This window comes from Corvus cornix, chromosome Z (assembly GCF_000738735.6).
Source record: "Corvus cornix cornix isolate S_Up_H32 chromosome Z, ASM73873v5, whole genome shotgun sequence".
Classification (NCBI taxonomy): Eukaryota; Metazoa; Chordata; class Aves; order Passeriformes; family Corvidae; genus Corvus; species Corvus cornix.
In genome coordinates this window covers 44,690,293-45,267,008 of record NC_046357.1, presented here as the reverse complement: position 1 = coordinate 45,267,008, position 576,716 = coordinate 44,690,293, and the positions used below count along the sequence as shown (strand labels likewise).

The window sequence follows — 576,716 nt, the reverse complement described above, 5'->3', positions numbered from 1 at the left end:
TAAGGTAGGAATACAGTTATCATCATTACTTTGATTCCTACAGCTTAATAAATGTTGACCTTCAGACAAAGAACTTTTTTTCTCTGGTGAATAATATATTTCACTTACAATTTTCTCGTGGTTCTAAGTGACAGGTATCTTCATTTCCTGGCCTGTGCTTTCTTGTAATAAGCAACTTCTAATTATTGAAATCCTACCTGGCCATTTTGATATTATCTGGAGACATTCCACAAATCCATGACTGCTAGGAAAGCATCTATCGTTCTTTACAAAAACTGATTACCCAAAAGTTTCAATTACCCCTCAGAGCCTCAGCTGCACATGGCTAACAGACATCCACTCACAAGGAAAGTGAAAATATCCAGTCATGCAGGCATGAATGGCTGATAAATGTCTAGCCAACAGCACACTTACCTAGTCAGTTCTTCTTTCTTCTAAATGCTCTAATATTTGCAAAGCAGCTTAATAAAGCATCTCAAGTATGGAAGGGGAAAAACGCCTAATAATGAAGCCAAAATTTTAATTATTCCCATATATATATTTTTTTTTAAAGCAGTAATATATTTTGTTGGGAATGAGAAATCTAGAGTTTGCTCTGGAACAAGGACAGACATTTTTTAGGTAGCAAAATTGTCCTTTTGCATTCTCCATCTTCCAAAGTCATAAATACCAATAAACTATGTATTCTTAACACTGCTTCTGAATTCTTTCTGTCAGAAATTGCTGACATTCTGACATTTTCTTTCAGAAACTGCTTCTGACAAAACAGAGAGAAGAAGAAACTGCATAGCCATTCCAATCGCAACAGTACTAGTGCTTCTGACATCAATTAAAAAATAATAATACTAAAGCATGTGTATCTTAGCAGGGTGCCACCAGTAGCAGAGACAAGGAAGTATTTATGAACATAAATATCTCATGAACACCAGGTCTATTTAGTGTTCATATCCTTTCATTATGCAAAGTGGAAAAGCAAAACTAAAAGTAGACAAATGTAACATTTCTTAGACTTGCCATTCATGCAGGGGCAAAACTACATGTTGTGCATAATTAATTAATTTTTAAATTGTTGTGGGCAGTGTTCCAAATACAGCATGAACATTGCACAAGTAAATCTTGACTCTGTGTTAAGTTCCTGCAGTGCCAGTTAGGAAGTATGAAGTTTCTGCATGAAATCCTTGGTTTCATAATCAGGATCCTCATACCAGGACACCTTGAGCACCCAGTGTCTTATTACCATATGTGTGAAAAAGAATTAAATGCATCTTCAGCCTAAAGTATTCAGATTTGCAGAGAGTGCATGAAAATAAAAGAAACCTAACAGCTTGTATGAGCTCCTCCAAAAGATGGATCCTTAAACTGCACAAAACTGGTGGAAGAAAGGCACACAAATTCATTTTTGTGTTGCTATTTCTGTTGCCAGCTGGCACAAAGAGGCGGAAGTTTCACAAACAAGAATTTTGCCAGAAAATTTAGCCAAGTACAACTCACTGAATCTTTTCCAGACTCAGAGTGCTGAGATAAGTTGAAAGGATCATGGTGTTCTTTATAGCCATACTAGATTAACTAATTTGCCATACTCCCAGCTGATGTGCCAGGTCTGATGTTAACTCAAACACCTGTGAAGTGGAAGTTCCCATATAGCTTGTGTGTTGGCTTGGGATTCAAACCGTTCCTTATTCCAAAATCAGAGAAATCACATAAAGTGAACAAGACTCAGATTGCATGAAGACCCTCTATATTTTAAGCATGATCTTATGAAGCAGACAGATTTTAGCTAATCCCCTCTTAAAAGCCTCTTGTGATGTTAATTCTATAATGTTGTAACGTAACCACATCTAGAATGGATACTCAGCCTTAAACTCCTTCAGAGCAAACCAACTAGCTTCGTTCTGCCTGGTTCTTAACTGGTAGTCAGAATAGTTGATTGCTGTTATCTTTAGTAGCGAACTGCTTGTACTTGAAACATTCTCTTCCATGTTATTTTTACCTTCTCTAGTTTAAACTGCTTATCCCTCACTGTCTTTCATAAAATTATCACTTTTGGTTCTTAGCTGTTCTTCTGATCATTCTCTAATCTCTATCTCCTTTTTGTGAGTGGTGTCAAAAAGCCACACAACTACAGCTGAAGTTTCTCAATCACGAAGCCCAAGAATTCTCATTCAGATTTTAAATACTACATTTGTTAGTACTACCCACATAATCTCTTTTTTTCCCCAACTGCATGATATCAGTTTGTCATTGTGTACTGTCTACTGTAAAAGCCTGATCCTTTCCTCCACGGTAATTTGATATTACCAGTCTGTATATACTCACATGCACCATGACAAGCAATCGCAAAAATACCACCGTAAATTATCCATAGATTGATTGTCACTGTTTTTGCAGCCAGTCACATGGGAGTTTGTTTTTCCCTTTTTCCTCATTGCTACAATACAATTTCCAAGTTGAAAGAAATAAAAAATTACCAGCTTATCTGTAGCAATGAATAAACACAGCTAGGATATACCTCAATACACCAAGGCAATGGAAGGTCAGCAAGGCAAAGTCATAGTTGATTTTATATACTACTGGCAATAGTTCTTCTTGGAACAGAAATTCCAAGTTGGAATTCCCTGCCAATATATGCTTTTATGGGTCTTTTAAATAGTTATTAAAGGTAATTAGATGTTCAGAGAATGGTATCTAATGGTAGGTAGTTCTTAACTACAGATTCGCCAATTCTTGGGAAGAGTGAAGTCGTCTGCCATTTTAGCTAGCAATTCTGATCTGCACTTATAAATATTGTTCACAAATTCCATACATTTATTGTAATTGCATACCTCAGGGGTTGGCGTTGGGATCAGTGTTATTTAACATCTTTGTCAGCCACGTGGACAACAGAATCAGCCATACCCTCAGCAATATTTCCAACAGCGCCAAGCTGTGTGGTGCTGTCAACACACTGCAGGGATGGGGTGGAATCCAGAGGGACCTTTACAAACTTGAAAGGTAGATCTGTGCAAACCTCATGAAGTTCAACAAGGTCAAGTGCAAGGTCCTGCACCAGGACTGGGACAATCCCAAATGCAAATACAGGCTGGGCGGGGAATGGATCAAGAGCAGTCCAGGGTAGAAGAACTTTGCAGTGTTGGTGGACAAGAAACTCAACATGAGCCAGCAATGTGCACAAGTAGCCCAGAAATCCAACCATATCCTGTGCTGTATCAAAAGCAATGTGGCCAGCAGGGCGAGGGAGGGATTCTGCTCTTCCACTTGGCCCATGTGAGGCCCCACTTGGAGTGCTGCATCCACCTCTGTGGCCTCCAACATAAGGATGTGGACTTCTTGGAATGAGTCCAGAGGTGGGCCATGAAGATGATCAGAGGGCTGGAATATCCTTCCTATGAAAGCAGCCTGAGGGATTGGGGTTGTTCAATCTGGAGAAGAGAAGGCTCCAGCAAGATTTTAGAGCAACTTCCAGTACTTGAAGGAGGCTATAGTAGAGCTAAAGAGGCAATTTTTGCTAGGACAAGCAACAGCAAGTGGAATCAGCCTTTGCTTTGTCCTTTTGCAGAGAAAGGACAAGAGGAATGGCTCTAAACTGAAAGAGGGTGGGTTAAGGTTAGATCTTAGGAAGGAATTCTTAACTGTGATGACAGTGAGGCACTGGAGCAGGTTGTCAGAGGAATTGTGGCTGCCTTGTTCTTGGAAGTATTCAAGACCAGGTTGAATGGGGCCCTGAACAACCTGATTTAGTGAAAAGTGTCCTTGTCCATGGCAGGAGGGTTGGAACTAGATGATCTTAAAAGTCCCTTCCAACTCAAACCACTCTTTGATTCTCTGATTCTATATTGAGAACCTCAAATAGTGCAGGACCTCCAACCCACACACAGCACACTGTGCAGACCCTACGTCTAAAAGAGATTCCCATAATTTGGATCATTCAAACTATTATAGGATTTTCTTCTATAGAATTATATTCACCATCCTATATTCACCCCTCCTATTGACAAGCAGGAAGGATGCTCACACGTGAACTTCTTGCTGCACTGTTAGATACAAACTGGGGCACACAAGTGATGCAATCACTAGTACCCAGTGACAACTGTCTGCAGGCTTTTCCATTTCAGTGAGCTGGTTCCATTCATCCTGAAGCCAGGGAATTTGTGCAAAGCAGCACAGCCCTGAAGGCCCAGCTGTGTATGCGGCACAGTGCACCTATGGATAATTCTTATAGGGATCACTCCCTCCTCAATATGCAATGATCTTCTCGCCAGGCTCTGGCTAGTATATGGGCCAGTATTATACTATGTAATGATGGCAAAAATACTATTTTATTTCCTGTTGGTCTCAAAAGGTGTTGCAACCTTGACCTTATAAGCCTGTTAAATTGTCTGCATTTCTTCTCAGTAATATCTAAGAGAATTCCAACTCCTTTCCTAAACATTCTGCTACACTCTGCAGAGAGAAAAATTACTTGGAATTTTATCATGCCGATCATAAACATTATTATACCATGAAAAAGGAACAAGAAATGCTATTTGAACAATCTGCAATTAGATCTGAATTTAAACTATTGATAATTAATTTCCCTAACAACAATTGAAAGATGATGCAAGTTATTTGCAATGGGAATTTGAAGGTAAACCATGCTGCCTGCCTTTCCCAGCACCCACTTCCAGCCCAGCTCTGCAGAGCCTGAAGCATTACTGATGAATCTGCACATGTGCTTTGGGTTGGGCAGGGAAGCAGTTTCAAAGCAAATGCCCTGTCTCCAGGTGCCAAGCCAGGCCACAGAGCAGTCTGGGTGTATACAGAGTAGCTTCCTCTTGGAGGAAGCAAACCCAGAATTTCCACTCACTGGGCACACCCAAAGTGCTCAGACCCCTTTCTAGGTTCTTGAAGGTATCCAACATTTTATTCCTTCCTAAGATGTGCCAGTCACTGTACGCATCATTTTCCCTAGGAAATCACTTAGATAGAGGCCTCCTCTATTTAAGAAAGTGAAGAGATCTGTAGAATGTGCTTGACACAGACCTGTCTGGCCAGATTGCATCTTTGACACAAACACAGATTGATTAAAAATGTCCACAAATAAACACACAGTGTGTGTTCTAGCTGATAAAACCCTTGTGGGAAGACAGTTACATCAGATGCAGACTTCAGCTTTGGTGTCATAGGAGCATCCTCCAAATTAAAATCCTGCTGATTTTAAGCAGGCTGATTCCACTTGCTGTTGACATATTCTTATGCAAGGCACACAATGGGGAAGGTGAAGGACAAGTAGTTGCCTTATACTTCTGTGCTACAACAGCTCCCTAGCAACCAGTGTTACAAAATCTGCAGAGTAAGGGAATTTAATACTCAATCAGCCCAATGGAGGGAAAAGACTGTCAACTGACATAGCTGTAAATTAATTAATACAGTTCTTGCAAGATGGGCAACTAACTTATTTCAAGCCACATCTTAAAAATTTTACAGTGTAAGTAACTTTAAAATCTGCTGCAAAAGCTAAACTTAACTAGTATATTATCACACCTTTTCTTCCCTGCCTGATGTTGAGGACTTTATCTCATGATTAGTGTCAAGGTATGTTCAAAGAAAACCAGTTAGGTTCCTGTGTTACATCATCAACCATGGTACCTCACTTTTGTAGTGTGTGTAATGCCCTGAAGGTTTTCTGTCATTTGATTACGGGATCAACAAAAGCTGTAAGGGAGACCTGCAAGCAAGGTGTCCTTAGTTTTTCCTTTCTTTTGAAGCTGTTATTTAAAAGTATTCCAGCCTTATTCAGGCTTTCCGTCTCAAGAATACTATGCCAAGCTCCAGCTGTGGGCCATAAAAGTTAAAGGGCTTGCAATTATTGTACTTATGAGGCAAATGAAACATTTAATGTGCGATATAATTTAATGCTCATTCTTCATTTAACACTTCCATGTTACAGCTTTTGGTATGAGCTTTCTCATTTTGTTATGTCTCGTTCAGTACACAAAAAAATAAATTGCTTTATTCACTGCCTTGTCTTAAATTTTTCATTAAGTTTCTGCTTTTCTTTTTTACAGCTAGACACCTGAGTCAACCCATCCTACCAAAACACCCTTAAAATCTCTGAGTCAGAATTATTATTTCAACTGGTTTCACAAATAACCCTGTTAAAATTACAAAGTAAGCTATGAACTAAAGTGCAATGCCCCTAAGTGCCAGGTTGTTCAAAACCAGCTACATTTTCCAAAATCAGTTTGTCTTCTAATGAATGTAGATTTAAAAATCAAGACAAACTCTTATAATTCTTGACTTCAAACAAGTCAGAGAACAATCAAATAGGAACTATCAAATCAAAAACTTGAATTCAAAATTCCTTTAAATTCAGCAGGAGTTTCGTGAGAGTAGTGGTTGCAGTACAGGGACTTCATTGCACGTTAGTGCTCAGTATACACTTCATGCCTGAAATAAAACAAAGCCTTTTATTAGCAATGTCAAGGTCCAGAACCTCTGATAGGTTCCATGTCTCATATGCAGAAAGGAACAACCAACTCAGCAATACAGGTGCATAGATAGAAAACAAAACACAACTGTACACAGTGTTCAGCATTGCCGAATTAGTGGCTACTACATAAAAACATATTTAATATTTACACCCTAAAAGGTTTACTTTTCTAAATAATTCAGTATTCCAAAGTGTAAATAGTTAATCAGACAAAAGTGTGCATTTGTCACAGAATGTGATGAATTTCTAAACAGATAAGTGCCAAGAAGGTTCCCCAATGCCTCATTCTCTTGTCCCAGATGCTGGTGTACACAGGGAGAAGTACAAATTCCCAAACTGCAGCAGTAACAAGTGAGTTTCATTTGCAGAAACACAGCTTACAAAAGAGAGGCTCGTCATGTTATGGTGGAGTAGTCAAAGTGATGCCATGAAAATTTTTGCCTTTTCTTTTATACCCCTGTTATACCCCTGTTATACCTTTTTTACAACTTCTGTATTCCTAGTGCTTTTTGCCTACATTCTTAGACTTGTTTGTTAAGCTAAGAGACTAAACATTTTAGAGGCTTCGTAGCCAGGGATCAGTGTGCCCCAGACCCCAAGGTCCTCTCCAGAACACATTCTGTAAACCGAGATAGAACCATCCAGGGGAAGGTTCCTTGGGGAGGGGGGGCTCACTTGAGCCTCTCATTGGGGAATCTTTGATAGATATGCTAATTAGAAAAGCCTATAATGTTATACCCAATGTTGGGGGGACACGGAAACACACAGGAGGAGAGAGACACAGAGACACAGGGAAAGACTCGACCAGGAAAAGGCATCAAAAGAATGTTCACAAAATCTTTTTCAGACTCAAATACTTTAACTGTGAGGTAACCAGCGCTCCATATAGGATAAAGACACTGAGCCTCATCCTCATCTCAGAGAACTTTTAAACATTTTAATGCTCCTAAATCAGTGGAGCTATTCCCTATTTACATTAGATGATTAGAGACTAGATTAGAGATTAGATCCAATCACACTGTAATACAAAAATGTGTTCATGCTGTATTTTTTCAACTTGGTACACATGCATTATCGATCAGACAAGCCTAAATTGTTCAGCAACTGATTGATACATGCAGGTAACCCTGCTTTGTACTCACAGACCAGCCTGTGCCACAATGCCAGTTTCAGGGACATATATGAAGCACATCATTCTCAGATCACCTCCACTTTGCCTTCTGCTCTTCTCAGCTGTCCCTGCTGTCTCCAGGCTACACTTTAGAAGTTTTTTAAACTTTCAAACCCATTACACATGCTCTTACAGATTAATTTACAGAAGTGTTAAATAATCTGTATTTTCACTTTGTCTGGTTGAACCCTTCTGTCCTCCAAAAACTCTGACAAGTTGGAAAGAGACCATAAAATAGTTGCATGACTATATTTTACTTTTGCACTAAATCTCTCCGTGATTCAGTACTTCTGTGAAAGAACCAGTGTCATGCTGCAAAGAGATTCCTGTCCATAATGAAAATTAGATGTAAAATTACAAAATGAGGGTCTAGTTAGAAAATGAGAAGATTAGGAAGTTAAATGATTAGATGATTAGAAATTCTCTTCCTGCTTTTTCAGGGAGTTTTACAGGGTACTTCCAAGTACACTAGACATTTATTAGCTAGCTGATCCCTTCTTCTAGACTTTAAATTTTCTAAAGTTGTCTTTCTTTAAGGTTTGAATTAAAGAACCAAGTAATCCAGCCTACAACTGAAGGCACTCTTTAGTTGCTGTTCATATACAGTAAGTGTTACATAATGTTAAGCACTTTAAAAAATATATTGGGTGTCTCAGTTGCTGAAGTCTCAACTGTCTCTGTTCCTCGGTTTTATAAAATGGGGATGACAATATCCCCTCAACTTTCAGGAATTTTGAGATTTACTGGTGTTCAGGACTCACCCAAATACTCTAAAGATCTGTATTAACATTCTTCAAACCAGCATTTGAATATCATGCAATAATTACCTATATACCCTGAAAAAAAATATAGAAATAACTGAATAGCTGCTCATGAGACATGCACCACCCATTCTGTTCACCTGCCAAAGAGCTGAGGTAAGAAAGAAAAACAGATCAGGAGGTTAGACTAAGGTTAAATACTACTTCTTAGTTCAAGACCAGGGGAAAAAAAGAAAAAAAATTATAAAATCTGTAAAGATAACTTTGATCCAGCTAAATTTTGAGGAGCATATTTTGCAATATCAAAAAATGTTCTTTTAATGCAGTAAGAAACAAAAATTTAGAACCTGACAAAAAACAACTAATAAGACTATGCAGTTGAGTCAGTAGGATCATGTCTCTCAATGCCAACACACTCCTCTAGGTTCATATAAGAGCTTGTATTTTTGATAATAATAACTTTTAAAAACAAAGTTAGACTGCTTCATCTAAGTTCATGTTTATCATATCCAGCCTTCATATCAGTTCTTAAATGCCTCTCCAGTTCACATTTTTTATTCAACAAATCTAACAAATTCAGGTTGTACTCACCTTGAGGAAAGACAGGGCCAAATGCCAACACTATTGCATGATAAGGAAAGATAAAAAGTACATGTCATTTTCTGTCAGCATGTTTTTCTCTGGGCTTTTGATCTTTCCTTGTGATCAATACTGATAACACCCTGGATTCTATTATGTAATTATAACTGTCTTGTCCTCATTAATTAAGCCTGTGCAAGACTGAACCCCTTTTTATCTGCCTGTGCTGATGTCAACTGGGGTAGAGTTAATTTTCTTCACAGTAGCTGGGAAGGGGCTATGTTTTGGATTTGTGCTGAACACAGGGTTGATAACACAGAGTTGTATTTGTTATTGCTGAGCAGGGCTTACACAGAGCCAAGGCCTTTTCTGCTGTTTGTACTTCCACACTGGTGAGGAAGTTGGGGCTGCATGGGAGGCTGGGAGGAGACACAGCTGGGACAGGTGACCCCAACTGACCAAAGGGACATTACAGACCATGTGACATAAAGCTGTGGGGAAGAAAGAGAAAGGAGGGAATATTTGGAGTGATGGCGTTTGTCTTCCCAAGCAAGCGTTACGCATGATGGGGCCCTGCTCTCCTGGAGATGGCTGAACACCTGCCTGCCATGGGAAGCAGTGAAATAATTCCTTGTTTTGCTTTGCTTGTGTGCATGGATTTTGTTTTCTCTATTAAACTGTCTATATCTCAACCTGTGAGTTTTCCATCTTTGTCCTTCCAATTCTCTCCCCGATCCTGCTGGTGAGGGAGTGCGGGAGAGGTTCCCTGGGGCTTGCTTGCTGTCTGGGGTTAAACCTCAGTGCCTCAGCTGTGCACTTAACCTGTTGGTTCAACAGAGGTACGTGACACAGAAATTTCTTTTCCTTTGAACAGGCAACATTTGCTTTCAAATTGTTAGACTAAAGTGAAGATCACATGAGCTAAAAATTAGAAATAAAGATAAGAAATCTCAAAAAAAGTCCAAATTTTGAGAGTTGAAGAAACAACTACTCTCACCATCAATGTTCTTGCTTGTGTGGAAAACATTTATTCTCTGTGTCAGCAAAAAAAAGAAAAAAATAAGAGAGTAGTTGTCATTAGAATTTAAGGTAGAATATTTGACATTACCTGAAGATGCTTCACAGGTCAACTCTTTGGCTACCATGTTACAAACACACCTTCTGTAGTGCATATTTCAAATACAAATAGTTCCTTACTAAGCCCATTTGAGCTTCAAATATACCAATGTATTAACAAATGTCTTGTAACGATGTGACTTGATCCAAGCTTCTTCAGCCCTTGAAATATATGACAACAAAATATAATACAATAAATTTCAGGTAGGTATTTCCAGTCTTAAGCAAATTATTTTCCCTCCCTCCAGGTAGTCACTGTAACTTCAGCCTCCAGCAGGCCCTTTGTGAGAATGGATGACACCCCTCTGAAGAAGGCAACACGTTGACACAAATGTGAGAAGAAACCATAAAATGCCTTCAAATAAACAAGAGGTGTAGATGATGTAATGTTTAGGTATCACTTACTTTTCTATGCCTTAGCATCCTAACTTTCTGAACAAATTTAGAGCAAACTTTTCTTGTTAATCCAGTCCCACATTTAAGAAAGCTCTGGGACCAGAAGCAATTTAGAAGGAAGAGAAGACAATATCCAGTAACATAAACCTGTCTGCAAAAATGGAGTTTTAACACAGATTTGACTGAGTTGAGGCTTGTAGGTACTGCTCCACATGGGGCCTGGTCCAGTGATGTGTGGTCCCCACCACAGCACTCAGTGCCTCATGTCGTAGAGAAGCACATTACCGAAAAACACACACCACCACTTATCTGCTCCCTGCCCAAACAGTGCAAAGGAAGGTCTTTTCTAGCCCTTGTGCTCCTCTGCAGTTGAAAGATACATCTCGTTTCTAAACAAATCTTCCTGTCTAGCAGTTTGGTGACTTAATTTAGGGCATCAATAAAACCAGCATCAATAGAAAGAGGGATTTACCTCAGGACTGCAGAACTTACATTCTCCTCATATGGTGTCCAGCTTCCAAAGTGTTTTCTTACATGTTTGTAACCATTGCTATCTTTACTACACTATGTTTTACTAGCTGTGCATGGAAAAGTTAAAAAAGATTCCCACATACTATCCTGAAACATGTAATTTCATTATAAACCTAATAAAAAGCTGTCAGCATCATCCTTTTATCATCAGGTGACAGATGTAACGCTGTTCTTTCCACAGTCCTCTATGGAATTCATGGGTTTAAGAGCATGAGTTACAAAAAACATCAAGACTTCACAAATTCTTCGATCTGCTGCTTTCCCTGCCAGCCTCATACACAGATCAGAGGATCTCTGATCAAAAAGGATGATTAGGAGCATCTCTGATTAAGAAGCCTCCAAACTGCAATGAGCCCTTCACACACGCTTTCAGCTGCCTCTTACCTCAATACATCTTATCTGAATGTTGAATCTCATTCCTAACTCAATTTCCAATTTTGGGATTGTTAAAACTTGTTGAAAAAACCTGTTATCATAGCTTTGGAGATTTCCAAACCTCTACTGACTCAGACCCTGAGGAATGTGGTCCAGTTTTGAGATGAGTTTCACTTTAAGAAGTAGGCTGGACTACATAACCTTCCAAGATCTTTCTTACCCTAAATTAATCCTGTGATTTTACATGCCTATCTTTAGCATCTTCTCATCTTTCCTTTGTTACAGATGCCAAGTGTTCCATTTAATTCATAATCACCAGCTTGGACAGGAGCATTCACTTCTTTCATTCCAAACATAAATTGGAAATAGTTGCTGAGTCTAAATGCCCCTAAAAAAGCCAGTCAACAAAATAAACAAATAAATAAACAACCCAAACTTTTGTAATTTTACTACCTGCCTCTAACAACTATCTATATCTAACCTGGTCTTTTGCTGGAATAATTTTAAGGAAATAAAACAACTCTATCACTTTTAGGAACACTGCAGATGTTTCTGGCTACTTGAGATGTCACTCATGCTGAAATCAAATGTAATGAAAACGGTTCTTCATGTATATTACAAATATAAGTGTAAGGAGTAAGTTGTTCTCAGATGAAGAGGACGATACATAAGAGCTATCCATGCACATTTCATTCTTTAGCACATGCAGTAATGTCTTTGATATAGGCAGCTCTTTTTTCTTTCTGTTTATTCTTACTAATTCGACAGAGTTTAACTAATGCTTTTAAATGTCCCATCAATAAGAGCCAATAAACAACCTTTCTAGTCAACCATAAAGTATTTTCTTAAAAAGCAGTATCACTGTCTTTAAAACTTTCATCATTATACAGTTCTCCTTATATTTCTTATGTAGACACATCTGAAAAACCTTTTTGATTATTACACTATGACGCCATAACTGCTGGTTCTCCCCACTGACCTTTAGGGTTCGTTCAAAAACCACTTTAGTCATGCAGGGACTGAATTCCTTACTGTTATGGTGGGGGTCCTTAGATCACACAAACCACCTCTGTGTGTCACAGAGGTGTGGTTATTATTGCTGATAGTTTTAAAGCCTTGGTTGTGTTGAGTGGTGGTCATTAGGGAGTATAGAAAGGAAGTCGGTAGGGTGAGCTTTGATGTGTAGATGATGATAATGGCTATTCAGCCTAAGCTGAAGACGAGATGATGAGAAGGCTAGGATTTTTCAAATTTGTGTTTATTTTAGTTCTATTTGTCCCCTTAGGGCTGCTGAGGTGACAGCTATAGCAGTTGATAGTGTTGAGTTCAGTGAGTGAGATGTTAGGAAGAGAATGGTGATTGGGGAAAATTTCACTAACCAGTGGTTAGGGATGAGCCTTGAAACATTTCTGGAAATCATGAGTAGAATGGTACTAGTCCTAGTTTTGTTGTGATTGCTATTGTCACAAGGAAGCATGATGTGGGAAGGGTTAGTTGGATAATGTCTCATTGTCCAGTAGATCATGCATTAGTCATGGTCGAGAAGAGGACTAGTGCCCTATTAATGTGGCTTACTGGACACCAAGCAACACCATCCACCCTAATAAGCCTACTCGTATTAGTATTGTCAGCCTGCAAAGTATACACAGGCCTAGCAACACTAACTGCCTCTACATGAATCCATGGTTCTGACTGCTTACATAACCTAAACCTCATACAATGTTAAAAATCAATGATTGCTTTCCTCCCCACGGTCTTCCTATCCCCCTGCCCAAAAGTCCTGTGAACTAAGGCCACTTCACATAAGCTCCTAATCACCACCCTCAGCCTACAATGACTACTCCTAGCATAACATCCCTCCTCAAAAAATAGCCCCAAAGAACTGGCATTGACCAAATCTTATCCGCCCTATGAGTACTGTCCTGCTGACTACTATCTCACATAATCATAGCAAGCTAAAGCCACCTGCAATACAAACAACCAACATAGAAAGCAATATTCATCACAACCTTTATAATTAGAGTTCAACCATTCATTATCTTAGCCTTCTTGGCCACAAAACTACTACTACTTACTCTTGGACCAGCAGAGCCAGACCAAACCGTATTCCAATGGGATTGAAAAGAATAAGGAAAGACAAAAGGAAACAGGACCTGTTTATCCATTCTGCAGTTTTCCTGTGAAAACTCCACCTTCCCACATTGACTACATTCTCATTCTCTGGATAAAATCTACCCAATCCCTGCATGCTCAGCCTGAAGGCCCATAATGGGGAATGCAGAGAGCTTGGGCCGGAGCTGACATCTTCCCACCATGAACAGGAAGGAGGAGACTAGGTCAGGAAACCCAGGGACAGACCCTGAATTAAACACTAGCATCTTCTGCTGCCATCAATGGGACAGAAATAGGAGCTGTGGTGTCTTGGGTCAGCAGGTATTCACCAGAATATTCCTTGACATGCAAAGTACAAAACCAGCAGCAGTCATCAACTGCTAAGGCAGCACAGGTTGCTCTTCGTCTTCTCTTTCAGCACAGATCAAGCAGACACCAGGACCATGCCTGGCCCAGGTAACCAACAGCCATAGGCAGCTGCCTTTCTTAATTTTTAGCTAAAGCCAGTTCTGTACAATGGCCAAATTTAGAAACTTTCTCTGAACTTTCAAAATAAAATAAAAGCAAGTATGTTAGAAGCGTGAAAAAACCCGATACGGGACCTTAAGTTCAGATATAAAAACCAAATTAGATGACAAGTTAGGAATAAACTGCTTCAAGTGACCTTCAAATATCATACTGCTGGGTTTTGTTCTACTCAGTAGATACTCTTTTACTACAGACTATGTGAGACTGTTTAGCACATTAATGGGACTTCATTTTATAATGGGACTGCTGCTTTATAAAAAAGGAAGCAAATTAGTTTTAATAGGCTAAACAATTAACCTTGGAGAACATTTCATGCCTCTAAGCCTCGACAAATTATTGTCTGCTTTTGGTTTTGATGAAAATATATATACAGTGTCATTTTTCTGACATAAATCTTGCTTCCAAATCAAAGATTGACTCTTGCTGTTGAACTTTACTGTATCTGAAAGCAGAAATTAAATATATATAGATAGAGGAAATTATAGGCATATGAAGCCTTCTAGATATAAGAAGTTTAGTTTGAATGAAGTTCTAGTCCTGAAGGAGAGAAAGTTGTTAGAGCTGACACCTGTTGGCACTTCCTAATTTTTAAGGTGCTATTCCATTCACAGCTGAATTCTGGCCTCTGTTTTGAAAACTTTCTTTAGAGAAATCTGAATTTCTTGCTCTGTGTGGAAGTGAACTGTAAACAGATATTTTAGTTTTGATCTGAATTTCCTAATTGGATCTGTGTGGTGATATTTGAATAGGATTGCAAACAATTTCAAATTTCCCCAAATTTTAATTTTATTAATATAATCACAACAAATTTACATTCTACCTCTGTAACTGTGGCCTGTGGAGCAAAAGACAGGATGTTGTACAGATTTTACTCTTTATCAGAAGCATAATTCCATATGCACTAAAATGTTTTATTCCTAAATTTACCTTCCAGCTTTCAGAAGTTACAATTTCCAGACCTTTTTGTCATCTTCTGACCTGTTAAAAATTGCTGTCTGCCATCCTGAAATCATCAATCTTGCAGACACCATGACTGTTTCATGACAGCAGATTTTAATACACATTACATTATTCTCACAGTAATAAATTTTGTAAAAATAATTAATTCTTTTAATTTAGGCTGTCTTCCATTATACATAGATGCCCAGTTTAGGTGAGCTATTTAGGACAAAAATTCAAACCTACCTCATAACACCTATGGTACGAACTCAGAATGCAAGACTGCTTAAAATAAATAATCCAGAAGCAATTTACACACGGGGCCATAGCTATGAAAGCTTGACAACAAGCTCGGGAACAAGTTCTCTCTCCTACAATTGCTTACTCTGTCTTTACTAAGTTTTTTTCTCAATGAGCCTCTTATTCCATCACAGCAGGAACAAATGCAGGCCTCCTGGTGCTGACTTAACATGTCGTTGTCATTTTCTCTTTGGGAAGAAATCTATTATCTAAAAGAAAAATATATGCAAGATTTTAAAATAAAAGACGTAGCTGCTTCTTGTCTTTCTTCTCAGTAGATTCTCCGATGAATCTTCAATCTATGCTTGCTTTTGAACTCTGTCAACAGAAATCTTTTGTAGTTAAACACATGCCTTCATTTTTTATCTTAAGTGAAGTTCCAAATCAACTATAATCAAGGTTGAAGTTTCAGGCCTGAAAATTCCTTATGTATCCCTAAACTTCAGACAAATCCAGACCTTGGTTTTGCTTTGAACTGTTAAGTCAACTTGTGGGCCCAATCACAATATCTAGTTATTTGTAGATATGCAAACATACATAAATACAGAGTTAACTCATTGTCATCCTAGGCCAGAATGAAAAGATTAATATCTTCAATCTTTCTCCTCACAGGGACCAGTTTGAAAATCAGATTTTCAGGAACTTACATGCAAAAACATAACGAAGTTTGAACTGATTCCTAGAGAGAGCCCCTCTCTCCTTATTGACTTGAGTAAGAGCCTGAGGAAACCAACCTCTTCTGGATTTCCAGAGTTCAGAGCAGAACCTTCAGCATGGGAAGGAATACAGAGCTAGCAAATTCCTCTGGAACTAGGAAAGAGAACCCTTTACACAGGGGGAAGCCAGCACTAGTGCACAAAAGCCCATCTGCCTCTTTGAATCTGTACCTGCTGTTCCTGATGTCCTCCAAGGATCAATAGACCAATTTACATCTATGGGCTTGATAAGGATGTAGATAGGCTGAGAATACTAAGGTTGGGTTTGTCTTTGAGCAGAGGAAGTTTATAAACCAGGTTAAAGTGTTTCACAGACTGTTTCCTTGTATGCAGGTCTGTTCCACTTTGGCCAAATCTAGAAATACATCCTCTGAGAGAAGGCAGGTTACAACCCTCCCTCCCCCACCAGGTTCGGGAAAAAATAAATTTTCCTCGAAGGAAAGTGGAAGAAATAAAAAATATTTACTTAAAAAATACACGGGAAAAGGATAATAATGCTAAATAGTAAAACCTCTTGCTCTGCTGAGAGAAACCTGGGAAAATTCAGAGTCCTTCCATAGTCTCTCTCTCCCCCTCCCTGGAGCTAGGACAAGGTGGTGGGCCCACCTCCAGGGCCAAGGCCTCGGTGGAAAGTCCTCCCGATGTGCTTTGATGTTGAAACAGTCCAGCAGAGAGAAAAGGAAAAAAATGAAGTCCCAGGAAAACAAAAGTTCAAGTCTCCAGAGGAAAAGGAGCTGAGGAAAAAAACTGCCAAAAGCCGACTGGAAAGAAAAGCAAGCCGGGTGCTTCCCTTCCCTCTCCCTCTCCTGCCGCTGTTGAAAGAAAAGTCTATCTCTGTGTGACCTTGAACAAGCTGCAAACTGCTTTGAAAAGTTTTGCTCAGTTTTTTCCTTCCCCCTCTCAAGCTCAGTTTAAAGGCATAGAAAGGCACAAAAATTAATTTCTGGGCATAGGGCAGCGATATGGGACACATATCATAAAGTCGCCGCAAGACAAGGTCAAAGAAGAAAAATCTGTTGCAGCCCTGTCAAAATGATGTTTTCTCAAGAGCAGTACATTCGAGCTTTGAATATTTTCCAGTTCACTCCCCAGGTAATAAGTCAGGATGGTGGCTGTCACAGCTTCAGCCCCTCCAATTTCACCCCACATCACCGACAACATGAATCTCTTTGCCAAGGGAGCCATCTGCATGTGTCCTCTCCATTCATTGAGACCCTGAAATTTTCCTGGGGGAAGCACAACCTGACAGCTGTTTTTATTCTAGCAGAGCTGTAAGCCTTCAGCCCCTTTTGCAGAAGCCACATTGCAGCAATGACCTCTCATAAGCTTGCCATACACCGTGGATGTGTGGGATGAATAAGGATTGTGATTTTTCATTGGCATGCCATGTTTGCAGTGCTGAGGAACCCAAAAAGGCAGTTTCCCCACCCACTACTGCTCTCACACCACTTATTTCTTCTGACCTGAAATTCCAACTTCCTATTCACTGCAGCTTGTTCTGCACAATTACAATACCTACCCACCAGCCTCTTCCAGATCTTGTGCTCTGGAGCCATAAGGCCACTTTCAATATAATAAAGAGTAGAGAAAATTCATCTAGGACTGTGTCCAGCATGCTGGATCTACAATGAGAGGGCCAATATGTCACTGAGAATTATCACATCCAATTAGCAGTAAATAACCAAAAAGAAATATCAGAAGGAGAAAGCTGCTATGACAAAAAATCAGTTTCTCAGTGAACTGACAATGAAACGTAATTAAGAATATAATTATAATAATAATAATAATAATAAAATAATTTGGGCAGAAATTAGGGTACCCTATCTAGGAAACTTTTGCAGTCCCATTTCATGGCAACAAAGCAGATGTTTGTAGAGGTCCTGACTGATGTCACCTTTCCAGTACATAAAAATTCAAAACCACTGACGTAGGTGGTATCCTTGACAGAAAGGGCAAGATATGTGACAATGTGCAAAATACCATGTTCAACAGCAGCATCTCTCAGACACTGTTTTAACAAAAAAATCTGTGGCTAAGCTTCTATATTTTTCATATTTCCCCACTAGACTCCACAAATTCAATTATCTCCTTTTCTTATGGGATCATGTTTTCTGGGGAAAGAGGGTCCTGTGAAATGTTTAATAAAAAGCCTTGTTCCTGTAAGAAATTTTCATTTTGCTCTTGAAGACCTGATGTAGAGCTATTTCACAGCAGAATATAAAGCAAGTGCATGAAAAACAAAGGTCATTTAGTGTTAAAGATCAAAGCCCAGAATCTTACACAGATTTTTAAAATTCCTTTGCCAGACTGTATCTTGAAAATACATCTTTCAAATCAGAAAGAATGGGGATAGTTAGAGAATTACTGAATAAACAACCTCCACTTTGAAGAAATGGAAGAAAGCGCCATTATATCAAGCGAACGAATCTAGATGAGGGGTGGGGGGCAAGAGGCTATAGGAATGTTTTCTGAAGACAGTGAGGTTAAGAATGATGCATGATCTATCAATCAAATGTCAGCTGCTGGCTGTAACAGAGCACATAAAAGCACATGCACATGCTCCAACCACAGCCACTCAGGCCAGCTGGGAGTAGATAAGAGAAGAATAAAATACTGATTCCTCAGTGTTTAGTTCCATTTTGAGGAAAGTATTGACATGCTACTTGAGTATTACCTTGCTAAAACATCAGTAATTAGTCTTTACAACAGCTTCATATTATTATTCTAATTTAAAGGAAAATGAAATAGACATAGATGAGTTTAAATTATCTATGAAAATGAGATAAGGCCAGTGACAAAACCAGCATTAGACTTCCTACTAGTTCTAGCTTCAGTATATTTGACGTATCAGACAAAAACCTGTTAAATCATTTGCCTCTTTCATTAGTTCGCTTAGGTATGATTTAAATACCATACCTTGAAACCGAACTTTAGAGTTCATAACGTCTATACAGTCTTTGAAAAAAACTCAACCATAAGCAATCATTTCCAAAAAATCACAGTCACACTGAAATTTGAAACAGTAAGAACAGTTTGCCCTTGAAGGGCAGTAAAGTCATTAGCAGCACTACAGCTTGCTTTTTTTTCTGTATAAAAATTAGGTGGCACAGGAGTAATTATAAGATTAAATTTTCATACCAAGGTTTTGTCACCACCAAAGCACTTTAAATTAAATGTGTTACCATAAGTTTCCACAAAGGAGTTCCTGCCCTGTGATCAGGGGCATCCAAGTTTTATCCAAGCAATATGTAACAGTAACGCTACAGCTTGGAGGGCTAAAAGTAAACTGAGAATGAGCACTTCACCCGGTGAGAATTTCACTCCATCAGAATTTCTGCATCTTCAAATCCTGTAGGGCACATAAATGGCACACACTTGTCCCCTTCCCAAGGCACAATTAGAATTTAGGGAGTTCCAAATTTGTCTATCATCATTTTCTACACAAACAAGGGACGACTACCTTAACTGAACAAATTACAATTTGTAAAGTTGTCAGGCTAAGGAATATTTGCAGATGTGAAGAGCAGAGCAGTCAGCTCATGCAGCTGGGTTACAGCACAGGAGTGTGCCCAGAGCAAGTTCCATGGCACCCCAGTACACCTTCAGACTTTCTCCATCCTACCTTCTCTACACAATCCAAGAAGGTAAGGGTGGATGTGGGGAGGACATGGCTTTTCAAGGGGATTGAGCTGTTGGAGTGACACTTCCATGGAGAACAGCTACAATAATGGCAGGAGAGAGCAAGGAGTGGATAGAAGTAGGGCCTGGTGCTGAAAGGACCCCTCCAGTTTCTGGCAGATGACAAGGAAAAGGCACACGGGAGAAGAACGGCAACCGCGTGCGCCTCAGTAGTTACCAGCACATCCTTGTTCCTCCTGGCCACAAAAGGGTTCAAAGAGCGTCTCCTCTGGAGCCACAGTGGCATCTGTTGGGATGCACTCTGCCACGCTCCTAATGCACACATAAGTCATATCTGCCATGGCTATTCAGAGCCTGATGCTAAGAGCCTTTGATTGTTTGTGCCACATTTGTCAATTGCTATATATGTGGTTTCTCTCCCTCCAAAGAAAGATTGGCCTCTTCATCTTCCTTGTTCAAGTAATATGAAGTAGTAGGTTTCAGTTTTTCCTGTGTAATTTTAATTGCAAGTAACTATCACCCATGGATGTGTTGAGGCTTAAGCCTCCATACTAATTTCTGTATCAACACACTGGTTTTTTATTCAGTTGGGTATGTAACACAGACTAGAACAGCAAGTGGTTTTAATCATAAGCAAGCCAGAGTTAATGAGAAGGGATTTTTCTCCACAAATTTGATCTGCTGAAGGTATATTTACCTGGTACATTCCATGAAACACAGCCATTCCACACTTGCAGCTATTCTGCTCAGACCATCCAAAAGCTACATGACTACAGTTGGTGTAGCAATGAGCCCAACTTGAGATCCCTCCTGAGAGGCAGGATATGTTTATTTAGGCTCAAGAAACTCTATGATTTTTGATTACCTCATCTTGCTGGCTGAGCAGTTTGGTGTCTGCACAGGATGAAGTGCATGGGAACTTTCTACAAGAGGCATCTTTATCAACTAAGGGAACTAGTGAACTGAAGAACAGGTCACTAAAAAGTAACAGGGAGGGGTTTGTTTTCATGTGCAAAGATTGGTACTTCCTGCAAAAATAGACTGAAAGATCCCAAAATCACTATAATTGCAATGTCTTGCTGCTGTAGTAGATTTTACCTCATTCTCAGAAAATCTTTAAGAATTTAGCAAAACTCTACAAAGGAATCAGAGAACTCTTTAAACAACTACATGCTCCTGAAGCACGTGCCCCCTGCTTCCCTTTGGAACTTAAGACTTATCATAGTTCAGTCCGAGAGCTATGCAGATATATAAGATAAGGTAAAGTAAATAGAGGAGGAGAGTTCATTTCCACTGTAATAATGAAGACCTTGCTGTGATTTTTGTTACCTTTTTGCAAAGTCCTGGGATTTTTTTCAAACTGTATTTCTTAAGGTTTGGGGGAGTAACATCAGGAGATATTCTTTCAAGTTTCTATCTTGAATCCCATGTACTGCCCTGGGGCACGAGGCTATTCAGAACGCTGGGGATTCTGGGCTACATTTACTAGAGCAACATTGGTTCAGCCTGGCATCACTTTATTGCTATGTACAGTACCATCTAAGCATCCACCAGGTCAGTTCTTTGGTAGAGGTGGTGGGGGAAAGAAAACTTTTCATTGCTGCATTGAGACCAATTCTTAAAAATCACAGAGCTTGAAGATTCACTTGAGCTCAAACCTGTCTCTTTACAATTTACAGTGGAAAATTGGAATAAATACAGTCTGCAGAGCTTTGAGTAGAAGGCCTTGTTTTCTGTTTGACAGAAACTGAATGTAACTCAAAGGTAATGGCTGAATGACATAGCCTACCTTTTTAGCTCTTGATACAATTGAAATTACTTTCATTTCTAGACACAACTTCGTCTGTGAAAATCAATCATTTTCACTTATTTTTATTTCCACATTTTCTAATAAGAATTTAAAATATTCAGTAGCATTTATGTAGAGTGTTAGTCTTTGCTTTCACAGAATCACAGGATACGCTGAGTTGAAAGTGACACAGAGGGATCATCAGAGTCCAACTCCTGGCCCTGCACAGCGCCAGCCCCATCGTGTGCCCAAGTGCATTGTTCAAATGCCTCTTGAACTCTGTCAGGTTTGGTGCTGTGACCATTTCCCTGGGGAGCCTGTTCCAGTGCCCAATCAACCTCTGGTTTAAGAAACTTTTTCTAATATCCAACCTAAACCTCCTCTGACACAACTCCAGGCCGTTACCTTGGGTCCTGTCTTTGGTCACCATTGAGAAGAGATCAGTGCCTGCCCCTCCTCTTCCCCTCACAAGGAAGTTGTAACTGCAGTGAGGTCTCCCCTCAGTCTCCTCCTCTCCAGGCTGAACAGACCAAGTGACCTCAGCCACTCCTCACACAGCTTCTCCTCAAGGCCCTTCACCATCCTCGTGCCCTCCTTTGGACACTCTCTAACAGCTCAGTGGCTTTTCTGTGTTGTGGCACCCAGACCTGCCCCCAGCACTCGAGGTGAGGCCGCCCCAGTGCAGAGCAGAGCGGGACAATCCCCTCCCTTGCCTGGTTGGTGATGCTGTGCCTGATGCCCCCAGGACACGGGTGGCTCTCCTGGCTGCCAGGGCACTGCTCGCTCATGTTCACCTTGTCATTGACCAGGACACCCAGGTCCCTTTCCTGCACTCATTTCTGCTTTCCAGCCTCTCCTTCCCCAGTATGTCTGTACATGCAGGGCTGCCCTGTCCCAGATGCAGAATCTGGCACTTTTCCTTGCTGGATTTCATACAGTTGGTGCCTGCCCAGTCCTCTCATTTGTCAAGGTCTCTCTGCAGGGCCTTCCTGCCCTCAAGGGAGTCAACAGCTCCTCCCAGTTTTGTCTCATCTATGAACTTGCTTAGTATCCCTTCCAGTCCTATGTCCAAGCCATTTATGAAGATGCTGAAGAGCTCAGGGCTGAGGATGGAGCCCTGTGGAACTCCCCTAGTGACAGGTCACCAGTCTGGTGTCACCCCATTCACTGTAATCCTTTGTGCCCAGCCTGTGAGCCAGTTGCTCACCCATCACATATGTGTTTATCCAGCTGTGTGCTAAACAGTTTGTCCATAATGATGCTCAGAGGGACAGTATTGAGAGTTTTACTGAAAACCAGAAAGATTACATCAGCTGGATTCCCTTGATCAGCTAGGTGGGCTACATTGTCATAAAAAGGAATCAGATTTGACAAGCAGGACTTTCATCTCATGAAGCCATGCTGGCTGTGACCAGTGACTGTGTTCACCAGCTTCCTGTTAGCTCGACCTCTCTGGATTCCCAAGACCACTCAAAAATTATCAAGACAGATTTTTTGATGACAATAGCTAGCTCTCTGGAAATTCTTGGATAAATCCCATGAGGCCCCATATCATTTGTAGGTGAAGCTGAAGAAGCTTAAGGAGAAGCTGAAGAAGCATCATGGTAATTTCCTGTGAAAATGTATCTGGGTCACGTTTCCATAATTTGGATGCCCTGGATCCAGCCTCAACAATTTCAAACCCAAATTTCCAGCTTTGCCGCAGAATACCTGGAAGCCCATAGCTTTCACAGTTGCTGTTTCCCAGCAGGAATGCCAGGAGCCAAATGGGGTCAGGAATTCCACTCTTGGAGCCTCCAAATTTCACCTATATAGAAAGCCAGGAAAGTTTGGCTTGGCTGGCTGTCCCAAAGCCACATGCCTCCCTCTTCAGCTCCAGAGTAAAACTACAATATGGATTTTTACAGGGCTGGGAAAAGAAGAAACATCTGTCACGTATTTAGACATATTCTTTCAGAAACTCCTTTTAGATTTTGGAGAAAATTGCTCAACAGAACATATTTCAAAAGAGGCTTTTTTTTGCATGAAATAATTTGCACTTTCTGATCAGGTGAATTATAAAGGAATAAAAGGTGTGGGAACATAGAAAGTGGAAAAAAAGTGATCGTGAATTGAGTTTTCAGCATATGCTCTACTATTCTATTTCAAATATTAGTAAAAATGAAGCAAACTTGAAGCACAACACAGAGTAAAGGGCAGAAGCAGAAGCAATTTTAGAAGTAATTGGTTTTCAAATTAAACTTACACAATCAGGATAAAGGTTCTGTCAAATACAGCCATGCACTAAACTGAAACTCACATTCTGTATAAATTTTCATCTTGAAGGCCTGTTAATGGAAAGAAATGGTAGAAATCAAAACTTGAAGTGCTAGAAGAAAGAAAGAAAGAAAGAAAGAGAGAGAGAGAGAAAGAAAGAGAGAAAGAGAGAAAGAGAGAAAGAAAAAGAGAGAAAGAAAGAAAGAAAGAAAGAAAGAAAGAAAGAGAAAGAAAGAAAGAAAGAAAGAGAGAGAGAGAGAAAGAAAGAGAGAAAGAGAGAAAGAGAGAAAGAAAAGAGAGAAAGAAAGAAAGAAAGAAAGAAAGAAAGAAAGAAAGAAAGAAAGAAAGAAAGAAAGAAAGAGAAAGAAAAAAGAAAGAAAGAAAGAGAGAGAGAAAGAAAGAAAGAAAGAAAGAAAGAAAGAAAGAAAGAAAGAAAGAAAGAAAGAAAGAAAAGAAAGAAAGAAAGAAAGAAAGAAAGAAAAAGAAAAAAGAAAGAAAGGAAGAGAGAGAGAGAAAGAAAGAGAGAAAGAGAGAAAGAGAGAAAGAAAATGAGAGAAAGAAAGAAAGAAAGAAAGAAAGAAAGAAAAGAAAAAAGAAAGAAAGAGAGAGAGAAAGAAAGAAAGAAAGAAAAGAAAGAAAGAAAGAAAGAAAGAAAGAAAGAAAGAAAGAAAGAAAAGAAAAAGAAAGAAAGAAAGAAAGAAAAGAAAAAAGAAAGAAAGAAAGAGAGAGAGAAAGAAAGAAAGAAAGAAAGAAAAAGAAAAAAGAAAGAAAGAAAGAGAGAGAGAGAAAGAAAGAAAGAAAGAAAGAAAGAAAGAAAGAAAGAAGAAAGAAAGAAAGAAAGAAAGAAAGAAAGAAAGAAAAGAAGAGAGAAAGAAAGAAAGAAAGAAAGAAAGAAGAAAGAAAAGAAGAAAGAAAGAAGAAAGAAAGAAAGAAAGAGAGAGAAAGAAAGAAAGAAAGAAAGAAAGAAAGAAAGAAAGAAAGAAAGAAAGAAAGAAGAGAAAGAAAGAAAGAAAGAAAGAAAGAAAGAAAGAAAGAAAGAAAGAAAGAAAGAAAGAAAGAAAGAAAGAAAGAAAGAAAGAAAAGAAAAGAAAGAAAGGAAGAAAGAAAGAAAAAGAAAGAAAGAAAGAAAGGAAGAAAGAAAGGAAGAAAGAAAGAAAGAAAGAAAGAAAGAAAGAAAGAAAGAAAGAAAGAAAGAAAGAAAGAAAGAAAGAAAGAAAGAGAGAGAAAGAAGTGTGCGTGGGGGGTGGCGGGACAGGGAGAGGTGACAAGGGTTAGGTGGAAGCAGATCACCCATCCGAGGGTCCCAACAAAGTCTTGTTGCTTCCCTCCATCTGCTCTGCTGGTGCTGAGGGTCCCCCGCTGCCGTGGCCATCCGACCACACGCCGCCACATGCCACCACACCACACGCCAGAGAGTACAGAATCCCATGGATTAATATACACTTTGGGCCAGGTGGGAACTCCCACGTGTCTCCCCTCGCAGGGGCCAGCTTGACACTGTCCCTTGCAGCACTGAGGGTCTGTCTGGTGCTCTGGTGCAGGGTCTGGGGACCCCTTTGAGGGGGGCCCCTTTGACGGGCCATGTCACCCCCTCCTGCTGTGGATAAGCTTTAAGCTTTGCCCCCCTCCCACCCCTGGTGAGGACCCCTCAGCTGGGCTCTGCACAGCGGAGGATGGGCAGTCACGGCGCCTCTGACCAGAGGCTTTTCACACACCCAAAGCCTCTCCTCCTTCCACCCTTTGGTGCAAGGGTCTCTGCAAGCCTGGCAGCTGATAGCCCTGGGGCTGTGGTCTCCACCTTGGAGATGTTAAGCCTGTGCTTTGTGAATGTCCCCAGCCCTGAGCTGTTACTTTCTCTTACCTTCATCAGCGAGCAGTGTAAGGCCTGAGTCAGGGCCCCATTCAGGGTGCAGTAGTCTTCTTTGCAGCTTTTGCAATACAGTTTTAAAAGTCCTTCAAGAAAATGTTTAAGTCATAAATTACAATCAGTCTCTGACAGCTGTCATGTTCTGCAGAGTTAGTTACTTGAGTTTTAGACTGTAGCCTGGAAATAACTACTGGAACCTTCTTAGAGACACATCTCATTTCTCAGACCAAAATGATAGAAAAATATGTCCAAAAAAAAGGCTGGATCTTGAAGGTCGTATTTACTTTTGAACTCTTTATTTGCTTTAAACCTAAATCCTCTCCAAGCTTCCCCCAGTGCTGGAGTGAAAGCTCCTCTGGACTCAGGCCCAGAGGGAAGCCAAAGCACAGGGGTTGAATTAAAACCTTTGGACAAGCTGAGATACATGAAGCCACACCAAAGTGAAGTAGAAATACAGATTTTTTAACTTTTAGTAGAAATATATGCTAAGTGCCTTAAACATTAAAAAGATGCAGCAGAGACCTTAAACACAGTTCTTGCTGCAGCAGTGATACTTTTTCCACAGAATTCTTTACCTTAGACAAAATATAGATAGAACTATACTGTTCACATTTTTTAGATAGAGTGTTCACATAAACAATAAGAACTGATAGAAACTGTATATGCAAATCTGTGTGAGACCTGTGTAACACTTGTGTAAGGCTTATGATTGTTAGACCAGGATAGGTTAAGAAAAGGAAAACTAGAATCGTGTGTTATTCTTATTGGTCAATTAGCAAATATAATCCACACTTCTCTAAGAAAAATATAGAGCATATAGAGCATATAAAATTAGAAGAAGCTGTTTTCTGCCTGCTGTTTGCTGTTGCTGCTTGGCTTTATCATGTAACCCCCTTCGAACTCCGCCTTCAAGAAAGCTGTGAGACTATGAAATAAAGAACTTAGCAGAACAGCAGCCTCCTCTGCTCTCTTACCCTAGTCCGAGAAGGAAGGGTACCCCGTCAAAAGCTCAACACCTCAGGGAAAGGATTTTTCATAATTAAGAAATCTGGGAGTTTGACCAAACACAGGGCAGCTGGAAAGACAAGAGGAAAAGTAGTAATAACATTAAATTTCACTAAATGAGTATTTCTCAATAAAGGAAGGAGAAAAGCACATGAAGGGAAATAATTCAGGACAGAATGAACATTTCTACACACAATGAGAGTTTTTCTAACGTTTTGATATTTTCATGCATCCGGAAAAGATACAATCATCAGGAGGACACAATAGAAAGAAATGAAAAAATTTTGTTTGTTGGCTCACCTCTCTTTCTAGAAAGACTTCCTGCACAGCCATCCCAAGGGAGTTGCCACAAGTCTTCATATAACATTTGTGTTTGTGAGTGGCTGCAGAAACAAGGATGGTCTAGAAGAATCTAAAAAACTCTAAGGGAGTTGACAGGCAGAATAGTCACTGACAAGCAGAGCATACTTTGCTGAGAAGGTGAGAGAGAAAAAAGGACTGAGGGATACACACTCTGTGTGTAAGCAAGTATCCCCACAGCACTGAGCAAAGTGGGAGTTGGTGGTGGGAGATTTCACTTTCTGCAGATGCTGAGGTCAGTAGCTTATGGCTGGGACATTCTCTGTGTGGAAGCAAGACATAAAAAATTTTGAAAAATTGTACAGGACCCTGAAAAAAGTGAGAAATGGGAGAGAGAGGTTTAAGAGTTAAATTTATGCCAGTTTGTGACTGCCAGACTTCTCTTCTGCATGAACTGACTGAGGCTACAACAAGTCAAGGTCTGGGACTGGAACCAGATCATGTTTGCTCAGTGGTGTACTGAGGGAGGACTCTTATGCTTGTCCTGACGTGGCCATCCACCCTTCACAGTGCTATCCAACCAATCTTTGGAATGCAAACCAGAAGATTACTGCCAGTGCATAGCTTTGGTAAGTGAATGGTTAAGCTGTGATTATATTTTGTCCCTCAATGCTGCAAGGTAACACTCCAATATAACTATACCCCTCAAAAAGACATTTCATGGCAGATATTAACAGACTTTTAACGTTGCCAAAGGCCAAGCCAGTGAAAGTATCTCAATCATAATACCATAAATACCCATTCAGAGGAAGACCTCATCCCTGGTCCGACTATGTCAAAGATAGCATGCATTTCACTGTCTGCAACTGTGTGTAAGTAGATCAGGAAAAGTATAGTAACTACAGAAGAGGTGGCTTAGAAAATACAGACCAAACACAACCAAGCAAATGACTGCTAAACAAAAACCCCAAGCAAATAAAAAAATCAACCACTTGGAAGTAGCAAAGAAACAAAACTGACAAAAATCATACAAGTTGACCATGGACGTTTTGCACTCCAACTTCTCTTTACCTTACTATAATTGCTGATCTCTATACATACTGCCTGCTGCTTTCATTTTACTATTCTTCATATGCTGCTGTCACATACTGACAAACTGAGGCTGTCAGGCCATGGCTCACAGAACATTTCTCCCAGTGCATTCATTCTGCAATTGCTTTGGGAAATGACAGTGCTCTTGTTCACAGACAGCCAGCTGTGACCTGTTCTGCCCTGGAGCTTTCCTCCAGTCTTCTCAAGGATATACTCCCACCAGACACAAAGACTTTTATAATGAGGAATATGCCCATAAGCCTAAAAGGGTCTTGTTCAGTTCTTTTATGAATTTGAAGGCATTTCTAAGCTACACCACATTTGCTCTGGACCTGTAGATACAGTGCTTGATTTGGGCAAGTCTTATTCAGACTTCATTAGGATGATGTGAAAAAAAGAGCTCAAAACTGCCTTTGAAGCTTAAAGAATATCTCTCCCTCTCTCTGTGTCTCTCTCTTCCTCTCTGCCAATTTTCTTTTCCTTCTTTTCTTGCTTAGGATACAATTAGCAGAGCTGTAAAGAGTCATTATGTTGTTGCCAGGAAAAGATCCTTGTGCTAACATCTGTGTTCAGAAAGTGAACATTAGAGGACCGTCAGCCCTCATGCTGATTCCTGATGCCTGGCACCTTGCGTGATTTACTTCACTGTCAAGCCAATACAAAACTCGCCAGCAGCAATATTTTAGTCAACTTTGCATTCCATTTGCACTCATGTGGGTCACAACGTATTTGACACTGAAGGGGAAGCTTGTCTATTTCATGGGAAGTTTGTAATGTACCAAATTGTTTTCTGAAATCTTCGTGTAAACCATTATGACCCTGTCTGAAATTCTATGTAGTAGCAAAACTTGAAATTGCATTAAGAAAATGACAGTAGCAAAGGGCATATTTGTAAATTTTAAATAAGAAAGCATTATAATTCAAAAATGTTTAGATTTTTGTGATGTTTTGACCTTGCTATGTTTCAGAAAAAAGTAAAATGTGGCATTTTCATTGTTTACTTATCAGCCTTTAAAAATTATATTTATAGTAGTTTTGTGCAAGATCCCTATATCTCTGTATGTTAGAGGTACATGCTCCAGGCAATGTGTATATTGCATCTTTTCTAGTCCAAGTACATGAGAAGACTACACAGTCAGTGATTTTGCAGACTATTATTACTGCAATTTATTTTTTCTATACCACTGCAAGCAATGTCACACAACCTATAACATGGAAAGGCAGAGGAAAATTACTGTCCCTGCACTAAAGATCTAACACAGTAAAGAGAGGGTTTCTTGTGTAAATTAGTGTTCTACTAAGTACTTCAGTCAGGATAGTCCAATACAGTCTTTCCACATTCCTACCATAAACTCATTAAACATGTTCTCCCTAAAAAAACACCCCATATACTGTGTTGTCTTTCATCATGTTCAAAAATTACTTATTTACCCCTCTGACAATGGACAGTCAAGAACTACAAATGGATTCTAAACTTGCCAAGAGTATATTCCTAAGCTTCCAGGAAAATTTCCTGTCTGGATATCAGAACATTCATAAACAAGAACTCTTAAGTGTCTTCCCCAGAGCATGAAATTTGAGATTGTGGTGTATTTTATTGTGTGACATTCAACATTATCACAGTATCACAGAGGCATCATAATGGACAACTTCAAAAGTGATGAGGTTCTTAAAGATGAAGGAAATTCCCATGTAAGTGTTCCAAAGCTACCGAAGCTGTATATCAGCATACTGATTTTGTTGAAAGAGAGATGCCAAAGCAGCTTTCAAAGGACCACTCAGTATCTGTCTACTACTTTAAACACTAGAATTTTTACAAAGTCTGGCCCTAGAATACATACTACTTTCCATTTAAATCTGAATAAGCCTACTTAGAGAAAATAGGCAAAAGTCTCCCACAAGGCACTATTTTTAGGTAGGATTCATAACATAGTCACTATTTTCCTCAAACAATGTGTCAGAGGTGACAACCTGGTGGATTGCATGAACTGGCTTTATTCTCATTTATGACAGTATAAATCAGAAATATCTCCACTGACCTCATTGGAATTCCAAGAGTGAAGGACTGGTGAACTGCCTTCTTGGCATCTGCTTACAATAGCCTTTATTAGACCCTCTGTGCATGTAAAAATGACCAAATTGTTCACAAGGATAGGAGCAGAACAGGTATAATTGAGCAAGTATTGGAGAAGTATTTCAGGTCACACACACACAAAGTCATTCTCATTTTTCAAATAATTGTTGAAGAGTGAGTGAGAGAAACTGCAAAAAAACCTGGTTTTCTTAAGCTGAAATATCAAACTATTGAAGGAATAAAAACGCTAACTAAAAGACAAAGAGATGTAATAAATTATGAAAAGACTGATGTAAAATTACTGGCATAAATTTAAAGAATACTAAATACTCAAAGCAGAATTGAAGAGATCTAGCTGACACCAAATTATTGTTAGTTTAGCAATATGCAGGGACTAGCTGCTGTGACTAAACAATTTGCTATCAAAAGTCAAAATCGGGGGGATAGAAATAGCAGTCTAGTTGTCTGAGGTGACCCGGGGTGGCCAGAACAGATTTCCTTTTGCATATTTAGGGTTACACATCTTCATCAATGATATGCAGACATCTAGGTGAAGTGGAACCTCTGGAAGTTTGCACCAAGGTGAGTGGTGCAGCTGACACTCCTGAGGGACAGGATGTCATCCAGAAGAATGTGGACAAGCTTCAAGAGTGAGCCCATGAAATCTTCCTGAGGTACAGCAAGGCCACAAGCAAGATGCGGCACCAGGGTTAGAGCAATCCCCAATATCAGCGAAGGCTGAGGGGTGAGTGGATTGAGAGCGGCCCAGACAAGAAGGACTTGGGGGTCCTTGTGGATGAAAAACTGGATATGTCTTGGCAACGTACACTCACAACTCAGAAAGTCAACCAGGCTGCATCAAAAGCATTGTGGGCAGCAGGTGGAGGGAGATGATGTTATCTCTTTACTCTGCTCCAGTGAGACACCCCCCCAGAGTGTTACACTCAGCTCTGGGGCCCTCAGGACAGGAAAGACATGGACCTGTTGGAGCAAGTCCAAAGGAGGGCCTGAAAGATGATCAGGGGGCTGGAGCACATCTTCTATGAGGAAAGACTGGAGAAGACAAGACTCCAGGAAGACCTTATTGCCATAATTCAGTACTTACAGGGGGCTTTTAAGAAAGGTGGGAACAGACTTTTTAGTGGGACCTGATGACACAGGACAAGATAGATTGAGTCTAGATAGGTGAAACACTGGAACAGCTTGCTCAGAGACACTGTGGATGCCCCATCCCTGGAAATGCTCAAGGTCAGGTTGAATGCGCCTTTGAGCAACCTGATCTAGTTGAAGATGTCTCTGCTCATTGCACCAAGGTTGGACTAGATGAGTTTCAAAGGTCCCTTCTAACCCAAACTATTCTATGATTCAATTTCAAGAGGAAAGTAATGAAGATGATGATGATGATGATGATGATGATTACTTCTTCTGACACTATTAATGATTGTAAAATTCATTAATAAATATTCAAAATTATTAATAAAATAATGTTGCTCTGAAAATGGCAGTCAAAAAATTCAGTGGTTCCATGGCTACTTTCGCCCTACATTATATTCTTCTGTCCTGCTTCATTTTCAATTAAACCCATATTTTCTATTGTCCTCTATCACAAAAATGAATAAAGGAGGGACAATTCTTTTGTTGTAATAAAGAATGTTTCAGAAAAGTATTTACTCTCAGAACTCTGCAAACATACTTTCCAGTGTAATTGTAACATCCATGAAAACAATTTTTTCCTTTTTTTTACAGGAATTATTTGTAGAGCTTTCAGTGAATGCAACTCTCCTATTAATTCTGTTGGTAATACATGGGAAGAAATATTACACTTACGTCTCTCTGTATTTCCATTGCTAACAAGAATAAAGTAGCAACAAAACCCACTTTCTAAAATCACAAAAGAAAAAAGAATATTGAATAGCTTCAGGAAAGCAATTTTTTGAGCAGAAATGCCAGACTTACACGAACTTTTCAAAGCAAACCAAGCCATCCTTTCCAATGTTGGAGAGGTCTACTTTTTAAACAACATTTCAGAATTGTGATCTTCAGATTTTCCTCAAGATTCAGGTTTCTGTGCTTCTTCTGCAAGAGGTAAAATCTGCATGTTGGAAACTACATCCTCCACACATAAGTCTAACACCTGTTGAACTTGAAAAGAGCATATTAGCCCTCATAAAATTCTAGTTCCAATGAAGAGTATATTTGGAAATTATGAAAAGAAAAATTATCACCTTTGAAACTATACTTTGAAACTATAACCTCTTTTAAACATTACTTTTAAAAGTACATTTGACCCTGCCATCAAGAATTTAATTAGGATATTTCACAGGTAATGACTTTTTATTTTCCAGTTCAACCATCCATAAAATGGAATCCTCTGTGTGATTACTGAAGCATTTGTAATTGGACTTTTCTTTATGACTACGCAGAAGACACAGAGAGTAAGAAATACATTTTCAAATTTTTGTATCCTCCAGCCTTGGATGGAAAACATTGTCATGAGGTAAGCACGGAATTGCCCCTCTTTTTCAGAAAGTGACTGTTCAGACCATGAAATCTGTGACTAGTGAACAGAGAAACATTACTTGTACTAAAGAACCTTTTTTTGTGTTGTTGGATGGCTCACAACTCTCTATAATGGGCATGTCTACCACACTGGGCAAAGTAGGGTAGATAGTGCTGTGAGGCAGTGTGCCTTGTCTTTAATGAGAAAGAAAGTTGAGAAGCCCCAACAGAAAAAGCAACTGCCTGAACACAAGTTTATTCCAAAACCTATCAGAAACCCTCGTATAAGACAGCCTTTCTGGTAGGTAAGAATGAGTGGTTTAAGCTGTTATTATTTCTTGGGTAACTGATACCTACTCTGGTCTGATGGGGAATATGGTTTGAAACAGTATTACCTCTCAGAATATCCGTTATCTTCAGGAAGTTCTTACTGATTCCCTTCATTTAAGAGTCATACCACTGTTTAGTAAAGGTTCCCATATTGACAAATATAGCCTTTATCAACAGGCACTGAAAAAGCAGCAAAGAGGAAGAACAAGTTATGCACCAAAGTTTGCCAGTGCATCCATTCAGCAGCAGTAGATACCTGTAAAAAACAGAAATATCCAAATCCACAAGTCCACACCCAGAACATAATGTACAGTGGGCTGTCTGACCCTTATATCTGCCTCTGACACTGATCCTGACCTGGACTTACGCATCCCCATCCCACCTCCTTTTCAGTGAGATCCCTCCTCCATCTGCCCTGTTACTATGCTTGACTTCCTGTTCATCTTCCTGTATGGAGCAGTGGGCCCTCACTGCCCTCTTTCAGAAATAAGGTGGGTGAATCTGAGCAGATAATAAGCCATAAAATTACAAAAATTAAAAAAGGACACACACAGAGGCCAATAGGGAGGCAATCTGATATCTTGTTTTGCGCTCAGAAACATCCTCAAAAGACAGATACGGGAACCTTCATCACTTAATGCATGAAAGGAAGTTGATAGAGGCGTTTTTTCTGGTCTTAATAAGACTGCTTATGTTGTCCCTCACAACATCCTTCTGGACAAGCTGTCCAGCTGTGGAATGAGAAGGGTCATGGTGCACTGGGTGTTGAACTGTCTGAAGGACAGAGCTCAAAGGATTGCAGTGAATGGGGCTACAGGTGGCTGGAGACTGGTCACCAGAGCTGTTCCTCAGGGCTCAAGTCTAGGGCCAATGCTGTTCAATGTATTTATCAATGACCTGGGTGCAGGAGTTGACTGCATCGTTAGAGAGCTTGCTGATCATTCCAAACTGGGAGGTGCCTTGACTGTCTCATGGGGCAAGAGGCCTTCCAAAAGGGCATGAAATCTAGCAACAAACACTGGACCTTGTCCCTGGCATTGATCAGCACCTGGCACAAATACAAATTGGGAGAGGAGTGGCTGGGGAGCAGCCCTGCAGAAAAGGACCTGGGGGTGCTGGTTGGCAGCAGGCTCAGTGTGAGTCACCAGCGTGCCAGGGCAAACCCCATCCAGAGGTGTATCAAACACAGCACAGCAAACCAATTAACTTTTCCTTCTCTTTATTGCTGATACACTTATCCATGGTACCTAGGTAATTTGCATTATTGTTTTGTATTTTGTTTTTTCTTAAGTTTACACTCTACTTCTACCCTCACACTTACTTATCTGACCCACTTTTCACTTCCCATACATTTTCCTTCTGGTCCTGAAGTCAAAGAAATTTTATCTTTAAAACATCCTTTATCTTTCTTCTGCAATGGGGTGCTTCTCACTTGTTCATTTTTGAATGAAAGTAGCTATGACCACTATGATTCAACGTTGTGTCTGTGTGTGAGTCGTACTCAAAGTGTAGCCACCAGACAGTAATACTCAGAAAATCTAAGAACCCTCCATCCTTCAACTGGACCGCTGTATGGTTCATGTTGGAGCAAGGCACCAATGTGCTTGGGCAGATGTGCTGGAAAAAGTGCATCACAGAGTAACAGATGCTTAGGGAGGTCTGTACCACAGAAGATGCAGTATTATGCTTGGTCCAGTCCAGTAGTGGATGGGTACCAATCAGAAGTCTTGTGCATTGTTTTGTCCTCTATAGGGGACTCAAGACTTCCTTTCCATCTGACACATGGTCTCAGGTAACCACAAATGCTCACTACCTTTTCCTGTTTTGAAGTGCAAAGCTTTTAGACAGAGAGGGTCAAAGAGTTGAAAGAATTCAATACTTCATAACTATTCTTTATTTGGAAAAGTTTTTTTCCTTCCACATGAAAGACAGAAAAATTTGACCCACATCATACACAATAATGACTGTCATTGTATTTCTTAAAAAAAAAGGTTAAAGTACTGAGGAAAACTGTCTTATTGGTATTATATTTCTCCACTAGAAAGGAAAGGAAGTAGAGTCCTAAACTCTCTGGGACAAACTTTCCTTAAATTAGCCCTGCATGGCAAGAAAAGCCATTAACCCTACAGTACAAAAATGACTGCATCATTCATCATAGATCAAGGCTTGTAGTTTTCAAGGTTTTCACACTAAAAATACAACAATTTAATTAGGATTATAAACCGTGCAATGCTTTACTGCCATCTATTTAATACAAAAATGTCCAGATTTTTGTATGATAAATACCCATTCATTGTCTAATATGCAAAGGCATCCATTGCTGCTCATCTGTCTCTGTACAAACTGTGATAGAATTTATAATATATACCATTATTATTGGGATGATTAAGTACAAGGAGTTGAATCCTGATCTCTGTGCAGGGGTATAAATGCAGAGCAACACCATTAGCTCATATGTCATTGCCCTACAATTTAATGGGAAGGCATCATCATATTTTCAGTTATAGACATGCTAGTAACAGAGATAAAGAATGTTGCATATTGTTGGGGTTTCAGTTTAGTCTTAGTTTTTTTCCTGTTAAAGGAATTTTCTCCCATATGCATGTTGCTAGGGGACAAATAGCTGTACTTAAGAAAGACAAAAAGGGGAGTGGGGCGGGCCTGGCTACTCCTTTGTCTACACCTGGGTGTGGGGTCAGTTCGCTCTGAGCGTCCGGAGAGAGAAGCTGCAGAGAAAGGAGCTGCTGCTTCTTTCTTTTTGGCCGTTCTTTCTTCCTGCTGGAAACAACGCCGGGACCCCAAAAGCCGCTTTCCCTGCCCTGCTGGAGACCGGGCTGTGGCTGCCCTGCTCCGCTGCTGCTTCGAGCTTTCGCTACGCTGTAGCCCTGCTCGCCCTGCCTGCCTGGGCCTCCGTGGGTTTTTTCCCATCTGGATACATCTCATCTGCCACCTGGGATTTGCGTTCGTCCCTGCTGTTCCAGCCTGCCGCTCCAGCCTGCTGTTCCTGAGAGCCCGGGATCAACTGCCCAGGGGTTTGTGAAGCCTTTGTTCCATCCCTTCCCGGGATCCCAGGGCACCAGTGCCGCGTGTTCCCGAGCTCGCTCCGGAGCGCCCCCTGCAGCCGCGGGGGAACCATCGCACCTGCCCTGCTCACCGGGAGCCGCCAGCGCCCCTGCCGGCTGCGAGCGGAACTGCACCCGAGGGGAAAGGGCCTGACAGCCGAGAAGGCTGGCACTGGGTTTGTGATTGCTGTTACTGCCATAGTTGTTGTTGTTTTGTTTGACTGGTTATATACATATATATATAGAGTAAAGAACTGTTATTCCTATTTCCCACATCTTTGCCTAAAGGCCCTTGATTTCAAAATATAATAACTTGGAGGGAAAAGGGGTTATATCTGCCACTTCAAGGGGGGCCTCTGCCTTCCTTAGCAGACACCTGTCTTTCAAAACCGAGACAGATCTTGGCGCCCAATGTGGGGCCTGAGGGCATTAAGAGATAGAGGTGAAAAAGGAATAACAGTTCCTGGATAACTTTATTTTGTGTGCTGGATATTGGAACCTTGTTAGGCAGCACTATGTGGTCTAGTTTACCCTGGTTTGGGTGGCATGTGGCCGTGGCTATATTCTTCCCCTTTGCAGCTCCTTACTTGAATATGGGTCCTCTGACTAAGGCTACCATTGCTGTTATCCAGCTTGCGTTATGGGTCGAGAAGGTGAGGAATTCATGGGTTTTTAACTTCCTCCGGAATGTGGGCACATGGATAAACAGCTATCACACACTGAGCACATGTTTTTGGGGTTATGTTAACAATGGTACCTTCTGTGAGGAAATGACACCAGGGGAAGTTTTCTCCCAACCCCTCAACCAGTTCTTTGGGCCCACCCCATCAATTTTCGAAGGGTTTAAATTCCCTCTGAATACTAACCATCTGCTGCTGATAGGCCTACTCTATTTAGCATTCAAGGATAAGTTGAGATTGGCTTGGATATCTACCCGGACACCAGCCCCAGAGACTAGAGATCCTGCCCCAGAACCTGACATGGCCCCAGAGAGTAGAGTTCCTACCCCAGAGCCTGATCCTGCCCCAGAGCCTGACACGGCCCCAGACACTAGAGATCCTACCCCAGAACCTGACACGGCCCCAGACACTAGAGATCCTACCCCAGAGCCAGAGCCTGCCACAGCCCCAGACACTAGAGATCCCGCCCCACAGACTGATACTGCCCAACAGTCCACCTCAGAAATGGACTACCCAAACTGGGTGGGGGTACTGGCAAAAGGGATGCAGGAGATGTGCCAAGAGATGGGTCAGGTGCGCCAGGGGATATGCCAGGAGATGGGCCAGGTGCGCCAGGAGATATGCCAATTGCTAAGGGAATACACCTCCTCAGCTAGTGAAAAACCCTCTCCCTGCCCCAAAGAGGGTGAGTCCGATGGTGCAGCAGTGGAACCCACGGATGTTACAACCGTCCAGGCTTCAGCTGAACCACAAGGACAACCACAGCCAGCAGCAGTCGCCCCTGTGCAAAGGAGGAAGTATAAGACCAAATCAGTACGACCAGTTAATGATGATGGGCAACCAGGGCCCTCACAACCAGCAGGAGAGCCAGAGCCAGAAATCATTACTGAGTCCCTGTCGCACGACAGTCTCCGTGCTATGCGAAACGACATTGTGCGAAGGGGGCGTGAGCCTTATACCACCTGGCTGCTTCGGGTTTGGGACCTTATGGGCACAAGTGTGCAACTGGATAGTGGTGAGGCAAGGTATCTGGGATCGTTGACCCAGGACCCAGGTGTGGACCAGATATTTGTGAGGGAGCCAGGGCCTCTCTCTCTCTGGGAGCGGCTCTTAATGAGTGTGAGAGAAAGGTTCATTCACAAAGAAAGAATGCAGGAGTATCATCATAGAATGCAGTGGAAGACACTCGAGCAAGGGATCCAACAGCTAAGAGAGGTGGCAATATTAGAGGTACTCTTTGGGAAGGATGGACAGCATGATAATGACCCCGATAAGGTCAGGTGCACAGGACAGATGATGTGGAACCTGGCAAGGCTAGGGCCATCGCAATACACCACCTTCATTGCAACGATTGATGCTGACAATACCCGAGAAACAGTGGGCTCTGTTGCCAACAAGCTCAGGCATTATGACAGCATGATCAATGGCCCGCTGAAAGCTCATGTCTCTGCTGTGGTCCAGGACCTCAAAGAGGAGATGAAGGAGATGAGGGAGGAGATGAGGGAGGAGATGAGGAGGGTCAGTGTGGCACCAGTGCGAGTCACAGGCCCCCAAGTCAGAGCCCGTCGTCCCCCTGCTAGAGAGAGAGGGTACACCCCACGAGCTGAGCTGTGGTTTTTCCTGTGTGAGCATGGGGAAGACATGAGAAGGTGGGATGGGAAACCCACCTCTGCCCTGGCAGCGCGGGTGCGTGAACTCAAGGAGGGAGGCACTAACCGAGGGGGTTCCGCTAAGGTGAAGGTAGCCTCAGCCTCCCGTGACCGAGCTGCCAGGCATTACAGAAGGGAGGATGATATGTCGGATCCCCTTGAAGGTACCTCGGGCATGTACGCCCAGGGAAAGAATGATAACCAGGGCTAGAGGGGCCCTGCCTCTAGCCAGGAAGAGGCACGGGAGAACCGAGTTTTCTGGACGGTGTGGATCCGATGGCCTGGCACATCAGAGCCACAAAAATATGATGCATTGGTTGATACTGGGGCACAATGTACTTTAATGCCATCGGGACATGTGGGGGCAGAACCTGTATCCATCGCTGGGGTGACCGGGGGATCACAGCAGTTGACCCTTTTGGAAGCTGAGGTGAGCCTGACTGGGAAGGAGTGGCAAAAGCATCCGATTGTGACCGGCCCAGAGGCCCCGTGTATTCTGGGCATAGACTTCCTCCGGAATGGCTACTACAAAGACCCAAAAGGACTCAGGTGGGCATTTGGGATTGCTGCTGTGGAGGCAGAGGGCATTAGGCAATTGAACACCCTGCCTGGACTATCTGAGAATCCTTCTGCAGTTGGGCTCCTGAAAGTGGAAGAGCAACGAGTGCCAATTGCCACCTCGACAGTGCACCGCCGGCAGTATCGGACAAATCGAGATGCTGTGATCCCCATCCACAAGATGATCCGCGAGCTGGAGAGTCAAGGGGTGGTCAGCAAGACCCACTCACCCTTCAACAGCCCCATCTGGCCTGTGCGCAAGTCTGACGGGGAATGGAGATTGACTGTGGACTATCGTGCCCTGAATGAAGTGACTCCACCATTGAGCGCTGCCGTGCCGGACATGTTGGAGCTCCAGTACGAGCTGGAGTCCAAAGCAGCGAAGTGGTACGCCACTATTGACATTGCCAATGCATTCTTCTCCATTCCTCTGGCAGCAGAGTGCAGGCCTCAGTTTGCCTTCACCTGGAGGGGCGTGCAGTACACCTGGAACCGACTGCCCCAGGGGTGGAAGCACAGTCCCACCATCTGTCATGGACTGATCCAGACTGCACTAGAAAAGAGTGAGGCTCCAGAACATCTGCAGTACATTGATGACATCATTGTGTGGGGGAACACCGCAACCGAAGTGTTTGAGAAAGGAGAGAGAATAATTCAAATTCTCCTGCAAGCTGGTTTTGCCATCAAGAAGAGCAAGGTCAAGGGACCTGCCCGAGAGATCCAGTTCCTGGGAGTAAAGTGGCAAGATGGACGACGTCAGATTCCCACTGAGGTCATCAATAAGATCACAGCAATGTCTCCGCCGACCAACAAGAAGGAAACACAAGCTTTCCTAGGCGCTATAGGTTTCTGGAGGATGCACATTCCCGAGTACAGCCAGATCGTGAGTCCTCTCTACCTGGTTACCCGCAAGAAGAATGATTTCCACTGGGGCCCTGAACAGCAGCAAGCCTTCACTCAGATCAAACAGGAAATTGCTCACGCCGTAGCCCTTGGCCCAGTCAGGACAGGACCAGAGGTGAAGAACGTGCTCTACTCTGCAGCCGGGAACAATGGTCTGTCCTGGAGCCTCTGGCAGAAGGTGCCTGGTGAGACTCGGGGCCGACCACTGGGATTCTGGAGCCGAAGCTACAGAGGGTCTGAAGCCAACTACACTCCCACAGAGAAGGAAATCCTGGCAGCTTATGAAGGAGTCCAGGCTGCCTCAGAAGTAATCGGCACAGAGGCACAACTCCTCCTGGCACCCCGACTACCGGTGCTGGGGTGGATGTTCAAAGGAAAGGTTCCCTCCACGCATCACGCCACCGACGCTACTTGGAGCAAATGGATTGCCCTCATCACGCAGCGCGCCCGAATTGGAAACCCAAGTCGCCCTGGGATCTTGGAAATAATTACAAACTGGCCGGAAGGTGAGACTTTTGGGTTATCTTCTGAAGAAGAAGAGGAGCAGGTGACACGTGCCGAAGAAGCCCCACCATATAACGAGCTACCAGAGAGTGAAAGACAATACGCCCTCTTCACTGATGGTTCCTGCCGAATTGTAGGCGCTAGCCGGAAATGGAAAGCCGCTGTATGGAGCCCCACACGACAAGTTGCACAGGCTACTGAAGGAGAAGGTGGATCGAGCCAATTTGCTGAGCTCAAAGCTGTCCAATTAGCCCTGGACATAGCTGAAAGAGAGAAGTGGCCAAAGCTCTACCTCTACACTGATTCATGGATGGTAGCCAATGCTCTGTGGGGTTGGCTGGAAAGGTGGAATAAGGCAAACTGGCAGCGCAGAGGAAAACCAATCTGGGCTGCTGAAGAGTGGAAAGACATTGCCACTCGGGTAGAGAAGCTATCCGTGAAGGTCCGTCATGTAGATGCTCACATCCCCAAGAGCCGGGCTAATGAAGAACATCGTAACAACAAACAGGTAGATCAAGCTGCGAAAATAGAGGTGTCCCAGATAGACTTGGATTGGCAACATAAAGGAGAACTGTTCCTAGCTCGATGGGCCCATGATGCCTCAGGTCATCAGGGCAGAGATGCCACCTATAAGTGGGCACGAGACCGAGGGGTGGATCTAACCATGGACAGTATCTCCCAGGTTATCCATGATTGTGAGACATGCGCTGCGATCAAGCAGGCCAAGCGGGTGAAGCCTCTGTGGTATGGCGGGCGATGGTCCAAATACAAGTATGGGGAGGCCTGGCAGATTGATTACATCACACTGCCTCAAACCCGCCAAGGCAAGCGCTATGTGCTCACAATGGTAGAAGCCACCACTGGATGGCTGGAGACCTACCCTGTGCCTCACGCTACTGCCCGGAACACCATCCTGGGCCTGGAAAAGCAAGTCCTTTGGAGGCATGGCACCCCTGAGAGAATCGAGTCTGACAATGGGACTCATTTCAAGAACAGCCTTATAAACACCTGGGCTAGAGAACATGGCATAGAGTGGGTGTACCACATCCCTTACCATGCACCAGCAGCTGGGAAGGTTGAGCGGTGTAATGGACTGCTTAAAACCACCTTGAAGGCACTGGGTGGGGGGACTTTCAAAAACTGGGAGATGCATTTAGCAAGAGCCACCTGGTTAGTTAACACTCGAGGTTCCACCAGCCGAGCAGGCCCTGCCCAATCTGAACCCCTACAAACAACAGACGGGGATAAGGTTCCAGTGGTGCACATGAGAGGTATGCTTGGAAAAACTGTTTGGGTAAAGTCTGCCTTGAGCAAAGACAAACCCATCCGTGGGGTTGTTTTTGCTCAGGGACCAGGTTGCACCTGGTGGGTGATGCAAAAGGATGGAGAGACCCGATGCTTACCTCAAGGGGACCTTGTTTTAGGGTGAACTACCCATGGCTCTGTACTTGTATCAGTATCAGCATGTATATTTGTATATAATTTGGGTAATGCATAGATTTATATGGTTAAAAAAAGTTAAGTTTCATGTAACATGTTAGTATGGGAAAAAATTCGGGGTGGATAATGTTGGGGTTTCAGTTTAGTCTTAGTTTTTTTCCTGTTAAAGGAATTTTCTCCCATATGCATGTTGCTAGGGGACAAATAGCTGTACTTAAGAAAGACAAAAAGGGGAGTGGGGCGGGCCTGGCTACTCTTTTGTCTACACCTGGGTGTGGGGTCAGTTCGCTCGGAGCGTCCGGAGAGAGAAGCTGCAGAGAAAGGAGCTGCTGCTTCTTTCTTTTTGGCCGTTTTTTCTTCCTGCTGGAAACAACGCCGGGACCCCAAAAGCCGCTTTCCCTGCCCTGCTGGAGACCGGGCTGTGGCTGCCCTGCCCTGCTGCTGCTTCGAGCTTTCGCTACGCTGTAGCCCTGCTCGCCCTGCCTGCCTGGGCCTCCGTGGGGTTTCTCCCATCTGGATACATCTCGCCTGCCACCCGGGATTTGCGTCCGTCCCTGCCGTTCCAGCCTGCTGTTCCTGAGAGCCCGGGATCAACTGCCCAGGGGTTTGTGAAGCCTTTGTTCCATCCCTTCCCGGGATCCCAGGGCACCAGAGCCGCGGGTTTCCCGAGCTCGCTCCGGAGCGCCCCCTGCAGCCGCGGGGGAACCATCGCACCTGCCCTGCTCACCGGGAGCCGCCAGCGCCCCTGCCGGCTGCGAGCGGAACTGCACCCGAGGGGAAATAGCCTGACAGCCGAGAAGGCTGGCACTGGGTTTGTGATTGCTGTTACTGCCATAGTTGTTGTTGTTTTGTTTGACTGGTTATATACATATATATATATAGTAAAGAACTGTTATTCCTATTTCCCACATCTTTGCCTAAAGGCCCTTGATTTCAAAATATAATAACTTGGAGGGAAAAGGGGTTATATCTGCCACTTCAAGGGGGGCCTCTGCCTTCCTTAGCAGACACCTGTCTTTCAAAACCGAGACACATATGCCTGTAACCTAATGATTTACAGACACCCTTACCACAGGTCCTCCTTCTCTCCAAATGGCAGATACGTTAAATATCGAATCATGCATTCACAGAATTTTTTAGGCTGGAAAGGACTTTCAAAGCTTATACAGTCCCACTTCCCTGCAATTAACAGAGTCAGTTTTCACTAGACTTGATTGTTCAAACACCCAGTCCAACCTGACTTTGAACACTTCCATGGGTGGGATATCCACAGCTCCTCTGGACAACCTGTTTCAGTGCCTCACCACCCACACTGCAACTGTTCAGGTGCAGCCACCAGTCAATTCCTTCTCCACCAATTCCTTATTCTGCAATTTAGAGGTAACACTGTTGTGGGGGAGCATATCCAAGGCCTTACAAAAATTCAGGTAGGTGACATAGATGACTTATACCTGATCCAATAATGCAGTTGATCAGCATTTGTTTCCTACAGCAGCATGAGAGCACAGGTTGCTGAAATTTTTTGGCCATAATTATGTAAATTATGTAATTTACATAAAGACCAAGCACTTCCAGGACATCACTGCACAGCACATCCTATCCCAAAGACAGGTTAATGCGGGCACTTCCAAAACTTTCCCGTTTGTCCTTATGAAACCATTACCAAAATGAAAACAAAAGGATTCCGTGAAAACGTATTTTAGAAAATCCACAGACTTACTAAATTAAGTCCTGCTTTTTGGTAGGTAAGTCTGCAATAAAATTTTATTAAATTCTGTGGAACTCATTGTTTATCAGAGAGAAATCTGTGGACATAATAACCATTCTAAACATTTATGCTGGTTCTTTAACAGGTTCAAGAGAGTTTGGTTGGCATTTTGGTAACAATTAGAAGGCTCGGTAACAATTTTTTGCTTGTTTTTTTGTTAACAATTAGAATGTTCTGTTTGCTTTTAAGGAAAATCACCTACGTACAGAGTGAGTTGGGAAATCTCAGAATGACTGAAAATCTAGGCAAAATACAGTCTGGGTGAAGTAAGAAGTTCATTTTCAGGAAGCAATCCATTTTCATCATTATGGTCATGTAGTTAAAAAGAAGAGCAGAACTTCTGTACTGTAATTACTGGAATTTTACCAAATATTAATGAAAAAGACATTCCAAAAATAGCTTCCAAAAGATGCATTTTAAGCTAAAATTATGCAGGCAGTGTTCTCATTTTTAAGTCTATGTTCTTCCATCTCTAGAATTGGAGACAACTTGCATTCTTATGCTGTATCGCTCATCTGCAAAAGTCAGGCTTCAGATGCACACCACATAACATTCTAATCTTTAATACGTGTGTTCTATAGGTCTACTGTGTGCAGAGATAAAAGCATCATTCATAGTGTCCCAAAGAACTTTACAGAAGCATAATTTGTTATTCCTGTAAGCAAGAAGTGCAAAGAAATCTGTAACCTTTGGGCTTTTGAGAAAAGTGGAGTAGTATAGTATGGATGAGTAGTTGGATATAATCTGTTCTATACAAATATTACTAATATTGAATCACATAATCTGTTTCACACACAGCTGAATTAAAGGAAAATTATTTTATGCTGAACACCTTTTACTTATTTACTTATGACAAAAAATGTACTCACGCTACAGATGAACAGAAATATGTAAGGTTTTTGTGATGCACCCTTGCAAAAGGTAAGAAACAGGCAACACATCAGTGTTTCTTTCAGAAATGAAGCTTTACCGTCTTTATTATTTCTTGAGGAACGTTGTGTTGAAGGCTAAGATGCTACTCTGCCTCAGTTGCAATGCAGGTTAATCACTCGTGGTGCAGACCTCAGACTGCTCATCTATACTCAGCCAATGCCTGATAGAGAAAATAGTGTCACCAGTGAGGACATTTCTTGTTGCAATTAGCAAGTCTTCACAAATAGATGTCTGAGGAAGGACTAACATTGCTGAAAATAACACCCAGAAAAAGGAAAAATGGGGCATATTATTGCTGGCACAATAATTACTTTGAATAACAAAGGAAAGCTGCTTCTTGTGACTGCTGTGGCAAGGGGAAGAGCATTATAATTGACTTGACAATGAGCAAAGACTTTGGACTGATGCCTTTACTGTCTTCCCTTGACAAAAAGCAGGTGCTCTGGCTTTGACCTTGTTTTTAAGCAGGCTAGGCTCGGCACCCAGGAATAATGCAAGCCAATATTTTTGCAGAGGAATTGAGGGGGTACAAATATAAAAATAAATGAATTATTACAGAGCATTTAATATCCTAATTACAAATAACAATATAGCACCAGGTCTTATTCCCTAGTAGAACTGAGTCCTCCTGAAGCAACAGAAGGACATGTATAGGCTTTGCTGCCATTCTGAAAGGGAAACAAAATTCCTTCCTCAGGTCCAGCTGGATTTCATGATTATCAAACCAAGTTTCTGGAATAGGACACTGCCTACAGATTTCACCACTTTGTAAATAGATGTAAATATGAACCATTCCTTCTGGATGTTATTTCTCAGTCATATGAAATGTAATTCCTTCTTGTCCTCTGACAGGTGAAAATTGGGTTCTCCAGATCAGTTGTGCCAAGGTATCCAGCTGTCAGGTTGGCAGACCCAGCCTGAACATTTCTACCAGGACATTATCATCTATTCTGTATCTCCTGCTTTGCTAATGAATCTTTCTGCTCTTATTAAGACTCTTGACTGCTTTGATATCTTTAGTTCCCTTTAGCAAGAGAAGTGTATTCAGGCTAGACAGACAGGTTTTCACTTCAAAAACATGTTTTAGACAGGCATTTTCTGCGTCAGGGAAGAGAATCTGGAGTGTCTTCACACCTTTTAAACATAAAAACACACTGAAGTTTCAAGCACTCATTAATGCAGAAAATACAGTCTCCTTTTATCAGCATTTTCAATTGCACAATTTTATACCAAATGAACTAATTTGACACCTTTCTCCCCAGGTATGGAGAGACATTTGAAGAAATAGCTCATTAACCTATTTTTATAAAGTCTGCCAAGCTGGAAAGAAGCAAGAAATATTTTCATGAAGTATTTTTATTTTGATAGGATTCCAATATTTGCCAGGTTTCCATTTTGTTGCTTTATTAGAACTCCTGAATTCTCAAATGGCTTCAGAGCTTTTAAAATGACCAATAACAAATACTTTTAAATCATTAATGATTCTGAACTAGACTCATACACGAAAGCATCATTTTTACAGAATTAGACTTAAATTGTATGGTGGTAATTTCATACAGAATTGAAATCATTATTCTTCTGCAAATTAAAAAAAAAAACATTTTTGGTCTCAAAAGTCAACAACCTACTTATAAGAGGTTGGTGGGAGGTTAGTAATAGGAGTTTTTTATTTAAAGGCCCAAATAATGCAAGCAATACAGAAATTTATGCTGTACTACACTACCAGAACGATAATGTTTTTCTGCACCTGAGGCTTAGACAACCTTTAGCAAATTCCCAGCCTTTGACAAGACTAGAAACTATGTTATCAGATTAAAAGTGCAGATTTGAGTCAAACTATCAGTCTTGAATAGGAACTGAATGAAGCAGATCACATAATCCAAACTGGTATTTACCATGGGTCAGGAACGCCTATGGCTTTCAGGTAGAAAAGGAAAGTGTATGGACTTTGGGAGCAAGGTCAGGCTACAAAGGATGATTACGGAAGTGCTGTTTGACACTGTAGGGAGAAAATTCATATCGCCAAAACTTAATTACAGTCATTCTCGTTTTAGTTTGTGGTAATATTATGTAGAAGGTTATCTGAGAGCTATCGTAAAACACTTGAAAGACAATGCAGCATCAGTCAAAGCCAAAATGAGTTCCTGAAGGGATAGTCATGCCTTCCTAAGGTTACTGTCTAGTGGACTAAGGGAAGGCAGTGGATGTGGGGATCTTTTATGTTTAGCAGAGCTTTTTATACAGTCTCTGACATTATCCATCTGGACAAAATGTCCAGCATACAGGTGGACACATATATAATATGATGGGTGAAAAATGGGATGAAGGATTGTGCTCAAAGGGTTGGAGTAAAGGGGGTAACATTTGCCTGTGGCCAGTCACTGGTGGTGTTTTCAGGGCTCAGAGTAGCACTTTTATTTTTTTTTTATGTCAGATACCTGGACACAGAAGTGGAATGCACTCTAAGTGCACACTAAGTTTGCAGGCAGTACTAAACTAGGAGGAGAAATTGGTTGCCTTGAGGGTTGAGACACGTTACAAAGAGAGATATTAAAAGGTTAGAGTGCTGTAGGATCCCCAGCCACATAAAATTTACAAGAAAATGTCACACTTTGTACCTGGGAAAGTGTAATTCAAAATGCATGTATAGACTGGGGAACCAGATTCTGAAGTGCAGTCGTGTAGGAAGGGATGTGGGAGTTTTGGGTGATGGTTATTCCAATGAGAGTCAACAATATGCTCTAGCAGCCAAAAGGGCCAACAATATCCTGGCGTACATCAAGTGCAGTACAGTTAACTGGCCAAAAGAAGGGATTGTCCCAATATACTCGCCACTGTTGCAGCCTCACCTTGAGTACTGTGTGCAGTTTTGGGCTCCCCAAAATAAAAAAATATTAGAATGTGTCCTAAGCAGGGCAACAAATACAGCGAAAGGACTAGAGAACACCTGAGGATGTCAGGTTTGTTCAGCTAAGTGAAAAGTAGACTGAGGAATTACCTCATTGTCCGCATCTTTGTCATGAAGGAAAGCAGAGAGTGAGATGCTGAATTCTTCTGCCTTGTGTGTGGTAAAAAGACTTGAGGGAATGGCTTTAAGCATCAGGGAAAGTTCAGATTGGATATTAGGAATATCGTCTTTACTAAGAAGGTGGCAAGCACTAGAAATTGCAAGGCTCCAAGCTTCTTGGTGTTCATGAACTGGTCAGACATCACTCTTATATACACGCCTGTGATCTGTCCAGAGAAGGTGACCACAGGATTTTTTATGTCGCCGCTCAACAGTAGCCAATCATTTTATTTGGACAGTGTGTATTTCTGATGTCCTTTCACACCTAAACATTTCTTCTGCTGTAGAGTCCAGCCCTATACTTCATCTGAAGCTTAACAACACTACATGTTTCAAGTCTCCAAGTTATAATGCATCTGTGAAGGTTCTCCGTCCTGGAGAATCTGAAAAGGACACAGCACAGTCAAGGGGTTTTAATTTTTTCCTTATGTCTTCATATTGATTGTGTAGATATAGAAAGCGTGTCCTGGGCATTTGGATGGATGGAAGCCAGTGAGAGGTTCTTGACCTTCCTAATATGTAATAAGTTCTGCCATATAATGGCTGTTTGTTGATAAATGCCTAGTAAATAATTTCTTCTGTACCTTACATTCATCACCTGTAGTGTAAGGCTCCATGTCCTACAGATCTCAGCTGTGCTGGGAGATTATTGCTACCTGCAAACTTCTCTGATATTCTTGAATATAAGATGCAATGGAAGTGTGACATAGAGGAGGGAAGTCCTCTGGATAAAAGTTTTACTTCACTTTATAACATTACAGTGATGATTAATTTATTTGCCTTGAAGAAAAACAATTTAATAATTTCCATAGGAGAATGCATTGATGTGTGTGAACGCTCAAAAGAAAGGAATTCCCTTTCAACTACATATGTCTGCTTATTACTTAGCAATCCTTTAATGTTGGTAGCGCTACTACTTTGAAGAACAAGTGCCTACAGAAAGATGGCATAATTTGAAAAGAAGTGCCAAGGGACTCAGTGATTTCTGGAGACAAGTGAACTCAAAGAGAAGAAGAGAGGAGCGAGGGAAGGATTTGATTTAGGATGCACTCATCAAATGTGGCAGTTCCTCATTTCAATTATGTTAGTAGGACAAATGTGCTTCAGCTTGCCAGGTGTATTTAAAACTAGCAAAACGCATTGCTCGTTCTCAAAACGTGCATCCTTTCCTTCCAAGCTGCAGGAGGCTAGGGTTCCAAAAGCAGCAGTTGTACAAAGAGCAGCACACAACAGCAACAGGGAAGTGAGGAGCATCTGGATAAGACATAGTTGTAAAGTAGCTTCCAGTCTATTATTCTTATGCAGTGAGCAGAGAAACTGCTGTATTAGTGGTAGAAAACTGTTTGGCCAGGTACCATAGTTTAACCCCAGCCAGCAACTAAGAATCACACAGCCATTTGATCTCTCCCCTCTGCCCCAGGGGGAAGGAGAACCAAAGGAAAAAAAGTAAACCTCATGGGATGATATAAGAACCATTTAATTATTGAAGCAAAATAAAATTTAATAATAGTCCTAACAATATTAATGACTAAAATAGCAATAATTATAATAATATTAATGATAATAATAAAAACAATAATAAATTTAATGAAAACGAGAGAGTAAAACTCAAGAGAAACAAGTGATGCACAATGCAATTATTCACCACCCTCAGACTGATGCCCAGTCCAGACAGCAACTGGCACCCTTCCACATAACTCTCCCCCATTTAATACTGGACATGATGTTCTATGGTATGGAATATCCTTCTAGCCAGTTCAGGTTAGCTGTCCTGGCCATGGTCTCTTCCAGCTTCTTGGGCACCTGCTCACTGGCAGAGCATGGGACACTGGAAAGTCCTTGACTCAGAGTAAACGCTGCTCAGTAACAGCCAAAAGCATCATTGTGTTATCAACATTACTCTCATACTGAATCCAAAACACAGCACTGTACCAGTTACTAAGATGAAAATGAAGTCCATCACAGCCAAAACCAGGATAGCATCCACCCCTGATTCCATACAATTTATTTCACACTAGGTCCCACACTTCCTGATAACACATTACCTTTCCTGTCTCTTGGTAATTATAAACATAGATATATAATATGCTTAGTCTATGGACCATCCCTGTAAAAATCCAGTTAGTTAATTTAGACCATGACCTTGGGCTCAGTCTGTCCAGAGCTGTGTGTATCAGTATATAGAAGACGGTAGGGCTGTATTTCCACCCTGGGGCAGGTGATTTCAACTGTACTACACACCCCTCTAAGTGAAGCCAAACTGTGGTCTTCACTGTGCTGCAAAAGGGATTGAGAGAGATGCATCATCAATATCAATTGTAGCACCATTGGGCTACCTTTAACTGCAGTTCATATAGAAGTTCCAGCATGTCCGGTATGGCAGTAGTCAGTGATGGCATGAATCGCGGAATCACGGAATCACAGATTCACAGAATCACAGAATGGGTAGTGATGGAATACACCACAGTAGGTCATCTGGTCCCAATGCCCTGCCCTAGAGCATGTGGCACAGGATTGCATCCAGATGGTTCTTGAATATCTCCAGTGAGGGAGATTCCACGACCTCTTTGGGCAACCTGTTCCAGTGTGGGTCACCCACACTGTAAAGTTCTTCCCCATATTCAAGTGGAATTTCCTGTACATCAGTTTCTGCCTGTTTTCTCTTGTCCTTTTGCTTGGTACCACGAAGAAGAGGCTAACTCCATCCTCTTGACACCCTTCCTTCAGATACTCATAGACATTGATGGGGTCCCCTCTCAGTCATCTCCTCTCAACATTGAACAGACCCAGCTCTCTCAGTCTTTCCTCATAAGAAAAATGCTCCAGTCCCTTAATCACCTTCATAGTTCTCTGCTGGACATGCTCCGGGAGCTCCATGTCTCTCTTTTACTGAGGAGCTCAGAACTGGACACAGCACTCCAGATGTGGCCTTACTAAGGCCAAGATGAGGGGCAAGATCACTTCCCTTGACCTGCTCGTGATGCTCTTTCCTAATGCACCCCAGGCTATTACCGGCCTTGGCCACCAGGGCACACTGCTGGCTCATGGAGAGTTTGTTGTCCACCAGCACCCCCAGCTCCTCCACTGAGCTGCTTTCCAGCAGGTCACCCCCAGCCTGTGCTGGTGCCTGGGCTTGCTCCTCCCCAGGTGCAGGACCCTGCATTTGCCTTTGCTGAATTTCAGAAGGTTCCTCTCTGCCCGTCTCTCCAGCCTGTCAAGGTCCTTCTGAAGGGCTGCACAGTACCCTGGGGTATTGGCCAGTCATCCCAGCTTTACAGTGTCAGTGACACTGCTGAGGAGCCCTCTGCCCCTTCATCCAAGTCATTGATGGGTAAGTTGAACAAGACTGAGCCCACTGTTGAACCTTGGGAGACACCACCGTGGACAGGCCTCCAGCTAGAGCCTGTGCCACTGATTATGACCTCTGAGGTCTCCTGTTCAGCCAGTTCTCAATCCATCCATCCAGTCCACTCTTCCTGAGTTTGCCTGTGAGGACATTGTTAGAGACAGTGTGAAAGCCTTGAAGTCAAGGTAGACACTGCTCTCCCCTCATCCATCCAGGTAGTTATTTTATTGTGGAAGGCAATCAGGTTGGTCAAGCATGATCTGCCTTTTGTGAATCCATACCGACTACTCCTGATCACCTTCTTGTCCTCCCTGTGGATAGAGGTGGCCTCCAGAATGAGGTTCTCCATCACCTCTCCAGGGACTGAGGTGAGGCTGACTGGCTGGTAGCTCCCTGAATCCTCCTTGCCATGTTTGAAGACTGGGGTGACATTTGTTTTTTTCAGTCCTCAGGCACCAATCCTTATCTCCATGACCTTTTGAAGATGATCATAAGGAGCATACTTATGATGTCCATCAGCTGTCTCAGCACTCCTGTGTCCATCCTGTCAGGGCCCATGGACTTTCACATGTCAAGTTTGCTCAGGTGTTCTCCAACCCAACCCTTCTTGATCAAGGAATACTCTTTCAGCATTCCTTTACCCTGGTCTCCCAGCTCAGAGATCCCTACAGGCTGGTCTTGCCAGTAAAGACCAAAACAAAGGTGTCATTCATCAACTCTTCCTTCTCTGCATCCTGTTACCATGGTCCCCTGGGTACACATTATCATTAGTTTTCCTTTTGTTATTGATATATTTGAAAAAGCCTTTCTTACTGTTCTTGACATCCTTGGTCAGATTTAATTCTATAAGGGCCTTGAACTTCCTTGTCTCATTTCTACTTAGTCTTAAAACCTCTCAACATTAATTCTAAGTGGCTTGACCCTGCTTCCATCTCCTGTGTGTTTTGTGCTTATACTTGAGTAATGGCAGGAGTTCTTTATTCATCCATGCAGCTGTCTCACCCCTTTGCCCAATTTCTTGCTCATCATGATGTATCATTCTTGAGCCTGAGGAAGCCATCCTTGAATAACCAACTGTCTTGGACCTTCCTTCCCTCCAAAGCCGCAATAATCTTCTTTTAGTCTCCATTCTCTGTTAAACTTTCACACTTGCCCTGTGGGACTGCTAAGGGGTAAACATGTCCTGCTGATCACTCCTTGGCTCTCCAGTCAGCAAACCACCTTATGGGCAGGAATTACAGAGTCTCAGTTGGAGCGATCCTCTAACTTGTGCACCTTTGCGGTAGCAATTGGCACCAGCTGTTTTTCAGCCTTCAGCAATCCCACAACAGAAGGGTCCTCCAAGAGACTAGGCAAGGTACACAGCTCCCTAACTTCCTTCATCTTCAAGGCAGCTATACCAAAGGCCAACTCTTATCCTTTTGTGTCCTTGAAATACCCTCTCCTGAGGTAGTTTAAACCAAAGATGCCTCTCAGCCAATCAAAATAAGGCGCTTGTTCCACTCAGTCCCAGTCAGGCTGACTTCAGCCTCCAATAAAGTAGCTGTTGGGATTCCCCTGTCATTCCAGAAATACAAATGGATTCTGCCCCTGGATAGCTTAATGGCATTAGGGTACATTGTGCACTGGTGTCTACTAGACTCCTGTGGGGCTGATGGGTCAGGCCATCAGATCCACGCAGTCCAGTAAACCCAGTGTCTTTCTCCTCCACCTAGTGGGGCTCAGGCCCCTCTAGTCCTGGTCATGGGATTTCTCACTTACTTCTTTTAAAAACAGATTATAATTCCTTTCATTATGATCTGGAGGAAGTCAAATCCTTCCACTCTGCCTGGGGAACTATTAACTGGAGCCTGGACCGCAAGTTTTCTGGAAGAACCCTCATTTGTGATTGTTTTCCCCTGAAGTTCAGGTACACATGCCTCTAGGGTTGTGGTAGATTTTCCATCCCACTTACTCATGTCCTCTCCAAATACACAGAGTACCCCATGATGTGTATTTTCTATAACCTCTCTCTTGATCAAAAGAAGGCTTCCTGTTGATAGCTGAGATACTGGTCCACACATGGCTCATGTGCACTGGACTTGGTCTGGATCTGTGGGTAATTTCAGGTTTTTTGTGTGCAAACGGGTAATCTCTAGCACGACTAATTCCCTGAGGTATGGGATACCTCTTTCCCTTGTGATTCTCTTGCCAGGGCATCTTCCGCGTGGGGATACCTTTACTTCACGTTTGACCGGAGTCACCTTCAGAGAGTCTGGGGACTTGTGTCCCTTTTCCAATTACTTTGTTGATGCCCCTTTCCCTAGAAGGTAATCCAGCTGCTTGACTTCCCCAGCCTTTTATTCCAGGCTACTGGCCCCACAGTGCCAGCATCTGAGCAGCTAGGTAACAATGTGCTCATACTGGACAGTAGCTGAAACCTTTTTAGGCATTACACAGCTCACTTGGGGACAGGGATCAAGTGGTCACTTCTTGTTCTGCCTCTTCCTTCTACCCTCATGATGCCCCTGCTTTGTCCTCCTGTACTAAGCATCCTGCCTTTTGTATCCATTTCTTCATACATATAGGGGCAAAGGATAAAGGCATAGGTTGATTCTCCGGTTCAGCTGCATCACCCATCACTGGGGTATGAGTAGCTGCAGTACCTGTTGCTGGGTTTGAGTAGACAGTGCTTGTGACGAGGGTTTGAGTAGAAGTGGTGCCTGTTGCTGGAATTTGAGTAGCAGCAATGCTTGTCCCAGGGTTTGGAGTAGACACAAAATGTTGCTTACCCTACACACGATCTGAGGCATATTTATGGTTCCTAGCAATAGTGCCATGCTGGTTTGAACACTCCAAGGCTATCCAAAATTTTTAAAATTCTCAAATGCTATAGCATTTGACTTGGAGAAGAAGGAGAAAATGTGTGAAGATGCCTTCTCCATAGGCTCGTTCTTGGAGAAAATGTGCAATTATTAACAGTTTCCAAAAGATGGCTCCTGCAGTACAGACATGACAGCAACACTGAGTACCATTCCAGGTTAATTTCAAGACCACTGATTCTGTAATATCATAAGCCAGTATTACAGAGTACAACAACATGCTAACTTCAGCCCAGCCCTCGGAGGTTATAAACAGCATGACAGGGAACATGTACTGCAAGTAAGCTGTTACATAAAACAACCCTGGGAACAAATGCAACAACTCTGAGAGGAAAAAAGGTCACTATTGTGACCAGCTATTAAACTAATACAATGACTGCTTATAATAATTTTTTTCTAATGTGCTCTGGTCAGATCTGCCATTATCTCAACCCTTTGTGCGCCACACTGGGCACAAAAAAGGACTGTGTTGGTTTAACCCCACCCAGCAACTAAGTGCCATGCTGCCACTCACTCACTCACTCCCTGTGCCTCCCCTCTGGTGGGTTAGGGAGAATTGGTAAAAGGTAAAATCTGTGGGTTGAAATAAGAACAGTTCAATAATTGAAAAAATGTAAAATACAGTTAATACTGCTACTAATACTAATACTAATACTAATACTAATACTAATAGCAATGAAAAGGAAAAAGGGAGAGAAGAATAAAATCCTAGAGAAAAAAGCAATGCACAATACAAATCTTCACCACTCGCTGACTGATGCCCAGCCTCTCCCTAAGCAGCAATCTCTTCCTTACAGCCAACTTCCTCTGGTTTATAATACTGAACATGGCATTCTGTGTTTGGGCAATTCAGGTCAGCTGTCCTTGCTGTTCTCCCTCCCAGTTTCTCATGCACCTGCTCACTGGCAGAGCATGGACAAACTGAGCAGTCCTTGATTTAGGGTAAGTACTACTTAGCAACAGCCAAATCAGCATCTTACCAACATTATTCTCACACTGAATCCAAACCACAGCACTGTACCAACTACTAGGAAAAAAAGCAAGGCTGTATGCTATGGTCTACTGATAACAGAATTTTTTTACACGAATCAGAACAGAAAGTAACTGAGATGAGTTAAAGGTGGCTTTCACTATCTCCAGTGCATTTACTAGCAATAAAACGATGGGTGAAATTCTGCATCAATTAATGCCAAGTACCATGTATGGGAAAAGAGGAAGCTCTTAATGATATAGATATGCTATTACAGGCTTTAATTTAGTCATTATCTGCCAGGAAGAAGCTTAGAGCATTTGGGGCAGTTCTATGTAAACATAACATCAATACTTAACAGCAGTCAGAAAGGCAAATAGAACATTAAGAAGTGTTAGGGGAGAAATCAAGTACAGAGCAGGAAATACCACGCTGCTACTGTATAAATATTTTGTGCAGCTTCATCTAATTAAAGAATATAATATAATATAATATAATCAATATTGTAATACAATAATACAATATAATCTCAAAAAATATCAGAAAAATGTATCTTCTTTTCAGAGAGATATTGCAGAACTTGAAGAGATAAAGCAAATGGTGGTGTAGCTGATCAGTGTTGCAGAAAGGCTCCTGGAGGAAGAAAAGGTAAATAGATGAGGATTCCTTGAGCCTTGAAAACAAACAGCTGCTGGGAAAAAATTGTACATGAATGTCAACAAAAAAGATTAACAGGTAATTAGCTGATTTGATGAGGATACAGTTTGGGAAGACACCTTTTGAAATTTAAAAGTAATAGAAAACCAAGCCCTTGTTCCCCAGAACACAAAGTGTAGGCTACTAAGGCCATTGACTGTCATGACTGTAAAAGCAGGGAAATACCAAAGCAAAAAAAAAGAAAAAAGCACAATGTTTTTTCCACACATTGAAATCTGATCATGTGCCAATATGAACTATTTATATGAAAGCTGATCATTGCCCAAAGATCAATGTTAACTCAAACCCTGAAGTACAGCACTGCTTGAAAGTAAAGAAAAATAATTTGTACTTTTGGTATCCATCTCATAACTTAGTTTAGGTTCCAAAGAGCAACACTTGTTTGTGCAGGACTCTGGGAAAAGGTTCTTTTAACAAGACAAGACTTCTCTTACCAGCTAAATTCACAATAATGTCTGTCCCCAGGCCCCAAATTGTTTTCCCTTCACCTAGTCAGTTGTTCTTCTGTAATTTGTCTTGCAACAAGCTGTTCAGACAACACAGGGGATGCACCACACTCATTCAGGCTTCTGTTCCCCATTGCAAATGGATTTGCATTGCCTCCAGAACAAGGACATCATCAATCAAGTTGATTTTTGCTCTGAGTATCTGGAATAGGTGGTTTTCTTTCTTCCATTTAGCTGTCCTTTAATTTTTGTTAGTATTGCAGTTGACATGAGAGGAAAAAGAAACAGAACTATGATCATAATCAAGTGAGAAAGAGCCGTGGCAACCAGACTGACTGGTGCTTTGTGCTTGGGGAAAACATTTACTATTTTACAATGCTCCCCCAACATTAGTGTGGTGATGCAGCAGTTGCCAAGTGACATGCATCTGATTTGTACTCTGTCTGAATTTTATATCAATAATAGATGCAGTCTCTTTGAAGTCTCTGCTAAGATTAAGGAATGCATTTAAACGAGTACTGTTTATTTCATCTACTCTTATAAGAAAGATAGCAGTGGAGAAAAGATGTCTTCTTTTTATTTATCTCTACTATAGGATGGGAAGTTCCTCATCTGATGAAAGAAATAATTGTGATGTCAGCTGGCCTACTTAGAAAAAAGATATAAAACAGAATTTAAACCAGCTTAACCTTTTGCCTTCTACTCATTTGTCACATTAAAAGAAAAACTCCTTGGAGCAGGATTGGAAAATAGCTTGGAACTAGTTGCAAATAATCATGCTTGGAGTGATTTCTTTCTTTGATGAGTCAGAAGGAACTGGGTATACTGAACTACTGCTCCTGGGATGTTTGTATCAATGGAATACAAAAGCATGAGCCACAACAAATACCCTCACCGTTCTGGTGTGGAGTTACTGACAGTGCCCATTTCCTCCTAATGTAATCAGGGTGAGCCTGTGGTTTGTAGAGAATGCTGGAGTTTTCAACACAGAAGCATTGGTCTCATTTGGGGCAGTTCACTACACACACATACAGAAAGTTTTTGATGTAAGTTTTAAATTCATGAAGCACAAATGCAGCTGAGACTTTGAAATTACAGACAAGATGCCTAGAGATGCTCAGGTCTGCAGCAAGATGCTGTCAACAAAACCTTATGCTGATATAATTTTGCTGCACACATCAATTCCAGTCTCCCAGCCCACTGTTTTTCTCATCCTCATTTGGTGTTACAAATTTCATCCTTCATTAGATTTAACACTGCAAAAGCAGAAGTTTCTGCTGCTTTATGAGACACTAGGTAAAACCCCAGTAACAAAGATTCCCTCGAAGAGAAGTGAAACAGCAGTTTTAGCCTCCACTGTGCACACAAAGCAAGAGGTGCTGGAGGGCTGCAGACCATGTTCTGGGCAGGCTGAAAGTTTCAGCATATCCAAATTTGACAATTGCCTTTTCTCCAGAGAAAAAGCAAATTTTGAGACAATCTGAACCACCATATGGATTTTCAAGGTCTTAGTTTTTTGACTTTTAAACCAACATCATCTTAGCTGGAGCTGAGAGAGCACTCTACTGTAATTCTTTTAACAATAAAGAGCAGTTAGGGAGTACTGAGAGGCTTGAGCAGATTGACAATCAGCTAAGAGTAAAGGCTCATTTGTCGTTAGTCCTTTGGGTTTCACAATTTCTGTTGCTGCAGTCCGACTTGCCGCCTAAGGGCCTAAGGCCCAATAACCCTCCAGGAGCTATTGGAAATGGAAAAAATTCACTTAAATTCTTGGGAGAAAGGATGAATCTCAGGTCCCATCACTAAGGGTTGACAGAGAGGACTACAAGAACATGAAGACGATTAAGAGGTAATGATGGAGGCCAAGGAAACAACTGGAAGCTAGCCTCAGCTGGGTGAAACTGGACTGAAGATGAATGGAATTATTCTCAGCAGCAGTGTAAAAACCCTGGTGGGAAGATCTACAGTAGAGTCATGCAAAAGCAGAGACTTAAGTGAGATGCACTGGCAGGACTAACCTTTGGCAAATTTGTACCTTGAGGAAGTTCTGACACTGGCTGCTCAGAGTGGGAGGTTGCCCAGGACAATGGGACCCACTCTAAGAGAAAGACACCTTTAATTGACTTTGGATGTCTTTTTGACCACTTTTCTATGGTTTAACTGTGCTTCAGAGTGATGGGGTGGAGACAAGATTAGGGGGTGTGGTTGAGGAACATAAGGGGTAGAAGACAGCAGTAGTCAATTTGTACGAATGTTTGCCATCTGTTCTTATTAGATGTGCAGTACTTCCATCAGTGTACAAGCCCCAGATCTTAGCACAAAATACATTTGTAGGCAGTTTGCGGTTAGAGAGTCTTACTGGATAGAGATTCTTTTTAGGTGGGCCTCATTTCCTGGTATCTCAGGGTGTGAAAGACTTCCCTTGAATTTCTGGTCCAGCTTCAGCAGTAGCAGCAAAGACCCTCATCTCCATTTCAGATGCACAAAAGTTTATCCAAGTTACACTATGATGGCCAGTTTCAGGTTATGTATATATTGGCAATGTATTCTTCCAGATTCAAGAAAAATTTAGGCTTGCTGGGTCCCAAACCCAACACAGACTACCAGTGTAGGATAAAATAGCAAGACCTGAAATGTCTAAGCCGCTATCTCAGGAGCAGCAAAAGTGGTTCAGCTCTTATTACAGCACAGAAGAACTACTGAGCACTGAAAAAATAGCTGCTCTTATGCTCTTACCTTGAATATTTGTATCCCCTTATATCTCATCTCCTACTGTCTTTTGTGCGTTTTTCAACACTCAGTATTTTAAAGTCTTCTACTTTTTGCTACTATTTGGATTTTTAGCTAACATTTTTTTACCCATAGCAGTGCATATCTCAGTTCTAGGAGAAGTGAAACATAGGAGATATGAAAATTAAGGTGACATTCTGCTTTGGAGGAATAAGACCAAAAGAGTACTAAATAAATCAAAACCTAGCCACATATATTTTATTAAGCGAAAGCAGAACACTTCAAATAAAAACAGTTTGCCATAAACCAGTTACTTTTTAACTAGTACTATACTAGGCAGTAATATACTTAACTGGAAATGTAAATTGAAAACTTACAGCATGTGAAATGACAGGTGTCAAAAAAAGAGTGTCAATAGTGGAGTAGGGTATGGGCATGGAAAATAAAAGACTTCTCTTCTGTCCAGACAAATATGCTCTATGAGCACAGTCAGCACAACTGTTCTGTTGTGTTTCATTTAACCTCTCCATAAAAGAGGAAATTGCAGGCACAGCTTATTGCATGGTCAAGCTAATCTACTTAATATTTGTAAAGCTGAGCAGGCAGAAGGCAATATCAAACTGTGGGTTATACATTATGTCAACTAATTCAGTACTGCTCCAATAAATCTGTCTTACTAAATGAATTTCTGTGCTTAAGCCATGTTGCTAGCAATTTGAAATTCTCCTGGAAGATGTAATATATTTGTATGGAAACCAAATCTTTGCACTGCATCATTGCCAAGAAGAAATCAAATATGCATCTATTGCAGAAAATGTGTGTTAAAAATTGGATAAATGAAAGTAATAGCTGTGTGCAAACAAGGACTTGAAACAACTAAAAATATCACTTCTTTCAGTGAAGTATTTGAAGCTACATAACCTTGAATCAAAACCTGTGCATAGCAACAGAAGTGATTTTAACAGTCAGCTGTATTTACATTCTGTGCTATTAGCTTTTTGAAACATAGGTATCTTGCTTTTACCACTCATCTGGTATAAAATCAATAGGTATAAAAGTTGGGGTTTGATCCTCTTCACCCTTTGACAGAAAGGAAAGGGAGTGCTTGAGAACAAATGCAGTCTTAGGAGCAGAAATAAGGTTTTACAGGAAGGAAAAAAAGGTGGAGGAGAAAGAAAAGAGAGAGGAAAAAAAGGAGAAAGGACCCAGTTCTCGTTTTGATGTACTGCACTTACTGGTACACTGTTTGACCCCATTGGCAAGTTGGCTCGGCAAAGAGGACAAAGATAGATGTCCTTTCTGGAATGGCCCTCTGTCACACTGTGTTGCAGCAGCTTTCAGCCACCGCACTGGTCTGTGGTCACCTGGAGGTCTGAGTATCACTCCCATTGTGTACGTGAAAAGCAACTAAGAAAAGCAATTCATTGCTCTGAATTCACTTGACTGCTGTCCTCATCCCAGGTGGAAAATTTTCAAGGGTGTGCAGTTAGGAGGATGCTCTATCAGAGCACCAACTGGCACGAGAGAGCATTGCAGTTGCAGGACAGCACATGGAAGCGTGAGAATCTGCAGAAACAAGTCCCTGGTCAGACCTCGGCTGACCCCATTTCCCTGCCCCATCATCAGAGGCTGCTTTTCAAGCTGAGCTGCTCTGCTGCTGCTCCATGAGCGAGGCAGGTGAAGAAAATCCGTGTGATACAGAGTGTGGTTGTTCCCTCCTGTCCCACAAATTCAAGCCCCGCTGTTACCATACAGGTGTTGTGCAGATTCAGCCACCTCTCCTGTGGCCAGGTGGAAACAGCCCTCACAAATCATGTATGGACTGCAGCAGGAGGCAGTGCACCAATGCCGTGCTCAAGCCCTGGGAAACTCTCCCTCTGTGGCAGTTCCAGCAGGGCACTGACCTACCAAAATCAGTTTGATGGATGAAGAGCTCCTCCGCCACCACTTACCACCACCTTTATTCCTGCTTTGATCATATTTGTCTGTCAGACTTAACTCCCTTCTAGAGGGAAGGATGCTGTGTCCATGACTAATGGCCACTTCTCACAGACACATTGACTGGCCTTACTCATCTCAGTCAGGCTGGGGACCCCCATCCCGACAGAAGGGCAGAGGCTACAGATGGATTGCAGAGTTTCCTGGGATTTCACCATTAGTACTGTGGTTTTCAGAGCTAAAACCTTGCAGCAAAAAACTCAGCAAAATATTGCCAATACCACCAGAGGAACACACACACAAAACTCAGCAAATTGCATAGAGGGCATGCAGAACACAGAATCAGGTTTTCATTTATTTCTTTATTAGTACCCAACATCAAATCTTGTATCAAGAAAATACTTGGGGCACACAATGGGTATTAGGATGCTCAGAGTACCAAGTCAGGTGAAACACGCTAATCATGATTTAGATTAGCCTTCTACTGTTAGCATAAGTTACATACTTAAACTTGAATTTTTCCTCGTACTTGGGGAAAAAAATCCCAAGTAACTGGAGAGTGAAAGTCCATGTAAATCTTTTAGATTCCATACAGATTTTCCTACTAAAAAGAAAAGGATGATTTTTTTTTTTTTCTTAAGAAGATAGTGTCAAGAACAAACCTATCATTAAAAATATGTGCAGCAGACTGGGGATCTCCCAAGTCAGCATCATGCGTCTTCCAGGCAAGAGGAAAACTCCCTGTAAGGCAGACAGGGAGTTTGAATTATTAAAGCTGAAGGAATAATCTACTCAGACTGATCAGAGCAGGGCTCTCTTGAGAGCTGGTGGGGTTTTTCCATTGGCAGGCAGACTATGTTTTGTACGTGAACTGCATTTAAAGCAGTTTATTTCCATATTGCTTTCTCAACCAGAATTTCTATTGCTGCAAGTAGTTTCCAAAAAAACCTCCACCACTTCACCACCCACACACATACACACATATGCAACACCCCCGTTGTTAGAGATGATCAAAACTCAAATAAGAAACTAATATTAGAGTCTCTAGAAAATAAAAGGTAATTTCTCCATCACTGCACTGATTCCACGGGAAGAATTTGGGGGGAATTTTTTGGTTGAAAATAGTTGCACCTACAAGTACATAATGCAGCAAAATGAAAATCAATGGGCACAGGGTTTCCCAGGCAACCTCTTATCAATTGTCTGTTTCTTTGTGATACTGTTCACTGCAATATAAAACCTTGAACAGCTTCATCTGCCGCAGACTGAAAGAAGGGGGGTGGCAGAGGGAATCACCCAAACGAGAGGCTCATGAATAAATGAATACTTATAAGATTATTTTGTTTTCTCTGAATAATTTCCAAGCTATCTGCATGCAAAGACTGGTTGTCAAGCAATGCATGAAAGTATGAAGAGAATTTATTTTCCTAAATACTAAAGTATTTTTGGTCTCCTACACAAAAAGTATCTTATATTTAAAATAATATTTCCTGGCACCCCTGTGAAATATTTCTGGCTTCTTTCATAATTCAGTTCCATCACTCACATTTATTATGACTTGCACCTCCTGAGGTTTCACACTTGCAGATAGACATAAATAATCACTTTGTTGGAATCAGCCTCAAAGAGACAAGCATCAGGAAAATCCATCTGATGTCCTGACATTCTCTTCTTGCCATGTCAGCTGCTTTGTTTATGAATTCTCCTAGAGAAGGGGAACAGGGAGTTGCTGGGGGCTGTGCTCTCACCTTGCAACTTTGCCTGGTGATATCACAAAGGGCTGGAAGTCCCAGTGAAGCTGAAAGCTTATGAAAGCTTATGTTTTGGGTAGGTATTTAATTGTCACAAAGGTACCCACCTTCATTGAGAAAACAATTTAAAAGTCTCCAATTGCTAAACACGAAAGCTTTTCAGGTTACAATAATGCTGCTAGCCATAAGCCTACCATCCTCACTGTCAAACAACTGGAATAAAAATTCTCTTGTGAATTCCTGCAGTAGCCAGACCTTCACCTTCTCTTTCTCTCCAGCACACTTCCCTGTCCCAGCCTTTGCCTTTTCCCGCCCTTTTCTGTCTATTTGCCTGCATGAAAAACTGACACTTGGGTCAATCCTGCCAAGGTGGGGAAAGAGCATGTGCCATTAACCTAATATCTACAGAGTCCCTAAGAAATCACAAGCATATTTCAGGAGACACCTTTCAACTCCCATCCTGTTGCGTTAGGCCTTGTAGTTCCACAACTAAAACAAGGCAAACCCTGTTGTCTTTTTGTCCCTTCATGTTCCTTCAAGAAGATGGTGAAAATGTGTCCCAAATCTTGGCACATACACACAGAAGGAAAGAAATTCTTGGTTTTCTCTTATTGTCTCCTCATATGGCAAAAACACTAAAGTCTGTTGTGGGCATACAGCTTTGCGGATTCCTCCCTAATGTGATTTAGATTGGACATATGATTCAGCTGGGAACCTTCAGATCACTAATAATTAGCAGGGAAGTAAGGAAAGAAATGTATGCTGATAAAATAAGAAAGTCAAAAGCTGACACAGTACTTTGAATACTAAATAGATTAGCACTGCCTGGATATGTTCAATTACACTTCCATATTTTTACCGCAGCTTATTTCCAAATTTTACTTTTAAGTCACAAGGTTAAAGCATTGGAATGTGGGCCTCAAAGGAAATGTGGCCCACATTTGGTAACTGCAATAACCGATAAACAGCAAGTGAAGCAGGACACACACCACTGATAGCTTACAGCTCATTGAGATGGAGATTTTGAGACTCCCAAAGTAAAACCCAGTAACAGTTACTAAATATTACAAAAGGAGATTGGTTTTATTTGGTACCAATACCAAACACTATGACACCATTTACTCCAACTGTTTATTTGTTGGCTATATGTAAATAGCAGAACACAGAAATAAAGAATGTTTTGAAAATAAATTGAAACAGAAGACAAAGAAAATCTGCTAGTCTCATCTACAAAAGCCAAGAGGGAGAGATTAAGCAACACTACTACTTGAACATTGCTAATCCATTAAAAGTTGTTCTGGAATATTTAACCCACTTTGCAAGACAGTAAAGTAATCCATACTCCGATCAACTTTTTTGCAAGCAGCACCTCTACACAGGAGAGCATCCTGCAAGAATTGCTTCTCTATGGCTTAGTCTGAAACAGATTGGCCAGCCTCATGGAGGTAAAGTGCTAGATGGAAGAGACAGCCTGTATGGTCAATATGGGTTTATTCACTAGAATATCACAGGCAAAACCTCTAATTGCAAAACATCACCTCCAGAGAAGCAATTCAGTGTGGAAAGAAGCCTCGGCAACATCAATGCCCTGCCAGTGTCAGAAAGCAAAAGCTCTACTCTCTTACGTGGCACAGCTATGGAAGGCAAGGCAACAGCAATTTTTCAATTTGATAGTAAAATAGACAAAATACTTGAGTGCTTCTCTCCATTCCAGACCTCCAACAAAACTTATTCTATAGTAAGTAGAGATTTTGGACATTTTAATTAAAAAAACCCTCACTGCTCCAGTTTTATTCCCATTTTACTCCACAATACTTGTTTCCATGCAGACAGGACATAGTGCTCCTGACGAAAAACCCTTCACTGTCACCTGCCTTAACTGTTACCTACTGGCCAGTGGGTAATACAGAGCTTACACTCACAGCTAAAGAAATCAAAATTAGAAGTCTTTTTCCTCAATGAAATGAGGGGAAAAATGTGAGTTGCACTCCACAATCTAAGCAATATCACTTTTCCCTTGTAAAATATTTTATTAGCTTATGTCGTGGTTACAGGAGAAACAGTACCAATATGGGTGTAGCCAAAGTATGTATTCCACACACATTATTCCTGATGAACTGTTAACAGTGGGTCGTTTGCAGCAGCCTTCCCTTGCACATCCCACATATGAGCTGGGTATAGTGTTTTGTCTTCATGTGATAACTACAGCCAGCCTAAGGGGGGTTATCTCTGCCAATGGGCCATCAAGGACACCCCAAAATATCCTATGACTCATAGGATTACACCATTCCATCATGAAATTGCCCACCCTGCGGGAGGAACTGAACATTCCTGCCTATATGTAATCTGGGGCTTGGGACACCACCACCATTGGACATCTGGAGGGGGACCAGACTTTCCACAGGACCACCACTTTTGACAAGACTGCAATCATCTCTCAACAGCACTGAAACCACTGCTTAATCAGACTGAGACCACCACCCTGACCAATAGGGGCCAGGTTGTACTCTGTGGTTTTAAGCCAGTTTTCTGTATTCATTGTATTTAATGTAATCTTTCTATTAAATTGTAACTCCAACTTAAAATCTCTTGCAAGGTGTTTGTGTGGGGTAATTTCTCCTGCTGGCTTACCTTCAAACCAGCACAGCTTATTAAAAAAAAAGACTTACAAAACACTATCTCATTACAGCTGAGTGATCTTAACTCTTCTCCATTTATTTTTGGTATAGATCCAGATTGCCATAATCCTTAAAACTCCTCTATTACCTTGATTAGCTGTGCAAAACATGGTAGAAAACAGTTTTTGATGTGCAGAACTCTTTGCCTTTCTATCACCAGTTCAGAATTCTGAAGTATCAAAGGACAGACCGCCATCTGATTGCAATTACACAAAAAGGCATGAAATTAACAGCTGTATCCATCCTAGACCCAAAGAGAGTACCCCTCCAAAATGCAAAATCTTGCCACTGTAAACTGTAGCACAAGGTTTCTGTTCCCAGTGAGCAAAGAGCCTATGCTATGCCCTTATTGTATTTGTGGGTTTTGACAAGTTAAAGGACGTGATGCTGATTTCACTATCCTGCTGCAGGCAGAGAGCTCTGCTGTAGGCATAGGTCTGCCTTACGCAACCAGGCATTCCAGAAACAGCCTTCAGACACAGGGTTCCCACAATAGCTTCGTTGGGGCTGGGATTGGCATTACCAGAATGGCTTAACTGCACAGACATCTCTAGGGGCTTTCATGAATGAAAAACTTCCAAACTAGAAAAACTAAGTAAAAGAACTCTTATGCTAATCCCACTATTCCCACACCAGGAGAAAAAGCACTTTATGACTGATTTTTGGCAGTAATTTTACCCAGTACTGCCTGAAAGGACTGAAGCAAAAGCAGTTACCTATGCACCCTGGCATTAGAATGCTGTTGATGGCTGTTTCCAGTTCCAGAAGTTAACTGAATGCCCACAATCTCCTTTCACTCAAAAGTAGGATCAGTTAAATGTTGGAAGAATGGATGCCATTCTGAATGCATCACAATCAGAGTTAACAGGCTTCAGCATTTTATTACTTTGCAATAAAACCTGTCTTGGGGTGACCTTATGATGTGTATCCCATATCGCTGCCTATGCCCAGAAATTAATTATTGGCCTTTCTATGCCTCTGAACTGAGCCTGAGAGGGGGAAGAAAAAACTGAGCAAAACTTTCTCAAAGCAGTTTGAAACTTGTTCAAGGTCACATAAAGATAGCAGGTTTTTTTTTTTCAGCTGGGGCAGGGGGGAGCGAGGAAGCACCCCAGCTGGCAGCTTTTCCAGTCAGCTTTTGGCCAGTTTTTTGGCAGTTCCTTGTTCTCTGGAGAGAGGCTGAGAGCTGAACTTTTCCTTCTCTGGAATTTCGGATTTTCTCCCTTTTCTACTGGACTGCCTGATTGCTGTAACATCAGAGCACATCGGGAGGACTTTTCACCGGGCACAGAGGGCCTGGCCCCGGCCCAAGCCCCAGCTCCGAGGAGACCAAAGGGAGGACTCGAACACTTTCTCAGGTTTTTCCTCTACAGCGAAAGATTTTACCATTTAACATTATTTTCCTTTCCCGTGTGCTTGTTAAATAAATAGTTTTATCTTCTTCACTTTCCTTCGAGGAAAATTTATTTTTTTTCCCGAACCTGGTGGGGGGAGGGGTGGTTGTGCCTTCTCTCAGAGTATATATATATTTCTAAATTTGGCCAAACCGGAACAAACCCAAAGAATATTGCTATTACAAGATCTACCATGATTGCTTACAAGAGAAGCAGAACTATTTTACTGAGGGTACAGGCAGGAGCCTCAAAGCTTAAATTGTGGCTTTTTTCCTAATATTTCACAATAAAGGAAAAAGTGTGGCATAACTAAATATATTAAAAATTTGCTTTCTGTCAAGTTAAAAAAAAAAATTAACCTAAAAGATTACCATGATTTCAGATGATGTGCATTTATTCCAGATGTGAAGTCTGCAGAGTTCCTAAGTAGAAGCATTAAAAATCTGTACAATTCAAGTGTTATTACAGAATTCAGACACTTACAGTGGAAACACAATTTTCAAATATAAATATGAATCCTGAATTTGGTTTTTCAACCAAATCCTAATATTTAATATGGAAAGCATAGCTGAACACCTATTTTTTTCAGAAAATGTAACAGATTTTCCTTACGAGTGAGGACATTTCAAAGGTTATTAGCTGTTCAAAGGACTAAATGCCAGCAGCCTGTGGATTTAAAAATGTTTCCTTGCAAGGGGAATGTACTAGAAAGTGCTGCTTCACTTTCTTATTAAATATTTCTGGTGAAATGAAAAAATGTGCTGGATAACCACAGACTCCCGCTAAATGCTCCTCTCACCTGAAATGCTAAGGACTCATCCTCTGGACCTGATAAACCCAGGTAAGCTGAGGGACAAGCTTCCTCCTCTCCTGTTGGATGCAACTTTGTACTTGGCTCTAAAATGAAACCATGAAATTAAAAATGCGTATAATAAACGCAGGCATCTTTGTAGTAGTCTCCTAATTTAATTCCACAGCATCCTGCTGGATGTCCAGCAGTTTCTTAAGATTTCAGCATTATAGAGTTGGGATGCCTCTCTTACAGCACTCTTGTCTTCAAGATATGATCAGTAATAGAATCTTGGTATTTTCCACTCCGGAAAAATCTTCCATTTGCAGCATGATTAGACACGGCATAAAACAGACAAAAGCCTTCAGATGGGGCAGTAAGAGCTGTGGAACTGCTCACAGGGTGTGTGTTTTCTGCTAGGAAAAAAGCAAGCCAGCATATTGTGATTTGATTTTTGCCTAAAAGCCACCTCCATATCAGGGGGTGCCATCAGTATCCACAGCAATGCTGAAATAGTTACAACATTTAAAAGGGATGAATGCAGAACTTATTAATCACATGAAAATTTGAAGTCACTAATGTCTATCTCATTTTTTGTGTGTTGCCAGTAAGTAAGAAAGAAGCTCCTCTAAAAGGCCTAGTCTATAGCAGATAAAGTTAATGAACCCCCACTGGACAGATACAGCTTACACAGCAAGACTGCCTATGCTGACCCAGCTTGTTACTACTGCCACAAATGAAATAAACTGTATTGACTTGTTTGTCAGAATGAGTTGCATTTGCACCAGACATTTACTCTGCTGGTATAAAAATGCTGATTATTTTATTTTTTACCCCACAAGCCTCACAGACATCACTAGAGTTGGAAAAGCTTTTTGCACGTACCTACCCAATGCTTTTCCCTCTCCCTCCTCTATTGTCTGCGTTTCAAAACTGACTGTGTTGTTTGTGAGGTTGGTGGGTAGCCATAAGTCTTTGGGCATTTGTTGTTCACTGTCCTTAAAAATGCTTTCTTAGAAAGCATTTTTTAGGGGCAGAGCCAAGGGAGGAAAAAATTATTATTTTTTTTTAATTTAATGAGACCTCAGAGAATAGTTTTGGAATGCAATTGGCGGGAATGGGATCTGGGTGGAAACTTTTGGTTTACCATTTCACACATGCACAATTCTCAAAAGACATGTAGGAACTCCCAGACAGTTTGCTGCGGACTCAGGAGACTATTTCCTTCCCCTTGTGCCAGCCCAAAATATTGTGCTCACAGATTAAAATTCTTGATAATTCACAAGAGCAAGGACGACTATCCAGAAGATTCTTATATTATTTCATAGCTTCCAGTGTGTTTCTGCTCCTTCTTAGTCTACATTAAGCAGATTGCAAAGACAAATAACTTTGCAGAAGTAGGAATGGTAGTCACTCTAAAGAAAGTATTTGCATTTGTTGGAAAATGAGAGCCATGCTACAGAAAACCATATATCAAAAGGCAGATAGGACTGAATTCACTTATTTTAGCATACAGGTGCTCCGTATTCTCACAAGTTTCGTAACGGAAGTTGCAAGCAACCACTGTCAGACAGAAAATAACTAAATGTGTGTTTTCAGCTTCTTTTTAATACAGTGGTAAAGACCAAGAATTCTGTTATACTTTGGAAATGCATATTCTACCCATCTGATCAAAATTTTGGGAGATAACAAGAAATGGGATATTTGGACAAAAATTGAAGAGGTTTTAATATCTGTTTCAAAATTATGAAAAGATGATTCTTCTGAAAGTTCAAGTACCCTGTACAATATTGCCTGTGACATACACAACAATTATCCTGTTATTCAAGGGAGGACCATCCTGGTTTTAAGGAACACTTTTGTACCTCCTTATAGATCAGAAAAACATAAAACAAAGCAAATACATTTATGAAAACAGAAATGTCTCATAACTACATGTCAACCTCAGCACTTTATTTACTCCCTTCCATACACCGACTCCAGGCATATTTTTAAACTCAAGCTTTGAAAATGCAGTATCAGGTGCCACCAACCTTCCCAAGATCTTTACAGCACTAGCGTTAACTGCCTGGTGATGGAAGATGCAATTATTCATGTACAAGGCCATTACTCAAGTTAAGGTCCATAACAAATAATTTGTCAAATTGAAATAAATGAACCAGAAAGAGGCTTTTTTCCCCTCTGAACTTACAAATTTTGCAAAACTGTAAAGAAAAAACTACAATTACTAAATAATTGCAATCTCTACATTCTCTGCCTTTTTCATCTTTTATACATGTTCTCACATTCTAAGCTTTTCTTCAGCAGAACATCACCACCTAGTGATCATGTGTGCTTACAGGAGCTTCCAGAAAGCTGATTAGAGCCTGAAAACAGAAGGCTGATGGGGAGAAAAAAGAAAATTTAAGTGGGGAACAGTCCTTTTTGTTATTTACATTGGAAACAGTTCCTAAGATGAAATAGGACCTTCTAAAGAAATGTAAGAAGATTTTTAGAGACTGATTAATTGTTTAAGAATTAAGTAACGATATAGGAAAATTTAGCCTTTTAGCCCACATTATCTCAGATCAATTTATTTCAGTAATATCAGATATAATTAGAATTAAATTTACATATAAAATACTAAGAAAGAGGAAATTCAGACATTTTCAGGAAAAGCCTCCCAGCCAGAATCTGGAAGAGGCCTGGGTTTCCAGACCTATTAAGTGGAAACAGCATCTTGATTACAATTTATATTCTGAAACTAGGCTGGTACATATCATAGAATTAAACCTCATATTTACCAGCATCTCATATAGTCCAATGGATACGTTCCTTCAGAACTTTTTTTTTACTCTGAGATATCTAAGAATAAAGATAGAGGTCTCCTTTGTAGATATGCTTATCCCAAATAAATCACTTATTATTGCAATCATTATTAAAGTGTTTATATCTGTGAGACCATACCACCGCTCCAGTTACACTCTGTTCACCTTTGGAATAATCTTTATAAGGCAGAAATACAAAATAGAGACTAACTCAGTATATATTTTCTAAATATTTTTTTAAAAAGGAAATATACCAACTTTTTGAAGATGTGTTCAGAGACTTGTAAAATTAAATGCCATTGCTATGTTGAGCTGAATGTAAGTAAAAGGCAACACACATCTAAAAGCCAGACATATTGAGCTGTTCCCAAAAATGTTTCTCAAAGGTGGACATACTTGGAGTTTTCAGCTTGCTCAAACACTGAATATAGCTACAACTTACGCTGAGGAGCCTCACAAATTTGTATCACAAGCAAGAAAAGTATTCAGACAACGAAACTACCTTGCAGTCAGTTTAAGCAGAGAAGAATCACCTTGACAAAATGGTCTCTTTTCAGGAAGTTGCCTTCAGCATATTCATAACTGCTTTGCCTCTTAAAAGGCTTGCCAAAACTTATTCTCCCAAATTCTTCTGCTTAGAATTACATTGGAAGGATCATATTTTTGCCTTTCCTGCCAGTAAAGTTCAGTTCCTGCCCCCATGAGGGGACGGCCTGAGGATTAGTGCCCCACTGCCAGCACCAGGCCGGGCCCCAGCGATGCTGGCTGGCCCTGAGCAGGTGGAGAATCCCAGAAGATAAGAGGCCAGTGTATGTGTCTACAACACCAATAGCCAGATGGCTGTGGAGTCAGCCAAGGACTCTTGGTAAAAACATGCGAGAGCTGTGCTGGGAGGAACCCAGCACTGTTGGTAATAACCGGACATGAGAAAGAACAAGTTGTGACTGGAGAAGGGGGCCGTGTGGAGGTAGGATACCACTTCTCTGGGACAGACATCCTTGTTCTAGTTCCTGGAAGTAAACAATGCAGTACAGCAAAAGAGCAGGAATGAAGCCAAGAAGTGAATGTGGACTGTAGGGCAGAGTCAAGACCACGCAAGAGTCACAAAGCCTCTGACCCATTTCCAGAAACGTCTCAAAGAAAGGAGTGTGCGTAACACCTAATTGGCATAGGAAGCAAGAAACCTGTCTTCAGGACCCCACTCAAGCCTGGGCAGTGCTCCCAGGACATGGACATCCCATCATCTGCATCAATGATGGAACCAGGACTGACATCCCCTCAGCTGGATGGACACTGGAAGTAGGAGTGCAATCCCATCATCTGGATCCATACTGGACCAGGACTGATATCCCATCCGTGGGATGGATGCTGAAACCAGGACTGACATTGCATCAGCTGGATCAAGTCTGGTATCAGGAATGATATCCCATCATCTGGATTGATGCTGGAACCAGGACTGCTAGTCTTTTTTTCTCTCCCTTTCACCCTACCCCTTTCTCCCAAACCCTCTGCCATGTGTATATAGGGTAGGCTAGGGTCTAACATAGCAATTTCCATGCCAAGTGTGTAAGTTACTAATAAAACTTGGTGAGTTTTTGCAGACCCTGTGACTTCTGTTGTTCCTTTTGATCATGAGCATTACGAGTCTTGGATGCTTCCTTCCCCTTAAGGGGGGATTCACAAGGGGTGGTTTCACCATGGATACACTAATGGAAGTTCTGTCTCACGAAGTTTTCCTCCAGTCATTTTTGGGAATCTCCTGGACTGGTCCTGCAGGAGAGGACCACAGAGATGCCAACGGAGGAGAAGGAGAACTCCAACTGTTGAGGAAACTGCAGTGAGCAGGGCACAGCCACAAGCTCTCAGAGCTTGGGGGCCACGCTGCACTGCACCTCATGCCGTGACACATACACGGTGTACCGGAGCCATATTCCTGTACGAGTCTCCCATGTGGTCTCTGCTGGGATCCAGAGGCCCAGCCAGCAGTCAGTAGTCACGCAGGACCAGGCACACAGCCTGCCTGTGGCAGCTTCCCTGGGCAACCAGGAACCAGCACTGTCATTGCCCCACATGGAAGAGAACATCAACAGCATGCCTCTACCGGGCCCTGAGAAGAATGAGAAGGATCTGAGTGTCGTCTCCCAAACAGAGCCTTCTCACATACTGAAGAACCGCAGCCTGGTAGGCTACTGTGCATCCCAGGAGACCTACATCAACTACAGGAGCTACATCACACAAAATAACCCTCAAAAGCAACAACCAGGACCTAATTATTTGGACTAGCTCCCTGACATTCCTCCCCAGTTGAATCTGGCATATGCACCCTTTTCTACACCTGATACAATCCTGAGTAGTTTTTAGCAGATATTCTCTAAGCTTTCACCATACTTCTCTAGGAAGGTCTATTTGTTTTGCCTGCCACAATAGGCCAATTCACACATTATACTTCATTTAGGCCTTGGATCATCACCAAAGGTTAGGCAGCTGATTTTTTCCTCTAATTTTAGCATTTCCAGAAACAGTGCATCAGCCAGATTCACCCCTCTGTATTTGGTACTAATCACCTGCAATCCAGCCAGAGTACAAAAGCCCAGCTGCAGCAGGATTCACAGACTACAAGTAAATAAAGGAAAGACAGACATCTACTTTAACAAACACACCAAGCAGGAACCACTGTGGAACTCAGCATCTCTCCAGCTTGGATCTGGATCTTAGCTCCATGCTGTATTTATCCTCACCTGAAATTAAGCAAGGAGGTCCTTAGATCATCCATATTCAGAGATACTATTTTGTTCTACCTCAATTACTCAGCACTTTCTCTCCACCAGTAGATGTGAACCAAATCCAGACTTTTATGGTTCCATTAAACAGTAAACAGATACATCCCAGTGGCCTGTGGGGCCAAGAATGCTCCAGGAGACTGCAGAACAACTGCAGAGCCACTTCAGGCAACATCAATACAAATGCTTTTATCTATTGTTTCATTACATAATGCTTCATACATCTTATTGGACAGCATGAAGACAAAAAAGAAAAAAAAAAGCTGAAAGATAGAGAAAGGCACCAAGTCCACAAAATCCAGTTTCTGCCAAATAAAAGTACCTTGTGCAATGGGAACACTCAGAAGCTGAACACTTTAGTACAGATTTTCTCCCTCCTTTCATTCAGTTTCAATCTAGGGAGAAAAAGACACATGCCAGCTTCTACTCTTACAAAGAAGTAAGTTTACCTCTTAGGGTCCTTGTAATCAGGATTCCTCCAAATGCTATGTTAATGAACAGCAACGACCACTTTGGTCATGTAGAGAGAAAGGGTTGCAGTCAGAGTGGACATGACTAGCACCTTAGTTTTCACGACCAAACTATATGTTCAACATATGCTCAGTATCTTGGTTTAAAGTGTACAAAGCAATGTTTGTAAAAAGTTTACCAATTTCTTCTTCCAACTTCAGTAGACAGCTGATGCAGCGAAATCATAGAGAAAAGAGTTACCACACATGATCACTGTTTCAGCGGCAAGGAAGATCCTCCTCACCATATTCCTGCTGTCAGATCCAGATAAAAAACACAAGTTACCCAAGAAAAGGAAGACATAGAGACAAATCATAGTAACCTTCATACAAGGATAGTAACAGTACAGCCATTTTCAAAATAAATGCAAAAAACTTTCTCCATATAATAAGCTGCTGTTTCTCTCCCATTCCAATCCAGGGAATGAGAAGGCTTCTGACATGCTAGTCAGAAACGCTTCCCTTTATCCCAATATCTGGCATGGCTTTTCTTAATTTCTGTTCTGCAGATGTCACTTTGCTGTTTTCCCTAGTGATACGGATCATCATTCAACTTCCCTTTTAAGAAGAGGAAATCTTCGGATAGCCAAACTGCTTCTGCCCTCAAGAGATGATAAAGGGAGAGTTGGTGTCACATTGAATACTCATCAAAGGCCCAAAGTCATTGTGTTACCAGGGAAGTGGCAAAACAAGTGATGGAGGTCAAGGATTATGAGTCTTCAGAAACAATGTGGTAAGAGGGCAAATCAAAAGTCTTCAAAGCAGATGTTCAGTTGTCATTTCCCTTCATCATGTACCAGTCATTTTCTTCACCTGCAAAGAAAGGCTTGAATACTAGAAACTGTTTTGTGAACACATCCATGCCAAAAGTCTGGCAACAGAGAAAGGCTGACCTTTTCTGAGCTTTCAGCATTGGTGGGAACATTCTACAGGTGAAAAACAAAACTTCCAGTAATTCCACAGAATATACAACCATCATGTCCTCTCTATGGCTCACATTAAACATAGTTCAAGTGTGAAATGAAACAAAACAATGAAGAAGTTATGAGTGGTCCTGGAAAAACTAAAGCAGTAGAGAACCAATCTATCTTCATTTGTACAGAAACCTCAGAAGTATTTCTTACAATAAGTATCATAAAATGGGTGTGATTTCCTGTTTATTTTTTTCAATAAATTAATCACAAATATCTTCCCCAATCTTACTTATGCTAAAAACTAATTAAAAGTTTATATATTTAGTACTTACTGAAAATTTGAGAGCAGACTAGCAGGTCAGGTACCTAAGTTGGCTGATTTTTTATTTTCCTACAGACATTTAGTACACACCCAACCAATTATTTTCTTGTTTTTCAGCCTGCTATGTTGGCATCTTCTACTAAGTAAATGTGTTATTTTTCTTTTCTTGATCTGGTGGGTCTTTTGTTCCTTTTTCATTCTCATTAGATAGTCCCCATTTTTCACTTTCAGCATCCTCAACAACCAACTCTCATTTAATGATTAAGTGGCTATTTTGTCACACTTGACGGTGTTATCCTAAGAGCTGGAATCAATGAACTTAAAAATCTTTTCCAACCTAAACAACTCCATCCATGATTCTATAAAAAACTGACAGAACGCATTCCCACTGAGAGAGAGAGTTTTCCTACAACTGATTTGAGAGACAATGGTTGCAGTGCAGCTAAAAACAAATCCATCTGCTGTCTCAGCCAGAACATGGATTTGAGCAGAATCTGCCGTGCACAGCTTTTCCTGGGGAGGCCTGTTTACAAAATGCAGGGTTCTTGTAGGTTATCTTGACTATTTTTATATAAATTGAGTGCTAAACTAGTAATGTCTCCCATGAAAAAAAAAAAAAGAGACAGAGATGGATTTTGAAGAACAGTACTTAGTTCAAAGGAGCCTTCAGTTCTGGATTCAAGATGAAAACGCATACATTTTTAATTTTTTTTTTTTTCCCATGCCTAAAGATTCCTTTTTTTAAAAATCTTTGGATACCTTTTTCATCTCCTTCTCTTTCACAGCCATTTATATCCTTGGCAGCCTTTTTACTGACTGCACCAGGTCCTGCAGTAGCCTGTTTTAGGTCTAACTTAAGTTTCTAATGATGCTATGCCAGAGTTATTGAATACCTGGGATAGTCTGAACTGTGAGAACATCCTGAGAAGACATGAGAAATTAAGTAGAAGCTCAGACACAGAAAAAGCTCTTGGTTTAACCTAAGAATGAGCACATTTTTGCTGACAGTGAGCAGACTGAATTGGTAACAGCCTTACATTACAGTAAATTAATGACTAAGGAAAAGCCCAATAAACCAAAACAACAGTAGTACAGAAGAAAGAAAAGAGCTTGAAAGACGAGGTATAGAAAGAAAAATTGAAGACTACATTGAAAGATGAAGGAAGTTGTAGTGGTAATTATTTTTTATTTTTTATAAAAGAAGTAGAAATCTTTTAACAATGGTCAAGTTAATGATAGCATTTGGCCACAGGCCTCTCAAAGACTGTTTCACCTTGTCAAAGTGTGAGTATTTTTAAGGGCAAAAAAAAAGATCGAAACTGGAAACACCACTGGACCAACCCACACTCTAAAGTTTCACGCTCCTTTCCCTTCTGTATTTAAATTAAAATTCAAAAATTAGCATTCTCCAGCTGTCTAATTTTCTGCATGAATATATCCTTCTTTCTTGTACTGTGCATACAGAAGTTCACCAAACAGTTAGGGAATCTCCCAACATATCTGGAGATATCTATTCTCTATTTATTTATTTTATTCAAACTGCAAGAATGATTAATTAACATTAAACTGTTTTTTTCATACATTTACTGGATTTAGAACACTTTAAATGTAATCTGTCTGCTGTGCTATTTTAAACCCACAAACAACTTACATGTAGTGCACCGATTCAAACTTAGTTTTGAACTTTACCACACTTTTAAATATCTGCACACTACTGTAGAAAAAATAATTCAGTCAAAAAAAGATTGGCGGATAACCTTATTGACATTTTTTACAACAAGGAAACACTGAAACAAACATAATTCCCTCTTTTTTTTCCACTGCTATCTGCACATTATGATCAACAGCTTCAGGAGTTAGTTTGTTGCGCCATCTTCCTTGTCTTGGTACTGTAGGCATGCTGCTGGTTCTAGTGGTTAGAGCTGATGTTTCAATAATGTCAGCTAGAAAAAATCAAAAGGAAGAAAATACTTAGTCTTTCGTGTACCTGCTCTTCCACAAGCTACAAATGATAGTACTGTAATGATACAGCGCATGTTGATACTATAAAACCAGAAAGCAATACATGAAACAGTAACTACCTCTATCACATTATCTGACACGCTTAATCAGTTGAGCTTTTTCCTTCCAAAGGAATATGGTCCCAAAGCTGCAGCAACTGCTCTCCAACTTGTGGTTCCAGCTCCTAGAAATGATCAGGAAATTAGAAAAGTTATTAGCACTGCTGCCCCTGTGCATATAAAAACTATTTATTACAAAATACTTACAAGAGGTTGCTGGTGAACACTTCCAGTCTTTCTGAAAGAGTTGTTACTTTTGCTATTGTAACACATATTAGGAGTATCCCTACAACAAGTACTCAACAGCAGATTAAAAACTTTCATAAGCAACCCTGGCTTACAGGTTGTTTGGGGTTTTTTGGTTCAGGCAAGATGTCAGTTACCACAAAAGAATTCCCAATTAACACACCACAAGAACAGATGCACCATATAATTCATGCCTTCCACAGGTCACTTCCTTATTAACTAAAGATCATTATTCTCCACATCTTTTAAGTTTAATTCCATTAAGTGCAGTGGAGAATGTGATAAGGCAGGTCATAGATAAAGCAGTGGCTCTTGGTGGAATCACAGATATTAATATAAATCACTTATTTTCGATATTGTTGACATTCTTTAGGTCTTAAAAGCCACTTAGAATAGAAGCACTGTCAACTTCAATATGTGCTATGTTCCTTTCCTTGTTCTTACAGTATGATACTTTCCTCATTTTTACAACTGGAGAGGTTTTGGGGAAGCAGTGAGAAGACAATACAAAAAATTTAGCTCTAGAATCTTGTACCAAGGAGATGTTTTGGGAGGAGAGTGAGGAGAATGCAGAAACTGCCACAGAGAATTCTTGGCCAATTCTTTTCTGGCTTTTTGTAGTTGAATTTAGCTTTAACAAATTGGAGAACAGTATTAAGCTTTATTCTGCCTCAAATATCAAGATTCTCTTCAGGCTTTATGGAAAACACAAACCTCTAATTATGAACAGTTATTTGGGTATGACAGACTATCTCATCTCGAAGAACACATCTGAATCAAACAGGAAACAAACCTCCACAAATTAAAAAAAAAACCAACAAAACCACATTTATTTTGGAAAAATCCAGCTTTAAATATTTTTTTTAAACAACATTACGCAAGAAACTCGTTTAACAAATCCACTACTTCAACAGTAATTCTGCATTAGCAGAAGGTACAATGAGTACCAAGGAACTATGATTCAGATTAACAGATACATGAGCACAGCTGAGTTCACGGCTGAACAAGCTAACAAACAAAACACAGTTCTACCAAGTAAAGAAAACTTTAGAAGAGAGTAACATTACCTGGCCATCTCTACTTATCTGTACTTTCTTACTGTCGTTCCACGGGTTGAGCAAATGGTGTGCAAACTGAAAAGGAATGCTTTCTTTTCGGATCCAGTCCACCTTAAACACACCTCCGAAACCAGCAGATCCCCAGTCTTGACTTTTCTCACGTCCTATTGATGAACCCATTCTAGCAAAACCCTGGAAGAAAAATCAAAATATGAAAGAACAGACATAATGAGAGCGTATCTATTTATCCCGGAATTAATAAATGAGTGGACTTCATATGAGACTTTCAAATTAGTTTCAAAGCGATTCAAACACTCACCCACACAAAGCTGGATCTTCCAAAATACTTACACCTAGAAAGTTAGAAGTATGATGTGTTTTTTCCACTTCAAATATACCTTCTAGAATTTGACTGCAAAGGATGTCTTTCAATTCATCTCTCACACTTACCACTCAAGGGTTTTTTTAAGCTCTGTACCAGAGGTTGAAAAGGTATTGTAAAAACATTTAAAGTGCAAGGTATCAAAGATGAATGTTCTATGTCCATCAGCTATTCCTTGCTACCTGTACAAAATTCTTTCAAAAATCCATTCCTTCCTTCCCTTGTTCCCTCTTTGTTAACAAACTTTCATACACAATTAGAAGTATGTAGCTGCTCTTCAAAGAAAGAAGTCAAAGCTGCCTAAAATTCCTTCTTCAATGAAGCTGAAAGAAATTTCAACAAAAGTATTCAGGAAGAAAATGAAAGAAAACACAAATCCAAGACTGCATCTAACTTATCTAAGGATGCCCCTTAAATATACACACACACCCCCCGCAAAGAAACCAGAACTAAACCCAGGACACGCACAATTTATCAACTGTTCAGGCAAATTTACTCGAGTTATGACTTAGGAGTCCAAGAGATGCAGTGCACTGCCTGAAGTTACCAGCACACACTGCTGGTAGTCATGAAGTCTTCGACAGCTCAAGCCTTAAATGAAAATCAATGCAAATTAATAAAAGGAACAGAGGAAAAATAAAGGTGGAAAGTAAAGAGACGCCTGAGACAAGGAATATTCTTAGGAATGTTAATCTCACATTTCAATGAAGGTCCAGTGCATCGTCAAAACTGGAAAGGCAAGGCAACATAATCCACCTACATCCTGACTTCAGTGTGTCTTCCCCTCCCAGCTTTCTTGTCTAAGAGCTCCAATACAACAGCCCGTTTTCAGATTCAACTGGCATGCTGAAAATTAGTTTCCAGTATGGCATCTGCATTTGCCAAATCATTGTACATATATGTACATTTCACCACAGTCCTTCAGTGGTATCACCAAGATTTCTGCATTTCAACTGATTCATTAAATTTTAAGTTCAGCTGACTTCTACGAATAGTTTATAACATACGAAGAGGTAAATTGAACTTTCTTTACTTGGAATAATTGAGTTTAGCAGTCTCTACAACACAGCTAATCTGCAACTTTGCACTAGCAGGTCAAGTCTTTAAACTGGCCACAAATTTGTCAGCAAATTCTTGATAAATACCTCACTAAATGTGAACTCAAGACAGTTTTGGAAGAATCATGGCCGGGACTTTCCAGTTTCATAACTTTGAGAAACTGTAGTTCCAGCAAAACAGTTTTTATTAAAATTTGTTTTAAAGACATATGAGTTCCCTGGCCTTAGAAAGCTGTGACTTGATTGTATCTTCTTGTTCACTTACAATATTTATTTTGGCATGCAAAAAAAAAGGCAGCAATCCCCTGATCTGTATGGATTTTTTTGTTTGCTCCATTGTTGCTGTTTTAAAGCATTTATGTAGGGTAGAAGCATTATTCTGACTCATTATGTTTGGAGGCAATTTAGCTTTACCCTTTGAGGGACAAACTGAGTTCTTTAAAAGGGACTATTTTGGAGAAGAGAAAAGTACTCTTTCTTCAGCAACCAGAGACACTGGCCAATACTCTACCTATCAGAAAGTCAGAAGCCATTAACAAAGCCCTCCGTACTATACACAGCCATTTGCTGCACTCTCCTAAACCATCAACCAGCACCAACAGTTGGTATCAGCTAAGGACTCACCTGAAAGCATCCAGACCCTTGAACAGAAAATATTAAGTAAACCAGGCTGCTCTCCCAAAAGGCTCCATTCAGTTTCCCTTCATTACTTGGCGTAGTGGACCATATTCCCTTCTGTTGAGAAATATCAATGTTTTGCAAGTTGCTACTTTTCATTATAAAGTACCGAACTGGCATATTTTGTCTTGGTGAAGGAGATCTGCAACCCTGGAAAAAATAAATTAAATTAATAAATACAACAAAATAAACTGGGCTTTAGTTCTGAAGTTTTACACACATGCAGACAGACCTTTCACTGAGCTCTTCCTCTCTTCTCCAAGATTGTACAAGAAACATGCTATCTATCAGCTGTTCCTGTCAGAATTGACCTAAAAGTGTATTTTCCATCTATTTTACATTTTTACACACTTTTCAAAATTATAATTCATTCCTGAGGGGCAGCATACAATTACAGCAGAACAGGCCTAATAGTCTAGTGATTAATTACAATTCTTTGAAGTCTGAGACACCTTCAGATGACACAAAATTAATCACCCTAGACTACAGCCTGCAGCACACTAGTTGCATTTCCATTTTCAGAAAAACAAATTTTCTCCCTGTAACACTGGCTGAATTAAAAAAATATTAATGAGATTTATGAAAATAACCTCACTAAAAATGTATGCTTTATTAAAATAATCATCAAAAAAACTGCCAAGCAGTCATAATGAGGCAGATAACACAAAAATTAAGAGAATCAATACCAATGTATGCTATAACAGAAACAGAAGATAGAACCCACAGAGTTCATGTTACTGTATACACTGTCACTATTTATACCAAGTTTCAAAAAGAAAAACAAAACAAAAACTCCCCAAAAATTGGATGTTTTTTCTACTTTGAATAGCCTTACTTCAGAAGTCTGAAAAGAATAATATTTTTACTCTATTAAACTAGTATAACAAGGATATCTATTCTTGGTTTTCAGTTCCGAAAGAAACATTATGCAGTTGTTAACAATGAAAATCTAAGTTATGTTCTTAATTTATCACTACAATACCTGATAGCTGCTGAAAGATACCAGCAAGAGATTCCATTAATTTTGAAGAACAGGGTAATATATTTATGAGAACTCTACCTTTCCAGATATTGGAGACGATGGGCTAGCACAGGGGCTAGGGAAGCTACTGCTGTCTGCAGACTTCATTGATGACTGATCTGATCTGTCATCTGAAGTTTGTTTGGAGTGCAAAATGTTTCTTCGTTTGTACTGCTTTGGCTGATGAAGCATGGGACGTGGAGACTTCATTAGAACTCTAAAAAGTAAACGTAGATACACGACAGACTGTGAGTTTTGCAAGAGGTCACAGAAAAATCTGTATCTACTTATCAGCCTACTGGATGACCACATATATTACAGTAATTCCAAAACATATTAAACACTAAATTAAAAAAGCATGCATTTATTCTGAGTGTTATGGTTACACCTCTTCTGCTACTTCCCAAGCAGCATGTCATGGACACTATTTCTGATTGCTCTCCCAAACAGCCAGCGTATATACAAAATACTTCTCAGTGAAATCACAGCACAGGGACGGTATCAAAGCTTTCAGCTGTATTTATATATCTTCTTTCTTCTTAATACTAGCAGAAATTCAAGTGATGCTTTTATAGGTAAATAAATTACAAGCTACAGTCTCCGGAAGACCTCAACATCTTACTTTTCAGCATTAGAGGAGTCAGAGAATTCAGTTTCTGCTGTACTTTTTCTGCTGTTGGTTGACTTCCATGTAGATGCCAAAGGAAGCTCTTCACAAGTCACAGGTCTTGGTCTCTGGCCAATTCCTGAAGGCTGCTGCAGACCTGCAGACTGTTCTTCAGCACTCAGAACAGCTGTAATTGCTCTTACAGTTGTTTCATCAACTTGAGACCACGGTTTAGAAGGAGCTCGCATACGACGCAGGAACAAACTGTGCCACTTCTGCCTGAGTTGCAACAGCATCCCAGCAGCCTGCAATAAATTTCAGTTCTGTTAAAGTCTAATAAAAGTTATTAGTTAGGCAAAGGGTATGCTATGTCTTTCCTATCAGGCAGCAGCTGCCATTCTGGCAAACTGAAAGGCAAGACTAAAGTCTCAGGAAAGGGAAGAAAACCTCATGTTTAAATTAAGCTGTTGTCTTTTCTTTCTGCAGGTGCAAGGTAATTCCTAAAACATTTCCTGCAGCTCTGCACAAAACTTAAAACTGTGTTGTAAATACACAGGATTTTTCACTTTTCACTTTAGAAATTTATGTTTTCTTTAAAAGCAGTTTCTTCATGTCTAATGCCCTTCCTGCCAATTCAGTCTGTATTTATGGGCTTGTAGGAACCCAGAGTGCCGAGAATATTTCTCTGCCTGTTTTTAAGGGTTCTTACCCCCCTGAACAACACTGTTTTAGCCTCCAACCTTGGAAAAAATTACCAACAGTCAAGACAAGAACTAGAAAATACAGTGGTGTGAATTAGGTGAGACTACTATGTAAGATTGTCACAGGGTGAAAAATTTAGAGGTTTTGGGCTTCGCTTTGTAGTAATTAGATAAGAGTAAGAAATATCAAAACGGAGGATTGTTGTTGCTCTCTAAACCTTCTTCTCCTTCTTCTACTACTCCATGTTCTGCAGTAAAAGTAGTTTGGAATGACTGGATAGAGAATTCTGCAGTTCCTGCCCGTGTTACTGAATAATTGGTAGCATAGTGAAAATAATGTACGTTTTTAGTAACTATTGGTTAAAATCTCTTTAAAAGGCTGTGTAAATCTTGATAGAGAGGCCTCACTCCTGCTTTTCTGTGCTCTATGCTGTACCTGGGTCACGCAAGTGGCTCTGTTCCTCTGATAAGACTTAATAAACAACTATCTGGAAGCACTGAAACTCAAGGAAAAGTCTCAGTTTATCTTTGAAACTCCTTGCAAGGACTTTCAGCAAATTCTCTCCCATCCGGAGGGACTTGATTTACGGCATGGTTCAGTGTCATGGGCTCTTTAGTCATACTTGATGGAAAAGATCTCTGGTTACTCTACCTTCTAACACAGTCAGAGCTTCTCAACAACTGGAAAACTTGTGTCTTCAAAGGTTGGGGCTTTTTTCTTCTTTTTATAAAATGTGACAGCAATTTCAGCAGTTGCAGTTTCAGGTGCTCCATTTAAGTCAAGCAACTTTAGTCACCCTCTCAGAAAAGGAAATACACAATATGCCATTTTGACTGTTCTCTCAACTCCTCCTCAAATTTTGGTTAATCCAGTTCAAGCTAAGGCCTAGTGTGCTGGGAGCACCACACAGGCAATACAGGGGTCCACAAAGAACCGAAGGGCCATTATGCAGCCACTACCACCTGCAGCTTGCTGTTCCCTGCAGCCATTTCCTTTTGTCTGGCAGTTTCTTTATAATCTGCTAACCTATGGAAATGGATCAAACTGCCAAGATGGAAATTATAAAACATCAGCTTACTCAAAGTGCTTCTGGAGTAGATCCAAACAGCAGCTGACTGCTGAGGCTTTCCTGCTTCCCAGTGTGATATGTGGGACAACCGCACCATGACAGAGGAAGAGGGATGAGCACTCTCACAGTTGGCTAGGTAACTAATTCTTTGTTCCTTTTTGCTCGCAGGTGCAAGATTTAAGAGTTATGGGTTGTTATAACCCATAGGAAGCCCTACAACTTGGATGCTGAATATGTGAATTCACACAACTGACTAGCCTGGGCAAAAGGAGATTGAGCCTGTATGTTTTTCGTATTTCTTACTGAACTCATGAAATAAAGGTTAACTCACATAGTACATTCTCCTGTAAATTTGAGAGACCTGAAGGGACCATGACAGCCATTCTTACAGTAAAATTTTGGTTATCCAACTGTTTTAAAAATCATTTTAGGATGATATGACATAAATATTCTTCTACACGAAACAAGCATGACAGTGATAGATTACTTACTTCAGAGTCCAGTTTGAGGTGGAGCCATTCATCTAGCTTCAGTAGTGATACATTAGAAGTCTTTCTGTCCTCCATCTCACTGTCACTGCTATCATTAGATACCCCACCTCCTGAATTAAAGACAAAAAGTGCATTAACATTTCTGTATTATTTACACTTTACGAAAACTTGAACATTACTGTATTACCAGCAATAAACTAATCTTCCTTCTAAATTTTCATTTAAAAAGTAAACATTTGTAAACACACTTTTCCATTTCTGCATATACACCCCAGCAAAAGTCTTTGCTTCAGTTAGGAGAACAAGTTCCCAGACCTCTTAAGGGCCCTACTATGTAAACACCTGTACTGATGTCATCTGATTCTTTCATGTACCTTCATCAATAATAAGCCACTATCAATTTTTTGCCTGAAGTTATTTATAAAACCACACATTGCTCTATGCTTTATATCCTAGCATAACAGTATATTTAAAGCCCCATAAAGAAAAAAAAAAAATTATATATACACATGGCTATTTAGGATTCCTTTTTCAAAGTGCAATTCCATCAGCATTAACACCATTTTAAAGGCAACAGTTTAGGAGCAAGACAGGAAAGCTTCAAAACAGCTTGGACTCTTACTTCAATTCAAACTAATATTTCTACAGAACTGACAATAGATAGATTATTTTTGCATCTACTCTTACAGCACTCCATTTAAATATGAAAAAAATGTAATTTCAATAAATTCTCTACTACTTCTAGATAATCATATGGCTAATTGACATTAAAAGTTATCACTAGAAAATAGTCTTTAAAATGCATGTGTCAGCTGGAAGTAACATGATTATTTGCCATATTAATTGTAACTACATTACTCAGTTTGAATCATCTGGTTCAAAGTATCAATTAAACTAGGCTGTAGAAAAAACATACATAGTACACTTCTCAGCATTAGTACTGTCTTTAAATATTTTGGTTGCAGTTTTTCTTTAAAAACTATAGTGTAATTTCTGAGACTCCAGAACTGTAGAAGTTGAATTTATAAACATACAAGGATTCACAAAACTCAAGATATTTGTTACAGAGCCTACAAATTACCCCTGAACAGCTACAGGAACTACATATAGATGTGCCGTTTTAAGAATTAGCCAAAATATGCAGAAAATATACTTAAAAAAGAAGTTTGCCAAATCACATACTAGTATAACACCAACGTAAACGTTCCAAATCCAGACTTCAGTATACCTTGACAGGATGAAGATGCCTGTAAAGCATTACTTGGTAACCTAGCTGGCCCGCAGAAGAGTGCCACAGTGATGGGCGTTACAGCAGAACAGCACCTGATGTTTGCTATCCTGTGAGCTCTCGTCATTTCGTCATAGATAAGCCAGTCTGTAGGGAGTGCCTGAACAGCTGCACTTTGGCCATTCACTGGGGGAATCTGTGCAGGAGCAAATAAGACTAGGCTATTTTATCCTCTATGTGTACTTAAAATGAACTTAAACTTAAGTCTTATTTTATGTATGTAGAAATAAATACATAAATATTTACATATACATGAATAAAAAAAGCACAAGAAAATTCAACCTCACAACTTATTCTATCACCTTGAAACAAAATATTTTGCTTTAAAAGAGGATCTAAAGAAATACCAGCTTCAGAGCAGAACTTTTTCCTCATAGCAATAAATAGAGATTGTTACATCTTCAAAATACTTTTAAAACTAGCTTTTTCTTTTTACCATTTTGTCTTGCTCCACTTAGCAGGACTAACTGAAATACTGGAAAAATAAACCAACTTCAATTTTTCATTCTATCACCTGCCAGAAAAAATATTTTGTGAGCTATAAATTCAAAGTGATTTTACCTTGTTATACTGAGATTGACCAAGAACAGAGGTAGGATGAAATTGCACTTTCTTCTCCTTTGGTTCAGTCAACACCAGGCTTTCTCTGTCTACGTGCACAAGATTGGGATACATCCCGGCCACTAAGGCAGCTTTAATTACAGCCCAGTTCTCAGAGTTAGTATTAACATCTCTAATATCAGCTCCTCCTCTGGCTCTCACAAAACCTGAAAAAAGAAAGAGGTCAAAACTATGTTATACTTGTTTGTATTTAAGATCTATTTTTTTTGCTTCTCAGAAGGAATTTGACAAAAAAAAGAAGTGAAATAAACTACAAATTAGTTGCATTTTTCACAACTGCCAACACTAACAGCACCAAGAAGAAACCGTTACACTGAAATCCTACCTGGTAAGGGGTTTCATACCAATGTAGAACAGAATTCCTTTTTACAATACTTCTTTACTTAACAGAATATTAGACATAGTGTAGTTTAAGTGTAATTGTAACTTGCTTACAGCTTAGCATGAGTGAGCCCTGCTCAAAACCTAGTGTAGGTGAATTTTAAATGAACTGTTTCTTAGCATGAATGGCTAAGCAAGGAAAGAAACAGAGAAAGACAGGATACCTTTGGATAAAGGATGAGACCTTGGAGGGTCCCAAGGCTGGCTCAAGCTGGAATATAAGAGCAGCTAAGGAGCTGCCCACATTGGACACGGAGAACGAATCCAATGAGGCAGTAGAAGACCCCAGACCATAAACTGCCACTGGATCAAGAGGAACGTGCGAGGCACAAGCAGGGCACGTGAAGACTGGGCGCACTGACAGTAAGGCTATAAAGGCCCAGGGATTTCTTTATTCAGGACACTCTCCAGGAACATCCAGCCTGAGCTGAAATTAACTGACTCGCCTCAGAACCTAGGGTCTGAAAGTTTCAACAACTGCCTGAAGAAAAAATTTACTAGAACATAAAAACTGAAGGAAACATGCCTCACACTGCAACACAGCAGGATGGTGAACAATCACAGTGCTTTCAGTTATGCCAGCTGTTCCCCAGCCATGTTTCCTCATCTTAGCATCTCCACCATGCCCAACATGAGTATGTATTGTGCTTTTCCAACTTAAGGAAGGAAAATGACACGTGAACACTATTCTTGTTACAATTTGTATACACTTAACTCTAAAATTATGCCAGAACTTTTTCCAATATGTTTACCTGAGGCTCTAAGCTGGCCAAGCAATTGTGTTCTCATTCCTGCGATGATTTGCATTGTGGCTTGGGACAAGAAGTTCTTTTCACAGAAGGCTCTCTCCCAGCCATCACTGCGTGCCTTTTGCCATGCCTGTAAAGCATAATTTTTTAACAGTTGCCTATTAATTGAAGCATCTAAAACTAAAAAATGCATAGGTTTAAAAATTACATTTAGATCAATAACATTAACCTGAGTATCAAACTTGATTTTTTTAACTACTAGATTTTTTCCGCATTCCCTAACCTAAACATAATGCTAATTATGTTATTTTAAGCTTATGATGTTATTAAAGAGATCGTTATGTCAAGATCGCTTTTTTAAGTTACCCATGTAGCAGGATGTAAAGCAGCATCTTGCTAGAACTTTCAAAATTTAACCAGCTTTGAAAAGATCAGAGAAAATGTGTTCCCTCAGAAATCTTGTGAGTCCAGTATGCAGGAAAGCCATAGTCTACCACTCTACATCCAGTTTCGTTGGTACATCATTTACTCTGATGTGTGATTTCTTGTGAACAGTCCTTGTTCTGAAAGGATACCTGAAAAGCCCTGAGAAGCACCATGTGGTCGCTGAACGTTCCCGCAGTGAAACGCTTCCTGCACAGCATGGCTGCACGCTTCTGGGAGGCCAGCGTGGGCAGCACAAAAGGGTCTTGGCAGGCAAGAGCACAGGCAATGGTCAGAACAGGATCCAGGCACTTCAGCACAACAGCATACAACACCATTTTACCCAGGTGTGGCTCTACAGGTAATTCAGTGAGGTGGTAACCAAGCTCAGTGAGATCTTCCCAAGGGTCCATGGCATCTATAGCCTGTTTGAAGAAAGAGGAAAGGGGGAGATGTAGGGACAAGGGGCAGAAGGGGAAAGGGGACAAAATTAATTTACAATGAAAGCAGAAAGGATACGCATATTGGACATTACCTAGGCTTGCTCCCAAACACTAAAGAAGCAAGTCAAATTAGTTTCAGTTCAAGACAAGATTTTACAGTAGTCCTTTCCCTTAACATGGGAAAATATATACACACACACATGCAAAATGAAAACAAACAAAAATTCAAAGCATCCTTAAGTAATTGAACAAGACTTTCAGTATAATTAAAAGTCAGTAAGATATGTTACCACACCACAAATACTGATTAAACACAGTTCCCATCTAAACCAATTCCTCTGCTGACCTTGAGCATTTGCAGAGCATTTTTCACAATTAAAGCTGGTGGAGGATCAGGAGCTTTCATAAGAAAGTCAACAACTGGACAACTACTTGGAGCCAGAAGTTTTGTGTGTAAACAAAGCTCCTAAAAGTTAAAAAGAAAAAAAAATACCATTAAGGTTTGGGAAAAAGAAAATAGATACACACTTTTTTGGAGTTACTAGTATAGTCTGATGATAACACATTTTTTAAAAGTTGCAGCTTCTAAGTGAATACCCACCTGAAGTGGCATTCGTAGAAGTTCTGGAGACTGAAATTCCAACATATTCTGAAATCGGAGCCTGCTGAAGAGACGAAAACAGACTCCAGGCTGACAGCGCCCAGCCCTTGAAAATAAAATATTGGAAGCTGTGAAAACCAGAATTTTTTTTTTCAAAAAACCCAACCAAAGAAACAACCCACCCAAACTTAGAAGGCAAATACAGAAGACAGCCTAAGAGAATGGCAACTTTGTTGTTAAGAGGAAGTCCCACAGATGAATTTGACAGTATGCAAATTTATATAATTTTATTATTAAAAAATATTTTAAATAATTATAATTTTAACCCTACACTAAAGAAACTGGAGGAAAAAAATAAGGCCTATCTAAATAAAGTGATATCATTTTTTTGCTAACTTGAGATCAATCCAAATCTCAGCCATCTTGTGCCATTAGGAATCTAAGTTGCAAACTTTGTTTCTTCCTCTTCACGTTCCCTAGATGTAAATGGTAGAATGAAGACCATACAACGTGTGAATGAAGGAACAGAGACAGCAAATGCTCACAATTCAGGCTCAAAAACCTGGAGGATAATGACAATATCATGTCTCCGAAACAGGCATTTATTGCTATTTACATAAGTAACTTCTCAGCCCTCACTCACTCTGCCTGATCATGGCCTGTTAAGTCATGAAGACTTTGGAGATGGTCAATAAGGAATCACTGCTCAGTGTCACTTCTAAAGAAGGGATGCCATGGTATCAATCAAAAACTAGCACAAGGCAATCCTTTGCCCACAGACAAGTTACTGTGGCTGTTTGTGCTACATGGCAGAAAGAGGAAAAGTTCATGGGGGCGCAGCAACCTAGATGTAATTCAAGTTCTGGGATATTCCTGAGTGTCACTTTTCTATATCTTGGGAAATTACTGCAAGGAAATACATGCTGACTCTTAATTTACTGCAGAGAAGAAGTATTAGCCATTGTTCAACATGATACTGGCCTAGTCTAGAAACATTACGCTGTGTGGCTGCTGTAGATCTGCACTTTACTCTTAACACACAGGACGGTGGAGATCTGCGAAATAAGAACCATTATGAGGCATTTATTACCTGCCTTTTCTCTGGATAGCACTGGCTTTTGAAATCCACCCCATTCTTAGCACTGTAACACAGCTCAGTGCATCAAAAGACTTCTATAAAAACAAAGAAAGGAACATAAAACCACAATTAAACATGATACATGAAATAAAAGTTATTAATGAGCTATTAACAGAAGTTCTCTAAAAAACAGAAAAAATAATTTGAACAAACACTAGCAGCTTTTGGCTCAAACATATGCTCTGAAGTACTTGCTTGCAATTGAATTTACCATACCTGTTTTGCATTATCTTTGTGCTAGTTTCCTAAGTGGAAGTCTTCTAGTCTGTAGGTAATTGAGTAAATAAAAGATATGGACTGTGTTTTGAATTATCACAAATCAGGAGAAAAAATGTTATTATATTGATTAAAGTTTTCTTCTTTGTCTCACCTGGAAAATACATCCTTATTTTCCTGCATTTGATGCAAATTACAGAAAAAATGTATTACCATGAGAACTTTACAGATTTGGTATGGATCTCCCCTATGAAATCCAACTTCATTTTCAAAGACATATAATAGGTCTTAAACTACATCATTATATTATCTCACTTTTCCTTAAAAAGTATTTGGGAATAGATATTCAACACATCAGAAACAATACTTAAAAACTTAATGGATTAGATTTGGACTTGACACAATAGTAGGACAAAGGGAACTCCCAATGCTCTCTTAAGTCTCAGGAAGACGGCGGTCTAAACAGATGCACTTGTTTTAAAAAAACTAACAGAAACTCTAAATTTAAAAAAGAAAGATCAACATTTCAATCTACAACAGTTTTTAGGTTTACTAACAGCTAATTATTTACAGTATTTGTCATACAACAAATGAATGTCAAAACTTCTCAGTGATCTTTGTTATTTGACATGCACTAACTCTCAGCCTACTATAAAAAAATATTACTCTAAAATTTACTTATTGTGTATTACAGAATAACACTAGGAAGTTTACTTGCCACAGGAGTTTTAACCAATCATACCTCTTTCACCTTGCCTGAGTCAATGACAAATACAACATCACTGACTGTTACGCTGGTTTCTGCAATATTAGTAGAAAGAATCTGCAAACAAAATAAGAAACAACCAAACTGTAGTTAAAAGCAAAGACAAAATAGATTAATATAATATCTGACGAAGTCCTCTAAAACTTACTATTTTGCGCACTCCAGGAGGTGGACTTTTAAGCACTTTCTTCTGATCCAAAGTCTGCATATTTGAATGAAGCATGAAAACCTGATATCTAATGCAAGACAAAGAGCACATGTAAGTGCACATTAGAAGAAGCAATGAAAACCTCAACCATAGGAACTAGAAGCTTTACCTGTGAGCATTGTCAGCAAATCTCCTGTCATCAAAAAGAATACGGTCCCTCAGGATAACTATCTCATCATATCCAGGAAGAAATATTAAAATTGCTCCTGAAAAAGAAGCAGGCTTGCAGAGTTAAGCAGCAAATTCACTTAAAATATACATCAGTACTGTGTAGACTAGCACTTGGAAGGTTTTACTCATTTCGTATTTCCCAAAGAAGGGCAGGATTCATCAAAGGCTGAATGTACAGTAATTTACTGGGAGTGTGTGTTTATACTTACCAGTTTCACAACTATGACAGATGTTATAAAGCAAGTGCATAATGAGGTCCAGATCCACTTTTTCATCATCAAAGCTGTGATGATAAGCTGTCAACAGTTCTCTGTCCTCTGCACTAAGGTCACCACCACTTGTTCGGACTAGCGAACTTTCATCCAGATTTCCAAATCCTGCTGAAGCACTATAATAGACAAATGCACAGACCAGCATCAAGGCTGTTCATTTCAGGTTTGCATTCACCCACCAACTAAACTTAGATCAACACCAACAAGACTACTCCTTTCAAATTTTAAAGAGTAGCAGAACGGCACCTCCAAAATACTATTACTGTTCACTGTTTTAAGTGCAATCCAAGAAAGCATGAAACTTCAATTTTTAGCATTAACTTTCACTTTCTTACTCTTCACTGAAACACAACCAGAAGCCAAGTGTCAGAACTCAAAGTATAGACACTACTTGTTTACCTGTTAAAAGAAATGTATTTCCCAAACATCTTCGTCCCATAAGCAGGTACTATACAAACAGAAACTGCATTAAGAAGTGCTATAAAAATATTGCTCTCTACAAAATGGTAACAAAACTGTAACCGTAAATTAATCAAAAAACAATTCTTGAATGACCCCAATGTCAATGTTACTTCTGTAAGGTTTCTTTAATATGGCAAATAAGGTATAGATAAAAACACAACTGATTTGTTTCTAAAATAATCATCTGAAATTAAAATGGTACATGGCAGAATCAGCATCTCTGTCGATTTATGTCAGTTACTATACTCACATCCTGCCTAGACACATAATCATGACAGCAATGCCAACATCAAAATAATAAAAGATTATGACATGAAAGAAGTCTACACCACTCTACCTATATTTATCTTAGGATCCAGATACACCAACATAATCACTATGACACTGAATACAAACACACTATTTTTTAAAAAAAGTGTTGTTTTGAAATATACCTAGTCTCAAATAAATCCTGCTATTTAGGTCAGATTTAAAGGCATAAAAAGCAAAAAACTGTTCTGATTAGAAGACAAAACGCAAATTTCCCTTCAACATTTCCCTTCAATGTTTCTGCAAAGTAGCTATAGCTTACCTGTAGGATTCCAACAGATCAACAACCTCTGTCTGTCCAAAGCGCCTAGCCCAGTCCACAGCCATCCTGAAAGAGTTACACAGCAATCTTTTTTAAATTTCTCACTTCAAAAGACACACAGCCCAAGACTCCGAATTAAGAATTCAACTTTTAATTTCCAGAATACAATGTGATGAACACAAATTAAAATGTTTCAACTGTCAAAACTTACTATTGCTTACAGTAGTCTGCTAAGTTAGCAATTAGTTTAAATGCTATAGAAATTTCTCTCTCATTTGTATATTGACAAATAAATCTATGTTTCGGTTTGTCTGTTTGTTTTTACCAGCCATTAGATGATCTGCAGTGGATACTTGCTCCCATACTGATCAGCTGCTCTACTTGACTCAAAAAGCCTCTCCCTGAAGCAATCATTAGTGCAGTTGCACTGGTTTCACTGTGCCTATAATCAACTGAGAAGTAAAAATAAATTAATAAACAAATAAACCAGCAAACCAAACAAAAACATTCTTACTTTTTCATCTAAATATGGTACGAATGTGACTTATGTGACATTTAAAATCCAGGCCAGAGAGAATTTGTTTTCTGACTTCATCCCACCACTCAGTTCATGTGAATTTAACACTACTTTAGACACGCCATAACATCTGTTAATACTTCAAAACAAGTACAAATGAACAATAACTAAACAATTCATTAACTCTGCTATTTCCATCCACTTTTTCAAAAGGCATCAGAATTCAAACGTAACAACGTCTGAAACTGGAAATAAAGTAGGCATGGAAATTCAAGTAATTTTGTTACTGCTTTTTTCTTATATAATGAGATGATAAACTTACCACTGACATTTTCAGTTAAAATGAGATGGAACACCTGAGCAAAGGCATCAATATCTTTATGCAACCAGATGTTAGAAAGACAAGAATCCATCTCTTTTATTAACCATGGTTCAAGGCAGTTCACATCTTTTTCAGTCTGAAGAGAAAACAAGTATTGAAAGACAGATGTCTTCCAAGACTTATCTTTATTTTCATATATTACACATGAAGAAACTGAACGGTTGCTTTTCCAAGTAACAATCAGAAATCCAGCATCACAGCATATATTGCAGCTAAAGCATTTATTGTATCATATGCAAATACTTTAAGAAATGGCAATTCAGCCATTTAATCTGAAGAAATGTTATGTACAAACCATTGTAATTGACAAGCACACTTCAGCTAGAGTAGTTCATGATAATTAGGAAAAAATCATCTATAAAGTATGTTAATATCCTTCGAGAAATTCTACAGGAGTAGTACCTTTAGGAAATAGTTTTTAAAGCAGATTTAAGCGTATCTCCCAACAAAAGGAAAAACTTACCAGTTGATTAAATACTATGTCACCACCATCACCCAACAGATAACACTCTTCAGTTGCCCTTGGGACAGATCTTGGTCTCTCAGGTTCCAGCTTACTACTGCTCTCTTGAGTAGAACACCACTCAGTAAGAGTGCTTTGCTGTTTTTCTTCTAGAATGCATACAGGATTTCCATGAAAAGTTTTACAGTCATCCTAATTATCCATTATTTTAAGTATTTAAAAAAAAGCTATATCAAGTCTTTAACAAAGTTAAAACTATTAGATCTCTTATTTAATCTAGAACATTGTTACCAGTCCAATATAAAGTCCATGATTAAGGGCACCCAAAGCATACCACTGAAAACATCTGCTATAAGAACAAGGTAAGAAATATCACTTGGTCGCTTAACCCATTAAGCCTCCAACTCGCTGCATTCAAATGAGTTTCCTAACTTCTACACAATTCTCAGTCCAGACCTTCCTCCAGAAGTGAAATACCAAAGAGGAGTGATATAACTCTTGCATGTAGCAACTAATTTCTGTGTACAAGCAAAAGAAACAGTAGAAGCCATCAGGGCCTGAACTGAGCTTTTCTACCCACAGCGATCAGAGCTGAGCACCATGATAAACGTGCAGTTAGGACTGCATGTTATAGCTTTGAGGTTGGCCTTTTTTATTTTTTTTTAATACTCATTGGGATCATTACTTTCAGCTGCCAGGAAAACTTCTCAAATACTGCAATCAATATACTAAAATACTTAATCAATTGAAAAGCACCCCCTATATCTGGTTCAAGTGCGTTAATGCGCCTGAGCTAAATGTTAAATGCATCCATGTCTAAAGAATGCACTGAAAGATGTTAATAACAGAAACCACTTCTGTACAAGATGTACAAAATCCTGCCTTCTCAAATGGCTGCATTTTAATTTGCACCTAAAATGTCAGCACATTGTATCTTATGTTTGTATCGTTTTCATGTGGGCAAAGCCCCCAGCTATACGTAATTCCGCTTCATAATAATTAGGGAAAATACAACATTTATCAACTCAAAGAAGAGTATAACCACTGAAAGTAAAAATATTTTTTTAAATCACAATTTATGTCAACAATGTTAAGCACAGAGTTTTAAAGATACTTGCTGTCATCTAATCATGTCTCATTTAACAATCTGACTTCAGAATTTTAAAGAGAATCATCTTATTTGCTGTTCAATCAATCAATGAGACTCATTACCAAGACATTACAATTAACAAGTTCACCAACCTTGCTGCTTCTCTTTTTTGTACTTTACCATCCCTTTGTTTGTATACCCAGTGCTTCGCAAAATGTCCTCCAGAAACATCTCTTTAACTTCAAAAGGTCTTCCTTGGACTAAAAGTAGAAACAATTCATGAAGGATTAAATACTCCCTAGATTCACTTTAAGAATATTAGCTCTTAAAAACAGTTTTTATAGACAGGAAAGTGAATTAAACATGATTAGGCCCTGATTTAATGAATTCTTATATGCCTTGGCAAGTCTTGTAAGAGTATCTTCACTTGAGTTTATTTTCTTTAAGTGATTGGGCCACAAAAAAAAAAATTAAGGAAATGTCAGCTGCATACCTTGCTTCTTATTAACCTCTTCAATTCTATTAAGTGTTAATAGCAAGAGATGTAAGATTGACAGTTATTTACTGCAATTTTATCAAATTAGAAGAAGAAAATAGCCACTTTTGTTTAGGTGTACAAAGAAGAATTCACTGTGTCAGCCATCTGAATTACATAATATAAGAGCAATTAAAACAATTTTAGTGTAAGATCCCACAAGTAGGCTGCCATGTTTGTATTCAACTTCTTTCATGAGAAGTACATGAGGAGATGGACTTCTCTCAAAGTCCTCAATTAGCACAGCCAGTTTTGGCTTTCTTTACCAACTACTTCTCATGTTCTTTCTCTCTTAAGAGCTTACCCTGATTTCTCTTTTAACATCACTGTTTTCTAGACCTTATTTATGGACATCAAATTATTTTTTTACACAGGAAGAACTAAATACCTGTTTTTGGTTCCTTAGCAGACACTTACCACAACTAAGTTCACATCACCTAGGACTTCCTCTCCTTCAGAAAGGACAAGCTACAATGCATGTATTTTTAGAAGCCGTCATGAAGGAAGTCTTCTAACACTGATCACAAACTCGGTGTACTACAGAAATCCACAACTACAAAATGTTGGTTTCTGTGGTCAGGATTTTGTCAGCCATATTGCTGAAGAATCAACCTTTTTCATGACATTAACAGACAAACTATCTTTTTTTTAATTCTTAAATTAACAAAATTGGAAAAAGCATCTTTTCAACTGTGATTATCCTGTGAAGTCCAGTATGTGATAACAGTATAACCACTGTAGTAAACTGAGGAGACAGTAGTCAGAATTTCCAAAATAAATCTATTGATCTAAAAGGATGAGATGCTGCAAAAAAAAGTAAACTGCAAAGCCAGACAAAAATTACAAAGAGGTTTTTCTTCTCCAAAAAAAATTGCCCAATATTAAAATCATGTGTAACTTTCAGATTCCTGCCCCCAACAAGCTGCAAGCCTTATTTTCCTAGGCAACAATTCAAAACTGAAAACCAGAAATGAACACTTTTATGTGTGAATAAGAAAAAATAACTTTCTTGTGAACATCCCCTAAAATTAACCCATGATTCATAGAGAAAATTCTACATGAAGCAAAAAATCATATGATTGAAACATAAATCCCAATTTGCCTAGGACTGTATTTCTGAAATTAACAGATAGAGTTATCTGAGTTTTATCCAGCAACTAATAGCAATCTCTGAAGCCAGAATTAGAATCTACTGGAATATACTAATAGGTATCACATTCTTGTAAATCCCAGGGTCTGTGGCACTATGCAGACCAGCACTTTAAGAACCTTTTCCTCCTTCTTGGATTGAACATCCCTGCACTTACAGAACATCCACTGATAAAAACACCTCTCTCTGAGGCAGATGCAAATAGTTAAGAAACAACAAACATAAGTAAACAAAGAACAGCCAGTGCTGTAACTGTCAGTGTATTTATCATGTGCCTTTATTCAGAATGGTTTGGTATAGTTAAGATCTGGGCAGGTATACTGAGATTTAAGAGTTCACTTAAATCTAGTCAAGAGTTTACTTACTATGTATTACTGGGCAACATCCAAAATACCTAATAAAGAGATCTGCATCTAGAGCAGCACTAGAAATAATTAGTTTTAAATTAGCGTGGCTTTGCAGTACATCTCTCAGTTTTATTAGCAAGAAGTCACTGAACCTATCCCTCTCATGTACTTCATCCTGTAAGAAAGGAAAGAAAACCAAAAAGAAAAACAAGAGATAAACATCACAGATTCAAGATTGTAACTTTTCACAAATATGAATTTTCTAAAAACTAAAATATGTAATTTGGTGGTCCCTTATAGAGGTATTAAAATGTTTAAGTTTAGCTTAAGAAGGATTTTTTAAAAACTATCCAAAAGTAAAAAAAATACTTCAAAAAGTTTTATAAAGACATCAGAGACATAAAGTGTCATAAAGACACTGTAATGCACAACCCACACAGACCTTAATTTCAGAGATCAAAATGAGTATCTGTAACTTCTCTAATTCTTGCACTTGAATCTCATTTTCAAGACAATGCTGCAAACTGCAAATCCTACAAATCTTATTTCAATAAAATCTCCCTTTACAACTGATGAGCATTAAAATAACCACATAATGAGAGAAAAAGATTTCTTAAATCCATTAAATCATGCACAAAGCTTATCATTAAGACATGAATGATTAAACATCTTTATCTATCTTCTGTTTAGTTTTATATTCTGAATGTATGAATCAAGAACTGAAACACGAGATTTGCAGGCTGAAGTCAAGAATGCACAAACTGTTCTTGCGCTTTTTTCCTCCTTGGTAAACAGACAGGCACCTAAAATGACCACGTTTTTTTCTGTTTTCAGCAGTGAAGAGCTTGCAGTAAACATTCTGGTTCCACTGACTTATCAAACTCCACAACAGGAAATTCACATAATCATACATGAAAACAAATAATTTGTTAGAAATTAGACTGCATTTTGTCTTGAACACATTGTGAAAACAAAAGGGACTACAAACTTGGTACTGCAAAATCAAGTACATGAAAACAAGCAATTCTGACACACTCACATTGAACCATATCTATGTAAGCCTTCCTAAGGCTTTTCTGTTGAGGAAATTCAGAAAAATTCAGACCTCTGCCCTCCACAATCACATCACAATTCCAAAATTAATTATTGGCATGAACCTAAAATAAGATGCTTTTACAAGAAAAAAAAACCAAGAAACCCCAGAAAAATATGCAAACTACAATAAAAAAAAAGAGTAACTCTTTAGAGTTAATTCAGATTCTAACTTAACAAAAACACCTTAAATGTTCATCAAATTAATACAGAAAACTAGGATCTTATCTTCCAATTTAGAAACAATACATACTGCTCCCTCACACAAAATACAAGATCCTTACCACAATAACATGTGTCACAGTAGATAGGGTGCTGTCTCCTGCCATCAGCGTGCGAAGCAGCATGTCATTAGTGCAAAAGGTTACCAGTGTCTTTGGAGAAACCCTAGTGAACAGTTCACAAAGATGCTTCAGCTTTTTTCACCATTTAAATGCTGCCAGCTCTCCACTATTTACTGAAAATTAAAGATTGAACAGCTCCTCACCAGAAGTGGAATCACAGTTCTGTCACCAAAGAGCTCATGCATACTATTTGTTTATAAACTATGCCTGTTTCCTAAGAGTTCCTAAGGATTCTTAGTGCTAATGCTCCAAAACTTCTGACAAGGGATTAATTAATAAGGTCAGATTCATTTTTTTCTAAATTAATAAGCAAGTGAAACAGAACTTTGAGAACCTCACCGTGTTGTATTAATTTACTGGAAAATTCAGTGCGGACTGCCTCGAAAAAACAGGTTTCAATTCTTCAGAACATCCTCAGATATAGTCTTTGTATTTGTCTACATGTGGAAGGCTGACCTTGGCTGAATGCCAGGCACCCACCCAGGCTGCTCTATCCCTCTCCCCCTCAGCTGGACAGGGGAGAAGTAACACAACAAAAGGCTCATGGGTCAAGGTATGGTCAGGTATGTCCCGACATATCACTTACCAGTTACCATCACCACGGGCAAAACCGACTTGACTTGTGCAATTTAGTTTAGTGTACTACAAATTAAATCCAAGCAGGATGACGAGAGACAGAATCAAATGTTACAACGCCTTCCCCCACCCTGCCCTTCTTAATTGGCTTAACTTCCAATTTTCTGTAATTCCTACCCCTCAGTGCACAGGGGGACAGGGAATGGGGGCTGTGGTCACTTCACCACATCCTGTCTCTGCTGCTCCTTCCTCCTCAGGTGGTGGATTTCTCACACTCTTCACAAATGGCTCCAGTGTAGGTCCCTCGCATGTGGTGCAGTCCTGCAGGAACAGACTGCTCCAGCACGGGACCCCCCATGGGTCCACAAGTCCCACCAGCAAAAATGCTCCAGTGAAAACTCCACTCTTCGTGGGGCGACAGGTCCTGTCAGGAGCCTGTTCCAGCACAGGCTTCCCACAGGGTCACAGCCTCCTTTGGGCAACCACCTGCTCCGGTATTGGGGTCCTCCACAGGCTGCAGGTGGATATGTGCTCCACTGTGGATGTCCATGGGCTGCAGGGGCACATCCTGCCTCACCACAATCTGCACCACAGGCTGCAGGGGAATCTCTGCTCTGGCTTCTGGAGCATCTCCTTCTTCCTCCTCTACACTGACATTGGTGTTTGCAGAACTGTCCCACTCACATATTCTCACTCCTCTCCTTGTACTGCTGCGCAGAATTTTTGTTCTTCTCAAATGTTATTCCAGAGTCATGCCCACCGTTGCCAATGGGCTCAGCCTCGGGTAGAGGCAGTTCTCTCTTACAGCCAGCTGGCAGAGGCTTTATCAGATATGTGGGAAGCTTCTTCTCACAAAAAACACCCCTCTCACTACCAAAACCTTGCCACACAAACCCAATACACTATACTTGACTGAATCACAAAGAAATCAGCTGAACCTTTTCAAATGCTTTGACTTTTCAATAATCTAAAATTTTTTAAAAGTATCTACAACCTGTGGCAGTGCTAGCTGTGCAAGCAAAAACAGGAACTGCCTCTACTTCCTCCAACGTTGCCACTTTAAGTACTAAAAACTTCTAGAAAAAATGTAGAGTACTATACAAAGGAACATACACACGTCTGTGCATTTCTTTTCAAGTTTGGAATTTTTTCTGCATTTCAAAAACACTCTTACACATTGAATTCAAGGAATGCATACCAGATGGAAGTGCTTTACTTTTTTAATCTCTACTCCCCTCTCTTTTTCAGCAGCCTTCTAGAAATCACCACTACTGTCTAATGAACACTAAAAGATCGGTTTCTGTGTTACTACAAACACTTCCATTTAACACTTTTGCCAAAACAGAAACATTGCCATCTCTCCGTTTCACACTTTCTCAAGCGAACTTTTTGATTCTTCTGCACTGCTTCCAGTAATTCTTCCATCTAACCTATATTTTTCCTTCATTCAGCATAATCCTTCCACACACGAATCATCCACCTTATCAGCAATTCATCTTTACTTGCTCTTTTAATCCATTAATAACCTTGTAACCTTTGGTATGCATATTAAAATTCTTTAACTTGGCTTTGATATTCAAGTGAATTCATTTTCATTAGAAATGTATTATCTTCACCCATATAAGCAACATAACCAGCCATATCTTTTGCCATCTTCTCAAGTGTATCCCAACTGCCACCCGTTCCTGAAAATCCCACTCTTTACACAATTCAAGGAGTTTAGAAACCACACACAATCTTCACACTTTCATCCATCCCTGCTCTGCTTTAGGAACAAATTCCTCAGGTCATCTAGAATTCCTGCTTCTACTTTAAACATAAAAGCTGAAACAGAGTAAATTCCAAAGTAGATTGTTAATGCTCAACATCATCATTCACTTTCCAATTTTGTTGTTTTCCCTTTAATGCCCTATCAACTCTCACTATATAGATTTTGTTACAGCATGCTAGCCTTCCTACCTACTTTCAAAGCTTGCAGAAATTTTGGATTTACATGTGTTAAAAGTAGAGAGGACAAGGATATCCACAGACATACTCCCTAGAAGAAATCAGGAGAAAGCACTTGCAGTTCAGTTCTACAGAACAACTCACTGTATGAAACTGCAAAATACAGGAGAAAAAACGTCCTTTTCAACTCTTAAACATTCATTATCAAAAATAACACATCCTACCTATATGCACTGGTATTTTACTGGGCTGCATCCCAAATACACTGTAGTTTAAATTTTCACATGACTAAAGACACTGACACCAGATCAACTGACTTTAAAAGAAATGTCATCAGTACCTGCTTTCTAAACGGATCTGATAACCAACCGTCTGGCCAATCTTTTCTCTTCTTTCTGCTGCCACTCTTTCAGCCACAGCAAGTGCTGCCAAACGTCTCGGCTGAGTGCAAAATATACGGCAGGGAGTTCCATTTCTGTGACAGTCATCAAGAATAAACTGGGGGATCTGTAAAGAAGTGGTTTAAATTTACTTTTTCATTTGATAAACTCGTAATTTTTATCACAGTGAAACAATTTAACTGCACCTCACTATCACACAGGTTGCAAAATGACTCACAATAGGATTATCATTGCAAATGTACCTGAAGTGGCAAAAAGGCCACAAAAATCAATTTCTGCTACAAAGTTTGATCTGTTTCAAACAAAACACAACAACAAAAACAAAACTAAAAAGTCCCGACTAACCAACTAACCAAAAAAAGTTGAAGCTTCTCTCTCCTGCTTCAAGGAAATCTATTAAAAAAACCCTTTAGCTAATCTTTGATTTTAACACAATAATACTCTAGATATTATGAGCAGAACTAGCTTTAGAAGGAAAAAGGGTATACAAAACTATAGCTACTTTCCCTTCAATATTCTATGATTATTTTAGTGAAAAACTGATATCCATCAGAAAATTGTGCAGAACCATTTATGCTTTTAATATGTATCTGCTAACTTAGCATTGCAAAAGCAAAAAAGTTAACTGGAACACAAGACTTTGAACCACATAGGAAAACAAAAGCCTTAAAACTAGAATAAAAAAATTCCTTATTACAGAAATATTACAGATTTGGCATCAGTTTGGTATAAATACTGTTATGTTTTTTATTTCATTAAAGAAACATACTTGAGTAGTTTTTCCTGATCCAGTCTCTCCTACAATCAAAACAACTTTATGGCCCTTTATTATTTTGACAATTTCTTCCTGTTTTTCAAAAACTGGTAGTGATTGCCTGAAGGAATCAAACTCTGATTCCCCTCTTTTCACAGGAACCTGGGGGATACCATCGCTAAGTCGTCCGCTTGTCTTGTTCACTTCTTTGTTTTCTGTGAAGAGAAGTCAGTAAATTACAAAGGAAGGTCATTAAAGCATTGCTTAAAACTGTACTTAGAAATGAACACTCCTGATTTTATTAGCGTCCCTGTTGATCAAGCGAGAACCTATGACATACTTAAAAGTCACTTTCATGGTAACTGATCCTGTTATGGTGCTTGAAATAAATATAGTTCAAAGGATTTTTTACTTTCATAGAAATTTTGAACACAACTGAACTATTCCAGCGTATTGCTCGAGTCTAAAAAAAGGCATGAAGAGCTTAAAGAGAAATAGAAACTAAACCCAAGAAAAAAAAGCCCGGGCACATTTTTTTGGCCTTTGTGTCTGCTTCCACATTGCCATCTCAAGAGTCTGCCTACAAAAATCCACCATAAGCATTTCCAAATTCACAAGCATGTTTTCCAACAAAAAGTCAGCTTTACTGTGATTCATATGCCTTCTTTCACATCCTCATTAGTCTTTTAAGACCTCATTTCAGTCAGTCAGACAAAACCTAATAGTCTTGTCCCTAAAACTTGTCTTAAGGTGTACTAACTGAAACACAATGTATCGAGAGTCCTGGAGCCACACAGCAGTGTGGTGTACCAGAAAGCAATGCATAGGTAGCTAAAAAACCTGAAGTCTTCTGTGGAGGCTACTTCAACATCAGTATTGTAAATGCTACTCTGTAATTCCTCAATAATTATTTTCCAGAAGAATGAGAAGCTCACTGTAAACTCAACTTTAATGCAATTATATAGGCATAATGCAATTATTTAATGCAATTAACAGATTCACATATTAAACTACAAACACTGTTTTACCAAGACAAACACAGACTAAAAGACAAAAGGAGCTAAAGCCCATTGTGGAGAAGTCAAGAAAGATAAATTTTACACTATTCATTAATTTATACCCTACATCCCTAAGAAATTGCTTTTTTGGTACTTCTATTACAGTTTCCCTCTGTTCACTAAACAATCCTATTAAACAAATGAAACAACGGAAAAAGAAAACTAGCAGAGGATGCACTTAAAGCACAAACATAATGATCAGAAATATCCATCAAAACAAGGCATCCTGCTATGTTTTCTGTTCACTACAGCCAGCTTTGTACATAGAAACACAAGTGAACTTTCACAGCCATAACTGTTAAAGCAACACCCACGTTAAAACCATTGTTTAAAAAACCCATCTTATATCGGTTTGTCTTCCAGAGAACTTTACATACTCTAGAAATCGAGACTTTTACGTAATATCCTTAGTTTACTTAATAGCTCTTAGAGACTGAATCTATTTTAGAAGATGACAAAACAAAACATGAATTCCTTATTTTATCAAGAACATGGATTTCTAAAGGCACAACAGCCACTCTCATTTTCTCTTAAGGGTGTTCTTACACAGAGCGATGGTAACACTTGTCTCTTCAATCTTACGCCCCGGAACTTGCAGGAATCCACATTTCACAATTGTATTAAAAAAAAAATCTGGCTGAAATTGGCTCAAAGAATCAAAATTAACTTGGTACAAGGGAGACATTGCAATGTGGGTGACATGACTGCCTGAGCACCTCATGACGCCAATTTTAAAAGACCCTATATTAACAATTAAGAGTCAAGAAAATTAATAGGTTTGATTGAAAAGAAGGGTGTCAGGACAGAAGAGGAGACAGAACATAGAGGGGTTTGTTTTGTAGCTGGGTTGTGGGTTGTTTTTTCAAGTCCTGTTGACTTTTCAAGTCCATATCACAAGACACACTGAACATACCAGATTCAACAGCATAGGCATTTCCTCGTTCTGTCTTGGGCAGAAGTTCTGTTCGTTCTTTATTTGTGACAGGAAAATTCCGAATTAAAGTATGAACAGCGTGTTTTGTACCAGGAGTTAAGGCACAAGTCATTACTGCACGTTTTAGTTCTGATCCATCCTTTTTTCTTACAGTTAGGTATCGATTTGTTCCTTTTCTGGGAGAAAGAAAAAAAAAAGGCATGTTAGGAATAAGCAAACTAGTTGCCTCTGTGTAATGGTCTTTGACAATAATTCTTTCAATTCAGCTTATTTTCAAATAAAATGTCGTAACTGGAATCTTTCAAATAATGTTCTAAGTAGCATAATGCAACATTCACAACAGTCATCATCAAAAGCACCCACTTTTCATAGGGGGTAGTGCAGAACATGTCACTGAAGACATTGGATGACTGTGCCCAGGTTATCACTGCATTCATCTCCCAAAATACAGCCAGCTCTACCAATCATCTTACCAATCAATACTGAGTTATGACACCAAACTGACTTCTAGACTAACTTGAAACTTTTAGAAGTTAAAAATCAACAAATCGGCAGAATAGACAAAAAAGCTCCCTGCTAGTAACACTCCAAGCCTTAACAAAACCCAGTAAAATGTATCAGATCTCAGGATGTTCATTATCAAAGATTTATTATGTAGAAATTGAGCCAAAACGCTTAACCATTAACACTGCACTACTTCTCAGACTGAACTCTGACACGAAAGTGACGAAGAATTGTTGTAAATATATTTGAAATGGAACGAACTTGTGCCTGGGCTACAACCGACATATCAACCCTTTCAAAATTACTTCTCAGGGTAAGAACAAAAGGTCACACTAAGAGCCCAGTGGCCTGTCCCTGGCAGGGATGGAAGACTGGTGCAGGAGCGCAGGTGCTGGCAGGGGCAGCCTCTGTGGGGAGAGTCACAGCCACCTCCAGTAGCCCCACGCTCTGTCCTCTTTACATCCTCATTCCAAGTATTTATATACACTGTTGAGACCCCCTTGAACCTTGTCTTCTCCAGGCTGAACAGTCCTAGCACTCTGGCCCTTTCTGCACAGAGGAGATGCTCCATCCCCTTCATCGGTTTGCTGGTCCTCCACTGAACTCTCTCCAGTCTAGGTCTCTGTCCTCCTGGTGAGGACACCAGGAGGTGTTGCATACAACTCCTGGTGTTGTATGTGCCCAGCACTGGACAGACACAACACTCCCAGTGCAGCCTAATCACTGCTGAGTAGAGGCGAAGGATGATCTACCTCTGCCTGCTGGCAACACTCGAACCCTCTCCTATGCTTCCCAACAGAAGCATTCTTTTGAACGTGCTATTCTAAGTTACACTTTAGCTGTCAATGTAGGAGATTCTATGCAAAACCTCTGAACACACATTAGTGCAATGAAACAAGAAAAAAGGACAGATCTTCATGAGGAGTCTTTTCTATGCACATGAAATTCACAAAACTGCATCACAAACTAGCACGTCGCAAGTTTTTTTACTCAGACATCAAGCAAAGCACAGAGATGCTTATTCTCATATCTACTTTTTAAAGTTTCTTCTCTAGTACCATTCCCTGCAACAGTGCAGGATAAGCTAAAAAAAAAATACAGGTCGTTTTAACACTGATAATGAAATCCTATAAATTTGCACCAAAAAGAGAAAATAATACACAAAAATGAGAGTCAAACTTACCCTTTACTTTTAGATATAAGTCCAAGAGAATGACAGAGCCGGTGAACAAACGCTCTTTCCGTTCTAGTGAAAGAAGACGGAAATTCCATTTCTGGAAAGATAATTTAAAAAATAAAAACCCCAGCATAAAAACTCAACAGGCAGTACCCCTGACGTATGACCTCGATGCTGCGAGTTTATCAGTCCCCAAACCCACCCCGCTTCCCGTGCACACCGGGACTGGCGGCAGCGCGGTTCCCTCGCACCCGTACGGGACACGGCCCCCCAGGGGCGAGATGCTCCTGCCCGAAGAGCCCGCGGGCCCCGCTGCCCGGCCCTCTCCGCGCGGGCTGCCCCACGCACCCCTGTCTTCGCCATAGCGGAACCGCTCCAGAGCGAGGTTCACCGCGATCTCCACCTCCTCGTCCACGCGGATATCCCTCAGACCTCTGCCGCCTCGGCCGCGGCCCGGCGCGGGCGGGGCGCCCGAGCCCGCCGTGCCCCCGCCGGACTGCCGCGGCGGGACGTTCCTGGGCCGCGACATGGCTCCGCGGCACACCGGGGGCTCCGCGACAGGCGGGGGACAGCAGCAGCGGCCCCCGGGGCAGCAGCGCCGCCGATGCAGCAGAGGCGCCGGGCCGGCGGGGAGCCTTGACGTCCTGCCCAGCTCCGGGCGGCAGCGGGCGGAGCTGACACCGGCGCTGCGGCTACGGGAGGCGGAGCCGCCTGACAAGCGGAAGGAAGCGCCTCGGGTGTGTTTGTCCCCGGTAGAGTGTTACGGTGTGTGTCGGGGCAGTGGCGTTGCGCAATAGTGTCATAGTCGGCCGTGAGTGAAGAAGTAGCACTGATACCTGCCAGGTCACGAATCATGCTGTTTAATTGAATGACGTTCAGTGTAGGTGGTAATATCATCGCAGTCTTCAGCCTTGTTTTGAATGTTTTACGGAGTCACCAAGATCTTCCTTGTCTTTCTCTCTTTTCCGTCTTTATTTCTCTCCTCTCTTGTTATGTCTTGGCAAAGTATGGCTATCATATTCTACCCCTTGCTTTGTACCAAAGTCTGTGGTGAGGACGGGAAGGTTGTTAGTTCTAAAAGTTGAGAGCTTGTTAGCCAACACTTTTACAGTTAAATGGTGGGCCAGTTGTTGGATTTTAGGTGACTATATAGTTAGAGGATAAAAGTCCCAGACAGGTGGACTGGTGTCTTTGTTCAAGTGAACAAATAATTTACAGCAAACATCATGTCCCCAGCAAAATGGATTGTGACATGGTCAGATAGGGAAGTTTTCTTAACAATTTGGCAATCCAAATGGGACACTAGGCCATCATCTTCACAGCCCCCCTTCTTCAAACATCCAATTGCCATGGAGTTCATGGGGAGCTATGTGAGTTCACCTGAGAACTTTGAAGCAGGGAGGATCCAAAGGATGAATGTTAGAATTCCCAGAGTGTATTCAACATAAACTATAAGGGTCTCAAATTGTTTTTAATAAAATTCTTAAATTATTTCAGACTTCCCATTGCTGCAGAATTATGTACGTAGTTGGTGAAATTATAGTGCGTTGAGTATCGGTGCACAGTCTGATCAGCAAAAGGCACATGTAAAGGGGTTTTTAGGGTCTCTCCCAGGTTGCACAGGGGACTGAGGTCACCTGTAAGGTGTGCAGGAGAGGTTGAGGCCCCTTGTAAAGCATGCAGGGGGTGGGGTCCCTCATAAGGCATGCAGGGGGTTGAAGTTTAGGGTCAGCTGTTGAACGTGGGTCAGTTGGTCCTAAACACTAGAAAAAAGCTGTTCAGAACAGATGGATCGTGATCTCTGCTGCTCTTCACCAGCTGGAGTGGGGAGATGAATTCACATGCCCAAATCCAGCATGGCAGAGACGGGTGTCACAAGGCACCCAGTGTGGTGATGTAACCCATCCCAGAGAAGCCATCAGGAGCTCCAGGGAGAATTTCTACAGTACCCAGTGAGCTGTCACCAGCCTGTGGCCATCCAGGGGAAGGGAAAGTCCACGTCAGACAGCACCCATATCCACAGCAGGTCTCCAAGGTGAATTGTCCATCTCCAGCATTGCTCTGTGAACATTGACGAATGATTTGGGGGATTAACTAAACTTGGCATAGGAAGAAAAGATTGGTAGGAGAGTTGTTAAGCATTTTGAAAGATTAAGTAGGAAATTACTTAAAAAACTGTGCTCTATCATGTGCAAGAATCAGTGTTTTAATGTCTGGTGATTCCTTCAACACACTTCAAGAGTTTATTTTGCAACTAGAAAATAGGCAGTTGGTGCACAGATGGACCATTCCTCCGGAAAGCACACGCACTGAAGGAGTTACTCACTCTGCATTGCTGCTGTATGCACATAGAGTCTCTTCAAAGAGGGGGACCCATGGAGATCTGATAGAGGTACACTCAGCTTCAAACCATATGCTGTTGTGACTATTTGAATTGATTGTTGTAGTGTAAATTTGAAATACTATGCCAAAGAGAAGGTTCTTCAGGAGTTATGCTAAAATGCTGCGTTATTTTTTGTATGTGTATGACTAGTACTTGCTTGTAATGGTGGTAATTCTGTGTATATCTAAAAACAATGGTTATAAACCCACATTTTTCTACATGTACATTTATTTTAGGTAAGAGGATGGTAAACATGTATATGTTTGAAGTCTTCAAATAATATTTGAAGACTTCCTCCAGAATAGGGAAAACTGTTGCAGTTGTTTGGTAAGATTTGCTATTCATAAACAAAGGACATTTTCAGTGGCCTGCTTTACTGCCATTGTTATAAGTGGTTTGGTCCCTGTTATCAATAATATTAATGAGCTAATTGGCTGAGTTGGTGGACTGTTTTGGGTTGGGGGTTCGGGTGTAGTTGGTTGTTAACGGAACTTCAATGTTGGAAATTGATTTGTATTTGGAGTAGCACTTATGTATCACTATTGGATGGTGCATGGGACCAGTCAGTAGGTTGGAGTATCTGGAAAGTTCTGAGGGGAACATTACATCATTGCTTACTGCACCGGAGAGGACACAGACTGGACTGTAAGACCAAACAATGAGATTGCCCGGTGGCCAAATGATTGGTCAAGAACGCACCTCTAAAAGAGCCAGTGACAGCAAGGATCAGAAGTGACTGACCAATCCAGAGCAGGCCAAAAGACCATATAAACTGTTCCAGTGCCAGGAACCAGGTCCTGCTTTGCTGCCGTGCTTGTCAGAGGAGCACCCAGCGTTGCGCGCGCGCTGCTTCATCTGCCTCGTCGTTCTGGGTTCTTGAGCTACTCTCAGTTCCTGTTCTCAGTCACTGTTAATAATGCCAATTAAAATGAGCAACATTGTCAGCCTGTTTCTGACAGCATAGTCACAGGAGCAGAAAATCTTTTTAGTATTCAAAATAATATTTTATCTATTAACTTGGGGAATACTGTTTCATTTTTGTTCCAGGAGGACAATATGCAAAGAGTACTGCCTGAGCAAGAAGCTGTCTCTGTTGCCTATTGTTTTGTATTGCCCCTGTGCTGAAAAAAGAAAGGAAAAGCTGCTGTTTAAAAAAAATAGTGAATGAGAAAATGTTTTTACCTTTAGGAGGTAGGCTAGGCCTCTTGAATCTGCAGAGACTTTGGCACTTAATGCATGGCAATTAAGATACGAAATTACTGGAATCAGATCTTGTACAAACAGTTCATGTAGATGATTTGTCATTAACAAATTGTGGTGAGAAAGAGGTTGTATACTAGACTGTGTTGCCCTAGCAGAAAGGGAACAGAGCGCATCTCTGCCCACATTTCAGCTGTGTCAAAAGGAAAGTTAAATATTTAGGCTGTATTTTGGGGAAGGGGCAATAAATGATAATGAAGAGGGGCCGTAATTAAGCTCCCATGTCTGATCACAAAAAGTTGGCATGAGGTTTTCTCAGAGCTGTGGGATTTGAGAGCCACGGATTCCTAGGTTAAGGGGCTTGATTAAGTCTTTTTACTGAGACAACTGAGAACGTAGAAACAGATAATGGCTAGTGGAGAGGTAATGCAGAAATTAGGACCTCATGAGAGATGGATTGCAACTAGATACAGTTGCAGCAGGAGCACCAGCCTGTGTTAACTCAGTGGCAGCAGCAGGAGGAACCCAGAGTTCTAACACCACAACAGATACATAGATATGACTTATAAAAGATCTTAACACCTTTAATGCAAAAACCTAATAGCACTACCTGATGATGGAGAAGAACATCACCAGTGTGAGCAAGTGATGCACATTTAGAGTAAAGCACAGACTGATTTAACTGATGTTCCCTCATATAACCCAGATCTAGCTCTATTCGCAGATGGCCCATCCCACTCCCTGCAAGGGCAGCAATAGACTGGCTGTGCTGTGGTGAGCTGCGGACAGGAAACAGAAGCAGAACCACTGCCAGCAAGGATGAGCACACAAGTAGCAGAACTAGTAGCTTTGATGCATGCAGCACATACGGAAAGAGGGAAATCTGTGAACATCTGTACAGATTCTTGGTATGCTTTTGGGATATGTCACGCAACAGGGGTGTTACGGGAAAAACATGGATTTTGACATCACCTGGCATAATGTACTGTTGTGGCTCTGATGGCTGACCAGAGGAAATGCCAAATTTGATAGATCCTGAGACAGTGTATGAGAAGGACTGCTCCACAGAAGAAGAGATATAATGGCATAAAATGAAAGGCAACTAAAATGATGATGGCATGTGGACAATTGGGGGAATACCAATTCTGACAAAGAATATTTAGTAACTGTGGCTAGATGGTTTCATGCTAAATCCCATGGAGGGACACAGGCAATAGTTATCCAAGTACAAAAAACATGGCCAGTTCCAGGAATTTATGCCACCTCAAAAAAGAATCACAAATGGCTGCCCAACTTGAAATGAGTTTTCAAGTAGCAGACTGAGCTCACAGTTAGGAGGGTGACCATGGACTGATTTCCCTTTTCAGGGACATTTCTGCAAAGAGACCCTGTGGACATGCCAGCCGTGTCTGGGTGGTAGAAGACCAGCTGTCAGGCTTTCCAACAAGAAAGACTTCTTCAGGAGGAGTAATAAAAGCCTTCATAAAGAAATCAGTACTCATTTTATAGCGAATACAATACCAAAATTTTCCAGGTAGAAACTTTCCACAACAGTTTTGAGTATTAGAAAGCAGGCCTTCTTTATTGCAGCACACTAGTCACTCAGAGGATCCTTCCTCTAATTAATTGCCCTGTCAGGTAAACAGAGTTTTTATCATACACACTGATTTACATATTTGTTAGCTATCCCTGCTTACTTGATGTATATGTTTTACTTTATTTTACATAATCACACCCCTTATTGGAAGTCCTTATATGGTTCTTCGGGGGTCTTCTTCCGTGGTCTTCAACATCTGGTATCCTTTTCAGGTGGCTGCTCCTCGATCCCTGCTTTAGAGTAAGCACAATATTGTTTATAATTCCTGCTTTGTCAGCCTTGCAGAGCTTAGCTGGCATCCTGCTTGTGTTTTGCATGATTTCTGTTTGCCTAAGTTACATCCTGTTTTTATTTCTCCAAGGCTATGCTGTTCTGTTCTACTGTCCTTATCAAATACAATCAATCAGCTTGCTAGTAACACCAAGGTCACGTGTTCAATCCCCGTATGAGCCATTTATTTAAAGAGTTGGCCTCAATGATCATTGTAGGTCCCTTCCAATCCAGAATATTCTCTGTGTGAACTTATGTCCCAGTTAAGACCTGTTAGAAGGAGTTGAATGCTTGACACAGTATGTTAACAAGTAGAGAAGGATCAACCTCTTGATCAGTAATTGACTTTTGAGAATCCGTTTTGGTTTCATATTGATAAATATTTTTGTCCTATGATGTTCTTGTTAGCCTTAATTCTGTTGAGTTTGTTACTTGTTATAATACTGTATGTAAGAGCAGTGGTTAAATGCCTTGAAACTTCTTTTTTCCCCTCTTAGTATATTAGCAGGTATGCTCAATTAAAACATGGGTGGCAGTGTTGGGATATATGATCAGTGCAGATGGCTCAGGGTGCAGCTGTAGTGCCAGCTGCAGATTGGGCTCTGAGTGGCAGGAGCCGGAGGAAAGAGATTGTGAACTAGTGCTTCTATTTGCATTTAAAGTTTCCTTAAAAGGGGTGAAGAAAAGTGATCTGAGAGAAGAGCTGTCCTGTGGGTTGGGAAAGGCCAGAAGCCACCTAATACTTCTTGCCCATTCAGATGGCCCTGAGACCCCCTGGGATCAGTTGTGCAGGGACCTCCACCAGCGTACCCAGACATTTTCCCAGAGAGAAGGCCAGCCATTTTCCAAGAGAGAAGCTTGCCTCCTCATGGATCTGGTTTTGCAGCAGCCTGAATCTGGAGTAAGGATTTCTCTCTTCAATTCTTAGAAAGTCCAAGATTTGAGTTGCGATGTTTGAGATGGAGGAGCTACAGTTATTTGTTGTGCCTTGAAGGGCTGGAATAGAGAGCACCAGAGACAAGGTCAGAGCGCAGACATTTGCAGACCCTAGGAATCCCTCCCTCAGGGCAGCCTCACCCTTTCCCACCCCACCCAATCCCAGCTCTTCCCATGGCCAGAAGGGAGCTGGAGCTAAGAGGATAAGCCCTAAGGTGCTTGCCATGAATACCTCATGTATCCCTTAAATCTCTGTCTGCTCTGCCCACACCACCCCTCGTGTGGACTGAGAGCACAGCCCTGCCCAGGATCTTCCATGCATTCACGCCTATCCCTTCTGACATCCCACTGCCCTCATTCATCCGCACAGGTGACCTGGAGCAATCCTGCTACCTGCTCAAGTGGCAGCTGCTGAGCACTAGGGACACCAAGCCTGTCGCCACCCCAGTGGCACAGCTCGCCAACACCAGTGCTGCAAGCCTGGCCACATGTCCTCCTCCCCTTAGCAGGGCTGAGCCATGTATAAAGCGCAAGGGCAAGGGTGGGAGACAGTGGCAGTGTGCCCTGAGGCATAGCCAGGGTACCACAACCACTGGGCTGAGTCCTGCTGCTGGGGCTGGGGCCAGGCTGCAGTAGGGCAGCAAGGGACCCTGAGGGTTTTGGCTCACCAATGAGCCTGATGGCTGCCTCTCGTATGGACTTCTGTGGGCTCTGAAGGTACATCACGGACTGGCGCAGGTACCCATCTGCTCTGTCTCTCTCCTCTTCCAGCTGGAGAGAGCACAAGGGGACAGAGGGAAGGGTTGGCACTGACTCTTCCCCTTGGATGGGTGGCCCCCGCATCCAGGACTAGCATCCCTGCATGGACACTCCTGATGGCCAGCTAACAGGCTGGCTGGTGACAGGGTTTGGAGGGAGCAGAAAGATGGTTACTCCACAGGGAGCCTCAGTGCTGTCCCAATGCCAAAGCACAGGTGGTTTGGGGCTCTCTTGGCAGCCTGGCTCAGGGAGGGACAGGAGCCTGGAGAAGAGCCTGCTGGGCCACACACCAGAGGGAAGTAGTGTGTGGGGAGCAGGCTGTTGGTGATGAGTGCAGCAGTAGGCAGGCGCCATAGCTGCCAGCCCCTCACACTGGGGATTGAGAGCAGAGGGCTTGTTCACATGGAGTCTGGGGCTTTAAGGCCACCCTTACCAGACACTCGCCAAACCTCCACAGCTCTTCTGTCTCCAGCAGCTTCTCAAGATTCCTCTTGTTCAGGAATATTGTTGCTTGAAGCAGGGCTTCCCAAGAGGCCTGCAGAGAGCAGACTGGGAGATGGCACAGCATCCCAGGGCATAGGACTACCCAAAGGCCAGACGGAGGCAGCAGTGCTGTGGTCTTTGAGGCATTAGAGCAGAAGACAGCTGAGCCTGCTCAAGGGGGGCACCAGTATCTCAGTGTCCTCACCTCTGCCACAAAGTGGTTCTCATCATACATGTGGTAGAAGAGTGGGAGCAGGCTCTGCCGCATGCAGTCCTTCAGGGGCCTTTTTCCTTCTTCCTCTACCAACTCCATGACCACTTGAAAGAGGCGAATGGAGAGCACCTGCACATGGCTGTCATCCTAGTGCAAAGGAAGAGAGCAAGAACTTCAGCACTGACTGCTCCAGGCCCACTTGGGTGTGGAACTGAAAATCCACATGGGAGCAGTTTCTTGGCAGCACTCAGTATCTGTGGTGGGGGGGACACAAAGGTTTACGTTGTCGAAGAGTGGCCGGAATGCCTCAACCAACTGCAGAGCGAGGGAACTGGCAATTGGCACATCTCTGTTCAGGAGGACATCATTGAGCACAGAGAGGGTCATCCACACCACCTCCCTGTCTTCATCCTTCAGCACCTCTGTGAGGCTTTCAGTGAGGTTTTCCATGTTTTCAGCCTGTGTGGAACATAATGCAATGTTGTGAAGCCATGAAAGGCTCCATTGCCAGAACCACTCAAGCAGTTCAATCCCATGCTGCTGCCTCAGAGCCCAGAAGCCAAAGGCCTGTGTGTTCCAATGGAGTCTGGTAGATGAATGGGCAGTAATGAGAGCTGGAAGCAGCTGCCCATCTTCTGAAGCCCATCCAAGTGCAAGATATGTTATTCTGCCCCACACTGCCTGCACAGCTACAGCTGGGTGACTGCTTCTCACCGTAGAGGGTCTCTTGCAGAGCACCATGAGGCATCTGAGCACCAGGAGACGCATCACCTTGCACTCCCTCCGTAGGTAGATTGGGAAAAGCTGAAGGATGCGTTCACGCCATACCTTTATGTTAAGGCAGGGCAGGACCTGAAAGACACAAAGCAGTGACAGGGATGCACAGCTGATGCAACCCCATCACTACACCGGGCTAGGTACAGAAAGCAATAAGGGCATATGCAAGATCCAAGGCAGCAGAGCCCAAAGGTAGTAGAGGCTGCAGAGCACCCCTGGGCTTCCACTGCCCTGCGAAGGTTGCTCACTTGCTCCACTCTGTGTCCCTCAGCTCTTGGCAGCCTCCAATATCTTGGCCTTGAGAAGGCATGATGGAAGAAGGGGGGCTGATGCAAGGACAGCACAAACCATAGCTATGGATAAGTGTCACCCCAGCAACAAGGGACAAGGGGCACACAGCAGAGCCCAACCTCTGCCCCTCCTTCACCAACTGGACTCCCCTGCAGCTGCATCTCCAAGAGTGCAGAGTGGTGGGACACAGCTTGGCAAGGCAGTGCTCGCCATCAGGCTCACCTCAACAAGGAAGGCCATGGCAGAGATCTCCCAGCGTGCCTCCTCTCTGCAGAGCAGCCTGAACAGGTAGCGCGCAATCCGGTAACACAAGGACTGTGAGATCCTGAACATTGTTCTGGCAGGGGAAAAAAGACATTGTTGACTCTGAGCAGGGCAGGCAAACCTCTCCTGTGACTGACTCACAGAGGCCGCTTCTTTTGCCACTACGTCATACAAGGAGAAAGGTGGAACTGAACACCAGCAGGCTCATTTCAGGAATGAAGAGGCTGAAAAAACACCCATTCTACCCACGGGACAGTCCTGTCCCCCAGGCTGTCATTAGCCCTCGATGCAACCTCCCTGTTCCCAGCAGGCTGTCCTCAGTGAGGCTGCCTGCAGATGAGCTCTTGCTCTGTGCCATCAACACAGGCATCACGGGAAGAGATGCTGGCACTTTGGGTTGTGGCTGCTCCAGTGTACCCAGCCCTTCAAGGTTTTTCCGCTCTGCTGCACCATCCCTCAGTAACAAGTCCCTCTCACGCATGATCACAGGGCTCATGTAGAGGCTGTGGAGAAATAACAGGTGGAGCAGGGAGAATGGAGCTCTCACCTGGCCAGAAGACCCATTGTATAGTGGTGGGTGTCAGTGTTGAGGAGTGTGTCCCAGCCACACTCACGTTCAACTTCAGACACCACATCCTCATAGTCAAGATGACAGAGCAGTGTTTTCATGGTCAGCAGTGCAAATCTGTGTGCAGAGCAAAGCCCAGGTCATGCCAGGAATCCTGCCCCAGCTCCAAGGGCATTGAGGAGATGGGAGGACCAGAAAGGAGCACCTTTTGGGGTGGGTGGGCAGGCAGTGCTTGTGCTGGCATCGCCTCCAGAAGGCCTTGACCTCCGCTGGCATCTTCTCTGTGCTGGAGAAAACTTGGAAGAGCAGGGCCACAAAGAGGCGGGGGATATACATAATCAATACCTCTGGGCACTGGGGCAGGTGAATGATCTCCCACAGTGCTCTGGTTGCCTGCAAAAAAACAAATCAGCCAGAGACCACGTTCAGCACTGAGACGTCTCTGTGGCAGAGCCCAGCCATGGGAGGATGAGGTCAGGCCTTCCTCTGTGCCAGGGCAGATGCAGGGGGAGCATCTGCCCTGGCTGCCTCTGAACCTGCCACTAGCCCAGGCTTCTAGCACACCGTGTGCAGCCGGGGTTGCAGTGGTGGGGGAGAAAGGATGGAGAGGTGCCAGAGAGGCAGCCCTTGAGGATGTGCTTGGGTCTAGTCCAGAAACTCACGGCCAGGGAAAAGACATCTGAGTTGTCGTTATCGGAGGTGGATGTGCTGTGCAGCGGCCAGTCCTCCAGCACACAGAGGAGCTCTGGCAGCACCTTCTCTGCAGTTCTGCTTGAGGAGACAATCACCCTCCACATGGTCACAGCAGCTCTGCATGCCCAGAACTCTGTGTCAGTGGGGTCTTGGCCACAACACCATGGCCTGGGTCCCCAGCAGGGACCCTGCAGGGTCGCCAGCTGGCCACCAGCTCTGCCTCTGCCCATTGTCCCTCTCCAGTTGCACCCAGCCAGACTGCTCCTGTGGGTAGCAGGTGGCCAAGTGATGGTGCCTTGAGGGGCAGGGAAGAGCGTGGCAGCAGGCTCTCAGGCCAACATGCCATGACTGGGAAGCAGAAGGGTCAGAGTGGCCTGAAAATCTTCGTCTTTCTGCCAGCACATGTGGGGCAGGATCTACAGGTTGATGGCGTCTAAGGCTGATAAATCCTGAGCCCTCCAGCCAAGTGCTCCTTGTACCTGTCACATGATGGGGCACACCGCAGGAGGGTCACCACCACATCATGTGTCTGTGCAAGGGTCATCTCCTGCAGGGTCTTATCCAGTCTGTGCTCAATAGACACATCCGTGATGAATGAGAGCCATTGGTACATGTCCCTCACAATGGTCGGCACCTGGAGGAGACATGGCAGAGAATTGGAGTGCCTCTAGAGCGAGCCATATCCCCAGCTTACCCTCAAGAAGTGCTTCCTTTTCTAGCATGGTTTGCTGTCCTAAAAGTCTGTTCGATGCCCAGTAGACCCAACTTGAGAATGTACACATTTGCTGGTTGGCCAAGCCCTTGCCATAGATGACTTACTTTCTTCAGTCTGGAGGGGCCACTTCCCATGATCACATCCAGCATTGCAGCACAGTCCTCTGCTTTATAGGAGTCAGCATTTGCCATGCCCTCAGGGGCCGTGGCAGTATTGTCTTCATGATCAATAGGCTTTTGGAAGTCCAGAAACATCTTAGAGCAGGGAAAAGAGGAGTGTCACATCCCATGCTCTGCAGCAGTGCTTGGCTGAGCAGCAACAGCAGGTCGAGCCCAGGCAGGGAAGTCTGCAAGTACCTGTGCACTTCTGTGGAAGCGGTAATGGGTGTGCTCCTTCTCTTCTGGGTGTTTCTCTACTGGATTTGGCAAAAAAGCAAGCACAGTCAGAGCTGAGGGGCTGCATGAGAGGCTGGAGAACACAGATGAGCCCTTCACTCCCCAAGGAGGGCCTGCTCTCAGACAAGGGCTTGTGAGGACACCAGTCCCTGTCTTTCTGGCTGCAGCTTGGGGCTGAGGGTGCCCAGTGGATGGAGCAGGGCTATTGGGGGAATCAGCCCCATTCCCATTTCCCCTTCTTCCCTGGGGATGTCCACAGTGGATGGGATGGCCCAGCTGAGCCACTTACCTGCCTGCAGCAGCTGGACTCCTTCCACTTCTTCAGGCTGCTGTGCTGGAGCAGCCCCAGAGCTTTTATCATCTTCCTCCTCCTCCTCCCCCTCCTCCCCTTCCCTCCCCTTCACTGAGGTCAATCTGGGCATGCTTGGGGTTCTCTCCACTGGGGGTTCTCTCTGTTCCGTCCTGCTGGAGCTTGGGTTTTGAGGGTTTCAGCCACAGGGGTGGGAGATATCCTGGAAAAGTGCTGAAGATATGGGTCAGCAAGACACGAGGTGGCTATGCAGGTCCTTCTTGCAACCCCACTCTGTCCCTTCCTGTCCTGTTGTGTCCTCCAGGGTTATGTGGGTGGATGCTTTGGCACCAGAGACAGGTCACAAAGCCCCCATATTGTGGTGGGTCACAAAAGGCCCTATGACACATGACATCCCACTGGCACTACCTGTATCACAGTGGGTCACACAGAGATCCATGGCATGTGCCATCCAAGTGTCAGTGCCCATATCATGGTGGGTGGTTGCCATGAACATATGTTTATTGATGGAGAGATCATGTTCATACAGAAGAAGTCAGAACTATGGGCATGTGTTGCTTTGAGGATGTCTCCAGCCATGTTCTTTACCTGGATTCTCTGTGTCATCCTTTCTAAGCCACTATGTCTTCATTCTCCAGGGTTCTCATGTTTGTCCCAATGGGTCAGACTGCAACCTCCCCACAGACCTCTCTTCTTACAGTCCAAAGAGAGAGGGAGACAAAACACACCACATCAAAGTCACCTCATTTGTATACAATAAAAGGACAGTACAAGCACAGTCCAGAAGACCTTTACCTCAGCAAAGCATCAACATTGGTGACAATGCCAAGAGAGTGGATAGTGGGTGCCTCTGCCACACTTTGCCCCAGAACCACCGTCATGATCTGATCAGTGTCTTTGGAGCGGTGGTGCCTTCAAAGTTAAAAGCAGGTGCAATGTTATTGAGTTGCAATGCCTGCTGTAGATCATCATTCTCCTATTACCGCAGGCCTGGTTCCTACGGTATATCACCGTGTCCCGCAGCTATAGGGAGGAGGAGGAGGAGAAGATCCAGCAGGCAGGAATTGTGCAGCAAGATTGATTTATTTAATTATTTTACAAACTCTTTTATAGACTTTTTTCTTCATAGTCTAATTGGACCAAGGACCAGCCACCCCTTGGGGGTGATTGGCCAAAATCCTAAAACATCCATTATCAAAATATTTTCTACTATACCATAAACAAGACTTTCCAAGGTTGCAGGTGGCTTGGTTGTTTACATTCCCTGCTACCTCTTCTGTGAGAGAGAAAAGTCTCTCACGGACTTAGAAAAATAACAAGAAGATCCTCACTAACAGCATTTTTGTACCTACAATTCCCCCTTTTTGTTTTATAAGATAACAACTCTACTATTAATCCTAAATAGAAATCTACATCAGTTATTAATTCTAAAAATGTCCTTAAGGCTTTAACTATCTGACTCCATAACAAGAAATTTAAAGTTCAGTCTCTGCTCGTGGAAGGACCATCCCAGTCTCTGCTTGTAGAAGGACCATCTGCCTGATGGTTGACATCCTGGTCATCATCAGAAGAGTCATTAGGCTGATGATCTACATTCTGGTCGCCATTTGGATGGTTGGCGTTCTGGTCATCATTTGGAGGTTGCCTGTTCTGCCTCTGGTGCCGCAGGTCAGGGCGAACGCATTTTGAAGGTAGCCACCGTACCCCAGTATCTGTGGAAACGCAAGCATACCCACGACCCCAAACGATAAGCTCATGTGGGCCTTCCCATTGGTTAGTGAGTACATTCCATACCCAGACTTTTGCCCGGGGCAGCTGTCTGTCGCCTGCAGACTGCAATGAGAGAAAATGATTCAGAATAACAGGATTATTTGAATTTTGTGGTACTGTAAGGTGATTAATTGTATACAAAGCTTTTGCTAGTCGGCTCTGTGGGGTTTCTCCATGCATTCCCCTTTTCTGTTTGTCCAAAACACGCTTCAAGGTACCATGAGTGCGTTCGACAATGGCTTGGCCAGTAGGAGAATGTGGGATACCAAAGGTATGGTCTACACCCCATAGGTGTAAAAACTGCCGCGTCTTCTCCGAGGCGTAGGCAGGACCATTATCGGTTTTCACAGAAGCTGGCACGCCCAGGACTGAGAAAGCCAATTTCCAATGGGCAATGACATCACGGCCCTTCTCTCCAGTGTGAGCAGTAGCCCACATAGCCGAGGAGAAAGTGTCAATAGACACGTGCACATATTTCAGCCGACCAAATTCTGGGATGTGAGTTACATCCGTTTGCCAAATCTGCAAGGCTTTTAGCCCTCTGGGGTTTACCCCGGCTGGCAAAGGCGCAGCGAGTCCGTGACAGTCACCACAAGCGCTGACAATGTCGCGCGCCTCGGTTGGCGTTAAATGAAACTGCTTCTGCAGGGTACGTGCACTTTGATGGAAGAAACCGTGCGATGCCTTGGCTTGTGCAATTTTGTCAGGCTGAGGCCCTACCCACGCAGGGTTGGCCAGCATGTCAGCCCTGGCATTGCCTTCTGTTAGAAACCCTGGTAAATTGGTGTGGCTTTGAATGTGCAGAATGTAATACGGATGCACTCGAGCCTGAATCGCAGACCACAAGGTTTGCAACAGTGAAAACAGAGCCGCACTGTTCACCTCCTTCAGAAGTGAACAATCTAAGCGTTGAGTTATATCTGCTACATAAGCAAAGTCAGTAACCAAATTCAAAGGTTCCTGTGAGAATCGCTGAAAAGCCATGGTAACAGCCCTTAATTCAACTAACTGAGCAGAGCCTGACTCGTGTTCCTTCAGCACCTGCCATTCCGATCCCTCCTTCCAGGTAACAATGGCTTTCCCAGTTTTCCCTGAACCATCCGTAAAGACGGTGGGTCCTTGCACCGGCACTCGGCTATTTCTCGGCCGCAAGGAAAGTACGGTCGATTTTGCCAGCTGCAGTAATTTATGGCTGGGCAGATGGTAAGTGATCTGCCCTGAAAAGTTTTGCAGCGCGCTTTGCAAAGGAGCACTATGGATGAGGCTCCACTCAAAGTATTCCTTTGAGATCGGAATGACAATTACTGCAGGATCCGCAGCCATCAGTTGCAAACACCGTTGACGGCATTTGATTATCAGAGAAGCGACCAATTCAAACACTGTGGTCACCGTCCTTTTTGGCTGGTGAGGCAAAAAGACCCATTCTAGGATATGCAAAGGATCAGGCCATTGTGCATTCCACTGGCCAATGATACCTGTAGGATGGAGGTCTGGAATAGTAATGTAAACAGTGATAGCAATGGAGGGATCCACTCGATAAACCTGACGAGCAGAAACAGCCCGTTGGACCTCCTGCAGCGCTTGCCGCGCTTCCGGAGTCAACTCCCGAGGTGAATTCAGACCAGGGTCCCCTTTTAATATATTAAAAAGAGGGGAAAGCTGCTCTGCAGTTAGACCTAAATAAGGTCGTAACCAATTGATGACACCCAACAGCTTTTGAGCATCATTCAAGGTTTTAATTGAATCCGGGAATTGCACCTCTTGGCGTTGGATAGTTTGGTCCAAAATTTTCATTCCTAAATATTTCCAAGGAGGATGCTGTTGAACTTTCTCCGGAGCTACCTCTAATCCATAGGCATGCAGAGCAGCGAGCAGCTGAGGCTGTATTCTCAGCAGCTCGTCCCGAGTGGATGCTGCCACCAGGATATCATCCATGTAGTGGTAGCAGCGTGCATCAGGAAACTGCTTGCGAACTCCGGCTAAAGCTTGGGCGACATACCACTGACAGATAATTGGGCTGTTCCTCATCCCTTGAGGGAGGACCTTCCATTGGTATCTCTTAGCAGGTTCAGCATTGTTAATGGCAGGCACAGTAAAGGCAAATTTTGGTTTGTCATCAGGATGCAAAGGAATTGTGAAAAAACAATCCTTTAAATCAATGATCAGGATGTCCCACCCCGTAGGAATCATGGTGGGAGAGGGCATGCCAGGTTGCAATGCCCCATACCTTCCATTACTGCATTAACTTTCCGGAGGTCCTGCAATAACCTCCATTTCCCTGATTTCTTCTTAATTACGAAAACAGGAGTGTTCCAAGGGCTAGTAGAAGGTTCAAGGTGCCCCTGTTGCAACTGTTCCTGAACCAGCTGATGAAGGGCGTCTAACTTCTCTTTTGGTAGGGGCCACTGCGGCTCAAAGACTGGTGTGTCAGTCAACCACCGCAAAGGCAGTGTAGGATGCTGTGCGCCCTTACACACAGTGACCCCTGCTAAAATTTGTCCCAATCCGTATACCCCAAGCTGCCAACACATCCCGCCCCCAAAGGTTAAGGGAAGTGGTAGCAACATAAGGCCTGATTGTAGCTGTGTGCCCCTCTGAGTCCTTCACCACCACAAGCCGTTCGCTTAGATAGCTCTGTGTGGATCCTCCTAATCCTGCGATGGCCGATCCCACCGGGGCTAAAGGCCATGAGGGAGGCCACGCAGAGAAGGAGATGATAGTTACATCAGCACCCGTATCAATCAAACCTCGAAGCTGAATCCGGGGCAGACGGGCATTCGGCAGGATCAGGGTACAGGTCATCTGTGGCCTTTGGTCAGAGATGTCTGCAATCCAGAAGGCCTGCGGAAGTCCTGTAGATCCACTGCCGTTATCTTCGTGAGTTTGTTGCTCTATCCTGGGGACACAAGACTTAAAAAGGCACCAATTTAGCAAGGCAGGTCTTTTCAGGAATAGTTACAGGGGGTTTTTGCGTGGAGACCATAGCGCAAATCTGACCTTTAAAGTCAGCATCAATAACTCCTGAGTGCACTAAGATTCCTTGATGGGCAACATCAGGTTTTCCCACCAGCATCGCACTGGATCCCTGGGCTAAGGGTCCATATGCATCCAAGGGAACCTTATAAATACCGCTAGAGTCTAAGACGACTGCGGCTGCGGTGTGGACGTCAAACCCGTCTGATCCCTGGGTGCCATCTCTAGGTGGCTGGGTAGGCCTGTGCCTGTACCTGTGCCACTCTCTGGGGGAGCGACTGCATCGGAGAGCAATTCCCCTCCTTGCACCCCGGCAGAAGTTTCCCGACAAAGGCTGACCATTGGCATGAGTCCGGGATCTACAGTAGCCCGTGCAATGCCCTGGCCTGCCACACCTTTTGCACTGGGGGATCGGTGTGTTCTCTTTTTGGCTAGGCTTAGGCCGCTTCCGTTTCTTCACCTGTTTTGGTTGCTTTGGTTCACGACCAGAAGATGCGCGAACATGGCTGCAGGAACGCAGCCAAGCAGACCTTCTCTGGTTCCCAGATCCCACCTTAGCGCAGGCTTCGACCATGTCTGTTACCTCAGGATTCCCCTGGTAAGGCATCTATGATTTTTCTGCACTCCTCGTTTGCGTTATCTCTCACTAACTGCCTTAACCAACAACTGTCTTAACCGTCATCTTTCAAACCTGCTTCTCGAGAGAAGCAGCAACTTCTCTACAAAAGAAAGGAATGACTCTGATTTCCCTTGAACTATTTCAGTATATCGCTTTCTGGGTGCTGACAACTCTATGGTTTTCAACAGGGCAGCCATGCCGACCTGTTGTGCTTGCTGCAGGATGCTAGAGGGCAAGTTACCCTGTAGGCTGGGATCAGAGAAGGGACCAGTCCCCATCAAAGCATCCACTCCTGCTGTCTGTCTAGGATCAGCAGCAGGGAGCTGCAAATTTGCTAATGCAGTCTTCTTGGTCAGCTTTCTCCAGGTTGTCTCAAAAACTGTAAATTGTACAGGTTGAAATAGAATTTGACCTAAGTGTCTGATATCAAATGGAGAAAGCAAATCTGTATTTATCACCCTTATTATTTGCATAACCTCAGCAGAACCCAGCCCATATTGTGCCACCTTGGATTGGAGGTCCTGGGCAACTTTCCAAGCAATTACCTCATGCTTGTCATGCTCTCCTGAAATCTGGGAGAGCCTTATACACTGGGAAAGCTCGGATCTCTTTTGGGGAACCAGTACCATCCTGAACGTCGGGCACAGCCTGCGGATGGAGTGTAACAGCTCCCCGGTTACCCCCAGAATCCTCAGATCTATTTTGGCAGTCCAAGGATTCTAATAACCTCCAGTCACCCTCCCCCAATGCTTGCACCTTAAGAGACTCTAGAAGCGATTATGATGCATTCGGGCGCACTGTTACCGTGCAGTCCGGAAAAGTCCAGGGGCGAGACCGGCGCAGCCTTTTTCTCGCCGCGCGGCTACAGCCGCCTGACGACCTGGGGCCAGAACCTCATCTGCCTCACTGCCTGACGAGGAATCATCAGGCAACTTTGGGGTGCTGGGAGGGAACAGAAATGTACGGGGAGGGGAGGCACTTTGGCTAAGTTGCCAGAGCCAGAACAGACAGGACAGACTGCAGCTGGCTGCACGGCAGTTTTTACAGCAGTCTCTTTACGGGAGGCCGTCTCAGCCAGATCCGACCGAGCCGGTACTGGAAGCTGCAGCCGACTCTGGAGCTAACGGCTGCGCCCGGCGCGCGGCTGTCTCCCGCACAGCAGCCACGTTCGGCGCGGTTGCCGCTTCCGCTGCTGTTTCGCGCTCCCCGGGCGCGCTCGGCGCCGCCGTCTCTGGCCGGCGCTCTGCGGACGCGCCCGGCGCCGCTGCCGTCCGTTCTCTGCGGGCGCTCCCGGCGCCGCCGCTCTGCCCGCCGCTCAGCAGCCGCCGCCGCTTCCGGTTTTCCCGCGGCAGCGCTGTTCCCGGTTTCGCCGCCGGCTGCGCCGTTTCTCGGCTCGGAGCTGCGTCTCCCGCTTCTGGCGGGGGGGCGCGGCGGCGGGGCGGCACGGCCGGCGCTGGCGCCGCTTGCGGCGCGGGCTCGGGCATTCGCTCTAACAGGCTGAGCAAGTCCCCATCCTTCGGGATAGGTTTCGCAGCTCTGCCAGAAAGGGCAAATGCTGCATAAAAGGGTCCATGGTTCGGTTCTGCGACTGCACAGAACAGTCCAGCGCCAGGGAGGGCAGCGGAGTACAGCCAGGCAGTTCCGGGGGGGCACGCCCGGCGCTACGCCCGCTAAGTTAGATCCAGGTGCATACGGAACCGAACTAGGACGCTCTCTGGGCGTCCAGTTGGCTAAGCCGCTGATCTGCGGCCCTGGATAAGCCGTGGCTGCCGTCCAGCCGAACGGCAAGGCAGGCTGTGCGCCCTGCCTCTGCCCTGACCCCCCCGCCTCTGGCGGCGCGGGGTCCCTGGGGGCTGCGGAGTCCTGCGACTGTGCAGGGTGAGCCGGCGCAGGCTCTGCCTGTGGAGCCGGGGGGGTTATTCCAAATCCACCATCACTTGCCCCAGAAGCCCAGTCAGCGGGGACCCCCTCGGACATTCCTCCGTCACTCATCACCGAGACAGGCGATCCAGCCCTGCTATCACAGTCAAGGGCTGTCAGCAGAAAAAATAATGAACGCCAGGTTTTGTATAATCCTAACGCTGCCGGCTCCCCAGTCGGGAGCTCGTGTCGGACAGCAGAGCCGAGTTCCTGCCATAAGGCAAAGTCCAGGGCAGTATCTCTGTCCATGGAAATCCCTTTTAAAGTAGCCCAGTCTAATAATTCCCGAACTGAGTTTTCAGGAATGGAGGTTTGCAATATGCTAAACACACCTTTCCAGACCAGTACGACAGCGTCATTCTGTGAGCCGCTGTTCGCCATTTCTCAGTTCTGTCGGACCTCCCGGTCCCGGGGGGTAAAAGGAACAGCGTACCTCTACAGGAATTCGGCTTGGCTCGCAGCAGCAGGACACGTCAGAGAGTGCAAATCACGTCGGCAGCACCAAATATTACCGCAGGCCTGGTTCCTACGGTATATCACCGTGTCCCGCAGCTATAGGGAGGAGGAGGAGGAAGATCCAGCAGGCAGGAATTGTGCAGCAAGATTGATTTATTTAATTATTTTACAAACTCTTTTATAGACTTTTTTCTTCATAGTCTAATTGGACAAAGGACCAGCCACCCCTTGGGGGTGATTGGCCAAAATCCTAAAACATCCATTATCAAAATATTTTCTACTATACCATAAACAAGACTTTCCAAGGTTGCAGGTGGCTTGGTTGTTTACATTCCCTGCTACCTCTTCTGTGAGAGAGAAAAGTCTCTCACGGACTTAGAAAAATAACAAGAAGATCCTCACTAACAGCATTTTTGTACCTACATTCTCCAAGTACCATTAGCAATGAACAATCAATCAACAGTAAGAACAATAAGCATGCAGTAATAGCCAACATCATAGGAACAATTAACAGTAGTAATGGAGAAACAGGGATGGGCATGCCATCTTAGGATTTTATGGGGACATCTAACGTGGAGAGGAGGCAGATGAGGAATGTTAATTGCATATGTCTGTTTTCAGGGCACATTGATGTCACAGGTGGGGTTTAAGGGGGTTTTACCATGGAGACTGATATCATTATGGTGCTCTTAATGCAGTAGATAATGATCCAAAATAAAATAATCACAATTGTAGTCATTATCAAAGTCTGAAAGAGTCTAGTTAGCCAGCTGACAAGGAAAACCAAGCACTTTGAGAACTGCTCCTAGCCAGTTAGTTGCCAGTGCAGCAGCAATCTCCCTAGTGTCTCTAGCCATCTTCATTTTGTCCATCTCTTCATGCAGTGCACTGAAACATTTGGGATGTGGACACAACAATCCTACTGACAAAATCATCTTTCCACATACACCTTTCTCTTTTAATGGGGTTAAATCTGATTAAACTCTGTTTTGAATAGCCATTTTGCTGTTTCCTTGCAATTGGTGGCTCAGGAAGCATGGTTTGGAGAGTCTCAGAGGGAGCATTAAATTGTGGAGTACAAGTCCTTAACCAAGACAGCCTTCCTTAGTACTCGATGGGAGGCATGAAAGATTGAGATATAACAGATCTGCCCAGAGCAGGTCGGAAACAATTTTGATCTAAGCATTTATTAAGTAGGTCACAATGTTGCTTGGTCTGTTCATGTGGCTGTGGTACCTGACCCTGTATGTAATCCCAGTGTTCTTTTTCAGTGTAGGGAGAGGGATGAGGATTGCTTTGTTGCTGCACTCTGTGACACCAGTTTATGACATGGTAACATCAAGGGCAATGGGGGTCAGTGTATTCAATGTTGCTTTCCTGCCTTGGCCTTGGGTACCAGTTCTCGGGATTCATTAATGATAGTATCCAGTCTGTGGGGAGAACAGGGCAGGATGATTTCCCCCAGCTTTTTACCCCCTTTTCCTCTTTTCAGGACTGTTACAGCAGCTTTTGAGAATTTTGAATTCCCTTAGGATGTTAAGGAAAGCATGTTCTTGTTGCTGAGTTTACCAGGTCTCCCCAGCACAGTCCACCATGTTTAGAGTTATGAAAGAGGTTTTGAGGAAGGCCTTTCAGATATCTGCCCTGAGGGTGGATAGTCATGAGTGGCATGGAATGTGGGAGAAAATGGGCTAGTATTTGAAGGATTTCTCTCCTCCAATGGTTTGGAATTTCTCCCCTGAGCAACTACCCTCTGCCCATGTCTGTCATTAAGTGGACATAGGTTTAAATGCAGAACAGAAGGGTGCCCATATAATGAAGGCTTTTGAGATCACGTTAGACATGAGCACTCAAGTCAGAAATCTTTCAGTTTATTTAGCTGACTCTGCCTGGCAACAGGGAAATAGACCTCTAACATCCAAGATCCTTTTGTGAGCCCTCCCAAAGCATAAATGCTCTGCTGCTGTGTTGCTCCTCTCCATCAGAATTCATTTCGTTTTCTCCTGAGCATAACAGTGTGTGCAATGAGCCACAGCCTCCTTCAGGAAGGTCTGCGTGTTTAGCCTCCAGACTATCACCAAAGAACACATCTTTAAGCAAAGCAGGCATTTGACACTGTCATCTGTCTTGCAGAGAAAAAATCATTCCCTTTGCCTCACTGAAGCCACTGATCTTTGGTCTTTGCTGTCAACCACTGCATGCAGCCTTCTGTCTGCTGACAGGTGACTGCCAGCTCAGGGAGGTTTTAGAGCTCTAAGTCCACAGAAAATGGTGTAGAAAGAGGGATGTGCTTGTGCCTTACAGTCCTTCTTGTGTGCTAAAACAGGTGATTGTTTCTTCAACCCCTGTCACAGCTGGGGTTGTATTCTAAATATATGTGGCTGGGTAAGGACTCCAATTTTCAGCAATGCAGCATCACTGTAAAGTGGTGAGAAAGAAAGAAGCACCAACAGTCCACATAGCCGAGGGTGTGGGGTGTCTGACTTGGGACTTTAAATACATTTCCTGCTTAGGGAAACTGAGGCACAGCATGGCAGTCTACTAATGAACCACCTCAGAAATCATGAATCTGTGTGCCTGTGAGGACTGTGAACACCTCCTTTTCCTTTGGTCTCTGCCGTTAGACATGTGATTTGTTTAACCCCATGTCCTCCAGATGTTCAGATTCAAATTACAAAGGTCCCAGATTACTTGTGGAGTCCACAGAGGCTCTCCCTCTTGCCCTGAATAAGGCACATGGGACAGTTTGCAGAGGTCTAGCATCAGCTTCCACACTGATTCTCATGAAGCAATGCTTGAGCCTTTGTTTCCCCTTTCCTGCCAGAGAAGGGATATAAAGTGCCTTACCGCAGTTCTACATCCAGTTGAAAAATCTTTTCTACACAGTCTCAAACCAGGACAACAGTTCATCTCAAGCTGCACTGGTCTGAATTTCTAGAAACCATGGGCCTGCTTCCTGATGAGAAGCAGGGTGAAGGGATAAAGGGCAGCCTTTGGCCTTCAGTTCTTTCCCTGGTACCCCCAGGTGATGACAGTCAAGGACTGCGTCTCTGTTTGAAAGACAGGTGTCTGCTAAGGAAGGCAGAAGCCTCCTTTGGAATGGCAGCTGCAACCCCCTTCCCTCTGAGTTATTATAATTTTGAAATCAAGAGGGCTTTTAGGCAAAGATGTGGGAAATAGGAATAACAGTTCTTTACTATTGTATATATAACCAGTCAAACAAACAACAATAACTATGGCAGTGACAGCAAACAATCACAAACCCAGTGCCAGCCTTCTCGGCTGTCAGGCCCTTTCCCCTCGGGTGCAGTTCTGCTCGCAGCCGGCAGGGGCGCTGGCGGCTCCCGGTGAGCAGGGCAGGTGCGATGGTTCCCCCGCGGCTGCAGGGGGCGCTCCGGAGCAAGCTCGGGGAGCACGCGACATTGGTGGCCTGTGATCCTGGGAGGGGATGGGACAAAGGCTTCCTAAACCCCTGGGCAGCCGATCCCGGTGTCCAGCTGGACCCTCGGGAACAGCAGGCTGGAACATCAGGCTGGAGTGGCAGGGACGAGCACAAATCCCAGATGGCAGATGAGATGTATCCAAACAGAGAACCCCCCCAGAGGTCTGGGCAGGCAGTGCGAGCACGGCTACAACGCAGCGAAGGCTCGAAGCAGCGGCGGGGCAGGCGGCCACAGCCCGGCTCCAAGCAGGGCAGGGAAGGCAGGCTTGGGATCCCGGCGTTTCTCCAGCAGAAAGAAAAAACGGCCGTAGAAAAACAGCTTCCTCTCTCTCTGGACCCTGAGACTGAACTGCCCACACCCCCAGGTGAAACAAAAAGAGCAGGTCCTTTGTTTTCCTTAACTATTCAGCCATTTGTTCCACTAGCAACATGTATAGGGGAAAATTCCTTTAACAGAAAAAAAAAAAAAACTAGGACTAAACTAAAACCCCAACAGACTGGTAAGGCAGATGGACATTCAGCTTTTCAAAGAAATCTCAGCTCTAGCACATTTGCTCCTCTTTGCTTTCCTTCATGAAATACCCATCACTGCACTTAACATTTAGGGGCTGTTCACTCACCTTCTCTCCAGGTACATGCTGTGCTGTGTCCTCTGCTCACCCTGCTTCTGCCCCTCCTCTTCCCACAGCCTGTTTCAGTGGCATGACAACAGGCATTTTTGGCAAGGGCGCAACCAACTGAGCAATAAAGCGTATTCAGATTCTGCACAGCTCTCACAGCAGTTTTCTTGCTGATGCCTCACCATGGATCCTTTCAGAGGCAGAGATGGTAGGCACAAGCAGTGAGGTGTGGGGAGAACAGAGCAAATGCACACAAACACTGGACAGCAGGGAGGAGAGAGGGTTGCAGCAGAGCAGGAGGAGCCATCCATCCACCTACCCACCCATCCATCCACCCACCCATCCATCCACCCACCCATCCACCCACCCATCCACCTACCCACCCATCCACCCATCCACCCACCCATCCATCCACCCACCCATCCACCTACCCACCCCATCCACCCATCCACCCACCCATCCACCACCCACCCATCCATCCATCCACCCATCCATCCACCCATCCACCTACCCACCCATCCACCCACCCATCCACCCATCCATCCACCCATCCATCCATCCATCCATCCATCCATCCATCCACCACTCATCCATCCATCCATCCCATCCACCCATCCACCCATCCACCCATCCACCCATCCATCCACCCATCCACCCATCCACCCACCCATCCATCCATCCATCCACCCATCCATCCATCCATCCACCTACCCATCCAAACATCCACCCATCCACCCATCCACCCATCCATCCACCCATCCATCCACCCATCCATCCACCCATCCATCCACCCACTCATCCATCCACCCATCCACCCATCCACCCATCCACCCATCCATCCACCCATCCACCCATCCACCCACCCATCCATCCATCCATCCACCCATCCATCCATCCATCCACCTACCCATCCAAACATCCACCCATCCACCCATCCCACCCATCCATCCACCCATCCATCCACCCATCCATCCATCCATCCATCCATCCATCCATCCATCCATCCATCCACCCACTCATCCATCCATCCACCCATCCACCCATCCACCCATCCATCCACCCATCCACCCATCCACCCACCCATCCATCCATCCATCCACCCATCCATCCATCCATCCATCCACCCACTCGTCCATCCATCCACCCATCCACCCATCCACCCATACATCCACCCATCCACCCACCCATCCATCCAAACATCCACCCATCCACCCATCTACCCACCCATCCATCCATCCATCCATCCATCCACCTACCCATCCATCCACCCATCCCTCCACTCATCCACCCATCCACCCACCCCTCCACCCACCCACCCACCCATCCCCACCCATCCATCCGTCCATCCATCCATCCATCCATCCATCCATCCATCCATCCATCTCACTGTACTTCCAGTGCTGCCAGCCCTTTCATGTCTGGACTGTATGTCGCTGCTCAGCTTCTTTGCAAGCAACAACTTGGTGACTTCAAAGAGACCATCTTGCTGCCCCCTTTCCTGAGGCAAGCCTGTACCTGAACATTGAGACTGCAACATTATATCTTCCTTATTGTTCAGCTGGAAAGCATTTCAATCAGATCCTCAGATAGGAATCAATTTTATTTGGAAATAGCATAAACGTTTGTCCTTGCTTTGTAGCTTCTGTGGTTGCACTCAGAAGGTTTCGTTGATGATGTGATTACTGTCCATACCAAACAATCAAAGCATCATAAAATCCTTGGGCAGTCACCTGTCTCACCCCTCCAACCTTTTCAAAGAGTAGCCCAGCACTTTTTACAGCACAAAACCCCAAGAAGTATGTCACATATTCAAGTCAGCTCTTAAATGTGTGGGAAACAGCCAAAGATTCCTTGATATGCCTGTAGAACAAATCATTATCAAAACAGACAAACCGAGCTACTATGGGAAATTCCTGTAAGTGAATTATAGATTATAAGCTATCTGTTACTATTTAAATGAACAGAAACAAGCAAATATACATATATTTGTACTTTCGTGCAAACAATATATGTAAACAATATGCATGTAAACAATATCTATATAAACACATGTATGTACATATCTGTCCCTATACCGCAGCTTTCATTTATGAGCTTTCTGCTGTGTTTGCAAGACAAACTGTGTGTTTGTTATGTGTGGCATAGTAGCTTGAAAATTGAATTTTTGAAGCACTTTGAAAAGGACAAAGAAAGAGAAAGTAAGAACAGAGTTCATCATGGCTCAGCAGAAGAATACACAGAGCACCAGAGGCTTCAACTGAGCTTGTTTGTGCCATGGCTCTGGTGTCCTCCCATGAGCTCTGAGAAGCTGCTGGGAGGTCAAGGTTTGAATACCTTTAGAAGGGTTGTCTCATTTGCTGTGTTCTGCAATTGTTTACATTTAAAATCTTTAGTCTTTCTGTTTAACTTTCCATCAGTTATGTTGGCATTCGGAAATGGAAAAAAACCAATAATTATAAAGCACTGTATAAAAAAGGTAGTTACTGAAAGTATGGTGTGGTTAACTGATGTGCAGTGCTCCAGACCAGAAGAAATGTGCACCCTTTCTTGACCTCCATGTTCCCCACATGGACAGGACACAGTAAGGGAATGTCTTTCTGCCAGAATATCTTGGAAGAGGTTGGGGAGGTGACATGGGCAGACCACTGAAGGCATCTCTCTGGAGGCAGCAAGGGTCAATGTCAAAGGAGCTGAGACAGTCCATCACATCAACTTCTGCTAGTCTAGGAAGACTGTCTGGCTGGAGTTATTCAGCCTCTCTCTGTAGCTGGCCAAAATCTGTTTGTCTCAAGTCATTTGGCTGAGAAAGGTGATTTTACAGGTTTTGCAGTTGTCCCGGTTTGAGACAAATTTGGAGGAACGTCTGAAATGAACGTCCTCTGATAGAAGGCAGGTTACAGCCTTTAATCAGATGGAGAAACAGCCTTGCTGTTTCTCTCCAGGGAACTACTGCAAAAAGAATGTTGAATATGTGGACTCTAATGAAGTAATGTTAATCACTGACCTAATGACTATTATTATCAGGATTACATAATAATTTTTTGTAAATTTGCTATATATATAAATTATTGTTAATCAGCATCATTCTTCATACTGTAGTTCATTGTGAAATCTCTTGCAGGATTTATACTTTGAAAAGCTGTATTTAGCATTGCTTTTAGAAGTAGTCACTCGCGTGGATATTTTACTATCGTTTCTTTTTGGTTCAGGGATGTAGTGGCTTTACAAGTAAATGTATGAATGCTTGAATACCATATATGACCACCCTGATAGTGGGACTCATTAACAGTGGTCCTGATTTCTGTTCAAATCTTGTTCAAACTTTTTTATCTGTTCATTGCTATAAAAATATCCCAGACTGTATTTCTCTCTCAGACAACAGTTGCGCTAGTGAAAAGGCTATACCTCAGTGATAATCCACAAATTAAAATAATAAATTGCAGACACTACAGGATCTGGAAGAAACCATTACAGTCTATTAGTTGCAGTTTAGAGTGCTAATGACATGCTAGCATCAGGCTGATTGGGAAGGACACTACTTGACTGCATTGCCAGCAGCACAGGTGGATGCTATGGGCTCCTGTCCCAGACAGATCAAAGCTTCTGTTGGGCAGCACAGGCTGCTGGAAGACTTCACTCCGTGCTGCAGCTGGCAGCCAAACTCCTTATGGTGCTCTACACACATTGGGCTCCAGAGAATTCAGTGCTGAATATTGAATGTCACCTCTATTGTGACAGGATGTTCCTACCACACCTCATGTGGTGGGACTGCACAGGTTCCATATCTGCCGAAACTCCAGTATTGCAGTCATAGAGGGATGTGAGCATGAAAAGCAAGTTCATGGGGGTGAAAAACCCATTGGATGATTTTTAACCCCAGAAAGAAATGCAGCAGCGTGCTCAAAAAGTCCTTCTGGAGTGCCCAAAGACAAAAGGAAGGAGCAGGAGAATCAAAGACAGTCCAAGGCTGGGGGCAGAGTCCACAGGTGGATTGATACTCCCTCCAGCTTCAGTTACATGTACAGTGGTGGTGGCTGCCCCTCCCAGCTCTCACAGTTTATTCCTGAAGGATGAATGAGATGAGTGAGAAACCTCTCCTGGAAGCACTGGTTGGGATGAAAATGAGGAATGGCAATGAGTCACTCCAGGAGGATGAGAGTGAGGGAAAAATTCTGATGGTAGTAAGGTGTGGGACTAAAATGCTTAATACATCAGGCTCTCTGCCTTATAGTGAGGACCACAGCATAGAAAAACAGAGGAGCTGTAAAAAAAGAAAGTGCCAAACTCTGACCAAATGTTTTCTGAGCATATCTGCATGACATGGAGGAGACAGGCAGCAGAGGGATTAATTTGCAAGAGAAGGGATGAGCTCTGTGTTTCCCCAGCAGGTGGCCAACCTGATGTCCTAGTACCACTCCATCAGCAACCACTGGCATTGCCCTGGGTCTTGCAGCAGGTCAGCATGCAAACAGCACAAACCTGGCTCAACAGCACTGCCTTCATTCACCTCAGCATGGAAAACAAGGAAGAAATGAGGCTTAAAGGGGAAAGCACTATGGAGGTGAGTCCAGTGTCTCTTTTGCTGTTGGCTCCTTGGGTAAGCGACTTACATGGGCTACCTGGGATTCAGTATCCATTTCCAGAATAGGAATGGCAGCAGGTCATTATTTCTCAGGGTCACTCTAAGAGGAAAATGCATCTTGTAATCTGGAAGACTCATCACTGCGGTAAAAAGATTTATTTGTGCGCAAATCTTTTCATACGGAAGCTTAGTGCAGCATCTGCAAGTTGTGAACTTACAGAGGAACATTTATGTTGAGGGATGAGGGACCTCCTTTTGCTGCTGGCTGCTGTGACAGCCTCTGGATATGTGGTGAGGCAGAGCAGCATATGGAAGAGAGGAAAGTCTGTAGCACAGCATATACAATCCGGCTATGGAAGTAATTTCCACTGGGTGTCACTGTGACCACAAGTTTAGCAAAACTGAAGCGGTAAGCATTTCTTACATTCCCAACCGAAATAACAAGGCTTATGGAGAACCATGGTCTTGGTAGCTTCTGTTTTAGAAGTCAAGCCCTCAAGGGGCTTATCCCACACTTCTTATAATCCTGCTGTTTGTCCATGAAGTTGTGGCCAACAGCAGGATGATGAAGCACTGTTCTTGAACCTGGTGTATGCTTCAGGTGCTTCTTGTTCTGCAGCCTTTTTAGAAAGTGCTGTGGGGCCCAGGGAGATCTTATACATGCTCTGTCTTATTGCTGGCTCCTGGGAGACAGACTCTATGTCTTAGTTACTGCGATTGTAATCAGGGGAAGATTCAGTGCATCTACTGTTGGCCAGTATTCTGGAGAGCTGACTTTTGCAAGGTGCCAGGATCCTGAAAGCTGCTACAATGTTGTCTGAGACTGATTAAACCTGCTTAAATTCATGAAGGAGAAACTCTATGAAGCTGTGATCCAAACTGAGAGAGGGCATTGGACAAAGGCATTGGACTAGCAGAGCCAAGGCAAGACAGCTTTCTTTCGGTGCTGGGATTGAATATGCAGCCTGGCTGCTGTACTTGTAAAAAATGCCACTTCTGCAAGCACTGCACTTGTCCTCTCTTGGTGAATCCATCTATGGCTCCTGCATTGCAACTTACCTATGGGAAGCAGGCATATACAGCTAATGATCCATTAATTTCACCCACACCAGTACCTGTCATGAGGGTCCTGCTCAGCTACTGCCAACCATTCACCTTTCTGTTCACGTTTCATCACCTTTCTTCCCATGTCTTCTCTTCGTCTTTAAAATTGCTGAACATGTCCCAGCACTTCCTTTCCATGCCAAGAGCTAGGCCTAGATCTTGGCAGGAGCCAGTTTGGTGTGTGAGGAGTGGGTTACCCTGATGTCCCCAGCCACTTTTTTCACCACTGGTGTAGCATGCTCTATTTCCACCCATCAGTGCTAGTTTTCACACCAAACACCAACAATCACCCCTAAAAATTTAATATACCATGTGTGTTCCTGTGGGATTAACAGTGTCAGGTCCTTGCTGCACAGCAGATCTCTGAGGGGTTTTGCATGCTGATGTACGTGTTTCTCTTCCCCCAGAAGTAAAGAGATTTTCCATGTCAAAACCCCACACTCCAAGCAAGCTTGGTGAAGTTTTTATGAGATAAGGTTAGAGGAGAGCTTGGTCTGATCACCCAGCTGAGATAGCAATCAATGCTTTGAGAGACAGTATGCAGAAATGTCTGCTCCTCAGTTCATTGTTCCAGCTAAGCCTCACTCCTGCTTCAGCCCTGTGTGTACCAACATACAGCACCCTGGAGCAGGGCTGCAGCCCCCCAGCATCACTGTCTGGCCTTTCCCTGGGACACGTGGCCCTGCAGCTAATGCAGCTGTGCTATCCTTCCCTGCTGCCCCTGTCACCAGGAAGCTGGAGTGGGAAGCCAAGGTGGGGGAGGAATTCAGTGGCTTAAAAGTGGCTGGGGAAGAACAGAAATAGGCCAATAAAAGGCAGGAGTCATTTCAAGGAAATTATGTTACTTGTTTTCAGGGTCAGTACTTATATAATGGACTGCACACAATGCTGTAAATCTCTACCTGAGTATAAGCATATGGAAAGTATTTTGGCATAAATTAACTTCATAAATTATGGTTTCTCTGTTTTCACTCAGTCCTCCCTTTTCTTGATGATTACTACTTCAGTTCTACCTCATTTCATGGGCTTTCTCTCTTGCCCTACAGAGGACATGACAGCAATGTATCTCAAAGGACTCAAATTCTTCTGCAAAAGGACTTTTGAGCTTCCCAAGGATCATCAAGAAGAGAAAGAAAACAAAAAGCTGTGCTCAGGCAGATGTGAATGGCAATGTTGTAAGAGAAATAGCATATGCTAATGTCTTTCCAGAGCTCAGACCTATGCTTTGCTCCTGGGCCAGGGTGAGTGAGGCAGGGAGCTGGATGTGTGCATAGTGCTCCCTAGGGAGACTTCTGCACTTGACAATGGCTGCAGCCATGGACTTGAAAGAGTCAGTAGATGCACTTTTCTCTTTTGAGATAGGGTACAGCTCTGAAGCGCTTTGCCTTCAAGCTGCCACAAGGTCTCCAGTTCCCATTTTGCTTCTGCATAATCTTTCTGTTCTCCTTGTCAGGGTGTTCATTGTGCCTACCCTTCCACAACTTTTGAGTACTCTGAAGGGTGCTGTCCTTATCTGCTTTTGTCAAGGAGTCTTTACTGTGAGCTGTTCTACACCAGGGCTTACAGTACTCCTTCAAGATCTCCCATCTAGAACTGGTCAGAAAGTAGATTTCTTGTCCCAAGAGAAAATGTCAAGATTTAAATGCTTTTATTGTAAAGGAGGCCAGAGGAGCAATTTTATTACGTATTACTTAAATGGTATTCCAAGGGAGATTTGCCCAGGTTTGATCCTCTCTCTTTACTCCCTTTTCTCCTTTTTGTCTTTTCTGTTTTTTTCTTCTTCCTTATAAGGTAAATATCACTTTGAGTAATACAGTAAAATTCTCCGTAAGGAATAACTTTGACTTTGGATACAGGAAGTATACATGCATATTTGATGTCCTTCTGGTGGTAAAAAAAATGCAAGTGGTAAAGAACGTATTCTTGTGCTGATGAAGTGCTGTCTCCCTGAAAAAAAAATTTAAAAGTTTTTAAAAATTAAAAGCTCAAACCCTTTCTAGCATGCACTTTGAGAATAGAGGCTAGCCTCAGTTTGTGTAGGAGCTGCCTTGTTGTTGAGCTGTGGCAGAATATGAAGTGAATGTTGAGTCTCCTTAGGTTGATGAAACCACTTTTTCTTCCTGACCAAGATGAAGGCTCAGCCCTTCTCCCATCAGAGGACAGAAATGGATAGAAGGAAGAGGGGAGATGAAGTGTGGGATTTTCCCACTGCAGTCCCCGAGGGGCATATTTTTGTAGCCAGGGTAAGTTACAGACGGAATCTATCTGAAGTCAGGGATAAATTTTTGAGGTTTCTCCTCTCAATAGTTTCACATTTTCTATGCAGAGAGATGGAGTTGAGATATTTTCCTTTGGAGACTTGTGGGTCTTTGAAGTGGCTTCTTAAGTTTAAAGTAGATATAAGACAGCATAAAAAAGAAGAGACTTACACTGTTTCTTTTAGTATGACAAATTCATTTTAATAACTAATTGCAGCATCAATGCTGTTTTTGACCAGTACTGCCAAGTAAGGGTTTTGTCTATTAGATTTTAATACCATGTTATTCTGCACTCTCAAGTATATTTCTGATTCTTTTGTGAAATGTTATATTTGTGATTCTTCTGTAAATGAGCCTCTGGCTTGGCATATGGATAATAACAGTGGGCAGAGAGGCTGCTTCAAGAACACTTGCTTTTCTGAATGTTACACGTGATTTAACAGCACTATACCTAGCACAACTATTGCACCTATCAGGTGGCATTATTTTCACAGCAGTCACTGAATTATCTGTAGTAACAGAAATGAGAGTCAGTTATTTTTCTCTCAGTTACCCCTGAATTTATTTTCGTTTATTAATCAGGCTCTAGAGCCTCAAATAGCTGCCCTGCAAGTAAGAAATGTGTCGTGCAAAATTACGACTTTTGGCCTCAAATTTTATGCACCCAAGGTCTAAAACCATCTTGTTTTATCCCAATACAATTTTCCATTTTCATTTTTCAGCTGAAAGGTCTGAACAGCCTATTTAAGTCCAAGAAAACATTTCTACATTATGTAGAAACCTTTGCCACTTCTGCTGTCATGGACACACACAACTCTACCAGAAAGCTTGATAGCATAAAGATTTCCTCTTAAAACTGAAAGTTTTCATTTTAAGTATCTATCTCTCATTTTTTAAGTATCTATCTCTCATTGCATTAAGCTTCAGCTATCTGCTGGATAAAAACTCAGCAGTTCCCTTGGGATATGTCTCATCTGGTCTCTTTTCCCCAGGATGCCTGGTAGTGGGATTGACCTTTAAAACTGCTTGGCAAACTGTACCTTCCATCCTTTTTCTAATGTAACTATGAGAAAGGATTGAGGAAGGGTCTGGGTTTATGTTCTTTCTTCATTTAAGTGGCAATCTGTTGAAAGCATGAGGGCAAGACCTAAGCAATGCAGATTAAAGGGTTTTAATCGTACTTTTTAACTGTTTACTTTGTATTTTTTGATGCTGCTCTCTATTTACTTCCAGTGTAAAAAGAACATATGGGGCAAAAGAAGATTGTTGAATATTGCAAATGCCACTTTCTTCAATAAGCTGTAATATCTCATTGACAAATATATCTGAGATTTCTAGGAATTTTTCCACAAAACCTTAGATAGTTCCTGCTTAGCAGGGTTTGAGAAAAAAAATATTATGGAAAAAACCCTTAAAAAACAATAACATTTTTTTAGGCTTATGGAAAAGGAAAACAGACTAATCTTAAAAAAGTTAGGAAAAAAATGTTCTACAAAACCTTGGCACCTTCAGATGACATAATGGCTTTCAATCTGTTGAAAAGAGAATTTTTCTTAATTGTCTTATACACATAACAAGCTTTCCCTCCCTTGTCTTATGTTAAACACATACTCTTGTCGGTAGCAGCATATTCTCTTGTCTCCTTTAAGAGGGAAGACGAAAGCAGTACAAATTCATGGCTATGTCACTTTTTGCTGGTGACAAATGGACCTTTAAATGTATGACAGTCAGAAGAATTTGGCAGACTGTTTGAAGACAAAAAGAGAAGGAGGTCAGGGTTAATTTAAACACAGAATTTTAGCTTCTAACCACATTTGATCTTATCTTGAAAGAAATTATTTAATGTATGATTGCATGGAAATGGAAAGTGCTGGAAAAACCTTAAAAGTCATCTGACACAGCATTGAATTTCCAGCATATTTTTGAGTGTGTGTCTTGGAAAAAAAGTGAACAGCTACAATTTCAGCCCTGCTTTCCAGAGGGAAAAAGTACTCGCACAGAGGTTTGTTGCTGATGAATGAGAATTACCTCAGAAAAAAGTTTACTGTGTACAAATGCCTTGCACGTGGTAGAGTGAGAGGAGCATTCTTCAGTAAATACAGCAAAACAAGCTTTGAATTTGCAGTGGGATATTGATGAGACAGCCAAGGCTGGTTTTGTTATACATTGACTGTGCCAGAACACCCAGTGAATTCGCATCTTGCACACATTTTCCTCCCTTTTTGGCTGCTCATGACACTTATTTTCATTTTCATATGGTTACTATTCATCCAGTATTTTTCAGAGCCTGGAAGTGTGTTAAAAGCAGATACACAGTTGTTGTGGCAAAAATTCTCTCGGTTGTATTGGACTAGCTAACTTTGTTGAAGATTGAGGGTCTGTACTCTTTGCTGGTCTAGCAGTGGTAGTCAATACCTAAATCTTCCAAAAGCCTGAGGTCTCCTATTTCCCAGTCTCACATGGAAGGTGGTCAATCACTGACAAGTTATCTTTTAACTGATCATTTTTCCTTAGAATTAAATATTGCAGAAGTACATGGGCTACCTAATATTTCAGGAGGAGAAGGAGCATATGTATGGGTGTGGAAAGGCGTGCATATGCCCTCTTTGCACCTTTTGTAATGCACAGAACAGAACACAGAGATCTGGAGTAGCTCTACAGTGGCTGAACATTGCTGCCCAAATTGGTACCCTGCCATCCCTTTCTACTGACACCCTTTCTGTTTGCAGCACTGTGGGCCTTCTTGTGTGTAGGAGGGTGCAGGAAACTTTTCCCACTTTTCTCCAGTTTAGCCTTGTTAGGCCAGTTCTGCAGGGAGGTGTCAAAGTACCGCATAACCATGACTCAGAAACTCACTGAAGGCTCTGTCAATGTTTCTGGTAATTTTGCTCATTAATACACAGAAATTAAAGCTTGTAGATTGCTTGACTTAGTTTGCTGAAAATTTAGCCTAAATCTTGTAACTGTGTAATACCATTAAAACCTTAACAGCAGCATGCACTGAATTAAGCACATATTCAGTGATGGCAAAGTTCTTAGTTAGACCTTTGTCTGCAAACATGGGTTAAACTATGCAAACTTTTGGTTCCCTCTGAATTTTCTTCTGCTTGTGACATTTCTGCACTGTATAGCCCTAAATATCTTCTAATCTTCTGTTTGAAGCTATATGCCTGCCGTATGCCGAAGTGCATCTGATGTCTTATAAGTGAGCACTTGGTACAATTTCTTGACTAAAAAGTGTCTTACAGCTAGATGGAAGAACTCTTCTGGGAAGAGGCCACTTCATTAGAATGGGCTTTGTGTTTGTCTGTGGCATAAAATAAGCTTGAGCTTAGCCCCAAAAATATACCGGTTTTAGATATGGTAGCACACTGTCAAGCTCCATGTGTGAGTATGGAGGGATCACGAAGCTCTCTGGGTCTCAAAAGTGCCCTGTGTTGCTATAATCCTGTCTTACTGAACGGGGTTTGGCACCCAAATTGTGTCAGTACACAATCACAGTCTTTACCACTATAGCTGTCAATGTTTTGAGCATTGACCCCACTGTGGAAGGCAAGAATTTTAGAGGATCTTTGGGTGTAGTTTCTGCTGAATGGGGAGTGGGAGAAATACTGGAGGTCAGATTCTAAAAACCTCAAGAGAGAAAGACATTTTTAGTTGACCTGTTTAATTGTTTTCTGGATATATTAAAAGTCATTCCCTATTCGCCAGATAGTCAACCAAAAAAAAAAATTTTTGCATCCCTCTGTCCTGTCTTATTTAAATGCCAGTGCTTGAAATAAATATACCTAACATATTTTTCCATCAGTCTTCCAGTAAAATATGACCAGGCCTGTGATTATTTATATTTTGGAAGTGGCAAATGGTGGAAAAAGTGAGAGCAATGCTCTAGGAACTTTTTAGACTGATAAATAAGAAAGAAGTTTTACTTAAAGATCTTCTTAAACTTACATTATAAGTGACACAAATTGCATTACACAAGGGGAGCCAAGAAACCTGTTTCAGGTTCTGCTTGAGTTAGTCACAGATCAAAAAATTTAGTTTTCAACTTTTTTCCCAATTTTAAATTGAGGCATTAGTGCCATTTTTGTGAAAGTTGCTTCACATTCTGACTGCCTTTCAACTACAGCATTACTTGCAAATTACTTCGTGTAATAAATGCCTGACTCAATCTGGCCTTTCCTTTTAGCCCAGGAAATGTGAAAGCTGGTAAACTGGGCAAAGCACACTCTGAGCATGATTAGCAGTCACAGGGAGGCTTTGGGTATAGAGGGATTCCTTGTGGAACAGGGGCATATGATACCCCTGGAAAGATTGGACAACCCAGGGTTGCTGAGGAAAAGCCCCTGAACTGGCTGCTGGCTGCAGGCAAGCCTGGAAAGCACCTGGCTGCAGGCAGCCCTGAAAGTCCTTGGCAAAGTTATACACTGGTCGGCTCCCCCGCTGATTAGAGGCTGTCTAGAGGACTAGAATCTTTGCAAAAAGTAGATATAAGCTTGTATAGTTGAACAATAAAGGGAGAACGATGCTCAAATTGTATCGGTGTACATGTCGTTTATCCAGCCAGCTCTTCGGACTCGGTCCCTAACACCTGGCGCCCAAACAGGGACTCGAGTGATTGTTTTCGCTTTAATGCATTTTGCTTGAATGCAGTTTGTTTTCGCTTAAATGAGGTTCGTCTAAACACGGCAAGACTCCGAATCATCGCGTAGACAGTGAGGAGCCTGGAGAGCTGGAAAGGGAGTGTCCTGGCAAAAAAGCTGAGTGGAGCCAGAGACCAGAGCTCGTGCAGCCAAGCGGGCCCCCTCAGGTAAGACACTATGGAATATGACACTGCAACTCATCTCCTAGCCAGTATTCTCTCTAAGAGAGGCGAGACTAAAAGATTGAGATCTCTATGCCCTAAAAACATGGGCCTAGGAACAAGGGTTTTTGAAATGCACTTTGCTTTTGCTTTCGACCGAACAGTGGTGGGAAATTGGAAACAAACTGTGGCAGTCCACAATTGAGGGTAGAAAGGAAGGTAAAGAAGCAAAAGCTCTGAGATTATCATGGAGACCTGTGACTAATACCCTCACAGAAATGAAAGCAGAGAGGAAGGTGGCTGTGGCAGCCATGGGAGTGCTGGGGGGTGGCAGCCCTGGAAAAGAAAGAGAGGGGAGTCTCACGGAGCGGCAGCCAGAGGCCAGGGTTGCACGATTCTTCGGGCTGACTGCGGGTCAACCGATGAAGGGAACTTCAGCACCCATACGTTTGCTGCGGGAGCTGCTGGACACGACAGGGAAGGAAGTTACCCCACAGATGCCTGAAGGAGAAATGGTAGCAAAGGCAGAAGTACAGGCTCCCAACTCTGGGGGCAGGGTGCAGGCGAGCAGAGGAGAAGCAAGCGGTCCTAGCTCCTGGCTGAAAACAGCAGCATGTCACCCCCCTCTGCTGGACAGCGGATCATCATCCGACGGCGAAGCAACCTCTGTGACTTTATTGCCCACAGAGCCAGAGCCAGCCAGGGCTGCCGGGGGTCAGCTCCAAGAGGAGGAGAAGCACCGAGAGATGATGCATGAAGTAAACGAAGAAGCTTGCTGAATTGTCTGCGTGTCAGGACACGCTGGAGTCTAAGGCTTGCGAAACCACACCATCAGCACCGTGGCGTCCCGTGGACCCACCGGTCAAGACGGCCACCAGAACTCCTCCTTTCCTGTTGGGAGAACCGGGCACAGGGCCTATGGCCCTTCCCTCCCAGCAAGAGGATGTGCAGCCATTGCCTCCATCAGCCCTGACAGTGAGGACTGACCCATTGTGAAGGAGATGGAATGGAGTTATCCGTGATGCAATTGTTGAAGGAGATTGGTAAGTCGTAGATGCCCTAGCCTGCCCTGCACTGATACAGGGGGACACCTCAAGGTGGGAGCCCCATGACTGGAAGATCTTGCAGCAAGCGAAGCAAACGGTCACCACGCATGGCTAGTGGTCCAAAGCTACATGGAGCATCCTGCAGTTTATCTTTACAGCAGATGTCCTGTGTCCTAATGATTGCATCAGCATTGCACAGTTGTTGTTGACCCATTCACAGTTCCTGCTCTGGGAGCGAACGTGGAAGCGGCTAGCACAAGAAGAAGCTAGCAAACATCAAGGTGATACGCAAGACCCACTGTATGCGATCCAAGCCGACACACTAACTGGGAGCGGGGCTTTTGGAGCGACGGTGACGCAGCTGACCGTGCCCACAATCATTCGTCAGTTGTCACAGGCTCTTGCCCACAAAGCCTTGTTGTCAGTACCCAAAAAGAAGAAGTCTCCTCCAGATGCAGCAGTCCGACTGGGGCTGTTGGAGCCATATGGTCAGTTCATTGACCGTCTGTCCGCAGCCTTGAAGGATGCAACTGAGCTCTCCGAAGAGCTCCAGGAGCAAATGTTCCGGACCCTTGCCTTCGAAAATGCTAATAGGCAAACAATTCTTGCCACGCTGCCCCAGGGATCAGGAGTAGATGAGATGCTCGTGTGTGCTAGCCATGTGGAGCAGTCGTCTCAAACAGCTGCATTTACCGCGACGCTACAGAATGTCCTGCAAAAGCAGGGACAAGTCATCACCGCAGCGCTGACAGGAGGGGCGCAAAGATAAAAGGGGGCAAAGGCCGCTGGCCCGCATCCTGGTCCCCAGACAGGTGGAGTAGCCTGTTTCTTATGCGGTGAAGAGGGGCACCTGAGGCGCACTTGCCAGAAAACAGCATGGTGCCACAACTGCAATTCCAGCACCCATGCCACCATAGCATGCGATCGTGCGGGAAACGGCCAGTGCAGCACGGTGGGGCCACGCACCAGGACACAAGTAAGTGCCCCAAAGAGCCATGAGTCAAGTGCAACCCTGGTGGTTTCCTTCAGCAGAACCAGCCAGCCACCTGAGGGAGCCTCAGAGTGGATGTGGCAACCTCAATAGAAGTCACGCTGATGAACCACCAGGTCACCCTGTTCCCGACCACAGCCAAGGGCCCCCTGTCATCAGACAGCCCTCATCTGGGTGGCCTACTCGTGGGGTGGTCATCAACCAGCCGGCAGGGAGTAGTGGTGCTCCCTGGAGTCATCGGCACCGACTACACTGGCAAAATTAAGATCATGGCCTGTGCGCTGCAACCACCCATGACTATCCCGCAGGACAGTCGCATTGCCCAAATCGTCCCCATTCCCCTAATGACCAATGGGGGTACCAACAACAACAGTGTCTGCGGAGACCACACTTTGGGGTCCTCTGGGTTCGATGTGTTTTGGACATTGAACCTGGCCCAAAGACCTCAGCAGCAAGTGATCCTGTGAAGGGGGGCAGAAGCCATCAAAATACGGCCGCTTTTCGACACAGAGGCCGACGTTACCATAATTAACCAGGTGGTATGGCCACCTGGTTGGGGACTGGAAAAACCAGCAGCCATGCTGGTAGGGGTGGGGGGAACACAAATCCCCCAAGTAAGTGCAACCCCAATCGCGCTAGCATTTGAGGACAATCAAACCATTGTGTGTCGCCCCTATGTTATGAGGCTGCCTCAGACCCTGCAAGACCTGATCGGACGTGACATCCTTGCACAGCTAGGCCTCGTGCTCACCACAGACCAGCATTTATGCTGAACGGCTGCTGCTGATCAGCCACCTATACGGGCGCTCACCTGGTTAACAGATGACCCTGTCTGGGTCGAGCAGTGGCCGGTAACAGCTTGTTGCAGAACAGCTAGCGGCAGGACACATCAAGCCTTTGGTCAGCCCATGGAACACCCCCATCTTTGTGATCCCAAAGAAGTCAGGAAAATGGTGCCTCCTTCACGATCCTCAACAGGTGAATGCGCGCATGCAAACTATGGGGGTGCTGCAACCTGGGCTACCAGCTCCTACAATGATCCCAGCAGGATGGCAAATCACTGTAATTGACTTAAAAGACTGTTTTTCCACAATCCCACTGCATCCAAAGGACACAGAACGTTCTGCCTTTACAGTGCCCACAAAGATTCGCAGTGAGCCTACTAAGCGCTACAAGTGGGTTGTCCTGCCCCAGGGAATGAAAAATTCCCCCATGCTATGTCAGCTATATGTTGACTGGGCGCTACGTCCGATTCGATGACACTACGCAGAAGCACTCATCTACCATCACATGGATGACATCCTGATAGTTACTGCTACAGAGTTCCCAGATAAAGAGATGCAGTGGGTCAGAGAACACCTGCATGAGACTGGATTAGAGATCGCCCCCCAGAAAATCCAGCAGACTGCACCATGGAAGTACCTGGGCTGGCTCATATCAGATTCACAAATTAGGCCCCAAAACATTGAGCTACACACAGAAATCTCCACACTCCATGATGCACAACGGCTGGTAGGAGATCTGCAATGGGTCCGCGGAGTCGTGGGAATCACGAATGCCAACCTTGCCCCCTTCCTGCCATGGCTGCATGGGACGAACGCTGCCGAACCTCAGGAATGTTCCCCAGACCAAGCAGCAGCTCTCACCAAGGTCGCAGATAAGCTGTGGCACGCATGGGTATCACGCAGAGAAGAAGGAGTCCCACTCACCATCCTCATCACCCTGATCAGTGCAGCAGGTTCACATGCCATCATCCATGAATGGCAAAAGAAAAAGGGGGAGGACATCCGGATTCTTAAATGGATTTTCCCACCAACTCAACCACGCTTCAGACTGCAGTCCAGGGTAGAGATGGTGGCTCTTTTAATCTGAAAGAATCGCGACCGAGTGGTGGAGTTGGACGGCAGGGAGGCAGAGAACATCAGTATACCAGTCCGGACAGGGGACTTGGAGTGGATGCTACGCCATGCGGAGGCACTGCAAGAAGCTCTGTTCAGATTCACCGGCGCGGTCCATAACAAACGCCCCAGGGAAGGCTGGCGCAGCTTCTGGGGCGCTATGAGTGGCTGGACCGTGTGCTGAATGTAGAACGGCCGGTACTAGGGCGCACAGTGCTCACGGATGTGGGGAGGAAGATGAAGCAGGCCGCCTGTGTGTGGAAAGAGAATGACCACTGGAAGACTCATGTCATAGCAGGAGAACTGGCCAACAGCCTGCAAACACTCGAACTGTGCGCCGTGATATGGGCCTTACAACAGTGGTTGAAGGAACCGGTGAATGTAGTCAGCGATTCCCTATATGTCATTGGAGTAGCCCAACGGATCCATGATGCAGAAATCCGGCGTACTAACAACGAACATCTGGGCAGACTGCTCATTACATTGCAGCACACCCTGCAACAACGGACACACCCCTACTGTATCCTGCATGTTCGGAGCCACCAGTGGAACATCGGGCTGGGAGAGGGCAATGCCAGTGCAGATGAGGCGGTGACCTGTGCCCCCATAGTGCATCTCCTGCCGGCAAGCACTTTTGCACAAGCAAGATGTAGCCATGATTTGTTCCACCAAAACGCAAAATCCCTGCAGAGACAGTTAAGGTCCCGCTGATAGAAGTGAAAGGCATAGTGCGGGCTTGTCCCTGCTGTAGCCATCACGGCCAGGGAGTGGGTGTGGGAGTTAACCCCAAGGGTTTGAAAGCCCTCAAGCTCTGGCAAATGGATGTCACTCATGTCCCTGAGTTCGGCCGACAGCACTATGTCCATGTAACAATTGACACTTTTTCACACTTCTGTGGGCTACCGCTCAGACAGGAGAGAAGGCATTGCATGTGGAGTGGCATCTGCTCTTGTGCTTCGCAGAAATGGGGGTACCCAAAAAGATCAAAACGGACAATGGGCCAGCATACCCCAGCAGTCACCTAGCAAAATTTATGCAGCAGTTGGGGATAGAACATATCATGGGGATCCCACACTCTCCCACCGGTCAGGCAGTGGTAGAGAGAGCCCATCATACACTAAAAGAATATCTGGGCCGACAGAAAGGGGAAGAGATGGAACCAAGTAAGCGGCTAAGCAAAGTCCTGTTTACATTGAACTTCCTCTCTCTGGCTGGGGATAGGGAGGAGCCTCCAGTGGCAATCCATCATCAGACAGTTTGTAGGGGAATCGAGCAGGGCCTTCCAGGAATAAGTGTTTTGTACCGTAGCCCTCAAACAGGGTTGTGGGAAGGTCCCAGCCCAGTGCTATTTAACGGCTGAGGATATATGTGTGCTTCCTCCCCAGAGGGAGTGCTGTGGGTACCCAGCAAGTGGTGCCGTGCTATGCATACAGGACCCCGAAGCGAGAAGGCGTAGTCAGCATCAGCTCCTGAGGAAAGTGACGCCACTACTACAACAGCTGGAACTCCGGGACCCCCGTCCTGAGAAGCCTTGGGAGAGGCTGCAGACACAGCTGAGTGAGAGGGCTGAGAACTTGCCAGGTCCACCACTCTCCATAGCGGGGGAAATAGCAAGACCCTGTGGCGAATGTAACAGCTGCCCTAGGTGGTTGCTAGTGACTTGGGGTGGGTGTCGGGGAACCCTCTGCGAAGGCGGAACCAAGAAGGGGAGTTGCGTAAATTTTTGCGTATAGCACCAGACACCGAGATAGAGTGGGAAATTGTTCTTGAGTGTCTTGAGACAAGGGCATTGGCGGACATCTTCGATCGGCTGTCCGCCCATTTAGATCGAGTGAAGGCAGTATGGAGTGTGGCAGTGTTAGGGTGAGAGTGTAGCACACAGGTTCGTGTCCCGCAGCAGCATGTGGTAGCTCCCAAACGCTGGGAAGCAACAAAGCAGCGCCGGGCCTGCAAACACTCTGAGAGGTTTGCTTCTCGTAAGCATCCTAGCAATGTCCCACGCAATGTTGACAGCAATCCAGAAGAGACAAAACATGTGGGTCACCCTAGCTAATTTAATGTGGCAAGACTCTATGTGTCTGAGCCTGGCCATGCCAGGGGACCCATTTCGCACCTGCTTAATTGGGGTCCCATACTTTAACCCGCAAGAATTCTGAGGGATGCTAGACAACAGCTCACTGATAGGGAACGCCACAGGCAATGGCAATTGTTCAGGGCTGATTGGACTCAAGCCTGCGCAGCAGCGTGCCTGCTGGCAAGGTGCATTCTTGAAAAGCATCAATGTCACCATGGGGACACCAGAAGAGCTAGATCTACCGGGTTCCACAAACCAAACTGGGGATGGTTACATGACATTCGAGCTGCCCACTACTGGTCAATTAAATGTTAATAGGTGCCTTTGGGCCACTGTTGACCCTCTTGCAGACTGGTTTCTGAGAAACTATGAGTCCGAAGCAACTTACTACCGAATCAACCTCACGGGTCAAGCCCCGAAACGCCTCCCCGGTGGTACGTTCTTAATATGTGGGGACTGTGCGTGGAATGGGGTTCCCACTTCCACATGGGGGACCATGCTTAGGCAAACTCATCCTGTTCCACCCAAACCTGCATCAACTCTTAAATATCACCCACCACACTGAAACCAGGGTGCCGTGTTCAGTCCATGAGCTCAAATGTGAAAGGACTGAAGAGCCCGTCTTTTGGAGTCAGAGTACAATTTGGCTAGCATCTATGTTTATACCTGGTGCTTCTGCAGCTAGGGCACACGCAACATTACACAAACTTGCTTGCTGGGTGAGGGATGAGCTAAACATAACTTGGCAGGTGCTTGACGAGCTAAGCACAGATGTTACTAGTGTTAGGCATGCAGTATTACAAAATAGGGCAGCCACTGATTTTCTACTACTAGCCCACAGCCACGGCTGTGAAGATTTCCAAGGTATGTGTTGGATGAATCTTTCTGACCACTCTGTCTCAATTCACAAGCACCTCTCTGACCTCCTGCACAACCTTCAGGAGACAGATGACCCCATTGGAGATTGGCTTAAGGGTCTGGGTATCACTGGATGCCTGTGTACCTTGGTAGTAGAAGGCTGCCAATTGCTATTTGTAGTTATATTAAGCTTAATAGTATTTGGGCGCATTTTTTCTTGCATTAAAGCAGGGCTATGAAAGATCATCGACCAGGCCTGGGTTGCCCAAAAAGAAAATGGGGGATGTGTAGAGAGATTCCTTGTAGAACAGGGGCATATGATATCCCTGGAAAGATTGGACAACCCAGAGTTGCTGAGGAAAAGCCCCTGAACAGACCCCTGGCTGCAGGCAGGACTGGTAAGCACCTGGCTGCAGGCAGCCCTGAAAGTCCTGGGCAAAGTTATACACTGGTTGGCTCCCCTGATGATTAGAGGCTGTCTAGAGGGACTGGGCGTGAATCTTTGCAAAAGTAGATATAAGCTTGTATAGTTGAACAATAAAGGAAGAACAATGCTCAAATTGTATCAGTGTACGTGTTGTTCATCCAACCAGCTCTTCGGACTCAGTCCCTAACATTTGGGGTTTTTTAATTTGAAAACATCAAGAACTGTAGTCAAATCGAAGCAGTGGATTTTTTCTCATCCATTTGATACTGCTATAAAACATACACTATGAGACTGTGTTAGGGTGTATTTCTTTTGGAGCTATCCAGTTAAGCAGCAGTCCAAGTAAGAAGCCTGCTTTGAGTAAACAGTCTTTTTAACAAGAATACATACTTACCAAATTGTAATCATGCAAGGTTTGTCTATTCATGTTAGAGTGCGTGGAGATATGCTGTTTGATACATGGGGGGCAAAAAACCCGTACTTTTTAAAATGTTAATTTGCATGAAGAAAGAGACTTCCTGATGTAGATTTCATCCACTTTGGCACAAATTTAAATATTTTTGCACTGTGTGCTGCTGAGACCCTGCGTTTTAATACCGCAGATAAAGAAAAATTTCATACTAAATGTTATATGATAGATATGAAATTCTCAGCAGTCAAAGATTTTGTCTAATGATTGCCTTAGTAATTGAATATTGTAATGTTGCATCTCCTAGGACCATACTGCAATTTTTTAGGCTTCTGAGTCCTTGATCTGATATTGTAATAGCTACACCTGTCACATTTTTTTTAAATATCAAATCTCAGAATAACATCACACTCTTTTCTATCAAGATGAATGCTTATGGAAAAATGCAATTGTTATTGACATTGTGTGTTAAAAACAGTAATTATTTCAGTTTCAATTGTTTTTGTGAAAGCATCAAAAATCTAATTTTTTTAACTATGAAGGCTCTTAAAACCTCACAAATTCTAGTGTTATTTTAACAATTAAAAAGAAATACAAATTAGGAAGAAAAAGGTTTTGAAATATTCCTGTTTAAAATTACCTTAATTTTTTAAAAAAATTAATGTAATTAAATATGGTATATTTTATAGCAAAAGATTCAGCTACCAATCAACCTGCAACTCTGTTTATCTTGGTATTTCATGAGCACAACACACAAATAATTTAAAAGAATAGAACAACCCCTTATTATCTAAACCAAAATTTTTTCTTGCAATATAATAGTAACAGATGCAATTCAGATAAGGTGTGGATTTGGGGTAATAAATTAAATAAATTCAAGAAACTCATTGTCCTTTTCGAGTATTAAATCTGGAAGAGTAGTACTCTCACCTGCCACAATTTGCTTTACCTTTCTTTGCATTTCTTCCTCCAGTCAGGTATACCCCACATGCTTCTGTAAACCCCTTCCAGTAGTATAGCCAGAATTTCCATTTACTAACTTTCTTTGGGATTAAGGAGCCCTTGTCTACTTCGAAGGGGTCTGCAAACCACATCTGTTAAGGAGTAAGCATGGCAGTGTTGCAGAGGAGGGTGCATGGGCGGTAACCTGTGTGGACAACCCTTGCTTCCCCTGCTTTTCAACCTCATTTACCAAGTTAGCTTGCCTGAAATCAGGTCGCACACATGCGATCTGCTCCATCCACAAAGGGTCTCTGGCATTTTCCTAGGTGGCTCTTATTCCACTTCCTTCTATTAGATACACCTCCAGTACAACTACTGCTAGATGTGTCAGCATTCCCTGAAACTAAGAGCAAATGCCCGCCCTGATGGGTAGAGTGGTGAGTGACATGCAGTAGCTCTGTGGTTATGGATTAGTAGAAGAGAAGTGTCTTCAACTTTCACTGCATCCATAGCAGGATGGCCACAAACAGCTCGTGCTGTGCGTCGCCTCTGTCATATGGAGCATGGCATGGGTGGGAAGTGAGGTAAAACAGTGGGACTGGGCTGGGAATGCAGCACCAAACCTTTTTCCAGTTTATGGAATATAGAATCACAGAACCATAGAATCACTTAGGTTGCAAAAGAGTTCTAAAATCATTGAGTCCAACTGTAAGCCTATACATTTTAATTTCAATGTTCTAATTATCCACCACTTTGATCTTGCTAAGACTTCGAGCATATAGTAGCTGCATCAACATGGAGAGTGCCAGAATGAGCTATTCCTGTTAATCAACACTTTGCACATGTCCACGTAGATGTAAACAATTGCACAGCTGCAAGGCCAGTGAGTGAGCTTGGGATGTAAAACAGGCTATTAACAGAGAAGCACATCTGCTGGTGGATCATGTCTTTATGAGGTACATTGCAGTTAAGGTTATCAGACAGAAAACTCAAAACCCTGCTCACAAAGCTTGTGTAACCTGTACCACCGAGAGGAAGTGAAAATGAGCAATTTTTTTGAGCTGATGTAGAGAAAAAGCTTTTTAAAAATAGTGTTTAAATTGATAGATGCTCTTTAACGTATTCAATATATTTAATAACTGTTTTGTCAGCCACATAAGTATTTGTTTTATGGTGGATTATTTACTGTGGGATAATTGTCACTTAAAGAAAAACTTTTAAAATGCAATTCCTTCCTCGACAATGTCTCACTAACTCTTTTACTAGTAACTTTGCAGACCATAGGTGCTAAAATAATGTAAAATGGGCTTGCAGCAGGATTCCCCACCAGTGTCCAGCTTAAAACTGGATTTCATATTTTCCAGAAGAAAGACATCAGTGTCCTATGCCTCATAAAGACATCTGTATTATGGGATCAATAACACTTGAACTGCCATTTCCCACAGAAACAAAAGTAAAACCTAGGCTATGCTTAACTAGATGTGATGTGAGCAATCCCACTGATAATGCTGGGGTAGCCGACAGTGCAGAGTTAATCTCACAGTTTGCATGGCAGCTGCCTTTTTGTGTCTCTGTCATGATCCCTGATTTTCCCACAGCCAGAAATAAATCTTTCCATGTAACCCCTCTGTATATCATTTCTGTCAGGAATTCTGGGCCTGTCTTACTTAACAACAATGGCCAATCAATCTGACTTTTTGTATTGGTATGAGCAGTGAGTAAACCTAACATTGTAATTTTTTTTTTCCCCAAAGTAGCATTCCAAATCTCCTTTTTTTTAAAAAAGGGATTAATAACATTGGGTAATCCAATATTACTTCGGCACACTGTTAATTTCCTTCACCCACTTATTTCAATTAAATTCAAGTCATTAGTGCAACTGCTTATTTTGTTCTAATGAGGTATGTATTGATTTATAATGGAGATTATTTTCTCCAGGATTAAATGCATTTTGGGATAAATGGTTAGAAAGCCTGACAGTACACTAATCTTTGTTTCACTTAGGCAATATATTCAGTTTTTCTTCCCCATAGCTGCTACAAATGTCTAGAAATATAGTGTTAGATGATTAATTACCATCACGATTTGACAGTTGGCTCTGCATGGGATTTTATCAAAGGTTCTTGAAAGTGAGGGTCAGGATCAGGCCTAATTGTACAGCATTTTGAGACAGCCCAAACAGCAGATTCCTCTGAAGTTGTTCTCGGTGCATTTGAAATGGCTTGATATGAGAAACTCTCTTTCAACCCAGAGGTTTAATCCATGTGCAGAGCAACGTGCTCCTTTAACTTTATGGTGTGCTGCTGGTCTGCATGCATAGATCAGGATGCTGCATTACATAAAAAGCCAGAAATATGGGAAAGCACTTCCGAGTTGGTACAAGCACTTATCTCAGAACCTGGGGGTGAAGAGAAACCAGGAGAGTCTTGGAGTGCCTGCACACACAGACACTGTCATTCTGTCTTCTTTCTCAATGAGTCCATTTTCAAGGCAGAGCCAAGAGCTGTAATTTCCATTTAGTAAGTCACAGTTGCTTTCCAGAGTAATTTTCATGTCTATAGAACAGGCTTGAAGGTTTTATGTGAAAATATGTGACATGCTTGGTATGTATTTCAAAAATACCTTCCCAACAGCCAAAGCCCCTAAAAACGTTCACAACAACATGTAGCAAAATATAAGTATGTAGCAGAAGAGTTTGAAACTAAATTCCCTTCTCAGTTACCTTGGGTCACGGGTTTATAACTGATTAGGGACAAGGAATGCAGTCTCCTGGACATTAACAGTAAGAAAAATCACAGTCTGAAAAGAGACTGAGTTGAAATCATCTTATCCTTGGTGTGTCCCAGGAAATTCGAACCTAAAGAGAGCCAAGAGAGCCACCTAAAGATCTTGGCCGGGACCTCTATCCTAATGTAATAGGTGAAGCCCTAACTCAGGGAAACTTCTGCAGGCTGAGCAGCACATTCTCATTCAGTGAAACACTTCCCAGGAGAAGCAGCCCTCCTCCCTAACTCCCACTACTCCCTGGCCCAGTACCTCCAGTGTGTCTCGCAGCCTGCAAGACACAGGTGCTTCCCATCAGACCAAATGCATCCCAACTTCAGTGGAAAAACCTAGACTTGGCTCCATCATAGTGCACAGAGGGGACCCATTACTCCAGAGCTCTGGAGAAATTCCTCCTCTCCAATCAGCAAGGTAATTAATTTTAACTAACAATCCCACTCCTACAATTACATAATACCCAAGTACATTTCAGAGGTGAAATTACTGTCTGCAATCAGCTATTATTTTTTCCATTTTGTGTGAAAAAGAAGAGGAGGCACAAACTAAATTCTTTAGCCCAGTTCATCTTTGCTCTTGTCTCTTTGTACAGGGAGCCTGCTACAAATGGCTTCTGGGATTAGCTTTAAATCTTTCTTGAGTATCCACAGAGAGAGCAAAATTTCTCCAAACCTGAGAAACAGTATATGCTCTGAAACTGAAAAGAAAGACAGGAAAAGTGTGGTGGAGGTATTAAGGCTAAGGCAATCCTATATGGCAGTGAATTTCCATCTCTGTGCAATTTTTGGAAGCAAAACTTGTTCTTCTGCTAACAAAGAACTGATTTTTCCTGGGCTCCACCTTAAGCCTCTAATAGTCACTTTCACTCTCTGGTGCACTGCACACTTCAGATGCAGCTTTATAATCTCCTGCTCCAGGTGTCCAAGCTCTTCCAAGTTTAGGTGTATTTCAACCACAGGTGTTAAGAACAGTTGTGGTTCATTACTAAGAAGGCACTTTAGAGCCAGGACTTCAGTCTGGAGGCAGCTACATATCAACAGGAAAATTGTGCTAACCTCTGCATTTGCAGAAGTATGAGTCATGAGAGATGTAGGTGACGTCAGTCCTACCAAAAGTTGGCTTTCACTTTCAGGAAAATACATATATGAAAAAAATTTAAAGGTTTTCTTCACTTGTAAAGCCACAAAAATTTGTACATCCCTTTTCAAAATTTTCTTTTCTCTCAAAATGACCATATTTAACAATTTTCCTGTGGAGAAGAGGTAAAATATTTGCAGTTTTCTGAAAGACCAGATGTATTATTTTGCTCTTAACTCTGCTCTTACTGAGAATGCTTATTCTCTGTGATAATGCATAAATAGAATTAATTTGCAGTCAGTCTTGTTTGCATTTTTGCCTGAGCAAAGCTTGACAAATGGCTCTGAAATTTAATCATGGTTTGGTTACCTTTACAGCATTTAAACAAATCAAATCAGCTTCATCTTTTCCCCGCTGCCAGGAAAGGAGAAAGCAAAACAAGCAAAGCCACTTAAGGCCTTCTTCCCCTCCAGAGTGGTGTGTGATCCCAGAATACTTAAGGCATTATAACCACAGTAAACTGCTGGGCTTTTGAGAGAAGACTGCTTTAGTGGCTTTAATAAAAAAGTATATGTATATAGTCAGCATTTTTTTAGTCATGCTTTTCTACTGATTACTATACTATACTGTACTGTGATTGTAGTATGTGATTTTACAACTATTACTGTAGAATACACCTCAGACTATGACAGATTTAATGCCTAGTAATACAGACTTATGTAATTGGCATTTAACTTCTACAGAACCTCAAGCAGGCCAAAACCATTATTTTAAGCTCTCCTTGAGCTCAATAACTGAGCCAATATTCAATCAGTGCCAGATAGTATATGTGTCTGCCTGAATAGGCCATCTCCTCTGATGCTGACACACATATTCAACAAGCCAAATTTCACTCCTAAGAAATCACTAGAAGCAGGTAGCTATTTATAAACTTTGAATTCCAGAAAGAGCTTTTGTGATCATTTAGTCCAAATTTCCATGCAGCATAAGATGTTGAACTTAAGTAATTTCTACATCATGTGTTGATTCATTTTTGAACTACATTAAATCTTTAGAAATACATAATGTAATGACTTCTCTAAAAGGGACTAACAACAGCAAAAAAGACATGTTTCTTTACAGATGTTGATATTTTAGCCAGATATTTCAGCCAGATATTTCAGTATATAAGTGCTGAATTCACAGTAGCAGTTTTAACCCTTTTCAACTTTTTTACACTCTATGTTCCTGGACAATGTAAAATCTTTCTAGATATAATTCAAGGTGAGGAAATGTATACATTTTACCTTCCCCCTCCCCCTTACTTCCCCCTGGCCCCCAGAAAAAACCAAACCAAACCAAAACAAAACAAACCAAAAAAAAAAACAAAAAGGGGAAGTTACAAACATTAAAAATAATTACTAATTTCCTGTGGATTTGCAGTCTGAAATATGTGATAATGTGGAAAGTATTTGAAGTCATAAAATGGGCCCAGCTTCATAATAGCTCAAATGGAGACAGTTTATGCAACATTCTATTTAACATAAGGATTTCTTCAACCTATACAGACATATAAAATTGTATGCAAATCAGGAGTGTGATATTTTAAATTTAAGTCAGTGCCAGTGAAAGCCATTACACTGACAGCACTGGAACTCCGTAGCCTAAATTTACCTCGAAGTCTGGGGTAGTTTGGTCTAAGACAAGGAGAAGCACATCATCAAAGGAATTCAAATCTGAGATCTGACACGTGAAAGGCTACTGCCAGAAACACAAGAAACTAAAATAATGTCAAAATAAGTGACTGGAGACCTGGTTTCTCTTCCTTCCTGCAATTTCACTCTCTTTCCTTTCTGGAAGCACATGGCAAACAGCGGCTATGTCTTTGAAGAGGGTCATATTTATGTATTTTCCCCCATTTTCTGTGCCCTTTTAGATGTAAGACCCTTCTTGAGCACATATCTAGCCTTTCCCTGCTTCCAGAAGCCTTAATAGGACATGCTGTATCACACATACTTCCTTCCTCCTCCCTTAGCTATGAAAACCAGTAGCCTCCCAAGGGACTAATCCTCATCCTCTACCAAGAGAGTCTGCATGTGTCAACCATGACAACAATCACCCACAGCATCCAGCTTTGCTCTTTTCTTCCTGAAAATGTTATTTAATAGGAGAAAATTCCCTCCATAGATTCTACCTTTTTGCCACTAAGCCTGATGACTCCAGCTCCTCTAATGGGCAGTTTTTTCATCCACCTGTGTTTAGGTCCCTAAAGTCCAAAGGCCAGGATACCATGGGGGTTTTTATACCCTTTCTGTCACAGTCTGAGGAATTTCTTTTCTCTCCATGGCACACACCCTCTGGAGTAGAAGACATGACACACCACTGGCCTAGGCAGAATGGATTTAGCAGTATCAAAGTATCTCCCCTTTGATGCTTTGTGACAATGTTATGATGTTTCCTTATCTTTGAAAGGTACAGTTTCAGCCTATAACTAATGAATGGATGTTTCCCAGACAGACTGGCTCAGAGGAGACAGATCACATCTTGCCACACACCTGTACTATGGAAGAGGCCTCACCAGAGAATCTGTGAGGCTTCCCTCCAAGCACGAAGCTGTGGGATGCACAGAGAAAGTTGAAAAAGATGGCTTTTGAAAGCTGGTGGGGTTTCAAGGGCAGGTTGGAAGCTGTTCATGCTTCATGGAAGCAGAGGATTCACCACAAGTAGAGAGTTTGCATGTGACCTGAGCTGAAAGCAACTGTTGCCTGGGAGGCTGCTGTGGTAAATAACCTTTGCTCCTGCCTTTATTTTCACTCTTCCTTAGGCCTGCATTGAATGATACCAGAGCAGAAAGACCCTCAGTCTGTTGTAGTCCAGGCTCTCCTGTACTCCTGTGTTACGACCTCTCAGGGAATTTAAAATCAGAGTAGGTAAGATGTAAGAAAGACAGAAGATTACATCAAAGAAGAGACAAGTCCAAACTAGGCACACATTATCTAAAAACTGAACAAATGTAGTGTTCCTCTTTTCTTCACTGAATTGATTCAGCTTCCAATATTAACTCTGCCCTCAATATCCATGTGGCTTCTCTTTTGCCCAGTAAAGTTAGCTGTCTCTGGGTATTTTCAGCTATATACTGGTACCCAGATATATACATGTTTGTAAGTGAGGAAGACACAGTCCAGTCCTGTGGAGGACCATGAGTCCCAGCAGACCAGCAGTGGCAGATTGTGTTGGTTTCCATGAAAGCACACACTGCTCAAAGTCCTTCTCTTTGATGCATCCTATGCATTTTGAAGGAAAAAATAACTATTATAATGACAATAATAATAACAATTTTCCTAGGTCAGGAAGAAAAATAAATATATTGATACAATAAGATACAACTGAATGCAAAACTGAGCAAACACTGATACCTAGGGAAGCAAAGCTTTCATAGGAGGCCATGATGGGAAGAGAAATATGGAAATATATTAAAAGGTCCATATTTTCCCTTTACTTCCTTCTGAGTTCTATTGAGTTTCTGTCTGGTTCTTTCTATTGCCAGAACAGAAGTGTGTCTTGACATCTTTTAGACATGTTGATCCAACCAGTCTTACAATCTCACCTACCCAACAGCCTAAATTCAGCCAGCTCTGTGAGGCTGAATCTTAACAAAGGACAGATGACCTAGTCCTCCAAGGTCATTTCCACATTTTGTAACTCCACCAAACATATGGAAAAGAGATGCACAAAGACAACAGAGATCACTGACTGGTGGTTGCACTCACCACTGTGCCAGTGTCTGCAGACAGTCTTGTCTTTGCAGTAGTACTTTTTTGCTCTATGAAGGCCAACTTAGATGTGTCTGACCAGCCGAACTGATACCTGTGAGAGAAGGAGCTTCTAATTTTTCCTTGTAATGGCATATCTTATGATTTGGTACCCAGGAGTGGTGCTTCTGGGGTGGCTAACAAAGTGATTGTGTGTTCCAACACTTGTGTTGACAGGCTACCTGGGCTGGAAAACTGTAAGGATCATCAAATCCTTTCCCTGCAGGTCATTTGTTCCTCTGATGACCATCCTCCCCCTGCTTCCCAGCCTCCCAGGGGACAGGTTGCATGGAACTAAGGATGGCTCTCAACACCTCTTCTTCAGCTTAAAACAGCAACGTGACTTGTGCTATAACTCTTCAGCCTGGTCACTACATGAGATTTTGTGAAAGGACCCTTTTTCTTTGAGGGACATTTATGGCTGTCTCAAACAGAGGCACAGGGTGTTTCACCATCATGAACGTTTAAAACAGCTTTACAGCTTTTGTATATGCTTTTAGAAGTGAATCAAAGTGAAAGGGTGCTTTCCTTTCTACTTCATCCTTGGAAAAAAATAAATACTTGTACACTGAAGGAACTCTGCAGGTTCTTTACCTCAAAACCTTCCCCTACTCCTCCTCACTTCCCCACTACCTGTCTACATCCCATCATCTCTTTGTGGAATTACTTCTACCATCACTAATTGCTAAGTTTCAAGGACAATGTTTTTTATAATTGGACACCAGCCAAAACAACAAGTGTATCCAAACCTTTCAACTGTGCACCTATTGCTAGTTTTACTGCTGCTTAACCTCGAGGAATTCAGCTTTGCTTTGAAACAGTTGATTGTTTTGAGTCATACTTACTTCTAATTCCCTTTTATCATTTAAGAGAAGGTTCTGCTGCTGGTGAACAGCATAATTATAATGGATGAATATATCTGATTTCTTAACTTACATGCACATTTTCACCATCATGACCCAAATTTTATGCTCTCCAAAGTCAAGGTGGCCTAAGTCTTTGCATTTAACACACCATAATGAATCTTAACTCAGAATTAAAACCACTTGAGGGAGTAGGTGTTAACAAGAGAAGGGTTGGGGTGCTGTGACCAGTGAAATGAGTAGGGGTCCTTTGTCTTGACATGAGTGGATGTTAGATTGGGCAATGGGTAGCAGCAAGCATAATTGCTTGAAAACCTGTATTTGTCAAAAGGATGAACAGTGTGAGGTACATGCTCAAAATGACAAGGAAGTCATGCTCTGATCTGCCAGTTCCCACCCAGAAACAGTTTCCATTTTGTGTGAGAGCTTTAAATTCCACTTCTTTTAGCATAAATGGGCAAAGGAAGACAAGGAAGATAATAATATCCCCATGAAAACACATTGAACTGTTTATCCAACTCAGAAAGCAAGGAAATTGCACACACAAATCCTTTCAAGGCTGTTTTTTCAAACTATGATGTGTTGGTGCAATATGAAATCAGAGCAATTTCCCTGACAAATGTTGATAATGATCTCTAATTATTTCTTCCCAAAGTTAGCAGGGGAGAGACAGCCCAGAGCACCGCACCTTCAGGCCAGTTCTTCCTCATGTACACCCAGTGTGTGATGAGACTTTTACTTCAATGCATCCCATGAAAACTCTCCTTGAACAATCTGATGGTGACATTAGTGTGATCAAAACTTGGGTGAAGCTCACAGAGCAATAATGCTCAGACACAGAAGTTTTCTGTCCATCAAGGACAGCATGCCCTCAACATCAAGGAATTCCCCCAGTAACACATTGCAGAAGTCCCATGTCCTTTCTCCTCTTCAAGGCCTTGGCTTCAGTGGAAAACTTTGTGATTGGGCAGCTGTTTATGCTTACAGACCCATGACTGCACAGAGAGGGATCTGCCCAGGCATGTCTGTGATTTAATTGTGCTTTCTTGGCATGATGGAAAAGTAATAGGTGTTTTCCTGACCACCTAGGAGAAACACCTACTACACCTGACACTGTCCCAGTGTTATGGTAACCATCTCCGTAGCATCTAAACGGCTTCTAAGATTAAAATCTTCCTCAGATTAAAATGTTCCTTCAGAGCTCCTAGAACAACATGTTCTTTTTCCTTGTACTTTTACTCACTGTGCACTTTATTTCAGGCACTACAGCTCAGTGGAACAGGTCAGATCACAAGAAGATAGAACATCGGTTGATTTTTCCTTTAAAAAATGGAATAAATTACTTTTCTTCGGATGAGTAAAAAAAGTATCTATCCTTGAAAAATATGAGACTTCTCCACTTCCAATATTCTTCTGAAATGCATTATAGCTGTAATATTTTAGAAACTCCAGTTGTACTCTTTTAATGACCTCAAGTAAATAAAAAGAGACGATTGTTTTATTAGTGACACCTGTTAATTCTCTGAGCCAACAGGTGTGAAAGCTGACTGATTATGCTTATTAAAATTAATATTAACTATACAAGTCTCAAAATGCTCTTCTAGATTTTGCTAGAAGTATTAAGTATATCCAAATATTCTACAATTTTTTAATGTTAAAAAAATCTAATTCAACAGAGAGAGTGTTTATTATTCTGTGGTTATTTCTGAAGTGTTGAGAAAAGAGAAATTGGAAAAACACTTTTGTCTAGATTGATACATTTTATAAATGTGTTTGTTACTACTGTCCTGATTCAAGTATGATGAAATTGGTAGTGAGGGAGAATCCTGTAGTGGCAGAACCAGGATGGGAATACAGGGTGAATGATTTTCCCTTGATGCACCTGAATACTGCTCCTAGAGGATAGCAATGAAAGGAAGAAAAACAGAAAAGTGGAAAAGTGTTGAGAGAAAATAAACTGTGCCCATTGGCTTGATATACAAAAGGAAATCTCAGTACCAGATAATGCTACAAAGTTCACCAATAGCATGAAGTTTGATCTGGGCTGTAAATACACACCTCTGGCTAACACCACTATTCCCATTTTAAAAAAACAACAACAATGACAAGAAGTAACCCAGCACAAAACCAGCATTATTAATGCATCCCTGCCAACAGAAGGCACTTTTTGTCAGCTCACCTTGTTCTGTCTGAAGACATCCCTCTTTACCCAAAAAACCACCTCATGCCATGCCCTGTATTCGTACCAAGGAGCTGATAGTACAGCTAAGCAGGCCAATCATCTGAGCACAACTCCTAAGCACAAGAAACCCTTGCACAGGGCTGCTATGAAATAACACCATGGAGAGTCATGGTTAGTGACAGTTGTGGGGCAGGGGGGAGCTGGGGAGGAGGTGATGCAAGGTACGATGGGCACAAGCAGCTTTTTATGTTTTTTTCTAAAGTAAACTGATTGTGGTTCTAATTTAATTAGCTGATACTGGGGTCACTTCAAGTTTTAATTAGCAAAATGTTCACACTAATTATAATTCATATTACCATGGAAGGCTGTTAATTGGTGTAATTAACAGTATTATTAATGTCCCTGCATGCTATGGAAAATAGTTTCCATGGCTAATGGGAGTAACGTCTCCTTGGAATAGCTAATCCATTATCTTTGACTCCCTTCCCCACTGCCCTGGCAGCATTGTCCAAGTCTGCTTTTTTGTACCACATCTTGCAGGCTGGGTTACCTGCCAGTGATGGGAGAACCAGGTGACTCTCCAGCTGGACACAGCAGGGGCATGAAGAGGGGGTCAGCAGGCAGTGACTTTGCCAGCACAATCAAAGGGCAGGCCTAGTTCCATCCTCACAGCAAGGCAGAACACTATCATGTTTTTCTACAGCTAAGACTCAGTTGTCCTATAAACTCCTGGAGATTTTTTTTCCCACAGCTGCAGCTGGCTGTTGACCCACAGTCTGCTTTCAAAATCATACGTGTAAGGCTGACTTAACTCAGGCAGTTGCACTCCCAAAGGCTTGCAATGATTTGGACGCTGCAGATTTGCTAAGACCCACAATGCCTGGAACGTGCTTCCCCCTTGCCATATTTAGTTCACTCCTTTCATAGAAGTGAAAGAATGTAGAAACATAAATAGCACTATCCCCCTAGGGAGCACTAGCACATGCAAAATGTATTTCTCAAACCAAATATTTAATTGATTATCTCTGTAGAAATTAACTAAAATACCCCAAAATACACATAAAATATCACAAAAAAATAAGATGCAAACATACAGAATGATTATTTTCTAAATACTGGTTTCAAACTCTAACAGAATTGCAGCTCTTACAGTCTTGTTCAGGCTAAGTGTGAATGCTAGAAGGTGAAGCAAGGAAATCTACAAGTCTTTACATTTTTTCTCTTTTTAATACAGTCTTGATGACTTGAACCAGCCAATGAACGGAAAGGTGGAGTTTTTAATATTCTTCTGGTTTAATCCTTAATTCTGAGTATTATTTTATTCTTGCTACCAACAAACATTTGCACACTTACTTCTTCATAAATTTTCATTTAAAAATCTGATTCAAGCTTTAAATGGAGACTGCTGCAGTTCTGTAGTTTTCTACCTGGTCAATGAGCACCTCAGAGTTTAAGACAAAATAACATAAAACATAGCCAGAAAGCATATCAGTCTTTTGATTGGTAGAGTAAGGTTTGCTCCAGAAATCTCGGAAGATGAACTGCATTAAAATCCACAGCTTGACTGCAAATCCCACAGCAGGAAGAAAGAATCAAATACCAGGCATATTGGTCATGGAAAATAAACCTTAAGATGATCATTCTGCTAAAGGGTATCTGTGCAAAAACCCCAAACACTGGAGTAACATTTAGCTTTAAGGTATCAGTGGGCAAGAAAATAACAAGCTAAATCACTTTTTCTTGGGATTACCCAGTATTAACTGGAACGCAGTTTCTCATGGACTTTCCTCTAAGAATACATTTTGTTCCTTGTATGTTTTCCCTTTCCCTTATTCCACTGCATTTGCTGTGAATAGTTCTGAGTATGTCAGCCTTTCCACTATAAAAGCTTCCCTCTCCAAAATATATTCCTGATGCCTAAGTGTATGTTCCAGCCTAAGTATTGCCAGCAGATTTTCAAGATATGGGTGGAGACCCGTGTACAGTGTGAATTAAAAAAAAAAAAAAAAGAGTAAGATTTAAAAAAAAATTGTGACTGTTTTCTCTGTTTAGTAAAAATAACTGAGAAATTTACAGAACACATTCCCTGCTAGTGTAAATCAGCAGATCTCTTCCAGTCATAACCAGGAGGAGGCCTGACCCTGCATTGCTTAAGTTTGTTGAATTGTATTATCAAAACTGCTGTTTTCCATGTAAGTTACTACAGCTCCCACAGTTAATTTGTCTTGTTCAGAAGAATGTGCCTAGGTTCCATAGGTTGTAATTCCATAAAAGCTATGTTTTAATAGGAAAAAAATCAGTCATCAGCTTTAATAATCTTTTAAATTAAAACACTTTTTTTCTATGCAAACTTAGAGAATCAACTATTTTTTGCTGAAACAGAATTGAATTCTCCTCAAAGTGACCATTTCACGTTAAAAGTTAATGTGCCTCAGAAATATTAGCTTAGATTCCTCCTCACGGTTTTCATACTCCTCTTGTATTGTGATGCTAGGTCCTAGTTAGAAAGACTGACAGAGTGTGAACAGAAACAAAAAAAAAGTAAATAAAATAAACAAAGGGCCTCTTCAAAATGAATGATTCTAAACTCATATCGTTTTCAATATAATTCCTATTAAAATTCTCATTTGTCAATCAAGACACCTTCTAGACTCCTAAGCTTTTTGGTTTGTTTTTTCATCTGATAAATAGCTTAAAAGCAAGTTTCATCATTTTATATTGGACATACTGCTGAGATAACCATGCAGTGACAATAAACACAGTCCTCTTTGTGCATACTCCAGCGAGCATCTGGGATTCATCTGGAGTCTGTAGTTTGCATCAGGAGGTAACAGTGGTCCCTCCACATGACTCTGGTTTGGTCAGCATTTTGTTTTCATTTAAGCTGTACATGTCAACATCTGTCATTTCTTTAATCACCAGAAGAAGAATTCAATTACTATTTCATAAATGAACATTGACAAATAATTTTCTCTTGGGCACAGCAAGAAAAGAGGGGAAGTAAAGGCTGATGGATCTTCTTCCCTGTAGAACAATGAGCACGGCCTTGTAGAGGTTTGCATAAACCATGTGTAAGGAGTTTGTGAACTGTGATTCAGTCAGGGATGGTAACAGCCTCGCCATATGGCAATGGTAACTAACAGAAGAGGTTAGAGCCTTAGGGCTGAAAAGCCTTCCACATATGCTTTGCAACTGTCCCGGGTTGTGATTATTACTCTCTGCTTCTGGGAGAGTGGATGGGCTATAAACTAAACAGAAGGGCCATTAATTCATCACACATGTGTGCTGCAGATTAAAGTCACAAGCCCCAGTATTCACGCAGTGGGAATCCCTACTCATGTCAATGCACAAAATCGAGAACATACCTGAATGCAGTACAGAATTCTCAGGGAGGATGCTTCCCTTCTTCAATATCTGTATATCTCTTGATACAGGAAGCTGCTTTGGGTTTAAGCTACCAAACCTAGTCTGAGACTCTCTTATTCTTAATTAATGCTGCTGCTTCTCAACCAGGAGCTTTTGAAAGACTCAATGCTAACTCATTTCTGGCTTATTCTCTGAAATCAAACAAGTAAAAATGCTTGGTAGTACACATATCATCACAGAGCACCAAGCACAGGGAAAGAAAGAAGTAGAGCTAGATTTTGTGTGAGGTTCCCCGATGACATTTTTAGCTTCACAATACCTCTATTAGCCTCAAGCAGAAGATTGTTATCTGCTTTTAAGGCATTTGGATTTGTTTGGTTTCAGAGAAACATACAGATACTGAAGAAACATTCTCCCTGAGAATTCTATACTGCATTCAGGTATGTTCTCAATTTCGTGCATCGATGTAAGCAGGAATTCCCACTGTGTGCCACAGGGCCTTTGAAGGTCAGCCTTTGGTGAGCTGCCCTTTAAATTTCTCAGGAGTCTTTTATTTATTTAATTTTTTTCTTTTGAAGGATCAGGAAGTAGGCCATATAAAAAGTGATACTGCAAGTGAAGCTCAAAGTGACTCCTGCTGCTGCTTCTGACATTACAATCCTTAGCAGAGCCTGCAGGTATCTGCAGGTCAAGAGTTTCCTCCTCTCCTATTGCTGTGCAGGGCTGGGGGCCATTATATATACCAGTGCTGATCCTCCCAGGCAGGATGGACTCAGAGCCGGTGAGGGATTTTGCTGAGTCGCCCTAGCCCATATTGGCTCTGGAAAGTGCCTGGGACCTTTGGAGATCAGGATTCTTGTTCATCATTCTGTCCCTCATGAGTCCATGCTGAAAAGTATTAAAGATGGGGGAAAAGAAAAAAAGGAAGAACAAATAGAAATAAAAGAGAAAATAAAGAATTTAAATTGAATAGTACTAAATTGAAATAAATTCAATTAAAATGGGACTCTTTTTTGTCTTTTTATTCTGAGGGAAAAGCACTTCAGAGACAGAATCACTATGCCAGTTCTGTACTGATACCACACTTAACTTTTAAGTAGTGCTGAACAGAGACACCATTCCCGGTATTTTTCGCAACCCAGTTGTATTTTTCATTTACCCAGTTGTCATTCCAGCAGTGAAAATATGCATTTTTGTTATTAGTGAAGCAAAAGCTCATAAGCATGATAAAATTGCAATTATCTGTGTAATTCCCTGCCAATTCAGAAGTTTTGGGGAGTAACTTAAATGTTTCTACTACTGCTTTGAATCAACTGTATGTTCAACCCTTGGCATATTATGTGGCTGTACAACAAGTTTTTATTATTATCAGTATCAGATGGTCCTTCTGCTAAAATAATTCTCAATGAGAAACTGTGATGCTATATGGTTTCTTTTGTATTCTGGTATGTATTACTTGCTTTGAAAAAGTGTACATGTAAATAAATGGGTTATAAAAATCTGCCTTTTTTTTTTTTTATTTTGGTTTTTTTGGGTTTTTTTGTTTTTTTTTTAATTTGGTTGGGGTTTTCCTTTGTTTTGTTATGGGGTTTTTGGGGGTGTTTTTTGAGATTTAAATATATTCTTCACTTGAAGAAAATGTGGAAATAACTTTCTTTAGCAATAAGACCTGTCCCCACTCCACCATGCTGTTGGTGCGTTGGGAGGTAGGTTAAATCACAGCTCCAAATCTTGAAGGAATTAACTTGGCCTTTGGACCACAGGGGTTTTGTGGGTAAATGGGAGGGAGTATTTGCCATTTGGCATTGCAGGAAATGTTCTTCCAGCCTGAAATTTCTAGGGGACAGGCTGGGACCCTAGGAGATACCATCTTCACCTGGCATGGCCAAACCTCCCCTGTAAGGAGCCAAGTGAGGGTAAGGGGCACAGAGACACAGTGAAATAAAAAAAAGTAATTTTTAGAAAAGGAGAATATCAAAAAAGGCATGAGGGTGTTCTGTCTTTTCTACTGTCATAATATTCTCCCCTCCAGGAAAGGATGCAATGTTTTCTCTTCATACTTTTTGCATGTGACTGTCTTTAAAATACAGTGTGGGCAAATTCTGGCTCCATCAGTAGCCATTGGCACAATGAAACCCAATGGCATATAATTTCTGTTATAATAGCATCTAATATTTACCATTGTAGTTTGGAGCTGGGTTTGTTCCAGATCTTTTAAAGAATTTACATCTTAAAGAATTGAAGGACAATAGACCTGCAGTAATTTTTAATGAGCTCAAAGATTTAAAGGGAATTAAAACTGAAAATAAGTATTTTTAAAATTACTTGCATGCATGGTACCTACAAGCTGGAAAGAAGGAATATTTATAAACAAGCATTTTCTTGACAGAACAACTGGAATTTTCTTTGCTATTAGTCCTGAAACTGGAGCAGGGTGTGTACAAGGCTTTGCCACCCCTTCTGAAGTCTCCTCTAGTGCTCAGTCAGTTTCCAGAGAGATGAGTGTGAAGTTAGAAATTCAAATTCAGACTTCACAGGAGGATCTCATGAAGGAGAGATCAGGGGCAAAGACTAAACAAACTGTGAAAGGTACATTTTCTCACATGAGGAGCACATCCATTCACTCTGCTGACTCCAAAGCAACCAAATAAACTTATGCTCAAATCCAAGGGCTGGGTCTTAACCACATAAAACCATTTTTCGGGGCTAGTCAAGACAGAGGGTTAGTAAATTACAGTTGAAGCCCACACTTAATGCTATAGATCCAAAACAATGTTTGTATGCTTTGGAAAATATGAGACAAATCCTGAATTTTTAAATTTTGATAGCAGCTCTTTATTGGACAAAAATTGTTGTGGATGTCTCAAGCTGAGCTCTCACTAAATCAATGCAAGGAAGGAGTGTTAAGATAACTGTGTTAAAATCAAATGTTTGATCTGACAACACATCTTTTCTACAGCTTGATCCAACTGACTTCATATGGGCTGGAGGAGTTTTGTCTGTGTAAAGTAGTGATGGGGAGCCAGAAGATTAGCTGACGAAATGGATTTAATCATATTTTATCACAGTTTTGTTTTGATGGTTTTTCAGGAGACAGAGAGTTATAACTCAGGAGAGCTGACTTCCACAATATTCACACACTAAATTTTACAGGAATGAAAGTTACTGTTGCCAAAATCACAACAAAATTTCCAGAATTGAAAGTTTAATAGGTTCTTTTGCTGGGAAGTTCAAACTTCAAGAAATAAAAAGAAGACCAGTCTTTCTGGATAAAAACTACAAACAGAAAAATCTTAAGAAAAATCTAAACATTGTAAATTAAAGTAAAATTGGATTTTCAAAAATATACATTAAAGTTTAAAAAAAACCCTCATTATTTTTTATTGGTGGGTTGATTTTTTTTTCCACGTTTTATCAACTTTTTTTCAAGATTTTACTTCTCAGAAGAATGTACAGGCAATTCGGCCTTGGCAGGATTAGGATCAAGGTTGTCTTTGCCCCATTTGCCTCCAACCAGGAGCAGCATATTTTACCATGGAACCCTGTCAGTGTTTAGTGTTATTAGCCATGAGAAGCATTTCTTGTGTCTGCTCTGCAGATTGCTTGATTTAAAAGAGGATGATGTAATGCAGCACAGGAACAAACAGCTACTTTCCCTGCAGTAATTTTACCCCTTCTGTGAGAGGACTACTTGCTAAGAGATAATCTGTCCTCATCACCAGCAGCACTGGTTTGTGCCTTTTAATCTATTTGCCTTGATGTCCCACTGGAAAGGTCAGTTCAGTTTCTGGGCTGGGACCAGTCAGCTCTCAAAGTGGCATCTCAGCCAACCAGGAAATGGAGCCAGTTCAACATCTGGCTTTTATTTGAGAATAGCTCTGCATCTGAATGGTGAGCTCAGAGAGTGGAGACAGCAGCAGGACTTTGATCTGCCACTGTTAATTTTGCTTGGATTACTGAGGTCACCATTAATGTCAGGAGGAATACAAAAACAGCCTTACACCAAGGGCTTCCTGACTTAAATTCCTGTACCTTTACTGGTCTTGTTGGCCACCAAACCATGGTAATGATGTATTTCTGGGGGTCATGTGAAGACCCTTGAAATAGTTCCCCTAAGAGCTGATGATATACTTAAATGGCTAAAATTAAGACTGGGAGCTACACTATCTTCTTCCATGAGGCTTTTGTAGGCAGAGAGGTGAGGAAGTTGCTGGAATACCTGTCAGTGGGTCTGGGATCTGGCTTGTTTCTCACCCTGGTGCAGGTCTTCTTGCTCCTGATGAATACAAATAAACCTCTCTTGAAACTGAGTGAATGAAAGGTGCTTTGGGGCCAGTTCTTTAGCTGGAATAAACCAGCTGCTTTCAGCACTAGGAAGCAAAGATATCTGTGCTTAATATCTGTTGATGGTGAATATGGACAGCAAGAATGGTTTTCCCATAAGCCCTTAAGCACTGATACACTGCATTTTTTCCAGCATTTATGTAATCTAATTATCTACTGCTGCTCAATCACATTGAGAGGCTATTGTCTTGTCTTAGAAAATTTAACTCTAGAGGGCTTTGTCTTCTTTGCCCAGTAGAAAGCAAACTGATAACCAAATTCTTCTTATTGTAACACTAGTTTGGCTATTTTTATTTACTTAAATTGCTCTGAAACATGCATACATAGAAAACCTGAAAGCTATCTGCTAGTCACAAAAGAAATATTTGATCAAAATATAAACATGTGTGCAACGTACTTCTTTAATCACTGACCCAAGTGCTTCTGATTTAAAAATGGATGGGAAACGTCTATCTCAGGACAAAGTGATAGTCAAGAATGGTTGAGGATGTTGGCAGTACTGACCACAGAATCACAGATTTATTTAGACAGGAGAAGACCCTTCAAATCACCCAGTCCAACAGTAAGCAGGATCTGGCCCAGACCTCTCAGTATCAGAGCACCATCTCTGGCCTTAGTGTAACATTTCCTGGACCGGGAGGAAGAGGAGGGGGCAATGGGCAGCCCTTAGAAGGTCTTTGGACCATAACAAGTCTTTGACAGTGCGATAGGGCCTGGTAGCTGAGCAGGACCATTGGCTTCCCCTGGGTGACAGCAAACAGCAGAGCAGAGAATAGATAAGCGTAAGCAGCCCCTTGGTTTTGGAAGCTATCAGCAGTCTTCATGTGCAAACATTCTTGTGTGGGCTGAAGGAGGGTGGATACTTGCTTCCCTTTTTAGGCAGTGCTCCTGGGTGCAGATAGAGCCAGAGCCATCCTTTTTATACTGGGATGCAATGCAATGCCAGCTGTTACCAAAAACAAACACTGAAAGGCTAGGAAATTAATAGGTAAAAAGTTTAAACAGAGATTTCATGAAAGCGTTTTGTTTTTACTGAGTAGTTAAGAAGCATATGTTTCATCACAGCACACATGGGACAATGGAAAGCAAGGAAAAGAATGACTCATCAGATTTTTAAGGTAAAGGAGGAAAAGGTTTTGGCCAAATTAATATATTATTATTTAGTTTATTATTTAGATTTATTTAGGAGGTTAACAAAAACATCTAACCTAGAGCTCAAGGCACTTTTGCCCAATATTAAGGAGAAAAAGAAATAAACACAGATGTCCTCCTTAAAACTAAAATAAACCCATTATCAGTGCCCTGTTACAGCATCGGCTTAAAGTTGAGCATCAACCTGAGTGCTTTTCTGGGTCCATGACAGAATTAGAGTGCTAGTTTCCTTGAACAATATTTATCTATCTATTTTAAAACTATTCTGGAGTCATAGTCTTCATATATCTTTTAAAAATATATATTTTTTCATTACCTCATCAGGCCTCAAGAGAAGGATTTCACAGTATATATTGCCTTTGGAATTGTTTTCACCTATTTCGTTGATTAATGGATTTTTTTGCCCACAAAGGGGATAATAAACATCCAGTAGCTTGTTTCAACGTGCAACAAGCACATGTTTGTGAATACACATTGTCAAGGAAAAACTTGTTCAGTCACTTGCACCTAATCAAGAAACAGAACTAAATTTAACAAAACAAAATGGAGTAGAGAGCAAAGACAGGTCGAGGCTTTCACTGGAAGGCAAACCGAAGAGGACTTTGGAACAGTTTCAGAAACTTTCCATTAAGGAACAACAGCAAGTACAGAAAGGTTGTTCACCAACATCTTTTTAAAAGCATCATTGTAAAAATGGATAACCATCATAAAAAATGGGGAAAGATTTGTGCAAAGGGAAATTTAAGCAAAAATCTCACACCAAATATTGCTGTGTGGAAACAGGCGAAACATTCAAGAATATCTCATTGTTGCAAACTTCCAGCTAATGTGATTTAGCAGCAGTGTAACTGTCTCACGGTGGCTGGGAGCTGCCGCCAGACATTCAGTACTGTATATTTTTTCTTGATGTTATTGAGAGGGAAAGGTTAGACAGAGACAGGGTTTATAAAAAGCAGACTTTGCTCCAAATATTTTGTTTAACCTTCATAAAATATCCCCAGCTTCAGTGCAGAATCAAGGGCTGGGGAAAGGAGAACATAGGATGGATATTTATCTTTCATTTAGTACATTTATTCTGCCTTAATTAGGCAACAAAAAAGATTTCATTTGGATGCAACACAGCAATAACCACTGCTTTATAAAGGCAGGCAATCCATGTGGTATAAAAGAATATTCCAGGCTTTTCAGAGTTGGGGTGATGTTGTTATATGTGACAGTTTTGTAGCTCATCATACATTAGAAAAGTTACTTGGGTTTTTATTGCCTCACAGCCCATGGTGTTTGGCCACAGCAACATGCTATCATCAGCTTTAGCACTTAGGCAAGCATTAGTGAAAAACAGTGGGTGTTTCTGACCTCACACTGAAAATTTTCTGTAAAAAAATTACTGAAATGACAGCAGCACTCCTATTTCTTTTTTCTTCTTGAGATCGTTACATATCCAGAAACAGCTGAGTTATAGTGCCCAGGTAGAAAAAGATTGCTGGTATGTTATTTTTTCATGAAAACGGTGTCATGGTAATATCTTGAGAATGAAGCAAATATTAAATTAAGTTAATGGGTTTTCCTCTGGAGGAGGAAAAATTCTCTTCTTATCCAGAAGCCAGGATCTGTGAGGCAGGGGAGAGGAGAGTGATTTGGGACAAAGGAAGGAGAGGAAAAGTGAAGACAGTTCTCTGGCACTTCATAGCAGAAAGCGGAAGGAGTTGTGCTTTGTTGCAATTCTTCACCTTTCACCCCTTCCTTTTCATGCCCCTCCTGCAGCAAGTAAAAGCTTTGCCCTGTTTATTTTCGCTGGTCTGATTTATAAGGAGATGGCATATAGATGTGTTCAAGCCAGAAGGAAGAATTTGAGGGCTTAGATACACTGAGAAACCATATATGGTAAAGGCTGAAGAATTTTTCAAGCCATTTTTAATGGCAAATTTGTTCTCACTAGTAGTGGTGGTAATAGTAGTTTCCATCAGACTCTATGTACATACTGTGTCACACAAGATATAGTATTGCATTTATATGCAAATAGTGTTGGACTGATGCTTTTTATTACTCTCAGCTTTGGGAATGAGGAAGCCCTTGGGCTATGAGGTGTTATCACAGGAAATGTCCCCCCCCCCAGACTGGGTGAACGTAGCAGGTGAGAAGGCACCAGTACGTTATGTGAGCCCACCACTGCAACACTCACATGGTAACTTAGACTAAACACTCCAGAATGGGAAAGCAGATGAAACTGACAGAAAGAGTCTTGAAATTATTTAACTTAGAGAATCATTTTCAATTTTGGGAACAAAGCTTTCTAGACTTGGCTGTAGCCTTTAAAGATAAGCTGTCTCAGAAGATTTTTTTTCCTCTCTGAGTTTTCATAGCAGTACTCATGTGCAGAGGCAGGGGGAAGGAAGGGGTAGTGATTAAAGAAAAATTGCACTCAATTTGCTCTTAGGAAGGAATTTGATTATAAAGTAATGAAATTAATGCTACCCCTGAGTGATTTGCAGACAAATTTTACGGTTTAACTTTATTCCCTATGAAAATGTTGGTGATTTTGTGCCTAAGTCTACAATAGTTGGAAACTGGGAGATACACTTGCATGGGTTGCTCTTGCAACTTCATAAGCCGAGCAATCTTCAAATTTATGAGGAGCTGCCTGCATTTTATTTCATGTTTTTTAACCTCCTTCTGTTTGGTAGTAGGAGGAGGAGAGTGCATTCCCAGGGGCATCTTCCAATGCAATAAATGGAAGCAGAAAAGGGAAAAAAATAAGATGGACTCTTCTTGTATCGCGAGTCCAGTGTTTTATGTCTTGCATGCATTTCAACAGACTTATTCCATCCTCAGCCTTCACATCACATCTCAGTTTACCTTCCCCTCCACCCACAAAGCCCAAAAGATTGAAACTGTTATTTCCCTTTATAACATTTTCCTTTAAAACATTTATTTTATTTTCCTTTATAACATTTGCCCGCTGGTTTCTCTCCCTGTGTGATGCTTCCATCTTTACTTTGGATTCTATTCATCGAGTGAATCTGGTAACCATTAAAATCAGATATCCATTGTCATAGGACCTGCATAGTGTGTGGTGAGAATTGGCATGCTTCAAGCAGCTTGCTACTGAGTGAGACAAGCAAAGACAGTATGAGGGGAAAGTGTGTTCAACTAAAAGTGCACGATTGTTAAGAATATAGCCCAGGGTCATTTGGAAAATTATAGCAAAGCCAGGAACAGAATTCATGTTTCCTTATTCTTTCCTAGAAACCCATGCTTCCTTCTCCATTTTAGCAATTTTCCACAAGCTGTCTTGTAAAACAAATGAAATGTGTAATTTAAAAATACTATAGAAACTAGCTGTTTAGAGAATGTCTCCATGTGAATTTTTTTTTCATGAAATACAATAAGAAATATTAAATTATACAGAGGTCATTTACTTGTTCTTTACAGGCCTCCTCTATAACACTGAAACCACTTCTTCTGTATGCAGTACTTAGAAAGATATGGTTATATGATTTTACATCAGAGAACACCAATTTGTGATTTACTTCCAGAACATTTGAGTATCTTTCAAAATGGAATAGCACAGTAATAGACCTTCCTTATAGCCACTCAGTGTTTTCCAGTCCTAAGAAAAAGAAAAATTACTGATTTGGTAATGAGCTATGAGGTTATTCATTTTGAAAGGCTGAGAAGTGATTATGCAGCAACTTTGACCTTTCCTGTTATTCAGAGGCTTTGAGAATGGAACAAGTGCTTACTTACTGGCAAAGCAAGGATCTGCCTCGCTACATGTTTAAAGAAAACAGTTGCAGAATAAATTTCCAGGATTTACACTAGACAGTCAATCTCCACTCAGCATCATAACGTAACTTGAGTTTCCTAAGGCTGACTGCTTTCTTGGTATACTGAGCTGACATTTACAGTTCCCACTCCAGTACAGAAGCCTGCATTTCCTGCTACATTATCTTCCTGCACCCACATAATCTGGTAAACTTTGCTTTTGTTTAAAGGTAAAGGTCTTTACCTGCTCTGAAGACATCCTGGTCAAAGAAAGAACTAAGCTCATCCCTCTCAACATGCTGCGCTAATTCAGACTGATGCCTCGGGAATTGGTTAAAATTTATTGCTAACCTAGTTAAATCAACTTGAGTTCTGGCAGGAGGGTAAATGCGTATGTGTTTTTAATTAATCCCCTGCCTAAATCAAGGGAAAGGATATTGCATTTTTCAGCAGAATTGCTCCACGCAGTGCTGACTGCATATATTTAACAATTCTTACTCATGTAACTGAGAAAAGCCACTGGAAAGCTTCCAAAGTGTGAGCAGTCTTTGCCTGGCCCTGTTTGAACTCTCCTCCACCTGGTACAGGGCGGGGGGCTTGAGCTGGCAGTGACAGCAAGAGTCCTGTACCTGCAGTCCTGATAGAAGAGGTTTGTCCAATGAAGAACTTGGAATTTGCATTCATGGAGAATGTTCCCCTCAGTGTGACCCTGGTGAATTCTATCCCTGAACATTAAACATCATGAATAATCCCATCTCTTCTTGTCAAAGACATCAAACATATGCTTAATTTTCAAGTAAGTCCTTGGTAGGAAACTTTGTATGGGTTACAGCATGTCATTGAAGTGGTTATCAGGTAAGTCCATTGCTCAGTGTTAGAAGAATATATACATTACTTTTTTCTTTTTTTAGCTCTGGGTTTGTTGTCTAGAGATCAGTAAACAGTTTGAAAAGTTCTATACTCTGCTAGCACCCCCCCTCCCCCCCTTTTATTTTGTTTTCCTGTCCTTCCTATTTTCTTTTGAAGGATTTGGTCAGATTTTGGTTTCTCCAACTTCCTGATCTGTTTAGGAATCAAATGACTCTTTAAACATGAAGCCTTTCAGGCCTTTTGATTTGGCTAACCACAAAGGTCAGGCTTTCATTTATAATTTAAATTATTCCAGATGCTAGCACAAATGAGAATTGCAAAGAGATCAGTTTTGACATGCTCTTTAATACAACATGTGGTTCCAATTTATAATCAAAAGTCACCTTTCCCAGGATAGCTTGGATTTTAGAGGTCAGAACAGGTAAGACATTTATTTCTTGATTAAGACACTGAGAAGTGCTAAAGGCTGATTTTGCAGTGTCTTATAGTGTGTAAATCTGTACATAGGAAGAGAAAGATACACACAGTCATTAAAAAAGCAATAGTCCTCTAAGGATTATTTTCACAAGTTCCTTCACTATTACAGAATAGATTTCCAGAAAAAGGACTGAAGGAAAGACAATTTTGCCAGAATTTGTGTAAAAAAAGTCTTTGAGAATAGGAAAGGTGCTCCCAAAGGAGAGCAGAGATGCTTGAAATACCATTTGCCAGGCAAAAGTCAGACAGAACTGAAGTTACTAAGCCGTCACAGTCTTTGCTTTATCATTTTACCGTTACCAAACACTAATAAATAATAGTTTCTGTACAGAAAACAGTCCTCTGACCTCAGTCACCATTACTGAGGTGAGTAAGGCACAAACCAGTGATGGATCAGACAGGCCATCTCCCTGGCATTGCCCATAACCCTTGCATGTGATGGGACTGATGCAACTGGAAAATAGTAATGGATCAACTCCTTGGACTGGCTAACTGCCCACTTATACAGACTGATGAAAGATACTGGGAGGGAAAAGCTTGTGTTCAATAGGTGCCCACAGAAGCTGTGGATGCCCCATCCCTGGAAATGTTCAAGGCCAGTCTGGGTGGGGGTTTGAGCAACCTGCACTAGTGAGAGGTGTTGCTGCCCATGGCAGGGGGGTTGAATGAGATGGTCTTTAAGGTCTGTTCCAACCCAAACCATTCTGTGATTCTGTGTGGAAAGACAGTGCAGCATGTGGCAGCAGCAGCTGGGGTTTAGACTGATCTCATGTCTGTAAAAGCAAATGTGTGGGGGTGGTGTTTGACAGCGCCGCTGCAGAGGGGAAAGCTTGCGTTAGATATCTCTCAATTTTCCAAAGCCTACATTTTATCAGTGCAGAAGACACTGCTTAAGCTGTTTTTTCACAAACACGACACTTTGTGGCAACTCTTGTTTGACTACCACTCTTGGTAGCAACTCTCTTCTCCTTCAGGGCTCACCCCTCAGCAAAAAAGCCAGATATTCCTTGCAGGAAGTGATGTTCAGGTATACAGCATAAACATACAGATTAATAGCCAGGATGATGACGTGGTTAAGTGAGAGGCAATGCACACCCTGTGATTTTTCAGTGTATTTTTCTGCCTTGTGCTGTATTGCTCCGGAGAGCTCTCGAGCAAGGAAGTCTTTACAAGAAGTGAAGGAAGAAATTACTGCAGATTACAAGAATTTTTTAAAAAACTCAAGAAAAAGGAAACTTTTATGTTGTCATCACCAGGATGATTGCAAGAAGCTACACCTAGTGAGGCAATTCTCCCTCCCCATACTTCAGCACTATTTCTGAAGTCAGGAGAACTCAGAAAAGTACCTCCTTGCTCTTTACCATGGCCAGCATATTTAGGGGCATTATTTAGAGAGTGACATACTTGAGACCATCTGTGCCACTCTGTGCCATACCAAAGGTCTAAACTGTTCCTTATCCTGCTTCTTGCAGTCATTTTAAAGTGGACACCTGAGAAACAACATGTATAGGCCAAGAACACATGACACTTCTCTTTAACACTCTGTCAGCGCCCAGGTATTTCCACTTCAGGGTGCTTCCTGCATTTGCATGTGTTTCTGTGTGTTTAGTTAACCCTAGTGGACCTTGGGCCATGTAAAACTGCACTATGGCAGTATTCTTTGGCAAGGAGTTTCACAGACTGGTTGCCTGAGTAATCATTTCACATTGTTTTCAACCTTGTTCCCACTCTTTGAATTCGAAGTCCCTTTATTGTAGAACTGGATGACAGTTCTCAATCCCTCTCAGGTGCTCACAATTTCATATGTAGATCTTACAATAACCCCTAAATTTCTTTGTTTTGCAGGTTGAGGCATCCCCATCTACTAAGCAGTTCCCAGTACAGAAACAATCCCTGATCTGTTAACATCCTTGAGTTATCCTGCCCCAGCTCCTTTATACCTGCTCTGAAATTACAGTACTGAAATCACACACAGTATTCAAAGGATGAGGAAAACACTGTTATTCAGTGGCACTATGACATCCTCTGGTTTGTTCTCTGTTCCTTGCTAGCTTTTGCCTTGCCTTTTTTTTTGACCACTATTTCACACTGAGATGAAATTTTCTTGGCAACATCAGTCATAGCCCTAAGACCTCTCTCCAAAGAAGTCTCATTGTCCATTATTTTATGTGGAAAGCTCAGATATTTTCCCTTGTGGAACACTTTATGTAAAATTTCCCTGCACTGAATTTCACGTCAGTTTCTCACTCAATCACTCAGATATTTCTGTAGCTCTTCACGCTTGGCTTTTCTACTTGTTACCCTTAATGTCATCATCCTACAGCTCATCTCCTTTCCTAGGTTTTTTATGAATACATTGGGTAGCACAAGTTCCTGTACAACTTCCAGCAGTTTGGCCTCTCATTTACTTATTCTTGCCAGAAGCTTCTCTTAGGACATGGCCGCACAGTTTCCTTGAAAATTTGATAAAGATTGTGAAACAATTGAACACGTTTGTATGAATGCATGGTGTACTTCAGCTTGCCCAGTTGTAATGAACTTTCTGAAGTTCAAATAGTTATTTTAAGTATTCTTGCCGAGCGATGAATGAAAAGAGAAATAAATTGGATTGCTATCTGACAAAAGCTTGTGTGTTCCTGTTGTGTATGAAAACTCCCCTTTTAACAAAGTGTTTATAATTTCTGAAAGATTTTAAAACATGATGAATGGTACAGTGCTATTCAAATGGAACAAGAAGTGATCCGCCTTTACTACCAAGGCTACAAGATATGAAAATCCTTGAGGGTTCATGGCATTTCCATGGACTGATCCTGTGTGCTGACATTGTTTTGGTCCTATTTTACTTTCCCTGTTTTTCTGTAAGCTTTCACACACTTTTATCACAGTTTGTGATATTTGCAATGAGGGAACAAAGCTCAGCTAACAAACCCAGACTCAGTAAATACAAGTTTGGATCATTTATACCAGAAAGGAGCCATAAAAATTACATAATCTGAGTTGAAAGTACCATAGAACTCCTTCACAAATTGCATCATCCTTCTCTGTAAATTTGTACTAGACACAAAGCAAAGGCAAAATAATTTCTAGGGCACACCAAGGCTAATACTAATAAGGGAGATTAAATTCAGTCAGCAGATCAAACCAGCATCTGGACTCAGTGGCTAATGGAATATTTCAGTATGGAGATATAATGCAACATAATGCAGTAATGTTATACATCATTAAAGCTTTTTATGCCCTGATCAGCAGCTCTGAATGCTGCTCCTGCTTGCAGACTAGGATCAGCCATGAACAAATTTGTTTTTAATGTCTTTACTAAAGAAGTGAATTTTCAGAGGATACAAAGAAAAGCTAAAATTGAAAATACTAATTTTGCCATAGCCTTACTCTAGCCATGCATGACACCACAACACAGCTATTCCTGCTTCCAAAAATAGCTCTCTTGAAAGGTGAGGCATCTCCTCTGCAATAAGAATCTATCAAGAAGGATTTTAAAACCCAAAGTTTTATTTGCTTGGTCATTTGTCCTGTTGTGAGTCATGTCTCAGAGCAGCAAAGTCCAAGGTTCTGACTGAACAACCACTATTCAGAAAAGAAGTCTGGTACGTGTTGCTGCATATAATCTTCATTGATTTACAGTGTAGGATCACTCCAAGCATGGCTTGTAGATAGCCACGGCAGATGCTGTGGAGATGCTGTTTCCTGTTCCATGCAGATTCTATGACCAAACATCACCAAGATGGACTTGCACCATAATTTTTCTTTAGGAGAAGAGCTGTCTGTTCAGTGGTACCTTCATCCATTTAAGATGTCCCCTTCCATTTGTACATGTTCATACAACACTTCAGTTCTCCACACACTTCACACATCCTTTCTTTGCCCATATTTAGGCCAGCAAGTTAGTGCCAACAGTACACTACACCATGCCCCATGTTAGGTAGTGAAGAAGTGATGACAAGAAAACTAAGAAATGTTGTTTTCCAGGATCAAATACAATCCCATGATCATTATCGTCTCCAGGGAAAAAAAGTGCAGCTTGCAGAGATTGCAAAACTTCTGGTTTTTTACATACCTACAAGCGTTTAAGAGTAGCACCTTAAGGTAATACATGAGGCTGCTGGTTCTCTATTGATCTTACATAAATTTGGAATAAAAGGTGTGAAATGAAGAAGCTGAGTTTCCCTTTGTTGAGGGGAAGACTGTTTAGACTGTTAAGTCTAAAGCAATTCAGACAATAATACTTGTTTGCTGCAAGTAAAATAAGATGACCCTAAAGAATGTCTTGCTCAGCAGCTGTCCCTTTGTGACAATCCTGGTACTTTACAGTGAGACAGAGCCATGTGGGAGACATAAAAGTAATATTTTTCTCCACACACCCGAGAAGGTGCTTTTCTTGAATACAGAAAAGAGAGTCATCAGGCTTCATGACAATTACTGCTCTCCTTCAGGATTTCATGTAGACTAGTTTTTCAAATGATTCTTAAATCTCATAATGAGGAACATTGTACTGTCATGGGATTCTCAATGTGGATACAGCAGCCTAATTTCATATAGAGCATAGGAAAGGGACACAGACAAGGCAGGGTGGGGGAGCAGGGGCACAGGGTGTATTACTTCCAGGCAGCACCCTTTAGGGTAGTAGTGTAGCTCCACACCCTCTGTAAGAGCTGCATCACACAGCCAGGCTGCAGGATGAATGCCGCCCTTCACCAAACACACCCTCACAGACTTGACAAGCACCTGTCTGTAATGGCACTGCTTACCCCTTGTTAGGTAGGCATAAAGCAACACAGAAGATTTGCTGCCTCAGAGCCTGAATTCATTTGCTTACATACTCTAGTTACATTGTGATAGGAAAACTCAGCACTTTGAAGAAGCTGCTCAAATTGAAATGCTAAGATCCCACGGCACTTTTAAAAAAGATATATGTAGGTAACCTGTGATAATGAATTAGACAAATATTATCACTAATTGGAGAAGATTAGGAGAAAGCAGAGAAAGATGACCACAGGGATGGAGTCATCCTTTCTTGCAAGAGATGGTTGTAGCCTGAGATTTGTTAGCCTGGAAAGAGATGAACTGGGAGAAGCATGGTAGAAATCTGTGAAGCATGAATGATTTGAAGAGTCACTTTTGGCTGAAGGATGCTGTGGATGCTAAAGGAGTACTGAGGTTCAAAGGGCTAGCGTACAAGGCCAGGGCAACAAAGTCCAAGGAGGATTATGTCCATCTCTGGAAATCTCGGAGCCTCATATGATTGGAAACTAGGAGGAAGCATCATACATATGATGGCTCTTTTAAAGCATACCAACCTCCTTCAGGATCTGCTATGGCCCACTAGGCAACACTCTTCAGTCTGGCACACCACAGTTGCTCTTGCATTGTGTGACTCCCTTGGGGCTATAACTTGTAAGCTTGTCTAGATGATCTGACTGTCTTTTCCTCCACCAACAAAATGTTTTTGTACAGCAAGAGCACTGTGGGGAGTAAAGGATAGGAGCAGAAAGTAACAGTTGTGCTGCTTTTAATGTTGAAGCTACAGGACACATAATATTTAATTATTTATTAGGTACTGTGCCTTGTGACTCGTTATATGCAAAGCTGCAGATAGCAGTGAGTCTTATTTTACTAAAAATAGGTCAAGGAAATAGAATTTAGCCTTTTAAATAATTGGATTCTATACAGAATAATAATTTTTGCCATCAACGTGTTTGAAGTGTAAAGAACACAAAGTGCTCTTGCAAATTGACTAATTTACAGTTAAAATTGACTGTCTTCATTTAACAACACAAGCATTTATTTCATGGGAGAAGAAAAACATATTTGTTGGAAATAAACACTGGTATACTGAGCTAGTCTACAGTGATGACAGTAGATTTTGTGTGACTAACCTGAGACACCACAGAACACCCTCACTTCGAAAATACACTTAAGTCTGCCTAAAGTTACTTGTTTCAGTTCTGTATACCCTAAAATACTGTTTTATTTGAAGGAGGAGGAGAAGGAGAAGGAGAAGGAGAAGGAGGAGGAGGAGGAGGAGGAGGAGGAGGAGGAGGAGGAGGAGGAGGAGGAGGAGGAGGAGGAGGAGGAGGAGGAGGAGGAGGAGAAGGAGAAGGAGAAGGAGAAGGAGAAGGAGAAGGAGAAGACGTAACTTTATTTCCTTTGGGAAAGATGGATGCCAGACTATTTGTAGTAAATAATGCTTCCTTCCCTCATTAAAAAACACGTGTTGCACTAACAACTATTTCAGCAAGACTGACGAACTAGCGCAATTAAGCATACAGGCACTGTCAGTCTGACCAAAAATCCCTCTTCTATGCACTCAACTTCAGAATTCCAGTATCAGTTTACTGACGATGCAGTAAAAAGATGTGAAAATCACAAAAGTATCTTGCTTCTCAGAAGATAGTAAGTGCTTGAATTCAGGAAAAACAAGTTAATAAGTGTCTCTAGTAATTCACACCTTTATCATCTTTTTTATATAATTGCATTTTTAGACATCATGGTATGTAAGCTTTCTTAAGAATTTCCTTAGTACTTACTGGTGGAAGAAAAATCAAGTCATGAGGTACTGTAGCAAAAAAAAAGTATACCAGAGGTATACCAGAGGGTATACCAGAGGTAAGTAACCCTGAAATGCATTAGCTTACCTAATTTTTGCATCAGATACTGATTAGAAAGTAGGAAAGGAGCATGAGGACTTGGGTAACGGGATCATTGCTCGCTTACTTACATTTCCTGAGATATTTAAAGGGCTTGCATATATTTAAGACTTGACTCTCCTACTAACACTTAGTCTTAGTTACCCCTGACTAAGGAGCTGTTGTGTTTAACAAGAAATTATGTAACTGAATTTTCTTTTGATGTTTTGATGAAGATGATCTAATGGAAAAGGACTGTGGATGGGAGGGCAAGACATCCTCTGCAAAGAAGAATGTTTGCAAATCTTGCTCCAAAGTGAAACAATGATGTATCCTTATGTTGTAGCAGGGGTCTATCACCCTCTGCCATCACAGGTGAGATGCCCTGATCAGCAGCTCTGATAAAGCTCAGATAAAGCTCTCAGATAAAGATGAGAGAAACCCCAGGGGCAAGAAAAAGAAAGAGTCTCGGTATTATAAACTGGAAGACAAATTTTAGGTATCAGATGGACAGAATATACTATCAAATTTCATCATCCGAAGCATATATCTTCTTATAAATGATGGGGAAGGATGCTTTTCACAAGTATGGCTGAAGAATCCCTGCACCAACACCTCCAAAGGGACAAGTAACAGGAAACCAAGTAGTTATTCTCTACCATAACTTCAGCAAGAAATAGTGATGGTGTTCCTACTCTGGAACTCCTCACTGAATGGTGGTGATTTAATTAAAAGAAGCCCGAATTAGTGAGAGCCTGAATATGAGATAACACAAAACACCAAAATGTACCCAGATAAATCAATAAACCTTTACCAGGTTACTTGCAAAATCATGTGTTTACATCTGAGAAAGAGGTGTACATACAGGGAAAGTTCTGAGGATGAAAAACCTGGTCTCAGTAGATGCAGTGATTTACAATGTTCAATAGGAATGCTAATGTTCTGTTGTTAAACAGGTCACTCATCAATACAGAGGTTTCACTGGATTGACCTAGAAGGCAGGGAGATACATAATAGCACATTACATGACATGAGCTGAAAAAAAATTAAGAAAAAAACCCTGTAGACTGCTAAAAGTACCTTCCTTGAGCTGGATTTCTACTGCTTCAATCACTCGGCTAGCCACCAAAAGAGCATTAACTCTGTTTCTAGGAACTGAACAGATGTTTGCTTTCTACTGCAGCAATTTAAATTCTTACTATCTCAAATCACCTTCAATCAGTCCTGACCATAGAACATTTTGTGATGGGGTTTTACTTTAAAAACTAGGAAAGTTTTATACTCCCATGTGTTGTTTGACACATTTCTGAAACAGCTGGATGCTGTGCCCAGGGAGCACACGAGATGACTTCTCCAAATATTAACATATCTTCATAATGCCTTCTCACTGAATTTCAAAAAGATATTTCACCTTTGCCTTGTCAAAGGCTGTAGGAAGGAAATTGTGTCATTGATTGACATAAATGCCCATGACAATCACCTGATGCAAGTATACTGTTTAGCTGTGGAATTGGTTTTTCTTGTGAAGGCTATTTTTGAATGAAAAAAAGCTTGAGATGAGATGTTGATATCAAGCAACGGGAACCCTGACATAACTGAAGGTTGGGCACTCAGTTTAGGCATATAAAAAGAGAGGATAAAACCTTGTTCCCTTATCTTTGGAATTAAATACGTATGAATGTGCTGAGACCCAAAGCAATGTATTTTTCACACCACACCTTTCACTTTAGAGGATACAGACACACTTACACAAGTTTCATATGCTTTCAACATCTGCATTCAGAACATAATTTATACAAGTTTACATGCAAATTAAATCCTTCAGTAAGCAATTTGAAGTACTAAGAAAAATGAAGGTTTTCTGATTTATTCTTTGAAGATTGAGGTAAAACTATCACTTCCCTTTCCATTTCTTCTCACATTACTTCCTCCTGTCCTATCAAACAATACTCAGGCAATGACAGAGCCGGATAGACACAACTTAGCTTATGAAAATGTTGAAGCTATCATGAGAACTGAATAAAGTACACACTTTAAAGGAATTAAGACTGGGTGGTCTTGCAACAGAAAATGTTGCAGCACTGCTCTATTGGTAACAGATACAGTTGTTCTGCAAAAGTGCTGCTCCAGCAAAAGCCCTTGTGTACTTCAGCTGTTCTTACTTCACACAATTATACTGGCGCAAATTCTGCTAACACAGTTTTGTCAGCACAGACACTAGCTCTAGAAATTTCATCATAACAGGTTTGATGAATATTAATCAAGTATATTAAATATATAAGTAGACAAGTATATTAACAAAACAGTTCTGATGCAGGTTTGTTAAGACCTGACAGTGCTTTAGGACTGATCCTCTGCTGACAATGTGTTTTATTCAGTACAGTTCACATCAAACTTACTGACAGCTTGTTTGAATGCTGCCCTTGGTAGGCTTCTGAGTCTCTTTCGTTGATCTTCATTCCCTCTCTTACTGAAGTGTTACCTGAGCTGCAGCTGGAAAGTGGGCCCAAGCCCACAGTACTTTTGTGTTAGCTGCCCTGGGCAGCACCAGAACATCTGTGCAAATTGCACCCTGGAAACTGAGTTGGATGGCTAACCAACAGTCCAGTTTGTATTGTAGAGGCTCTGTCACATTATTGACCAAATTAGATGGATTTAAGCTACCACAGACATGCTTCTCCTTGCTGCAGAGGAGTCTTTGGCTCCTGCACAGGACATCCTTAGGCTGCACTTCATTCAACATTTGTGCAGTGCCTGCCGGGCACAATGGTAGTCTTTATCTATGGCCAGGCTGCTACTGAAGTCCAAATAGTGACATCTTTTTCTTTTTACAAGGTAATGGATGGCATCAGCCATAGGTACAAGGGCAGTGGAGTTTAAAGATGATCACTTACTCTTCCCTTCCCTCCCTGATGCTATTGCTCCCCTCCTGTCCATTGCTCTCTCCCCCTCTTCTCTTATTTTTTTCTCCTTTTTCAGCTTCCTGAAACATTACAGGTTAAATTGCAGTTTGATAATGAAACACTTTCAAGCTATATCTGCAGTCCCTACTGTACTTTTAGAAATATTGTGTAATTTTTGTCTCATTGGACTCAGTCTTCACTTGAGTCACCAGTGGCTCAAGGAAGTAATGGCTCTGTTGCAGGAACAAAACAACCTCTGTATACTGCCTGTAGGAAATTCAATTGATATCTGTCTGTCTGCTTCCCTTTCTTCGTGGGGACACTTCTGAGGCACTATAATTGGCTTAACTGGGGAGATAGTGGGGGAGAAGTGTCAATTGTGGAGGGGAGGAGGGAAAAACAGGAGGAGGAAATCTCTCTATTTTTTATCTGTCTATTGAGATATCAGTGTCAGCTGAGAAGCAGTTAAAACAGATCTACTCTTATCTCTCAAGAACAAGGACACATGGAAAGATCTAGTCATGACAGGAAAAGCCAGTTACAAGGACACGTGCCTAGGGCTTTCTGTAATGTTTCCTGATGAGAGGCTTGCTGGCATATTCAGGGCTAGATCACTGCTTTGGGAGATGACAAGAGAGGACTAATTCAAACCTTCAGGTTTCTACCAGCCACATGCATAGGTTCATAGTCATAAACATTCTTCTCTTTTGGGATCTTTGCCCACGTTAAGTCAGTACAACTTCACTGATTCCCTTCATCTCAAAAGCATGCATGCCTGTTTCCTATATGGCTTCCAGCATCACAGACTGGTTTACAGTGACTGGGCAAATTTGACCTAGTATGGATTTGCCTGCTTTTCTTAAGAAAAGTGCCTCTATTTGTGAAGGAGGAAACTTCGCAGTCTAATTACATGCAGGTTGATTCAAATGGTACCAAACCATACCAAAATGAGAGAACTACTGAAGCTCTGAGAGTCTCTGTATTTCCTGGTTGTGTACAAAAGACACTGCAGCAAATTGTTTCAATTGGCACAATAAGATGAATGAATCATAAAGCAGACAAGCAGCAATTCATCCCTCCATGCAGCTTCTCCCTCTAATAGTATTGTAGTTAGTCAGCTCAGTAATTATATTTTCAAAAACATTTTGCTTGGAGTCAGGTTCCTCTGCTCCTACTGACCAAAGAGGACAGCATACACTCACAGGTCTGTTCCAGAAAATAAAATGGTTTTGTACCCCTACAGAATTTAATCCCAGGTGCAAAGTTCAGACTCCCCCTCACCAGATACACATCCATCAGTAGTCTCTGACCCAGGGTAACCTTGGAAATGAATGTTCAACTCATTTTCACAGACCAGACCAGTACAAATCCTGTTTAAAAAGGCACAGGCTTCAAGCTGTTCATCAAGAGAGCAGAATACCACCAAGCTTATTTTCAGTTTTTTGAGGATCTAAGTAGGCTTAACAAAAAGTTTCTAGTCAGACACCAAAGCTTTTTTTGGTGTCTTTTTAACATTAGAGTTTTCAGTTGGTAGATGTTTCATACAGAGACATATTGTAAAAAATTCTTTTCTCATTGTTGAGTTTCATTGCTTGACAGTGTAAATATAAAATACTGAATTCTACAAACTCTATTCTTCTTGCCTTCACAGCTACTTGTATGAAAATACCATCAGATTTTGGGTTCATCTTCTGTGTCCAAAAGTAGAAACCAGAAATTAAGAAGTTATACTTGGCTGCATAGGCATTTTTTTCAAAGCATGTAAAGGTCAGGCATCAGTATTTGAGTTTCTGGATCATTCCTGAATACACTGTCTTGACACCAGTCAAGGGCAGAATTATCTAAGATCTCTTCTGAGTCCCATGTACAACACAGAACTGTCTAGCTTACCTCCTTGGCACTCTTTATTTGTAAATATTAGGGAATTAAGAAAAGTCAAACCCCAGCATGCATGTGCTACTTTCTGATTTCACAAAATGACATCTCTTTCTAAAAGATACGGCAATCATTAGAGTTCTTTTTTTCTCATTACTACTGCAGAAAATAATTCTGAAGATAAACAAAAATATGGGGTGTGTAGATAAAATATAGAGGAGGACATAAAGAAGTTTCCAGTGTCAGGAGTTTATGGCAACCCAAAATTTATTTTACACTACAAGAGGACTGCTTCAGAAGACTGGTAAAAGCTTTGCAATGCCATTGGCTAGTGGTAGGTTCCACACTGAAAGGCAGGCAAACACACAGATGTTCATGGTCAAAAAGGAAAAACAGAAGTTAAGAATGTCCACAAAAAGTTGCATAGTTTTATTAGTAAATTGTACACTTGGCGTGGAAATTGGTAAAAGTTAGTAAGTTAGTCCCTTATCTTACAGTATATACACACAGTGGTGGATTTTGAAGAAGGCAGGCAGAAAGGCAGGATGGAAGGAAAGCAGGCAGGGAGGTGGGCAGGAAGGCAGGAGGGAAGACAGGAGGGAAGACAGGAGGGAAGGGAGGATGGCAGGAAGGCAGGCAGGAAGGCAGGCAGGCAGGCAGGAAGGCAGGAAGGCAGGAAGGCAGGCAGGAAGGCAGGAAGGCAGGCAGGCAGGCAGGAAGGAAGGCAGGAAGGCAGGAAGGCAGGAAGGCAGGCAGGAAGGAAGGAAGGCAGGCAGGCAGGCAGGAAGGAAGGAAGGCAGGAAGGAAGGAAGGCAGGAAGGCAGGAAGGAAGGAAGGAAGGAAGGCAGGAAGGAAGGAAGGCAGGAAGGAAGGAAGGCAGGAAGGAAGGCAGGAAGGCAGGAAGGAAGGCAGGAAGGCAGGCAGGCAGGAAGGCAGGAAGGAAGGAAGGCAGGAAGGAATGAAGGCAGGAAGGAAGGCAGGCAGGAAGGCAGGCAGGAAGGAAGGCAGGCAGGCAGGCAGGCAGGAAGGCAGGAAGGCAGGAAGGAAGGAAGGCAGGAAGGCAGGAAGGAAGGAAGGAAGGAAGGCAGGAAGGAAGGAAGGCAGGAAGGAAGGAAGGCAGGAAGGCAGGAAGGCAGGAAGGAAGGATGGATGGATTACAAGTACCAGTCATGGCTGCAGCACTGATCCAGTTGACAAGGTGTTTTAGGGTCCTGGAGGCATCATCTGGACTTCATGAAGGAACATTTTATAGATAACTTTCCCCACCCAAGAGCTAAGTGTCTCAGTTTCTCACTTTGAATGCAAATTGCTTGTCATGCACAGTTTGTTCTTCCATACCTTTGTGAAAATGGGTCAGAGGGTTTCAGGCATCTTTGGTGATCTTGATCCCACCCCTACTGGGTTGACCTTTAGTTGACAGTCCATGCCTGCTTCTTGACCTTATTCCTGTGTCTGTGCTGCACGGTGTTATGCTTATCTCCAGAAGCTGGAACAAGGGTGTTTGACCCAGAAAAATACTGCCCTACCTCTGCATGGTCCCCTTCTCCAGTCATATTCTGTTTTTTTCTTACAGCATATTCTTACTATCACTCCTGTGTTTAGCTCCATGCAATCCAGCTATCAGTGTTTGAGACATACACGTTAGCCCCTTATCTTCTGGGCTTCTACAGCTAGAGGCAAGCAGTCATATATATTACACATCAACTGAGTTGTACTTCAAGTCTCTGGCCTGAACCAACCTTAATAACAGGTCTTGGCCCATCTGCTATATCTAATTTGGCTAGTGAAGGATTTGTGTTCCTTTTTCTACTTTTATTCTTCTGACCCTTAGCTTAGCACTGATTTAATATCCCCAAACTTGGTTTGAGTGCACTTTTTTTCTGCATGGTATTTGCTTACACTGCTTTTCTCCACAGGTTGGTTTTTTTCCTATTTACTTGCCCTTAGCACCAATCTTTTAAAATAACTATACTTCAGTTTGGGTCTTTCTGGTCACCAGCTGCTGCTATTCAGTAGTTTATGGAGAAGGCATTTCCTAGAGATTATGTGTTTTCAATGAGAATGCTCTTGTGCTAATGGATTTCAAATGTGATTTTCTGAAATACTCATTTAATGCTCTGTCTTTATGGAAGTGCCTTCCAGTTCAATTAGCTGTCCCTTTTTAGAAAGCAATGCACAAAATGGTGGGTTAATGGTCAAAACAAAGTTGCTGAAGTTTGAATACCTACAATGTTTTGAGTTTGTAATGGTTACAGGACAAATGGAGCTTTGTAACCCTCTTCAGTTACTGTCAATTGTCATCTGCAGATGACTAACTTGCTATCAGCTCTTCATTCAACCACAGTCACTTTATCTGGCTGTTGATTTCCACATCACCTTTGGGAACTGATTTAAAGGTGTGCTTGTGTCTTGCTATCCAGTGCCCTGCCAAAACTTAGGTAGGATAAATCTATCTTCTGATGAAGATGGCTGGTATGATGTAACAAAGATACATGGATACATCTTTTGCATCCATGACAACGTGTGCATCACTGCAATATGTCTGGATTTGTCTTATGAGAGAGGTGAACTATAGACACACTCAAATTACTTCTAATCCTACTTTTCACATCCATGAACAAAGTACCAACTGCAATTGGTAAATGTGTTGGCAAGTCCTTCTCACATGGATATGTATGTCCTAGTTTCAACCAGGACAGGGTTAATTTTTTACAGTAGTTGGGAGGAGAGCATGGCCAGAGCCTAATGTTATTCAATAGCACCTCACATCATTGCTAGGGGTGGGGAAAAGAAACACTTTCTCTTTTCTGAGGAGAAGGGTGTCCTTTTCTGGTCACAAGAAAAGGAAGTGTGGGAAGAGCCAGTTGGTATTTGTCACAGGCTTTATGTGCAAATGGTTTCTTTGTCTTACACCTTTCGTTATTAATATTATTGCTGTTATGGTTTGTTTTCTTATTTCATTGCTGTTTCCAGTAAATTCTTCTTATCTCAACCTGTGATTATCACCTTTTATGCTTGCAATTCTCAATTCCCTCCCACCTGAGTGGCTGGAGGGAGGAGAAGATGGAAGGGAGTGAGAGGTAGTGTGGTGTGGAGTCTTGAGGGATAGCTAAATTGGGAAGTACCAATCCTAAATCAGACAATCTATTAGATAGTGTGTGAGGAGTCAGTGGATATCCAACAGATGTTCAATCTGTTCCTCCTCAGCTGTAGCAAGACCACCTCCATGAAGCTTCCTTCTAGGAGGAAGAAAACAAATCCCAACTCAATTACCTTGGTTTCTTAAAGTCATTTCATACTGGCATTCACAACTTTCTGTTACTTTTATAATTGTTCACAATGCATTGAACAACCACACTGACTTTGGAGAAGTGAATAAACGTTCTTTCCTCTGGATGCCCATGTAAGTTTTAGGTCAGCACCTGCATAATGTGAACAGGCAGCTGGGTAGAAACAGAGAAAGGAGTTTGAAATGATTTATTTTAAAACATCAGAAAATAACAAGGCAAGGGCTTGAACAGCAAAAAGGCTTGAGTAAGAGAATGCAAACAACAGAACCAATAGAGAAGAGATTAAAGAAACTGTCTGTGAGTGGGCATCAGCTGTTAGATTTGCAGCAGTTTGATCTGGCTTACGAGGGAAAAAGATGGCCCATCTGGTGCAGTTTACTGCTTTGTGAGTGAGCACTATGAAGTACCAGAGAATCACAAAATGGGTCAGGTTGGAAGGGATCACAGTGCATCTTCTGGTCTAACCTCCCTGCTCAAGGAGGGTCACTCTAGAGCACATGACACAGGATTGCATACAGACACTTCTCGAGTATCTCCAGTGAGGGAGGCTCCACAACCTCTGGGCAGCCTATTCCAGTGTGCAGTCACCTGCACAATAAAGAAACTTTTCCTCATGTTCAGGTGGAACTTCTTGTGCATCAATTTCTGCCTTTTGTGCTACTGTTTGGAACCACCGAGAAGAGCCTGGATCCATCCTCTTGGCACCCTCCTTCCAGATACTTATGGTCATTGATCAGACCATCTCCCAGACTTCTCAAAGCTAAATAGGCCCATCTCCCTCAGCTTTTCCTCATTAGAGAGAAGCTCTAGTCCCCTTATTCAGTCAAGGTTGTTCTTTTAAAATAACTAGAAGAGAAGTGTCTGGGGTGACCTTATTTGACCTTACTGTGGCTTTCCAGTACCTGAAAGGGACCTGCAGGAAAACTGGAGAGAAACTTTTTACAATGGTGTGTAGTGAAAAAACAAGGCTTTAAACTGGAAGAGGGTAGGTTTAGAATAGATATAAGGATGAAATTTTTTACAATGAGGGTGGTGAAACACTGGTACAGAGTGCCCAGAGAGGTGGTAGATGCTCCATCCTTGAAAGTATTCAAGATCAGGCTGGACAAGGTTGTGAGCAACCTGATCTATTTGGGGATGTCCCTGGTCATTGCAGGAGATTGGACTAAGTGACCTTTAAATGTCCCTTCCAACAAAATGTATTCTGTGATTCTGTGATTCTGTGATTCTGCGATTCTGCAGCGTAGTGGAAGGTCTCCCTGTCCATGGCATGGAGGTTGGAACTGGGTGATTTTTAACGTCTCTTCCAACCCAAACTGTTGTATGATTCTGATTATCTTTGTAGCCCCCTGCTAGACTTGCCCCAGGAGCATCCTGTCTTTCTTTTACTCAGGATCCCAGAACAAGTCACAGCATTTCCAGGTGAGGCCTCACCAGGGCTGAGTAGAGGGGCAGGACCACCTCCCTCGACCTGCTGGCAATGCTCTTCTGAACGGAGCCCAGGGTACCATTGGCCTGCAAGGCCACAAGGGCACTGCTGGCTCATGGAGAGCTTGTTGTCCACCAGCACCCGCAGCTCCTCCACTGAGCTGCTTTCCAGCAGGTCACCCCCAGCCTGTGCTGGTGCCTGGGCTTGCTCCTCCCCAGGTGCAGGACCCTGCATTTGCCTTTGCTGAATTTCAGAAGGTTCCTCCCTGCCCATCTCTCCAGCCTGTCAAGGTCCTTCTGAAGGGCTGCACGGCCCTCTGGGGCATCAGCCACTCCTCCCAGCTTTGTGTTGTCAGTGACACTGCTGAGGAGGCCTCTGCCCCTTCATCCAAGTCATTGATGGATAAGTTAAACAATAATGAGCCCTAAGAGGACACCACTGGTGACAGGCCTCCAACCAGACTCTGTGCCACTGATCACAACCCTGTTGCATGTAAGCATGCGGTGCTTTTCCTGCAGGTCAGTGAAGAAGGTTCAAGGCACCTGGGCCTCAGCTCCACCTGAACCATGGTGGCAAAACAGGAGGGATTGGAATTCTTCACACCTAATTGACCCCAAGTGAGCTGGAAGTTGACAAAGCGGGATTGATTTACTGTGGAGATTTCAGGTGCAAAGTCTGCTCATTTTGTCATTGATATTGACTACTGCCATTGATCAAATAGGTTGGTTTGTCCAGCCATGAGCTCAGAGAGACCTCCAAATAAGTATTCTGCTGTGGAAAGTATATTTTCAGAAGAGGACTTGATGTGTAGCTTTATGAAATCTTAAAGACAGATTTAATGAATGGCACTTAGCTTGTCTCACTGCAGTAAAATGAATCCAAGAAGGGGACCTGATCTTAATTTTCTTGCTGAGACTAGCCTGCAGAGCCTGAAATTCAAAGATACAATATCTGCTTTGTTACTCTATGAGCTTGCTGTAAAATATGCTGTAATCTTTGCCAGGGATATGTTGTGCATTCCCTGGAGGTTTTTCAGCACTGAGGAACACTTCAGACTACTTAACAGTTTGTTCAGGCTTTGCCTTATAAGGCCTTTTAGCTCCAGCACAAGCGCATGACAGCCCCTCCAAGTGTCAGGCTGTTGGGAACAGATCACAGCAACAGTTTCTCTGCTCAGAGAGCCACATTTGTTGTCTGCCTTGACCTACTGCCCTTCTAGCTCCTGTCCTGACAGGCAGCATAAAAATGGGGGCTTAGGGTAAAGGGTGGGAAGAACAAAAATTTATCTCTGCAGTCCTTACTGCAAAGACTGAATGACTTTGAATGCATTGATGTACTTTTGTGTTTTACACAGACATTGGTTACAGCTGTGGTGCCCTGGGAAGATTGGTGGTCTACCACTTACACACATTCTTCAGTGGTAAGGCACGGGATCTGCTGGTTTTGGGAGAAAGCTGGTTTTGCTGGTGAAGCTGAGAGCCATGAGTTAAAACTTGCTCTCAGTTCATTCCTGCTATGCAATTGCAATGGTAGCAGCAACTCTATATCAGGGCAGCAGAAACATTCCGTTTTTTCTATTCTCAGTGTGTCTGTGTCTTATTTTAGTAGCTCTGAAACATCTGCAGATTAGGCTAAAGTACTGAAATGGGGAATGCTAACCACTGAAAGCCGAGTATGCTTTGCTTTGACTTAAAATATCCTCTGGTTGAGTTATAAGCCATGGGAAACAGATACTTCTGGCAATTCAGGAGTACTCCCAGCCTCTCCTGCAGTCCCCATCAGCATTCCCATCGCAGCTTGGCCAGGCTGCATGTTGGCAGAAACCTCACTGGCCTTTGTAAGTGTTAGGAGTTGCAGGGAAAAGCAGCCCAATGAGGGCGTGACAGAGGGGGCAAAACAGCCAAGAACAGACCTTTGACCTCCTGCACCCCAGTCCCCTGTCAGAAGGCTATCCCATTTCCTGCAGGCAAAACCCCACTCCTTAAGCTCTATCCACGTCCAAGAATGCCTTCCACATTTCAAAAACCTACCAATGGTAGAAACTTCTACGAGATAGACTCAATAGTTGAGTAAATCCAGGCTGTCTGGGGCAAATCATGCAAAAGAGGATGCACAGAGATAGGGTTGTGTGACTTCAGTGGGACTACCATTTGAAGTTAATCTGTTCAAAGGCTCTGAAATAGAATTGTAACCTGCTTTGAGGGCAAAAGATACCAAGACCTACCTACCAATCAGTAGCCAGGATTTGTCACGACACAGTGCTTTATCTAGAGCCAAAAGATCACAATTTATTAAGCATTAAAACAGCAATAACCCCAGTATCCATGGACCTTAAGTTGCCCAGAGTTAGACTTTTCAGAAACAGAAAAAAGAACTATGTTGTATGTTGAGCTCCATATACTGATGGGCACATTCACATAAAAATCTGAGCTGCATTTGCTGATCTCCAAAACAAACAAACTTTTTATAGGGTTGTTTTTTTTTTAAACCCACCTTTCAAGGACTTTTCAACCAATTTTACTTACAGTCCTATCTGATGTGGGCACTGCTGACAGGTTTTCCAGTTTCCTACTTGCAGCAATGCTGCATTTGACTCTCTGGCACTGTAGCAGCTGAAATTGCAGTTCACTCGAGGCAAACAAAACACAAGTTAATACTTACTGTGGAACCTCTAACACAAAAGCAACAGACTAAAATACTAGCACTGCTTGCCCTGAATCATCATTTTAATTTGACAATGCACGCCAGATCTCCAATCTAAAGGCAACCTCCGTTCTTCCTGCCATTTTTATACTATTAACTCGTTTTTCTCTGTGCACTCTTTGTTTCTCTTCAAAATATCAAGAAAGTTCCTTTTAGCTTGCATCTTTTTTCCTCTCTGCCTCACTCCAGAAGACTGTAAGCTACCCTTTGTTTCTGCAGCAGTGGGTTTTCTATGCTATTTGGGAAAACTGTGCTCAGATCGATTGCAGGAATGATTCTTATTACAGAATTTCACAGCTGGTACACTTTCAACGTGAGATGAGACAGGCAGCCTAGAAAACTAAATCCAAACTCTGATAGCTGGATAACAACTGTAGTGAAAATGAGAAAAAAAAGGCTATTAACAAAGAAGCATTTTTTGGGGCACTGATTTGTGGGACTCCTTGCCATAATACTGCTGAGAGTCAGAACTAACTACCAATCAGTCAGCAGAGGACTAGAATCTTACATTGATAACAAATGCAATGTGGTTTAAAACCAGTGTGTTTTGAAAGGGAAATCAAATCCGGAGTTGTTCATCATGCTGTGATTGTGAACTCCCAGGTGAATCTTTATTATTTTGAAGGTATTAGTAAGAACGATTTCAAATATTTTTTTCAACCAAAAATAAAAATACATGACATAGTCTGTAAGTTTTTATGTATTATGAAATTTAACTAATCATCCTTCCTCAGCAGCCACAAAGGCAGCAGTCCCAGTACAACAGAGTTCATATTAAAAGAACAAGAAGATGAGAAGACAAGAAGACAGAAAAACACCTTCATGGAAGGATTATTTGAAACTTGTCAGTAGTGACATCTATGGGATGTCTGCTTATTGATCTACTCTACTCAATAAATTCATTTAACTTGTTTAGGTTAGAGTTTGTTTTACAAGTAGTGTTACTGACTTACAGATTTGGGGGGGGGCAGGGGATGGTGCGGGGAGGGGTGTTGGAAGAGAAATGGTGAAATTCCTAGACATATTTGAAATGTGAAAACTCAAAATACAACTTTAAATGTCCCTTCTTCCATATGGTCCCTGTTTTCTGAAAAGTGCCATCATCCTTAAATGGGACTCTCACGTCAACAAGGAGATACGTGCATTCGGTATAGCTGAATTGTGGCTTAGCAATTAATAAAATGTCAAGTAAAAGATCTATTGAAGATGTTGCTTGAAACAGACATGTCCAGGGCTCTTGTCACCTCATTGCCATCACACATCAGAATTGACATCTTCTGTGAATGTGTGTGTGTAGGTTTACGTAACTTGAAGTACACTGCAACAGCTATAAACACCATGCGACTGTCTGGCACTAGAATCAAGAAACACCTTTGTCTTTTGACAACTCTCAACTGGAAGTATTTTATCAGTCTTTAAAAAGTATATTTTTTAAAAATATACTTACCATTCTTTAAAAAGTCTATTTTTCCGCTACAGGAACAGTGAAAATGTGGAGAAAATTAATTTGTTTGACTAGATCTCACGCAGCCACTCTCTGCATAGCTTCATTGGGTGCCCAAGCTGCAAATGTTGTTTTTCCCATAAAATTAGAAGACCAAATAAATGTGCCATCTAAAGGAAAAATATAGTAAAAGGGAGATGATTTTTCTTTTCTGTGGGTGAAGAGTAGAAAATTATGTTGGGTAACATCATGACAAAGAGACTCATTTTTTTCATTAGTTGTAGTTGTTTGTCTCTTTACAATTTAATAAGGAAAGCAAGGGTTCTCCACCATCCTTATGAAAGAGTTTTAGACTAGTGATGTGAAGAGTGGTCTGTGACAGAGGCAAGTGTCAGCTGAGGGATTTTTTCACTTCACTAATTGATTCAAACCTCCTAGAGGAAATCCGCAAGGTTCTAGTTCTGCACAAGAATAATTCAAGAAAAAAGTCTTATATTGTTAAATTAACAACCTAACATGCTGCCTTCTTCTCCATTTGTGCAGGCAGCCCTGCTATGTGGTTACTATTATTTTAATGTATGATGAACAAGTACATAGAGCAAAGAGGTACAATAGGCTCTCTCAGGGTATGTGCCTGTTGTAAATCAGTTCCAGCCTCATAGAGAGCCTTTTTGTTTTCATTCCTGACACACCTAGCAGTAACTAACCTAACTACATGAGAACACTTCAGATCTTTTGGGAGAGGTCTGGATTTGTCATGAAGCTGAGGATACCCACAGCCTTGCTCCACATGTTATTCTCCAATACAGGAGACATAAAGCAGAGAAAGTTGGAGAAAGACGAAAAGCCTGTTTAAGTACTAAATTAAGATCTAACTGGAAGTTTTCAAAGTTAAAGCATTCAACATCTTCCCAAGTATCTTTATTTAAAAGGTTGGGTGACTGCTTAGTTTTGAAACAATTATGTCTTGTATTCTCTTCCAGATTTCAAACTTGGAATATGTGCAGAAGCTTAAAATGTAGACACATTGACAGGGAATTTCAAAGCAGTCTAGAAGGATTTAGAATCATTTTTCACTAAAATCAGAGGAAGACAATGTCAGTCATTAAGACTGCTTTAAATTAGCATTAAATTTCATCCTAGGAACTTCTAACTACTAGGTTTAATGAATACTGTCTCTTCTGAAAGCTACTTACCAAACAAGGCCTCTGTACATTAGAGGTGCAAAATATAAAGATGATTTACTAATTAGCTGCACACCCGAGATACCAGTTTAATGGTAATGTCGTCTTGAGTGAGGCTTGTATGTGGTATGCAATACAATGTAAAACAGTTCTGCAGCTTGTACCTTATAGCATTAAAGCATAAAATAATACCATTAGAGTGACATGAATAGGAAGTCAGTGGAACTAGCATTTTCCTCAGGAATTCTGATAAAGGTTTTTTCAGCATCTGCTGTCTGTAGTACTAGTCTTCGAAAAGCACTAGAGGGAATACTACCTTCTTGCTGTGACCCAGACCAAGGAACCAGTGGGGGATACCTTTCCCATGAAAGGGGCATGACAGTGTGCTTGTGTGCCTGTGACTGTAGCACTGGAAGTGTGACCACAGAAAAGGAACAGCCCTAATGATCCTTGGAAGAAATCATTTTCACATACGAAATGCAGGATCTTAACATAATACATACCTGTGTTCAAGGCGAAGTCTTGGCACTTTTTTGGCTGCCTCCAGCTGTTAAAAGCTTAATGAATTCCCTAGATAACAAAAGAAGTTGTATGTACTAATCTGGACATAGTGTAGACTGATCCAAAAATTCACATCAAACTTTCAGCCTGTGTCCAGAAAGTAGCCAGTTATTTTTGTCTCTTCTTTGTGACTCTCTGAAGTGGAGGCCGAAAGGCCAGGAGATTATTTCTGTGTGGAAGGTTTCCAGTTTTTGTCAGGTCAGAGGACCAGAAATGGGCTATTGTCTAAAAATACATAATTTGATTTGGTTTTTTGGTTGATTTACTTTTTGGGTTCTTTTTAGGGCTGGCACCACTGGCTAGCAGGCTCAATTGCTACATGACAGGAGTCTCTGGAGGATTTCAGAAAGATGGATTGTCATAAATAGACCTGACTCTGATCTGACTTACTCTTTCAAAGTACTGTTAAGGCCCCTTATTTGAATGGATGAATTTAACTCCTCTTCATCACAGACATGAAATCAAAATTCTAGCTCTTATGCTTCTATAATGTTCTGGAATTTAGGTGGGCTGGTTTAAATGCCCACTGCTAAATTACAGCCTTGATGCAGACAAGTTGTATGTACCTCTCTGGGCAGCCCCTCCACTGAGGGGGAAAGTAATGATGTCATAATTTTCCTAGCTATTTAACCTCAGCTGAAAGCTTGTCATTAACAAAAGCTGCCCTTGTAGACTGGAGTGGACTCCTCAAAACTTCTTTGGCCTTGCAAATCCAGTGCCAATCCCATAGCCTTTCTTTTAGGAGTTTAAGGATAGGAGACAAAACTGAGAACGGTCTAAAGGATCTGGTAACAAAACGGTGTTTAAAAAGTAGGTATTAAGTTATATTCTGGTCATATGTGGGGGAAAAAAAAGCAAAGGTCACACTGCGATCACAGCAGTAGTAAAAAAGAAATATTCAGATTCTGGCCCCGGTTACATTCTGGAGCACTCATTTATTTCCACCTTTCTACAGCTTTTGTCTTTTGGGCTTCAGACAACTTACTTATTTTCTTTACAATTTCACTTCTGAAGTAAAATCCAGTGTACTAACCCAAACCTCAGCAGTAAATATTTTTTGCATTTTTTAAGGGAATATCATCTCAGCTATGTACTATATGTGGAGCATGATCAGAAGGCACAAGAATAGAAATAAATACCACTAAAAGCAACTTTCGTGCTGCAGTCTGAGTTGTTTGAAAAGAGAGAGAGATGCCAGAACCTACAAGAACCAAGCTTTAGTTTTAAAATCCAAAGCCTAAAAATGTACACTTTTCCCTCTTTGCCTTGGCAGAATGAATAGCCAAGCCAGTTTCAAGGGGCTGGAGGGGCAAGAGCCTTCTCTCTATCAGCATTAAAGTTGTCAGGAACAATGAAACTCAATGCCACAAAATGTTTCAAATGGGGTGGATAACACAAGTCCTCGGGTACACACAATTCTCATAACAGCTACAGAGAACACACAAGTAAGGGATGGTGACCTATTTTGGTGGCATCATTTTGCTGATAGAATTGAAATTCCAAAAAAATTCCCTTTTTAGTTGAACAGAGTTGTCCTATTCACAGATATGTCTCTATCCTGCACTGTAATACTGGCAGTACTACTTGTTTTCATCATTTCTCTCTGCCTCAGGTGGAAGTTGAATGTCAAGGGAGGCACTGAGAATAGAAAGTGGAAGGTAAGGACAAGTCAGGATTTTCTTTTTGTGTGATTTCAGAGACTAAAGGAATTTGGGAAAAGTTCCCTTACATTTCTCCTCTGTAGGTCATCCAATCCCACCCTGCTCTCCAGGAGCTGGGCTAATGACAGAATCACAGAACCAACTAGATTGGAAAAGATGTTTGAGATTGTCAAGTCCCACCTCTGACCTAGCACTGCCCTGTCAACTAAAGCATGGCACTGAGTGCACGTCCAATCTTTTCTTAAACACCTCCAGGGACAGTGACTCCACCACCTCCCCGGGCAGTTCATTCCAATGCCCAACCACTCTTTCTGTATAGATTTTTTTTCTACTGTCCAGCCTAAACCTCCCCTGGCACAGTTTAAGACTGTGTCCTCTCATCCTGTCACTGGCTGCCCAGGAGAAGAGACTGACCCCCACCTGGCTGCACTTTCCTTTCAGGCAGTTGTAGAGAGTGATAAGGTCTCCCCTGACTCTCCTTTTCTCCAGGCTAAATACCCCCAGCTCCCTGAGCTGCTCCTCATAGGACTTGTGCTCCAGACCCCTCACCAGCCTTGCTGCCCTTCTCTGGACACACTCCAGCATCTCAACATCCTTCCAAACTGGGGGGCCCAGCACTGGACGCAGAACTCAAGGTGCAGCCTCACCAGTGCCAAGCACAGGGAAGAAGGACTTCCCTGGTCCTGCTGGCCACGCTACTCCTGACACAGGCCAGGATGCCATTGGCTTTCACGGCCATGTGAGCACACTGCTGGCTCATGTTCAGCCTGCTGCCAGTCAGTGCCCACGGGTCCCTTTCTGCCTGGCCACTGTCCAGCCACTCTGTCCCCAGCCTGCAGGGCTGCAGGCATTGTTGTGGCCAAAGTGCAAGACCCAGCACCTGGTCTTGTTCATCCTCATATCGTTGGATATGGCCCCTGTCTCCAGCCTGTCCAGGTCCCTCTGCAGAGCTCTCCTACCCTCCAGCAGACCAATGCTCCCACCCAGCTTGGTGTCATCTGCAAATTTGCTGATGGTGGACTCAATCCCCTCACCCAAATCATTGATAAAGATGTTAAACAGGGCTGGGCCCAGCACTGATCCCTGGGGAACACCGCTGGTGAGCAGCCACCACCTGGTGCAGCACCATTTGCCTCCACTCTCTGGGCCTGGCCCTCCAGCCAGTTCTTAACCCAGCAAAGATGCCCCTGTCCAAGCCATGGGCTGCCAGCTTTTCCAGGAGAATGCTGTGGGGGACAGTGTCGAAGGCTTTGCTGAAGCCCAGGCAGACACATCCACAGCCTTCCCTGCATCCACCAGGCAGGTCACCTGGTCATAAAAGGAGATCAGGTTGGTCAGGCAGGACTGCCCCTCCTAAATCCTTGCTGGCTGGGTCTGATCCCCCAGCTGTCCTGTAGGTGCTGTGTGATCACTCTCAAGATGATCTGCTCCATAACCCTGCCAGGCACTGGGGTCAGGCTGACAGGCCTTTGTTTTCCAGATCCTGCAGCTGGGTAAGCAAGCTGCAGTGATAGCAGCCAGCACTGAAATCCCAAGAGGAGACAGGCTGCTTCTTCCACCTGGGAATCTTCAAATAACCCAGGTACCTGGAGAGGAAAAAAGGGAGAAAAGAGAATTGCATACATAATTTCTTCTTCTTCTTCCCTACTTCAAGGAAAGTCACAGCAAATAGCATCTTCAAGGTTACTCATCTGGAGGCTTTGGCAGGGGATGCTCTGTGGCTCACTTCCTTAGTTACTGCCAAGGACATCAGTAGATGCCAAGTTACTGCAAGGTGTTGAATAAACTTCAGGCTAGCATGACGCTGTTTTAACAGGGTAGTGGGGCTGGCAGAAAAACAGGTCTCAGGAAAACAGTTGCTTAGCCCTCATTCCAGCCAAATCACCTACAAGCAACTGTTTGTGTACAACAAACATCATTTGGCCAGAAGCTTTCTGGTCCATGGAGTCTCTTGAGGGCCTCTACCACTCACAGCATCTGATAGTCTGTTGAGAGGAGGTGTCATGAAGCTGTTACGACTACAGGGAGACCCTCTAGTCAGAGGACTTCTCAGTGCAACCTTCACATGTCTGCAGAATGAGACCAAGCAAACATGGAAAAACCTCACAGACTGCATTTATTAATAAATTATGGCTTACCTATTCATAAGCCTGATGTCTTGAGCAGATTTAAAACAAAGCCCTGTGCTCTAGCTTTTTATTTCTTACACAGTGCCATCTCCTGCTGTGCATGCTTCTACTCCATGTCTTGACAGCAAGTGGCAAACAGAAAAAAAAAAAAAAGAAGAAAAAAGGGGAGAAGAAATAACTTCAGTTACTCTAAGTTTGATTAAAAAATTCTTTTCTATAAAGAAAGAATGATCTTTTGCCACTACCCTCTTGTTCAACTTCAGACAGATAACTTAGAGCTTTACCATTTGCATTTTCTAGGTGTGAAATACTGTAAGGGGTAGAAGGGAGACTTCCAAGCCTCTGCTTGTCCTGTTCCACAGAGTGGTTTTTCCCACTAGCCTATACTGCCTGGGGGCTGTGCCCATGAAAGTCCATGCAAGAGGGAAAGGGAAATGAAGAAAGTGTACTGATGGTAGCATCTGCTACCCCACATACTTGGGTGTTCAACTTCTCACTTTCACCACTGCGAGTCATGAGTGACAATATATTGGGCACCTCCCTCCACCAGCCACACTGAGCGGGTGTGAAGGGCTTGGACAACAGTCCCCATCATACAGCCATCACTTACTGGATTAATGTGTCCAGGCAGGGTGAAGACAACTGTTCTGGAGTGATGTCTCACTGGGGTGAGGGTCCCTGAGGTGCAACTCACAGCTGTGAATTCCAAGAGGCCCAAGCACAACCCCTGATGTTGTAGCCACTCCATACCCCCAGCAAGCTGCCTGAGTACAGGAGAGAGAAGGTCAGGAGGACACTTTTGTGTGGCAAGGCAGAGAGCTGCAAATAAAACCACAGATGGAGTAGTGTCTCCTGGAAGTTTCAGATGGTGCCACTGTCAGAAATTTTGAAGGGTATGTAGTGTGAGGCACAGTGTTTGAGGAAGTCCAAAAAACAAGCATGGGTGATGAGCTCAGGTATCTAAAAGTTTAGATGACCTTTTCATTCCTGAACTATTTTAATATAGCCAGACTTTGGTAAGGAAGGTAAAGAAAGATAATTAAAACCTCAGAATTTCAACTTAGATGATAATAATATGGTTCAAACATGCCATAGGCATGGATTCTTGACACTATTCAGGATGCCAGAACAGTGTTAGTGCAGCACAATGAAATATGTCAGCATGTGGTAATTTTAAGAGCCAGAAGTATCTCCTCTTAAACAATCTGAAATGTAAATGTGAAGCCTGTTTTCCCTCCTTGCTCTGTGTTTTCTTGACAGCCACTGCCAGAATCCAACCAGTAACTTGTCACCTCAAAAATATATTGATGCATTTGCAATGGCTGAGGTGCTAATCCTGACCCTCACGTGTATGCACGTGCCTGCCTTACACAGTCTTCACGACAAACTCTGGTTTCTTAGACTAAGTCAGTCCTACCAACAGCCAGGATGGGAGGCCAAAGACTCCCTAAGGACAAGATCCCTGGCATCATGCAGAAGGGTTCTTATAGTATGCAGTGCAATGGCAAGAAAACAACCCAGTTGGCTTGACCATAACCAAACACAGATGATTTAAACTAGAACCTTTCCTAATCCAGTTCAGCTGCATGGCAAGGACAAGACCCTGATTTTCACTGCATAACTAAGCTGTCTCATTTAAAGTTCGGGCTACACATAGCTCAGAGTGCTTTCAGGATCTTCTCCAGCACTGAACAGGGGCTACAGATTGTTTCCTATACTCTTTTCCAAAGAAATGAAAATAACAATCCGTTTTGCGTGGAAATGGGATGCAATTCACACATTATTAGGATTTAGCAGTTCTTGCTCTTTTAAAAATTACTGTGAAAATAATAGCTTTTGAACTGACATTTGAAGAAATAAAAGGGACATTTTTTCTTTCTTTCCATTTTTAGCTACTGAACATAGCATATTAAACCTACTCTTACCTACTCTTCTGGAATCTCCTTGCTCCTCCCTACACTCTCCATTCTCTCTTGTTTTACTATTGTCTTCAAAATTTGGAAATACCACTCTAGTCTCTTTCCCTAAAAGTAAGAAAAAAAAAAAAGCTTTAGGATTTAACAAAATTTCTTAATTTTTAAATTAAAGTCCCTTACCAACATAGCAAAACATTCTGGAAACAAAAATCCTAACCAATGTGGATGAAAAAAATGTTTAAAAATGGACTGGGTAATTGTTTTGTTTTGTTTTATTTAATACTGTCTTCACTAACTAAATGTCTATAGGGGCTGTCTGCTGCAGACTCCATCACGGTGTAGTAAATCACCTCATAGAGGTCACTTCACCTGGGTGTGGTCTGTGAACTGCCTCAGTAAAGTATTTCAGCCTCATTCCATCACAGGCTTCAAGCTATATGAGAGAAAGTTATATGTAGAGAAATACGTGGAGAAACTAGTGGCTATTACTATTGTAGGACTTCCAGCCTTTCCTCACTGCGTGTCATGAGCAAGAAACCGCTCTGCTGCAGTTGCAGATGCAACCTCTATTGTTCCTGTTCCACAAAGAGTCAACAGAGCTGATCCATGTTTCCTCAGCAAACTGAACTGGAGAGGTGCACAGCCCTGCTGCATGTTTCATTGGGACCAGGAATGCTGCAGCACTCACTAGAACATACCCTGCTTATCCCTTTCTGGCAACAAGCACTGCAGTTAATTGGAGAGAGGATAAACAAAGGGGAAGTACAGTGTCCAGCTCTGTATCTCATAACTGAGATACTCACATCCATTTTTATATATGACTGTGTGGAATGTGCTTAAATATGTGCTTAAATGTCTTCCTGAGTGGATGTCATACGGAAGGAAAGAGGGGATGGCCCAAAGCCATGCATATTGCACGCAGCTTTGGAAACATGTAATGTGACTACAGGTTGTGGAATGAATAGGCTGCCCATTACAGCTCCAATAAGCACTGGGGCATAACCCTTGTCTTTGCTGGATATAGCCTGTAGCAGAATTCTTCCCCTGGGCAAGGCTTAACAGCAAAACATGAGAAGGGTATTGAAGGGATTTAATGGCATAGCTATCAAGCCTTAGTAGCAGTTGCCCATATATGTTCTCAAGACCACATGTGGGAGTAGAGATGTCTGGATCCTGTGTGATGGGATATTTCAAAACCAGCTGTAGTAATACAAGTAGCAATGCATGGACCTTTACATGGTGAAGGAAAACAAAAAAGAGACTAAACAAGCTGAAAGGGACCAAACACGCTGAGAGGGCAGCTGCTATTCAATTACTTAAAGCTGGAAGACTGAAAAGAGTATCCCAGTTTCTAGCCACAATTGTTGCATTTCCCTTAGCTGTGAGCCCCCCAATACCCACTTACTAAGACTGCCTCACTTGGGATATGGCAATAAAACTTTGCCTTTTGGCCACAGTGACTACTGGAATTATATAATGTTTTGTGAGTTTTTATATGACAAAGGATGTCTTTCACGGAGGCAAAGCTAAGCAAGAAGTCACTTTGACATGCTGTCACATGGCATGCACCAGTAAGGAAAATGGGACCAGGAGGTGAAAACACTTGACAAAGTAGCTGCCTTGAAAAACAGCCTGCAGCAAGTAGCACGTCCTGGAAGTGGAGGTGAAGGCAGTCTGAGAGAGAAGACAGGGATGTAGAAAACTAAAATTCCAGGCTAGGTGGCCCTTCAAAGGGCAAGCACACGGGAAACAGGGTGACTTTCAGATCGCTTTCCTTCAAGATAGGGGAGTTTCTCTGTCTTAGCACCAAGAGGTTATTACATCAAAGTTATACGCTGCAAAATGCACTTCTGCTCCTCACGGCAGGGCAGCCCCACGATGTCATGGTCAGCCCCCACCCAGCTCTGCATCTGGCGCGGCGGCTGCCCTGGCTCGGAGACGCCCCTCCGCTGGGGCAGCCCCGTGCTCACCCGTGCAGCGGCACCCCATGGGACAGGGCTGGGAGAGAGTGGGGGGCTTCGCTGCTGTCTATGAGAAAAGGAAGCAAACAGACGATCATACAAGTAAAAATAAAAGTGTAAGGAGCTTGCAGGCAGAACCGAAGCCAGGCTTGAAATTGCGGGTACCCTTGTGATACCGGCTCAGGTGTCCCCTTACTTCCTCACCTGCCTCCTTCTCCTCTATTTGTAACAGTGGGTTCTTCGGAGAGTCTGTACACACAGCTTTGTCACTTTAATGTCTGATGTCAATACATGCAGTGCATGCGGGGCATGTGGACACCTTACCCCTCCCTCCCTCCCCATCCAGATGCTCTTCGTCGCTTCTCTTAAGGGCTGCCCTGCAGCAGCAGCCTTTTGCAGCATGCCATGTTACCACTGCACTCACAAGTGTTTGTGCGGTTCCCCCAGCGTCCGCGCTCTCCCTCCTCCTGGCAGCCCTGTCCTTTCCCTTATCCAAACCTGCTTCAGCTGGGGCTGCAGCCACCGCCTGCCTGCCCGCCTGCCGCAGCTCCCGCTCCCTGCGCCATGTGCCACCGTCCTTCCCTGCGCGCTGTGCTGCTCGCTAAGGACATGCTGTGGCACAGCTGTCTGCCTCCTCTGCTGCAGTCAGGCAGGTTTGTATTACCGTGCACGCTGCTGATGTCGAGCTCCTGTCGTGACCCAGCACCACATAGGAGGAGCAAATGAGCTGAGACGTCAACGCAAAAAATTATAGCCATGCGAGCTATCCCTCTGCTCAGCTGCTTGGAGAGTGCCTACATGGTTTGTGTGACAGCACCAGCACACAGAAGCAGCACTGAAATGCAGTTAGCAAGACAGCTGGGAGACAGGCAGCCAGGCAGGCACTGGTCCAGTGACTAAAATGATCGTACCGTGAGCCAGCCTGCAGTGCCTCCAAAAGTCGCTGATTGCTACACAGGAGCTCAGCTTTCCTTGCAATTACTCCAGTTTCCCCCCTGTGACTGCAGTCCGTTTTGGTTTTGTTTGCCTTTTTGTTTCTCCCTCCCACCCACCGGTCTCCCTCTCTCCTCCCGTGTCCTTCTCTCCAGGATGGCGGAAGCAGAGTTGCACAAGGAAAGGCTCCAAGCCATAGCAGTAAGTCAGTTTCCTTTTACTTGCTCTTTTGTCCATAGCCGTGGGTTGTTGGAGGGAAGGGGGGATTCCAGCATAGTGGCTGGGAAGCGCCCGGAGTGCCTGGCTTTTGCGAAGTTGTGTGTGGAATTCCCTGTTCGGGAAATGAGTGGTTAAAATCTGCTTTGCGGGATTTGGCGGAGAAAGAGGGCTCTGAGGAAGAGCGTTGAGCTGACACGTGCAGAAAGAAAAATGTGAATGCACAGTGGCATGCTTAAAAGATTGATGATAGAGAAGAAAAGGAATAAATGGGGAGGAGGGGAGATTGCAGGAGAAAATCAGTACTCTGCTGAATATATATTTTTTCACAGTTGGAGGTTTTGCTTAGCTGATGAAAAAGTCAAGCAAAATGATCTGCTGCAGGATGGCTTTTAGTGCAGAAAATAATTGTTATATTCCTAATTTTAAGACAATCGAACACAGGCACTGCATTATCAAAATTGTGTAATTGTTTGATCTACTCGTTAAACTGTCACCTCAGCTCCATAGCTTGGGCTGCTGAGCACATGATTTCAGACAATTTCCCTGCTGAGCTGCATCATGCCAGGGATAAAATCTAGGCAGGATTGAGCCCGATTTTAGTTATAACTCTTGTTTTCACATTTAGTAGAGTAATTTGGCTTGAGCCATGAGCTCAGCTGGTGCAGACCTCAGAGAAACGTGGGTGGAGACACCTGGTGAGGAAGGGGCCTGGGTGTTGAGGATCCACCGTCATCCTGGCATACAGAAACTGCCAGCTCATCCTGTAGCATGTCACAGGCACCGTGTCAAAAGGCCTGTGTTTCTGTGGGCACTGCCAGCCGGACAGCCCCATACAGCCTGCCCTTGTTCAAGTAACACCCAGCTCTTCTTCCCCATGGCTGAGACATTGATGCAGCTGTGCCAGTCCCAGACAGATGGCACAGTCCGTGCTGGGGACCACACACCTGGAGGTCTGAAGGGAAACAGAAGACAGCAGAGCCCGCATGGATTTTAAGTTTTCTTTCCCAGTTGCCCCAGTGATCAACAGATGCTACATTTTTCTGTAGCTGGTACAGGTTACAGATTTCTTTTGTAGTGTAACAGGAATGGCTGCCGCTGCTTCTGCTGCTGTTCCAAGGTATTTTTCTGAAGTCCACTATTCTGATGATAGGTCCATGGAGATTTAAAATAACCAGATTTAAAAGAAGTAGATATGGGATTTTTCTCTCTAAAATATTAACTGTAAAAGAGCAAATGGTACCATTTGATATGGAGAGGGAAGAAGCTATAACCAGTTAATTTTCAGGCAGTGGAAAGCAGATGCATATTTTTAAGCTGGTTCTCAGTTTTCTATCAACATAGGCATTGCCATATCTCAAGTGGAAACACCAGGAATGTTCCCCCAGAGGCAAACCTCACCGCTGCCTGTAATTTGGGACTCCTTTATGGCAAAACTGTACTGCAGAGCTGCTCCGTGCTTTGCTGCAGTGCATAGCTCTGAAACATTTCTGTCTCCACATTAAAAAAACAAAAGCTTTATATTATTGTTGTTTCTTTTGACTGCTATATAATAAAACACCAGACAGCACTCATTTCCTCATGATGTCCTGGAATCTGTCATCAAAGTAGATCAGGTGCTCTGGTTCTTAGTGCCCTGCATTTCACACCAGTGAGGCCATTATGGATTTAATATTATCACCTGGTGTATTGCAGCTTTTACAGCAGGTTTGTGCTGGCATAGTAGAAGGCCTTGAGAGTCTGAACCTTCAGTTTCTATACATATTTCCTTTTTGGTTTCTATTTCTGTTAATAAATAAAATGTAGTAAGCAATGTTTGCAGTTAATTGGATTGAAAGACTTTACTTCAGCATCAAAAATATTCAGCCTTATTTTAAGTGTTATGCGGGTCCATGAACCAACTTGTTTGCTTACCACTCTGCAGAGCAACAGGTTTTCCATATAATCTTGTTAGGTGACTTTTCTCCTATGCTTGGGCTGCTGCAAATGTTTGTCAGAATGCAGAGAAGTTAAGCATAAGTTTTGCTCCATCAGACTGAGTGACATTACACAAGTTAGGCTTTTCCCTCCTGCCACTGGCTGGCTCAAGTAAGGTCAGTTCTCAAGCGTTGTATGGCCTTTCCCAGAAGAAGAAAGAACTGGCATTTCAGTTCAGCTTGGTGTTTCATCTGTTTGAACACACTGCAGTATCCCTTTGAGATGAGCAGAAGCTTACTCCAGCATTCTGCAATCACGCTGGCTGAATGCTAGACTTACAGAAATAAATCCACTTACCACTGGGTTCTCTACACACTGTTCTCTGTACATTCGCTTCTATAATCACCATGGTAAATGAGTTTGCTGGGAAATGTGCAGAGTAAATTTTAAGTGTGTATCACTGAATATTTAAAGAAAACAAATCCAAAAATAGAAATATGAACTTTAACACCAGAAAGCTGACTGGTTTTGAAGTATTTGATTTTATACTTTGTTACCTTGACTTATCACAGTTTTAATATATGCCTCTCTGGAACAGAGGCAAGTGTCATGGGAAGAGGAAAAGAAGGAGTCTACTGTTAGGACATTAATCTAAACCTCAGTGAATGTGAGTTAGCCACTTGTTTTGTCTGCAGCAAGTACTTAGCCTCTCTGTGCATTCATGTTCTGTCTGTAAACTGTGAATAATTGACTTTGCCCTTGTCTTAGGGAGCTGTTAGGGGTGCATGCAAGATTGAGCTGTACTTGGATGCCATGGTTTACCAGGGCAAGAAATATCTAAATAAGTCTTTGAAAAATGGAATTTGTGATTCAAAGACCAGAGAAGCTTCAAATGTGTATGTTTTAGTGCCATTGAAATGCTTAAGCTGTGATTTTCAGATCTTTGCGACGTGCCTAAAACTCACTCACTGACTATGGCAAGACTCAGAGCACTGTGCAAATCTGGTTTGAGAAGCAGGAAGATGTGAGACAACTGCTAAAAAGTGGAACCTAGTTCTCTCTGCTTGGGGGGAAGACATAAACTTTGTGTCGTGGAGAGGTTCTATGATGACTAGGAGCATTTAGTTTTCTGATCCTTACTTGAGCAGAGGTCACATCACATCTTCCAACTTGGATGTGTGCTATGGATACTGGTAAATTTTTCTGCCATGACACACTGCTCTTAGCATCTGTCTGAGCCTGAATCACCACAGCATCCATCTGGTGTTCTACCAGCAATGGAGCTGAGTGGTGCCCACTCTTAATACTGTAGGGAGATGCCTTCAGGAAGCATACAAGAAGTTAAAAGAAGAGGTCTGAAGCAATCTTCTCTCTGAGCTTGTTCCTGTATAGAGCACTTTAGTGTTTGCGTCTGCTTGTTTCCTGAAGGTGATTGGTGGGTAAAATTCTGTGTGAAAAAGGAAGCATTTTTGTGGCTTTAAAAAATATGCTGGCTGCAAGTTGCTCAGAAGTTGGGAATGTACATAGTCCCAGACTCAGTGGCCTGGGGACAGGTGAGCTGACTTAATTTTTCCTATTTTGGATAAATAACATGTGTGACCCCAAAATTTGTTATTTGGCCCCTTATCTCTTAGTGTAGAGAGCCCCACAAGATAGTGATCTAAACATAGACAAGCATTTACAAAACCTAAGTATTTTCTGTCCCCTTTCTAGCAATCACAAAGCTGGGAAGTAGGGTGTTGAGTACCAATTGGTGCATTTGGGATATGAATGCACATATGATGCAATGAACTTGTGTTACCCATGCCTCAAGTAGATTAAATGCAATCATTGAGGGGTAGCACTGAGGAGAAATTGTCAACTAAAGCAACAACCAGCACAGGAGTTGGAGGAGGTTTCCAGGTTCAAGAGATGTCCAGCCTACAGATTCAAGTGGGGAACTACTATACTGATTCCTCAGGAAATAAAAACAACAGCCGTGATGGTCCCTTACTTACAAATGCCCAGCTCAGAGAACCAGTAGCTCAATTATAGTATCACTGACACTCAGTTAGCCTCACCAAAGATACCTCCTGTCAAGCAAGGCCATTCTTGCTTTTTCTATATTGAGCTGAATCTAACATTACTTAGATGTCCTGAGGGGGTTGACCTACTACAGCAGGACAGTGGGGGTTGAAAATAGCCCCCTCCTGTATCAGTGCGGTCTGCCTTACATGGATTAAGGACTGGCTTTCTGACAGGTCTTAAAAAGTTGCTGTTTGTGAGGGAGACTGCTGTTCCTTGAGAGCAAAGGCGCAAGAGAACTTAGAGGAAGCAGCTTTTCAAGATTTGAAGGCATTCCCTAGTTGTAATTTGATACAAATGAACATTGCTGGTGTGCAGGTAACATAAGGAGTGGTGGAGGAGCTGGATATACTACATCAAGAGAGCAAGATTGATTATTTGGTAAACTGGATCTTCCATTTAAAGAAGTACTTCACACCTGTATACAGCAGGCATTAAAAGAGGGCAGTATGGGTTTGTGCATCCAGATTTAAGGTAGTATGGGGCTGGCACCAGGGCTCTGCAGTCTGAGCAGCGCTGCCTTTCACATGGAACAAGAGCTAGCGTGGGAGGTAGTACAACAGGGGCAAGGAGGGGGATACTTGTCCTGCACAGGAGATGAGTTTCACACCAGTTAAAACTATGCCAGGTGAGATTTGGAAGTCCTCCCAAACAGGAGCTAGGTCCATTCATGTTTACATATAGCACTGCACTAATTTCTCAATAGGTGTTTGAGAATACTAATACAATTAGAATAGTAATAAAATATTTTGGAAAGACAGTACTGGTATAGTTTCAGTATCACAGTTGCTGGCAAGCTAATCATTCTGTATTTCTGCATTGGACACTCAACAACTGCAGTGAAGATAACTTGATGTCCATAGATTTCAGAAAATTTATTGACAGAAAAGCCAGCATCCCTTCTGCCTCTTCCCATCCTCCCCTTCCCTCCCAATAGCTATTACTCCACACAATGAAAACCCATGACTAGTACATCATACCCAGGGTCATTTTACTGTAACACTGCTCCACAATTTTTATGAGTCCTTCCAGAGATCATTGTCATGAAAATTAGAAACTTGTGTTGAGGATCACCTCAAAAGATGTGTCAAATTCATTTAATCAACAGTTTGCTTTTGCTGTGATAGCTTAATACACTAGTTTCCAATGCCTTCATTTAGGAAGTAATGCTTTTGTCCTCAAAGTTAAGCATGGGATCAAATCCCATGTTGTCTGAATCCAGTTGTCTTCAGACCTAAAGACTGCAGGGAAAAATAAAAATGCAGCAAGATATGGTAGAAGTAAGCCAGCTGTGACTTTTCTGCTTGGAAAATAGGTGAGTGAGAAGAATCTGCAGAAGGTGTAAGTGTTGTGGAGAGAGAGGATAAGTAAATACTACTTAGAAGCTTTGGCACAAGGATCAGTAGGTATCTAAGGAAGGTAACAGTTGTGGACAAAACAAACCCAAAAAAATGTTCTCCTTGTAATGAGTTGTTAAGCTGTAGAGCCCCATTCTCCAGGATGTGGTGGATGCTGAAGAGTGCACTTGGGCTTGAGAACAAACCAGGTATGCTCATGGAAGTGGAATCCATAAAGGACTTTCTCATTAGAAGCAATTTTTGAGTTGCAAATTATTAGAGGCTGGCAGAGAAGATTTTTATCTGTTTACCATGCTCCTGGTTCAACTTTAGGCACTGTGAAGCATGGGTTAGATGTGCTGATGAAGTGCAGCCATCCTATGTACTCAAACACATGCCTGGAGCAACCAAATCTTGAAGTTTTGACACTAGAGAAAGCCCCTTTTGCAATACCCATTTGAATTCAAACTCATTCAGTATTGCTACATAGTTTAATCCAATTTTCTCGTTCCCATTTTCCCCCTCATTGTCTTATTTGCTCTTATCATATTTATCATATCATATTTATCATAGCTTACTTATCATATTTATGGCCCTGATTAATCACAGCCATTCCTCTGCCATCTCATTCCTCAGTGGTCCCAACATCCAATTACCTGAAACAGAAAAAAAATCCTCCTGTAGCTGTAGCTCTTCTCCTTTTACATTCTGAGCTAAAAGACTTGGGGACTAGTGAGACCTTACCATAATTCCAGAGTACTCTGGTGAGGAAGACCTGGCAGAGTTGAGTCTGCATCCTGCTGCAAATATTTCCAGGGATGGGTTCAGCAGGAGCAAACTAGGGGGTTAGCACAAACTAAATCTAAATAAGATCTGTATCGTGAGCATGACACGAATCTGTGAGATCCCTGTGAACCTCAGTGCAAATCAGCCAGAGGAGAGAAATTATGTTCGCATTGCTGTAAAGGATGAAGAGAGGTTTCCCTGCACACGGATCTGCAACCCTACCCTGGACTGCAGCAATACCATGAGTCAGCTTCATGGCAGGCCTTACACAGAGAAATACATGCAAGCACAGTTCTATCTTGCCTTTACTTTTGTAGTATATAAAGCACTGGGAGTTCATGCACAGCATATGAAATGTTACAGCCTTTGCCTATTCTAAGCCAAAAGTCAAGCAAAAATGCCTAAAGTATCTGGAAACTAAAATTACCTTCTCAAGTTTTATCTGTATTTTTGCTTTAGGAATGTTTAGATGACAGCAAGAGAAGCAGAATTATGACGAAAAAATATTTGTGTCAAAGTATCAGTGAAAACTAGGTAGAAGACTAGAGAAACCAGAAACCAACTTGCTCTGAGAAATTTCTAGACAGTTTCCAGACTTACCCAAACTCAACTGTTTAAATTTAGAATTGTTTCCACAGCACATTCCTACCCCTTAACACATCACCAACATCTCTTGAGCACAGGCAAGAAAGCTGAGATACTGGATTTTGTTTTGTGCCTTTCAAATTATATTTTGAAAAAGAAGTTGAAAATAGGTGAAAAGGTTTTGTGATTTTGTTGTTGTTGTTAAGTCTCTGGTTAAATAAAATAGTTGTGAAAGATCTACATTTTTGGATACTACTGAACAGCTCTAGCCTGGAGTGTAACTTCAAGGACAGATTTCCTGTACTGTGGTATTAGTGGGGTAGCTGTTAGTCTGAAGCCAGACTGTGGGATTTACATGCCATTCTTAAAGTAATGGATAGCTGGGTAGCCAGGCTGAAGGTGGGATAGGCCTAGAAGGGGTGGCACAGAGACACTCAGCCTCTCCTTGAGCAGTCCTGCTCTTTCAGGAATCACTCCTTGTATCCAACTCCTTACATGCTTTACAAACGTTGTTTTATTCTTGCACAGAATGAAGTGTATCCTTCTTGCAAAGGACAGTCACAAGCAAGAGGGTTCATCTGCCAAGTGTATTTGGGAGAATATTGGACTATGCATCTCTAGTAAATTATTAATTACTACCTTGCCCTCTCTCAAAGGGCACATGAGCGTGTGCTGAAGGCACTGGTTGGACTGAGGATGCCTTTCAGAAGCAGGGCTTGGAACCAAAGGGATGCTACACCTGCCTCTGTCCCTAATTTCCTAGAGCAGAAAAGAATTTTCTGTTGCAAATTCTGATCACGGAAAGCCACGTGGTTGCAAGGGTTAACATCACGAAACAAGTGGGGTGGCAGTGAAATAGGTATGGCTTTTTGGCAATCGCACACCAGACCTGTGTAGTTCTTGACACACAGATGCTTTTTGTTACTTAGCTGACTTCCAGAGAGGTTAGATGCTGGAGGCGTGTAAAGCTTTCTTCCTCTTCGCCAGTAAAAACAAATGCTCTCTGTGCACAAAAAAAAGGCCAGCAACCAATGCAGTTTGGAGTGCTCTTTTTGGAAGGAGACAGACCTCCCCTCATCTATGAGTTGCTGCCCCTTCCAGACACACAGAGCTCAGGTTGTTGATTTAGGCAGTACTCAGACTGTTTTAATTTGAGCTGCCAGGATAATTTATCAGGATCCACAGACAACAATCAGCAGGGTGGGGCTCAGCCCCTCTGCAGTTCCTAATAATAGCAGTCCCTGGCAATCAGCGCTGGAGGTTTGGGACGGCAGAGATGTGTTCCGATATTTCCAAAAAATTACATACCTTGAAAGAAAGCCTTCATTTTACCAGCAGAGAACCAAATAAAAGGCACTTTCCAGCTTTTTGGGGCTATGTCATTGACAGCTTCTCTGCTTCAGCCATGTTCCTTTGCCATGCAGAGTTGCAAGCAGCACTGCAGTAGAGGGAAGTAACCTGGTCAACTAATGGCTGAAGAGACCCTTTTAAGAGGCTGACTATTGCAGACAGAAATTGGAAGCCAGGTTGCTGTGTAATTTATTAGTGGAGGAGGGAGAGCTGAGCAACCCGTGGGGCTGGCTGCAGTCGCACAGCTGCAGTCTCGTTACGGCACAGCAGCAGCAGGAGAGAGCGCAGGGCTGAGATGGCTCAGAGTGGGTGTGAGTGCCTGGCCATTAATTAACCAGCTGGGTGCCACTGTGGGATGACCGGCCTGTCCCGGAGGGAAAGGGTATACAAGCACGTACACACCCCCTCCCTGTTAACCTCTCGTGGAACACCTCTGCTCTTCGCCACGTGCCAGGTCCTTGGAAAAGATCCTGCTGACAACCATGGGTTTTTAAGGATCCCTAGTCTTCCAACTGTTTCCCATTTGGAGCATAAAGCAAGCATTTGGCATCCAAGGTGTCACTAAATTTACGATAACTGCAGCACAGGGGACTGGATTGTCTCATGTGCTGGCATTGGTACAAAACTGCTGTCTTGAATGTGTTGGCCAGTTCTGGCAGCTCTGTGCAGATAGTGTTTGAGAGTTAATCCCTTATCTCTTTTGAATCCTTAAGTACATTGACATAAAAAGTAAGGCTCAGTTGTTAGTCATGTATTTTTTCTTAATAAAAACAAGCATATGCAAGCACTTGCTGCATGTTAGTGAAATAGGCTCCAGCAGAAGTCTGATTCAGCATTAAAAGCTGCATCTTTAAGACTGCTCCTTGTGGTAGGGATACCTGCTGTATTAGGAATGTGCATAAACTCATCACAGCATCACCGAGATCTTAGCAAATTGTTCTGGTTAAGGAAGTAACTTCTAACCAGATAGGAAAAAAAAATCTATAGTTTTTAAAAAATAAAATAAAGAACAGCCTAAATGTAACACTTTTAAGAACTGTGTCCCTGAATCAGTAAAACACTGGGAAGTACTGGTTGGTTGTAGTAAATTTACAGTTGTCATTGCTGAAGTTTCAAAATGTACAAGATTTAGACTAAAATAAGATATAAAGTATAGTGTATAGACTATATAGGATGTCTGAAACTCATCTGTGAAGTAAAGACCTGTTCACACTTTTCATGCTTTAGCTTTAGATTATCAGATTGCCAACTTCCTGGGTGCCTGAGGAAAAATAATAGAATTGAAGTGGTTTATGAGTATTCTTTTCCTTATCATGTGTGGCATTGCTTATGATGCTGATCCAAGATTTTGGTGAAACTGATGACACCGACCTCCTCCTCTGTGAATTTTTCAGTAATTCACAGTATTGCAGGAGAGTTGTTCCAGAATCAATAGAGCTTACAATGTAGGCAGCTCTTTACATTTTTTTTCCCTGGGCTTTTAATATGATGTAATAATTCATAATTCTGAAGACAGGAGTTGTTCTAAAGATCTTTTCACTTCTGAATGGAGCAGACGGAAAATCCTGCTGAACTGAAGAAACCTAGTAGGAGTTGACTTTTACAACTCTGCCGCAAATCTCAGAGGATTTCAGAGGTGAATTTCCCTCTGGATTTGGCCCCTGTATCTCAAGACTACACTGTCTGCAAACTCACTGCCCATGAAAGCAGCCCTGAAACACAGATCTAAGGAAAAAAACACCGGTATTTTGGTGGTCCAAGTATCTGCAGCTACAGTTTCTGCTACATTTTGGTCTGTTACATTTTACGGCAAGCCTCCATCCTGGCTTAAACATACAGGAAAACAAAAATAGTCTTTGGTCTCTGTTAGTTTGAAAACACATGCTCATTGGTAAAATAAATCCAATTTACATTGAAGTGGATAATATTAACCACATGACTGTGGGCAAGTCATAGGTGACTGGTGGAAAGGTGGTGAAGTGGTTATATACTGTTACTATCTGTATGGATTGGAGAGTGGTTTGACCAAGCTCATCTGTATGCCACTGAAGTGATAAAGAGAGTTTAAAATGATACTGGCATATTACCTTTTTCACATGATGTCTTCAAAACAAGGATTCTTACCACCTAGTACTTAACAACTGCTGACTAACATTTCTGAAGAAAGAGTGATAGTGGATAATGCTGTGAACAGTATTCAGCAGCCTCATCTATCATGGAAAAGGCATTGTGTGTATATATATGTGTATATACATACAAATACACACATGAAATGTGTGGAATATATTCTGGAATGCTGTTTGTTAGGCATGTGGAATGGTGTTTTGGTCAGACCCATGCGGGGTGTTAGTCTCCAAGAAATCCATGGGCAGAAGGGAGAAGAGTCCAAGAGAGTCAGGAATGATCCGAAGTGGAAGAAAATTACTGCTGAGGCAAGACAGAATTGTCTGGCCTGGTGAAGAAAATACCGAGGTTTAGCTGATCTTTCTTAAGGGTAGAAAAACCTTCTGCATTCCTTTGAGAGTGGATCACCAGTATTTTTGCTTATTCTCAGATGTTTCTCAGTCAACCGATGATTACTATTCTGAATATAAAGGGTTCCTCTGCAGCCAGTCAGTTTCCTTGCAATGCCAAGCATAATCCTTCCCTGAGATTTGGCAGCATACAAGCAGTATGGATGCTTGCAGACCCAGAAGAGCAATTTAACCCAACTGCAGTGGCAGAAATCTGAAGCTGGGTTGGTTTACTTCGCATTTTGAATAGGCTAAGTGTGTGAGTAGTCAGGCGCTGGAATTCAGGTATGTTGGGTAACCTGATCATGTTTGAGAACATAAGATTACCTTTCTTCCTGTAGGAGAACCATCAGTCCCTATTCTCTTCTGCAGCAGGACCGTATTCTGCTTCCAATCAAGTTTATAGGAATTCTGCTGCTATTTTCTGAGGTGAGCAGGAACAGACCCATAGTATCCCCATAAGTATTCACACAATTTCTAACTCTATCATCACAAAAAATGCCAGGTCTGTGCCAATTCAGACGTGTAAATCAGACTTTCCAGGACGAAGTATAAGGATGAGGATGAATAGAGAAAATGAGATTCATTATTTGTCTAAACTTAAGAGTTGCATCCTTTGCCCTTTGTCAAATGCTCATATCAGCAGTACAGAGGCACAGTTAGAAAGTGCCTAAACTCACCTATTGAAAGTTCAGCTTTTTATGTAAAAAAAAATATACTGGATTTTAAATTCCTTATGTTCTTGTTCACCCACAGGAGAAAGGCAGTTTTGACAGCTTGGTTCTTATAATACCCACTGGTCTTGACTTCTTCCCTTTTAATGTTACCTAGAGTGCAGATATACCTTTGCTGGAATAAGCTTCCCATGCTTTAACTGTGCTTTGCAAGGAGCTGCTTTTTCAGTACAATCTTTTTCAACAGAAGTTTTTTCTCTTGGTAGAAATGTTACAAATGGGAGCAGGGGGCAGGGGGGTTTGGAATAAAGAAAAAAAATTATAGTAATGATAGTACTGTCTGTTTTTTCTGTTCAGGCAGAGGGGAGAGAAAAAATTTTAAAAGAGGAGATATTTTCAGCTTTAGTGAAACCATGTTTGTGGTTTCTTTGTTAATCCTGGAAGGTGTAAACTGTCGAGGCTCAGCAAACTGAAATTTCCCTAAGGCTCTAGCCTAAAATCAAAGGGGATGAGAACCCTACCCTTCAGCTTGTGTAAGCAGAATGAAAGTATCAATACTCTGATTGAATTTTGTTGTTTTCCTTTTTATCCAACCCAAACTGTCTTTGAGTTGCCTTTGCAAAACAATGCAAAACTTTGCACTGAAACTTTGGAGCCAGTCCTTAGGGCCTGTTCAGGGGCTTGAAAACAAATAGTGCATAATTTGTAGGGCAAATAAATTGTCAAAGGCTTCTAGACAGCTCAACTTCAGGCAAATTTCTTTGTGGCTACACCTTGACCTGTATGTGCAGAAAGCCTTTCAGCATGCATTAAGGTAAAGCAACAGGTTCTCAGATTGTAACATCTGTACAGGTTTATCTTTATTCCTGTGTTTTAAGACAGCTCGCATCATATTTAAGAAACTGATCAGAGAGAGCCTTCTCTGCTGATGTGCAGTTAATATTGCACTCCATTTCAAACTTTGTCCTTTTTCAGCAGAATTTTTTATCTCAATAAAGCCCCACTTAAATAATGAACAATAAGCAACTGGTTTGCTTGTGGATATATTGCTGAAGCATTACATGTTTCCAGATGCAATCCAGAATTGCAGGTATTGGGTCCTTAATAAAGGTGGCAAAGCTGGTGACAGCCTCTTACTGTGTTGTAACAGAAATTACCTCCTGAGTTGTACAGTGTTACAACTATTACATTGGGGTGTGACTTAAAAACCCCACTCCTTCTTTCCAGACCAGTTCTTCTCCCTTTAACAAACAAACTAAACAAAACAGTCTTTTGGCTATCTGAGAAATAGCAACAGTGGGTTTGGCTGGTCCCAGAGTTGAGCTTTTTTCTACTGTGAAGTGCATCACTTTCCAAAAAGTTACTGTGTAAGTGGCATTCAGCTTTCAAATTTTATTGTCTTTCAGAAGTTAATGTAGAATATCTCCTCTACAAAATATTGGAAATATTTTCCTTGGTTAAAAGACATTAAAAAAAAAATTACGATCATTTGGAACATATCTAAGTCGTACACTGAAGTACCTACATCTGTACAAAGATGCACATCTGGCTTTTAGGTCCGCTAGGTATCCAAAACATGTCCTCATTGTAACAAATCAGATTACTGGAAGGGATGTACAACAGCTATCAAAGGTAATGGAAACAAGCTGGTGTTGGGGAAGATGAAACAGGAAAGCCTTATAAATATGATTGCCTGATAAAAGACTTTGGGAATATGAAAACTACAGGCGACATCGAAATGAAAGCCACTTTTGAAATACCAAATCTTAGTTACTGAACAACTGGAAAACAATGGTATGGCCACTGAAGGTAATCCCCTCTTGATTGAACAATACCCTCTGCTTGCAGGCAGGTCCAAGGGTCAGAGCAGACCCTACTAGCTCAGCAGAAGGGGTCCAAAGAGTAGTTTTTAGAAGTTAAGATGTAACACTCTATGGTAATATAAGAACTCTTATAGGCTGTATGTAAATGCTATAGGATTTGTATCTTGTATTAGATTGGTTAGTGACAATTAGAATATTCAGTACAGAACATGATTTATTGTATTGTAACCAGGACTTCACACACTCTTACTCACACTCTCTTACACACTCTTACTACTTCTTCTTCACTCTCATTCCTCTTGCTCTCTCTCTCTCTTTACTTACCCGCTTACTCTCTTGCTCTCCTGGGCCTGCTCAGAGCTGAGTCTGGCAGCTCTAAGCAGTGCCCCTGTACCCACACCCTTTGCAATAAACCGCATGTTCCAAGATCTGACTTCAGAGATCTCTCGTCTCCGTCCGTCCCGACCGTCCGACCCCCCAGAGCTCCCGCAGTCGGCAACTTGCTCCAAGATCAGCAGCTGAGGGAAGCAGAGAGCAGTTAGGGTGAGCACAGCTGCCTCTGCACTGTACTGGGGTGTATGGCATCCATTAGCTCCCCATCTGACTCAAAAATACATGCCAAAGAGCCTTACTCAGTAAACTCAGCATGAAGTCTAAACTTTTGTTTCAGAAAGGAGGCAATACAGTTGTTTATTATTCTCTTTAGTGTCCTTATTCAGACATCTTTTTCCAACCAACCACCATCACAAACTTGAGTTGTTACTTTATTTTTTTTTTCTGTTGTTCTGACAAGGACTAGCTATTTATCCACTTTTTCCCTGATATATGAGTAAGAGCAATATTGTCAAAAGTATCCAGTAACTCTTGACACTCAGCCTGAGACTTTTCAAAGCCTGCTTTTTCAGAAGATAAGTTGTTGTGTAATCCTTAAATACCTCTTGTATTAATCTGAAAGACATTGTGAAACTTTAGTGCATCTGACTTCTGCATCTGCTGGAAATCCAAAGCAAATCTTCATTGTGACAGTTTTACAAGTGGCAAATTGAACAACAGCACACAGTTTGTGATAGGAAGAACTTGCACCTACTTACCCTTTTAATATTGATTGCATCCTTGGTCTTCATGCTTTTAAATCAATATTTATTTGTTTCAGTTTCTCCTTTAAAACACAGATAAAAGGAAGGACAGAAACAAAATCTACTCGGTAGTAAGGAATACAAGGCATGCCATTGGACGCAACAAAAAGAAACCCATGGAAAAAAACCCATCAAAACCCCATCTCTAACAGTTTTTGTTTGTCACTGAGTTACAGTTTTTTTATACCACCTGATCTTGTGGCCCTGTTCTTCCCTACAAAATGTGGACTGTGATACTGTGGCACAGAAGCAGTGTGAAAGCCATCTACATCAAGTCTAAATGGTGTTTTGAAGATGGAATTTGAGGCACAAGTGCTTCCCAGAGCTTTATTATTCTGTCTCCAGCAGTTGATGAAGCTTGATGCTATAAAGGAGGCAAAGAAAACCCCATTAAACACCTCCTGAATAGTTTCAGAGTATTTTTTTTTCTGTTTTGGCAGTGGGGAAGATGAGTCTCTATTGTCCATTACTGGCATTAGAGCAGAGCCAGCTGAGGTCTACACCCTGTTGTGCCAGCAAAACAGTGAACATGTGCCTAGTGTTGGCCTCCAAAAGAGCACAGAGTAAGGAAGATGAGAAATGAGCACAAAAAGGTGAAATTATTTACCCAAAATATTCAGGAAGCTGAACCTTCTTTTCACTCATCCAGTGGCAGGCTCCACACTGAACCCCACTGTCCATGTCCTCATTAATTGCTGTGGTCAAAGGTTCCCATCCTAGACTGAAACACACACTCCACTGATCTGCTTCTGTTTTGGATGCTGAGAGATCGTATGTGGGCACAGGGGTCTTGTCCTACCTCTCTTCTCTGCAGGATGCTCTGATCCTTCAGTGCCCAAGATCTCCACCACCTCCACAGGCCATGCCAGCAAGGCCTTCAGCAGAGCATCTTCTGTAGAGCTTTCATGCATTTTGGTTAGCTGGCATTAATAGACTGTCTTCCTACATGTGCCGAAGTGCTGCTCCTCAGCCATCGTGTATATTCTGTGACTGCAGCGTGTGTTATCAATTAACCCATCAGTTTTCTTCCTTACTGCCATCGTGCATGCGAGCAGCCATACCAATAACACACTTTCAGAGATCCTTCAGAGGTGTCTGAGGACCAGAATTTGCATTAAACATCTGCCTGGTGACTCCAGTACAGAGACACCTGGTGCCCGAAGAAACCTCATTCCAGCCTGCTGATGTGCCTTTCTTCTCTCTTGTTCATGTTCATGATCAGTATAATTATTTGCCTAGTCTAATTTAGTGGGCATAGCAGCAGGTTTTGTTAGTATCTTTGCAATAAGGGAAGGAGTTAAGAAGCTGGTAAGTCCTCACATAAAATACGTACTACAGCATTGGCCATGACCTGCACATGTGTTGGAGCAGTCCCAAGCACAAGTACAGGCTGGACAGAGGGTGGATTGAGAGCAGCCTCTGAGAGAAGGACTTGGAACTGCTGGTGGATCAGAGGCTGGACATGATCTGTCAATGGGCACTCAGACACCAGAAAGCCAAATGTGTCCTGGGCTGCATACAAAACAGCGTGGCCAGCAGGGCGAGGGAGGGGATTCTGCCCCTCTGCTCTGCCCTGGTGAGACCCATCTGGAGTGTTCTGTCCAGCCCTGGGGCCCCCAACACAAGAAAGACATGAAATTGTTGGATTGAGTCCAGAGGAGGTCATGAAGAGAATTGGGAGACTGAAGCACCTCTCCCATGAAGACAGGTTGAGAGAATTGGGAGTGTTCAGCCTGGAAAAGAGAAGGATCCAGGGAGACTTTATAGCACCTTCCAGTAACTAAAGGAGGAAGAGAGCTGGGGAGAGGGTTTTTACCAAGGCATGTAGTAATAGGACAAGAATGGCTTTAAAGTGTAGCTTTAAAATGAAAGAGGGTGAGTTTAGATTAGATATAAGGAATAAACCCACACAGGTTACCCCAAGAAGGGTGGATGCGCCATTCCTGAAGTGTTCAAGGTCAAGCTGGATGGCACTTTGAGCAATCTGGTGAAATAAAAGGTGCCTTGCACTTGGCAGAGGTGTTGGAGCTAGATCATCAGTAAGGTCCCTTCCAACCCAAACCATTTCTACGATTCTCTGAATACCATGTTTCTTTATTTCTAGGGAAGCAAAACAAGATCATCCCCTCAGTGTAGCAGGACCTAGGAAACTTGCTTTACATCTCTGCAGCAACAGTACCTATGGATATAGCTTGATTTCTCTCCCTTTCTATTTTAGTTCACAGACATATTCAAAGGTACTGCCCCATGGCAAGTATAACCCTCAGAAAGAAAAAACACATTTAGGCTGTGAGTAAAGAATGACTTTAGGAAGGAGAAGCATAGGCAGAAATATTTTCAGCTGCATAGAACTGTTCTGTCCAAGTCATTACAAATGACATGACTGTGGCTTATATTTTAAAAAATCTTAGCAGTGGAATGGATCATTTTTGCCTCTGACTTTCAAGCTGTGATCTTGGACAGGTGGTGGGAAATTTTGAGGGTTTTAAGGCTGTTAAGATTTGGAGAGGAAAACCAAAAAGGTGAAAGTGTTGGTGCTAGTTTCCTAGCAATCCTCATGGCAGGAAGAGAGCATTTTCGAGCACCAGCAGTTATCAGGACTGTCAGCCAGCCAGCTGCTCAACAAGGATGCATTCTCACGACAAGCAGTGGTAAAAGAATCATATTTTATTAGTATGTATGTCTTCTCTGAATGCCAATTGTTAGGCACAAGACAGCAGGAAAGATCATTATGGTAGACTTTGACTTGGCAAAAGTTGCATCAGAAAAGAAGATTCTTTTTCTATACCTTTTTCTGTTACAGAGAATTTCTTTTAAATGGGAGAGAGAAGTATTATTGCCACTTCCACTGAATACTCCATGTGGGCCAAGACATGCCGTTAACAGTTTGTTTAGAAAAGTATTTCTAAACTTTCTCCCTTTTCAATGAATCCATACTGATTTAGTCTTTCTCCTCTATTTGATTTATCATTACCAAGCACCAGAGATTTAACTGTTTGCAGATGTGACTGAATTTGTGTTTGTTTCATTATCAGACTGACTTCGTCAGACTTTTTTCTGCTTTTCTTCTTTACTTCTGACATTGTCATGTCTTTGAACTAAGCACGGTAGCAGTCCCATGGTGTGCACTAGAATGGCAACTGGCCGTAATGGAGACAAGCAAAGTCATCTTTTGCAAGTATTGCTTCATGCTTCAAGCCTATCAAAGCTTGCCATATTTGGATGGCAGTCAGGACCCATCTTGATGAAGCACAAAAAAAAAAAACCCACCCACTAGCAATGTACAGTGGCTAAAAGATACCTTGAGATGGAAAAATCCATTGTTTAGCACCATATCTTCTTTAAGGGTTTTCTCCTTCCGCTTAATAAGAAAACGGAAGAGTTTGTATAGCTCCTGTTTCATCCTCTGTATGGGTGTACTTGCACATTTTCAATATCCCTACTGTTTGCCATGTTTCTTTTTTTCCCCTATGGTCAACTTGGATTGAAGTTTGTCTGCAGAATGCGAACTCTTGACCAGATTTGCAGAAGAATTCAGCAATCAGCATACAATAGGAAAGAGTTTCAATTTAAAATGCCCCCTTGAAAATACAGACTCTCTTGTGCCCCCACTCCCTTCCATGTCTGTATGGGATGGGTTATATTTTCATAATATATCTCTAAATGTAGTGAACATGTCTACATAAACTCCTGGTGGGTGGATCCCATCTGTTTCCACACTATAAGAAAATGTTTTAGAAACCTAAAGGAAAAGAAAGTTATAAATGTACCCATCCTTACACCCTATCCCAGCTTCTCATTTTCTTGTCCTCTTTGATGTCTGTCTATGCAAATGCCAAGACTGAAATTCAGCTCTTTTCCCAATTTTTTCTTTAACTCAAAACTTAACTTTCTTGTTTCTCTTACCGGAGTTTGGAACTCTTTCTCTCAGTTTTCCTTTGGAAAAGGGTGAATAAGACACATTGGTCTTGTACTTACTTGCCATTGACCTTTTTTACCCTCTGTAACTCAGTCTCTTCAAACTACTCTGTTTCTGAAGAATCAACTACGAGATACAAGAACCATCCATAACAATTACCAGATAAATCTTTCTCATCTCACACTTTAGAGGAATTTATTCCAAAAGGAAATTCTTCGCAAGCTTACTATTAGAAGTACTGCTTAAAGTTATAGCAAAAAGAGAGGGGAGGGAAAGCATTGTAGGAACTACTGTTTTCTCCACCTTTAGATTGTAAACTGATGTAGAAGGACTTGTAAAAATGCTATGGACATTTGAAAAAGAAAATCATGTATATCCGAGCAAGAGTTAAGATTTAATTTGCATTCAGTCACTTCCTTGGCAACTCTATTGCTTTAAACTTATCATCCTTGTTTCCTGATGACAGTGTGTTACTGACATCAGCTCAAGCTGATGGCAAAGATATTACCAATTTAGAAAATAAAGTGTCATCTCACGGAAATTATCTGCCTTTGACACTGTGATGCACACCAATGTGCCCAGCTGGAGCTGTGGAGTCATAACATTACCACTACTTAGCAGAACAAAAAGGATCACAGTGCAGTAAAAGAGAGATGTACATTCTTACTGGTTTGCATGGAAGAATATGGTTATATGTTGGTTCCATAATGAAGTGGAGACATGGCTTGTAAAATACAGATAATAAAAAAACCCATTGCAATATTTCATATACTTGTTCAATTGTTTTCCACAGTTCAATCATACTTCCACCTCTTCCCTGTATTCATAAGGACTCCTAAATTCCTTTTTTAAATATGAAAGCTAAGATTCCAGTGTAGTCATGTAGCTGTACAGCTAAGGTTTTAAGAAAAATAGGAAATATTGTGAAACTTGTTACAAAACCACAAGAGTTGGCAAAACAGAGCTAGCCATAACATTTTGGATATTCCTCCTTTGCATAGGCCAGAGTGACGTTTAAGACTTTTACTAGCAGATCTGCAGAGGATGTGATCTGCTTTTAGCAAGCATAAGTTTAGTTAAGTATCAGAAACTTACCCTTTGAGACCTAAACTGAGAGCAGATACAAAGTTAAGATGGAAAGCATGCACCTACAATTAACTAAAGACTGCTTTCATAGTGACCACACCTTAAAAAATTACTTTTGCAGGATAAAATACAACTGAATTGCAGCAATGATAGAGATTACATATGAGTAAAGATTGCTGTATGTTTTCAGATGGAAATCTGCTAGTTTATATAAATGAATATGAAGTTTTGGCTCCTCATCTGGGGCTTCTTGGTATAACTGTAGTGCAGATGGAAGTACCTATTACTCATAAGCTTCATGGTTGCTTTAGAGTAATTCAGAATTTCCAGATAAAAAATAAAAAATTTGTTTCTCTTGCACATAAACTAAGTGGTGACAATAAGTTTGATTATAAAAATTAGCAGTGCCCTGTTAAGCTAATACATCTGTGCTTTGCTCCCTGCTCCAATTTATCATCTCATATCAGGTTAAATGCACTTTTGTCTTTCAAAGTATTTATTTAGCATAACAAAGTATGATCTTGCTCTCACTATGACTTGGAAAATAGCTGTTGTGGTGCCACATCTCGTGATACTCTTTACAGGGCTCTGCAGCAACGTAGAAATGATATGGAAGAACTGGAGAAATAATGGCTGCCTACAAAAGATCAGACAGCTTTATGTATCCACAGAGCTAACCCAGACTACAGACTGGCTGCTTTTCACATGTAATGAAGGAAGAATTTACTCTTTCCTAGTGTAACACACATGATTGTTCCCCAAAGCCACCTCAGCTCCTCTCTCATTAAAGTGTGATTTGAATATTGAGATAACTGGCACGGGAAAGGTTTTCCAAGTTTGCATCTGTGACAGTACAGCGTGACATCTGCTTATTCAGGAAGGGAGATGAAGGTACTTGGAATAAGCATAGCGTTTTCATATGTCCCGTAGAAGAATCACATCTTTCTAAAACCCGAACAAATTGTGGTCTAAATTCTTTTTGGGCTTGAAAGCCTTGTTTCATGGCATTTAAAGGGGCTCTAGGAAAGCACGGCATGCTGTCTGTAAGAAGTTTTGGGTAACTGGGCAAGTCTGTTTTCTGGTGTTGAGAGTCCTCTGAGCATTACTGTATGGCAGAATGGTGAAGTGGAAAGACTGACACAACTTCCAAGCATGCAGTGTTTTAAAGCTGTCCTGTAGAGTATGGTACCATCCACAATCTGCAGGATTTGACAGTAGCAGGGCACAGAGACAGGCAGAAATTGTGGTATTTTGATTTATCCAGGATAAACAGAAGGGAGATGCTATAGCAGAAATTCTCAGGTACGAATTTTACCTGAAGTGTCAATGGTCAGAGAGGCTAAGATTCATTTGCTGGGCAACATATCACTCAAGTCAAAGAGGGAGGTGTTATCTAATACTTCAAGTGAGTATTGCTGTCCTCAGTGTTCCCTTTCCTGCCAGACCTGGGTAGCACCAGGTCAGTGACATCAAGATGGTAGGCACACCATGTTGGAAGGCAAGCTTCACAACATTTGGGGACCACTGGGCAGTGAGACCAACTCGCCCTTGTGTATATGCATTCATATCCAGCCCCACAAAGGTCTCATGCGTCTCTGTTCCTACTGAAAATGGTGGGCACCAGCACTTAAGTTTCTGTGTGGAATGTAAAGCCTTGTTGCTTAAAAGCTAGACCATTCTTAAGAACTATCTGTCATGAATTGGGGTGACTGACTGCTTACCTGCCCTGAGAATACTCAAAGGACAGCCTAAAAATCCTCTAAGAGCACTTCCTTTGACTGACTACTAGTACAGACCCACGGTAGGCTGCTGCTTCAGTAAAAACAGCTCGTTGTGCCGAGTGCGAAAGGTTGACCACTGCAAACTGACTCTTGGCTGAGGGTTCCTGCCATCAGCAATCTCTTCCAGCCACCTGTTAACAAATAACAGTGGTTTTTGTAACCCCCATCCTAGCACTTCTGCAAGGACACGAAGAGTTTTGGCAAGATCTCTGTGCCAGGCACGGAGATCTTGGAAAGCCTGAGGAACCATCACAGGGGCAACCAGTCGTGGCACACAAGGATGCAACAGGCAGTTCAGCAAATTTGACTGTTCAGGGTTGTTTCTTCTTGTGTTGAACCAGTTAAGTCACTGTCATCCACAGCTGGCTGACTGGGTTTTCAAAGCCATCATAAGAAAATATTAGTAATGCACAAACAGCCAAGTGATCTGTCAGAAAGCAGAGAAAGGAGATGTTTCTGTAGAGAAGAATGTATAGCAGACAAAATTTTCTAATTGGCTGGGGGAAAAAAATCAGTGCTTTCTGAGAATCCATGGAAAAATGAATAAATTATTTTTTGCAGCTCCTTTTATTTTCCTGTGCAGCTGCAGGAAAGGGCTGTGTAATTTACGTGTGTTCTTGAACTAAAATGTGTGGTCTGGTGACTAGACATGGTAAGAGGGCAAGAATTCCTCTCGCTCCCCAGGATTTCAAAAATTCTGAAGTGTCCTTTCAAAAATGAAGAAGAAAAACTTCATCCAAAAAGTAAAAGTTCATCATTCTTTTTAACCTGACAAAATATTTTACCATTAAAAATAATTTCTTTATTTCTCATTAATATTTGAGTAGACGGTGTTGATTAGATATGAAACATAAACATACCTTATGTAATAGCTTAAAAATTAAAATGTTAATTTTTAATTCCTACAGTGGCCCCTACTTGAGTTATACTGTATTCATTAATAGCTCTTCGTTGTCCATCTTACAAAATGGACACAAAGGTAATTGCCCTACAGTGCAAGAGCCATATGATGAAATGGAGAATTGGATTTGTGGGCTGCACGTCACCCACAAGCCATTTTGTTTTGCAGGACTGCTGTAGCAGGTGTCCCCTAAGGGTGACACAGACTCTAAAACAGACCTTAGAAGTAACTACATATAGTTATCTCACAGCTCAATGAGATCCATCAGGTCTGCTGAAGATATCACTCATCATGACTCTGGCCAGCCATGAGCAATGATGGGTCAGAATGGCATAGAAACCCCACAATGAACAATGTTTCTTATGCTGGTGACATTGTAGGTCCAAAACTGTTTCTTTCCAATGCAATTTTGCTTTCCTGGTAGAAAGGAACCAGCAGTTGCTAAAAGAGCATGGCAGGCAGGCTAGAGAATACAACGTTCTATGAATCCCAGGCTCATAATGAATGTAAAAATTGCTTAATTTTTAATAGGATCAGACTAGAATGCTAATAGAGGAAAGCTCAATTATTTTAAGTCTGCAGTATTCATTAAGAAATAGCAGACGTGCCATTTTATGGTACCCAAGGAACTGACGTATGAAAATATATTTAGAGGATCTCATCTCATTTTGGCTGGCCACAAGCTGTGTTGTGTATGCCCCAAGCCCCTCTACCTCTGGAGCTGCTGACACGCTTGGTGTCAGACGATGATCTCCAGCTTGTTTCAAAAGGCTTCTGCAAGACACTAGGAGCAGGCACCTGTTGGCTGGCCAGCTGTTATTTTCTCTTAATCACTTTTCTTGGTTGAATGCACTACGCAAACACTCAAAAGGGACGGTAGGAGAGGGAAAGAGCAAGCCCCTTTTGTACACTGGAAAGCCATGCCTTGAACAGTGGTACATATCTGTGCTGTAAAGGAGACTCCAATATTGGTTAGTTACTGTTTGAAGATCATATTATCTGTGTTTATATTGCACTGTAGAAGAGTTTTGTTTGGGGGTTTTTTAATGGTAATTGGAAAAATTTAACACAGGTTAAGATCCATGTGGCTGAACCAAAGTGGAGAAAATTCCTACGCAAGTGGTAGGTCTAAGAGACCCACAAATAGACATTAGGATTGGATTTGGATCAGCAATTTCAAGAATACCTCAGGTACTGCTTTTATATCATGTTACACAAATGCAACTAAAGTGTGTAGAAGTAGAGACATAGTCAGGTGTGCCAGACCCAGCTGTAGCCCTGAGGAAGTGACAACAGCCACGTTCTGGACAATGTTTTGCTAGAGCCTCTACAGTTAGTGGAGTGAAAAACCCATCTCCTCCATTTAAACCCATGTGGCTGACTTTGCCTGGTAAAAGACACCTCAGAGAGACATACAACTGCACAGCAAGGTAGTCTCTGCAAAGAAGGCAGTTGCAAGCAGCTGGAAAACAGTAATTGCTGCAACAGTGAAGTCCTTTGGGAAGCAGGTAAGTGCCTGTGCTTATGTTCGCATAGGTCCTAAGTGATCATTGCTTTGGAAGGTGAGAACTGAGGTTCCAGGCAAAATATATCTGCAATGTTCTGTATTTACTGTGTAAATTTTTATAAAATCTTCTGACAAATTTCACTTTTAAAAATTAAACTCTTTGATAGATAACATTTGTTCCTATATAACAAATTGAAAAGAGGAAAGAGAGATTGCATACTTGATGATAACTATAACTATATATAGGAAAGAAGTTTGTTTTTTTCTTTTCTGTGGGGATGTTATCAGTATGTCTGCGAATAAAATGGGGTTCAAATGATTGCTAAAGGATTTGTGCATCCACCATTCCTCTTCATGGCTGCTTTTACCCAACATAAGTTGGACTCCCCCAAATAACAAAACTTAGCAAGAGAGTAGGAGGTGGACAGATTAAAGTGTTAGTTTGACTGGAAACATCTGGAGAACAGAAGATAATGTTCCACAGGCTTGTCTTTTGATTGATTGCTGGAAATTATTTGCAAAGGTAAACCAGTGCAGGAAGCTTGATAGGGAAGATGAAAAAATACCCTGTCTTTGCAGTAGCTGCACTCATTTGTTGTCATTTTTAAGATCTGGGACTTAGGCTAAATAGCAAAAAGAGCTATGCAGTTATCATTATGTATAGGGAAATGTGTTTCATGCACAGATAGCTGTTGGACAGCTTCTTTGCATGATATCCCTGGAAAAACTGTTGGTCAATCTACAGTCTATTTCAAGCCTTTCTGATGCCACATGGCTGTCCCTGATCACAGAATCACAGAATGAATAAGAATGGAAGTGACCACTGGAGGTCATCTAGCCCAATCTCTCTGCTCAAGAAGGGTCCACTAGAGCAAATTGCCCTGGATTGCATCCAGATAATACTTGAGTGTCTCCAGTGAGGGAGACTCAACAACCTCTCTGGGCAGCCTATTCCTGTGCTAGGTCTACCACACAGTAAAGGAGTTCTTCCACATGTTCAGGTGGAACTTCCTGTTTCTGCCTGTTGCCTCTCGTCCTATTGCTCGGCATCACTGAGCAGAGCCTGGCTCCATCCTCTTGACACCCTGCCTTCAGATATTTATAGACATTGGTGAGGTCCCTTCTCTGTTGTCTCTTCTCCAAGCTGAAGAGCTCTAGCTTCCTCTGCATTTCCGCATAAAAGAGATGCTCCAGTCGTCTCATCATCTTTGTAGCCTTATGCTGGACTCACTCCAGGAGCATCACATCTCCATGTAATGACACTGTCTAGGTCATCCATACATTCCCCTCATGCAGAAACCTCCAGCTCTGTGTCAGTTAATTCCTAGCCACAGATAAATTAAAGAAATCTCTTCGTACGTTTTCATTTGTGAAGCAACTAAAAACAAGGGCCTGGAGGTTTTATTATTCCAGAATCAATTAATACAGTTTAAAAGGTCTATTTTCAGGGAAGAGTTCAAGCCTGGCTGTGGTGGAAACTACAAGGTCTACCTGCAAAGTTTTGCTGTCACGTATTGTGCTGCACAAACAGCTATAGCTGTGTGTGAAAGGCACAGAGGAAAAAGCCTTCAAGCTCATCTTTAAGTATGTAACCTACTAGAACATGTGTAACTTCTTCCTGTTGGAAGGTAAACCAGTTATTTCCCTGATGAGTTTACTGGGGCATAGAGATGGATATCCTGCTTTTGGAAACGACCAGAAAGCAATCGTTTACCTTTGGAGTAAAACATGAGCTTCCCTTGGCACTACAATGTTCTAAGTTAGATTTTGGGTTTGTGCCACAGCAACAGCACATGCCTGTGACAGTGATCCTGGTGTTGCGTCTCTGTCTGGGCCCTCCCAGCAGAGATGGCAGTGGCTCAGCTGCCTTAAGGAAACCCTTGGTTGACCTTAATGTGGGGAATGAATGTTCCTTGGAATAAACAGTTTGCAGAAGGAGGCTGCTAATAGCAAAACCTCAAAGGCTCTTGCGCAACTTCAGAAGGAGGAAACTGGTGCTTTTGATTTTTCCCAGCTTTGAGTCTTCTGGGAGAAATTCAACAAAGAAGCTGTTGACATCTATACTCGGAGTGGCTCATGAATTTTCCCACTCCTGGTGAGAAAAAATTACGTTCTTGGGTTTCATAGTCACTTTTAGAAGCTTTTTATAGCTGGTAGAATTTGACTTATTTGATCCTAGTTAGAGGGAGACTACTGTATCACATCAGGAATGGTGCTAAGGGCTTAATAGCTCAAAGGAGGAGCCTCCAGCCTTCAATCTGATACAGAAGTTTAAAATCCACTGCTGCCTCCACGTTGCAGAAGCAATGACTTTTGTGTTTGAGGCATAGTTACTGTTCACTGTTACTATTTTTCATTTTTCATCTCAGACAAGAAATGCATGCACAGAGAGCTTGCTTCTGGGTTTGGTGCCACTGTAATTTATAGACCATGGCCCCATTTCATGCAGCAGCCAGACACCTATCTCAGGGAGACAAGAGGGACTGCCACAAATGCACAAGAGCTTCCTTAAGTGGGGCAGTCAAACAGCAGGGTAGTTCTTGTTAAAAGCTTTTGATCTCATAATCATCCCATCTTATCCCAGTAAATTTCAATTATAATCACAGGAAGAAGGAAATGACAAATAGAGGTATTGACATGAATGTGTGGGCCAAGAAAAGTGAGAGAGGGGTGTAATGATGAAATTGGTGTGCAGTCTTCAGGAAGCTCATGCAATAGTTCATCAGGTGGGAAGGGAAGGAAGGGATGAAAAATTGTACAGACCCAGGTTTGAAACCATGAGCTTAAGGAAATAACAGGCAGACTGGGCTCAAGTCCACTGAAGTCAAGGGGTAGCTTGTCAATAGTTCCAGCTTGCTTTGCAGCAGGCTTTAATGCTATCATCTTTGCTTTCAGTTCCCTGTCTGAAATGCTTCTGGTCTGTCCTCAAAATCAGATTTTGGGGTGTTACTCCAAGATTTTGCCTGTGAATCCCTTGAAAGCAGAGCAGCAGTCTGCCTACTGTCTTACGCATGACAGCGTGTCTCAGGATGCGCAAGGCTGCAGGGAACTAATGGATTTTTTATGACCATTTTTACGGGCATCAGAGAAAAGGGCCATTCAGTCCATCCAGTCTGTTGTACCATCCTGATAGTAACGAAAGCATTACGACATTTCCCCTGTGCCCTACCTTCTAGGGGAATACAGTGCAGCTGTAGACCAGCTGTGCTTCATTTGCACTCTGCAACAGAGTCCTTTTGTCTGCTTTAACTGCTATTTACCATCTTCTCTTTCACCATTCCTTCCTTCTCCTTTTGCCCCTACATTTGGCTCTTTATAGGCAAAGCAATTGCTAAAACACAGGTTCTCTCTTTGAAATGTAACATTTTCTGGGCTTAGCATCTATCCCTCATAATGTTAAATCTAAGACAGCTTTCCATATTTGTGATATGAAGGAAAATGAAGAACGACTCCTTTTGAGTGAGTACAAAACGATGGCACATTGCAGCCCTGGCTCCAGTTTCATTGGAAATAATGGATTTCTCACAGAGCTTTAAGCGCTTGGCAGAGGCTCTGATCTGTTGATGTACCGAAGCAAGTTTGCCACTCAGCCGTGGCTGCTTAGCAGACACCACTTTTAAAATTGTTCCTATTTGTTGTTCCTTAAAAAGAGATGTTCCAGTTGCAGCGTCTCCAGTGTGTCTCCAGTGTTGCAGAGTAAAAAACCAAATTTTAAAATCCACATTTCCCATTTCATCTCTAAATAATTGAGGACAAAGCTGAGTCAGGCAATAAGCGCCTTTCCTAAGGCAAAATACTGAAATGAAAATACAGCACCTCATTCTTAAATCCAAGTGAGATGGTTTGCTGTAAGCATCTCAGTCAACACCATTGAGGCCATGGGCAGCAGTGGGCTGCTTGTCTTTCTTTAGTCCAGCATAATTTCACCACATTCCAATGTCATCTTTGCTTCCAAAAAAAAACCCCAAAAAACTCCACAGGGTTTGATCCAAATACTGATATAGCAGGAGCAGGTAGACCATTTCTAATGCATGCATCAGAAGAAGAAAGTGACCTGCTACTTTCATTTATTCCCTGCTCCCCTAACCCAGTGACCATGGAGTTGCATGTATACAACATCTAAGCAGAATAAATCAATTTCTTAAATGACTTTTCAAGTATGGCAGTATCGCCAAAAATCTTTCGTGCAGCCCAAATTTCTGCTGGGCAGCTATGGCAAACAATGAAGTGACATATTTTGCAGTGGATTACATCACTTTTCCTGTGACCTGTGCCATTTTGGCAGACATAGACATAGCACTGCAGGTTGCCAAGGGGCTGCTGTCTTGAGTGTTTTGATTTTTAAAAGTCAATGTCTTTTCCTTGGCGAAACAAATGGTGGGCTAACAGTAGTGTTTTGGATACTAGCGCCATCCGGTGGCCCATGAAAAATGCCATAATCCTATTCAGTGTCCCCAAGGAACACTAATGTATTGCGTTTTCAGCCAAAGTAGGGCCATGATGAAAATACATGATAGAAAAAGTAAAGCACTGAGTTGTAGAGGTCCATATTTTATTATTATTTTACATACTGTGAGCACAGACCCATTTGCAAAAAAGGGATTCAGTCTTTGTCTGTGTTTAGGTCATTTCAGTGGTCTCAAAGGTGGGTACTTGGACATCAGCACAGCTATCTTTTATTGCAGACTGTTAGTCATTATTCTGAGCATTTAAAGCAGATTATCAGGGATTAACTCTGCTCATATGAAAAAGGAAAAAAATCTGATATTGCAGTGTGGTGTAGGCGGACAATAATTCTGCAATTTAGCAAAAGGACTTCTGTGACGTGCCTATTCATGAACACATACACATCCACATGACAGTAGGAAATGAGGCAACATTTATTAGATCTGTTCATATTTCTGGGGAAAAAACAAGCAAACAACAAAAAATACAGGCAAGACCTTATTCGGGTAGGAAAGGAAGGAAGGAAAAAGAAGTAGTAAACTTCAGGCTACACAGGAGCCATTGCCCTGTGTTGTGTTACTGAGATAAATACTGAAAAGGAATTTTAGTTTAAGTAAAGGAATTATAGTGTGAGACATTGGGAAAATTGACAGGTGCTGTGAAATCTGCCATTTCTTGATCAGTTCTTCATTTGCTGTTCTCACATGCTACTCTTCAAGGGCAATGTGTCTTTGTCCATGGTAATTTTTCTTCAGTTAGTAAGCTTTACTAGGGTAAGGGGTTACCTGAAGACTAGGAGGAGGTATAGACTGAGGAAAAATATTGTTCTGAGATGTGAGCCATAAAGCAGATGGTTTTAATCCAAGAGGATTTGACAGTCTTTTTTGTCTATACTGAATCTTTTGTTCTTGAAAGTGCTTTAATGTTCCCCATCTTGCGATTTGCAAAACTTGGAGGCGCTCAAACACAAAAAACTTAACATAAAATAGGCATCTATTAAGATGGGCAGAGCAGGATCAGGATTTTTTTGCTTGTGGAAATTTTTATTTGAGATTGCTGCTGAAAATTGCAGCTCACAAAATGACTTCCAGGAGGAATGTGAGCCACATGATCTATAGAATAAACAGCTCTGACCACAGCTAGTTACAGGAAAACAAACAGGCATCTTCCAGTAAAGTACACACTTGAGGCATAAACCCTGGCAACAGGATTAAAGTGTGACATGCATGGCCTGAGAGTCTAGCCTGATCTCTTGATTGTCGCACACCAACAGAATAAATTATTGGTAACAAACAGAAAACATCCATTGCAGAGACCTTTTGCCTCGTACTGGCTTGGATGTGGTCGTTCTTGTGACATTAATATGAATAGACTGATTCACTATTTGTATCCCTGCCTAGAAGATGGTATCTTTATCAAAACATATTTCCAGTTCTCAGAAGAGTGCTAAAAATAGTAGAAGTGATAAACCAACAGCAGGAAGTAGACTTTATGGATCATCATTTACTCCAGCCTATTTAATTACATTGGTTCCTAAAGAATAGTAATGTGGGGAGGGACTCAGAAGAAATTATGCTTGTTGTTTTTATGGATGTATTATATTTGTTTACATGCAATTTTATAATGCAAGCTAGCATCATGCAGCTCCAAAGGCAGACCAGAAAAGAAATCACGACTCCAGGAATCAGAATTTAGTTTGAATTACCTATTTTAGGAGATCAAATGCTGCCTTCAGAGCTCAAATTCTCTGTGGTGTTGATACATCAGGATATTTCCCTTCGGCCATGCTGCTGTGTGACGAAAAGAATTCAGCATGGTTCTCAGCAGGTCTTGTCACTTTTTGCAACTTCCCAATGTCAGAATAATTTGTGCAAAAAAGCAGAGAATCCTCAATTCCTTACTCCTTTGCCTTCAATGTGACGACAGCCTGGCAAGGTATCATCTAGAGCTAAGTGACCAGTTGTGCTATGGGGTATACTCCTGCTCCACGGAAAGGACATGGGATCCAGCTGTTGCTACCAGCTGCTGTGCCAGAAAAAAGTCCTGTAATTTATGCCTGAAAGACGGGAGCAAAGGTGTGATTAATAAAAAAGGGTTGTTTTGGATTGTCCCTTGGCTTTCTGCCATTGAAGTAGAAGTTCCCAAAGAAAAGGAGTAGATTATGGGGAGAAAACGATATATTCTGTGGGTGGCAAACAAGATGCTGTTGTGTTCCAGCTGCCTGTAACTCTTCTGCATAGTTGTTAGAGACAAATGACTACTTACTATGTGCTTTGCAGAGTTATGCTGAATAAGTACCCTTTTTTATTAAGTAAGGACTGTGACAACCATGTCTAACAAGTTCTGGAGAAAGAGATCCTCTAAGGGAGCACGTGTGGCTGTGTAGAATTGCTTGGGCAGAAAGAAATATGCAAGGAAAGGTCTTGCTTTTTTTCATGCTTACCACAGTACAGAACAGAGCAGATCTGGGGCCTAGAGGCATCTGGTGGAAAAACACTGGTTTTCTAGCCTTTGGTTGAAAGTCTTCCTTTTATGATGTGCACCTTCTATTCTGGCATTTGGATTTTTTTCCCTTCTTTCCACAAAAGTGCTTTATCCATGGTGGTTTTGAGTGCTTTTTGTTACCATAAGGGTGAGCAGGAAGAGGCTTATTTAAGTCACAGAATGACAAGCCATATATTGCATAGAGATACCTCCAGAAGGAGCTCCTTGATACTATGATGCTTTTATGACATCTGGCAAAAGCAGACTCAAAGCTCTTTTTCTCTTCAGACTCTTCCTTCAGGTGGTATTTAGTGCTAGCCTAAACTACAAATCACATTTTTGCCTGCATAGCACATTAGTCAGGGGAATATGATGATTTAGGTTTTATTTTCACTAGCAAAAGTTAAATGGAAGATAGTTTGAGTTTGGATTGCTTGGAGGGTGGCAAGAAGTTGGGTGTTCTTCTTCCCACCAAACCCAGACATAGAAAATGTGGCCATCTGCAGACAAAATGCTTTATCCTTTAGTGGAATCCAGCAGTTTGCCCCTTCAGACTTTGGAATTATGACAGAGCTTGTAATATTACTGCTTGTTACTGGCACATCCTACCCCCACTCATGCTCATGGGAGTCATAGAATCATAGAGTTGTAGAATGGCTTGGGTTGGAAGGGACCTTAAAGACTATCTCATCCCAACCACCATGCCAGGGGCACTTTTCACCAGCTCATGTTGTTTAGAGCCACATCCAGCCTGAACTTGAACACTCCCAGGGACGGGACTTCCAGAACTTCTAGGCTACCTCTCACAGTAAAGAATTTCTTCCTAATATCTAATCTAAAGCTACTCTCTTTCAGTTTGAAGCCATTCCCCCTTGTTCTGTCCACAGGTTCTTGTTGAAAGTCCCTCTCTATGTTTCTTGTAGGGTCCCTTCAGGTTCTTCAGGTCCCTAGAAGGTTGCAGTTAGGCCACCTTGCAGCCTCCTCTTTTCCAGGCTGAACAATTCCAATTCCCTCAGCCTTTTCTTATAGGAGAGATGCTCCATCCCTCTAAACATCTTGGTGGCCTCCTCTGGACTCACTCCAGCAGGTCCTTCTGTGCTGGGACCCCAGAGCTGGATGCAGTGTTCCAGGTGGGGTCTCACCAGAGCAGAGCAGAGGGGCAGAATCCCCTCTCTCCCCTGCTGCCCACGCTGCTTGGGATGCAGCCCAGGACACGTTTGGCTTTCTGGGCTGTGGGTGCTCATGGCTGGGTCATGCCCAGTCTCTCACCCACCAGCACCCCCAAGGCCTTCCTCACAGGGCTGCTCTCCATCTGTTCGTCCCCAGCCTGTGCTGGTACTGGGAGTTTCCTGATCCAGGTGCAGCAGCTTGCACCTGGTCTTGTTTAACCTCATGAGATTCCCATGGGCCCACTTCTCAAACTTGTCCAGGTTCCTCTGGATGGCATCCTGACCTTCAGGGGTCCATCTTGCAAGCTGTTGTAGGCTATCTGCTAACAAAAAGGGGACGCAGGTCTCCGTCTTCCCATGCCTGCTAGGCAACAGGCAGTTTTGTATATTTGATTTCAGGGAACTGTAGAGAGCACAGGTAGAGTGGCTTATACTGATCAGTAGCACCTCCCCTTCAGGCTACATCATTCACTTCACAGAGCAACCTGCTCAGCAGTGGATTCACTGTGAACTGTCTACAAGCTGGAGCAATTCTGTCAATTCATCCTTGCTTGACTGGAGAGGTACCTAGGAAACACCCAGCATTTCAGGGACGGGAGCTTCAGTAGTGTCACTACTAGCTGGCTTGCTGTGATCTAAGTTTAGTGGCACTGTGCATGCTATGTCAAGCAAAACTCAGCTTGCTGACCTTAGTGTTGTACCCTCTTTTCTTTGTGGTATGTATCCAGTCTTGCAGCTTGTCATCTTCAACATTTTAGTTGCTCTGAGGGGGAAAATCTGTTATTTCTAGGGGCTGTGCAGAGCAGTGATTTTGCAGGCAAGCTGACCCTTGTCAAAAGTGGATTGCAAGTGATTTCAGTGGTACAGGAGACGCTTGTCAGATCAGTGATGTAGTCTATAAAGTTTATTCTGATGTAGAGGAAGAGCATGCACTGTAAATGTGCAAAAAGTGACCTCATTCTGTTCACATTAAAGATAATGGGTGAAGCCATTTGAAAATCCCAGAGACAATATTCTCAAAGTTTTCTTTAGCAGTTATAGTGAGAGCTTGGTAGTGTGTCAAACTTGTGTCTTTCAACAGAAAAAAAAAAAAAAGCTTGAATCATTTGAATAAGTTATAAATCCTGAGTAGCTCTTTGTGGAAAATAATTTCTCCCTGCTTCTGTGAGCCACTGCCTCAAGAAACTTTTTGCCCGACTGTTAGAAAGCATCCTGAATTTGTGTGTTCATCTGTAACACTGCTGAATACAGTTAGGGCTTAATGACAAACACTATGTGCTGTTCCTTGAGCTTCCGCTGTGCTTGTAGTCATGTAACGAAGTGTGATGGGAGGCAAAGTTCTGGTAAGTTCTGTTTGTTCCTTCCTGGAGGAACATGACACTAGATCTCTGCAAGATACCTGTCAGAGGATCTGAGACACAAAAATTCACAAAATGCAAGGTTTTGATCCATCCAGCCTCAGGACTTGGGAATCCATATAGTTTGCACAGAATTACTGCACACAGTGCTTAGTTCTGGCTGTGAGACTGTTTCTGTCATAACATAACAATCCCAGGCGGGAATTAGTACCTCTTTCTAATAGATTTTGTGCAATTATGGAACAGAGAGACTGTGTCTGCCACAAAGAGCTTGAGGTCTAAATAAAGTTTCCTGTCTCTGGTGGCAGACCAGTTGGAAGCCCAATCAAGATACAGTGGGTTGTGTTGTCTCTGCCATGGACTGAGAGATTGAGAGAGACCACCAAACAAACAGCCGTGATCATCAGAAGTGGTCAAGGATGGAGATACTCCTCTTCTTAAATGATCTTGCAGAAAGTGAATATTTTAATATTCTATACACTTTCTGGAGCCCAATCCTGGTTTACTAAACTCTGAGCAAAAACTAAAATATCTTTCTAACCAGACTTTAGTGAGGTTTCTAAGTCCTCATTTGAACTATTTGGTCCACTCCTGTGTGGGCACTTGCAGCCAAAAGTGGTGCTGACTTGAGCTGTGGGAACTGGATTTTGTATAGAAGTCAACAGCTACTGCCTGTGCAGGATGACTGGTCCTCTAACATTCAGACCATGAAAAGGTTCCCATGAATTCCCTCATTCTGAAGGCCAACTGACTACATATCACACAAGTGCTAATGCACAGAGGAGAGGGATTTTTCAACCCCTCTTCTGTACCGGTAAATCTATTCCCAGCACTCTTCCTAGACTCTCCTGCCATTCCTGGAAAAATCTTGGGTATGTCTTTTCCTAATGGACCTTGGGTGTTGGCTTTACATGCTCTTCTGGAGGTCCCTTCAAAGCCTAGTGATTCAGCTGTGTGAGGCATCATACCAAGCCTGCAATTGTATCCCATTTGGGCTCTGCAGCAGTCCAGTTTTTCAGGTAGCAGCACAGCCATCAAGCTGAAAAGAGATTTGTGTGGAAGACATACATAATTGAATGGGGGGCCAGCAGTTTTCTTTAAAAAGTGAAGAAAAACTAATTTTAGCTTGGTTTGAAACAAAAATAGGAGGTTTGGTTTTCACCTTACTCTGGAAAATTCCTTCACAAGCTAGTTGGGGAGCTGTTGTCCCTCTATCTCTCTCCTTTTTCCTTTACTTCTAAGCAAAAAAAGACACTATAATCACTGTATCAATGCAATACAGTATCTCTGACCACCTTTGCCAGTAACATGTCCAGAAGTTGTATCTCTCTGCTCATAAGCTGGCAGAGTTAGTTCTGCTAAGGCAAAGGCAGCATCACCTCAGAAACCGTGGAGCAGTCTGCCCAGCAAGGGCAGAACCCATTAATTGTAGTTTATAGAACAAAGAAGCTTTTTAATTCCAAATTTATTACCATGCACAGAGTATAGATAATGGGTTTTTATTTAGTCTAGCACAAGTATGGAGCAAATACAGTGTTGAATTCTGAAAAAGTAACTTTACACTGTGGCATGAGAGGCAGGTGCTTCAATTTAAGTGGTGCTTTGCATCACTTTTGGCCAATGTACTTAAGCATCTTTTGCCTTTTGAGCATGTTTCTTAAGGTCTTTCCATTTAAAAGGTCAGAGATCTTGATTGTGGATGTCTTCCAGGTGGAAGAGAGTCTACAGGCCAAGGCAATGGTGTACACTCCTTGGAACCTGCTGCTCTGCTGTAAGCTGTCATGGCTTTTGTCATGGTTTTAAGAGTGCAGCCAGCTTAGGAATTGAGACCTTCACATTTTCTACAAGCTCCTGCAGGATATCAGAGTTTACGAACCATATGAAATATTGCAAATTGCTGTATTTTTCACCTTAATCCAGTTGCTGAGTAAAGAGAAACACACGTTTCGCACACACCTGAATGAAAAAAGATCATTCAACAGGGACTCCTATAGTGCATCATGTGCAGAGCATCATGTTGAAGACTGTAGTAGATGATTACTATTCACTGACTTCATGTTGTCTGAATCCCTGGAGGTGACTAAGCTACTCGTCTTAAAAAGATAAAGCTTTAAGGAAGAGTGCTAAGCCTTCTGAGGCAGTCTCAGAGAAGGATCTGACCTTCCTTAAGGATGTTCGTGTGTGCAATATTATGGTCCTACTATGTCAGGATGGAGTAACAGTAGAAGGAAGAAGGAATATTACTTTTGAGAAGGGATATGTCTGCAGTTGCATCCTCTCCCTCCTCCAGCTTCATAGAAGGAATTGCTGCATTTTCAAAAGATGCATTTTCAAGTTAACAGAAGAGCAAAACTGATAGAAATACACCCTGGAAGAAGAAATGGTTTCAAAATCTGATGTTATAGAATAGTAAGGCTTCCTTTGCGCAGGACACCCAGACAAAGACAGAGGAGTTGCACAGGATAAGTTAAACAGGACATGCATGACAACTTGTTGTCATTCAATAGAAGAGGCCACATTACTCCGACTGGAGGAGGCAAGCAGGAAGAGGCAGGAGTCAACCCACAATCCCAAAGCTTCTTTTGTTAGCTGCATGGTTTGGCTTTTTGGTACTCTGTTTGCTGTTTAATAAGCTGTTAAAATCGTTCAGAGTTTTATAAATCTGTCAGGTGTGTGTGTCAGCTAAGTGTGAAATTTCTCTAAATTATACAGGCTTCGCTGTTTCAGATCTCTCCAAAACCTGAGCACCTGGGCAGACAAACCTGCACAAACCACACAGCAGGCATATGGGTCACTGAGGTGACCTTGAAGCTGTGAATTCCCAGATACACTTCACAGCAGGGATACAAATCACAGAAAAATGCAGGCAGTTTTCTGAAGGGGACAAACCTTTGATGGCACAGCAAAAATTTGCCCTCTCTGCATCAGTTTGAGTTCTGGAGCCAAGCATTAAGGCAGTGAGATCCAGACTCTGTTTTTCTGTTGCTCTGCCTAGGGTGTCCCCATCAGTGCAGCAGACTGACTCTGTGCCCTCCTCTGCATCCTGCCTGTGGCCTGCAGCCTTGAGCACCCTGTCTTGAAGATCTGCAGCCAATCCATTCCTGGAGAGCAGTCAGGCACGTCACAGGTTTCGTGTGCTTACCGGTTCCTTCTTACTTGATGTGGCCAGAGGGTGATGAAAAGCTGCATTGGGGGTCTCTTTGTGTTGCCAGGATCAGGGTGGTCTTTGCCTTTGATGGTGAAGGGAGAAGGCCAGCAGATGAATTTGGTAGGCATTAAGTAGTGTAGTGTCCCAGCTGTTCCTATTCACATGGAAAGCATTGGGATGCCTGACCTAAAGGAATGTCATAGCAGTAATTCCTCCCGCATACTGCTAAGATTCAGTGTTGAGGCATGTGATCTTACACCTGTCAAATTAAATAAGCTTTCCAGAAGAAAGCTGGCTGGAGATGAAGCCAGTTCTTTCATGTGTTACAAAGGCTAGATGCCAAAGCCGAGGCTGGGTAGGATTTTTAACATACCTGGACCACAACATGCTTTTTTACCAAGCACATAGATGTATCTACTCTCCCAGTCATGATAAAGGTCTTCATTTATGGTCAATGATCCCTCTGTGTTCTTATGTTCGAGTAACGTGATTCCTGTGATTAACTGGAGAGGAGGCAGAAATGGCATGTCCAGCAGCCCCATCAGTCTCTGTGACTCAGCAGGGAGTTACCCCCTAACCGAAGAGGGGCACTCATGCTCTCCCAGACCTGTGTGGGTCTTCACAAGGTGCAAATGGATAAGATCTCCAGGGCTGGTCAAAAAGCAAGAGGAACCCAGCCCTCTACAGCCTCTTCAGAAAGAAAGGAAAACTTAGCCAGAATGGTGGTTTGTGAACTGGTGTATTGTCTCATTAGTTTGGAAGGGTACTGGCAGATAGAAGGTGGCAAGTCTCAGACTTCAGATTGCGTCACACTCTGCTTGTAGGCAAGGTTCTGTCCCTCCTTCTTTTCTCTGTAAAACCAGGTATGAATGTAGAATTACGTTCCTCCTGAATGTAGAAGTTAAGAGTCAAAGTTAGAAGTTAAGACACCGGCAACTGCCACATGTTAGCAGATCCCTGAGCATCAGACAATGTAAGTATCCTTAGCTCATAACCAACATTGCACAAAAGCTTAAAGAAAAGGGTTTGAGCCAATAGTTTCATCCCACAAATGACAAGAAGTGCTTTTCAGCAGCAGAGGAGCCCTGCACAGTACAACTGCCAAGCACAGCCTTGCAAAATGAGCAGATCGGATGGGATGCCATGCAGGTCAGTGCCAAAAGCCTTGGGATCAGCAGGCAAGCTGCCACACAGACAGGCAAAGGGAGGAATCCTCAGTACAAACATTTTGATGTGGGGCACTGAGACTCTGAAACAATTTGCTAATCCAGCCAGAATGTAAGGATTAAAACACAAAGCCCAACTCTAGGTATTAATTCCTTCATTTGGGTCTTTTCTACCAGTGCTTTGAAAATAACAAGCAAAAAGCTGGATATGGTTCAAGTACCAGAATTAGCACTGGTTGTCCCTATGGATTCTGGCCATTGCTCTGTGCTGACCAGCCAGATCAGTTTGTTCCCTTTCCACTGCAGAAAATCCAGTTTCCTCTTCCCACTTAATATGCTGTGTCCTGGAGAAGTTTTAAGTTTCTTGAGGTGAACATGTCTGTCATATGTGCAATTAAAATGTATAAAAAGGGAAAACAAATTTTGCTGAAATCCCAGTCTTGGTAATTCTAATCTCTCACCAAGTGAAAAATAATGCATAGAGATCCTAACCAGACATTTGCTTAAGGGAAAACCAGCATAAGCAATCAGAGCTTCAGCTTGGATGCCTTAAAATCTTTGTGATTTATTTTTCATTTCTAGATAAACCTTGTATGGGTGTTTCTCTGCACATTCAGCTGTGATCAGAAGTGTTTCCACCTTTACAATGAGCCTTTACAACAGCCTTATTGGCAGCATAAAGAGGTATTTAAGGAGTGTATGGGGCATAAGGGTAAACAAGAGAGTTTTATTTGAAGCTGTGGAAATGTGATTAAATTATAGCCACAGACCAAGTCCTGTCTTTCTCCTTTTCAGCAGCAGACAGTGGAAAGATAGACATTGAACTGCATGGATTTAAACCAAAGCCAGTTAGCAGCAGTATGAGAGTAGGGAAAGATAATGAACTGATTTTCTACAAATAGCCTACTCAGGCTAAAGAAAACTCCTTATTGTATACTTTTGTGAACGAAAATGTAAAGTCTGCTTAACATTCCTTATCCAAAATATATTTTTAAGAAAAATACAGAGAAAAGGTACTTGATTAAAAAGCAGCTTATTTCAGAATTTTAGTTGTCTAAAGAAAATAGAAGTTTCAGAATTTCTTCTATGTGACATTATCTAGAAAATTCACCTTATTTTTAGGAAGAAAGGCAATTTGCTAGACGAAGACAGAATTTTTCATCTAGCTCAGGTGTTAATAGAAGAAGCTATACACATCATCTTGGAGGCTAGCTGTAGTAGGCACTAGGTAATGAAGTGTAGTTGCCTGTCATTTATGACTGCTACTAAGGATTATCCAGAATAATGGATAAATCATTCTATTTCATGATTTATACTAACAGGCTCTGTACAGTTTTTTGAGCTCTTTCCAGAAATAATTGATGTTGCAGAGAAGGTTGCTCCTGGACTCAGGTGACCCTGAGCTCTTACCCGTTTCCCATTTTCAGGTTTAGTGTAAAAGCTTCAAAGTTCTGGAAGACATGCTGATGTGGAATTAATAGGGGGTGGGAATCTGACATTTTTATGGTAACTGTTTGCTTCATTGTCACATCTCACAGAAAAGGTACTCAGACCCCAATGACCCTGGTCACCTCTCAGCAGCCATTAAAGAGCCTGAGATCAAATTGTAAATGCATAGGAATGTGTGGCTTTTTTTCTGTCAGCAACTGAAGGCAAGCCGCATCTGTGGGTGTCAGCCCATGTTCACTTCAGAAATGGGAGGAAATAAGGGAAATTGACTGAAACTTTTCATACTTCAAGGACTCATTATGGTGGTGACCCAGTCAAAAATGCACATGGATTGTGTTAGACCTGAAGCTGCTTCCACTGACCCAGCAGCATTCAGTGAAAGGAAGATTTGCATGTAAGATCTGGGTTGCATGGAAATGGGTATTACTGCTCCATCCAAGTGGGGATTTCTCCATGGGCTACCAGAGGAACTGTGTTTTCTTCCCAGATATTTTCACTTCATCATCTCAATGAGACATTTTTCCATTATGTCCCCTTTCAAAATTGCTAATAAGGGAATTTTTAAAAAGGAAATTCCTTTCCATGTTCATCAGTTTTCAGTAAGGGCTGTTCTTCTTGGAGCAGTGCCATCCTTTTATTTGTTGTTTGAGATGCATGGTGATTTTAATTAAGGAGTCATTGTCTATGTGCATTGTGGTGGTTGCCTTCAGTGACCAGAGAGCTATAATTACAAGCACACAGGGCAGCTGAAATTCTTGCTGCAGCCCTTTAGAGGATTATGGGAATTGCTGTCTTCACCAAAGATTATCCTTTCTCCTCCTGGACAGTTTTGACTTGGATAGTCTCAACTATGACATTGGCAGTGGGTTTGTGGCAGTCAGGAAATGTTCATAACTCAGAAGTCCCAAGCAGCAGTTAGTCTTACAGGGCTCCATGTGAACTAACTTCTCCTCTGATATCCCAAACAGACCAGATGACTATTTCAGGTCTCCTACTCAAATACTGTGTTGAGGGCAATGTGCAAGTGGAAGCAGAGCTATTCAATTTGCTTTAACAGGTCAGCACAGGAGATACCCATCCTTTGACATAGTGCAAGAGTAGCCTCTTAGATGCAAAGTTGCAGTGGAAGCCAGTGTATTTCTGCCTGACAATATGTTATTTCTTCACCTTGAGAGTCACTACAGTGCAAGTAATTCTGCCTTACCCTTCGCAGAGGCCTGTTCAATATACTAAATAAAAGGCATTTCCATAACTTCCAGGCTTTTCTAGTTACTCCCTTACCAGGTTCTGCCTCAGTGAATTAAGTTTATTTTGTTTCCAAAACAAACATGCCAAGTCATTTCTTATGTTCTGTGGCAAGCTGTGTGGTTAATGGGAATCAACCCTTGCAACAGTAATCTCCATTTTATACCAGTTTCACAAGAGAGGAGGTAGAAGGCGTCCCTAATCGTGAATTGTTCACCTTGTCTCCAGCCTCAGCTTTGATTTCCTGCTGTGTATACAGCTGTGGAAAGAGCAGGCATGACGAAGGAAGCTAAACCCAGCCCTTACCTTTTAGGTGGGTTTCACTCGTTCCCCTCAGGCATTTATCTGCTGCACCTGTGCAACTGGGAACTCCTGTTGTTTATTCCTCAATAATCCATCTGCTTCTTGCTTGGAGTAATGGACATGGACACAGCTTTATCATTAAGTGGGTGTATGGAAGATAATGAAAATCATTGCAGCAGGAGGCTGTACTCCTGATACCCCTGCATCCTATCTAGAACTTTCCAACATACAATTTGCTTCAATTAGATATGGAGGAGGTCCGGTAAGGTGGGCTACCAAGGTCTCAGACACTTAGGACACTTGGAATAATGAATCTGTGCTTTAGGAAATGAGTCTTCTGCACAGGAGAACTGTGGGTGAAGAAGGGTGTCAGTCCCCTCATCTCCTGATGCTACGTAGAAGCAGAGAGTGCAATTCTCTAAAGTTCAGAAAACGGATTCCATTATACATGTGCAGGGAAGTTGTCCCTGGCTCATGTTTTAAGTGAAACAAAGCTTAGTGAGGTGCCCATGGGATTTCAGGGAACTGGGGCAGAGAGGGTTTTGCAGTAAAAAGCCTAAGGGAGTAAAGCCAGTAGCTTACATTTATGTCTTGTTGATGATGTAATTGTAGAGAAAAAATTGATGTCAAGACAAGCATAGCTTGATTCTGCTTGGAGCATGGTAGGAGAGGAGCTGCAGGAAGAGTCATTTCCCATAATCGGAAAAAACATGTATTTTCCCTGTGCTCAAAACAGGAGACCAGACAAGCCTCCAGCTTGCAATTACAGAGTCTGCATGGCTACCCATAACAACAGGATTTTCACCAAGCATAGTCATGCAGGACAATTGACAGTAAATAATGAAAGTGGGCATTGATGCTCCAAAAGGAGCAGGCGTCCTGCCACTGTCCTTCAAGGTGTATTTATTCTGATGTAACAGTGTCTCTGCTTCAGTTCTGCATCCTGCCTCTTCTGCTGCTGGGATTTGTGCTGCATGCTGTTCACAACAGCAGATAACATTCAGAACTGGAGTCCGCAAAGCACTGCCAATACTGGGCTGTATCATTGCAACTGGCAGGGATGGTTGCTCTCAGGAGAGTTTCCTTCTCTTCAGATGCAAGAGGAAAATAAAGAGGTGACCATACATGAATGAAGAAAGTGGGGGGGAAAGAGAGAAGAGAAAAACAAAAAAAAAGGAGAAAAGTAGCCTCCTGTCTCTCTTAATATTTTCTTTCCTGGGAACCATTGCTGCTGAACAGCAAAAGAGGAAGCAAATATACAGATTTGATTTCATTTATGAGAGACATGTACTCACCACAGTGAAAATGGTCATTTTAACCACCACCCTGATGAAGGTTTCAGTTACCCTGAGGAGTGGTTTCTTGGGATTATGAGAACTGCAGGTTGAAATTTTTTTACAGAACCCAGATGCTCCTTTTCCAACAGAGTTCTGGGTGTCTCCAAACTGGCAACAGAAAAATGAGATGTCAGTAACTCTTTTGCTTGGTTTTTTTTTCCTTACTTCCTGCCCTAAAAATATGTGAGTTTTAAATACAGGGGAATGATATCTGTCAACTGGGCAGAGTAGAGAAAATAATCACTTGCTGAAGAAATTAACGTAATTCTTTGAAGACAATTCTTTGTAACTGTTTTCCTTGCTTTGAAGCAGACTATGATTTTCCTCTACTTGTGTCATTTTTGGGTGCATTTATTTTGCATTGTCACAACAGGCAAATATTGTCACAATATGTGCATTGTCACAACCTCTGTGTCAGACTGAACACTTGCTTGGCGTGCAGGATGATTCCAATGGGAAACCTCTGAAACTACTGATGGTAGCTCTTGCAGTGATGTGCCACCCTTCTACTCAAGGTTCACATGATCCCTGTTGGATTTTCTGTTGAGTTGGGGATGTTTTCTTTCATCCCAGCATGTTATCTTGGATACTTGTTCCATAAGCCTTAGCCTGACATCAATTTTAGGCATGTATTTTCACAGTGAGGTCCATCAAATAGAGCTTAGCTTCTGTGCTGCTTCATGGTGTGCTTTCTCCACAGGTCTGACCTGGATTTAAAACAAAGAAATCAGGTGCTTCTGACAGTACAAGTAGTCCAAAGGGCCTTACCAAGTCTTTACAGCCCCAAGGATTGCTAGAGGTGCACGTTTCTCCACAGACGCTTGGGGCTTGTTGGGCTGAGTAATCTTTGTATCTCTTCCCATGCTCCGCAGGCAGATTTCTAAACGAGAACAAAAATTATTTTGTAATGAAGAAATGAAGTATTCTATGATTGCAATATCTTAGGGGAATTGTTTTGGTATAACTTGTTTTCTTCAAGATCTTATACTTGCTTTGGGTTTGAGTTTTTAGTAGTTGGTGGCAGTGGTTTGTGGTTGTTTGGGTTGTTTTGACTGGAACAGTTTGAGAAGTGTGATACTAAACTGTAGGTTATTTTGATCAACATAACTCACTATTCAGACAAAAAAGTCAGTAGTTGTTAGGATTAACAATGAGACAAAGACAAAAGCACACAGAAACTTAGTAGAAGTCCTTAAAATCATATGTAGTTCAGGGGCTGACTGAACCAGATGTATTTCAGTTTCTGTAGTAACTGTCCCCACAGTATTCCTTCTCTCTGACTGTCCTCAGGCTCCCCTGGGATGTCCATCATGTTCTGGAACCCACAGCATCCTGAGGCAATGATTTCCACAGCAGACCATTGTATTGGCTTCAAGCCTGCCCCATCCAGTTTCACTTGATGCCCCTTTTTTTCCTGGAGTGAGAGGTAGATGTCCACTGGCTATTTGCATGATTTCACAGATCTGTATTTGATCCTCCCAATGCCTCTTGTTCTTCCAAGTGCAAGGATTCTTACTGAGTATCTGATATATTTGGTTTTTAGTAATAGGAAGATGACACTGACCAACTTTAATGCTAAGAATTTCATCCTTTCCAAAATCTACCTCCTTGGAAATAAATTTATGGCTTACATATTGCACATCCACCTATGAATGCCTGAATACAGATCTCATTTTTACACAGTGTGAGTCACCTTGCTGCTTGACCTATGTTCTTTTCCACTCATGGAGGTCTGAGTAAAAAAAAAAAAAAAGTATTTTAACTTCCCTGGTTTTCCTTGTAATTTGGTGAAGGGAGAGATGCAAACCTTAAATCCTGTTTTACTTATTAATATCTCAAGTATTCAGGGTGCCCTGAGACTACCTCCCAAATGGTACTCCTCTACCATTTTGGAAGGGTAACCATCTTTGGTGACTGACTGTATTCTTACAAAAGCAGCACAGATAGATATACGTCAGAAAGATACATATGATTTCCTTTAAAAATGCCACAATCACAGTAAAACTAGTTCCAGTCTTTTCCCCCTCTCTTCAATCCAGTTTTGGGAGTAAACCTTTTTGTTTAAAGTAAACACTCTATTTTCTTGGTGCCAGGACCCTTAGAAATTTGTAATTTAGCAGGAATATTTGGAAAAAAGTTATGTGTAAGTAGATGGACAAAATAATGAGAAACATTTACTGGCCAGCTCATAGAAAAGTGACTTAACAAGTGCTCAAGTTAAGCATGTGCTTCAAATCCCATGTTTCCATAAAGTACTGAACCAGAAGACTGTTTAAGTGAAGACTGGAATGATGTCTAAAATCCTTGACATGATGGTTTTGGTGGGATTTTTGTCATCCAGTCCAGTCTTCCACCACACTTTTCCAGAACCTGCTTATGTAAACCAGGTACGTATACAGTCCCAACCTTCAGTGACTGGGATAAACCTGAGTGGAAAGTGATATTGTGACCTGAAGGTGGAATAGTCCTGATTGACACAATGTTTAGAGGAAAAAAAAAAGTACTTTTTATAACCCGTATTCCTCACCCATAGTTTGTACAAAATCAGAGGGTAAAGGCATACACTCAGGCTGTCTGAATGCCAGTGAAATGGAAACATGAGCAATACTCCAATTTAACTCCACAGAATCCACTAGTTAGTAAGTAGTTCAAGTATTTTAGTGCCTGCTGTGTTGCTGCCTACAGGGAAAATACTCTAAGTGCTTTCCCTTTCTCAAAAAGAAAAGGAGTTTTATCTATCTTTTATAAAGCTGTCTTGTTACATCCATTATACAGCATGACACAACCAGCCAAAGGATATATTGTGGTGGTTTCCATCACATGTTGTAGTGACAAGGTTTTTGTGGAAGGCAGAATACACACGTGTGTGTGTGTGTGTGTGTGTGTGTTTATGTATGTGTGTGTGTGTGTATACAGATTTATGTATAAACATATGTATATATATATAGATGCACTTATCAATCTAGATCACTTGACAGTGAAGATGTATGTGCCTTATGCTGGCCTATGGTGTGTCAAATGTGGGGTGTTAATACCTACATATGTGAAATCCAATATTTTTTCATCTGGCCAGCTTGACACAAAAGGGCAGAATTATCCTTATTCCAAGAATATTAGGCATTAACTGCAACAGCTTTTAAAACTACTTTTTTCTGGTCCATGGCTGACCAGCTGTTTGAGGAAATAGCAGAGAACAAAATCTGATTTTCAGACTCCGTGTACACTGTTAGTATCACAGAAAGAAAAAAATGGCAAGAGATGTCCCTGAATAATATTAGGGTTTTTAATCCCTGAACCATCTAATACCTTATTCATTTCAAAAATGTGAAGGGCTAATGCAGACTGAGGATAGGAGTGATGATCCACAGATCACAGTTCTAGATCAGAAGGATTTTTAAAGGTGCACACATAAATTCTGTATGCCTGTATGTGCATAAATGCAAACTGTCTTCTCTGTGCAGAGACCAGTGAGATGTCAAGATAGGCACTGTTTATGACAATTTAGTTACTAAAAATGCTGATTTTCCGACCGTAAAACAACTTCAGTGAACCTGTTGGAGCAGGAGGAGGGCCAACAGGATGATTAGAGGGATGAAGCACCTCTCCTAGCAGAAAAGGCTGAGAGAACTGGGATTGTTCAGCCCAAGAAAGAGAAGGGGTGACCTAATTGCAGCCTTCTAGGACCTGAAGGGACCCTACAAAAAACATGGAGAGGGACTTTTTACAAGAGTGTATAGAGGCAAGACAAGGAGGAATGGCTTCAAACTAAAAGAGAGTAGCTTTAGATTAGATATCAGGAAGAAATTCTTTACTGTGAAGGTGGTGAGGTACTAGAACAGGTTGCCTGAACATTTTGGATGCTCTGAGATTGCTTAAGGTCAGGCTGGATGGGGCTCTGAGCAATCTGATCTGGGGAAAGGTGACCCTGCCCCTGACAGGTTGGTTGGAAGGAGATGGTCTTTAAGGTCCCTTCCAACACAGACCATTCCATGATTCTGTGATTCTATCCTATGAGGATATTTTTGTTCAGCAGTAGTATCCTTACATACTTCAGACAACGGGGAGTGTGTGTGTAAATATAGATATACATGAATAATCAACATATAAGAGTGTGCAAAACATTAAAGAACTGCTTGACATATGCAACATTTAGCTACTTTGCCTCTTCTGGGTTCATTACTCCAGCCTTTCCATCAGCATTCTGATATCTAACCCTTGAGCAGAAGTGGTCCAGGCAGTTTTCTACCTCCATTTTTACTTTGTTTTTAGTGAGTTTGACATTAACTAATAATTTTTTTTTAAAGTTTCCTGATCTTCCTTGTTAGGGTAATGTTGTCCCTCAAAATACCCTGTTTTATGTCCAATACAAGGATGATTAATTTCTGCATGGGCAGAATCTTACCATATACTCCTTGAGGACAAGACATGAAGATTTGAAATTCCTGGAAAGCAGAAAATTCCCAGAGCATCAGTAGGGCACCTAGAAATAACTAAAAAAACTACTTTGTGGGTTTAAGGAATCCCCAAATGTCTTCAAACACAACCTTACAGCTACCAAAATATTTAAATTTAAAAAAAGTTTTTGCAGATAAGAATAAAAACCATTGTTGCAGTAAAAACAGAGGCTGATGTGCTTACTGACTGCCTTCATTTATTACTCAGTAGTTCTGTCTTCGCCACAAAATCTCAGATGAGAAAAGACCTTCAGGAGAGGGAACCTGGTCCAGGATGGGGATGGATGGGTGAGGAGAAATGCTCCCCAGAAGTTGCAGAAGACTGACAAAGGCAAACAGCTGACCTTCTTAACAGGAAGGTGTTGTGGGGGTAAAAGCAGTTCTCCTCTTGAAACACCTGAGAGAGTCTGCTGCCCGCTGAAGGGAGCAGCCTGAGCACAGGCGAGTGGCAATGAACAGACTGTGGAAAGGACTGTGCTGTCCTTGGCACCACTTGGTCAGTCCAGCTTCAGGGACCTGGTAATGGCCAGCTGCTGGTGTGCACTGGTGGCTTGAATTTTAAACACAGCCAGCTGGAGGTTACCAACCCCATTTACTTTGTAGGTAAATCCTATGCCCTCTGGCTGAAACATCTTCTCCCTATTGAGCCCAGGGAACGCCTTACCACCAACCTTGCTGAAGGGGGAAAAATAAGGTCTGCAAGCAGCTCACCTCCTCCGTGATACCACCCCCTGCTGTAGTGACACCTTGTTGTCACACAAGTGCACCACACTATCCATGGTTCTGGCCCCAGAATCTCAAATGCAAAATCACATCTTTGTCCCTTTAACTTCTCTCTCGGCTGTAATGCCTGTTTTCTCCCCTCCTCTGGGACTGTGCACTCTGTTGCTGCTCTGGCTGCTGGGAGCAAGCGAGGAGAATTTCTCCTACTGGCAAGTAACCAGCCAGTCTGGGGCTGGCCCCTTCCCAGAACACTGCTGTTTGCATACCAGCAGGCAGAGGAGCAGGTGAATGGGACTGGTGACATCTGTACAGATGTGTTTGACTGCTTACATGCTGTTACGAATCTGCTACCCTTAAAGCCTCCGTTTCTCTGACGAGATCTCTCTCTCTCTTCCCCCCTCTCTTCCTCTCTCTCTCTCTTTCTCTCAAAATTATTTTTCCAAGGAGAAAAGGAAAAGGCAGACAGAAATAGAAGGCAAGAGACAACAGCTTGAGGACCAGATACTTCAGCTGCAGCATTTCAAGGTAAGGGACTGATGCCAGAAATGATGGATTGACTAAATCTGTTCATTATTAGACATGCAGATCACACGTCTGAAAGCTGGGAAAAGCCCACTCTGACATGAAGCAGCTTTCACTGCCGGAGCTTATCTCTTGCAGTGATCATGTCCTGCCTGCTTTTCATTCTGTGCATTTCATGCACAGGACCATGTTGTTTAAATGGTTTAGGAGCATGGAGTCAGGAGGGTGTGAGTGCAGGCAGCGCAGTGGTGCTGTTATTATTAAATGGTGTTATTTATTATACATAATGATAAGACACCAGTCACTGTGGTTTGGGTGTGCACTGCATGGCTTCTACCAGCACTTTCTGCCTGCAGAGCTGCATTGGATTTCTCTGGTGCCTGTCATTAGGTTTTGTGCTCGTGTGTTGCAGAAGGAGTGGTAGTTAGCATGCATCTGTGTACATGTGTAAAGATTTCATTGTAGGACTGAGTTATTAGGCATGCATGGCATAATAAAATGGGCATGTATGTACATGCAGGGAAGGTGTTGATGTGTATGTGTGACTCTCTCTACATGGAGAAGCGCCTTGATATTTAACAGGGTGCCGAGCAATCCCAGTCCCTGTTGGTCTCCATGACAGCTGCAGATAGCATCATTTGAAAGCCATCCTTGCTATTTCTATCATTTCTCCCTCCTGTCAGTAGCATATTTGTGCATAGCAAAGATAAGAACAAAAACATACATGTGATCTTTTTGTAGCTGATGAGCATTTGTGGGTCAGATCTTGTTATATTAGTTCAGTAGGGGAGCCTGAGGAATTTCAGTGATTAAAATATCTGAGAAAGATGATTAGAACTGGACCGTTTGTCCTCACAGCAAGTGAGCTGAGCTGTGTTTTTAAAATTAAGGTATTTAGGTTTCTTGTGGAATAAGTGTACATGTATATGTGTGTTTGAACAGTGCACCTGCATTGGGAGATGATGTGCAGAGTATCTCTGCCCACACATGCACTTGTAGACCAGACTGCAAGTTATGCTACAGGCAGGTTTTCTCCTGCCTCTCCAAGACCCTGCAGTCATGTTCTGCATGTCCTCCTTTTCTGGTAAACACAATGCAGTTAAGCCCAAGTAATTGATACCACCTACACAAATGCCCCATCAGGTTTACCACCAGTCTGTGGATGTCACACGGTGGTGTTTCCAGTCAAAGATGTGATTGCATTTCTGTGGGGCAGCAGGAGTTGCCATTTTGTTCAGGCTGCCATTGACTACAGGCAGGGGAGAATTTCTTCTGATAACTGTAGGGTACTGCAGCAGAGCAGTAAGGTACTGTTCCAGTACCTTCACAGTGCTTGCTTTTTATCTTTTTGCTACCAAGCTGATGACTCCTTTTAGGATGTTAACTGTTTCCAAGCTAACTGCATTATGATTCTTCAAGAAATTCCTTAAGCAGAGCCTTTTGGATAGACAGTTCTGTCAATTTTCTGCTTCATCTGTTTTACTTTGATATAGCTGTTGCTAAAATGTATTTTATCATCATCCATAGGAAAACCCCTCAAGGTGGTGCAGTGGGATCAGCCCCTCAGCTGATGTAGAGGGTATTGACTTCAGCCCTGCTATGCTGATTGCCACTAGTGGAGGTTCAGTTTTGCCGCATGGATTTTTTCAGTGACACACACGAAAAATAGCTGTGTCCCTTGTTTTTTTTATCCCACAGGCTGGAACAAGATCAGTAATCATACAGAAAGCTAATGGGAGATCAGGGCACAGAAATTTAATGGCAGAGACTTTAAAATGGCAGCTTTCTCAGCTGAAATCACAGCCAGACTTAAGGTCTGTAACGCTGTGTGTGAGGATGAGCATCAGGACATGATAAGATCTTCCCCACCTCTCCATTCAGTGGCATCACTTGTCACCAGAGGAATATTGTGCTGCTTTTACAGGGGTGGTCATGGTGACTGCTGCTCTGGGAGCTGCCTGTACCACCAAGCAATTGTGTGCTGGGAGACAATGTCTCTGTCACCTGAATGAGGTGATAGCAGAGGTCTAACTGGGATTGCTGAGTTCATCCTTGTTGCTGCTAGAACCTTCATAAAATTAAAATAACAAAAAATTTTAAAAATTAAGATAAAGGCACTGGCTGGTAGTGTTTCTGTTTCTCTTTGGAGACAGAGAAAACTGCATTTTTTTTTCATACATTGTTCAGTGTTCTGGTTGCTTAGTGGAGTGCTGACCAACATTATATTTTGCCTGCCAGTTTGATTTGCTCATTTGCAAAACTTGTATCCCCCTCCCATTTCCCTAGTGCTCTCCCTCACCTCACCCTGTTTGTCCTGGGCCTCTCCGAGTCAGGGGCTCAAAGTCTGACATCAGTATAGTCCCTCAGTCTGATATGGCTCGCCAGTTCTGATATGGCTCGCCAGTCTGATGCACCAGACCAAAATAAGAACATATATTTTCCCTCTGAGTGCAAGTAGAACCATGATTCATTTCCTGAATTATGTGGATTTCATCTAATTCTGTGCAAGGCATAAATCTGGGTTAAAAGACCAGGCTTTCCTAGGAAGCCTCTGTATTTACTTAAAATGCTGTGTCTGTTGATGTCCATATAGAGTGCCAGGATTTCATATCAGTGTTCATTAAAATCTGCTGTGAAGAAGCCTTTGAAAATGAAATCTAGGTTAATCCTGTGTCTGCAGTATCTGGGTTGATCCCACAAGCATAACAGCTTGAATTCACACAAAGACATTCATGCCAGTATTCAATGGGTTTGCTCCATTTTTGTGCAGTGTCAGAGTAATTTTCTTTTTAACCTGCACTGTGTAAAATAGCATGTTAGGTTACCTAATAAGGGTTCTGGAAGCTACAGGGTCTCTGTTAATTTCAGAAAATTTATTCACATTGGAAAATATCTAATAGAAATAGTTTATTGCAAATGTTTATGCTGGATTACCTACAGTTTTCAAGTTGCTAATGCCAATTAGACCCCTGACAAAATGACTTTACTACCAGTTCATTCATTTATCCCTTGCCACATATCTGGCTGAAAACAAGGCAGCAGAAGGTGCTGTCCCACTGCTCTAGGCAGAGCAACCCAGCAAACACTAGACCTAGTAAAAGTTAGCACTGAATGTGAACAAAACTTTGGCAACACCTTTTACAAAGGCTTCTGAGAATGAGGTCGGTGCTGAGGACATCAGAACAAAAGTGTGGCTCAGCTGTTAATGTTCTCTGTGAGATTCAGAGTTAATCAAGTGAAACCCTTCAAATGTGAAAATCTGGAGTAGGAGAGTCTAGAGTAGAATAGGCTCTAAAAGCTGAATTTGCTTTTGCTGACAGTGAAACCATATCCTCTCTTCTGTGAATCACTGCAGAGTAAGGACATTGGTGGGCACAGACTGACTGTGTAGTACCTTGGGGCCATTGGGTCACTCCGTTGAAGGCAGGAGGTGTATTTGTCTACATTACAATCAGATGTCTTCATTGGAAAGGCCCTTGGTGTTGGAACAGGTATAAAGATGCTCTGAAGTCCCATTTTTTGAGATTGAACATGCTCTTTTGCTCTAGTAAGAGGCAATTTACAACAGTTCCCCTAACCTCACACCTATTCCAGTCCTTAAGATGAAAATAATACTTTTTCTTCCATATAATACAAGGTCAAATTGTGTTTTTTAACAATAGATGGAGTTTAAATGTCAGGCCACAACAGTTTCTTGGCTGTATGCCTACAAATGGGGCTTCCTTGTCCATAGGAACTGGAGGTGTTACCAGCTTCTAGAGTTTAAAATCAGAGAAGTGGTCAAAATTCACCTTACACCAAACACATTTTGTGCAGTATCCATCAAAATTAGTCGGTTTCTGGAGAAAGACTAAAATTTATTTTGGTGTCTCAGTTGAACTGGACAATACAACCTACAAGCAACAACTTCTTTTAAGAGCTTGTTCAGCTAGGCAGCAGTTGGGCCAGCTTGTTTTAACAGGGATGTTTACTATTTCAAATAAACTCCAGGGTAGCAGTATTTCTTCCAAAATCTGACTTCCTCTGTATTTAGTTGAATAGAATTTCTGTAATTGTTTATGGTAGCTCTGTTTGGTGGCCAATGGTAATAAAATAAACAGAACAAAACCTCCTAATTGAATGAAAAATTACTTCTCTGTTGTTACTTTAACTATTACAATTACAATAAATCCATTTTCCACAGTTATTTTAGTTCTGCAGTCATATAAATATTAGGGACCTATTTATTTTAACATCTGCTTCTTAAAGACTGCAGTTCATGAGCACAATCTGTAACATAATTACATCTTTACTCTGAAGGAAAGGAAAGCCTTTTAGGTTGTTATAGAGATTTTCTTAGGGTATAGTTTTAGCTGAAACCATCTTATCTATAAATAAATTTTAATTTTATAGTTTCAGTTATATTGCTGTCCTCAATTTAATCTGTTCTTAAAATAATTGCTGTCAGAAAATATAAATAGGTATGTCTGTCTCTCTCTCGATAGATGTACAACACTGTGGAGAAACAGAGATAACTTTTGCAAATGAAGGAATCTTGTAATCTCTTTATAGCAAATCCCTTTATGATTTTCAAGTAAATTAATACTTAAACCAAATGGCAGCTCAGCCAAGCGCACAAAAAATGTTTGGCGGTGTCATCCAGTCTCCATTCCCTACAGGGTCAGTGCAATATTTGCCAAAACCTAGCTCAGAGATAAGGGTATCATGTAGAACAGTGTCAGATACCTTGCACAAGCCGAGGAAGATGGTATCTGTTGCTCTTCCTTTATCCACGAATGATTTATGGCTCCATCACAGAAGGCCACCAAATCTGTAAGGAGTGATTTTCCCTCTGTAAAGCCATGTTGGCTGTCACCAATCATGTTTTTCATGTGGCTTAGCACAGTTTCCAGGAGGATCCTGCTCCATGATCTTGCAGGCACTGAGGTGGATGGGACTGATTGGCCTGTCATTGCACAGGTCTTCCTTTTTTTCCTTTTTAAAAGCAGGGCATATGCTCCCATCTTTCCAGTCACTGGAAACTTTACCAGTCTGCCATAACTTCTCAAATAAAGTGAGTAACGGCTTAGCCACTTGCTCTGCCAGTTCTCTCATCAGGTCCCAAGGTCTTGTGCACCTTCAGGTTCCTTAGATGGTCTTGGACCTGATGTTCTACTACAGTGGGTGGTTCTATATTCTCCCAGTCCCTGCCTTTGCCTTCTGCATTTCAGGCAGTGTGACTGGAGCACTTGCTGGTTAAGGCTGAGGCAAAAATGTACCTCAGCCGTCTCCATGTCCCAGGGAACCAGGTCTCTTTTTCCTTCTGGAGAGACTGAATGTTTTCCCTGGTCTTCTTTTTATCACCAACATATCTGTAGAAGCTTTTTTTCTTGTCTTTGATGTGTTTGGCCATATTTAAGCCCATCAAGGCTTTAGATTTCCTGACCTGATCCCTGCCTGCTTGAACAATCCCTTTGTATTCCTCACTTGGAGAATTGCTTTCATCACTTGTCCTTGCTTTCACACTCCATAGGCTTTCTTTTCATGTTTGAGCTTGTCCAGGAGATCCCTGTTCATGCACACAGGCCTCCTGGCATATTTGCCTGGCTTCCTCTTTGTTGGGATAATCACTCCTGAGCTTGGAGGAGGTGATCCTTGAATATCAACCAGCTTTCTTGGGCGCCTCTTCCCTCCAGGTCTTTATCCCATGATTTTCTACAAAGCAGATCCCTGAGGAGGCCAGAGTCTGCTCTCCTGAAGTCCAGGTAGTGAGCTTTCTGTGCACCTTCCTTGCTGCCCTAAGGATCTCAAACTCCATTTCATGGTCTTTGCAGTCGAGGCTGCCCTTGAGCTTCACATTCCCCACCAGCCCCTCCTCATTGGGAGAAAAAGGCCTGGCATAGCACCTCCTCTCCTTGGCTCTTCTATCACTTGGAGAAGGAAGTTATCATCATGGCACTCCAGGAAGCTCCTGGATTGCTTATGCCCTGCTGCTGTCCCTCCAAAAGGTTTTGGGGTTTCTGGAGTCCACCATGAGGAATAGGGTTTGTGAACATGAGTTAACTTCTAACTGTCCGTAGAGAGCATCAGCAGCAGTTTTGGGGCATGGAGAGGTTAAGAACAAATTCAGAGAGGAATTTCCATTTTGAGAGCAAAGGGGACCCCTCTTCATCCCATTCTGTGTATTAGCATCTTTGGGCTGATGCCCACCTTCTGCTGAGAAGTTTGTCTCCCACCAGGATTTAAACTGAGAATCGAGAGGCTCTCTGACACTCTGCTAACCTGTTTTATGATCCAGAAGAGAAATCCAGATTCATTAGGCCAGAAAGGGAGTGGGAGATGGAATAGGCCTGCACAGTGAAAGTATTTAGGGCACTACTCTATCTGAATTGTTTACAGAGCATGAAACCCTGGATATCCTTGTTGAGAAGTAGCATTTTGAAAGGAGGGGTTTCAAAAATCCTTATAGGCTTTTCTTTTCAAGGAATCAGAAAACAAAGTGACTATCCTCAGTTAAAATCTTTTAGTAATAAAAGAATAAAATAGAATTAAAAAATAGAATAATTTATTGAGGGCAGCTACACAAATTGACTTCCACAGAGACATGAGAGCTTTTGTCCTTTAGCTCATGTTCCTTATCTGCTTGCACGTCATTGAAACACAGCTGTCATTATTCTGGTATGATCCCTCTACAAGTTGTGCTTTTATTCAGGAAAAAGATTATGTGTGAGTTGTGCTTTGAACTGGGGCAGAGTTATCCTGGGATGATCATGTAAATAAGCATACCATACAGGCAGAACTTCCTTGAAACGCATCAAAATTAGTGTTCAGGTTTCAAGCAGTAACAAGGTCCTTCAAGCACCTAATAGCCACTCCAGCAGATTTTGTTGCAGCCAGACTGTGCCAATGTAGCTCAAGGACATTTACGGCTCTCTGCAACCTGAGCCCCTCCCAATGGCCTGAAACACATTCAAAAACTAATTCACATCACCTGAATCCAGCTTTTTAAAATAATGAGTATAAGAAATTTTAAGACTGGAAAAGAAAGGAATATCTGAAATAGAACTTTTCTTTTTACCTCTTTTGACCGATGTGTGCATGTGGGAAGGAGTGACAAACTGAAGCCAAGGTGAGACTGAATAGGGAGAGGAAATTATTCTTTTGGGAGATAAGAGTGAAAACAACCATGGCTCTGTAGTAAAAATAACTTGCAAAGCCTATTTGTTTTGGGGAGAGAGGTTTGAGAATTTTTGAAATCTCAGATTGTTAACCATTACAAAGGTTTTCTTTTTATTAATTTTTACTTCTCTCACAATACACTTTACTTGCTTTGTAAACACGGAGTGAGTACTCATAGGGAAAACCAAAGCATACCTAAATTTCTGGCACCAGGAGGTAAAACGGCGGTGCCTCTTTTCATCTGTGTATCTTTAAGAGGATATCTTGTTCAGTCTTTTCAGTCCAACTGCATGAAGGCCAGAAACATCAACTAGCTTGCAAGTTTTTTATTCTAGCTCCAAAATTCCCTGGGAATCAGAGATGTTCCCATGGATTTAAGAAGTAATTTGTGTGTGAGGGAACCCTGGAGATCTCCTTGCGCTCCTGCCAACAGGAGCAGGTTTTTCCCATGCCCATCTTCATCCCAATACATTTGGATTCTCTACCAGGACAGAATCCCATGATCCACCCCCTGGAGACTTGCTCCCAGGTTGGGCCATGTGGGACCTCATTGCTGCATCCCCTTTTGCAAGCTGTGCTCCTGACTGTGTGTGCCTGCCAGGGCAGCCCGGTCTCCTCATCCCTCCCCTCACCTCTTCAGCACCTGCTAGCATTTGTTTATAGTTTACTCTCATTATGGTGCTTAACCTTGCCACAAGTGAAATATTAAACAATTGAACAGAGCCATCATTATCATCCTGCAACAAAAAAGTCTGAAATTTTAAGTAGACTTTCTAAAGAGAGACACTGAAAAATAAACCCTAACTCTCCAGCGTAAAACACACTCTGTAGAAGAGGTATCTTCCTGTTACTTCAAGCAGAAATTTCTGGTAGACTGGATGCTTAGAAAATATATGTAGAAAAGACTTATGTGCTTGGCTTAACTGAACATCTTACTGCTCATTGTGCTTCATCTCAATGTCATCTCAAGTTTTTACTGAATGTTGGAAACACTTACCTTATATTGAGCTGTACCTGTGATCCCTGTCAGTGAAACTAGTGTGTACAGGCCAGTGCTCTGCAGCTGATGAATGATCTGAACGAGAGAGATACAAACTTTGTGTCTGCTCTTATAGAGTCTTGACAGTGTCTCTTGCTGTAGTGGGTTTCCTTGAAGCTAAAAGAGCTCAGGTTTTAGTTCATCTTCTTCATCTTTGACTGGAAACAACTGTCTACTTGATTTACAAAGTTAAATAAATGGGACCTGAACAATTTTAAAGCAATGTACTCAGAATATTTACACTAATGCTAATATTGACACTACTGCTAATGAAGGGGAAGCTTACTCTGAGCACATAAACTGATTGGTGCTTTTTGTCCCCAAAAATCATTCCTAATAGGGCCTCTATCTGTACAGCTGCAATTCCTGTTCGTGTGAGGTTTTTACACAGACAAAGCAAGAGACCTCCATGAAGAAGCTATCTATAGCTGTCATCATACCCGTCCCTCAGGTCATATGCCACAGACATGCCTTCATGCATCTGCAGCTCTGGTTGCATGTGGCTCACACTGAAGCCCCTTGCCTTGTCATGGGGGCACCAAGCTGAGATGCAGCCCTTCTCCAAGTGAGCACAAATCATTCCAGCTATCTCAGTCTTCCCTCACCCATTTCTGCAGTCATGTTGCACTGTTTTACATGTTCCTGTGTGCTCTGTTGCTGTGCTGAACATGTGTTTTGAGAAAAAGCAGTGGCTGTGTAAATACTCAGAGGAGCTACAGGGCACTCAAATGTACCTGCTACAGTAAGCAAACAAGGGGGAAAGATAATCTCTGCAAAGTCTTTTGTCTACCATGGTTCCAGGTGGGGCCTTGTAATAGTGTCCACTATTTATTTTTATTTACTTGTTTACTTGCTTCTTTTATTATTTATTTTCTCATCTCCCCGCATGTACCCCCCTTACACTCACAGCCTGGTGGCTACTAACTAGTGTTGTACCAAAATTCTGTTACTCCAGGAGCTGTAGGGAAACAGGAGACATGCTTTTTGGGGACAGGCGGAGCACTAGTCCTTTTGGTGAGCAGACTGCTTTGGAGATCCTGGCCTCAGTAGTCCACTGCAGTAAGGATTTTATGAAAAGGAAAAACTCAGGCAAATTACCCATGCCTGTGGTGCTGAGAAGGAACTTAGGAAGAGGTTATGCCATCAGTCTCCAGTGCCTGCTCACAAAAGCTTGTCCATTACAGTGGACAGGTCTAAACACAATGGAAAAAATTAAGTTAATGTGTTTTAATATTCTGTGTGATGAATACACATTAACCAACTGTTGGACAATCTTCGCAACTCTTAGATTAAATGTAATCCTTAAAAAAAATTTTAAGACATCTCTTCCTTAAGATATTTCTAAGAAATGTTTTGTTCATTTCCTGAACAAAGAATAACAACAACAAACTGGCAAGTCCAAAGGATGATGTTTAATCTTCTTTATAAACATGCTGTTTGCTCTTGATCTGGCTAAGCTTCACTAGCTAGGATATTTTTTTTTGTTGTTTAATCATACATATGGAAGCTATGACAATGTGATTCAAGTAGAGACTACAATCAAGCTGCAAATTTTTCAGCTTGGCTTAATTCCCTAATCTGGGCAATGCTTGAATCATACCATCTATCATGCACACATGCTCCTTGGGCTAGAACAAGTGTCTTAGATAACTGGAAAGGCAACAAGAAGTTTTGCTGCTATATAAAACCAGATCATACCAGCAAGCTGGAAATGGCTGCTTGTCCTGCTCCAGGGACAGTCATACCATACAAGGCCACAACCATCTTGCAGCAGAGAGTGTAGAATCTCTTGTGTTTACTGAGGACCACACCTCTCCTTTATTCTGCAAGTAGATTCTCTCACACTGAAAACCCATATAGGAAAACTCTGCATCAGTCTGAGCAGAGTCAGACTGTTTCATTTGCCTAATGGAAAATTAAATACTACAGCATCACTTAGGAATACATTCCAAGAAGCTGCTAATTTCCAGATGGACTTACCTGTCATACAGCTTATGTCTACAGCCCCTTTCTTCATTTGCATATTTATTCACAAATGGTTAAGGGCATCTAACATTAACATGCCTGCTCACACTACAGGCATGTGAATAACCTTTTTTTTTGAAAGGCAAGGGAAGGCCTGCTGGCAAAGGAACAAGTCTTTCTATAATCTCAGTACCTCGTGTCCCAGTAACCTCTTTGCTAAGGCTGGCAACAGTGCTGTGCATCAGCAGGCCAGACCCAGACATGCTGGGTAGCCTGTACTAGCTGGGTTAGAGCCAGAGGAACGGCTGGGGAAGCTGCACAAGAATACGACAGCAAGAAATGCAGTGTTTGAAGAGGCTACGGAAAGAGAGTAGGCAGGACAAAGGAGGAATCCCAGAAGAGCTTTGACAGTGGTTGTTCTTGCACTTGTGTCCCTTACAAGCTCAGTAATACCAGCCCATGCAGATGCTTGGGAGCACGCACAAGCAGAACAGGCTTTGCTGCTCTGTGAGGCTTTCCCTCTTGCAGCTGAACCACCGGGTGATGGGGGGGCCCCAGGTAGCTTGCAAACAGCAAAGTCAGACTCATTGCTGCCTCCAGAGCTCCAGATCTGCCTGAAAACCTCACCCTTTTTGCATGGAGGTAACTTTCTGAAATGCAGAGACCAAATCTGAAATGCAGCTGGTTATGCTAGCATCCTAATGGGAATGTTTGGGGGTAACATCTGACTCACAGTGACAGGCAAAAGAAGATTTTCATTGCATTCTTTTAGTAGGCTGCGGGCTGGTTATATGTTTATTTGAGAACTTGGGAAACCAACCTTTTGCATTCATGTTTTTCCATGGCACAGATACTAAACAGATAGAGGGAGAAAATAATTTCATATTAATAAATAACTCCAGCTCTAAAATGTTAATGTCTCATGGTCTTCAAGCCTCAAAATGCAAAGACTTTTGGCAAAACTTCAATTTGGCAAAGACTTAAAGATTTCAGTAAAAGTGCCTTTGATGTAGCCCTGCTGATTTCAGTGGAATTACACCAGGAATCATTAGCGGCTGTTTTTTAGGGCACAGAAGACCATAATTACCCGGAATAATCCACATCCAGAAGTGTTTCACAAGAGCAGGCACATTTTACTGGAGGAGGCTCTTTGGGTCAACTTTTGACCTTTGTTTCTTCTCAGGATTATCATCTTCCTTGAACTTAGGAGACAGAAGAGTCCACTTCAGCAAGCACTGCTTTCAAGGAGAGATAGTACTGATTGTCCCCTAACCGTTTGCAAGCACAAAAACCACACAAAGCTTGTTTAAGGAACTACCTCAAAAGGTAGCAGCACAGCAAGGACTGGGGCTTTTCTCTTGTCCTAAAAAGTCATGTCAAGTCTGGCAGATGTGTCTGGGCCTCAGGTTAAGACACTGTTACAATACATGTGGGACTGGAAATGTGTTATTCTTATGAACAAAGTTTATGGAAGTTGATTCAAAATTAGCAAGGCTGATGGCTAGAACTAATCAACTTCCACAAAGCAGGGATTGCAGAGGTGGCATGGAATAGGCATAATGATTTATGAAAAGGATGCTAAAAAGTTTTACTTGCTGTAATAAAATGTCCTCCAATACATAAACTTTCGATGCAACATTGAAGCAGAATGCAGCACTAAAAGTAAAGGTGTTCTTTGGATATACAGCATTAATTCTACTGTGTGCATTTGAGAAGCTATGCATTATTTCCTTGCTAGCACTAAATGTAATAACTTAAAGCCCTCAGGCTTCACTGTCCTGAAGCATGAAACTGGAATAAATAGCACAGAAGATTGCTGTGCACCACTTTTATGGCCATCACTGTGTCTGCTGCATTCAGACATTTGGCACAATTTCTTTCTGTCCTGTCCAACATTTGTTCACTTATTTCTGTCCTCACTATGGTCTGTTCACTTAATTGTGACCTGGTTTTTTCCTTTTTTGCATGGTGCAAAAGTCACTCTGTTTTCCTATCCTTGAATTAACGAAACCAAGTAAAGCTGCCAGTTATTTTTACAATCTCAGTTCTCAATTCTGTGCAGACAAACCAAATCAACTGAGAGCAGTGGCAACCTAGAGGATCGCAAGTCTGGTGCCCTTTCCACTTCAGTAACAGAGAGCATTTTTAATGACATGATCTATTTTCTGTTGAAAGGTTTAGCCCTGAAGAAGTTGTTTTCTTGCAGTAAATGAAAGAATACTTATACCAAACAGTACATAGCATAGCTGCTGCTCCATCAGTGAAGTGGGTCCTTCTGAAAGTACAGCATATTCACTGTATTCACAATATTCACATATTCCAGTATGGCAATGAGCTGTACTTCAATAAGCTGTAAAAATACCTATATTTTTACAGTAGTGTATCTGGCCACTCTAAGAGCTCTTTATCATTTTGACAACATCTAATCATATAGCACAACGTTGGTGCATAAAGCTCTAAAATGCAGTAGAGAGTTAAAGCTCATAGCAGACAATGAAGGAGAAACAATGCTGAAATACTAGCTTGTGGCCATTTTAATCACAGGCTGTTAAGCAAATGCACAATATCGTTGAGCGGGGATAGCTCATACAGGTGGGTATTTCTGGGTTCCATCCTCATGCAAACCTTCTTTTAACACATTTGAGAAACACTTCCTATTCTTCCTGGGATAAGATTTTGCAAGATTTTTTTAAGAAACATATCTGAAATTTCATAGCTATGGAGGACAGATGGCAGCAAACTCTCTTTTGTTTCCAATCTGCATCTGGTTCTGGTTTGCATCTGTCTGGGTTGCTTTGATGTGGGCTGCCTCACTAGACTGTCTCATATCCAGGAGTGGTGCCTGAGCACCCAGCGCAGCTCTACCACTCCCTCACTACCCACCCTTAGTCTCATCATGTGTACCAAGGCCTTCCCTACGTGCTTGTGCTGAAAACACCTCCTTGAGAAATGCTTGCTTAAAGCAGGTGAGAAATTCTTCTACCCCTGCGCGCTGCTTCATCCCTACACCAGTTATCTGGCTGGGGAGAAAGTGCTTGCTGCACAGCCGGATGCGGGACCAGCATCCCCTGGTGTATGCCTGCCTGTTAGCCTATCGTATCTGCAGCGTGTGTATAAATACACACAACCTCAGCAGCTTGGCAAATAGACTGTCTGCAGTGTAGGAAATGCATTTATAAATGTTTCCATTTCTCAGTCTTCTTGTCTGAATTCCTCAGTATAGTATTTAACAAATGCCTTAATTTTCATCTTAAAAAGGAGAGCCAGAAACATCAAAGCTTCCGGTTTTCCTGTTTTAGATAAAATATGCTAACATTTCACCCGAGAGGGAGGATTTTTAGTACATCATAGCATTCCTGTCTCTAAATATGTCTTTTAAAATATCCCATTGATGCTTTCCAGTTTCAAATTCATGCTATTAATAGGTTAAAAGAAAAAAAAAATCTGGAAGAAAGAAACCATGTGATTTTGTAGCTTAAGTGTCTCCTATAAACAAAGACCAAAACAAAGGCTGTACAAAATACCTTACTTTTAGTGCACAGCAGTTGTACTGAAGGGACTGACTTCTCCCTATGTGAGCATCAGCACGAAGACTCTGTAAAAGCACATTAAAAAAGCCTGGGTTTTATCTGTCCTTCTGGAGTAGGAGAGGAGTGACTGTTAACTTAATGTCTTCAGTGCCAGCATTGTCCAAGCAGCACATTGTCAAAGGCTTTATCTACTTATTTTTGCTGGAGCCATATCTAAAACAGGTTTAGAGCAGAGAAGGCTGTCCTCATCTTTAGAGTTTGGTCTTTAGAAACTTCGGGGTTTTTTCCAACTGAGTGTCCCTCAGGATTTCAGATTCAAGACCACAGCTGAATATGACACACGCAGCAACATAGTTCCTCATGCAGCTGGTCCACATTTGAAAGAAAAGGCAGCAATTTGCTAAAGAGCAGTCAGCCTTCACTAGGCTTTGCACTGGATTTAGCCTAGCAGGTACCCACTGAGCTGTGCTATGGAGACTTTAAAAGCCAAAGCGCAGATTGTGAAATGCTTAGACCCACAAGACCTGTAAATCCTGTCTCGCTTTGTTTCTTCATACAAGTGATGACTTAAGAGTCCTCTTCTGAGGGGACATTTCTATAGCACAGTGAGTCTGAATGAGGTCATGAAAATTCTGGCCAGTAATCAGCTCATTTGAACGCAAAAATTTCACTACCGCCACATTAAATGTGGCAGGAAGCACTAGCAGATGGTAGTGCCAGGACAAGGAGTAGCAAACTGCAGAAACTGTGGCTGGAGATAGCCTCTTGTAATGTTTTGGCAACTAACACATTGGAGGCCATGAGCAAAGCTGAATTCAGCCAGGTAAAGTATGTCACCAGCATCAGTGGGTCTGACTGTTGAACTGGACTCATGGGACAAGAGCATGAGACCTTTTCTGTTGTGCAGAAGTCCTAATTCACATAGAAATCACTTTAAATCTGCCTAGACATCCTCTCATGCACAGCACAGTTAAAGCCAGTGAAAGCTTGAGTAATTTATAAAATACAATTTGTGTGAACATTGCTTTATGTCTGCTGCCTTACTAAAATCTAATTGCCTGACATCAAATAGGTCATGGAGTGACAAAAATAGTTTGTGCATAGATACTATGTCTATATATACACACACACACTCAAAAACTTGCAAGAAAGCCTTGTCTGTCATGTCAAAAATGTTTCTATTTTGGGCGAGGTTTGAAGCTTGCTCTTGGTGGTTAATGTTTTCCCCTTATACATAGTTTGCACAAGTCATGTTCCGTTCCAGCGACAAGCATGGCATTGAAAAGACACATATGGCATGTTTGGGCTGCCTCTGAAATCCAATTTCCTTGAAGTGATGATTTCCTGATTAACTCCTCTTTGCAGAAGAGGAGCTGGTTCCTTGACCTAGCCTTTCCAATCACTTTGCAAATTCAAAACCAAGGCTCCCCTTTACTGATCAATGCAAGGGAAAGTTTGTTTGGTCACCTGGCTGACGTTTTTTTCCACCAGCTCTATTTCCCTCTTGCCAAGGGGCAAAGTCCTGCTTAGGACTTTGGGCTCCTGATTTTCCTCATCCTATCCCCTGCATTCCTCTGCCGGATTTGGGCCAGAAAAGGAACATACATGCAGTGTAAAGGCACATATGCAGTGTAAAGCATGTCTTTCTAACAGTGCACCTCCCCTGGTGAACTACCCTGGATAAGCTGCAGTTGTATTAAACGGGGACCAGGTGAGGCTATAGACACATTTTTGGTATAGAAAGCACAACAAAACTCCCAGGAATAGTTCTCTTGGGTGAAGGATATTGATGCTTTTTTCAGCAGTGTTTCTGTGTCCTGGGTTGTCCATGATTTCTGGAGGACTTTTGTTCATTTGTTCTAATTTGTGTGTGCCCAAGAGATGATGTGTATGTTCATGTTTATGTATACATGTGTCTGTCTGTCTGCCTGTAAATATATGGAGACACATCTGCTGTATAAATCAAAAAACTACAGCTTTGATTGATTTAATAGCAGACTATTTTTATACTCCATGAAAAACATTACATTTAGAGCACACTGATCTTTTGGTTTTGAAGCTTTGGAAAGTTTATGACTTTAGTCCTTCCAGCACATGCCTTATCATTCACAAGAAATCCACACTTCAGTTCAAAAATGTCAGTTCTTGCAGGACTTGCTAATTAGCTAATTTTAAACTCTTGGTTTTATTAGGAGCTAAAAATAACTTCATATTAAGGCATCGATGTTAAATAAACTCTATACTGTAAAAGTGACACTCCTCAGTGTGGAAGAATTGACATCTGGATAAACAGCTAATCGTTTGGCTGTTATCAACTGTCTGAAGCAGTAAGCAGAAATTCAGTGGACACAATCTAATATTCAGAAGCAAAGACAGCTTCTTCTCAATCTTCAGATAGTTTTTATTCAGTCTGTAGCTAAGACATGGGATTTTTTTGCATTACAGTCAAAAGCTCTTCGGGAAAAATGGCTGCTACAGGGAATTCCTGCTGGCTCTGCAGAAGAGGAGGAAGCCAGAAGGAAGCAGTCAGAAGAGGATGAGCTGAAGGTGAAAAAGCTGGAAGAAAACATACACAGGTAGGGACAGCTTCCTTTAGCTTTGCCTAAGAACAATCACTCCCGTTAAGGCTGGAAACTTTCCTTGCCGAGGTCCCCATTTCTGGCAGCAGCTAATGGCAGCTGCCCAGACAAGCCTGTAAAAGGCAGTCACACATGCAGCCAAATATGCCCAGCATTTGTCTCCTAGATGTCCATGTTGTGCAAGATAGAGTCATTGTGTTATCTTTGTGTTTAATGGACTTTTATGGATTTCTTTCATGAGGTAGCTAAAAAGAGGGCCAAGTTCCCCGTTCAGATGCATGTGTATGACTTGATCAACACTCAAGAGATTCTCCATTCCTTTACACCTCCTACAGCCAAAATTAGTTCACAGAGGGAGAGCACCCATTTGCACTCACTTCACTGGTGCAAATGACTTTTTGAAATGCAGCAGCAGATGCCATCAGCAGATCAAATACCTACTGTTTTCAGAAGCATGGTTTGGGTGTTAGAATTATTTTCTTTTATCACTTTCCTGCTGCAGTCTGAGTTGACATTTGTCCTCTTTTTTGTGTTTCCCCTTCTTTTGTTACAAAGGTCTCTAAAGCTCATAAGAACAGTGCTTTTAATCCTCACAGAGCAAATTCCGGAGCTGTTTCTATCATTTAGGCTATGTAAATTTAGAGTTTTCTCAGCTGGCAAAAGCTGGTAAAACTTGGCAACACAACTTTTATAAATATGTCAGCTAAGGCTACAACAGAGAAAAAGGGAACAGGACCAGAAGTCCAGGGGCTGATGTATTAACTTATCATCTGGTGAATTCAATTTGCCTTATGGCAGATTTCTTGTGAAATTTCTTGGAAAAGTCAATGAGAATGTTTGTTTGAGGATATACACAAGCAGACCTTCCCTAAGCTTGGACAATGCTAAATTACTACTATGAGGAAGATGTAGATCAGCATGAATGTGAGAATTCTGTCCTGCTACTGATCTTTGTCCTGTGATTTCGTGTTAATTGAAACTGAGAATGTATATTGTTCTTTTACATTTGTGGTAACATAAGGCAAAAAAACTTATTTTAGAAGTTTTCTTTTAGATTTCATATTATTCTAGATTTCATATGCTACCTGATGTTTTACTTCATAAATTAATACTGTATAGGGAAAGAATACATGGACTGTGCTTCAGAAATATGTACTGTCATACATATTTCATCTAGTGCTGAATGCTGCAAGGTGCTAAGAGCTCTGACCCCACCCAGCAAAGAGAGTGTCTAATTTCAGCTATACGAGTACCACCACTGAAGGCAGTGAAACCTCTTCGCTTAATTAGTTCAAAGTGTAGGATGAAGGATTGTGCAAAACCTTTCCCCTGTAGTTTGCTTTTTAACTTCCTTACTGCAGCCATCAAATCAAGTATTTGAATATTTGAAAGTAGCGGAGCTCTCGTCTTCTGTGACCACCTATCTGTCAAATGACAGGTCAGCTGCTTTCTCCAGAGTTGAAGACATTTGTGTGGCAGCCTCACTAGCACACTAAACTTCCCTGTTGTCTTTCTAAGGGAATTCCAAAGATAGTAATAAAGTATTTTAATTTAAGTGAGAAAATATTATGTCTGAACTGTAGATATTAGACAGCAGAGGTTGAGGTCATTAGTCTAATTACAGTTTACATCCATAACACATCCAGAGCCCATCAAAATAGGCTGAGAAGGTAAAGGGCTGTAGAAGGGGGAAGAAAAAGAGAGTCAGTGTTAAGCTCATTATCCTGAGGAGTGAAGTAGAACGAACTCATCCTGCAAGTATTTTTCTTGCTGCCTGTGCACTACATTTTCCCCCTGCATTCCCAGGAAAGAAACAAAGGGGAAGTATTACAGGGAGATCATTCATCTGTTCATGTTTGGAGGGGATCAATGGCCCTTTGGAAGTCCATTATGCCCTATCCAGGGGAACTCTGCAAAAAAGCCTGAACCCTCTCAACAAGGGTGGCAGAGGACAGACTAATCTGGTTCACCTGGAGGACAGAAAATTACTTCAAGACAAGCCCTAAGGCTGATTCCACAGGACTATAAACACACTATCCACTGTGCCATGGATCTTGCATATTCATTATTGTCACACTGCATCATACGTGCAAGCAAAGAGCAGCTGCAGTATCAATGTATCTGTGAAAAAGTCTTGTGACACACATACTGGAAAATATATATAAAAATACATAATATATTTAAAAATATATATCTTTTGTGTTTCCTCTTAGATCAGGGTGAAGCTTATTTGTGAGGGGCAATATGCAGCGCCTGTTGGCAGCCAGTACCCATGACCCTGCTTTAACAAGGGGGAATGTGCAGTCATCCCATTCCTCTTGCAGCAGAGCATCCCATCATCATGACAGAGAGCAGCATTTCTTCCACACACACTGAAGCACTCAAAAAGGTTCTTTTCTCATGCTTCTGCTTCTACTACTTGAATAGCTGTGGTGAAAGAGAAGCATCCTTCCTTATTTGCAGGCCAGCTGTAAAGAGTAGGTCTGACAAACTGTGGCACTCAGAACAGAAAACTGAGTGTTTGAGGCCAGACAAACATTCCTAAGCGAGGATGTGGCCTCATGTAGGTGGGCTCATGTATCTGGTGGGCTTGTGAGGATGTGTGCACTCCAGAAAAGACCAATACCTCTTGGAGAAACAGTAGGGTTAGCACTGAGTTTGTAGATGGTCTTTAAGACCTTTCACATCACACAAATGCTTTGGTTGGGTATTGATCACGCTGGTTCAATTTTAAGTGACTTTCTCACTAAAATCATAAATTTTGCAAGATGCAAACATGCTTCTAATGTTTATTCTTAAGCTAGTGTAACCAGTTCTCCTTTGTGTGGGAAGTGTTTAATTTCAACTGAGGCAGTGAAAATGCATAAGTGTACAGACTGCTTCTTATTTATTAGACTTCTACGTTATTTTGTCATGATACAGGAAATCATATACTTCAGTCTGTAGCTTGCAAGGATATGTGCATATGACTCAACTTAGGCATGAGTAAGTGAAATGATTTAATGAGCTTCCTCGTCTGCAAAAGCATTTTGAAGAAGAATGCCTGCGTTACTCAGCATTTTTGTGCACTTAATGTCAAGCAGTAGAAAAACTATCAGCATCAAAAAAGAGGAATAAAGCAGAACAAATAATGCAATGTAAATAATGTAATGCTATTATTATGCTGATAGTTAACATCAGGAGGATATAGAAGTACATGATGTACATATAAGTTAAAAAACAGGGAGTGCAAGGTGAGGACAAGATGCAGGCATATGAATGGTGTAACTGTGGATTACAGAATGATGATTTGACATTCGGGATTAGTTTAATATGTTTAGAACCCTTGTAACCAAGAATGCAAAGTGAAAATCAAGGAGTCAAAAAAGCTGAATAAATTTTGGTCCTGGATTTCCAGCACTCCTGCTTGCCTGACTTCAATCTTCAGAATAAGACAAGATGCCCCATGTAAAAATACAGTGTCTCTTGCATTTCTTTAAAAAAAAGTGGTTGGTCCAATGGACTTAACAAGAAGACTGAACCCCTTATTCAACAGTCGTTGAGTCCTAAGAAGACTGGATGTCTGCCAGTAGTGGGATGACATTGTTATATGTTTGAAACCTGGCAGGATGATTGACAGCATCATTGTATCAATGTCAGAGTGAAGGCAGACATGGGTATCTCTTGACACAAACTGCTCTTAGGCACAAATTTTAAAGCTATTTAGTTTTTTATGCCCCAGTAAAGATCATGGGTCAGTGTTAGAGGAAAGCAGACATTTCTGAGTTTCTTTCCTATTGTTACACAGTGCAAAAGTGGTCTCCTGTTTTTTGCAGCTACTTTAGATTTGGAGTAAATGATAGTAAAGGAGTGAAAAATGAATGGAAAGCATTTCCCTTCCCTTAAACTTATTCTCCAAATCCCAAACCTGAAACATATCATTTGGGATAGCATTGATAGAGATTCCCAGTCAGCTTTAACAGACATATCTGTGATAGTGTGCTGTAGGTAAAACAAATGCTGCAATGTGTTGCATGCCTCCCCTGGTTTGTTTTACTTACTGCATGATAGTCTGGTTTTTTTGCAGCAGTGAATGGAAAGCTGGCATTTGACATCTGGGTTTTAACAGGTAGCATTCACAGAACAGAGCAGCCCACCCAAAGCCTGCTATTCCTTCACAGCATTTCAAATGCTCCAAAAATTATTTAGTTATATTAAATTAAATTATACTTCATGATGGTGGCCTGTGTTTACTCCAACAGAAGGGTTTCTGTTGCTCTGAAGCTTTTGGGTAGCATGGAAATAAGAAAAACTCCGTATCTCTCTACTTGATGATGAACATTTGCATGAAGTACCAGGACTGGACTTGTTGTGGTTCCTGCAGTAAAGAAACCCAGTGAAATAAATGTTCAGCACAGTGGCATATCCCTCCAGTAATCAACAGGGCATCTGTTCACCTTGGATGAGGAGGTGCCCAATAGCTCCGAGGAGTGAGAAATTATTATTCTAGACATTTTGGATGTGTGGGCCAGGCAGGCAGCTTAAACCGGTGGATTCTGGATCCCCAAAATGCAGACACAAGAACCATTTGTGGCACTTTGGCACTGTGACAGCTCTTGGGGGTGAAGCAGTGCAGGACAGAGGCCAAGCTGTATGCAGATCCTGTGTTCTTTGCTCAGGACTACTCATTTGTCAGCACATCCAAGGTCCTAATGTTTGCAAAAGCCCTTTGGGGTTGTGAAATGCTTCACCTTTCTGCATGCTGGTGGTATGCCACTGCTGTGTCACCTCTAGGAGAAAGCTTTTCCATTGTGGTCCAGCATGGAGTGAGAGCTCCACTGTTAATGACAGGAGGGTCTGTGCTTTGGCCCATAGGGCATAAGCTCTCTCCTGGGACAAGCATATCCTTGCTGGTTGTTGCTGTCTTGCTGATGTGGGCAGGTAGTAAATGTGTGCAAAAAATTCCCTCCCTCCCAGCAGCCTCCATCTCAGAGTGAAAGATGCTTAATGAGAGGAAGTGCAGGAGAAGAACAACTTCCAAGAAGATCTGCAGATTCCAATTTCGGCAACCCCTCGGAACTGCGATTTCCAGAAGAGCACAAACTTCACCTCTCCTTGAGCTCTTTCTGGGGTTTATTTTCATATGTGATATATTTCTTGGGAAAACAGAGACCAAAACAAAACCAGGCAAAAATCCTCAGCAACAGGAAATCTCAGGTTTTCAAAGGAACCTGCTCTGCAGTGTGATTAGAGAATTTCTCAGAACTTGCATGATGATGCAAGAAAAGCAATGAGCTGGGAGTTGCTGGGTTTTTTCATATGGTATAATATATTCAGATGTAACACTTAAAAAAAGAAACAACGAGCCAACACTAAAAACACACAGCTTACTACTTCAGCTCTGAAACTAAACTCAAAAGAGCAGAATGGCATGTCAGTGCCTTAACAGTTGCTTTAATGTTGGTGTTCTGGGTTTAATAGTAGCCATCTCTGGATCTTCCACAACTCCTAGGCATAGCTAGCTTGTAATAACTTAATGATTTCTATGCATCTTACAGAATGGAGAAAAGGAAAGACTCTTCAGCTGGAGCACAGACTCCCTCCACATCACCTATGTCTGCTCTCCTTAAATACATGTACCATATATGGACCTTGATAAAGACACCCATTTGCCTAATTTGAGAGCCAGATATAAAAGAAGTCCCAAAACCCTGCCTATACATAGCAAGGGATTTTCCACCTCTAGTGCTTCTGACACTTCACCCATGTCAGGCGCTATAGATTTAGAGGCATGTTCCTTGGGAACAGAAACAGGTTGTCAAGGTGTTCTGGCTCCAGCTAGGGTAGAGTTAATTTCTTCTCGTGGTGTTTCATCTCCGGCTGGGCTTAAAACCACCACACAAGGATGCATCTTTTTAGGCAAGGTAGCACTTATACAGTGCCATCAGTTTCTCTATGAGTTAACACTGGATCACATGCTGCACCCCCTTGTGAAAGGGGCAATACCTCTAGGTCAGGTTCAGCAAGAAAAATGCAATTTTAATAACTTCAGCCTTTCAATAAAATGGACATTTTGTACAAGGCTGGGCTTCTGTTGCCATACTAGATGAGAGGTAGTAAAATATTATCAAATGAAAAACTCCAGAGTCTCCTTGGCTTAACATTTCAAAATTAAAAAGTCCACATCTCTCAGTGTGATGGTGTTAGCAAGATGGGGAAATCTCTTCATTATTCATGTATTATCTTATGTATTGAATCACCACAGATGCAAAGCCATCTTAGATCCTCACACTTCTTTTAAGCCTAGTAGAACTGACAGGGGTTTCCTGAAGCAGTGAACTGTGTTATAGCATGAAAAGTGGGGACTGGTGATCTTCATTATGTCCAAATTAAGTATTAATCATGGTTCAAATGGAATAGTTGCCTAGAGTAAAACAAAACTGAGTAGTCTCCACCCCTTTCCTTGTTATGCTTACTTTTGTTGAGGTTGGCTGGTTGGTTTGCTTTCCTGGTGTACCAGCCTTAACACAGGGTAGTGCAGGTGAAACAGCTCCTTACATACAGTTGGTTCATATATCACTTGGTAGATGGAAAAAAATAAAGTTGTGGAAATTCTATAACAGGAAGACAAGTTTGTGTGAAGGTAACCTACACATGCACAATCCTGAAAGACATGACAAACCAGGATTGTATTTAGAAAAAGGCAGAGAGTAAGGCGGCAGCATGAATTTGTTTTATTCTTTACAGGATCATTAGTCTCTCTCCAAATTAAATCAAAGGACTTCTCTCTTCCCTGCCAAACCACTCTTTATGTGCTGGACATAAAGAGGCCAGAACATGCAGTGTACACATGTGTGTACACGAAATTCTGAGGTCGGGACATGCAGTGTACACACACACATGCTCACACACATGTGGTCACAGAGCCAGGGAAGACACAGCTGCAGTTCTGGTCCTCAATGTTCCCTTGTCCCAAAGGGCCAGGTTCATCCTGTTGAGTTCCAAGGGTTTAAATAAGTCACCTACATTGGATCATCATCTCATTTGGCCCCCCATGCAGACAGTGAGGGAACAGCATCACCTCTGTGGCCTGTGTAAGCCTCTCTCTCTCGTCCAGGTGCCTCAGTTAAGTGCCTCACGGGCACTACGGTGATGCAAATATTCACCAATAACCATTACTTGGGTGTCCGGTGCATCACCTGTTTATGACCCCGGGCTCTGCCCTGTCACTCTTGCAGGCCATCAGCACAGACAGGTACTTCTGCAGAGCTGAGCTAGCACTGAGTAGGTGGAGGTGGGGCAAGGTGCAGTGTCTGGAGCCACCCAGTGGGCATTGGCAGTCTGAGCCTCGATTTTAAAAAATCTGCAGTCTGAAAAGCATGCCACCTTCCCCGGAGGGCATTTTAACTCCTGCAGTATGTGAATCCCAAGGCAAAAAGTAAGGCGAATCCGTGATGATGGTCCACTGAAGGCAAAGTAAGACTGGATGCGCAGTAAGGAATCCTGATTGATGAGAAAGGGACACATGTAATGAATTTCATTGGGAACTTATAGTTAAAGAAAAAAGAAAAGTCCCAAGGAGTCATGTTCAGGAACAGACAGTAATCTGCTTGCACATGTATCATGGTCTCTCTATAAAAAAGCGAACAAGCTGCAACAGAGAAGCTGAGTGCATTAGGAAAAAAATGTAGACATCCAAGAACACAACACATGATTGACGTGGTCAAAGTAACAACGAGGAATATTCAGAGCACTTGGACCAGCATGTTAAAAAGGTAAAACATGCTCATTGCCATGTACAGGTATGGGTTTGTAGGCTGAAATGGTATATGGCTCTATAGTGTAAGATATTGACAGATCAGGCCCAGCAGCAGATTGCTACAAGAAGTCAAAGTAGGAAACTGACTTGGTATGACATATGTGCACAGGGGCAGCAAAACCTGTGGGGGAGAGATAGGGACTCATAAGTGGAGACTTCATACAACAAATGCACATGGATTAAAACCATTTCAAAGTTTGCATGGTGTCGGCTGTGACCTGTTGTGGCCACAGGGGAAAAAGGACTTATAGAGACGTCAGGAGTACTGCCAAGCAACAGAGGAGGGGGGGAAGGGAGGAAAGAAGGAAAACTCAAAAATTTTACAAAACCAGCAACATAAATTTAGTTTAAGGTCAGATAAAGCAGAGCTTTACCAAGGATTTCCATGCAATCAATACCCAGAGCTGCAATTAGGACTCCAGAACAAAGCATGTTGTGTGTTGCAAAGTTTGGTCTGAGAGGTCAAGCAACTGGAGTATTGGATTATGTCTTTAGAGTGTCAGTAATGGCTTAGAAAGAATATTTGGAGTGAAAGGTAGATTCCAGTTTACAAAGCACTGGAATCAGACTTGGACAATATTCATGCTTCTTTTCAGAATTCCTTCAGCCAGTGAAGACTATGTGATATGCAAGGAGTCATAGCTATGAGACAGTGGAGGAGAGGTATATACTGAAATTGATCCACCTGGATACTACCCATGTTAAATAATCTGTGGACAAGGGTCTGATATGCTCTAGGTGCCAGCAACATGGGTCTTCTGGGGCTTGAACAGGCATCTGTTCTCCCTTCTCTGTAGCTGTCAGTCCACGTCAGATCAAATTCACCTAAATACGGGACCAGAGTCCTAAGAAGGCAAGTAAATTCAAAAACAAAATACCTGCCAGGGAAAAGATGCTCTAAAAGAGATGAAGATGATTCTGAATAACTGGATAACTGGTAAAACTTCAAAAAGCTGTGAAAACATTGTTTAGATTGTAAGTGGTCTGGAAGACCTGGCAGAGCAATACCATCTTCATGCTGTCCCATTCCCGGGAAAACACATTTAGTCCTCCATGTAAAAGTTCATAAAATTACTCCAATTCTGTACTAGAACACTTTTAATTAATGCAGCTACACAAGCAAAGCTTGCCTTTGTGGATTGCTGTTTTTACCAGCAAAAAGTATGGACACTTAAATGGAGTGAGTTCTACAGGCAGAGGTTATGGTAGCCATGTACTTACCTCTCTACTAGAAAACATACTGAAATAAAATGTTTCTAATAATAACCTGCCCTCTGGGCAAAATGAGCACATCAATGGGAAAGTTTGCAGTCAGTGCTAGTAGAGAAAGTCACGGGGACCAAGTCTTTGCATCCTGCATTCGTCTAGACAATGTAGGTGGTGCAGAGTGTGTCTCTGGGAATTGCCTCAAGGAAAGAAATCAGCCATAAGAGTATGAAGTGCAGAATTACCCCTGGGTTAAACTCTTGCCTCTACCAAAGACTTCTTGCATTATTTGAAGCAAGGTACTTCAGCAGTTCTTCCACATCTTGTACTCTGGTGTTCATTTGTGCAATTATCTTTCCCACACATTTAGCATGACATGAACTGAGCTCTATGGTATAGGAATTTCTTCTCACTCTATGAAGAGAACGTCTCTGGTGCCCCTTAGAACACTGAGAGAGTTTTTGCTCTTCAGAATTCTTCAAGAGTCTCTCTTATTTTGCAGTGGCAGCTGAGATCTGGTGCTTCTGAAGGCATGTCTTGAGGTGCCTCAGGCCTATGGTGTGACACACCTGCATAGTTAAATGGGTAGCTATTGCTGATAATTCCTAAAGGAGTTTTATTTTTTAATTCAGCTTGCAAAATTCTGTTACCAAACAACTGATTAATCTCTTTAATGTGATGATGTTTTTCTTATCTTTGCCTATTAGCCACTGGGCTTGTTTTATTTCTTCTTTTTCTCCTGCTGTCTCTCTCTCTATACAATGAGTCAGGAATCCAGGATTCCTACTGGATCTCCAGATGGGTTGCATCACCCCACCAGGTGCTGTGCACAGTAGTGTTATACTTTTTGCTGCAATGACTTTATATGTGTTTCATCAAGGCAAGCACTGACTAGAAAAGGAAGTGGGGACCAGAAGTATGGACTAGAGCCCAGGTTGCCAAGCTTGAGTGATGTTTTGTGTAGATAAGCCAAGTCTATAAGCAGCTGGTGGACCCAAATTGTAACACAGATCTTTAACACCAGAAGAAACTCTTGTTGTCTGCAAACAGATACCAGAGAGAGAAAGCAATTCCAGTTCAGACCCCGATGTATTTGATTGTAGCTCAGGGAAAGTGTCATAAATGTTGGAGTTATTGCTAGGTTGTTTAAAGGACTTTTTGTTTTTAGGAAACCCGCTTGGGAAACATGAACTTGCCTGCAGAATCTTAACTGCACAAAGTGTGAATAGACAGATATTCCCAGTAAACATGGATTACTGGTAATGCGTAGGCATATGGTAGGGGAACATGTAACACTCAAGTCAGATAAGTGACCAGAGAAAAGAACTTATAATTAAGTCTTGGAGCCATAGCCTTATACTAGTAGTTTTCCATTCGGTTTTAATTTTGTGCATTTTTAAAAACATACTTAGAAAATTGCAAATACTGTTTCCTGGTATGAGTCCATCTTTAGCCTCATTTCTGCTCTTTAATGTCAGGGTACTTATTAATCAGGACAGTGAATTTCACATAAGTGATCCTCCCAAGAATCCACATTGCAATCAGGAAATGGGCTGGCAGTCTGGTTTGCAGTAAGTTGTTTTTCTGTGGGTCCATTAGATAAAGGAACAGCCTTAGTAACCCAGGTAAGGTTTGCTGAGACTTTCAGTTGAAGATGAAGCTCTTACTTCCAACAGAATAGAAGGGGAATGTGAAATACTACTGAGTTACAGCAAAAGGCTAAGGGTTTTCTGACTTGTCTGATGACTTGGCACACCTGGAATAAGCCCAGAAAGGCAGAAGATTCCTAAATTTAGAAATGCATTCCAGGTATCAGCTGCTGCAGAGCAGCAATGTGTCACCAGTAGAGCAGGGCATGTAAGTCTCATCTTGCTTTCAGCACCAGCTGGGGAAACCAGAGTAGTCAGTTCACCCTCTAAACTCTGTTCCAGAGGGTTTGCATGGGGCTAGCCATTGATTTGGTCCTGCAAGGACAAACCAGCTCACTGTCAGAAGTTATGCCCAGCAATAAGACATCACTTCTGATGTGGGGGAGTGGTTCGTATTTGTTACACTGGCAGTCCAGTTTTGATGCCATAGGATTTTCAGCTGAGAAAATAAATAAAAGCCAAAATAACATCATTCTGACTTTAGGAAATGTTGCAGCAGGAGAAAATGGTGAAGATACCACAGGATTTACATGTGTACCGTGATTATGCCCCAAAACATGCAAGGGAAATGCCTCATGCCTTTGAGCCCTTACCTCATTGGAATCGCCTTATGGGGAGAGCTGTGGAGAACTGCAGGGTGTCGCCATGCCAAGAACATGGTGATCCTCAGCTCTGTTTCCTTCTTGTGGAATAACTGTACTTTCACTTAGGCACAATCTAAAATCTTCTGCCTTCCAAAGGCTGGAAGTAACCATCACATCAGATGTAACTTGTTATGTCACACATATGGTCGTTGAAAGCCCAGTTTTAAGGCTACGGGCAATGTTTTGTAGTCTTCCAGTCAGGCAGCAGTGGTCAAGCTCCCGCCCCTCTTATCATCTTTTAGACAAGTAATTTCAGGAGCAGCCATCCTACTTTCAGAACCCCCATGTAATTCTCTGCTCCTTGCTACTTGAAATCAGCTTTACAAATACAAATCATCAATCATATTGAAGCTATGTCACAGAAAAATCATCCTGTTTTCCTAGCCCTGTTGAGGCTACCAGGGAGGTTCTTTCATGCATGTGTAGCATCAAAGGTCAGGTAAAGAGTCCAGCTTGGTCTGGACAGCTGAAAACAGTATAGATTTCCCTGGAAGGATGAATTGAAAACAGGTTCCAGTAATTGAAGTCTGCTTCACACAAACCAGTTTTGAGAATTTGTGTTCTTCTTACCAGCTATTTTTTTTTCTTAATGTTTGTAATACATTGTTTCTACCCAGAGACCTTCAATTGTCAGGGATTGGTATAATCAAAATGATGCCACCTAAGGCAATACAAAACCACACGTGTAAGCACTCTGTGTTACGCTGGTCCATTAAATGCTTTTATTTAAAATTTACAGTACATGAACAGAAAACACTACCAAATCAGACTGTTGTCCACCATGTAAATTCTTCATCCATGCCTCAACTTTTTCCCGTCTTCAGAATGGGAACGTAATAGCTGGCAAAAGTTTTGATACCTGCAAACAATTAGCAGCACACATGAGAGAGCCGCATCCTGATGTCCTGGCGTACGGTGTCCAAGGCTACCATGGATCCCAGGACCAAACAGATTTTTTGCTGCAGTATAAGCTACTACACGTTACTTTTTGCAAGGCTTCTATTGCTCTGCATTTTGTAGGCAGTTGTTTCACTCCTCAGGCATTTCAAAGAAGGAGAATGGAACAGGCACAGTTTCTCCCTCTTGAGTGCAAATGGAGGCCAGGGGAATGCACTGTGGTCCTTGGGAAGTGAAAACTCCTGCTTAAATGGGGCGTGTGACAAATGAAGACATTTAATGAACAGGATGACTCTTACAGGTGGCTCCTTGGTGGAGCTGTGCATTATCAGGCCCTCCACCAAACACCAGCAGCCATCCCTTGGGTACCAGGTTGGCTTTATGTGGCACTGGAGTGCTGCTGGGTTTTCGTAGTTAAATCACAAACTTGCTTGCCTCAGTGGAGCTGTTCTTGACTTGCCTCAATTGCAAACAAGATAAAACGGCTTTTCTTTTGACTAACAGATCAACAATGACTGTGAAACATGATGACTCAAGCAAAGTAGGGTGTCTGATATTCCTTCCTTATTTCCAGTGCTTATTTTGCCATCTGAAGTGTCTGTAGGGCAAAGCTGTAAAATTACCTATCCTGAAAATGTCTTTTTTCCTGTTAAGAGTGGTGGTATTTAATCATTTCACAGCTTCATTAGGTGGCTTGTCTTACCACTTACTGCATCAGTACAGACTGCATCATACTGGCAGCTTGAATAAGATGAGTAATACATTGATATTTTTCCATCTTAGCGGCCCTTGCTGAGCCACCTCATCTCCCAAAAGAGAAGACATTTGAAAAACCTGATGCAATGACCCAGCATTTCTGAAAGGTGATTCCTTCCTCATTAGTCTTTGCTTTACCTACTGCTGAGCTGGAAAGGATTCAGTGCAATAAGGGAAAGAAATATTGATAGCTAATGTTTGATTAGGGAAGAGGTAAATTGCGTTTAGTAATCTCTGACTGAACTGCTTGTTGCTTTGTTAGATTATATAGATATCTGAAAGTACTGTGCATGAACAAAGCTGAAAATGGGTTGCAAGTGGGCTTTCAAACTCCTTTCTCTAAATAGGAATAACCTTCATTCAAAAAATAATCATTATGGAAGCAACATATATTATGGATATCTGAAATTTTTCTTTCAAAAATTAAATATGTGACTTTTTTTGGCACAGAAATTATATAGAGAGATTCTCAGAAGCTGTAGTAGCCAGTAATACACAGATTTTTGCCCCTAGATATTTGGGACAAATTAACCATAATACAAATCTATGTTGGATTAATCTGATTTTTTTGGTAATGGAAGCTTTTCCTGATTGTAACTCGACCACTAAAATAGAACATGGAACATCTTGGTTTTACTTAATTGTCTTGTTTTACGATTTTACTGGTGACAAGTTCATGCTGTTCTATGTACTGAGAACAATTTGCAGAGCTGAATATTTCTGAAGGAATGATATTTTTCATCTGAACCATGTGTCTTTTGAGCATGGTCCAATCTTAAGTAATTCTTTGAACGATTTTCTTTCCTTCACAGGAAAGTGTCTTCAAAACAAATAATGGTGTTTTGTGTCTACCATGGGAGGAATGCTAGCTGGGAAATAGCCCAGAGTGTACAAAGCGTGTTAATGTGTCTGTTTGCCCCAGGGATGCTGAATCATGTGTTTGTGAGCCTATTCTGAGAGGGTTTGCATAGTGAAGGTTTTGAAAAATCCATTTTCTCTGGCTTTTCCTGGAGAACAGGAGTCCAGATTTTGCTGGATGAAAACTTTGATAAAGAACTGGAAAACCTTGGCAGGCAGAGAAAATAGCTTCCCATGGAGAATCAAGGTGAAGTTATAAAACATCGCCTTCAAAATCACCAAAAGTACTCCAGCAGCTCTCATTGCTGTTCTGTTAAAAATTTACTTTTAATAAAGTAGCTCCTTTGCAGGGCTTAGCTGTACTTCTCATGTCATACAGTGTATATTGTTTGTGAGAAATATTAGCCTAAGGACCATGCACCAGTTATTCATTTGGTGATAAAATATTAATTGTCCTTCTTTCTCCCCAGCACCCAGGAGGGGGAACCAACAGAGAGGCATTCCCTTTTTTGCTGCAGTTAGGTGGACTTTGATAATAGGATGAATTGTAAGGATTTAAAGCAGTCTTTGGTATTAAAGTTGCTAGAGTTTAACAGCTCCCACAGCTTTCTCTCTCTTAAATGCTATTCATATCCATCTTTTCCCCTACTGCCAAACCTCTAGTTTCTGTTTTATTTAATTGTTACATTTTTAAGAGTTTGGTAGCTTCTTCAATATGGCAAAGGGTTTCTGGGAAACAACAATTTTTTTGCAGATTCCTCTCCTGTCACATCCCAGTAAAGTGACCTGCTGTACAGACTGTCTTCAAGGCAGGCAGCCAGGTCTACAGGCAACACTTGGGTTATCACTCTCCTCTTTTGTCACCAAATTTCCTTTTAACTCTGGACAGCAATGTGACATGGCTCCATGATGAAACCCTCCTTTTCCTCTGCACTCATCAGTGGTGTGGTTCTACCATTCCTCACTACCTGATTCTCTCTGGGGCAGCAGACAGGAATGCTCTTGCCGCTCCAGCAGAGAGGGAGCTGGGGAATGCAAGAAACTTTCCAGGCTTTAGCCCTTGTTTCTTTGCCTCCTTTCATCCCAGGGGTCGCAAATGGGAGGATTTACAAACCCGCACATAGGAGTTTTACTTGGTGGTTTGTGGACTCGTGTCAGCTGTGCCATGCTCACTGAGCACAGGCCTTGATGGTCTTCAGGCATTGCTCAGCCTGTGTGAGCATGGCTGGAGAGGGTTGGACTACACAGGTCAGTCCTATTAATCCAGAAAATACAGGTCACAGGGTGATGGGGTGATTCTTTAATTACAGAAGGAATCTGGAAGTGTCAAAATAATACATTCTGTTTCAGCACAAGTTCTCCTCTGCTACACACTACTTCTGCTCCCTGCTCCCCTTTTTTCCTCATTATCCTCCTAGGAAGACTATTTTTTAATTAAGTGGGAGGGTAGATTTGCAGAAGAGAGAGAAAGTCTTTGTTCTTTGTGTCCCACATTGATTAGCATTCTTGTAGCTTCTCTGTTTGCTTATCTAAAAGGAGGCTGTGATTTGACTGAGAGAAGAATAGCTTTTGCATATTAATTTTCTCCTAACCAAAAGCATCTAGGTTATCCTAACGATACTGGAAAAAAATCTAAGACTCAGTTGCCACTCTCAAATTCATTTAAATAGTAACATAGCCTGACAAGTCCAGTGGAAGATACACCTGCAAGAAGAGAAAGTCATTAAAAAACTATGCTTATTTTAAAAAGAGTATTAATCATCTTAACCTCACCCTACACATGGAAGCAAATCTTTGGAGCATGAATATCTCTTCCAGCCAACTATTCAGAATGAGGAATTTCTGCGGAGTGGTTAGTTTGTAGGGAGACCCCACAAAATATAAAGGTTAAGGATCCACTAGGATGACCATGAAATTACAAAGTCTGTGACTTACAAATGGAAAAATAAATTAAAAATAATGCATTTGGGGTAGGCAGATTTCAGTAAATCCAACATTTCATAGCTGAAAGCTTTGATGCATAGACGAGTTACACAGACCTGTGGAAATACTGACTGTATGCTAGACATTGATGGCTCTAGTTTTATCTCTGCCACCCAGAGCCTGGCTTTCACTTTCCAAGGGTACAGGATTTCACCTACAAACATCTAACCCCACCATGCCCCTATCGAGAACCAGAGGAGCTATTAACTATCCAGGCTTTCCAGACACAATGCCTGTGTCTCATTTTTTAATTCTCTGAATATCATGATTAATCTTTTATTTCATCAGACACCTCTCACAGGCATCTACCTGCAGTGTGAAGGACAAAAGACCTGGATGCTGCACTCCCTTGGGTGCTGTTCCAGTCTCAACTAGAAATCACAGCAAACCATAAAAATTACCATAAAAGCACAAACTGACACAGAGGAAAGATAGGCAGTATTGGACCAGACTCACTGCACTAAATCACTGGTTTTTCCTTGGCATTAAGCAAAGACAAAAGGTCACAGAAAATGGAAGTTAGTTCAGATTGCTAAGCATGACTTGAAAGAGTTGCAAAAGCAGGTGAGGATAAAAGCCAAAAAAGGAAGAGGCATAATATGCTCCATACCATAATAGGAAATTATTCTGTGGTAGTGTTACAGGTAGAGAGAAAACAAAGGAAAATGCTAATCTCCTGTTCTACAGAGAGGAAAGATGGTAGATGACACTGAGATAAGGGTCTTGTTTTGCTCTTCAGTCTTCACTGAAAAGGTGTGCTGCAGTTGGGCAAGAAGTGCAGTTGCACCAGGTACAGACTGGAGCAGAATCAGGAAAAACAAGTTGAAGAGTACTGAGGCCAATCAGACTGGTTTCAGATCATCTGAGCATGGTGAGTTCCATCCCCAAACTGGACATCTGGCTGAAACCATCTCAGAATCTTGTCCCATTGAGATCTTGAAAAAAGACTTTCATAGGAAAAGCAAATGTCATTCTTAACTTTACCAAGGGGGCAGGGAAAAGAGGAGTTAGGGGATACCAACCTTATTTCATTCCTTAGAGGAGTACATGGGGTTGTCTAGGGGAACGCATAGTGACTTATAAACAGCTTGAATTGATCAAATAAGGCCTGCCAGGATACCCAGCTTCTTTGACAGGCACCTAGCAAACCATGTCAATTGAGGATGCCATTTACCTTAACAGTAAGGAGACTCTGATACTTTTATAATCCAGTAGTAGAAATATGATTTGGACAAAACTTGTTTAAGACACATGCAATATTGGTAAGAAACAGTTCAGACAAAATTGAAGGGAAAAGTTTTGATGGACTCTAGGCTGGTTCGTATACCATTTCATCTTCTCATAACACTCAGGTGATGAGAAGGTTTGTGAGTAGATGCCCTGTTTATTAAACTTGAAGACAGCATCAAACCTGGGGGCACATGGTGAAGAACAGCATGGTAATTGCAAATCAGAGGTGATCTTGAAAATGCAATAGAAGGAAAATGTAAAGTTTTACCTTTGGGCAGGCATAGCCAACCATGGAGACAGGGTGGGCTATGGCAGTCAGCCCAGTTCTCTCAAAAACATGTGGGAATTAGGTTGAATAAGAAGCTGGACATGAGTCAAGGATTTTGTGCTGAAAAGACACTTTGGTATGTAGGTAATGAAACATAAAAGAGTACTCTGCTGATCATTAGTAAGGTCTCGCTTGGATTAATATGCAGTTGAAAGTACAATTGCACTGGGAGTACGGTTCAGACTACCAGAAAATCAGGAGGAGAAGATGGAAGTGGTTGAGGGCATGGTCTACAAGGAGAGAGTGCTCAGTCTAATGCAGAGAGTAGGTCTTCAAACACTTCATCAGCCGTTGCAATGGAGCAGAATAAGGGGTTCTTTGTGTTCACGGTAGAAGGGACAACAACGACTGAAATTAAGTATTGGCAATGGAAATTCATTAGGGAAATCTTTCCAGTGATCAGGACAGTGAAACACTGGAGAGGCCATGGAGGGTCCCTCATTTCAAGTATGTGAGATGAGGTCAGAGACAGTCACCAGGAGCAATGCTGGTTCAGCCAACACAATCTGTAGCCAAGGGCCTGCCTGGACCCCTTCTCCTGGGCCACTGGGGTTCAGCACCTGCTCCCAGCCAGTCATAGACTTTTCTCCCTCTTTCTGATAACAAAGACCCATAACTTGCAAAAGAAAACTATTTTAGGGAAAGGAAGTTGAACAGGGACATGATAATATCTTTGACTAGTTTGAAAGTAGCTATAAAGATGACGGAAATAAATTACAAACACAAGAGAAGTGAGATTAAAATGCCAGAAGACCAGACCTTTAAGAAGATAATCAAGTGTTTTTCCTGCAGACCTTATTCAAGAGTGAGCATGTTGAAGCACTGGAGTAGATTGTCAATTGCCACAGGGCATCTCTGTTCCTGGACAATTTCAGGATGAAGCTTGACCAGTTTGTTGAGATACTTGATGTAAGAGGGAGAGCTGCACTGTTTTCTGTTTCTCTAATCCTCTTGGAGAAGAGAAGTGCCAGGTATATATGGAAATGAAACAGAGAAGTGAAATCAGGAACTGCTTTTCACTACAGAAAATGACAGATTGTAAAACCAAAACCAGGACATTCAAAATGTGGGTATAGGGGAACCCCAATTTTTTTGCATTATGATCAGTCATCTTGTTGCACTTGTGAACTCGTACAGTGGTGTATTTTGGAAAATACAAGGTAGAGTCTCCAGGGATTAACAGACTAAATTAGTGCTTGGGACAGGCTGTTGGCTCTTACAGTGTAGAACAAAGCCAGCTTCTTGCATTTTAGGTAAGGAAGAAACTTTCCTATATGTAAGCCAACACTGAATTTTTGGTCTGTTTCCATGAAATATCTAGAAACAGCTAATGCCAGGCACAGAACTGGATGGACTACCAGTGCAAAGCAGCCAGACAGCTCCCAGTACAGCTGCTTGAAATGATGGTGGAGTTTTCTTTCCACTCCCCCTCTTCTCACTAGCTAGCAAAATATTTCTGTGTTGGAGTTACTTGTTTCAGAGCTCTTATTTGAAGGCATAAATGTATCTTCTGGTTTGTATTCAGAGTTTCAGTTTTGCTCTCCAAATAATTTTACTTGTTTCACTAGTCTGAAATAGACTCTGGATTTTCATGCTTTGTCATTAGAGTTAGAATAGACATCTGTGAAGAGAAAGAGAAGGCATAAATTTTAGACTCTGTGCATCTTAGAGAAAAAGATTATGAGAAGCTGAAGCTATAAAAGAACCTGTAGCATAAAGTGATGACTTGAATGGCTCATAACTAGAAACTTCTATCTTAGACAAAATTCTGAGACTTTGAAACTTCAACACCGCCTCAAATACAGAGAAAAAAAATAAGTTTTTCAAAATTATTGTGAAATAGAGGAATTAATATTATTTGTCTGACCTCCTGGCAACATTTATTTTGATAAGACTAAAACATTCTCAACACAGACACTGGAACACTTTTATCTGTTTTTATCTGTTAAATGGTAAAGTAAAAAGCAAATGTTTCTGCTTCATGGAAACAAAATATTGAGATAATTTCCTGTCAGATTATAATGAAATAGATAAATTCCCATAAACATTTTGCATTTAATTAAGTCAGTGTTTTCCAAAGCAGTAATAATTCTCAGGGAAATCATCAACCATATGCCATAATTTCCCAGTGCCCTTTAACCCCCCACAAATGTCAAAATGGTATGTATTTCTAAACAAAGACAGAAAAATAATCTATGGTCAGGGAAATAAAACATCATTCCCCAAGTGAAACAAAATAACTGTTCAATACTGCATACAAATGCTTCATAATTGTTTAACATTTATTTTTCACATTGCATCTGCAAGGAGAATCAAATATATATATTTTCTGTCACAGCAGTTGCTCCATACAAATGTGTCTAAAGACTATTGCAGTTCCCTTCAGTGGTTTGTTGTATCTCTTCATTTCGTATCTTCCAGATTTCTGCTAAGAATTGCCAAAAGCATTTTACAATCTCTGCTATTGATACAGCTTGCTAAACATCCAAGGCAACAGGGAATTTATTAAGCTACTTTCCTAACCTAAGATATCACTAATCTTGTCACAGGCAAGCTGTTGTTCCGTTCCTTCATCCTCCGTCGTGCTGTCACAGCAGCCATGCCGCAGCACCCCGCTGGTACCCATCCTCTACATGTGCAGCAGCAGGTGGTCCTGCCCCAGGGCCTCTCACTGCTACAGACAGGACAGCCACCTCATGGAAAAGGACCCAGGAGGTGTCAGTCCTGGAGCTGGGGGGAGTCCCACCCTCTCCCTGCTGTTGCTGGTCACCATGGCCAGGGACCATGGTGCCTCTCAGCTGATCTGTTCAGTCTCCTTTTAGCAATAGTGTAGTTCCGATTGTTCCCAGCAATCATCAGTTGCAGCATGGAGGTGTGGAAATGCCTTCTCTACTCCTGTTCCTTCTTGCCCTTATTCATCCTCTCACTAGGCTGCCTTCCAGTTCCCAAACATGTGTTTGGCATGCTCGACTTTGTGCCGTGATAGTGCTGTTGTCTTCAGCAGAACACAGGACCACCCAGCAGCCACTCAAGCATGGCAAGGCTTCTTCCCTCCAGAGAAGTCTTCTTCATCGGGTTGGTCTTCAGCAACGACTTCTGCTTCCTGTTCTGTCCTGTCTCAAAAGCAGAACACAGAATAGCTCTCCTGACATGTTTCATGTTAAGTATGAGGAGAATGTGTGGTGTCCCAAATGTGAAAAGAGGAGGTGCTGCTTTACAGGGTTGTGTCCCACAGTCTGCAAGCCAACAGGGAAACCAAGAATGGCAATGGGCATTTACTGGGGTGGGATTGTTCTGGCCTTCTCTAGAGGCTCCTGTCCTAAATGCTATCAGGTCACCTCTCCTTTGAGTACCACTGCCTGACTCCCTCTTACATGTCTTTGTTTATTTCTGCATAGTGGTTTTCTGCCTAAACACGTCACCCTCCATCACTGCTCATTTTAAGTTGAGAATAACAAAATCCTAGAGCATGAGGGTTTCTCAGTACAGCCCCTTCTGAGGACATGTAGACAGGGCCAGCATCAGCCTGACTGCTTCCCAATGGAAATGTAATCATAATGTCAAAGTATATGCTTTTTGCATGATTTTTTAATTTTTTTGGTTTTAATACTGGAGACTAGAACCTGACTGGAGCACCAAAATAGAAATAGTTAACTAAAGTACTGGGGCTTATTTAACCAAGTTTTCATGGAATAGTGTCAAGATCCCACCCTGCAGACTGGACAGCTGTTTACAACCATTAGGAATTATCCCTGGGAAGGCTCTATTTTACCACAGAAAAGTACTTTTACATCCCTCACTTCCTCAGCTAGAAAGAGGTTGTATACTGCATCTATTTTTGGATGTGGGACACACAGGTCAGCTACCGGTCAGTACGGCGTGGGAAAGGCTGCAGTGATGTTCTGAGCATCCAGACTCACCAAAAAACACTGCTGCTCCTGCCCTGAGGGAGAGTGCAGTGCCCTGCTGACATACCCGACTGCCTGGCAGCCGGCAAAGACCGCACCAGCATGGTGTGCTGCACATGGTCAAGAGGCAACGTCAGCACAGGTTTCTGCCAGGCTTAAACATATTTTAAATGCATTCCTTAATTAAAAATGTTTTTAATGAGCCAAAACAACGTGAGTAATTCACAACTAAAATTAACTGTATTAAGGTGCTTCCTTAAGCTATCCAGAATCGCACTGGGCTATATCCTCTTTTAAAAATAGTGTGACTATATTCAAGACAAAAGTCTGGTGGAAATCAGGAACCAGAATATCAAGAAACATTGCACTGAAATGTGTTCAGCAGAGCTCCTTTTGGCAGACATCTAGAAATGTGTTGTATTCAATGTATCCCTTTAAATTTCTCATTAATAAACATTTCCTTCCATCCTCTGGGGAATCACCACAACCCCACAGTGCACCAGCCCTGCAGTAGGCTAGGGTTTCACATCACCACTATAACTTTCTTCTTAATGTCTATGTCTTAACACGAGCTTTATGCCTGCTGGGCATCATTTCCCCTGCTCTTGTCCCTCAGAGTCCGGGGCTGTCTCCTAGATGACTGTGACCACAGGAGAGTTAACACACAGAAGGCACAGATTGCCAGCTCATAGGCTAACTCCACATCTGGAACAGTTTCTTCCCTATTGGAACATTTACAGCTGGAAGGGTCATTGTCATACTTCGGGTTGTGTGATTAGCTTTGATGGGAGCTGTTAAAAGGCTCCTTCTTGCCATAGGATACCAATGTATGACCTGTCTAGCTTTTTTTAAACCAAGGAGATGTAGGTGAGAACTGGAAGTACAACATAGGCAAAAATTGCCATTTTCGTTGTATTTTCCATGGCATTGTGTCAGAAGTCATCCCAGGTGAGGTTATCCTGATGCCACACTCAGAGGAAATGTTCTAGTTTTGTAACTTGCAGAAGTCACAAGGATGATCTGCTAGCTGGATAGCAAAGAAAGATCTACTGACTTTGTCACGCATATTCACCTGCATTGCAGAGTGAGGGCGTAGTGTCTTCTCTTAATTTGATAGCTGACATCTCACTAAGATTACAGAAGAAGCCATTAGATTATCAAGTAATTTATATTTTCATATTTCCAAAGTATTCACAAAGAGGTGCTTCAGAGAAAGAAGTTCAGTGGATGTAACCAATGGAAAGTGAAACCACGGGCTTTCTCTTTTTGCCATATTTTAAAGGAAAATGTCTTCTTTGCCAGGCAAAAGCTGATGTATGCATGGACTGCAGGAGAAAACTTTGGATAGATTAAAGTTAATTTTTTTAATACTGCAAATATACAGTCCCAAAGACCACATTTTATGCATCCTTTGTTTCTGGTGTGATAGCAAGGTGGCTTACATTTATTTATCTTACAATGAATACTAGCAAGAAAAGTATTAAGAAGGCATCTTTATCTAGAATAAAAAATAATTTTCTTAAAATTACAGTAGCAATACCAGAGAGGTCTGTATTCCTAAAATCTGCCACCAACTTTTTATTTGCATGTGTGTCCATCCACTGGTGGCTAATATTATATGTATATGATAACAGTATCCCAGAGAGTTATATTCAGTAATTGTGGCCATTCAGACTCCTAAAGAAGCAGGAAACTTTTTTCTGCTTAAGGAACTGACAGATTGCCTGGAAGATTTTAAGCAATAAAACCTTCAGAGTGAAAAAAATAAAAAAGTGGAAGAGGAATAAAATAATTTTGAGAAAAAAATCTGGATTTTATTTACATGCAAATAATATTACTGTTAGATCATAGTTTTTAGTCTTTAAGCTTGGGAGAAAATATATCCATCCTCTACTGAGATAATCCAAAGACTGGCAGTGCTACAAAAGATACATTCTTTTGTATACTAGAATGCAAGACTAGAAATGTTTGAATACAACATGCAGCACTAGAAAGTTGCTTTAAAGTAACAAATACTACCATAATTACAAGGATATAACAGCGAATCTCTAAGTGAGGAAAACCTCCATAAGAAATTTCTGATGCCTTCACATGCTGCCTTAGGTTTTTGAAATATCGGTCTGATATTTTATAGAGTGACGTAGCCTTTTTGTATGAGTTGGTGTACCTGAAAATCTCACATCTGTATAACATGCTTCCTAGACTGAGGGCGCTGTAAGGAGCAGGAAATGAGAACTTTAACTCAAGCCAAGACATTGTTTTCCACAATATGAAAATGGGTAGAGCAAAATCATCTGCTGAATTCAATGGACAGAAAAATACAGACTTTTTTCTAATGCAGAGATGTTATATTTTAACACTTAACTTTGCAGTTTCAAAATACCTTGTTTTTCTAAAAAATTACGGTCATTTTGGAAGTGAAAATGCAGGGAAGCATTACTTTAAAAGACCAGTTTTTAATTGAACTTTAGCTAAAAAGCTGTATTTTGCTTCTCTCCTGAAAAACTTTCCATTTTTTTAGGCACTACCCACTAGTTTCCTCCTCCCCTCCCCTCTAGCACTGTCCGGCATCTATTCCCTAGTCTTCTGGTTTAGACCTAGATCAACACCAGCCCAGTGTTGATCCAAAAGTGGCATTTCAGAGTGGTCTGGTCTTTCTCCTATAGGCTGAAATAATGTGTGCTGTCACATTCAGTAACATTAAACTCAATACAATAACATTAAACTCAATAAATACAATACAATACTGTTGTATTGTTACAGCATTTGGGAATTTTTTAAAACAAATTTCAATCTGGGGCCTAGAAAATTATTTCCGTCCTTAAAATAGCTGTGGAGAAATTAGCCCTTGAAAATAGACTCTCCTGAATATTCTGCCCAAAGCCCATCTGATCAAAGAAAAGGAAAACAAAACAAAACAAACAAACCAAACCAAACAAACAAAAAAACCCCAAAAAAAACCTAAACAAAAAAAACCAAAACAAACCAAAACAAAAAAACCCAAAAAAAAAAAACCAAAAAAACCCAAACAAACCAAAAAAAAACCACAAAAAACCAGCACCACAAGAAAGACACTCAGTGCACAAAGCACTGAGCTGGGAAATAGCTAGCATCCATCTCCCATCTACAATGTCATGAAGTTGCACTCAATTAATTGTGTAGATGAAAAATAAGGAGACTTTTTATGCAAATCCAAAACTTTGTTGTTAAGGTAAATGAAATCTTACCAATCTAACAGCTGACTAGCTTCTAATATCAGCCAAATATTACAGGAGGAGAAAAAGGAACTGTATTACATTATAAGTCTGCAGAGTAATAGTTACAAGTCTTATGTCTTCGTAGTACCTGCCCCTCTTTCTGTTCTTACTCTTCCACAACCTCTTTGGATCCATCCCAGACACAGTTAAAATATATGTAAAGTCATGAGCATCTCCAACTCTTCATCAAGGTAAATATTATGCTGATTGTGAGGGTATCTTCCCTTTTCCAGGGGGAATGTGATGTAGATGTTGGTGGTTTTCTTCTCCTCAATTTGGAGTCTATTGAAGCAATTCTTATTTTCCTTCTGACACCCTTTATACCTTTGTCTTTCTTCATGGGTCTGTAATTCCATGTCAAATATGCTATATATATATTACTTTTGTTAGATAGAATCATGGAAGCACAGAATAGTTCGGGTTTAAAAGTCATCCAGTCCAAACCCCCCAGCAATAAACAGTGATGTCTTCAACTTAGGTCAGGTTGCTCAGAGCTCCATCCAACCTGGCTTTGAACACTTAGAATGATGAGGCATCCACAGATGCTCTTGGAAATCTATTCCAGTTTCTCTCTACCCACACCATAAAAAAAATTCTTCCTTATATGTATGTTAAATCTACCCTCTTTTAGTTTGCCCCCTGTCCTATGGATATGAGCCTGACTTTAAAAAAAAAGTCTGTCCCCATCTTTCTTACAAACCTCCTTTAGGAACTAGAAGGCAAGGTCTCCGTAGAGCCTTCTCTTTTCCATGCTGAACAACCATAGCTTTGTCAGCTTTTCCTCATAGGACTGGTGTTCCATCCCGCTGATGATTTCTGTGGTTCTGCACTGCACTTGCTCCAGCAGGTACACATCCTTCTGATGCTGCAGCCCACAGAGCTGGATGCAGTGCTCAGGTGGGGAGGGGCGGAGTCAGCTCCCTTGGCCTGCTGGCCATACTTCTTTTGATGCTTATTCTTTGCTCTCCTTGCTACTCCTAGGGCAGTTTTATCCTGCTCTATGTCTTTATATGATGATTGTGAATTTGCTCATTGCCCTGTCTCATCATCCCACCCCATCATCCTCCTTACAGTTCCCTGTATCCCTCTTTCTAAGCTTCAGCTGTGGCAACAAGCCTGTCTTCCTCTGCAGGGAATGACTATAGTGGGGTCATATGCATTTCCTTCTACAGAACAAACTGCTTGGCACTGCTGTCTGTAGATTGTAGCTACACCATACAATTTCACGGACGTGCAGAAGACAAAGGGGTCACTTCCAGAGGGACCATGTCAAGTCCTAAAGTCCTTGCAAAGCTATTACAAAGCTTGGAATCTGTTACTAGCAATAGTGCTACTGTATTTACTGGGCTGCGCAGCTACAAAGTTAATTATATTTTGTTTCTCCTGTCTATAGCCTACGTGGACACATACACACTTAATGAAATAGCAAATGTTTCCAGATGTTCACACTTATTTTCACTGGGACTAATAATTTCGCACTTCGAATTAATTTGGTGTCCTAAAACTTGCAGATCAAGGCTTCAGTGACAATACAGGAGAATGTGGAACAGTTTATCATTATTAGAATTACCAAGCTCCAGATTTATAGCTGTTCCAGAGACAGGCTGGTGAACATGAAGAGTTCTCCCTTGAGGAAGGTCCAGGCAGGTCAAACAATTTTTCAAGAGATGAGAAAGTGAATGCATTCAGTCAGCTGAAGACAGAAAAACTGGTGGATCATCTGCTCACCTGGCTCCCAGAATATGATGAGATTAAACCAGTGTTTACTAGGTGAGGGTCTTCCAACCTTTTCCTTCCAGTTTTCTGAGGTACTGCTAATGCAACAGGACAAATTTGCTATAAACTCTTATGCCTAGGCTAAAAGTGGAATACCTCACTGCACAGGCAGGAATCATATGCTGGCACCTGGAATGTCAAAATACCATCCTGTACTCACATTCTCCAGCATTGTACCCCAGGTCGAACAAGCACAGTTTGTACCAGGATAGTGTGACACTGGTATGGGTTTTGGAGTCAGACGTAGGTTCAGGTATGTTCAAGGGCTCTCTGAGCAGCCACAAAAAACTATCAAAAATCCCAGGTATTTGTTGTTGCTCTCATAACCTGGCAGCCTCTGAGATGCAGAGGAGTGGATGGGCAGTGCAGCTGGTCATGTGTTCATCCCCAGGCAGCCACTCTGGTCTGCTCGGAGGCAAAGCACCGTGATAGGACTTGGTAGGTATCGTGCTTTGCATTGCAGCCGTTTCCCTTCCCAGACTGCCAGTCCAGTATCACATAAAATAGGAGCGTCAGTTCTCTGAGAACTTGAAATTATTTTAGCACATCACGTACACATTTCCTTGCCTCTCAGCAGTTTTTTGTCAGGGAAGACACCACATAATACTAAGCAGCCTATATCTCACGGTTCCTGACAAGGTTTTCTCACCAACGCAGTTGCTGCGGTGCCTGCTGGCTGAGCAGCTCCCCTTATCATCCCCAGCTGTGCAGCTGAGGACGGGATTCGGTGAAAACTTGCACACCACATTGCCCTTCCACTGCCAGTATAGCTGGATTTCTGACTTCCCATAAAAACCCAGCATGCCACGCTCCCTGGCGTCAGTCATTCCCTTTCTGTTGTCACTCTCTCCTCTCCCACAAAGGTTTTTCTCCATTCACCTTGCAGTGAAGGATACTGTTGAAGTATCTGTGTGCATACCTGGCTGGTAGCTGGCTTGTGAAGTGTCCTGTGGGGGACAAGCAGGACAAAATACCATGGAAAAAGTTGAGCTGTGACAATGCCTGAGCTCGCTAGATGGCCTCATACACTGCAGAGAAGCTTTTCCTCCCGCAGTCCCCGCCTTGAACATTCTGTTTATTCATGCAGTGTTAGGGACTTTTTAATTATTATTTTCCCTTTTTTTCTTTTGCTATCTGGACCTGGATGCCTCTTCTTGATTCTTTGCTGCTGTGGTAGACCTTTTTCTGTCCCCTGGGCCATGGCAGTCAGTTTGTGGAGCAATTTCCAATTATCAAAGCAAGCCACACAGTATGCAGCAGGAATGGGAAGCAGAAAAGAAAGCTAGTATGTGACCTTCATAATAATACTATACAATAATAGTACAAGGTGGTGCAGGAGCACAAGAGTTAAGTTTAGCATTTGGTGCCTTTCTGCAGTGCTCCCTGGGTCCATGGATGTATATTTAGCTTGTCTGTCTGAAGGTTTGTTCTATTATACATACTAGGGAAAAAAACTCTGCTAAACAAGTATTTCCTACACTGGAGTGTGTGACTCCACACAATCTTTTTGTGGGAAGAGCATGAGGGAGATCTAAGGGGAAATGAGAAAAGAGAAAAGGCACTGGATATTCAGCAACCTGTAAGAGAATGTTGCATTTGTCTGCAGTATTCTTTCAGTCTCCCTGGCCACAGTTTTTGAGAGCACTGCTGTCAAGAAGGTGTTTACTACAGTACAGATTTCAGGGGTAGGAGTTGGAAACAGAAGGAAAAGAAGGGCTCAAACTCACAGTCGGATTACCAGAGTGCATCACCTTACCATGCTTTAGATGAGCCATGATAATGAACTACAGCCCACCAGCCGCCCTCTGCAAATGTGGAGTAAAGCACAACTTCAGCCACTTTCACTGGGATATTTAGTGACCATATTCATCTGCTTGTTCTTGGCTGAGAGGTTGGCTGGACAAGATCCAACAGCTAGACTTATTTTTTGGGTGAAAATTATCTATCCACGGTTATCTACATCATGCGCATGGACATGATAAACTGAACATAGCTTTTCCCACCTTTTGCTGGAGTGCTGTTGGCAAAAAACATTCTCCTCCTTTGTCCTGCATCTTTTTTCTACTTAACACTGGACATTTTGACATTTGCAATTGTACTGACCTGTTCAAAAGCAGTAGCACACCTCTACTTTCTTTCCCAGCAGACTGTAACACCAAGAAAACAATGGCGAGGCAGTCTGCCTGGTACCTTCAAAAACAGTTTCTACTTTCTGTCTCAATGACACCCTCCTGAGACAGTCATAGACAGAATGATGGTGAGAGCTGTGCTTGTGCTGCAGGGCCAGGCAGGAGCCATCCTCTGCAACACCACTGAGCTCTTTGGGACAACCACCTCTAGGAGGGCAAGTACATGCTCCTGTCACTTTTGGGTTCAAATGTCAAGCTATCCAAAAGTAGCCTGAATCAGGCAGCTCCTGTTTCACCTTCTAAATTGGGGTTTGTGTCTTCTACACAATCCATGCAGAATTTTTGGAACTCAGCATAAAGTCATTCACTTGTTTCCCAGCAGTTGAGTTTTTTGAGGACTTCTTGGCCTCAAGACTTTGGTATTTCCCAAAGATGACATGTCACTGAAGAAGGCAGAAGCAAATAAATGCAGGAGGACTTTCTATAGGAGGATCTGTTGGTCTTGATTCTACAAGTCCCAAACATGTAGCAGGAGGCACACAGTGGAGCGATGAGCAGAGACCAGAACAGTTCTGTAGCCAGAAGGCCACAAAAACACTCAGTGTGGATTTGGATCATGGGGGAGAAGCCAGAGATGCTTAAAGGCGTCTGTTTTGGGCACAAAATGGCATCTTTACAATGGTCCTACTTACCAGTAAAAGAGCATAAGGTGGAAAATATCAGCAGTTCCACACCAATATCAGAAAATGTCTCTCTGTGACTGATCACAACAGCTGGCATGAAAACGAGGAGAGAAAAAAAAAAAGAAAAAAGTAAAGGAGGGTGGAATTAAATGGTGCCATGGACGTTTCACACCATGAATGAAGCAAAATTTGGTAGAGGAGGGCATGACCAGAAAACCCACAGCTCCTTCAGGGACTGTCATGCTGACAGGAGCTTGTACGCTGCCTCTAGGGTGTATACCAAGGGGGCTGCCAACAGCAGACCTGAGAACTGCACGCAGAGCCAGGGAGCTCAGCCACAACTGAGGCCAATTACAAATAAGGGAGAAATCATTCAGACGGTGGTGTCCATCTGGCATTTAGTGACTAACCAGCCAGCCCTTTGGCCAGTCATCTTGACAGCCTGAACTTCCTGCTGCCCTTGTCTGTTGGTAATTGTACTGCAGTCAATGGCATTCCAGAACCCAGAATGTTGTTGTTGCTCCGAGTTACTATGCCGTATTTCAAATACAGCCTTGTTAGTTTAATTTTATTTTCGGTCTGTCCATTCCAAAGCACTGGGACAATTTTCCTAATTTTGAGCTGTCACATTAATGTGATTACCCTTTAAGGCTTGAGTTAGAGATACACTTCAACATGTGCTTACATCCAAGTACTCATCTATTCAGACCACTGGAACTACATACACACCTACAGTTTGATGCCTGTCTATCCCTCTTGTTTAAATTCAAGGCTTTGAGTACTGCTCTTTCATCTATTGCCTGATCACTTCAACTATAAACATTCAGAGATGAAGTACCTTCAAACAACAAAGCTGGAAGAGTCTTTGTAACTGTACACCAATTGGCATGGATATCGCAGGAGACAAGCTTTCAAAAGTACCTGCATCCCGTTTTCAGGAGCACCTTTACCACTTCTAAGGTTTTTTTGTACATCTCAGATGGCGCCTACAGACATCTTCTGCAACCTGCAACTGGCCAGTAATTTCTTAAATTCTCATGTCCTGAGGTTGTGCACACTTGCCTGCATGAAGTAAACTGGAAAATGGGTCCCAGCCTCTCCACTACTACGGATATCTGTAAAGTTTTGGCCCTTGTTCTCATGTTTTAGACAAACTGAATTAAAATGATCTGTCAGTGCTGTAAACCTGAGGAGATTTTTGCAATGGTCTCACATTTATTACTACCCATTCTTACAAGAACTTACTTTATTTGAGCACCTTGTTCAAATACCAACATAAAAAATGTAGTAGGCACAGAAAGGAGACAAGGGGGTCAATTGTACAGGTAACACTAACAATGTTCATGGTTTTGCCATAACTCAGCTGAGGTTTTCTCCAGTCCAGGATCCTTGAGAATTAGGAATACTGCAAGACTCAAAACCAGACAAAATCAGCCGTTTAGACTTCAGGAAATCCCTGCAAAACTTTAGCCTCTTTTCTCAAGTTACATAGCAGATTTTTCCAGAGATGTGACATGGACCACCTCCCCTTGCTATCCCATCCCTCAATACCACCATTCCAGGCATAAAGATGGTTTTCACAGTCAAGGCGACCCATATGAGGGAGGTTTGTCATAGTCATGGGATGCACTGAAACCACAGAAGGTGAACTAGTTTCTCATAACCAGCTAGCCCTGGGATCGCAGCCAGGAGCCCATCAGGCTACACTTGGCTTTCTTCAGCTTGCTGCAGGAAGGGCAGTGAACCAACTGCAAAGTAATTTATTAGAAAGTAGGGGGTTACCACACTGCTAGGTGCTTTGAGGTTCTCCTCTTGGACATTTACCCTTAGAAAGGCAGTCCTGTGCCACCTCTCTGCTATGATGAATGGTCAGCTTGAGGTCAACCATCAAAACACAGACCCTGGCATGGCTTTAGAAGTTTTCTTAAAGAGGAAGATTTGTAACTCTTTTATAACCCATCCTGTTCCACAGACACTCTACTGGCTGGCTTTTGTTCCACTGAACCAAATTGGCCCAGATATCTGCTTTATCCTGATTCTGAAGCTCTGCAGCTCTTGGGAAGTCTGGGGTCAAGAATTTCACCCCTCTGAGACCCACGCAGGCAGGAAGTCATCAGCTGACTCCTACCACAAACATGCAGCACAACGTCAAGGCAAACTTTTCAGCATTCCACAGTTAAAACTGTACTTCATTCCAAGTTTTCATGAGCCAGTAAGAGGGACTAGAAAGGCATTGTCACCTTATTAAACACGCTCTCCTTTTTTTTTATTTTCACTCCAGCTCTGTGAAGGTTCAGATAGCAATGACTCAGGTCTGGCTGATGTTAGGTAATGTGAAACAAAGGGCTGCAAAAGGGAGCCTCAGGTAATATCAAAGCAATTTTTCCCACTCATTTCTTCATTCACACAGCTGTGTAGCATTCACCACTACAGCTCAGCAATAACATCACAGTTCCAGGGATCTCTCTGCAGAATTATAGATGCTGTCCAAGGACAAATTCAATCTTACAGTTTCTCCACAGCACAGAAAGTTGTCTAACACTGTATATGAAATCCAAAGATGTGCTCATGATTACCTGAGCAGCTGGGGCAATCTAGGAACTGGTTTGCTGTGATTTCTAGTTGAGACTGGAACAGCACCCAAGGGAGTGCAGCATCCAGGTCTTTTGTCCTTCACACTGCAGGTAGATGCCTGTGAGAGGTGTCTGATGAAATAAAAGATTAATCATGATATTCAGAGAATTAAAAAATGAGACACAGGCATTGTGTCTGGAAAGCCTGGATAGTTAATAGCTCCTCTTGTTCTCGATAGGGGCATGGTGGGGTTAGATGTTTGTAGGTGAAATCCTGTACCCTTGGAAAGTGAAAGCCAGGCTCTGGGTGGCAGCGATAAAACTAGAGCCATCAATGTCTAGCATATAGTCAGTATTTCCACAGGTCTCTATATAGATCCCAGGATGCTGTGGACTTGCTTCTTCCACCTACTTACCCACCTTCTCCTTCTCCAGGGGTGGTAGGCAATGTCTTGAGCTGGAATTCATTCATCATTTTATGGTATGATTTCATTCTTGTCCAGCTGAGCACAGCCAACAGGAAGAGGAACTGCACTTTGCTCACTGAGATGCAGTTACCACCCCAGGTCCACCTTCCCTGCACTTGTACGCCAGAAACTAGTGCTGAGAGTCTGTGAAAGGAATGGCACAGAGCTCTCCATGTGCCCAAGAGGACCGGAGGCCTCCCCTGCCGGTAGTAGCAGCACCACCCACCAGCCCAGCGAACACTCAAAGAAAACGACAAGAACAATAGCAGGAAATGTCTAAGGGTGGAAACAACAAACCGAACACAGCCCAGGTTTCTGGGGACTTCCTGATTGGCTTGATTTGCCTCAGCAGGAGCACTTTGGAAACCTTGGAGCTACCCCACCAGGGCAAAACCTCTCCCCAGTGAAGTCACTGGTGCAGTGGCTTTCTGTGCCATCGGGGTGTTTGCTGCCCAGCACAAATAAATAAACAAGCACAACGTAAAAGCACTAAGGTGGATCAGATGGATGGAGCAGGATCAGGACACTGCAGTCATCATGCTCAGGGTAGCAACAGCTTGGTGCATCTCTCGTTGTTCCCAGTACAAAATCCGTGCATTCCCATGGGGCATGTTCCTTGCCTCGCATCAGCCTTCACCCTGGAATAATGAACTGTGAGTTCCTGTAAGTGAATGACAGCAGAGAACAGATTTGCAAAGCTCAGATCCAAGAAACTGTTTGTATCAAGAAACAAACAAAACAAGCTACAGCTCCTACTGGGTGTTCCCCTTCCTGCCCTGCAGCTCTTTTTCTGTCCCTGTTGGCAAGCAGTGCAGGGGAATGGATTTGTGAGGGTCATGTAATGTGGGGAATTTTTACAGGGACCTAATGAAGTTCAGTGGCTGGCGCATACTGACTGTCAGCTGCACTATCTAGTTCCTTTGTCAAGGACTACTGAGGGCATTTACAGGTTCAGGCAATCGTGACTAAAGCACAACACAAAAGGCAAGGAAAGCTTTGTTCAAAAATGTTGAAAGGAGGCAGATGGGATCCCTGTAAGTTGCAGCTTTTTATGATAGTTGTGCTTTAATAGCCAGAGAGCAGCAGAATAATCCCCCCATTATAAAACTTTGATTGGGTTTTCACATTTTCAGTCTGAATTTTCTGGGGTTCATTTTCATTTTTAGTACTATTCTCAGACTAAATTCAGTCAATCACATGGTGTATCTCAGAATGCTGGATGCTGGGCAATGCTTTTTGCACCAACAAGTTGGCTTGCAAGCAGCATGTTCCTTGAAACAGCCTATTTTAAGCCACCACAACAGGAAGGAAATAGATAATCCCTTGTTTGCACCAGAGGTCTATTACAAAGTCCATGCAATTCTTAGCAGCAAATATGAGTCAATTCAAAACAAAATCATGTAAATCTTGCATGTGCAGTGAGTATAATTAATAACACCAGCTAAAACATCTACTGGGGATAAGCATGGACTGATGTGCGTTTGGGCTCTATAGGATTGGCAAAATGCATTGGATCAAGATGGGGGAACAGAGGCAAAATGATTTGCTGGAGGCTACAGCAAGGATAAAATTAGGTAGCTGCGGCCCATGATTGCTGGTTTTGTCAACACTGCTTTTCTAGTTAATAACTGCAACATCTTTTCATTGCCATATGACAGAGCCACTTGCATGTGCTTCTATACTGCTAAAAGTTAAATATGGCAGGGGCAGGGAGGGGTTCCAAATAGCCCAAATGGGAGCTCTGCTAGGAGTGAAGTCCTGGTTCCCAGCCACTGACTCTGGATGCAGCCAGTGCTCTGTCTAAACAGAAAAAAAGAGACTCAGCAGAAGTCTGAGTGGAAATAGCCTGTGTAGAAATTTAAGGAAGAAAAGAAGGAGGGAAGGGAGAGAAAGGGAAAGGGAGGCAGAAAGGGAAAGAGCCTGTACCAGGAAAAAGTTTGTCTTTCACTCTAGGTGTGCTCTTGAGTTCTACCAGGCACAACTCTTGTACTGTCCCCTTTGCCCCTGCCCTTCACTGCAGCAGCCCATGGGTGGCTGAGAAGAACAACTCTCTGCAAGAATTGCTCTGCATGACCCTCATCAGCTCCCCGGGAAGAGCAGATGGGAGCACAGAGAGCACCTCCCCAGCTCTCACAGGGAGAAAAAATAGATAGTTGAGGAAAAAGCTGCAGAGACCTGAGGTCCAGGCAGAAGACAACATGCCCTCTGCAGCCCTAGCTAATGATGTTACTTTTAAACCCAGCCTCCCATGTGTTCTGCTTTTCAATGCAGCACTGCCTGCACTCTGAGTTTGCAGAATTTTATGGCATTTCTGCTGTAGCCCCTTCAAAAGAATGTCCCTAGGCACCACATCTATATGTCTTTTGAACTCTTCCAGGTACGGTGCTTGCACCACTTCTGTGGTCAGCCTGCTACAGTGCTTGGCAACCCTTTCAGTGAAGAATTTTTCCCTAATATCCAATCCAAACATCCTCTGGCACAGCTTGAGGACATTTCCTCTTGCCTTGTCACTTGTTACCTGGGAGAAGAGACTGACCTCCCCTGTAACATCCTTTCAGGTAGCTGTACAGAGCAGTGAGATCTCCCCTGAGCCTCCTTCTGGACTTTTCCCCAGCTTTTTTGCTCTTCTCTGGACATGCTCCAGCAACTTGATGTCTTTCTTGGAGTGAGGGGCTCAAAACGCAGCACAGGACTTGAGGAGTGGTCTCACCAGTGCCAAGGACAGGGCAACAGTCATTGCCCTGGGCCTACTGGCCATGCTATTCTTGATAGAAGCCAGGATGCCATTAGCAATCTTGGCTTGTGTTCAGATGGCTGTTGACCAGCACCCCCAGTTCTTTTTCTGCAGGGCATCTTTGCCTTGCTCATGTTCTGTCCTGAGCACGCCATGAGCCTTAGCTCATTTCTCATCTGACACTGTAAGTCAGAGACAAAAGGTGTATTCCTAGTTTGTATGTGGGAATCTCTTCAGAGAAAATACTTTTACGTTTGGTTTTTTGTGTAACTTCCCTTCACTTAAAAAGATGGTGGAGATTTTCCAGGCTTCCTACCTTCCCTGTAAGTGCTTCTAGGTAACTGAATGTGCACCTCCAGTATATCGGTATGTACAGGAATTGCAGAAAAACATCCTCCTTCCTCAGCAGCTTGCAGAGCGGGTACTGCATTAGGTCACACATCCATTTTGGTAATACATCTGCGCTAACCTTGGGTAACTGCAGCAGCCAGCACTGCTGCGCAATGGAAGAATGAGCACTCAGCCGTCATCCCCCAATTGCTCTCCCCCTATTTCTTGGATCTCTCTGAAGATATAAATAACGCAATCCACTGTACAGCTGAACTGCTGGCATCTGTTGCTAAACCTGAACAGATTTCATGTGCATAGCTGAGATGAGCCAACAAGCTGTTTTTCACAGGGCTAGCCGCACCTGTGTTGCTTGTTGGGTCTCTGGGTGCATGCTACTGTGTACAGGACTTGGTGCTGGGGAAAATTGCACGTGCAACCCTCCTCAACCTGGACTACATCTTGCAACACATGTCCTCTGACTCAAGGTCCCACCACAATCATGGCCTTTCTGGAGCCTATTGCCTGTGCTCAGAGTGCCTGACCAGTCCCCTGAAGGATGCTTCAAGGTAGGAGCAAAGCACATCGTGATGGGGGAGAGGATTTTGTGACCAAAAGCCACACCGGTATGTTTTTCCCTCATACTCTTGTGTGTCCTCAGACATCCCAGGACATCTGTCCTGGTGCTTGTCCTGCCAATTTTAGTTAAAGCCATGGGAAAGCAAGCAGGTTTCTGCAGGATTCAGTGTCTTTCCTGCGTTGTTGCTCCTTCGCCTTTCAATTGCGAAGTAGAGCACGTATCCTCTTTCAAACAGTCATTTTATCTTCCTTGCATTTCTCCTGCCATCCCAGTGAACACCAAACAATGAGCCACAGATGATGCACCTCTGTACTTGCAGTGTAAGTCCTGTGTGTTTTATGATGTGATTACCTGTCTGTCCAGACATTAAGATCTGCATGTCTGGTTCTGTGCAGGCCAAGCATTTTATGTCAGTTGTGGCTCTTACTTCATTTGCTCTCATGTTTTGGACATTGGCCCATGAATCTCCAGAGGCAGGAGGCCCAGATCTGGGAGGGAAGAAGAGAATTACAGCAGGGGTGAAGAGGAGAGAGAAAACCCAGCTTCATCAGGAAGAGCCTAAATAGCCATTTTCATCTTACCTGGCTGGGCCAAGAAACCAGAGCATTTGTTCTTGTTTCTTTTAAACACAAATGCTCCAGAGGCTGGATGATTCAGAAGCCAGATGCTACCAGGGCAGGTAGCATCGAGGTGTTTGCTTGACTGATCAGGGACTTGGTCAGATCTGCCAGGTCCTGTCTGGAGCCTGGTGAGGAGCACAAACAGGAGCTTTCCAATCCAAACACTCTGTTATAAGCACATGAGAAAATAAGTAGACACTTTGCTCTTTCACCCCTTTGATCATTGGCCACTGCACTGGGTCCAGAACAGGGCTTTTTTTCCCCTCCATTCTCAAAGGAGGGTCAAGGTATGTACTCCTCTGCTCTAAGGGCAAGCATCCGAGGCATAGTGATTCACTGATTTCCAGTCAGTGATCTGCCATCTCCTGAGTCAGTGGGAAGTTTTTAAGGTCGAAATCTCACTTGGCCTGGAGACATCTCCCATTTGAAGAAGACTGGAAGAACTAGGCTTAAGAAAGGTTTATACTGTCCAGAAACAAGCATGGGCTGTAAGTGCCATGAGGGCAAAAAGTTTTGTGTTAAGGTGGTATGAGGAAATCGTACTATGCTGAGATAACATGTTAAGGAGAGAAAAAGCAGCTTATGAAAAAGTGGTTTCAGTTAGAGGAAGAGTCACATCAGAGAGCTGAAGGTCCCCATATTTGGGAGATTTAATGCTGCATTAGGCAAACCACAGACAAAAGTTAATATGCAAACAGTGTTGATTAGGCAAGGAAAGGGACTCAATTGTATTACTTATTCAATTCCAGGTCGAAGAATTTCCATTCCACTGACACTAAGTCTTCTACATCCAGAGCAGGCAACATTGTAGTAGTCAAATCAAGGTAATGATTGTTGTGTTTTCCAGCTCATCTTGCTTAGCTCAAGAAGTCCTGTGGCCAGTGCTTGACTTGATTGCCTTGGTTTGTCTAAGATAGCGTGGATTAACCTCATCCTACACCAGGCAGATGCAGAAGATCATTATACTGCTCTCTCTCTCTGTCTACATATTTATGTATACATAAATATATGTATACAAAGTACACATATTTACTTCAGACAGCAAAATGAATTGTGAAGTTTTACTTCTCTTCCCAAGTTCCTCAGCTGGTACTAGGATGCAACTTTTTCCAGGTGGAGGGAATTGTTTCCCTTCTCATGTGTTCAGCAAGATTCATATGGATTACCTGAGCAACTCATTCAGCATCATGCCTGGATCTCATATCCAAACGCTGGTTGGTGATAATGGATTCCCAGTTTTTCAAGTCACAGAGGTTTTGCCTTTTCAAAGATGTTCATTAAGTTTGCTGCTCTTGAATTTCAACTGCACTCTTACAGCCTGTTGGAAATCATAAGATGTGCCCTGCCAGCTTATTTCTTTGAAAGTGAGCTGTTCAAAAAAGGATGAGGACTGCAAAAAGACTAAACTAAGAGGCATTGAATTACTCAGCTCTGGAACCCCATTTCAGCCTGCAACAGACCTGAAATTAAGCAGGTTTTTTGCCATTAGAACGGTCTGTGTGTCAATACAGAGTGACAGCCACAAATGGTCCCACTGGCTTCAGCACAACTGCTGGTGTTTGCTAAGAGAACTAAGACAATGTGAAAACTAAACCAAAGATTATTGAGTGATTTCCCCCTCCCATACAGCAGACAAAGTGTACTGTTCTCAGCTGTGGCATGTAGATTTCAGGTCCAGTTTCATAGGCATGCTGGCTTACAGACAGGTTGCTGGTGCTTGGCAGTTGATACAGGTAATAGAAAGTTTGTCAAGGGCTGAGGTGCTGGACTGGGATCCAGTTATGCTTGTTTAAGAGACTTACATGTCTTTCAGGGGGACCCTTTGGCCTTGCAAGTTCATTTTCCAAGTTTTTTCTGAACCTGGGTCAGCTAACAGGTACCCTGCTGCCCTGAAAAGAAATGGGAATGAGAGGCCCATGGAGCGGAGCATTTTTGCCAGTGCACTTTTGGCACTGTACTTCCAGAAGGGTGGACCCTACATGTAAAGTTTCAGCTTCTGGTTTTGTTGTGTGGTCAAAAGCTACCTTTAAAAAGGGTAAAATCCTTGAGACAGGCACAGGTTTTGTATAGAATCAGTGTCAGCCCTCGGGCAAGCCCAGTTACCCCTAAACTTGGTGTTTAATTCTCTGTTCAGTAAATAGCAAGGGGTTGTTGGTCTGCTTGTGACTCTGCTGTTTTAATACCAGCTGTAACACCTCAGGGTATTCAGCTCTGAGAGACCTGATACTAATTACTGTCTTATTTGTGGCTTTTATATCAATTTGATTCATGGTGTCAGTCAAGCCATAGCAAAATAATCAGTTAAAGTTGAACCATCCCCCACTCTACGTATTCATCCGTCACCTTTTCCCTTCAAGTGTTTACTCTGATTAGGCCTTTCCTGTTTTTCTCTTAAATTCTGAATACTTGTATACTTTCCTTATTAGTGCTGATGAGTGTTCTTTTTTCCACTGACATGCCAGTGTGTATGCTGTGGACGTAATTTTTATTACATTTCTGTTTTCACTGCAAAAATTGCATGAGTACTTCTCAGGTACAACCCAGAATGCATAGTTAGCACAGGCTAAAGAAACTGGTCCATAAACCTGCAGCTACTCTTCTTGTTTATAATGCTATTACCTTCCTACCCTGAAAAACAAAACACTGCTAAGCCAAATGTAGATATCTCTAGAAGTCATGTGTCTGCTAGAGTTAATTAGCTGGAGAGAGAAGGCTGTTTTCTTGAGGCGCAGTTCTGCTGACTTAGGATTTGTGTGTTCCTGTTGCAGACCAGTGTGACTCTGCATCAGCTTCTTCATTCACTCTGTGAATGCCCTGCAAGACCATGCTCAGGGTCTCTCCTGGGCTCGAGGAAAGGCACCTAGGGCAGAACAGCCTCTGCGTTTCAGCAAAGAGGAAAATGACAGGCCAGGTTTGTGGGTTTCAACATCTTAGCATGGGAAACAGAAGAAACAGAAGAAATCCTTCACCTAGAGAAAGTGCATTCAACACCGTCAGACTGGAGCACAAAACAGAGCCCTGTATCCAAGCACAATGTTTGCTGGGTGCTGAGTGCTAAATGTAAATGCACATGTGTACATACCACAGTTCCAAGCCTTGCCTGCTGCCTCTTCACCTCTGAGATCTCCCTGCTTAACTCCCTTTTTGTCATCTAAATTACAGAATTCTCTCCTACCTGACTGCGCCTGTGGTCCATATCCCTTCATCTCTGCAGGGGAGTTCTTGTGCTGTTTCTGCCTCTGGTCTTCTCAGAAGCTGCACTGGCTGCCTTGCCCACACTCGTGTAGTGCCCTCTAAGGTCAAAATCCCACCAAACGCACAGGCCAGAATTTCTTTATCAGTCTGGTACATCTCCTTCCCCTGCAGTACTGTAAGGTTCTGGTCTGAATTTTTCAGGGCATGATAGCTACAGACTCTAAAAGAGAAGGTCCGTAAGTAGCCTTGAAATATATTTTTCCCCCCATCATTCAGGAGTTTCAAGACCCAACTGGAAGAAGCCGTGAGCATGCTGGCCTAATCATAGCTGACCCTACTTTGAGTAGGAGGTTGGGCCAGAGACCTCCCAAAGTCGTTCCCAGCCTTTATTATCCTAGAAGCCTGTAGTCTTACTAACCAAGGAATCAGGGTCCCCCAAATGACTGCAAAATGCTGTCCAAAAGACAGCAAGGAACCACCAACAGCATCCCTTCAGCTGTTTGTGATTCCTTCCTCTTCACAGTAGGGCAACACTGTTAACATGAGGAGGAGAGTCACTCATCTTCCTAGCTTACACAGACAGCTCTTCTCAGCCCCGCCGGAAATCCTCTTACACTCTCAGATGCTTATGGCAGCCATCCATTAGAGAGAGGTGCAGGACAGACAAGAAACAAAGCAGGCTTGCCTTTCTGAGTGACAAAATTTCCCATTTGTTTCTGTGGTATTTGGGAAAATAGGACTCTAATACAATCACTGAAGCTAAACCCTTGCCCATGCCACAGCAACCCCAGACTCTCTGACCCAATTTTCTTCTTATATAAACAGTTTAGCAAATCTCAGTCATCAGGTAACTGCCCAGGCCAAAGAAGCAGAAATACTAGCAGTCTATTTTATACCACTTCTGCCTCATCTGAATCTGCATTTTCTTTCTTAATTTTCTTCCGTACAACACTTCAGACATTGTAGTTGTTTATGTAACTGGCTTTATTGTTGTGGCCATCTTTCAAAGGCCAGCCCAAAATCTGCTCAGAAGCCTGCTGAGGAACAAGAGTTTCCTTGCCAGGTGCCAAATGACAATTAAGGCATATCCTTTTTAAACCGGGCTAGAAGAAAAGGACATTATTTGACATTTAACAGATTTACACAGGAAGAGTGTAAGGACTTTGTATATATTTCTACGTGTACGTGTGCACTCTGAATGGATTTATTACTGTTTAAGCCATTATAAAGCATGTTGCTCAAAACAGATGTGATACTAGTGCATTTCTTTTTTAGACCAAATTTACATGACTCTTTTTCATGTTGTTATCAAAAAACCAGGCAGTTCTCCTTACCACTGAGCAATTCTGATTATATGAAACTCACTAAAAAAATAAACCATGCAAAGCAACCTTCAGTTTGCATGATATAAATTTTTGTATTGCTGGACCATATGAAAAAAGACAGCACAAAGAAGTGGTGAGGACTCTAGGTCCAAATTTTCCAGCAAGGTCTGTGGTACCCAGGTGGTATACTCAAGAATATATACAACAGGTCACATGGACACTCTGACCTTGAGTATTTCTGTTACCTCAGCGAGGTGCCTCAGCCCTTAGGCCTAGAGAATACAAACAAGGGCGATATAAAATTGAGCAACAATGTAAAAATTGTGGATACCAATGTCTGATATACGACCGCTGTGCTATCTAACAGATACATTCTGATGAATGACCTGTAATTTTCCTGCAATTTTTCTTCATTCTACATAGAACCTGGGAGACTCTCAGTCTACCTGTACTGATTTCAGTGAGGAAACGGCAATTTGCCTCCACAGGATGAGTTTTATGCCTTCTTATTCAGTACCACACAGAAGATCTCTGTTCCTAACAGCTTCATCCATATTTCTAAATCCTGGTAGCTCTGTCTCCATCCTCTTCCTCTTTAGCAAGTTGTTGTCAGTATCACTTCTAAACGAAAGCAAAGAAGGGATACAGGGAAAAAAAACAAACCAAACAAACAAACAAAAAAAAAATAAAAAAGAGAACAAAAATCAGAACAACAAGATGTCTTGTCAAAATAGAGTAACATAATGTCTTATCTGCCCAAGCTCATTTTAATGGTGAGGGTTGGCTGGAGCGAAGGAAGCAGAAACTGAAGAAGTGAACCAAGAGGGTTAAAACCAAAAGAGCAAGCAGTCAGAAAGCAAGAAAATATAAATCAGTTGCTATCTGTTCATGTGTAAGTGCACATGTGTGTGTGTTGAAAGCAAAGTTTCCCTGCAAGACCAAACAATGACAAACTTCCAATTTGAGCTGGTGTACAAAAAAAACGGTGACTTGCAATGACCCCAGATTACATGGCGTTTACTTACTCATAACCTTGCATCAAAGGAGTTTCCTCATATACTCAGAGTTTTCATTGTCATAAACTACTTACTAATACCGAGTTCATTGGAAAGAAAAAGGGCTTCTTTCCTCCCCCTGTATTTTGTCGTTGCTGACTTCTACACACTCCCATTTTTCAGTCTCTTCCCAAGTCATATAGCAAGCAAAATGTATTCGTTTACAGAATATGCATCCTGAAAATGCTGCTCAGTGACTCACTGGGAAAGAAGTGAAATATACCAGTAAACCCTGACTCACCCAGCTCTGCAATTTATTTTCACCAGGCAGCACAGCAGAATATTTCAAATGTCTTTATCAGCAAGGTACAAATGTATGTGGATCTACAAATCCAGGAGAGAGAAGGAAAAGAAGGTACCTACCTGTTGACTTCTAAGTTCTTTAATTTAGCAGGAGTGTGGCAAATGCCTGACCTGAGCTGCAAATGAATTTTTCACTTCACTAGGTATTTTAAAAAGTCAAGATAAAAAAGTCAAGATAGGAAAGGATATTTTGAAAAATTTCTCCCTGAATGACAACATGAGGGAGAAAATTCATCCTGTATCAAACTGTTCCACTGCAGCAGAACAAAATACTTAGTTTCAAATTTTTTGCATCTTTTATGTTTTATATTATTTTGGAGGAAAGATTAAGTGGATTGAAGCAGTACCTGCCAACAGTTCATTTTTAAATTATTGCAATTAAGCCATTTTAACTTAGTGATGAGGGTGTTATCTTTGAGAGAGAAGTGGAAGTTTAGCAAATCACCATGAACCTGAGACTATTAAGTATTCACATTCTTCAGGAGAGCAAAATCTGCCTTTGTCCATCTGCAGCAACTTGAGCCTGTGATACTTTTCCCTCCCTCTAATGAGAAGCATGATCAGTAAGTGCCACAAATCTTTCATCATCATACAATTAAAAAGTGAGGAAAAATTTCCCAGGTGGGTGCCTAAAGTTAGACCCCTTCATCTATATTTAAACACAAGAATTTCACAAGAAACTCAACCTGTCACGTCTGTCAAAGAAGTAATTCCTCCATCTATCCTCCCTACATCACCTTCTCCTTGCTCTCTGCCTTGTGATTGAATTAATATTAGTGGAGTCCTGAGCTTAGCAGGGCTGGGAAAGAGCAAAAATATGTCCTTTAGTGTGGATCAGTGTTCGGATCCTTCATTTGAAAAGTGGTGACAGAAAGGCAGGAGCAAGCAGCCATGGGTAAGGAAAGTACTGGGTGATGCTGATATGTCACATTCAGTATGGTTCAACAAGCTATGAGCAGCTACAGATCACAGATCTATTGGTAGGCAAAGGAAGTTTTAGGTAACTATCCCTGTCCAAATGCGTTCATCTTGGCTTATTTTATATACATATATATATAATTTTTTTTTTCCCAAAAGTGAGAAAATAAAGATAGTAGCACACATAGAAGGAGGAGAGTGGGGGGAAAGAGGGAATATCCCTACATCTGCATAAATCATGTCAATAAAAGGAGGTTTGAGTTAAAGTAATGGAGAATCTAAGCTCTATAAAAGTGTATCCCAAATCATGATCAACACATTTTAAGGCATGAGGTCTCAGCCACTAGGTCTTGACAAGAGAAATGAGAGTGCTGAGTGTTTACTGCCTAGCACAGTAAGTTTATTTTCTGAACTGTCTATGTATTTTATTACCCAAAGCCTCTGGGGACCCCAGTGTCATGCAGTAACAGTAGAAAGCACAGATAGATATCCCAAAGGGGAGTGGGCAAAGTATGGGTTCAAGAGAAACTCCTAACACAACTGGTTGAGTGCCAGTTTCCAAAAACTATTTCCAGTTTCATTGTCTGGAGCATGGAAATATTTGAAGACACTCATTCCTCTAAATACTACTGCATATTCATAGTTATATCCTGAACTGTGATTTCTAAAATGAAAGTAAAAATCAGATATGTTATGGGAATTGGAATGAAGGGATACTGAAGTGTATTTTTGGTTCATCTGCATATCCTTTTGCAGAAGTGGATAAGATAATCACTGTTTTTCTTGTAAATAGATCTGTCTGTTTTACGGATAATTCACATGCCCTTCATGTACTAGGAAATCAGTTGTGAATAATAAGAGTCAAAGTTGTTTCTGACGACATTTGAAATGTCAGTTAATACCTAGGAAACTCTCTCTCACTGAGCTAATTTTTATGCTTAATTTTTGTGTGTGTGTGCATGTCTGTATGTCTTCCACAGACTGGAACAAGAAATACAGAAATTAGAAAGTGAAGAATCACAAATATCTGCCAAAGAACAAATAATTTTGGAGAAACTAAAGGAGACTGAGAAATCCTTTGACCACTTGCAAAAGGTATTTTAAAAAAAGACACTTTTTTTAAAGCGTATTCTTAGCACCATTTGGAAGCAGCAGTTATCAATTTATGCACTTAAGGAAAGATTGAGGGCAGTTGCAGAGCACATAGCTTAAACCAGTATGAACAAGACTAGAAAAGACACAGTGGCATCAGGTCTATTTTGATTGGGTTATCTGGATTTCCCCTTCCATCCGAGCTCTTTTTGAAGTGGGATTTCAGAGTCTATGTCCCTAGCTTAGGAGGGAAACCATGTGAGCTTTCAGCCCCCCTTAAAGATGTCAGCAGGATCCTGAGAGGTATTTCAAACTTCCCTGTTCTCATGGCAGCCAGAGATAGTAGCATTTGCCACAAATGCCACTTTAGAACATTACAGCCTGCAACAAAAAGCAGAGCTCTTCATCTAGTTACACCATGTCCCCCTCCCCCAGTCTATAATGGTACCTAAATACACGGAGCAACAAGCACAGTTACCCATTTAAAAATTCCAAAGAACCATAAAAGCAAGCCTAGCATAAAAATCAAGATGTAAAGCAAATTAAACTCAAAATATAAAAGGTTTAACCAAACGTCCTATTTTTTCCCTCCACAGAGTTTCTCCCACCAGGATGGTGGTAAGTGCTTTTATATTATTGTATAGCTTTGGGTTTAACAAGAGTTGTTACTATAGCTTTGTTGCAAAGGTTTAAAGAGCGAGGTTTCTTTCCTTCAGTGTGTGTTTCTGATTTATTGCTAGAGCCATTACTTTTTTCTTTGGTATTTCTATAATGCAAGCACAAACCTCACTGTTGTGGTAAAACAGTATTGCTTTGGCAGAGTTCCATCTCTTCTTATGCTCTCACAAAGGGAAAGAACTGCACAAACAACTTAAAGCAGACATCACACAATTTCTGTGTTATTGACCCCTTTCACCATGTGATAGCCCTGCACTGCAGACTCCTCACCTCTCTGTGGTCAATCTTCTCCATTATATGTGCTTATGCTCTGTTCATAGACAGCTAAATTTTATGAGGACTATTCCTAATCTAGAGGAACAACTATTAAAAATATATTACTTCACTGATGAACAACATTCTTCACGTGGTGATTCTTGCAGAAGGAAAACCTCACCTGGTTGGATGAGGATGTAGTAATTTCTAGCTTGTTAACCCAGTGTCATACAAAGCATCATCAGTCTAAATACTGAGCTATAAATTTAGCTGTCTGAGTGAACAAATAATATCCAGGAAGCTAGGGAGACGGTTGTAGTGCCACCCCAAGACCCTTAGGACCTTGGAAGGATGTCATGCTAAGGCACCTTGCAGATAAATGTGTGCACCAGATACTCATTCTCAGTACATGTCTTTGAAAGGACAAAATACTGAGGTTAAGAGTACCTCCTCCAGCTGCTGTCAAAGCCATGCCCAGCTGTATTGTGTATCCAGATGAGGAATATGTAGGATGATCCTGATATTAAAACACTGGGACAAAATGGAAGTTACTATGTAGTATTTGAGTTGACTTGGAGCTGTCTTCTCAAGGTGATTTATATTACTTACTAAGGAGGGGTTTTTTTTAAGTCAAAGACCTAGTTGAGAAATTTTCTCTTCTGCTAGTAACATAATCCAAGTTTTTGTTAAATGCTATCGTAAAAAAAAAAAATTCCCATATAGTATGTTCCATGGTAGGAACTTAGTCTTCCTTCCCTCTGGAGGATTTGAACTTGGTTACCACAAAGTGGTAATTGCAACTATTTTGTACCTATGCAGAGTTACACCATGGTCATTAGTAAGTTTCCAAAACAGGAATGGTGCCTGCAGGAATTAGCAACCAAAGTGCTCAGGAGTTTCTATTACTCCTGGAAGATAGAGTCTGTCTCTTCACGTGTCTTGTAATAGCAAAGGAAGCAAAGGAAGCCCCAGGTAACAATTATGAAGTGGTATTCTTCTATCCCTGAAGGTATGTAGCAATGTAGTATTTCATTGAGTTCAAAAGGAACACTCATGCTCTCCAGATTTTGCCTGCTTTCAGTGGATCACTTCCTCAGAGACTGAGCCAGAATTAAGGACAGTTTGTAATTTCTGAAAGGTAACAGAGAACTTCAAAACTATGTCAAAGAGAGCAACTCATGTGCAAGCAAAGAGAGCAGGGGATTACAACTAAGTGAACCAGTTCCTCTTATTTTCTACACCACTGGCTTTATATATCTTGTCTCTTCCTCTTGGCAACTGGTCCTTGTGGGCTGAGATGGGCCAGCTCATCCCCTAGGTAGTGCTGCCTTCTAGTCCTCTACGGATGACTGAGGCTGCAGGCTGTCTTTTTAGCCCTCCCACTGTGGGCACAGTGCAGCCCTTCATCTTCACATGGTACAAGCTGAGCTGGTCTTCTCTATTCTCTCTGGCAGTGGTCTGAGAGGGTAGCTGATCAGAGCAGGAAGAAAACCTGCATAGCTGTGAGCACTTTGGTACCATAGATTTTTCCCCTCCTTCAAAACCAGGTAGAACTTACTTTGTTGCAGCAGATCAGCCATTTATCTGGCAACATGTGCTCCAGAGGAAAAAGGGAGAAGCCGCTGGATAACCCAGGAAGGCCGTGTAAAGCACAGACACAAACCAACAACAATCTGTTGAGGCAATTTCTTCAGCTGCTGCCACATCATGAAAGACTCCCAAATCCATACATGTCATGTTCGTTTGTTCTGTGTCCCTTTATTGTAAATGCAGTGACAGTACTAAAATTGATATATCTCACCATTGTGTTCATGTGTATAATTTTGTGCCGTCTATATGGTGGTGACAGATTTTGAGCGTGCACAAAGCACAGCACAGAGTGTGTTCAGAGCCCAGAGAGGTCCAAGCAAAGGCTATAAGGGAAGGGGAGAAGTGGAGGTGAGCACCAGTGATCAAGTGATGGTCTGTGTCCTTCACAGCCTTTCCAGAAAAAGAGCTGTTTGGTAGTGAGCATTTCTGAGCTTGAAATCATCCAGGCACAATTAACACAAATTCCACATTTTCCAGGGTACAAACACACTGCCTTCATAAATCACCATGTAAGAGAAAGTAGAGCAGAAATGCTGAGGCTGGGAGCTGTGGCCCTGTCACCTTCAGTTGTGACTGCCAGCTCTGTGGCAGCTTGCAGCTGACAAGCTCTCCATTAAACAAGATCTGAGATGATGCTAGGCATTACATCATCTGTTGGTGCTCAGGTCTGCAGTCAAAACCAGGCATGCTGCAGTGCTCTGCTGAATGCACCTCATGAACAAATGGAAAGGGGAGAGTTCTTGCCCCATGTCTGTATGTTTATGTGTGAATGTATACATGAAATAAAAGGCACATGAAGATCTGATGTAACTCCCTTGTCTGCTGAATTTACCTCAGGGGTTAATTCATCCTCTGCAATATTTGGCTGTCTGTATGCAAACTTTATGCTACTACTTCAGCCAACGTACAGAAGCCACAATTACAGTAATTGAACAGTTTGCACAAACCTCTGTTTGAATTTTGTATGCATTAGCATATATTTGGCCAGGAAGTGGTCTGGGAAACCTGACCTGAATTGTTTAGTACCCAGAACATTGCTTAGAGACTCTTCTGGTTTTCTCTCCTCTCATCTTGACCAGCTGTGCAGCCCAGCAGCAAAACAGACCAGCATGCCCTCAGAGGAGTCAAGTGCAGCTCTTTCAAGAGTGGTTTCCACATGTCCTGCAAAAATTCATCAGCGATTGGCTTTCAGTTGTAGGCTTTTGATAAGTTTTTAATTCAGTCTCCATCTATAGCTGCCACAATTACAGCACCTCTGGCTACCTGAGTAAAAACCATTTATCACCACCCTTGGAGTGTGACATGTGAGTCAATTTCCTACCCATCTCACGCACCACTCAATCAGTCTCGGCCAGGAGAATGCTGTGGGAAATGGTGTCAAAAGCTTTGCTGAAGTCTAAATAAACATCATCCACTGCTCTCTCCATGTCAATAGAAAATGTTATTATGTTGTAGAAGTTGATTCGTTTAGTCTGTCATGATTTGTCCTTGGTAAATCCATTATGGCTTTTCCCAGCCATCTGCTTCATTTGGTTTGTAATGGTTTCTAGGAGGACTCATTCTGTCACTTGCCCAGGGTCAAAGTAAGACCATTGTGCATCCAGTTCCCTGTGTCCTCTTTTGGTCCATTCCTGTGGATAGGTATGACATTTTTCCCTCTTCTAGTCATCAGGGACATCCCCTGATCTCTGTGTCTTTCAAATATTATAGACAGTCTCCTTACAAAAATGTCAGGCACTTTTCTTAACACCCTGGGGTGTGGATTTATGTATTTATAGACAAAAAAAGGTATTGAGAAATCTGCTTTGTCACCATTGTTAGTGACAAGCTTCCCTGCACTCCTTAAGCACTGGTCTTGTGTCTTTCCTTCTGCTTACTGCTCAAATACTGAAGAACCCTTTCTTCTTGACATTTTTTGCATACTTTACTCCTAGCTGATCCTTAGCCTTCCTGACTGCATCTCTGCATCCCCCTAGCAAGGTGCTTGTAGTACCCAGTGGCTAACTGGCTGCCTTTCCACAGCCAGTATGCTGCTTTTTCTGCTTTTAATTACATCTAACAGTTCATCGTTAAGCCAGGGAAGTCTTTTATTTAGACTTCTTCCTTTGCCTTTGTAAAGAATAGACTGTTCTTGTGCTTTCAGCAGGCACTTTCAAATAACTCCCAGCACTCACAAACTCCTTTGACTTTCATGGATGCTTCCAGTGGAACCTCTCACAACTAGGCCCCTGGCATATTGAAGTAGTCCCTTCTGAAATTTAAGGTCTTCATCCTACTAGTGGTCTTCAGCGTTCTAAGCAGGACTTTAAACTCCGCAATATTTGCTCACTGTATCCAAGGTATCATTGGTAGTTAGGCTACCAGTGTAAGTCAAGTAAATCTTCTTGGTTTGCAAGCAGTAAATCTAGCAATGTGCTAGATACAGGCATGTCCAGCCTGTATAGGAAAAAGGAGTCTTTAAGACATTCCAGGAACCTGATGCATGGCACATGCACAGCTTTTATTTTTTCCCAACAAATGTGTGGGTAATTGAAGCCACCCATGAAAACCTGGCTCATTTGGCCCAAGACTTCACTGAGCAGCCACAGTAAGGTTTTGTTTGCTTCATCATCCTGACAAGGAGGTCAGTAACTTCCTCCTTAGTGATGACCCCTCTAATCATGATCCTAAGGCACTAGTTAAATTGAACTGCATGGTCTCCACAGCTCTCCTCTATACATGCAAATATCTGTCACATAAAGTGCAAATCCACCTCCTCTTCTTTCTTTCTTATCTTTCTGAAAATATTTGTAGCCATCCATTGTGGTCGCCTCATCATGTGAGTTTTCCCACCAAGCTTCTGTGGGATCCCTCACACTGGGCACAAGGCTCTAGTTCCTCCTGCTTGTTGTCCATCTTACATACGTTGGTATACATGCACTTGAGGTGGCTGAACATAGGCTTCTTGCCCTCAGAAAAGGTTGGGGGGCATTTCTTAGTGCTCTGGTAGATGCACTCATCCACCATATTGCTTATGGATATACAAATGTCAGCTATGGACCCTAACCCACAACTTCTTTTGTTTAAAGCATGATTCAGTAAATCAGAGCCAGACTATTCAGCTTCTAGCAAAAACCTCCATTGATGTTCTTACAAACATGGTGGGAGTGCCATAATCTCTGTTCTTCCTGATGTAGTCCCACGCAGCCCCAGAGAGCTTTGTAGGTGGAACAGCCCTGCCCTGGGAGTCAGTATTTGCAGCAGACCCACCTCTAATTTTACTGGTAGTGGACTTTTAAAGAGAATCCAGCCCCTGGAAAATTAATTTGTCTGACATTTGACCACAAGCCTCTGTGTGGGAGCTATTCTGAGCAGTTCTGAAGGATTAGCTTTGTGCAAGCACCCTTGAAGGATTACCTTGCCCCATATGTTTTCCCTAGCACTTGTCTCTCTGTTAACCTGGAGGAGTGCCATAGTCCTAAAATGCATTTTGTTGCAAGTAGCACAAAAAGACACAGGACTTATTTTATGGCAACCTTAGAAACTAATAACTCATCAAAGATTGAAATTAAGATATTGAGTGCAGTGATTTCAAATGTTATTTTTGTTCTGTCTTACTTCTCACGTGAACAAAATGCTCATTTGCGTCTCATCCATTCCTTGTAAAATTAGCCTCTTATATCCTTTTAAAGGGGCTAAATGAAAGAGACTGTGTTGCCAGTGAGATAAAGGGAAATGAGAGTGCTTGCTTTGTTTGGAGTTGTGGGGGGAGAGACAATAACACAAGGCAGGAACTGGCAGAACCAACCAACCCCAACTTGTAGTCAAATACCCCACTTCTGACACATCAGCCACTAGGTTTAGAAGGAGCTCCACGAGAATTGCACTGCTCCCCCAGCATTCCCTTCTCATGACAATGACAGATTGGAGCCCTGAAGCTAATTTTTTAAAATATTTTATTATAATTAAGATACAGAGAAGTTTCTAAACTAAGTCAATATTAACAGCATCTAACACTTAGCTAGGTCATCTGCCAAAGCAGGAGGCAAGGAGAAAAAAAAAAAAAACAAGAGCTTACTAAGGTTCACAGATATCTACCACACCAAAGTGAGAGTTTCACCATCAAGCTGTACAACTGTCCTTCCCTACTGCTAGATGTCAGCAATGCTCAGTTCCCCCTACAGGCACTGGGGGAAAAATAAACATTTACAAAGGATTTTGCCTCCTGCAGTGTCCTCGCATGAGAACTGTACCCTAGCCATGCCTATTGATCCACATAAACTGCAAAAAAGTAAGGATGATTAGTTAAGCAATTCAACTCTGCACTGATTACAACCACATGTAACACATGTTTCACATCTGTCACTCAGTCACTGCATGAGTGTGTACTGAAACTACTGTTCCAAAAGGACACTCTACGGGATGAATAATTACTAAGTTTGTGCTATTTCCAGAACACAAAGTGCCTTCTTTCCCTGGACTGGAAACACAGTCCCCACTTCTTTCTTCTGAGAAATTACTTCAGTTTTCAATAATGGCCTACTCATTTGCTGGTGATACTTCCCAGAGCAACAGAACCAAGCATTGTACCAATTTGTCATTAGAGGCAAGTAACCCTGCAAAAGAAAGCAGCTGTTGCTGGCCATTGCTCAGTCAGCTGTGTGTCTTAAACAATTATTTTTCCTAGGCTCTATTGCTAAAAATACAAAACTTTGAGGATACAGTATGCATTGAAATTATGAAAGCCCATTTGCCAAGTCTGCCAATTGTCCACTGAAATATGAAATAAAATAACATTTTGCTGGACAGGCTTGGGGTTTTTTCCAATTCATCTGCTACAAATTGAACTCATTTATATACTAAATTTGTGGGGGTTTTAAATGAGTTTGCACTGTGCCTCTGTGCCCTACTTTTCTGACACCGGAAGGGAGGAAAGAGGACTCCTTACCTGAGTTACCTACAGTGGTTCGTGGAGGGATGGAGTGTCATTCTGGGGACTTACTTTTCTGCATCCAGTAGCACTGGTGGCCACCACTGACAGGTATGGGAGTAAAACCATTTCACTAGTATCAGTCCCATTTTTCCTGCCAAAAAAATTTTTGGGATTAGAGGTGGCACATCATGTCCTTCCTGAGGACACTACCAGGTGTAGGTATTTTTTCTGGGATGGGTGTTAGCCTGTAGGGAGTGTGATGAAAGTATCTCCCTTAACCAGATGCAGTCAAGCAGCTTACAACAGGACATTTCATTTTCACTCTCATTTCACCAGTTCCCTTTTATGGTCTGCACTGGTCAACCTCTCTCACTTGCTTATAGCAACAAGAGTCTTTGAGGAAGGCAAATTTTGCTTCCTACCCTGACACATGGACTAGGCAGTACTAAGGGCTTGACAAATTATACATTGAACTGGCGAAATACCCTTGGAGAAAAAAGAATGGTCTGTTTCACACCAAATAGGATTTTATGTTTGAACATAAATTTAACCATGTCCATACAGAGCTGAAAACATTTCCAGTTGACAGGAAATAATGTGATTTTTTTTTTTTTCATTTTGGTCCGGTGCCTGAACCTTAAGTCAGTTATTTGCACATCTCTCCTCTGAGCTCTGCTCTTAGCTCAGCCACTGAATCCTACCAGAACAATAAATGCTAGTTGTGTGTAACCCAGCCACAAAATATCTCCATAGAAATACCTCTAAATTTATTAGTATCTCTTCTAAAGTACACGTTTAGCTTATGACAAGCAGCCATAAGCTCAAATGTAAAACAAGTCAATCATTTAAGATAGCTTTCTACTAATTCAGGATTTGTTAATGAATTACGGCATTGCAGCACTGGCAGGAGCATAATAGCTACTGAAGACCAAAACTGGTACCCTATCAATATTTATGTGAGATTTTATTGTTAGCTGAATTTCAACATTAAGAACAAAAAGCCAAATTCTGATTCACTAATATTGGAAACAACTGGTACAAAAGAGCTGGTTTCTTATCCTAGTCAGTCAACACTAGCATTTTTAGGCTTTTACATCCCTATTTGAAATGTCATGTATTCTGGGTATCACATCAGGTTTGTTCCTTACCTTCCCCACCCCACCCCCAATTTTAAAGGTCACAGACTTGATAAATCCAGAACCTCCTGACAAATAATTTTATGTGTTCATCTGACATAAGGTTTGAGTCATCTGGACCCATTCCCTCCTGCCTCAGCTAGTCTATTGAACACCAATCACAGGACAGTGACTTTGCACTTTGTTTGCTTTGATCCAATTATCTAGTACAAAGCTCCAGTGACTATTGTCAGGGCTGACAACACTCTGCTGTCTAAGCAATGAAGCCACTGGGGCTCGTAGAACAAATCTAACTGTTTCCTGTTCTCTGACACCAGATGCAGTAAATTACATTTACTCCCAGATCCCTGAACTCCCAACCCTCTATTCACGAACAGCAGAGCCAGTTCCTGGGTGGAACGGATCAAGCAGAGTAGCTGGTAAGTCTCAAGGAACAAAGTATATAATACCAGTCCAGTAGCCATGAACTCTTTCGTTATATTACCTTAATGAGTCTGGTGTCCTGATGTCATTTAAATGCCAGGAAATGCTGCTTGATATGTATTTTTGTAAATAAGTCAAGGCTTTTTGAACTGCAGTGAGTACTCTCAAAACAACGTAGTTGAACTACATACAAGTACCATAGGAAACATCCTTTTTTTTTTTTTTTAACATGGAAACATTCAGTTCTTTCCATCTCTGCTGATACAAGTACATGGTATCTAGGCCAAGGTTTTGTCCTCTCTTGTACCCATGCAACTCCAGACAGGCACTCACAAGACCATACACATTCTTCAAATGTTTATGTCATTTTATACTTCTTTGTAGGCCATTCTTTCTTCTTGGGAAAAGGTAGGCTTGTTTTGTGCTTGGAGTCATACAGAGAATTTTCTAACACCTATTTTTCAGATTGAATGTGTGTCTTAAATGTAACAACTTGATTCTTAGAAGATGTACTTTTTTTCTTTTTTTTCAAAATCCTTCTTTTCTAAACAGTGTACTCCCTATCTCAAGACCAAATTTCTGGTGGCTATTTAAGAGGTGTCCCAAGGAGCAGGATAAAAGGTGGCTTACTTGAAGAATGGATTAACAAGCATAGCAGAGCAATGTCTGCAGCTAAGGCACTGTACACCACTATGAAATATGTAATTTTTTCCATAAGTTCTGTTGCAAACCATTCCAAAATCTTCCCTTCCACCACTGCTTACCCTGATATGTCTTTAATACAAGCTTTTCTGTGGGTTTTGTGCCATTTTGTTGACAACAAGGAAGTAATAATTTCTTTCATTCTTTGGATGACTGAGAAGCCTTGTTAACGTAGTCCTTGATAAGCGTATCGTGTGTGCAGTAGGTGTTCTTAAAGGTGGGCACTGATCATCCATCTTAAAACAAGCTCAAAGTGTAAGTAGATTTTTTTTTTAAGAACAGCCTCTGAATCCACAGAACAGGCAGAATCTAGATCCTTCTGTTGGCACGTTGGGATCTTGTTGTCCTGAAGCACTGCATCATGTTCCACTGTAATTAAAGCTTGTGCAGAAAACTTGTACTTGTGAATACTGGCTGTCATCTTCAAGTACTGCTTTCAGTTTCAAGTCTATTGTCAGGTAGTTTTGTATTCTATTAGTAGATCACATTTTGCAGTAAATATGCTTTGGTTAAATAAAAACATTTTAGAATCAACGTTAGTTCATTTTTCAACTACTTTGACAAGCTGAGCTGCTAGGTTTTCCCACAGAGAACAAACATTATGCACACAGACAGATAAGCAAGGTTCTGTTATTCACTTCTCCCATGGCAGTGCCTTTTACTGATGAACAGTTTCCAAGAAATTCACATATGTTTATGCACTTACTTAGCCAAGTAGCTTTAATGTGGTCCCTGGGTTGGTCATAAACCACATGTGATGCCAATATCTAAAAACACTGCAGTAAAATCACAGTAGAAGGCATGAAAATAAAATGTTGACAGAGTCAAAAGCTTAAGCAAATTAGCCAGAGCTGAAATACAAAAGGATCTCACCTGTTAACTTTCTACAGCATCTTCCAAGAAGTGCTAGAACTTATTGCCCAAAGTCTCCCTAATAAAGAAGACATTGTTATGTGTCAGTACTCCATACCATAGATAAAAACATGTATCTTGCAACTCTTCTTAAATATAGAACCATAGAATTGTAGGTTTTGGTTGGGAGGGACTTTAAGATTATTTAGTTCCATCTCCCCTGCCATGGGCAGGGATGCCCTTCACTAGATCAGATTTCTTAGGGCACCATCCAGCCTGGCCTTGAAAACTTGCAGGGATGGGGCATCCACAGCTTCTCTGGGCAACCTCTTCCAGTGCCTCACCACCCTCTGAGTGCTTACATCTGCCCTCTTTCAGTTTAAAACCATTGCCCTTTGTTCTGTCTCTATCTGCCCATATATAAAGTCCCTCTCCCTCCTTTTTATAAGCCTCCTAATGGTACCGTAAGGCTGCAATAAGGTCTCCCCAACGTCTTCTTTTCTCCAGGCTGGACAATCCCAGCCCTCTCAGGCTGTCTTCATGGAAGAGGTGGTCCATCCCTCTCATCATCTTCATGGCTCTTCTCTGGATCTGCTCCAAAAATGTTCTGTCTTTCTTGTGCTGAGGACCCCAGACTTGGATGCAGTACTCCAGGGGGGTAGAGTAAGGGCAGAGTAGAGGAGGATAATCACCTCCTTCAAGCTGCTGGCCACACTTCTTTTGATGTGTGGATGCAATTGGCTGCAAGTGCACACTGTTGGCTCATATCCAGCTTTTCATCCATGAGAAACCCCAAGTCCTTCTCCTCAGGGCTGCTCTCAATGACTTCTCCCAGTCTGTACTCACATTTGGAATTGCTCCAACCCAGGTGCAGCTCCTTGCACTTGCTGAACTTCGTGATGTTCTCATGGGCCCAGTTCTCAGGTTTGTCCAGGTCTCCCTGCATGGCATCCCTTCCTTCTGGTGTGTCCAGCTGCACTGCTCAGATTTGTGCCATCTGCAGATTTGCTGAGGGCCCTGGATCTCGCTGTCCACATCATTTTTAAAGATACTGAAAAACACCAGTCCCAAGAGAGACCCCTGAGGGACACCACTCATCACCGGCCTTCACCTGGACACAGAGCCATTGACCACAACTCTCTGGCTCCAGCCAGCCAGCCAATTCCTTATCTACTGAACAGTCCATCCATCAAATCTGTGTCTCTCCAATTTGGAGATAAGGATGTCAGGGGGACCATATCAAAGGCCTTACGGAAGCCCGGATAGATCTGTTGGTCTTCCCTGGCGACCATTGCCATTATTCCATTGCAGAAGACCCCCAGATTAGTCGAGCATGATTTTCCATTAGTAAAGCCGTGATGGCTGCCTCAAATCACCTCCTTATCTTTTATGTGCCTTAGCATATCATCTAGGAGGATCTGTTCCATGATCTTCCTAGGCACAAAAGTGAAGCTCACTGGTCTGTAGTTTCCCAGTTTTTCCTTTCTCCCCTTTTAAAAAACATGGGCAGATCTTCCCTTTTTCCAGCCACTGGGGACTTCACCTGACTGCCATGACTTTTCAAATATGTTGGAGAGTAGCTTGGCAACAATACAGAATTATAGAATCATTAAATAGTTTGTGTTGGCAGGGAACTTAAAGATCATCTCATTCCTTCAACCTGTCTGCTAAGGGCGGGAATACCTTCCACTAGACCAGGTTGCTCAGAGCTCCACCCAGCCTGGCCTTGAACATCAGCCAGTTTCCTCAGGACCCTGGGATGCATGTCATACAGTCCCTATTAAGCTTCATCAGTGATCCCAAGTGTCTTCTTTACTTACAGTGGGAGGGTCTTAACTTCCCTCACACCCACCCAGAGGATCAGCTACTTCAGAGAATTGTGAAGTCTGACTCCAGTGAAGACCGAGGCAAAAGAACTCATTGAGTACCTCAGCCTTCTCCGTATCAGTCAGCACCAGTTCTCCCTTCTTGTTTACAGGGAGATACAGGGACGTAGATTCTTCTCAGCCTTTTTTTTCTACTTACGGAATCCCTTCTTGTTACTCTTCACATCTCTTGCCAAGTCCTATTCCAGCTTTGCCTTGCCTTTCCTGACCCCATTCCTACACACGAAACCATATTCGTGTACTCTCCCCAGGTTCCTGTCCCTGCTTCCACTGGTAGATATTTCTTTCTTACTCCTTGGTTTGAGGAGCTGACCTTAGCTCAGCCATGCCAGTTTCCAGCCTGCCTTGTTTGATTTCCTACACACTGCGCTAAGAAAAGTGGTCTCGAAGCCTTGTCAGCTCTGGTCAGCCCCTCAGTCCTTAAGGACAGTTTCCCAGGGGATCTTCATTCACCAACTCCTTAAACAGTTGAAGTTCACTCTTGCAAAGTTCAGGGGTTTGTCTTTGCTCCTTGCCAGGCTCATGCTCCTCAAGATCACAAACTCAAATATGACCAGGTCCACATGATTTAACTATCAGATTTTTGCTATCTGCTTCTGAATTCATTCCCACTGTACAACCCTTCTTTTAATGCACAATATATTTGTGCATCAAGACAGGGAGGGTCTGGCAGATTGCATCCTCTTTTGCACTACAAATACATGGCACTCAGCTATTTCACAGGAAAATCACCAGTTTGTAAATAAAAAGCCATGCCCCAGATAATATTTTTAATTTTCAAAGAAAAAGAGAAGCACAGGAGCTCTAGGGGAGCTCAGGGTCGTGCTACTTCTCTCTAAGAAGATAACAGATAGCTAGTTGATGGGTTGGTGGTGCCCTCTCTTTTGGGTTGTGGTACTCCAGACAAATCAGGAACTTCTGCCCATTACAGATGATTTTCTGAATGTGCTGTTGCTGCCTCATGGTTCAGCTTTGCTTCAGTTCTGCTGGCCACTCAGATACCTCTCAGTTTTAGCATCTTCACCATAGGCTAGCCAGCCTCTATTTTTACCTTTGTAATATTGAAAGTCATTGAACAATATCTGCCTGAGCAGTCCTAGTGAGGTCAAGTGATGTTCAGAGCCCACTCACCCAAGCCCTAGGCACTAAGACAATAAACAAAATTCTTCTTCCTTTCTTCCTCTGCCTCAAGAAACTGCACCTAGAAAATTCTAGAAACGTTAGTGTTGGTGCCTGCATCTCTTTGTTTCATTATCACTATAAATTGGATTAAAGGCTTCAGAGCAGAGGCACTTGGATAAGACATAAAGGGCACTTGCACACCAGTTCCTGGGCTGGAACAGTCCTGAGCAAGTGATCCATGCCAGCTGCTCTCTGAGCTGCACCATGGTGCTGTCTGCCACAGTTTCTCAGAGCAATGGCTTGGTAGCTTAATTACTACCAGCCCTGGGGCAACAGTTCATTCCTTATTTCCAGCCTTAATTTCCTGTTTCCAACCATGCCAGCTGCCTTGCTGTCTCCAGCTGCACACCTCAGAGCAGAGCTCAGCTCTCAGCCTTGCAGCTGCCTTCTGGCTGCCCAGGCTGCTGTGGGATGGCCAGGCATGAAAACTCCAGCACAGGAGGGAGATAAACAAAAAACTGTAAGTCCTACTTCATGGAGGAAATGGGCAACCTGTGCTCAGGGTCATGACAGCTATGGACACAACTAGTTCATAAACCTCCTGAAGCAGTGGTAAAACACAGTCCTTAGGGATAATCCACTAGGTTGCAATAGTCAAGCTGAGAACACTGCTTCTGCAGCCCACTCCAGCCTTCAGCAGTGCATCGTTCTCAGAGGCAGCAACGCTCCTTCACCCACCGGCACCTCTGTCCCCTGGCTCCATGCAGGTGTTTGTGCGGTGTACTCGACCTAGACAGTCCTGCTGGGGCTGGCCAAGGTCTGAGCAGATGCACACAGCATGTAGATGGCCAGACCCAACCATTTTGCCCACCAGACTGCACTCCTGGGGGACAGAGGAGACCATGTCACAGAGAACAGCATGCACCCACTCACCAATACATTCATTTTCTGTCTAGCACTCTAGGCAGTGTAACGATGCATGTCATGATAAATTTCCTATTGCTGATTAAATACTTTGCTTTAATGTTACAGGAAAAGTGATTCTACTGTGTGTGAATAAAAAGACTGAGGAAATATATTAAAGTAACAGTAATTTTTAATATTAATTATTTTTTTAAATACAAACATACCAAGCTACATTGGTTCTTGGTGCAAGAATATTCTATACTCACTTGAAAATAAATCAGGAAAAAAAGCAAACGTTTCAGTTTGTGGTATCCCCAGGTAAGATAAACCATGATTATACCATTGAGGTTCGTTGATGAAAGTGTTCACTGTTAGTTTCACAAACAACTTGTCACTGCCTGTGGTAATTTGTAATTAAGTGTCTGTGGATGTCTGTCCAAGAGCCAAAATGTCTTCATATGCATACAGGGAATGCTTAAACAAATGAACACTCTGGAAAATCTGAAATACCTTCTCACATTTTTTCTTTGAAAAGCTGTCTAGTGATATGTCATCATATCTCAAAATGGGTGTTGGAGCAAAGTAGACTGCTCATCTATTCCTACTGTGTGGTCTACACTTTTCATCTCATTACTACATCCTTAACTGCTAGAAAACGTTTGCTATTCTAAAGCAACATCCCTCACACGTTTTTACCTGTTGTTTCATGACTCTTTGAAAATCAGTTCATTATTACTTTTTTCTTCAACATTGGTAGTGGTGCTTAATTCTTTATTCAGATAATCAAGGGAGCACTTCTTGGCTATTCTGTACATTCTCTTAACCTGGAAGCAGAGGTCTGTTGATGCCTTGGTGTGGAAGCTGAGAGAGCTGCCCTGCCACACACCTGTGGGAGAAATTATCCTATTCCTGTGTGATTTTGTTCCCACGTGTAGAACAGAGATAAACAATATTTCTTCACCCCTCTAAAATGTTTTGAGTGCTACGGATGGAAGAGTTAAGCAAGGACAAGCATTGATAATTAAATGGTCTGAGTGTTGCAGCAAACAAAACTTGCAGTTTGATGGCAGAAAAGAGAGTAGACAGGTTCTCTCTGAATTTTGAGGCAAGTTCAGAATGGAAAGTTAAAGGGCAACCTGCATGCTATCACCTCCCCTTGCCTAAATTACACCTAACCTCTTGGTGCTCCTAGTTGACCAGAGAAAGCTCCATGTGGCGTGAGCCGGAAGATTAGGTCCTGTTTGCCGCAATTACACCCAGCCTCCACCTGCATAAAAAGCCATAGTGTAACAGAGTTCACAGTGTTGCATCCCACCTCTAATGTAGAACACTTAGCCCTTTAGAAGCAGGAGGTAGGAAAAAGGGGCACCATAGTTTTCTTTGTCTGTTTGGCAATTAACCATTCACTGGCTTTTTTTGTTGTAACATGCACTTCCTCTCTTGTTTTCATTCAAGCTTTGTGCACCATGGAAATTAATGTGGAGAAAGACAAACAGACAGGAGAGACCAAGATTGTCTCTGCTTCACCTGTTGGCCCAGATGAGGCCCATCAAAGAGGATTCAAAGTCTATGATGATGGTTCCAAGGTAGTCTATGAGGTTCACTCTGGTGGCACAGTGGTAGAAAATGGAGTACATAAATTAAGCTCAAAGGACGTAGATGAACTTATGCAAAAAGCTGGACAATCAAGTGTAAAAGGAGGGTATGAAAAAATGACTGTGTCAGACAGAAATGTGGTAGCCGATGGAAACCTTAGCCATATGAAGGAGCAAATGCTCTTCAAGGAGGCAAAGCTGGAAATGGTACACAAATCCAGCAAAGGACGTGCTGTGAACCCTCAGCCACAAGACAAACCCTGTGGTGGTGAAACCCCAGAGGCCAGTGCAGATCAGCCAGTGACAATGATATTTATGGGCTACCAGAACATCGATGATGAAGAGGAGACAAAGAAAGTGCTGGGCTATGATGAGACCATCAAGGCAGAGCTTGTGCTGATCGACGAAGATGACGAGAAGTCACTGCGGGAGAAGACAGTGACTGATGTTTCCACCATGGATGGGAACGCTGCTGAGCTGGTCTCTGGCAGGCCCCTGTCGGATACGACAGAGCCCTCCTCACCTGAGGGGAAGGAAGAGAGCCTGCCCTTGGAAGCTGCCCCAGGTACACAAAAGAAAAAGCGCTGTCAATGCTGTATTGTCATGTGAACACCTCCTCCTTCCCTGCTCCAGGCAGCTCCTGCTCCATCACTTACGTAGACCTCACTGTACTTCTAACTGCAATACTGTGAACTGGAAGTGAATGCCTCCATTGCCTTGCAGTTGGGTTGCTTTTCTTTCTAGTTCTTCAGGAAGAGGAACACATGGTTATTTTCCCATCAGACATACTACTTGGTGTTGGGGAGGGGTTGGGGGTTTTTGGCTTCTTTTTTTCTTTTGTGTTGTTGGTGATGGCATTTTGTTTTGTTTTGGTTTTTTTCCTTAATACTACAGAGTGAGAGATAAATGAGAAATGGAACATATGTTTTCATATTTATTTGATTTATATATATTTTTTTATATATATAATGAGAACACTTTTTATGTTTTTTCTTTAAATACCTGGCAGGCTTGATCAGATTCCTAGGATTTTGTGGGAGTCTGAGTTTCACAGCCACCAGATATAAGAGCCTTAAAAAAATGTTACGTTTTTAAGAAAAATCACATTAAGCATTATTTTATAGATCATATTTTTTATTTCTTGGGGGAAGGCTCAGATCGCTTTACTGTTTTAATTTGCTAAAACTCAGACAAGCCTTTCCTGAAAAATTGCATAATTTTGGTTTTTAGTTACTTTCCAGTTTAGTTTGCGGTGTCAGAAAAACCCATTACCCATTTCTGCTTATTGGTGATACCAGAAGTGGACCTTAATTATTCTTTCTAGAAAATGTATGAATGATCATTTTGCCTTATATAAATCTTCCAGATTACAGTATTGTATATGCACTTCATCTCCCCAAATTACAGTTGAAATTAACTTGACATGAAAAAGATGCAGCTGTCACACCAACAGAAATGGAGTCACTGATCTAATTACTTGCCTTTCAGTAACTCTGCCAATGTTTATACATGAAGTTTTCCTGCTGAACTCCAGTAGATGAGGGATACTGCTTTCTATTTCCCTAGAATACAAACGAATTTTTCTCACAGTCTGACCCTGTTCCTACTTGATTCAGTGGCAAAATTCTCAGTTCTGGGAAAGGGGGCAGAGTCAGAGTTTTATTTTATAATTCTTATGGAAGTGTAATTTCTCACAGAGTGTACCTCCAGTGCACCTACATAATGACAGGCAGCTGGGTCTGATACTGCCCTGCTTGTCCAGGTAAAACTCCCGTGGAACCCACTGGAGTTTTGTCAGAGCAGCTGTTTTGGGAGATCCTATAGCCGCAAGACTAACATTTTCAAAAACTGCTGGTGGTTTTGGATGCCTCATTTTCTAATGTGGGACACTAAAAGATGCCTGATTTCCAGTACATTTTTCTTCGTCTGACCTCTGAAAAGCAGGCCTCTTAAAAACAACTAAAGATGAAAATGTAAAAATGTGAAGGCATCCAAAATCAATAGATGTTTCTTTTTTTCTTGTTCCTTGATTCTTCTAAATGAGAAAGCAGCTAGCTTTTTCATGGTGAGATATTATGAACCTGATTCTTGTATCACACTGGTTTGGCTTAAGTTTAACTTCACTCACCATAGTGGAGTTACTCTGGAATTATAACTACATGAGTGAGATTAAAAATCAGGTTTTATATTTTCTGATAGTGTGAACAAGTACTGAAGATTATTTTGAAGTGTCTTTGAAACTATCAGACTTTAAAAATCAATAACAGCAACTGAAAAAAAGTGAAAAAAAAAAGAAAAAGAAAGAAAACAAAAAAAGCCTCTTTTCAGTCTGAGGTGGTTCCTATGATATTTCTGTTCTTTCTTGGATGGTGCTTTTACTGCATTAATTGTTAGTTCAGAGCATCTGATAAAACACAGCTCTTGCTCTGTACTCTTTTCTTTCTGTGCCAGTTAAAAAAGACACTTGTTCAGTGGTGGTAATATGAGGCACACTGAAAACCTACATATACCAAAAAAAAAAAAGTAAAAGGTAATTCCCATGTTAGGTCACTTGTCAGTATGGAACTGGTCAATGAAACTTCTCATCACTGCCCAGGTGACTGTCAGACAAAAAAACCCCAAACAAGTAGTAAAAAAAGCAAGAGTAGTGAAAGGCAGCCTCACCTCTGACACCTGCAGAAATTTTGCTGACCTCCATATCTGCTGCAGTGGCAGAAATGAATAGACTTCCACATGCTCCCTTTGCCTCCCCTGGGGGCTTTCGGCTGGGAGAAGGACCAAACTCACCCAGAGAAGCTCTGCACATCATTTTTTGACTCAGGCTTAGGTGGTTAAGTTTTATCACAGAGGGGAAGGGCCACAGAGCCTCATATTGCAACAAAAGGTCTGGTGGCTGTTTGTTAGAATCTAGCAGCCTGTGTGTATTTTTGGTTGAGTTATCTGGGTTTTTGGGGACTTTTTTGGTTGTTGTTGGTAGTGGTGGTTGGGTAGGGGTTTTTTCCCTTTTTCTCTTTTCCCAGAAATGCTAAGCATTTACAAATCTAAACATTTCTTAAAACAAGACCTTAAGTTTCAAGTCCAATATGGCCAGGTGAGGCTGTGCCCAGGCATGTTTAGGAGCCCTGAAACACAAAGGGTGAAGCCCTTTACGTCTTGCATCTACCTGTGAACGATGTGGGAACCAGGAGTGCTTTGCCATAGTTCTCTCACTCTGGGGCCTGCTCACCTCACCAGTAATACTTGGAGACAAATCTCCCAGCCATCTCCCCCTGGCCTGGCCAGTCATCTTTTTGCTCACCACCTTTTCCTCTCTGGGTGTGATGCCACCTTCACAGCCACCCTGGCCTCATGGTGTCTTCACAGCCTGAGCTTTTTTCCCCCTGCTGCTCCTCTCCCCATATGGACATTTTTTTTCAAAACCTCCTTGCTTGGAAAATTTGGGGTATCATATTAACCTAACCCATTCTCTCCCTGCATCTCTTGAGACATGTGCTCCCCTGTCAGACGACCTTCTGGTTCAGCACTGACTCAGCATTTTGGGGATGACTCCCTTAGCAGCCAGCTGTGGGAGATGCTTGCTGACGCTGGGACCAGAACGTGTCTGAGACCACTGTACCATCTGAGGCACAGCACAGTGGGGAGATGGTGGCACACCACAGTCCAGAAGTGGCCCTTTAGTGGTTAGAAGTAGAGCACAAGCCTTAAACCTTAAACCTCTCAAATACCTACTGCTCAGTACTTGTAGCTAACACTGAGTGCCTAGGAAGGCCAGTCGTTTTTATGTGTTCACATTAACTCCATGGTTAACAGGCCCCGGTAGATCCAGGAAAGCTAAAGGTTCACCTGCATAGGGTTGGTCTTTACAGGTCAAAGGCAATTCCACATCTGAGGTCAGGAAAAACATGAAACAGGAGCTAATGGGTCTGAAATCACAGGGCCTTTGCTGAAACACGCTTACTCCAATCATCCTCCTCCACAAGGGCAGCAGTCATGCTGGACATTGCCTTGTCCCTTCTAGCCATTAGCCTGCAGACAAGTTACAGGAGAATTCAGATGCATTAGCCCAGGCTGGTGAATGTAAACTGATTTTCCAGGGATGGTTTGGGCTATGAAGGGGTTGGTTTTCCCCTTACACTTGGATAGGAGGCTGCCTGTGGAAATCCATGCACAATCAGGCGCAAGGGAAGCGGTCTGCTCTATGGTCAAGCAGAGAGAGATATTTTTAAGGATTGTTACGGGATGGGTTTTTTTATATTGTTTTAAGCAAAATCCCTGTCTGTTTAACTTACGCCATCACATGTACATTTTCAGTTTCAGCACGAGGGGATACAAAAAAGTAGAGTCAGAAACTGGTTCAGTAATAGCATTTTGCCACAACAAACTACTCGCCTTAACTTTTGTAAGAAAAACAAAAAAAACCCTCTTTTCAGTGTATTTTTTCCTAGACTGGGAAAAAAGTAACTTAGGAAACTTTTTTATATTTTGTATTTTCTAAGTTTCTATAAACCCACTTTCCATGTTGTCCCTTGTTTGCATTCAGGGACCATTTCTTTTGCAATCCACTGCATTTTACTTCCATTCTTTCTTTTTATTTTTCTTTTTTTACAGAAAAAAAATAACAACAAATCAAAAACCACAGCATTATGATTAGTGGCTAGGCAATCTCTTTCAATTACTAGAATATCAATACAGAAAGAAAAGAATTACAGGGTTGTTTTCTTTTTTTAATTTCTTGTGGCTGATGTACTGTATGGTATATGTTTACAGAACTCCTCTGGTCTGCCTTTGTGATGTTATCTAAATGAATGACAAAGTAGGTATGATGTGCCATTTGGCAGTTTGCCTTAGCACTCTTGGGTTTCCTTCTTCTTTTTTGTATCTTTTATTTCCTCATTTTTTTCAAAAAAGTGCAGGCTGTATTCCAAAGCTGTATAAACACAACATTATCTTTCAATCCCCAACAAGAGAAGTGTACATAAGCCCTTCTCCAAGAAGAGTACCTCTACCAGTGCAGTACAAGACTTCAGTCCTGCAAACAAAAACATGTATGCCTAATTCTGCTATGCGTAGACCTGTTTCAGTCAATTGGACTGCTCTCAGGAAGAACATTGTAGGCATCTGCAGGATCAGGGCATGAATGATTGACACAGAGTGTAGTTTGGGTGTTCCTTATGTACCTATATGGATTTTGTGCACTGCTGAGTTTCCCCAAGGTGGTGTAATCCGAGAGGCTAACTCTAAGCATTGCTACTTCTACTGAGGAAAATACAAAACGAAATGGTGCTTAGCATCCGGTGGGATCAGGTCCTGAGTCAGCATTGCTACCATCCATGAGCAAACACTCAGAGGGACTTTCCTGATGGCTAGTATGTTAGTCCCCTGCCATTGTACCTAAGTTCACTACTGATTCTTCACACCTAAAATTACTAAGATACCACAAACTAATCCAAGCAGAAAGATAGCATACAGAATTGCTAGAGAAGTAAAAGGTGTTCTACCTTTTGATTTAGTCAAACATCCAAATGGCATACTTGGAAAGTAGGCGGGGATATAATAGAATATGTAGTATTTTACATTTGTGTATTTTTTTAAGGAATAAATATTTTTGTAATGAGATACAAACCCTGAATGGGTATTGAGTTTTGGAATATCATCCTTCCCATGACATTGAGCCTTTCAACTTTTTCATACCTTTATGACAATGCCCAACTTCTTGGGATCTTTTGTAGGCCTCACCACAATTTTTTCCAGGAAGAAGGATCACAACACTTTTTAAAGAGTCAAGTTAGAAGAGTAGAATCCAATATAACTGCTACAGACACAGCTAAATAAGTAAACGTGTTTCACAGAAAAAGGTGGACTTACACCTTCTATAGCTAGACAAATTTCTTTACCTAGAAAGCCAACATAGTAGGCAATAGCTACCTACTTTCAGCAGAGTGGTATGACTAATAGGGGAAATACATGTTTTGTCATATTTTGTCCAACACTAGATTTCAAAGTGCAAGAGATGATGCCACTGGAAAGAGCTGAACAAAATATTTTAGACAAAGTAGAGGATTTTCTCACATGCCGAGGCATGGATTCTTTATTTTTCCTAAACTCACTAAGTTTCAACCAGTTCTTGCTGTCTGTTGAAAAGTTTAGGATTTGCTCAGATTGTTTTTCTTGAGCCTTCTGAGCAGCAAGAGCAAACTTTAGTTCAGAGCTTAATAGTTGCAGATTATGACAATATCCAACAAAAATATAGACTGTAATTTTTGTATGTAAAAGAGTAAATTGTATAAAATGGCTGAATTTATTCAGTTTAGCATATAAATGGATTGTCACCTAGTCCAAAGAGAATTTAAATCCAACTTGTAATATAAAGTTCTAATAACTTAGCTTGTAAATAGTGACAAGAGTGCATGAAGTTCTTAAAAATGTCCCACTTGTATTTAAAATCAAACAATTATAAAACTGAGCCTTTTTCCTTGTAAGTTCAAAGAGTCTTGCAAAATCTATAGCTTTTTTCCTGTGATGGTTCCACTTAAGGTGTTCAGTGGATTAAGAATAGGCCACTTTTCTTATGGTCAAACTTGTGAAGAATTCCAAGCCCCTTCCTTCAGTTTGCAAAAGCTTCTCTTACTTTGCAGGGCTTTGCTGCTATTGTATTTCAAAGCTTTCCTGCAATTGTTTCACAAATTCTTCTCAAAGGTAGAATTAGGGGTTTGTAAGAATTAATCTGCTTCAGAAACCGAATTTAAAACCCTTAATAAATTTTTTAGAGTTAGCTAAGTAACTCAAGTTCACCAGTTTGGGTATATTTATACATTTTTAACTTGCACTGGTATGTTAGTGACTTGTACCAAAATTTAGACCTTGCACATCTATTCAGCTGGTCTGTAAGACCTAAATATTTGCCCATGGGCATAAAATCAAGAACTCAAGTAGTCCTTTTTAATGGGATGACCCAGAAAAGTAAAATTTAAGCACATGCACAAATGTGTATAGGGTCTGGTCTTTAAGCAATATGCTACAGGCAAGGCTTATGCTGCTTTAACCGTGTCTTCTCATTAGTTTAATTAGAATTTTAAATGGTGTTGTGAAACTGGTGCACTTTTCTGCAGAGGGTTTTAGAGCATGGTCTCCTTGCTGACTGTGTTTGAGGAGGCAAACACCCCCCAAGAACTCTCAAAACCCCTCTGCCTGGAGATGCAGGGGACAGAGGAGCAAACTTCATACCTCCACACAAACACAACAGGAAAAAGGCAGTGTAACTGTTATTTCCAAATTTTTCTCTCTGCATACTCTGCCCCAGAATGTGCCTGTCCTCTGTCTCTGTGCTTGTTCTCATTCTGGACACTACTGCTCAACTGATCCCTTTTTCTTCATCCCTCTGCTTCCCCTTTTGTGGTCTTCTAGAAGAAAGAGCAGGAAGAAAGGAGAGACTGAAGTTAGAAAACTCACCTTAGGCCTGCTGGTGTCAGTCCCACGAAATTATGGTATCTTGTCCTCACTATTTGGACATTTTCCTGCATTTTCCTAGATTCTTGGGACATACTCGATATTAAAGGAGCACTCTCCCTCTCTATTCAACTGGCATCCTATGGGTTGCACAAACAGCAAATTCCATTAAAATCTCACTGTTTAGGTAAATCTGCTCTCTTACTATTCCTTTGGAACACACTGTGCCCCTTGAACTCATATGAGCCAGATGTATCCAGGTACATAAAATATCAGCATCCAGAAAGCAGTTCTTACAGCAGCAGAAGGCAATCCACCCCACCATATGTCAGGTTGCTATTGGCAGGGCAAAAGAGCCTGGAGAAAATGTGAACTTCCCCACAGACTGATCCATCATGCAAAGGCATTCTCAGTAAAATTAGCTGCCAAGAATCTAGTGGTATCCCTCCTAGATAATATGCCTGTTAAAGAGAGGCAAACTCAAAAATTAAGAAGGTTTTCTGCAACCATATAAAGTCCCAGTAGAATATGGCGCTTATGCTACACTAACCTTAAGCGCATACTTGAAGCGTAACACATACTTAGCACTGTGCAGGGTAGGGATAGCCTTAAGGATGTGTGAAGATCAGCTGGTATTTATGATTTACTGATGATGGTCTCAAATATTGTCCCTGTTATTTTGCAAGGAACTGCTTAGGGGCAGATACAAGAGAAAGAATCAATTTGAAAGTTTCTGCTTTTCCATTGACTGACTGAATCTGATTGCTACAAAGGTAGCCAAGAAGGAGCAGGTCAGGACAAATGCAAAGAACGCATTTCTGAAAGTTTTCTGCCCCTCTAACTATGTTTACTCCATAGACGAAGAACGACTCTTTATAGGGGTTCAAGAAAATGTTGTGTAAAATGCAGCTTTTATGGTGAATGTAGATTGTGGTTGAGATTTTTTTTAAGCTTTAGTCTCCCACTTTCTTTGTGAGCTAATGTATATAAAGTCCCATTTTGTTGGGGAAAAACTGCTGTGCTAACACTGGATTAGAATTGCTGGGGATAGCTGCTGTACTTTGTAACCTGAAGTGTACTTTTTTGACTGTTATGTTTTTTTCTTCAGATTAAAATAATGAGTACAAAAAAAAACCAAAATAAAAAAACCAAGAACACTGCCAGCAACAGCCATGCTGTAACTGTGGCTTCTCTCTTTTTTTTTTCTCTGTACAGTATTACTAGTAAATAAATCTGCCTTTTCACTGCGCCTACTTCTGTGTCTTTTTACTGTGTTTCTCTTTACCTACCACTGTTCAAGATACGCTGTGATCTCAAGGACATACTGCACTGGAGCTGCCTCTCTCACTAAAAGAATCAAAGTACTAACTGCACAGTTGTTGTTTTTTTTTCCTTTCCTCCACCGCTGTGCCCTGCTGATGTTATTTTTATGAGATTCTTAAATACTAACATATTAACTCATCATACCTGTTACTGTCTCATTTCTTTTTTCCTTTCCTTCTCATGCTATACTTTGCCAAGCATATTGTGGACCCTGTTGCTCTAGGATCACATGGCACATTTTCATATTTGCAGAAGAAAAAAAGGATTTGGTTTAGCCAGCAAGGCAGTATGTTCTGAGTGAACTTATTTCCTGACTGAGGGAAGTATTCCATACAGCATATACAACTTGTGAGAAAAGAACACTGAATAGTTTGAGGAATGATAACGTAAACAGCATGCAATTTTCTTTCAGGGCTTATCACAGACAGCATCCTCTCTGTATCAGAACTGGAAGAACCTCACCACAGCCTAACTTGCAGGGGGGGAAAAAAGAAAATACCCTCCAGTAGCTGGGTTTTTTTTCCTGAAATGCTGTGTTTACCTGAGGTTAGAACAATGATAGGATGGATAACATAACCAGGCATTATATGCCTCCTTCTCAGAAATTTAAAAATTCATCTTAAACTCAGACATTTAAGAAATGCACCACAAATTGTCCATTGCTACACAAGTACTCCCCCTCTGCTCCTTTCACCCAGAAGCCATATAGATAAAATGTATATCTACACACAGACACAGAGGCCTTTGCAGTATGGTGCTTTTTAGCATCTAAGAAGGGAAAATGGCCCTGCTTTTCTGCTTTATTTAGTCCTGAAAGTTTTGCAGTAGGTGGGGCTTCAAATTTTTTTGTCCTACTGGTGTTCAGTGACAGAAAGTCAATTTGCCTGTCCAGGAAGACTCTGTGACTGCCAGGAGAACTGGTATGGTTCTGTCATCAAAGAATGGGAATTGATTCAGCTGAGAGAAATTATCCTAATTATTTAAATCTCTTTGGTTTTGCAAATACCTTCCTAACTCAGAATATGTGTCAACATGGCAAAAGGAGGGATCATGAGCTTGCGTTTAGCAGTTGTGTCTGTGAGAAGACCATGAATTGACAAGGACATTATCATGTGCAGCTTAGTGCAATCAGGTATATATTCCATCTGTTAGTGCATACCATGGCCTGTGCCATACTCTTATTTTCATTCCACCTCACTTTGTTCCATAGTTATGAGAAGATTTTCAGCTAATAATTCCTCTGCTGTAGAAAACTGAGTCATCCAAATAAACACCAAAAACAGACTAGACAATTTTAATATTGCTGCTGTTACTAAGGTTTCAGAAACAAGGTGTTTCCATGCATTTCCCCTTTTAAAATTTTTAAGGCAAAAAAAAAGTGGTTTGGGATATTTTTAATAAAATGTTTAGCAGCTGGTCAGATAGCATGGCACTCCCTGAAGTTCTTCTGGAGTGGTTCTGTGGAGGTCAGTGACTTCACAGAGTAAGGGCATATTCAGCATGTAGGAGGCCTCTCAGGTTTTGTTTCCTTTTCATTTATTTTAATAGCTCTGTATACCTCTGGTAACAGAAGGAAAATAGGTGCTTACTCTCAAAGTTCAACACTCGAGGTGTTTCAGTTGAGGGGAGGCTGGGGGGGGGGGGGGCGGTGGGAAACAGACTAGCACATTTTCAGAGAGCCCCTTACTTTCCTGCGAGACCCTCACAACCTGCCTGTGATGCCTCAAAATTCATACCAACTCTGCAACAATTCTTAATTCACACTGTGATATTTTCAAGATTACATGAAGAAACCTTTAAGGTTAGTAACTGTAAGAATGAATAATAAAAAAGGGACAAGAAGTTAATAACAGTTTTTGCTGTCCCAAAACCTGCATTTGCAGTTCTCATATGCTGCTCAGATGTCCATTGCACTATGCACAGTCACATATGAATTTGCTGTAACAGCTCATGGGTGAACACAGGCTGGTCTCTGGAGGAGCTTGCAAAACCACAGCATTTGGCACAGCTGTGCAAAACATCCTCCACATTTAGCTATGATAGAAGAACTGCTTTACTGTCACAAGAGTCTAGTTGACACAGACCACCTTCTCAGACAAGACAAGGAAGCAGATAGTTGTATCGGAATAGAGTGTGCTATATCAGACTTGGAGGAGGGAACTTCATAAAGCATAACCCAAAACAAGAATTAAGGGAAAAATTAGCTGACTGAGAGAGAGATTGTCTCTTGGTCACTTGAAATATAGGGCAGGGAGGAGTTGTGTTGGTGCACAGACACTGGCGTGCAAACCTAGGAGCTTGGTTGCCTCAAAGAAAGGAATTGGCTCCTGTCTTGTATACACAGCAGTTCCTCCTGGTGTAAGGAAGAGAGCTCTCTGGACTCACTGAGCACTAATAAAGATGCTGGTTCAGGTCTTGGGAAACATCATTTCCAATTGCTGCTGCGCTGTGCAGTTCAACATGACCTCACAAAAAGTCCCTAATCTGCAGATCTACAAAGGTATGTAGAGACATCATCATCCATTTGATTTAGATGGGAAGTGCAGGTACCTCTGTGAGTCCAAGGTTTTTCATTTTTTACATCAGTAATTTAGGATAATTAGCACTATCCGGCCTTGTACAGCTGTGGTGATGTGGCTGTTGGTGTCCGTCACAACACTAGAGGAATGTGGGGCATGCTCTGGGTGCACAGAATCATAAAACTACAGTTTTGGAGGGGTTCTGCTTGTAACAACATTGACAAACAAGAAAAAAATACAGGCTGTATTGCAATCAAACCCAGTCAACCACGGCAGTCATGCGTTTGCCGGGAACAATTGGTTTGCCATGATTTAGGAGAAAAAGGATGTAATTGTAGCATGTTTGGTTGCTTGTAGGTGAGAAAACAAAGGGAAAAGAATAGGTGAAGGGAAAAAAGGAGACATGCAGAAATGGGTCACTTTCTCAGACATGACTAATCAGTTCAGCTTCCTTTTTGAGTATTTCCACTGTGTGTAATGCATCACTGGCTATGGATTCCCTCTGGCTATAGATGAGTCTGCTCCAACAATGGCAGCAATATGGTAGCTCTTGTGGGCAGGGGAGAGTTGGCTGAGCTAATCAGCCCTGCTGTAAAAGAGGTTATCTGTTCACTTGAGCATAACCCCATGCTAAAATGACTGTACAGTGGTTACCTCTAGCCATCATTTCACTGTGGTTTGCGAGCATCCTATGGCTTAAAAGGAGGGATACTGCTTAGTACCATCAGGACTTGGTCTTTTTATTTCACGGGAGTGTGGTAGATATATCATTCATTTATAAAGTAAATGAGATTACTCACTCATCCCTGACAATTTTTTAAGTAGATTGTTGCTGCTCAGTTTTTGTTACATTGTAAGAGGTTTCTTCTTAACATGCTGTTCTAAGTTATAGAAGCATCTTTATTGCTTCAGAAATAAGGGTTCATAGACAAAGGTGGGGTGCTTCCTTCTGTTGACCAACTTAGGCAGTTTTATATTGTTTGTGGTTAAGTTACCAGTGAGATGGGGTGAAGTGATGAATCTGTTAAATACCACTTGCAGTTGCACACTGAGAACAGGGCTGACATCTGGAAGTTCTCCACTGCTGCTATTTCAGTCTGCATTTTTTTTACAGAAGCTGGAGGTCACCAAGGGGTTAGTAATTTGGGAGAGTTAACTAAGATAGATATCACCCTGGGAAGAAAACAGCCCTTAACAGGAGAGAAGTAATTTCTATTTTTGCTTCTCCAACTTATCCTGAAAATCTAGTGCTTTTTGGGGTCTTTTCTGAATCCCCAGCTTGTGGGGTCAAACAATTTGAGGAGAGTATTTGCTGAAATTTAAAAAAATAAAAAGAAAACAAACAAACATACAAAAAAAAAAAAAAAAAAAAAAAAAAAAGAAGAAGAGAAACAGTAGTTCCTGGGATTCCTGGCTAAGGATGAAAACTGGAAAATACTTGCTCTAGCTGCATGGACAAGCCCTGCAGAGCTGTGGTGCTCCTTTTTCTGAGCTCTTTTCTGTGGCATTTATGAGACCACCAACAATATTCTTAACCACTTTTGAATACAGTGAGGAAATTATGCTAAGACAAATGGAGAAGCTACTGAAAGATTATACACTGTTTATTTTCTTCACTGATTTTATACAACAGGATTTAGAGTTCACAGAGCTGGAAATACTGAGATTATTTTATTGTTGTATCTTCACAATCTGCCAAACATTTGCCAAATATGAACAAATCTAGGACCTACCATTACCTGCCTGTCTCCATTTTCTTCACACATTACAAGTCCTACAGAAGAAACACTAGGGCTTCAAGCTGTAAACAATGTTCAGAGTATTTAAAAGTTCTAATTGAAAGTGAAAAGAAAAGGGAAGTAATTCTTTTCTTTCATCTAGCACCAAGGAGTGTCCTCCTCTAATCCATAGCCTAAAAGGAATTAAAATTCAGCGTGATGTCAAAGGACAGCTTTCACTGCTTAATAGCTGCAAATATTATAAGCAGGGCCAACAAGTCCCTTAGAAAAAAGTCCACATGTGCTTTCTGGGTCAGAACCTTACCCCAAGCCCAGCCAGTGAGCTGAGAGTGCCTACGTGAGAAGTCAGGGCAGACTTTTGTCACAAAGCACTAGAAATAAAGGAAAGTATTAACATTAGTTCGAAAAACCCTTTCTGATGCAATAATATTTTTAAAGCTAGGTCCCTGACTGCCACAGGGTTTGCAAGATGTAAATAATCAATCCCAGAAAGAGAAGTTCACAGGCTTTGATTGCATACCCAGATTACTCTGAAGAAGTGCACTACCTGTCACCATCAGCACCTGAGAAGCAATTGTGTTTCTTTTATAAAGAAAATAAGGGGCACAAAATCAAGATGTTCTCATAGAGGGCTCTGCTGTGTGTGGAACTTCCAAAAGGAAATCTCTTTACAGCAGCGAAGTGGGGTTGACACTGCAGTTACACTGCCTGGCATTCCTGGTGTGTTCCAATATTACCCACTATGAAAGCACTTGACTCACTGCCCAAGTTACAGCCCTAATTTTTATCTTACATGTTTAGTCATTTTCAATTATGTACAATTATATTAAGAAATTTTGGCCAGAAGAGTTTATAGAAAAGCTAGTAAGCCTTTTCAATAGTAAGCAGTCAGGTTAGTAAATTGCAGTGATACAGGTTGCTGAAAGCCATGTTGTTCAAGTAAGTAAGGAAAAAAATGTCCATTAGGGAATTAAAAAAAACCTACTTTTAGAGATCAGACCTGTAAAATATATGTTGGAGAAAAATTTAACCCTTCTACTAGTCTTTGAATCCCCACAAATGCTTTCTGTCATAACAGAAAAGAACTAGCCATGTACTTGAATTTAATAACATGGGTAGCCAAATTTATTTCCACAGATTTGCTTGTACCATCTCATTTCATTGGAGACTTCTTCACAAAGCCCCAGGTAATGGGAAACAACAGAAGATTCCCCCAGATGAGCCATCCTGTAAAGAAAACGCCTCTTTTGGAGAACAGGATTGTTAAACAGTACCAGGCAGGAGAGAGAGATAATGATGAAATAGGTTCAAGCTGAAAGAGAGGGAATTTAGGTTAGATATTCTAACCTAAATTATATATTAAAAATATGTATTTAAATATATATTAAAATTCTTTACCATGAGGATGGTGAGGCACTGGAACAGCTTGCCCAGAGAGAAGTTGTGGATGTCCAGTCCTGGCTAGTGTTCCAAGCAAGGTTGGATGGGGCTTTGAGAAACCAGATCTAGTTGGGGGTCTCCCCTGCCATGGGCAGGGGTGTTGGAACGAAATAATATTTAAGGTTCTTTCCCACCCAAACTGGTCTATGGAATGCAATTCAGTGCTCTAAATGAACTGGTCTGTCTCAACCTGCAGTGGTGTAGGTCTTGCTTTCTGTGTAACTAACCGCCTTTTCTTCCAAGACCTCTCTTTTGCACAAATATCATCTTGATTCTCCACTGCTAATGGGCATGGAAGCCCACCACATATGGTGCCTACAAAGATTGGGCAGCAGAGATGGTAATGAGCAGAGAAAGGAAGGAGGCAGAAGCTTACCACATGATGCTCTGTTTGAAAGGGGCTGAGAACATGGTCAGCATTGGAGCAGAGTAAATAATTCTGTTTTAATTCAGTGGTGAAAACTAATGAATAAAAGCAGATTAAAAGGGGATTCTACCAGGTTGATCCCAAATTGAAGCTTTCTGAATTGACCAGTTGCTTAAAGAAACACACTTTGAAGAAAAAAAAGAAAGGCCTTAATATCTCATATGCAATAATATTATTGCTATGACATTACCAGGACATTCCCTTCAATTTTTCTATCCAAAATCATTATTAGTGGAATTCTATGTGATTTCATTCTTTCAGAGCTCATTTTTTCCCAGCAGCTTTGCTGTTCAAAGTCAAAGGGAAAATTCCCTTGTCTCCAGCCAGCACAGCACTTCTACGTGAAGCCTGTGGGGCTGACATTAATTTCAAGTCAAGTGTGTCTAATAACAAAGCTAGCTATGGGCAAGAGACCCACAGCTGTATATTGTCAGCACTGGATGATGCTCTTTAATCTGCGAGTGTGGCCAGCTCTCTGATTTTCCCTTCCCTTCTGTCTGCTGCCTCTCTCCCTTCAGCTGCATGCATATTTGCACAGCACTCATTTGAGCACAGATGCACCACATGGGTGCCTCTGAAGCAGAGGGCACTCTGACCCAGTTTGATGCTGCCACCAGAAAGAAAGACTCTGGTCTAACATGCATTGTCATGCATGTGAAGACCAGCACACCTGCTTGACAGATGCTGAAGTTTGTGAAGAAAATTTTCTCCAGAAGTTTGTTTGCAAGAACAAAGATGGGGAGTGATGGCTTTTCCTGGACTCATCATCCCCTGTACACAAGTCTTCCAGTGCCATGTGCATCTTGAAAACCTTAGACAATACTGATATTTGTAGGACTTACATCCAGAGGTCTTGACTGACCCCAAAACAAATCTTCCCTTTCTCATTTCCACTACATAAAGTAAGCAAAACTCAAATCAGATAGTAAAGGTCGAGGCAAGAATATAGCAAGCTTGTGCCAGAAAGATCTTGGTGAAAAAATACCTTGTAGATCCCCTAGCCCTCCAGACAGGTCTCAGAGCTGGGAAGCAATAAGCAAATAAAACACAGCCTTGAAGCCAGAAGCTCTGCAGATCAGGTCACTGCTCAAAGCTATGGTCTCTGCACTCCTTACTCAAGTCACCTGAGCTCTCTACCTCAACCTATCTGCTGTCTAATTTTTCAGGTGGAGGCACTATTCATCTTAAGATAGCAGTTAATTAGTGATTACAGGGACCATCTTCATCAGGCTGTACAGCAGTTTTTGGTGGCTTCTGCCTGTTTCAGTACAAATAATTAACACTGATTATAACAGAGTCACCAACACAGAATTGCTAGCTCCATTCACTTAATTTTGTCCTTAAAAATAAATCCTCTCTTGAATAAAATCTGTGTGTTTTGGTAGAGGTAAACTGGCACTCTCTGTCTATATAATTACATGGTGCTTTTTAAGTGTCAATATTACTGCAAGATAATTCAGGGCCCTTGTGTATGAAGTGGATAGATTAGAAAATTGCTCTTGGCACAGTCAGGGAACAGGATTCCCTCTCTATTGAAGGAAAGTGGCATCAGTACTCCCAAGCAGGTGGTCAGATGAGTGATTTTTTTGTAGTTCAACATATATTCCCACTCTGACTGTTGAAGTGGGAGTCAGGCAAAGACAGACAAGTCCCTAGCTGGGCAAGCTGTGGCAGATCTCCCATCTTGTCTGAGTTAAAGGCAAGTTAGTCAAGGAGAAAACAGACTTCTGGTGCAAGGGAGTCCTGTGAGAAGAGAAAAAGAGGAATACTTGGAGGTTTTCCCAGTCTGAGGAGATAGGGAAGCACCAGGCAGCCCAATAAATTGCAGGTGGACGAAGCACCAGTTCTTCACAGCACTTAGGCTGAACATGGGGTTTGGGCTCCAGCCTGCTTGGCTGGTCCAGCAGGGAGTCCTCCTACCAGTTACAACTCAGTGTCTTTATTTCCTGGAAGCAGCCAACACATCATCTAGCCTACAATAAACAAAAACTCAACAGGCAAAAGTAAGCTTGGGGAACACATAGAAAAGCTTATTTTTGATAGTTTTTTGGTGTTTGCTGCAGCCCACTGCAAGCCTTCTAAGTCAAAACTACCACAGTCCAAATACAAGTCTGCTGTCCCTATAATTCAGAGCAAAGGCCACAAAGATCAGGAGCTACGCAGACTTCAGGGCGTAAAAATACAGGTTTTGCACAAGGGTGACAGACAGCCATATGATTTAGAAATGGACATAGGTCCAGGCTTTCCCAGAAAATGGGTGAGCCAGCTACTGTGGTTTTGTGTGGATCCATTAGTGTCATTTGTGCAGAGATGTGCTGTACAGAGCATTATGTCCACATCAGATCAACCAGACCTGTAGACAAAGCTGAAATGCCTCCATAACATTAACTTCAAAGACAATCCAACCTCAACCATGACAAGTTCTCAGACCTGAAAGATCAGCTTCATCCAGAATAAAAATGAGCACATTCAGGCCTCCAGACATTAACTTTCCTCTCATTTGCTGTTTAGATTTAAAAATAAGCTCTTTGTGGAAAATGGTTGCTGTAGCAGCCCTTGTCAGTTCTGTCTCGAATGCTTTAGTCAGTCTCAAAGATTACATTGGCTTTGTGCTGGTCTTAGAGCTGGGCTGAGCTTGACCACAGACCTTATAGTCATGAACGGCTTTATACCTGCAGAAATGAATGGAGAGTGTGTGTGTGTGTGTGTGTGTGTGTGTGTGTTTTCATGTATGTGCTGAGAACATCCCCTGACACAACAAATACAGGCTTGAGCTCATGAAAAAATATTTGGTATTAATTCTAAACAGTGTATCCTTTTGTTAATATTTGCCTTTGGGTTTTTTAGTTTTATCAAATCTCAAGTTCACTAAGACGGGACTCACTTTTTTTTTGTTGGCAATATAACACAAGTATCCTAGAATGTGGCAAGAACAGGGCAAAGGTGAAAAATTTCTGATGTCTCATGTCAAAAAACTGGCCTCAGACCCTACATCTTACAAAATCTGGTAAACCTTCAGCTGTGCAATACTGCCTGCTCTGAAAGCAACAGCTGGAGTCCTGGCTCCACTGCAATCAAAGGGAGTCTTGTTTCTGATTTCCTGGGACCAGAATACACAATGAATCTATGTGTGTAAATCTTTGCAGGCCTGGATCCTAAAAAATTTACATGAAAAGATGTACTACTTTCCATAAGGCATAAATTTAAATTACAATATATTAATATTACAAATACCAGCTTCCCATGGAGTTAAGTTTAAAAGAAAAGTCTATTCTGTTGCCAGAAAGTCCTGAATATCTTGTAAAGTTTCCCACTGTAAAAAAATATTTATAATTGTGTTATCACTGTCACTGTAGTCAATCTCATACATTTCCCCTAGTAAAGAGATGTGAGAGTTCAGTCTGGATATCAAATATTTATGAAAGACATTAGAAAAAAGAACTTCCAGCTGAGCCATGAGGGATAGCCTACTGAAGGTATGCAGAAAAGATTACTTGGCATTTGTTTAGATCTTAAAACGCCACCTACATAGACTTTAGCCCATGTGATTCACCTTCAAGGTTTTGCATATACCACTGTCATGCCTACCTTTGATCTTAGCAAGCTCAAACTCCAAAGCTTTTGAAAATACAAATCATCCAAAGAAAACTTACAACGACATTTGAATTAGTTCTTATTACCAGCAAAGCTATGTGGTTCAGTACAAGTAGTTCTTCTTTTACAGTTCCTCTTTTCAATTTCTATCTGAATCAAAACTGTCATTTGTACACTACTGTGAATTAATGTGTGGTAAGATAGACGGCAATGTAGTCTGAACTGCAAGGTGCATGGATCTTAAGTTAAACACGATTAACATCTAGCAAAATGGGTGAGGAATGAGGGGGTGATGTATTACACAGAGTGGAGCTGCTGGTAGAAGTGAACTCAAGGGGTTATAGGGTAAATAAAATACCAGAACTGTTCCCAGAAACTGTTTAGTCAAAAACTATTACCATCATGAAAAAGACCACATTTTTGAAATAATATGTATCTCCATCAGACTATAATTTTTTGTTTTCAGATAAAGTGATGAATCCGATGTGGTTATACACATGAACCTTGGCTTGGCAGCTGACATAGTCTAAAGTTAGGCCTCCCTCAAGAATCGTAATTAGTTTATTGGCAACATGGTTATGCTAACAGCAAAGTGATAGAATCTTGCACAATAGCATGTGTGCCTTGTGCAACTGACCTGGTACACTAGATTTTACTAAAGTATCAAACTTCCTAAGTATTTGTGGAATATCTTTATTATTTCCAGGCAGTAGGTGAAGAATTGAATGGAAGTGGTCTTCAAAACTTGAAGTGCAAAAAATGCTGTAAGGTATATTTTAGCATTCAATGTGGGTTTTAAAAAAACAGCATCCTATTAAGGCAGATAAGTGCTATCATTATTATGTGAAAAATGAGGAACAAAGATAGGAGACAATGAAGTGAAGTGACTGCCTACAATTTGGTAGCTCAGTCAATCCCTCAGAAAAAAGTTTTCTGATGCCAATGTGTCTTCTCACAGTTATCATGCAGGCACATTTAATCTGCATGGATGACAAGTCATAAACAGAAGAGCTACCGGGCAGGTAACTGTTTCTCAGCAGCAAGGAGCCCTGTTGAAAACCTTTACACCCACAGAGTGATTCAGTGCCCAGGGTGGGAACAATTACAGCCCCCAGACCTCCTGTATGTACAATTATTGCTGAAGTATCCCATCAGCAAGCATTCTGTGTACAACACGCTAGCAACCATCACGAGGAAAGCTTCTGCTGCCCCGTAAGTGTGCGTCACTGGCATCAAGAGATGTTAGGTACAGAGGCAGTTCTCATTATGTAACAGATCAGGCTGTTTTCAGGGTGTGCTAAAGCCAAGGAAAGATTACCTGCCCTTGCTCTATGTTGACGCACTGGTACAGGATAGGAGGGAAATGCCACAGCATCACATAGGAGAAGCATGACTGGACTGTTCCCATCACGGCAGCATCTGTTACTGCTTCCTTGCATAACCAGTGTTCTGACAATGTTTTTGGAGGGCAGAAAAACATCTACATCTCCCCAAGAACATAAATGTTTTGTCTTCCTTTCTCTTTTTCTTTGCTTTTCCAATTTTCTGCAAGATTCTGGTCACTCAGCCTCAACTAACTCAGTACAGTTTTCCAGTAAGGATTTCCCAAGTCACTGATTTTTAACAGGAGCACCCTGAACAAAAGCAGGTGGGCAATCAATATGCCTTAAACAACAGTTGACAGAGATGTAATTACACAGCAGCAAATGCAAAATAGTATCACATTTTACTAGGATAAGATCTATCTTTTAATTTTATAGCCAAAATAAAATAAAAAATTTTAAACCAGAAGCTATTGGAACTGATTCCTTGAAAAGGAGAAGACAAAGGGAGAGCATTTGGTAACCCTTTAGTTACTTAATGTTGTTTCTCAGATTGCCCATAGCTAGACAGAAGCCAAAAGGCACCTAAATAAAAGGAAAATGTAGAAATGGTGAACTGCTAGATTCCAGTGCTCCTTCTCCAAATATTCACTTAGACAATGAATATACTTCCTGTTATAACTCTAAGAAGACTTAGGTACCCCGCAGCAACTCTTGCAGAAACTCAAAAAGAGACCAATCTCAGAGGGAGGGAACAAGGATTCATAGTTCCATTCAACTTAGGTTGCTCTGGACAAGCCTCTGCTTGTGTCTCCATCTGTTTGTTTCCATTATGTATATACAAAGCCTTAGGCCAGGCACTCTTTCAGCTACATTTGCATTATGCAGAAAACACCTCTGCTTATTAAATCTACTGTGTTTTAAAGTGTAAGCTTTTGGATAACACCAAAATATTCATATGATCATCCCTGCTTTCAAAAAAAATCCAAAATCCAAACATCTATCTGAAGTCAACTATTCACTTCCTTCTGCAAAACTCAGGGAAGCAAATTCAGCCCTGATACAAATATATATCACTGACTTCAATGGCCATTCATCTTAGCTGTGTTAAATCTGAATTAGGCCTTAGGTCTCAAACTGTCTTGTCTGCTCTTGCCATCTGTCTTCCTTTGCTAACCTAATTCCTTATTAAATAGTGTGTCCTTAGCAAGCGTGAACCCTTTCTGCTGATCCTTTCTCTGCAAAAAACATTGCTAGAGGCTAAAATTCCTGAAAGTTATGACTACTTTGACTGCCTTTGCCTCTAGATACTATGAGAGCTTATTTTAAGGTAGTCTGAAATTCAGACTGTGAATGTTTCGATTCCTGAGCATTCAGTCTTTCTGCAGTCATATCTTAGACATTTAAAATTACTAAGCTGTTTAACAAGCCATAATTTATAACAGTACTTGGGCTCACTGCTTGTTCTCCTTAGAGATTTCTGAACTGGTAGTGCTAAACATGGTAGCTCATACACCATGTAGATGATGAGGGTGTTATGCAGAAGGAAAAACAAACAAAACAAACAGAAGCAGCAACAAAAAAAACCTAGACAGACAAATGTCTCCATGTTAACAAACAAATTGATAACAGTCAGAAAACATATTAAAGGGACAAGGCTGAGACATGTCCAGTGACATTCCTAATCTATTGATTGTGATGCTGGAGGAAGTACAGGGGATACAGACTGGTGCAGGAGTTCTCCCTATGCAAAGCCTCTTCCTGCTGCTGTCAAAAACAAATTTTCCAGTCCAGTAGGGCATTTCTTGTGTTCTTAGAAACTGTCTTCTACTGAGGTAGAAAATTCACTGCTGTTCTCAGAAAACAAATGTGGAAAATCCAAGCAACCTACCTGCACTGTTAAAATAAATTAAGCATGACAGTTATTTTTATCTGTTACTTGGTACCCATTATGAAGAGACTATTTGAACAGCCTGAATAAGGGAAGAAGCAGTCACAAACTTACTTTAAACTCAGGCTGAACTGTTCACAAATTGAGAACTGTTGAGGATCAAGTAAATTGATTATCATTTAAAGATAAAGGAAAATAAAAAAAGAGAAAAAAAAACATCCAGCAAACCAAACCCAAAACCACCAAATGCCACCTCTCTTCTTTATTCATTATGTCACACAATTTCATGTTCCAGGTAAGACTTGATATTAAAGTACAGTGGTTCTTTCGAAAAGAGGCTTTCTAATACATTTCTAATTTATAAAAATCTCACAAGAAATGTAGCTCGTTAGATTTCAACAGGAATGGTTTAAATAAGCAGCCTGACATTTGGGGGCTTACCCTGAAACCTTCTGAAATTTCCTGCTCTTTGTTTGTTTTCAGAGCTTGATTCTCTGTCTATAGGGCAGGCTGCCTCTTTAAAATGCTATTTTAAAGTCTTATAAAAGTAAGTAATAACTCTAGCACTGAAGCAGTAAGTATTTGAGTTACAGGTAATATGAAAGGTAATTGAAGCCCTGATGTAATTTTATGCTTTCTTCATGCTCTATTCCACTGCTATTATGGGCTTATTGTCAAGATGGGAGCTGCACAAAATGATTATTGCTTCCCTGGTACAGGCTCTACACAGTTTGTTTTATTCTCAAGATGGTAGCTAGTTCTCTTAGGAAGACACTTTACTCAATCAGCACTATTCAGTGTTCATGCTAAGGAGGAATACAGGGAACAAAAGAAATAGGACAGGTAGAGAGAGATGCAAGTGCACTACAAAATCTACATTTTAAGAGGAGGTGAGTTTTGCTTATTACAGCTTTAGAATGCCCCCAGCCAGGCTCAGGGCTCAAACTCTGCAAAAACTCCATAGTCATACATACTGTTCATGCATCAGCTTCCACTTTGGTGCAGCCTGCACAGATGGACTGCCTCATTAGGCAGGAAAGCCTCTCACATCATGGGACTGCCACACATGTGACTTCTGCCCCAGCAGGCAAGGAGAGTGGTGTAAACTAAAGTGATGTGGCTCCAAAAAGCTGAAACCAAGCATAGCTACCAAAAGTGAAGCATCAGTCTTTACTGTGATTTGACGTACTGTGGAATGCAAGTGCTTAAAGACTTTCATTGCCCTAGAAATATTTTTAATTTTGAATTTAGACAATGCATGTCACAAGGAAGATAAACAGCTGAGAGAGAACAAGTAGAACTGAGCTGATAATTTCCACAAGCCTGCAGGAGACAACTAGCATTTTTCTACTGACTGTGGATTGTGCCATAGCAGTTTGTTCTACCCTTGAAGAGCCATGTTTGGCATACCACAGACACAAGAGTCGGAGTTTTTGAACTGCATCGGCAGGGCACATGTTAAGGAGCACATGTGACTTTGAAGAAGTGAGAGAGGACAAAGCCCTTGGGAATACATGGCTGGCCTGTGCTCATTTAGGAAGTGCTGAGAGGAAGCACCCCCTTAATCTCCCAGCATGTTTGCTTATCTGGAGGTTTAGAGGTTTTAGTAATGTGGAGGTTTTCTGTTTCTGGATGCTGTCTCTACATGAGTTCTCAAAGCAGGGGACAGTCGGGAAAGTTATATCCAGTTAGCCCATCTCTATGCAGCTGGACTCAAAAGTAATAGAAGGGTTGGAATGTATGGATCCCACAGTTGGCAGTGGCATGGTTGACAGCCTCTGGATAAGAATCAAGGGGCAAAGAAATAATGTGGATGTCAATGTGGGAATCTTCTATAGACCTCCTAGACAGGACAATAATGCCAACAAATTCTTTGAGAAACTAAGGGACAATTCCAAGTCAACTGCTTTTGTCCTTGCATGGGGACTTCAACTTGCCAGGAATTAACTGGGAGCTTCACACAGCTGGTACAACCCAGGCTAAAGGATGCCTAAAAAACCTGGATGATAACTGTATGGAACAGGTCCTAAGGGAACCAACGCAGAAAGATGCTCTCATGGATCTGCTGCTTGTCAACAGAGAGGATCTCCTGAGCAAAGTGGAGATGAGCGGCCGTCTTGGCCACAGTGATCACAGAGTGATTGAGTTGTTGTCAGGAGAAAAAGTGCCAGCAAAGCCTCAGCTCTGGACATGAGGAGAACAAACTTCAGGCTGCTCAGGGCACTAGTGAGTAAATGGGAAAATGCTGTTGCAAATGTTGGGGTCTAGCAGTGCTGGTCACTTTTCAAACATCATCACCTAAGGGCATAGGAGTGGGCAATTCCCAAATCTTGGAAGTCAAGCAGACAAGGCAGAAGGCCAGCTTGCCTGAACAGGGATCTTCTCTTGGAAATAAGGCAAAAAAAGAATGTCTGCGCAGAGCGGAAGCAAGGTCAGGTGATATGGGAAGAACAGAGAGATGCTGTTTGCCACTGTAGGGAGAAAATTCATGTGGCCAACTGGAGTTGAAGCTGGCCAGAAATGTGGGGGACAATAAAAAGACTTTTATCAAATATATTAACGACAAAAGGCAGTGTAGAAAGAACATTGGCACATTACAGGATGAGAATGGTCACCTCACCAAGAGGATGTAGACAAGGCAGAGGTACTTAATGCATTTTTTGCCTCCGACTTCAACACAGGTGATGGACTAAGGGGGTCTCAGTACCTGCAGGACCATGACTGTGAAAATGTTCACTTCCCAGTCAAACCTGAAATTGTGCAGGATCTGCTGCTCCTGCTACATCCCTACAAATCTGTGAGGCCTGATGGCATTTATCCAAGAATCCTCAGTGCTGGCTGATGTAATTTCAAAACCTCTCTTGTTGATTTTTGAGCAATCTTGGGAATCCAGAGAGATCCCAGCTAACTGGAAGCTGGTGGATGTTGTCCCAGTTCTCAAGAAGGGCAAGGAGGACCCTGGAAACTACAGGTCCGTCAGTCTCACTTCAGTGCCTGGTAAGGTTGTGGAGAAGATTATTCTGGGAAGTATTAAAAAACACCTAAAGAACAATGCAGTCACTGATCACAGCCAGCAAGGCTTCATGAGGGGAAGTTCCTGCTTGAGAAACCTGATTTTCTTTCCTGACACCCACCTAGCTGATCAAGGGAAGCCAGCTGATGTAATCTTTCCAGATTTCAGTAAAGCTTTTGATACTGTGTCTTACAGGATCCTTCTGGACAAACTGTCCAGCACGTGGCTGGATAAAATGTCCTGCAAGGGGCAAGCAATGGTTCAGGGGTCAGGCACAAAGGGTTACAGTGAATGGGGTGACACCAGACTGGTGACCTGTCACTAGGGGTGTTCCACAGGGCTCCATCCTCAGCCCTGAGCTCTTCAAGATCTTCATAAATGGCTTGGACACAGGACTGGAAGGGATTCTAAGCAAGTTCACAGAAGAGACAAAACTGGGAGGAGATGCTGACTCCCTCAAAGGGCAGGAGGCCTGCAGAGAGACCTTGACAAATGAGAGGACTGGGCAGGCACCAACCATGTGAAGTTCAACAAGGGAAAGTCTCAGATTCTGCACCTGGGATGGAGCAACTCTGAATGTACAGACAGACTGAGGAAATTCAGGCTGGAAAGCAGAAATGAGTTCAGGAAAGGGATCTGGAGCTCCTGGTTAAAGCTGAATATGAGTGAGCAGTGCCCTGGCAGCCAGGAGAGCCACCCGTGTCCTGGGGTGCATCAGGCACAGCATCACCAGCCGGGCAAGGGAGGGGATTGTCCCGCTCTGCTCTGCACTGGGGCGGCCTCACCTCGAGTGCTGGGGGCAGGTCTGGGTGCCACAACACAGAAAAGCCACTGAGCTGTTAGAGAGTGTCCAAAGGGGGGCACGAGGATGGCGAAGGGCCTTGAGGGGAAGCCGTGTGAGGAGTGGCTGAGGTCACTTGGTCTGTTCAGCCTGGAGAAGAGGAGACTGAGGGGAGACCTCACTGCAGTTACAACTTCCTTGTGAGGGGAAGAGGAGGGGCAGGCACTGATCTCTCCTCTCTGGTGACAGTGACAGGACATGAGGGAATGGCCTGAAGCTGTGTCAGGGGAGGTTTAGGTTGGATATGAAGATAAGATTCATCACCCAGAGGGTGGTTGGGCACTGGAACAGGGTCCCTAGGGAAGTGGGCACAGCACCAAACATGACAGAGTTCAAGAAGTTTGGACAATGCTCTCAGGCACTCTCGGACATTCTTGGTGTGACTCTTGGGAATGGTGCTATGCAGGGCCAGGAGATAGATTCAATGATCATTGTGGATCCCTTTCAACTCAGATTATTCTGTGATTCTGTGAAGTGTTGCTTGTTATACTTCTCATAATGCCCTAAATATTTTCTGGAAGGTGATGGATATGACATAATTTGACACTGCACATTAACTTATGCTCTGTCCAGAAATACTACACCTTTTAGATGAAAAACATAGTCCAATATGATGAAACCAAAATCATAATTTTTTTTCTTTTTAGTTTGTCTTCTGCTTTTAAAGCACTTGATCTCTTCCTCTATTAGTGAGCCAAGAATCCTTTATTGAACTCTCTAAAGCATATGGCTTTAATAAGAAACATCACTGGAATTTTGACCAGCAAGTCATGCCTCTTGAATTGAATGTGAATTTCCCTAGCTATTTTAACTGGGGAGTTGATATGTGAATAACTGAGGAGGATATACCATATCTGGGTATTATGTTTGCCTGTGAAAACAAGTAGTACTTTGAAAGCAAACATTATAATTTTTCATAATTATATATAATTTTCTAAGATTATCCACAGAGACCAGAGGCTGATGCATCTTCTCTAATTGAGCAGTAACTTACTCTGTAAGTACCCCCTCTGAAATGACTGAAACTGACTACCATGCAGCACAGCTAAGCTTAGGTGAAGACGTGTGTCCTCATCCTTTAATGTCTGGATCTTATCTCTGATGTCCTTTTGTCAAAAGTTGGATTACTCTGTTCAGTGCTCTGGATCTCTTCTTGCAGATAGTAGATCTACCCTTAACTTCAGGTGAACTAATACCTGCCCTGAAAGGGTACACTCTCCTGGATTGCATGGCTTTCCAGCATTGTCATGGCTCATGCCATGACGACATCAATTCACCTGCACCTTCCAACTCTCATGTGCCAGGTCTAGCAAGATTTGATTCTGGCATTGCAGAATTTACAGGTTTTGCCCTAATATGTGTGTCTAGTACAAATGTAGGATTGAACAGGATTCTTTCATATCTTGACCACAACAGAAGACAGTGACAAGGCATTAATAAATTTTCTATCAAGCAAAACTGACAGTTTTGTCTTTGCCATGAAGTATTGATAGAAATTTTTCTGACAGAAAAATTGCACGTTTCTTCAAAGCAATTGACAGTACAATCTTAGCTCAAAAGTATGCATAACTGGAGATCAAGCATTAGACCAGTCCAGGTAGTCTGGGCTATGTCTGCCTCATTGCAGTCTGGCCCTCAACCACTACAAAATAATTGGGCACACAAACCTGCTATCAGTGTTCTCTGGGGTTTTGCTCTTGCCTTGTCAAGAACTGAAATAGTTCTTCAGGGTTTTATGCTATAAACCTCCTTGTTTTACTAGTTTAACTCATGGATAACTTGTGAAAATCTGGCAATATGACTTTTTTTACCAGGATGGGACAAGGCTGCTCAGAATAAGCTATACCTGTTTAGTCCTAAGTCCAAAGGTGGATGTGTGCAGTTCAATCACTTGCAGTGCACCTTCAGAGAGCCTGACGCTTTTGCAAGATCTCCAAATGCAAACCAGACTCAAAATGTCACCTCCTAGGAGATCATGAGGTGTGAGAGGAGAATTGATGGTGATTGTTCCTCTCATATGCAGTCTATTACCTGCAGGTAAATGTCAGCAGACTATGTTTGTCCCACCCCCTCTGCAGCTATAGATAAGGTTTTACCCTCTTGAGTCAAACTGGTTTTTCACAGGAAAAAGCAGATAAGTTTAATTGGAAAATCATCTAGAGACATAGTTAGCTGAAAATTGGAGATTGCTTTCCTGCCATTCCCAGGAGGTGCACTGCAAAGGCACAGCCGTTCACTTCAGCAGTAGCATCCGATACTAGTGGGGAATGTCCTGTCTGCTGCTAAATGTCAACAAAGACTAAAGTAGGTTTGACTGAACACATCACTTTCAGCTGCTGGAGATGCTTCTACAACATGATCTGCATATGTATGGAGCATTCCTAACCATTGGTGCACGCAATTGCAGCTCTAATTCAAGTAATATAAAAGATAATCACAAAAATATGCCTTGTCTGCATCGGTGTGGGCAAGATCAGCAAGGAAGAGAGGAGATAAACTGTCTGACTTAGCAGCTAAGGGAATTTCACATAGCTCTTGCAGTCCTTTCTGTTGGCTATGCTGAGAAGGTTAGAAGCTCGTCTTCATGGTTATTTACACACATGCATTTCTTGGGGCCAAGAAATTCTTTATACAGGTGCAGCGAGATGAGCACCACAAGCTGTCTCCTCCACTGCATTACAGATGCACTTTCAGTGCTGTTTCTCTAAGTGATGGCTTTTCTTTCTTCTCACAGAGAACTGTTATCAGTAGGAGATAATCTTTCTCCTACCTTCTGCTTTCTTTCTGTGGTTAGGCTTAAGGTGTCATGATTAAAAAGAACTTGCATTACATCACTTGTGCTTCCCTACTTCATACCATTCAAGGAGTTCTCTGCTAATTTTAAACCCTTCTTCAATGCAATAAATTCATCATTTGGCTGCACTTCTGCCACATACAGGAACTAACTCTAGACAAAGTTAGAAGGCTATCTGTTCTTTTAACAACAGAATACCACACTTCTTACCTGGTAATTCCAAATAAGAGAATGTATTCCAAGGCAAATTATTACAAGTGAGAGAAACAAAATTCACAGATTTTTCCCTTCCTCATGTCTCCAAACCCATGTCAGAGTTTTAGCTTATTTTTTGCTGACATTTTTCTGTCAAAAATTTTAGTGGTTCTCTCTTGCTTCCATCAAAAGCTCTTCAGTGTGATCAAGATTGCTGGGACTGGGAGCTATTTTCTAAGCAACATTGCAATCTTATTCTCTTAGAATAGCTTTAATCTTAGGGTTGGTCTATACTTAAGGTTTCTTTCCAAAATATATGTAGATTATGGTTCTGAGGGCGTTTTGATTGCTTCATAGCAGAAATTATGAACTTCATTCCACACTTGCAACTATTTTATGGTACTAGAACTAACTATTAAATGGATTTTTCCCACAGAGCTAAATCTAAGAGAAAACGCACACAAGATCTGAATCAACAGTAGTTCATCACTGTTGGTCACTAGAAACTATATCAGTAGGTAGAAATTCCTTGTTAAAACAAGTAAAGGACAGGTATTGAGACTGGTATTGCATGACCTTGTAGCAATGGCTGAAGATATACTGGTCTCCCAGGCCACCATCACTTCCCCCACAACTGAAGCATGCAAAAACCATGTCAAGACTATTGCTAGACTGGACTTGTTCAAATCACTCCTGAAGGCCTGAGTTGAAGAGAGCTAATCCATCTCAGTGATGGAAACCTGTGCAATGGCTTTAATTGCTCTGCCTGCAACCACAAATGAAAGTCTTCTTAGGTATTTTCCAAAATGCTGTCAGACATCTGCATCTAAAATGTGTACCTGAATTTTGAAGATTGAGACTTTGACACTTAGTACAGATGCAGCACAGTGCTTCTGGCATGGTCACAAACCAACCAGCACTCTCAGGGCTGTCACCAGTAGGGGCTCCTTTTCCTTGGGGCATAAGTAAGTGTGACTTCCCTCCTACTACTACAAGTAGGGACATTTTTGTCTTATTTGTATTTAAGTGCAAAATACATCACAGTGTGAAAGCTGAAAAAAGAGGAACCATTTGGAAAAGAAAAGCAAATCAGCAAAAGAGAATTGTGCCACTAGTTCTCTGACCAGTGCACTCACCCCAGTGAATAAAATTACTATCAGATGCAGAAAAACAGATTATGTGAGCTAGTGTGCTTAAGACAATTGCTATCAGAGAGACACATCACAAAGAAGTGGCACCTACAGCAATAGATTTTCTAAGACTGAAGATTTTATTAAACAGAATATAAAATATTTTCTTAACTCTTAGAGATGAGCCCTCAAAATGTGGCTAAAACAGTAAGAAAGTTTCCCTACTGTTGTTTCAAAACATAGCAAGCATGCAGTGCCTCACCAGAGCATTAATTAAAGAAAAGCGCAAAAAAACAGATAAATGAGTGGTATTCTTCACCACTTTAGTTATGCCTTTTTCTTCCTGCTGCTATGTGACCTCTCCCAATCTGAACACCAGGAAGCCACCAAGCCATTTAGTGGTTTAATAAATAAACATATCAGCACTCTTGCTGGAAGATCTTTGTTCCTAGACTTTGTCTTTTTTTTCTACCTGTCCTTCTTTGAGGATTTTATTTTTCTGAATGACCTTCTATTAATCACAGGAATCACAAACTCTACTAGGGTGGCAAACTCTACTTTGTAGTGTAACATGGTATCTGTCTGCTGGCTCAGCTGGGCACTGCCAAGATATCAACACAAGGACATAGCTGGTCTTTCATTTTAAATGACAAGTCCTGCATAGCTGAAAGAAAGCAGACTGGGATACAGCAGGAATTCCTGTGATCCAAGTCAAGTGAAAATAGTTGCTCTAATGAATTGCCTCTTTGGCCTGTTGAAGACCAAGTTAAATGATGATCCAGGATCTATGTGGTTTGGGCTGACCTGTTCCCTTCCATTCTGAGCAGGGCAGGAGGCACTCTGGTGAACAGCAGACTGACCAATAGACCTGGGATGTGAGCACCCTGCAGCAAGGAGAAAGGACCAATTTGGGAGCAGTAGTTTATGCTTTTGGGACACATATTCAATGTACCTTGGCTTTGAAAAGGACTAGAAGGGGTCCCACAAGCAACCTGTCTCAGTGAAAGAGAATAAACGGATCCATCTGCATGCAAGCAAACAGTTGATTTGGTCAGACAAAAATTACTGTCTTGTGAGAAGTGAAGAAAGCTTGATTTAGTTTTCCTGGTGAATACCCTTAGGTGCTTTGTCTACCTTTTCCTCTGAGACAAATATTTGCCCTGAAATTTTTCTCTGATTCAGCTCCTCTTATGCTACGACCTGCTCCTTTACTGCACCAGTTTCTTTGACAAGAGGATGTAGGCTGCCAGATTTCAGATGGATAGAGACTGCTCCAGTGCTAATAGCTGTATGGCATATGTTTGGAGTTGTTTCCTGACAGCTCAACAACACAGCAACGGAATTCATATGCTGAAAACACAGAGCACTTTGTTGCTAAAACAAATATCAAAACCAAGACCCTAAGTCTGTAGTTCCTGGGTTTTCTAACAGAGTTTGGGGTCACTGCAGAGAGTTCACATACTTTAGTAGCTGAATTTCACCTTGTTTCCCTTCCCTGTCTAGCTTCTGTGGAAGTAGAACAGAAACCCGAGGGGTTTGAGAGACTGAGGCTGGTGGAGCGAGGTCCCTTGAGATGAGTATAGTGCCCCCAAGTCAAAGCTAGCCCAATCAGAGGTGCTTCCCCATGGTCACAGTGCTGACCATGAAGAACTGTGATTCAGGAACAGGCTGGTAAAATCTCCCCTTGTGTGTTAAGAGCAATGAGTGGGTATGCACAGCAGTTTTCCAGATTCCCCATCAGTAGCTTTATTTTTCATCCATATTATGCACATTCACTGCCAAATACATCACCAGGAACTAATCTTACTGGACTTTTACTCAAATTTCATCCTTCCTGTCTTGACAACACCTGTTCCATTCTCTACTGGCTGATGCTGGTGAGAGCCCAAATTCCTTCTAATTATCTGCACCTTGATTCTCTCCCAGGTCTGCATGGATATGTCTCTTAAGGAAAGACTGTTAGCTCAGCTTCATTCCTGTAGTATTATTCGGTCCTCTTTATTGCAAAACTCCTGTCATCCATCAAACCCTATTCACAGTTGAAATCAACAGCAAATAAAAGGAAACAAAGAAGTCAGCACAGTGCTGCACAGAAGTGGAACTAGCATGCACAGAGATGGATGAAAAGCCACTGAGCCCCAATAGTGCTGATGGAGCTGCCCTGCAGCTGTTCTGGTTGAGTTACTTCATCACTGCTGTACACACAATTATAAAAGTAAAATTTTAGCTGTGATAATGGCAGCAGGAACTGGTACTATCTAGGCCTTTAAAACATGTCCAGGGATGTGAACATGCTTGGATATTCTTTTTTCTCAATCCAAGGGTGATTATGAAGTTGCCATGTCCCTCATGTAAACCAGGTCTGAGGTCCATGCTATAGCACATCTCACCAAAACCAGAGTGGGGATGAAGTCTACTCATTATATTTATTTTGTGAGATGTGTAGGAAATACATAATTTTCTTATGCATGTTAATTTCTAGGCCTCAGACTTTCATGACTCTTTTTTCTAGTTAGGTACATTTATTACCACTGTAATGTTCTCTTCTTAATCCTTCAAGTGTTGCCACATCAATGGGGAATATGTCTTACAAGTGGACAACTTAAGACAACACCAGTGCCTTCCAAGGTGTATGCAGAATGCTAGTTGTGGCACAAGTGTGAAATTAGGTAACACACAACTCCACTGAGCATCCTAGTCAACTGGCTACGCTTTCTTGGTGGGCATAGGCTGCACATATATCAGCATTTCATCAGAGAGCAGTAGTACAGTTTTTAGTGAACTCCTCTACCACATTTGCAATTGATTCAGATGTGGAGTGATTCACATTACAGGTGGTACTGTTGAGTTGTGTGCAAGAGTGATTTTGGAGGAAACCAAACCTGAAACTCTGCTAAAGGGTCACATGAAACACTTTTCAAACCCTGGCGTAAACATAAATATTCAAATCAAGTATTACTCCTTATGACAGTATGGTAACATTCACTCCAAGGAATTGGACTAAATCTAGTCTGACATCAAACCCTGGAAGTATTTATAATACAGATTTAGGTACTTCAGCACCACCTGCTCCCATCCTCTGATCCAGTCCAACAGCTACTACGTAATGAGGAGGCATCCATTCAAGGATAACATGCAAAGACTTCACAATTCCAAATACATTGCTGAAAAAGATGCACAGTGGCTTGGGTATGAAGGGAAGTTTTAGTGAAATGGTATAAAAAGCCACACAGCTCTATTTCACATCTGGTTTTGGATAGCAGGAGAGCATATAGATGTCAGCAGACAATGAAAGCCCCATTATGCTGAAATGTTATATATAGATACACCAAAAAGAAGGATCCTTTTGGCCTGAGATTGGCATGAATAAAGCTATCAAAGAGAGCTGGAAGGAAATAAAATAAGAAAAAAAGAACTCAGGGCAGAATAAACTAGTTGTTTTTTCTGCAGCATCACTTCCAAAGCAGCAATGCTCTATGGGAACCCCGTAGAGCATAGAGATGAATGCAAAGAAGGGATCAGTCCTGTGCTAAAGTCACAGGATTAGAGCTCTGACTTCATGGGCTTTTTCAGAGTGTGGAGAACACAAGAAAAAAGGTCTCAATTCCATTACTACTCACATTGGTTTTAATCCAGTTCTCAAACCTGCCTGAGGGCTACCTATTGGCTCTGTGAACTACATGGACACCGTAGCTCAGCAGGTAGCTAGAGGAAGGGCCAGCTCCAAAGAACCTGTGCTGGAAAAAGTTAAAAGCATTTTCAGGACTTTTATGGACACGTAAGTTCCACCGGCACTTTTTATACTCTTCTCACAGAGCAAAAGAAGTCTAACTGAAGCTGCAACCAACCAATATTGTTAGGAGGAAAGATGCAGGTCTGTAGTGAAAGTCTCTTAACTACAGCTCAAGCTAACACTGTTAGCATGTGCCGCTGTCTGCTGGAGCAACAAATATGCAAAGGGCATATCTGAAGCACAGATCCTTTTTGCATAAGTAATAATAACACAACTGTGGTGCATGCACAAATAGCAGTGGGTTGAAGAGACACACTCAATATCATAGACTCAAGTAACAGCAGAGGGCATTAATAACTATCCTTGTATTGACCAAGGGCTGCAGAGCCATTTCAAGATGGATTATTACATGACAGACCCATTTCAAACTTAGTAGGCTTGCACTGTGCTGTGGCAGCATAAAGAACATTATTCAATGTACTCCCAGTGTACCTGCAGCAGAGCTACTGGAGATGATATACAAATCCTTATACATCTTGCTCCTCTATAGAGGAGATTATGTAACTCCTATAATTTAATTTCACATTTTAGAAAATATTCACTGATTTAATCTAACTCTAACCCAACATTATTTAATTATTGCCGTTGCTACAGAAATTCCAAAAGCAACCAAGCAGCTGTCTGTGGCTAGCTACGCTTAAGCAGGATTGTCCTTGAAGGTGAAATCAGCAGATATGTTCTTACCTTCTTTAAGGCCTAAGCGTGATGTAGAAATAAATATGCAGAGGTTCTCCCAAACAGGCAGCCCACACCATGCCCTGTGAGCTGTGCTTGTGACCTGACATGACCCGATAAGCAGTGGGTCATGTCAGTTACCTGTGCCTGCATGACGAACAGCATTCTCTAATGACATACTCTTAGTTAGGGGTCTAGATGCTCTCAGTTACCCTGTCCTTTGGACACACAGAAGTGATGAAGAGTCCTCTGGTTTCTCCCCAAGACAGGACAAGCTCATGCAGGGAATGGTGCGAGCGCAGGCGCACCTTCAGCACAGCAACACCGGTGAGCAAGGAGCAACCAGTGTCTAGGGAGATGCTTGGGGGTGACAAGACTGGACCTGGCAGTCAGGGCCATCCCACCACCCCATCAGGAACTCAGGCAGCTCTGGCACTGGGAATCACCCTAGGGACAGGGATGGCCACTGAGCAGTCTGAAATGGAGTACGTTCTTCCTGAGCCATGGCACGCTGTGTCAACACTAAGCACATGTTGCATTTTCCCCCAGAGGTAGCTGCCTCTCTGCAGCACACAGAGCTGTCTCCAGCTGACAAAGATATTTGTCAGTCATAGATTTTGTAGCCTTTCTGCTTTCTTTAACAACACTGACAAAACACCAGGCTGGTGACAGAGAGTGGCGGGTAGAAATGGATCTAATCAAAGCAAAGCAACCTCTCAACCATGCATATTCCCCCATAGGCAATAAATGTCTTTGGTTTTGTAGGTGCAGGAGGATTGGCTGTGCTGCTGAGGGACCCACCGGGACCATGCTCCTGTGAAAGTTCTGAAGTCAAGGAGGGCACAGTGGTAAGTCTCCTCTCACCGTGTCCTTGTGGGAGGCACAGGGTTCTGCACTGTGTTCAAACATAATTCTTGATGGACCCCATGCTCAGTGGAGTGCATCACATCTTCAGCTGCAAGGAGGCTGTCATGCAGGGAGCTTGTCAACATGATGAGGGCAAGTGTGCTGCACTCATCTGGTAGCCAGGTGTAGTGGGGTGGCATGTGGAAACACACTGTTTTGCTGGAAAAGCCATGACGGAAATACTCCTTTTTCTTTGTCGTTCTCACTGTGATCATGTGCAGCCATCTGTTTTTAACAGCAGCAAATGAAATTGACAGTAAGATACAGAGAGTGGAAAGGCAATGAATGGAAAGTGAATTCCTGTAGGGCCAAGATATTCATCTTCACGGTCACCAACATTGCTGAGCCTGAAGAAGTTTTTTTCTGAAGACAAAAACAACCATGTTAAAAACTAGAAGTGTCTCCAAAAATTTTACACTATAGACAAGACATTTTTAAATAAAGATGCAAATTTGAGTATACATAGCCCATATTAATGCCTAAGTTTATTTAAATCTTTCACACATCTTTAAATTAAATTAAAATAGCAATGAAGGCTCTTAAATAGGTTCATATGAAACTGATGAAGCATATTTCATACATCTGCTACAACAGTAGAGTTGTTGTTTGGGCTTTTTTAATTACAGTTAGTTAAATTTCGCCCAATACCTAGCCCTTTATTTAGAGAAGCATTTAAAAATAAAACGCAGCAAATTTGTGTCTTCTTCTGGTCTATGGGTAAAAACTAGTGTGAGAAGCTCACATGAGCTACCTTTAAGATTTTAAAGGCCATGATAAATAATCAACTAAAGCCAGCATCTGCATAACTCCTTTTTTTGAATGAGGAAAATGGAAACACATAACACATTTTGATTTTTCTTATAATATTTACTTCTTCCTTTTACTAACTAAAAAAAAAAATATTTTCCCAAAATCCTGATTTCCTACAGGCTTCATTTTTATATTTCCTATGGTGCTGATAAAATTCAAACAGTGCTGGAACAAGATGGTGCTTAAATAATACCAAAACAAAACAGATCTACTAATAAAAAATACAAATCTGGCAACATGTAGTTTACAATTTAGAATGGACAACACAATACCAAATTGGGTATCAAAATTGGTATTCACTCTTGGGTATCAAAAACAATGACCAAATTTAAGGTTAAATCTATAAAGCAGCAAGTCAACACATCCTCAGAGACACCAGTCAATAAGAAACTACTTTTCATTAGGGAAATAATTTATAATACAAGCAATAAAATTAAGGTTCAAATTGATAGTGCAATGAAGTCAAAATGAAACCTTCATGTTATGGTTAAATCAGATATTTAAATCATTCTGATTGCAGCTGGAGCATGGACTTGCACAGGCATTCCCAGACATTGTGCCCTGGATGCTATCAGTGCTCTGCTCAATGCAGTATCACTTTGTGGCAGCTGTAATGTCACAAGCAGGACCTTTAGGGCTGCTGGGAAAGCTCTCAGCTGGAGTTTAATCAGCCCGTAACTTTCTCTACCTTAAGTTAAGGTCATACTTAAGGAAGAGGGGAAAAATGTTCAGTGACTGTGGAATGCCATTTGTTTTAATAGCACAGTACTTCCAATGCTTGGGACCATAACATCACACAGAACAAAATCTGACTTAGTGTTGTTTCCTCCTTGGTTTTAAAAAAGAGGTCTCGTTTTTTTTATAAAGACCCCCCACTGAAGGAAGAGGTTTAATGACATAATTTTGGAAGAGGGAGGCTGACTCAGTGTTGCTACTAATGTAGCGTGAGCAGAATCAGCAAAATGCCAGCACAGGAAAGTCAATAAAGTCCTTGAGAGTATCCTAACCCGCATGGAAAAAAGATTAATTTAGTCACAGCAAATTATAAAGAGCTGAAATTTTCTTTAATAAAGTGCTAACAATTTGTGGAAGGGACGATCCTGGTGTTTGAGGCAAGGATTATATGGAGCAGTTGTTTATAAACTCTTCCAAGTTTGCATTTGCTGAGAGAGACGTCCAAAGTATGTCAAATGGGCAATGCTATTTTCATATAAGAAAACTATCAGTTCAAGATCAACTCCAAAAATAATCTATGCAGACCTAGTTGCAGTATTGTTTCAATAATATTTTCAATTGATAGAAACAGGAAAGAGAAATCCTCATATCTTTATTTTCAACAACCAACTTACTCCAAGGGGAGACCTGGGCCATCATAAAGTTCCCTTCCCTTTAACAAACTATTAACAAAGAAACAACAAGCTACACTTAGATCCTGACTGTGCTATTGACTGTAGGGTTCAAGCTAATGGCAATTTGTGTAGCTTTCAATAAAGTGTAGAAAATTCTTACATCGAATAGGCAATGACATTCACAATCAGTGAAGACAGGATATGGATCAGTAAACATCAGTAAACAAATGCTACACTTGGAATACTCTCCCTGACCAGAGGAGAAACTTGTAGTCCTCCTTAAGAGCCACTCCATGTAACATGCTCTGAACTAGCCAAATTGGACCTATTGTTGAACAAGCCAAAGTTTGTACGTAATCTTGGAGGGTTTTTTATGTTTCTCCCTTCTTTTCTAAATAGCAAATGCTGCCTCTTCATTGTTGCATTTAAAATACATCCTGTTATGCCTGCAGCTCTCTTTAGAGTGCGCGTTCAGAATACCGTGTACTTTATTACTTTATTTATTTTATGCAGCTTTTGCTCAAAAAGTGTATGTGTGTGGGAGTAACATAAACTGCAGCTGGTTGTCTTTATTTTTCCACCATCATTGCTGCTAACAAGGAATGTTAGGAATTGACTGGCAACAAGGAAGAAGATGTACATACACAACATTTGGGTTTTCTGCTATACTGCTGTACAGGAGATTGAGAGATCATCTTGGTGAACAACTTCTAATGTCAACAAAACCTTTAGGACCTTAAAAAAGATCAGCAGTAGGCTGAAAGAATTTGTCTTGCAGTGAAAAGAATACTAATATTTTGGTGTTATATATTTGATCAGAAATATAGAACATTAATTTGCTTTTTCATTGGTGTTATGAAATATTAAATTACCAAAGAACCTAAGTAAGTCCAGAAATTTATGGAAAAAAATAACTGATTTCACTATGCAGCTGCTCAAAAACAAACAAGCAAACAAAAATTCAAGCAGATCTAGGATATGCCCCTTCCCCTCATCCTCCCTCTTGCCCTGCTGCCATAAATGTGTTGTGGATGAAAACCTTCCAGATAACTCAAAATGACAGAGGCTTTGATACTTTCATCACTCTGGATCAGTTTATAATGGAAATGCTTTTTCTGCACAGTACAAGTATCTGAAGATTGTGAGGCCAGACAGGAAAAATCCCTGGTCATCTTTCAAAGCCTGCATGGCCTCATATCCCCTTCTTCCTGGCTCTTCAGGCAGTTTCAGATATATCTGGCTACTATGCCCACCATGAACAGGTACTGCTGAAATTCAGACACAAAATGCAGCAAAACACCGAGGCAAGGTAGAAGCCAACATCAAAAATAGTTTATTTCCTGCAGCTGATTCTTTCCCAACTGGCTCCTGCCCAGTCTCATCCCTGCTTTCTCAGGCTGCACTCCCCATCCCTTGTCCTGTCTGAAGCCCACCACCTCATGCTGAAGTCATCAGAGCTGGGCTGGGTGATGGAGAGGAGGATTCATCTGAGTTACTGAACCGCATGTCACAGCACACAGCTAAGAGTTCATTTCCAGTTATTTCTGCTAATTGCTCTCGAGAGCATCTTTGTATCATCATGGAGGCAGGCAACATTGGTCAGGGAAACCAGTCATTCAAAGTGATCAGGCATTATGTTTGACCCCTGGCATTGTAGTTTTATTCTTGTGACTCTGCATGGAAGCTGTCTAAGCAGAGTAAGAACACTGCCAAGTGGTACCTGTGTAAAACACGACCCCCTACCTCCACATCCAAGACAAATAAGATTGCCTGCTCCAACAGTGAGTTAGACATTAAAATGCACATCACTTTTGTAGTGCAGAGTTGGATTTCCATACAGAATACTGTGTATATTTAATCAGCAGACCTATTATCAGGTTCTTGTATCATCTTATTATAGCTTCATTTTGCCTGATTGCACTTCTGATGATCAGAAAATACAGTGAAGCTAAGACTTCAGCTTGTTGCAGGGACAGCCAGTCCTTCAGCTGGCCATAGGTTTGGTCATTGGGCCTGTTCCCTTTCTAATTCAAGAAAAGGACACATCTTTAGGAAACTGTGATACTGTTATTTGAGGGGAAAAAACCACATTCTTGTCATGATAATTTCTTCTTTGAAACTATTATCCACTTCTTTGAAATATTATCCACTTGTCTCTGACTTTCTGAGAACCTTCAGGCAGTCTTGGTTTCCTCAGCCACTTCAAGTGTTGCCATCCACTCTGCAGCAGACAACACATTCCAGTTGGAGGCATTTAACACCATTGCAATAGTGCTAGAAAGAATAAGCATTCAGCATTTTGTCTTTCCAGGGCTTGGTAAAGTGTGTTGAGAAGGTAGCTTAAGGCTGAAGATTAGCACTTCAACGTGCAAAACTCAGAAGATTGAGAGATACCGAGAATTTGCAGGACCATTCACCAAGACAGTAGCAACATAAAGGTGAGAATGTTAGGAGTATGGCAAGAGGGCCCTGATATTCTGTGTAGTAGGGATTTCAGTCACTGGAGCCTGACACAGTTCCCCATGTAGGAGTAAAAGCGAAGGCAGAAGGATTTCTCTTCTCCGTTATTGTCAGAGGACATCTGTGGTAATGCTCCAGGAAAAGATGTCATGACAAAATGTGCCTTTCTGCATTTAGTTAATGTATGGAACAGAAGTAACCACTGTGTTGGCTTTGTCTAGTAATTAGATGTACAGAATTTAAGAAAACTGACCTGTTTTGGAGGCTGCTACTTGTGAGCTGAAAAAGCTAGGAACATTTCAATATGAGCAGGTAAAGTTTAAATGTTACTATTTTTAATAATTATAGAAGTAGCTTAGTTGTCAGCTTTTGTTTCTTTTTTTTCTTTCCTGCTTAAAGTTTTGTGTAATGTCCTTTCCTGCTCATCACACTTTCTTGCCCCAGACACTCACAATTCCTCAGTTCTTTCAAAATCCACCTGTCTTTCTCCACATGTTCATTATGAAGGTCTTTTTTTGCTATGACTGCAATCGATTCTAATCAGGCTTCTTTTCCAGTTTCTACTTTCTGCATAAATTCATGCAGGTGTTTCAAAAACATACATTTCACTCTTTCTCTATCACTAGATTTCTTCACAAGATCTACACAGGCCTATTGAAAGCCTCTGATTACATTCTCTTCATATTTTTCCTCTGTCGCAAGTCCCAGGTTCCCACTCTGCTTAGTTTCTGCTAAAGCTTAGTTTCTGCTAACTGTTCCTCTTGTTTGCTGTCACTTTTACTTTACTCCACTCTCCTGTGTCTCCCACAGTTGCTTATCTCCCTTATCAGACTCTTTTTCCTGGGGTGCCTCTGGCCCCAGATTTTCCTGCAGGGCCAGGAGAGGTCTCTGCACATCAGCACCCATTATTGCTTGCATTTTGATAACATCAGGGGCCAGATAAGAAATCACTATGTTGAATGAGATAAACTTACTAAAAGAAAGCCATTCTCTAGTCCAGGTCTCAGTAAACACTTTGGATCCCTGTAAGAGCTATGGCATAAAAAACCTTCCAGCTCCTTCTTCCATCACAGATTTGATCAATAATGGCAACAAATTATTTCTGTGTTGTCTGTGCTTGACCTACTGGAATTTATAGTTATATTTATAACTCAGTTTTTGCAAATACTATAAAGATGAATAATCAATGAAATACACTATGTATAGGTGTTTATGTGTAGATACTTAAACATTTCTGGACTGTACATTTTGTGAATTGCCTACACAAACAATTTGACCAACTCCACAGGACTTTCTTTTAACTATAGAGCCTAATGCAGGACAACACTGTTTTATTCTCTGCAGACAACTTTATTCTTTGTCTTGTCAGTTTTATTGTTCCACTGGTCGTGAATAAAAGCCTGCATCTGTTCCTCAGGAAGGACTTAATCCAAAGCTTATTGAATGCATTGGAAGAGTCTCCATTGGGCTTTGGATCAAGCTCTTTAGTTCACAAACAAATGCTTTTTGTGAGAATATGCTATTCAAGTATTGTATAGAAGAGTTACAGAGGTTCCCTATTTCTAAAATAATGACTGCTCTTTAAATCTTTTTTGCTATGCCTGTTCTGTTTCAGGAACAGTGTGCAACTGTACACAATTGTTGAAGTACTGTAGTCCATGTTTATCATGCTCCACCAGTTGGTATAAAAGTGGAATATGTAATGCTGTGGTAACAAGTAGTGCTATGTTTATAAGGCTCCTCCTATGCAGACAGTAATTCGAAAAATATACAGAGATACACTTCCTGCCCCTAAGGATGATCAGGCTCAATCAGGCAAGCTGGGACATCTTTCAGGACTGCCTTGTGTTGGTGTTATTGATGAAGCAGACTTGAAAGAAGGGTTTGTAGAATAAAAGAGAGTTACTACTGAATGGGATTTTTTTCCTATCCTTAGGAAAAGGAGCAGACTGAAAGGAGTCACAATAGGGGAAAGAAACAGGGGCTATTGTGGAAGAGAGTACAATGAGACAAAGATAAGGCAGGAGTAATCAAAGCAGAAACATTAGCTAGAGCAAGACAGTAAAGAACTTTTAAGTGAAACTTTACAGCTCCAGATTCAAAATGACTGCATTTTCCACAAGGAGGGAGATCGTGAGTTGGTTATGCAGTGGCATTCCTGCAAGCTGCAATAAAATAGATTTTTTTCCTTACAATATCTCAGGTACTGAATACTTCTTTGGATTTCTTGTGAAGGGAAACTAACAGTTCCCGTGAATCGAATAGAACATGATGCCAATGAAACTTGGCTGGTTTTTCAACTGCAGAACAGAGTAACCTCTTCACATGGGTGTGAAGTTACTACTGGGTATTACCCCTGTGACATAACTGCTTGCAGTAAAACACACTATACTGTGTGGTAAGTGCTTGCAAGGTTGCACACGTAGTTTGTAAGCTGATGGTGACTCAGACAGTTTATGGAGCCAGTACTAAAACATTACTCACTCAAGGAGTCACATTTAAGCCAATGAGATTACTCATGTAGTGAGTGGCTGATAGAGATCTTGCCAAGCTATTCCACCGCATAATAGATGTGTGTAAATGAGCCTGTTAGTCAGGTGAATAACTTCAGAAAGGAATTTTTAAATTCATTCTATGTATGAACTTTTTCTATTTGAACTCCCTAACCACAGCTGAGGTCCTATTACATTTTGCCAACTCCCACTAACAGGCAGTCCCTATCCTAAAATTCATCAACTCATATAGACAAATAAGGGAATGTGACTTGCCTTCAATCACATCACAAGTCAACAGCAAGGCCAGGAATAGAACAGGGATCTCCAGTCAGTTTTCTACCAGCAGCTCCCTGCCTCTGTAATTCACAACATTTAATCCCTGCACTGAATATAAAGCATTTATGAATGTGACCTCCAAACTTCCTACAGCTCTTCTGCTGACTGACTGATGGATCTCTGCATTCATTAGCTTTATAAATGCACAGAGAATACACTGAAGTACCATTTTCATCTCACACATATTATTAAAAGCTGGTGCATTCCCTCATCCAGCTCATCTGCATGTTTTCCTGCAGTCAGAGAAATAACCAGAACCACAAGAAAAGGAAAATTAATTTAATCACAAAATTTCTGACAGCCAGTCTAAGACCCTTAAAAAATCTGCATCCCAAGCAAAACTCATTTTTCATATTCAGTAGAATTCAGTGTGGAGGCTACCATATCAAACATCACCTTTCAGGACTGCATTTCATTTAATACATGATATAAAAGTGCCTGGCAGATTCAGCATCATTATCACAGTATTTTCCTTCCTTTCTTTATTCTGCATTGGTCTCAGGATATTTTAGAGCTCACAGAGAACAAGAATAGTGTGCTGGGCTGTAAACAGCAGCCTGAAAAAATTCTAACAGGAAGAAGTATCCTCTTTGAATTATTCTCCATTTGAAAGTTCACTGCATAACAATAAAAAACTGTGCCTCACTGAAACCAGGCTCCCATATACTGACAGGGTCCCAAAGCAAAGACTCTGAGTAACTCCTATGTCTCCTGGATAAAGCAGGAGCAGCAGATACAGCTTCACTCCTTTCTCTCCCTATTTCTCTCTCCTTTCCTCCAAACATCTTTGTCTTTCATTTCCTTCTCTTTATCTCCCCATCCTGAGTTGCCCTGTGTCTCTTCTCGTTCTAACTCCAGGCACTCTTTGTTGGCAATGGTTCCACCCTCTTTCTGCCCATGGAAGAGCACACATCTGTACAGAGGCAGATTGTAAACTAGGTCAGCTTATATGGCAGAGATAAAAAAGAGTAGGAATAAGAGCCTTTTTGTATAATAACAAGGTCTCACATAAGCATGTGGCCCAGTTGCCAGAGATGCTGAGCATCTGCTGTTACCACTGGCTTCAGTGGCACTAGTCCTCATGTCCACAGGCAGCATACACAGAAAAACATCCTCAGTTTTGCAGTCCCCTGCAAGCAGAAGTTCAGATACACAGTAGCAGTTCCTTGATGTTCTCCAAGGCTCCTACTAATCTCAGGATCTGTTTTTGTCAATTTTTCCAACATGTTCAGCACAGTCTTGGGATGTAAATTCATCAGTCATTGGAGGGGAAATGAGGTGATACTGGAGATAATACCTTTTCAGTTCACAAACACATAAAGCAGGCCTGAAATAGAATGACAAGTGAGGAACTGTCATATGAGTCTTAAAAATAACTATTTTTCTTGGCAAATATTTGGTTAATGCTGCTATCTTTATATTCTTCCTCCTTTCAGAGTTTTTAGGACAATATCAATTAATCTTGCAATTCATTATTTAAGTAAAGGTATTTTAACATTACAGTGAAAATAAGGGAAGGCTGCACTCTGGCAAAGATTAATTGCTCCTTCCCCTTACCTGAAGCTCTCTCTAATGCTGTAAAAAAATTACAGAGCATTAACAAACTGCATCAGTCTCGTTTGTGATACTGCTTTACCTAACAGAAGAAAATCTGTGCTGCAGTCACATGCATCGGTCCAATCTTGTATGAGTCCAGAAAGCAGGAAGGGGACAGAAGGTAATTGTTGGAACAAAAACATAGAGGGGTGTGAACCCAGGAAGAGGAGCTCTGAAATTCCCCCTTCAACAGTGTAACATTGTTGGTTTCCACTGATTTTTCTCCACAGTCCAGTATTCCCACGGTCCAAAACTTGGGGCCTTTAGAAAGCAGAAGACTTGACAATGCTTATTTTAATTATGATTCTGAGGCCTGGATGGGACCTTTCTGCATGGTTCTGAAGGTTCCCACAAGTAAAAAACACTGATTTATTTCTTTTCTGCCCTTCTGATAACTGCCTTATTCTGGTTTTAGTAGCTGAGGTTCCTAAAAACCAAATAAACACGGTCAAACCTGTGAAACATACAAAAAGGATGTAACCCCCATGCCCCTTTTCCTCTTTCCTCCACACCCCTACATTGCCATTTGGGCAGCATGCCTATCTATGGGAGTACAGACTCTTACACCTGCAGGGCAGGATGGTGTGCATGATCAGCAGTGCATGTCCACGCACAGGTGCAGCTTTCCTTTGCTCCCTGCCTGCTCTGCAAATAGGCTGAATGGGGATGTACTGTGGTTCTAGCACCTTATCCTAGAAGGACAAGGGCTAGGAGTCCTGTCTTTGGGCAGATAACTGCATTGCAGACATTCCTGGGGACATTCCTAGGCGGCGCAGCTGAAACACCCCTGTTCAGAGCTGATGTCTCGTCCTCCTTCCTGTGCCCCATGCTAGTGTCAAGTAAAAAATGTTCATTAAAAAGCCCATCCTTGGTCCAGAGAATTTACAACAAAGTCTGAAAGAGAGAAAACAGATGGCTTCCAGTAGGAAGAACGGCAGACAGTTCCCTGGGTCAAAGACCTTGGTGGGGTTTTGTCTGTACCATACTCTTGAGCGCTTTCAGACACATACATTTGCAAAGATATGTAGTTGATTATTAAGATAGCTTCTTACTTACATTAATAGCACCAGCTTACCAGTCCGCACTTATACATGTATGCTTCAGTTTCCTTATACCATTAGCTTTTACTATGAACCATTTTCATTATCATACAGCACTCAGGTAGCAACCATGCCTCTGTGCGAGCATCTGTGTCCTTGAGTTCTCAATAGAGAGTGCAGCAGCTGAATTAGCAACAGCAGCATGTAACCTCCCATTTAAAACACTAGCGACTGAAGAGTGGAGGGTAGAAAATGTGACACTGAACTTCAGTACAGACTGGAGAGCTAGAGGGCTGCAAACCTCGTGCCTGTACTGTCCAAATACAGAGATGCTAATTGGGTTAGAACTAAAGGACACCTAATGCAATCTATCTGAGAAGAGTCAACACTGCTGCTGTAAAGTCCTGCCTTAAACAAACCTTTTGGTGGTCTCTGAAAAGGTCAACAAAAACGTGGATAAGGGTGATCTAATTTCCGTATCAGACTGGGTGTCTAAAAGGTTCTTGACAAAGGCTTTTAAGGAGACTAAGCAGAGAAAACAACAAGAGGGAAAGCCCTGGTATAGCTCAGTAATTGCTTAGAAGATAAAATTCAAAGTACAGGAACAAATCACCAGTTCTCACAATGGAGGGAGGTGCTGGATGGTGTAGAGTTCTGCAAGAGTCAATGTTGCAATGTGTGCTGCTCAGTGTGCTCATGCCTTACCTGGGAAGGGAGTCAAACAGAAAAGTTCATCAGTGGTACTCATTTGGCAGTAATAAGAGGAAACATTGTGAAGAACTATACCTGGACATTATGAGACTGAATGTGCAATATAAGAAATCCAGTATAGGCGAATGTAAAATGACACACATGGATAAACAGCCATTAAAAATGGTGGGCTCTGAGCTGGCGTAAGTAAAATCTCAGGGTTATGACAGGCCATTCCATAGAAACATCACGTCCTGTGCTCAAAAGATCCTCATGAAGTATTGTCAAGAAAAAACATAATTCTGCCACTCTATGAAGGCATGGTTTGATCACATCTTACATCCTGCGTATTTCTTCAACTCAAAATTAGATCTATTAGATCAGGGTCATGCTCAAGAGTGCATCAAGGATGGTAAGAAGTACAGAACAGTCTGTGGACAAAGGTCCCCATGAGCAACCTACAGCTCTTCAGCCAGGAAGTGTATGATGTCCAGTGATTACAGTGGAGATCTACAAACCCATGAGCAGCTCTAAGAGAGGGTTAACTGTTCCCCATATCGAGCTGCAAGAAAGGGTTAGTTGTTCCTCATCTCCAGCACAGGAGCTGAGGGGATAATTAAGTTTGTATTGAAACCAAAAATAAAAGGCAGAGCTTCTTCATAGGAAGGATAGCAGGCCAATGGGAATCTTTGCAAGCATATTTGGGTTCAAGGCGATATTGAAGAAGCCCAGGACAGTCGTACTGTCTATTGAAAAAAAAAAAAAAAAAAAAAGCCAAACCACACCAATAAAGCGGGAAAAGAAAGAAAATCAAACCAAAACCAAACAAAAAGAAAACAGCCCGATACCCGCGGCTTGGAAAGCCCCGGAGATGCCGGCGGAGTGGAGCTCCCACGCTGCGCGCTCCTCGGAGGCGAGCCGCGGGGCCGCGTTCCTTCCCTTCTCGACGGGGCTCGGCCCCCCCGGGCCCGGCTCCCTCCCCTCCCGCCGCGGGCATCGTAACAGGAGAGGCTCGCAGGCGGAGGGTAACCCGAGCGCGACAGGGCGGGGGCTGCGGGGGCGGTCGCGGAGCCTCCGCACGGAGCGCTTCGCCCCGCGGGACGGGACGGGCGCGACGGGACGAGGCGGGGCGGGGCAGGACGGCGGGCGGCGGCTTTGCCCCCCTCTTTCGGCGTCGGCGAAGGGGGCGGGCGGGGAGGGAAGTGGGGGGAGGAGGAAGAGGAGGAGGAAGAGGAGGAGGAGGAAGGGGGATCCGACGTGCCAGAGCTGCGCGCGGAGCTGGCAGCGCACGCTGCGAGCCGGAGGAGCGGGAGCAGCTTGGATAGGTACCTCCGAGCGCCAGGATGCGCGTGTGTACGCGCGGCCGTCTGTCTGTCTGCCTGGCTGTCTGTCTGCCCGCCTGTGTGTGAGTGTGTGTGTGTCTGTGTGTGTGTGAGAGCGCGGCTCCAGTGCGGAGGGAAGGGAGGCGGCGGTGGCTGCGGTTCCGGCGAGTTGGCCCGCGGAGGGTTGCGGGCGGGAGAGGGGAAAGCGGACTAGGCAGGGCGAGGCGGGGGAGGTCAGGGGGTGTCGGCAGAGGTGCGAGGAAGGGCAGGGGAAAAGCGAGGAGGGAAGATGGAATCGCGGGGAGGGAGCGAGGACGAGAGGAAGGGAGAATGCAGATGCGCGGAGGGGAAGGGAAGAGGCCAGGAGGAAAGAGGGGATGCCGAAGGGGGAAATTTCTGCCCTCGCCATCGGCAGCCGCGCGCGGTGTGCCCGCCAGCCCCGCGGGAGCCCCCGGCGTGCATGGCCCGGGTGGGGGGCGGCGCGGACCGCCGGGAGCTGCCGGACGGAGCGGGGGGGCGGGCACAGAAAGCCGGGTCTGTGCGCGCATCCCCCCGATGTCCGCGGGTCGGGGGCGGCTCTGCCCCCGCCTCGGCTGTGGCCGGGGGCGCCGGGCGTCTCCGCTGCCGTCCCTGGGGGGGGCCGCTGTGCATGGGAGACGGCCCGGTTGTGGGGATGGAGGGGACGTGTGGAGGGGGTTCAGCAAGATCCTGAGAAACCTGTGACGTAATTATTTTTTAATCAGCATGTTTTTTTCATGGCGATCTCAGTTTTTCCTGGACTCCCCTTTTTGAACAGAAAATCCCCTGTATCTTTGTTCCAAGTATTTCTATTTTTAGATTCCTCTGTAACAGCAAAGCATGAGTTCTAAATATTTTCTTTTTTATTTGGCCTCTGCTGAAGACCACTGCAGTGTAAACTTTTTTGAAACACTGGTGTCTCTTCCAAAAAAGTTATTGAAATTATTACCGAGGTGAGCGGGCCGGCAGCTATTGTGGGTATACCAGTGTGTTTGAGTTCCTGATAACATTAATCATTAGCCGTAAAGAGCAGTCATCATGCTGAAGTTAGGTTTTTATCTTAAGATGAAGTGCCTGTCAGGTCCCAGAAGATGTACATTACGGCAATAAGTACCAGCCTAATGTTAGAAAAGATAGAGCATATTCCCCTAGTTGTGATTTTACCTATGAAATAAACATGTTGTTTTATTATGAGCGCTGATTAACAGTTCAACGTTGTAATGATATTCTCTGATTCTAGCATTGTCTCATAGCTCTGGTATGTCAATTTGTATTCATGCTGTGTAAGTGTTTTGCAGAGGTTTTGCCTATCTGGCAGGGATTTATTTCAATTTCACAATTACATTTTCTGATCTCCACAGCCTCAGGAACCCAAAGAAGTTGTATGTATACATCAGTATCTGTTAAAGCACGTGACTTTTTTTTTCCTAAGAAATACAAGTTATTTCGTAGCTTTTATGTCTCTGCACACAACAGAAGTTACAGCTGAAATTGTGTTCATTTAAGTGTATTCATTGCAAGCATTTCTGACCACTCAGTATTGAGTGTTTTTTATCGATTTATCTTCATTTTATATTTGAATGCCAGTCCATTTGCTGCCCCGACATAGCCTCTGACAAAGTAAGTTTTCAGAAATTTAAAATGTTACATACAGATATTGGCTTTTGACAACTGATACCTTGTTTTTTATATTAGTTTTCCTAGCTATCCAAAGAGTACAGGTCCCAGGTGAGCTCTTAAGTAACTTTAGCCGTCTTTATAGATACCTTATAATAGTGCCAGTAAAAAATAGCTTTTGTGGCAACTGGTGGTTATTTCCCTTCACTGTGAATGTGCAGCCTCTGTAGGAAGGGGAGTGTGCAGTTCTTTTAAATTACTCAAAAGTCCTGTTGACTTCAGCCAGAGTTTTGTCTAAGTTAAGAGTACAGGATTGTATGACTTACAGCATGAAAAGTACAGCCAGCAGAACCCTGAACAGTTTGATGTATACTTTGATCATAAGACAATTTGATTCATGCCTGGTTTGTCTTCTCTAAACTGCAAAATTCACTTTTGCTACTGAAAACACTTGCTGATTTAGCAACTGCTATTGATACTCCATTTATAGCAAGACAAGAAGAGCTACATAAAGCAACATCTAGAACTGTCCCTATTATTACTATTCACAGTGTGATTTTTCTCTCATTGATGTGCTGCTGTACTGATTCTCAGGCAGTTCTGACTTCAACTGACCGGCAGTACATTTCTGGTTGTGGGATAAAGCGGATTGTTCAAAAATGGTATCTCTCTCTTCCTCCCTCCCCCCTTTAAAAAATGAAAAGCCATGGCAGCTGTCTCTTCTAGCAGGCTGTGCTGAAGGGGTATATCTTTGTTCTCATGTGCACCCTGTTTCTTGGATGCCTAGAGTTCAACTTAAATTTTGTGTTATTTTGATACAATTTTCATTGCTTGCTTCCCATTTTTAGGCTGTTTTTTTTTTTTTTTTGGTATTTATTTCAATGCCAAAACTTAGTGAAGATTCCCTAGGAAATTATGGACTCGCAATTCATTGAGGAAAAGTCCTTTCCAGTACTCCCACCCACAAGGAGCAAGTCCATTGAAGTTGATGTGGATAGGCTTGGCATTGAAGTTATGGGGGCAAAAAAAGTTGGCCTGTTTATTTATGATGATGCTGGCTTACCTAAGTATTGCATTAGTCCTGTAGAGGGATGTTCTTAAATTGACTGCTGACCTAGGCGACTAGAGTATAATTCTATAAAATTAAGTTTCATTTTGAAATACAGCAGCAACACTGAATGAATGCCAGCAGATGCAGCTATATCTATAATTTATATTTTCTTTGAGCCATATGCCAAAATGGTGTTTTTTCTCTTCTACAGCTCCAAAATTTTAAGTCATATATGCTTAACTAAATGTAAGACTTTGGTGTGCATTGCTTCAGTAAATTAGCATTTGAAGTTGAGCAGAGTCCAAACTCTGTGGACTGTCCTATCTGGGATTCTTGTGCTGCTAAGAATGTATTTCACAGTACAGCTTGATGGGGAGGGACCTGGAGAATGATTCTGCCGGTGAGTCTTTAGTGAGGAAGCAAACCTTGCAGTCTTCCTCTTGGGGGAAGTCAGTTAGGGATAGTTTCTGTCTCAGCCATCTGAAAATGGCAGATGTCCAGTTGTAGTTGGTAACATTAACTATCCCCGTATTACAACAAATGGAAAGGTTTTTACAGAGAGTGAGATTGGGAATTTTTGGGTTTTTTTAAAACCTAATGGTAACTTGTCATCATAGTCATTTTAGTTGACTGGAGGAATCTAGATGTTCACTAAGACTGCATCTAAAGGCCCTTCCAGTATTTTCTGTCATCAAGTTAGAGTTGTGGTTATTCAGTACTGAAATGTGTACAAAGCTTTCAAAAATACACATTGCACACAATAACTTCAGGAGACCACAGGTGTATCTCACTCCATCCAGAAAAACAAGTGTGAATCCTCAGTGCTGAAGTTTTTCACCTGTAAAACAGAATTCTTGTTTCTTCTTTTTTCTGTTCTACATTGGACAATCTTCGGGCTTTTTTACAGTTTTTGCTCAAACACAGTATGTTGAAACTGTAATTTCAGCTGCTACTGCAGGCTTGTTTCCCAAGTAATTACATTCACAGTGCTTGGCTTTTAGGGTAGTATGACAAAATTTTAAAAAAGAGGATACTTTTTTTATGTTACAATTCTGCATTGTCAACCTAAATTGTTATTTTTGGTGGTGAATAACCTTCATTAAATCTGTTACAACTGTAAATCATGCCATCCTTAAGTTTAAAAATAGATAATTTTATTTAGGTTTATAATTAGTGAGAGTTTAGAGTTCACTTTTTGTTTATTTGATGACAATAAGATACTGGATTTATGGGAGAAAAGAGAGCTGTATCTTCAGAATAATTCCTGAGAAATGTTATTAAAATACTGAAGTGTGACAAGACTCAAGTGCTGCATTGTTTAATGTGAGACTAACATACAATGTTGTGTGAAAGTGAAAGTTTTCCCTAGATACTGTACTGTCAGAGAACGATTTATTTAATCCCTTATTAATAACAGAGAAAAACAATATTGTATTTAAAATAAATCAGATTTCCTCCAAAACATATCTACATCTTTAGAAAGGTTAGGAATATTGCTTTAAAAGACGTTCACAAGCTCTAGGGAAAACTTTGGTATGTGCTACTGAATCACGAAAGTGTATCCTGTTCATTTTGGAATTTTCTTTCCGTCTTTATCTAATTGACTAAAGAGATGAATCATGATCCGGGAGAAAGAATGCTTCCAAAGCTCTCAATTTTTTTTACCTCAGAATCTGTTGATTCCGTTGATTTTTTTCGGGGCTCTGGGCATCATAATTTTCCTATTATCCCTTGTTTCTGGGTTTAAAAGGGAAGAAGAGCAGAAAGCTTTGTGTGTAAATTACTAAATTCACATCACCACGTGTACTTTGGAAGGGAAGGGTTCCCCATGTTTTACCAGCTTTATTCTACATGTTTTTGTGTTCCTTTATGTAACATCTGTTTGTATAATTTCTGCATGAATCAGGAAAAGTTTTTAAGGGTGCAGTGGATGTAGTACTGGCAGGGAAGGGTGGCTTATATCTGTCTCATTTATTCCCTTTCTAGCTGCTAAAGTTTACCACTTTAACAAAATTGAAAAAAAAAAAAGCCTCCTGCTGTGGTAATTGTAAATTATCTTTAAACTGGCAACTTGTTAGGGTTAGACTCACTTATACACACAGACACGCACACCCCCTAAAACAAACAGGCAAACAAAACCAACCAAGCCAATAAATAAACACCACCAAAACCACAAACACCACTGCTTCAATCACTGAGTAACTACGTAGGTACAACTGTTGACTGGGCCTGGATGCAAATGTACCTGAGGACATATGCAGCTTCCTTCCTAACAGTTCTTCTCAGAGAGTGATACTTGACAAGAGAGATGTTATTTTTTATCCATTAAACCCAAGAATTCAAGTGGATGTCTTGTGCCTCGTTGTCTGGGACAGCTACAACAGCATGGTCTGAGTTGAGCTTAGTACAGCCACTTTTTCCCCAGCACTCTAGGGAAAAATACAGCTCCATCTGTATACATGCTTGGAGTGCCCTATTTCTGTGTCTCCTTAAATGTGGAGCAAGTTTAGTAGTGCCAGTTGAGAAGAATTCCCTAACAGAACTGCTAGTACACAAACCAGATCTACCCATCTTTGAAAAACCTTCACTTTTAAGAAGTTCCTTTTTTTTAAAAGAAGTGCTCTTCTAGGGCAGGCTTCAGGAAGATGACAGACCAGACACAGGAATCAGGTGAAATGTACACCTGTATTAGCATCCTGAGCCTAATTCTACTGGCATACTAATTAAATAGATGTACATATACTAATAAAGCTCGCCATTTTCACACAAGTAAAGAATGAAAGATTGCTTTTGTTAAAGTCAGTCAGTTTGTAGAGACCTTTTGTCTCTCTAATGCTGTTCTGTTAGGAGTGTATCACTGTACTCTTGTAGCCTTGTAAGAAAGACAGTGTGAAGCCAATCTCAAACCTTTAAATATTATTCTATCAGCTTTCCTCAGAAATAGGTCATTTATTTCCAATTTTAGAGTTCTCTATTAGCTGCTACCCTGCCCCAAGAGTGAGTGCAAGCAGAGGTTTTTGCTGGCAATGCTCTTGAGAACCCACATGCTGGTGTGGGAACCCACAGAGTCATTTAACCTGATTTTAAAACCAAGTGTGTGCAAGGTGAACAAACCATTGTGATTTGTGCCATGGTTTGATGTTCTGACTGTCCCTATATTTTCAAGACATGTGTCAGTGGCTCAGCTTGCTCGCACTGAGGAGAGGATGACTATGGCCAAAATACCAAGGAAGGTCTGGAGGACCAGGTGCATGAATAGGAAATGCAGCCACAGGAGTTCAAACACATTCAGGCCTCAACACCATGTTGTTTCAACTGTTCACAATGTGTGGCTGAGACAGGGGCACACCAGGGCATGTTCCCAGCAGCATTGTTCTGTCATGGCTTCGCTGAGCAGAGACTGATCCAGTTCTTCATTGTTCCTTGTTCCTGCTGCTGGTTGCTATCATTAAAAAGAGAAATTGAGCTAAAGTTATGGTCTGACTTTTCCATCTACTTGAGTATTGTCAGCATTTTCATAGAGTCATATATTCATGTAGGTTGGAAAAGGCCTTTAAGATCAACAACGGTGAAACTATTTATGACAATTCTGTATTTTTCTGTTGTGAAAGCAGTGAATATACTGAACACACTGGTCAGTGTATCAGCGGAAAGTAGCTTAATCAAACCACCCATTTGGATCATTTAGTTAGATCTGAAGAGCAGCCCTAAAGAACCTGTTTTCCTCTAAGGGTGATCCTCCTAGAAATTTCAAAATTACCTGAGCTACCTCTAAGCTAACTAGATGGAAAAAGATTTTTCAAGAAGTTTAAGGGCTTAAAATAGATCCCAAAATGCCAAAAATGTCAACTAATTAAAAGATATTTTTAATTTAGAGTGAGAACTATTTAGATGCTGTTCTTTCATTTGATAGGTGCCTGAGCTCTCCTGCATCTATTTGATGTTCCCAGTCTCCACGATGCTTCCCATCGCTATCTTACAACCTGTACTTTCACTTGCACTCTTCTGTTTCAATTCCTGGCCTTGTTTAATTTTAAAAAGTCTAACAGAGACATACTAGCTTCCTCTTATGTACATTATTGCCAATGAAAGCTTCTTCTTCCTCTCTGATTCTTAAATCCGTGAGTCCCCTCTGAATCTCTGGTGAACCATGGCTCTGAGGAAGCAGAGCAGCAGCCACACTTTTGGGGAGTTCTTTGAAATTTGAAATGCTTTAAAAGAGGAACCAGCCTAGACTGAAGAAGTGCCCATTCACTTTCTGAAAATGAGACCTTGTAACAACATTTTTGATGGGCACTCTGAACACCCCTATCCTGCTGCCTGTTCGGTTTTCTGGAGTGATACATTTGTAAGGCCCAGGTTTCTGCTCATTTTGATGTATAAAATGTGCTTATCAACTTGGTTAATGAGAACAGAAGTGGCATGGCGCAGTGGCTCAGAGTGCATATTGACAGACTTCTAGTGAATAGTTCTCACTTTAAATTAAAAATATCTTTTAATTAGTTGACATTTTTGGCATTTGGGATCTATTTTAAGCCCTTAAACTTCTTGAAAAATCTTTTTCCATCTAATTAACTTAGAGATAGCTCAGGTAATTTTGAAAATTCTAGGAGGATCACCCTTAGGGGAATAAAAATCACATTTGGAGTTGTCACTGGAAAGCTGACAACAGCTACTGGCATATTTAGACAGTCTTGAAGCCAGTTTGTGGTAAGATCAGCACATAAGCAGGACTCCCCAGAATTTAGCTTTGGCAGTTAATTCCACAGACTTTTTGCTTACTTCTTGGGTCTGGGTGCTGGTGATAAGGAGTGCAGTTGGATTCCAAATAATATTTGGTGACTTGGCCAAACTAGCCCAGTCTTTCAGAATCAAGTGTGCTGAAGAGACTGCAGTAGAATTAATGTTTCTTGTAGGGAAGTTCCTTGCTCTTCTCTTTTTGTCAGATGTCATCAAATGCCTTCTGCTCTGAATAAAATGGTTTTAGGCTATTCTGCCTGTCATTCATTCTCCAGCCCACTCCATTATTCAGGGGATTCATCTGTATAGCAGCAACAGTTCAACAGCAAAATTGCTTTGTTTCCCTGGTTCTTGTGGGGTATGTGGAAAACTCAGAAATTCAGCTGTCAGGCATGTCTTGCCTACTGTTGGTGTTGACTCTGGCAAATCAGTGTATCCTGCTGGCCTGGGTAAGGGATGTGACTTTGCTGTGGTGAGCTGGATAGGGTTTGTATTAAACTGTCTCCTGCTGGAAACCTGTTTTCTTTCTGGAAGAAAAGGGTGATAGGACTGTTCTCTTGTGTGCTCCAAGACTCTGTATTATCCAAGATTTCTGAAGAGAAATCAAGCCAACTCCCTAAGTTCTTGGCAGTGTGAACTGTCAAAAAAGGGACTTTCCAAGGGGATATTACCAACTGATCACCAGCTGCCTGGGATGTAGGTCCTTGGGGGCAGAGGAGCACGTACACATTTCCCTCCCTATGCCTTTGGGACGTGTTTCTGCAGAAAGGAAAACAGGACTGGAATCCTGCAGGTGCAGATGGTAACGTGTGAATGTATCTGTTGTCATGTTAGGTACTGGTAAGAAACCCAGAGGCAAAAGAGAATAAATAAGTCTTGTCACATTAACTGCTCATTTTCTATTAAAAACAGTGGTGAGTGTGGAAGAAAGAGAGTGAGAGGAGGTTACTTATGCTAGTATTCAGTAAATTGAGAGCAAGATGGCATTTAAAGCTGTGGCAAAGTTGCATTGGCCAGAAGTGTTCATCTGCAGATGCAGTGGATCTGAGATAATTAAAGACTAAAGCACTTCTACCAGTATAATCTATGCCATCTTTTCCTCTGTGTCAGCCAGTGACACATGGACAGCACTCATGCTACAGTTCATGATCTCGAGAACATCAGGGTTGGGCTCAGGTTGAGCCCCACTCTCAGTTTTGTGTGAAGAAATTGGTTCTTGAATGTTCCACTCATTGCAGATGCTGACACTTCTGCAGAAGAAGTGTGAAACATCAGACCAGGGTTCACTGCTCACACCTTCTTTTTGAGGGTTTATGTCTTCCAGGCACAGATGCAACTGCTGGTCCAGACTGGGAGAGTCAAGAGTAAGCACTGAACACCAAAATGCCAAGTTACCTCTGCAGGTGCTTGCCAGCTCTTAGGCTATGCATTCTTAAGTGGCAAGGACTTGTAAGCCTAGTAGGAGTGTAACAGCAGGACGCAGTTGGATAGCTGTATTTTATGGATGGGGACTGACTGTGGTCAAAAGGCATGTATGTACATGGGTGCTTTGCCCAGTATCCCGTTGGCATCAGCCATCTGTCAGAGTGCAGCTGCACTGGGAAATGCATCATGCCATTTAAATTATCTTTCTAGATGCTGGATCTAATGAATAATTTCCTTTGGAGGCAAAAGGGAGGGGAAGAAATAAAAAAAGGAGACACTGAAGGGCTTGCAGTTTTTATTGTGGCAAATGTGAGTTTGAAATAGTGTACCTGAATTTTTTAAAGAAGAAAAGGGGACCAAGTTTCACTGCAGGAGAACTTCACTTTGCTAGGCATGATGCCAAGATTTTATAGTGACTCAACGGTTTCACTCCTCAAGAACATGGTGGTGGGCTCTTGTTGAGAAATGGTTAAAGGATCAGGGGCATGGATCATTGGAAAAGCTGTGGGAAACAGAACTTTAAAAGAGCTGTACAAGCAAATGCCTACATGAGAAAAAGCCTGCATGAGAAACAGGCCTGACAACAAAAAAGGAGTTTTAAGGATATAGTACTGTGCTTATAAGATGTACTAACCATGAGGTAGGAGGTAGAACTCCGATTTCTCAAGCTGTAACATTAATGTATCTAATATAGGCAGAAGCTTACCAATGTAGTCTTTTATCTAACACCCAATCAAGCAGAAACAAGAAAGTGTTCTCATAATTGTAAGCCAATCAAGAACTGACAAGCATATATACTAGTACTATATAAAGTGCCTCTAGATTACCAATAAACGAAGCTTGCATTATCAATCACATTGATTGTCTGCTGTCTTCCCTCGCCTAAGTCAGCAACAGGCTCCAGCAACAATGGAGCTCCATTTTGGAAGGTCATGCTGATAAAATTTCTCAGGTTCCTCCTAGTCAGGCAGGAACTCAGGCATTTTAGGTAGCTGGGCAGTACAGAAACAGGCTTCTGCTGCTCTGTTGCATTTAACGTTTGGGACTAGATGCTGGGCGATACAGTTTGCATTGGTTTGGTGAAACAGATTTTGTGTGTATATTCTGTTGCTGGACTTAAGTTAGTTTATGCTGTAGAACAATATTTGAAATTTTCTAGTAAATTCATATTTATTTTGATTATGTGGGGTTGATATGGAGCTTACCATAGATGATAGGACAAAATTCACAAGAGACTAAAACCAAATTTTTCTTTCCTCCAGCTTTCGGGAAGCCCTAAGGAATGAATGAAATCCTCTCTTACTTAACTCTAGAGCAGCTTCACTGATAACAAGTTTTGGCTTGTTAACTGTAATTTTTTTTTTTTTTTTTAAGCTTTAAAGTTTTAGAACATTTCCTGGACTGCAGAATTAAAAACTAACAAAGATATTTAGATTCAGAGTGTATTGCAAAGATCAGAAGAGTCAGAAAGAATGACTTCTCTGGGGCTTTTGTTGTTCTTGTTCGAATGATGAGGCTTATACCCTTCTCTGAAAAGCTCTGATATATGCTAGCCCTCCTCCAAATCCTTCAAACCCAAGGCCCAAGCTTCCAGTAATGCTAATGGGTAAGGATTGGCAGGAGAAGACCCTGTGATTTTCCTCTGTACTAACAAACACAAATAACAGAAATATGTTATTAGTCTCTCTCTGTATTTCCCGCAGTCTGTGTCAGTGTTGCCAGGGTTTCTTTGGTTTGGCTATTAAAAGGATAACAGCAAAATACAACTGTCCTGGGAGTGGCAGGGCAGGATCCTGGTTCTCCTGAAATCTGTGGTGGGAAGGAGATGGTGGGTAACATCATTGCCCTGGAGCAGCTCTGCTCAGGGGACTGACCAAGCAAGTCAGCTTGGCCAGGGCAATGGTGCTGTTCAGCGGGAGGAGGCAACTCTTGTGTTTTCCAGTCTGGGTTGCCTTTGCGATGTCTGTCTCACTTCTGCATTTCTGGCCTCTCATTCTACAGGGCAATCTGTGTCCTCCCTCTACCTTTAACCTGTTTCTTGTCTTGCTTCTCTTCTTTTGGTGTTACATGAAGGGTTTTTTAAAGTGTTTGCTGGCACTGGGTGTCGAGAGCCTAAATAAGAGTAAAGCATATATAACCTAAGTCCTTCCCAGCCCTGGTCACTTTTTGATTTGTGTGAGGTTGAGAGGAAGGTTGAGTCATTTTCTTCAGGGGAGAGGTCTGAGTGTTCAACTGATACTGTCAGTTTCTTGCTCACATAAAGCTGTGTGTTTAAAAAGAACCATGATGTATGACAGGAGTGGTGGGAGCACCCACAAGAACCTTGTCAGCTGAACTGAGTTCTGCTGCCAGCTGTGCACCAGCGAGTGTCCATAACTGCCTGAGCTGCTGAAGAGTTATTACGGATCTGGTGGTGTGACAGAGTAAAAGATTTCAATCCTTGTCACCATGACAGTCCTTCAGTCTGATTCACTGTTCACACTGTACCTTGGGCAGCTTGACTGAGGTATATTTTTGCTCCTAAGATATTGCCTACATTTACAAAGGCTTTCCTGGAATGCAGTTACTAGGCAAGCCTTTTCACTTTGCTGATACTCTCCTGTATCCACATTTTGAGCCTCAGATGAGTATACGTGGCATGCATAACCCTCCTCCAGAACAGGAAGCCAGGAGGAGACCTTGAAGGCTAGATCTTACTGCTTGTCTCCTCCCAGAGTGCTGCTTCCCCTTTTCAAAGGGTAGAGCAGGAGCAGTGCCCTGGTTTGGGGGAGTAAAGCCCCAGGGTGCCACCTGACACAAGCTTATACAAGAGTTGATTTAAGCAGCCAAAAAGCACAATTCATCTATGCCTTTCTGTTTCCTTCTTGAATATAGCCTTCTCAAACAGCTGTGTGTTACTGCACTACTGTTGGTTCTTTCAAAGAAAGATCAGAGCTTCCCAAGGAAGAGCAGCAGTTGGCTTTTACTCCATCAGTGGAAATTACCAGGAGAAGCTGCATCAGAAATAGGTTTTCACTAGAAAAAACCTCTTAAAGAAATTAGTAAGAGTAAAGGTTTAAATTTTGCTCTTAAATTCTTGCTCTTGCCAGTTGCAGTATTGTTGCTGCAGACCAAGCAGTTTATTCACAGGACCTTTTAACAACCAAAATTAAGAAGGTATGTATGAACCCCTGTTAGTCCCAGCATAAACTGGGAATGCTGCCCATGTGCTGTCATTTTCTTCCTCCTTGTGGTGGTAAATTTGTCATTCTTTCAGAATGGAATACCTTGCTACTCGCTACTTTTGTTGTTCTTTGGTGAAGTCACATATGCATTTTCTCACTTTTAAATACAAGTTGCTCTGGTCTTGTGTTTATACATTGCTAGGATCTTCTCTGAGCATTGTGTGGGTACTTTTACTGAGATCGGTGGGATTTCTGATTTCTTATGTGATCATAGCTTTTGCCTTTCCTTTGCCTTGTTTTCTTTATAAAATTAAGTCAACCTCTGTGATTAAATTCATTGCATAGAAGGAAAAAATGTGAGATGTTTCCTGCAAACAATTGATGACAAACTCATTATACTAAGCTTGCTGAAAAGGAACTTTTTTTTGGAAGGTGAGAATAAAGGAATTTCCTCCTCCACCCTTCTGCTGTTGAGCTGTAAACTGATATTGTTGAGGGGGAAAAAAGTTGCTCTAGTTTTCCTCAGGATATTATCATGTGATTTTAGTGAAAACTTTTAAAGATACAACTGCCACTCTAAAGGTTTCAGTTTCATGCAGGATTGAAAAATTAGTTCCTGGTTTACTTTTAATTTCAAGCATAGTCAGTTCAGTTGACAGCCCCTTCTGAAGGCTCAGAGATTCCCTGGGTTAACTTTGTAGTTCAGTGAGAATCAAATCTCTTTCATAGCACTTTTCATGGAACAGTTTCATAATTATTCCAGCAGATAGATGGGTTTGCGCTGGCAGAATAGTGAAGCCACACAGAGCAAAGTCGTGGGGTTTTTTAAGAAGAGCATGGCTACAACTTGGTTTTGTTAGTCAGTAACAATTACATATTGAGCACTTTAACTTTTTATTAGAGGCTTCTTAACCAAGTCAAGTATGGCTGTCATCTGACACCTGGTGCAAGAAGTTCATTTTGGATCCAGCCTGACTACCAGAGAGGGAATGGGAAAATGCTTTCTAAGGGTGGTAGTGGGCTAGGGCACGTTCCATTTTTGTATTTATCAGGCAAGATGCCTAAACTAGGGCTTGACATTACCTTTTTTTAGTTTGTGTTTAAGTCACTTTTATTGAAACACTTGCTCAGCATCAGGGTCTGAGTCCTGTGATGTCCTGTCCATGTATTTTACTTTATCAGACTGTGAGTAGGTCCACCATCCCACCTTTTCCTGTTTTCCCAGTACCCATGGGATCTCCCACAGACACAAGCTGTTGCAGAAATGTAGATCCCAAACTCTTGTTCTGACATTTCTCTCAAAACTCAAATTGTCTTTAATTTATTTCCCTGATGGTCTAGTTCCTGTTACCATTCAAGTGAACGAGCAGGGATAGATTAATGCTGCTCTGAATATTATTAATAGTTCATCGTTACATCCCTAATTAAGATTGGAAATTGGATTTAAGTAATTATATAAACCCGTTATAAGTTTGTGTCCCAAAATCTAAAGTAGACAAAATAGAATAAAGACAGCAGATAGAGCTCATTGCTTAGTAGACAACACTGCCACTGATAAACTCCACAGAGCTCTCAAGTACTAGCAAAGAACAAAATTACCTTGTCTCTGCCTACTAGTTCCAGCAGAATTCAAACCTAAAGCATTTTTAATGGTTGTGATTGACAGGCTGCAATTTCTACAAGTCTTGGTTTAGGTAACAAGTCACCTCCTCCTCCATGCATGAAGAGCAGGAGGATGTAAAATGTGGGGTAGATCCTTAACTGCAGCCTCCTAGGTTAACTCTTACTTTTTTTTGGCTATACTTTTAAAAGTCAGCTGTATCCCTGCCTGCAGGACCAACCAGTCCCAGAAGATAAAAGAAGCCTTCAAAGGTTTGCAGCATTTTTTTTCCTATTGCAGCACGGGAGGATCACCCATACTGCTTATTGCTTATTCAGACTTCTACACTGCTAGAATTAGGTATTCCTTGGCTCCTGGTGGAACAGGTATTCATAGTTTAAAACATCTAGCCTTTTTTGTGGTTCTGGACTTGTATTCTTGTAGCCTGAAACTGTCACAAGATGAAGCTTTGGGAAATGGTTAGAGGAAAACAGTGAGGCAGAGGCAGGGTGAAAGGAAGCTCTTATGGTTTGAGGCTGGGATGACGTCAGGAAGAATAATTGTTTTGTACTCTTTAATTGCTAGCATTTACTCATGCAGCCTGAGTTGACATGGGTGGGGAGAACGTGGTGTGCCACATCTGCACTGACTCATGGGGCAGTAGTCACCTGCCCCCTCAATTATTTTTGGCTTACCGTGAAAAGTCCAAGGATGACATAAGCAGGGAGAGTGAGATCCAAAGCCCTTCATTTTGTTAGCTTGGACAGTGGCTCAGTTACCAAATGCAGCGATATTCGAAGCAAAATGGGAGTTCAAGGTTTTTTCTCACTTACGTGGAACAGTGGTAGGACAAGCTTTCAAATAGCCTCTCTAGAGGCACATGGATAGCAAATAACACTAGCTTGTACTTGGTTCTTAGGTTTTCCTAAAGCATGTCTGTTGTCTACCAGATGCTTTGATCTGTTGAAGAGGAATTTAAAGAAATACGGCACATTAAGTTCAAGGTGGTTTTTTTAGTATAGAAGTTGTAGGACATCACCTATATATTGCAAAAATATGAACATATGCAAGTAGAAACAACCAAAAGTTAGCCTTTTTTATGCATGCTATTTGCTCAAATTGGTGTGTTTGCATTACCTTACTTGTGTGTGTCGTGGTTTAACCTCAGCCAGCAATCAAGCGCCATGCAGCCGCTCACTCATGCCCCCACCCGCAGGACTGGGGAGAGAATTGAAAGAATGAGAGCTGGAAAACTCATGAGCTGAGGTCAAAACAGTTCAGTAAAGAAAGTAAAAGCCACATACACACAAGCGAAACAAGGAATTATTTCACTGCTTCCCATGGCAGGCAGGTGTTCAGCCATCTCCAGGAGAGCCGGGCCCCATCACGTGTAACACTTGCTCGGATAGACAAACGCCATCACTCCAAATGTTCCCTCCTTCCTCTTTCTTCCCCACAGCTTTATGTAGTGAGCACGATGCCATATGGTCTGGATGGTCTGGAAATCCCTTTGGTCAGTTGGGGTCACCTGTCCCAGCTGTGTCTCCTCCCAGCCTCCCGTGCAGCCCCGACTTCCTCACCAGTGTGGAAGTACAAACAGCAGAAAAGGCCTTGACTCTGTGTAAGCCCTGCTCAGCAATAACAAATACAACTCTGTGTTATCAACCCTGTGTTCAGCCCAAATCCAAAATACAACCCCATACCAGCCACTGTGAAGAAAGTTAATTCTACCCCAGCCAAAAATGCACAGCATGTATCAACAGTTCAACTAAAATAAAGTACTGAAGCAAGCAGATTTTGAGGCTGAATCAGACTCAGAAGATTTAGCTAGAACAATTTGGAAGGGGTTCCTGTAAATGGAGAGTTATTTAATTTCAAAGTAAGTTCCCTGTAATTTCCTTGTTAGAGGCTAACTATTACAAAATGTGAAGGGCTTCTGGCTCCTTCCCACACATATGATTTCCATGTCAACTCATCATCTTGATAAAGCAGACCACATGAAGCAGATTTGTCTCCATGTCAATGCAACTGTCTTCATACAGCTGTGTGTATACAACTCAGTTAATATTTTAATGCCTGCTGTTGAGTACCAATGGTTCCTTTGAGTTGAAGGAATGCAGATGAGTATTTTTTATTTGAAAGCATGTGTGCATGGTACACCATTTTGTTTGATCTTCAGAACAGTCACATAACTGGAAAAGGTTGTAGATGCCAAATATTTGGTTATCAGCATTGATAATTTCCTTTATTTATTACTCATTTCAATGTATTCTTTAAAGCCTGTTTCATGCTAAAGAAGAGTTGCTTAGCTAACTGTGTCCATGGTATGTCATACTCTGGAATAATTCCCAACAGCTTTGACAGGCAGTGAAGGCTGTGCAGGAACAGTGAGGCCAACAAGAAGTTTTCTGTTGATTTCAGGTTGATTTAGTTGCCATTTCCCTACAGATGGCATGACTGATTTCAGAAAAGAAGCTGAAATTGGTGAGGGAGGATGGAAGTCTAATATCTAATTAGGGCCACTCTGCTTTTCATCAACCTGCTGGTACTCTAGATGAGAAATAAGGCTGATCAAGTTTATAGGAAGAATCTAAAGCCAGGAGAAAGTGTTGTGTCATACGACCCTTATGTTTTTTAGTCAATTAAGACACCTCACTGGCAAATTTTGGAATTTCCCTGGTGATGCATAACTGGGACATTATTGAACATGCAGGGGAAAAGAAATTTAAAGGTTGACATCTGTCAACAGAAATTAAATGGAAAATATGTGGGACAGCACTTGCAGGAGTGGTTCAAAATCCCTGGGGCACAGCTGTGAACGATACAAGTTTGAATCAGTAAGGGGTTGTAAACTTCTAGCTTTAGCAGTTAGCTTGATACGGGTAATAAGGCAGTGATGGAGAGGATTCTACTCAAATACAGTTTCACTTTCCTTGAAACTTAAGGCTTTTTATCTGCAACTTCAAATCCTATTAGATTTAATCCTCAGCTGTTTGGAAATTTCACCATTGTCATGCACATATTTTCCAGCTCAAAATCTTACTAGCCCTTGATACCTCCATTACTTCTGAGTAGTTCTTCACAATTTTTCCGGATGGAAATTCTCCTTGAAATCAGATCTGAGTTTGTGTTCACTTGAATTTCAAATTATTCTTCCTAGTTCAGTTGGTAAAGAATATCATGGTCAGAATCCATATGTAATAAAACCTCAGTTTGACCTGGTCACCATTAACTTGGAATGTATCTAATGAGGTAATTATCTTCTGGTGGTCATTTCTACACCAATTTCTTACCATGTGCACCCTACAGCTTCATGTGGCAGCATTTTTGTTGTTGATATAAGTGAAATCTGTCAGTGCTGCTGTAAAGCTAATATACTCCCTGCTTAGACAGCTAATTAGCATGACTGGCAAGCTGCCTGAGGTCTCTTGAGTCTGAATTAACTCACCTATACCCACTGCTTAAAACTAGAGCATCACTGAAATAGCAGTGTAGGGGTAGACGTGAACGACTGGGTGACAGAAGGGAAGAGAAGGTCTAGGGGAAAGGCATTAGCAGAAAAGAAGCACTTTCTTTCTTGTTCAAGTCCATTTTGAAAGAGAGCAGTGAGTTGTTAGCTCTTCTCAAAACGTGTTTTACTACTGTTGGTTCTTCATCTGCAGAAGGCAGGAAATAACATGTTGGCAGAGGTCATTCTTCCCTAGGCTTCTGTGCACACTGAAAGTTTACCCCTCAGGTCCAACACTGCCCAGTTTTAATCCTTGGGATTGATGATCACACTTTCTTCCACAAGCAGCTTTTGTCACTTCAGGCAGCCAAGGGATAGCTGATAGCAATGAAAAATGGCTTGCACAGGATGGGAGGGAATGTCACACACCCTAGATGAACTGTGTCTCCGTAGGGATAAAGGCAGTCAAGGAATGCAGCCTGAGCACACTGTCCAGCTTTACACCCATCTGAAATGCTCACATATGCTTCCCAGGGTGAAATGGATCAACAGATGGTCCATAATCCATTCTCTACAAAAACTATCATATACATCTCCTAATCTGTTAGTGAATGATAGTAACATGTTTCATTTGGTGTTCATAGGACTCTGATTGTGCCTTCTGGCAAGCAGGAGCAGACCCCCTGTTCTTTGCTCTGTCCCTAGGTAATACTGCCTTTATGCAAGGTCAGAAAGGAAAGAGCCATGGTGTTCATAAACAGAGATACTGCTCTGAGAACCAACTGGAATCCTTTCTATTGCTTTGTCAAACTTTTGTAAGTTTACAAGCATTCCGCTTCTCACTTCAAGCACTCTCTAGTCTTGTGGAGCAGAGAGGATTCTTTGCCATTTATAATGAAGATTAATTTCTGTTGAATTTTGCTGCTGGTTGTGCTGCCATGACTTCAGTCAGCATCCAGCCCTATCACCCAAATGCAAGCAGCAGCCTTGCCAGGGAGGCACTGAGAGAAGCAGATGTAACATAAACATCATATTTTGTCATGAATGCAACTGCAACAGCAATCATCCGCATGGAAAACCACTGTTCTGCCGGAATTTTGAGTTTTATCTTCTGTACTCTCTAAGGGAGGCACTCACAAGTCTATTTCACCTGGTTTTGACCATGAATAAGTTTACAAATAAGAATGTAAAACCAGAAATGCCAAGGAGGGTGGCAGCAGGTGGTTCATGTTTTATGGCGTTTTTTCCCAAGTGGCTGGGAGTTTTCCTAAAATGTGTGAGGTTTCAGAGTGCATGGATAGGAGTGGGAGCGGTAGAGCGAGAGGTCTACAGCCTGCTGCTTCCCAAAGTGAGCTGGTACCAAGGCTTACTGCCAGCATTTGCTCATTTTCAGTGGTGTGTTAAGGAACAACGGTTTGCCTAGGTTTTGAAAAAAAGAGGTGAAAGAAGTTTTGCATCCTTCAAAAATTGGAGATAGCATCCTTTCCTACTTGGGCTTTTTTCTGTGTTCCCACATCACTCCCAGCTTATATACTGCATGGTGTGGAGTTTTTTAATTCCTTTTGATGTGCTCAGCTTTTTAAGGATGGTGTCAGGTTCACCGTGGAAGTCACCTGCTCTGCCTGCAGGAAAGTCTGGCACAAAGAGCTATGGGAGGCATAGCTGAGCATGGCAGTGGCCACAATAGGTAACTGAATGTAGACCAGCATCTAGGGAGGAGTGTCTGTGAGGAAACCTGACAGCTGGAGGAGGCATGGTTGCGTTATGTCAGCGTGAGTGCTCACATGGTGCCTTTTTTCTCACTGGAAGAAACCAACAAACTTTGGAAATAAGTGCTTGCTGTCAATTATTTGGCTACATTAGCAGAGTGGGGAGAGATGAAACAATGGTCATGGTGTGTAAGAGTTTCAAGAAGGGTGTAGAAACATAAATAGGATTGACATTTGAGCTGGCGAAATCAAGATCCAAGTCAAAAACCACAACCAGAGGCTTTTATCTTGCCATGGTGCAAACAGCATCTTTCCACTCCAAACAGCCACTTCCATGAATGCAAAGGAAGAGGTTATCCCCACAGCCTGCACCCCTACTGTGTTTTCTCTCCCCCATGACAAAAGTTAGGGGGAAGCTTTTTCAGCTGCCTGATAATGCAACAGAGTTTGGACTGGTGTCATAGCTTTCATCTGGTTTAGTAATTTGTTGCTTAATTAAGTTAATACTGTGTTCTGCACTGAAGATACGGCTGTCAAGTCATTGCTCAGTTAAGTTAGTATCTTGTCCTGCACCGAGGCTGTGGCTGTCCTGGCACAACCAGCACCACAGCTGTTGGAACGAGCAAGGAACCAGTGGCCAAGGGGTTGAAACTCTGTGCAGACATGCTCACATCAGTGTGAGTTTGCCCTCAGACCTGGGAGATAGCCTCTTCCCGGCACGACCTCATGCTGGGCTGTGCTCCCTGGGAAGCCAGCAAATCTTCTCCCACATCGCTGATGGCCTCCGGGAATGGGCTGAGCAGGAAGCGAGCTTTCCTCCCCAGGGGCACATCTGAGATGTCCATTTCACTTACTGGAATAGTTCACACCCTTGCCCCAGACAGTGCAGAGGTTTACACCGCATCGGACGGTGGTGCTGTGTTGCTTGTGCAATGTTCTTCTCCCCGGCCTCCTGCATTTACCAGCCGAAGCAGGGCCTGGCCATCCAACAATCCTTTTGTTTTCCCTCTCTCTGCAATCTCTTTGGCCCTTCAGCCGCAGGTGAAGCCAAGACTGAGCAATCAGCAAAGCCATCAAGAACCTAATCTGTGTCTAATCGTGTGCCATCATTCACCTAGTTCAACGGTACAGCCTTGCAAAGGTCATCTACAGCAGTAGGTCAGGCCCATATTCCTTAGTAAGCAGGAAATTGAAAGCAAACACATCTTGCCTCAGTTACTGGGAGCTTTAAAACAAAGATGCCCCAAATATGATTTCATTTGTAAGTAGAGCAATTTCATTCTGCTTTTGGGTTTGTTGCCATGTTTGGGGTTTGATTTTTTTTTTTTTAAGTAGGTAAATATTTAAACAGTTTCTGTATCTGAAGTAAAAATTTTATGACCATTATTAGCATGTGTGCAGTTTTGAGTAAACTGTACCTAAAAATAAGCAACATTCCTTTCCCTGAGGTAGATTTAGTGGGCACAGTGTTACTAAAGGTTACACCACTTCAGTGGATTTTCTGAGACCCAAGGAAAACACTTCTAAGCCCTAAGTTTTAATTTGTGCTATTAAAAATATACAGATTTAAGCTGCAATTGTTGCCTCATAAAAACCAGTTTTGTTCCCATCTTCTAATTTTTTTTAATTAATTTGATTCACTTGTGGCAGTGGCAAATTTTAATGGGATTTCTTTTTAATTAAAGCAAGAACATGTGGATCCCAGAGGGTAGATCCTGCTTTTGTTGCAAACTTCCCTCATACAAATAGGATGCTGTTCCATTAACAATGCTGCAAGAAAATAGATTCGAGGATTATCAGCAAGGCACGATGATAGCACAGGTCTGCTCTAAAAATGTCTGAGATTGAGAGAGGCCCTTCTCCATATTGATGTGCCTTTTATGAGAGAAGATAAAGGCAACTAAATATAGTGAGGACCATAGCTATAGCCATTGATGAATGAAGAAACTAAAATTAAAGTTAATGATCTTTGGTATTTAGGAGAGCTTAAATGCTGGGTTACCTTCTCAGTCCCAGACTAAAGGCAAACCTGAGTCAAGCCTGAGTGTCTCGTTCCTGTCCCTGGACTAACTTACATGTCTGTTTGTGTGAAGTTGTGAGAGTGAACTTCAGGACTGAGTGCTTAGAAGGCAGGTTTTAAAAGCAAAATACTGTGTCGGGGGTTTTCTTCCCTCCCCTTTCCGCAACACCCCCGCCCCCTAAAAATATAATCACTTCATTTTGAAGAGGAAGAGAGGCAAGAAATAGGTGAGTTTAGAGCTGGAGGAATGTTCCCAGCCTCCCTTCTTACTGGCTCTTGTGTCTCTGCCCTGCTGCACTGCTGTGGAGACCAACAGACACATGAGGCAAAGCCCTCACTCTGATTAATCATCACTTAATGGCAGATACCCCATCAACTGCACGGTATCACCAGTTACCTTTCTCTGGGTATTTTGTTGTTATTACCATGTGCCTTTATGGAGCTGTATGCCACTTGTGTACATTGTTCAGCCCCAATTCCCAGAGAAAGGACTATTCTAAGCTTAAAAAAAATGTTTTATTAGATAAAAGGGAAAAAATCAGCTTACATATATGGGAAAATGCAAGATGAAACCTATCAAAAGAAATTCTATTATGTTTTTGTGAAGCTCAAAGAAATGTGTTTTGTATTGTGAAAACACAAAACAGTTTGCTCTCTTCCTGCACAGCTTGCCATCTTTTTTTGTTTGCTTGTTTGTTTTTAATAATGTTAGGGCTTAAAACCAGCATGTTTTCTGGAACATTGTTATTTTACTAGCTACAGATTAAATAAATCAAGAAATACTTATCTCAGGTGCCTTTTTTACTTGGACTCTGGCAAAGTTAAGAAGTACAGTGATTCACAACCTGATTTGCTTGTATAGCAGCATCCCAGTCAGAAATCTCAAATATTTGTAAATTACTCTGATAGTGAAGTAAGTAAAAATAAGTCTGTCTGAACCTCATCAACTTCAAGAGCTTGGTTAGGAAGGAAGAAAGATGAGAGATACTTATGTTTTGAATTTTAAAAACTAAAATCTCATCTATGAGTCTTCGCTAAAGCAGAACCAAATCTTCTTGTGTATATCCCAACACTCATTCAATAGCAAAAACAAAATTAAGAACTTTGCTAACTAGGTGTCTTTTGTAGGTTGGAGAATAGTAAGATTGGGGGGGGGTTATATCTATCATTTCTGTGACTATTCCTTGTGCCGTTAATGGTCTTATTAATCTAAATTCCCTATATCTCCTTAACCAAGATGCCAGATAGTGCTTAAAAAACATAAATTTCTTCCTTGATGGAAAGAAAAATCAGTCATTGCTGAGCCATGCCTCATTTTCCTCCAGTCCCATCTGCAAAACTGTTCTTACTAATCAAGCAAGAGAGACTTGTGTCTCAGCATGTTTAGACACTGGCAGTGATGGAAATCCTTCAATCTTTTGTGTGCTACTGGGGGATTTTTATCAACATCTCTCTACTGTGGTTAATGGCTTTGGTTGGTGTTCACAGAAAACTCACAGATACAGAAGAGACACCAAAGCAGAAAAAGTTTACTTTGGCCAGCTTAGCATGCGGTTGTAATTATGTATTGCTGTAATTAATCCAACATCGTCTGCTGCAGAATCTGACCCAAGCGAGTCAAAAGCGAGAAAAGTCACTGACCAATGTGGCCAATCAGTTGCAGACTATAGCAGACTATATATGAGCTTGCTGATGTTTCTCAGTGCTTGCCAAGAGTGGGACACAGCATGGTGATTCCTACTCCAGCCACAGAGAGCCCCCTATGCAGTGGAAGACCCCAAGAAATGTGGTCTCATCCTTTCTGTTGCAGGTTTAGAAGATGGGTTTGGCATCTAATACACCTGAGGGCCCCGAGATAACTAATTTGTATCTGCCCCTCAGCTCTTGAAGAGCCTTCAGCGTAACATAGGGAGACTCTTGGGGGGAGTCATGGCTGTAAAACTGGAACAGGGAAAAATGCTGCAAAGCCGTTGACCACAGGCTGAAATTAAAGCAAACTTGAACTTTTCATGCACTTGTGTGCATGAAGTGTTTTTAACCTTCTTTGCATTCTTTTAGTGAAATTCTAGTTCATCCTCCAGTTGTAAGTATCCCTCAAACAGATAAAATCAAACCATGCTCTTGATTCAAGGATATATGAACTGAGGGCAACTTGTCACATAGGGCAAATGGTGGACATGCACTGAGGATTTTTGGTGTGCTTATGGAGCAGAATTCAGCAGCAAAATACTACCATTATGTTAGGCAATGATACAGACCTCCAAGATAACTGCTGCTCACTACCTCTGTCTTACTGAATTCAGGGGGAAAGCTTTGTTAAAGCACGGCATTATGCACCATTTAGAGGTGGGAATCGCTGTTGGGGTACTTCAGCGCAAGTCCTGTCATGCACTTTTTGTATTGTTCTTTGAAACAGGAGACCCAGAGCTATAGCATATGGCTGAGACCTCTAAATTTACTTAAAGATGCAAGCAGAAGCAGTTCTTGAAATATGTTTGAGAACAAAAATAGGTCAAGACAAAATGTTTTGCCTTTGGGTTTTCCATTAATCATTTGGTTGCATATGTTTAATATTACAAACCTGATTTTATTCCATAAAATTACCTTTACACCCTCTGGGTTATGTTCTCCTTTTGCATATAACATTCTCAGCTTCTATAAGCATGCTTTAGGTTTGTAGGGCTCAGCTTGGCCATACAGACGGCTGACGTTTACACACAGTTGATTTCAGGGTGCTCATGAAGTCTATCTGATGGACACAAAGATTCCTCTAATTTAAGGCATGCTTAAAGCATATGCCTCACAGAAGATTTTATTTCTGGTTTGGAACATACAGTGTATTTTTAAATAGAATGGATAGCTTCTCACTGAGGTGACCTTAAAGACAAAACCTCCTGCACTTTGTTGCACAAGGTAAGTTCGGACTCTTCACGTGGAACATGTTTTCTTAGTTGCTTTCTGTGTGCCCCCAGGATTTATGACCTGATTATTACACTAGATCTACACCTATGAATTTTAAAGTGCATCATATTGTTCAATATTCTCGTATTCTTACATTACTCAAAAACTGCAGCCATGGAAGTGTCTCCTTAGGCAGGGCTTAATTGCCTGTGGAGTTGGGTTGCTTTATTATTTTCTGTTTCAGAAGGGTTTTATAAGTACATCAGATTTGTGCAAGAATATTAATGGATCTTTTGCCTTTGAGTTGTTTTCAACAAATACAACACCTGTTCATGGCAGACCAAGAGCAGTGCTTTCCTGTTGCCTGCTTCCGGGGGCATGGAACAGTTTTGAAAGGGCCCTTAATTCTTTATGAGTTCAGGGTTGACTAAATGCCGTCAACAGTTACAGCAGCTGCTAGCGTAGTCTACAGAACCTACAGATGACCTTTTCTGCAAAAGAGGAGGTTTGCAGCAGGTCAAGTGGATTGAATAGGGAAGGCTTGAATGTTTCTGGTTCTCTGGGGAGAATAGTCCAGATTGCACCCTTAGGCACAGGTGGTTTAAGGAAGAGTGACTTGTGATATGCCTCCTTTGGAAGCAACACCCCACCTCCACCACCTTCAAGTGGGGAATGGCTGTAGCAATTTTCACCCTGCTATCCAGTGGGACCACAGCCCCTTTCCCTGTCACACATTTCAAGGCACACTGGTCATGAGACAAAAGGAAGGATCCCATCCCTCTGTATGCATGTCTGTCCCTTCAGTTTTTCGAGTTAGGTGATAGGAGATGCTTCTGGCGCCTTTCACATGCCCTGATATATGTCCAAAATGTGTCGAGTGTAAGAATATAATGAGAAGAGGAAAGACAAGCTGATTAAGATGTGCAGCTTGCTGTTTGTTGGTCACAAGAGGATCATATCCTGCCACATAACTGCCACATCACAAAAATTTAGATGTCCTTTGTTGTAGGAGCAAATACGAATTTCCTTTGTGTGCCAAAGCACTGTTCTGGGCTGGTAAGTGAGGAGGGCTCAGGGCCAGCTAAGGCTAAAGGTTGTATTTTGCACATTTACGTGGTGCATAGGTACACTGCAGCTGCATCCCACACAGAACACTGGAGAATGTGTGTTAACACCTTGGCATGTGTTTACCACCAGTAAAGGTTCACACAGGACAGGCAGAAACACCAGAGACATATATCTTTGGTTCAAATGGCCTTTGTAGAAGTGGGTTTTGGTTGCTCATTGCTTTGGCAGAGTGAGGAACTATTATGGGAGGAATTGTTGGAAAATTACCGGAGCTTTTAAAGTGAAGAGGATTTGGGCTATAGTATTTAATTGGAGAATTGTTCCGTGTGTGAGAAGCAGCATAAAGTAGTTGAAGTGCTAACTAGGGGTCTAAGAGGACACAAAAAGAGCTACCACAACTGAGATTCAAGGTAAGATAATAGCTTAAGCAGTGCGAGAAACATCAAGCTATATATATGTCATCTCTGTCAAGCAAATTCAGCCACCTTGAAGGAGACCTGTTGGCTGGTGGGAGCAATGCTTTTTACAGATTGGGGATGATACACTGGGCATCCTCTGGATATTTTTTCCAGAAAGGTGTGTGCTGGAATAGACTCCAGGTGCTCTGGACAGCTCCATGAAGAGGCCAACCCGCTGGCAGTGCTCCATCCAAAAAGAAGTTTAGCTAAAACTGGGTAACACCAGGTTAAACATAGGTTTTCCATATTCATAGTTTAATTTTTAGCTCATCTTCCCATATCTAGTGAAGATCAGACAGGCAAGAACAATGCCAATCAGACACTGAAATATTACAAACTGTAGAAATACTTCCAGTTGCCAGAGGGCTCAAGCAATGAAGAAGTGGAAGGTTCTCTAGATGGCTTGATGCAATCTTTTAATCCTTTGGAATTTTTCTTCCATTAGCATCTTTAGCTTTCATTGTCTATATATATGTATATATAATTTTTTTTTCTGTAGTGTATGAAACTCTGGAAGAAGCTAAGTGAGACAAAAAAAAAGCCTGTCAAACAAAATTTCCAGGCTTTTAATTCATACAGGATGGCCTTCTGCAGAGAACTTTTTAGACAAGGCAGCCAGATCACAGCCAACCTTTCATTTCAGCCTTTGTTCTCCTTTTGCATTTGAAGATTGTGATTCATTTACAGATTCACAAAAGCACTTTTCCCGTGAAAATAATTGCACAGAAAATCAGGGAGCAAATGTTTGCTTTATCTCATCATCCTACAGGAAGGAGCTATTTACAAGCATCTGCATATCAGCTAGTGAAAGTGGAGCTCCTGGTCAGGAGAGGAGGATGTGCCCCTTGTTAGGCAAGATTTAAAAGTGCATTTGAAGATAGTTCACCTCTCTTCAGGTAAAGTATTTGAATGTAAGTCTACCAGAAGAAATAATAAAATCACTTACTGAAGATGCTTAAATAACAGCATGGAGCTTTCAGAGACTCCTTGATTACCTGTGCCTTGTTGAAAGGACCTTGAAAGAAAGAGAGACATTTTGAGGAAGACAGATCAGTCCACCCTTGTGAATTTTCTTCTGAGACTTAAATATTTAGACCATTCCTGTCTCCCCCCATTCACTGGGAGGTGGTGCTGTGCTTCAGTCCCTCACTTCTGCTGCCTTTGCAGTTCCAAGTGCTGTTATCCTTGAAGCAGACACACCGTCATCAAAGTGAATGGTCTAAGGCAGACAGAAATTGTAAAAGGAACAGGAAGGAAAATAAGGCTAAAGGAAAAGAGTCAGCCAGTTGTTTCATGCCACTGTCAGTTTCATCTCGAAAAAGAGTGGATGAAAACACTTGAACAGACAGGAAAGATCAGCAGTGTACTGCAAGGACATGCAGAAGATCTCTCCTGTCATTTTTGGACTTAGGCTTACTTGCTTTTCCTAAGGTAGTGTTGCCAACATAGGGATTGGAAATGGGGCAGAGGAAATGAGATGAAGTTTCCTTAGATCTAAGTATTATATTGATATGACCCAAGAGAAGAGAGAAGGAAACCAAATGAGAAAATATTTTCCTAGCACATCTGTGAGTTGTGAGAAAGTGTGAACCTTGTTATTTAGGCTTCGTTACTGATTGAAAATCCTAACCATGTCTGGTAATATGCATGTTTTTTTCTGTAGTGTCACATCATTTTAGTCTTACTGTTCTGTGTCTTCAAAGTAAAAAGTCTCAAGAGGATCCATCCTTTTCCTAGATTTTGTGCTGTGCTTTTGAATGAGCTTAATATAAACAAAGTCACAGGTATCTATGTGGTTGCTCTTTTAAGTAAGAACTTTTTTCTAATAACATTACTTCATGTAATTTTTCAAGAATGTTTCCTTCTGTTTTCATACCAGTTATTCCATAGAATACATTCTTTTTTAAACAAAAAACAACATATGCTTTTTCTTTAAAAGGACATGAAAAATGTCCTTTTTGAGTGATATAACTAATGTGTGCCTGTTGAATTATTTTAATGGAGCTTAAGGAATCATAGAGGATGCCAAACATAAAATGCAGCATGAGAACAGTAGAACATTTGTCAGTAAGGACAGTCATGTGAAATACCATTGCTTTTTAATTAACCTATTAAAATATCTTAATCACACTTTAAAAATGTTTCTCCACTTTCTCTTGATCTTGGAGACAGTCACACAGGTCAGTCATATGCTTGTGGATCAAGTGATGGTTCACATTGGGGATGCATTGGGAATAATTTAGCTCAGTTTAGCATGAGGATGCGGTGTGGGGAGGAAGGACAAGCCTAGACAGCAAACCATGTGTCTCTGCTGCTGTTTAACATGGATGGACCTTCGTCCTGACCCTTAACAACATTAACAAGCTAGCATCCCCCAGGACTTGAGCTCTGAAAGGATGTAGGCAACGGGAAACAGGACTGCTGCTTGGATCCACTCCTGCATTTTCTTACAATTCTTCAGGCATGGCTTTTCGAATCTTGCTTCAGGTATTCATTTCATATGGAAAAAACACGGTGTGGATGTGCCCCAGGAGTGCCACAGATGCTCAGGAATTCATATTGCCTTTGCCTGTTTCTCCTCTATAAAATGCGGTGAGGGTTTAGCAAAAATGCTTAGCATCTCAGCAGTGCCTTTGCTTTGTGCCCACTGAAGTCAGGTGAAGTTCTGCACCCAGTTTCAACGAGATAAACTGTGATTAGGCAAAACTGACCGATATTGGTGCTTTTGAAAAGAATTGTTCTCATAGTGCTTCTGAGATTTAGCAGATAGCATCCCTTACGTCTGGCAGGGAGATCTCTGCCTAAGCACTAAGAAAAGGCCAGTGAAATTGGAGGGATTAATAGTCGTGATAAGGAGACCATCAAAGAATGAGAACAATGGGGAGGGGCTGACAGGCTATCAGCAGGCTTGGCTGGGAGTCCTGGGACACAGCGTTTTGTGTTTCTCCCTCAAATGGGTCTCTGTCACATCAGATACACCCCGACTTTCCTGCTTAAGTTGGGACAAATCTCTGTGCTTGCTCACAATGCAGCTTGCCTTCCAGCACCTCCAGCTGCTGTCTGTAAACACAGGACCGAGTTCCACACCTTCATGCAGTGCAAACAACCAGTCCTTCCCTTGTGTGAACATTTTTTTGATAATTGTCCTTTAGAGTAAAATAGAGTAGCTTTCCTTTTGACTCACCAGCAGACCTGCTTATGCTCAAGATGGAGCGATAATACTCTTTATCATTCCATTGTGAGAATGTGTGATGGAAGTGCTGCCCAAGTCCTTCATCCTGATAATCAAGTTGTGAAAAGTTAACAACAATGTGATAAATAGGAGGAATTGGAGGACTTACGTGTCAATACTTTACAATTTGAAGTAGCTACTGCCCCTCCTAAACAGGTGGCTGAGATGCTTGTAAAGCATTTCACACGAGTCCCTGCCCTTTGTGGCATGATGCCCCAAGGCCATCCTTGACCACGGAGCAGCTGCGAAAGAGACTGTCATTATTTATGTACAGCTCATTAGCCACCGTACAGAAAAGAATATTATCAAAACACATCCTGCTCCACTCTCCCCAATGAATGCACCATCTTAAACTCTTTGACTTTGTCTGCTGAGCCTGCTCTGTCTGTGAACTACGTGTCCTCCTTGTTCCAGTCACTTGGGCAGTGCACCATCTCTCTGTGTAGATGTACGCAGCGTTTGCATCACCTCACTTAAGTCTCTTGAGCCATTTCCACGCTCAGGCACCCACAAAGAACCAGGATACTCCAAAATGTCTGACAGAAAAACTTACAAAATTCACAAATAGGTACAGTTTAGCCAAAAAAAAAACCCCATAAAGTGGAATATGTTCCCCATTTTCTGTTTGGTTTTCAAATGCTTCTCTCCAGTTGTCTGGTGTTCTTTAATACCTTAGTGACAACTACATACCGAATAAATTTGGTGACAAAACTGAATGTTATGGATGCTGTATCTTAATTAGTCTCTTGCTTCCTGTTTTCCTGCTTGTACACTTTTACAATCTTAGCATCGGCCTTCATCTCTGAAGGGATGTTGCTGTGTGTGTTCCCTTTTGAGCCTTACACATCTGTGATACTTGCTCCAGTTTGAGCTTCCTCCCTCTGCTTCTATTCTTTAATTGGGACCTTCAGAAGGAAGCAGAGAAAGGTATCACCACCACATCCACAGCATCACAGACTTTTGAAATTGTTCTGCCATGCAGTAAGATATTAACCTAAGAGAAAGCACTCGAGGAGCCATTCTTGCAGCCTTTCTTCCCAGAAGGATTTCCATGCTTAACTTACTAGAAATAAGGACGTGAGTTAGGTTCAATGACAGCCAAGGAGAAGTGCTCCAAAAGAAGTTCAAACACTAACTTTGTTTCATGTACTTCCATTTCTTGCTTTTTCTCACCAGCACCATTTGCAGGCAGACGTGTTACTGCCTGGTTGTAACAGAAGAGTGCTTCAATTAACTACACAAAGGAGCTTTGCACTAACCTTAAATTTCCTTTGCTGCACTTGATACAAAAAGCACAGGAGTAAAAGCACCATTAAAAATAAGCCACAACTCTTGATGAATAAATACAGGTGGAAACACAAATACAGTTTGGGCAAGATCTGTGTCTGAGGCTTTTAGCATACGTTAAATGGGGTTGGATGGTCCCTCAGAAAGGGGGTTGTTTCCTAAAATAGGGAAGAAGCCATTGAAGAAACAAAAAAAGCTGGGAAATAGCACTTAAGAACACGGTTTAGTGGTGCCCTTGGCAGTGTCGGGTTAATGACCGGACTCAATGGTCTTAGAGGTGTTTTCCAACCTAAATGGTTCTGTGGTCTCAGAGAGAGAATATAGTGGCAGTCAGGTAATGGCTCTAAAGATGCAGGTGATTCCCTGCTGCTTGCTGTTGTGTTCACAGGCTGGCATGGGTAAACTGACTTAGGTGTTTAGCCTCATTGCAGAGGATCTGCTTCCACCAGAGAACTGTTAAGCAACAAAAATGTTTCACTTCTCCCAGGCCACATGTGCAGCGCCACTACCAAGACATGCTTCATATGGAGAATACCTTGCTGGAAGCAGTGTATAGGGAGTGAGGAGGGAAGCCGGTGACTTCCAGGCAGGGAACAGCAGTGGGTGGGAAAGGAGGGTGTGAAAGTGTTGCTGTGCCTTCAGGATGGCCTTTGGGTGGGCTTGGCACACCTCCGTGCTGGGCTATCCGTGCGTTCCACCCAGCGCTCTGGAACAGTGCCCATGGAGCTCTGCAGGCTGAGAAGGGCTCTTCAGACGAACCCCATGAAGGGAGAGGCTTTCTCCCTCCGAGGTCCCTGTGCCCTTGGCTTGCAGGGTCTGCCTCAGGCACCATCTGAGTGTCAGAGCACGGTGTGCAGGCTTTACAGGAGTACGAATTTGCACATAGCTGCGCAGAGCTCATTCACATAAGTGGTGTACAAGTGAAAGTGTGCCCCCCAAGCTGGGTCTATCCCAGCAGATGGGTCTGGAAGCACCGGCGAGACCAATTTCGCAAGAGAAATTCCTAGGTGGAGTTACGTGCTGAGAAACTTGCTCAGGCTGCTACATTTATCTTGTTTAGATGGTATTTTGTTTGGTGGTGCTCCGTAGAAACCAAATGTCTGCTTCCTTTCTGGCTTAACAAGGCACTCTTAAACAATGCCAATGAAAGAGTGTCAGGGTTTCCTTTTAAATGTTGCTTTTGACTCTTAAGAGGTGGGCTGCTGCTCACAGCCAGCACCCTGGCTGGTTAGCTACATCCAAAGGTGCTGCAGTTAGTCAAACATCTGTTTCCACGCAGCTTTGACTCTCACCTGTCCTTGGCTGTTGTTTGCAAATTACAGGAGGTAGGAATGTTGGTGTTTTGCTTTCCTTGACAACGGTAGGAGCACGCAGCACCCTGTCCTGCAGGAGGGCAGAAGTGTCTTTGATATAGATTGAAGGCATCTATGAGCAGCTCACAAAACTGCAATGCTGCATTTAAGGAAGAGAGATCAGTGAATTGACTTTTTTTCTTCTTTGTAACCAACCTTTCAAGTGAAAACGTGATTAAAGTACTTGCATTTACCTCATGCTTCATCTGTGCTCAGTGATTATCGTGTTAGCTACCAGATTTTAAAATGCGTGTGTTTGGTTTCGAATGAGTGTAGCTGAATGATCAGCTGCAGGTCTCTTGACTTTCATGGATTGATACTTTAGGATTTGTTTATTCTTAGACCTTAGAGAATACCTTGAAGTGAAATGTAGCTGTTTTCTAAGGACAAGGGTTATCTCCATATACAGCACCATCAAGTTTGGATCTTACCAGAATGTAGGTGGTTGTCTGTGAAGGATAAGTAAGATCAGTCTCTCTGTCTAACCTAGCACATCTTCATTGTCTGTGTTACACCCCTCACTGTGAATGGCAGCTGCAAGTCTGCAAACAGCATCATACCTCAACCCAAAACTGTTGAATGGACAGAAGCAGTATCATGAACTGAATCTGGGGTTTTAAGACTCAGTTTTCAGCATCTCTCTTCACATGTGCTCTTAAGGCATTTCAAGACATGACAGACCTCTGTGAAAGGCACAACTGGTCTCAGTGTCTTGAGCCAAACGAGCATTTAATGCACAGCCACTCCTCATAGCCCATACAGCCCACCCACCCAGCCAGACGGACGGAGGAGGTGGTGCAATAACCATATGGCTACGAGTTCAATACCAGTAGCAGGTATTTTGTCTTAGTGCATGGTGGCTAATCAGTGTGGGCAAAAAAGCAGCATGTAACAAGTGATTCCAGAAATGCATCCTAGTATGGCATTAGTCAGAGAATTAGTCCCACTGCTGGGTTTCTAGGCAGTTGCAAATGACTGGAGTGCTTTCATCCTTGAAAGTGCTCCATATCTTAAGTGAGATTCTTGCACAATAGCAGCCTTTATCCATCCTGGCAGGGACAAAGTGACGTTTTGTGCAACATGAACTTATTGTTAACAGTGCACCAGAAACCCACTTGTGGGTCTACACGGCAGGAATATATCTCCTTGTGCACCAATGCAGGCATACACACACACGTGTCTGCGTGTTTTTGTGTGTGTGTGGGCACTCAAAGACATCTGCATGTGCACCAAAGCGGCCTTCTGCCTCCCCCTCTCCCCCAAGGGTTATTTCCCTTAGTTGTGCCCTGCAGCATCGACATCTGGCATAAGAGAAAGCTGGGACAAGCTCGGCCTCTGCCTGATCTGGGCAGACACCCATTAAGCAAGATTAACACCAGGAAGGGAAAACTTCAGTTGCCATAAAGAAAACTCAGATTGTGTGGCATATTGGAAACACTGGAAGTGGGTGAAATGAGTGCAACAGTCACAGTGTCTGTCAGCAGATGGGAGCAGGGGTCTCTGCACAGATGTCCATACTTATTGTCAGAGAAAGCCTTTCAGTAGAAAGCTTTCAGTGTAAGAAGAGTTCAAGAGGCAGTGCAGTAACTTTTCATAGCTTATATATAAATGTTGCTTTATTATAACTAATTAATTAACAGAAAATAAGGGTATTTGTAGAAATCCAGTACAAAGTTTAGCCGTTCTTAAGGGATTGAGCTAACAGGAAGAAGAAAAGAAGCATTGTTTGGAGAATTCAGAGGAAAGGAGTGTGCCCTGGGGCAGTTGAGTGCTTTGCACGTGATGGGAGGCTGTTGTAGCTTTTGAGATTTAAAATGGGACAAGACTTTGTGAATTCATAGAAAATGAAGGAATGACAAGAGCAGGCTAAGGTAATGCTGACCCTTCATCAAAACTCTGCATAAAATACCTGACACACCTGGAGGAATATTTGACCAAAGTAAATGGAATATTTATTAATTGAAATGACAGGTAAGAATTTGACACAGCTGGAATTAAATTGGTGTTTCTCCTGCTGCTTTTTACTTTTGTGAAAACCAGGCTACCAGAACCGTGGTGTTGTCATCGTATCTCTTCTTCTTGAGATGTATTTCTATATGCAGCCTTGTCGTGGGGTGAATTCATGGATCTTTGTTCTTCATCCACCAGTGGTTCTGCAGTGATCTTTATCAGAGGATACAGTGCCTGAATATGTCCTTTGGAGTCACAGCTTGTCTTCCGAAGACCTGAGCAGGGCACAGACCATTAGCTGTGAGAGTGCACTGCTGGCAGGACAAAACCTAGGCAGTAAAAGATACAGTTTTGTAATAAAATGGAAGATCAAAGCAAGGTGGGAAGAAGCCGTAAAGGACTTAGGAGGGATGAGGCTAATACATTGCAAGTTCCTAAGATTTTTTGGATTGAGTTGAGCTGGTCCCCACTCACCAGACTTACCCAAGTTGCATTTAGAAACTGTTTTTTATGTAGAAGGACACAACATCTACCTACTCCAAGGAAAATCAGATGAGTTTCACACTAATATTTCAACTGGCAGTTTTTTCTCCAATCATTTTGTCGTGCAACACCTTATTTGGCACAAATATTTATGGTATTACTCCTATTCCTAAGGAAAAAAGAAAATGTAACATAAAAGCCATGATAAAGCCATGCCATATAGCTGCTGAGCTTTCTCAGACAAGCTGGTGAACAGGAACATCTTTATGTGGCTGGAGCTGCTGGGGACTTTCTGGTTGGGACTGTGTCTTTCCGTTTTCCCTCTTCCCATTGTAGTGCAAAAGTCAGTGCATGTGAGACCTAGATGTAGGCTTTATAAGAAGTTTTAGGAGGGAGGCTGAGACTTGAGTGAGCAAAGAAGAGCAGTTTTCCTCCATACCCAGTTTCGCAGCCATAGCTGCAAAGAGTTTTTGCCAACGGGTGCTGTTCTGAAGCGCCAAGATCTGTGTACCCGTGCAGGGGTAACCTCTGTTAAACCTTCCCAAGGCTGTGCAACCCCAAAATCAGCAGGACATAGAGCCTCTGAATGCCTGCAGATAGTGCCAGCAGTGCCCAGCCATGCTCAGGCATGCAGAAGAGGTTCTGGCAGAGGGGCCGGGACACAGCAGGGAATGGGGTGCCAGGAAGAGTGGAGCTGGTAGGGGGCCAGGATGTGGCAGGGGCTGGTGCTGGTAGCAGGGCAAGGGGTGTGACGCACGATTCAGAGAGGCTTGGATCCATATTTCTGAAAATTGTTTGTTGCATTCTGCAATGACTCGTGTCAGGACAGTGCCATGAAACTGACAGTCTGAGAGGTGACCGATTTTGTGGTCGTGGTGGTACTGACTGCTGCAACACAAAGAGTTAGAGCACGGTGCAAAGGGAGAAGGGATTTTCTCCCCGAGTTCCCCACTGAGTTACTGAAACTTTCTCTCCTGTAAACAAAGTGGTTGCATGAGCATCCTCAGTTTCGTTTTTCCCTTCTGATGACATTTCATGCAAAGGAAATGAGCTGCAAGTGTTTAGCTTGGCACTGTAACTTTGGTAATCGTATCCAGGGCATAGAGTAGCATGGGCTGGTGCTTAATCATTCACTCATTAGCTCAGTGTCGGTTTAGCTTGGAAGACAATTAGAGGGTAAAGAAATTGTGTCGGGCCGTTTGAGAGGAGCAGGTGTAAGACAGTCCATGAAGGACGACATACTTTCTGTGTTTGGTGGTGCACTGACTCATTGCCATTTCAGCACAGCTGTTGCTGCTGCTACCAGTTTTGGAGAAAACGTCTGTATTTGAAATGCCCATCTGCTTGCAGCTATTGTCATCTCTTAATTGGTGTAATCCTGTTAGATGAGAGGGGTACAACTGTGAGCGGCTCCTGCACTGCCACCCACTGCCAGCACCTCCTGTGCTATGCACCCTTTTTTTGCCCATATGCTTTCTGTATAAATACCTTCCTTATGTACCCAGGTGTTTCCCTGAGGGCTGACATTACTTATGTGGCAATACAAAGAGGATTTCTTCCCTCTTTGGTTATGATTACTCACCAGTCAGGGCATTTCCAAAAGGGATAGGGGCATGACTTGACACTGAAGTGGTTGCACAGGGGTCTGCATGGACAGCCAAGAGATGAAATCCTGACATACAATTTGAGATTAAAGGAGCTTTACTTGTTTAGTCTAGAAAATTGCAGACTGGGATATATCAAAAGTTTATATATGCATCAGGGAGGGAAACAACAAGAAGGGCAATAGGTTACTAATCAAATGGTCAGTACTGGAAAAAGAACAGAGATGAACTAGATATTCGTAGATGTAGATTAGAAACTAGAAGCCAGCCCTTGAGGATCAAAACTAAAACTGCCATGGCAACAGTGGGAACAAATTTTCTTTGTTTTTTTAAAGACAGAGTTTGAAGAATTCCATGAAGATGATAAGCTGTCGTGCTTTCCTGCTGCAACAGGTGATGGGACCAGATGACACAGGAAATCTTGTTTCCTTCTTCTCTCAGTCCAATTCATAACATGCATTTGTTAAAGTTCCTGAAGCAGTTTTGCAGTGGGGTCTGAGATATTGCAAATGGAAAGCGTATTTGTGAATTTGAACTGCACACAAACATTGTTTTGAACTGTGAGCTGAACAAATTTCACAGGATTAGGAGGGGGGATGCTGAGCTGGTGGCTCACTAGCTGACCACTCGAGGTAAATATGATGGTTAGGATACTGCAGTGTCAATTTATGATGTGTAATATGGGTGTTTGTTCAGTTGGAATCTGAATTTAGACAAATATGAACCACTCTTTCCATTCTTTTTATTGAGATTACTCTTCAGCCATATCATCAGACAGACAAGCAAACCCAGCACGGCCAGGGCAGAGGTGGGCAGGATAGCAGCAGCTCCTTTGGCCTGGCTTGCACTGCCCTGTAACTGTGGCTGCCTGCTCTCCTTGCATCAGTATCAAAACCACAGTGCCAGCACCTTTCAAGTGCTGTTGGGCTAGTGAAAAGCCTGTTTTTCCATCCATGGTGAGTTACACTTGATCCCAATTGTTGTCATCTAAGTGCTTGTGATATTTTCTGCTAAACCACAAGAGGTTGCAGTTCCATGATTAGTACATAATTCCTTGTGTAGACAGCCCAGGGACACACTTGGCATACACAGGGACACCCTAGAAAAGCTGAAAAGGAGAACTGTTGGCCAGTTCTCAGTATTTTTCAGGACAGATTATGTACTATGTACTAAATCCCACTCTATCTTCTGTTCCTGTTGTTCCTTTTACACTGTGTGTCTCAGAGTTAGGATGATCTCTCTTTCCCCCCATAGCCGTTCCAGTGAAGATTTTAAGGGAGTTTCCTCTTCTCCTAATAGTTTCAGGACATTTGTCATCTTTCCCGCTTGTAAAAATGTTTGGCTTTTGGTCTTTCAGAGGTTAAAAGGTGGTCAAGCAGCAGTTGTATTTGTTTTGAAAAGAATGTGAGTGAAAATTCAGGATTTCCTGCTTAGGCAGAGCCTTGTGATTACCAGTGAATGAGCCCAGTCTAAAGCTCATTGCACTCTACAGCCAGATACCCACTTAAATTCCTTGTGTTGTGAGCCATGCCTTAGCAGCTAAACTAGAGAACCTAGAGCTAAACTGGGGATTGCATGATGTCTTCTTCCCGTGATTTTGGTGGTAGGATTTGTTTCACAACATGCTAGGAAGCACCAAGCCAAGTAATTTTCTGTATGATGTGAAAACCTCATTGATCACGCCTCGATATCATCACTAGTTGTTTGCAGTGCACAGATTGATGTATTCAAGGGAAGTTTTGCAATCAGTGACTGTTAAGATCTTAGCCTTCATGATCTCATGCATTCCTTCTGATAAATGCAGTCAAGAGTCACATTCATGTATAGCTGCAGAGCATTTGTACAAAATACCTTTTTCTTACACCCTTTCTTACTGCTTTTCCTTTCAAATGGAAGGTAGAAAATTGTGGTCCTCAAGTTTCTTTTGTTTACTTGAATTAATCTTTCTAGACAGTTAGTCCAGCCCGTAGTCACCTAGTTAGTATTACTTGTTCTCACTTTAAAATATTCTAAAAAAGTCTTTTTCTTGTGATGAAACAAGTTTTTCTAAGTGTTGAGAAAATAATTTAGTACTAGGCATTTAGTACATTTCTTGTATATGCTCTTATTGAAATAGTCCTTATGTTATTACTCCTTGGGTCACCTAGTACTAGCTGATGGTGTAACCACTACACATTCTTGTTTTCCCAGAGATGGCACGTTTTTGTAAGGAAGATGGACATTGAATAATAGCAACAGTGTTGTATCCACAGAAGTTTACCAGAAAACAGTGGAGATGGGTTTTGTAAGAAGAAACAGTTTATTAGACTGACTAAAAAAAAAAAAAAACAGGGAAAAAAAAAAAGAAAAAACCCTAATGTTTTGGGCTCAGCACCCAATCATTAGCACACCTGCATAATAACTTGACTTTTTTTCACAAAGCAATAGGATGTTTTCTAGCTTCTCATGCTCCAGGCTTCACATCCAGGGTCCGGATAAACCTTTCCTGCTTTTTTTCAAGCTTCTCCATCTGTGTATGAAAATTTGCTTAGCCTTTGAGATACATGATTGGAAAAGACAGGCTTCTCATGTTGCTGATACTACATGTTTTGGTGTACTATCTGACATCTTGCATATACTGTCTGATGATAAAGATAACTTTGAATCTGTCTTTTATGTCACATATAAAATGGGGATTATGAAATGTTGTGCAACAGAAGAGGTAAGGTGAACAAAATGATAAATTTAATTCAGGAGATTTAGAGACTGGCTGCTTTAAAATTTCTATCTTACTCCTTTCCAGCCTGGAGGCAGGAATGGATAATGAGGTTTTTATACCTGTAGGAGGATTCTTGCCATAGGAAGGGAAGAGCAGCAGTACAGTAGTACAGAATAACAGTAGTAAAAATAATAATAAAAAAGCAACAATACTAAAAATACCTGTCACTCTTTCCTGAGGAGCTTACCAGGCTGAATTCTTGAACTTTCTTGTTCAGTTCTGCAGTTCTTGTTTTTGTAATAAAGTGCTCATGACATTCAGTAATTACAGATGGAGACTATGCAGGATTAGACTCCCAAGTACTTTTGCCCAAATTTCATATCATCAAACCATGTATTTTGCAATTGTCAAACCTTGTGGTTATTTAAAGTCTTTGAGTGTTCATGGCCAAGACTGAGAGCCTGTGGCTCCTATGTGGCAATGGCAGTGTCCTTTGCCAGCCAGGCTACATTCTGTACGACAAGTACAAATTGTTCCCTACCTTTTGTAAGGGAATAAAGAGCACAGTGATGCCTTATTCCTCACACCACTTCTGTGTTTCCACATGCATATAGCATGGACAAAACCAAAGGCATTTCAGGGAATTTCAGATTCCCCTCTGTCAAATGTCAGAAGTGGTGAGCAGAGGAATGGAAGCGGAGGTCTTCCTCACACTTCTGGGACTGCAGTACACTCTCCTGCATGAGCCATTGCATTTCAGTGGGGCACTGAGGGACGAGGAAAATGTAATGAACCATTTCAATGGGCAGTAAAATGAAAAAAGAAAGTTTAAAATCTTGGGTGCCTTTTCTTCTTGGGTTCTTTGGATACCAAAACGAAAAAGGTACAATATGGATCAGTCTCATTCACTAATGTTATGTTAGGGATTAGTTCTGAAGTCTTCAAAGAAGGAAATAAATTAGCAGATGTCCTCATAAGCACACTCTTTGCACACAGCTCACAAAATATGCTATAGACACCTCTCTGATAAAAGACACTGAAATTAAGTGATTTTTTCTGAGACGTCAGAGCCTGGGATTGAATTTGGTCTCCTAAATTCCAGTCTAATATTTTAGACACATGTGTTTTTCACAGCAGGAGGTTTTATCTCTTTGATGCAGTGTCTCATCTTCTTTACTCATGGACAACTGGAAGATAAACAACTTTTCTGGCTTCATCAGCTTGAATAAGTTCTTAACCTTATCCTAAGGCTTTGTATTTATTGGGAAATAAAAGAAGGGGTGGAAGTGCAGCACTAGTAAATCCTGTAGTGTCAGAGTCTCACAGGAAGTCGAATGACCCTTGCTTGAGAAACAAAAACCACAGAATGTGGGTGTGATATTTATTGGTACGTGCTTTGCATTCTCCTCCAAGGACCAATTGCATTTTGCATCGCTACTGTAAATCCTGCCTACCTTTTCCAAGAAGATTTCAACACTAACTCTTCTGACAACAAGCCGCTGGAGGGAAATGCTGTGAGTGTTAGTATTTTGACTTCTGAGCCCTAGAAAGCTCTCCCCTGGTGTTAATGATTTTTGGTGAAAGGGAAGAATGATGGGCTTTCAGACACAGTGGGCATTCATTAGCATGTACTCTCTGTCAATAGACCCTGCTTGGATGGCACAGTCCCTTCTAGTGTGTCTGTTTGTTCGCTGTTTCTCCCTGAAGACAAGTCAACAATGGCATTGGCTTTCTGATCTTCATATGCAAATGTTTTTATTAACATCAGCGGCTCTGTGATCTCACTTAAAATTGGCTGTGGGCTGGAGATGTTTTAGTAGACCTGTTTTTTCCTAATTTAAAAGAAAGGGGGGAATGCTTAGAGTGAAAGGGGAAAAAAGATGGCTTACTTCTGCAGAAAATAAGCAAATTATATTTGTATGTGTGTAAGGTCATAAAAGTTCAGATTATGCATTTTTAACTGTTTACTTGCATGAATTCTCTTTTCTTAATGCAAAAGATGTAAAAGCAGCTTCAATGTGTTGTTCACAGTTAATTAACTGTTCTAAATATGGCTGATATATCACCATATTTCCAGCTAGCTGGTTTCTGAGCTGTTCAAGAGCACTCAGTTGTTCCACTATGAAAATCAAAGATCAGAGGTCTTCTTTTTAAGAAGCTTGTTTAATATTCTATGTTAAGGTAAAACATTTTGTCATTAGTATTTTCCTTACGATCTCCTGGGTTTCAGGTATTTTTGCAGACTTAGTTCATTGTCAAGTCTGCAGAATTGTATCTTAGTACTTAGGTTGATCCATTCTGTATCTATATTCTCATTTAAATTTGGAGTTTAAATGCTGTGGTATTTAGAGTTAGATACTGTGGTATAAACTTCATCATATAGGTAATGAGGAAAAAGAAAGAAGAGGAAAAAAAGAAAGTTACTAAGAAGGTACAAGATGAAGATGCATGCAGACAGGCTTGTTTGTTTGCCACATCATTTGTTTGCAAATCTGGCCATGAGAAGGTTCAAAGGATGTGTATAATGACCATTTCTCACCAAAATCCACAGTCCTACCCTTGTCTGTACTGAAGTAACTTAGTGTTGCTTTAGCAGAAGGCAGCATTTCCTCTATCTTGTGTTTTAACCTAAGTTCTCCTGTATCCATGTTAGTCCAGACCTCAGGTGTGTGTGTTATTGCCAAGTACTTGGTCAAATCAGTACTTTAGTAGGGTCTGGCTGTTTTCAGTGGCTGTCTGTCCCTTCACTGTCAAGAAAGACAAAATATTTATGGGGAGGAACATTTTTTCAGAGAATTTTCCTCACAGAACAGTAGTGTGTGCTCCAGTAGGACTCGCAGAACTATGCTTTCTGTACATTGAGCTGAAGGGGGAGCAGTGCTGAGCCCAGCCTCTGTTCTCTGGTAGGAGTGTCTATAGAGACAACTCTTGTACAGTTCTTCCTGCATCCCTGTAATTTATTTGGGTGGCATTGCTGCAGTACAAGTACTGGAGATAAAATATTGAGGTACACTGAGTCAGATTTGAGTCGATATAAGTATAAAATTACTTCTTCTCCCTCTATTGAAGCTAAAGAAAGAAACCAGGACAATCTAGTTGCTTGATCTGTTTGTATGGACTTGCATCTGTGATGGTTTGTGCATACAAACAACTGCAATAAAAGAAAAGCAAATGTGGCAGTGGTATGTGTACAGCATCCCACTGTTTTCTGGGCAGGAGTAGGGTTCACAAGTGCCTTTTTGGTTCATCAATGAAATCACATAAAAGTAGAAAATAACTGAGCTTTGCTCTTTTACCAGTTTAATGTCTCTGAGAATAGGCCTTATTCTCTAATTGAAAAAATGATAACCACTGAGGAAAGTTAAACCATGAGCAAGGCTGCAGTATATCTTATTTTCAGCATTGCAAAGACTTCAGTCGGGGGGTATTTTGGAGGAAACCTTTCAGTCTAATTTAGGGTGGTAATTTTATTTAATGTAGTGACTGTAACATGAGAGTGATCATAGCAGCTTCTGTGTGAATTTATTATTTATTATTATGCCGATTGCCAAGTAGAGGTCAGGATGCCGGAGACAGGGACAGGAGGGAATCCCTCCTGACAGGAGGAAGAGGGATTTCCTTTCAGTCAGGCTAAAAGGTAATAGCAAAAATAAAGAAGGCAAAGCTACAGATTGTCTCTGATAGCTGCTTCTGGACTTGTGAAGTAGAGTCAAATGCCTGCAATGGAAACACAAACAAACCCAAGATTTGCAGGAGAAGGAGCGACCCTGCCGTGACATGCTGTCCCCCATCCTCTCCTCTGAGAGGTGAGGAGTGGGAGGTTCAAAGGTTGTCATCCTATTTATGCTAATTGAGTTTGAGCTAAGCTCTTCCCGAGGAAAAAAGCCTCTTACTGAATTAGTTATTCAGTTCCTCGGGGTGCAAGTGGAATGGCTGTAACACTGTCTTAAGAGTCTGCTCGAGTGGCCCCTTGAAGAGTACATCTGAAAGATTTCTCTTTATTTAAGCATCCCTCAGATGCAAACCAACCCGGAGACCTGAGAGACTTGTGTGCCTTTTGCTATTTGTCTGTCTTCAAAAGGGGCCAAACATGTTCAGGTACACAGCACCCTGGCAGGTCCTCTGCTTGTCCATGGAGCAGGGTTTGAGGGTAAGAATGATTTATTTTTATAATATTGTTAAACAACCATAATTTGTAATTGCATGAATGTGCTGTAAAGGGGAGGCAGCATTAGAGCTACTTACACAGAAAATGAAGGATCTGTAGGGATGTGTCTTGTTCATTTCTTCATTGCATATTTTCAAATAGCTGTAACTTGAGGGAACAAGTCAGAAGTTCTGTGAAAACATATCGTGTATGTTTATATGTCTCTGCTTTTGTATTCATACATCAAACATACATCACTGTGTACCTCTGTGTAGGAAAATATTGTTAATAATTTTAAGTTCCATAGGCCCTTCTATCCTTAAGCTTTTGAAAGGTTTATAGGGATGGATTAATGAATTAAACCTCATAGCAGTCTTAGGAGACACATGTTAAGGTAGGATTGCAGTCTGGGTAAGTTTTTTATTCAAGGTCATGCATCAAGTCAGCAGCAAATAGGAGAGTGAAATCCAGAACTTCTGATTCTAAGTCACTCTAGTTGCTTAATAATTGTTAGTTGTCTTCTAAATTGGATTTTCTTCAAAACCTTTAGTGTTGAGGATTCGCAAAAGTACAATTAACTGTAGCAGTAGAACAACTATGGTCAAGATTGGCATCTGAAAAGTGTAACCTTAAATTAATTTGGGTGTCATTATTTCTACACTTATTCTCACAGTACATGGCAGTATTCTTTTCCATGAAACCAGTTTACTAGTCTCTGATGGCATTTAATATGAAAGAGTTAGTTTGCAATTCAAAAATACCTATTGCATTTCCTCAGCTCTCCTGATATTATCACAACTCTTGAAACACTTGGTATGGGTTTTCTTTCCAAAAGTGCCAAATGACAGAAGATCTTTAAACTTTGAAAATAGGTTTATAGCTTCAGAAGTTGCAACAAAATACTGGAAATTATGGTTTCTAAATAGTGTCTTCTGATCTGTCTTTTTCTGTCTCCCTCCTTGAAAGAGGTGAACCAAAAGAGGTGAACCAATATTAAAATGTTAACTGCACCATTTTGTTCTTACAACTAGCAAGACTTGTATCTCACTAGCTTTTATGATATCTGAAGTTTGATTTTTTCTATCAGTCTCTCTAGAAAGTGCGTACTTAAAAACAGAATGATCAAGACCTGTGTACACCTATGTTTTCTATATGAGGACAGTTTGAATTCGTTGTTGCTAAGTCCATTTTGACTATTCCCTTTCTAATCCTTTTTTCTTAAAGGATTCAACTATACAGATTGTATAGATCACTTATCAGTCATTACATAATCTTCTTTGGGATGGAGGTGGGATTTTGTGCTGTAAAAAGGGTGGCCCAGGACTTCCAAAGGGCTGGTATTTGTGAAATTTTCCAGCTGGAGCAGGTTCTCAGCTGGGTCTGGGATCCCTTTCAGCAGAGACTTTAGTTTCTCAACTATTCCTTACTATATCATGAAAGCTTACTTCTGAATAAATATGAATCTGCAATGTATGGTTTGCAAAATTAGCAGTTATCTAACCACAATTTCTGCAGAAGTTTCTCCCTTTTCCCCCTGGTGTCTTAATCAAGCATTACTGAAAAAAAAACCTCAGAAAGTCCATGAAGTGTTTTTTTTGTCCTGTTTCTATTTTAACATAGACAGATTCACAGTCATAAGTTACAGCATATCTGAGACACCCAGTATATTACCAGAAGCTATAGATGAAGAGAAAATTTGGCCATGTGTCCAGTGGGTCCCTGAAGGCATGGCATTCTTCATTGAATTCTATGCTGTACAGAACTGTGCAAGTACTAGAGCAATGATAATAAATTTTGGATGTTTGTATCCAAATGCATTAAGGTGTCAGAAAGCTGCCAGCATTGGCTGCAGTTCAGTGTCTGAGCTTCAGCTCAGGGTATTGCTTAAGCCAAAAATTAAATAGGGTGCCTGGGGAACACTCACATCAAATGAAATCAAGTGCCCACTTGCTGTCAAAAAAAGGTTAAAAGATTAAATATATTTACTGCCCTTGCAGGACAATATTGTGGTTGTGATACCAGCTCAGATAGGAATATGTGTATTTCTGTTCTAATTGCAATTCCTCAGGAGGATGGCCACTTCATGGAAGTAAGTGATACTCTCAGTGATACTCTCAGCTTTCTTTCCATAATTGCTTGCTCAAAATCAGCCAGAGATGGCTTCTCCCAAAAAAGTGGTACTGCATCCCTATATGGATGAAGTAATGACTGCTATGACTGTGCCAGGCTATGAAGTCGTAGCCTGCTGTCTGCATACCAGCCATTCATTGCAGATGTGCATGGACTACTAGCCAGGATCAAGCTGTGAAGTGTTTTATGTAGAGCTGTGCTCAGAAAGTCTGAATTCCACAGGACTTTCTCTGGGTAATGCTGGACTGGTTTAAATCTTCAAGTGTGGCAGCAGTATGGAAGGTGTCCATAGCCCCCCATGTACAAATCTGCCTTCTATGTGTTTAAAATAAACAGTGCAGTTTAATATAAATGTTTGGATTTGTTACTTATTTGCATTTCTCTATTGCAATGAGTTAATCTAGTCAAGCCAGTGATAAGTTTCATATTACCTTTTGCCTGTGCAGACACTGTTGTACATTAATATTTATTAAATCATATTAATTAGACAGCTGATTAAAGTATACTGTCGAGGAGTATATTGCTGGAGGAAGGCTGCAGTATTTCTTCTCTCTTAGGCCCAGCCAAAGTCACCATTTAGCATTTCATACTTGAAAGACTGTCCAGCTCACCATTGCATGTGATCAGCATTCCGGCTTACAGCATGCTTCTGCTGAAGTCCACAGCAAAATTCTCCTTGATTTGGACTAGTGCAGGGTTGAGTGTACAAAGATAATGTGACGGTAGTTTGAAGGTAATATTTATAGTGATGCCAAAAATGGAGAAGCTTTGCCGAAACATTATTGCTGGGGGCTTTGGGGTTAGCACAGGTATGATTAGTGAAAAGGCAGGGCTGCCTCTAGTCTCCTGGTACATAGCAAAACTGCTCTAAGGCTCATTAGGGGCACATCCAGGCAGTGCTGCAGTACAGATAATTTGTTTTAATGAACGCTGCTCATTTAAAAAGCTGTAATTTGTGCAAAGCCCTTAGGAAGTAAGGAGGAACTGCAGGAACATAAATTCCCTAAAGCAGAGTCACAGTCTTTCCAGGTGTGTGACTAAAGGACATCATAAGCCTTACAAGAAACAAATAAAGGCTGTAAATCATCAGAGTTCTGCAGTTGCTCCATCAGGCTTGGCATTCTGATTTTTACTGAACTGTTGAGTCTGTATGTTTGCACTAAATTGTTTTGAATTAGATCAGAAAAAAAATGGAAAGGTCTTAACAGTAAAGGTAGATGTGGTCCTTTAATATTGTTGAGGTGCATTTGGCTGGGTGGGGTGGTGCTTTTCTTTTACACATACATCTCTTAGTTCTAGCGTCTCTAGATTTTTATATTTTATCAAGTGATGTGGTAAAGCCAGGATTTGGAAGAAATACTCATTATGATTACTGCAAATAATAGTTTCTAGCTGGTGGTTCCTGGATTCCAACTACCACATATTCCTAACTATGGCACTGAAAGCCAATACTTAACCAAAAGTGCTCTCAGTATGTCTCCAGTGATTCAGATGAATCAACTCATGGCTGCTTGTCTTCAGACTAAAGAGCTGATACAATTTCCTGACATTTTTCAGGCAGGAGAAGCTTGAGCGTGGTATCTAACATAACTCCGTAGCTCTTACAAGAACCTGTGTTGCCAGGCAAATAAACAGCACTGCACAGTGAAAAACAATCCTCTTGTCTTACATCTGAAGTGGTGTTTTCAGACTGATAATCTGTCTTGATAGCAAGTAGATACAAAAGCATGCTGCAAGGAGCTGACTTGCACTTAATATAATGCAGTAGCAGAAGATGACTCCAGTTGCATAGACTTGGATCACATACTGCCCGTTCTCTTCTCAACATAAAAGGTCCTAGCAAAGAATCTCAGTGTTCTATAAGGTAAACTTCAGAAGAGTGAGCCGTGAATGCCCACCGTGGCTGGATGGTGCTTGCTTGCACAGAAGTGTTTTTGTCCTCTCTGTACTGCCTTTTTTTTTTTTTTTTTTTTTTTTTTTTTTTTTTTTTTTTGAGTGTTGGAAAGTGAGCATTTTGCTGGAAATCAGAGTTCATGTGACTGAAGGAGCATAGAAGAATTTTTAAAGAGTAACTATCTAAAAGAATTTTTAAAAGTAAAGAAAAGATTCTAGCTTTTTCTGGTAGCAGAGAAAAGCTTGGAAAAAAGTCAGACTCACTGTTAACAGCTTAAAAACATGAGGAAAATAAAAAGGCCTATATAGCCACATTTTTGTGCTGGCAATTCTTGGCTTCCTGGGACTTTAATAATGGCATCTGAGCAAATGGGATTATTTTTATTGCTGTTTGATTAGGGAGCTTTGGTTCCATCAAGTGCCAGCAATACCAGTTTGTGCACATTATTATAGTAACCTGGGTCATTTAATCTCTATTAATTGCTAGTCACACTGCTACACACTGCACTTAAACCACTTCTAGGCTGTTGTTTCTGTTCCTACGTGATGCCCTTCTGCCTTTCAAAAGTGTTCCCAGTTCTCTTCAACTTCTTTTTCCCTTCTTAGTTTTCAGTCTTTTAATGCTGACCCAATGGAACACAGGTCTGCTCTCACTGCCCTTTGTTTTTCATATGACTGAGAGATTGAAGACGGCCGAAGAAAGGAATGAGATAAATTGGGGAAAGGAGGAGTGATGATATCACCAAATTCCCTGACCTGTAAACAGAAGCTGTCCAGCAGAAGTGTCTTAAGCTGTTTTGAGCTGTCTACTGGGTTTATTGTCCTCGTTCAGTGAGAGAGACTTTCAGGACTCCTTTTCAAGAGAGTTACAATTGTTGTGTTTGAGCTGCTGTGTACCTTCATTGCCGTCTCCTGGCAGTAAATTAGGAATTCTGATTATGTGTTTATGAATTTATCTGGGCCATTTTGGTATAAATTCTAAATAATTAAAACTTGTCTCCACTTCCCATTAGAATATCTTTGCTCGTTTTGTGCTGGGAAAACATACATGGATATAAATACAAAAACATTGAGCTTTTGCTGAAGTCAATTTTTTAATCATAATTCCTGGAAAAAGAACTTGTCCAAGCCATGGAAATCATCAGGGAAAACAGTTCTTGAGCAAAGTCATAGTAAAATATATCATTAATCATAACCCGCCCACATCTAGGCATCGTATCACCAGACACTTCACTGGGGGAAGGAACAGTACTGTTGATATTCATGACTCACTATATTCATGGGTTATAAAGTTAAAAGCATCAGCTGTGATCCCATTATGATTGGCATTGTGACACAGACTAGTGGATTTTCCCAAATTGATTTTTGTTTGGATTACATCTTATCTTTTAGAAAAACATCCAGTTTTGATTCCACATGTCCTATAAGGGAGTATTAATCACAGCCCTTAATAAATTGTTCCCTCCATTAATTATAACCACTGCTAAGGTCTTCCTGTTAGAAAATAGGCATTATTTTACTCATGGTCTTCCTGAACACTCCCCAGTGCAATCAGAAATGTCTTGTGCTCCTTCCTGCTCTGAGAGATAGGCTTTGTCTGAAAATTGCAGATTGGGAGGCTTTTTTGTTTGTTTTTTACCTTGCATAACCTGTGAGGTTGGAAGAAGTTATGGCTTATGGCTTTAATTACAGTCTGTCTAACTACCTGGAAAACATTCTCACTCTCTTACTTCAAGTCTTACCCTTGTGATGCCAGCACACACCTGTGGCTGAGAAGAGTAATGTTGATGGCATGTGCGTGACCGCCACTTTTCATTCATACTGCTTTCATCTTGTTGTCACCTGATATTGCAGCCTGCCTTCATGTGTCCACCTCTTTGCTAAGCTCTCGTTGGAGGCTGTGACCAGGTTATTATTGCTGGTTTAGAACTAGGATTTTATCAAGAACATTGAGGTCCCCATCTGAGCTGTGCTGAGAGCTTCTGAGCATTTATCAGATTTCCTGATGAAATGGTCAAGGTGAAGTGCCTTAGTTAAGAGTTCTTTTCGCAGTTTCAGCATAGTTTAGGGCCGTACTTATATTACCATTTCCACTACGAAATTGCCATGTGCGTTGACATCAGACACATGCGGACTCATACTTAGGGTTGGATGAGGAGCACTGGCAGCCACTCACACCAGTTCCGAGATGAACCCAGGATCCATGTGGCCTCCAGCCTGAATTACTAGGCCAGAACGGTAGTTCTCCCAAACCCAGGAATGAGGCATCTGTGTGCAAACCAGAGCAGTGGGGGGGGTCTGCAACACAGAGGTATGAGTCTGGGTGAGCTCTGCTTTGAAGACATTCCCTTAATTATGCTGCAGGTTTGGGCAGTGCTTCTGTCGAATCACCTCACAAAGCTATGATCTTTTCTTTATTCTTTTTGAGACGCTAATTGGTAAGAAGTGATGTCGCTGCTAACGCACTGATAAGCACATTAGCTATGTTGTTACTTAGTTGCTGAGATGTTCACAATTCCTTAGTTGAAGGCATATATTTCCTTTGGGTAATTTCTGCTTAGCTGACTTACTCAGCAATGCTCTGTCCACATGTGTTTCCTGAAATTATCAGCTGACATAATATGAAATACTGCTTCATGCATGTCTATACAAAGTTGGAAGGTACAGCAAAGCATGATGGTTTCCACTGAACAGAATACCAGGATGGTATGAATGGCGTTTCTGGGTAGAAAAACAAGACTCTTTCCATGCCCTCACAGAACAACACAGAGGTCCTACTCAGGGCCTGCCTAGGTCAAGTTGAATTATCCTTCTACAAGCTGGGTATTTTCCCTTGTAGTGGACAATGTGAATAATGATGGTCCTTGGTTAGGAGAAATGTCAGCCCTTGGACTGTGGTATGGGTGTTTTAGACTCAACGATCAGCAAACTCTTGAAGTAGTCGTGGCAACTTTCCTATACAGGCTGTGGTGAAAATCAAGTAGTATTGTACTCCTTTCTTTTCAGAATCTGAGATTCTTAAGCACTGTAAGTTAGCGATTGGATTGGCATTCTAATGTATATTTTATTTTTCCTCTTGATGGGACAATGACAACCTCAAATTTGTCATTTATTGAATACTTGAAATTTAGCATTCAGATCTGAATGTATATACATCAGTAACATCTAGATCTATCTGTCCTAGAAACAGGTGTCAGAAACCAGTTCTGGGAGTTTGACCTTAAGCATCAGGATTCCAGCAGTTTTCTTTTAAGGGCCTGGTCTGTAGTGTTTGTGGTTCCTAAAAACAATGAGCTCTGCTTTCAATACATCTGGAGCTGGTCCAGATCTCTGCTGTTGTCCATGTGCAAACTGCCACTCACCATTCCAGAAGAGAGGCTGATTCCCACGTTCATCCCACTTGCAAACAGCAAAACAACTTGGTTTTTCTTCAAGTGGCTTTTTTTTCAGCAAGTGACTTTTTAATGGTACACTTGTATCCTTGTATTCACAGAATTGTTCAAAGTTCGTGGTGATTCTGAAGTGGTGCTGTGATTATGAGTTTAATTTTATTTGCCTTTTAATACTGCTAAGAGGATTTTTTTTCACTGGTGATGTAAGAAATGTTAAATGCTATCTGATGAAAATACATTTGTTATTTATAGGTAAATCCAATTATTTAGTTAGTTAATGGATCTTAAAAATAGCTATAAGAAATGGTCATTCATATATTTGCCAACAACTGCTTGCTATTTCCCTCCTGAAAAACATCCATTGTGATTGATTTGTGAGTATTCAGCTTTGTGAAAGGAAAGCCAGACCTGTTAGCATAGCTTTATATTGCATGTCAGAGAGAACAGACAAATCAGTGCTTATTGAGCCACCCTGTAATTGCATTAGTCTGTAAACTTCTGGTGGCCTGGTTTCCTCTCTTATTAAACGGAATGAGAAGGGCTGGAGACATGCTTGAATACTTGCACTTGTAGATTAGACATTTCCTTTTTTGGAGGTTGGCTTTACTGGCTTGGGTTTTTTTCCTTAAAAACGAGACATGGCTTTGGTCTGGTGTTATTTTTTGTTCTGCCAGAAAACTGTAATGCATTATGCAAAAATGTTCATTTGTTCTAAGCTAAGATTATTTATAGGTCAGAGTTCTCACATGATGAGTACTGCCAGTTTTAGGTCCTCATAAGGAATACGAATTCAATTTTGAGATTAGCTGTTGTATTTGTTTTTTTAGTTACAATAACTAATTTAGGTCCCTGCCTCATTTTGAGTGTGTCAGTTTTGAAAAATGGTATTCACCTCACAAAACTCTGCTGTCTGTCACTTTGTGAGTTACAAAGTACATAAAAAGAAAAATAAAATAAATTTTCTTCTTCCTCATAAAAGTTCTTTTTGAACACTGAGTTCTTGTTAAGCTGTCAGTCAGAAAGGGAAACCACCAAATGTCAGTCAGGGTGGGGAGGAGGTAGGGGGCAGGCAGGGATTGCTGTGATGTTTTTGTTGTGTGAAAATCAGCTTGAGTTTTTTCCCAGCATCCTGAGTTTCTAAGCTCCTGCATTAAAACCAGAGAAGCCAATTGGGGGCAATAAAGTTAGACAGGTGCTTAAGCATGTTTTAAGGAGCCTACAGCAGGAGGAAGCAGTTTTGGGCAAGGGGAAGGAGTTTCTAATGGGATGCCACAGGCACGTATGGCTGCTTCAGCTGTGAGCTGCCTCTCTCCCAGTCTCTTCCCCAGGCCCTGTGGCTGCTCCTGAGAAAGTAAACAGCCAAGGTTTGCCCCAAATCTGCTGTATGACCTGTTCAGACCAGAGCTAGGCAAACACCAAACAAACAGCTTGTACTCCAAATGTTAGGCATTCAGCCTATAAGTAGTTACAGTTCCAGCCCTTTTACAGTATGTATTAATAATGCAAAACAAATATCGATGTTAACTCTCTCTAGCAAGCTAAAGCCCTGTTTACGACCCAGTTGTTCAGAGAAGCAGCAGTTAGAAATGAAAGCAAAGCTGAGATACTGTCTAAGGCTGTGATCCTGGAAGGGCAGATGGTGTCCTTGGAGTGCTCCATGGTTACACTGTTGCCCTTTTCTAAGGGTATATGTTCAGCTGTGGAAGGAAGAAAGATCAATACAAAACCCCAAAAAAGGACTGATTGCGGCATGAGTGTTTAGTTTGGTAGACAAAGGACAGCTGTCATAAGAAATTTCTCACAAGCCCCACACTGGCTCTTACTGACAACAGTCCTTGCCCTCCCTATGGTTGTGTGCAGAACGGTTGTCTGTGGGGGAAGAGGTTTCAAAATGGACAAATGTGTTAGAATTTCATGCTAGAGTAACGATCTTACAACAGGAGCTGTGAGTTGCATGGTTTCCCCTGTTGGTGGCTCCCTTTCAGTTGGTAATGCTCCACAAGTAATTCACAAGGTGGTAATCCAGCTCTTCCTCCCAGAGTTTGAAGCTGCTCTGCCTTTCCCCCTGAACCGTGTTACAATTTTGTGTGAAATTTTGGGCCAGTTTATGCTATGTATTGCAGGAAAGGACAGCTACACTGGAGGGTGAGGAGGTGTTGTCACAGAACCATTCACCAGCAGCTCCCAGGTAAAATCTCAGAGCCTTTACAAGGCATCTTGGGTGCAGTGTCATACTAAGGCATTAATGCCCAGGCATCTAATTCACAAGTTTGTTTCCTTGTCATGAGTCAAATATTTGACATGCTGCTTAATGCTTATTATTTTTTCAAGCATTTCACCAGTTTTAGGTTGTCACAGTTTGGTGACCTCCTTAATTTTACAAAACCTTCATGGTTTTGTAAAATGGACTGAGAGGGTGGTCTGCTACAGAAAATGTTTTTTAAAATACTGATTGCAAATACTCTGTGAAATTAAGGTAATTTCCTGGCATGTTGTGAAACACCTAGATGCCTACAGTGTGGTTAGAGGTACTTGTATGGTGGGACTAGAAATACACAAGGTGTTGTTCTGCCCATTATCCCTGTAACAGCAAAAGAATGACAGAAAGGCGTTATGTATTTCTTCTTGTGCCTACACTTTCCAGACTGCATCCGTTAATACATGCAATTGCAGTGCCATCCCATGTTTCTCCAGTTGCCTCTGTGCAATTTTTCCTACAGGAGTATAGGTTGGGAAGACAATTCAAGCTGGGCAGCCTTTCCTTTGCTTAGAATTTGCCATGAGGTAGGATATATTGTTAAGTGCATAGATGCAAGAGATGAAGCTCAGCATAAAGTCATCCTCTGGCCCCACAGTTACCATAGTGAGAACTGCTCCCTGTCTGTTTCCCTCTAGACATATAGATAGATATAGATGGATAGATAGATAGATAGATAGATAGATAGATAGATAGATAGATGCCACAAAGAGGAAGGGACAAGCTTGTTCTCCATGCAGGTGTGATTACTGCAATTCCTGAATGTTCGCTGCAGCAGAGAGCTTCTCACTGCTCCTACAGACAGCTGTAGACAGGGGACACAAGCTAGAACAACATTTGCAATTACTTTCCAAAACCCTGCATTCTTGTCATTGTTAGAGCCCTCATTTGCTGAGCAGTTGATTTGAGCCCAGGAAATCATTATGGGTTGATTTTATTGTTGCTATTATTGTAATAGGAGGAGGGAATTAAAAACAAATGCCTCAGTGCTGATGTTTGACTAGAGCGAGAGACTGATCTGTAAACCCAGATTGTAGCTGAACACTTGGAAAAGGCCAGGCAGGAGGACTGCTGGGCAGTTGATGAGCTGTGTTTCAGCATTATGTTCTGAGTGGGATCCATACAGAGAACCTCAGTGGAAGCCAGCTTGGGCAGAGGCAGGGTGAACGGGCTCAAATCACAGGATGTTGCTATTGCAGGATGCTACATGGAAGGAACGTGGCTTGATGCACTTAGCATGACCTTTTTTACAAAGATGCAAGTAGGCAGTGGATAGAAGAAGCCAGAGGAAGAAGAGGAACAGCTGGCACTGAACAGAAAGCTTGAAGAAAACCAGTGATCAATAGAAGGAAGAGAAAACATTCTGGAAAAAACTCAGGAAAGAGAAATTTCAGACGCACAAGTTAACATGTGTAATCACAATTGCAAGTTCTCCAGTCTCCAAGAAGGAGCAGCTCCTGTTTGTCTCTCACAAGTGATGGAGCAAAGAAGGCCTCTGGCAGGTATCCCCCATGGAGCATCTGTAATACTCAAGGCTGGCCAAGAGTGACAACAAAAGAGTTTCCTCTTAAGTGACAGCAATGATGGGAGGCCTCCTGTCACTGATTGTTGTCTCAGGGTCTGGCCCATAGTTGGCAAGTGGTGAACCTTTTCATTAATAAATTAACTTGAAGATGTATCTTACAGCACACTGACAGGGCAGAGCACTTGGAGGGTAGGCTCCAGCAGCTAGGGAACCACTGTGTGTCTTCTCATCTGTTGCTTTGAGCAGTGTAGACTGCTGCAAGTGCATTTGCTATGTCTTGCAAGCAGAGGTAATGAGCTTAAGATTAGCAGTATAGCAATATTTGGAGAGGTAATTAGCAATATATGGAGAGCTTCAAAATGAACATTGTGTGTTTACAATGTGTGTTCGCAGTGTATTTACAACTGCTGCAATGTCTTTTTGTCTTGGCAAAAGATGTAGGCAAGTCTTAGTGTGAAGGAAAATCAACCCTGTAAAAAAAATAAAAACAAAAGAAAAAGGAGATAAACAGTTGCCCCAGATAATTCTGAGATTAGTAAACTTTCAACCAATAGCACAGTATTTATATAGTAAGATTTGAGGTCTGTCAATACTTAACAGTTTGCACTGTCTGTGTACAGGGCCTAATTCATATGTTTAATCTCTAATGACAAGAAACTGACAGATACCGCAACACTGCCCAGTTAGGGTATCAGCAACAGTCCTAAAAGCTCTCTATTTCACACAAGAATACAGATTTACAGAGAGCTTTTCACTATCAGTTCTTAAATGAGGACTTAAATAAATTTGCAGGAGGATAATTTTTAGAAAACGAAAATCATGTCATTAAGAAATCATGTAATGTTCTTATCAATAAAAATAGGCTCTTCCACATGTGCTGTGAATTAATTATCACACAGGTAAAAGTTATCTGTAGCCAGCCCTTTAATAAGGCTTGGGTATTACACATCTTTTATTCAAATTGATATTTCTTTTGAAGTGCACATGAGTTTCACAGTCTCAGACTTCAAGATTAAGTATGTGCAAACCTGTATGCACATGTGTTGATTTTCAGAGTGCCTTATCTTTTCCTTCATTTATGTGAACTTGAGCATCTACCTTGTCCTAGGACAAGTTGTGCTGCTTGGGAATGTCTTGTATTTGTGAGGGGTTTCTGCCTCACTACAGTAAATCTCCTTCAGCATTCTTCTTCACTTCCCCCTCCAGAGTGTGAAAGACAGTTCAGATGTTTCCTACCCAGCATTTTTTTAAATAAGAAAATATTATTGCATCAGAGGAGTGTGCTTATAGTGGCACATGGTGCTTGTTTCAGTGCATTTACTGTCAGCAAGCTCATTCCTGTTCTCGCCTGTTTAATTTTATAGTTGAAATCTTGTGTCTCAGAAAGCTATGGAATTTCAGGGGGGATCCTGATTTTCAGGAGAATTCATGTTGTTGTATTGCATTTCACTTGCTTAGAGAGAACCGAATTATTTGCACTGATTAATTACTTGAAGAATGAGCTCAGTTTTAATGCTGAACTTATGTAGGATATTATGCTGCAATTGTATCTACACTTCTTTGCACATTGCCATCAATTCAGTGAAGCTTAGTTTTATAGCAGGGAGCATTAGAGGAAGTTTATAATGACTTGGAAGATAAACCAGCCTGACACAAGCTTATCGGTAAGACACTACTGGAAAAATTTAAGTAATTGCCTCTAAATGCTAGAAAATCACTGTGATCGGGGAATGCATGTTTGTGTTTCTTTTGTAGTTGAAGATGCCTTAACATTTCCTGAAATGTTCATTTGATTAAGCATCACAGTTCTTATCTTTGTTTGTGTGGAGTCTTGCTGGATGGCATCATCCTCCACTGTCGATAGATGTATGTCTAAGACTTAAGCTTGTGACGAGTAGACATCTTCCTTGTGCTTGCATTTCCCACATCTTTCTGGAGTCATAGGAAAGCAGGAATATTCATTTCTTGAAGGTTTTTATGAAATGAACTTAAGCTGTGGTTTTAGACCAGAAATGGCCTGCCTGTACCTCCTAAGGTGTGTTCAGCGGTTCTTCAAGGAAAATGCAATTGTTTGAATCCTGAGCTCTTGCGAAGTTTAGCCTCAGAATTTGCTGCCTGTCACAGGAGAAACTTAACATCAGTTGGCCAGTCAGCATCATTGTGGTGCTATGCAGGATTCCCTCTGAACACTCTGCTGGTGCTGGGTGATGGTGAAGGGCAGGGGGTTCAGGGTTTGGGGTGAGAGGGAGGAAATCAGGGGAAAAGAGTTTGAAGGATCTTTTCCCTGGCATAAAGTAATTTTATTGCTGCTACTGTTGTTCGATAAAGAGAGCTACCCTGTTTAGAAAAAAACAGCTACCCTATTAATGAAACAAATGAATTGTTATAGAATAAAGTTGGGTGTGTTTTGACCAATTTGCCAATATTAAGTGTAGAAGAAATAACAGCTGAGTAATTGCAGCAAAAGAAGCATTAAATGCAGCTTGAAACGCACACATATTTTCTAAGCTTGGGGCCGTTTGCCATTTTGTAGTATTAATCTTGGTTTGTAGTAGACTGCTCATAATCAATTTATGTTGATAAGCTGTCCTGTGCTTCTTACTGGTCTCCTTTAGGTAAATGGCAGATAGCAGTGAGTGCTGTTATTGTAAACAAGTGTTCTTTTTTGTTCTAGATGGTTGAGATCTCTCCTTTCCAATCTTTTGTGTATGTGTTTAGTTAAAGTACTGTGTCTGTTCAAAGCTACAGCAACTCTGCATCTAGAAGACCACCACATGGGAAAAGTTTGACTCCACAAAGAAATTATGCTTCCCATAACTCTGAACATTACTCTCTGTTTTGCAAGTGCAGGACATGTAACTTTGCAAGATGGCAAGAGTTAAGAAGCTTAAGATTTTGGCTGAATTAATAGATATTAACAAACATAACTCCATCTTGCAAGACTGGGAGTCTGGGAGTTACCTAAACATTTTGTTCTGTTTAAAACCAAACATTTTTCTATCAGCTTTTTCAAAATTCCTGAGGATCTTTGTTTCCAGCCACCTTATCTAAACAAATCAAAACAAACACTGTGCATAGGTTCCTTGCTACCACAATAAATTGCTTGTTTTAACTGGGGGGGTTGTGGACTGGTTTGATTTGGGATATTTTTCCTTGTCTTTTGTGTTTGCCTGAGAAACAGCCTCAGCGTGTAGGATGACAGGTCATCTCAAGTGCTAACAACATTTAAAATCATTCCAGAGAAAGCTTCTTCAAATTACCTTGTGTTTAGGAGAGGCAGGAGCCTGCACAGGACCATTCCCATTGGGCAGCTGATAGAGGACTGCTCAGTTATCCCTTTGGTGTCCATGCACAACTCACACCTAGAGCACAGAGCAGCTATAGATGGCTTGCAGCAGGGCAGAGTTGCTTCCTACTCCTACTGTGAGTGCAGGTCAGGCCAGCTTGGGTTATCTCACCTTGAAGACTAAGGAGGCACTCAGATGCTTGCATACCCCTCCAGTGAGAGATGCTTAAGTAAGCTTTAGACTTTTAAACCTCAGAAGAGTGGAGGTGAAGAGTTTACTGCAAAGTGACTGTAGTACATGGCCACAGGAATCACACTGCGTGATGACAGTGGTCACATGTGACGTCACAGGTTGTGGAGTTTTCACCGACCTCAGTACCCACAACAAAAGTGTGTGGGTAAGACAGCACTTTTGAGAGGCACTGAAAAAGTGGAGAAAAGACAAGAGGAAGTCCTTCCCCCACTAAATGGCTTGCAACAAACCCAAGTAACTTTGCATTTCTGATTCCTTGTTTGCATGCGAAAGCACATAAGGAGATGAGCAGCTCCTTAAATATTAACTGTCAGTATCTGAGGAAAAGAAGTAAGTGGGATGCTGTATGACCTTTCTCACTTGTTTTTCCAGCCCTCATCTTTTCATGACACGTAGCATTCTCAGCTGATTGGCATTTATGGCTCCATCCCTGGTAGTTTTGACAAGGTATTTTATGTTTGCTCTGCTGGGAGTAGTAAACATGCCACATGCCACTTTGTTTTTGAATGGAGAATGCCCCCAAAGCCCCAGTTTTCAGAGCAATCAAGTGTGAACACATCTTTTAAGAAGTTTTACCTGTTCAGCATGGAAATACAAATGAAGACCAGTTTTAGCATTGGAAATGAATTTCAATCCAAATGGCATCAAGAGAGGGCCTCCAGGTATTCTTTGGGTTGTGTTGAACACAAACTCTTCGTTTTCACCAGGGTTAAAGGTTTCCTACTTACGTTACGTAGCCCAGCTTCCAGGGTGAGTAGACATTCATGTGAGTACACGTACAGACTGGAGGCTTTTTTTTTTCCAGAGAAGCCATAGACTTTTTCTGCCATAAGAACACACAGCCCTGACAGTAAGCAGTGTCAGAGCAGTAAGCAGTGTCCCATGTGAAAGTGGCAGCAAAAAACAGCTACTTTGCACCTCCTCACTGCAAATCATCAGAAAATGCAAAGCACTAGTGAAATGTAAGAGCCCCCTCTGCTCCCTCATTAAGGGTTAATGTGAAGGTTTCCTATTGGAATTTATTTTGGTAGCCATCCTTGAGTAATTCATGCTGAGCAGTTATTCTCCTGCTGCTACAGAGGCAGTCAAGACTTTGTCTGAAACACGGGTTTCAGGTGGGGGGTCCTCTCTGGAAAGGAGAGGTTTGAGGTGTGAGTGTGCTGTCCATATTGCCGGTCTCAGAAACTGGTTTTATTTCTCTCTTACACTGGTTGTCTCATACTGTTCTTCTTCATAAGAACAGCAGGTCTGGTTACAGTGCCAGGGGAAATTAAACTGACAGAGCCAATTTGTACTCATAAAATAAATAAAAGTGGCCTTTGGGTTTAAAGCGTGTGATTTCCTCAGAAGGAAGAGGAAGAACAATTAAGATTGCTCACCAGATTAAATTCTTTGTAATTGCTTGTTTTCAAATAGCCCCTTAAACAAGAGGAAATATCCAAGAAAACTATTTATTTTAAAAAAGATTTTGTTGCAAAAAGGAATTCTGTCAAACTGCCTTCCCTGGCTGTTAGGAGCTGTCTCTGCCAAAAAATTGAAAATTAGCTTGTGAGCAAGTATGATTGGACTGGCATCACAGGTGAATGGGCACCTGCTCAGAAAACTACATCCCCTCCCCTGAGATGTGCTCCCTGCCTCTCTTCATCCTGATGGGGCCATGCAGAGAGGTCAGAAATGTTTTACCTGGAGAGAAGGCTGGGGAATGGAGCAATTCACTTAAAAGTGAAAAAGCACTGAACCAGCGAGTGACAGGCTGGCATTAAAAGCCTTACCATATGTCCTGTGTCTTTGTTGTTTTACTCTGGTTCCTTGCACAGGATGCCCTCTGATATTCACCACCCATATTTAATCCTCTGCTGGCTTGGTAAGGGTAGATTTGTAGAGGAGGTATTAAAAATGAGAAGGAGAGCCTTAAAATGTTTAGTAAACTCCAGCAGTCGTGTGCTTAAGCACCAGTTTTGCTTCCAGCAGCCAGCCTTCTGTGGCACTTCATTTTACAGTCCCAGACAGAGATGTCTGTGGAGATCATAGTTTGAAAATATTGAGCAGAAGTGGTGACCCTGGGCCTGTCAGACCTTCCCTCATGTGCAGGCAACTTTGCTGTCATAGAGAGGAGAACAATAGCACTTCCTCCAGTGAGGTATGTCATGAAAAGACTGCTGATACAGAAGGGGGTAAGGGAAGAGTTTCAATACTTGTTTTTTCTTCTGCTATTGCACATCATTAATTTAATAGTCATTTAATAGTCATAATGGTGGTAGTCCAACAGACTCAGAAAGTCAGGCAGGGTATTTACTCCCTGAACAGGAAGGGGATGCACAAGAGGATTTGTTTCATTTATGTTAAGCTCTTATACTTTCCATGAAGAGGAACACTTTTTTTTTCCTTTTTTTTCCCTCTTTTTTTACCCTTTTCCCATAAGTTAAAAGAGCAGAATTAACCCTTTACAAGGTTGTAACAATGACTCTGTGGTTCAAGTGGTACAGGTACAGTGTGGGAAGGTGTTTGGGCTGACAGGGAAGCATCTGTGGCCTGAGGTAACAGAAAGGGCTTGTGCTGTAATTTTGTTACTGCTTAATCAGAAGATACAACACTGCAAATCACTGTTTCTGCCACATTTTTAAAAAATGTGTGTTGAACCAAAACCCTAAGCTGAAACCAGCTGCTAAAATCTGGTGTGTTCTCTCCCAGAAACAGTCATAGCGTAGCTTGTGCCCTACATTCAGCGCCTCATCATGTATAATGAAGAGGGTACATGATGTATTTCCTTCACAGAGGAGGGCTGTTTCAGATTAAAGATGCCTCCCAAAGCGAAGGCCCTGGCAGAGAACTTGGTGCCACCTACATATTTTTCCTTGACTGGTTGAGGTCTTGCTTACACGCCTCATCTGCCTCTACAGGTGGCCTCTTGGCAGGGGCAGAGCAGTCGTGTGGCCGCTCAGCACCAGCATTCCACACGACCTGCCACTCTGAGAGACGAGTTTGGCTGCAGACCTAAGGATCCTCAGAGCTACAGAAAAAAAATAGGAGTTGCCTGCTTACACTAACATTTCATACACACAGATTTGGCCATGAAACCCAGCGTGCTTGGATATAATGTGCTTTTGTGCTGCAAATTTGGAAGATTAGGGTCTGAAGCAGGTAAATCACTTTGTAAGGGTCCTTTTTTTTCTCAGATTCGGAGGCCAGCACTCTGTCTTTTGTAGTCTTGCCCTTGATGTCTCTAGAAGATAGTATTTGCTGATGGTTCAGCAGATCTCTGATACTGATAGAGACTCTTTACCAGAGAAAAGCATTTCACTCTTGTAGACCTACTTCATTTCAGTATGGCATGATGTAGGGGACCCAGGGGATTACTGGTTATAGTCATGAAGAAGAGTTGGTTAAAAATTGAGATATGTCAAGAATCTTTGCACTTCAGGAAGTTAAAAGGAATAATTTTTAATTATTCTTGGATCATTTTGAGTTAGATTTCTTCATTTTTATTTGTTTCTTGATCGTTCAGCTGTTTCAAGTTTCTGTTTGAACTTTTTGTTTCAACCAAGAACACTACAATTTCTATTTATTTTTAAAAATAAACTTCAGTTTCTTTTGAATGGGACTGATGCTTTAAAGGAAAGAAAAACCACAAACAACAAAAAGTAGGAAAAACCCCAACTTACTTTAAGTTGATGGCAATGGTGAGTCTGAATTCCTGAGGGGAGAAAGGTTGTTGGTTTTATCTGAGATCAGGAGTAGCAGAAAAGGGTTTAGCAGGGTGTATCTGCTGCCTTTGCTGCTGAGCTACACTGCAATACTGAACACACTTCATTACCACTAGCCCATTCCTTCTTGCAGCATACCAGTGTATTTTCCAAAACTAGTTGGTATGAGAAACAGGTCTCTTAAAAAAAAAATAAAATTATCTAGTGCAGCTCTTGTAGGGTTCGGTGAAAACTGAGCATTTGCATGTCCAACTCCCCTGAGTCTGTATCAAACAAGGGTCTTGAGCTCCATCTCCTGCACACCTGGGTAGTGCTCCAGTTACAGCTCTGTCCTCCAGTGACCTCCTGGGCGTGTGGGGCTTTAGATGGCTGGTATGAAGGAGAGCACCAAAGATAAATATCCTGTGACCACAGGTGAGGCAAGGTTACCTAAACTTCATATTGAATCAATAATCAGCTATAGAAATTGCATTTTAAATCTGTTTGCATTTTAAATAGGGTATTTTATTTCTCCGTGGGACACTTCCCTCTTCATAGTGTAAAATTCTGGGATGATCCAAAATAGCTAATACTGTAAAATCTGTAACTGCTTATTAAAATATCTACCCCTCTACTGTGCAGACATTATGGGAAGTGTTATGTGAAGGCACACAGTATTTCCTGTCACTTTAGGCTCACCAAAGTCACTCTTAGCTTAGGACAGGGATGTTGAGTGCCTTTTTTTCTTCTGGTGAGAACCCTATTTACATTCTCTTTTCACAGATTCATTCAACAGGTGACAAAGAGTTTCTTACCTACCCATTTTAAAAATGTAGAGGCTTGACTTGCCTCATTTAATGTGGCTCAGGCAGGTTGTAGAGTGTCTGGTGAAGTGAGCTACCACTGCCTTCAAAAGTTCTCCTGTCAAAAATGTCACCTTCATTTTCATCGTTGCTGGTAAAGAATGGCTGATGCCCTAGCAGCCTAGCAGTAGTAAGAAAACAAGTCAATATCTTATGTAATTCCTCAGGTGAATAAATTTGTTTGAGCTGTGTCATCTGTGGCATCACGTCTGACATTAAATTCAAGCCATTTTAACCCAAAGTCCAGAGGCCCTTTGCAGGGGATGTCTGGTCAGGATAGCTCATGTTTTTAGCTTAAACTATGAAGCCTCCAGGAAACTTAATCCAGGGGTACTCAAATGTCACTAGCCCACAGGCAGCAGTAATGAACAGGTACTGTGCTGTAGAAAATGTGCCGCTTTTTTTCTCCATCACCCTACTAAATTTGGGTGGGGGTTTTTTGTTTGTTTGTTTTCATGGGTGGATTGTTGTTGGGTTGTTTTTGCACTCCTTGTGTCCAGTTGTTTTCCTTCTGACTGATACTTTCCATACAAGCTGTGCACCCCTACCCTGACCTGAGTCTTCTGAAACAGCTTACCAAAGGCGGCCTAGGCACTTCAGGTAACATTTCAGCCTCTCCTGTGGAAAGAATGTAGTCAAGTCTTTTTTTGTTTCCTGATAGGTAAAAATTACTGCTAATTACAGCTTGGAGCTTGTGTCTTTCACAGCAGCCCTTCATGTAATTGCTGATTCTTAGTACTAAGCCAGCCACATGCTGTGTTGTTAGGTTGTGGCTCTCCCCACCAGCCCCTTTCCACCCTCTCCCCTCAAAAAAAACATAGCCAAACAATCCAAACAGAACCCAATTAAAAGCTCCAACAAAACAAAACAAACAGAAAAAAAACCCAACAAAAACAACAACAAAAGCAACAAAAAAATTTATAAACCAACCAACCAAACAAAAAACCCAAACACACCTAGCCACAAAAAACCTACAACAGTAAACTCCTGCTTATGCTAGCTGAAAACAGAGCTTTAGGTCTGTTGCCAACACAGTGTTTTTGAAAGTGTCTCTAAGGAGGTGGCTCCCTTACAGGTTAAGTGAAGCCGTGCTCTTTCTAAGTGGTGTGAACTGGCATTTTCCTTGTAAAAGAGACTCTTTGTGTGAATGGACTGAGGGTATGGGCTTCTTTTTTTTTTTAACAGCTCTCCCTTAGCCTGTGACATCACAGTACTGTAAGGAGCTGAGGAAGGAATTTGACTTAACAAGCCAAAAAAAGCGAAGGCCTTTTTGGAAAACAGCATTTTCAGGGTTTGCTTCAGAGTTTACAGAAATGGAGAGAAAGCTAAGATTTCTGACCTGACGCATGTTATCTATCACATTTAGTCTTTATCATTCTGTATTGGGAGGAGTATTTAAAACACCATTTTTCCAGATGATATTTGTGGAATTCTTTGCTCTGTAGCTGGTTTGTTCATTGTGAGCAGTAGTGAAATTTACAGCTTTCTACTAGGTGTAATACAGGAGGATATTGATCCTAAGGAGAAAAGATAATTTTTTATATCCTGTGCACATATTAACTAGGAGAAGCACCCAGCACATTCAGTGTCTATATTCTTCAGACAGCACTTGCAAAGTCTTCTGGCTGAGTTTTTAGTTGCTCTGACGGGGTATGTTTCCCACTAGTTATCCTTCTTGTGTGTTATCCTTCTTGACACTGTAAAGCAAATTTCAGTTCATAGAGAGGCTTTCAAGGTGTCTGTTCAGCGTCATCTTTTAGTTGTTTAACACTGAAGGAAATTAGGCATAGTACTGTGAGCAGTCACATTTAGCAGCAACAGCATTCCTGCGTTTTATGGCATTTGACGCACGCTGTGACACTTAGTTGATACCTTTGTGCATGCACCAGGATAGCACATTCTTTAACTCCTGAGAAATGGGGAAGGGTATTTTAGGGGAAAGTATCTGGAAGCCAAGGTGACTTGCTCTTTCCTTCTACCCTGTGCTTTGGCTTTTATGTACACAGACTCCATAGCTGAAGTCTCATACAGTCAGATCAAATACTGAAAACCAAGCTATTGCTTGTGTGATGTGCTAGTAAACAATACTCTCTTGAGAAGGCCTGGTCTTTCCCCCTCTCTAAAGCAATTTGATCTGGAATGTGTCAAACTTCTGTTTCTACAGAAATGCGAGGTGCTGCTTGCCGTTAAATGCTGAGCCTTTTTTTGACTGTTTAAAATAGCTCCAAGCAAGCATTTCCTATCAAATAGCAAATTGTCTGAGAAATACAGCAACTCTTAATATTACAGCTTAGTGGGCTTTAGTGATCTTGCCAACAATAAATGAATTAACCACTGTTTATTTCCATTTTCTGTAATTAGGTAAAAAAGAACTCACAACTGAGGAACTGGGCAATCTGAAGGAGTTTTAAAGAAGAGGAGTCTATGAGCTGGAATAGCCAGTTTAGTTAATACCATTTTCCTCCACCATTATCTTAATTCTCCACGTGCCGAAAGAGCAAGTGATGAATGCCTTAATCAAACCATATCCTAATGTAGTCCAGATGTGCTGTAGGTCATTTTAATCAGTGCCTTTTCAGCAGGAAGAGAAGGAATAATGAGTTTTTGCCATGAAGAGGGGAGGGGAGGAGGGGCAGAGGGACTGGAAGTGGTAGTTGCTGAAAGGAGATGTCCCAGGGATTTCTCAACTACCTTTTTCCCAAATAAGGAATTTTCAATAAAATCCTAAGCAAGTCTCACTTTTAATGAAATATTCTCCTGCAGGAGATAGTGAGATGACTGAAATGCATAGTTTTTGTTATGAGCAAAGCATAGGTGAAGTTGCTAACTGTTCACAACCCCAAACTCACATGGTACGTCATATTTATAGCATAGGAACAGCAATGGCATGTGGAGAATTTAGCAACATCCTCCTTCTTGCAGACTGTACACATTTGGCCTCTCACTAGCAAAACTATTTTGTAGACTTTGTAGTCTGACCTTCTGTTAAATATTACTTATTTGCTGGATATTTCTTGAAATGGTATGTCAAAAGTCCACTGAAATGGTGTGTCCAACATCCTGTCTACATTGGATTTATCATTCAATGATAGCAAGTTTCATTTTGTGGGTATATGTCTTTGAAGGGGGATATTTCTATGTAGACAGTCCAGAAAATTAAATTACGTGCATGCCCTTACAGGAAGAACCCTGTGAATTCACTCCCACTAGAGTTACAAGGTTTTGGCTCTTCAGCTAAAATCTCCAAATACTGTTGTCTCCATGGTATGTTTCTGGAAAAAGGGACTGGGAGTGAAACCATTTTGCATGACTCAGGCAGGAGAGGTGATGTGCCAGGCTCTTGTTGGAAGTGGCTTCTCTTCCCACGTGGGTGCGTAACACAGCTAATGGCACAGACTTCAGTTATATGCTTGGACCACCATCATATTTCCCCCCTCTTCACTTACATAAAGTGATTTTTGAGCTAGCACTAGGCTAGGTATTCTCAAGTACTTTCAGTTTTCTTTTTATAATGTTCCAGTCATGAGCTTTTGCCTGAGTCTGGAGGTAGCAGCCTAAAATACATTTTGGGTAGAGCTGATTCTAAATAGGGGCCTTTTTAAGCCACTACATGCTCTCTCTTAATAGAGTTTTAGAGGTCTCTAGCTTTCAAATAACTCCATTTCCTTGAAAAACTGGGAAAACAGCAATTTGTAGAGCTGGCTGGTTGAGCCCTCGGACTGTAACCTTCCCAAGGCTCACTGCTTGCAGTGAATAAACATCATCCTGTTCTTAGTGCTCCTGGCAGAGCAGGCTACCTCTGGGTGAGACACACTGCACTGTGCACGGTTACGTAGGCATACCTTCATTTAAGGAGATTTTGTTGTGATGGGTCTTAATCTAATGGATGAGAGCAGCTGTAACAAGTCTTACTGATAAAGACAAAACATCAACAATAATTCTTAACCTTCTTCAGCTGTCAAAGAAGCAGATGTTTGGCCTTACATTTCTGAGCATAATTTGTTCCTTTAGCCCAATAAAGCCTCTCTGGCAGTACTCCTGTCAAACTCCAATAGGTATTGAACAGCCATGCCTTTCAGAAGTGCAGCAAGTATTAATTAGGCTTTAGAAAATCGTTAAAAGCAGCATGATCTCCAACAGTTAACATTTGTGAAACAGAGAATTGAAAGTGAAAAATCTTAGTCTTCATTCGCAAAGGTTTGTAGGTGGTTGCTTCAGCTGAAGCATTCAATTCCTACTTTATTGCCCTTGAAACTAAGTGGTGAAAGAACTCCAGCACAGAGATCGTGTATCTTTTCTCAGAAAATGCAGTTTAGGCTGCCATTTATGAAAGATTTATCGAATTGTACCAGCTGCTGAAAGACTGTGTATCCTCAGAAGACTTTAATACTAATACATCTCAGAAAGCCTATTTGTTTAAGGCAGGTTTATCTCTGTTCCTCACATTTATTAAAGCAGGTTTTCCTAGCAACCATAAGATCTGCTCAGAGAGCAAGTGAACTGCATAGCCTTTTGTCTTCATTTACTGCCTTCCTCCTTCCCCTGCCTAACCCAGATTCCTTCCTCAGGAGGTCCCTTTCTCATGCACCAAAATGATTAACATGCCAATATTTTTCTGGAGATCGCTCCTTTACATAGGAGAGTTATAGATCCATTCTTTAGACAGAACAGGAACCGTGTACCCCCAATGAAAAGACTAAGGGATTTTCCCCTTGTCTGTATTCTTTTTCGTGCAAGCGACTGTAAAGGTCACTCTTTCCTTGTGCTGACATTATCTAGATGGGTTAGAGAGTATTAAGAGCAAGGCTTAGTTTAGCGTCCTTTCCCCTCCCCACTGGGATTAGATCATGCTTTATCAGAGCAATTGTTCCATCCTCGACATGTGCAGGGCAGATTTCGACTGCAGCATTTTGTGAAACTGATTTTTCATGCGTACATTCAGAAGTCACGTTCTGCTCAACTCAGTATCTGTATTAGGCACTCTGTTAAGCTGAACATTTTTCTGTCCTTATTCAGCTGGGACTTCTCCTCTTTCATTTAACATCAAACCAGGGGCTGAGTGTGAGAGAGTGCTACTAACAGCAGAGCCGTTCGCTCAGCTCCACCAGCACCAGCTGAGGGGGAGCCTACCCAAGTGGACTCTGTAAATGCAATAATACAGGACCTCATTTGTAACCTTCAGTTGTGAAGAAGAAATTCTCCTTCTGTTCCTTAAGGACTGTATCATGCATTGAATTCCCTGCCAGGTAGTGGACAGCTTTCTAATTGTGTACTGTTCCTTATGTGTTAGTTGGATGGGATGCTCTCTATTTCTCCCCCAAACCCTTGCACTTCCTTAGGCAGCATTGGAGGCTGCTTCATGAGATCAAATTTACCATTTTAAGTGACTTAGCACCACAACCTCTTTAAATCAAGTATCCCAGCAGTTGGAATTCAATCTTGTTTCAGCAAAAGGAGATTTCAGAGACAAGCCATGGAAAAATAAGCCTTACAAAAAATCTGTAACAAAGTTAAAAAGTACTAACCATCTGTGGTGGTGAGCTTGATTAACACTCTAACATGGTTTTTATTGACCTTGAGTCCAGTGCTGTCCCTCAGCAGCACTGGTTTGTTTCCCATGCCTGCACATGGGATGTACTGTTCTTTCTGTCCTAGGGAACTGAGTGAAGCAACATGAGAAATAATAATACTTAGTGGTGCATTTTAATTTGAGGTAGAAATAATTTTGCAAGTGAAAGGAGCATCAGAAGTGGGATTTGAACTGATGAGAGTGATGATAAAAACACATTTTTCTGGATGAAATGCGTTCTTATGCACGCATTTACTGCTCTAATTCAGTTGCACTTTCAGGCTGACCTACATTACAAGAAGCTAACAGTGCAGAGAACAGGAGAATGGCCTTTTGAATTCAGATTCTGGTACCTCAAATCATCACCAGTTTACTGATCTCTTGGGTTCTTCAAGCTCCTGGTTCTTCTTATGTGCAACTGATAGAAAACGGGGTGTGAGTGTGGAGTGTGGCAGCACCAAACAGTGCTGCACTTTCTGAATGAGAGTTTAATCACAGCTTCCTGTAATTTCAGATTTGCATCTTGATTATGTAAAACTGAACAGAGGTTTCATAGCAAAGCTAAACAGCCCCACACAGAGTAGTATCTGTCTACACCACTTGTATGTTGCTTTCCCTACTACCAGCTGTGTAACCATCATACTCTAATAAACTCTGCATTGTTTCTTCTTTATCAGAGGTGGTATTTCTTTTCACTCAGCAGTTAGCAGTGTTTTTGTCCCTAAATATTAATTTTTGTATATATCCCTTTTTCCATACAGGTGCTTTGTGCAGTTACAGTTCTTTGCAGGAATTAAAATGTTTTGTAAAAAGTTAGTGTTTTATTATTGCTTTTTTACAACAGCTGCACTGGCATTAAAGAAGGAAGATTTATTTTCTTGCTGCTGTAGCAGTAGTTGAAATCTGGTTATTAGGGTTGCAAATTCTTCATGGAGGGACCAGATCTGTGTTTTTAGGAAGCAAGAGAAAATAACTGGCATACAAGAACAGGTGGTTCCCTACCTGTAGAAAACCTCTTCGATTTATGTATCCTGGAATTAGTAGGAAATAGTAAGGTTTATTACAACTTTGGATCATGACTTACCCAGGAAAAACTTCACCTATTTGTTATTGAGGGCGCAAAAAATGCTGGAGCTACAGAGGCACATACGGAAAAATACAGTGTCAATTGATTATGTCTTCATCATTAAAATATCCTGTCAGACAGTGTATGTTTATCATTAAAGTATTCATAGTTCTTGGGCCATTTGTATCCCTCTTTAATTTTTTACAGCAGCAAAAGAAGATTGGAGTTTGATTTGATAAAAGAGCTTTCTAGTGTATCACAGGGGGAAGCTGAAGCCTGTGGCTCAGATGGAATGAAAAAAATATTGAAAAGCCTTTCACGTGTTTTCTGAAAGAATGCAATCACAACTTCTTTGCTAAAACAGATGAAAAAAGGAAATAGGAAAACCACATAAAAAGTGTTACACAGCAAGCTCTCCAAGTAAGCACTTTTTTTGGCACTGTATCCCCACATCTCTTATTACTGTCTGTATTCCAAAAGAGCCCCTCACTGCTTCTTAGGGGAGGTAGTATGAAGTTGCAATTTTTTTTTTTTTTAGAACCACTCTTGTGATTTCTGAAGTGTTTAGGAGACAAACCAGCATTTCATAAAGAAAATATTGTACTGTCTGGCTCCCTCAGAAAAGTCACAGAGGAGCGTAGAGAGCTGCTTGAGGAGAATGTCATCATGACATTTAGCACTAACACATTTTAGTAACCAGATGTTTTTTCAGTCTTTGTGTTGAAGACACTGTATAATGTACTGTGGGAGGAACAGGCCAGGTTTTGCTTTTTGTGTGCAAGTAGCATTTTGAACGGAATTACTCAAGGTAGTGTCAGCATGTGCCTGACATGTCTAAAATTCAAAATTTGGCAACAGAATTTGAGGATTTTTTTTTTTTCTGAAACTTGAATTTTATTTCTTTAAGTGGAAAGTTGTAAATTTTTTGGACAACACTTCCCTTAGCAGTTTAAAAACTTTTAGATATCGGTATAAAATACTTTATGAAAAGGGGAGGCCCTTTCACACAGGAGCAAGAAGACAATAATTTGGCTTTGGATTTTGGGGGGTTTTGTGTTTTGGTTTGGGTTTTTTAATGAAAATGTATGGTTTCTGTAGGTGATGTGGGTAGAAACCCTTTCTTTCCTTGAGTTCCATGTCATCGTCTTCACCCCTCTTCCTCCATCCCATTTCTAGGATGTTTCTGAACTTTTTTTTCCCAGCTACTGCTTTCTCTTAGCTCACCCAAATAGGAAGTTTCCATAACACAAATGTTTGGCCCATTTCTTCAGACTGCTTTGTGCAAAGGCTCTCACTGGCACATTCTTGTCCCTCCAGTGTCAACCAGGGACAATCACATTTTTGGAGGTGTATGGGGTGGCAGCCACCCCATGAGGCCCTGCTAAGGGAGGGAGGGAATGCAGGAGCTGTTGTGAGACAGGAGCTGCTGCAGTGGTTTGGGCTGTCATTCCCGCCTGGCATGGGGTGGGATGATGGCACCTGTCTCAGCACCTGTTGTGTGGTAGGGAACATGAGCTGTGAGGGATGGGTGCTATCACCATTTACAACTGTAGCTTTTCTGGTTCATTAAGAACTGCAACACTTCATATCCCTCCCATCCTTTTAAAGAAAATGAGTTCTGCAAAGGCTTACTGTCACTAGCAAGCCTGGAGCAATACCTGTGCTGGCTAGGAGTTTTGTCTCTGGACAGGGTAGGTGTCTGGAAGCACAGAGGTTCAGCTGACTTTTGCGTCTTTGTGGTGTTTGGGATTGGCTCAGTCTGTTACAAAGGTGGCGGCTGTGTTCTTCAAAAGGGTGAGGTGAATGAAAGCAGCTGCCCTCTTGAAGGTTTGCCAGGATCAACCTCCTAACAATCCATCATTTGCTTCCTACTTATTTGGAAATAAGACATCAGAGAGGCAGGCCAAGACAGTAGGAGAAGAGGGAGAGGATGACTGACATCAGCAAGGAGGTATGGATTAGCCACTCAACCATCTGTAAATGAGGTTTTACTACTAAAACTTCTTGATGTATGGAGGGCCCAATAGTCAGATCCAAGAGAAGAGTGGAAAGGGTTGAACAAAACGCTGGTTCAGTGGGAGGAGAAGCAATTAAAGTACAGGACATCTCCAAAAGAATATGAAAGCCAAAGAAATGGAAGGTTGACAATGCTACCGAGGCCAGGAGACCAACAGCATCAGAAGCTGTATTGAAACGTGGCTGGAGTTGTTGTAGAGGCCCACAATGAGAAAACTTTTGGGTTTTCTTAAACCATGAAACTTCTTAGTAGTTCAGTACTTTCCCTTCCCACCACTGCCACTGATGCTTCAGAAGAATGTTGATCTAGCTCAGAAGGATTGCCTCCCACTTGTTTCCGTAGGCATTTTGTGCTGCATCAAACAAAGGAGGGCACTGGCAGCACGTTTGCTGGGTCTTACTAGTAGCACACCCACAATTTTTTTCCTTCTGAAAGAGCTGATTGCCCAAACACTTACACTTTTGTAGATGAACAATTCAGCCAAAGAGAAAATATGCTAATAATTTTCTAAGCTGCTAATAACTGTAGTTTACTAAAGTGCAGCAGCATTGTAGAAGTGACACTGATTGCCCTGTTGCATCTTGACTTAGACAGAAATGAATGCACATTCAGAGATTGTGTAAATGTAACAGCAACTTCTGGAAAATCTGTGTCTAGATGAGCAGTTCAAGAGCATCACTGTGAATGCCGTATTGCTGACTACAATTAGGTTTGAATGCAGCCCTTTTCCCATTCACAGGTCTTTGTAATGGTGCAGGCTTTGAAAAGCCACCTCCCTGTAGGCAGCAAATACAAAGCTGCTGGTACAGACTTATCACCGAAGAGCAAAAGCAGCCCCCTGGAAAGCTTGCCTCCTTCTGCCAAACAGCTGAGCAGGGGGTCTGTGTGCATCCCACTGCCCCCCTCCAAACTGCCTCCCACCCGTGGTGGCTCATCCCAACATGTGCCATTTTCCCACACCCAGTCAGTTATCCTGGGCAGGTGCTGTGGCCTGGATTGTCTCAGAAAGCTTTGTTTTGTCATCTACTTCTGTCCTTAGTTATCTCAGTTCTCTTCTTCAAGTAATTCATCAGTAGATTGATTTCTGCTCCTCACAGTAGTGTCTGGAACATATTCTTTGTTGCCATGACCTCACAAAGTTGTCCCCAGATTCTCACAGAATGTTTTGAGGAAAGAAAGGGGTGGTTCTTTTAAAACATTTTTTTTTTCCTCTGCTAGCAAGCCTCACTGGCTTCTCTGCCATGCTGGGAGTCCTTCTTCATGTTCAATTACTACTCCCTAGCACAGAAAGTCTCCTCCAACAAGAGGCTATGTTTCCTCATAGGTTTTACTACTTAATTGTCTGTTTTGCTACATAATTACATGTGCCACACTAATTGCATAGACACATGCACTTCCAGAATTACATGCTGTAACAAATGCATGCCCTGATTAGACTGTTAAGTGCATGTGCCTTAATTGTGAGCTGTGGGTTGCAGCTATGGTGAGAGGATGGGCTCTTACTTGCTAAGATTTAGGCAAAACACTGCACCTGTGGTTCTGTTACTGAACTTGGATATCCAAATACAATGTGAACTGGAGTGGTTCACACATTAGAGAAGTGGTGGAAATAGACATGCTTTAGTGACTGCGGTCTCTGGGACAATCAGGTGTATTCCCAGCTCCATGGTGTGCAGGTACGAGAAGTACAGGAACAGGGGGCCCTTCAGCTCTGGTTTGGCTCTGCAGGGAGATGTGTTTCAGTGGCAGGAGAACACGTCTTCATTAACTGATTTTCTGTGTCCGTTCAAGATACGCTCTTATGGTTACGGAGGACACGTGGTTAGCTACCAATGTCACTGGTGGCTTTGATCTGTCTGATTAGAAGCAAATATTAGCAGGAGCATAATTGCATACCCATGGTTTGTGTTAAAGGGGACAGCTATCAGTCCTGCACTTTGCACAGACTGCTCTAGGTGCCTGCATACCCCTTTTTGCACCAGCAAGTCAAGCAGAGAAGATGTTAGTTACCCCAAGTATCAAAAAGGTATTGCAGTCTTAAATCCTGTCACCTGAGTACCTATTGTGTACATGGAGCTCTGCCAGCAAATCAAGAGCAGTTCTTGCCCTTTCAGGTTAAAAGAAACCTTTATCTATGATACTTTAATTCCATCTGTGTCTACTTGAAAAAGTAAGCACTTTTTATACTCACTCTGTGTGCAGAACATCTGACTTCTTGAATATATCATTAACAGTACTAAAGAAGAAACTGGCCACATTTAGATATGTAAATGATGAAAAATACAATATGCTTTAAGAAAAGAACTGCTAGAAACTTCAGCTGGAGTATTTCTTAGTTCAGCAGAAAGTGAAGAAATGAAGAGAGTAAAACCAGTGAAGTTTGTCAAGTAAAATATATAGACAAAAGCAGGTTGTTTGTTTTTAAACATTTTTTTCCAATGTTTGAGCACAATTAAGAACAAAATATCTAATGGCTGAAGCCAGCATTGTCCTCAATTGTGTACAACTACATAATTGGACAAAAAGCTCTTCAGAGTGTTTTTAGAAAGAGCTCTTCTGGGTGACTGGCTGTAATTTTTTAAGGTGTGTCAAATGCATTTGCCTATGTAAATCAAGCAGCAATGTGATTGTTGAGGTCATCAGTAAGTGCCATTGTGCTCCTTGTTGATCATCTTCTTCCGCAGTGTGTATTAATAGCATGCTGGATAAGGGACAGCCAGACGGGGGTGACCACCAGACAATGGTGCTCTTGTTGGTAGCCACTGAGTTCACGGGGTCTGATCATTGCCATTTGCTTTCAAACCCCATGCCTCATAGAAACACATAAGGAAAGCAAGAGAGAGACTTCAGATACCACCTTTCTGTTTTAAAAGGCGAGTCAAAGTGAATAAGGTATCACTTTTGGTTTTCATGATTTAGGAAGTTAGCAAGAGTTAGCCAGTGCTTTTTGAAGAACCATGTTTAAAATGTTCTCATTGTTTTTGGTGTTTTGGATTGGTTTTGCCTTTTAGCAGTATAGAATTACTGAGAAGGTAATTGATGTGTTACCAACTTAATCAGAAGTTCCTTCAGACTTTACTCACAGGAAGTTCACTAGGCTGCTTCACCAGTAAAATCTGCCTGTATATGACCATAAATAGTATTTCTTTCAGTAACCTCCTTGTGACCAGAGGTAACACATCAGGGAGAAACATGAATCCAGTCCATCTGCACTACAGATCAAAGAAGTGGGAGGGAGGAGACCATGACTGCGGTCCCTGTCATGCTCCTTGTGTTGTTCTTCATGCTGTGGGAGTTGCAGGTGTATCCCAAGTGCAGGTGTGTGTGGGTTTCCATGTGGGATGGAAAAAGACCCCCTGTCTTTAGAGCACTATATAATTCTACTCCGTGTTTGATGACCAGGATTGAGCCACTGAGAATTGAACATTCCCTTCCGTTGCCACATCCTTTTTCCTAACTTGGTGTGAATCACCAACTCTTTCTGCACATTAGCGTCTGTTTCTGCAAAGCACAGGCAGTAATACTTTTCATCTGTAGAAGCATCATGAGATTTCCTTTAGGTGTGGAAAGCATATTTAGAGTACCAAGATGATAATTGTTGTATACTGCATGTGCAAATCTTTGAAGAATCTAAACTGCCAAGTTACTGTTAACTTAGAAATTCAAATCTTAGTCCTAGTGACAGACCAAGACACAGGCATGAAATGATGACAAAGTGAGGATGGTAAGTGAATGGGATATTCTTAAATGAAAGTTTGTTGTTGTTTTGGTACCTTTTCCAGCATATGGTAAGGTAACTTCCTGTTTTTTATGTTAATGGCTTGCCTTGCTTTCCCATGCTCTGGGGGAATGCTTTAATCTCAAGTTTAAGAAGCGCTAGGATTTGTTTTCCAGATGGTGCTTGCTCTGCAAAAAATTAGGTGTTCTTTTTTTAAGACTTCATCATAATTTTGCTCTTTTATTTTAGAAATCTTCCAGAATCCCTGAGGATGACATCAGGTTAAGAAAAAACAGAGACCAAAACTGTGCCAATTTCTTGGAGCCAGCTACTGTGCTTGCTACAAAGGAAGAGAAAATGGAAATTGAAGTTCCAGTTTCTGAACACAAAAGCATCACCACAGTGGCTTCACCACATCCCATAGACAATCCAACCCACTTCTTTTCCCCTGCTTCCAGCCGAAATGGACTTAGGGACAGGCATGAATCCCTGGACAGTGAAGTTGCTAAAGAGATCAGATACCTAGATGAAGTGCTGGAGGCAAATTGCTGCGATTCTGCTGCAGACAGTACATTTAATGGGACATCCTCCCCTGAACCAAGTGCAGTCTCCATTATGGATGGCTCAGGAGCATCTGCTAATGTCAATAAAGAGTCAGTATCCAGTGGAAGGGAAGAAAATGTAGCAGACAAGCAGCCATCCTTGGAAGTTGAGCCATGCGAAGCTAGTATAACAGATGAGAACCTGAAATCTAATGGCCATTCCTTGGGGGGACTGAAAGAAGACATTCGGGAGAGTCTGAAGGTGCCAGGAAGTCCCACTTCTTCAAATAGTTCTAGAAGATCCTCTAAGGATGGAGAAACAACTCTTACAACCCTTAAGAAAGAGGCAAAGTTTGAACTGCGAGCCTTTCACGAAGAGAAAAAGCCCTCAAAGCTCTTTGAAGATGAGGAAGAGAAGGAAAAATACAGAATCCGCAAAATGAGACCATCGGAAGAAATGATGGAACTTGAAAAGGAAAGAAGGGAACTCATTAAAAGCCAGGCTGTCAAGAAAAACCCCAGCATTGCTGCCAAATGGTGGAACCCTCCTCAGGAGAAGCCCCTGGAGGATCAACTGGATGAAGAGCATCTGGAGTCTCACAAGAAGTACAAGGAGCGCAAGGAGAGGCAGCAGCAGCAGCAGCAAGGCGCGACACCAACATCCCCCAAACAGGTCAGCTGCTCCTTTGTACCCCCAGAGCCAGTGAATATCAAGAAAGAAGATATTGTCACAGAGCAGATTGACTTCTTGGCTGCCAGGAAGCAGTTTCAGCTGATGGAGCATTCGGGTCCAACTCAGGGTCAGGCCCCACCAAGGCGATCAGGAACACCCAAGATGTTCTCCATCAAACCCTTCTACAAAAGCCTCAATTCTCCACAGGCGGACAGGCCAATGTCCTCTGTGACTAGACCCGTTTCAGTGTGTGGGCAAACTGGACAGCTTGAGGGTAACAATGTCATGGTTGTCAAAACACAGAAAGTCTCCTGTAGCTCAGAAGATGACAAAAGCACTCAGACTGTCACGGCTGACATGGCAAGAGAGTTACCTTGCAGTGATAGTCCCAGAGCTGGACCAGCCTCAAAGCTGTGGGCAGAGGATGGAGAATTCATGAGTGCAAAGGCAGTCTTCACAATGGTGAAGGATGATGGACAGGGAATTCTAGACCACTTCCCAAAGTCAGGTAGCGCCTCTTCCCCTCCAGAGGAGCTTGACTCCGGTTTGGATGATTTGTCTGTCAGGTCTCAGGATACCACCGTCTTGGAGACCCTTTCCAATGACTTCAGCATGGATAATATAAGTGACAGTGGTGCCTCCAATGAGACCATGAGCGCCCTGCAGGAAAGTTCTCTAGCGGATTTCTCCCTGCCACAGACCCCACAGGCTGACACTCCAGCAGAATGCAGGGCTGAAGGCATCTCCAAGTCTTTCAGTGACCCAGGCTGTGATTCACCCTCCTCTGCCTTGGCAGACTCCATGCTGATGGACGACCAGCTGGAGTACCACGCTGGCCTGCTGGTTCAAAACGCCATCCAACAAGCCATAGCTGAGCAAGTGGATAAAGGAAACTGCAAGGAAGAAGAAATTCCAGAAGAGAAAGAGGTCTCAGCCAAAGAGCAGCCAGCTGGCACTGGGCCTGCTCCAGCCTCCAAGGAGCATCAGAACCCAATGTTTGAGCCACCCCAGGTGTCTTCACCAGTTCAAGAAAAAAGGGACACCATACCAAAGACTTCAAAAGAGGAAGACTCAGGACTCAGGGAAGGGAAGAATTTGCAGCAGTCACCCATGTACTCAGCCAGCCAGCCATTCCTTGTGGAGGAAAACAGGCATGAAGTCAGCTATTTCAGCAAGTATTCAGAGGCAGCTGAGCTTAGGAGCACCGCCTCCATCCTGGCCACACAGGAGCCTGAAGTGACCGTGGGCCCTTTCAAGTTACGGTCAAGGAAACAGCGGACTTTGTCGATGATAGAAGAAGAGATCAGAGCTGCCCAGGAACGAGAAGAGGAGTTGAAGAGGCAGCGGCAGGGTCTGCAAATGGCACCAAGCCCTGTTACAAAGAGCGCACCACCCATGCCCACCAGAACTGTGTCTTACAAAACTGCACCAGGTAAGAGCCCCAAGTGTCAGAGTGGAAGTGAAATGTGACTGAAGAGTCACATATGGTTTAGTTTTATGTCATTTTTAAATGAAAACATTGTTTTGCAGGGGGTGGGAGGGCAGATGAGTTCATCTGCCTGGAAACTGCATAAAACAGCTTAACTTTTTGTCTGTGAGCACACTCGCGGAAGGTTCTGGTTTTTCACAAATGTAGTGCAGAGATCCTGATCATCCTTACTAAACCCTGTTCTGTATTTACACACTGCCACATTGTAGCGTGACATGTCCATCCTCAGTGCTGCTCAGACCACCCACTGAAACTTAGGATCATCTCAAGGAAGGACAGCAGCAGTTTTTACAGCTGTGTGGCTATTCGAAAGACAAACATACAAGGCATTTCTTAATAGGCTTCCTGTTCTCTTCTCATTAGGAAAGTGCAAAAGTAGTGGAGAAGTGCAGATTTTGGAGTTTTGATTTCTTTTTTTGTGTGCTTTGCTTTCTGTTTTCAGGTCTTGATCTTAATGAACTTTGTCTTGTAAAACGATAATGGTGTAAGTTGCCATGTATTTTAGCTGGTGTCATTTGCTACTGAATTAAACAGGCATCACAAGCAAAATGTTCAATAGATTCAGTGGAAGTCTTCTTGACTGATCAGTTTCTGGGTTCTTTTAGTGACATTCACAGCAATTGCAGCATATCTCTCTCCCTCTTCCCCCTCTCAAGAAATTGAGTATCAAACACTGATGCCTTCTAAATATAATACAGAAAAAATACATTTTAAAAAACCCCAGAAACACATATTAGGCTTATTTCTGTATAGTGATTTTATGAGCATATACCTACATATGCTTTGCTAGTACTTACAGAGTTTATTAACAATGGTTATTGTGAAAAAGTATTCATTTTACCAAGAGTACTTAAATGCTGTTTTTATTCCCACTGGTGTAAATACGAGCCAGTGGTAGTCATTTCCTTTTGAAAGTCATGGTAAGCTTGAATAAGATCTAGATTTAGCCCATTACTCAGTGTGATTGTGGACTTGAAATTTTATGGAGCACATAAATAGCGAATACTTAGTTTTGTTTTCTTCTACAGAGAGGATTATCTTAACGTGTGTTTTTTGGAAAAAAATGTAGCAAATATCAGTCATTTCTTTGAAGTGCTATTGTTATAACTTCTCTAGTACAGCATTTTTCATAAGGATCCCCTCTAATCTTAAGTGTTCTGAGAAATGTCTGACAAGATGTGAGATACAGGGCACCACAGACGTCATTTAGGAGGACTTGTTGCGTAATGGTGTGCTCATGACTGCTTTCAAAAACAGCATCATGTGTAGCTGAAAGTGCTCAAAATGGGGCAGATAATGATTGTATTTTACTCAGAAGTGATGTTGGATGGGCTGCTGACACTAATGCTTATTTTAACAGAGCTTCTGGGAGAACGGCGTACTTCTGCTTTCTCTACACAACAAGGCATTTACTTTGTGTCTGTAAAAATGTTTGTCATAAATTACATTCTAGAGAAAATTATAAACTTCTGTTTATAATGAATCACTCCAGACAGTTTCCTTTAAATGTCCAACTGCCATATGTTCAAGAAAGAAAATTGGGATCTCTTAGCCAATGACTCAAGCTACTGCAATTTACAGCTGGTGACAAGGCAAAGAAATAATTTCTAGGAAAAGATGAATATGTGGCAGTGTTTAAGAATGTCATTGATCAAAAAAACCACAAAGAACATTTGCCAAAGTCATTCTTAGTTCTTCTACTTTTGGTGCTTTCTGAACAGCAGATGTGCTCAGCATAGCTCTCAGCTGCAGGATTGCAGCTCAGCACCCTTAGCATTGGAAGGTGTGTAAACCTCAGCTCATCTCTTCCTTGCTGTCCCTTTAGCCAGCTGTATTGCAGTTAAAGCCTGCAGGCATCCTTAGAAATAGGGTGGAGGAATACCATGTAATCCCTTGCAGGGTTGCAGCAACTTTCCTTTTAATAGTTACAGGATCTTTTCAATATTTGCAAAAAAAGGCAAAATGTAATTCAGCAGAGCCACAAAAATCTGGTTGTTAGGATGTACAGAGGAGAGGAAAACAAAACCTACTTCTGGTGGGCACAGTAAGGAGTATGCTGTAGAATGTCTGGTACTGTAATACGTTTATCTAGTTTCACAAAGAAAAATAGTAGTAATTCTACTACTGATGATAATAATAATAATAATAAAGAAGAAACAGAGGTACTTTTGTCAGCAAATTGCCTTTTCCAAAGAAAGAATTGGCACTAGCATCAGGATACCTCAGCAGAAAGGGATTAAATATAGAAAGGGGTCAAATATAAATTTGAAAAATCTGGTTTTAATCCTTAGGTGTGGAAGTGCAAACTCACTCTTTTGAGAAGGCATCATAATTAACTTAATTAGCAATGGCCTAACAATCAGGCTGTTTTTAGGTGATGGTTTGGGCAGAGTAGCTTTACTAGGACTCCTGGTGTTCCCTGGTTATTTATTACTCCTGCCCCTCTTCACTGCTTTGAACTGTGTGAATACTTTTGTGGGTAACAGAAGGAAAAACCACAAAAAAGGAATGAACTGCAGTGAACTGCACTGTGATTTAACTGAAGTATGGTAGATTAACACAATTAATGTAGGTGTATGTGTGAAGTAACTGCTAATTACTTTGGATAGCAAACAGGCTGGCTTTACTCACCCTGACATGCAACTTTCATACAACTGATGGTAACTCTCAATTTGTATGCCACAATCCAAAAGGTCTCTTAGTAATAAACTTCTGTACTGCTAACAATTATCCTTTGAAGTTGGTTTTGATGCTTTGAAGCAACCTTTCAACCTATCTCAGATCACCGAATTGAGACACAGTGGAATATGTACACAGGAGAACTTCTCTAGGGTACTCCTGGAAAGGTGAAGAACCTATGTGAATTTTTCCAAAACAAGTTGGGTTTCCTGCATGAGGAAACTCAAGAAAGACCAAAAAAATGCCTGAGCATGGCTGTATGGATAGTCACCATGGATCCCAAAATATTTGTGGAGCCCTATTTAAATTTGAATGCTTCCTGTGTCGCTTTGCTGCAGCTCCTGCTGCACTTGGCATGGTGTGAGCAGCTGCACAGCAAGACAGTGGTATCCTCCAACAATGTGCAGGTGGTACAGCATCTCTCCTGGGCAGAGAACTTGGGGCTGTCTGATAGTTTATTTTGGAGCAGGATGATGAGAGTGTGACGTGAGAGGATCCAGTGTAAGGTTGGTGATGTAATTCCCATGGTTTCTGTTACTCCTTTTATTAGGAGTAACTTTGACGATGAAGGACTTGTATCTAACTTCCTATAGTGTCTGGCTCTGAGTAACCCTGTTCCTCAACAGAGGTGCGAAAATCATTACATGAGAGGTCTTGGTTCAGTGAAGGCTTTTCATCTGGAGCCAAACCCTTTGTCAATATTTGCTGTCTCATGATGAGGGATGGGGAGTACCTAGCAGAAGAGGCCATGCCTGGGAGACACTTTGGGAAGCTGCCACATCTGCCTTTTTGGTGCTTGCCACTAAAGCATTGCCAGGTGAGGCAGAAGGCACATTGTGCTTATCTGCAGGCACTCAAACCCAGTTGCACAGTCATCAAGAAGAAGTGCCCTCCATGCTCATCTTCTGTTGCCCTGAGCTGATGAACTAATTGAGAAAATTTCAGTGGGTGGCCTAAGCCCAGTGGGGAAGTTGCAGCTCAGAGATGCAAGCAGTCAGATACCTCTAAACTGCAGGTAACTGCGAGGGATGTGTGTGCTGCCCTTTTCTTTCTTCTCCCTACTTTCTTACCCTGAGTGGCAGCTGTGGAACTTAAGCCTCTGTCAGAGCAACCACTTCAGCCTGAAAACCATTTTCCACCTCAAATTTTCTCTAACAAATACCTATGTTTAGGAGGCTTTAGGAAGGTTCAGCCGTAGTCTGACGATACTTTTTGTGTGGTGGGAAGAGAAGCAGAAACTTGGGGGCAAGATATTTTGTGGGCATTGCAAAATTTTTAATGCCTTGTATGCGTGCACAGAATAAGGATCAGATGTAATACATATGCATGAACTCCTTTTTAAAATCAGAATTTTGAGAAAGGCTAGAGCAGAAATGTTTATGGAAGATGCTGTTTCCTTACCCCTTTATAGGCACTGGTATGAAGAAGAGAAAGTTAATGATCTTCTCCATGGATTCCTCTGGAGTGCTCATCTGTCACCCCCAGAATACTTCCAGAAGTGCCTTAACAGTATACTAACCCAGCTCATTTGCCCTTTGCTTTCTTACTCCCTCCCTAATGGAGGATGCCTATGAAGTGAGAGACTCTTTGAGAGGTTCTTTATTTACTGTTTGCTTGTTTGTGATTTTGGCATATTCACATTGCTCACCTGCTGCTCAAGAAGAGCAAAGAAGCCCACGTTTCACCTGGTGTGGTAATGAGGCTCCCCATTACTAGAGGGGACTTTTTTTTTATGTACTTCAGCAATCCCTGACTCCAGCACAGACTGGTTTCCTAAAACAATCTGTCCTGCTGAAATATTATATTTTGAAAAGTTTTCTCTGCTATGCAGGTGCCTTAAAAAATTTCAGCAGCATCTCTAAGTAAAAAGTAGATGTGTACATGTAGATTTGGGATGCTATAGCCTTTATATAAATACACGTATGTATAATATGTGTATATATATTGTATACATATAAAATATGTATATACATGCAATACAAAGCTTGCAGTCAATTATTTTGTAGGTCTTTCCCAGCATGAATGGTTTTTTGGTTCTGCGAATATGAAAATTGACGGGCCTTCCCTGAAGAACAAATGGAGCTGCTTGAAGATACCCCTTCCTAAAATGGAAGTCCCCAAAACCTACAATTTGCATTGTTTTCTAGGGGAAGGGGAGTGGAAGGATCTCTCAGCCATTAGGCTTGTTCATAGGTCTGAGCATCCTGTGATGTGTCAGTGTCCCTGGAGGAGGTACAAGTTGGGCAGACATCTGAGAAGCCTCATTCCTCCTCCATTGCTTACATCCATCCAAGGCAATTACTAGTGTAAGAATGAAGTAATACGACAAGATATCTGACCCTTAGTCAGGCCTTTCATTTTCACCACACTTTTTTACCCACTGGGCCTAATTGGCAGAATGACAGTAGTTTCAAGTCTCTCCTGCTGAGCAGTCTAAGCTGTCACACATGGGTGCAGCTGGGCAGCTCAGGACCTGCTGTTGGCCTCTGCTTTGGCAGCATAACTCCTGTTTGTCTGCAGAGCAAGTCCTGATGCAACCCAGAGAAAACTCTGGGCCCATAGAAACTACCCCCTCCAGTCTCTGGTAGGGTTGATTTAAAGAGGATGGATTCACAGCCTCATCACTGCACTGCCCAGCTTAAATTAAGCCTGTAACGAGAAACTTAACCATGCTGGGTTTTTCAACACTGATGAGAAATGAAACAAGCCCAGCAAGGGGATTTCTTGTAAAAACACTTCTGCAGTATTGGCTCAGTGTTGGCTCACTCCTTTTGATAAATCCTTTTGATACTTACAGGAGACTCCAAGGCTGCTCTCTAGTGGCTGCAACTGTCACGGTGCTTTTTGAAGGACCAGCTAGGGTTTTAATTTGTTTTAATTTGTTTCAAAAAAGTTTCCTGAAAAACAGCATGATCCTTCTGATTATTTCACTTATTTTTAAGGGCTTTGCAGTGGTTATTTTTCTCTTTTTATGGTATTTTTTTACATTCATTGAAGTGTCTTATTTCAAAGAGTTGATGATGGTCCCATGGAAAAGGAAATCTGGTTTTGGTTCGGCATTGCTTTCTCCTGTCACAGCTGAGAGCCCCCACAGATCATTCCCACAAAGTGCCCCTGTTGTTCTCATTCTTCCCACCAGGACAAGGTGGGTGGTTCACCCCAGGTCAGTGCCTGGTGATGAGAAAGGCAGGCTGTCCTTCCCAAAGAAGCATGGGTTGTCCACCCATGAGCTCTGCTGCAGCTCGTAGCAGTGGTCTCTTGTTCCGGTGTGCCTTTTACCCACCTTTGGGTTCACTGTGCTCAAAATAGTATCCTTCCATGGGGTGCGATGGGCTCAGCCAGAGAGAAAAATTACTTCCCTCTGGCTTTCCTTCAGCCAGGAGGAAACTCAAGGGCCCTGTCTGAAACAAGAGCTTATAGGACAGATCCTTCTCTGCCACAGGTCTCCCTCCAGGAGCACTCTGTGCAACCTGCAGGAAACTGCCACAGGGAAGAGCAGCACTGGGGATCACTGCCTTTCTTGCTTACAAGGCAGATATAAAGCATTGGAAAAAGAGAAGGTCGCTGTGTTTAACAAGACACTTTCTTTGGATGTTTCTTGCATGGTCCCTGTGTGTTGTATTGGCTGAGCCAGAAAAATATCATGTTGCAGTTTTCCAGAATTTTAAAAAAATTTCCAAATCGCAGAAATCTATCCTGTAGAAGGAAACGCGGATATTTCAAGCAGGTACTTTTGTAAACAGTGGTGGTTTTATAAAAAGATTTTGTAGTGTTTTGGTGTAGTGGGTTACAGGTAGAGGGAGAGGTTTTTTTAAAGTCCATGACCATCTTGATCTACCAGATTCTTTCATGGACTTCATTCCAAACTGTTTCTTCTTTCAAAACCTGTTGAAAATGCTTCTCCAGCTGTCATCTTTGGTAAACAATTTGTGAGTCCTCAGCTAAGGAAGGGTCATTCTTTTTCATGTCATTGCAGGGAAGATAGAGAAGATCAAGCCTCCTCCATCCCCCACCACGGAAGGCCCTGCCTCACAGTCGGACCCTCCATCCGAGGAGTCTGCAGGAGCTCAGCGACCCAAGAACCTGATGCAGACCCTCATGGAGGATTATGAAACACACAAAACCAAGAGACGAGAAAGGATGGATGACAGCAGTGTAAGTGCAATTCTCCTTCTCCCTTTTTGCTCTGTGGTAGAGACCGCAACTCTCAAGAACCAACAGACAACGAGAAATATTATTTTACTGGAATCTGCTCAGATCACCTTACAAGTGTGTAAGGATTTTAACACATTGTAAAGGGCAGGTGTTCAAAATGGAAGGATGCGGGCCAGTGAAGAGCAAGAATGTGTCACTGCAAATATTAAAGGCAACTCGTATTACATTTCATTTTAGTTAATTATGTTAACTAATAATGAGAGCAGTGGGTAGCTGCCCTGTAATTGGCAGATTCTGTTAGTTCACACATCACCCAAGACCCTCCAATGGGTTATTTTAGTGATGCTTTGAAATTTGTGGATCAAGCATATATTTGCACCTGTGTTTTTAGACCTGCCAAAGTCCCATCCAAGTGTGCTCAGTCTTCAGTGTAAGTTGATAACTTCCCCAGAAACCGCCCGTTGTGGAACTGGGCTGGGAGTGTCTCAGAAGTCAACTTCGATCCTTCAACAGCCAGCTTGTTGTGTCCTGCTGGATTTGTTGTCGTTCTTCCACACAAGCAGTAGTAGAGTTTAATTGAATTAAGGTGTTCTTTACTAAAGACACTAATAAGAAGAGCTATGAGTTTTGTAGCTGGAATCAAAATTCAGGAAAATCCCTTTTTCCTAACAGAGCATGAGCTGTTTCTTATTCAGAGTCATTATTACTGTGCAATGAGTGCAGAAGATAGTAAGATACAAGTTCAATGTCAAACTCTTTAAGTGGACACAGTGTTTGCTGAAGCAGCCAAAGTCCTCTAGACACTTCCCAGAGATGTCTGAACAATGACCCTATTGCCAAGGATTCTCCAACAAACTGCTTTCTAGTAACATTCATTAAAGGCATGTTCTCAATAGGCGTGTAGAAGTGAAGGTTTGTAACACGAATACTGCACTAATCTGGCATCTTTTAATCATTACTTGTGAATATTGCACAGTAACAAAAGATACTTAAAATCAGAGGGAATGCACTGTGGAGGGGTCCTGTTGCACTTTTGTTGGCTAACTAAAATGCAGATAGATTCCTGCACACCAGAAACCTTCTGGTCCCTTATTCTACTGAGACCATTGATAAACAAGGTTCCATTGTCCATCACACTCCTACAGCCACATAGGAAGCCAGCTTGTGAACAGGAGCATGTCTTGTTCTGGCAGTGGCCTCTTGGGGCCACATCTTAGGAAGGAGCTACTGTCTGGTTTCCTCTCCCTCCCCAAAGCTCCTACTGAAACAGGGTGCCCCCACCTGCTCTGGTGAGTGCTGTTTCCTGGCATCTCCCCAGAGCATCTCTCCGTGAAGGTGCTCAGAGGCTTGCAGCGCACATAGCACAACTCTCATGATTTTTGCAGAAGCTGAGAGGAACACAAAAAAGTCGGTTATAAAACTCCCACTGTGCAAACCAGCACTGGTCCTCGTGAGTCCCACACTGAGGCCATCAGCCTGCTGGCCGGAAGCTTCAGAGAAGTTGCTCTGCTAATGGGGTGACTCTCAGCTTTTTCTCATTCTGCACTCTTCCTCTACCCCTGTGATGAGTGAATGTGACTTGCCCAGCCTGTGAAGTGGTGGCTTGTGGCTGAAATCTTAGATCCTGCTCATTCGCCTGAGCACAGTTCCTCAAGTGCTTGCAGAGCTGCACATGTGCTCCCTAGAAAGCAGACTGGCCACAGTTGCCCGGTCTCTGCTACAGTTTGAAGTGAGCCCTGATGTCCTGACCAGAGTGCTGGTCTGGGCAGTGTCTGACCAAAGGAGGTGTGCTTTGGGTGCTATATCAGCTCTCTGCTGCTGCTAAAGCTGCCCAGGCACTGTCTGCCCAAAGATGCACTGCCAGAGCATTGGTGGCACTCAGACAACCTGTTGGATAGATCCTCTTCTGGCATGAATTTCCAAGGCTTCAGTGAATTTGCGAAGTCCCAGTGCACACCAAACTCCCAGTGTTGAGGTTTGTTGTCATTCTCCTCTTCTGTAAGCATAAAACCAAACAAGATTTACATTCTTGCTGCTGCCCACCCAAAATCCTATTAGAGGTCTGTGTCCTGCAGAGCCCAGGGAGAATTTCCTCAGATCAGCAGGAGTGTTTTGTTTCTCTTCTCTGGCTTTTTCCGCTCTCCTTTGGTAAACAACTCCTGCCATTGACAAGGGAAAGATAATTTACTAAGAAGTGCTGCACTTGTACCACTGTCAGTTTGAGTGAATATTTTGCAGTCCAGGCTAAGAAATTATTATTTAAAAAACAAATAGCTTTGATTTCTCAGCAGAGAGCATTTGAACAGTGTTCTCAGGAAAAAGGATTTCTGTAACTAAAGAAACAAAAGAGAAAATCACTGCACTATTTTAAAAAATACATTAAATACAGTGGAAGAGGGAGCATAACTGACAATCAGACAGGCAGCTGCTACTTGGAGCATTACATCCTGAGAGCTGAAAGTGGCTCAGCATTGCTCTTTGTGAGTGAGGGGAACCGGAGACATCCTCAAGTACTGGGAGCAGTCGAGGTGCCTGGCACAGCAGCCTTGGTGTCCTGAATGGAGAGATTTGTGGAAAAGTTTCGTGTCCATGGGAGCTCCCTCTTGTGCTGAGGACACCAGCAGCACTGAACTATAAAGATCCACTTTCTCCCTGCATAAGCCACAACAAAAGACAGGAGGGTGGTTTCAGTAGGACATTTACCCTCTGTAGTCTCTCCTTCAGGCATCACCACCTTCTGTTTTGTGTCTGGCTTCAGTGGCTACAATGTGGCCTCTCTGCTCAAGGCTTGTGGGCTGTGCCTTTCAGAAAGAGAGGGCAAATCAAGTGCGTCTTGGAAGAGCGTCACTGCTCAGGAAAGGGGGCAGTTTCTTCCAGAGGATGTGCTACAGTACAGGTTTCAGCAGACGAGTAAAAGAGAAAAAGCTGCAGCAAGGAAATGGGTCAAGCACTGATGGTAAACAAGACTGAGACTGGCCAAGCAACGTCATTAAAATAACACCAAATTGACTTACCTTTCTTTTTTATATGACACTGAGTTGCTTGAAGTCTTATACTTTGGAATGTGCCAGTTCTTGGAATTTCTGTAATTTGTTCTTGTTTCCTAGTTATAACATGCTTGTTCAATGTACTAATGCTGGTCTTTTCCCTTTCTACCAGTACACCTGTAAATTACTGTCTAGCAAGGTTATTTCTGAGGTACTTTTCAAGTGCTTGTTTATTTTTACTTCCTCTTGCATGGTCATTCCAAGTGCATGTTGCTGCAGTTGGCATTTTCATAGTGTGTGCCAGTGCCATTTCAAATCAAAAATGTGTGTGTGTGTGATATTCCCTTATATCTCTCGTAAACAAATACTTGTGTGGCTGTTTTTCTAACCCTTGGATTCTAGTTACAATTTCTGCCATGGGAGGGGTTGTAATTAAAGGGATGGGAGCTGTTGCCCGGGACTGGAGCATTCCTGAGGTGAGAAATGAGAACTTCTCCTTAATCCCTCTTGGCATTTAGCTGGCAAAGCTAAACCTGGGATCCAGGCATCCTCAGATGCTGAGTGAAACTGCTGTGGCTTTCCTTTGTCTCTGATTACAATGTATTTAATACTATCAAAATCTCTAGTATTTTGTAAAGAAACCTGCACACCAGCCTTTCATCTGTGAAAGAGTCAGATCCAAGTGCACAGCCTCACTCTCCTTCATTTTGTGAACCTTTCCTTGTCCCTGTCTGTTGTGATGTGATGACTGATCACAGTCCCACGACTTAGCATCAGTGTTTGTCTCAGAGTAGAATAAACCCAAATCTGCCAAATAAAGGGTATTTACAGTAACATTTGATATTTTAGCAGAGTAGTAACTTGCACGGTCCTTATCCCCACAAAGCTGGACTTGGCCAAAGGCAGTAATTTTAAGAGCAGGTAGTTTAGCAATGTTTGTTAAGAACAAGGTGCTCAGTAATGTGTATATTTTGAATGCCTGTAATTTCCTCTGCAGATTGTGGTAATGACTGATATTCATTTGTCCAATATCAGCACTTTTTTATAAACCTGAACCTTCAATTTTTTTCCTATTTCATAATATATTTGACCGCATCAGCTACCTCAAGACAAGTACATGAATATTTTCTGACCTGGAGAGTAAAGCAAAGTCAAGTCTATGCCATTTCCTATTTATTAAATAATTTAGAGCGGGTTTTATCGCACTGATATAAGCCAGTGATTGATCTTTGTGTATTTATAGATAGTTAAATCAGTATAAGAGCAGTGTGCTTTCAGAGTCCTGGTTTTAAACACAGGTTGTGCCTTTTCTCCTCCATAATATCAGCACAATAATCTAAGTCAAGATTTATGAACAGCAAGTAGAGATCAGAGTGTTTGATGTTGCATGAGAGGCAGTTCAGTGTTTACATGGCCAGGCCATTGTCTTCTGCTGGGAGGAGTTTTGTGTCCACCTTGTGCAATGGTAATGATACAAAGAGTAAGGAGCTGGAAAAGGATGTGTGAATTGGAAGGGGGTTAGAAATAAAAAAGTCTATAGGACCCAGCAATTCCTTATGCAAGTGAAAGTATGTCCTCTGGCTATTTCCCAGTATCCAGCCTCAGACTAAAGAAACCATGTGATTCTCACTGGAAATCTTCAGCTGAAACCAGGCAGGTTGTTTCAGAAGGAACAGCAAGGCTCAAGGCACGATATGCCCCTACTCTCTACTGACCCCCCAGCTGACCCATGTCTCCTCATTACCAGAGCCTTCCAGCATGCGCTCTGGTGCAGGCAGGTGGCTCAGTTTTAATCATCATTGGCAGCGCTGTACTTGCCCCAGCTGTGCTTGCAGTGGCTTGGGAAGCAGCAAACAGCCCCCCAGCAAGGCACTGTAACTGCTTATGTTCAGCTACTGCAGCAACTGCATCCTGCTTCATTAGGGTAATGTCTTGCATCACTCAGACATCATTCCCAAATTCCTGCAGCCTGTACTAAAAGTACATCCCTCTGCTGTTTAAAGAGACCTGTGTGTGTGCCCCTATATGGATGTTTTTATCCTCAAAGTCTTCTGCTTTTGGCCTTACAGCTAAACATATATTCAAGTGTACAGGACATTAGCTTGAGTTTCCTTAATACCAATCATACTGTAGGAGATAACTGCACGAAGGTGACATTTATGCAACATTAAAGGCTACTTCTGAAAAATTTTGTGTTACAAAACAGAAGATGGAACACACTAGATTTGATGGCATAGGGCACATAGTTTATGTTTTAATACTGACAAGCAGCAATTTAATACTGCCACTGTCTTGTTTCAAGTAAACACATTTTAATCTGAGATACCCAGCTCCTTACTGTGTTTACTAGCAGTCTGGGTATTTAGTAAACAGCATTAAGTAGGTACGGTAAGGAAAGTACCTTCATGCTGGAGAAATAGATGTTTTCTCGGTAGTTCCAGTTTTATTTAAAGCATTTAGTTTATCATTCCTGAGCAGGAACACTCACATCTGCAGGAGCAGGCAGCCTGTTCCCTGCATTTGTGCTTCCATCTCTTTGTGCACACTGGGCTCCATGAATGTGTTTCGTGCAGCAACTTTACTGCATGGTACTCACAGATTTTAGACACCCAGACCTTTGCATTGTCTCTTTTGTTTTTTTCTTTTAGTTCTTCCAGATTCAGATGGGAAGAATCAGTAAAACATTGAACCTCAGAAAAATTGTTTCGCTTCCACATCAGTTTTGCTACTACTGTTCAACAAAAACTAGCTTGTACTATATAGTAGTCAGCTTTCTGACTGCTCAAAAAACACCACTACTTCAGTGGTTGTGATAAATATGTTTTGGGCTAAAGCATATATATATATTGCTTTTTATTGTTATCAGTAAGAGATCAATTATTAAATCTGCTAGCTGTGTACTGGAGTTGTTAAATCTGATGGAGGGAAACTGAGCATAGGTTAGTCTCCATCTCTAGAATTGATAGAAAAATTATCCTTACACCTAACAGTGGCAGCTCTCTCAATTTTTTTTTATTTGTTGTTTCAAAATCCTCAAAAAGAAAATGAAATCTGCAAGGAAAGAATCCTCTGCAATTCTTAGTGAGACCTCGAGCTGCAACCACACCATCCAGAAAGAAATTTTCTGCAGAAAGATGAGGAATAGTTCTTACAGCCCTACATATCTTTTGTCTTTCCCTCACACCTACTTCTGCTCTCCAAGTTCTTCCTCTTCTACTACAGCTGGTATTTGAATCACCTCTGCCCGATGAGACATTTTATGTAACACTGCTTTTTCCACTGGTGTGGCCTTACATTAGGACATAGTTCACAAGCTGGAGAAGCCTAGGCTTAAGTGAAGCATCTGCTCCATGATCTTCCTGCCATCTGCGTTACAGCTCTGGCTGCCTTAGGACACCCTGAGCACCAAGCCTGGCCCTGTGTGCACCCACTGAGCTGGTGCAGGGCATTATGAAGCGTTGAGATAGCATTTTTGACCTGCTGTGGAGAGCCTGGGGGTACTGGACTCATTCTGGGTCTAGAGTCAGCCCTGATACCAGCCAAATATATTTTAAAATGGAGATCGTTGGCTATTTTTAGTCAAGCAGCTTCCTGGGTCATGAATTCAATGCTCCATTGAGGAGTCCCAATTCCCCACTCAGTCATTCCAGTTGTGTGCTATAATTATGCCACTGTTTCCTCTAGCGGTTCTAAAACGGTCACAGCCTTGTAAAAACAAGGATTGTTTTAGGTCAAACACTCTTTTCAGTAGATTAGAAGAATAATTCTGGAATAACTATTCAAAGGGATCTTTAGTTTATATTCTGTACCATTTGGTTTTAATACTGAGCCAGACATCACTGCTTGCTTTCCTGCGAAATCCAGGTCCACATTCAATGCCCTCGTACCTCTGATATGAATCTGGATACAGTTTTGCTTGAAGAGCGAGCAGCATTTGTAGAAGTAGACAAACTTTGGGGTAGGTGTGCAGACCAGGGATAAATGGAAGAAACCCTATTGCCATCTTTTAAGACAAATACAAGCTGACTGATCCAAAGCAGGAATCTTCAAAGTTTAAGAGTCCTGAATTTTGCAAGCCATCACCAGAGACCCTCACAACACTGTGATTTCCAGCAAAGAAGCTGCTGGCTTCAAACTGTTCTAAGTTACATAAAATCCATTTTCTTTTCAGCCAGCATACTTTTTTGCAGGCCAAATTCCACAGACCTTATTTAAAAACATAGTGGCAGTTTTAGTTTGAAATTTATGATGAATGATGCACTGATACCCACTCCCAGTTTTGCTTCTCCATTGTTCAGTTTGGAGTGTCTTTTCTTGATTCAGGCATTCTGCAGTGGGAGTAACTCCAGTACACAGCTTACAGGCTGATGTCTCAGACCAGCTTTTTCCTACTGATTTTTATTTTTATTTATATTTTATTATTATTATTATTTATTTTTGTTGTTGTTGTTGGGGGTTTTTTTGTTTTAATAAAATGTTAGGTTTGTGAGCACATTTGCCCTCTACTAGGAAAAACGGAAACCACTCAGACCTGGTCCGTCCTTCTGGTGGTTGTTCTGGAAAAAGAGGAGGCATGATTTTGGGCAAAACTTCAGAACAAAATCCCTCTAGTGGACCTGGACTAACTTTGTAGCCATGGTCAGTGCTGAGAAGGAGCTGGAGCTTTCATTAAAATTTGTCTCCGTTGGCCAGATTTTGCCTTCAGTTCTTTGGCTTGCTCACAGTCATAGTCAAAAGAAACTAGGACGGCAAAGAAATACTAATGCTGGCAAAACTCCATCCTATCTTCAGCTCCTGAATGGAGGTCTGGAGGTTACAACTGGCATAAATGCAGTAGTGCATTCTCATTCCCATAAGCAAAGTTATGGTGGCCAAAGTTATTTCAGCTGGCAGCTGTGAGCTGATTTTCTGATACTGCCTGTACAAGAGCCTTGTACTGTGTGCTCTTCCGACCACAGCTTGTCACAAGCTGAAAGAAGAATTTCTTTAGTCTTAAATTATTTATTTTTATTCTAGTCAAGGCTTAAGTCCTCACTGCATCTGACTTTCTTCACAGAAGAGTAAAATAGCACCATCCTATCTCAAAAGGTCAGCTACTCTTCTGCAGTTAGGGAGTGTGCAGAGTGGCTTGCAGGAAGCATTACGAACCAGGGATGGCCAGCATTGTTTCAGTGAAGAGTGATGTATTTGTTGTAGGATTTTTTTTAACTGACATAAAAATTTTCAGTTTGCTTCTCTGGGAGGGATGGTTAAAACACACTGATGGCAGTTGACATTGCCAACTCTGTAGTTTCATTGTGGAGCTGTTTGTTCAGTGTTGGTCAGAAAATAACATTGTCATGTGCTTCTGTAAGAAGGCTCCAGACCCCTTTATATTTCATTCTGCTGTGTGGAAAACACCCACAGCCATGCATTATTTGCTGAGGAGTACCTCAGACACACGTCACAGTAACGCCTTTTGGTGTTGTCTCATTTTCTTTTTGACTTTCTCAAAACAGGTCTTAAAATGGTTTCCTACATTTTTAGTTAATTGTTTATGTACATATGTACAAGTACATACACAGTGTGTGCATATAGCTGTGTGTATGATGTGTATATGAAATACATTTAAATGTGTCGGGCCCATGTTGAACCAGGCTTTGCAGGCCTTCCTTGTATAAGTCTCGTTTCCCGTATGTGTAGAGTGGTTGCGCTCTACACATACGTGTAGTGGAACACTTCGATAACTGCGCGCAGTAGCTGCAACCCAAAGACCACAAGAAGATGCAGGGGCCAGGGCTGGGGGCCGGCTCTGACTCGTCCTGCCTGAGAGGGTGATGTGCTGCAATAGGTGGCTCTCAGCTCCCTGGGCTTCATGCACAGCTCCAGAGCAGCCTCTGGACAAAGCTGCAGGGTGGCTGCTGGCTCCTGGTACTGAGGGTATGCAGCTGCCCCTACGGAGAGGGCCAAAACCCTGGGATGGGGCAATTGCCGCTGGGCTGGTAGAGGTCAGCTGGGGCTCCCCTGGAGAGAGGTGGATGCTGCCAGACAACTCCTACCACTTCTGTCCTCCCGTGGTGTGGCTTTGCTCCTGTGTGCCGTCCCCCCACTTTCACATCAGTGAGTGCTTCATCGCATGAGTCTTCTTGTTCTGCACAGGGTGCGGCACTGGAGCCCCATGGGGAGGGCTGGCCTGGCTGGTCCCTCCCCACCTGGCTGGTCTCTGCCTGCCTGGGTGCACAGTGCGAGACACCCCGAGGGCAGGATCAGCTGAGTGACATCCTGTGCTTTCCTTTTCTCTCCTGACCAGGTCCTCGAGGCAACCAGGGTGAACCGCAGGAAGAGTGCTCTGGCACTGCGCTGGGAAGCCGGCATTTATGCCAACCGAGAGGAGGACAAATAACCACACTGCAGTGTGAAGACAGCAATCAGGCATGCCAGAACCAAAAAAAAGAGAAAGGAAGAAAGAAGAAAAAAAGCAAATACAAAAACCCACCATGAAAGCAGCAGCATTTTAGTCCAATATTTATTAAATACACAACAAACTCAATGCACATAGACACAGAAATGATCCAGCTCCTGGCAATCCTAAAACTACAGGAAAACACACCTAGAAAATAGCCCCTTCTTCTTCCCTCCATCTCCCCTCTGAAATAATGCAACGGAGAGGGTGCAGGGGGTGGGAGCCCTTGGGGGTGAGCACAAGGGGGTGGTTTTGCTCACGGACCGGATAGGCTGCAGGCATGTGGCAGGATGTCAGTCGTGGAGGAGTCTGCAGCCAGGGCTCACACTTGTGTTTCTCACTGACTGAATTGCCAGCCCTGCCTTGCCCCTGGGATCGCGGTCCCCCAGCAGCTCCTGTCAGAACCTCCTGCAGTTCCTTCGCGTCCCACAGCCGCTGCACCAAGACCGTTGGCGTTAATTCGGCGTACTCTTATCCAGCCACGAAACACAAAGATACTGCCCTCTGTTCTATTTCTTTGAGGAGACTGAAGGGTTGGGTTTGGGATTGGGTTGGTTGTTAGGGGAGCGTGGGTTCTGCTCCCCTTCCTAGTAATTTACCTGTTTAAAACAAGAAAAACCCAACAAACAGGGAGGCAGTTACTGCAAATGTACAATCCAGCAAACTCAGTCAAACAGTCCTTGTGTTGCAAACACAAGCCATCACAATTTAGGAGTGGAATAGATGGGGATGAGAGCTAAGCCAAATGGATTACCTTAGCTTTAGGATCCTATATGCTTGCAATATCACCTGAACTCCAGGTTCTCGGAGCATATTTACGCAACAAAGTTTCTAAGTAGAAAATCTGTATTTAGCGGATGACAACTATTTTTTGATGGTGGGGAGGGAAAAGAATGGCATATGTGTAAAATCTTTGAAGATGGATAATTTGAAGTAGAAAGGTAGTGGGAAAGGGATACAAAAAAAAGACATTTAATTTTTAAATGAGGCAATAAATGAACTAAGCCAGACTCTGGCCTAGAAAGAGGTATGAAGTAAAGAAGAAAGATAGTTATGTCTTCAACTATATTTATACAACGTAAAAAGGCTTTGAAGTAGAGTGCTTTGTGGAAGCCTTCACGTTTCCAGGCAACAAAAAAGCTAAAGGGCATAATGAGTTGGAAGGAATGAGCGAGGAAGAGCAGACAAGGGAAGAAAATATTATTTTAGCCATTCAGCCAGTGTTTTCAGCGCTACAAGCAAACCATAGAGCCTTTAGTTATTGCTTAGACTTGGGATCAGCAGTGAAGGATTAGTGTGGATGTGTGTGCGTGTGTGTGTGTGTGTGAGGGTGAGTGCATGAGGCTGGCATACCAGAAAGTGTATGGCAGTGCGTGTACTGAATATTTTCTCCACAGCTGTTTACCAGCTATAGGGGTGAGTGCTATTTTTTTTTTTTTCCGAAAGGGGATATAAAAATAAGGCACTGAGTTAATGCAGTATTTGTGATAATAAAATTTGACCCAACATGGTATTTGCATGAGTCACAATTGCAAAGTATTGACCAGTTTTGTAAGCTGACGATTAGGAAAAGAAATGTGGTATTTATTCTTGTGCTTTGTATTTGTATGTAGTGTAGAGGCTGCGGGTTTACTCTTTCTTATCACCAAGCAATACAGTAGGAATATTTTACAGCTGAGAACCATAATTTCTGGACTAGAAACCAACAAGTTTGGGAGGTGACAGGAAAAAGACACCAAGGCTTTCTTCTATAAAAAATATTCCATCTTTTTTATAATCAATTTTTATTTTGACATCTTTTAAAAAAATCATCAGCCAGGATACTATGTCCTCCCTAAGCCTTTCCTTGGTTTCATGACCTGCTGTGCTGTTTTATCCTGAAACAGTAAGCTCATTTAAAATGAGTACCGATACTGTGAACATACTTCTGGTGCTTTTCTTAAACAAACACAGAGCTTGCAACCAAATTACTCACTACCACCACCCTTCAGTTCCTCCAGCATGTGATTTCTGTCCATGGACACTTACAGTTTTGAGGCTTATTTTCAGGGTAAAAAAAACCATACATTTATATATACCCATTGACTCAGTTCTGTCAAGTTTCTCCAGAAGTGCTATTGAACTGGAGAAAACCCTGCTGAACCGAGAGCTCACTGTGATGAGGGCAGCGAGCTTATCTCAAGGAGGCACCATGGGGAGGCTCCATGCCTGTGAAGGAATTACATATCTGATGAAGTGGACCTGTTTTTCTGGCATGGTAGTCAAGGTGAACTGTGATTCATGTCTCTAGGGGGGTTGTTACCGTTCGACTGTGGGAAAAGCACCAGCACCAGTGCAGCACTAGTGAGACCATATGTCATGTAGCTGCAGCTGTGAGCTCCACGCATCTGTGTCAAGAAGATTCCTGGCCTTTGGGGAGAGCTTAAGAGAGACTAGGAAAAACAAGTTTTCTAAGAGGAGATGGCCTCTGTACTTGGGGTGTGGTAGTCTTGCATTAAATGGCACTCCTCAGAGTTTCCCCCACTATTTGCTCCTGAAAGCTGGGTCGGCCCTGGACTGCCTTCCCAGGAACTTGCATCTTTATTTCCTTTAGCCTGTAGGCCTATTTTTCCCTCCAGCTTCCTCACTGGAAGCCGGTGACAATAATGACCCATCATAACACATTTTCATGCTTTGTTCTCTGTGATAGAAACATTTGCTTTCAGCCCCTGCCACAAAAGTATTTCAGTGCAGGACAGACAGACTTTTCACCCAGCAGAGTTTTTCTCTTCCAGAAATTATGGACACTTATAGTCAGCAGCACATTCAGTGCTGTGGTAACAAGAGTGAGATGCAGTTTACTTGCCTCTGTTATTTCATTTGCATGCTACCAAGCTTAGGTGTTTATAAGTATATGCCAGTAATACATATCTATCTATATATGACTATATCAAATGCAACAAAAGAGCACTATTGCAGAGTTAACTTTGTCTCCACAAAAGAAATGCTCAGATCCTTTCCCGTGGCAAAGACTGGTTTTAATGAAACTGTGTATTGAGAAATAGTTAAGCATTAGCATTTGTGATTTTAATTGGTTTGGGGTTACAGTGCAGGTTTTCTAAAAAATTTATTTTTAAAGCTGCCAATTTGGACTTCATCTTGCTCTGTACTGACATTTCTGAGGGAAAACAGAGTAGTATTGACATGTTTGGCAACCAAAAGGCAGCATCTTTGTCATGATTTATCAACCAGTTTCAACAATACCTGGCTTTCTGTATGTTAACCACTTAAATGTTATCCTGCTTCTGTTTTATAGTGACTGTGAGGCCTACAATGCAAGTATATAATTATTTTCTCATTAAAACAGAAACCTGTGTTGTGTTTCTATAAATCTGCCTCTTTCTTTGTGTTATTGCAGGAAGGTGTGCCCCTGAAAGCTGCATGTGGCTGGAAGAGGGTGCCCTGTGTCCCACCTCCCATGGCAGTCAGTCAGTCTCTTCCCGTGGTTCTTCACTCGGTGTCGCTCTGTTTGTCTAGAGATGGGAGAGGCCTTTCTCCACACAGTGGTGTCAGTTGCGGGAACAAGAGCATCCCTGCATATTTCTTTCCCATTATCATGCTTATGGAGGTTGGCAGAGGCCAAATCTGCTTTATGATGAATCTCATGACCTTTCTTTCCTTGCTTCCTCCACACCTTCAGGAACCCCACAGTCCTGCCTGGCAGAGCACACCCTTTCAAATGTGTCCATTTATCACACACCTGGCTGCAGCAACCATCTGCTTGCCCATTGCCCCTCACTCCCCCTTCATGGACAGCCGGACTGGGGGAGATCCCATCCCTCACCCCTGTTAGGAAGCTGGTGCCAACTTTTCCCTGCGAGAGCTGGGAGGTGCTGGAGTGCTGGGTGCACCTCAGAAGGGCCACAGGGACTTGTTGGGATCTAGCCAGCTTCATGCCAGCCTCTGCCCCTCCCTGTGCTGGGAATAGTCAGGTATTTAATTGCAACCCTCGCATGGGAAGCAGCAGAGGACACTGGTGATTTTGGTGGGAGTTGGCGAGGGACAAGTGCTGCCTTTAGTGCTCTCCATAACACCAGCCCTCCTCTGCTTGTGCAGATAGTATAAGAACTACCTATGGAGAAAATGAGATGTGGGTTTACTTTCCAGTTAGGAAATACTACTGGAAGTCAAGAAATGGGCTAGAGAACAAGCTTGAAAATTTATCCATCAATTCCAGTCTTTGCAAAAAAAAAAAAAGTGTTGCTGTCTTCTCAACACAGGAGAGGCTTTCTGTCTTCCTCTGCCTTGCCTTGCTCTGTGCCAGGAAGGATGATATATTGGACTTAGTGGCACACAGTGGGAAAAGGAACTCCTAGGCATCATCTTTGGATTTTATGTGAATTAAAAGTGAAAACTGGACTCTTGCAAGGGAACATTTAGACATTGCAAAGTAATTCAATTACACCAGTGGGTGGCAGCAGGTCGGGAATTTTGCAGTTCTGCTGTTATCAGCTGTTGTTACCTGTTTCATAACACATTCAGGACATTTAAAGTCCCTGTCACCCCACTGCATAGTTGAAATGGCATGTATCAAACTTGAGAGTGTTTTTTACCATGTAGGTGAGTACTATGAAATAGCATTTTATCAATAATTTCTGCCGTAGCCCCATAGGTGAAGATACTGTACCTCATTTAGTTTCAGGTGGCTTTAAGAGGCCCCAGCACAATGGGAAAGCAAATGGAGAGGCAAAGGATCTCCTCTGCAGAGACAGGTTTGATGAAACCGCATTAAAAGGAGAGAGAGCATTCAATACAGTGTTTCCAGTTGAGAGTGGGCACAGGAGATTAGAACACCTTACAAACAGGAATCTGTAGTGTAAGGAAACCAAGTCAGAGCACCACAAGCTGTAGCAGGCTGGAGGGACAGGGCTAGGTTGGGCCAGAACTACAAATATAAGCATGAACTTTAAGCACTAAAGACTCAGTTATGTTTTAGTTGCTGAACTGACTGAGGTGGGCAGTGCCGGAAACTATTAGCAGTGTGTGTGTCCAGCCCTCCACTCCTTCCCAGGTCAAAGGCTGACCAGCATCCCAGTTTTTCACATGACTCAAGACTGAGGGCCAAGGGCTATCCTGTCACTTAAGCAATAGCATGGGGGGGGACACAAGCAAAACAAAAATACTAGACAACAAACAACCTAAGCAGCAGCAGAAAAATAACCAGAATACCATCCAAACCTCATGGTCTGCTGCTAGCTCTGGCTGAGCACTGACTAGTTGGCATCTTAACCCACTACTTTATCAATGGGGTCTTCGGGAAGAGAGCTTTTGCAGTAAACAAAACATGGCAAGCAGTGTGAGAGCTCCTGCTCCGTTCCAGGCATGTGTCAGCCCTGCGGTGAATTGAGGGTGGTGTGCCACCAGGAGCTGGAAATTATTCAGGCCTTGTTCCAATCTAGAGTGTGGGAGCAGTGGAAAGAAAAATCGATGAAGGAAGAAAAATGTGCAAAGCTCCCTTGTCGCATTCTCTGTTGCTGCGGACGGCATGGGGAGCTTGGCATGGTGGGGATTTGTGTGGCAGCAGTGACATCTGCAGGGCGGATTGCACTGACCGTGGTAAGTCCAAGGATGGCCCCTGAAAGCCAGATGCTGGGAGCAGCCAGTACGTGGGAGGGACATGGTGATGGGTGCCTCACTGCGGTAGCACCCCTTTCACAGGAAGCCCTCCTGGGGCCAGAGAAGGATGAGGGAGAGAGCCTTGCCACATCTCACAAGCTTCCCGTGGGGAGACAGTTGGGATGGGGACCCAGAAAAAGCTGATGTGCTCAGCATGCATACCCAGGGCCCTGGTCATGCCCCTTCCTATAGGAGGTCCTGGAAGTAATCACAGGCTCGGTGTTGCCTTGGCAGGCAGCTTGTTGCAGGAGCGTGGCTGGACACACAGAACACTTGGCAGGGGGCCCTACTGCACTGAACTCCTGCTGTGGGGACTGTTGCTGGCTGAGGCGGATTCAGAGAGCAGGGGGCAGGAGCAGGAGGATGGAAACTGCTTCACAAAATGGGGAGGATTTCATACTGCAGCAGACAGACCAGGGAGATGCTATCCGCACTGGGGTGTCACTGACAACAAGAGGCTGTGGCTCCGAGTGAGCCAGGATGCCTATGTACCAGTGACCCCCACAAGTACTTCTTCCTCTTGTAGTACGTGAGAAACCTGAACTCTCTCGGCCTCATATGAATATGAGCATCAAGTCCTCAAGCTGTAACTGAAATGTAAGAAACCAGGAAAATGTTAGCAAAAACACGTGGATATTGAAATAACCTTGGTGAAACAGCTCTCCCCAGGACTCACATCAGGCTTCCAAAGTGTTTCAGGCAACAATGTTGCACTGTTCAAAAGTGTTGCAATCATTAGAAAAGAGGAAAGAGGTCTTTGCAAGGCGTTATCTCCATGGAGAAAGGTGGAGTTTCCAGATACACAAAGAGAATTGACTTGCTGGACAGCTTTGTAACCCCCACAGTGTGTGGAGGTGGCAGGAAGTATTCAGCCCTATTTAATTGGACTGAAAGGAGGAAGATGCTAAAGTAAGGCACTTGCTCACTCTCTGAGAAGGCTTGTTTGCTTCTAGGAGCATGGGGTACAGCACCAGCCCAAGGTGGACCCAGAGTTTCACAGTATTACTCTTTCCTGTTCCCTGCCCTCTCCTTGCCTTCTGCTGTTCCCTTCTGGTTACCACATGATGGTACTGACACCCAAAACATGGCTGGTTTTGGGCACCAAGACTAGATGGTTTCCACGGGCACAGATGTGTCTCACCTTCCCTCCACTGAGCCTCCTCACTGACCACCACTGCAAGGCCCCATCAGTTTCCAGACAGACTCCCTCCCAGGCCCGTTTCCTCTCCAGGTATTTCACTGGATTTACACTTCTTTGCCAAATCATCCCATTATCTATCCCATGGAAGATGGATAAACTGAGAACCATGAGATAAACCTTAAATGGACTAAATTCAAATGTACCAAAGCACTTAGATACCTATATACCTCAAAGGACCTTGCTCTTTGAGGGCTACACAGCACTAAACTCAGCTGGAAGCTCATGGACTGAGCTTGTGCCAATATACTATATTGGATGTGGATATGTTAGTGGGACTGACTTGAAAGAATGTTAGGGGAGAGCCATGTGAAACAAAAACCTCTCAGGGTTGCATTACTCATGCTGAAAGGGCATGATTTCAGCTTTTATTTAATGCTGTGTTTGAGGAAAACAATTGCTGAACGGAAGGCAGACAGAGCTTGCATGTGGTGCAGAGGGGGGTTTTCAAAGAAGAAGTCAGTTTCAAGTTGTGGGATTTGATGTATAAAGAAAGTGAGGATTAGTAAGGCAGGTCAGAACAGAGTGGTATAAACAATGGAAAACAGAAAGATAAATAGGGGAAGATGTTCCTGATGGGAATTTTTCATGGAGGGAGCCATTTCTGAAGCCAGCTGAAAGCATGATCAGGAAATGTTTGAGCAGGTGTGGAAAGTATATGGCAAAAAGCGTATTTACTTAAACTCTCTGGAAACCACATAAAAACCTCTTCCAGTTACAGCATGAATCTTACCTGCTGCCAGGACTGGACTGCTGTGGTACAGGACAGGATTCAGCTCAGCTGTCCTTCTTGGGCACTGTTTGCTGGGTCAGTCTTCAGCAGAAGGGAATTAGGAAATAGCTGAATGATATCATTGTTCATGAACCTCATAATTTATTGACATGAGAACTCTTTGAGTTTATAAATTAAAAGGTATGTCAGTACAGTCTGTCTAAGCTTTGCAGAGTGTTTCCAAGGAATTTATTATCAAGATGCTCAAACACTAAAGGATCAAAACAGCATTTTAGTACCCCAGCGGGCTTTGTTTTTCAAATCTTGCTTAATCTCTTGTTCCCTTCCTGTAAAGAAATATTAAATCAGTGTGATTTTAAAATGTCAGGAGCTCAGTTTGTTCTCCAGGCATCTTCCTGCTTTGCCCGAGGCTGCCCTGGTTATGTGTCCTTGCAGAGGGTGCCTTAAAGCTCATGGCCAGGCATGACTTGCTAGCTGCTAATAGTTCCCACTGGCATCTTGGAGGTGACCGCCAACATAAAATCCCTGAAAGTGACAGCTACTTACCCTTGGAAAGTGGGGGTGTGGAAGTGCATCATACGTGGCAGTGAGAGGCTCTTCCAGTTTGGCCAAATCTAGAAATACATCCTCTGATAGAAGGCAGGCTACAACCCTCCCTCCCCCCCCAGGTTCGGGAAAAAATAAATTTTCCTCGAAGGAAAGTGAAAGAGATAAAAACTATTTATTTAACAACCACACAGGAAAAGGATAATGATGCTAAATAATAAAACCTCTTGCTATGCTGAGAGAAACCTGGGAAAATTTCAGAGTCCTTCCGTAGATCTCTCTCTCCCCCTCCTTGGAGCTGGGACGGGGTGGTGGGCCCACCTCCAGGGCCAAGGCCTCGGTGGAAATTCCTCCCGATGTATTCTGATGTTGAAACAGTCCAGCAGAGGAAAAAAGGAAAAACCAAAGTCCCAGGAAAAACAAACGTTCAACTCTCTCTCTCTCTCTGGAGAAAGAGAAAGGAGCTGAAAAACTGGCCGAAAGCAAGCCGGGTGCCTTCCCCACTCTCACTCTCCTGCCACAGCTGAAAAAAAAGTCTCTGCCTCTGTGTGACCTTGAACAAGCTGCAAACTGTTTTGAAGACGTTTTGCTCGGGTTTTCCTCCCCCCTCTCAGGCTCAGTTTAAAGGCACAGGAAGGCACAAAATTAACTTCTGGGCATGGGGCAGCGATAGGGGATACACATCACAAAGTCACCCCAAGACAGAGGTGTGATCCCACATCACCCACACAAGGCCCTGGCCCTGTGTGGCCCTGGCAGGAAAGCAGCCTCACCTGCAGCAGAGCAAGAACAGCACGGTCCTCTGGAGGGAAGAGCGTGCACTTGACACGACCCTCAACTGTGTCCTGTTGGTCTTCAGCAAACAAGAGTGTCTCAGGTCCTGCAATGACTCGTGTTAGCAGTCTGTCAGGAGGTGAGTGTAGCTCGCAGTCCTCCTTTCAAGAGCATCACTGGTTCTCGGCTGCTGACCAAGGTACAAAGCCATGCTGAAATGGGTAAAGTGGCTGGGAGATGTCTCCTGATTGCCCACATTCTGTTTAAGCAGGAGCTTTGAAACCATTGCCCAGAAATGCAGAGGTGATAGGGGGAAGAAGCAGTGCTGCTCTCAACCACTTCAGCACAATGGGGCGTAAAAGCAAAGCTTTAGTTCAGCAAAGCCTTGAATATTCCAGAATGCTGGAATAAAACGGCAAGGAAATAGCAAACACTAGTAACAGTCACTGTCTTGCCACACAGTTTAAAATTTACATTTGTGCATGTATGTGTATTTATATTTATCTGTGCTTGTTAGACACTGAAGAAATGCAGCCTGTAAAAAAGTTAGCAGCAGCAATATTGCTGGAAAGCTGCCTGGACTTTCTTGCTTCCCTAGGGCCCTTTACCCAACGCCCCTCTTCAACTCCAAAATTTCCTGCAGATGCAACAGGATCCTTCAAAGAAAGGAGAAGAAATGCAGCATTTAAGTCCCTTAAATGTCTTTTTCAATGTCTTTTTATACATGTACTGGAGCCCTAAGAACACAGAGAATCTGCCAAGGCTGTTCATTCACTAGCTGCCTGGGAGGGTGCTAGTTAACATTCTCCAAAGCAGTATGCACCGTCTAAATGAGCTTTCTCCAGAGCCTGGAGCTTTCTCCTGGAGCACTTTGATGCAGAGCTGTGGGCCTGGGGAACTCCAGACACATCTTCCCTGTGTTTTGAGTGGAGGTGACACCTCTGCATGGGTAGCAGAGCCTCAGCAGCATTTGCTGCTTTCTGAGTAAGGCTTCTCCAGCACCAGGACTGCAGCTTGGCCGCCCAGCCACAATTCTGCTCTCTTGTCTGAAGATTACACCACTGATGCCATTTTTTCACTGGTGCCCTGAATCAAAATGGGTAGGGACATGCTCCCCCACAGCCTCCCAGCCACCCTCACGGAGGATGCTGGTGCCTTTCCCTTCTGTCCCAGGGACCTCTCCACCCTGCCAGCTCAAAACAAGCTGGATAATTAGCCAGGTGTGGCTGCAGCACATGTTATAAACAGGGTTATCCATATTATTTGCTGTGCCTTGTTGCACAAGTTGTCTGGAAATCCTCATCTGGCATTGGAGTCTGTTTGCAGTGAGACAGTGATAGGCACTGCCCCGCAACCTTGTAGCCCAAAACCACTTCTGGGTGGGCTCTGCAGCCACCACCACCTGTGCTGAGGGGCTTGCGAGTGGCCCACAGAGGATCAGATGGTGCTCTGTAACCAAGGAGAGCTTGTTATTGAGTTTCCTGTGGTTTTAATTTCTGAGCTGCAGAGGCTGAGTAAACACCCCCCACTTGAAGAGCTCCCATATGGATAAAAGGGTGGTAAGGCTTAGAAATGTCACTGAGTGTGCAGCAGTACCTGCAGCTTTTGGGTTGTGTATGCCACTTTTTGGTTTTTGCTTTTTCTTTTTGATGAACGACTGTGACAAATGACAGGATGTTCTGAATAAAATAGCATGGAAAATTTAAACCTCAAAATGACTAAAACCATAGCCAATTTCTGTGCCCAGGACCCAGCCCAGGAGAGTAAACAGACAGAGGTTGTGAGGAGTGAGTTACCATCTGCTTGCTCTGGGATCTCTGAATATCTGGGATATCACTGAGGGCTTACTGCAGGTGATGGCTTCAGCATTATCTTCATGTGCCTGAAAAACAGAAATTTAACCAGGCAAAGAGCTAACTTGAGATCTGTCATGTGCACCAGGCAAAGGTGTCTCCAGAAGATATAAAGAAATATTTTACCTTCCCTGAAATATATTTTACCCCTCTCCTGAAAAAGCACTATGCCTTACGGAAAGCATAAATGCAGAGCCTGTATCTTTATGCATTTATGATGCTTTTGATGGTTTCCACCTCTCAGCCAGGAAAATGGGGTGGATTCTTCCCTTTTGTCTCCACTGTCCTGATGTCCTCTGCCAGCTACTCTTCTTACTTCTTGCCGAGTCTCAGGTTATGGAGAGATAAACATTTCTTCTAATTGTACCTGGCTAGGGCTGAGTTACTTAGCTAAGGTCCAGTCAGACCAGAAAAATCAGCCCTTTCCTTTCCTTTCCTTTCCTTTCCTTTCCTTTCCTTTCCTTTCCTTTCCTTTCCTTTCCTTTCCTTTCCTTTCCTTTCCTTTCCTTTCCTTTCCTTTCCTTTCCTTTCCTTTCCTTTCCTTTCCTTTCCTTTCCTTTCCTTTCCTTTCCTTTCCTTTCCTTTCCTTTCCTTTCCTTTCCTTTCCTTTCCTTTCCTTTCCTTTCCTTTCCTTTCCTTTCCTTTCCTTTCCTTTCCTTTCCTTTCCTTTCCTTTCCTTTCCTTTCCTTTCCTTTCCTTTCCTTTCCCTTTCCTTTCCTTTCCTTTTCCTTTCCTTTCCTTTCCTTTCCTTTCCTTTCCTTTCCTTTCCTTTCCTTTCCTTTCCTTCCTTTCCTTTCCTTTCCTTTCTTTCCTTTCCTTTCCTTTCCTTTCCTTTCCTTTCCTTTCCTTTCCTTTCCTCCTTTCCTTTCCTTTCCTTCCTTTCCTTTCCTTCCTTTCCTTTACTTTCCTTTCCTTTCCTTTCCTTTCCTTTCCTTTCCTTTCCTTTCCTTTCCTTTCCTTTCCTTTCCTTTCCTTTCCTTTCCTTTCCTTTCCTTTCCTTTCCTTTCCTTTCCTTTCCTTTCCTTTCCTTTCCTTTCCTTTCCTTTCCTTTCCTTTCCTTTCCTTTCCTCCCTTCACTCCTAAGGATAGGTGATTTACTATTTCTTTCTCCTCCTTTATTCTGCCGTATTATTCTTTACATTATGCTCTGTTTATTATCTTCCTCTAATTCATGTTGACACTTACCACCCAGATCCTCTCCAAATTTATAAATCCCAAGTCAAATTCTACAGAGATTTTATTCACCCTTAATGTTTTTTGCAAACATTGTTATTTAAACGTTTTTGTAGGCTTTTTGGTACCAATTCACCATTGCCAAAAGTCTTCCAGACCCAAACAAAAAAAAAGTAGACCAGCAAAATTATTTCGAAATGGCTTTGGAGAGCACTTAGGATGAGGAAAGCAGTTTTTGGGTTTGAATCAAGTTTTTATATATTAATGTTTGTAGTTCATTCAGTAGCGAAATTTTTTAATAATCATGCTTTTGCTATAGCTGTTTCATTTTTCCAGACTATCCACTTTTATACAACATAGGATTGCTTAAGCTGTAGTGCTAGGATCGTTTATTTCATTCCATTTGTCAAGGCCATTGCTGCCTGCACACTCTTAAACTTTGCAGTGCTTCTGTTCCAAACACATATATACCTTGGCAACAATTTTTAAAAAGACATGAATATAAATGAAAAGGAGGATGGGCACACAAACTAAAAATTTTGTTTAGTGCAAGGATTATATGGGGCTTATCTAAGAGCAACGGCAGGATTTGTTCTGTGGTCCAGCGGATCAGGCAGACATCAGGTACTGCAAGAAGCCTTTTTTCCTGCTTCCATGGAGAGGATTAATGTTAAGGCATACAGTTAGCTGTCAGAACTATTAATTGCCCAAGTTCCTCAAGCTGAAGGGAAAAAAGTCAACTCAGCAAAAAGCATCTGTCAAAGGATGGTGTATTTTTGTTTTCAGCAGGGAATAGGCCCACAGGAGACTCCAACAAGGTAAGCAGAAAATTCTGAATGGAGAAAAATAGAGAAAACCATGATGACTGGTAGTACAAGCAAGGAAATGTGTAGGTGTCTGGTGCTGCTTGGTCAGCCAGCGACCGTCCTGAAGGACAACTGGACAGTGCTGCCATTCCCAGCCCCTTGCTGCTCTCCTGTGTTGTTCTCAAAGTGGTGGTGAAGCGGCAGAGAGTGCCAGCCTTTACCAGAGGAGGGCTGGCAGGTCTCCCTACCCTTGTGGGGGGTCACCCCTCCCCACCATGCTTCCTGGCAGTGGTCCCCATGAGGTCTCTCCATAGAGCAAATCCCCTCTCCAGCTTTTTCATGGCCTGCACACCACCCTGGACTTTGCTCATGAGTAGCAGCAGGTGAGGCCTCAAGGCACGGGGCAAAAGGCACCCGTGTGCTCCCAATGCCTGTGGCCTGTGCGTCCTTTTCCTCCCAGGAGAAGCAGAGGAGAGCAGATGTCTCCATAGATGATCCCAACATGTCTGATGGTGCTGCAACTCCCAAGTGCCAGACTGCTGGCCCAGAGGTCTCGGTGCCTGAGGCACCTCCAGGTGCACCTATAAGGGCATGGGCCTGTATTTTATTACAGTGATGGTGCACTTACCACCTGTTGTGCCACAGACACTGGCACCAGCCCTGTGAGTTCCCAAACAACCTTGATGTTGTTTCTCAGAGCCACAAAACAAGGCTGCTAAGTGGCTTTTTACATTGTCCAGGCATTAGCTTCCACCATCAGTGGCTCTGGATCCAAGACAACTGCCCTTGACTAGGATGCCACATCCCTGTGGCGATGCTTTGGTCACTTATGATGAAGTATTTTCCAAAGGAAAATCGGCCATCACTAAGACAGATGCTTCTCCCCAGTGTTTTCAATCAGCTCTCCCTCTCCCTGGGGCTGTGATGGGGCTGCAGCTCCATCCAGGCTCAGACCCAGGCACTTTACAGTTCCTAGTCATGTTTCCTCACTTTGCCACTGCCACAAAGCCACAGTGTGCAAGAAGATGATCTGCACACACCAAGTAACCATCCAGAGGAGGAGTTACAGAGCCAATTTACCACCTTGGAGGCGAAATGCCTTGCCAGAAGGGGATTGTAAATCACAGATCTCATTAGCAGGCTTAGAGAGGAGGAAGATGAAGGGGGCTTACTTGCCCACATTGGATTGCAGTCCAGGATGTCAAAAGGACCTTTTCAGACAAGGAATGCTGAAGACAAAGTTCCAGAATGCTGGTACTTGCCTAGCCCAGGTCCCTCAGCATACTGAATTCCCTACAGCAACTCTGTTCAGAAAGAAAAAGGGATGTAACTGTCCTAAATGGAAAAGAAACATAAATAGAAACAGCAGTACTGCACATGAAGGCAAAACATCACCACAGGGAAACATCAAACACCTCTGGTTTGGCCAGGCTGAAAAACATTGAAGAGTTGGTAAAACCTGTTCTGACCCTGCCTCTATGGGCCTCCAGATAAGACCACTCTGGAGGGAAATTCCCTGAAACAATGTGTTCGTTTTCCAGCAGGCTACACCATTGCATTCGTTATTAAGATAGTCTCTGATTCTGTAGGTACATTTTTCTTAAATGTCAAGGGCCACTCTCTTAAGGCTCCATTACATTTATGCTGCATTAACGTGTTTTAAAACAGATGCAAATGTCCCTATAAATATCAGTAATATAAGAATAGAGAATAGGAATTTTGAAGACTTTGTGGCATCAAATGAATATGGGATTTGTGAAAATTGCTTTTCAGTGGTAAATATTTTGGAGCCTGAGCTAAACTCTTACTTTAGCACTTACTGCTTTGCAATTACTGACATGGAAAAATATCCTTCCACTTGAACTAGTTCTAAAAAGTAGATTTAATGTGAGTGACCACACAGAATAGCCTGGAAATATAGATGTAATTCATGAGATCACTAGTAACATTTAGCACAGTTCATTATCTGTCTAGGCCTGAACAGTGTTGGCTGAATAAGCCAAGCAGTCTGTATATGCAATCAAGTGTAGAGCAAAAATACGCTTCCAGTAGGAGTTGAGCATATCTGCAGTGTCTTGAGCACACTGACTGTAACATACCTCTGCACTCCAATTTAATTCCTTTGCACCAGACCCCACGTCCCACACTGAAGCTTGAATGAAACAAGTAATTTATCTCTCCTTGTAATTCTGGTGGGAGACACAAGGCTTCCTGGGTGAAGCAAAATGTGGCCATTTCTTTGGTTGCATTTGTTGCTTAAACTGGTCACAGGCTTATCCATTGGGGTTTTCAGTAAGGCTGTCTGGAATTTCCATCCTCTGAAAATATTTCAGGGTTTGCTGAAAAAAAATTGTCCCAGTTGTCCATAAAACCTGAAGAACCTAGACACCTTTTTCAGCTAATCTGGGGAAAAGGAAAAAAAGACAACTGTTGGAACAACACACATAATTTACAGCTGGCTAAGAGTCCTTTGGTCTAACAAAAAAACAAATTCTCTGATGAAAATGAAATTTTCTAGAGCAAATCATTCTAGCAGGCAATTCCCCACTCCTTTCCCTGTTAGATATTGGGTCTTTCTTCCTTTAATCAAAATACAAGCCAAAAATTATTGCACAACCAAACAGAGTGAAAAAAAGACTCTTGAGCCATGGCATTGAGTAAATGTCACCTGAATCAACGAAGAGTCCAACAGATGGAGGTTTTAACATTGCTTTTCCAAATTAATCATTAATTTACTTTTTAAAGTAATGACCATAAATCTTCTTAGAACAGATTGTTATTCTGCCTGTTATGATTCATTAAACCAGTACAAAATGAGATCATTTAAGATAGCATTTTTGAGACTGCCCAATATCCTCCAAGCACTTCCTGCAGCTGGGACTGCAAGCATTGTCCTTGGAGCTGGCAGCCTGCTTCCACCATGTCCTGGTCCAAGAGCTTCTTGTGCCTCTGGCTAGCAGCACTGCCGTGCCCACACGGCCCTCCTTGAGTGGGTTGTTTCACCTGCCCCTTGGGCAGCAGCAAAATTGGAAGCTGACATCAAGCTACAAAGCTTGAGAGTCTGTGGCAATAAGCACCTGCAGAGATGCACAGCCATCTCCCCCAGGAGCTAGGGCTGGAAAACTCTTCTCCAGAGGCGGACTCTCACCCACCTCTGCCTGCAGCTGAACTGGCTGATTACTGGGACACAGCAGTCACTGATGCCTTTGGATGAACTGGGACTTCTCTCAACTGCTTGGAAATTCCCACACTGTAAAGCCAAGGGATGCAGCAAGCAGAGTGGCAGCCATAGGAGACAGGCTACCAAAAATAGAACTTTTCCCTTTTAATTTCTCTTTGGTGTAATTTCCGGACTGCATTATTGAAACAACAATGACATAAGGGGCATGATGCAGCAACAGGGAAAACAGGAGCAGGAAAAAGCGAAAGAGTCAATGACATATTTGTGTACACAAAAGAAAAATGAGGTGGCAGTAAGGGAAATTCACAAATTACCTGATAAAAAGGCACATAGCCATCCCCTGCCCCCACAACCACTCTTGAGAGTCCTGTGATACATTAAGTATACCAAAAGGAGAAAAAAACCCCAAAAAGTCAACAAACAAAAAACAAACCACCACCCCAAATTACAGCAATTACTTGACTGGGCATTTTCACTTCCTACTCTGTGAGAGAGAAATTCCCCAGGTCATCTGACCTCTGTTGAAACCACACCAGGAAGAGGAGCAGCAGCAGTCACCAGCAGGGCGTTCTCTGGCTGTACAAAAGCCTCCCATGTATGAGCCAGAGCTCAGAGCAGCACAGGGATGTGCAGGTGTGTGTACACATAGCAAGGCGAGGTGCAAATATCCTCCCAGCCAGATCATCTCTTCCACAATTCTCCGATCCTGTGCAGCCTGGCAGACCTTTTATTTTTCCTTTTGCTGCTTGTTTCCAAACATGCCTCCAGAGCAGAGCTTCTGAGGAGCTGTTTCCTCACGTGCATCTCCCTGAAAGCAGCTCTCTCCAAGAAGACGTGGTGGCTAGCAGCATGGTGGGGATAGCAGCAATGAGGACGTGGATTGAACCAGTGGTCGCGGGTTCCCAAGTGGCCAGTGCCTTCTACGACACAGCACTGCTGCTGGTGGTGAAGAACTACTACAATCTGACCAACAGCACTGCTCCCTCCCATGCCGTGGAAGATGCTCAGCAGAAGGCTGTATCTAATTTTTATATCATCTACAACCTAGTTCTGGGCCTGAGCCCACTGGTGTCAGCCTATGGCTTGTCCAAGCTGGGGGACAGGATACATCGGAAGATCCCCATCTGCTTCCCTCTTCTTGGTTATATGGGCTCCAAAACTCTCCTGTTGCTCCTGATCTTGCTGGACTGGCCAGTGGAGGTGATGTATGGGGCTGCTGCCTTCAATGGGCTGACTGGAGGCTTCACCACACTTTGGGCAGGCATCATGGCTCTGGGATCCCTGGGGTCGTCTGAGAGCAAGAGGTCTCTGCGGCTCATCATTATTGAACTGGTGTACGGCCTCGCTGGCTTTCTGGGAAGCATGGCATCTGGCTACCTCTTTGTTGGCTTCAGTGACCGCTATCGAGAAGGCACCGTGCTGGTGTGCTGCAGCATTGCTTGCTATGCCTTCTGTCTCCTCTACAGCATTTTTGTCCTCACAGTCCCCAAGCCAGCAGCTTCCTGCCCAGCCAAAGCCAAGAGTGCAGAGGAGGTGGGTGGTCAGCTACCTGAAGCAGCAGCAGCAGGGAGTTCCCAACCGTCAGAGGGCAGCATCTCCACTCCAGTATCCCCCTCAAAACTCATCATCATCCTGCTGTTTGTGGCAGCAATCCTCTATGACCTTGCTGTGGTTGGCGCAATGAACGTGCTCCCACTGTTCTTGCTCAGGGAACCTTTAAGTTGGAATGCTGTGGAGATTGGCCATGGCAACGCTGCTGGGTACGTGATCTTCATTACCAGTTTCCTAGGGGTACTCGTGTTCTCCAGATACTTGAGGGACATTACCATGATCATGATTGGAGTAGCATCGTTCAGTGCTGGCATCCTCATCATGGCCTTCGTGCAGTGGACGTTCCTGTTCTACATTGGTGAGTTGAACAGCCACTCACATGAGTAAATACACCCTGGGACAGGGGTGTTTCAACATCACTGGAAGAGCTTTTTGCTTTGCTTCATGACAAGTTTGCAAGCAGGGAGTTAGGCAGACCATCACATGGGCAATTTGCAGGAGAGCATTCTTATTACTCCTCTTTCCCCACATTTCCCTTTGTACTCTTAAGACTCAGCACTCTACAATATTCTGAGGAGGCATACACTCCTGCCAAGGATTAGTTTAAGGCCCACTGACTTGCAATTCATCTGCTGGTCACAGACCAGGTCTGAGCAGAAAGATGTTCACACTCAGGGGGACTGGGAATTGTTGCTGACTCCCTGTACTGGTAGGACCACATCACTGCATCAGTAGGAAGCACTTCCTTCACTTCTGAGGTAAGGCTTCAGGCCACAACAGAAACAAAATGGCAACGGCTTCCTATTAAGTGAACACCTTAAGATGTGATTTATTTTTGTCATATGAAGGCACTTATGGCTGCTGGGAAACTCAGTGAAACACTGGAGGTGTAAACTATCACAATAATGTAGTTTACAAATCCCACAGTGTACATAAATTACTAAGGGACAGGTAACAATAGATGGGGCAGCATCCCATGATAAAGGAAAGGCAAGTTTATTTTTGAGAGTTACCCTATGACAAAACACAGAAAACAAAACCCAGGAACTGCATTCATTGTGGCGGAGCTATCTCACAGAGTATTGTCTATTGCATGGCTTTAAGGTTTTGCTTCTGAAAGTGAGAAATAAATGGAGAAAAATGTCCTGAAGTGATTTTTCTGTCTGTCCCTACAGGGAATGGGAAATAGAAAATTAAATGAATTTGTTCTAAAGGGAAAAATGATACGATATTGTATTTGTGTACTAAGCCAAACACTGAGTAAAAATTTTAAGAGATTTTGTTTGTTTAGGCAATCAAGCTGGGGAATAAAAGATAAAAAAATTAAGTTGCTTACTAATTAGGCTCATCTTGAACATGAAGACGTGCTGCTATGCAGTGTGTAGGATGCTTATTCCCTGAATTGCAGATGCACATTGGTACACCAGACATGGACCAGGTCTTCACTGAGGTTGGTTCTGCTGACAGGAAAGTAATTCCAGCTCCCTATAAATTTTCACAGTAGAGACAGGCTAGAATACTGCAAGACAGAAGCACCAAGATACAAGATAGATGTAGATGTTCCTGTCAAGACTGTGTAGCACAGGGGGCTTTCTCTGCATGTTACCACTTAAACCATCATCCTCACTACCTCAAAGGAGAGTGAGGAACCCATCTATGCTGGGATGTCTGGCTGAGAACAAGAGACCATGTCTAGTTTGGGCAAAGTATCTCTGCTAATGGGAGCAATAGGTGGCTTATCTGCCTTGGATGAAGTGAAACCTACCTCTTTTTAGCACTCAGCGGATGAGAAGAGGTGAAGCAAGGTGCCTGCCCAAGCCAGAGGCATGTAATCTTCAAAAGCAATGGTTGTGTTGGGTGACAAAGAGGTACTGGTGATAACTCAAAATTCATTGCATTACAGCACGGGCAGTGATGCTCTTTGCCCTCATCCCTTTACCAACCATCAGGTCCATGTTGTCCAAGCATGTTGAAGGATCATCCTATGGTGAGTATTTTGGTTACCTTACCAATCAAAACCCCCTGAAATCCCTTTATTCTGCTTAGAGTACAAAGAGAAGGGTAAGTTATTGCTGCAATCTGTGCTTTGTGTAATAATACCAGAACACATGATACCACAAACAGGAAGGGAGAAGCAGAGAAACTGGCTGGACTAGATTCTCACATCCAATCTTCTCGTCCTTGGTTGCATCATCATTTATCCACAGAATTTTCAGCACATACTTCAAAAGATTACAATCCGTGCATAGTTCAAAGGCAGGGAAAATAGCTGAGGTGCTGCTTAAAAACACAGTACTGCAGGGAGAACCAAGAAAAGCAGGACATTGAGTTGAAGCAGTGTGATGGACACACCATTTTATATCTGGCTTCTTTTACTTTCAGTTTTGGGAAGGATGGATTTTTTCATCTTTTTTTCAGTTATGCTCTCTAAACATTTCTTCAAGTTCTTGGCAGTTTGTTCCTGACAGACCTGATTTAACTACAAGTAATAACCTTTATATAAAAATTGACCCTTCTTGGAACAGCAGCAGGAATTCTTTTCCATTAATATATGTATTACAAATTAATAAAATGTATTTTACAACAGCATATTGAAGCCTACTATTTTTACCCCAATGAGCTAGATTTAGACACAAGAGACAGGACTGGCCATTCATTCAAACGGCACTACAGGCCCACAACTGCTCATACCTCCTCCAGACATGTTCCCTCAGCCATCCTTCACATCCTTCTCCTTTCTGCCATATGAACATGAGACTGCACTGTCACCAGTTAATTCCTATTTCTTGTGCTCCGTCAACATCCACCACAGCAAAATCATCTACCTGCCACAAGCAGCACAGCTCACAACCCAAATTAATCACTAGAAATCAAACATTTTTAACCTCCCCCTTGAGCCATACGGGCTGCACGTGACAACAGCATCAGTCCAGACCTCGAGTAGGACCCTGCAGCAGAGCAGCCCTTGCCTTCTGGTGGCAGTCTCATCTCCTTAGCTGGTAGCTGCTGGTGCTGAGTGGCTGCAGAAGGCTGCCTGGGCAGCAGGCTCAGCACACAGCCCTGACCTTGCCCCCTGTCTGCATGTCCCAGCAGGGCTGGGTTACTTCCCCTTCACTCATATATCATGACAGAAACCCTCCAGTAAAGAGTGGTTTCAACTAGAATTCAGTTTCTACCATTCTTCCACATGAAACATCATACAAATGACACACACATCCCTATTTCAGGCATTATTATAATTTTAACCCTGTGAACCACTTTTCTGGCCTAGGCCAGAAGCAGACCCTGACTAAAATTTCTCCTGTCCTGAAGATGTTAGTCTAGACTACTCTTCTACCTCCTAGGAGAAGGAACACTTACTGACCAGTTTATTGCCGCTCTTTCAAGCAGCTACCTGTATATGTAGACTGTTTAGGCAGACAGTTTTCCAGTTGGATCTTTTGTCCCACGTCTAAAAGAAGGAAAAATAATTTGTGGTCTACAAACTCACGCCATCTGGTGTCAGTGAAGCAATGACTACACAGGTGTGATCCTGGATTTGTCAGGGACATACCACAGCTGGTTTTTTAATCCCCAGAGTAACAAACTATGTTCTTGTCTTACAGGTAAGGTGTTTGTCCTGCTGCAGCTGTCTTTAGTCACCACGGGAGTAGTGACATCTACAGTCTACAACAAGATCTATCAAAACACACTGGACTGGTACAGCGGCTTCTGCTTCATTTTGTCTTTCCTGGTTGGCTGCCTGACTTTCCTACCTTTAAGGTAAGAAACAGGAAAGATTTTGTTAAAAAGGACATGTATTTTCTCCATGCTTCCTGATTCCAGGTCTAAAATATATAATACAGATAGGAAAAAAATTTAAAAAGAAAACAACAACACCCCTCCGCAACTGAATTTAAAAAAAAAAAAGGAAGAAACAAACTTGCAGAAATGAGTTGACAAATATCAAGGAGATTCAAAGAATGAAAACTGCAATGTCTAGTAAGTGGGGTTTTTAAATCTTATTTTTGTTTAATGTAGCACAAATTGCTGCAGGAAGAGTATTTGGCAGTTTAACAGCTAATAATGCCAGGAGACAAAGCATTCACACATATACAAGTGTTTGATACTGTGAAAGTAATAATAAGTAGAATGAAGGAATAACCCTACACAAAGTGTTTTTTAAAAATTCCATTGTGTTACTTACCCATTATGACAGAAAAGAATAATCTGAGTCTCTCTCAAATGTTTCAAAGAGAAACCATTACCACGGTGAAGGAAATGGTTACTTTTTCCGGTCCACTGAATTTGCCCAACAGTACTACTACTGAGAGTGACTGAGAGGTACAATTTCAAGAACAAATTTTAAGCACAAAAACAGCTTAATTTGAAGAGAGAAAGCTGGAACAACCTCTCCGTCTACTTTTACACCTTGTCCATTAGAAGTCTGCTTCATAGTCATCATTCCCGACTGTGCTTTCTGCCTCAAATCTTCCAGACACAAAAGACTTGTTTCTTATGCACAACCCTCTGTTTAACAGGGGTCACTGCTAGGTATTCAAATGCTTTTTAATACAGGCTCCAAATAGAAGTACCATTATCAGCACAAACAGGTGTTATTAAAGTCTGAAGGATGACAAATGGTGCCAGTGTCATTGCTTGTACACAAAAGAGGCTGTCAGATCATTGAGAGGAATCCCAATAGCACTCAGCCAGCTCCAGACACCCCGACAAAGTTTAAGATACAGATGTGGACTGCAGTTTGAGAAGGTAGTTTGCTAACTCTTATTATCTGCATTTGTATTGTTCTTCACAGCTTTGTGGCCATCAAACAACGGTCAACCACTGGGTCCCTGGAGATTCTGACTGAGTAACAGAGGCATCTTTTGGTGATCATTAGTCCCTACAGTAGTTACCAACACTACAGGCTGCATAGCATTTGTATTTCCACTTCACAGCATGCCACAACCTCTCAGCCACTCAGCTCGCCCAGGAAGAGACGTCTGCCTTGTTATTTCTGCAGCACCTCATCTTGCAGAGTATCTGCACACCAGAAGTCCTCAGAGCATTCTGCTTTTTGCTAGGCTGGTTAGTAATACCAGAGAGGGACAAGAATACAGGCTAGAAATGAAAACGACATTTCTAGACACATCGTTCAGAGTGGAAGAGGAAAGCAGAGGATTGGTTTTCCATTAGTTCCTTCTTGTCTGTTCATTCAGAAATCTCAGGGCAGTTCTGTGACTTTGGCTGATGAAACGGGGCTGCAAGCCATATGCCATGTGCACAGGGCCATCAGCAGGACACACTGGCTCGCCACCTGCTACAGAAGATGTTATCAGCCCAGCCAATTAATGTTACGTAAAAGAAAACAGAAAAATACCACTGTAAAAATATGTAAGATTAACAGAATTTTAGTAATCCCTACAATAAAACACCCCTGAACAGATGTTCATGACCCTGACTTTTGGGAAATTGTCCCCACTGTCCCTGGACAGTGCTTCAACAGAGCTCATGTGAGGACTAAGACTCAAGAGCTAATGCTGGTGTTTCAGCTCACACCACCACGATGTGCTGCTCTTGTAACAGGTTAAGAACAGGTAAGTGCAGCACACAGTTCCTACAGGCTTTTTGGAGGTGTAAGGACACTGATACCATGTAATAGTCACCATGTTACCTCAGCTTTAATCTGGGTTGGAAAGGAAGCTCATACAATACAGCAACTAGCATGAGATGGTATCACATAAATCCAAACGTGAGTCAAAAGTCTGGCATGTCTCACAAGGATGTGTCTTCTTACATGCTAATTGAGCTAAGAACGATTAAGGCTACCAAGGTCCTAGACTAAGTAAAGGGAAGTTAAAAGCCCTTAAATAACTGAAATAATCTGGAGGTAAATCAGGCAGCTTCAGTTCAAGCCAGGGGTATAGCAAGCAGAAGTTGGTTCATCACTACACAATGCCTTGCTCAGAGAAAGTTGCTGCCACCCTGTCCCCCACATACAGACACAATCTTTCCTCAGCTCCATCACTTTCAGTACCAGAAGTAATGCAGCAACAAGTCAGATGACTTCTAGTTACATCAACCATGGAATGAGATTTCAGGGGAAGGGTATTTCTGCAGTAAGATAGTGAGCTGCTCAGCAAAATAAGCACACGTAATTTCAACAGTGAAGATTGCAAAAAAATGAAACTTTATTCTAAGTAAAGGAGTCATCTTTAAATACATTTATTGGTCCATTCCATTAAATTAATTGAGGTAAACAAATGGCACATTTTTTAAAAATGTACACACTAATAGAGAATTACAAACAGTTTTACCTCAAAGTATTTTTCTCCATCAATACTAGTTCCATAGTAAACAATGCACAAAGTATAGTTATAAGGATATATGAAAGGGTATAGAAACATGCCAGCACCAGAAGGCAAGACAGCATTTCCTAGCCTGCGAGTCTGAACAAGAGCATATTTGGCCAAGTACAGGAAACAAAAGCCTCCTTCCCATTTTTACATAGTTTACTAGCTAATTCATACAGAGATAAGTCTTTTCACAGCTTTCATTTTGTATTTTAATGGTATGAACAGTGACTCTGGTTCTGGTGAGTGGGTTTATAGAGTGAAAGCAGAGGAGTCTGGACAAGGAACCAGCACCATTTTGGTCCCCATCACCGATACCTTCACCACAGTGTGTGAGGCTCACAGCCAGCTTGCCTTCACCTGCATGGCCCAACTCTCCAGACCTTAGGGAGGGACAGAGGGATGCAGGCACAGAGAAGCGAGAACAAGGACTGTGCTTCTTTATTTTTGTGTACTATAGACAAAAGCCCTTTGGCTCTTATTGTAAGATTGGCCTTCAGCAATCTGTCTCCTTGTGCAGTGGGAATGTTGCACTGGCCATAACCCTGCAGCTTGATCTGAATGTATGGATACATATCCCAGCAGCAGGGTTAAGGAAATGGTTTAGCTCCAAAGCATAGAACACCAAGACCTTCAAAGTAGTCTAGGACAGTGACTAGCTGTTATTGTTTTAGCATGCCATTTACAAAAGGGTGATCTACTTACACCTCTTTGGAAAGTTCATTATTTTCTGCACATTTACTGTGCTCTAGGCATGCAACCTTAAAACTTGTCCAGTTCATTACTACATACTTGTACAAGTCAGATACTTCAGCAAGACTTCCAAGTGCTAAGCACAGAATTAAGCACTGCCATTTTAGTTTGTAAATTGGTTCAACAGCACTTCCAAAAGGTTTTAAATGCCACATTCAGTCTGCCTGAAGGCAAGTTTATTCCTGTGATCCCCAGTTTTACTTCACAAGAGGAAAAAAAAAATAATCCAACAAGTACTTGCAACTTGCCTATCTTAAAAAAATTAGTCCTCATTTTCCCTATGTATTAGTTGTTGTAGTAGAAGTTAATGCACCCAAGGAAAGAATGTTCTACCTCCAGAATTTGACAGAACATCTCATCTAATGTGCTTGTATAGTCTACACAATTATGTTCAGTGGTTATCAGGACAAGGATTTTCAACAGTCTGCAACAATAATCATAACTATATCCAGTTAAATTGTGCAAGTTTTAACAAAAGTATGGCTTCTGTTAAAATACAGAAGAGTCCCTGCTGATCTGTGAGAGAATTCTTTTGTACCCTGGCATCTGCAGGACTGACACCTGAAGCAATATGAACAGGCTAAGCACAGCCACTGCTTCAAGGCTACTGCACAGTACCTCCACACAACTGTCTCTGCCACTCATGTTTTGTTTCTATCACTAATTCCACTACTTTATCTTTAGCATAAGTTTTAGTGCAGCAAAAATCCAAGTAGAATTCAGTGAAGAATCATACTTTATTCTTTGATACAACTCACATGGGAACTGTTTGTGTCTTTAGGGTTACACATACTACCTTTTCATTTTTCAATGTATACCTGAAAAAGCCATGATGTTTTATTGCAAGATTTAGAACCTGGTAAAGGTATACAGGAACCTGTATAATGCATGGTCCATTACTGAGCATAGAAACAAGATCTCAGTGCTTCCTTTATTGTGCTGGTGCCACTTAAGAGAAGAAACAAACACCACAGAAACTATACAGAGGTAACTGGGCAGCAGTGAATTATGCATCCTCTGAGAGGGACTTTGCCCTGGCTATGGATTATGAGGAAAACTGGGCTGATTTAAGGATGGCTGAAGGAAGCACACGTTAAACAGACTCATAGAAAGGGTGCCAACTACTTTTGGTGTCATTTTGGTGCACGTGCAGAGAGTCATCTTAAGTGACTTAACACTTAACAAGTTACTCAAAGATGAAGCTCCTGCACTATTCCTGCTTCCCTTTACCAACACCTTCTATTTCTCTCATGGAAGTCTGGACCCTCCAAAGTAAAGACTTTTATTCTGTAAGGATTACAGGATAACATGTTAAGAGTTTCACTCTCAGTTCAGGACTCCACCTCCCGCTAACAGCAGTTGTATATGATACAAGTGTCACTCTCCACATCTTACAGGAATTTCCTGCAACTTTTGTAGTTCTCCTGACTGGCATGGCTGCCCCAAATGTCCCCACACCTCACCCACAGCTTCTCCTTCAGTTACCTAGTGATTTACAACACCTCTTCATAAGACCACTCCACTGCCCATAGAAGCTCAGACCCACCATTGCACACCCTTATTACACTGCAGCAATTCTTGCAGAGGACTTCTCTTTTGAATGTCAAGTTTTACTTCCCTTGTATGAGTTTAAGAGGTTTTGGTCCAGACCACATAAGAAATCCCGATCTTCAACAGCTCCATGTTGATTTCAACAGTTACATGTTGATTTGAACTTCACTTGGTACTCTCCACTGTCCATTATGCTTCTCATGAACAGCTGTGATGTTAATTGCTAAATTCTCCAGAAGCAACACCCACTTCAGTTTGACATAAAGCAAAGCAGGAAGAGGACCTTAGTGCTGTAAGGCATCAGATTAAATCATCTGTAGGAAAAAACCACCACCCTTCCTACTCATCTTTTGCCGTTTATTTTAATAAGATGGTGGGAAGGCTGACTAAATATTAGTTCAAATTATATTTTGCTTGAGTCCCAGTGATGCTGTAGAGTCAACTACAAAATTCCATTTACTCCACATGAACTAATTCAAAAAGCACGTTGATATTTCTTTGCAGAAAACGGGGAAGACTGTAACCCTGAAGGCCAGACTGTTAGCTAGTACACAAGTGCTTATTCTAGATTGCTTCAAGATTATCCTCTTAAGTACTTCCCCTGAACAAGAGGAGTCTGTGATTCTGAACCTAACAGCAACTTACACCAGAGTTCTCATTTACACCAAAAAGTGCATATTGACAAACTGACCTTAAAACAGGAAACATAGTTTGTTTAGTACCATGGAGCTGTCAGTGAAGGCTGAGTCAAGAAGAACTTCTTAGAATGTTTTATATTTTACTTTTTCATGCAGAGAGCACCATCTTATTAGCCTGACAGCTACCACAGTGCTGCAATAACTCATCTTGAGGGTTCCATAAAGCCACCAGGGTGAGAAGGGTGGCTGCAGGTTCAGTTGGTGTTTATGAAGGAATAAATTCCAAATCAGACTAGTACCTGGTAGGTTGCCACAGGAGAACAGAGAAGTTGCACAAAGTCAATCACTGCTCACATTCTTTGCAAGAATGTTGCCAGAGAACAAGTAATCACTCAAATTTAGCAGTAAGCACAGTTATTTATTGCCCTAAATCCCAGTATTACAGTCATATGAGCTCTGACCCCCCTCACTTAGGATGGTTAAATCACATCAGCATTCCTAAGGCCATTAACACCAAGTAGGCATTTACTTGGGGTTGGACTGCAAGAGAAAGGACAAAAAAGTACTTGCAGAAGCAGCTACAATTCTAAAGGCCAACAGAAACTACTAAGAAAATAGATCTATACCAAAAGTAGTCCTAAAAGATTTGCCGTGTGGTTCAGCAGAGACAGATTTGAACACTAGGTGTACCTCATAGGGTACCCATCTATCCCCCACCAAACCATTTAAGGCAGCTTTCACACACTGATGCTTGGTGGAAGGAAGCATTTACACCTTTTGGCTTCTGGCTGCTGCAAAGAAAGCGTGAGGAGAGAAAGCAGAGTTCTACTTTTACTACATTTACATCTTAGGTGACCAAGCCTAAAGTAGCTCTAGTAAAACCCATTATTCAAAGCATGGTGCAAGAGACCTCCACCACGCAACTTCCGGAGCTAGCTTTGGGAAAATTAAAGACTCATACTTCCTCCCCCATTCCCACAGCCCTTGAAAGGCCGCTGTCCAACTCATTCCCACAGCTAGGCTGGTTTTGATCCCCAAGTCAGTCACAAGTACACTTCAGTCAACTGACATTATTTCATAATCACCAAGGTAAACAAAGATACTCAGTATGAACCAACAGCATGCCACACTCACAAAAACCACAGTTCATGCTTGCATCACCGCCTATCTGTGGCTGGTGTTGGTATGGTCTGTCTAGAACCAGCCCGACTCCCAGATGGAAAAGTCTCCAGAGACCATTTCATCCAGAGGGAGCACATGGGCAGTAGCAAAACAGAAAATATTCTTTTGCAGCCTTTTCCTGTCCATTCCAAAAAAAAAAAAAAAAAGGGACAAGGATTGGTTAGGGAGTACTGTATCATAGAAATAATTATTGGGGGGTATTTTTAAGCAACAAAACAGAATGGTAATAAAGATGTCATTTGGCACCTTGCAGTAGAGTTTTATTTTCATCTTTTTAGTGTTCCACTCATTAGTTCCTTCCAGACTAGAGAGGTAAATTTTATCAAGATCCCCATGCACTTTCACTATGAACCCCAATCACTCCACAGGATAAAGAAGGAACCATTCAAGATAACTCAAAAAGATGAAACATACCCCAGTTTAAACACAAAAATTGAGGAAAAAAAATTCAAATAGGCTGGAACAGATACTCTGAAAAACTAAGTGCAGCTGTCATTTCAGTTAACTTAACAAAAAGAGTTCTCCATACAGTTCCAGTATGACTAGTGGTACTGAGCATTGAAGTGCTAGACTGTCCATGAAGGTACTTCTTATTTGGTCTCTGGCTTGTCTTGCAGTAGTGGTATAATTGACTCCCACGCCGTAAGGCACTGAAGAAAGAAAGAAAGATTGATTTAAAAAATTGATTTTATATCGGTTCATGAAACTTCTGACCAACCCTTCTAGACCAATAGCATACAAGTAGAAGAAAAGTTATGTGGGTCTTTACAGATGATTACAGAAGGGGGAAAAAAACCCAGGATCTCAAACAGCAAGTAAGTGTTAGAATAGCTGCACCTTCCAAACAAATTCAACAAATTCAAGTTTTCCAAAGTCACCAGCTGGCCCAAGCCATTAAAAGTCATCAGAACACCCAGGATTTCCAAATACTAACCTGGATTTTTCTAAACTGAAGAATACCACAGCTTTCAGCTAGGCAGACAACCTGTTTTGAGTAGAAATTTACATCTTTGTGGTGTGACTGTGGGTGAACACTGATTTGGACAAAATGGCAGCTATTACAGACTATCTCCAGCAAACGTATTTGAGAGAAAACACGCCTTTAGGGAAGTTAGTTTTGAGACACAGTGTATTCCAGTACAACTCTGGGACTTGACTCCAGAAAAACTGGTAGTGCCTGATATAGTAAACTGTAAGTGGAGTGTAGCTTCTGGGTTATTAGAAATCCACCCTGGGCTTTGGAGTCATTTTCCTGGACACATACACTTACTACTACAGTACTTGTACTGTGTCTTTCAAACACATAGAGCCCAGAAGTAAAAACTGGGCAAATAAAGACTGTGGAATCCAAATTATTAAATGCTGAAAATGGGCAAACTCATCAGCAGCTCTTATATCAACAAGTCACTGTTGACAGACGTCTTCCTTCTAACTTTGCTGACTGTACTGCAGATAAATAGAGTACTTCTAGGTGTGTACCCTGAAGTGACTGGACACTTTCTTACCAAAAAAGCTTCCTTGCTAAAAGCAAAACTAACGTACAGTGTACAGATCTAACTATCAATTGCAGAGGCACTGCTGGATGTTCAGTGGAGTCTCTAACATCCCCCTCCACAGCAGCCTTAGAAGAGAAACCAGGATGAAGGAAGTTCTGTGTGAGTAGTTATGAACAAGACAGACATTGGAAGGGGAAAGGGTACTGCATACTAATATTACACAGAGAGGTAACCTAGCACAGGAAACAGCTTATAAAGTAGATGTAGAAAAATGAACAGACAAGATGAAGTATGTTTACTAGGCTGTGCATAAGCATAGTAGTTCTAGTAGTGTTTAATATTTAATATACCTAAATGGGGCTTATGAGACAGCTGAAGGAGGACTTTTTACAAGGGCTTGTGGTGATAAGACAAGGGACAATTGCTTTAAACTGGAAGAGGGCAGGTTTAGATTAGATAATTAGGAAGGAATTCTTTACTATTAGGATGAGGAAACACTGGAATAGCTTGCCCAGAGAAGCTGTGGAAGCTCCATCTCTGGAAGTGTTTTAGGTTCATGCTGGATGGGGCTCTGAACCACCTACTCTAGTGAAAGGCATCCCTGCCTCTGGCAGGAGGTTGAAACTTAGATGACTTCTAAGGTCCCTTCCAAACCATTCTGTGATCCTATGGTATCAACCACCTCATTGGGCTGCACTTCTCTAGCACGATGGAAAACTAGACTGGAAGCATATGCAGTTAAATGTCAAGGTCCTTTTAATTAAAAATAAAAAAATCTGACACCAAACCTCAGGTACACATGCACCAACTGAAAGAGGGCAGAGGCTAGGTATTTTCAGGACTAGTACACAAGGGACAGAACTATGCACAAAGGGACAGAGATCAGAATAATTTATATGTAACAGGTGTAATCTATATATGAGTCCGTGGACTTGCATTAACTCACATAGTTTGATTCAGAAAAGGCAGAATCAAGAGATTTTTCTACTCTGGTAAGTTTGCTAAAATACTCAATTCTGGGGTTTTTTTCACCACCACTGCTGCTGCTCGGTAATTTGTTCAATTCAAGAGTGCAAAACAGACAAGCATACATGATAAAATGCTGTTAGAGTGTTTGCAAAAGTCCACTAGTCTCACAGAGATCACTTGAGCATGACTTGCAACTCATCAGTTGTTGACAAAGAGCAGCTTTAGATGTCTAATATTCTTGTCTTCAAGACAGTGTGAAGATTTCCTGAAGAATTATCACCACTTCAGAGGAAAACAAACTACTTTACTCCTACCAGTGTTCCAACAGTGACATATACCTTCTCGTAGTACTGGATGTTTTTATCTGCCATGCCCATGAGTAGCTGCCTAAAGTCTTGTCTTTTGTTGTTCTGCCATCTCTCCATATCTGCTTTCAGGTCAGCATTGAAACATTCTACTCGGTCTTGACATTTCTCAACATCTGTGGGTACCTGCAGCAAAAGAAATGAAGATTAAAACTGTCACTAAGAGTGCTAGATTGCTGAATTAGCTCAAACCTTACTGAGCAAAATTACAGAAGACAGGGTTAAGTTCACAATCCAACAGTTATCCTGAATCAACTCACCTATGGTTGCAGGGAAAAAGCCACAGTTCTGAACTAGAGAGGATATGAGATTGCTTCATTTGCTCTTTGCTGTTTGAGGTGGTGAATGCTTGTGCTTGTCCATCTCCATGCCTGATATAGAGGCAGATGGAGGAAGCATTTGCTAAAGGCACAGGAAAACCATTTGGTGTAAGTGCTGGTACCGAGGCTCAGTTCCTAGTGCTCAAACTGAGCAGCTTTGCTCCACAGCAAACTTTCCTCCTTCCCATTTACAGCTGCAGTAGGAATTTCCTGATTTACACCAGCATGTACATAACAACAAACATTTAGGTTTATCAAAAAAGCTGAATAAGAGATCTCAGTATTGATAGCTGCAGAATAATATTTCTAAATCCTCAGTTTCCAGCTTCCACTTTGAACCTTACAGGCCTCCTGAACAAAATTTAACTGCAGAGCACTTGTGATCATCACTATGGGATGGGCTCATGAACCTTTAGGCTCAACACTGGACACATTACCATGTAAAAGCAATGAATGACATCTTGAAGGACAGCCCACTGAGCAAGCTGAGGTAGAGATTTAAATGGATTTTTGACAGTAGTCACTGGCTCAAGGTACATACACTTTAGACCAACTAAGTTGGTGTTATTTGTTTATGTTTTAACTAATATAATGTATACTACCAAGCAGATACAGGAATAATTTACAAGTGTTTCCTCAAGCAGGAAAGCCAAACTCCTTTCTCTCCCTTCTCATTGCTGCATGGTCCACACACAGGAATCCTGTAAGGACATGTAGACTAAGCCCACGACCTCAGAAGAGGAAACTCCTGAATCCCGGTACCAAAGCAAGAAGTGAACTTTTGCTCTGGAAGCTGTGACCTGCACAAAGGCAAAATGCAGAATGAAGAACATTTGAAGAACTTTGTGGTGGCTCCCCTCGTATTTGATTTCAGTAAATTGAACATGTGGCACCAACAGCCATCCTTAAATCAGCCCAGTTTTCCTCATAATCCATAGCCAGGGCAAAGTCCCTCTCAGAGGATGCATAATTCACTGCTGCCCAGTTACCTCTGTATAGTTTCTGTGGTGTTTGTTTCTTCTCTTAAGTGGCACCAGCACAATAAAGGAAGCACTGAGATCTTGTTTCTATGCTCAGTAATGGACCATGCATTATACAGGTTCCTGTATACCTTTACCAGGTTCTAAATCTTGCAATAAACATAGGTGTTAAAACATCATGGCTTTTTCAGGTATACATTGAAAAATGAAAAGGTAATATGTGTAACCCTAAAGACACAAACATTCCCATGTGAGCTGTATCGAAGAATTCCATTTCTCTCTGAGGGGCATGAAAGAAGGAAGAGGATGAACAGACTAGATAAGAAGCTTTCCACGGACAGCTACAGGAAGTTAGATGTGTGCTCCTATCTTGCAGTTCGGCAAGGTACTCAATTTAGGCAGAAACACACCAACTGTGTTTCTTGTCCAGGACCTGGATTAGGGCTGATCACTGAAGTATTACTCAGAGAAGGTCTTACATCTGTTCTCCAATATACCAACCTGTTCGAGATGCAGGAGCTCTTCATACTCATGGGTTTTGAGTTCCCCTTTATTCACACAACTGAATTTACACTACAGGCAGCTTGGAGGTTCAGTAGATACTCTTTTCCCCTACTATGTCTGAGCACTGTACTTACGGCTACAGAATTCACTCTGCTACAACTCCAGGTGAAGTTCCCTCATAGGCTTCAGACAAGAACGACCAAGACAGTGACTGGAAGGTTTAGGGGATGCTCCCCTCTAGGCATGTATGCCTTGCATCAGAAGTACTCTGCTACCTTAATGGGAAAGGCTAGGCTATCAAGAGAAATATTTATGAAGTCTGGAAGCAAAACCATGTAAGATTTCCAAATCCAATTAACTTAGCTTCTAAGCACTCATCAGCTTCCTGCTTCTTCTGCCAGGATCTGAAACCACAAGGAAGCTATACAAAAATCTGTTCTTTCTCACAGAAAGTTCTCTGGCTGGTCAGGCTGAGAGGGCGGTATGAGTTTAGAGTTACAGGGATAACTCAGTGATCAGCAGATGCATCACATGTGCTCTCATTAAGGAACAACAACAACTAACTCCAACTACGTCTCCAGAGGCATCATGAAAGCTGTATCTGCACATGCTACAGTACTATTTAGAAGTGCAAATGCCTTTCCTTACAAAACTGCAGCTTCCTACAACGTAATTTACAACTGTCATGGGCTAGCAGGCATAGTCCTGGAAGGGATGTCCTTGCTAAGGGGTGCTTACAGTTTCCTCTGGGACCTGATAGAACCTATCAGCGGCCAGTTTGAATATGGACAATTCTCTAAGCCACTTAAAGTTGTGACCACCTCTGTGATCCACATTTAAGAATAGCAAACTCCCCCCCAAGCTCTCTCTCGTTTCCGGCGCTGGACAGGTGGCTGCGGGCCCCGAGTGGGGGCCAGTGGGCCCGGCCAGGCCCTGCTTGGGCCAGGCCGGGCCGGGCCACGGCCATCCTGGAGCCATGGACCTGTTCCAGCCGTGGAACCCCCCCACTGCCTTGCCGTGGGCAGCCGGAGCGGCTCGGCTCTCCCCCCTCTCCACTGCGATAAGAAAAATTCAACATTCCAGCTGCAAAGCTGCAAGGCCGAGGTGAGATTAACCCTTTTATTGCTGTGAAGAGCTGAAAACCTGAGGGAAGAGAGAGAGGAGATGCTTAAAGCTGAAATTCTGTTGTGAAGCTATGATATATCAGAGTATCCTGTTGTAATTTCATGAAGATATGGGGGTGGAGTGTTCAACTCGTAAGCAAAAGCACCTGCGCTGAGATAGGCAGATGCTGACGCAGCTGTAATTTCATGAGAAGTTTGGACAGGGAGAGATGGACCAGATGAGGACTTTTGCTCCAAATGGGAAAGGAGAAAACCTCAGTTCCTAGAGATGCTCCCAGAGATAGTCCTAAGATGAAGATGATGAAGACCCTTTGCTCCCAGGGAAGGAGAAGGGCCTCTGTTTTTGTTTCTGAACGGCTCAACCTTAAAATTGTACCCCAAAAAACTTCAAGAGTGGACCCTCGAAAGCAGTTGCGGGAAAAGCTGCAAGTCGGGGGAAGGACTCACACGAGGCAGAGAGACTCCTCTTCCTAAATGGACTGAACAATATTTGGAAGTGGGCGGCTGTCTCGTTGTGATAATGTTTTCATAGCATGAGCAAGAAGAGACTTCTCTTTCTAAATGGACTGAACAAGGTTATTATGGAAGTGGTAAACAGACTGAACATCTTAAGGGTTGTCTTTTTACATTGTCAGTGGGAGAAGGGAGGAAGGTGGGGGGAGGAGGAGAGTTCTGAAGGTGGTATAATTTTTTTTTCCTTCTTTTAGGTCTGTTAATAAACTTCTTTATATTCTTTCAAGTTTGGTGCCTGCTTTGCGTTTCTCCTAATTCTTATCTCACAGAAGATAAACAGTAATGAGTATTTTGGGCCAAACCACTACAACAACTCAGTAGTTAAGACAAAATTTTAAGTTAATTAACAGCTTTTAAGCACTTTATATCAGTGCAAAGTCAATGCACAGAGATATTACGTGTTTATCATCAAATTTGGGCCTAAATTGAAACATCTATGCTGATGCTTTTATCTGCTTTTACAAGTGGAGATGCTAAATATTAGCTAGCAACTAAGAACCAGGAAGAAAGTAGATTGGATTTGGGGGGAAGTTGCTACTTCCTTACTGGTATCTGCTCTCAGCTACCTTATAAGCTTAAAAGCCCCTCAAGCCACAAAACCAGTGACAACTGGTTCAAACTCTAACACATTCTTAAACGGCCCAGGACTATTTTAATGAGTCACTTTCAACTGATAAGAGATGTATATGCAAGCAAGAACTGAGCATAAAATTGTATATATATGGTAAGAAGTTCTGCATGTACATTTAATCCTTTTCATGCTGATTCTGTTCCCTTAAAAAGCTAAGCTTGCCTAACATCTGTAATTTAGTGTGGTCAGTTACAGATGGTGTGTCCACTTTAAAACTCCTCTATATCATCATTACCAAGTAATAAATGGTCCCAAAGCAGAAAAAATCCAGCATTAATTAGACAACTAGTCTTTGCATATGATACTTCTACCTTCCTAGTTCTTGGGAAACAGTTATCTGTTACGAGGCTTTTTTTTTTCCCTGTAAATATATATGGCCACCTTCTACTTCAAGTTCTGCACTGCCATGTTTACTGTTCCCATAGATCACCACACTTCAAAGCCTTGAGGAAGAGAGAATAAAACAGGTCATCAGAAGCCAACTTCATCTCACCAAAATGAAACCACACCCTCAGTGTGCTGGTTGGATTATTGCAAAATCAGCTCCAGCATGGGTCAGAAATGGGTGAGAGGCATTTCACCACTGCACTCGTTAGAAACTGAAAGGCTGCAGACTCCACATGAACACCATGCTGCTATTGGTAAACACCACCTGCATTGCTTTTGTGTAAGCTTCAGCACTCTGAGCAGTACCTGCTGACAGACAGTCACAGTAGCCCTACAAGCATTCTGCATTCATAGGCCTGAGCTCTAAGCAGATGATCTCACTGCCAGAACAATCTAATGGCCTGGTGAGCTCTGTGATCCCAGGCTGGACGTGCACAGGAGGCCCAGAATGCCCTCCAGTGAGAGATCAAGTAGTGCTAGGCCTTCCTTTCATGATCTAAACATAGGCCTTTGTTCTCTTAAGGTTTTGTTTGGGGTCTTTTTACATAATTTCTACCAAATCAGTAAATATGCCACAAGGCACACAAATGCCATCCCACAACTGCAGCACATGACCCTCTGCCTGCTTTTAGCTTCCTGCAAGTCATAGTTGGGAGACCTCAATGAATGTAAGATATGCTGCTAGGCACAGCTCTGAGGTATCAGCTCCAGCTGGAAAGGTTCTGAAAACCCCAGAGATAGTATTTTGTGAACATGCAAGGAGTTCTATACAGTTTGTTCAACTTCATCTTGTAAATGACACAAACTAGTTTTGTTACAAAAAGGTACAAGGAGTTGCCAAAAAATATGCTTATACTCTGGCGAGGAGATGTAAGTATTCAAAAAATTTGCAAGATTTAAATGCTATACTTTACACAATAATCCCACTGAAATATGAGATCCAAAGGCCTTTTAACAGGTGAGAGATCAGCAAAATTCATCAGTTTCACTGCATCAAGATCTTGGTAAAGTCAAATGCCTAAAAACCTCAACTGGCTTGCTGGATGTGCTAGATTTAGTTCTGTCCATCCCAGATACAACTGTTAGAATACCTGTTTATTCAAAGCTACACTGAGGAACTAGAGTACATACCACACCAGAGAGCAGAGGGGCAGGCAGTAGACCCAAATACAAGAGCACCACAAAATACCTAGTACACCACTATTTGTAGCTCATTATACACAAAATATCAGAAAAACACTTTTGCATTTCTATGCTCTTGTTCTCTTCAGCTTCTCAGGTTCAAAATATTATGTGAACCTCCTGTACAGTGAACCTTATTGTACAGTAGCCATAACACTGGAAAGCCATCCATTAATTATTAACACAAATAAAAGGGGAACCAAAAACCTCCAAGAAGAGGAAGGGAACAAACCCTGTTGCCATCATCATTAGAGGTGCAGTGATTTAAGAAAAGGCTCTTGCACTCTGTTTCATGCAGAAGCAGGTGGCAGCATGTCAGTTCACAGCTTTGCCTTTGCATGGAGCCCAGCCAAAACCTGTCACCCAGTGACACATGCCATCTCTGTTCAGCATCACACAGGTAGACCTCCCTAGCAGAAAGGGCAAAATATGGAGTATTCCACAGCCAAAACTGGTGTCCTGCCACAATACAGCTCCACAGTGCCAGGGATAGGACCTTAACTCAGCTAGCTGACATCCTGCTGAGTCACCAGGGACTGTTCTAGCACTGCTTCAGTCCCTATCACTGCACAGTCCAACTGCCTGCTGGCTGTTTTTGAAGTGTTAGAGTCATTCTGCTCTGAACTGTGGAAGATCACTAGTACAGAAGTTGCTAGACAAGTTACATATACCCATACTTGGGTCTTTATTTCACACCAGCTTACCAACAACAAATTTCTGTTCTACCCGAAACTGCTTATACTGCAAAGAAAACACAAGACCCAGAAAAAAGCAAGTTCTGCTTCCCCATTCTTCTCAGGAAGTAGTGTAAGTGCAAACTAGTTTTGTAGAGCAATTTTAAGTGCTAACCTTTGGACGATCTTCTCTTTTCAAGGCTACTGCTTCCAGTTTTGCTTCATACTCGGCTTGAACTTGGTCTCTCTTCTTCAACACATTCTATGGGCAAGAGAAAAGACAGCTGTGAAAGGGATCCTCTTGTTCCTTCCCCCGGCCTGCAAGAAACACTAAAGTGACATATCTTCAGTGCCAATTCAGCCCAAAGTCAGACTTTCAGATTTACTTCGTTCTATTTTACAGCATTCAGGGAGTAGCTTTTAATAACAAAGAGCGCTTGCTCTCCAATAGCTGGCAGGGTCAGATAAAATTCAGCATTTGGACAACCTGGACGCTGTCATGAAACCATTAATATAACCCTGACTACGTAAATTTAATTCATCAGTTGACCTATTATTGCCATGAAAAGGATATAAACAAAAGCATCAAAGCTGACAAGGACTAATGTAAAGTTTCGGATATCCTCAAGCAGCAGACAGACAACAGCATTGGCTAAGAAACAGGAATACCACCACAGAAGGTATTACAGCTCCCTTTTCACTTGCAAAGACTCTTCAGAATCCTTTAAAGCAAGCTGTCACGTCCTGGTGTTAACGTAAGCCTTTATTTTAGATCAGTTTGCAGGGTTTGGTTGTTGGTTTAATTAAAAAAAAAAAGAAAATTATGAAAAGCACAATTTACATGAAAAGCATTGGACTGCCTGAGAGAGCTTCTCAAGCAGTAAACATTTTCTTGACAGAGTATTCACAAAACAGACAGCCAAAGATGCCACCCTTGGCTTCTACTACATCCACAAAGAGCTTCACTAAGGTTATACCACAGTCTTACAATTTGAAAACAATCACAGGAATTAGTCTTTATAAGAATGTCTTACTAAAACATAAGCAGTTTTGTGTCTGTAAGAGCAGGAAACTTACCTGTTCAGGTTTCACAAAGAAACAACTAGTATTTTTTAATTACTCAATTGATGCAAAGTAATTATTAAAAATGCTCAGAGGGAAGTCAGCCAACACTCACTGTAAATCTGAAATTCTCTTGCAGCTAACTTGGCTTTGAGTCTTCCCTTCTGCCACCTAGAAGGAATTGCCCCATTAGGACCTGAAGTGATAACTAGTCATTTTAACAGTTCCAGACAAGGCTAGTAACACAGGACTAGTCATGTGCACTGCTGCCTACAGAATTATGTTTTTAAAAGAGTAGCTCCTCAGAGCTCTAACAGCCAGTCCAGCCTAGATCTAACTGAGGACATAAAAGTCCCGTATCTACTAATCATCATCGTTTCCCCTCCTCCTTCTTAAGCCAAGAGAAGGTCAACAGTTCAGTTGCTCTAGACTAGAGATGTTGCCATCAACAGTCTTATAAACGTCAATCCACGATAAATGGGAATGGCACCTGATCCACAAAGCTGCTATTAGATTAGTCAATAAAAAAGGGCAAACCTGAAAAGTTCACCTTCAACAGCTTAACTCTCTCTTTTGTCCCACAAGCAAGCATGCCATTGGTTGTGTTTGCTTGACAAACACAACATCCCCCCGTTCTTTTTAGAATCTATGCAACTATGTGGGATGGCCTTTAAGTGATTGAGGTTACCAATGCAACTAAAGTCTGAGAGATTTAATAGGTATTTCTAGTTTGCACTGCCTCTTGAACCTCAGCCAACTGAAATTTCTTCTGTGAAAAACAACTGTCTCCAGCAATTGCATTTTGCCTTTAGAAGCCTGGAGTTAGGGCAGGAAGCTGAATCTATACCAGGACTAGCCAATGATTAACAGTTATTGGCAAACTGGATTCAAAGAACAGGTGTCTTAATTCCCCTGAAGTGCTCAAGTCCACCTACTGTGGACTATTAACAATGAGCTTGTGAATACAGTTTTAAGTATCCGGTAATGGCTGACTTGTAAGTGATGGGAAGAATACTGCCCTCCCTTCCACTTGTCCCGTATTTTCCTCTGGCACCTCCAGGGAATCTCCTCTCAGTTCCAGATCGATGCCTTGATGCTTTAGCAGCAACTATGAAAAGCTCTGCATCAAATATCCTCAAAATTACCACAGACCATGCAATACTAGTTAAGGTCTCACTTAGAGAGATAAAAAATTTTTTAAAAGTTGGAAGAAAACAAACACCAAACAGAAAAAACTCAACCAGCACACCTCAGTTATTTCAGGTCAGAACTAAACCAGTGGTGTCTGAACACTGAAGACTTAGCTTGGTTTCAGCAACACAGTTCCTTCTCCATTTTGTATTTAGTTGAAAGGTTCTACCTTGGCCTATACACAGCTTCAGTTTGCTATCAGCCTCCTATCTCAAATTTCAATTTTGATCCTATTTGCACACCACAGCTTCCTACTGTGACTAAATGTCACAAAAGGATCTCTAGTTACTCATGCCCCTAAAGACACAGTTAACTATTAATGTGGTGCTTGCTTTGAACACGCATTAAAAGTAATATCCAAGGACATCCCTGAGGATCACATCATTTGATAAGCCTTTCCAGCAATGTTAAGCATACAGAAGTCGTATAACATCCTAATACCTGCACTGAATAATGTATAGGAGAGTTTGTCCTCTGCACATGCCTACCTGGGCAATGCCAGTGTACATCAGCAAATGGGGTACCACATGTTTGCTGACATGGGCCCTACTGCACCAGGAATGGAGACATAACCGTGCCATGTCATGGAAACCATGGAAGAGACCTCAACGATTATCTCGTCCAACCTTTCTTGGCAAAAGCACACTCTAGACAATATGGATCCTGTCCAGCTGGATCTTAAATATGTCCAGTGTTGGGGAATCTACCACTTCCCTGGGGACATAATTCCAAAGGTTGATTGTTCTCTTGTGAAAATTCTCCTCGTGTTCAACAAAAATGTCCCCAAGAATAATATGCACTGATTATCCCTGTTTTTCCAAGGGTCTCCTTGTGAAAAGGGAGCTTCCGTCATATTTGTAGTCAATCCTTAAATACTGGTACATGGTGATATGATAAGCCTTCCCTCAAGGTTGAACATACCCAGCTCTCCCAGCCTTTCCTCACACAGCAGGCTTCTCAGTCCCTTGACCGTCTTTGTGGTTCTTTTCCGGACTCTATTCAGCTTTTCCACATGTCCACATATTTTTTTGTGCAGCAGGGATAAAAACTGAACACATTTGTGGCCTAACAAGTGCTGAGCAGAGTGAGTAATTTGGAAAAGGTCTCTCCTGGACGCTTCAAGCACATGTTTTAACTCAAGGCCACAACACCAGCTTCTGCCCTGTTCTGCAAATCTTTCAAACAAACCCAGAGACTAGGCTTCCCTCAAACCAGCTAATATTCTGTTCAACCAGAACTATTGGGCTTTGCCTCCATACGTGCAGTTCGGCTCTTGCCCTCAGCTACAACCATGCTCCTGAAGACATCAAGGCCTCTTCATCTCGGAACAGTGACGATAATCTGGCAGTTCTTACCTGAGGGCCATTCAGCCAGCTACAGACTGCTCTATTGATCATGTTCCCATACCTACACCAGCAGTACAGTGTGCAGCAAAGAAGCTAATCGAGGTTGCACTGAACTCCTAGTACCTGAAGACTTACCGTCCATCAAGCACCCTGTGCAAAAGATGTGCTCTAAAAGACCCAAACAGACTTTCATCTCACAGGTAGTCCTCACAGCAGCTGATGAAGAGGAATGCACTGCAAGGAAAGAGGATGCCCCTTTCAACAGAAAGCCTCCTGCACTCCAAGTGTAACCTCCTTACTAACCTTGGTTACTTCCTTGGTGTTATGGATTCTGCAAAAACAGTTCAGTAGCCAGTTCAGAAACAGCAATAGGCTGATGTTTCCTAGCAGAAGAAAACTGCACTTTGTAGAACCTGAGAGTTCAGTTTTGCTATTCGAGAGGTAAGGAAAATATGAACAGTCTTGGCTAACAGTAGTTTTTGGTTTTAATTTTCAAATTTTAGACTGAGTAAAGCATCTCAGTAAGATGCCCAAGCCAGACACTGAACAGCATAATCCTTTAGAACACTAGAAAGTCAAGTCCACAGTTTAAAAAGCTCAAGCTAAAAAGCAAGGGTTTCTTTGGCTGAAGAAGTGCGTTAGACAGTTAAGTAACTGTTGGCTTGAGACAGTGCCATTATAAAAGGGTTCTAAAAGGCCAAAAGGAAGCTTAGGTGCAAGTCTGTAATGCCGCTCTGCCTGTGGTAAGTGGTGATTATCTGCCTAGAGTAACTCTTCAGCTAAAGAAACCCTTGCTTTTTAGCTCAAAAAAAATTTCCCCTGCTATATTTGTGAAGAGCACCTCTCACAACTCGGTTTGGCTCTTCAGATGCCATCTTTGGTAGGCATTTTTAGCATCAAAAGCCAGACATTCTGAGTTAAAGTATTTAATCACTAGCCTCATGTTTATCTGTAAGCACACTCCATCTACCTCCACTTCCTACAGTCCAAACATCCTGAGACAAGGCCTCCTACAGCTCACTGTGTTCAAGTAATACTTTACTATTAATAAACTTCCGTAAAGAAAACACACTTCATTCATGCTGGGGTCAAATCCATGGTGACAAAAGCAAAGAATATACTCAGGGAATTAGTGTAAAGTCACCTGCAAGAATACTTTAGCCACACAGGAGATGCACAACTCCTGAAGTTGGGAAAAGACATCTACAAGTAAGTGTTTCAATTCTCAGTTTGAGAACCATAGGATGAGATTAAGAATGACTATCATGTTCAGACTGTAAGTTTATAATGGGCTGTTAGATCTGTAAAGGAGTGTGTATCATAGCCTTGTAGCAGTTGTTCCAAGTGGAAAGTGTTCAGAAGGAACTTGTCTGTAAGTCCCTTATAGAGGGACTGCTAATACGTACTACGCCATAGGCGTGTAGTGAAAAGCTCCGATGGATGAACCAAAGTCCTTGATATAATATTTTAGTGAAGTTTACTCAGTAGTTCTTCTCCCCATTAGATGTGATTGATTACCAATACTCCTTAACTTCAAGAGAATAAAACCCACATTAAAGTAGCTTTTATAACATCTGCGTAAACAGTAAAACACCAGGTTCTTAGAGAGATTAAGAGTCACAGAATACCATCTTTACGCAGTTACTTGGTATGCAGAACTTAACAACAGACACATCATGCCTAGGGTATGGGGATGACAGAGGAAGCCGTGCCTGTCATTTGGACACATGGTTCTAAAACAAGGCACCCAACTCTGCTACATACAAGTGACAGAAATTACTGTGCTATTATTCCTGTAGGACCAGGCACTGACCCTGTCATGAAGAGCTGAAGCACAACTGGTTTCAAATCTCAAAGAAAGATTCTAGGCAGCCACAAGATGTCTCCAATAGAGTACCACCTGCCACACCAATGAAGGGGCAACTCCGCAACACGTTGTGTACACCCTACAACACTAACCCTAGCTTGACTGAAGAGCAGACCAGACAGATACTGCTACCCATGCAGTACCCAGCTATTAAACATACCTAGTTTTGTTTTGACTGTGAAAATATCCTCCTACTTAATGTATTATTTACTTCCCCACTTTTCCCACTACCATCATTTCTCACTGTTAAAAAGAACAAACTCGCTAATTCCAGGCAAACACAATGACAGCACTTTCTGCCACAGGGCTCTCTTTACCTTCATTGACTCAGCATACAATATGTATTCCCTAAGCACAGGCAGGAAGTCTTCTGTCATGTCCTCACTGAGTTCTTCAAGAGCTGTGCAGCAATTCCCAATACAGGCAGACACTCCTTCCAGTGGCTCTGACAGCTCAACCTCCAGCCCTCCCCAGGTTGAATAAACAGGCCCATATTCTCGTAGTTCCACCAAGTATTCTGCAAGAGGCAGATGGAAAATTAGATTAACAGAGTAAGAGCAAGACACAAAGATGTGCAAACACAAAACAGGAGAAATTATGCACCAAGTCTGAGTAACATTAATCCCCACAGGGAGCCAAGATTTGTGTTGTGTTAGCATTTTTAAAGAGACGGAGCTCTACGGCTGCAGAGGTGACAGGTTCAAGTTGCCTATTTCTTAACTTACCATTCCTACAGACTTCCAATACAAAGACTCTTGCACCTTTGCAGTAGCCAGTTAGTTTTTTAAACATACGTAAGACTTAACTCCACTAAGACAGGCCTGTAAAGCTTGTCTTCATCTAGGAATTCCATTTTTACTCCTCCAGGTGGAATGTGACGCAGTCCAGTGCCTTAATTGTGTCTCCCCTGATGGAGAACGCTTTTTAGAGTCTTTGCCAGGAGTCAGAGACGAATGGGACTTTTAGCCTTCTCTTTCTTCTGTCGTTGTTTATTAAGTCTTATCAGCGAAATACAAGCCACTATCGTGACCCAGACATAGCGTGAAGTAGAGAATGCAAGAAAAGCCAAATTATCAAGATAGCACAGCCTTTTTAAAGGTAAATTAACCAATAAAAACTTAAAATGAAAGATATTTTCACTTTTCTACCAATGTCTAGTAAATTTTCTTGTCACGCAGACAGGAACTGCGGAATTCTTTATCCAATCATTCCAAACTACTTCTACTGCAGAACATGGAGTAGTAGAAGAAGAAGAAGAAGGTCTGGAGAACAACAACAATCCTCCATTTTGATGTTTTTTGCTTTTATCTACTTACTGCATTAATAAACCCAAAACCTCTAAATTTTTCACCCTGTGATAATTTTACATAATATTCTATCACCTAGCTCACACCAGTGTAGATTGTAATTCTTCCCAGAGGGTAGGCAATTTTCTCCATGGATGAAGGTCAAAAACAGTGTTGTCCAGGGGGGTAGGACCCTTCCAAACAGGCACAGAAATGTTCTCTGCATTCTGGGCTCCCATAGAATCTACAGAATTCCACCTTCTAAAAATTCTTTGAAAAAATTACTCTAGTAAGATAGTAGGTTGATATAAAAAGTTCAACTTTAAAAAAATATTTGGAGAGTTGTGCTAATATCAGATACCGTGTTAGGTTTTGGGCCTTTTTAAAATCTGGAACAGGCATTAGATTTTGCCCTGCGTGTGACTTATTACAGGCCAGAATCATCAACACAAATTATCTTGATCATGCTATCAACCAGAGTAAGACACAGAGCATTCAGATTGAAGTATTATGATGGAACACCTTGTGTCCTTACCCAACTGCTCCTTGATAATCCGTTGTGCTATTCTGTCAATGGTACCAAGCTTTAGAGAGAATGTGTCCAGATAATCCCCAATGGCTGCAAACTCCAGTGGCCGACTTCTTAATTTGTAGCCTCCCGTAACGTATTTGACAGATTCCCCCATCTTTGATAGCAAAGCCATTCCTTGCTTTTTGTAGGCATTAAGATCCTAGGAATTAAAACAAACAAAAATAACGAAACCAAAAAACCTCAAACCAAACCAAACAAAAACCAAAACAAATTAAAAAAAGAAACCAAAACAACAACAAAAAAAAAACCAAAAACCAAAACAACAACAAAAACCACAAAACAAACAAAGCAAACCACAAAAAACAACAACAAAATCCAAAACAAAACAAAAACACAAAAAAACCCAAAAGCACACACACGAAGAAATATGTTTAGGAATACTCACTTACATGTTCAAATATTAATACAATGAAGGGTATTTTCCAGTCAAGATCAAATCTTATGAAGGCAAGAGATTACACGTGACATGCAGCCTTGGACAAAGGCTTTCTACGAGCTGTATAGCTGAGCACAGCTTCAAGTCTACCCCTAGATGGAGGTATATTATCCAGGAGAATAGCATGAAGTACATTAGAAATAACTAAGTAGCCTGACTTTGCATGTGGCCATACTGTCCCATGTTCCTGTACTCTCACCAGAGAAGCAGCCATATTAACAGCTCTGGTTCCACCAAAACAGTTCACATCATTCATCTACACATACATCTAAGTCACAGCCACAATGCCAGTATTAACCAGATGTACCAGCTGGCTCTCATGACCTAGTAGAGAGCTACACATTGCACACTTATTTGGTAAGCAGCCTCCTCACTCCAGATCCATGGTCACACAGGAGGAAGGTGAAGACTGCACGCAGAAAAAGTGCAGCATGGGGAGACCAGCAAAGCTTCTCTGCAAGAGGCACTGTAGCTCAGGCTGGGTCAGATGCATCCATGTTGCCTCCACAGAAAGTGTAAACTTCCTTGACATTCCTTTACACATTTGCATAAACCAACTTTCTGAAAACCTGTGCTAACAAGACTGACTGCCTACAATCTTCAAGGGATTTCATCTTAACAGTACACCAGAAAAAAATTGTTTTAGTTAGCCAAAAAGCATTTTGAGTTTTGCATTTTACTCTTTCCAGCAGAGGTCAGTATTCAACATCTCAAAACAGGACAGGGCCAGGAGCTATAACTAGGTTATCCTATACAGCCTGAGGAAGAGATGTGTTCAAACGAAGTAGGCCTGTAGAGATCAAGCATTCAGACATATTACCGACTACACTAAAATCTTAAGTGTTCTTAAAAAAAAAAACACAAAAAACCAGCAGCCATCTTCAAAACATGCACTATGGTATTCCTTCCAAGTACTTAACGTAAGTCAAATGTAAGTCTGATTACAAAAACCTGACATCTTAGCAGCTATTATAATTTTCTATTATGTTTGCATTTAAATGCAGTGGTTCCTTGACTTTTACTTTCCGCGTGTCCTAAGCTCTAGCTGCAAACAGGCATCAGAAAAGATCCTTGAACTCAAAATTATTCACTCACTCTCTCAAGCATTCTAGTATGTTACAGGTCGAAACAGGGACCCCGAAGAAATGCTGGTTTCTCCTTTTCAACCAGAAGGTGATCTTATGACTTCCTGTAGTAACTAAATTCTGAAGTCCTAGCACACTGAACTGACACTCACTGCTCCACTGGACCAAGTTCAAACACTAGAGACAGTCAGCAGAACAGCTGTCCTTTCCCCCTTCCTCCCAGGATGCTCAAGGCAAACTCTGCCAAAAGCATAGGATGAAGCCCTTGACATTCATTTTACAGGGGTGGAAGAAGAGAAAAAAGCAGCTAAGAACAGCTGAAAAGAGGAACAGAGCTATCTGACATTTAAGGTGCTAAACAAATTCTGTTACTGGCTTGTGTCACTGGTTAATTTCACCATGGAGGGGAAATAAAAGAACACTGGAGATTGATTCCTAACAGCAAGCAGAGCATGAACCTGAAGTGAGCTCAAACATCGCATTTAAGTGAGCCAGAGTAATGTGACTTTGGAAAGGCGTGCTTTTATAGCTCTTCTCACCTATCTGGTAAAACCCAAGCATAGCTGCAGGTCCTCTTAGTCTGATTTAAAATGCAGTTCTAAAGAAAGCCAAAGAAAATTGCACCATTCCTGCATGAGTCATGCAGAAGATGAGCATGTAACTGCTGGCTGAGAACAAATGAGAATGAGGCTTCCATGCTTAGTTTTGAGGGCATCAAGTGCAAGCAGTATAAAAAGCACAGTCAAGATAAAAAGTCAAGAAATTTGCAAGCTTTCGTGCAAGGGAGACTTCTCTTCTTCTACCCCTTCCCTCCTCCCCAAAACCAGATTTTAAAGTCTACCGCTTTCTGAATTTTTAATCTCTCTTGCGTAACAGGAGTATGTTCTAGGCTTCAAAACAAGAATTCAATTTATCAATCTGCCAAGAGGATTCCTCTTCCCTTCAAGCACAGGGAACCTATACTGTTGTCACTCATAAGGGTCCATCACACACAATAGCCAGGGTCCCCAGCAACCCTCTGGTATTTCAGAGGAAGCTCTAATCTCCACATGTAGTTTTGTTAATGCCTTTTCACCTTAATTTTTGAAGGGATTGCAAAGGTTTCTGTTCCTTTGTTCCTGTCAACAACTGCATTTGAAAGTTACTGGCTTACCTTAGCTGTGAGAAAGACGTTGAAGTGCTCATTAAAAGACAGCACTGGGTGATCAGTTATTCTCTTCAAGAACTTGTCTAATGCTTTCCTCCTTGTCTCCACAAACTCTTCCGAAAAGCGATCAACAACACCCTTCACCACAAATTTTTCAGGCAGAGGCTGTCAGAGATAAGCAAACAGCACAAGATTCAAAAGACCAAAAACTTGCTTTTGTTATTTGGAAGCAAACAAAGCAGTCAAATTCCAGTCTTAACAGGAACTGAAACGTTGTGTTTGCTAACATGAACCATGCATCAGATGGGATTCAAGCTGTGCTCAGAATTACCCTTTAGCTGGTCTGGCTTAAAGCTAGCCATTCTACTGAGTGGCTTCAGCTGAGAGCCACACCAGGGAAGTCAGACAGTACTCACACTAAGTACTTTTAACATAGCTTAGATTGTTCTCTCTACTGCTATCCACGTTCACGATCCAGCTCTAAAGAGATGCCAGAAGAGCTGCATGCTATTTGTAACAGAAGTGTACACACCCCCCCACCACCCAGTGTTGAAGCAAGGCTGCCCAGTCTAGGGAAACTCAGAAAATTTGACTATTCTACTTACTCCACACACTCCTCTCTGACCAATTTAGAGGTTTTGAACATGGTCCTCCTGTAAAAGGCTGATAGCCTTACTGAGAACACTGAGCAAAAACAAACCAGCAGCTTGACACAGCAAATGGCTGGATCTTTTCTGAAGTACGAGCACACCCAGTCATCTATCATGGCTGACTTTCCTCAGTATGCTTCTGTAAGTGATGAAGGTCTGACAGTACATCCACTCTTACATCTTACTGCCTTGAGTCCATCAGTTCATCTCCGCAGTCCAGCTTGGCATGTAAGCCCAGACTGTCTCCAGACTTGCTATAGTCCCCCCTGTTACACTTAGATTACACACTCTGAACTACCACTTTGGATGGAAGACAACTTTTTAAGCTGAAGCATGGTTAGTTTCAGCTCTACCACTAGATCTGCTTTTTTTCTGTACAGACAGCACGGACTTCAAGATTAACATCAGTTTTAAAACTGTGCTTCACATTTCATTCTTGTGAACCAGTCCATCCAGACAATCTGCTTACAGTAAGGCTAGCAATGACAGCCATTTTCACCCAGCTCAGGAATCAGGACTCACCTCTGGAAAGAGTCTTTGTCATCTAAAATCTGTCAAAAATAATTAAAGAAAAAGAAGTCTATACATATTGCTTTCCCACTATACCCAAGCTGATGTGGCTTGTACATGAAGACACTATCTCCTAGGTAAGCACAGCCAGCATGACTTAGCTGCAATACAGCTACATTTTGACCACTGTATTTGGTTCTTACAATTTAAGACCTACCTTGTTATGCTTAGCATTCAAATCAGTCAGTCATTCTAGTTAAACCAGTGTAAGGTACACTATCATTAGACTTCTTCAAAAGTATAATGCCTTGTGCATTAGTCTTCAGGGAGAAAGAAACTCTCTTCCTTTGCTTTGTAAACTTTAGCTGGGACTCTAGGAAGTCACTACCTCAGCATCATACCTCAGCAGGAGGAAAAGAAAAATGTTTAAAGAAAAGAAAAAAGAGGGAAAGGAAGACGAGTTTAAAGAACACTAATTCAACCAAACGCATGCAAACTGGCACTGAATAATCACTGAAGTTTGAGCATTTGAGAGCCACAGAAGAGTGCATCTCTATTACAAAGACTTCTGCTGTTTAACCTGCTTTCAACTACAGCAGTAGGTACATTCCTTTCCATTATAGGCCTTTGGAGGTCCATCTCAAGTAATCAATACACAGAGCAATCAGAAATAGCTTCAAGTACCCAAACATGACCATCCAAGGACAAGGACCTTGGCTGCGTTAGGTTTACCTTTCTAGTCTAGAGACAGATCTGACATCAGTTTTACTGTTTTTTGAAAGAAAAGATTAGAACGTCTCAGATCTTTTAAAGAAAATGTAACTATCAGTAGCTGAAGAGATGAAAAGGAACCCATATTGAGCTTAGTTTTGGCTCCTAAGTGTAGGCTATCATGATGCACTTCACTGAGAAGACACATCATTTGCTACAGGAAAATTTTAGGCAGAATCACTACTACATAGATTAGGAAAACAACTCCCTTCTGATAATTTGTTGAAACAAAAGGCTTTCAAGGATTGCAGTATCCATAATTACAAATACATATAGTCTTAGATTGTCTTGAAACATCTTCTCAGAGTGCACTTGAGTGAACTGCCTTTAGCTTCTACACTCCATCTATTTCTAGATGATAAATACATAAAGCATTTAGCAGTCTCCCCACCATAACCTGCATGGAGGAGATTAATAGGAGATTCCATAACTGCTAACTTGTGCATAAACAGATAAAACAGGGCAGCACATCCTTATATCTCCAGATTTTCTAGAAGAAAGGCACCTAAGATGTTGGCTTGTTCTGCAGCCGGTTCCGTGTACAGGAGCTACTCATGCCAAGTTTGCTGCTCTGTGTGCAACAAATTCCTGGTCACAGCAAAGCAGCTTGATTCCCTGCCTATGACTCACCTCCTGTTACTCTACTATTATTTACTGCCTTACAGGCTTCAGGCAGAACTGGTTGACTGTTAGTAAACCCAAGAATCTGCAGAAACTTAACTGCAATTGTTCCAGCTGTTCATAGAATGGGGAGTAAGAAAAGAGTATGGGCACTTAACACATTACACATGCCTCCACCTTATGCTCACTGTCTTTCTTTTCCCTACTGTTCACTAAACATATTTGCTGCCAGTTAGTGGTGTCACATGGTTTTGTGAAGTACTTCTTATCTCTGGGAGACTCAGTTATTATTCCACTTGAGGCAAGTCCCAGCATAACAAAGGACTTAAAACAGCGCTCGACCATAGAGCAACCTAACAATACTTCTCTCACAGCCTACTCCTTGCTGAGGGAGGGAGGGAGGGCAGAGGAACTTCCATCACATCATCCACCCCAGACAGGCAAGCTAAAGTATGGTAGTAGTGTTGTTATTTCCTGACAATTCAATTCCTACAGGACTTTTTTAATTTCTTTGTTCAAAAGGGCTGAAGGTGGTGATCGCACAGGTTTCCTACCTATGCACACAACAAACCTATAAGGTAGTACTAACCTCCTCACATCAAATAATGTGGTCAAATCACCAGTTTCAGCAACAAGGGGTGCAGTAGTTTAGCTAATGTTATTAGGTAAACTTCTACCTACTGAAGGCATGCAATAGCTACCAAGCCAGAGGCTGAGACTTCCAAGTCTGGGCTATTAAATGTCATGGCTATTAAGTGTTAGCACAAATAGTTTTAAATTACCCTGTAAAACCAGCTCAAAAGGTCATCTTGAAAACCGAGACTAGAACCTGAAGTACGTGTGGCTTTTCATAACCCCAGATGCTCTGAAATACAGATGTAATAATTGAGCAAACAGATTAAATGTATTATGTCACAACTACTGAAGTCAGCACATGTATTGCCATGCAGGAGGCTGACAAAGCTCACCTCTCAGGTGTGCCACTCAAGGAAAGTCTACGCTTCCTAACCAGTATGGAATGGGAAGTTCTTTCCACTCCACTATAAGACAATTTATAAGTACCGTATTTAACTCTAAATACTCAAAGAGAATGAAGTACTGTTTTTAAAATCCAGACACATATCATCCAAGTATTACCCTTGGAAGACAGATGCACAACTGTCTTTAACAGCAGATTCTTGCTTACTACCTACGGGAATAAGATGCGTTGGCTGAGACTCTTCCAGCTTGTTTCTCAACCAGTCGAAGTCCTGGTACCGCCGACGGACAGAATACTCTGGCAAATCAAACTCTGCTCGTGTGGTCTGGAAAAGAACAGGATATATTTAGTTTGCACCAAAGCCTCTCACTTCAGAGCTTAGCAGAAAATGCAGTACAGCCATCCCTCCAAGGGTGAGGCAGAACAAGCCTTGCAGGGAGTCTTAATCCCCAAAATTGTGCAGCCAGCATGAGAGAAAGATCCTCTGGCTTTTCAAGCAGTGGAAAAGCAAGCAATATGAAAGGTGATTGCTTGGAGCTGATGTGTTAAGATCTATTTGTAGTCCATTACATGTTCTGTTCTCATTACAGGAGAAGTGTGTAGAGCAGAAGCACTGTGTACTACATTACTCTCTTGGCAGTTACAAGATTACAAAGACTGCATGAGATACTCATTCTGAGGACATGAGTATTTTACCCATCAAGAATTAAAAGTAAAGGTATTTACTGACTTATTCTATGGCACGGATTATCCATGAGTGAAAAAGTGTTTCACTGCTGTCCCTGTATTCTGCAACTGATGGGCTTTTCACACTCTAAGATTAAAAGATTAGAATGTAGGCCAATGTGAGGTTTGATGGACTGTTTTTGTTGATTTTCAAGACAAAGAAACAAGTCTGTTTATGTGTATCCCTGATTAGATATATTAGTGCATTAAATGAAATCTTTTAAATTTTCCTTCTTTAGGGCAAAGTCGCTACAAGTTTCAGGGGAAAAAAAGTAAGTATGCAGAGAAACTGCTGGCAAGTGTTTTATCCACTCCTTGAACAGTCCATAGCCTGGAAGGCAGACTGTATGGGGCTGTTTGCAGAGCACATAGTGCAACTGCCTGCAAGTATTTGTGAAACTGTGTACCAACTAGGAGTGTCTGCTGAAGAGCCTGGCATTAACCCTGATTAGAAGGTAGACGGTCCTTGTACTTACATCCCACTGAGAAGCACAGGGAGCTATAATTAAGTTACTTCCAGCCATCTTGCAACGAATGGCTTGCAGTGCCAGGACACTACATGTCTGCAGCCAGGCACCAAACCCAGCCCATTCTGGGGAATATACCAGCAATCCCAGCTTTGAACTGGCATCGAGTCCAGCACCTGGTTGCTTTGCTACTTCCAGCCAGCAGCAGCCTTTAAATGCATTCCACCTCTTCACTTGCTCTCTGGATGACTCTAACTCTTCAGTTGCTGCATTTTACTCCCATCAGTCATCACTGGGGGTTCTGTACAAGTTCTACATCTGAAATTTTTTTCTAGGGTGAAGTCAGGAGCCTTAACACAGTATCAACAGCACAGTAGGTCTAGGATACTACAAGCAGCAAGCTGATGTGCTGTTACCTAAGAAATGGCATGGCTTCTAGTAAAGGAAGGCATAGACAGACAGAAAAGAAGAAGGTGCGATCAGCTCCTCCCTCCTTTGACGTGCTAGCCATGGTAAGCAATATAGCCATGGACTAACATAACGAATCCTCATGAACTGGAGCAGTCATGTTTACAGATGAGGGATTACCAAGACCTAGATACCCACTGCAGATCTGTGCTTTACTCAGCTACACACACCTCAGAGTAACACCAGCTTATTTAACATGTAAGAGTACCACATTATAAATGTGACTTCTGAGACTTCATTTGAATCATTTTCACTTGTTTCGAGTAACAGACTGAATTCCATTATTCTAGAAATTTAAAAAGAAAAAGAGGGGAAGGGGGGGAGGTAGTAATTACTTAGGAGAAAGCAGAGCTTTTGTGAACTGTCACTGCCCAAAGGCATCTTAAGAGATCAGACAGTGAGTGAATGAGAGTAATCAGAATGGCTACACACTACAGTGTCTTATCCTGTACCATGAGGATGAAGGTAAATTTTCCCATCTGTTAGCACTGAGAAGCTTATTAACCACTATTCTGCTAACAGTTAAGGAAAACTGTATAGGACTGTCTAAGAGTAGGAAAGCAGGGTTAAGTCCCAGTATAGAAACGATACAAGAGCTATCGTTCACCTCTAGCAAACTGCTCCTGTTGCCTTTCCTTTGCAAGCAGAATTGCAAAGTTTACCATCTATCACATTTTTTTCCTCTGAGATGAAAATACAGCAGCAACATTTCAGTGTTTACTGTACAGGCTATCAAATCTAGACAGCAAATAAGCTTTTCAAAGACTATTTGGGCAGAACATAAAGGCCCTTCAAGGTTTTAGTGGAACCTCACTAATGCTGAAAGAATTTGGATCTCAGATCAAACTGTTCATTAGTTTAGCACAAGTTATTTTTTCCAAACTGCACATAAGAGAAAGGACGATCTTGCCACTGTCCAAGCACAGTATTGAGGAACACGTTCACTGAGGTAGCTTGTGGTGCAGCTGCAGTGGGAGCTGCAGGTTGAGCTCTGGCAAAGAGGCCTGTGAAGAGCTGACCCTCGGCACAACAAGGGCCCAGGGACCTGTGGCCCAGCCAGGGGACCGGACACTGAGACACGGCAGGAGCTGATGATCCCAGACCTTCCCACACTCAGACTGGTGAGGGGATAAAAGCGTAGGAGTTCCTTTGTTCTGGGTCCCTCCTCAGAGGCACCAGCTCAAGCTGCTTGTTTGTTATTGCACTATGCTTAAATTAATTTAAGGGTTGAGACGGCTGAGAGTCTGCTATGGGAAACCTGTGGTCAATCCAGTAAGAAAACCTGGTGTGACTGTGTGAGTAGCTAGGGGCCTCAGTCCCAGCTCAGATGGTGCAAGAGTGACTGCCAGAGTGGCTCCTGGATGGTTGGGCAGGGAAATTTCCATAACAAGTGGACAACAAGTGAAGCATCTATGTTTTTGACACAGTTAAATTCCTCCTGCTTTCTCAGTAAGATTCATAAATCTCATCTTGCAAGGACATGTCTCTTCCAAAGGAAGCTGAGAAACCTACATGGCCAATCTCAAGCTCCCAAAAAATAATGGGCAAGATGTTTCCAGGAACTTATTGAAGATTCCAGCACAGTTCCACTAAGTCAGCACTGCAGCACTCTGGGCTCAGTTTTACTTGCTGGAAATCAGGCAGAGTTACCGACACTTCTACTTCAGTTGATGAAATGGTTTTGACTAGAGGCAGTATTAAGGCAATCACCAAGTCTTGGTCTCGTGTAAAATTATTGTCTTTCTTGGAAAGAGTTAGCAGCCAAACCTAAAGCTAGCCTGTGATGACTATATGAAAGTATTTTTGAACCCTAGTTCTACTCTCTAAGTCACTAGACTTGATTGCAGATTCCCCTCCATGTTACTATTTAAGTTTGAGGCAAAATCTTCAACTAGGAAAAGAGAGGGGAGGGGGAAGAGAAAAAGGCTGGTGTTTTCAGCACTCCAGCATTTCCTTTGCCTCAAATAGTTCAGGCTGTTTGAAAAAGACTTCATATCCCTTTCACCTGCTCCTCTCTAGGGAATCAAGCTGTTTCATGTGTTTGAGTAATCTACCCAGTGCATGGACTGGAAGCATGAGGAGGACAGGAAAGTGAAAACAAGACCTCCACTTCAGTACTGACTGGTTTGAAAGACTCTCCCTTCAAGCCTGCAGAGCAACTGCATGACTCTGAAGAATGGCACTCAGCTGTTCAGACCTCCATGGGAAAAGGCACAGAAAAAGGCCTTGCTATCCTAGAAAGTACAATGAAACTGAAGTTAGAAGCACACTTAATTGTGTTTCACTCAGGAGAGATGACTACACAACACAAGGCCAAGCTTTACTTCCCCCTTCCTACAAAAGATGTGCTGGTAAAATCCCCCTAGGACACATACCTGTCTATGTGAAGAACACAAAGACACTTCATCACAGTCAAGACTAATTAAGTTCCAGCACAAGTTTCACCCACCTTTACGGTTTCACTAGTCTCCCTGTGTAAGGAAACTTCTTACTATCTTGCATTAGTAACTGCAATAGCAAGATGAAAACAGGATATGAAAGAATCAAGAGAGTCAGTCCTGAATCACTGTCTTGTTAGCTGGAGGATTACCACTACATTCTTTAAATGTGTTCATCCAAAAAACAGGCTAGGGAATGCTACCTGGCTCTTACTAGGAAGCCGTGAAAACAGGTACACAAGCAGGATCAAGTAAACTCCTAAGTTTTCCTTTGCAAGCCACTGTTTTGACCCTTCCTCAGTCACCACCACCTGCTGACAAGGTGTAAGAAGATGAAAAGCCTGGGGCATACTGCAAGACTTCTCTTATTTCGTTTGCTGTTACAATGAAAGACCTGTATAAAGAAAAAAGAAAAAAAACCCACACAACACAAACAAGACTGTTTGTGACTGTTGGTGTACGCTCTTCCCTACAACGGCATTCTGCCACAGCCACAACCACACATTACAGCATTAGCAACTCCCCTCTTGCACCTAGTAATGCTGCTTTTCAGTCTTCAGAATAACTCATTCTATGACCTATGTTTATCCAAACCTTTGAGGTTCCAGAAGCATTCTCCAGTAGAGAAGAAAAAAACCCCAGCGATCCCTGCCTCCTCATTCAGAGGCACCAGAGAGACCCTGTAGAGGTCTCAGACTTCTTTCCTGCAAGGCTGCAAGGGAGGTTTTGAGAAGGCTCCTCATCTCACTCTAAGGATTATTCCTGTGCAGCTTTTCTGCCATGTTTAATTACCGCTTTCAGCTACAATGGCTAATTGGCAATTAGCCTGGCATTGAAGAGGTCTTGTTTGTAGGGCAAGAATGAGTTAGACCGTTAATACTGTTAGTCTTAAAAAATGGTAGATAGTGCTAGAGGTTCTGACCCTAGAGATTAACCAAAAGTTTCTAAGAATAATAAAACCAGAGAGATGAGGACTTCATGGCGATTCAGAAGAATAACTTACACAGTTTCATAATAGCATTGCAATGGTATGATATAGCAGATTTATGTGCTACAATGAGATGCAAAATAAAACAAGTATTAATAGACAGGTAATAAGGTAGGTAGACATCCAAATCAGAAGTATATAATTATTTTTTTTAATTAAAAAAGAGACACTGTTGGGTAATACACCTGATCTAAATATGGTAAATACCTTGGCCATGTTTCAGAGTTCTGCTTTAAAAATGAAAGGAACCCTTGAAATAAGGATTTCTAAGCACAAGAACATTATTAGGGTGCCACTGCATAGAGAGATTTTATATTGACAAAATAATTGAGTCTTAATTTAAGAGAGAAACAATGTTAGCCAATTTTGAGCATTTGCCTGTGGAAAGCTGCATCTCATTTTGTGGTTCCTATTCCTTCCGGTCAAGTAACAGCTGAAGGCTAAGCTCCTCCAAGTAAAAAAACTTTCCTGCAATACCTCTTAGTATATTTAGTAGTCAAGATACAGTGTTTCCTGCAAGATTAAGACTCTTAGAGTAAAAATAAATGACAGAACTGTGTTAAAAGTGTAGCAATAGATAGCTACTATTTCAGAGAAACCCCATTTTCTCCTGTGCAGTCTGAAAGTGAAACTTTGAAGTGGACATTTGGAAAAAAATTATCTGTGGCCTGTAAAGGTTCCTTATCTCCAACAAAAATATTCGCTCCAGTACATACTGCCTTCTAAGTGGGCCAGAGGAATGTTAATCTTTCTGGACAAGTGTATCAAGTATGTTACTAGTAAAGTTAGTGAACACTTTTTGCCTTAGGTAACTACAAGTGCCCAAAGCAGATGTCAACATCACCTAGGAGCTCATTATCATGAGAATGATTCAGTTAAGAGAAATCAACATTTCAGTTGTGAATGTTGTGGACTTTTCAGATCACTTTTCATATTAATATAAGTAGATTACACTCATGATTGAACTACAACAGGTGCTGAAAAAATCTCCAGCCTCTTTTGATAGGGAGTAGCATTCTTAGGCTACTTCATTTTATTATCAGCTGCACAGCTACATGAACCAGCAACTGCATGAAAGCTGGTTTACAGCTGAGGATCAGGACTTTTACTAAAGTGAATAACAGAGGAAATGTAGTAAACAATTCCAGCAACAAGCTTAAAGCATTTCAGGAAAGGATAGACACAAAAAGTGAGATGATTAATGGTGAACCAGCATCAAGGCACATTCCCCTCAAGGGAACTCAAACCAAATGAGTGTCAGATTACTTAAACAAAAACATTTTGAAGTTCATGAAACTGGCCTTACAAGTTTACAGAGAGTTTTATTTAGGAATCAGAGACAAAAAAAAAAAAATCTAAGCTGACACGTTAAAAGCTTTTTCCACAATTTCAGACACTGAAGTAACAGTTCTGCTAAGAGAAGTCTCATCTTCAACACATTCACAAGGTACCAAAAGATACTAAGTTCTTGTCCTTAAGATAGGAAAACACAGTGCAAGATGTGAATATCCAGAACATGCCCTGAAGTTATTCCACAAAGAAGGAAGTACTAGGAAAGAGAATATTGCTTTGTACCTTTGTTGTAACCCTGTATGTGATATATGTCTCCATTGTGCACACATGTTTTTTGGGATCATCAACAGTAACAAAGAGGTCTCTAGTTTCCACATCCAAGTCATCATCCAGCTGCAGTCTGTTGAGGAGAGATGAGGAGGAGGCTGGGCTAGAAGTGTCCACGGGTGTGCCATTGGGCAGACTGAGATCCTGTATTGGAGAGGGGAAAAAAAAAATAAGGTAAAGCACAGTATTTTCAAAGATACCATGGACAAGCTTCTCTGATATATTACAAGGGTTGTTTGTTTCAGCAGCTCCGTGGATCGCCCTCTTCCAGGACACCTCGGCAACACCCTGAAGTCTTCAAGCATTAAGCTGAGGAGAAAGCACATCACCACTATACCACCCCTAAGTCCGGCACAACCTGCTTTCTATTCATAAGGAAGTAGAGCACTGCTAAACCCACAGTTCCTGGTGAGACTGAGCCAGCCTAGACTGAAAACAAATTAGGTAGGTAAATCAAGAGACCTACTTATAAGACAGGTTTCAGGCAAAGTGGCAACAGTTCAGTTGCCTGGAATGCAGTCAGCTTTCACCTCTGGAGACTCCTATGGTGGATGAAGGAGCACCTCCTCAGAGGCCTCCCATCCAGTCTGTTAACTTCCACACATGCTGACAGCAGTCAGAGCCTGAATTGTCCTCACTGCACTACAGAACAGTCACGGATCATACTCTCCCACACCATGTCCAGGCACACCTCCCTGTTGGGAGTTCTAAAGCAAAGGAAAACACTGCTTTTTCCTTGGAGAGGTCCTCATTCCCATTCTCCCAAGTCTAAGAGTATCATCCAGTGCCTAGAGAAGACAGAGGCTAAAAGATCCAGCAAGTGGCTATTTTAGGAAGAAAACCACAAATGTTTAGGAAGTCTGCAATTCCTTGAAACTGATCTGGCAGCACGGGAAAAAAAACCCACAAAACAACTTTATAGCTAACTTGGTACATCCACACACCTTCAAATCTCACACTTGAGTACAAACCAACTACTCTGTAACAGTGGTTATTGCACTTACATAAATATCACAGCAACTTAACATGTTCTTTGCTCTGGTTTTGTAGCAAAGGGAGCTCACAGTGTGTGACAAGTTGTACAATACATAGGAACATCAACAACAGTATTAGAAAGTCCTAAGGATCCATGGCTCTTTTTTTAGAGAAGTGAGGAGGTTTTTTTGTTTTCATCTTTTTAATAGTAGTACAGGGATAGATTTATCTACAGAGTGATTTCCCTTGTTGCTAAGCAGAGAAACATCACTACAGCTAAACACCACATTAATTGAAAGTGTTTTACTTATACAGCTACTTCTTAGACCAAATTTCAAACAATCTGTAAGTGGCTGGACAAAATATATCACCTTAGTAAAGCAATCATGTATGGGTGAGACTGTCTCTGTTCAACAGTGCTCCTTTAGCCAAAGGTTCAGAATCACAGGCAAGAGCTTTGAGGTAAAGTTATTTACAAAGGTCTGCCTTTGATAATGGCTAAAAAGACAGCTAAATTCCTACCAGTCGTTGTCACAAACCCATCATGACAGTATTGGGATTTCATAGAGAGCCATCTGTCTGTTGCAGTACTGCAGAACCGTAGCAGCATTGCTCTTCGCCTAGAGGGCTGCCTTATGAAGTAGAGAAAATAATTGTTTAGCCTAGACATTTTCGGAAAGGGGGGATCTGAACTATTCTTTATTAATAGACAGGTTAGATACATTCTCTCAGCTAATGTACAGAAGAGCCTGCCAACAAACAGATGAAAGGTTTCAGATTTGACTGGCACATGAGCAAGACCAGAAGGCAGGCACCCAAACACTCCCAAGAGGGCAAAAGAGCAGGATGAGCATGACATAGCTTGCCAGCTCAGACATGAGGTAGACACCTGAAACTACACAAGCATCTGGCTTGGACTCAGCATAGGAGGAACATGTGTAACAGGAGGAAGCAATGTCACAATAGCTGAGTAGATAACAAGTTCTGTTGAAATTACACAAACAGAATAAGCAGTAGACAGGATATGGTTAACAACAGGAGATGGCTTCAGAAAATCTGTGGTTCAGCTAGACAAGAGAATTTGGCTGAACAGAGTAAAAAGCAAAGCAAACCTTGGGATACCACAGTAGCTGGAGACAAATCTGTTTCTGTTTCCAAAAGGAAAAGACAGCTCATCATTGCCCATGTGCAATAAGCATTAATGTACAAGTTGTGCCAGAACTGCAGCCAGTCAAATTCTAAGCTTCCAGTATGACAATTAACTTGCAGAAACAGCTTAAGCCTGGTTCCACAGGAGATCTCAAAACCTTATAAGAAAACTCTTCCAAAAGACAGCTTAAAGAATACGATGGAATCTGCTTAAAATATGAGAATCTAGAGAAAGAACCAAAGATGGAGCTTGCAGCCAGCTGCATGAAGTTAGCACTTTCCTCACCAGTTCTGCTGGGAGGTAACAATATCATATGAGTATGCTTTGCACATTTTAAGCAGGGCAGAAGTCTGTGAAGGCTTGAATCCACTTCATTGGACTTGAATGTGTTCTTTTAGTCATGGGTCCCGTGGAATGTCTTGGGTGTTAAAGGCTGTGATAGTTCTATCTTGGATGAAACACTCCAGACTCAAGTGTCTCAAATAAAGTTTCTGTACCAGCAGTGGCTCAGACCAGGAGAGCAGCTAGCTGCAGTGGTGGGGAAAGGACAGATGATGTGTTACTGCGCTATACTGCTTCATCTGCAGGATCCTCCCTCCCCTGGCAGCCACAGCTGGCATCATATCCTGCTACTTGGCTAGTTTTCAGTAGATGAAAGCCAAGTTAGAAGCTAACTATTTCTCCTCTTGAACGGGTGGAACCTCCTAGCTAAGTAAACTAGAAACTATGCTTATGGCTGCTGAACCCTCATTTAACAGTAGACAGGATCAGTTTTGCTGAAGTCTTACACTATTGCTAGAAAGAGGCAGGCTTTGAAGTATGACAGAATTCCCAGCAAGATATTTCAGGTTGTAATCCTACCAGCAGAGTGCCTGCCTGTCATGTTAATTGCCCCACCTTTCTTCCATGGGACCTGAAGAAATTTTTTTTTTTGCTGTTGTGGAAATGAGACTGAATCATTTGTGTAGGTCTGTTTTTACCACAGAGAGCAGAGTATGTTCTGCAGAGTCTATTGGGAAAGGAGATGGGCAGCCACCTGTGTTTCTACCTTCCACCTTTTTCTATCATACCCACAAGCATCTGAAATACTGGCCAGTATTATCTGTTTTATATAAACAAGCTGGCAAGCTGTGTCTGACTTCAGTGCCAGTGGCTCACGCATCAGCTTCACCTTTAGTGCACCAAGTAGCTGCCCATCCATGTTTTAAGTACCTCTCTGCATTATTAGAGACCAGCACAGTCCAAGTCACAGCAGGTTTTGTCCCAGTACCTGCTACTCACAGTGGTCAGTCTGCGATAGAGCTGAGCAGTCCCACAGCTGAGAGGAGGGGAGGCTGCTTCTGGCTTTGGGCAAGGTGGCATGGAGGATATGTTTTGTCAAGACATTCTTCACTTCTTAGAGAGCATCCATAAAGATTTTCCCAACTTTTGAAGCTTTTTCTAAAGTAAAAAGCAAAGATCCTTAGTCTCTGTCCCTCACTGCCATAGTTTTGCTAACTGTTGAAGTAGGTCAGGTGAAGGTGTAGCAAGGCCTGGATCACAACCTGAAGTAGATACAGTGTGACATTCAGACTTTCATGTTCATGAGCTACATACTAGGCTCTTGAGTACAGTTGTAAAACCACACAAAGGCAGGCCCTTCATGCATTCCTACGAATTTTCTAGAATTCCCCAAGACAACGGAATTTATGGATACATAAGTCAGATGATTTTAGCAGCACATGTTTGGTATCCTACAGTGCCAGGCAAGTAGGAACTAACTGCCTGTGTTGGAAATGCACCCTGCCAACTATGCAGGCTGCTATCTAGTAAGACTGCTTCACGTTAGTTTGTTGTCTCACACTGTCCAAACACCTTGACCGGCCAGCCTGCCCAGAAACAAATCTTAAATCTATCAAGAAGTTCACTCCATCCAAATATAAAATTCAACTGAATTTTTTAGACTAGAAGTCTGCATGTGAAATCCAAAATGAGTTGGGAAGTTTCCAGCTGTTGTCATCTTCTCCCAGGAGATTTTCCACGACTCCATTTACAGAGCAGTTTGGATCCACATAAAGTAAAAACTTCAGGAGCTTGGTACTCAGTCTTCTGGATGGCAGCCTCCTCCCACGGAGCAGTATGCCAGAGAAAGCATCCAGGACTCAACCCTTGAATACTAAAAAAGGGTCTAAAATTCTGTAGGTATTGCTTTATTGTGAAGTGAGGACCATGGAGTCTTCTGCTGAGGTACAGGCAGCTAGTCAATATTACAGTTTCCACAAACTAAGTCCTAGTTTTCACCTATCCTGCCTGAGCAAGTGTACAGCTTAACCAGATGGCTTTGCTCTCTAAGCAGCAGTCTACAAGGAAGCAGAAGGCGTGGTTCAGCCAGGTCTTCCAAGCACACATGAACTCACCTCTGGAAAGGGTTAGCCTGAACCCATGTGATGTTCTGTGCCCACTGCTCCCATTCAACAAGTATTGTGTGACAGTAAGAGACATTTAGAAATGTTGGTGTTTATAGGCAAGAGGTGCACTTAACCCTAAATAGCCCTGCCTAACTTAGGGACCATAAAGCCAGGCCTGTACTGCTCCTAAAACCTCATTGCTTCATTTCCGAAATTCAGAGTGCCGTATATTTCCTCCTTCTAAAAGGTGTTCCATTGCTTTTTGCCATTCATTTCCCAGAGACACAATGACAGCCAGAGTTGTGTTAAGCGGACAACAATTCCACTCAACAATTGCAGCTGGTTTTTGGAACACTCTAATCTCCATACCTTCAGTACATGACAGTAAGTCAGAGAAGAATGGCAGCCAGTGACTGGAAGACTGACGTGGTTTAGACGTGAACATTCCTGAAGGCACTATAAAAGCTTACATGAACTTGGCTTTCACAAACCTGTTCACAGCACTCCAGGTCCCATCCCAGCAAGTTTTGAACGCAGGTATTTTTTGGACAGGTCAGCTCCATGTAGGAAGAAAAAGCACTTCTGCATCCTCCAGTACACCTAGATTAGCTCATCTGTGCACAGCATTCTATTAGAAGACCCCACTAAGCATCTGTTCAGTGAAATTTCAGTCTACACAAGACTATTATCCAATACCAGCTAGATAGAGAACAAGGGAAGAAAATGTATTTACTTTCCCTTTATGTATGGTTGGTTTCATTCTCTATCAGGCAGTAGCATCAGACTTTGTTTATTAGAAGTCACTTCTGTTTCTTGACAAGTCTGAGGCACTTGACAGTACCTTGCACTTGCTTTTGAGCAGTTAATTTAAGGCACCAATATGGGGAGACAGAGTGCAGAGAAGGGAGAATGCTGTGGACACAGAAGGGACGGAAAGAACAAGGCAGTCATGCTCAACTGTGTTAAAAAAAAATAAATCCCCATAGTTAAATGCCAAAAACCCTATTCATTTCCAGGAAGAATAACCATGTTCTTACACTGATGCACAAATAAGACAGTGCTAAGTTGTTGTTTGACAAGAACTGAAGAATTGTGATAATCAACTCCTAGGCTAGACCTACCCTCCCGGGAAAGGGTAAGTGGTTCTATGTGCCAGCTCCTGACATCCTTCTCCAGTAATGGGAAGGATGGTATAATTTATGTGGATGTACTTAAAAGGAACAAGATGATACTTTCCAAAGAGGTCAGCGGTTTCCATTATAACAATAATCTAAAATCAGACTGTAAGAGGACATTTTAAGAGCAATACAGAATAAGTACAAATCATAAGGAATTCCTCTTGCTCTTACCTTAAAATGTGTCAGTAGACAAGGAACAATGCTGAGTTTCTGAGGACACAAGCCCAAATTTTCACTTCTTAGCCATGGGGTATTATGAACCATATCTGTGGACTCTGCAGGGATGGGCAGAAAGCCCCCAGTCTAACAGGGCCATGCCTCATCTCTAAAGTTTCAGCAGTACAACTAGTATTTTGCCCATCTAACCAAAAATCCACTAGATAAGACTAGATCAATTTGCTCTCAGAATATTTTAAATAGGCGTCCAAGTACAACATGCTGCCAAGCCATGAGTCTGGTAACTTTGCTCTGGTGTTCATTTGAACTAATATTTCTGCTCTGTTGGTCAGAGTTGCCTAGAAACATGCTCCTCAGCATCCCTTAAAAAAATAAGAATTTAAGATGCAACAGCTAATCACGATGGCCTGCAGCCTGGTACCACTCACGCCTGGGAGCATTCTTGCATATACAGGTATCATACTTGGAACAGTGCTTCTTTGCATTTCAGCTGGACAGAGAAACACTGAAACAAGCTTCATAGAGGCACCACATGGTTGACACAAGCATTTTCCAAGCCTTCTCATGTAGGTCACGGGATTCTCACCTCATTTCTGAGATTAACAGCCAAATTGCATAGGACGGATTATTTTACTTTGTGGTTTGTTTTCCCGTAAGTCATCACAGTTAAGCTAAACAGAACAAGAATGTGGGCACAGAAATATTCTGGAAAAACACCATTTTCAGAAAGAGCTATAAGCTATCTCCTACCTCTGCTGCTAAAATCTTTAGGGACTCAGCTACAATATGGCTTAGCTTCAGCATTCCTGTGCACCACGGCAAAGGCAAGTGTCACAAGAAGGTGTGAAGTACCTATCTGTTCATATAGTCTGGCTGTAAGTCTGTCTCCTCACAGTCCATAACAGGCTGGCCTCTTTCCCTAGTCTGGAACGGGAACTGTGCAACACCACTCTAAACCTAAATGTGGTTCAGGTTAGACTCTGAAAATGATGAATGTGAGTGGCATCTCATAGATGTTTTATGACAATTAAGACAAGACTTTCAATACTAGTAATAAGCCATGTTACTGTGCTGCTCTGTCCATGAAAGGCCAAATGCCTTCGAAGACCAGGCATCTGGAAGATGATATGGGCTATTATTTGCAGCAGGCATTAATTAGGCAAAATGTAAAGGTATACGACATGCTTTTGACTTATTAACTGCCACGAAGCTGACATGTACACCCCCATATCCTTTGAACAGGAAAGAAAGCACAAGGAGTAACTGCAGGATTGCCATAGCTTCCTTAATGTGGTAAACGTCAAGAGGTATTTTAACACATCCACAAGATGAGCTGTTCTCTTGACATAAGATGTTCCAGATAAAAGGTTAGCTCTCACATCTGTTTTCAGAGCACTTGAATCCTTGCAGAAAGCTACATCTATCTTCCTAAGGAAGATGCCAGGCTGGCAACTGTCCAGCACAATTAGTTCAGTTAAGTTTAAGCTACACAAAGTAGTACTTATGACCTGATGGAAAGCAAGAGAGTTTAAGATTTCAGCAGACTTGGATGCTCCATTAGAAGAGCCATAGATTCTTTCTACAGTTCTCAGTAGAAGGCACCAATTCTAGTCTTTCTTCAGAGCTCAAAGGCCTCCACAAACAGCAGAAGCTACATGTCCTTAGAAACATTTAGAAAATAATGGAATTTATGAATCTCCTCTAGCTCTGTTAAGTTCCACGTCTGTATGCAAGGATTTTGTTTCAGTAGTATTGTTTGTTATATGGATTCTGCAGTTGTGTGCACAGAAACACCAAAAACCATTCTAACATGTTAAAGAGCACCTTGTTAACGAACAAGCCTAACACACCCAGTGTTTTGTTTAAAGCTTCATTTTCAGAAGCTGAGCTCTGACTTTAAATAGCAAAGTAGCAGCCAGGATTTCAGACCATGAGCAGGAAAATTTGAGTCCTGCATATGACTAAATCACTTCCAATCCAAGAAACCAGATTTATATTTGATTACAGATGAAACAGCTTATTAAGCTTGTCCAAACTAAACTGCCTTCTCCTAGAGACATACAGTTCTGTGTTAAAGCTCTGCAGACACACCATGCAGAAGTTTGTTTTTTTCTGTTCACTCTCTAGAAGTAGGTTTAGTTGCATCTGTTATCTAGGTACCCAGTGTCACCAAACTGTTAATTTGGCCTTTGAGAGCAAACAGTAATACGCTCAGTTTTTTTAATGTGGACAGATGCAAAGGACTGGGGAGAAACACAGAAGAAATAGGAGGGAAAGACGTAAGAGGGCTGGAAAGCACTGTAGTATCCTGGTGAATATTTCATTTAAAAAAGACAGAATATGCATACACTATGATGTGAGTTCCCTCATGCTCTCTGTTTCAGATGAATTGCATTAGCTTTCCTGATGCAGACCAGTGAAGACTTCGTGAGAGCAAGTCAGACTGACAAGGTATCACTGTGCAAGTAACGGAGGCAAAGATACATAAGAGGGGAGTATTCATGTTTACATCTCAAGCCCTGGAAGAGTTGGAGGAGTGGATTCTTGGAGAAGCTCTCAGAGTTAGTTTATGCAGGTGCAATTAAAGTGATATCCCTCTATTACATTCACTGATACACAAGACATTTTCCAGTAGAAATCCATTTGCTCTCAAAGGTACAAAATAAATGAAGTGCTCACCTGTTGGAAGGAAAAAACCCAACCCTAAACCAAAACCCACACAGTATGACTGCTTCAGTCCCTGCTTCGAGGAGAAAAACTGAGGAAAAGCAGTCACACAGTATTTCCTCAGTAAGAAAACTATCTATAGAGACTGATGGACTTGAGACCTACAGACTAATCTATCTAGAGGAACACCTTTTAGTTGATGGTCTAGGCTTGCCACAGCCACAAAGGTATACAAAAGTTATTTAGCACACATGGCTTTAAGTGAAGCATACTGATCCAGGAGCAGGCTAGTCAGCACACTGGAAGTCAGCATACAAATTGTGAAGAGGTCAAGATGATCACTGGCAATAAATGACATTGATTAAAAATTTCCATAGATTTTCTGGGCAACAATCCAAAACCCACAACTTCATCTCGTCAATACTGAAGATTTTCACTCAATTTGCCTTATACTAGCATCTAAAAAGCTACAGCAAAGGCAACAGTTCCACACAGAAAATCATGGGTTTGAGTACTGTCAGGGTAGTCTATCACTTGACATTCCCAGATGCCAGTGCTCTCGCCACAGAGTTAGCTGAAAAGTGCCTGCTGCTAACCCCATCTGCACCGGTGATGGGGAGGAGGCTTCCCTGCCCCTGAGCAACACCATCTGCAATGCATTCCTTTTCAAGGAATACACAGCATCATTCAAGCTGACTGGAAAAGTGAGGCAAACTATACAGGAAAACTTAATGGCAGGGGAGTTTTATCAGACTTAAATTCAGCATGAGATCAGAGGACAGATTGATAATCATGACGAAAGCATGCCCTTCATTGCTGTAAGCCTTCCATCACTAATAACACTATAGACCACTACATCAGTAATACTATTGATCACTCCAAGACAGGAAGAGGTTGTCACTCTCACAGTAGGGTCTGCTCTCTGTAATTTGAGGCATAAACTAGAAGCAAGTTTACATTTTACATTCTCCACATCGTCCTGCAAACCAGAGTACTACATATTTTTGCCATGTCTTTGCTCCCACACACTTGAGTAGTAGTCTTCAACCAAGATACCTAAAACGACAAAGCAGAAACCCACCTTTAAGGGTTATAGACACCACCACTTTCACTTCCACAGTCGCATCTTATCTACTGCTTATAGCTTCCTAGAAGCAGCAGTGTAGAAGCTCCAAATGTGGCTGGCAGTAATGCTCTCTAAGAGGATTTATGCTTTGAGGACCACTCTGACCACAGCTCATGGCTAAACTCTTTCCTTGACTGTTGTATAAACTTCAGATTATTGTTTTTATTTTCAGAACCATTTCAGCTAGTTCCACTAACCATATTCCCTAGGTGCTTACCCTGATAGATAGCTCTTGATTTCAGTGAAATATCTGGTGAAGAATAAACAGTTTTGGTATTGTAACATCACTTACAGCTGAAGGCGACATCTCTTTCGACCCTTTGACCCACCCAATTCAGAAAGGAGAATTTTTCCCATAAATTCATCTGTCAAAAAACAGAATCACAGAATGGGCAAGGTTGGAAGGGATCACATTGGGTCATCTGGCCCCACCTCCCTGCTCAAGCAGGGTTAACCTAGAGCATGTTGCACAGGATTGCATCCAGACAGTTTTTATACCTCTAATGAGGGGGACTCCACAACCTCTCTGAGCAACTTGTCCAATGCTCCATCTATCGCACAGTAAAGTTCTTCCTCAGAAGAACCTCTTGTGCATCTGCCTGCCCACTGGTCTTTGCCTTATTGCTTGGCACCACTGGGAGGAGCCTGGTCCATCCTCTTGACACCCCGCCTTCAGATACTCATAGACACTGATGGGGTCCCCTCTTGGTCATCTCTTGTCAAGGCTGAAAAGCCCCAGCTCCTTCAGCCTTTCCTCATAAGAGAGATGCCCCAGTCCCTTAATCCTCTTTGTTGCCTTCTGCTGGACCTGCTCCAGGAGCTCCATGTCCTTCTTGTACTGAGGAGCCCAGAACCGGACACAGCATTTCCAGGTGAGGCCTCACCAGGGCTGAGTAGAGGGGCAGGACCACCTCCCTCGACCTGCTGGCAATGCTCTTCTGAACGGAGCCCAGGGTACCATTGGCCTGCAAGGCCACAAGGGCACTGCTGGCTCATGGAGAGCTTGTTGTCCACCAGCACCCCCAGCTCCTCCACTGAGCTGCTTTCCAGCAGGTCATTCCCAGCCTGTGCTGGTGCCTGGGCTTGCTCCTCCCCAGGTGCAGGACCCTGCATTTGCCTTTGCTGAATTTCAGAAGGTTCCTCCCTGCCCATCTCTCCAGCCTGTCAAGGTCCTTCTGAAGGGCTGCACAGTACCCTGGGGTATTGGCCAGTCATCCCAGCTTTGTGTTGTCAGTGACACTGCTGAGGAGCCCTCTGCCCCTTCATCCAAGTCACTGATGGGTAAGTTAAACAAGACTGGGCCCAGTACTGAACCTTGGGAGACACCACTAGGAACAGGCTTCCAACTGGACCCTGATTATGACCTCTGGGATCCGCTGTTCAGCCAGTTCTCAATCCACCTCCCTGTCCACTCATCCAGTCCACTCTTCCCGAGTTTGCCTATGAGGATGTCGTAAGAGACAGAGATGGAAGCCTTGCTGAAGACAACATCCCTCCACTCATCTATCCAGGTAGCTGTTTCTTCACAGCAGGCAAATCAGGTTGGTCAAGAATGATTTACCTTTAGTGAATCCATGTTGACTACTCCTAATCACCTTCTTGTCCTCCCTGTGGATAAAGACGACTATCAGAATTAGTTGTTCCATCACCCTTCTTAGGGATTGAGGTGAAACTGAGTAGTCGGTAGTTCCCTCTAGGTCTCCCTTCTCACCCTTTTTGAAGGCCATTTAGGCTGGACTGACTCTGGAAAATGCTAACTCATTAAAATAATTACAGCTTACTAATTTTTTTTCCATCTTCAGTTGGTAATTGCAGTATTGCTAGTAGCTACCTTGCTGTCAGTTACTGCCTTTAGTAACTGGAAAGAAACTGTTCCCCTTTGTTTTTCAATAATTTGCTAAGAGTAACTTTACACAGATTTTACTTTATAGTTTTAGATGCCGTGGAGTTCAGACCTTTCTTCCCCATTACATCCTAGCAATGGGAGCAGTTTTCCCCAGCCACAAGAACTTGGATATCTCAGCTGCGCTGGCACCCAGGCTCAGGCAGTCAACTCAGTCACAGCTTAAGGAGTCAGTACAGCTCAGCATTTAAGATCTTGCTCAAGGTCAGCAGAGAACAAGTCTCAGTAAAGTTATTTCTGAGAAATACACAAGATAAAATGCCATTTTTAATAGACTTATTAAAAGTCTTCTGCAGACTTAAAGCACATACAAGTTACAATCTCAAAGATGCACTTCAGTTGTGGCAAGTAGATTTTCTTGTAGCAGCACTAAGTCCCACCACACCAAAAGAGCTCCCTGCCTTGTCTCCTGACCTCCTTTACAGAGACCAGTCTCTCAACTCAGAGCAGGAGCAGACTGGCTCATGTGACTGCCAGACCATCTGTTTAAGATACCACAAGAATACACCACAATGCTAGAAGACACCAGCACAACAGTTTGCACATTAATCTAGGAACCAAGGTCTCCCAGATGAGTGTGTCAATAGCAAACCTTCATTCTTCTATTCTCTGCCCTTCCCACCTTCAATTACAGGGACATGCTGCCTGAGGCACTGATAGTAGGAGGAGGCACCCACACAACTGTGATAACAGAACTTATCAAGTAGTTATCCCATTCCATCCATGAATGAGCTCAGAAAGCATTCAGCTACTTGAGTAAGTTTAAGGCGCTCCAGCACAGGCAGCCCTGAGGATTCCTTCTGACCACCAAGCATAACTTTTTCCACCACGGCTGACAAGTTATTGCCAAGCCTCATCCTTCTGAAATCCATCTGAAGAACCAAGTTCCTCTACATATGCTCTGAATATGTTTTCCATACTCTGTCTCGTTATGTATGAAGAAATCCTGTTGAAAAGATTATTAAAGATGTGCAACACTGAATTCAACCTCAAAGTATACACCCCTCCCTCCATTAAGCTGGAGTAAGAACCACAAAGTAATAATACTATTATACAGTAGAAGCTATGTTTAGCTTTATCGGGAGAGATTGAAAATGTAATGGTACTAAGATAGTTATGCTTATGCAAGTGTTTGTTCCAACTTGCTAGCTAGCCTTCATCTTGTTCAGAAGAGAGGTGAATTGCCAATTCAAGAAACTCGCTGTAGTTATGTTTCATAAAGAGACCACTGAGTTTTACAGCAGTACTAGAGCATCTATGGTGTAAGATACCATGAAAGCACCCTTCCCCATTTCTACAAGTGAAGGCAACTGTAAGTAAGAGCACCAATGTCCTCTTGTGTGTTATAGTTTGCTTCTACACCATCAAACCTCAGAGTGGCTACAAGGAAAAAAAAGACAAACATTATCTTTCCAGTAGGATACTGTGGTATTAACCTATCCAAGTGGTATTACAAGTCTGAGAGATGAATAGCTACAGAAAGCAGCTCTAGTCACCACTATAATGAAAGACAGGAAACTGGCTTCAGCCAGCAGCTTGACTGTGGATAGAGCACTGATGACATGCTGAAAGCCATGCTAGGTTTAAGTAAGATCTTTTAATCAGAATAGAAAAGAGCATGCACACACACTGTGCAACAGGACAAGAGACAGCAGTTCCTTTGAACAAGATGACAACCAAGCTCAGCCTTTGAGAGCTGATGGCCTACTTAGGAAGCATGTGGCAGACAACTGCCTGTACCTAGAAGCTTTCTGGCCTAGGAAACACAGCTCACTCCTGTCTTCAAAAAGGATACAGGGAACTACAGGACAGGCAACTTCACCTCAATCCCTGGAAAATGGTCAAACAAATATTAGAAACCACTTCCAAACACACAAAGCACATGGTGATGAGAAGCCAGCAAGGACTTAAGGGAAGTCATGCTGAACCAACTCAATGCCTACCTGCGATGAAGATATCACTGGGCTGGCATGCAAGAGGAGAGCTTAAAACAGTTCAACTTTAAGAGGGCTTTCAACAAAATCTCTTATAACACAATCCTAGACAATCTGATGAGGCACAAGGCAGACAGATGTACAGCAAAGTGAACTGAAAACTGGCTGAACCGCTGAGCTCAAAGCATTGTGATCCCACAAATTCCAAATGGTGTACATCATCAGAGAGAACTAGGGCCACTACTGTCTTAATACCGTCATTAATGACCTAATGATGGAACAGGGTACATCCTCAGCAAGCGTACTGAGAGTATACAACTGTACAGAGGGCTTGATACATCAGATGCTTGTGCTGTCATTCAGGAAGACTTCAGCAGGCTGGGGAAATGGGCTGTGGGATACCTCAAAAAATTCAACATGAGGAAATGCGAAGTCCTGCACCTGCCAGGAGCAACCCCATCCAGCAGTGTATGCTGGAGGCTGATTGACTGAAATGCAGTTTGGCATAGGGAATGAAAAAAACCTTCACAGACACTGATGAAAAAGTTGACCAAGAGCCAACAACATGCCTCAAAGATGGCAAACAGCCTGGGGATAATAATGCTCGGGAATCTTATCAATAAGGATAAATATTTGATGGAAGGGTGTACAGAAGGAAGTGATAGACTCTTTTTAGTGAAAATTAAAATACTGTAAGTTTCACTTAAACATGACAAAGATATTTTACTTTGTGGGTGACTGGATGAAGGAACAGGATGCCCAAAGAGCTGTTCAAAAAACAACTTCACAACATCCTGGGCAGCCTGTTCTATCTGAGCCAAGAGGTTGGACTAGACAATATGAAGAACTGCCTTCCAGCCTCATCTTCACTGTGACTGTCATTTTTGCATCCCTGTAGATAGGAACAGAGATCAATCCATCCATATTGGCATTGTTTCCCAAGTTCACCAACTTCAGTTTGACTTTCTGCAGTCTTCGGTCTTTCCCACAACTGAGAATTTACCTCCAGCTTCCTTTAAAAAACAATACATGGTGCCCATCTAGTCAGAGAAGTTCTCATCTAGTCAGAGATGCCCATCTAGTCAGAGAAGGAAGAAGTTTGTATAAGCTCAGGCAGATCTATTTTAAGTTTTCAGATTATACTGCAAACTGGTTTCATCTGTGGGTGGATAAAGTTAAGAGCAATAATTATAAAATAGCAACCAAGGAGGCTGAAGTAGAGCTTCAGACTCCCAGTACATTTTTTGAGTTGGAGAGATGCCAGGCTTTCAGAACAAGTCCTATGTAACAGCACTCCAGCAAATGCCAAGTATTTCTATTTGATCAGGTGCTAATAAGAACTCTAGGAATTCACCAGGGTGGTAACTTAGAAGCAGAGGAGCATGCAAACAATAGTTTTCAGTTAGTAACCAGAAGTTTGCACTAGGAGTTTTAAAGTCCATCTCCATGAACTAGCAAATTCAAGCTATGCATTCACTGCAAGCCTGGTATTCCACATCAGCTCTGTGATCTGCTTGATATACTACATGAAAAACAGCCTTGAAGCTCCCATCAGCTGTATAGAGTTAACAGAGGTAAACGCAAGGTATGCAGAGTTTCCAAGAAAAAAAGCTGAGAAAGTTACAGGTAGCTGGCCACAAATACAGTGGTCAGAGATGTAGTACAAGATGGCCAGTACAAGTAGTCAGAGATGTCTGAAAAAGGACAACAGAGTCTGAGTCCTAGGACAGGTGGGATATGAAAGCTTTTGGAGCCCTTAGCAAGAAATCAGTGGTATGAATCAGGACTCTTGTCAGATAGCTGCCAGTCTCAAGGTAGCCTGTAGCAAGAACAGCCAATACTACTTAGTTAGGAAGATACTCTTATTAGATGATACAAGTCTACAGAGACCACAGCTAGACGACAGCGGAACTACGCCATACAGAACACTTGCTTTCTAACTCCGCACAGCCTAGCACTTCCAACTCTTGGCAGCAGCCTATTAAATCTGCACAGCCTCAGGAGGGCTGAATCTGATTCTTCACACAGCAAAATACCATCTACTTCTCACCTCTGCTCTGAACTCAGTAACCTATTAATACTGCCTTTCTCCTCACTGTTGAAGTGTTTGTCCTAGCGCACAGAGCAGATTTGCTAACAAACCTGACAAACTTGTGCACTGGAGTCAAGCAGTCATGTGCAAGCAGAACTTCCGTCTTTTTTAAAAATGAAAAGGCAGAGAGAAACCCACAGACACTTCCCCATTTTTCTTGCCCTCCTCAGCAGAGGATCTGCCCTGAAAACCAGATCTCAATTAGCTTGCATGTGTTCCAAAATCTAAACCAGAAAGACCTCAGTTTTACAACTAACTCTATGACTAACCCTGCCATGAAACTTGAGGATTTTTTTTTGTGCTGCATGTTTCTCCTCTCACCTGATGTTAAAAAAACCCAACCAAATAAAAGGAAAAAAAACCCAAAACACAACAAACATGGCAGCACTCAGGTTCAGCTTTAACTGTCTCCTTATCTGAAAGCTAGCAAGGATGAAGGGAGAATAAACTCAAAGACACGGTGGTCACATGTCAAGACAATGTTTTATGAAATTAGATGTTAGGGGAACAGAAAGATCTTTGTAGAAACACATATATAAATGCTTTAGAAACAAGAATCTACAACTCAAGTGTTTCATGTTTCCTGCAGCATCACTGTGAAAGTCAAGTACTTAGCTAAAATGTCCTTTCATTTAAAAGGTAAGATGCTATCAAAAGTCAAGGCGTCCTGGTCCTAAAACTATCACCCACTACAAGTCAGGATGAAGACAACAAAAGCTCTGCAGCCCTCTTCTTACGATTCGGAAAACTTGAGACTAGTCTACTTAGATGGCCTCAGTAAACAGCACAAAAGATTTGCCTTCCCTTTCCCATGACCTTCTGCTCTAGTAGCATTAGCCACTGTTCTTGAACAGCAACCTAAGGTTTATGAGACTTTAAAGTTACACAAGCTCTGAACTACTACATTATTCCCATATTTGAATCAAAATCCAAAAGGAGACACACAGGCAGGTGCTTCTGTCCCCCAGGTTTCCCTGACTCTGAAGTGGTGTTCTTACTCAATGGATCAAAAAAACTAAGAAAAGCATGCTTTAAAGAATACAAAGCACAGCAGAGGTTCAGCCACTTTAAGCTACACATCTGTGGCAGTGAAAATTGAAGCACCTTATGGACAGAAAACCTCCCTTTACTTCTGAACTTTCTCCACTCAGAGGATTTCACACTTAGGTGTAGCTTGCAGCAGATTTTAGGAAGTATTTGCTCAGAGAAAATATGAGGAACTCAGAAAAAGCAAATTATCCACTTCGTGGTGATGGGCCAGCTATCGTCACTAGCCCTCTTCCCAAAGGGATATCCTAGTACAGGTCTGGATATGGAGAATTGTCCTTAAAGAATCTGACTCAAAGACACTTTGAAGCAGGAGACTTCGACCAAAACTTGTGCAGTACCAGTCTCCACCAGACTGTCCCAAAAGGCCAGAGAGAAGATTACAACAGCTCCTACTCAAGAATCAATAAATAACAACTGCAGAGCTTTAAGCCTAAATCAGACTTGAATGCTGACCTCCCTTTGTTACTCAGTTATTGAAGTTACTCAGCACTGTTATCTGATTAGTGAGCCAGTCTCTCAAAAGATCAATAATCCACCATCAGACACTAAGATTTTTAAAATCAACACTGGAAGTGTGAAGGCCAGGCTGGATGGAGCTTTGAGCAACCTGGCCTAGTGAGAGGTGTCCCTGTCTACAGCATGGGGGTTGGACTAGATCATCTTTGAGCTCCCTTCCAACCCAAACCATTCCATGATTCTGAGACTGAGACATACAAACCACCCAAAAAGTGGTTTTACCAGTTTATCTCCTCTTACCATACTTCCTCTGTTAGACTACACAATACACACTGCAAGCATTGCCTTAAAGCTAGGAACACCTGTCTACTGAATTTTTCTTCTAAGGTGGGAAAGAAGTTAACACTTTTTTTTTCTTGCCAGTGTGTGAAGTATTAAGCTGAAGAAGGGACATCCCATATACAGCAGAGCTGTTGATCTCCTTCCATCAAGAGGATAAGACACTTGGCTTTTTCTGCTAATTCAGCTGGAAGGAAAAAAAAAATTATATTCTCTTCCTACTGGATATCCTTTTATTCTGCAAGGATCATAGCCTAGTGCCATTTCCAGGTCAAGCACAGAACTGCTCTCAAGTCTAAACATCACTTACCACAGCCACTTTTCCTTTGCCAAGTGCCTAGAACAGGATGGCACTACATACAGGGTACGGGAAGGTGGATTTCATTTCTATTGCTGACGGAAAAAAAGGGCAAGAACTTTCCTACTCATCAGACGTTAGCTGACCATAGCCCGAGGCTAGGGAGTTATTTCTGCTCCCAGGTTGTCAGGAATACTGATACACTTCTCAAAACCTCAAAGCAATAGAGAGAAGCTTGCTTGCACTCCAAAAGCAAAGAAGCTCTTCAAGACAACTGAGGAATGACGTTATAGGGTGTGAGTAACTCCTCAGAACACTGCTTCTCACCAGCTATCTAGCAGTGTGGATGGACTGTGCTAAGAGATGCAGCTCCTCAGCTGCAAGATTTGTGAAGGCAGCTGCCAATTTCTACTGCTACACGTTTGCCACACAACAACCTAGTTATATAATTAAACCAATCTATCACAGACAAAAACCTCCACAATTTCTACCCCTGCCTTAGTTACATACCCTTTTCTCAGCAGGTCACCAACTCTGACTAATTCTTTAGATGAAGGCATAAGTTCCTGAAGAGAAGGTAAGCCTTGCTTCTCACTAGAGCAACAGTGGGCAAATGTTCATGGAAAGGACTCCTTACATGGGCAGGAAGAAGTGCTGAATCCCTACATCACAGCTGCACACAGCAGATGGTGAAATATGGAAGAGGCCAGGCTACCTTGACTCACTCTCCTGTAGCATGGGAGTGTATCGGGCCAGATACTGCTGACGGCCTCAAGGCTTTTGGAGCCTAGGGGATCCGTTCTCCCAGAAGCAGCTCCATACTTCCCAGGACAATAGCCATAGAAGAAGCACTTCTTGCCACCAGCAACTCAGTAACATCTTGCATGCACAAACCCGCTGTGCCAGAACTGCTTTCGAGCCCGTATCACCTCTTGCAGTTTTTGCTCCCAGGAAATCCTACCTTAAAAATTTCAGGAAGTCTTATCTACAGAGATACCAAGTCCTTGCAAGTGTAGCTAATGTATCAGCAGTGTTGTACTGCCACTACCGAATTATCACCACAGGGAAGGCACTTCACAGAGTTCACTAGCGTCCTGTGAACACATGCCAGAGCTAGGAAATGGAGAACAGACACAGATACTCCTGCAGAGCACCGTCTGCATTAGTGCTGGGAAGAAGTGAGCAGGAGTTCAGCCTGGAAAGGACAATCACAGACAACTTGATGATAAGGAAACAATGCCAGCTCCAAGCCTTCCCGTGAGGGCTTAGAGGAAGGAGACAGGAAAGGAGCTGCAGCAATTCCTGAAAAATTTACATCTATCCGTGGACGGTATGAGCCACAGGCAGATACAGTAAGTAAAATATTGCCTCTCGCAACCCTCCGGTGACAGCGCGACCACCAGTGTCCCAGCCGGTCCCTCGCAGCAAGGGACACGATGCCTTTTTCCCCCGGAGCCGCTCTGGGCTCTTGCAATGGATGTCAGCAGCGCCCAGGGCTTCATCTCCCCGCGGGGAGACGAAGCCGGAAAAGGGATGTGTCAAGAAAACACACACACAGCCCTTCTCCCTGCTCTCCTTCAATGCAGAGACCCCTTCAACACCAGACGCCCCCCTCAAATGCCGTGCCCCCTTCCCCCGGGCCGTACCTTGTCGGCGATGCTGCGGGGCAAGAGCAGGTCGGGGCTGGGGGTGAGCGCCGGCCCCATCTCCTCGCTGCTGGACGTGGCCAGGGGATGCGGCATCTCCCGCAGCGACTTGGGCCCGGAGGACGGGAGGGGCTTAGGGGCGCTCGCCGCACCGCCCGACATCGCGCCGGGGCCGGGCAGCGACCGAGGCAAGGAGGGAGGGAGCGGAGGCCGCGCCGCCTCGGCGAGAAGCTGCGGGGCCGCGGCCGGAGCCTGCCCGCCACCGCCGCGATACGAGGAGGCGCAGGAGGCGGAGGCTGCGGCGGCGACAGCGGAGGAGGAGGAGCGAGCGCAGCATCCGCCTGCGCCGCCGCCCGCCCCTTTCCAAAGCGCCGTCCGCGCCACCTGCCGCCCCGCTCCGCCCGGGCCGGCCCGGACCGCCAGCGGAAGGCGCGGGCCGCCCTGCCCGGCGGCGCGGACAGAGGCACCGCCCTCGGCAGCCACCCGGCGGAACGGAACGGAACGGAACGGAACGGGGCGGCCGGGGGAAGGCACCGGGTGTGGTGGAGCCCCGGGCGGGCCGGGGGAAGGCATCGGGTCTGGTGGAGCCCCAGGCGGGCCGGGCCGAGCCGAGCCGGGGGAGGCACCCGCGCCACCGAGCAGCCCCGCGGGTAACCCCGGAGTGCGGCGGTGTCGCTGCACGCTGTCGAACGGCGGGTTAAGTGCCAGAAAAGTAATGCAGCTCCTCGGCTTTTCCAGGCTCAGTTCGCCGACCTCAAACTACGCTCATGTTTGAAGGGAAATTTGTAATCTGGCGGGTTGCGGTGCAGGACCGACCCCAGCCGGGCACAGGAGGGGACAAGGCCCGGCCTCCGGGACTCCCTCACGGTGGGAATGCACCGCAGGCAGATACACTGGGAGATGTATTGCACGCAAGGCCTGCACAGAAACCTGCTTTCACTGATGCCATGTGTTTACGTTTGGCACAGAGATCTCACGTTGAGAGATCTCGTAGTGTAGGATGTTTCATCGTGCTGAAAGGAGCTGAAAGATACACCAAGACCTGTAGAAGCGATCCATGCCAATCTGTCTAATAGCATGTATCCATTACAAAAATTCAGTGATCTATCCACATTTAACAGTGTGGAAGAAGTGTTCATGACTGCAGAATAATTAATAAATAGGAGAAAAATCATAGTCTGGTCTAAGATGTTCCCTGAGCAGATAAAGCAGCAAAATTTGGCTGATAATTTTTTTTTCCAAAAAATTGGCTGCAGCACTAATTAGACGTGATAGAGTAACATGCTGCTGGGGAAAGTGATGTATCACTGTAAGAATGTCACAATCCCTTCAAGCTACAGATAGATATATGAAGATAAACATGCAGGTATGTGGCCAGATAAGACTTGGATGCTGTAAACATTTCACTTGTGTTTAACTTTCCCTGACCATTGAAATCAAAAGGGCAGCACCAATACCTAAAGCTAAGCTAGCAAGTTTTACAGGTGTCACTGCCAGGTGCCACACAGCTGGACAAGCATGAGAGCACAACACTGTGGACTATCATTACAAAAAGAAATGCTGTTTCTCATGGGGAAAAAAATACAGAAAAAAAATATCAATCCTTACTATGAATAACTATTTATTGCATAATGTTTGAACCCCAGCAAAGATCAAAAGTCCAAGCCAAGGGCCGGTCCCAAAGTGAGAAAGCACCTGTGAAATGCTCCTCGTTCATTACACTTCAGAAACAACAACCTATTTATCTATCAGGAAAAGGAATCAATACAAATTAGCCAGCTTAAATACATGCATCCCAACTTTCTTTTAGACTATCCAAATCTAAAGTGGAAACTATTGTGATAAAGCAGCAGGCAGGTTCGCGTATCTGCCACACAGCTCAGGAATTGGTTCCCTTCAGTTTTGAAACAGTCTGTATCTCAAAGATTTACACCTACCAAGAGCTCTTCCTCTCTTTTCCCTTAAGCTTCCTGTGTTTCCAACTCAACTCTTTTCCAAAGGAAGCCTGTCAGGGACACCAACACGTAATATTTGGAAACCTGGGGCCATCTTAGTTCTGTGCAAGTACAGATGACCTTCTACTCATTAAAAGTTGGCTTAGTGGGCAGTGAGCCGAGCATAAGGCTGCTGCATCCTTGCAGCAAGGAAGACTGGTGGTGTCCAGGCTGCCTAAACAGCAGGCAGCACAGGCAACAGATTGAGGGCAGGGTTTATCAGTCCCTGCTTGGCATTCATTAAACCTTATCAGAAATCCTGTGTTCGATTGTGGGACGTTTATACTGATGCTGACAAACTGGACAAAGTTCAGAGGGGGGCACTGAGATGGTTGGTGACCATCTGCAGCAGCAGCTGCATGGCTGAGGGTTTTTGAACCTGGAGCAGATAGCTTCAAGGGCAGTTAATTGCATCGTCCAGTATCCCATAGGGAGGGGGTGGAAAAGATGGAAGTGGGCTTACCACAGCAGACCATAGCAGGAGGACAAGAGACAAAGAACATCAACTGAAACAGGAAATTCCTAATGGATGTTAGGAACAACTTTCCTCCCCCAGAAGATAGTCAAGAGGCAGAACAGATTGCAGAGAGAAGTTGTGTCGTCTTCACCCCTGAAGATTGTCAAGACTATCTGGCACAATCTCACATCTGACCCTCCTTTAAGCAAGAGATTGGACCAGAGATCTCCCTACATCCCTTCCAGCCTGAATGATTCAGTGCTGCTATAGAAGTCATGATGTCTGGTTTTGAGATTATGTAAGTTGACCTCTCAATTGATCTGTATATAAGAATGAACTTCCAAGCTGCAGAGATTCACTTACTGGCCTAGTTTCCTGTGATAGGGCAATATATGCCTCTTTGTTTATTAATTACATTTATCTGTGTTACCTGTTTCTGCTGTGTCATCCTTACTCATTTCATCTGACATAGAATACTTAGAAACATTTTCAAATAACTAACTGGATCAGTAAATACAAAATGCAGGAATATTTGTGCATCTGTGAATACAAGTAAGCTGAAATCTGTTTAGAAAAACTTCAGAAGACATTAGTGGAAGAGCTGTTACATGAAAGGAAAATGACAAACTTGCTGATTATTATGGTGATATTCCTAAATTCTGGCTATGAAAGTCATGTTGAATTTCAGAATTCCAACACCATAGCATACTGTAAAGTCAAGCTGGCTAACTCTTGACACTAGATCACTTCAATGTAATTTATGATAATAACATGCTTAAAAAACCCCAAAAACAGACAGGGTAAGCGATCTAACCCTAACCGTCTTGATGACTAATGACAGATGTCTCTCTTCTTCTGACGTCAGTGAGTACCAAATCTGCAAAGATTTGTACAGACAGCAATCTAGGTTTAACAGTGATACATATCTTAGGTAGCAGATGCAAACTATGATACTGAGAAATGAGAAGAAGACCAGGTTGGATGGAGCTCTGAGTGATCTGATCTAGTGAAAGGTTCCCTGCCTATGACACGGGGGTTGGAACTGGATGATTTTTAAGGTCCCTTCCAACCCAAACCATTCTATATTCTATGAGAAGAGTTCAAAAATCATAAATCATATCTGAAAATAGAGTAAACTTACTTTAAATGTGTAATCTTAAAAATCTGTACAACTGTCTGGCCTTTGCTGTATTCTCTGTGAGTTCATATCACAGACTAGGGTGAGCTTTTAGCTTCTTCTTCAGCTATGAGACAAACCCATTTCTATTTTTTTTAACATGGAAGATGACCATGTTATGTAGTTGATTTCAAGAACTGGAACTTCAAAAAGATGATAGAACATAGAATTTGAAATTAGACTTAGGAGCAAATTCCTGTACCTTGACTAGAACTAGTCACACAATATGAACAGCAGTCAAAAAGAACTCCAAATCTATTGTGCATGAAATGAAACAGGAAAAAAAAGGTATGCCATGCAGCTGACTTCTTGTACGAATTGTTTTCTACACACAAATAGGAACCTCTAAATGTGTCAGCATGTGGTCATCTGGCTCCAACAGCAGGCACAAGAGGTACTGCGAAAAACGGAGGAAGGAAAGTGTCTATTTTTTCTAATACCAGCAGTGAAATAAATAAATGTCTTAATTCTGCTAGGAAATTATGAGTGATTAAAAACATGGTTATGTATCCATGGTGGTGTAATTTTACAACCGTAATATTTTGCTTGATGTATATATTGATAGTTTTCTTTTTGTTAAACATCAACCAAGCTAAAACCATTCAGTACATGAAACATGCAACCAGAATAAAATACACAGTGGAAACCAAAATCAGCGGCAGGCTGAAAAGAGATTGCTATTCATTGCCCACATCTTAACCCAAGTTAACTTGAAAGAACTGGCATGCTCTCCTAGCAAAGTCGTAACTATTTATTATGTTTACATCATCTCAGCTCAGAAGCAGGACGAAACAGAGAGGTATGTGTGTAATACTAACTGGGCAAGAAGACAAATGGTCAGGTTGGGGTTCAAGAGTCTCACCAATTAAGACAAATGTCACCGGTCTCACATGTTTTTTTCCTGAAAAAAATAGTTCTATCTCTGTATCACTGAAATCAAAGTCCTGCAGGCTACCTCTTAGGACTGTTTACTAGGATAAACAGGGAGAAGAAGGATCCACGAATGATGCGTAGGAAAACCTACTTTAAAATGTAAAGATAACGCCTATCTTGCACTGCTGTTCTGGAGTGCTACAGTTACTCCAGTAATACCACCCAGGATGTTTTTATAATGGCAGATGGCTTTGTAAGTGCTCAGTGTGAGCCTGAGAAGGACTCTCAGTTGTTTCTTAACACTCTTTTCATAATGCATCTTCATTTTCTTGTCCAGATAATGAGACATAAAATGGCAACAGGGTTTCCAGTTAGTATCAGCAGACTAGGTTCACATTCTATTAATGTACATGTAAAACCCACCTGCTTTTCATCAAGTAGTCTATTTAAAGACTAAATTCTAGGATTCTCAATAGCACACTCCAGACAGTACAAACAATAAGGTAGGCTTGAGGCCACAGAGACACTGGCAGGCTTGGCTGGTTTGACAGGTCAAGGGCAGTAGAAGTTTTCTTCCCTGCTGTCAAACAGCCTCTTCTCAACTGCTTTATCTTTTCCCTACTGTGGTCTACCTTGGCAAGGATAACATTTGTGTCTGCTTGCACATAGGCACACATGAAACTACTATGGAACAAGACCACTCTAGAAGATGCAAAAAAACCCCCCAAAAATCCAATTGTCTTTTAAAACAGGTCCTGCCTTCCATAAGCTACTAGACCTCATGTCTTGTACTGCAGAGATTGGAGAGGGCAGGCTTTTGACTCGATCATATAAAATCTTATGCACATGCTCAATTAGTCTCTACAGAGATAGAATCAGTTTCAAGTCATGAGCACACAACACCTGCACATTCATGCACACATATTAGATAATGCATGAGCTTTTGCTGCATCAAAAGCCTTCCAAGCTGTCAGGTTTTATGGGGCTGCCATAAACAGGATTGTGGGAACAAAGGACACTTGTGATACAAAGTGGAAGTCTGTGCTAAATGGCTATAAAATGAAAAATCAAAAACCCAATTAAGGAGAAAGACTATAACTATGGATATAGTATCTTACACAATTGGATATAGAAACCCCAATCAGTCTAAAATGTTTAAAGACTCTTTAAAATGTGTTTTATTTGTCTGAAGGGGTTTCTTTGTGACACACACAATAAATAGAGAAAGGGAGTGTTTAGGATGGATATGTATGAGTAGCACTGCCATATGGAAATAAAAACAACATTCTGTAAGATCTTGGTTCAACCCAAGGAAACATCATGCACATACTATTTTCACTTACAGGGGGAAAAAACCCAACATGTTATTCCAACTATTCTACCTCAGCCTGTAGTGAATAGAACTGCCTATTGTCATTCTGAAATACTGCAGTTTATATTCATTCACAATTACAGTGAGTTTAATACATCTTTCATTTATATAATGGGATACACAGCTCCCTCTACTCCAAGATGATGAGAACAGCTCGCCTGAAAAGCATTTTATTACCTCAAGGGACAGCATGGCAAGATTTGTGAGGCAGTGTTCAAGAACAACCTCTTTTTAAACTGAAGATTTTGTAATGGCTTTCCGAAAGACACACTATAAATGCTTTATTATATATATTTTTAATTTGCTTATGCTGAACACAAAGGAGGAATTTCAGGCAAAAGTATTCTGACACATCAGAGATTAGACACAATTCTTTAAAGGCTTACACTTCTTCCTGTTTCTACAACCCAAGGAGGAAATTAATTTATATTGATATGAAACTCCTCCCAAAGCCAAGGGATCATTTGACTTGAGGCATGACCACGTTTTTGTAGAGATGCTTGAAGTTACTACTATGATCCATATGCACCACACTTGTACAGAAATGAAGAATTAATGAGTCCCAGCTTTTTTTCAGCTGAGTTTCCTTGCTCATGACTCTTCCTCCTTGCCCTGCTGCTTCTTGTTTCTCTATCTTCCTTTCTTGACCCCCAGCGAAGAACCACTGTCCACTAATTAATTCTTCTTACCAGTGTTATCTGCATAAAGAGGAGAGCAGCAGCTAGGCCCATCTGCCTCAAACTACAGGTTTTTGGAATCACACACATCCTCAGTCCTGGCATTACAACACAGAGAATTGCACCAGGTAGAATTATTAGCTTGGGTGCTGTGCTGCTCTTCACTCACCCTGCTTCTCAGCAGTTAAGGATTGCAAGCGAGGTGTCTAGATAAAATGGTCTGCAGATCATCCAAGGGAGAATAATTTAAAAGGGAAAAAAACTAGCACATATGACACTTCTAAAGGCAAAATGAGAAATTACAAAATGAAACAAAACAAAAACCAATACCAAAACAGAATCAGGAGGGCAGGTGCTCAGTCAGCTGTTCATGCAAAGAGAACAGTTGACAATAATAGGAGTGGGAATGGCAGCAACGTTTGCTTCCCACAATATTAATCAACAAGGCCTTAAAGCAAACAGAAAACTCCCTGAGATTGTCTGCTGGTTTGGGTACAGGCACACACACACCCCCTTACAAAAACACACATACACACACACACACACACTGCTTTTACCAGGCAAACAATCCAGGGAACTAAATTCTACATCTGGCCATTTCAAGTTTCCAGACACAAATTTGTTCAGTTTTACAAATGTCAAACACTTAGTGAGTCCTTGAAAAGTATAAATGCAAGAAGAGACAGCATACTTCTTTAGCAAAATATTGCCTATCTCACAGAATCTATGTATATAATACTAAGGCACACTATTTTAAGACCAATTAATCCATTATTATAGCTACTGACAGTATTTTTATGTATACTGTACACTCTCAAAAATGTGATTTTTTCATGATCTAGTAAAGCTGGCTACAGCAGATCTTAAGAAATTGTTAATTGCCTTCAATATCTCTGTATATATTTGGCTGTCCAAACTAATGGATTAGTGTGACATTTAGCACCATGTATACCCTACGTGTGTTCTTACCAAGATAAATAATTCCATTGTAACTAAACCAACAGTTTTTAATAAGCCCTTTTTCCACTTTAGGCCTGAAGAGTGAGGAGGTTATGGACTTTTAGGATTTGATGAAAGAGAAAGCAGATGAAATTAAATGCCCTGCAGTATACTGAAGGTTTGACTACAAGATCCAGTAACATCCTTGCTGTAAGGAAGTGTCATTTGCTCAGAAGTGCCTGTTACATACATCATCAAAACCTTAATATTAAAAAATTTAATATCCTGCAGTAAAAGCATGTCTAGACACCTTGAACTAAGTCATAAAAAAAAGTAACTGATTTCCTGTATTTATCCTTAAATTCGGGTAAAGAAGAAAAAGGCCCTTTATTTCATGAAAATTGTTTAGTGCCTTAAAAAAACCCTGCATATAAAACTGAAGTAGAAAATGTGATTGATTTTTGGCTACGGAGAGGTCAGTATTGGCCTATCTGTATGCAGTCTTTTAAATATTTATTTATTTATAGCAGTCCTTAATAATTGATTTATGTACAATCAATGCTACAGCTGCTATGAGCCACAGTTTCAATCACTACTCAGTTCAGTTTGATGCAAACTGAAGTATTTTAACCACAAGGACATAAACCAAAAAGTCTCAAATTGCTGCTTTAAGACTAAGATTTATTCTCCAGGTCAGACCGGATCACTTAATCAGATACCCTAATCTATATAGTTGTTACTTGACATTCCAAAAGCAAACCATGCACTGGTTCCATGAACAAACCTTTCTGGAATTCATGCCAAATATTGCTGCTGTGTTCAAACACAGTCTGCATGGCAGTGATTTAAAGAAAAAAAAAAAAAAAAGATAGAAAGAAAAAAAAGGGACAGGCCACGAGGACACAACCTCGAGCTGCTCCAGGAGACGTTCTTCCCTGAAAGAGCAATTAGAAGTTGGAATGGGCTGCCCAGGGAGGTGGTGGAGTCACCGTCCCTGGATGTGTTAAGCAATGACTGGATGTGGCACTCAGTGCTATGGTATGGTTGAGAGGGTGGTGTTGGGTCACAGGTTGCACTCGATGACCTCGGAGGTCTTTTCCAACCTGATGCTGTGACCCCGTCCCTTCCACTTGTGAGTTTTTTTGCTATTTAACCGCGGTGCTGCCTGGAGTCCCCACAGTGTGGCCTCAGCGTGAAACCCTCGCGCTTCCTCCCGCGCCCGGGCGGATGCCCACGGCAGGAGCAAACACAGGCAGACACAGCCTTACCGCTGAACGCAACACCCCGCACGGCCTGCCCGCGCCTCCACACGCACAAGCCCGACCCTTCCGGGCGCGGGCAGGGCGAGAGGGCCGCGGGAAGTAGGAAGGGAGGGCACGGGAAGTGCGAGGGGAGGGCACGGGAAGAGGGAAGGAAGGGCGCGGGCAGAGCGAGGAGAGGCGCGGGCGCTGTCGCACTGTGCGCGCGTCACGAGCAGGAGGTGGAGGCAGCGCGGTCGCGCTGCGGGAAGGGCGAGCGGGGCAGAAGGAGCTGGAGCCCCCAGCCCTCGGGCAGGTGGGTGGCGGGCGGGACTGCAGGGACCCGGGCTGGGGCGGAGCGCTGCCGCCAGGCCGGGGAGAGCCGGGGAGTCCATCCATCCATTGTGGGCGGGAGGGAAAAGGCGAGCGGGAGAGCCCATTCCCGAGCCGTGTGGGGGGAGGCGGGCAGCGGCGGGAGTGGGTCAGGCCATCCATGGCTCTTGGAGAAACCCGTGGCGACCGCTGTCACTGTGTTTAATTAATACTGCCATTGAGTTATTCATTCATTGCAGCGCTGCTGCTCAGGGACCCACAAGTCCAGGGCGTAACAGTGGCTCGGTCTCCTGTGGAAGTCTGACTGTGACTTCTGATTCACGTTTCCTGCAGGATTCAGCGTTCCCGTCCCTCGGCTCCGCCTGGCTGAGCCAGAGCTCTTCACCACTGCACTTTACAGCCTGGCACCTTGATGGAAACAGAAGTTCATGGTGGCCCGAGGTGACGTATGGCCGAGGAGCAGGCCTCCTTTTTTGTTTTGCCACAGCTGCAGCCAACTTTGGCTGGCCTTGTATGTGGGATTTAAATTGCCTCTCCTCACACAATGAGTTTTTCTTGAGTTAGAGCCTAAACTGAGGTGTTCCAAGGCTTCAGCTTTTAAGGACTACAAAGGCTTGATGTTATTCTTAAGTGTAGTCTGACATACTTTGTCAGGAAGAAGTTCAGGGGGGAAAATGAGTGTATGACTCTATAAAGTTATTTTTACTAGAATAGAAATTACAAGAAATTATTACCACTACTACTACTACTACTACTAGAAATCATTAGAATCTGAAAACAAGGATTGATCACAACCCTTGATATTTCAAGCCAAAAGTTTCAGTCAGAACAATATAAACTGTATAAGACATTTTAAGCAACACACATGCTGTGTTCGTCTTGTGCTTTCTAACATTTGCCGTATTTATGAAGTCTCTAACATTGAAATCCAAACTCTTCTTTTAAAGGAGTATGTTTATCTTGTATTGTGCCTGTTTTGCAGATATTTGTGGGGGTTGAAAGGCTTGAACTCCAGCTGAATAAAACAAGGGCTGAAAATTGAAGGATGGCAGCAAATCCTTCAGGACAAGGTAGGTTTTGTTCTGTGTATTCAAGGGAAAAGACTGCAAAATGTCAGTGAACTCACCAATAACTGTAAGTTTATTTTTATGGAAAGATGAAGAAAGGGAAGAGAGGTGGGACTGAAAGCAGCAGAATGACAGCAATTCTTCTGGGACAAGGTACACACTTTTAATGGCTGAAGAAGACCACTGATGGCTGGGGAGCTCTGAATGACTGAGCATAATGTCATGCTCAGGGTTAGGAAGTACCTACCATGCATGTGGTACAGTGATAGTTTCCTGAAGCTTATTTCAGACACTTACAACACTTGGCACTGAACATGACTTGCAGCTCTTGCACTCAACATCAGAGAGAACAGCCAGAAGTCAAATACATTCCATGTTGTGATAGGAACAGCAAGACCCAGGCAGTAATATCTGTCACAGGCAGCAAGTGGCCAGGCCTAGGAGGGAAAGCCAATTAAAACCATAATGCTAACTGCGATGAAATGTTCCATTGTACCAAGATGCATCTCAGTTGCATCCTTAAAATAATAAAAGTCTTAGTAATGGTCCATCTGTCCAGGCAATGCAGGTGCTTTAGAGGGGGCTGAGGGTCTGGGAGTGTCACCCGGTAAATTTGAAGGAAGGTCTTAAATCGCCCTCTAGAGGTGTTTTCTGGAAACCGTAGGGAATCTCTGAGGCTTTTCTTTTGTCAAAGAGCTAAGAAAAAAGCTTCTCTAGTACGGCTCTTCCCTTACTTGGTTATGAGAAATGAATTCTGGGTTCAGTTTCCCAGCAGTTGGAGACTTTTTGCAGATCTATGTTTGTGTTTGTGTCCTTACCTCAAGACCTGCAAAGCTGGGTGTTGCTGGATGATACTTCAGGGGATATTATATGACTCGTGTGGGTCCAAAACACAGATTTGACTTGCTACTTGATGAAAAGGAAGTAGTTTCTAGAATGAGATTTTGCGAGGTGTTGAGAGAGGAGTACTGCAGATTTCAGAGCTGTCTGTTTGCAAATTTTAACTCTGAGAAAGTATTTGGTACATAGATCTTGCTTTATTCTGTGAATACCAAATCAGCATCATTGCAAGGAATAGAATGTTGTCATGTTGGTTTTTAGTGGCAGAATACCTTTGCTTTCCTCCCAATTCCAGACCTTATAATTTAATAGAGACTTCAAATCTTTTATATTTGAGATATCCCTTACAGACTCACTAAAGGAACTGTGTAATTATCATATGAAAATTGTTTGCATTAAGCAGACAAGAAACACTATCAAGTTTAATTACCAAATAAGCCTATAAACAGAACCACTAGGAAAATTAGAAAGGAACAGGTAAATACAAACAACAGTTCAGGGCTTCTGTCTTGGCTAGATGCAGTCTAGTAGTGAAACTGATTGAGAAAAACCCTGCATTTTTAGCTTGCCTCATGGCATATGTATTAGTACTGTTCAAGCAATCCAAGGAATAGAAGTTTACTGAAATGCATACCAGAATGGTTCTGAATGGTAGCACTTAGTCAGGCAGAGCTGTAAGGATGAATTAAACATTAGCCTTCTACACCAGTAGATAGTAATGGGATTTTTTTGTACCAAATTACTCCTTTTCCTTTGATTGGTACCAGGTATTTCTTAGGAGTTAATTTGAGTTTTCCGTTGATATAACAGTTAAGATTTTGTGGACCAAACTTTTATTCACAGGCCTCTTAGAAAAGCACTCTTGGTGGTGAGCTGCATATGAGTGCAGAAAAACCTAGCAGAATTGAATGAAAATCCTTATTTCAGTTTGTTAGTACCACACAGTAGTGATTGCATGACACTGACTGTGGCATTTAAAAGCAGTGGAAAATCTTCTAGCATGCTGTGCATTGTCCACCAGATGAGCTCATAGACCAGAGTGGTACACTTTGAGGGGTGGAAATCAGCTTCTGAATTACAGCAAATACTTCCAGGTGCTCAGAAATACACTGCTTCTACTGCAACACTTCACAGTACTTGGGCAGCATGCATTCATCAGGCTGCTCTCTTGGGTAATGCCTTTGCAAGGCCAAAGTGTACCTTGTGTGTAACTGAATTACCATGCTGTGTGTGAGTCCTAGAGGAAGCCCTCTGAGATGAGAGAAATGTAACTGCTCAGGACAGAATTTTCCTTTAGGTCCCCAAAGGTGGAAAAAATACAGATCCTGCTTCAGACAGGGCTGAACATTTCAGAAAAGAAGAGTTCTGGTATGTTGGAAGAACAAGCTCTTGAAATACGAACAGAATTCCAAGTTTCAGGCTGTAGCAATTCTAAAGAGTCTATTTATATCCTGGCAGTTGTTTATGCTTTTGGACTAAAGGTATGTGAGTGCATTCACATAGAACAGTCTTAAGCAGCTAGATTTGGCTCTCTGTTCACTGAGTCTGAAAAGAAAGATGGTGCTGCTCTGCACTGAATTTTATCATCATGTACACACTTTGCTCTTCCCCATCTGTGTCTGATCTGTGTGTAAACATAGTACTTGAGAAATTTGCAGCCATAAAGCTGTCAATTACTTACATTCAGCTATGCATATGTAGTTGTTTTCTGGAGGCACAGACAAAATACGTATTTTTAAGTAATTCAACTTAATTTACTTAACCAGTTTGCCTTTTGTTTCATTGTCACGCAAAGTATATGCGAGCCTATCCAGATGTAAATTGTTACTGAGAGTATTGGCGTGCAGCAGACTATTGGATGATGTTTTGAGATGCCAGTCATCATAAGCAGAAGAGGACATGAGAATAGAATTACTCCATTTTTTTCACAAGTGGTGCATGTTTAATAAAGTCTTTAGATTCTGCTTTTTAAGAGGGTGCTGCCTCACTTCATGAATGCTGCCATTTATAGCAACATACACTTCAGTAAAGAAATTGCTTTAAATCTTTCTGAATTGAGCAGGCAGGACAATATGCAGTGCCTTTCAATGTTCAGAGCTTGGAGCTGACATACAGCTTTGAAAGCATTTTCCAAGTAAATGTGTATCTTGAACACAGAGTAGTGGAGGGCTCTTTTGTGCTGTTACACATCTATGGACAAATGATAAATAGTGCATCTTAGAAAAAACTTAAATGTGCTGTGAATTTGAAGCAACCAGCAGATCAAGGAGAAGATAATGAAAAGCAAAAACTTAAAAGAAGATAAAGGTAATGCTGTTTCTTGCCATGCGGAGTTAGTTAGAAGAACTAACTGACATAGATAATGGTGAGATGGGGTGGTAGATAAGGTGTTAAGGTTAGGTTAAAGAAAGAAGCTTGCTGTGAGCTCTGAAAGCTGCCAGTATCCTTCAGCAAGCCTTCAGCTTTCTCTGGCTTTCTGCCTTTCATGTGCAGAAAATAGGTGCAAGTAGTCTTTCCAGTCCTGCACAGATACAATGCTTGATACCAGAAATTGAGGTGTCAGAAAGGTTTAAATTTTAAATGTCCTGAATCTGCTGCATTAGAGAGTAATCTGAGGATCTAGTTTGATGTCTGACATGCCATTAATCTATTTAGCTGCCTGGAACAGGTCATTTTGTGTCAGGACTCATGTCAGCAAAGCAGAGAATATTAATAAACTGCATATTCAAACAGTTGGAACTCAAAATATTAATGCAACTCAGCCCAGTCAAGGGAAGTCTAAATTTAAAACTTTATTGGGAAGTTCCCATGTTTTAAAATCTGCACTTGCTTTCACAGATGAGAATCTGGTCTGTACTAAGGATGGCTTTTGATTTTTGCATGTCCACATTTTTAGTACTAGAAAGCAGAACAGACAGATCTACAGATGAAAAATTACTCTTATTTATAATTGAAGTGAGAAACTTCTGTAGGAGTTTCAAGCTGGTCTTTATGAAAGCGCTTTGGGTTCCTGGACAGGGAAGAATCTAAATGGAAGTCTTGCTTATATATTGCCAAATATGGCTAATTACTTTCTCAGGATGCCAGAATTTCTCTGTAAAATGGATTTCTCATGTTCTACCCCCTCCATTTGTTAACCTTTAAATTAACAGGCTTTGCTTTCCATGTTGAAGAAGTTTACCTGCAGGAACTTTACGTTGCTCAGCTGAGGAGTACTAACATGTACGTGTTGAATGTGCTCGTCCACTTTCTTAAATAGGCTTTTTTCTCCTTACCAGTAACAAATTTTCTTAAACAAGTGTCTTTTTCAGCACAGCAGGTTGCTGATGATCACTGTCTGAACTCTAGTGCAAAGTACTACTTTAGGAAACAACTGACAATCAAACAAAAAACACACCACAAAGCTCTTAGTAGAGGTATAAGAAAAGAAAAAAGACTTGGGTTTCTTCTGAATACCTCTAGAGTTTCTGCCGAAAGATACTGTAACAGGACTCAAAATAGAATCTTCTACAGGTTCTCATCACAGTTTAAAAACAGCATTTTAAATGTTTCAGGCTTTTCTGAATCATACCATCTGCTTCATGATAAATTTAAGCATATTTAATCTTTATTTTTTTTAGGTCACAACAACTTATATTAAAAAGTGGTCTCCTTTTTCTTTCCTTAATCATCATATCTTCTGAATTCCAAGCATGCATTTAGATTTATGCAGTTCAGGATAAGCAAGCAGTAGCAGAAGGGTGCTGAGTAATATGTCAAGTATAAAGATTTTTTGGATTAAAATTGTGTAGAATGAGCATACAGACATGGTTGTTTTAGGTCAGACCTTCTTAGAGGTGCTTCTGTCATCCTATTCCCACATTGCTTCCAGAATTTACAAGAGTGTAAAGTATGGGCTAGTTGCAGCTCAGAAATATTAAATCCTAGCTTGTTGGCAAGATTTGTCAGCCTTTGTATGTCATCTGTGTTTTAATGTTTCAGATTCATTGCACGTGTAAGGTGTTCAAAAAAAGAGATAGTGTACAGTGCCCGAAGAGCAGAGAAACATAAAAGACCTGAATCAATACTCTTACAAAATAGAATTTAAGTGGAGCTAATGCCACATGGGAAGGAGAGATTAGTCGACCAAAAAATACCAGTTAATTAAATGTAATTGAAAATCTTACTAACAAACGTCAAAATTATTGTGGGTGATCTTACATAAAACCACAGCACAATATAATCAAAAGACTGTGCTCCTTTCAAGAACTCTTGAGACACTGAGGATAATGGGGTGTGTATGTTAGGCATGGTAGAAGGAAAAGGTAAGGGTTTGATAGCAAGGCAATATAGATACAAATTGTTATTTAGAATTGAAGGTTTCTCTCTGGTAATTGTTTCCTTCATTGAGCCATGCAGATGACAGGAATTCTGGATTATGTAATTGAGCATCAACACAAGGTCTGTCAAAGAGGATGACCTTTAAGTGCAGCTACTGAAAATAAATCATTTTACCTTGACATGATAATAGTCTCCTTAAGAGTTACTGTTTCTGGCCTTCCTAACAGCTTGTGTGCTACCATATTTTAGTGCTGTCACTGATACAGTTCTCAGGGCAAGGGCACATCATGCCGCAATTTCCAGTGGGAATCTTTGACTTTTTGTATGGAGAAAATAAAGAACTTGACTTTTACATGTCTTGTTTTTTATGGTGTCATAGTTTGTTATTTATAGAACAGCAGCAAATCAGAGATTCAAAAAGTGTGATTTCTGACATGAGGAGTGTCCTTGGTGGCACAGAGGTGTGTAAGAGTCAGGCCTGGAGCTGTTGTCATCAGCTGTGCTGTTAGCACATACTTGGCAACACCAGGGACTTGTGCATCTGGTTTGTTTGAGGGCTGCAGGGAGATCCTTTATTATATGAGTCTGGTGTAGGTACAGCAGTTTTGTCATGTTTGCATTTAGAAGGCAACTTTGAAAAATACATAGGTTGCAGCTATTTTAGGCATTTTTAAAATTCTTTCAAGTCACCCTACTTCCTGACCCCTTCCCTAGTATCCAAGGTCTCTTTGGGAGAATGATGAAAGCAAATGGAGGCCACAGTCTTAAATTGTGTACAGACAGCTTAATAGTTTAATTTTGCTTCTCTATTCCAGCATTTGATCATACTTAGAGTAAGGGTAGTGTGTATAGGTAAGGACATCAGTATATTTAAACTTTTCTGCACCGATTGAATGAAAGATGTTTGTATAAGCACATGTGCAAGCTTTGTGATTAGCTCATTCTTACCTGTTACATATATAATGCTTGTGTTATAGTTTGAGATCACTGACATGAGAAGTTAGGCCCCATGAGTGTATTACTCCATTGTTATTGTTGAGTTGAACATTCAATGACTACATTTTAAATCTAGAACCTGGTAAGTTGACTTTTTGTTTTGGAAGGCAGTTACTTGATAGTGTACCTTGATTGTAGCTCCAGAGCCAGCTTGGGAAGGGATAGGATCTAACTTGAGTTAAAAGCCTCTATTTTAAAATGTGTTAATATGCATGATAGCTTATGGAAGCTATTGCATGCTGTAAAATAAGAAAAGGAAAAATTAAGCCTATTTATTAATAGCCTTTTCAAATGAGTACAAAGCTTTGAAGATTAGTGTATTCATCTTAGAGTAATTTTGTACAGGGACTTCTAATTCCACAGGGTTAGAATTGGGCCACAGAAGTCAAGTAAATATCTCTAATATTTTTCTGTCATTCTCACCAGGTTTCCAGAATAAAAATAGGGTTGCAATCCTGGCAGAACTAGACAAGGAGAAGAGAAAGTTACTTATGCAAAACCAGTCTTCCACAAATCACCCTGGAGCCAGGTATTTCATGTTCTTAGACCTGTTTGGACATCACTGATTACATCAAGGGAAGAAAGCAAACGGCTTACATAAATATTTAACAGAAGTGTTTTCTGACCATCCTTAATAACAAGGCAGAGGGACATTGCTCTTTAGGAACATATTAGTATTTAAATTTGTTTACATAGCATGAATTTTGGCTTACATAATTTCCATTTGAGAGTGAGATAAGCAGATATGCTTACTCAAGTGTGTTAAAGTCTACCATGAAGAAAAATCAGGAAGCAGACACTGGGAAAACATTTAACTATTAAGCTGAAACACACTGGGGAATGGAAGTAGCAGACCATTAGGTTCAGGATTCTGTGTGCTTAGAGAAGAACAATTACAGCAGGAGTGAGTTTTTCTTGAAACTCCCTATGTGCAAGACAAAGCCAGTTTATGTTACAGCAGATAATCCTGTAAAAGATTATGTGTTGTAAGGATGATTCCACACCATAAGATGGAATAATCTAATCTGAGTGGAAGGGCTGTTACTTGCATTTCTCCCATACAAGACAAAAAGATCAGATTTTTGTCATAAATCAGTAACTAGAAAATCATACAATAATTTATGTGGAGAAATTGAGATCCTTAAACTTGTGGTTAGCATGAAGTGAATGCAGTGCCATATTCTAGACACAGTGTACCCCGCAACAGCTGTACCAGAGTCAAATACTTTGCCTGCAGTCTGAGGGCTGCCCATGTCTTTTTTTCAGAGATTCCACAGCACTTTTAATTCCGTCCTAATGTGAAAAAACATGCAGAATACTTGAAATTTCCTGATGTTGACCTCTGAGATAAGAAGTTATTAGTAATAACTGTATGTGGTTATTATTTGAGCAAAATTGTTGGAAAGAAAAATCAGACTATCATGCTGTTATGTACAACTCCTGGGAACAGTGTTTCCATATTTCATTAGAAGTCTGACAGAGTTTCAGGGTGTGCTTGTTTACTCTCTTTTTTCTTTAAGGAAATACAACAGTGTATTATAGTGAGCAGAATTTGAATTTACTAATTTTGAAGGTGGGCATGGGTGGAACCTACAAAGCAGCAGTCAAACTCTGTGCTTTGGCATGGTGGGCTGATGTGTGATTTTTGAGCAGCTTACAGTTTTTTCATGTTGTGCCTTGGACCACAGAGTTGTCAGAATTGAGACAATAAAAATTGTGCAAACTTGACCAAAAGAGCTTGATGTACCTGAAACACAACAGTGGTATGGACAGTGTAAGAGTGAATGATTTGATTAATTGATTTCTGGCCTTGGCATGTGAAAATCCTGCATCCAAGAACAAAAGACCTCTTTTGAAAAATGTCAGCTTATGGTGAAGCCTTAAGCTTATCTACAGAAATCATATTGAAAAGTTAGGGGGTACAGATTAAATGAAAATCAAATACCTTCAAAATAACCGAAAATATTGTGTTTTAAATAAACTGAGTAGTACTCTTCTCCAGCAGTGAAGCTTATCTTAATAGTTGCCATAAGCAAAAATTTTTCTGAATCGTTTTGGTTTTGTTATGCATTTAGGCATATATTTGGCTGAAGATCTTTTCAGGAGCATGGCTGCTTCTCAAAAACGAATTTACTAAATCAGCTGTTGACATTGAAGCTGTTGGTAAAATTCAGTTGATGAGTTTGCTTGGAATTCTCATCATTTGTACTTTTGTCTCTGTGATTGGTAAGAGCAGTCTCCAGTGACAATTTCAGAGGTAGCTGTGAACTGTCTTGCAACACAATTCTGATGGCAACCCTCACCTGATTTCCATGTTACTTATGTAGTTGGGTGTATATATATACTTATATAGAGTTGGGGATGCTTTTTATGTCTTGTTTTTCGGTTAAGAAGGCAGGCAAGTCTTAAGATATGAAAGACAAGAAAAAACAGTAATAAATTTTAATTTGAAACCTTATGCTGCCCTGAAATAGATAAGCTAAATCAGTTTAGGTACTCCAAGCTCTTATCAAGAGATCATTATTTCAGTTAACATCAATAGGAAGCTCCTTTAGCATAGGTAATGAACTGCTGTCCTCCCACCAAAGAGCTATTCTTGTACTGAAGTCTGCAGAGCTCTTGTTAGTGCTTCCATTTACCAAAGTTGTTTAGAACAGTCACTCGGTGACTGAGCAGTGGTGAAAGCACAAAGCTGCTTTAGAAATTCCTTGTATTGTGTAACACTGCACCCCAGTGGTTTCACTGACTTCAGTGGGACTCAACCCCTGAGCAAAATTCGCAATGGGCTTCAGGTTTAGTTTGGCAGGAGTTGTTTATGATGGCTCAAATGGTACAGCTGTGGTCATTCTATCTAGCCTTTTTTCTCTTATATTAACAAATAGTAATTCCAAACAGTAACTGACAATTGTCAAGCCATGAGTGAAATAAATGGAGAGCTGAGGAAGTCATAGTACCCATGGCTAGAATTGCAAGGACACGTGTTTTGTCTGTGGTCTGTGTCATACCATCTTACTCTTTCTTTCAGCATTGCGCTTGCAAGATCACCTCTGAATAAGGATTTTCGTGATCATGCTGAGCAACAGCACATTGCAGCACAGCAGAAGGCTGCACTGCAGGTGAGCTGATACAGTCAGAGTTTAGCTTGGCTCTGTTTCAGATGCGAATCCCTTCAGAGAGCAGCCCTGCTCCTAGAGATATTGAAAAGCCCCTTTTAGAGATTAGGTGTCTCACATGTCTGTATTTGTCATAAGTGAAGTCTCTCATTCATTATGGCGAAACATGTCCTTGGGTATGGAGAGCTTCACCCAGCCTCACAGCCCTCTCTTTGTGTTTCTGTTGAACACCTTCCAGTTTGTACCTCAAACTAAACTCAGATAGCTCCCCTTGGCCTGCTGGCCATGCTGTTGCTGGTGCAGCCCACGGTGCCAGTTAGCCTTGATCACTCCAAGGGCACACTGCAGGCTCAGGCTAAATTTGAGATCCAGCAGGGCTTTTCCCCAGTGGTAGAGGGAGAGAATGTGCAGAACATCTAACTTGCTGAAGTCCAGCCTTTGGACTGGGAAAGGGTATGTAGGATTTCACAAAGGTGTTCCAGAACCATATAGCAGCTGCCTCCCTCAGGTGAACAAGCATATCTACACCACTTGAACAGAATCCTGGTGTCCCATGTTCAGGAGTATGTCTGGTAGCACTCCACGTGGCAGCTGTCATAAACCAAGACTTGCAAGCTGGTTGTGGAAGGGAGTGGAAACATGGGGTTTAGGCAAAGAGGAGCAATCAGGAGTTGATTTGCCCCATCTCCATGGGGTTGGCTGAAAAGATCAGCAGAGAAAATGTCCAAGTTAATTGTGTTGATGGGCCCTATTCTGATGTGGCTGATCTAAAATGCTGGGTTTGAATTTGACTATCAGAATTAAGGAGCAGACTGGAAGAAATAAATAATTAATGCTGCAGAAGCCATGAAGTCTTAAATTATGTCAGTGCTGAAGGGAATTATACTTTAACAAATGCTTTTCTCTTTCCAGCACGCACATGCACATTCCTCAGGATACTTCATAACTCAAGACTCTGCATTTGGAAATCTTATTCTTCCTGTCTTACCTCGACTTGAGGCAGAATGAGGAGTGTTGTTTGTCTCAGAACTTCAAGATGTGATCTTTGTCCATAGCAGGAGCTGTCTGACCTTTTAATTTCTTTATGTATCTTAAAACCTACTTTTTTCTGGGTTTTTGCAAATGCCATTCAGGAGTGTGAACTCTAGTTATGGGGAAGTAGTGTTGTTGAAAAATTTTTATCCTGTATTTCTGTTCCTCTGTCAGGTCGAAGTCAAATGCAAGACTTTTCTTGGGGTTTGAAGTGCACAGGGTATTCTCTTCCCTGTTTCAGTGCTTCCTTTAAATAAATGTCCAAACCAGAGTCACCAAGAGATGCACAAACTGTCAGTATTTGTGGTTTTTTTTATTATGTACAGGTATGATTTTTGTAATGAATAACAAAAATTACTTCTCTCCATCAAAACAGACACGAATTTATCAAATGCATCAGCCAGTCTTCCTCCCCCACCCCCTCCTATGCAGGAACATTTCTAGTGTACTGTTTGCCATTGTAGCATCATCTGGTCTCAAGTCCTTGGTTATAGTATGCCTGCCTCTTACCTTGTTTTGTGAAATATGAAAATGAATTAAAGTGGGGAAAAAAGCAAACGTTTCAAACAGTCTTTTTACAGACAAAATAAAACGTCATAAGTTCTCTGGACATTTCAGGTGGAAAGTGTTGTCTGCAAAAACAATTCCATTTAGAAGGTCAAATTTTTCTAGTCATGCCTTTTTCAAGACTCAGTGGGTTTTATTTTTGTTCACTTTTTTCCTTAGTGTTTTTATCTGTGGTAAACAATTCCAGCTTCCTGCTGAAAGAAAATCTGTTGATCTTAAGGTAAATGATTTTGGAACTGTGGTTGTGCTACCAGGATAGAGTAACTTAGAGTGAAAAATAGTCCTTACACAGACTTTCTTACATCTCCACAGCTTTGCTTATACAATTACTTATACAATTATGCTACTGCATTGATTGCTTTGCCTATGGAAGCAAGTTCTAGAAAATGGAAAAGAACAGGAAAACTTATGTGATAACCATAAATCACAAAGCATCTGTTAAACTGGTGCCCATTTGAAGCAGCTCTGTCCTTTGCAGAAATTTAGCTGTCCCATGAAGTTTCCAGGGTTGTAGTTGGCATTTCCTTAGGGACATCTAGGGTATCCTGTTCCCATTTGCAGATCACGTGAACCCAGTAAGCACTACTGAGCTATCTGTTCATATTTCACTGTTAATGTTTGCATTAATCATGAATACAGAACAAGTACCAAGAGATGGATGAAGGTATAAGGAAAATGCCACTGCTTTCATATACCTCAGCTGGCTATAGGCCTTTGCAGAAACTGGAGCATACTGAAACATTTTCAGGAAGGAGAATCTTCTGGAGCCAGCCTGATAGAGCTTAAAGATGTGCAATTTTAACAAGAACTATTTACCATTTGCTTTTTTTTTGCGTTCTGATGTGATGCGTCACAGGAGTGATGATGGTTTTTGTGGGCAGTGGAGAAAGAAGTCACCTCTGTTTTCAGTGGTTGGCTCTGTGTAGCATTTTCTTTTTAATTACCAAGAGTGAATATGAAATTACTATATGAAATTGTCCTGATCATTATTCTGCAGTGTGAGCTGCGTATCTTAGATGCTTTGAAGAAAAAGATCTGCAAATCTCTCTGTAGAAGAGGCAGCTATGAATCTGTCCAACCTGGAAACATACACAGGCAAAGAAGTTAAAGCAGATGCAGCAGAAAGTGTGGATTTTATGTTTGAGTTGAATTTAACATTAAAAGAGCTCTGTGCTAAAAATTTGAACTATAGAATCTGTCAAGTGTTGCTGTATGGACTGCAAACGATCCAGGCAATGAAACAGTAATCATCATTCCCCCCTTGGAAAGTCACTGTCACTCCACTGAAGGAGTTAACTTGTTGGCTATGTTGTTTTCACCTTGGGTGTTGAAAGATCTGCTTTTGAAAATTCAGGGCCTGGGCTCAAGAATTCGAAAGAGGGGGGTGGAAATGAACACAGTTGTTGTGGTATTTTTAAATTATAGTGTCTCAAATTATTCCTTGCAATTGTGGGGGTCTTGGTGATATATGTAGATAGGATTAACTGTCAAATACACAAATTCCATATATGGAAGCAGCTATCTTAGAAATTACAGCCTCGAGCAATTACTGTCAGATGCATCAGTTTGTCCTGCCACTCTTTCTTTCCTACTGTTAATCAGTATTGAACACAGTACTCTAGCCCTATAGAGTAATTTCAGCAAAACCCTTTCTCCACTTGGAATCACATGTTCAAATTCAAATCATTACTAGTCAGAATACATGTGAACCAGGAGGTGTCTGGAATGTCTTGCTTCTGGCAGTAACCACTAAGTTGATCACATGAAAACCGAAGGCCTGTAATATAGTGCTGACCTGTGTACCTCAACACACATGGCTCAGGTCATTTTACTTCATTTGCCACAGTAGTAATTAGCCTTCCCACTCACCACAGGCTGGTGTAGAGTCTGTGTCAGAGCTGAATGGTGTGGTGAAGGCAGCTCACAGACTGGGCTAATACACAGTGAGGTCAGATATTCTAAGTGACAGCAGAGTTGTAATCTCCCAAGAACAGGTGAGGTAAAGGGGTCAAAGATGTACTGAAGCCCTAAAAGAACTGAACCACAGCTCCTTTCTTAGCTCTGTCTTCTTTTTCTTCCACTAGACAAGTTTTCTCTTCATATCTTTGTTTTCCAAAGTCACCCACCATTTCCCCACCACCATAGGCTCTGGAAAATGCTCTGGTTTAACCCAAGAAACTTGGCCTGTAAAACCATGTGTGGTTTCCTACCATACGTGCTTTTAGTCTCCATTTTTCCTTAGCATTTTCATTCTGCTGATCTGCTAGAAGCACTGGTATTAAACTGATCAGTAGTACCTGATGTTGTATTGGACTTTATATCAGAACACAAAATACTCCATGAAACTCAGTATTGGAAAGAAATTACACCCCCTAATGTTCCTTGCCTAGATCTTACTAATTGCTTTGATGTGCTCAATCAGTTAAAATTGATAAATGCTGCTTTTGCCTTCACATGCTTTCAGCACTGGACAAGGCAGCTGTAATTTTCTAGTACTGGGGACACAGCTGGGTAGCACTGTTCATGACGAGAAGTCTAGTCTGAGGTACACACTTCGGATGGCTCTGGTCTTTTACTAAATCATCTTTGTAACTTAAAGGCTAGAGGTCACATACCATCTTGCTGCATAGCAGAGAAGTTAGTGCTCCAACCCAAGCCTTGTAGAAATATGTGAGGAGGCCAGGCTTTTCCCAACCTCTTTTGAGAAGAGGAAAGTATCAATTATCAACCAGTTTACAGGGAACACGAGCTTGAACTGATGGAAGGAAATGCAGACAATGACATCTTAAGAGTGTACAGCTTTTTATGGCTTCTCTTACAGAATCTGCAGTGTTGCAGCGGTAGAGCACAAGGGCTGAAGGAGGAAATGAGCCTAAAACTGTATGGTGTGCAGTCACAGACATGAGGAGGCAGTGACTATCTCGGCGCATCCTCTTACGCATTATGGTATCTAATCCATTCAAAATCAGGAGAATGGCTGAGAAAGCAATGGGATGACTCCTGTTGGTTAAATTTATAGCTGTGGCGATTCCTCCTGACAAATCAGCTCAAATAGCAAGTCTTCTTGAAGGTCAGTCAGTCCTTCTGCTGAAACTGAAGCTGATTCCCAAAAAGACACATGAATCCTAAGGGAAAAATTTATTAAAAGTCAGCTGGTCTGCCGGGTGGTCTGTGTTCACAGACACCTCTGAAGGAGGGCGTGGAGAAAGAGGGAAGGATTGTCTGACACCCAGCTGGAAAAATCTACCCATGCTCTGTGTGCCTGATTTATGTTTTACTAACACACAGGGAAAATTCTATAGCACCTGCTAGTAACACCCTTGTGTCTGGAAAGCCTGGTAATCAGTGTGTTCTGAAACACTTGTGGAGGCCATAGGGAATTCTTGGGCTAAAATACAGAGCTCTCTGGAGTGAATGGTAACTTCGATGACTAGTCAGTGAAGTAGTTTTCATATGCTGTTAGGTTAATAGCTTGCTCAGTGAGTTTCTGCATTAGTTGGAGGCACAGAGCTTGCCTCAGGCATTTTACAGCAAGGACACCACCATCCTGTTTCCTAGCTCTTGCTCTTCATAGAAGGAACCAAATGATATACGTTTCTGGGGAAATGATCCTTACTTGAATACAGTTTTTTTAGAGAGGAAGTTAAATGTACTAAATAGAGAAAGCTTGATTACTTCAGTGAGACATTATGAAAAATTACATTAAACTACTGGCGAGGAAATTACTTTCCTCAGCTATTCCACTCTGCCAGGTTCATTCAGGCATTGAATTATGAAAGGTGGTGACATAGTTCTCAATCTGTTCTCATTCAGGCCTCTAATCGGGATACTTTGGTGTCAGTGTTGCTTCTTTTTGCATGAAGATTTTGTAATTAGGGTCTGAAAGTTCAAAGTCTACCTGGAACATGCAAATCACAAGCTTACATGCCATCTTCACTAGGCACATAAATTGCATTGTACATTAGCATATGTGTATGACTGGTTGGTAGTGCATAAATTTCAGTAGGGGAAAGTGTCTCGTCATAAAAGATATATGTAGATTTACAGATATCTTTACATCTTCACAGGCTTTTTCAGTGTGTTACTTCAGTCCTCACATGACATAAACTAAGTTACTGTTACCTTCATTTTTGCAGATGGAGAAAAATGCCAAGGGATTCCAATGCCTGCAGGTACACAGAAAGCCAGTGGAATTGTCAGGATTAGCTGCTGGTTAGTCAGCTAGTCATCATTTGGAGACTATTGCTCTGCATCCCACACCAGCAGCTGGCTCATCACCCCCTACAAGAAGATGCAGAGCTCTTTGGTTTCTGGTTTGTCTTTGCTTTCACTGAGAGCTAGTGATTTAGATTTAGTTTGGGTATTTTTTCAGATGGTGAAGACAACAAAGTCAGAGTTTGGGCCTTTTATGTTTAAAATTTTGGGTAGGAGAGATGGAAACCAAAAGAGAGCAACATTATACTTGGTTTTTTGAAAGGGCTTTCTTTTTTTTTTTTTTTGTGCTTTGTTCTTTGCAACAGTGACCAGATAAAATTGCCCATTATGCTGGGGTTTAGCCATCACTGCATGCCCTAAGTAGAGGTACTTTAGAGCACCTGTCTGCCTGGATAACTCTAGACCTTCTTCACGTGGCAGTCAGTGGCCACTTGTGCAAGTGGGAATGGCCAGATATGGGCCCAAACCACTCTCTCTGTATTTCTCTGCCAGCAAGAGCTGTGCACAGCTGGCTGACAACTGGGATGGGTCAGAAGGACTGAGTGTTTACAGCCTGTCAGAAGAGACACACCAAGAGTTGTATGTTCTCAAACTCTGCCCAGCAGAGGGCTTGCCTGTCCAGAGAAAGCAAAATGCTGTGTGTTGGCCTGTGTAGAACTGGCTCCAGTGCCAGCACCCCTGGTAGCACCTGTAAGGACCAGGTGGTTTATGTCCCATCCAAATGAAGGGTTGGTTTGAAGCTACTTCATTCTAAGCATAGCCTGCTTCCCTGGACTTCGAGGTTTGCAAACTTTTCCCTCTGAGCTGGACCTGGGTATATGTCCCAGTCTCTTATTCACACACAGATTGGTTTTGTCAGATTCAGGCCTAATCTCTTTCAATTCAATACCTTAAACTGGTCAGTTTGCTCAGTCAGCAAACAAGCCTGCTTATCTGTTGGTTGGGATAAACCATCTTTTGTTGATAGGTTTGGTCATCACCTGGCACAGCAGCATCCCGACATAAGACAGGTTCCTAAGCACAGGATGCCATTAATAGGCACAAATTACTGCTGGTCCAGCCTCTGTTACTGATCTTCCTTTCAGCTAGCATTACCAGAGCAATCACAAAAAAATTATTCCCATTTATAGTAATATCCTCTGTGCTACTTTGTACCTTATTCCAGTGATAGACTCAGAGGCAGGGTTTCAGAGATGTCAGCATGACATCCTGATCCCTGCAGTATGTAAGAAGAAAGCATAAGGACAGCAGCACTCAGCACAGCTTTCTGGTGATGCAGACATATGTTAAGGATAGCTGTTGATAGTCAACCAAGAGTGGATAGTCTCAAGACTAATAAATTATTGCTTATCCAAAACCTCACCTTAGTGATATCCTCCATGTCTTAAGTCAGCAAATTGCTTCCCCCCAGCATGGCTGAAGACAGTACAGCAGCAGAGCTCTGAAGCAGGAAACATGGTGATTCTTGTTTCTGTGATTATTACTTTTTAGTCTTTCCACACTAATGTGGTCTGTGATTCTAGCTGGCCTGTTCATTACACCCTTTTGGTCCTCTCTAAGTCTTGTCAGAATTTTCTTAAGACTTTCTAGGGTCAACCTGTCAGAGTTGCCATTTTTTCCTCTGCTAGACACATTCATCTCTCACAGCTACACTGTTGCTTCTCCAGCTCCACTTCTTCCTTCCCCCCCATCAGCGTTCCTTCCTTGCAGCGTCCCTTACCTTAGCTACTTGGTTATGCCACAGCAAACGTGCTTTAATGAAGCTCTATTTCAGTACTAAACAAGATGCAATTATGTTTTCTGACATGTGCAAGCAAGACTAGGATCAGAACGTTATTTTTGGGAACCTTCAGAGTGTGTTCAGCTGAGAAAGGCCATGACTCTATTGGATAGCTCAGCATCACCCTAAAGTACTCAGATTCATCGATGAGAAAGTTGGGGGGTTTTTTGCAGCACTTAAACAGTTCTATTATTAATGAAGAGTGATATAGATTGTGAAGAGTTTAGCAAGCTGAGTCAAATGATGGCTGATTCCAGCTTGAGCACAAGCCTGATGACATGAGTGAGGGATGCTACCTGACTTTGGTGAAGAGTCACAACAGCACCTGATAAAGCACATATCAAGCCATCTCAGCCCAGAGCTCTCTAAGGGGACAGGTTGAGGCTAGGGGGTGTAAGGCTCCCCTGCTCTAACCCACAGAGACCACATGCACCCCGCATCTGGTCACTTTGCCACACCCTCAGGCTCTGACCCTGTGGAAGGCAACTGGCACAGTCCTCCCAGAAACTTATTTTTGCCACTGGATTGTAAGGGTCAGAAAAAGAGGGTAAAACAGGTGAGTGGTGACTGGATGAAGGTTTGTTTTGTGGCCCATGGGGCTGCAAGATGCGATGCCAGTGCTGTCTTGAAACACAGGTTTGTCTGTGCTTGTGGGAGCACCTCCATCCTTTTAGCTCTGGAGAGATCTTAGTCTCTGCTCCTCTAAGACAGTCTCGCTCTCCAGCTCTATGCTGGGAAGTGCAAATGTCACCTTAAATACAAAATGAGAATTAGAGCCGGGTGAGGCTCTAGTTCTCACTTTCCAAGGGAGATCTTGGGACTTCAGAATAATCTTACTCTGTGCTAGTGCTTCTCAGACCATCTGAGAAGGCAACCAAAAACCCCAGAGGTAAGAGTTTACCACACAGGCACAGTCTGTGTGCTGCTCTGTCCAGGTGTGGAATGTGAACCTGACCTCCATAGCACAGGAAAGTGCCTGGATTCATGCTTGCAAAGGCAGTACTCTCAATCCAACTGGAGCTCCTTCCCTTGGGATAAATGGTGGAAAAATAATTGGAACCCAAGCTGACCCACGGTTTCACACAGGCCAGATGAGAGCCTGACCCTGAAGGTAATAAGGCTGGTTTTGTCCAAGGCAGTGAATTCAGTGTCTATCTAAAGAGGATCAGTTCCAAAGAGGGAGGTTGAGATAGGTGTCTCAGGAAAATGCCTATTCTGTGCTAATGAGTATTTGTATGCAAGGTCAGAACAAGCATAATGCCATACTGGAGTAGGCTTCATCTCCTCTCAGTAGTTCACATCCAAACAGAATTAGTACAGGAATTTTCCCTCACTCAGAGGACATAAATCTCCATCAGACAGCAATTCACTGCCTCCTAGTTCTGCAATGTGTGTTCAGTATGCATTGTGCATTCCCCATAAACATGTCATTATAGATTCATGTAGCTATGTCACTGTCGATTTCTTGCTTGCTTTTGATACAGCAATGAAAGCCAATGCTGAGTCTCCTTCCCCCTCCCTGACTCTATCTATGCTTTTCTTTTCTGTCAGCTATTTCCTACAATATTGGTTTCAAGTGGCAGGAGATCTACCGGTGGGATTTCCTAATGCATACACTATAGTGAAAATTATAGGCTTCTATCTGACAGTCAAACTGATTTCAGAAATATCCCCATAAGTAATATTTACAGTGAGTAACAAAATACACCTTGCAGTCCTCTATAAATATGACAGCTTTTCAAAACCAAGACCATTTTCATGAAGAACAAAGCAAAATACTGAATCACAGTGAGGGTTCTTACTGGTCTGATATATAATGCATTATTTACCAGCCAGTGTTAGCTTTCCTGCATCTCATAATGTTGATAATTCACATAATGGGTGGGAATTGTGTTTTTAATTCTTTTGCATTTACGGACTGGATTTAGAATTGAAAAGAATTCAGAACTCAGGTGAAGGAGTAATGATCTTTTGGTGACTTACAGATTTCAGTTGCAAGCATAACTGTTGAAATATTTTCATCTCATTAGTAGTCAGATGATGATCAACAATTATGCCATAGTGTTTTGCTTTATTCTGACATGGCAGGGGAGAGGTGTTATAGAGAGCTAGAAAAATCAGTGTCTGTATAGTGGGCATGGTAAACCTCACCAATTCTCTCACAGTGCTGCAAGACTTACATGGTAAGTAAAAACCCAGCCATATCCTTCCATTAGAATAGAAGCTGATTGTACATCATCAAATACTGCTCCCCAGCTCTGTGTTAAGTCTTCCAGGTTGTCTTTGTTTGTGACTTAAAGGCTCATCACAGCTCCAGCTGAAATGAACTTTTCCTCTCAATAGAAAGTGGACCAAGCCATAGCTGTAGGAGTTGAGGGCAATTATTTTTATACCTGATCACCAATTTTTGAAAATTGCATCATTTGGATGCCAGACTGAGCATTTGACTCCTAATATAAGCCCCTTTTACTATGTCTCAAAACCTGGTCAGCCCCAAACTGCTGGTTTTTGATTTAGGTGCTCAACATTTATACGTGACTGACTGAAAATGCTGTCCTTTGTGGATGCTATTTTTTGTCTGATATTAATTTGTTAATTAATTTCATCTCTTTGTTTATTATTTGGTATAGCCAATAGGAGTTTATAGCAGTGCCTACAGATCTAGTGTAAATAATCAGGTAGTGAAAACTGTATTTACAATACACTGAACAAGTGTACACAGCTGTGAACCATTAAAAAATATGATTCACAAGAAAGTAATTTTTGTACGGTGGCTCTGAAAGCATAGGCACTTAAGCTTCAGGAGCTCCTGGCCGCCAAAACTCAAGTTTCCTTTCTCCTAGCTATTCTTACTAGGGAGGAAAATCCATCATATACATCTTACTGCCTCCAATGAGGAAAAAGCTCTCCACCAGCTCTTTCCTTGGAAGACCTGTTAGTGATGAAGGAGACCACTGCTCCCCAGCTCTTCAGAAGAAAGCAGTGTTCATCTCCAAAATGGGACCACACCATGTTCCACCTTCCTCTGCCCTGTCCTGTCATTCCACTTTTCTCTCTTGTTTGAAAGCAGCTCAACTTGTTCACAGCATCATAAAGCAACTCCTTGGGATGCTGGATGCTGAGAGCAGGCAGAGGGCAGAGTTGCTCTGTCTTAGATGCTAAGACAGAAAAACTTCCTGGAAGCCTTAGTGAAGGAGACAAAAGTAAAATTTTCACGATGCTCCAGCTTTCTTCACCAGCTTGGGGATGACAGCTCTGAGGGAGCAGATCCCCACCCTTGGCTCCTCATAGCAGACATTCCCCCTGCAACTGACCTGCTCCCAAGCCACCAGGTAGAGGGGTGACTTGGCCTCCCTTTGTGTCAGGGGCCCCAGTATACACAGGTACTTTTAGAGAAGGCACTACAGGCAGAGCTTGTGCTCATGGGAGACCTGGCCATAACACAGTTTGTGTTCTGGCCATTTTCTTGCTTCCTGCTACCCATTCTGGCAAAAAATGACCTGTTCTGGGAGTCTCTGAGCAATTCAATGTCATCAAATGCTATGCCTGCCTGCTCCTGCAAGGTTTTTATGTTCAGGTACTGGCTGCTGTATTTCACCTCCGTGGAGAGCA

General features: G+C 42.1%; 5 protein-coding genes, 1 long non-coding RNA gene and 1 pseudogene across 16 annotated transcripts; 3 read left to right on the top strand and 4 right to left on the bottom strand.

Moving 5' to 3' along the window:
- Window positions 1–12,474: 12,474 nt before the first annotated feature.
- Window positions 12,475–19,973, bottom strand: LOC109950950 (annotated as a pseudogene).
- A 52,817-nt stretch (window positions 19,974–72,790) lies between these two features.
- LOC104690466 (3'-5' RNA helicase YTHDC2) lies at window positions 72,791–105,968 on the bottom strand. Its single transcript, XM_010401305.3, has 30 exons — window positions 105,663–105,968; window positions 105,321–105,411; window positions 103,613–103,809; window positions 101,657–101,856; window positions 100,827–100,993; window positions 97,904–98,006; window positions 96,546–96,702; window positions 94,648–94,755; window positions 93,406–93,554; window positions 92,883–93,018; window positions 92,369–92,495; window positions 92,044–92,109; window positions 90,948–91,126; window positions 90,677–90,773; window positions 90,508–90,595; window positions 90,336–90,416; window positions 89,330–89,412; window positions 88,240–88,345; window positions 87,985–88,104; window positions 87,348–87,620; window positions 86,776–86,902; window positions 85,583–85,788; window positions 84,962–85,157; window positions 83,734–83,843; window positions 81,487–81,776; window positions 80,904–81,081; window positions 79,790–79,993; window positions 77,735–77,917; window positions 76,443–76,546; window positions 72,791–76,304 (listed from the first exon to the last, which is right to left on the bottom strand). Exons 1-29 carry the CDS (start codon window positions 105,841–105,843, stop codon window positions 76,466–76,468), a joined length of 4,284 nt encoding a protein of 1,427 aa, XP_010399607.2. The 5' UTR covers window positions 105,844–105,968; the 3' UTR covers window positions 72,791–76,304; window positions 76,443–76,465.
- A 99,397-nt stretch (window positions 105,969–205,365) lies between these two features.
- PALM2AKAP2 (PALM2 and AKAP2 fusion) lies at window positions 205,366–472,785 on the top strand. 8 transcript variants are annotated; one of them, XM_010401306.3, is made up of 12 exons: window positions 205,366–205,861; window positions 252,982–253,062; window positions 269,197–269,327; window positions 313,510–313,624; window positions 314,218–314,239; window positions 322,510–322,611; window positions 329,539–330,243; window positions 364,586–364,668; window positions 450,698–453,095; window positions 459,808–459,986; window positions 463,146–463,184; window positions 469,263–472,785. In XM_010401306.3, exons 1-12 carry the CDS (start codon window positions 205,817–205,819, stop codon window positions 469,353–469,355), a joined length of 3,993 nt encoding a protein of 1,330 aa, XP_010399608.2. In that variant the 5' UTR covers window positions 205,366–205,816; the 3' UTR covers window positions 469,356–472,785. The 8 variants fall into 8 exon arrangements, with proteins under 8 accessions (XP_010399608.2, XP_039423718.1, XP_039423720.1 ...); XM_039567785.1 differs by lacking the exon at window positions 205,366–205,861 and adding an exon at window positions 252,572–252,821; XM_039567784.1 differs by lacking the exon at window positions 322,510–322,611 and having other exon boundaries at window positions 205,379–205,861.
- On the bottom strand, window positions 240,220–248,236 carry LOC109144855. The gene is made up of 3 exons (XR_002045843.3): window positions 248,129–248,236; window positions 247,319–247,468; window positions 240,220–242,748 (listed from the first exon to the last, which is right to left on the bottom strand). It is a non-coding gene; the product is annotated as an uncharacterized LOC109144855 (long non-coding RNA).
- Window positions 472,786–477,989: 5,204 nt separating the features above from the next.
- SNX30 (sorting nexin family member 30) lies at window positions 477,990–546,404 on the bottom strand. 2 transcript variants are annotated; one of them, XM_039566898.1, is made up of 9 exons: window positions 546,115–546,404; window positions 526,692–526,880; window positions 520,244–520,354; window positions 516,505–516,663; window positions 513,774–513,969; window positions 512,270–512,469; window positions 506,662–506,748; window positions 480,118–480,203; window positions 477,990–478,977 (listed from the first exon to the last, which is right to left on the bottom strand). In XM_039566898.1, the coding sequence occupies exons 1-9, from the start codon at window positions 546,274–546,276 to the stop codon at window positions 478,926–478,928; spliced, it is 1,242 nt and encodes a 413-aa protein (XP_039422832.1). In that variant the 5' UTR covers window positions 546,277–546,404; the 3' UTR covers window positions 477,990–478,925. The 2 variants fall into 2 exon arrangements, with proteins under 2 accessions (XP_039422832.1, XP_039422831.1); XM_039566897.1 differs by lacking the exons at window positions 477,990–478,977; window positions 480,118–480,203 and adding exons at window positions 493,032–497,991; window positions 500,145–500,297 and having other exon boundaries at window positions 546,115–546,400.
- On the top strand, window positions 485,659–492,310 carry SLC46A2 (solute carrier family 46 member 2). The gene is made up of 4 exons (XM_010401311.3): window positions 485,659–487,243; window positions 488,789–488,872; window positions 490,491–490,647; window positions 491,681–492,310. The coding sequence occupies exons 1-4, from the start codon at window positions 485,932–485,934 to the stop codon at window positions 491,736–491,738; spliced, it is 1,611 nt and encodes a 536-aa protein (XP_010399613.2). The 5' UTR covers window positions 485,659–485,931; the 3' UTR covers window positions 491,739–492,310.
- Window positions 546,405–555,010: 8,606 nt separating the features above from the next.
- On the top strand, window positions 555,011–567,100 carry LOC104690469 (INTS3 and NABP interacting protein). Of its 3 annotated transcripts, none has more exons than XM_010401313.3 (6): window positions 555,011–555,157; window positions 555,508–555,615; window positions 556,157–556,244; window positions 562,824–562,926; window positions 565,423–565,513; window positions 566,423–567,100. In XM_010401313.3, exons 3-6 carry the CDS (start codon window positions 556,220–556,222, stop codon window positions 566,516–566,518), a joined length of 315 nt encoding a protein of 104 aa, XP_010399615.1. In that variant the 5' UTR covers window positions 555,011–555,157; window positions 555,508–555,615; window positions 556,157–556,219; the 3' UTR covers window positions 566,519–567,100. The 3 variants fall into 3 exon arrangements, with proteins under 3 accessions (XP_010399615.1, XP_019142434.1, XP_010399614.1); XM_019286889.2 differs by having other exon boundaries at window positions 555,061–555,083; XM_010401312.3 differs by lacking the exons at window positions 555,011–555,157; window positions 555,508–555,615 and adding an exon at window positions 556,331–556,394 and having other exon boundaries at window positions 556,155–556,244.
- The last annotated feature ends 9,616 nt before the right edge of the window (window positions 567,101–576,716 follow it).

Bases quoted from the DNA above. Each gene is read 5' to 3' on its own strand.
- LOC104690466 (XM_010401305.3), bottom strand. From the start codon at position 105,843: ATGTCGCGGCCCAGGAACGTCCCGCCGCGGCAGTCCGGCGGGGGCACG. The intron at 93,019-93,405 runs GTAAGTTTTTCC...TTTTCTCTTCAG, and splicing joins ACATAGTATTTAATCAACTG to ACTGAAAAAGATGTGAACTG. The intron at 92,110-92,368 runs GTAAAAACAAAC...TAACTCTTTCAG, and splicing joins TGCAGATCATCTAATGGCTG to GATGGCTGTGGACTGGGCTA.
- PALM2AKAP2 (XM_010401306.3), top strand. From the start codon at position 205,817: ATGGCGGAAGCAGAGTTGCACAAGGAAAGGCTCCAAGCCATAGCA. The intron at 253,063-269,196 runs GTAAGGGACTGA...TTTGCATTACAG, and splicing joins TTCAGCTGCAGCATTTCAAG to TCAAAAGCTCTTCGGGAAAA. The intron at 313,625-314,217 runs GTATTTTAAAAA...TTCCCTCCACAG, and splicing joins CCTTTGACCACTTGCAAAAG to AGTTTCTCCCACCAGGATGG.
- SLC46A2 (XM_010401311.3), top strand. From the start codon at position 485,932: ATGAGCCAGAGCTCAGAGCAGCACAGGGATGTGCAGGTGTGTGTACAC. The intron at 487,244-488,788 runs GTGAGTTGAACA...ATTGCATTACAG, and splicing joins GACGTTCCTGTTCTACATTG to CACGGGCAGTGATGCTCTTT. The intron at 490,648-491,680 runs GTAAGAAACAGG...TGTTCTTCACAG, and splicing joins CTGACTTTCCTACCTTTAAG to CTTTGTGGCCATCAAACAAC.
- SNX30 (XM_039566897.1), bottom strand. From the start codon at position 546,276: ATGTCGGGCGGTGCGGCGAGCGCCCCTAAGCCCCTCCCGTCCTCCGGG. The intron at 520,355-526,691 runs GTACAAAGCAAT...GTTCTTTTCCAG, and splicing joins CATACAGGGTTACAACAAAG to ACCACACGAGCAGAGTTTGA. The intron at 513,970-516,504 runs GTAAGCCAGTAA...TTTAATTCCTAG, and splicing joins ACGTCTTTCTCACAGCTAAG to GATCTTAATGCCTACAAAAA.
- LOC104690469 (XM_010401312.3), top strand. From the start codon at position 556,331: ATGAAGAAAGGGAAGAGAGGTGGGACTGAAAGCAGCAGAATGACAGCA. The intron at 556,395-562,823 runs GTACACACTTTT...CATTCTCACCAG, and splicing joins AGCAATTCTTCTGGGACAAG to GTTTCCAGAATAAAAATAGG. The intron at 562,927-565,422 runs GTATTTCATGTT...TCTTTCTTTCAG, and splicing joins ACAAATCACCCTGGAGCCAG to CATTGCGCTTGCAAGATCAC.